This window comes from Penicillium maclennaniae (assembly GCF_028827695.1).
Source record: "Penicillium maclennaniae strain IBT 15551 chromosome Unknown utg000003l:1.0-5670915.0:1.0-5674809.0, whole genome shotgun sequence".
Classification (NCBI taxonomy): domain Eukaryota; kingdom Fungi; phylum Ascomycota; class Eurotiomycetes; order Eurotiales; family Aspergillaceae; genus Penicillium; species Penicillium maclennaniae.
The window spans coordinates 4,982,221-5,525,268 of NW_026623215.1; the positions used below are offsets into that span (position 1 = coordinate 4,982,221).

The following is a 543,048-nucleotide window of genomic DNA, read 5'->3' on the forward strand; positions in this document are numbered from 1 at the left end:
ATAATATTATTATATCGCGCGAGGTCGTGTATTTAATTTGGCTAATAGTAATATATATTTATATATGTCTTTTCTGGTTACGTATCGGTAGTTTTCTAGCGTATTATTATTGTTTACTTATATATATTATTAATATCTTTACTTATATATTTCCTTATTTCTCTCCCCTTACTCTTCCCCCTTTAATAACTCTCTTCTATCTCCTTAGTGCTTATATTTAGTATTATTTTAACTTCTTTTTATTTGTTCTTCGGCCATAACTTATTATTAGTTTAGCTTCCTCTTTATTTCTTTTCTTTTTCTCTATTTTTATCGTTATTTCGCTCGCGAATTAATATATCTGCTCTTTTGTCCCTTAGCCGTCGCCCTCTACGGAATATATCTCTGATCCCCGAGCTTACTTAGTGTATTCCCTACGCCCGCCGCTCCCTCCGAGACTAGGATAGGCAGAGCGCCTTCTTAGTAATTTATATATATAATACGCTAAGTTCTGTCCTATACTGGGTATATTTCTGTGCTAATCGTCCTTACCCTTCGGTTTATTTACCTTTTTTATTCGGTTATATTTTATTACTAATCTATCTAGGTTCCCCTTAGTATATAGGGTAACTTAATTAATATAGTTAATTTAGTTAAGTATATCGCGGATATTTAGGCTATCGTTACTAAGTCTGCTAAGGAGGCGGACAAAGATAGTAAGCTTATTATTAGTGACCCTATCTAGTCTGGTACTATTCGTGTTCGTACCGAGGAGGCAGTTCGCGCCCTTATTATTAATTTTCTGTACTTAGTGTCTCGTCACTCTAATATTTATAACCTAGGCACTATATATACTACTAAGCCTATAAGTTAGAAGCCTATTTAGTATAAGTTTCGCTAACGATTCTATAGGTTAACTTTATTATTTATTAGATATATTTAGCCGGTTATCTCCCTATTCCTATTAATAATCTTAGCCTTAGTGTATCTAATATTTACTATCTCTTATAGGAGGCTTCGCTAGTCCCTCGTTTATCCCTTATAGATATTATATTTGCTTCTTAGTGGGTTACGAAGCTAACCTTCCGCGATAATATTTTAGCCGCGCTTCGCCTCTAGTACGCGGATAGAGACGCTAATAGTGCGGCGATTATTAATAATATTATAGCCTATCTTCCTCTTATACTTTAATCTTTCGGTCTTATTTCCTTAATATATCGGTATATCTTTGTAAAGGTTTTCGTGTGTGAAACCTTAAATACCTAATTTTATTCTTACTGTTTTTGTGGTGACCGACTTTGGGTCGGGATCTTTTCTTAGGATTTTAATAAACTCTTTTGCCTTTTCTCTTTTTCCTATAGTCCTATATTACTTCTTAGGTATTCTTTATATCTACTTCTAGTAACTATTAGTTATATTCTGCGGGCTATCCCTTCCACTTAACTAGGAAGTATATCTCGTTACGGAAGATTTTCTCGTCCTTAACCTTCTTAATCTCCTATTCGTTATCGTCCGCGAGCTCTAATATTAGAAGTAGGTTCGCGTCTAATTTACGCTAGTGCTAGGGCTCGAGGAAGGTTATAGGGAAGATATTATATAACCGGGAGTATTAGTTAGGTAAGCTTAGACGATACGCTTATATTCCGACTATTATAAGTACGCGGAATAGTCTAATAAAGCGTAGTAAGAGTTTTCTTATAGGTGTCTTTAGCTTTAAGTTATGGGTTAAAAGGGCTATAAGATCTTTACGCTTAAATTTAATTAGGGTATAGCGTTTATTATAGTGCTTCGCTATAGTTTCGGTAGCTCTTCGCTATATTTTCTTTATTTTTTTACAGAGATTATATAGCTTTTATATTTAATCTGCTATGGCTAGCATTTTCTCCTCTAATACTCTAGCCTCAGTGTGAAGGGCTGAAGCGAGACTTAGATTCAATCTGACTAGGCCACGAACTGTGTATAAAAAGCTTAAAGAAGGGATGTTCCCTCCGTGCGTTCGTTCTGTTAATATGCTAGGGTCACGTGGTTTATGTGACCTATACCGGGTATAGGCCCGTGATAATACCCCCCCTCTAACCTAAACCTCCCGGGGGTCGCGATAACGTGCGTATCGGTGTCGATTTAACGTCGTATCACGTCCGAAATGGGGCCATTTCGTTCCTTAAAGGCTTCTAATACGGCGCAATCCTAGACGGAGTCTAAGGTTTCCTACGTTTATTCTGCCTACCCTATCTATTATACTAGCGCTTCGTCGCGGTGTCCCGTCCGACCTTCTTACGCCGAACGGTAAGGATTTTCTGAACTTCGTACTCTTCTTCGCTATTAACTATAATCGGAGGCGGCTACGTATCGTCCACAATTTATAATAGGAAGGGGTCCGCTATTATAGGCCTAACTAATTCGATATAGAAGACTAAGTGTACGCCTGTGAGTATATTAAGCTTAACAGTATATAGTGACGGTACGTCTACGACTCTATACCGGGCGTATAGCTAGTCTAGCTTCTTCGATAGTCGTTACATATATATATTCCGAAGGTTTAACTATACCTAGTTATCTTTCTTATAGATAGGGGCGGCCTAGTATCGTCGATTTATCTGCTCCTCCTATAGTGCCTATACCGAAGTAATAGCGGCTTAGGCCTAATCGGTAGCTTCTCGTAGGCGATTCATAAACGTTTCGCCTACTTTTCCTAGCTATATTAGGGCGTCCGGTAACTAGTTTGACTTATCTATCCCGATCGGGTTAACGTAATATCCGTAGGTAAAGAAGAAGGGGGAGATCCCTATTAATATTATATCGCGGTTATTAATCGCGATAGTAACTATCGGTAGAAGCTTCTTCTAATTATCCTATACGTAAGTAAAAAAGACGCGTAGGATCTATTTAATTTCTTAGTTAGCCCGCTCTATTATACCGTTAGTCTATAGGTAGAAGGCGATCGATAATCGTTATTAAATTAATAGTGTTTCGCATACTTTTCCCTAAAATACGCTAACGAACTAAGGACCGCGGTCACTCACAATCGCTAATAGGACGCTATAATATATATAGAAGTGCGTAAGGAATACTTCCGCTATATCTTTTACTATTATATCCTTTATTCTAATAAGGATCACGCCTTTCGTTAGCCGGTCCGTAATTACTATATAATTCGTTACTCCTATAGATCCGGATAGCGGTAGGCCAATAATAAAGTCTACTAATATTTTAGCCTAGATTCATTAGGGAATCGGCAGTAATCTTAATAGCCTATATTTTATGTCACGCTATACTGAGCTACGTCCGTAGACGGTACAGTTCCGTAGAAATTATTATATATCCTTCGCGGCTTCGGGCCAGAAGAATCATCGAGATAGTATCGAATATATCGCGTCTCGTCTAGGGTACGCTATTATATATAAGTTATAGATCTTCTGGATAATACCCGTTCGTAGGGTCTTATTATCTAGGATCTATATTTATTATCTAAAATAGAGTAACCCTCGATTATCTAAATAGCACTCCGATAGGCTTATCTTTATATTCGTTTTAGCCGCGATTCGACGGTCTCCCTTTAGTAAAGCGTAAGAGATTCGTTAATATATTATATTGGAACTCCTTATCTTTATTTACTCTACCTATAGCTCCGGTTCCTCAAATAACGGGATATTTCTTTTAAAATCCGTCTCTCCCTAGGCTTAGTCGTTATCTGCTTACCTTATCTTAACCGAGACCCTTTTAAGTAGGACTCAGAAGCGATTCGATAGCCTTTTATCGGAGATACCCTTAGGTATATCTTAGTTTCGATAAGAGAGAGCGTCCGGCCGTGCTACTAGCTTACCTAGATAGTATTATAGGTTAAAGTTAAACTCCGTTAAAAGGTCAGCCTACCTTATCTGCTATTTATTAAGGTACTATACCTTACTAAAGTATTATAGGTTTTTATAGTCCGTTACGATAGTGAATTAGGGTACTATCTTTAGCTCCGGCCTCTATTTATATAGGGCTCGCACGATAGCTAGGAGCTCCTTATCGTAAATCTCGTAATTTAACTTTACCGGGGATAGCTTCTGCGATAGATAGGTATATAGTTATAGGTAGCTATCGGGTCTATATTATAATAAGACTACCCTAGTGGCCTAGCCAGAGGCGTTAGCTTCAACTACTATTTTGCGGCCTTCTTCGAAGTGCGCTAGGATCGGTATGTTAACAAAAAGATCCTTTAGCTCTGTGAAGGCCTATTAATAGTTATTGTCCTATTAGAACGTAGCGTTCTTCCTTATTAGTTATATTAACGGTGCCGAAAGGTCGGCGAAACGTAGTATAAATAGCTAATAAAAGTTCGCGAATCCGATAAAGCTCCGTATATCTTAAATAGACTCTAGCCTCTCCTATACTCTGATTGCCTCTACCTTCTTTAGATCTATATAGATGCCCTTTCTGGCTTAGATAATAAAACCGAGGTACTTCACTAAGTCTTACTCGAATTCTAACTTCGTAATATTATATTAAAGACCCGCGTCTATTAGCTTCTATAGCACCTCACTAACTTTCCGTCAGTAATCCGATAGCGTTCCGCTAGAGTAGATAATTATATTATCGATATACGCTAACATAAAGTCATCTAGGTACTCTTATAAGGTCTAGTTAATATATCTTTAGAATATCGCTAGTGCGCCTATTAGCCTAAATAGTATAACGTTCTATTCGTAGAGTCTATATTATATCCGGAAGGCTATTTTCTATTCCTCTCCTAATTATACGCGGATTTTATAGAAAGCTACAATAATATTAAGCTTCGTAAACTATTGGGCTTAGCTAATATTCCGTAGCGTCTCGCGGATCAGTAAGAGGGGGTATCGGTCTTTTACCGTTCGCTTATTTAACCCCCTATAATTAATATAGAATCGTACGCCTCCCCCGGGCTTCCAAACTAATAGAATAAGTGCGGCTACCGGGGGTTAGCTTATCTATATAAAGTTCTTCCCGAGTAGGTCTGTTAGTGTCTTCCGTAGATAGAGTAGTTCTTCCTTATTTATACCGTAAAGGGGTCCGTATAGCGGTAACTCTTTAACGCTATTTCGGTTACGTTTTAGGGGAATTTTGTGATCGACTCTAGGCTAATAGGGTAATAATTTATTGGCTAGCTATTAGCTAAAGACCTCTAACTATCGCTAATAATATTTTGGTAGCTTATCCTTTAGGTTAATATACTCCTTAGGTCGTAGCGCTTTCTCGATATTATCTAGCGAAACCCTGCCGATTCGTACGCGTTCTATGCTTAATACGTTCCGTAAGAGCTCTTTAATTATTAGTGCTATAGCCTATATAATATATAGCGCCTTCGCTCTGGTAGGTCCGATTATACGGTCTACGCGGTTCTAATATTTTATTTATTCCCCGGACCTTATAAAGATATCTAGGTATCCCTTTCTGGCTAAATAGCGTCCGTTCACGTTATATAGCTATAGGTCCCTAAGTATTATACTATTATCCTATAGTCCGATAATATATATAAATACCTAGCCTTATTAGTGGCTATAGATATTAAGGTCGAAATATATAGCGTAGGTGATTTAGTACTAATTCGGTACCACTCTATCGAGGATTTGTGGTTATATCTTAATACGCGGGAGGTGAAGTAACTAGACTAGAGGCTCGTTTACCATAGTATAGTAACGGTAACTATTATTAACTAAAGCTTATATAAATTAAATTCCGTTTACTCTAGCGTCGACTAAGAATAGTAGTGTCTCTTATTTTAGTAGCTTTTTGACCCCCTTTTGCTCCTATTCGCGGCTAAGGATAGGAGCTACTCTTTTCCCGAATCTTCCTCTATAGCTATATTATTATTATCTATGAGCGTTACTTCGCTATCGCTTACTAGTCTCGCCTTATTTACGCGGGTACTATATTTCTTTCTTTTCTATCCTAAATCGGTTATAATTCGTAGATAATTCGGTCGCTAGGCGAGTAAGAATATACACTTAGTAATATAATAGCCCGCTTTACTATATTATAGGCACTTCTCTTTAGCTTACTGTCTATCTAACTTATCGGGACTTACCTACTAGGCTCGTCTAAGGGTATCGCTACCTAGTTATTAGGTTTTCGTGCGTGGTTTAGCGCGGTTTACTATAAGTGTCGGAGTCCAATCTATATTATCGCTCGCTCTTAGTAAGCGTAGATGACCTATTCGCTTAGCTTTATTAATATTAAGGGTATCTATATCTATACTAATTTCGTGGAGTCTAGAGATTAGTTTAGAAAAGGTAGCGGGAATACCACGATTTATAAGTAAATTAGTTATTATTTTATTAAGTGCCCTAAGGAGAATCTGCCTCTTAGCTTCGTTATACTAGTCTAGGGCGTCTGCGTCCGTAAACTCCTTCTTTAGTCGTAGTAGGAACTTCGAAAAGGTTATTCTATCGGGTTATCGGATCTAATATAACCGTCTCGCTACGCGTGCCTTAATATTTAGGTCTCTATAGATATTCTCGAGGTAGTTTAATAGTACCTAAGGGTCGCCGGTGTCTCGGCGTAGTTTCACAAATATTCCGCTATTCTTTTAGGCGAGTTTCTCTAGCCTAGAGAAAATATATATAAATTAGTCCTAGGGCGAACTAATAGCTTATCTATTAACGCTTAGTTTGTTCTCGATCGTCACACGCTAGGTTGGCTAATTATTTATATTATCACCAAATAGGATAGGGTCCGGTAGTCGTGCCTTTAGACGATAAGGCCTTTCGTTTCGTGGGTGTTCCGCTATTACTTTAGTAGCGATTTGTGACGGTGTCGCTTATTCTTCTGTGGTCGTCGTCGTGGTAAGTAGGACCTGTTAGTCTAATATTACTTCGAGGCGCCGGATTCGTTCTTCTTAAACGGCGTCTTATTAGTTGCGTCGCTCTCGTTCTTCGTTCTGCATAGCTTAGGTCTATACTATTTACTGTAGCAGCGTCTGTGCCTATAATAGTGGGCTTATCGCTTCCTGGTGCTGCATCCTCGCTAGGGGTATGGCTTCGTAGGGGAAACGGTCGTGTTTCGTCGGTTTAACGATAGTGAATCGGAAGCTTTTTATATATGAAGGGCTAAAGCGAGACTTAGATTTAATCTAACTAGGCCACGAACTGTGTACAAAAAGCTTAAAGAAGGGATGTTCCCTCCGTGCGTTCGTTCTGTCAACATGCTAGGGTCACGTGGTTTATGTGACCCATACCGGGCATGGGCCCGTGACACTCAGAGCGTAATTAGAAATTTAGGGAATATCCTATAAGGGCTTAGAAGGGCGAGATACCTATAATAGCATTTATAGTATTATTATATATAAACTCTATAATTCGTAGTAGATTCGGCTATATTTATTACTCGGTATCTATAAAATACTATAAGTAATACTTAAGGGTTTAATTTATCCTTTCTATTTAGCTATCTGTCTGTGGGTAAAAAGCCGTAGAAAATCGGAGTTTTATCCTTAAGTAGAAATATAGTTTTAACCAGAATTTACTAGTAAAGATAGGGCCTCTATCGGATATAATACCTTCTAATAGGCTAAACTAGAGTTTAATCTTATAATATATTATAATAGTAAGGGAACTAGCGTTAATCACTATTAAAACGGGGATAAATCGGCACTATTTCGTAAAGCGGCAGATAATAACTAAGATTATATTATAAGGCTTATTCTTATAGATCACTAAGGGTAGACCTATAATAAAGTCTATAGAGATTTTAGCGAATAGTCATAAAGGTTATAGTAGGGATTCGAGGTTACTATATAGCCTATACTAAGGTACTATAGTTCCTTAGTAGATAGAGTAGGTTTTTATATATTCTATAATATCTTAGTATATATTCGTCTAATAATATTTCTGTTATAGGAGCTCTGTTATCCTATATTTCCTAAAGTGTCTTACTAAGGGATTATCGTAGTAGATTTATAGTAATTTCTGTTTTAGGTTACTCCCTGTAGGGATATAAAGGCGTATTCTATAGCGTAGTAGGCTATCGAGATTAATAGACTATTCTTTTATATATTATTTCCCTTACGAAATAGCTATCTTTTAGCTCTAAGTCTCTGAATCGTTATTCTAGATTCTCTTAACCTAAATTCGTAGATTAGCGCTTATATACTCTATATAAGCGTTCTTACTAGTATTAGCACTCTATACTATACTCTAGGGTAACTATTAAGCGTGACTTAACTCCTCTTAGATAGCTTAGTTAGCTATTTCTATATTGCCTTAGCCTCGATTCACTTAGGTATTAATAGGGATTCGTATACGGAGTTTAGGTTCTTCCTAGTTATTATACTCTAACTAGGATTTGCCGGCTAAGAGGTCTCTTAGTTTAACCTCCGAGAATACTTACGATTCGCTCTCGAATAGGGTTTAGAAGCTTTATTCTTAGAGCTATATCTTTATTTAGCTATCGTGAGAGGCTATTAGCGGGATTTATTTTACCTACTCGGTATTTAATTATAAAATTAAAGGAGGTAAAGAATAAATATTATTAGGCTTAGCGTCTATTAATTTTTAGCTATTTTATAAAGCCCTAGAGGTTTAAATAATTAGAGAGAACCTTAATAGGGTACTTACTTTCTTCTAAGTAATATCGCTATTACTTAAATAAATATATAATAGCGAATAGTTCCTAGTCCGAGGTACTATAGTTTAGTTCTGCGCTAGTAAATTTTCTTAATCAGAACGCTATAGGGTGCTATCGCTCTTTATTATTAGGTTATAATATTATCCTAGCTATCCCTAAGTTAGATATATTAGTTTTAATTCGGATATATCTTACTAAGTCGAAGAATTTAAGGAGTGGGGCTTACTAAAAGGTATCTTTTAGTTATTAAAATATTATCTTTTCGATATCGTTTAGATCTATATTCCCTTATTTCTTACTATTCTGGCTTCCCTTTAGAAGGTTAGTAAGAGGGACTATAATAAGGGAGTATCCTTTAATAAAACGCTAGTAGAAGTTATAGAATCCTAGGAATACTTAGATATTATAGAATATTTTAGGTATTTCCTAGGACGCGATAGCGATAACGCGTTATAGGTCTATTAAGATACCTTAGCTACTAATTATAAAGCCAAGGAATTCTATTTAGTCTTAGTAAAATATATATTTAGATATTTTTGCGTAGAGCTATACTTCCTTTAGCCTTTCGAGGACTTATCGAAGGTATTTCGTATATAACTTATAATCTAATAAGAAGATAAGGATATTATCTAGGTATATAATATAGATTATATTAAGTAGGCCACGTAACGCGGTATAAATATAATTTTAAAAGGTAGTTAGTGCGTTAGTGAGTCTAAATAGTATTACTATATATTTATAGTGGCTATATTATATCCGGAAGGCTATTTTCTATTCTTCGCCCTCTCTTATTCGGATTCAGTAATATATATCCTATATATCGATTTTGCTAAAGTATTTTATACCCGAAAGGCGGTTAATGATCTCCGAAATAAGGGGTAAAGAATAGCGATTCTTAACTAAGACTTTATTTAATCCTCGGTAGTCTATATAGAGATATAAATTACTATCCTTTTTTGGCACGAAGAGGATTAGTGCCCCTACGGGACTCTTAGAGGGTCGGATATATCTATTTATAAGGTTTTTATTAAGATATCTCCTTAATTCCGTGAGTTCGGTTTGCGAGAGGGGGTATATTAGCTTATAGGGGGGGTAATACCCCTTCCTTAAGTTCGATAGTATAGTTAGTTAACTTTTATATTAGTAAAATCTTTAATTAATTAGCCGCGAATATATTACGAAATATCTCTAGTTTATCTAATAGTGTTAGTTCGGATATAGTCTCTATTTCTTTATTATTCTCTAGAAGCTATATATCTTCTGGTATTTAAATCGCGGTATAAATATAGGTATAGTTTTAGTAGGCCTTAGTGAATTACTACGGGCTAAATAAGAAGAACTCTTTTGCCTTAAATCACTATTATCGGTCTAATAATAAATAGATTTAAAGGTCTTAAATTATAGTTATCGATAAAAGGACGGGGCTACCTTCTAGGCGTAAGTCCTTATCTATAGCTATATATTATCTTATAAAGCTATAGGGTATCCCCCTCGAGTTAGTAATAGTAATAGGGACTTTCTATACCCTATAGAAGATAATCTTTTGGTTCGAGATTACCTAAATAGTTAGAGCGGTAGCTAAGGTATATTCTAGGTTATACTTTTTTACGAATTAATAGCTAACTAGATTAACTTTAGCGTAACTGTCTAAGTCCGCGTATATAACGAGGGCGTTCCGTACTCGAATTAGGATATAAAAGCGTAAGGTAGTCCCTATCTTAGGGTCTAGAGTTATAAGGGTAGGGCTCACTTCGACTTATTCTCTTTTCCCGAGTTCCTTAAGGATTAGATACGCGCGGGGTATATATTTAGTCTATCTTTAGTGTAATTTAGGGCGATATAGCCGAATTCGTAATATTAATAATATTAGGGTTCTAATCCTAAGCGTAGTAGGTTTTAGTCTTAGTTCGTGGTTAATCTATATATATTATTTAAGTTATGATAGCCGTGGCTTTCCCGAAAGCGTAAGGAACCTAGCTAAGTCTTTAAGGGTTATTATTCCTTATATCTTTAGGAGGCGTTATCCCTTCTCTAGTTATATATATATCTGGATTATACGAGGCGTCCTAGTAGGTATCGATACTCTTGGTTTTGTCGGCGAATCGGCGACGTTTCTTAGCTATTTAGAGTAGGTTCTAGAAATATCCCGCTTCACTTACTATAGTATCGTATATCTTTAGTAGTTATCCTCTAGGGAGATATTCGCTTATATAATAGCGAAGGGCTAAGTTAAGCTTAGAGTAATAGAATATTATACTATCCTTTTCGCTTTTCCGTTTAAAATATTATTCTAGGCTATCTAGATAAGTATAGAATTAATCCGGATTATCTTATAGCCTTTAGCGTACTTAGCTAAGGCTAACACTTATATTAGCCTATAAGGTAGCTATATTATATAGGAGGGTAGTCGTTTAGTCTTTAAAAGTTATCTATAAGCTCTTAAGCTCTTATTATTCCTCTATAGGCTTTATATATATATATTATAGCTATCTTTAGCGATAGTCATATTCTATTATTACTATATTAGCGAATACCTTTTCTCGGTCTATAAGGTATTATTTTAGGTCGGCTTCGAATTAGTATTTAAGGTTAAGAATTCACTCTTAACGTTTCCGGAGGTTAAAGTCCTTTAAAAAGGAAGGGATATCTTTGATTTTAATACCCTTTTTATCGTTACTCGCGGTCGATTTATCTTTATTTTGTAGCCGGGTCCTTATCTTAACTGGCACGGTTCGGTCCCCTTTAAGCTCCCGAATACATTTAAGAAGGCGGATTTTCTTATTAAGGCGTTCGATTTTATCTTCGATAGTTTGGCTATTATTTCGGAGTTCTCTATGGGTCGCTTAATATCCGCGTAGGTCCCCTAGAAGTGATTCGTATTATAGCGGGTTAGGAGAAATTAACTCGGGTTAGTTTAGTCCCGGGGTTAAATCGGTAGCGTCTCTATGCTAGGACGTAGCAGTAGCCTCGTGCGATATAGGCGTGTTATCGCCTTCGGTAGCGACGCGGGAGCGGAGGATATAGTCGTTAATAGATATACTTCCTTAGGTAACCGATAAAAGAAGAATCAGAATTATAAAGGATCTATGTGTTCAGGATAGAAAGCCTATCGGTTAGGTAAGGAAGGATGTCTGGACTAGGTGTAGTATTGTAGAAGCAAGACTGATTCTTGCTAAGTCTAGATTAATTGGAAACCCTCTCGATTTAAGTACGAATTGGGTCCGAGACTTGCTTATCCCACTGCGGGGCAAACCTTCACCGCTAGTCCTCAGTATTCCTTTACACTTATGCACCTACCAAACAGCGTATCTACGCTAGATCTATTGCTAGAAGCTACGCAGGAAGCTTGGGAAAGCCTAGATATTGAGATAATTAAGTATCTATCAGAGACTATGCCTCATAGGGTGGCTAATATTATTAAATATAAAGGGTGGCATACTAGCTATTAAAATAGGTTGAATTTCGGAGGTTTCTGCCAGGCAGTATTAAAAAGTGGGCCCTAGGCCGAAGTACTCGAGGTCAAATACTTATGTTACACCACTGGACTGTTTGTATCCATCCGACCCGCTAAAACGGTGTATCGATCAATACAGATCTTTTGTATCGTAACTATTGTACGCCAGGAACATGATAATCTTGGAAATTCTTGAAGTCTGTCCTTTTCACCTTCACCTTCATAGGAATGCAGCATCCTTCAGACCCTCGGCTTAAAAAGCCGTCGACATACAATCGTGAGGCGGCCACTTCCGCTATAACGGATCTTTACGAATCTCTTACCACCCTGCTGTACGTGGAGCCAACCGACATTCTCTATCCTCCACCCGGAGGATGGCCGCACATCACCCAGGAAAATGAGGCGTTTGCCTCTCTCAATAAAACAGACGAGGTTATCGAACTGCTTCGCCACTTACCATACCTAGATTCCAGGCGCAATGCGTGGTATATCAGACCATGGAGCACTATATGTGATTATGTGAACAAAGATCCTCGCAAGTATGTGTCTGTCGTGCCCGATGAATTTAAGTTCCCACCATGGGTGATTAATATCACGGATTCGGGGAGATACGGAAAATCGCTTATATTTGACACATCAGACGGTACGCGAACTCACTTCCGCCCCCGAAGTATCTTCGATGTCAGGTTTCTAATCTATGTTCCAGGTACCGCAACAGAATACGCACTCGACGGGTTTATATATAAGCCAGATTACGCTGAGGACGATCCGCGATATTGGCGCGTTGAATGTGAACCAGACACTGAGCCACTGGTTGATCGCTTGGGATATTATAAGCAGAGATTTCAAAAACTTAATTGGATCCCAGAGGTGCAGAAGGTTGGATCCTGGCCAAGAGTCTATGAATGGTACGAGGAGCCAACTGGTTCATATGGCGATGATAAAGGAAAGGTAGGTGATTTGTCGTATTGTTTTTTTCTTCTCGCGACAGACCCGGCGTTCGCACCGATTTAACACAATCTGCAGATGATACGCGATATTTATCTCGAGTATGGGTGGCCGGATTTCTTCGATCGAGAGGCGTGCCAGCAGGCACTAGAGAAATTCTACTACGATCACAGGAAAAATAGACGAAAAAGGTAGATTGTAGGGAGCTCAATCGAGTGTAGATTGATATTATGTCAAATACTCCGCGAATTATGTCTACAATATCAACTGTAAAAATCGCATATTGGCTATAGTGCCAATTTTCATTTTGAGTCGCAATAGCTCTCTAGGCTAGCGTGTGTTAGGGAAAATTTGTATTATCGAAGTTGCTGAGTCGCTCACTCGTCGTCATATCGTCCGTCATAGAGGCTGATACAGACGTTGTTGAGGCAATAACAGGTGCGGGCATCGAATTGGAGCTTGAAGGACGCAGAACTCTCAGATTAGGCTTAACCTGTTTAAGGTTGGCAATCTCCTGTCCACAGTTATCTTTACATCGAATAAATCCAAAATTTTTGCGGAGCTCTTCGTCCGTGGGTCTCCGGCTTGAATTAGTTCCAACTACCACGATCTCGGGGGGGGTTGAGCACGAAGTCTCGTTTTCTTATTTTATTTGCCAGATCGTAGAGCTCTTCGTATTGTACCTCTTCTTCTCCTTGCTCGGTTTCAAACTACGGATCTCGGTTGAGAAGCGGATAACCAGGGTAATTGATTTTGTCACTAACGCCCTTCAGATTTGCATATTTATTGAGGGTCAGGCCATTATCACCGTCCGCTGCAGCGATATAATTGTTAAACAAAACTGAGAAAACGTCCCGGGTGTAGACCGCCTTGACCTTTGTCTATTCAGTATACAGTCCTTCGTGCGCCGGAGCCTCCAAACTGATCTCAGTTTGAATATCTTCTCTTCTGGCCATTTTCGGGCAACCTTTGAATTTTTGACTAGCGGCTCCGTTTTGGGCCTGAGACAGAAGGCGAATAAATTGTTTTTTAACTTTTGGAACTCGGTTCCCATGTCCCTCCAAATATTTGTAGCCGTTATTTACCTCAATGTACTTTGTAGCGGGCCACTCATCCGCCTCACATTCAACATCTGCGTCAACGAGGTCCCGATCATGCTTATTATTCCACTCGTCCACCGCACCACGCTGTGTCAACGGCTGAGGGCGGTATGGGCACGTCACATACGCAGAGTGTGGGTTATTACTGATCACCGAGGAGTAGTGCCAGCACGGCTGAGGGTATCTATCGCAGTCTAGCGTGATAGTCCTTGTTATGCGCCCTTGAAGCTGATCCGAGATTTCCGTTGTCGTGCGGGCAGACCTCTTTCGTCGCTTGCAATTGGGATTGTCGGCTCTCTTTATGCCATATTGATCTGTAGTTCGTGTTCTCGCTGACGTATGCGATGATTTCGGAGGTCGTGTGTTGGTTGGTCTCTTGGTCACTCTCTTGGGCTCGAGCTTGTTTTCGGTGGCTTTGATTGCAGCTTTGCCCTCCTTCTCGACCAGGTCGCTGTATGCTTTGATGATAAATCGGTTGGCAAACACTTCTGCCAAGCTTTCAAGGCCGATTGTAATCTCCCCTAAATTGAAATTAGCGCTGCAAGATTAGTTTAATCGAAAAAGAAAAGAACGACGACTTACTAAAAAGAGGAATCGCCAGTTCTACCCCGTTAAGGAGGGCCTCAATGCCAGTCACAATCAGCGTACAGAGTGATTTTGTAGCAATATCTAATCCGACTTGTTCGGCACCCGCCTCTGCAATAGCTTTGGCCTGGTCACCAAATTGAGCTATGATCGGGTCGTCGTTATCGTCGCTTTCTTCGCTATCCGGGTTGCTGTCTACTTGGGAGCTGACCCCACTAGGAGGAGCTGAGAAGGCGGAGCAGCAAAAACTAGCATAAGTGTTCCTGAACAGTCGAGCTCTCCAGACTTCATGTCTAGGCGGTAGCGAGTGCTTTGGATGAGTTCTGTCTCGTCAATCTCGCATCCGCTGAAATAAGGTATTCCTAGTCCCCTGCCTCCTCGCCATTGACAATTTCCAACTATAGTACTATCTGCACAGCACAGAGTCCGCTCTTTGAATTCCTCACATTCATTTAATGACATGCCGACTATGCTCTGTGCGCCTGATATATCCACGATAGGGTTGGTTCCGCTTGGGCACTTCTCGCCACAGTCTGACAGAAAGTATGCCGACTGAGCTGTATTATTGCGTTCCAGATAACTCTTTAATTGTATCTGATTGTTGTTCAGCTTTACTGGCTGCGTAACTTGAGCCTCTTTAGGATTTTGTTCAACTTGATCTATGGCCCAGACCTAACTATTGAGTCAGATGCAGATTCTTTCATTCCGATTTCTGTTAAATTCAACTTATACTATTGTGCCGCCCAAGCATCGGCTCATTGCAAAGCTTCTCTTTATATCGAGCGTTTCGCTGTTATCAAAGGATACCCACTGGTCGGTGTTCTATGTCACCTATTTGACGGCTGCCTTCTTATCGAAAATAACGTCCTTTGACAAATCCTTACTATTAATTATATCGATGATCTCTGCCAGATTAAGGATTCCCGAAGTATCGGAATAGCCGCCCGGATCAGCACCTACGCCACCTTTATAGATGAATTGGCAAATTCCATTTGGAGTGGTACAGGAAGATTCTGCTAGTTTAAAACTGCGACCGTACTGAGTTTAATCTCGTTAGCTTATAATCCTATCTAAGAGGAGCATAATAGAGAACCTATAAGCGCTAGTCCTATAACGACTGTTACCGACCAAGACGAAGAAGAATTCGTGTATCATTAACAGAAGCAACTAAACTAGAGAAGAAGAAGAAGAGAGAAAGAGGGAAACGAGCATCTACGAAACAAACCCACTTCTATCCCAAATCGGGTTAGACCTATGGCTCCTTCCAGATCACGTTCCCCCTTAGGCCTCTCTCAGGCTATAAGATATTTATGCGTTATATAGTCCCCCCTATTTAAAGAGGCTCGCCCCGAGGCTCTGGTCTTCTATTATCTGGATAATTATCCACAAAGTAATTATTTAAAGTAGCGTCTAACCACACTAATAACTATATAGACGGTCCGGGTAGGGCTAGGTAACGCTTATAGAAAGCTATTAACTTATTCGGAGTATTTTTAAAATCCCCTACGAGATATTAGTTATCGTCCTTAATTCCGATTCACCTAGCCTTATATTAAAGCTTCCGATAACATAATCGGATATCTATAATTTTATCGACTTCCTATTTCTATTAGTCGTTAATTTCTATTAGTAAAGCTAGGTCTATAATCTAACCTATAAGCGGATCGGAACTTACTATATAGCGGAGCTTATTTAGAGAAAAGACTAGGTTAATCTTAATAGAAAATAGTAAGTTAAGCTAATAGCTATAATCTTCCTTTAAGAGGATTTTATAGGGGCCACTAAATTAATTAGAGAGTTTTTTACTTAGCTAGTTAAGTTTCTAATTCCTAGTAATAATAAAGATAAGATTACTAATATTAAAATCTACTTCTTAGCGATATTTATTAGCCTAGGCGCGCTAACGCTCTTAGGCTTATTTAATCTCTTTTTAGGTATCTTTTTAGACCTCTTAAAGTCGCTAAATATAGTCCTAAGTATCTTATATTAACTAAGGCGGCGTAGATAGTTCTATAGGTATATCTTAGTTAAAGGATATTTAGGGCTTATATCTTTACTTAATAAAGAAGGGAGACCTCTTAGTAAAATCTTACTATAGAGCTATAATAGCGAAATCTATTACCAAAAGCTAATTAGACTAATTATTTTAGCGTTAATTTACTAATATATAAAGTTATTATATTATATATTAGTTTATAATCTCGCTTTAGCTATCTATCTAAGGGTAATATATTATTAATAGCTTACGCTTAATTCTTAGGACTTAGTAGACCTCTATTTAGAATTCTAAGATAAATTAGCTTCCTTAGTCTAATATAATTAAGTCTAATAGGCTAAAATACTATATAATATTAGAGATAAATAACTAGGCTATCTCTAAAGCTTTAATTATCTTATAATATAAAAGAGAGACTAGCCGCTTATTTAATTAGTTAATTACTATAAATATTATATTAAAATCTTATTTATCTTTAAGGAATAATTAGAAATCTATTATAATATATTATTATAGATAGTTTAGCGGGGGAAGAGATTATAATAGATCTAAGGGCTAGTCTCTTTATATCTTTATATGCTTATAGACTAAATAGTTATCTATATAATATTTAATATTAGTAGACTATCTAAGCTAAAAATATTATATAAATAAGAGAGCCTTTATCTTATCTTATCTAGGATATATTATTAAGGGCTATTAATAGATCTTATTAAGTAATTAGGCCTATAAGTCCTTATTATCTAATATTACTAAGTAACCTATATTTAATAATAGCCTATCTTATAGTTTCTAAGGTCTATTTAGATTAGTTCTTATTAATTCTTATTATTTCTTAAGACTCTTATATTATTAGTTTATAAGCGTTATTTAGGTAATAATATTAGAGCTACTAATAACTATTAAAATATATTCGGAGATACTAATTAAGGTAGGGGTAAGGTTATCACGATCTTTAGGGTATACGCTATACTTAAGATATAATTAAGGGAGAAAAATCTATTCTTATCTATTTCCTAAACTAAGATCTTTTTAGGAGAGGATATCTATAATAATATTTCGCTTCCCTATAAAATAATAGATTAAGAAATAAAATTAGAATAGGAACTTAGCCTAATAAGCCTAATATAAATTTAGTTTCTTAATAGTTATAAAATATTATAAGGCTTAATAATTAGAGAAAATACTAAACTAATCCTCTCGCTAAAGGCCTTTAAGCTCTGCCCTTTACTCCTTAAGTATAAGGATAATTATAAGTATTTTATAATTATATATATTATACTATTATTAGGCTTAATCGAGCTTCTTCGAATAAAAGCTTACTAAATACTAATATTTATTAAGTTATAATTAGGATATTACTCTACTAATATATTTATCGGATATATTAATTTTAATCTTAGTCGGAATAATTAGATTATAATATATTAGGATTAAGGCTAAAGTAAGCTTCTCCTTAAGTTCCTAGAAGGCACTTTTATAAGCCTTACTTTATTTGAAGAGTATATTATTTTTTATTAGGCAATTTAATAATTTCGCGATTTAGCTATAGTTCTTAACGAACCTCTGATAAAAATCGCAGAAGCTAAGGAATAATTATATATCGCGAATTATTATAAATTATTATTAATCTTAAATAATAATAGTCTTAGTAAGATCTATATAGACCCCTTTAGTACTAATAATAAACCTTAGAAAATAGATACTCTGCTAATAAAACTTATATTTATCTAAGCTCGCCTATAGGCTAGCCTTATAGAGTTATTATAGGACCTTCTTTATATACTAAATATATTCCTTAATTATCTCGCTATAAATTAGGATATTATTAATAAATATAATAGCGATATTATCTAGGTAATCGCCTAGTGTCTTATTAATAAATCTTTAGAATATAGTAGGCCTATTTATAATACTAAAGGGTATTACCTTATACTTAAAGAATCTATAATATATTCGAAAGGTAGTAAGATCCTCTAAGTTAGGATATATTCGGATTTAATAGAACCCTTAATAAATATTAAGTCTTATAAGTATCTTAGCCTTCCTAAGCTATTAAAGAATTTTATTAATAAGTAATAAAGGGTAATAGTCTTTCTTTATAAATACGTTAAGCTTCCGATAATCTATATAGAGCTATAGACTACTATTAGTTTTCCTAACTATTAGGATAAAAGATATATAAGAGGCCTTACTAAGTATAATAAAGCCTTAGGTAAGGTTCTAAGTAATATAAGCTTTTATTACCTAAAGTTCTTTCTTAGACTACTTATAAAGAGAGTAATATTTAGGTATTATTCTCTTATTAAGAAAGATCTAATAATTAGTTATATCTTAGTATAGCGGTAAGATATTTAAATCCTATTTTAAGAAATAATTAATATACTTATAGTATTTCTCTAAGATTATACTCTATATCTCTTAGTCTTTAGCCTATTATTAGGTATGTCGCTTCTCTTTTAGGATATAATTAATCTTATAAAGAGAAATAAAAAAGATATTATTATCTTCCTTTCTAATATATTAATAAAATCTAATATCTCTAATAAATATAATTATATTTAAGGGACTAATATAATATTTTTAAGATTTTTATAATTACTATAGAGGCTCTAAGTTATAGACTTAGTTACCCCCTAAATAGAAAAAGCTTTTTAACTATTTATAGTTAGGAGAAGTTATAAAATAACCTATTTTATTAGTTAGTATTCTCTTAATATTAAGAATCTAGCTTTAATCTTTTTAAAATAGCCTAAGAGAGAATAATAAATATCTTTATAATTATATTATTCTTAAGACTAAGCTTCTTAGGCTAAATAAGTTATTCTTTTTAATAATATAAGAGAATACTAAATTTCTTAAACTATATTTATCTAAGAATTAGATTATATTATCTAAGATTAATAATTAATATAGATAAGCGAAAAAGTCTCTAGCTATTAAGAATTAGGGTTAATTTAAGGGTATAAATAATTAGTTTTTTTAGGTATTTATTATAGCCCTTAGTTAGGATTAGGTAAGGTAAGAGTAAAATATATAGACTAAATATCTTTATAGCTTATACCGTAAGAGATAAATTAATATAGATATAATTACTTACTCTAATATTACTAAGTACTAAAATTAAAAGAGAATATCTATTATAGGCTATCTAAATAATAAAACTAAGACTTTTCGCCTAATCTAAATAATTTAGTTAAATCTAGAGAATAAAATAATAACTTCTTATTACCTAAAAAGGAGACTTCTTCTAGGTTTAAACTTTTCCTAACTAATTATCCTAAGGGGGGGTTAGGCGGCTATTTAAGTGCCTAAAGTTTAGTAATAATAATTATAGAGATAGTATTCTTTTTTAGGCACTTATAAGTTATATACCCTTACTCGCGATAGTTAAAGTAGCGACCTTCCTTTATTAAAGTATTATATTTATTAACTAATAGTAACTTATATAGAGCGACGCCTATACTCTCGCGCTTTATAAATAGTAATTATAAGACACGAGAATAGATTATATTAGCTAAGGCTCCTATAATAGCTTTAGAGAGAGTAATTAGTTTATAAGACTTCTTAGCCTTAAATTAAAGGGTAATATTATAAGCTATACTCTAGTAAGTATAAATAAACTTATTAAAATTAACGGAAGTCTTATCTATAAATAATATTATCTAAGTCTATAATAAGTTCGGTAGCTTATTATAAAGGTCTCGCTTCTAGCGATCCTTTAGTTAGTTTACTTCTTTAGCGAGATAAATAAATTTAGCGAGAAAATCGTGGAAGTTATCCTTTAGCTTTATTATTAGATATTAGTATTCCTAATAAGCCTTAGTGATAGACTAAAAGGATAAAGCTACCACGAAGCAGATCGTGGCCCCTTAAGTCCGTGGGATCAACCTTAGTCCGGCCAGGTCAGTCGGTGCCAGACAAAGGAAGAAGGTCAAAGGTCGTAGGATAGACTATAAGCAGATATAGCCTAAACGAAGGCAGAACCACCGTCCTAAGGATCAAAGGAAGAAGGTAGAGATGACTTTTGGAAAGTGGACAATGACTTCAGGAAAGTAGAACTGACTTCATTCTTTCTGCTAGAAAAGAAGGACATATTTATAGGCTAAAATAGCCTAGAAATAACGTCTAGAATAACATACAAATACTAGACAGTAATATAATAAAGGTGGCAAAGAAGGGAACCGAAGAAAAGCCAAAAGAATGATGTCAAGGATCGACGGTTTCAGCCACCCCGTAAGCTTCCCCGCAGTATCTGGTTATTTATACCCAAAGGTGGACTATTTTATCCCTAAGGGAAAGTGGTCCGCCTATCCTTAAGGGGACTGAGGGTCGAAGTCTGTTTACCGAGGTTCGAAGACTATGGTCGAAGTCCGCGGGCAAGATATGCCCGAAGGCACCTCCGAAGGAACGGACCATTCATGTCTAAAGGCGGACCATTTACCTCTGAAGGAAAATGGTCCTGCCTATTATTTGGGAGAGGGCCGCGGACCAAAATCAGAAGTGGTCAAAATATCATTTTGATAGAAGAAAAATCTGGTCACGTGATTAATGCAATGCTGATCTTATATGTTGAATATAAGGATAGATCTTTCTATGTAGCATTGGTCTATATTCCAATACTTAGTAATATAGTTTAGGTTCTAGAAGATACCCTTTAGGTACTCTATAATATCTAAGGCGTCCTAATAAGGGTTTAAGGTATCTTCTTCTAGATAAGGGTAGATATAAAGGAGTGCCTTCCCTTCGTAATAGCTTATAATATAGATTATATAATATTTAGTAATAGGATAATAATTAGCGTTCGTAGCTAGCTTATATTTAATTATTATAGCCTAGGCGTTAAATCGAACTATCTTACTATTATCTAATATAGGAGTATTAGGTATTTTAGCCGATAGATAGCCTTAGGCTTTAGGGACTTAAGGGTCTTGACGGTTCAGAGTATTTTAAGGGCTTAGCGCTAAGGATTAAAGGAGCTAGAAAGTAAGGTTATTCCGTTCGCTAACTATAAGATCTTAGTAGGCAGTAGCCTTATCTCGCTCTTAGGTTAGGTTAATAATAGTAGCCTTAAGTTACCTATTATTAGTCCGTAGAAGTTATACTAAATATATATCTTTAGAGGTCTATAGGTCTTATTAGGTCTAATAGGTCTCGCGCTAGATTAGTTATTCCTATAGGCTATCTATATCCTCTTAGACTTTCTTTCGGAACTAATCCTTAGAGTAAAACTTATAGCGGATAAGGTCCTTAGCCTCTAGGTTATTAATCTCGAAGCTAATTATATTATAGCGTCTTAATAGGTTCCGAGATAGGGTCAAGAACTTAGGTAGCTCCTATTCCTTAACGAGCTTCTCTTAGATATTCTCCTTATTATCCCCCTCCTCGGAGAGGAGGTTCTTAGTCGGTACGGTACGTCTCCTATATTAGTCACGTGACTTAGACTTCGTATAGGTGTCGGTTCCTTTAACCATAACGTCGTTCCGTCGTGGCGTTCGGTAAAGATTTAGGTTCGGGGTTCGTTCGTTCGGTTCTAATTCGTTAAAGGGTATCACTAGTGGGGCGAGACAGCGATAGCGAAGTATCTAATATCTAGACTGCACCTGAGAGGCGACGAGAAAGAGAAAAGACAAGTTTAGTTATATATTACCGACCAAGACGAAGAAGAATTCGTGTATCATTAACAGAAGCAACTAAACTAGAGAAGAAGAAAAAGAGAGAAAGAGGGAAACGAGCATCTACGAAACAAACCCACTTCTATCCCGAATCGGGTTAGACCCACGGCTCCTTCCCGATCACGTTCCCCCTTAGGCCTCTCTCAGGCCACAAGACATTCATGCGTCACAACGACTTTGCGAGGGTCAATGCTTACGCGCTATAGTAAATCTAATCCGAGATCGATTTCAGAAACATTAGTATACGGAGCAACATACGGTCTAATATTTTTGGAGTATTTGTCCCAAACTCCGTGCACTAATAATATATCAAATTAATTTGAAGATCAGTCTTATTCCTGATCGGAGGGTACTCACTATTATAAGATATAAGGTTGAACCAGTTAACATAGCGTTCCATTGACTAAACATCAAAGTGTTAAAGATACCAGTATGAAGCTGGTAAGGTTGCTGAGATTCCGAATCTGCGACCAAACGCGCCTCTTATTTCCTTGACTAGCGCCACATAGTTTTTCGTATCAGCGGGAACACTATCTTGGTCGGTAGCCTGCGGATATTCCCAATCTAGGTTAACACTATTAAATCCATAGGTTTCTATGAATTAGATCAGATTTTTAATAAAACTGCTGCGAAAGACCTTATTCTAGGTCATGAATAACCATATATAGCGAGTTAGGCCCGCATCTGAAAAAGACCACCCTCTAATAGAGATCTAGGTCTCTAAGCCTTCGCGTCTATTCTTTAAGGCAGTGAAATCCGAGAATAAATCCTCGCTATAACTTCCTATAGGGGCACAGTGGTCCAGTCCGCTCGATTGCCTGGTCGCAAAGTGGAAGCCGACTCGTGTCATCGTCGGATAATAAGAATGTTAGAATCTGGGACCCTTTCACCGGCCAGTGTATCTCAACCCTCGAGGGGCATAGTGATTCTGTACGCTTGATTGCCTGGTCGCAAAATAGAACCCAACTCGCATCAGCTTCCTGGGATAATACTGCCAGGATCTGGGATCCTACCACCGGACGGTCCACTTTGACTCTAAAGGGGCATAGCGACTCGGTCAACACGATCGCTTGGTTACAGGATGGTAGCAGACTCGCATCGGCATCGGACGACAAGACCGTCAAGCTCTGGGATCTTGCTACTGGCCAGTGCGTCTCAACCCTAGAGGGGCATAGAGATTCGATCACCTCGGTTGCCTGGTCGCGAGATGGAAGCCGACTCGCATCTTCATCGTCTGATAATACGGTCAGGATCTGGGGACCCGGCCAACGGCCGGTGCACATTAACCCTCGAGGGGCATAGTGATTGGGTTAACTCAATTACTTAGTCACAAGATAGAAGCCGACTCACATCAATGTCCTTCGATAGTACTATGAGGATTTGGGATCCAGCCACCGGCAGATGCATCTTAACCCTTGAGGGGCATAGTAATACGATTAACTCAATCGCTTGGTCGCAAGATGGAAGCCGACTTGCATCGGCATCGGACGATAAGACCATCAGGATCTGGGATCCGGCTGTCGGCCAGTGTGTCTCAAATCTAGAGGGACATAGTGATTCGGTCACCTCAATTGCCTGGTCACAATATGGAAGGCGACTCGCATCAGCGTCTTCTGATAACACGGTCAGGATCTGGATTCCAGCCATCAGCCGGTGCGAATTAACACTCCAAATCAGTTCCCCTTCCTTCCTAAGATTCGATCAAGTCAATGTCAATCATCTACACACCACAATTGGCATATTCGATATAAGTTCCACTGGTCTCGGCAGATCCATTGCTCAAAACTCAACATTGCCAGAACAACATGGGTATGGCTTCAATGATGACTATACCTGGATAACCTACAACAAAGTCAAGATTCTGTGGTTACCTATAGAATACCGGCCAAGCTCTTCATTCAAATTTGCTATATTTGGATCCTCCGTCGCGATCGGCTGCTCATCGGGTCGTGTCATATTCCTCGCGCTCAAAGAACAGAACCCCATCCCTGGTATTTGGTCGGCGTGTTCCTCTGTTACCCGGCGGTTATTGATTTCAGCGTGAATGAAGCTACTACTATGTCAAACTGATGCCTGCTATTATTGTCCCCGACTGAGATCAATGCCATGGTTCAATGGAGTTCCTCATTTTCAGTTCATGCTGAGGCGTCATAACTAACGGGTTCGGAGTCTTGCGCCACGAGGGCAGCCTGGGCAGAAGGCAGCTACTGTGACTACAAATAGCTGCGCCTACTCTCATAGTTAGAGAATGATCATCACACTTGTACCTCAATCCAGGGTTACAACTCATGAGTGGTCAGGATAAATGATTCTACATACACAGACTCCTGTACAGCTTCCGTACGTTGAGACATGTTGCAAATTATAATGGATAATGTCATCCGAATAATCGGATTCGACTCTCAAAAAGAGACAGAACCAGTTTCCTCCGGCAAGGGCATGAGTGGTCAGGATAAATGATTCTACATACACAGACTCCTGTACAGCTTCCGTACGTTGAGACATGTTGCAAATTATAATGGATAATGTCATCTGAATAATCGGATTCGACTCTCAAAAAGAGACAGAACCAGTTTTCTCCTTGCCGGAGGATATCACAGAACTGCGCTAAAATTCAAGGTGTATGTGGCTGACTCATCTATCTCATCCTGCTCCTGCTGCTGCTGCTGCTTCGGTCCATTTGAAACCACTCGTATGGAGGCTATCATGTCATCTAGATATCTAAGCCCAAAGCTCCTATAAATTCTATGCACAAAAGCTAACATAACAACTCATTACTTAGAGACTGCGCGCCATAAAGGTCCGGTCACCGTCGAGTGAAAATCATTAGCATGGCGCTGAAAGTGCATCACTTCTGCAAACCTTTAACGCAAACATTGCAAGTAACACCAGCGCTTGATGCGAGATTCAGCAAATGCTTTCGCTTGATATGCTTCGAAACGTCTCCGTGCGATAAGAACTATTGCACACGCTTCTTGGGGGCCAGGCTTTCCTGTCCCATACAAATAAAGAAAAAAAAGGCCGATGGTCCACTGTGACGGATCTAATAGCCCTTTCGGGTGGGCTGGCTAGTGTGCTCTTGACGTCGGCTACTTCACCCTCTGGCTTCTGACCCTCGAGATAACCGCGCTCGGCCACGGGGCTCTCAACTCGTTTGTTCTGTGGCAAACGATAAGTGATACCTTCCTTATATTAATAATAGGCAGCAATAGCATTAATAGCTTCGGTGCATTAACACATTTCTTGGTCTAACGTCGGTGATAGCAGGGTTAAAAGACGCTCAATTAAATGCTTCTGAGGCTCTGGTAGCTCCTCCGTGTGCCGTAGTTTTGTCGTCACCGACTCGGCCAGTTTTATCTCGGACAGCTGCCGCTGTACTTCTAACATAGGCTACTCCTGATCATATTTCAGTTGAAGCTGCGACAGTAATACGTTTCTAGCCCGTTCTATTGCACTATTAAGCTCTTGGTTTAGCTTTTGATAGCTTTTATATTTCGGACTTCCCTAGTGCTATAAGAGTGGGCGGCCTAGTTATTAACGAAGTGTATCGCGATGCTGGATAGGGACAGAACTTCCAGGCTATTCATTAACTAAGGAGGCTTGGGCAGTCGTTAATTCTTGTGGTCGGTCGGGGTCAATAGGCCGGCTCATTCGATAAGCTATATATATAATATCGTTATCTAGATTAAGACCTCGGATAACGGCAGGAAGAGTCTTATTAGTCCGTCGGTCGAGGTAGTACTTCAAAAAAGCGCGAGTATTGGCGTGGTGCATGATTAGGTTGCGAAGTGAGTTCGCTCGGTATACCGGAAAACGGGTATATCGTCCAGGGCTAAATCAAGCAGCAATATAGGCTCGTTGTAACCATCCCGGATATTCAAGCGAAGAAGCTATTCTGCGAAGGTCAGAACCTCCTCTCCTTTAACTCTCTTAAGGCACGGTCTGCAAAAAGCAGCCCTAGTAAGAAGACGTGAGGACTGAGAATAAGCGACGGGTCAAACAAAATCCCCGGCAGGATATATGTATTTCCAGAGCCGTTAAATTAATTCTATTCGAAATTAAATCTATTTAAGCTTCGAGTAACCTATCCAAATATCTGCATAACTGTCTATCTACACCATAGAGGTCCCGTAACAGTCTTATGAGAATTATTTGTATGCCGCTAAAAATATATAATCTCCATAAACTTCTTATCGCAGATATTATATACGATCATCGCGTTAGACACGAGATTTTGCAGATGCTTTCGCTTGATATATTTAGTGACGTCTCTATAGGAGAAAAACTTTTGAACACGCTTTCTGATATCCAGATCTTTTTGGCCCAAACATATAAAGCAAAATAAGGGCCGATGATCCCTTATAACAGATTGTAGGGCGGATTCAAAAGGTATTCCTGTTTGAGAGCTGACCTCTATCGCTTCATTTTCCGGAAGTTAATTATTAGGTATTTTAGTCTTAGCAGTTTAGTTCTTAGCTCGCTTATTCCGTAGTAAACGGCAGGTATCGCCTTCCTGAAATTAACAATAAGTAGCCACTGTATCGATAGCTTCAGTCCGTCTAGCCATCTCTTCCTCTATAGTAGGGCGAGGTAGAGTCAAAAGGCTCTTAATTAGTCGTCGCTAGGGCAAAGGGACCTCTGTGGAGCATTCCAGCGATTTAATTAGAGACTTCGCTAGCTAAGAACCGGATAATTGGCGCTTTATCTCAAGCATTAGTTGCTCTTAGTCATATTTGCTTTGAATTTATGTGAGTAGCGTATTTTGTGCGCGCTTCTTGGCTCCGGCTAACTCCTAGTTCAGTTTCTTATATATCTCGTATTTTGTTATTCCTTTGTGTCTCGACAGAGGGCGCCCTAGATCATAGCTAATATTATCGCGCCGGCGTATTAGATCCGCAATTTGCGATTAGCAATTAACAGAGGAGGATTGCTCGGTTATTAGCTCTTATAGGCGATCTAGATTAATAGTTCGGCTTATTTGGTAAGTCGCGCGTATAATATCTTCCTCTGGATTAAGGCCGCGAATAATCGTAGGTAAGTTTTTGTTAATTCTTCTACTAAGGTAGAATTTTAAAAATATCCGAGTATCGGCATAATATATCACGAGATTACGAAGTGAATCGCTGACGGAACCTAAAGGACACTTAGTTTATTGACTTTATAAGACTAATTAGGGTCACTTACCACTACTATCTAAAGCTATTCCTGCCCTATATCGTAAACTATAGGGGCGTATTACCTACCGGATCCCTGTGATCATACCTATCTTCTTAACCTATAGCTCCAAAGTTAAGTAAGGAAGCATCTTATTAGGTAAGATTCCGATTCTATCTAAAGTCCGCTCAGATATCCGGAAAACCGGCATATTATCTATCGCTGGATCAAGCTATAACCGCAACTTATTACACTTATCGCGAATCTAGAGTCGAGGAAGTTGACTTATAAGGACAAGAACCTCTTCGCCGTCGACGCGGTCAAAGGCCCGGTCTATAAAGAGAAGTCCTAACAGGAATATATATAGGCTAAGGACCAAGGAAGGATCGAAAATAATTTCGGGGAGGATATACGTATTTCTAAGGAAGCTTATTAGCGGGAAGAAACGGCGACTAGTTCAACGTACTTAAAAGTCCTTAGCACCCAACTACTCCTTAGTGAATTTAAAGGTGAACTTAATTATAATTCGATATAGACCGCCTTACGGGTCACAGAGGAGGCTCACTTAGATATAACGATACCGTAGATTAAGGATAGCTTGCGGCCGGTTTATTATAAGCCCCGTAAGTTACAAGAAGAGTCTAAGCTTAATACGATAGCGGCTATATCCGAACTTTTTCTTCGTTATACTAATGGTGGTCTCTACGACTTTCGCTAGGTCCTCGATATCTATAGGAGGTTTATCTCGCCCTAAAATTGATAATTTATACTTTTTGGCTAACCGTCAAATTACCTAGAATCAGACCCAAATCAATCTCGGATAATAGACGAGGCCATTTAGGCAAGGGTTAAGAGGGTCCGTATACTCAACGCATCCGGCGGTTCATTTAGTTGTCGATCCGATTTAAAGTAGATCTTTCGTAGACTAATCGAAAAACTTTCCAGAATATGTCCAGAGAGCTTTTGCACTTAATACCTAGGAGTCTCCTTCCATTTTTACCGCGTCGTAAATTAAGAGCCCACTCAAGGAAACTGTACAATATCGGAATCGATATACGGTAATATTCCTCGTTAGGGTCTTTTTGAATAAAATAGCAGAATCTTTATAATATATTTGTGAGATCAACATATTCTAGGTAAGCAAGTTAACGCATATAAGGTAGCACTTACTGGGACCATTTCTCCTTAATACGATCGAGGAGAGCCGTAGTGCCCTTTCCGTAATCTTCCTATGTATAGACCGTTTCGTCAAAGTTTCGAAGTTACTGAATATAGTAGTCCGGTATGTGTTCATTGTCGGCAAAGAGTAAGGCCGTATCGTTAGCATAATATGTTTGATCGGCCTCATCCTTAGGCTCCGTCAGATCGGTATCTGAACGGCTGTCTGCAATACTTTCTCTCTCGGAATACTCGCTGTCGCTGGATAACTGACAGTCGGCCTTACGAGAGCCGCGGACTATAATAGCAAGGAATATGGCTCACGGATGACTGAGACCGACTGACAGAGGTTCTCAAGATCGACCTATATTTTGCAAGGCTAAGGGTGTTTCCAAGGCAAAGACCGAGAAAGGAATCTCGTCGCTGAGACTGGGGAGAACAAGGAGCGCGACTGGATCGAGACGACGAGGGCAAAGGAGCGACTGTCACTGCCCTTTAAAGGGCACGAGTTTTGGAGTGCCATTTTTGGCGCCTTTAAAGATTGGGGTCCGAAGGCTCAAGGAGAGTCGAGAAAGGTATGGGAGGTGGAGTGGAGTGGGTCCACCGTCCAAGGGGAAGTCAAAGAGCTGGAGGCTGAGGTGTGATCCACATGGCTGCGGCGCGTTGAGGTCGTCGGGGACGGTGCGTGCCTGCAGTGGTCGGGTGGGTGGCAGGAAAAATGGCAGATGGGCGGCCAAAAACGGCGTCACTTGCGGCCATTTCTGGCCGTCTTTCTGCCGTCATCTAGTTTATAGTAGTATTTAGTTTTCATAAAGGTACGTTACTCTATACTATAGATTATAAAAGAAGACCGATAACTAGCTAGGTACTTTAGATATATTATTTAGTCTAAAGGTACGGTGTGACCTATATCTTCTTCTATATACTGTAGTGGGAGAATTGGTGACATAATGAGCCTATGTGTGGCCTCAGGCATGATTTAATGTCTGCAGTGCATAGTACATCTCCAGACACACTTGGAGGGAGACAAGTCATCTACCCAATTCATTCAGGATTCACCCAATTTCTTCTATCCATGATGCAGCATTAAGATTATCCCGCACGGCCGCAACAGGGCATCAGTACGGCCTCACCCAGCATCCTCTACACCAGACAGGCAGTGTGTGTGTGTGTGTGTTGTCCAGTCTGCATCGCCAGACAGCCATCGAGCCGTTCCCATTTCAATACATAATTAACACTCACAGATACACGCTTATCGTGTTATCTGGCTGATGTGTCTTCCGCCGGGCCGAAGGCCCGGGCTGCGTCTTATCAAGGATATTTAGTCATCATTATAGGATGGTGGTAGCACAATATACAAGCAGATAGGATCGAACCTCTGAGAATACGAGAGATTGCCAGCAGTGAGACTGCGCGGAGATTTCGCCACGATTCTAGCCGACGTAAAGTGGCAATCTAATGCCATGCTGCGGTCAAAGAATGCCGCAGACGATTGCTGGATGGTTCATGAATGGTTCGCGCTACCGGGGTGATCCATGCAGTTCTGCAGCTGCGCGTTACACCACATGCTCTCCTCGTCTAAGCTGCAGCCTCTACTTCTGTCTAGCTTGGGGGCACATTCCTCGACGAAGAACCGGATTGCATCGCTTTTCCCTGGCTCGGGAGTTTATTTTAGTCCCATACGTTCAGAAGGTCCACCACGAGCCGCTGTCGAGTTGGCTTTCAAGGTTCTAAGGTAGGATCCTAATATGCAGGCTCCCTCCTTACTAAGGGAAGCTGACATTCAACCTAGCCGACAACCATGATATGGGATTACTATCAGGGGAAAATCCTGTTCATTACAGGAGGAACGGGATTCATTGGCACCGCGGTTCTCTACCGGCTTTTAACAAAGGCGCCACCAAGGCACATCTACATTCTCTGTCGAGGAGGCTATGAGTATGCCTCTAACCCCTAGCAGACCAGATATTAAATCTGCAACGCTGACATGGAAAAATAGGAGAGCGAGGGAAAAATGGGAGAGCATGCTTCCGGCTTCAATTGCGAACACTCTCTCTGGAAGTAATCGCATGACAATTCTCGATGGCGAACTAGGAGATACTGCAACCATGGACTTGCCCGAAGAGACTCTTCAAATGCTAAAAGAAAGAGTACATATCATGATTCATGCCGCTGCGTCAATCGAGCTGAAAAATTCACTTCGAGAACTGTCGTACACGGTCATTGCACCCACTCTATGTCTCACCAAGTACGCCCTGAAGTTCCCCAACCTGGAGAAATTTGTATTTCTTTCAAGTGCATACGTCAACGCCCATCTTTGGAGGTCCAGCAATTCTTGTGACGTCGCGGCAGAGGAGCGCCTTTACTCACTCGGTGGTGACGACAGTTCATGTAAGACAGCCCCTGACATCTGGAGAGAAGTACAGGCATCAGGAACCTCGACTGAGTACGCCGACCATGATTTCCCTTGGCCATATGCCTACGCCAAGCATCTGGCAGAGAGGCTTGTCTGGAACAAGGCCTCAGAGTGTGGTGCATTGGACAACATTCTTATTATTCGACCTTCGGTCATTGGCCCGGCCGAAGAGTTCCCATATCCCGGCTTCACGACCCCGTATTCATCGCCGTCCACAGCGTGTGCAGCTGCGTATGCAATGCACCCTGGACGAAAGATTCAACTGGCGTCTCGATGTAAGAACCCGGAACGAGAAGCTACCATTGACGAGGTTCCCGTCGACGTGGTAGCTGAGCGAATCCTTGTGCATGTAGCCCTGGGAACGAATGGGATCGTTCATGCAGTCAGCGGAGAGAAAGGTCGTTTGAGGCTTGAAGAATGGTGGGAAGCATTCAAGAAGGAGCGTCGTCTGCCTTGGAATGTCAAGCCTGTTTGGACCTCCGAGGACTGGCATTCAGCGGATCTCCACCATATTGCCAGAAACTTCAAGATCATCGGTACTTCCTTTGCCTTTTCTGAACACAAGACGATTCAGGCGGCGGAAAAGATCGAATCAAAGGAGCTGGAGCATCTTAAACTCTTCGCTAAGCGTGATAAGCCATACTCGATGGCCCATCGACGGCATCACATTCACCATGTGGCACGACAGATGGCGAAAAAGAGCCGGTGGCCCAATTGTTCCGTTGGCTTGTTGACTCGGAAAGGGAAATCACCATTTCCTTTCACTGAAAAGGTGTAAAATCGGGATTCGAGAGAGACAACAAAATTGCTTTGACTGGATTTCGGAACGAAATTGTCATTTGGTCCTCTCCTACTGTCCATATTGAATGTCATGCACTTTTCTCGGTTCTTTTGTGTCTTCAAATCGCATACATTGTTAAATTGAAACTTTGAAATACGATTAAAGTATGGAGTGTACCAATGGGAATGAAGATAATCTAGACTCACCAGTTGGTCTTGGCGCGGGGAAGTAAATTCTTTTCCTTTTTTGCCCCTCCGCAAGAATATCCAACCATCACCACCATGGCCCCGACCCTGTGTTTCAACTGCAAGGAGGCCCGGGCGCTCATTATCCGGCCTAAGAACCGACACAAGCTGTGCCGCGCTTGCTTCCTCGAGGTTTTTGAAACCGAAGTCCACGAAACCATCACGGCCTCCAACCTCTTCTACCCCGGCGAGCGCGTGGCGATCGGCGCCAGCGGCGGCAAAGACAGCACCGTTCTCGCCGCTGTCCTCAAAACACTTAACGAGCGATATGGATACGGGCTGGATCTGTGTCTGCTCTCGATCGACGAGGGTATCCGCGGATACCGCGACGACAGTTTGGAGACAGTCAAGCGCAATGCAAAGCAATACGACATGCCGCTCATGATTGTGGGATACGGGGAGCTCTACGGTTGGACGATGGATCAAGTCGTGGAACAGATTGGCAAGAAGGGTAATTGTACCTACTGCGGTGTGTTTCGACGACAGGCGCTCGATCGAGGTGCGGCGCGCTTGGAGATCAAGCACGTTGTCACCGGACATAATGCGGATGATGTCGCTGAGACGGTGATGATGAATTTGCTTCGGGGTGACTTGCCTCGACTTTCGCGTGGCACAAGTATCGTGACCGCGTCCGGCGCGTCGGATATCAAGCGCAGTAAGCCGCTCAAGTACGCCTACGAGAAGGAAATTGTGCTCTACGCCCACCATCGTCAGCTCGATTACTTCAGCACAGAATGTATCTACTCGCCTGAGGCATTCCGTGGCAGCGCCCGTACCCTGATCAAAGATCTAGAGAAGATTCGTCCCAGTTCGATTCTGGATATTGTCAAGAGTGGCGAGGACATGGCAGCGCTTGTGCCTGGTGAAGCAAACACAAATGGCAAGATGTGCCGGTCAAAGGCGACAGCAGACGATGAGGCGGAGGCCGGTGGCTGTGGAAGTCAAAATGGTCGATCCAGCGGAGGTGAAATGGCCGCGATGGAAACTCAGCTAGCTGAGAACGAAAGTGCGGAATCGCGAGAGACGGGAAATACAATTGCCCCAGCAGCCCAAACCTGTCATTGCGAAGACCCAGAAGCCTATCAAGAAACAGGTCATGGGTCATTGTGAACGCTGTGGCTACATTTCGAGTCAGCGTGTGTGCAAGGCGTGCACTCTTCTGGACGGCCTCAACCGTAATCGACCCAAGACTGCTATCGAAGTCAGTGTAAGCATGGACGATGAAGAGATCAGCTCGACTTTGGCGAGACAAATGGAACATTCTCAGTTGACTAACAGCTGAATGTTGACCCGGGGTGCACTTTGTTTTTTTTTTTCAAATGCCCGCCACCTTTTCTACACCCCCGGTCCTGGGATCCTTCTCGAGATTATTCTCAGCCACCGAAGGCCAGTCCCCGTTCGGTGACATAAAAGTCCTCGCTCTGGCCGCAGCCAAGTATGCTGCTTGAAAACCTCATAAAAGAGCCTGCTATGGAAGGACTTGAACTCCGCAAATTGGAGACTACGCCACTACATTATACCAGCGTGCATGGCAAGCGCAAAGTAATCCATCAGGACAGGTCAAATACATCAGACACTAGAATAGACAACACAAATTCCAAACACACATTCACAATCTTTCCGCTCCATCTATGATATTTTGTACAAGTAACAAAAGGAATAGTATACAGCCAAATCAGAAAGGTAAAAAAAAAAACGCCCAACCAAGCATGAAAGTACCTTCAAAGCCGGAGTTCACGCATCGAATGCAATTCCAGATGCCCCTCGAAACGTCGCAATGCTTCAAACGCGATCATTGTCGTAGTCGCAATCGGTGAGACAAATTTGCAACAATTCAAACCACCCGCGGAGAAGTCAATTACTCCTTACTCTTCCCCTCCTCAACCACATAGAGATCAGGCAAGTCCATACCAACCCGTCTGGCCGTCAATTTAACCTTTTCTTCCTCATCAAGGCTCATGCCTGGGTTGTACCGCTCCAACAAAGCCGAGTAGGTCCGCTGCGCACGAGCATATTGCGCCATCTGCTCAGCTTCTTGTATGCGCAGAGCGCGTTCCTCGTCGGTCTTTGGGAGGGAGAAGGGTAGCGCTGTGGAGTCTGCATTTGTGGCTTCGGGCTCGGAGCGGAAGATCGCGCGGATGCGTTGGTGCAGAGGGGAGGGAGTTGAGAGGCGGCGGTTGGGAAGCTCGCGTAGAAGGGCGCGGTAGGTGGAGCGCGCTTGGTTGGTGAAGTTGTTTGACATTTTGGTATATGTGTTTGGGTTCGGTTTGAAGTCTGGGGTTGAGTTGGTCAACGGAGCGTTTGAAGATGCTTGGGGCGAATCACGTGACAGACACAGTGATTTTATGAGAACAAAATTATGGATATTGGTAGAATCGAACTTTCTTCTAATCTAGTTACAAGAAGGAAAATCATAGGGATTATGCTGCGTGATTGCGAGTCATTGACAAGAATATGTACAGAGATATTGTAGATGAGCCTTTGGTATATCGCCGCTCGAACAAGAATCATATCTTTCATTTGGATCTCATCCAAAGGAGTACAAGAACTGGGCAATATTTATCAATCATTGAGGCGTAGCGACGTGAGATGGGAGCGGAAAGAATATCATGGGGAATGTAGGTGATTGCTGAAGGTTTGCGGTGGGAGATCATAGGACTGTGCTTTTTTTTCTGTTGAAATAAATTGCGAAGCTCATGCGCGTAGCCAGCCAAACTTCTTGCGTCCGGCTTCGCCGCCTGTGGATGGTTCGACCTGTAAACTGCGGGCATACAAATCCTGTATTCCGTTAGTGATTGGCCATTATCTGGAAATGATCATCTTACCTCTTCATCACCAGAGAGTTTGCAGTCCAAGATCAGTCGTTCTACATCTTCGAACTTCTGAGCTTGAGGATGTGGTGATCTCTGGCTCCGCTGAATGCCCAGAACCACTTCGCCCATGACCTCAAACTTTTTCCAGTTAATCCGAGATTTACTTTCGCCAACAAAGGTCTTGTTACCCTCTTCTGCTGACACTAGGTCTCGGCGATGCAGAGGAAGGAATGGGATGCGCTCAGAGAACGAGTTCTCCCAGGCCAGGCGGTAGGCGAAATGGCTTCGTTGGGTGCTCATCAGAATGACAAGCCGCATGAACTCCTTTTGGGTCTGCACAGGGATCAGTTCTCGGGTCTGTGTCAATCTGTGGACAGGAGTCCCATTAATAGCGGCAATAACGGCACCCAATCCGTTGTAATTATTCTGGCGTCGTAGTTTCACTGCGATGCCCATGAATTTCTCCATGCACCTTGCTCGATGCTTAGGTTTGTCTCGAAGTAGAATCATGCTCGCCACGAAGAAGGCCAGGTGGTTGAACTGTTTGATCATCCGGTTGACATTTTGCAGACTCCGGATTTTGTCCTTGTCCACTCCGGAAATGCTCACATGGCGAACAAGATCACGTGGCCGGAATGAGTTGTACATGATCCAGTCAATACGTGTCAGCTCTCGAGCAAAGTCCTCTTCGGGCGTCTCCATGAAGAAACGCCATTGGATTTTGCTCAATGGAGTTCTCCCAGTGAGGTCTAAACGCATGGCTTCTTTCTGTGCGGCTTCAAGGCTTAGAATGGTGAAGGATTGGTTGATGGTGCTCGAGGGTTTATCGGTATTAGAAGTGATAGACAACGTCCCCGATAGGCGGGATGTCGAATCGTGAGGTCCGTCGCTAAGATCTAAGGCGCTCATGCTGTAAATGGGATCTTCTTCCTCGTCGTCATGATCATCGGAAGTTCCGGTCAGGAAAGGCGCCGGTGAACTTCGCCCTGAATTGTCAAAGAACGTCTCCGTAAGACTAGCGTCGTCGGCATCACCATCCTGAAATGCCCAGCCAATGTCGTCGTCTTCGGCGTTGGAATCGAGATATGATCCAATCTCCTTGGCCGCAAACATGTAGAAATGACTTTTCTCAAGCGTATTCACGAAATCATTGATTCGCTTGCGAGTCTTGGGCCATGCAAAGTCGCCAGGGTAGTCAGAAGCCCACGAAGCAATCACGTTCAGCAGCCGGAGCTGATCTGCCATGCGGGCCAATTGGTCGGCGTTCCCAGATTCATTCTTTTCGAAGCGACTTATCAAGGCATTAAGGAGAGTTGAAGGGGCAGCGAATTTGCGATATAGACAAAGAAAGATGGCGGAGAATTTCGAATCCTGCTTCGACATAGGCAAAGCGACGAGGCGATCGACAAGCTCCTCAAAGCTCATGCCCGTCTCAGCACTGTGACTGCTTTCACTGCTCGGTTTGGGGCGCACGAAGGCGCCCGGACTCATAGGTTGACCGTCCTCCATTTCCTCGTCCATGTTCAAAAGGCTGTCAAAGGCGTCGGGACCCCCACTATTTCGCCAGGTACTCAGCAATTTCTGCTGGCGAGGTTGTTCCTGGATGGGGGAGTTGGTGTCTCCTTGCACAGACGGTCGACGAGCGTTCAGGCTTGCCCCAGACGGAGGAGTTTGCGGTCGCACCGGTTGGGAATGGCTTCTTGCATTTCGAGAAGAACTCGAAGCATGCTGTTGCGCCAGGTTGGAGTGGCTCCGGTCGGTAGGCGGACGGTGGCTCCCGTTCCCATGAACACTGGGATCTTGACCTGACGTCGTTGAGCCGCCAGCGGCTCCGGTCAAGGAGGGGGATTCCGAATTGGCACGGACGTGTTGCCGGTTGTGAGCAGGGGTAGGTTGAAAAGACTTTGTCGTGGTCCGCGGGGGAGGGGAAAGTGTAGAAGAGGAGAAGTCTGGGCGCGAATCACACAGACATTAGCTTTGAACGCCACGAAATCCTCGATGACTCCTCTGATTCTCCTGGGGCTCTGTCGATCGAGTGGGCTCTGACAGAGGCAAAGGGTAGCGAAGATTGCCGCGACCCACTTGGTCCGCCCACCAGGGTCAAGGCTCACACAATCACCCCCCGGCTAGATTGTGTCTCGTATATAGATACTACTCATGGCTCATGGATCGTAGATCGGGACATACCTCGATTAGAAATGACGCTTCGCAACACCAATGCAATACACATCTGCTGAGACCGTGGGGCCTCGGGTGATGTTCGGTAGATCTCGTACTGTTCGTGAGCCACACTGAGTTCGCTACCCTCCGGGCGAAGATCGCATTTGCAGGCAACCAGCAAGAATGGAAGTGGCGATATGTCCAGGGCATCTAGAGCAGTCCAAGTGTCAGTGTCAGCACATCAGATGATCTCGGTTGCATGTGCGAGACATTCGAGATATTTGCCAGGCAACTTCGGGGAGTTTCTAGCCGAGTCGAAACGTACCGAGCATTGCTGTAAGTTTGGAGAGCTTGTTTGGTTGAGTCGAGTCATACAGAAGCAGTACTCCATCAACCGTTGGCACGGAATCATCTTTGCCTACGCGAGGCCAGCTGATCCGTCTATCCTGGTCGATGGCAATTTGCTTGAGATCGATCTCCAGCAGACGCACAATGTAGACTGCTCCATCCAATGACATCTTCTTCCGGGTCGAGGTCGACGAGGGCGGGCTCTTCATATCCAGCGCGCATTTGATGAAGCTGGTCTTCCCGGCATCGTCTTCGCCCACCACGGCTATGGTCACTTCGGGAAGGCCAGTCTTGAGGGGCTCCTACAGATTCAGGAAGAACTGTTGTTAGTAACCAGCTGGATTCTCTTGAGTATTTCCCCATGATTTCCTTGGGGCTGTCGCATTTATTGCCCGGGATGTTCGGGTTTTCTTCTTCCCCACGTACCTCGTCACCGTGTCGGGAACGAGATGGTCTCAAGGCACCGGTGCTGGCGGACATTCCAGAGAGACTCTCGGCTTCCTCGACCAGTCTTTGACCACCCATAGTCCCCACACTCGGCCTTCGCCCATTGTCTAGTCTGTGTAGGTCGCCGTGGGGAGTGGACGCGGTGCGGTCACCCATCCCGGGCCGTGGCGGAGCTCCTGCGGGCATCGCCTGTGCTCTGTCACTAGAAGCCCGCTCGCGGCGGGATTGTGAAGTCATGGCGGGGGGCGAGGAGCAACGCCTCTAGGGCGAACGGATCGTGCCAACAAGCGGAAGTGATTAATGCGACAGTTCGAACTCTCGCTGCAGCGCATCCATTGTTGCCTAAAGGATCAGAGTCGAGAGACAGCCATCCGAGGTACGGAGGGGGTAGGGGGTAATAGGAGGTCGCTGAAGCTCAATCGAAAGTTAGGCCCGAGCTAGAAACCGGAGGGGAAGCAGCTCGTACCGGATCTCCAATACGTTTGACTTGGGGGTGAACCGTGGAACAGAAGTGGGAACCGGACACTTGAAAGCAAACAGCGGGAATCAACCTCCAAATCTCATCAATGGGATGAGAGAGAGAGAGTAAATAATGTTTTATCCATTAATTTTGGGGGGAGCTGAAGCGCCAGCGGCTTAAGAGTCAGTGGCCCATTCTCTCAATCTTTTACCCGTCGACCTATCCATTCCGATGCACTCATTCGCTGAGGCAGGAGAGCTGAACCTGAACACACGGCTTCAGCTGGGGATTGGACGCATCTACGTAATTTCCTCTGGCCATTCGGCGATACTCGCTTAGTGCTGAATCTATCCAGCGAGTCCTCTCTTATGAAGCTCTCTGGTGCAGGTCACCACTCCAGAAGCCGCATCCCCGAGGCGTGGTTTTCGTCCGTCTGACCATTTGACAGCTCCTGCAAAGAAACCCCCCCCCTCCTTCCCCCTTCCGGATCTTTCCAAGGGGAAGACCTCTCCGTGCGAGCAGATCGTCACTGATCCACCGTGCTCGACCGCCTCCAACCTTCTATTCTACGTTAAGAGTCATCTCATTTTTAATACTCCCCATGGAGTCGGACTATCCTCCGAGACGGCGATTTCTTTCGTCGTGCTGACCACTTTCGACTCTTCTATTCTCACAGCCGTGCAAGGCTTCCGTACCCAATTTTTCGGATCTTGCATGCCGCTCGTTGGTCTCTAGTGGTCTGGCCGCACTGGGTCTCCGCTCCAGGGGGGGTATGGTTGACTGGATGAAAGGGCTGAACTGGTACGCTAAACTGCACCCACTCCGGGACTCGGTTGCGTAGAAGTTTAGTGGAAGATGTCAGACTACAGTCCAAGGAATACCCCAATCTCGCATACTCGAGTCGTGTCATTTCCACAATTGGCGCTACTCTAGAGACATTTCACTAAGCCTCAATCTAGCGTATGATCGTACACCCAGTCTCGGTCTCATCGTCCTGCAATGACACCGTGCGATTATCAAACCTCTGCGCCAATCCCCGCGTAGATTCTCAGATTTGAGACACCCCAATCATGTCGCGTGTTGCTGTTCCAACTGTTCTTGATGGCCGTGCACCAGGGCGAGAAATTGCATAAACGCCTCTGCGTTAGGGCCCGTCTCCGTTCCCTCTTCGCAGTCCTGCCTAAGTTTCCGTACCCTGCCTAAGCCGCGATTGAACCCTTTCTCCGCGGTCCAGTGGCCTCGACTACGGCGAGTCGGAGCTCTGCCTCCTCGGCCGTGACCTCGTCCTCGCGTGGGAGGGGTGTACCACTCTACCCATTGGTCTTCTTGTGTTCCTCGGTATATCTCATGCAGCTGATCGCGGAGCTGAGGGTGGCGGAGGAGCAGCTCTTTGAGGTCTTGGAAGGTAGCCATAGACCCAGGGAAGCTCTGGTATTGGTTGGTCTCGTGGTTCACTGCTTCTTGTGTGTGATCTCCATTCTGCAGCGGCGAAATGGTTTCGGTGGTCGCAGGTACATCGGGAGTTTCATGCGCAGGAGCTGCCTTGGGGGCACAGTAGATTTTATGAGACTGCGTGCATGCAAGCGAGCAGCTAAATTCAAAATAGTGATCATCAGTGACATAGCAGGGTTTTTATAGGTTAGACGTGGAAACCGTACCTCATCACTGCGCATGTTGGACAGCGATATTTGGATGGCTCCAAAGAACACACTTCACAGGAGCCGGCCATTTTTTTCAGATAGACAGAGCACTTGACAATCGGGTCGCAACCATTGTACCCGTTGAGTCTGTCCCTCCGGTTTCTGGGAATTAAGTGTTCTGTCCTGCAGCGAAGCCCTACTTCAGTATCAAGCAAAAATCGAGGAGCTCGGATGTTGATGCCTCATATTTCGGGGATCAATGCCCGCGTGATCTCTGCTAGTGTCGCACGTGACCTTGACCAACGTGACTGCTAGGTTATGTGTACTTGCTAAAATTGATAGATCGCTGGAAATGCTGATCTTTTGAGATTTATCGACATACTTAACTAAGGATCGCCATAGGAAATTTGATAACTAAGAACTTTGCAATTACCGGATTGCTTAGCTGGCTACATAGTTTTTTTGGTTAATCCATCTATTTTAGCATCACACCAGCATGCGACGTAGTATGCGCAAAAGCTGATTATGTCTCATCTGGTACAACAGCAACTAGGGCTTTTCGTTTCAGATGTTGCTCAATTTAGCTTCCGAATTTCGGCGCATACATCTCAAACTTCTATACTTTCATTGGCTGCCAAGTCAGCCAAACGCATTTGTCATACTCGATGATTAATCTACACGTGACCATCGAATTGCGTCAGAGTTAAACCCCGGCGCCTCTCCAATCCTCATAGACATATTTCTACATAGAACTCTGCGTCTCATATTGTGACTTACAATCACCAGATATGTCTGTGAGCTCTACATCTACAAACATGCTCAGGCGCGCACTACGTGGCACTCGGTTGACGTCCGCCTCCGAATCCTACGCCCGCGCTACGAGGCCCGTGGCCTTCACGCCCTCTAGGGCCGTGGCCAGTGCCGCTCGTCTTCCTACAATCACCGCCTCAGAGACACGTCGCCGACCGACGGTACGACCATATCAACAACCGATGGGCCAGAGTGATGTTGTTGGGTCGCTTTCCAGCAAACGCACCATCTTTATCCAGACCGAAAATACCCCGAACCCCGATGTGAGTTGATCGTTCTGTGAAACTGACCTGCGATTCTAACGGCTCCTATTAGGCTCTGAAATTCATTCCCAACCACCGTGTCCTGCCCGAGGATTTCCCTACCTCCTTCCTTGAATATCTTTCTCCCCGCGCTACTCTCGCTCCGCCGCACCCGTCGCCTCTCGCCGCCAAGCTACTTGACTCAGAAGGTGTCACATCAGTCTTCTACGGACCTGACTTCATCACTGTGACCAAGGCTCCCGATGCGAACTGGGCGCACATTAAGCCCGAGGTGTTCAGCCTGATCACGCAGGCCGTGACCTCGGGCGAGACTATCGTCTCTGTTGTGGAGGGTTCTTCCGCTGACAGCGCTGAAGGCGGCGGGGATGACTCTCTTGCTTATAATGAAGACGATGACGAGGTGGTTGGTATGATCAAGGAGCTCCTGGAGACGCGCATTCGCCCGGCTATTCAGGAGGATGGCGGAGATATCGAGTTGAGGGGATTCGAGGATGGCATCGTCATGCTCAAGCTGCGGGGTGCTTGCCGTACCTGCGATTCCAGCACTGTGACGCTCAAGAATGGTATCGAGTCGATGTTGATGCACTATGTGAGTAACTCAATTGCTGCTGGTATGTAATTTGCGGACTAATCATGATTGAATAGATTGAGGAAGTCAAGGGTGTTGAGCAGGTCATGGATGAGGAAGAGGTGATCTCAATGCATGAGTTTGCTCGCTTCGAGGAAAAGCTGCGCCAGCAGAAGGCGCTGCGGCTACTGCTAGCTCTCCGCTAGACAGTGCGCCGTAAACTGGATGCACTTTCCATTACCTGACACCAACTTGATGTGTTGGGTTAAGGCTCCCGTCATTGGGATTCCCAATTCAAGACTGTACAATATCTTTCACCCAGCTATACCTCTAGTTCATTGACTTGGCTTTGCCGGATCTTGAGGTTCGCTATCGCTCCGTTATGAACTTGTAGACTTAGCCACGGTAGCGAATGTGGGCCTTGTCTATTAGGTCTAGACCGATATTTGCCTCATGTACTGTAGATATGCGCCGATCTAGATGAGTCTGGTCAGTGGGGAGAGGCAGGTAGACAGCCCACATTGCGGGGATTTGATCAGGCGGGGAGCTTCCATTTCCGTCATTTTCGTCCCGGACCAGTGAGAAGCCTTCAACGCCTCCAACGCCCCTCTTTTGTGCCCATCCACATGTGCATCAAACGACTCGAATTGCCTTCACGGCCTACAATATTGAGACTATAGTGGAGTGGCGGGGCCCGCTTGCAAGACATCATCCCACTTACGTCAACCACCAGTTCCAGAGCTGCACGAATCTTGTGGTCATCGAATGATGCAGAGGGTACCGGAGGCTCGGAGAAGCAGATGATTCGCGTCCGTGGCAGTAATGGAAGTGATGGAGTCAAAGGGTCAAATTAGGTTGGTGCCGGGGGGGGATGGAAAACCCATTTCACCCAGGGTGTCTTTATCTCTATCTATGTGTGTATCACGGTTTTTTGTGGCACCGTGATATTTATGGCCGGAATGTGTTAGGGAGCCACTCCTCAGTCGTAGGGAAGAAGACTCCAGACACCGATCGACCCTGAACGCCTCGACCACGGGCGGGGGCCGATGCATGAGCTCTCCCCGCAAAACGTCGAAAACACGGGGAGATGAAATGCGACAGCATAGAGCCCCGCGCAAACCATGCCTATTGGATGCGTCCCCACGAGGATAAAGTGATGCGGCAATCCGGGGTACGTGATCCAGGTGACCTGGGATGACTTCATGACACCCGCCCACTCTCTTTCTCTCTCTTGTCTACTCACGACCTCTTTACCCCGCAAGTGTGCGACCCGATGCATGGGCCGTGTGCTGACAGGGGCTGCATCCCCCATGGCCCTCGCTTCAGACTACCCCCGCCAGACGATCGGCTTCGACCTCCCTCGAGAGACCCGCACGACCCGGACTAACCCTATCTGGGGCGTAGTGGCACCCTCCCTTGGGGAGTCCCTTGGGGAGGTGAAAAGCCTTGACCAGTGATGACCTCCGTAATGCAGGCTACTGGGCCGCTGAAATTATAGTAAAATCAAAGTTGAAGCAAAGTTGTACCGGTTGTAGCACGCCATGGAATCACCTTGTGGTCCGTGTCCCCTGAACATCAACTCGGCGCAACGTTGCCAGATCCGTCACTCCACCCTTTTCCCCCGCCTTCTCCTCAATCTTCATTCTCTCCTCTTCGCACCCCCCCCCCCCCCTCCTCTTTAATTCATCGACATGCACCGCCCTTGAAGGGTTTCGGTTGCTCTGCACTGCCCATCTTCCACTCTAGAGTTGAGACGTGAGACGCGAGACGTGAAAAGCAAGAAGCGTGGAACAAGCAAACGGAGAGCGAATCGTGAGAAGACACTCTGAAAAGACAAGTCGCGTGAGCTAGAGAGATTCGAGATTCACGTTCATCCTTCTCTTCTTGGTGAATTCGCGCACAACTGCAAAGTCCAAATCCAAACCAAAGTCCCCATCTCAAAAGTCCGCATCCGTTCGCCCCAAAGCCGCGGTCGCTTCGACTATCCTCGAGTCTTCTGACGAGACCAACGATCCCGCACGTCTGCTTCTAGTTAGATTTGTTGCGATCTTTTAGAGTGGTGAGTCGCCGTTCAGGGTTTCCCCTCCTTGCGACAGCTGCTCACATCTGGGGAATCTTGGCAGACACGATTACGATTACGACCTCCTTTCCCTCTAATTGTTTACTCCGATACAAGGCGTGTGAGATTCGGGCCACGGTAGACTCTAGATCATTGTCTCTACAAGGTACGTTGAGGATACTCCGAGCTCTGTTGCGTCTCTGCTCTATGCTCTCTGCTCCTTGGCCCGCATTCTGCGGGCGATGCGACAGGAAAGCTCCACCCATGGGGTCGGCAGGTTGTCGCGTGCAACTTGCAAACTCTTATCATTCTCTAGCCCTCCATGCCTCTCGGATTTATGCGAGTAACCGGACACAATGTGGGCAGGCCATGCTACTGCAGCGCGTTGAAATAGTCGGAGCCCCCCGCTTTGTCACAATGCGGCTCAGTCATGCCACCCACACGTGCTCCCCCTCGAGACACCAGGGTTCTTTCCTGCTTCTTTTTTTGCCTTTCTTCTGACACTTGACACTTGATATTTTTTTTCTTTTTTGTGGCCGCTGACATCTCTCCACCCAGTGCTGCGCATACCGCATTTCACCAGCCGTCCCTCGTGTCTTCGAAAGATTGAGATTGGCTGCTAATCTCCAACTCCAGGCGCGTGAAACAAAGACTGGTGCTTTGTCGCGTGTGTTTAACATAGCCCGATTGGCTCATAAAACGCCTTCTTACACCTTGATTTGCATTACTAGTAAGTCTGCGCTTTGGGTCTTCCTCATGTTCACCTCTTTTCCCGCACACATCACATTTCCAGCAGGGATTATATCTTGACAGAAAAAGATGCGATGGGTTATATTAGTTGCTCTCATGAAGATCATTTCTCTTTGACACTTTGCTGGACGTGCGCTGACCATATCAGTTCTCACATCAAAAGCACGGCTACGCCATCTACCACGCAAACCTCCGCAATGCAGTCAAATACCCCTCCTGTAACTGCAACGAATGCTACCGCCAGGCTTGAGAGAAGCCACCCCGGAGTACGCCGTTCCACGCCCGACTCGGAAGCGCTGGCTTCTTCAGACGATGACGGAGAGCATGCGCAACTCCATACCATCACCGCACCTCCAACAAAACCAGCTCGTCGGACATCATGGCTCAACGAGGTACCACTTGCAGTCCAACGTAAGCACTCTCTGTCAGGAGGCCCTCTGACTGGTAGCCCGTCGAACCCTGCAAGCCCGTCAACTGATCAGCCTCCTTGGGCAACAAACCCAAGCCCTGGGCTGAGCGGGTCTTTTAATTGGAATCAACCCGGGAACAGCTCTTTCCCATGGAGCACGGGAATTTGGAACAACCCTGATTCTCGCAAGGAACCACCGCCCCGTCTTTCCGAAATAGTGCCCTCTCCGACCATGACCAACCCTCCTCCCGCGCCTGGTTCTATCGGCGAAGAAATGCCGAGTCCTATCACTCGGACTATCTCGGGAGAATCAGCGATTCCATTTCAGATTCCACTGCAGCCAACTCCTAAAACATACCGCTCCCAGTCCTACTCTGTCGGTCAACTGGATCCCGAGTACCTAAGTATGATGGCGAACAAGCCCGGCGCGGGCGCTGCGTATCCGGGCGGTCGCTCTCGTGGTCCGGGACAGTTGTCTTCTGGTCAGCCGAGAGCGTCACGACCGAGTGTGCTTGGCGAGCTTGGACATGATCCTGCTATGCTCGGCCGCGTACGTGAAGATGAGGACGGTGACGAAAGTTTGAATGGCTCTGATGGTGATATGAACTACGCCGCTACCCAAGCCCGGACCATCGAGCAGCTGGCGCGCGAGAACGCACTTCTTCGTCAAGCTGCTGCTGCAGGCCAGATGGACAACCGGTATCGTGATCGAGCAAATTCTTCCGCTTCTGCCACTGGAACCCACTCGCTTCATCGTATCCGAGGTGGTGTTCCAGAGGAGCAATTGGGCGTTGATGATTTGGACGAATTGCGCGATATCCCTGGTTACAGTAACATGCGCAGCAACACAAGACGACGATTTTCTGAGCACTCGGCGAACCTTGAGCAACAATTCCAATCTTTCCCGTCCCCGTTGGAGAATCGTGCACTTGAGAATGTCCGCAAAGCTCATTGGCAAACATCCCTAGGATTCAGCGGCGTCGCAGATATGCCTCAGAGCCGTCGTCATTCATTTGCCGATATTCCGATGCGCCATGCTTCTGTTGGCTCCATTGAGTCGCATTCTACGGCTACTCCTCGGGCTGGGCTCGGAGATCACGATGATGGCTATGGCAACATCGACTACTCTAACCAGAACCCGTCGGCGCAAGCCCGTAAGTCTCACTGTCAACCTTCCTTGTTGCACACCTCTGATTATTACTCAGAATATTATTCCCGCGAGCAAACACTCCGTGGTGATGGATCGTCTGGTCTGCCGGCTTCCCTCAGTCAATATGCGATGTCTGGAGCCTATGGCCGTCAACCCCCAGCTCTGTCCCATGCCCATCAAAATCAGTTACTGTACATTGTGACATTCAAATGCCACCGTGCCGATGTATTCTACATTCAAGAGGATACCGGACTGCAGGTGAAGGCAGGCGATCTCGTCATTGTCGAGGCTGATCGTGGTACGGATCTGGGCACCGTCGAGCATGCAAATATCTCACTCCAGAAGGCGCGAGAGCTCAAACAGAAGTATGCAGACGAACACTACAGATGGCTTATGATGTTCTCCCGGCAAGGGCAAATGGAAGGATCGAATGTGACTCCTTCGGGTATTAACAGCCGCAGCGCAACAGGCGGCATGGGTCCTCATGCTCATGGGGCACAAGACCCCGCGACAGAGATAAAACCCAAGCTTATCAAGCGTCTCGCTCAGAACCATGAGATTCTGACTTTGCGCGACAAGGAGGGCAATGAGGCCAAAGCGAAGAGAGTTTGTCAGCAGAAGGTCGCTGAGCATCGGTTGAATATGGAGATTCTTGATGCCGAGTTCCAAATGTACGTTTTGATCGCTGATACATGTTTGAGAAATATCAAACTAACTGCGAAACAGGGACTGGAAGAAGCTTACTTTCTACTATTTCGCGGACTCTTACATCAACTTCAACTCGTTGGTCACGGACTTGTTTAAGATCTACAAGACCAGAATCTGGATGTCCGCAATTAACCCCGCTTCCTTTGTGACACCGCCAACTGCTGCCCTGCAAGGTGCGGGTGCTATCAGCAATCCGCTCTACAGTCAGGACGCACCGCCCTCTGAGCGCCGCCACCAGCCTGACGGCCGTCCTTATGGCGGGCGAGACGGCGCTGATGCCGGCCTCGAGGGAATGGCCAACCCCGGCGTGCTTCGCACCCCGTTCACAGATTCATACCAACCATTCGCCCAACCTACCCATCAAGACGCGCAGCCTGACCCATTTGCCCCGTACTCGCCCACCAGCTACGGTCCTCTGGAGACAGGCTTCTCTGAATTCTCAGGTGGCGCCGGCACCAACGGCGCCCGCATGCACCCGACACAAACGGAATGGGTTGGCCGATTCCAGGGCCTCTCGCTCAATTCCTAATTCATCCTCTCCTCTGTACAATCGAATACCTTCTACCCTCCCTTTCCCCTCACACCCTTCACCCCAAACCTTTACTTACCCTCTTCACGAATGAGATCTAGACCGACTCATTGAATTTTCTTATTTCTTATTCTCCCAATCTGCTTTTCGCGAAAGAATGTTTTCCCCTGGGCTCTGAAATCTGTTTCTGTTTACTTCCACCTTCTCCTGCGCTGTGAATCCCGTGTACTACTCAAGTTAGATCCATACCCGAGCCTTCCACAGGCTCGCACGTTCTTTACTGTTTCTGATTTTTTCTTTTCTCGTTTTTCATCCTGATAGACGAGGAAGATCGCATGGTGTGAATAATACAAGAATGTGTTGCGCTGTGCGCTGGGTTTGATGTTACACAAATTTTTGCGTCAAAAGATCCTTTCCTATCTGGTTTTAGTCAATGATATTGTTTCTTTTTTTCTTTTCATCGTTCTTTTTTTTCTCTTTGCTGAGGGTTCAACTGAAAGGTCGTCTCTTGGGAAATGCTTTCCTTTCTTTGTAATTTTGTGCTTTTGATTGTCCTATATTATACTATCACGTGTTACCAGATAATGGCTGAAAAAGGCGTCAGTCGACGGGGAAAATTAAAAAGGCAGCCATTCGGTAAACCCAAATTGTTGAGAGAAGCAAGAATCATGTGGGGCAAAAATAAATGGACTATTTTTCAAGATTTACATAACCCAGTAGTGGCGAGTGTTGGTTGTTCATTGTTAGATCTTTCTAGCTCAAGTTGTCGTGTGAGAGCTATATTTGATCATCGCTTCTGGGATGATGCTCACAACCTTTGAGAGCTAAATGTCTCCTAGAAATTGTGCCTGTCACTCCTGGGAGCGAGCCAGATTATTTTATTCCTCGGCTCTCTGACGATCAGGTTATTCCAGATCAATTGTCTCAGAAAGTCATTATGCTTGGGATTTTGCAACTAAAAACTTCCTTCCGAGATATAATGGCTCTTGAGAGAATTTTCTTGAGAGGGAATCAGTCACAGTACGGCCTGCTGAGGAGCATAGGCGACACAGGGGGTTACACGTCATATGAGCTGGCTCTTCGAGCTATGTCCATCTTAACCCAATTATTTTAAGGCCAAACCAGTAGCCTAGAGACGACAGCCAGCGCTGCCCAGGATTGACTTCATTAGCTTATCAGCCTGCTGAAGGAGTGGGTCTCCGCAGTGGCCTTGATTCGGTGATCTTTTCCGCGCAAGACAAGACACCGCTTTTTCCCAAGTACAACTGCGGCGCTGTCATGTCTAGTCTTACGGACTGCGAAAATTTTGTGTCCGAATAGTCGGGACGTAAAACTTTGGCGGACTCGGTGGGATCCTGAGACAGAAAACACTCCCAGGCCGAAAGGCCCAGTGCTAGGACGGTTAGGGCGGCTACTCGAAAGTGTTTGATAATGTTCTACACGCGCTCCCTGCCTTCATTGACCGAGCACGGACATGACGCGGAGCACATGCGGGTGGCCCATGGCATGAGCTGATTGGCCTTCTGAATATAGCAAGGCGCTGGTTGAGTGGCAGGTTGTAGAGCCTCAATCGAATGGACGTGTATAAATGCAGGGTTTAGGTGTCAGTGCATGAGCCGTAGAGCATTTACTGCCAACAGAAATTACAACTACAACATCAGCGACAAGACCTCTCGACTTAACATGACAGGTAACGATTAGTGCTAAGCTGTTCACGTCTAATAACATCTCAAACCTCCTTCTCAGAAACCATGTCTCAACCTCGCCCTCTTCCTCCAGCTCGAATACTGGGTTCCGCGGAAGACGAATCGCAAATCGAAGTAGATCAACGTATCTTCCTCAATGATCTCGAACGTCTACAACGCTTGATACATGCGCCAAATCGGATGACTAGACCATTTTCCTTGTTTCCTGCGATACGATATTTCCTTAATGATGACACATCACCGCCCCGCGTTGAAACTTCTTTGCTACCATATACCGTCCCAACCAGAAAACGGTCGAATGGTGCACGAGATGGCAGGTCCCGTATCCAATCACTCCATGCATCTGAAAATCATAACGATAACAGTAGAGTCGATGATACACCAATTTCTTCCGCTTTTGATATCCGGACGAATGAACACAAGCGCCGAATAGAAGATTTGAAAGAAAAGCTGAAATATATTTTCCCAGAAAGTGGATCTGCCATGGTTTTAATGTGCTGGGGTAAGCCATCCCATTGCTCAATCTTGCCTGTGCGTGTCTCCAGTTCGGAAGATGAAGTGAGTACATGGAGCGAGATCAATAAGGCCTGGTACAATCGCAGAGGTAATTGGAGAAAAATCATACCTGGATTGAGAGTTGCACGAGTTGACAGCGTTTGAGGTAAGATTGACGATATAATTCTTCCAAAGAAGTTCAATCATTAACAGTTTTAGCTCTTGATACTGGGGCTAAAGGATACCATGAGAAAAGCAGAGCAATGCGAATATGTCGGAGCATTTTCTGAGACTGACATATCTTCGGAGAAGAGAAGACTGGAAACTACTATTATAGACAATTGTGATGCCACATCCGGCTGTTTTTACAATTGTTACACAGATACAGCAGACTGTTATAATACAGCAGATTGTTCTTGCATGTGTTATGAGTGCTTTCCAGGCCTTGATTATGCCGGCGATTGCCCAGCCAAAATACTACATGATGCTAGACGGAAGCTTTCACTCTTGACAACATCCGCTACCATGAGACATGTCTTCTCCAACCCGAGCCTTGCCGCATCAAATGACTTTCTCAAGAACAAACACCTGGTATACAGCCACCAGTAAGCAGGTAAACCAAGATATACAAATTGGAATATACCCTGATCTATGTCTCATAGGGATATCTTGAGTTGTTTCAACCCTTGGTACATTTCACACCGTCCAAGCCTGATAGAACTCCAGTTCACGGGTATCTTCATTAAGGAGGATTGGACACTAGATAGGCTCTTGGTCTTTTCGCTTTTAGCAGCCATATCTTTAGTGGTGGTCATAGCTGCTCACTTCGTTTTCAGCTGGGATACAGCATGGACCGTAGGCGGTTTCTTCGTCGCCTTGCTTCCTCTTTGGAAGTTAGCATCTTCTATGGTTGACTAAAATTTTCGTGGACTTTATATCATAGGCTTCGGTCTATAGCTTGTCATTGACTTTTAATTGACGTGTTGATTTCTCTCTTCTTTTTTACTTACTTGGGCGTATCAAAGTGATTCCCATTTTTTCGCGTAGCGCCCTATGATTGCGTTCCAATTGTTGGTGGGTTACTTTATCTGTTTCCAAGAAAATAACCCGCTGACAGAGGATTGGCCTGTTTGTTACTGAAGAAGCGGGTTCCACAGTGGCCTCCTATTCGGAGGCGTCCTGGACGGCAACTACCTGGTCTCTGCATAAGTAGAGCGTCTTGCTCTAGAATGGAAAGCAGCCCATGGGAAGTGGGCTGACAAGCGAGGTGGATTGGATGTCAACTGCGAAGGAAAAGTTTCAAGCCCATCTTGACCCACAAAAGGCCACTTCGGTATCTTTCACAGCATGGATCCCACTTCGATGGGGTTTAAGAGTACAGCGAATGAGACTTAACTGAAACATAGGGACTGAGCCCCCGTCAACGCATCACCGAAATCTGGGTACGTGGTGAAGTGCGTAAACGACCATCAAAAGCACAAGATTAGCTTACCAATATGCCATCCAATATGCCAGTTTTAACCCAAAAGGCAAGCGAACCAGATGATAGCTGTGCGAGCGAACAGTGTGTTTTGCACCACGGAGCGCGCAGTGCTACAATAGCATTTGATTGACGCCTAGACTCTGTGCGAGGCCACTAGGCAGGCTCAGACCATCAAAGTCACCCTTCTCCATTTAACTGAACGGAAGAGATTCATATCAAGTACTATAGTTTCAATTGAATCGCTTTCCAAGGAACCAAAATTGTATGTTTGGCATTGGAATGCCCCACAACCGTGTAAGTGATCGAGTTGCCCTTTTTTGCTTCCCTTTAAAATTCATTTAATTTTCTTTCGTCTTCAGCGGCGAGCGCCTTTCATAAACAAGCTCAGTCAGTCATCGGAGTGCTGGATAAAGATCTTTGGAATGTTTAGTTGTCTTACCACGTCAGTCTGCCGGCGTCAGAGCATGGCGCTAAAGTCATGTGGGTTATCCAACGCCTGCGCAGTTGAGTCAAGGTATTCCTTGAATCGGTTCCACTCCGAAGTGTCATCCTGACCGTCAGTCTCATTGGGAGCAAGGAGAGTCAACATGTTATACTCAAATTGATCGATACCCTCGGGTACTTTGAAACACTGGTGACCTGCGGATTCTGCTTTGCGTAGCAGGGAATCGAAATCTGCGGGGAGCTTTCCTTCGCAGTTGACATCCAATCCACAGCCCACTTCCCATTTGATTCAACTCTTGTGCCCACTCCGCAACGGTACGACTGCGCGCGTCCTTGATGCTAGAATCTGCTCCGAGGTTGACCAAATGACGAATTGAATCCGTTTTCCCGAGCTCTGCTGCTATAAGCAAAGGGGTCCCCAGGCTCATAGGCCTGAATCGCATCAAAGTATATGTCCGTCCTGATGCATTGTGGCGTTTAATGGGGCGCCTTTGCCTACGAACAGGGATATAACGTCATTGAGATTCGCGTTTCGAAAAATGGCATACTGAAGAAGCTGTCCCTTTTGTACATCACCTCCACGGCCTACAAGCATCACGCTTCACCTTTAGCACTCTCCCAGTGACATCATGGAGGCAACCCACCTCAAGCAAATTTATCGTGCTTGCCCTTGACCTTGATGTCAAGCATCTCTTCATGGAAATTGCCCTCTTTCCTTGCCTTTCGTAACCTCCTCACCTCATCCTCATTCAAGGTCCTCCCGACAATCCCTTCCAACTCCTTCTTACTGATTTTCTCATATGCCTTGGATTCCTTATTTGCCCTCAGCTTCGGCTTAAACCGCGCCTGCATCCGAACTCGCAAAGTCGTGTCAAAGGAGATCGCAGTCGCATCACCACGTATTTCAACACCCCCCGACGCCTTCGCACTCTCCTTGACACACAAGAAAGTCTCGGAGTCACCGCCGCGTGTTTGTAAAGAAAATGTGCCGGGGATATCAGGGGACGGGATCGCAATGAAGGATTCGTAATGGCTCACGGCGGCGGCCGTCGCGCTGAAAAGACCGTGGCTATCGCAGCTCAAGTACCTAGCACGAATAAGGCAATTGATCCACATAAGAACGGTAGGAAGTAAAGTACTTACTTCCCATGATGTCCCTTGAAGCTAAATGACTCCGTGCCCGCAACCTTCGTCGCAACCCATACCTGTCGCACATCGTGCGGTTCCGCTGTCCCAGGGTCACCTTCGACCAGATTTTCGAGAACGCTAGCAAAGACCACTCCGTTCGCATCACTTGCAACGCATGTTGGTTCGTCGGAAGGCAGGACTAGCACGATCGGACCAGCAATGTCGCTGGGTGCGTCGGCCGAGACCCAGCTTTGGTCTTCCGGGTTGTCGTCGGCTTCAGGCGCGTCTGTTTTGCGAGTCTTGGGCGCCTTTTCGCTGTCTGGATCGCGCTGCTTGCGCTTTTTAGGTTTGTCGCCTTTAAATGTGAGGGGTTTGACCATGGTGGATATGAGTTGGAGGGAGTTGCGGACGAACTGCGGAGATTGAGGTCGGAAGGCTTATCTCTTATCTCTGGTACGTTGACCTTCAGGTCTCATTGTTTGTTTACGCGACTGCATGAAGCTTTGGTTCTTGGCTTGTCACACCGGGTCAAAAGTGCCTTAGAGGTGCTACAAGGTCCTCAATTATTTACTTATAAATGGCAGCGGAGTCCTGTTCATTTTTTGGTCTGATCAACCTATCTACCAGACAAGGGGTTATGAACATGGCTCGCATCTCCCTTCAGAAGTCATGACTTTTAAGCACAATTGTCGATATCCTTTTAGTCGAAGGTGATGGCAGCCTTGATGGCGGTCTTGTTACGCATCGACTCAAGGCATTCGGCCCACTGCTCAATTTTGAAGGTCTTGTTGACGATGCCGTCGACCTTGACCTTGCCGGAGTCGAGGTAATCAACAGCTGCGGGGAACTTGTAGGTCTCAGAAAAGGAGCCTATAACAGTGATCTCGTCACCAACTGACAAGTATCAGTACTGGGTATGTCCAAGAGGAGGCGAGGAGCTTACAGATCTTGGACGGGGGCCAGGAGACACGGTCCTTGCCCGAGTACACGCCATACACGACCAGCTTTCCGCCGCGACGAACATAGTGGATCGAGTCCTCAAGAATCTTGACGCTGCCGGTAGCTTCAACGACGATGTCAAACCCGTACGGATTTTCGTTCTTCAGCTTGGCATACTGGGCAGAAGCGTCTGTGCGGGAAAGCTCAACGTATTCATCTCCAGCACCGAGGTTCTTAGCCATTTCCATCTTCAATCCACCTGGAGCAGCAATGACGACACGGCAACCTCCACACTGACGAAGCATCTGGGCCAAAATAAGGCCAGTGGGGCCGGCACCGAATATAAGAACGGAAGAGCCCATCTTAGGGGCAATCTTGTCAAGACCATGAGCAGCGCAAGAAGCAGGCTCAAGGAGAGTCGCATCGATGTCAGAAAGCTTTTTTATCTTGAAGACACGGCCAGCAGGGTAGGCGCAGTACTCAGCAAAACCTCCGTTCATGGTGACACCATGGGCCTGGAAGTCCTCACAGAACAGCTCATCGCCGCGACGGCAGTAGAAGCAGACGCCGCAGAGCTCAGAGTTATCGGCGACCACACGCTCACCAACCTGGAATCCTTCAACCTTGGGGCCCACAGCAGCAACTACACCGACAGTTTCATGCCCGGGGACGAGAGGGAACTATCCAGCTTGTTAGCTTAGGGATTTGTGTTCTTATTGCCATGGAGGCTCTTACCTTGGCGATGAATTCACCTTCATGGATGTGAAGGTCAGTACCACAGACACCGCAAGCCTTGACCTTGATAAGAACATCATTATCGCGCAATTCGGGCAGGGGGAGCTCGACGATGGCATATTCCAGTGGCTTGGAATACTTAAGAGCCCGCATGGTCGGAGGGAGTTCGACGGCCGTCATTGCCATAATGGTATCCTATCAACTGTGTTCGCTTATCAATTATCGCTCGCAGGCAGAACAATTGGATTCAGCAAACTAGCAGGAAGCACCTTTTGGGAACAAGAAAAGGTAATAGGTAAAGTATCTTGGACAGGAGGGCTGGAAGGACTAAGTAAATCGAATGGACGGTGGCATTTCAAAGAAGTTAAATACCTCTCAACAAGACTAAAGGGAGAGACAGTCAAACTGGTCTCGATTGCCACAGACGACCGAGACTATTCGGGCTTTTGTCGACTTTGAAATTGACGGGCAGTGGGCATTGTATCGGCGCTGTCAGGTCAGGTATGTCCTTTCCACTCCGAACATACGGCTCCACCATACATCAAACCTCCAACCTCAGCAAGTTGCATAGACTAGTCTCTATGGAAATTGTACAACATCTTCAGAATACAGACTACAGCTAAGAAATACGTGACCGACCTCAACCGACTCTAATAATCTCACGACTACCGTTACTTTGTGATCGCATGGCAATTGACCTAGTGCAATATTAGGATTCAAGGGACATCCATCCTTACCTTAAGCCATATCTTCATGCCTCATATATTCAACTGAGAGATTTTCGCCGGATAAGGATAAGGTACGGTCTCAATTGCAATAACGGCGGTCATGGCTTCATTCCTCAACTTCAAGCCCTTCCCAGCCCAGGATCTAAGAGAGGTCTGCCGGTCATTTGAGATCCTGGGCTCACTTGCATCTCCTCCATTACTCGCAAAGCTTTTCAAGTCTTCTGAAATCTCCGACTGGACGACAACGCGATCAAAATTCGACTGGGTCCAATTAGCACCCATTTCCACTAGTCTAGGGCTCACCGCTGAATTCCACCTCTACGGGCTCACCCTGGGAAACCCCTCCAAGACTTCTCTGGGGATGGGCAGAGCTGCATCTGCATGGCTTTAAATCAAATAATATGGAAAACTCGACGAGTCGAGACTAGACAATTGTGGCTCCTCATCGCCGATCTGGCTAGGTTTGATTCCGAGCTGCAGGATATTTGGTTCCTTTCTTATTCGCAGTCTGGTCATGACTTTGTTGCAGTTTGAACATTTGACATCTTTGGGGGAGTCACAAGGCCTAACGCCTACTTTTCAAAATCAACCACTTCAAGTGTTAAAACGTTTCAAACTACATGTACTATTCTTAGCTACCCAGGATCCCGGACTACAGATAGCCTTTGGCCGAGTGTCTTCGTGAATTCTTGGAATCTTCCATCAAATGGACTGGATGACCAGAATCAATTGTCCATTCATATCTGGGAGATACATCCATAGTCCCGTCTACGAAAGTACGGGAAGAGCGACCAAGTGCACCCGTGGCTGTGATTTCTCATCCTGTTACTCCTTACTCCCAATTCAGGAATCACGTCGAGTCTGACCCGAGACAGCTTAGCTCCAAGTGGGGGCCAACGCCCAGCTGAACCTCTTTCAACTGTCTCACCTTTCAACTTGAAGACTCCCCCAAACAACGTTTCCCTTTTCCCCCCCAAAGTGCCCAAGATGAGCTCCCTTCTTACGACCCTCGGGCTCCGAGGTGGCCCTGCCACGGCCCTTCCAAACTACGCCCCCTGCATTCGTAGGCTTCCACTTCATCTACGCCTACGGTATCCTCTCCTCCCGAACCCTGAAACAATGGTACGGCATCGACCACAACGTCTCCCCCGCGAAGATCTCGCAAAATATGGCGAGGCAGCCGTGCGCGAGGGCAAGATCACACGGCGACAACTCGACATGCTGAAGCGGAACGAGTCCGCCCACGCAAACTCAGTGGAGAATTTCTCGCTTTTAGTCGCGAGTTTGCTTTTTGCTAGTCACGCTGGTGTGTCCCCGGGAACGATCAATGCGGCGGGATTGTCTTATACTGTTGCGAGAATCTGTTATGGGGCGGTTTATATTCTGATTGATCATCCGAACTGGAGTCAATTGAGAGGCTTATGTTGGTGGTGGGGGAATGTGAGTTGTTTGGTGTTGCTTTGGAAGGCGGGTAGATTACATGCTATTTAATTGCGGAAGTAACCCATATAGACTCTAATAGATTATTATCTTCTCTTTGAATATATGCAGGTCGTCGAACATCTCATATAGTGTAAAATTAATTGCATCGTTCTAAAAGCTGCTGACGATCTTCAGAGTAGACTGCAGAGGAAGTTTCCTGCTGGACGATCCAACGTAGAGCTTGTACTCTCCGGTCTGAAGTTGCCACTTCTGAGCAACGACGTCCCAGCTGCTGAGGTCACGACGAGTCAAGGAGAATGTTACCTTGGCGGAGCCGCCGGCTTGGATTTGAACTTTGTCGAATCCACGGAGTTGCTTCACAGGGCCGCCGGGGATCCCGACATAGAGCTGGGCGACTTCAGCGCCTGATTTGCTTCCCGTGTTTTTCACAGTAGCGGTGACGGTAGCGACAGTGTCCCACAGGTCAACGGCACCACCCTGCTCGATAGCGCCAGAGGGGTAAGCAGCGATGCCGTTCTTCACAGAAGAGACGTGGAGGTCAGAGAAGGAGAAGGTGGTGTATGAAAGACCAAAGCCGAACTCATAGCGAGGAGCAATGTTGTGCTTGTCGAAGTACCGGTAATCGGTGTAAACACCTTCAGTGAAGTCGCTCTGAGGGAACAGCCCGTAAGGAGTGACAGCCCCGGTATGGTAGAGGGAATAGTAGTCAGACTCGTTCTTAGCAACGGTGTAGGGAAGCTTGCCGCTGAAGTTCTCGTCCCCGTATAGCAGAGATACCAGAGCGCGACCAGAGTCCTGGCCTGGAAGGTGAGCGAAGACAATGGCCGTGACATTGGGATTCTCTACGAACTGATCCACCAGACGAGTACCGGCGTTGTGAATAACAACGATGGTGTTGGAGCAGGTCTTTGCCACTTTGTTGACAAGCTCATCTGAGTAGTCATCGTGAAGACCAGACCGATCCAGGCCTTCGGTAGCAAATGCATTGATGAAGACGAGGCACGCATCCGAAGCCTCCATCAATCCCATCATGCTCGGGTTGTTCGTCGTGTCCCACATCACCACCGAGTTATCCTCGTAAGCTCGCTGCTGAAGCGCATCAAGAGGAGCGCTCAGATACGGCCCGCTGTTGGCCCCGGATCCACCACCAACACTCAGTGTACCATTGAAAGCCACCTGGTAGTCGTACGGCTCATTGAGCACGGTGCTAGAAAATGCATCACCAATCTGGAAGATTGCCGGCGAGTAACCCATTTCCCAGGGGTTCCCTGTGAGTGACTGTCCGTCGGGCATGTACATGTCGGCAGCTTTGGCGTCGTAGCCGAAGACGGAGATGAGCTTCGGCGACAGCAGAGGCAGAGCATTCTTTGTGTTTTTGACCAGGACGTGACCCTCAACGGCACCGTCGAAAATCGTTGGCTTCGCGTCGCGGGTGAGAGCATTCACAATTGTGTGAGGCTCACTAACGTTGTACGGCATACCCACGCCAGGTGCAGGGTAACTCGACTCGTCCTGGCCCATCTGATACCAGGCTGCGATGATGCTAATTCATACGTTAGGAGGAGCTTTGCTATACTCGTTTTCAATACTTACCGGGTTGCCATATCGGTTAGACGAGACTCGGAAACGGAGCCATTGGTGATAGCTTCAGTGAGGTTGTCGCCCCAGAAGGACTGCCCATTGGGCATCGCCATATCGAGGCCGGCTTGAGCCGCTGCCACGCCGGAATGCTGGGCGTCCCAATCCGTCACGACGAAACCGTTAAAGCCGAGTTCCGTCTTGAGGAGTCCGTTCAGGGTCTTGCTGTTCTGGCAAGCGTACGAGTTATTGACGCGGTTGTATGAGCACCTAGTTCCCGGTCAGCCTATTTCTATTGCAGGTCATTGAAGGCGTTTCGAACATGATATTTCCAGCTCCCGCCTTGAGAGCATCCTGGAAAGGCCAAAGATACAGCTCGTGCATGGTCTTATCGTCGATGTTGCTGGACACTGATTCAACGGTCTCATTATTTGAGTTGATTGTCGGGTTGCGGTACAGTTCTTGTTCGTTGGCAATAAAATGCTGTCGTTGTTTCCATGAGTATTGCGGTCCACGATTTGATGATCTTTGCAGACCAACGCAGGTCACTCACCTTGACACTAGTGATCACACCCTGGCCTTGCACACCCTCCACGGTAGCAGCACCAAGTACGCCGTCCAGATAAGGATCATTGGACATGCCTTCGAGAGTTAGCCCGGGTTCCTAGACACATCCGTGGAGACCAACCTTCCCAGTTACGACCTCCTGTGGTAGTCCGTCCCAGAGGCCCAACAACAGGACCGAGAGCCACCTGGACACCCTTTTTCCTGAATTCAGCCCCCATATGATGGCCACGGTCAAGGGCAAGAGTCTTGTTCCAGCTGTGAATCACACCAAGTCAGCTGTCTTTTCCTGTTGAACGTCTTACATTACTCACCTGGCGCCGACGTGAAGACCACTCGGATAGCTGTTGACGAAGTCGGTACTCCGAACACCATTGCCAGCATCCTGAAGACACAAGCCGGTAAAGCCAAGACGAGGAATAGACGGAATGATTCCAGAACACCCATTCTCTGTATTAGTAGCACCGAAGGTAAGGTTATTCTGCAGTCTGTAAGTCTCCACCTAATATCAAGGGACCCGATGCATGAATACCTTTTCTTCCAGTGTCATCTTCGCAACCATAGCCGCAGCTTTGGAGTAAGCTTCAGCCCAATCACCCGTGCCCCTGCCAGATGCTATGAAACATTAACATCAACACACCCCAAGCTAGAAGATGCATGGACCTACGCGACGGGTAGACGGCCTCAGACTGGCCATAGAAGTACGTGTCCGAGGTGATATTCTCCTCGGCATACCCCAGTCCACACACGGAGAGAATGGCCACCGCCAATCCAAGGTGCTTTGTAGAAACCATATTGAGGTCTACACCTGGGTCGATCTATGAATCAGTGAAGAAAGGGCATTATTGACGCAGGGTTTCCCCGCTCTATATACTCCCTAGGTACTCTCCTCGGCACTGAGACGAAGAGTAATGTAACGCCTCGTAGTCATCGGTGATGCCATAGCCGACTGCGTTGCAAGGTCTTCCCACTTCATTTCCTTTCCTGTTGAGGTAATGTCCGAGTCGTTCACGAGCCGTGTGTACCCCACACTTGGCAAGCCAATAATTCCAAGCATTGCGCTAGCCCCGCGCACGTAATCAAGCCGTGGAATTGATTTATGGAGGGCAGTTGTGGAGAGACCTCTGCCGCTACTAGTCAAGTTTTTGACTTTTCGCTGGCTAAACTTCGGATGAATGCTTTCTTTAGTCGAGGCGCAAGCCACAATGGTGCGCCGGATGCTTGGCTTGACGCGGCCTCGTGCTCGCAGTAGATCAAGGTAGGCTTTGGCATCTCTCTTGCTACGTGGGTTGGTGGGTAGACAAGTCAGGTCTATAGATCATTATCGTGCATAGATATGTGATCTTACATTCACCGAAGAGATGCATGGACGCCCTGCCAAAATGACGAGGCAAACGCACCGGACAATTATCGGATGGTCCAAACTCTAGCGTGCTCGAGCTTCTATAGGGTTCCGGCTCAATCGCCGAACTGCGGATATGCAGGTTTGGGGGTTTTGTGGGGATCTTGTGGGGCTGCAGCACGCGGGATAGCATCTGGAAATACGGGGTTATGCGGAAATGAAAGAGATTGGGATAGACACAAATTTAACCAAATACCATGACGCGAGTGTCTATGGGACGTTCCTGAAGCCGAGAGGTACGGACTCAGGTACGCAGAGGATTTCATTCCATGGTTCAACCTCAGTAGACGCCCGAGGCACGGGAGCTTAGCCTCAACTTTACCCTCGGACGCCGACCCCGCAAGAGAGTCCCCCAAACATTCGAAGATGTGGACATAATGTGTCAAGCTACTAGGACCGTAGAACCTGGCTGCGTAGAGTGGAGCCTGCTAGGCTATTCTGTACTAAGTCAAGACCTGAGCTGTGATCGAATTGGTTCCCAGGTCCAACGCATGGAGAAGATGCCCGGACCTGCGGGACCAGGTCAGGAGGACACAAGGCAGATAACTCGGCATCTGGAGGCTTGGGGAAGGCCGAGCTGACGTTGAAAACCTTGAAAGTGATCTGTGATCATATTTGTCAAGACTTGGGACTCAGAGTGGCGATACAATCTATGTGGAAAAGGCCCGGAAAAGTGAGTCACATTGGGATATTGTATCATTCACATAACTAACGAGCTAGCGTCAAGCCCAGTGTGAGTCTCGAGAGTAGACCGGAAGGTTGAATATGCAATGTACCCTAAGGACAAGGACAAGATCCAACCTTCTTGAATCCGATATGGCCTTCCAGGAGCCAACGGCCAGCGTTGATGCAGAACAGTCAGAGCACAAAATTCAGCTGATCATTTCAAGCCAAAGCCTTCGCTGTTCAGAACGGCATCCCAGAGCAGTTGCTGGAATTTGGCTTGAGATCCGTAACGGTACAGGCCTAGAGTGTTGAAACAAGTTCGCGCGATGGGATAGCGTAAGCAATCATCTCCAAGACAGGCCAGCCGGATTGAGAGGCTTGTGGCGCCCATGGCGGGAATACGATCGCTGCCGGTAATGAAAGAAAGAATTTTCCGCTGGGCTTGAGGTGGGGACGTTTCAAAGAAATCCCAGAACCACTGCACCACGGGAAGTGATTCGGGCCGAGGCGACGACCAATTATCGTACGTGGCCACGGCCCGTAGAGAATTCACATCGAGCGTTTCATCCGACCCGCGAATGAGTAGTTCAATCTCCTCAGGCCGAAAGAGTGACAACGCATTACCTCCACAAACCGTGAAGAAGCCCCGTTTAAACGGCTCGAATTGCCGAGTGACTGAGGACTCGAGGAAATAGTGCACATACAGATCCACAAACTCGCGCCGATTCGAGTTGGTCACCGGACGACTCTCCCCACCTGCGCATAGAGGGACGTTCACAATCTCCCCGTAGCGGTCGACTTGGGCTACGAAGTCATAGCAAAATGTTTCGGCTACATCACCGTCGTAGTCTAGGAGCATCCGAAGCCCCTTGGCGAGAGCTGGTCGATACTCGGCGAGGTCCTCAAGTGTACACTTGAATTTTGGCCGGCAGCCATTGGTTGACGCTGGTCCAGTAGCCTGCGGCGCGGCGGCCAATAGTTTCTTGAAGGCAAATGGCGGCAAGTCAATGTCGAGGATAGTGGAATTGTAAATTGCCAGGCCCAGCAACACTCCAACCAGGAAGAATTGCTCAGAGGATTCGAAGCAATGAGGGTTAAAATAGCAGTATTGCGAGTCATCATCGTAGACGAAGAGCCCTGTGGTTTGTGAGACACCATATATCAAAACAGGGCTTGGGGTTTGACTTACCATGATGCGGATCGAAGACCTCCCGGACGAGCAAGAGGAACCATTCTTTACGCAACCCACCAGCATCAATGCCCTCTTCCCCGATGAATTCGATACGAAGGCCTTTTTTGATCTCCTCGTGTCCAGTGCCGACGACCTCACTCACACTCCGAAGGCTATCTTCAACCAAGCATTCGCGTCGCACCTTCAGCACAAGATACTGACTAACAGCGCGATGGTTCAAAATACTGTTGAAGAACGCCTCGCGAGCTTTGACCTCCATTTGACGGCGAGCGTCATGTTCGAGAATATGAATCTTGGCCCAGATGCTGAGCAAAAATGGATACTGACAAAATGAGAACTTTGAAATTCGAGACTCCCACGTTTCGAAGTCAGCTAGCAGATCCGAGTAGTCGAGCAGTGTGTTGTAGAACGAACTAATCGGGACCATGTACCCCTGCTGGCGTGCTGATTGGGTGACAGCAGAGTCAGCATGGCGCAGCCCTCTTGGTTCGACTAAGGTGTCGTCAGATTTGCGTGAGGAGTGAGTGTTGTTTGCCGTGAACAGCAAAGACATCACCCTTGCTGCTCCTCGAATTTGCCAATCTTCTGTGTATACCATAGGCTCTTCCTTGTTCTGCGGGGGTGGCTTTTGCCCTCGCCGATTAATCGCCGCGTGTAACTCGGCCGGAGTATTACCTGAGGCACTAGCAAAACTTGGAATCAGGTCATCTCCATCTTTGGTAGGCTGGTTGCGCTTGCGGCCATGCTGCCGAGTCAATCGATAGGTGATGAAACCGCCAGCCAAGTCCACCAGTCGTTCGAATTGACCGTGCGAGAACCGAGAAAACCAGGACACAAGGTAGTGATGACAGTCATTGGGCAGATTTGACATGAGGCCCAGGATACGCTTGGTGATTCCGTGATGATGATTTGAGCTGCTGTAGCGAGGAATCGCAGGGAGTGGATCTTTGCGGGGAGATTTACCATCCCTGTTTGTTGGACGAAGGGTGGCCTTCGGGTGAGATGGACGCCGCTCATCACGGTGAGGTGCTTGTACTGTTGATGGTTGACCAAAGGCAGTAGGTGACGTCAAAAGGGGGTTTTCCAATAATATAAACAGGAATCTTGTATCTTCGGGCCTCTTCAGAACACGCCTTGGACGTTTCAGAAGGTTTTCAATGGCTTTCATCAATGTGCGCTGGAGGTGTATACGGGACTCGCTGATTTCCTTTTCCAGTGTTGAGGGATCAATTGATTCCCATCTTTTGATGCGAAAAATATCTGCTTCAGAGCCTCTGGCGTCAGGCTTCCTTGCAGCCCACTTCTGAGCCCATGAGCTACCCGCGGTCAGAACCAGCTGGTACCACTGGGCGACTTCAGCCCAATTGATTCGAGGACTTCTAGAAGACACCATACGAGACCGATGTGAGAGCTTCTCCTTGCCAGAAGAAGGAACTTGACCTTCCTTCTGAGCCCATTCATTCATCCACCAGGATGAATTTTCAGCCACGTCTCCGAGAAGCAGTGTTTTTGCATCTATTTCGAAGACGGGTGCATCGGGTCCTTCGGGTCCTTGTTCCGGTGTTGACGCAGGATCCATGGTCATCTTGGGAAGATTGCCACTGCTAGCAGACCGGACTGCAGGCTGGTAAGTAGAGAAGGACATATTGAGTACACTAGTGCCTTTGAAAGCAGCGATAATGTAGTTTTCCAGACGCTTGAAAATCAACGGCTGTCGCTCGCCGTTCTTAGTCTCCGTGTCTGTAGGCCGTGCGGTTGGCTGAGAGCGTTGGTCTGTCATGGAATCCGATTGTATGTTCGAATTGGCGCGAGGTCGGATAGGGGTATTCTTGGCTTCCCTTTGAATCGACTGTGGCTTCAAGGAGGAACTCTCGTTCGTACCCGTAGCACGTTCCCGTTCACTTGATGCAGACACACTACGACTGTGAAGGGGCCGTGGAACCGAGAGATGGCCATGTTCGGGGCTGCGTACAGGAGGCGACAAGGAACTCTCCGTCTGAGGGTCGTAGTGTCGACCATTGCGATCGTCGTCCGGTGTCAACTGCGACTTTGGGCTTTCTAAAAGTCTATCGAAATACACAGAGAGACATCCATCAATCATGCGCCTGACACTGTTGGCTGACAAAATAAGATCTGCGAGTAAGTCAGAACCACTTCTCGAGTCAGGATGAGGGGCATCAAATACCTGATTTTGGCTCATAAGGCGACAGTACTGAGTCCCGCTCAGGAGGGTCCCATTTCCGAGCCCCTCGCGCTCGCTCTTCATATTCAAGGCCGCCTGGGCTCTTGAAATTCTTGGCGGGCTCTGCTTCGAGATCGGTGACCATTAAACAAGAGGTGCAGCGAAAAACATGAGCCTTGCGTGGCCACCGTACAGTCGAGTTGCAGGTCTGACATTTCCCCTCAGTCAACTCATTGCCTTGTACAGCACTCGTTTCTTTATGAGGACTCGATGAGGTAGGCTGCGTGGGGACTGTGACGTCGGAGTCGGAGTCAGACTCCCACGTAGTGTACTTAGGTCCAACTTTATCACGCTTCTTCCCCATCCCGGTGAATGGGGAAGCAAACTGGTGACTGATCGAGCGATTGTGTCCGTGTCGGTGTGAGCCCGTGGGCAGGCCGGTATTCAGCGGGGCCATACTTGGAGCATCGTGAGTATGTGACGGGCGTCTTCGGGGGTGATCCGAGGCAGGGACTGCGTGAGGGTTCGAGGGAAGGGCAGTGCCAGGGCTTGCGATCGGAGGGATCGGTGGATTACGTCCAGACCAGGACGGCATATGGGCGCATTTGTTCAGCTAGAGCTGAGAAGATGACTAGGTCGCAGATTGAGGTGATCAAGACAGGGCGCAAGTTCACGGAGCTTGGTCCTCGCGCTAATGGCACGCGAGTCGATCGTGGGCAAGTTCACAATAAACGGGGCGGAAACTTCGTTCCTTTGTTCACTAATCAAAAGGATGATATATGCAGGCAGTCCCAGTAGAAGGGGAATATGAATGAGTCCGCAAAGAAACGTAGCAATGGGTATCGTTGCAGCAACTCATAGTCGTCTTGGACGGATTGGGAAAGCGGCTAACGGGGCAGGGGCGGGCCCGGCTTCACGCCTAAGGCCGCGATGTTGGTTATTTTTGGCCCTGGATGCCTGAATTTCCTGGCAAAAGTTTGATTATCGCCAGAACCGAGAATTCTGCAACAAATAATTGTAGATGCGTGGTCTAGATGTTGCGATGTACTATGCCAATACCTTGATTCGACGCATTTTCCCATCATACTAGTGGAAGGGGGTGGAACCAACACGCACACACATACACGTTGTTACCCGAGTACGAACACGAAGCCACTTTGCGAGACACGAGACATTAGTGAGACTACAATCTAAACGCTACCTCTAGCAGGTCTACAGGTCCGTAGTGCCGAGAAGTGAACCAGTCATACTTCGTTAATAAGGGGGAATTCAACATAAAACAAGATGGCTTTTTGGCTAAATACAGATCCTGCCGGTCTGCATTATACTCTGGCCCAGTGTGAATGACACTGTCCGGGCGAGCACTGATCGAAGAGATAACCACATGCAGCCAATATCCAGCCCAGTCCACCAATCAAGTGCATTAGTGCACTTAACGGTAACGCCAGTAGCTCTGGGTGTTCTGGCGCTTCCAGGTGTGACGGCGACCGGCCTTGGTGTTGTTGTAGCGGTGGCCCTTGTTCATACCACGAGACTTCTTGCCAGTGGCGGTGAGACCACGGCTCTCACGGTGCTGTAGAAGATTTTCATCAGTATGGCTGGCTCATTTGTAGCGAAGGGTTTTCTGGAGTCAAAACTCACCTTGTGGACGGAGTTGCAGATCCAGTTGATGCGGGCATCACGGCGGATGGCCTTGTGCTGGGGATCAACGAGGATAACCTCAAAGTACTTGTAGGTGGAGTCCTGGTTGACCCAGTAGGAGTTCAGGACGCGCAGGTTAGCGCAGCGGCGACCAACACGCTCCTCAGCAGTGGCGCGCAGAGCACGCTGGTACTTGAGCTGGTTGATACCCTGGTTGGTGGGCTTGCCGTAAGTGGCACCCTTGCGGGCAGGGCGCTTGCGACCACCGCGGCGGACACGGATGCGGTAGACGACGTAACCCTGCTTGGCCTTGTAGCCGAGACGGCGGGCCTTGTCAGGGCGGGAGGGACGCGAAGCACGGTGGATGGCGTTCAGCTGGCGGAGCTATATTGATGCACTCTCAGCAAAGTTCAACGAGTGTATAGCAAGACACAGGAGCCTCAGAATGAGTCTCTTCAAGTGCCACATCCATTTCCGCCGAATCAAATTTCGTTTGATTGAGCCGGTCACACCAGATTGTTCTCAGGCGTTCCTATGGCTACACTCACGAGCGCTCGGCGGAGAGATGTTAGGCAATCGGGGGTTGGGGGGTTTTATCTCACCTCCCAGCAGCGAACGCGGAGCAAGAACCGAATGACATCGGACTGCTTCTTCTTCTGGATCTCTTCGACGTACTTGAGGGCACCCATCTGAGGCAATTGAAAGTCAGTGATTCTGTCAGGTTGAGAACGGGAGTTGAAATGGCGGTTGGGCGTACCTTGTCGGTCGTCGGTTGTCGTTGTCGCAACTGCAAAAAGTTCGAGAGAGAAAGATCAAAGACAGAGGTTGTGTGTGGGACGCTAGCAATTAGCCGAGTCTGCAGCGAGCCAATCATGATGGGCCCCCACTCAGGATCCTGAAAGCCTCAGGTGACTGTCACCTGATCATCACGTGCTAATTGAGCCCCGGCGCCTCTGTTGTTCCCTGCCACCGCCCAGGGGTACCGCTACTAGTATAGGCAAGTTTTGGATGATGAAGACCTTTTTGGACATCTTTAGCTACATCTGTTCAATTTTTGCCAGCTTATATTCTGCGCTATCTTGCGTACTTCATAGTTGCCAGAATGCATGATTCAGACTCTAAAATAATTTGAATGGATGTGAAAAGGAAAGAAAACAAGTGGCAAATGATAGTTAAATTACTAGTATGCTCATCGTTCATGCCTATATACATAATATATATTTTATATATTTCATATCTTCTCGCATTCGCCTCTCATGGCCAATTCATTCCTGGTTCCGCGCTGCATGCTCTCGCCGGACTAGGGCGTTGGTCACCGGTATTTGAAAGGATCCCGCCGGCAGAACGCTCTTCTTACAGAGAGGGCACTGACTACTCTGCTCAATCAAATACTGATCGATACAGGGTGGGTCAAATACGTGGCCACACGGCAGCTCGCGGAGTTGAGATGAGCCGATCACGAACTCATCGAGGCAGATCGCACACGAGGTCTGCAAGTCCCAGTGCTGGTTTGTCGAGGGTGCAGGTTGATTCGTTTCCGGTTTGATTACTGCTGGCTCTGGATGCCGGATACCGGTGACCTTGGGCGGGCTTTTAGACTGGCTACTGGACAGGCTGCTGGACGGGCTGCTGGATAACGACGGTGTGCCATCCACCTCGGTCACACTGGTTTTCACTTCCTCTTTAACCTCTTCCTTAGGAGTGACTGGCACCATGATAGGTGCTTCGCCGGTGTAGGTGTAAATGGGCAATTTATCGACGAGCTCACGAGGAACACGAAGGATGGACATGGCCAGGCGTTCGACGTCGACCTGGCCAGTCTCAATTCGCTGTACGAGGATTTGGCGGCGACGGCGCTGGAGGAAGCGGTAGAGTACCACAAGGACGAGGCTCAAGCCAACAATTGTACCCAGAATTGCGAGTACAAAGCTCCACAATCCCGGCTGTTGAGAAGAGGGGGTTTCTACACATATTTGTCAGCAATTGCTTTATACAGACTATTGGCATCAAAAAAACATACCGGTGTCAAGCATTGTGAAAAGGCGTTGACTTGTTCCTTGACGTGAAGGTTCTGTTGATGTGTTGTCGTCACTACTGCTGTGGTTGGACCTTCCATCCGAGAACCATGCAAGCTCGTTCATGAGAGTCACGCCAGCTGGACCAGGAATTGCGTAGATCGGATAGTTGTTTTGCTTTCTCCACTGGTCTCCGTCGTGTAAATCCCACCGCTGATCGCTTTGAGGTGGCGGGATTCCCGAGTCGTTGCTTGACGGTTGGAAGAAAACGAGTGCCTCTGCTTTGACTTCACGTGAAGCAGAGAGAAACGATTGAGTACACTCTGGGGTCACCCACGGAGCGAGACCAATAATCGGGTAACCGTAGCCTGTCACGTCTTGGTGACGAGTCACGTTGGAGGGTACGTATTGGGAAACGATCGAGTTGCACGGATCTTGTGGTGAAAGATTGGGAACGAACAAGAGGCCGGAAAACGATCCAGAGTCAGGAAGACCGTTGCTTGAGAGGGTTTGAACTGTTCTGTCCAGAACGAAACGAAATCCGACATTTTCCTGTATATATACGTGCAATTAGCAAGCAAACCCCGAGGCAGCGCTATACATCAGGCGGCTATACTTACGCTGACTGACGAAGTAGAATTTGAGGCGCTGCCCGGCCCCGCAAATAGCGTGGCAACCGACGCCTGCGAATCGGACTCCTCGGTGCGAGACATAATGTGATCGATCTAAAGTATGCTGAATTCTCTGTCTGCCGGAGCAAGCGATGCAAAGAACCAGTATATAGGAGACCTCGAAAGGTATACACACATGGTTAGATTGAGAGATTTGAAGAAATGTAAGACCAGTGAACGAAAAAACATCCTCGTTTTGGGTGTTATGTCCATCATCGCATTTGTTTGATCCCGGCGAAGGGAAATAACCAAAGACGGACACCAGGGCCAACTCGGCCTCTGCGGCAGCCGATGGTATGCAAGGGCAAATCGTGGGCGGCACAAGAATGCGGGCAAGCCCGGCCACGCGACAAAAAGGCTACAAACCTTGATTCCGTTAAGCGAAGAAAAGAAATATGGGCAACTGCAATCGATCGAAGGGGCGTCATTGCAGACAGATGCGTATAGATTGTACGGGAATTGATCGGCTATGTCCGCATTGAGAAAGTTCGTTTGCGGATGCCGCTTTCAGTAAGATCATCTCCTTGAAGAGGAAATCTATTTTGGTGTGTGATTCCTGCTGTTTTGAAGTCTATCACCTGTTCTAATGTCCTCTTGATCCTATCCTTCCTATTATCTCCAATAAAGTCATTATCAAGATAGATCTCATATATTTGTCCGTCTGCCAATGGAAATATACATCTCATGACAAAGAAGCCTGTGCTATGGCTGAGATCCTCCTGGGACATTCAGCACCCGGATTTACCTATCCGACTCACCACGGAAAACCTGGAGGAAATTTACCACGTGGAACAATAGGTGATCTCACGACTTGACGCGTTTCAGTGCAAGTATACAGCTTTCAGGGCGATTTTAGCCGCCGAAAGTCAAAGCTTCTTTACCGCTCTTCGCACCGTCTCACGTGCTGGCAGAAATGATGTCACGTGCGCCAGCACCCCCAGGTTGATCGGCTCCGCGCGATTTCTCGATCACCACAGCTCACTCAACTTATCACCGATACTCAAGCGTACTCTGTTCATCGCTGCTTCGCCTATGGTGGAGTAAACTGAGCGAACTTAGCTCTCGTTGAATTGCTTCTTGACTTGGTGGTGATCCGGACCAGCATGCGGTACCTGATCGCAGCTGGCGCTCCTTAGAAACCCTGACATCCCGATTCACAATTCCGCGAACCAACTCACTCCCTTTATCCGGCTCTCATCCCATAACATTGCCTATCACTGAAAGACAAACCCAATGCCTTCACTCAAGGGCAAGAGTAAAGGGCGCGACGCGCGTCAGTCGCGCAGCCGCAATACCACCCCGTCCAACGCAGGCAGTGGACCAGGGACCCTAACGTCTGCGATCAATTATCTCGAAAATGACGTTTCGAAGCTCATCGACCAGGCCAACAGTCAGTATACAGACATGCTGGACCTAATAGCTGGGCCGAACATCCCCGATTCTCGGACTCTTGAAGCACTTGTGGATCACCTGAAAAGCCTCAGTGAGATGGCGGATATCCGGGGGGATACATGCAATGCTGGTATGCGAGAGATGTCCCAGAAGCGTAAGAATGTGACGGAGGATCCTGACCTCAGTCGCGAGGTTGGAGAACGTGCGAAGCTCAAGCGCGAAACGGAGGAAGATGATGAGCAAATACAAAAAGGAAAGACGAAGAAACGCAAGGAGCGAGCGGCAAAAGCGGAGCGACCATTGAGCCACGGAGCACACGACGTGGCTCGTCAAGATGGCGCCGAGACAAAGGTCGAAGGAGGTAAGTGCAACTCATGGCCCCGTCACACTCCACACCCGCCCACAGCTCCACCTTCAATTTTCACTTTCGCAAAAATGACTGACCATATCCAGCGGCTTCTCCAGTCTCCAAGCATTCGAAGAACGCCGGCTCTGATGACAGTTCTTCCCTTTCACCTCCATCCATGTTGTCCCCCAACGGTGCCGCTGCCGGGGCAGATGGCGCGGCCGCGCCTGGGTCTCCCGGCTCGGATTCCAGCGAAGACTCTCACCAGCCTGAACCCCAGCCCGCCGTACCTCAAGTCCAGATCTTTGGAGAAAACCCGCTCAAGTTCGATGACCCGACCGTTTACCACATTCGAGACGTGACCCCGGACATGCCCGACGATGAGAAGAAGGAAATTTACAGTGTTGCCCATTTCCCCAAGAGCGATCTTGCTCACATGATGGCCGGTGTCCCCCCTGACAAGGACTTTAGCAATGCCAAGCCGTCCAATCAGGTCAGCGCCAATACCTTCCTGGCCTATATTGAGCCGTATGTTCGCCCTCTTACCGAAGAAGACATCGCTTGGCTTCGGGAGAGAGGAGACCGTGTCACGCCTTTCATCAACCCACGCCGTGGGAAGAAATTTTACCGTCAAGTCTGGGCTGAAGAGGATGGAATTTCTTACGACTCGAGTCAAGATGATAAGGACCAACTACCCTTGAACCAAGGACGAGGCAGCATCGAGACTTTGACCGATGACAAGGCTGAAACTAGTGAGGTTTCCATCGGCCCACTGCTTAGCCGTCTGTGCTCTCTTCTTCGCTATGAGCACCGTACTCTCCCAGAGGACAAGGACTCCGCGAACGGCGACACGGGGATGGGAGACGCAATGGACTTGGACCAGCCCAATGGTGAAGTGGAAGTCAAGGACGAAGACAAGACCCTGCCACCCGCGACAGCCTTTCGTGACGCCGATCCGAACGGCTTCAAGACCTCCGTGGCCAAACTCGACCACGCACAGCTCGATGAGCGCGCCAAGGCCGAGCTGCGATACATTGGCTTCCTCGGTGCAGACGACAACCCTGATTACGACGCACACTATGACGACGAAGTCGCCGAGCGCTTGCGCCTCCTACAAAACGAGCTGAAGAAGCAGATCGTCACCAACAACGCGCGCAAGGCGCGCATCCTCAAGATCGCTCAGGAGCACATGGCTCTCCTCGAGTTCACCACAATCCAAGATGATCTCGACTCTCAAGTACAACAGGCCTATCTCAAGCGCACCCGTACCATGGGTAAGAGCAAGAAGGGCTCGCAGGCCAAGCATCGCCCTGGTGGTGCTGGTGGTGGTAGCCACGTTGCTGGCGCCGGAATTTCTCGGCCTGCTGTCGGCGATGCCGCTAAGATCGTCATGGACCGACGTAAGCGTTGGAATGATGCCTTCTTGCCTATCTTCGAAGATATCAAGACCACCATCCCGTCTGAGGGTGAGACGATCTTCGATCCCCAAGTGATGAGTGAATACGAGAAGGCCGAGCTGGAGGCTTGGGATGAGGAGTAAACTCAATTTTTTTTTTCACACGATACGATACGACTGAAACGACTGGGTTTTACGGCGTCATTGAGTTTTTTTGTTTCAAATCTTTCCGGTCGAGGGTCGACTATCTGCATCGGCAATGTGTTTGACCCCGACAAAAATGGAAACGATTTGGTGGGTGAAGGGTTTAGATTTTTCTTCATATTCTCGGTAGTTCTTAGAGACACCCGATCATATCAATGAACCAAAAGAATAATTCATCAAGCTTCTAGCACTGCAATTGATAGACTCAAATAATTAGGGTATCTATTGACTCAACCAAAAGACATTCACAAACAAAGTAATTACCGATGCACAATCAACACCTCCCCAGGATATCGCTTCAATCGAGCCGTCAACTCCCGCTCACTAATCTCCAGCTCCGTACAGATCTGATCAAGACAATGGGTCCCATCAAGATACTTCGACAAGGTACGATCATCAATCTCCTCTTCTTCATCCTCAAATAATCCCGACGGCCCACTCCCTCCAACTCCACCACGACCCCCACTCTGAAACGACGGCGCACGCTCACGACTCGTTTCACGCCGAGCTGCCGATGATATCGGTGCTTCCTCCCCAACACTAGACGTCATGTATGGCGTATTCGTCCCTGTTGTAGCACGAGACGACGGACCAGTCGAGTCACGAGCAGGAAGGACAGATGAAGAACGCGGCGCGGATGCCGGTTGTCCAGTTGCACAAGCGTATTTGTGCACGCGGTAAAGGAAGCCCTTGATCACACCGAAAGTTATGAAGCGCCGGATATCGATGTTGGCCAGTTCGCGGCTGTGTTGCGAGTACCATTGCTTGACGCTCTGGCCTTGTTTCAGGCTGGCGTACAGCTCGACGATGCCTACGCCATCTACTACCTTCGGGAATTGACCTACATGCGTGATATCGTGATCTGGTGTTTCGGGCGTGTGTGGTAGCCCGTTCGTGTCTTCGCCGCCTAGTAAGGGCCAGATTTCTTCGGCGTCGAAGCGGGACTCTTCGCGCGATACGCTTATCGCTTGGTCGGTGAGGGAGCCTACTAAGGGACCGGCGGCGACACTGCTGTTTCCGCTGGTTCCTGCGGCTGGTACTGGGGGAAGGGGTGTGCGAGGGCCGATGGCGGGATGTGGTGCGAAGCGGGTATTCACGTAGCGTGCACATTCGAGTTGCATGGATTCGTCTGCGGCTATCGTGCAGCTAAATTGTGCTGTTGGCGCGTAGATTGCGGAGAAGGAGAAGATGTCTAGGATGAATAGGCAGCCGTAGTATAATAGGTGTCGGATTGCGCGGCAGGTGAGGGAAAAGTCGGTATCGGCTAAGATGGAGATAATGCGAACGCTATTGACGCCGTTGATATGAGGTACGATCTGCGACATTTGGTCAGTCTGTGCTTCCAAGAGGGTCATGCACACTATCAGGGCGTACCCGTTGCAAGGTCAGGTCCCAGTTCTCATCCATGAAGGCATGGTATCGCACTGTGAATAGAGGAACCTGCCAAGCCTTGACAGGCGGCGGAGAAGGATAAATAGGGAACAACTTGATGTTCAGTGTATTCAGTTCATCTGAATTCAAATGGTCAGTAAGAGCAAAGGTCGAGACCGAGCCAAGACATACCAATGGGTATCATGCACTCGCAGTAGTTATTAAGGTCCTCCATCAGCATCTCGCAAAGACTGTATACCTTGCCTTCACCACTTTTCGAGAAATCTCGTGACAGGAACCCATTTTGTTCCTCAAGAGCATGCATCATATCGGCCAGCTTCTGCACCACACTTTTGTAGGTGCTGAAATCGTCCTCCTCAGCCAGCACCACGCAGAAGTTGAAGATGAACTCATTGCGGTCGTAGCGAGGGGATTTCATGCAGATTGGGTATCCCAGGATACGGTAACCATTAGTGCAGACCTGGAGGAGGTTGCCGCAAAGCTCCTGGCGCGGGATCACGAAGAACGAGATGTCGGAGAAAGTTAAGAGGGGCTGCGCGGGCGCGGTTGATGAAGGGCTAATAGCTCCATCGGGGACCTGATGGACGACCTTCGGGCCTGGAGATGTGTGAGTGAGCTGCTGAAGTATCAGGGGTTACTAGATGACCTCTTACCCTCCTGTGTGTCGAACTTGCTGTAGAAGATGGCTTTGATCATGGTGAAGCTGCGCCCATTGAAGCTAGGGATGAGGTCTGTAGCACGGGAACCCTCTAGAGATCGGACAGAAAGCTATCTGTTCATCGCTCTGGCGATCAAGACTTCAGCATTATTGAGGAACAATTTGTGGTATGGTGTTCGGAGGTTGTGAAGACCAAAATGCGGGCAGCGGAGGTGCTCTTATCGGTGGGTCCAGTATGTCGCACGTCCTGCCACAATATATAGCTCCGCGGAGGTTCCTCAATCCAACGTTGAATCGGCACAAGCCAGTTTCGACTGGCACGAATTTATTTCACTCTACCTGCTTAGTGTATGCGTCTGGGTTGGGGCCATCCGCACGGGAACGAATTCGATTTTGCCTCTAGGCTTTCTAGTGAAAACTATCAATACGGAATTACAGAATTTACATCCCGGCACAAAAAGGGCATCAAGAAGATTTCACCGGTCTCATTGACTCCTGACAGTAAGCGGAACGGAAATAGGACATTGGCTATCATTCATAAGCAATCAATTTGCAGCAAGTAGCCAAAGGGTATTAAGTGAATCAGAATGTCGTGAGTGATCGCTAGGGAACATCTCCGAAAGGTCTATACAGAGAAAGCTATTCGGACTCCTGCGATAGTAGCCAGGCATGATAGTGGTAAGTGCAGCAATGTGGATAATCGTGAACAGAAGAACACCCGAGAAGGAGCCAGTCCATGTCGGGGAGAATGCGAGGGGAATGCGCCGAGGAAATGCAGATGTGGTCATATCGAGGTTTTTGTTTTTTTGCCTCAATGCGAGAACCGCAGCTCATCGCGTGCTAGGGTGTGGTCATGGAAGAACGGGTCTGGAGGTAAGGCGTGGGCTAGGGTTTGCGAGCAGCCATTCTTCTGCAGCTAGTGTGGTGGCTGAAAGGCCTCGTACGCCTCGGTCGCCATGTCGAAGGTTCGCGGTTGGAGGTTCAGGGAAGATGTTCAGTGGTTGATTTGAACGAATGGCGTGCATAACCTCGGTGTAGCCTCCATCTCGCTCGCCAGCCTCCTTGAACCACTGTTCCCAGTCCTCGTCAAGCGGCACATCATCGCCCTGGTCGCGTGCGACCATTGCAGCGCGCAGGCGGTTGTTCAGTTCCACGCCACAGCTCTCGACCTCTTCGTCACTGAATTCGTCTTCGAACTCATGCTGGCGGTAGTCGGAAGCGATACTGGAGCTACGAGACTCGCTCGCACGAACAGTGTCATCGCTCCGGGCATCCATGTTCAGATCTTGATCGTCCTCTGGCTGGAGTTCTACCCCTGTGTGTGTCTGGATAGTGGGTGGGGGGGTTGGTGCCGCAGGCTGAACGTCCTGGCCGGTCGTATCCCGCACTGTGATTCCTTCCTCTATTTCGTAGCGCCGACGAGCCGACTTGGTACCCTCCCAGCAACACAGCTCCGAGATCTCGTGCTCGGTCAGCTTGAGCGCGTCGAACACCCTGAATAGCCGTCGATGCCAAGTGAAGCGTCCCAGTCGTAGGCGATGAGGGCCATAAGAATAGTCGAGTCCGGGGTACTGGGATTCGATGCAGTCAGGAGGACCGTAAAAGACGCTGGTCTCGATGCGAACCTCAGGGACAAGATGGCGGGTGATGTGAGCGGCAAAGGTCCCTGGATCGCCCGGGCGCGAGTGAGGGAACGTTGCGTTATACACAGCCTGGGCAAGTGACGGCTTGCGCATGGTGAGGGTGCAGAACTGAAGAAGAAGAGTACGAAAGAGGTCACAAAGGCTCTCAACGGCCCTTGACGGCCCTCAGTCGGAGCGTGAAACGAGGCGAACCCCGAAGGGGGGGGAGATCTGGAGGAGTTGTGGGGGTCTAGAAGGTGGAGTGGGGATTCATTAGGAGGATTACCCTGAAGGTGAAGGATGTGCAGACTGTGCAGACTGTGCAGACTGTGCAGACTGTGCAGACTAAGAAATGAGAGGGAAATGAAGGGGAAGTGTCAGATCAGACAGGAGAAATGCCAACTGCAAGACCATGTCACCACGGCCAACGTGGACTGCGTTGTCAACTGCACCGCCAACACCAACAGTGGATTCTTCACACGCACCAACTACACTAACACTGACACTAAAACCCACATTACGCGACACGACCTTACACGACTCTACATAACAGGGCTCTAGTCTGCTCCATGTCCACCTTTGACGGATTTGTCTCCGGTAGGTCAATCCTGGCCGAGGGGTGATCTCCGCTAACTCTGCTAGAATTCCCCGACATTCAGAGTAAGTATGACACCATGAAGAAGGGTCTCTCTCGGACATTGACATCAATAGTCGATTACTTCCGCAAAAGTCCCGAACGGCAACCGTTGGCCTGCTTCCTGAGCCATGTCCATAGCGACCATCTACAGGGTCTAGAGTCCTTTCGGGCTCCGTTCATCTACTGCTCTCCCGCCACGCGCGAAGTATGTCGACACCTCACACGCCTCACAAATCTAACATGACCCCAGCTGATCCTGATACCCGCAGCTACTGCTGCGCATTGAGAAGTATCCACATCGGATGAACTTCCACAAAGGCATTCTCGAATCTCGTCGCCTGCACTATAGACATCTGGCCAAATTACTGGTGGGTGTTGGATCCGCATGGTGATATGAATCCTGCTCACGACCTCCCTAGCGACCAATTCCTCTCAATACCCCAACAGAGATTGAACTGACACCCCGACGCCGTATTCGGGTCACATTATTTGATGCTAATCACTGCTCGGGGGCTGTGATGTTCCTGATCGAGGGAAATGACAAAGCGATCATCTACTCCGGCGACATTCGAGGCGAGCCCTTCGTTTCCAAATCAAGTAGCACTGCTGACATATCATAGCTGAAAAATGGTGGGTTGATGGCTTGATCCGTAACCCTTTTCTGATACCGTATACGCTGGGTCGCAAACGGCTGGATAAGCTGTATCTTGACACCACATTTGCTCAAAGATCCAATCCTTTCCGAGAATTTCCATCAAAAGCGGAAGGGCTTGCAGAACTCCTTCGCAAAGTCGAGGCCTACTCGGACGATACTGTCTTCTATTTCCGAGCATGGACTTTCGGCTATGAGGACGTCTGGTTGGCTCTTTCAGCGGCACTGGAGACAACGGTTTGTAGAAACTTCTCAAGTGTTAGGCGACCACAGAAAGAGCCTGACAACTTCCATTAGATCCATGTGGACCGTTATCAGATGGGACTTTATCGATCTCTTGCAAATATCTCTAGTAGCAAAGGTGTGAATGAAGGCCCAGCTCTTTGTGGCTTTGACCTAGGCAACAAGGCTGTGTCAGGGTGTCTGAGCGAAAAAGAGTCCAGCAGAGTTCACAGCTGCGAGCCTGGTGTATCATGCCACGCGGCTCGCGGTTCGCAAACCGTTTACATCACGCCCATTGTCACTCGAACCCAGGACGGTGCCGAAATGCCCGAACTTGGGGCCGGTGGTGGATTTGGTGACCTTTATCAGGTTCACGAGCTCGAGCTGCCAGACGAGTCTACGCTTGCTCAGTTGGAGAAATTATGTCTCCAGCAGATCCACGATAAGGAACGTTCATCGCAGATGCAAAAGGCACTCCTAGAGGCATTCCGGTCAAGGAAGAAGGCGCTGTCACTTGATGTTTATGGTGTTAAAGAAGAAGGCGAAATGTCTCTCGAGAAGCTTGTGGATATGCTCGGTCAGGGTGTGTCTGACCTAAACTCCAAGCAGGATCTGCCAAACACTATTGTAAGTTACATCCATTCTTTCGGTGCACACTATTCTGACCATGATCAGCGGTTTCCCTATTCCCGACACTCCTCCTATTCCGAGCTATGCGAGCTCGTGGCGGCGTTTCGCCCTAAAGATATACATCCTTGTACAGTGGATCCATCCACTTGGAACGAGGACATCTCCATCTGTCGTCTTTTCGGTCACTTATGTTCAGGAAGTCACTTTGCACACGACAACTTTATGCGTCAAACTATCGGCCAAATTGAAGACGAAGATATTCAACGCTCTAAGAAGCGGGTTCGATATGAAGCAGACATTCTAACTGAATCCTCACAGTCCAGCAACATGATTGAAGACCATGCGAGTACCGGCACCTCAGAACACCAAACCCACGTTGTTCTAGACGATACTGTCGAGTATCCATTCAACACTAGCCAACCAACAACCACCTCACAACCCTCATCAGACTACGATCTAGAAAGAGCCAAACGTGCCGAAATTCGAAAAGCACACCTCTACCTCAAAGAACATGCCGATCCATCAATTCTCGATATAGGTCCCCTCCCATCCCCGTCGCCAGAAATACAAACCAGAATCCCAGCTTCAGGGCCAAGCCTTGACGAATCCACCATCTCCTCAGTCAGAGACAACGCCTCATCGCTTCTTCCACACGAACCTTCTCAAGTAAAAGACAGCCAACACACAGATCTACTCAGTCTCTCAATCACCGAGTCAGATCTCAACGGCTCGCCTCCCTCGGAGTCTAAGCAGGGTGAAGAAAGAACTCGAGATCGTATTGCGCGCAGGCGTTCTCGTGTTGCAGCGTACCTTGCTGCGAGAGACGATAGTTGGGCTGATATTTCGCTGGTATCGGCAGGGGATAATCATGCCGAGGAGGAGATGGAGTTGTAGGTGTCATTCTTAGGGGTTGACCTCGAGATGGAAACGAATAGTGAGATTGATGATTTTTATGATATACCATTTGCAATTTAAACGATCATGAGTTGGTCTTCTGCTACAATTCGCAAGTAACCCGGTGGTTGGAATTCTTGTTCCAAAGTTCTAACTCTCCTTACACAACCACTCGACAAATGAAGCTAATGACTAGACCGAGGAACTGTAGCGTTCCTATACCTGGAGTCCTAATATTGGACCGGTCAGTTCTGACCCACGCCGAGGCGAGCGACGGGACATGCTCGGCAAAGTCCGCTAGGTCCACTTCTAGAGTTGGCTGGCTCTTCGCCGGAGTTACAAAGTAACATGGGGGAAAGAAAGTCATAATTTTCGTAGCTAATTACCTAGTGCATAAACACAAACCCAAAAATAGCGACGCTCCAGATGGATATTGAGCCGCAGGCAATGCTAGATATCAAAGTGAGATGGATGGGATATAAAAGGTGAAGATAACAAACATGATTCCCGGGTGAAATAGCAGGGAGGAAGGGTAGAGGTAAAGCAGGGCAAGAATGTAATAGTGAGGCAGTTCCACAGGTGTTACATCACACAGGTCTAGAAGATGTAGTAGGCCTGCGTTAGTGGCAACTCGCTTGCGGGCTCAGCGTCGCACAGCATGCCGTCTGCTTCGACGGTCTAGTATTTGTGTTAGTGTGATGGAGACTGATTCAGCGGAAGAGTTGCCTTACGTAGCTCTCGGGGTCGACCTTCATCTTCGGCATTGTATTGTTGAACTTCATGTCCTTCTTGCCGACCGTGCGGCAGTTCTTGACGGCTTCAATGCGTTTGCGCAGGCCGTAGGTTTGAACAATGCCCTCGTCGATGGAGGCTTGCGAAACCCACATGATTGATGTGCTCGGGACGCGAGCCTAACTTGATCAGTTTGTTCCTATGGAAATGAGTAGATGGGAAGACATACAGCGAACATTGGTCGCATAACCATCGGCTCGATAGTTGGGATGGAAGCATTGGGGTCACCCTGATCAAAGTTAGTGAGGTGGATGGGAATAACATCAGAGGAACGTACCATCTCTGCAACGGCAATCATACCGCTCTTCAGAACCTGAACAGGCTTGGTACCGAAGGAACTGGGTTTCCAAAGAACGAGATCGGCAATTTTGCCAACCTCAACACTGCCAATGAGGTGTCCCATACCCTGCGTCAAGGCCGGGTTGATGGTATACTTGCTTATATAGCGCTTCACGCGGAAGTTGTCGTTCTTGGTGCCTTGGTCCTCGGCCAATTGGCCACGCTGCTCCTTGTTTTTGTGCGCAGTGTGCCAGGTACGTAGGATGACTTCTCCGCAGCGGCCCATGGCTTGCGAGTCAGAGGACATCATACTGATAGCACCAAGGTCATGAAGAACGTCCTCGGCGGCGATGGTCTCTGCTCGGATGCGGCTCTCGGCGAAAGCGACATCCTCGGGAATGTTCTTGGAAAGGTGATGGCACACCATCAGCATATCCAAGTGTTCATCGAGGGTGTTGAGAGTGAAGGGTCGAGTCGGGTTTGTGCTGCTGGGAAGCACATTGGGATGTTCAACGACCGAGATAATGTCAGGTGCGTGGCCACCGCCAGCACCTTCGGTGTGATATGTATGGATCGTACGACCCTTGAAAGCTTCGATCGACTGCTCAACGAAGCCAGACTCATTCAAGGTATCAGTGTGGATCATACACTGAACGTCGTAGTCGTCACAGACTCCCAGACAGTTGTCAATGGCAGCCGGGGTGGAGCCCCAATCCTCGTGCAGCTTTAGACCAGCTGCACCTGCTTTGATCTGTTCCACGATACTAATGGGTCCACAATCGTTACCCTTGCCAGTGATTCCAATGTTAATCGGCAGACTGTCGCAAGCCTGCATCATCTGGCGCAGATGGTTCGGGCCAGGCGTGCAGGTCGTCGCGTTCGAGCCAGTGCTAGGACCAGTACCACCGCCAAGGAAGGTGGTGATACCAGAAGCCAGAGCCTCATCCACCTGTTGCGGGCAAATCAAGTGGATATGCGTGTCAATACCACCCGCAGTCACAATTTTATTCTCACCAGCAATCACATCCGTGGAAGCACCCACCACCATCTCCGGGTGCACACCTTCCATAGTATCCGGATTTCCAGCCTTTCCAATTCCAGAGATGAGACCATCCTTGATACCAATATCTGCCTTATAGATACCCGACCAATCAATGATCAGCGCATTCGTGATGACCGTGTCCAAACACTCAGCCGCAGAGCGACCCGATGCCTGCGCCATTCCATCACGGAGAGTCTTGCCTCCACCAAAAGCACACTCATCTCCGTGATGGGTCATATCTCTTTCTACTTCAATCCACAAGTTGGTCAGGCCCAAGCGCACCAGATCGCCAGTAGTCGGTCCAAACATGCGAGAGTAGGCTTCACGCTCCATGGAAAACCCAGTAGTCAAAACAGCATCGGCAGTTGGCTCGGGGACATGCCCAAACCCTGCAAGTTGTAGCTTCGTCACGATCTCATCCGTACGACTCAGATCCACGGGACCATTGGCCAGCCAATTGCCTCCGCGAATCACCCTCTTGCCGCCGATCTCTACCAGAGTGACGGTCTTGGTATCACCAGGCTCGAAGCGAATGGAAGTGCCGGCAGCGATATCCAGTCGGTATCCGTATGCCTGGGCGCGATCAAAGTGCAATTGTGGATTCGTCTCGATGAAATGGTAGTGTGATCCAACCTATCACTCTTCATCAGCATCTGCCCTCTCGTAGATTAGGTATCCCATACGTACCTGGATCGGCCGGTCACCCTTGCTCATCACCTTGAGGCGAATACGCTTTCGTCCGTCATTCAGCGCAACACGGGCACTCTTCAAGGGGATCACGGCGCCGGGCATCTTCTCGGGCACGAAGTCCTCTGGATCGGGATCGGGGAAAGCCTCGTGCGAGGGAACAGGCAGGAAGCTACTGTATAGCGCACGCTCGAGATCACCCTCATCACTACTGATGGGATGATGCACGGTCACCAAGTAGGTCCCACTCGGGAAAGTACCCTCGACCTGCAATTCCACCAAGGTCGCGACAACAGACGGTAAGACATGACGACGACCCAGCATAGTCTTGCCGATGGACATCAAATCGGCAACTGAATAATGGCCATCACGGATAAGCTATCGGAAGCAGTATTAGCAATGCCGATAAACGGCATTTGCGAAAAAAAAAAAGGAAACAAAAGTGGAGATCGAACCTCGTGCAGGACGGAGGAAATCAAGGCCTGTTGGACTTTTAGCGCGTAGTCAACCTTTGCGATATAATGAAAACATACCACTGCTTCAGCATGGTTCAATCGGACACCACGGGCCAGGCGACGCTGTGCCAAAAACCCGAGGTGCGCAATAGTGAGCTTGTCGAGCTACCGACAATCAGTGACAGTGGCGATGGGCTTGGGTGGTACGACCTACCTCCTTCGGAATCAGCTGCATGACGCAGGTGGAACCGGGACCTAGGAGCTTGGCGTATGATCACAGTCTCAGACAAGATCCTATAGAAGAATCTTCAACTTCTACAGAATGAGAATGAATTTTCAACCGTGTCAAGATCCAGGCAATTGGAGAGAAGGGGAAGAATGTGGGGTGAAGAACAGTTCAAAAGTGGAAGGCCAACGCCGATAACGAAGATAAGGCAAGTGCCGCGTTCGCCGATTGGCGTGTGGTTGGGCGGCCGCAGCCGGTGTTAGTCATTCGAGGTGGATGGATTATTGATTACTAGATTCCATCGCGTTGGTGGGGAAATGTACGTGCAACATGGCACATATATAAGACCAAGTTCCAAGTATCACGTATCAAATACTATGGCAATATGTTCCTATTGAATACACTTTTCAAAGACGCCCTTGAAACCTTGAAAACTTGAACCATTGACATGAGCCCTCAACCAACCTTCGATTTGATCAATTAAACCTCGCTCTTGCGCTTCTTGGTACGGTTGCGCTTCTCTGGCAGCTTCTCCTGGAGTGGAGTGGGTTCGGCCGCCTTGCCTCGTCCCTTCTTGGCGGGAGTGACAGCGGGTATAGGTTCCTTAGCCACCTCCTTGATGGCCTTGGCATCACTGCGACGGCGCTTAGTAGAGCTGCGCGGGGGTGTCTTCTCCTTTACCGGCTTAGGCGAAGGAGACTCTGAAGAAGATTCCTCGTCCTCATCGTCCGAGGAATCTGAAGCTTGAGTCTCAGCACCGGCAATGTCCTGCTGCAGCTGGGAGGCAGCCGGGTCGGTGTCCTCGACAGGGTTCTTCTTGGACTCGTCGTATGCGGCCTTTTGGATCTTGTACCGATCGTAGTTCTCGCCGTAAATGGACTTCCAGATCTGGCCGTGCGCGTCAATAAGGGTGATACACTTTTCCATTGACGACCTAGCGGGATTGACATACCTCCTTCTCCTTCAGATCCATCTCCTGCCAGCGGCGGGTTCCTTCGTCGGCGATAGCCTTGGGCTTTGCCTCGGAACCAAGGTCCTCGGCGATCTTGGAGCGGTTGTTCTGCATGTACAAGAAATACGGAGTGAGAGGACGCTTGGGCGCATTGGGGTCAACGGGCGCGCGCTTGCGCTTCTTGCGAACGCCAGCTTCGGACTTGGCGCCGGGACTACTGGCGCGAGGAACAAAGTCAAAGTGGCTCAGGCCGGCGGGCACGATCGGGAGATCGATAGTCGCAGAGGTGCCGTTGATTATGTTGTTGACATGCTCAACATAGGCCTTGCTGAAGTCGGCAATTTGGGCCTGAATAGACATGCTCCACATGAGGATCTGTGAAATCGTCAGCTTCTGTGTGACGCACTCATGTTACCCGGCAATTGCTGGGTTCCGATGCGTGGACATGCCAAATGACAGGGGTGGTGGGGTGCGAGGCCATTCGAAGCTTTCCTGCAGAGAAGAGGACGCGCAGGACGCGACAATAACATCCAGACCCGCGCAACATCGAAAAGGTACATAAAGGAGCATGCAACTAAATTATCCAAGCATTGTACAGGTCTTCAAAAGCTTCGAGGTTTCATGGCACCCCCGTAGCGTGGGGAACAAGGCTCTGTTTATGAGCGTCGCGTCGCGCGCCGCACCAACGACTTAAGGTTAAGAAGGCGCGCAATGAACCCGATTGCAAGAAAAGAAGGAAGTACAGCATCTGTAGGTAGTTAACTTACAGCATCTTTAGAAGAACGAAGCTCTTCGATACTAACGGCCACGGAGGCCTCGGAGTCCTTGGTAGTCATTGGGGTGTTTGAAGGGGGGGCAGATGGTGAAGAAAATTCGTTAAGAAATGGGGAGGGCGAGGGGGTTTCACCCCCGAGAGCTCCGGCATGCCTGGGAGGCCCCGCTTTGGGCTTAGGCTCTGGTGCTTCTTTGGTGTCCTCGGGTCATAGGTCCTGGGCTTGCACAACACTTAGGCTGCTTAAACCATCCTCTCTAGGGCCTGGGTGTGTTACCCTTGACTTAATCCTCCCCGTTACGGTCTTCTTCACGCTTAACTGCTGCAGGTCTTCGCCCTTCTTCACTATTCAATCCTTACTTGGTATCTTGTTGAATCAACAGCCTCCTTTGTTTTGATCTATTCTCCAAGAACTTTCAGATGCGAAGTCGACTTTTGTCAAATTGGTGAGGCGGATGAGAGATACATATATGGATGCAATGTGCGCCCGCCACCTGCTCGCAGTCAGGTATATAGCGTCTAGTACTAACCAAGCACGATGTCAATTCACATACAGAAAGAGAGCTTTGAAATGTTTAATACCTCTCAATTAAGATATGTATTGATGCAACTTTGGGACCTGAAAAGAGATCGCACGTACCTATCCCGCAGACTGGGCATGCCACACCCCGGGTGCTGTGTGCGGGCCTACGGGCGGGCGCTCCACGATCTCGGTCGTACCTGAGCCCAAAAAGTTGTGCACGAAGTCGATGCATACGTGTGTCTGCCCTGCTGGACAACCAGTTACGGAGTATGTCAATAGACCACATGATAGCTTATTCGACATATATTGGGATCAGGTATCTTATCGCTTATACCCAGGCTAAGACTTGACGGGGAACGCGGATAAAAAATGCATCATTATACACAGCCACGGCGCATATGACTCTATATTCTACAATGCTCTAAAACTTGAAAACCTGCTCCTTGTCATAGCCCAACTCCTTCAGGATACCAGAAAGCTCACCCTGGTCCTTAGGGCTGACCTTGCCGCCAGAGATGGCCTTGTACATACCCGGGGGACCGCAGACAAATAGCTTGATGTTCTCTTCCTTGGGCTCGGGCAGAACAGTCTTCAGCAGCTCCTTGGTGATGTGGCCCTTGCCGCCGGTCCATTCCTTGGGAGGGTTGTCGAGGACGTAGAAGGCGCGGAAGCGCTGGGGATAGGTGTTCTCGAGATCCTGGAGCTCCTTCTTCAGAAGAATGTCGTCCTCGTTGACGTTACCGAAGATAAGGGTAACCTTGGTGCGGTCCTCGGGGTTCTTGAAAATCTGGCGGGCAAGCTGGTACATGGGGGTGATACCGGTTCCACCGGCGATCAGGGCAATGTGGTCGTGCTTGTTAGCCTCCCAGGGATACTTGGGGAGAGGACCCTTGAAGGAAAGGCGCTGGTCGACGTTCAGGGAGTGGATATGCTCGGACATGGGTCCGTTGGGATAGGCCTTGACCACGAGCTCAAGGTAGCCGGGAGCATCTGGTTTTTCAAATTAGCGTTGTACAGGGCTTAAAGTGTATTGACACGCACCCTCATCGCTCACAGGGGTGTAAGGACGAAGGATGTTCTTCTCGGCACCGGCGGGCTTGAATCGGGTCAAAAGAGCAGCTGTGTTGGCAGGGTCAATAAAAGAGCTAGCACATTTCACTGAAGCGGACTAACAGGCGACGGGAAGACCAGAGACGGCCTCCTTGTCCTCAAATTCGAAGCGCAGCTTCTTGACGTTGTGGCTAAGTGTCTCAATGCTGGCAACCTTGAGGTCAACCCAGTCCTCGCCGTTGAAGACCTTGGGACGGTCCTTGAGCTCGATGGGAGCGCTAGTGCCGTAGTAACGGTACAGACCGGCACCGAGGCCAGCAAGGCCGACACCGATGTAGATCGGGGTCAAGTTGGACTTTGGGGAAGCGGCAGCCTCAGCGGCCTTGGGGGCCTCAGTTGAGTACTTGCGGAAGCTCTATTACAAACAGTTAGACTAGTTCCCAGCAAGCACTTCTGGGTTTTAATTTTGTGCTTGCCTGCTTCAGAGGAGCCGCGCAGCGGAGAGTCTGACGGGCGAACATGATTGCAAATTGATTGAATCGATGAGGGTGGGAGAGAAGGGAAGGGGAAGGGAAGAAATCGGATCCCACGCGAAAGCGGACAAAGGGCAATAAGCACGTCCCGAACCCGTATGACGCAATAGCGTTCCTGGCACACTGGCGCAACTCGCGGATATATCTACACTGATCTCGGTTATTGCTTGGGCCAATTATAAGGGTCTCCAATGACTTAAAAATGGGGTTACCATATGTTGCCCCGGGGCTTTACTCTGATACCAGCCTGTAAATCCGTCTCCTCGGGCCAATTTTTAGCCCGGGCTCGGGGCCTGGCCAACCTCCTTAGCGCAGGGTCGCAGTGCATTGAATGTTATCTTCAGGATTGATTAACATGGCTTTATATCACAATTCCAGACGTTGGACTTGATCACATCTATGCCATATGAACGCGAACGGGGAGAGTACTTTGTGACAAAGACCCGGCAACCTTGTAAACGTATCTGCAGCATCCATCAAGGTACTCCGTGCGCGGTGTAAGTACATCTACAAGGAAAGATTGAACCCGATGATTTTTTGCATTTAAACCTCAGACGCCCCTACACGGGATTAGAGACATCTAAACCATCTCCCATAACTGGGTACAAAACAGGCCGAATCCTAGCGGCCAGTTTTTTAATGCATGCCATGGCCGTAACACAGTTATTCATCCACACACTCCATCCACAGAACCCAGAAACATCGCATTTAAGCAAAGGTGGAGGGACGCGAGTAGGCGAACAGCTTCTTGCCGGGGTTGGCGGAGCGGTGGGGCAGAGGGAACTTGAGGTCCTTCTGGAGGAGCTGCTTGATGTAAGGGCGGCGGATGCTGTCAGCATCGGTAACCTCAACAACCTTCAGGATCTGTAAAAACTAGTAAGAATGTGTTCCGGATGCAACAATTTACAGATGACATACGTGGATGGAGCCGAAGCGGGCACGGTGACGGGCAGCCATGTCCTGGTAGAGAGCCTCAACGGCCTCAGTGCGGGACATCTCGCGGAACTCCTTGTACATGTTGTGGGTACCGGAGCGCGAGTCGTAACGGAGCCAGATACCGAAGTTCTTGACCTTGAGGGGACGCTTCTCGTTGATCTAAGAACATATCAGTAGTGGTTCCAGGACCGTGGGATCCAGTCAATACATACCACGTTCAAGCTGACGATCTCGCCGTTGGCCTTCTTCAGCTTGCGGAGCTGAGCAAGGAAGTACCAGAAGCGGGACTTGGCGACAACGGTGTTGGGCGCAAAAATGCGCATGCGGTACAGCTTGGGCGTGGGGTTCGCCTCGGAGGGCAGGTGACGCCCGATAACCTGGTACTCATTAAGACGCCCTGTGAGAAATTTATTAGTCATGGCTCGTTGTCGCTTTCAGATTGATCCGGATCTGCTCAGAGGACGGGAAACGGTGTGCGATCGCGGTTGGTGATAGACTCGAAAGGCGGAAGGGAGCGAAAGGTTCGAAGTGAAATTTCAAGGACTTGGCATTCTCGACCGACGGCGTTGTCTGACAGCGTCCTGTACCGCCCTGATCATTTCTGTATTCTCGTTTCTCCTCCATGTACTTGAATTTTCGTGCCAGTGTCGTGATATAGTCGCAAGGTATCGTTCGCATGAAATTCCGTCCGACCGTTCGCACACACCGTGACCGTATCGAGAGAGCGCTGGATTCCGGGGAAAAAGTGACACGTACCCATCTGGAGACAAGTCAGTTAGCAATGGATTCGTTGGTGATGATATTGGGGGGCCACATACTGTGATTGTCGCTGTGGTGGTTGAGTCGTTAGTGTGCCGTCGGGGAGAGAAATCTAAGATTGTGTTGCAATGTGCTTAGGGCTACCGCCCTTCGGTTAAGCGAGTGGGGCGTGCCTTATGTAAATTGACACCTGAGGCATGAGTTTCAGAGCAAGTCACCGCCACGGGTCTGCCACCACATTCACACCGCCCTGCCCCACTGCTGTTGCTTGCGTTGCTTGCTCTAAGTGTACCTGCTACTCACATAGCTAGTGACAACTCCCGCCTGGTACCCACCTTAAGCACCCAATACGTTTGTGCCCGTCGACTTTCGAACCATCTGTACCTCGCTTTTCAATTGACCCTGTATGGGAAACGCATAATGAGCACCCTCGCAGGCGAGTTTAAGAGCGCTTACACTGCTGGATCCGGCGACGCTCTTGCAGCAGTTTTCACACCAATCGGAACCCAACAAAAACCCTACCGTTTACAGTCCTTCTATGATTTCACAAATGCAGCATCCCTGCAGAAAGATCTGTCCTTTGCGCTCTTCCACGGCAAGAGTCTGAAACTACCCCGAGCCGAACAAACCGCGTGGGTTGACATCTTTGCCGCATACTGGGAAGCAGTCGGGGAGGTGCTGAAGTGTGAGCAAGGCCGCCGTGGTGCGAGCCTTGTTGCAGTATTCACCGCATGGAAGAAGGTTGCCAATGCGCTCATTCGGGGCTATTCTTCATCGGCCGGTATCCCCGCCTGGACTCTACCTTGCTTGTACACGGTGGGCAAGTACTTGCGCACCTTCGCGATTAAAGCCGACATCGAAGCAGCTTCACAGGGAGCTTCAAGTTTTGGTTTCCAAGATGATGTGGCTGCCGATATTGAGAAGAATGCGCACCTGGAGGAGGCTGCTCGCATCATTAATCGAATGTTCACTCTGTGTCTCAGTGATCGGTGAGTAACCAATCTATTCGCGGGTGACAGTTATACTGACAAACTCAGGGCACCGATAGAGGAATCGCGCAAGTGGGGGATCTATCAAACCACAAATTTAATTTTCAAAACTTACTTCAGGGTACATACAGTAATTGTGACTTGCTGAGTACTTACTAACTCGTATAGATCAACTCGGTCGGCCTCACCAAGAACCTCCTTCGCGCAATTAATGCGCAGTCAGCCGATTTGCCTCCGCTGGAAGCATTCCCCAAGTCTCATATCGTCACTTTTGAATACTACGTTGGAGTTATCCATTTCTTGGATGAGAATTATGCAGAGGTTCGTGAAAATGTCTGTCTTTTGGATCATATGTTGATCTCAGGAATACAGGCCGAGAAACATCTGGCAACGGCCTGGAGCATGTGTCACCGAGGAGCGTCGAAGAATCGAGAGTCAGTAAATGTCCTCATTTTTGAGAAAATCTACTGACTGAACCAGGTTGATTTTGACGTACTTAATCCCTTGTCATTTGGTCACAACACATACCCTTCCTAGCGCTCAACTCCTGGCTCCATTTCCACGCCTGGAGAAGCTCTTCCGTCCTCTGTCAAACTGTATTCGGAAAGGTGACTTGGTCGGATTCGACAAAGCTATGTCAGCCGGCGAAGAAGAGTTCGTCAAGAGACGCATCTACTTGCCGCTGGAGCGAGGGCGTGATATTGCGATGCGAAACCTGTTCCGAAAAGTTTTTATTGCCGGAGGTTTCGAAGAGGCCAAAGATGGTGAAGCTTCCATTCGAAGAACCCGTGTCCCCGTGGTGGAGTTTGCTTCTGCCTTGAGAATTGGTACCCACGCTACTAGCCGGACACGGATTGATATCGACGAAGTGGAGTGCCTTTTATCTAACCTTATCTATAAGGTCAGTCTCACGGGGTAATGCTGATGCATACCGATCCTTTACTAATGAAGTAATCTATAGGGACTGATGAAAGGCTACATTGCGCGTGAGCGAGGCATAGTCGTTTTGAGCAAGAACAATTCTGCTTTCCCAGGCACTGGCATCTAAAATCTGTTGAGCATCGCTCGGAAGCAAGGTCTCGTCTTTCTTGACGAGGAAATACACAATCTGATACCCCGTACAAATCTCGGAGTTTGAAACTGTAAATCAAGAGTCGATCTAGCAAGTTTGTTGATCGTTACCGACTTTCCTAAATAAGTTCCTATGTCTGGTCTGCCGATACTCTGTGCTTGAGGCAAAAAGACCTTAAGAGGATAGAAGGTTATATATTTAATTGCGGTCGAGTAAGCTGGGATCTTCGTCTAGTCTACATCGCCACCAATGGTCTGATTCTTTGTTGCACGAGTCGAGAGACATCCATTCTACACCATACCAAAGACTACTACTAGTTATACAAGGGTATAGAAACCAAATACAATCGCAAACCAGAAGCACAAGCCACCCCTACAATCAGAATCCCACCTACCGCACCGACTGAGCCACAGAACTACAAATTGACAATTCTGCCGGGAAAACATCATCCTGTCACCACGTTAGCATCGAATGCACTTATCAAGGCAAGGGGAACCTGTAAAACATACCATATGGTTACACATTGCAACAAACAAATCAAAGAACAGTTTCCCGCCTCTCTCCATCTCCATTTGCATAGTCCCACTCCGCTTGAATGTACTCCGGCTCCGAATGATTAGCGCCAGGTAATGCGCCCGCAGTTTGGAGTCCGTATCCGGTGTATTGGCGTATGCATATCTCGCACTCGACAGGATCGTGTTGCATTGGATACCTGTATGTAACCCCTGTTTCCGAAGTGCGAGGCGTTGGAGGGTTGGAAGGTTGTATTTCTCAGCGGCGCAGCTGGAACCCGATCAGCATTTTTCTCAAGACATTGGGAAACGGAGTTGATGTACTAAATTGCCGTATCCCGGAGGATCACTGTCCTCGCGGCATGATGGTATACCGTCGCGCCAACACTCTGGCCTTCGGAGTCTACCGCGCCGTCTTCTAGTTCCCAGGTTTGGCGCTGTGAGTTTCTTTGAAGACGTGGGTAGTAATCGCCTTTGTAGAGGAATTCCAGGACGCAGGAGAGGACCTCGGGTTGTTCTTCTGGGAGTTCAATGGGTTTGCCTGAGTGTTGGGTGATATGAGTCCTCATGGGCGGACTGCGTCTTTGCGCTTGACATTTTGTTGCGAAGAATGGTGATGCGCTCAGGATGGCTTCGTGCGCTGCGAAGAGGCGCTTTTCTGGACCGACGCGGAGGGTCACGATGGGGGAGGTGGATGGCGATGGTGTCCTTTCTATGGTCAATGGTCGTCTCCAATAGATCTATGAGGCATTGAGCTACTTACGATGCGTCAGGGGGGGTTGATGGGCCTTCGACGACGCTCCAACCGCCGAGAGGAGCCGGAGCTGGAGCTATCTCGGATCCTGCGGGGTCGGGCCACTGCCTTGGTGGCGCGGTACCTGGTAAAGTTATCGGAAGGAGAATGAGGAGGTCTTTTAGACAGCATTGTGATTTCTATTTGGGAGGCAGGAAACAGTTTACAGAGCCAGGAGAATGCGACTCAGGGGCTGGCGGTGCTATTTATAAGGCGACATGACCTGAGTGAAATGACCCTGTTGCGGGTGGTATAGTCATGACAGTAACGGACAGTGACAGGCCCCTAATCTTGCCTGAAAGAGCAGTCGACGCGTCACAAAAGCAGTCTGAAACGCGTAAAGTGGGCGCTTCGAGTCGCCAAATGAGCGCGTGGTCACGGGACCAGGGACCCAATGGGAGGAGCTGGGCACCACGCTATTTCTACCTAAGTGGAGATCGGGAAATGAATGAAAGGAAAAGAAAGAAAAACAAGAAGAGCTGAGCATGTGCATCTGTCTCGACTATGTACGACTGGTCACGCAAAACGCCATCTCAAACGCCATCCCATGTGTGAATCCCAAAATCCCCGAGGATCCCCGGTCAAATGTCGTGAAAAGAGAAAAGAAGTCATTAGAGGAACACCTTGCGGGCGTCCTTGGGGGAGCTTTCGTTAGGGCAGTAGGGGCACTTAAACCGATTGCCCTTGCTGAGCCGACGCAGAGACTCCTCGGCAATGACGTGCCCACATGGCATCATCATCGGAGGGTTCTCATCGGTTGCCTGTTCCTTGGAAACCGGGCAGACAAAGATTGAGTGGAACAAGTAGGAGGGCGGTAAAGAGATCTCAACCTAAGAATGATTTAGCGTGGGTTTTGCGGTAATCCGTGGAGGCTACACATACAGGAAGCTCGTTCTCACTAGTCCACTCGGTGCGCTTGGCCTTCATGATAGTCTGCAACTTTAACAGAGTGGGCAAAGCGATAGCACCGGCGGTCGCCGCAATGTAAAGGGGTGAGTCCGCGGAAAGGCCTAGAAGAGAGCAGAACTCGCGGGTAAAGAAGTTGGCAACATCGTCCCAGGCGGACGGGTTGTTGAAGATGCTCGCATACGGCGAGTCTCGCAGGTTAGGACAAAAGGCCATGGCGCCGATCAGTTGCTGAACTTCTCGTAGGTAGCGCGGCGCAAAGCCCTGAAATTCAGCTTGCGCATACTGCATTGCAGCTTTGACGTTGCCTGCTTTATTGCCATGCTCGTGTGATTCACCATGGTAAAGCCAGACAAACTGCAACCGGCACAGCTCAAACTCCAGATTGCTTCCTCGTGCCTCCAGGGCTTCATGGTGCTCGCGCGACCATTCAATGGCCGGTAGCAGGTTTTTTTTGGTCCTTCAGTTGGTGTAAGATGTAGTACATCTGGCCGAACTGCTTGCGAATCTCATCGGAGGGGACTTCGTCAATATCAAATACAATCGCGGCCTGGTCTGTCGAGCGGAGACTCGATTCGGAAGTTTGGACCACGGCTTTCTTGTCAAGAATCTCAGAAAGGAAGGTGGCTGCGACGGAGAATTGACCCTCACGGAGGAGGTGCATAGCAATCGCACGGTCGATGAGGTGTTCTTGTTCAGAGAGGACGTCGTGTTCCGTACTAGGAAGGGGCCGGTCTTTGAAGAGCTGAGAGAGTCAAGATGTTAGCTGCTCGCCGTAGAGAGTGTATTGGAGAGTGCAAATACCTTGTCGAGCGACTTCGTGTACTTATTAAGGCCACTATGGGTTTCTTTGAGACTATCGTTAATTGCCTCGAAAGATGATTTGACGGGATTCTGAAGTTTCGCAAGCGTGACAGCAGCCTGGTTCGGGTCTAAGGCGACATGAAAGTATCAGTAAATGTATGTTGAACGTAAGTCTGGGTCTGTCGCCGGGTGCGACATAGTCAACCCGTCAATGGGGTTCACCGACCTTGGGCAATGGCATCTCGAGCCTGCTGCAGTAGATCTATGGTAGACTGGACATTCTTAACGCCCTGAGAAGCCTTCAGCCTCTTCTGCAGCCTGTCGTGCTCTTTCTGTACTAGATCCATGCTGGCTCAGGCAGCGGGTTCTCAAATGCGGAGTCGATGAGGTTACCGCCCGACAAGCCAGCGGTTGCCCATATGGATAGAGCGGAATATGGGCTCTTTATTCACAACGCAAGAGCCCTGGTAGACTGAAATGGAGCTGCATGGGTCTGTCCGGGTAACGCTGAGGGTGTTGTATCGAGTCGAACGTACAATGGCCGTGGTCACCCGGATGCTGAGCTATTCCGGCGGGTGATCGCCGCTCTTACGACATAGGCACGTGACCTAAAGATACCCCTCAGGTGTGGTGTGAGCACAGCGGGTATGAATTGTGGGCATCTTAGTGCTTGTTTCGTTTGATATAAGCTACGTAGACATAGTTGTTCGGAGGGTTGCCACCGTAGGTGATTGCAGATAGTCGCTTTCTGTCTGTCCGTGAGCTCCTCAAAACACTAGACCTGAATAGAGGAAGGCCCCAGAGGAGGCATGACTCATCACATGGTCACATGACTGTCGGCTCTCGCTTGCACTAGCGCGGCCCCCGCCTATAAATATCGGCACTCTCCGTTCCCCTTTCCTCTTCTTTTTCTTTTCTTCCTTATCCTAGTGCACGGGTTTTACACGTATCAGTGAGGAATTATCCGAGATCGTGTTTTTGCTAGTTGAAAACTACCAAACTGACCACTCCAGTTGGTCCTTCGGGATCGTCTGGGAATTTTTGAACAAATTAAGTTGCCCTGACCTCCTTGACTTCGGTCATCGAGTCAGTCTGGTGCTCGCCGTGCCCCCAGGCCCGAGCACTGGCCCGGTCTTCTTTTCACTACTGTTGTCACCCAGGTCGGTGGCCTTTAGAGAAGAGTTTAGTCCTTGCATTTCCTCAACTTGCGAATCCAGTGTGTCCCAGTTTTGCCCTTTCGTAAAATGATCTTTGGTAAGCTTGCGCTTGAGTCGTGTTTGTATCATTCACGCATTCGCCCCTCCGTGCGAGCGTTCCTGGGCTTGACCATGAGCGGGCCATTCTAGCGTCGTATACATAGCATAACTATTGATAGAACGAAACTGGTCTCAGAGGCACCCCGTGACAGGGCTTACCAGAAGTAACAACAACCATTTAGGGGGATACTTCGAGAAAATGAACTAGAGGAGCTGTGTAAACCGGTTTTGAGAGATGTTCTAACAAATGACGAGAAAGAGCTGAATATCACGATTCTGGACTGTCAATGCGAAACCCTTGATCTCCAACCTCAAGCCTTGCACTCACCGCCCGCTTTCCCCGTGACGTCTGCCCTTCTACAAGTCGAAAAGAGTCCGACGAGCTTGCGCATCCTTGCATCTGGCCCGCAAAGTCTAACTGAATCCCTTGTCACTAGATTATGTCTCAAGGGTCATTTTCCGGATATGCGCTCGTCCTTTCCACCTGACAGGCACCGCAGGAGATCCGAAGCTCGGGGGTCCGAGTTGAAGCTGGGAGGCAGCTAGCTCATGTGGCTCAAATGCTTCTTTCTTGTTAAAAACTAATTCAGTTGGGCTACGTACTGTTTTCTACAACCCGACGCAGTTGCCATGCAGGCAAATAATTCAGCTGCCTCTGCGCCCGATGGTCGCGACGCCGTGAAGCCTTCGGATGGCGTCAGGGGAACTCCCGCCGCCAACGTCAATAGCTCTGATCGCCAGATACCACATGGTCATCAGAGGTTTATCTTCACCGATCCGGTCGCCCTCCGATACCTCGAAGAGGATCCCTCCACCGATGTCCTCCACCGTCGATCGATCCTTCAAGGCTACGAGATCTACATCGTTGAACAGTGGGCGTGCTCGCGCATCCATCCTACATTCATCATCTCGACATACACAGGTGACCCGTCACACAAAGTAATTGTGGGCGTGCTGAGCGTGCCGACGGACGAGACAACGTGGTCGCCTCGGTTGCGAATGTACTTTGATGCAGTGAAACAATACCATGCTCGGAAGAAAGAGACCTCCCTAGGAACTGTGTTGGTCACAGACCTGGGCTCGTTCCCTTCTGCTTTGACAGTCATTCCTGTCCCAGACGGCGACCTCAAGAAACACAGGGAGGATTTCTTTGTGAACGAGAACCTGAAACGGCTCGGCTGTGCTGGTCGCGCGAGCTTGAAACTGCAGCCCCCCTCAGCGGCAACTGAGGCCAAGTTCCATCAGCTGTATCGGACGAGCGAGAGAGTGCCGCTCTACAATGCGGTCATTGAGCTGGTCAAGCAGTGCCAAATTGCCTTGATGATATTTGACAAACTGGCCCCCGAATTCGTGGACGGCATGCTGTGCGATGTGACCGAGGCGGCCATCAGTGACTGGTGGACAGACATTGGCACCGATCTATACAACGTCGAACCAAGCGATGGTATCTTGGGACCTACAAGCGTGGCTGCTCTTCTGGGCACGCTTTTGGGTGCTCGAAATCGACTGAATGCCTATGGAGCTCCTGTGGGGAAAGACGCCTTTGACATCGATAATTTGAAGAGAGGGATTGGCGGGTTCCAGAAATCCCAGAAGATGAACAAGTCACGAAGACTTGACCGGCGAACGCTGGAACGTTTACACCGCGCTACATCCAAGGCTGCGAATGCTGAGGGCTGGACTGATGCCGTCAAGTCAACTATGGCGGAGCTTAGTGGCCAAGGAGGTGAGATGGTCATGGGCATGGTCCGTGGACGAGAGAAGGGTGGCATTGCCGACATTGAGACCCTCGATCTCGATGTCTTTGTTCAGTGCTGTTATGGATCAAGGGCCAAATGGCTGTGGCTTGGGAAACCGCGCAAGAGTGGTCCCACTCCCGGGTTCGCCGGTAAGGAAGCGGATATGATGTTTACAACCAATGATCAAGGTGGTTATGTCTGGACGAGTAAGAAGAAGCCTTCGACCGAAGACTTACATGCCGAGCGTGTCGCCACTGGCCTTGACAAACAATGGAAGGCCCCCGAATCATTGGTCGCCGAGGAGAGAGATCACCGCAAAAAGGGCGTTAGCGGAAGAGTCTCTGATGCCCGAGCTGGTCTCGGTCGTTTCAAAGACGCAGTCGGTTTGCCTGGTTTGCGTTCACATCATCACAAGCAGTCTCGTGGCGGCTCAGAATTGACCCACGATGCGGCCTATAATCCACACATTGACAGCGACATGGAGGTATCTAAATCTAAAAGCGGCTCTGGTGTTGAAATGGACAGAGAGACAGAAAAGCATAACGAGCATGATGAGGAGGCGCTGACTGCCGTTGCTACTGAAAATGGGGCCGACGTCAAGCCACCCGAAATTCACATCGAATCTGCCCCGGCAGAAACGGAGCTAAGGGAGACTGATCAGCTTGCAGAGCTGCAGCCCGTTCAAACGTTCGATGACGAGTCGTCGGACATTGAGCGTATTATGTCTCGCTCCACCGTGGCTTCAAGTGATCAGGGGGACGATCGAGATGGGCCGGTATCTGGACTAGCCTCAATGGCCCTTCGGCGCCCGCAAAGCAGCGAGGATCTGCGAACTCTGGACGGTGATAATGAGCGTCAAGATGAACGGTGTCCGCGTCACCTTTCCTTCAGCAATGTTGAAGAGGTGGTACTCAATTGGAAGCAACTGGGAGGCCAGCTAGTAGTCGAAGACACCGACAATCTCGAAGAAGCCATTGACCAAGAAGACATGCTTGCCTCGGATGCTCGCATATTCAGTACTCGGATACTAGACTTGAGTGAGCGTACTGTTCCCTGGGTCGAGCGGCAAGTGGATTCGGTCGACAGTCTTAACATGAAGCTCTACGAGCGCCACGAGGAGCTCAATTCAGTCTACCTGGAACGTTTTGGGGATTACCAGCGTCTGCGCGAACGATCTAGCGACCTTCTATCCGATGAGCAATCCTATCTCAGCGACGGCGTGAAACGCGTCGAGCTACTCGGTGCCAAGCTGGATTACGAGCTGCATGTCCTCAAATCCAAAGTTGAGGATATGGAAGAAGGCCTCACTGACTTTGAACGGCACATTGTCAATGTGGAAATGCGGGTAAAGGCTCTTCTCCAAGGCGAGGAAGAGCACAGCATTTCCTGGGTAACATGGGTGCGGCGATCTCTTGGCTTCGGAGCGTAATGTGATAACGGCTGTCCGATATATCCTTTTTTGATTTTTTTTTCCCCTGTTCCTATTGTACATAAGATAGGCGGCGTTCCTCGCCGCCCAGCTCGTGATGGTATAAAACAATGTTCCATCACCAAACAAAAAAAAAATCATAGATTGCAAGTGGCTCTGAATGGCGCGGGCGTGGCTAGCACAAACCCGATCCAGCGTTCACATAAGCGCTTACATGAGGCCCATGCTGCCACCCTGCTTCTGGGCGGCATCACCCTGCATCTTCTCGCTAACTTTGATGTTGACGTCGAAGAATTTGGAGACGCAGCGGTCGAGACAGACGGACTCGCCCTTGTTGAGGTCGCCTTCGCGGTAGTCGGCCGGGATGCACTTCTTGGCGCAGGACTCGTTCAGGCTGGAAAATGTCAGGTTCATAGCTCGCTAAGTATAGGGGCTCAATAGGGGCCCAAGAGATGAAGTGCTCGAGTAGGGGGGGGAAAGCGCTTACCGGTTGAACATGTCTGAGATCATTTCAACTTCGGTCTCGGCAGCAGCGAGCTTCTGCTCCGAGGACATCTTGGGCTGGCCGCCGAAAAGGAAAGACATTGTGTATGTGATGGAGGGTGTATCTATAACAATTAATATGAATTGACCGGGGAAGCAAAGAAAGACGTACCAGAGATGATGATGGGAGTTTAGGACGATGACGGGACGGAAGATGCTGAGGTCGCCGAGCTTGGACCTTCTCCGCCTACGCCGAGTTTTTCCACTTTTTCCCACTCGCTTTTTTTCTTTTCCTTTTCATCCACGCAATGTGAGTGTGATTTCACTCCTCATGCATTCGATTCGCTCCAAGGCTTTCGGCCTTGGGTTCAGCAGGTAAGCTACTTCAATTATCCTCATTCTGCATTTGCTTCCCATCCCTTTATATGATGATTCTCCCATCTGCTTCAGAACCGCTGCAGTTGATGCTCTCGGGCATATGAACGTACCTGGAATAATATCTGATCTCTTCATTTTTTCATCTCTATTATAATCATATAATCGTGAGGAACCATTGCTAATCCAATGTTCAGTGCAGGACTGTGTTTCACACAAACACCGAGCCCCTTCAGGGCCCGACTAACCCAGATAACGCGAGCTGCCAGCTCAGCGTCCCCAAGCAAGGCATTCCATGACCGGGTGCAGGAAATCAGAAATGTCTGTGCCGAGCCTTATCCTCGGCTAGCCGTGGATCAGCGTACATTGAGCTGCGCGGAATTTTGCGCGAGATACAATGGCCTCGCCAACAATGAATCAGTAGAGGACACAGTGGTCGTCTCCGGTAGGTAGCGCCCAGCCTGTCCAAACGCTCTGTACTTAGATAGTATTAGGTAGAATTCGTACCTACAGACTTGCCGGAAGCAAATTGATTTTCTTCGACATCATCCAAGATGGCCATAAACTCCAGGTGATGTGCAACCAGCGCCAGCTGGTAGGTGTCGAACCTGCCCAGTTCAAGCAGCTGTATCGTCTGCTACGACGTGGTGATTCTTTTTGTATGTCTGGTTCTTCTCTGGCGGGAGCCATGGCTAACCAGATTAGCTGTAACTGGTCAACCGCACCGCACTGGTCGAGGCGAGCTCACTGTCAACGTCACGGAGCTGCCGAAGCTGTTGTCGCCCTGTCTTCACGATGTCCCTGTTTATGATGCTTCGCACGAAATATCGCCGTATCCCCGTCATGTCCAGTTTCTGGCGGACCCAGTGACCAAGGATATCATCCGTGCCAGGTCTGCTGTGGTTCAGTATCTGCGCCAATTCTTCTTGGATCGGTCGTTCATGGAGGTCAACACTCCTATCGTCGGATCTGTGGCTGGCGGCGCAATCGCCCGTCCTTTCTACACTAATGCCACTGAATTTCCCGAGCGCAAGCTGTCTCTGCGCATTGCACCGGAACTGTGGCTCAAGCGGCTGGTTGTGGGTGGATTCGACAAGGTCTTTGAGATTGGACCGTCTTTCCGAAATGAAGGTATGAATGGAAGGATATGTGGGATCAACAGAGCAGAAGCTTACCCGAGCCAGGACTGGACAAGACGCACAACCCCGAGTTCACCACCTGCGAGTTTTATCAAGCATACGCCAACCTCGAGGACTTGATGACTACCACCGAGAACCTTCTGTTTGGAATGGCTTCACACATCCGAGACTTCAATCAAGAAGGCAATCTCAAACCGACCTCTGTCAACTTCACCACTCCCTTCCGTCGGATTGACTTCCTCACCGGCATCGAAGCAGGAATCAATCGCAAACTCCCCGATCTCACATCTCCAGACGCTCTTTCTCAAGTCTACCAAATCTTCCATGACCTCTCCCTCCCACTCCCCGAGAACGCTAATCTTCCCCGCCTCCTCGACGAACTATGCAGCATCTACGTCGAACCACAATGCGTAGACCCAACCTTCATCATCAACCCACCTGAATGCCTCTCCCCACTCTCCAAATCTTTCGTCCATCCTATAACCAAACAGATTGTCGCCGCGCGCGGTGAGCTCTTCATCGAGGGCAAGGAAGTCGTCAACACCTACGAGGAAGAGAACTCCCCCTTCGAACAACGCCGCAAGTTCGAGGACCAACTGCGCTTCTCCAAGGCCGCCGATGAGCCTGGTGAGATTGACGAAAGCTACCTCGAGGCTTTGGAGTGGGGTCTCCCTGCTACCGGGGGCTGGGGATGTGGTATCGATCGCCTCGTCATGCTATTTACGGGCGCGAAACGCATTGGCGACGTCTTGCCTTTTGGTAATTTGAGGGCTGTTACCAGACGCCATGGAACAAGCGCGTAACTTTGCATCTAGTCTGAGTGTACGATAGTAACTGAAGCATCTGAATAGCATCTACATCAGCATCTATAGAATCTCTTATCTCTGCCGACACCGTAACCGTGACTAGCCGCTGGCTTATCGGCAGGGTCCGAATTTACGAAGAAGCGGGGGAAGAAAACCATCTTCATCCACCACGATGAATGTGCCCAAGGTGTCTGTGGCCCAGGCGGTGACCGTGAGTCTGAAAGAGCTCGAGAATGGTATGCAAGCCTTACATCCATGTAGCATACCTCTAATTGACTCCTAGGCACCGTCTCCTTCGAAACCCTGACTGAAGCCTTCGGGCCCTCTTCACTGGGCATTATCGTGGTCAAAGACCTCCCGGAGAACTTTGTACAGCTACGCAAGCAGGTTCTCTCGAATGCATCCTACCTCGCTGCCCTTCCTGAGGCTGAGCTCGGTCTGTAACCCCCTTCTTCCTCCAACCCCACACTCCAGAGCAGAAGTCTAACCACACAACAGAGGCTCTCGAAAGCCCAGAGTCAAAATACCTGGTAGGCTGGTCCTGCGGCAAGGAAACCCTCAAATCAGGAACCTTCGATACTCTCAAAGGCTCCTACTACGTCAACTGCGCCTTCTACCGGGATCCAACTCTGCAAAATGCCCCAGCGGAAGGCTTCTCCGATCTACCACAGTATACGGCGCCCAATATTTGGCCATCCCCGGCACGCCTGCCGACATTCAGATCCAGCATCGAGAGTCTATGTACCCTGATCATCGACACCGCAGCGCTCGTGGCCCAGGCCTGTGATCGTTACGCCGAGGCTAATATCGACGATTACAAGCCTGGCTATCTCCAGCGCGTCGTCAAAACAAGTCTCACCACCAAAGCCCGACTTCTCCATTATTTCCCATCAACGGAGACTGAAGGAAAAGACGGTGACGACGATGACTGGTGCGCGACCCACGTCGACCACGGCTGTCTTACAGGTCTCACGTCAGCCATGTTCCTCGACGAAGAAGCTTCTCTACCTATTCCAGACCCGTCATCTCCGGACTTTGTTCTCACGGAACTTCCGCAGTCCCCGGATCCGGAGGCGGGCTTGTATATTAGTTCTCGTACGGGTGATATCGTCAAGGTGAACATCCCGAAGGATTGTCTTGCTTTCCAGACGGGAGAGGCGTTGCAGCTTATTACGCGGGGAAAGTTTAGAGCTGTGCCGCATTTTGTAAAGGGGGCGAAGTGTGCTGGGAAGGGGAAGATTGCGAGGAATACATTGGCTGTTTTTACGCAGCCGAATCTTGGAGAGGAGGTTGATAGTGGGTTGACTTTTGCGGAGTTTGCGAGGGGAGTTGTGGCGAAGAATTATTAGGTTCCATATAGATCCTGTATGTTGATGATTGATAATTGGAATCGTTATTCATGAACATTACTTTTCTTGCTACCCTGCGTAATTGATAAGATGTAAGACTCTCCTCCTTGCTAGAAAGACAGTCTTTGGGTTCAAGCCTACTCCGTGTCATCGACCTCTGCATCGTCTTTTCAACGGAAAGGAATTGACGCAGTCAAGAGTTCCTTGGGGAGATCCACCTCCGAGACATTTCCACTCAACCCCTCGATAGAATCCTCCGTCTCCTCATCAACACTCGTTTCATCCTTCTGCCCAAGCCCTGCAAGACCAGTGTTCACAAACTTACTAGCCACGAAATGTTTATTTGGTGGACGACCAGGACCCCGAACCTCTTCATCGCTAGGATCCTTGAATGCTAGTTTCAAATCACCCACCTTCATGCAGTCATGTAAGATCCGTAAGATCGCCTGCCACCTCGGCATGTTCTCACGTTGCTCAGCAGCAGGGCCGACCTCCACTCCGTTCATAGCAGCTAATCCCAGCGTCTCGGCGCGGTAATCGCCCCAGAACCAGTTCACACCTTCTGGAACGCGCGCGTCGGCCTTCGCTGAAAAGGCCCGACCGCTTAACATACTATGCAGATCGTAGCCGAGGTCTTTGAATGTGCCAAAGTGGAGGTACGCTGCTTCGGGCTCGTAGCAGCGGCCTAAAAGCATGTTCTTCGTCACGGCGCAGGTCCGTCCGCCTGCAATGCGGTACCACGGACCGTAGCCCTGCATGCCGACGTATTGGAATGCAGTGTCGACTTCGTTGTCAGTCAGCTGCTGTAGCTCGTCTCGGTCGAATCCAATGGGTCGGTTGAGCCGGTTGGGATCCACGGTATACACCTTGCCTGCGACATAGGGCTGGTATGATGTTGCGTAATTGGGGTCTTTCGGGTCGGCGATGCACCCTTCTAGCGAGAGCCAGATTTGTTCAATGACCATCACATCTGTTACCCTTTCGTCTTTGGTTGTGTTGAATTTATCGTTCATGATGTCTGCAGTCAGTCCGGGCGGCTTGAGTCGTACGGCGTCTTTAATGGCGAGTAGTTCGTGTCCGATCCATATACCCTTGCAGTAGATCTTCGCATTTGGCCAATCTCCCTTGAACTTTGTGTAATGTAGCAGACTCCATGAGGCCATCGTGGTCAGAGCAAACTCAATGGATGGGTGGAGCTTCTCCCGGGCTAAGGGCCACAGGAACTGCTCGTAGGCGCCGAAAGGTTTGATCTGTTTCAATGGGACGTATTTATATTGGTATGAGTACGCCTTGTCGTCACTGAGCGGATCAACTAAAGTCTCCACCCTGAAGCCGGAGTAGGTGATCAGATCGTTCTTCTTTTTAGTGAGTTGAATAATGTCCATGAAGTTGCATTCTTCTTCGGGGACCTGAGTGACGATTCCGGCTCGCCATTCGGGCATCCCCTGCCATTTGCCATCTTTGTCCTTGATCTGAATACACTTGGCGGGCGTATTGTACTCAAGTGTGCCATCCAGATCAGGCGTCCATAGGACAACCTCGCCACGTCGGGGGACAAATGAGGCCTGCAGAGTCAAGCTGACGAAGTAGTCAGCAAGTTGTTCGTGGGTTACAGCCCAGTCCATATTTAGACGGTGATCGATATCTTCATCGATCTTCCCCTTCTCTTTTAAGTCCATGATGTGTATCCGCCAATAATCAGGGCCCTCTTCATCAGAGGGATACTTGTTATTGAGTTCTTGGATCGTTTGAGAGGGTGGTAAGCCCCTAGCCAGTAGCATCTCAGCCTTAGTACGACCTGTCTAATTGTTAGCGTTTGGAGGTCTTTCATGGTTAAGGGTAGGCCCTTACGCTTTCGAGGCCCTGCTATCCTGGGCCCTGTTGATTTCGTGGCTCTGGCACAGTTCGCACATTGGCAAATGCCCTCTCGATTGGACATCAACCAGAAGAAGTGAGGAAAGAAGGCCACGCGAGACTGGAAATAGAATCCGCTAGGGTGCCCGAAAAGGAATGTGTCTCGCTATAATGCGGCATGAGAAATTTGGTCTTGGATTTTAGCCTGATAAAACTCACCTCCGAGGGATTGGATCCACGAGGCCGGTCGAAGAGACCATAGCCCTCTGGAAGCTTTTCCAGAATATAAGTCTTGCCTGGCATCCATGTTTAGTGTGATTTCTCCCAGATGAGGGCCAGAGGGCAAAAGGAAAGAGTCATCCAAGTGAGGATGGAACGGTAGACCAAGCAGGGTTGTTTAGCTGGAGATCAAACACAAATACGAACGCAGAGGTCGTCTTTCGCCGCTGCCTGAATCAATTTGGCCAAGCAACAAAGCTCTCTGCAGTATCGACTTGCTTCTCTTCGGCAAGCAAAATACAAGCTGTGGAATGCACACAATTTAAAGGAGACAACAAGGAAACAATTAGCGTACCCGTTTCAATGGCGCCAGTCTTCTCGATCCACATCTGGGCGAGGGCCAGTCGCCATCTGGTGTCATCGATCATCCGGTACTTGAATTGAGGGTCATTGAGTCTCCATGTGGTCTCGTCCCCGTCACTCATCGAGTCCGGGACGGGGAGGACGACCTCATTCTCATTCTCCTCATCGCTAGACATTGTTGATATTGGACACGGTCTGGGTGAAACGCGCCTCGCAGCGGGGCATTAGCGCCCCAAAAATGAGTACAACACAGTCAGATCGGAGGTACAGAAGCCACAGAGCTGGAAGCGCGTTTCGAATGGTGATAGGAGTAATAGTGACATTTGTATACAGACAGTAAAATCAAAGGTCTAAGACGGGGCTCTTGAAATGTCATCACGTGGTGATAGTTTTGGGCAACTTCTGGTAGGCGGTAAGTCCCTGCCTCGGGACTATCGGAGGCTACAGTATGTCGGCAGATTTACGTTCTAGCATTTGAAGTCAACGATTTGGTACCGAATTTGAGAAGGGAGAGATAGGATGCTGCTCATATATACAAGTGAGAAAATCAATGGACATCACAATAGCATCTACCTATCACATTAGGTCGTGGTTCCTTCAACCGAGGCCGTAGAAACCAGTTCCACTGATGCATGCTCCGATTCCTGGTAAGGCGGAGGCGCAATTTCGCCATCGGTGGTCCAAACCTTACACAGCTCCTGCTCAATTTCCTCGCGGCGTTGCTTCCATTCATCGACCTTGTCGAGACGCTTGCGGAGCTCTTGTATCTCTTTCTCGACGCCAAGCTTCTCCTTCTCGGTGCCGATTCTCTCAAACTCCCACTGTTCACCCTCAGCTCCCATACCCAAAGTGAGATTGAAGGTGTGGTATTTCTTCAGAGATGCACGAGTGGAGATAGTTATCAAAGTAATGCCACGCTCCTTTGCCCGCTCATAAAGCAGACCTTCCACATCGGAAGAGACGGCTGAGGTGCCTTCGTCAATGAAGGCGTATCGGGGCTCGTGGTAGAAGAGTCGAGCCATCGCCATGCGCTGCTTCTCTCCCCCACTCAGAACGTCCTTCCATTCTTTGCGAGCATCCCATCCACCTTCACGAGAGGGCAGGTAGCCTAGATGCGCAGCATCCAGGATCTTCTGTAAGCTAGCGTCCGATTCCCCGGCTTCGTGCATGTCGATTTCAGTGTGAGGATAAAGAACCTGATCTCGTAGGGTACCCACGCTCAGGTAAGGTCGCTGCGGAAGGAACATGATACCATCGAGTCCGAATCCTCGGGGACGGCTGACAAGTCCGCGGTAGACGGGCCACAGTCCGGCCACAATGCGGGGAATGGCAGACTTGCCGACGCCATTGGGACCGGAGATAAGAAGGTGGTCACCCGCGTGGACAATGAACGACAGCTGCTCAATGAGCTCGTCGCCGCCCATTGGATAAATCGAAGGTGCCACAATAGGGACCTGCTCCAGGCGCACACCGTCAAATCCATTGTGAATGGTGCCCTGGGAATCAGCGAGAGAGTAGAGCTCAGGGTGTGTGCCCCGCGGTGGGTAGTAAGCGTTGGCATGGACGCGGTGGAGGGTGGAGATGAGCGTGTAGACACGGGAAGTGTAGCCTGCAAGCTCCGAGATATCCTTGATACTGTACATCATACGGCCACCTGCATCAGCAAGCGAAAGCATAAGACGCTTGTTGGTAATAAAGTCCTTCATCCGGCCGCGTTCACGACCCGCCCCTTCTTCTTGAATATCTGCCAACTCCGAGACACCTCCTGTGCCGCCCCAGGCGGGGAGGAAAATGGGCAGAGAGGTCACCAAGTAACCAAAGGCGGACCACGAGTACTTCAAAATCATGTCCTCAAGCATGTTATAGCGGATTTTCAGGCTGTAAATGCCTTCCATCCAGCGCTGCAAGTCCTTGAAGCTTCGGACCAAGAACAGTCGTTCAGTATCGGCACCGCCATAGAACGAGATCTCCTCGGCATTTGCCAAGAGCCTAGAGTGCAGGCCTCGGAAGTCACCTTCCTTCTTACCTTCGACTGCCTTCAATTTTCCGAATGGCGGTGACAACTTCCGGAGCACCACGGCCGTGCTGAAATAGCCAGCGAGAATTCCAGTCAGAGCAAGAGGACCAAGAGAGCGGTAGAGCTGGTAGTTGAATACAAATAGATCCACCATAGGTTTACCCATGGAAGAGTATAGCGAAGCAGCTGCAGTGCAGAACAAAGTAAGGTCCTGGGTGATGAATTGGTCGGGACCCTGGCCAATACCACCATCGGTGTTCATCAGCTTGTAATAATTGTTATTATCTGTGAGATAGAGATCATGAATGTATCTTGTTAGTCGGGTTCGGAAGGCGATCGAGACCTTTGATTGGAGGAATTTGATCATCGCATTGGTATAGGAGGCCAGCGTGCCAATACCGAGCCATTTAAGGATGCCCCAGGTGAAAGCCTTTCCTTTACCAGCGACCAGATCTCTCACAATTTCGCCATCAAGGCGTGCAATAAGTAACGATAAATATGTTCTCAGCAGGAGAAATACGCCATGGCCCATGAGCAGACCTGTTTCCTTGCTTCCCCATCGTGGCACCATGATACTCCCTAAGCTTAGGAACTGGTGTAGAAATGCCAGATTCAAGCCGGGCTTCGTTGTTGGCGGAGGTATTTGGCTCGCTGCGCCCTCTTCCATACTGCGAGCGGAGGCTGGAGGGTTCAGGAATAATCGACGGTGGGCGTCGAATGTGGTGGGCTTGGTCGGATGAATCAACACCTTCGAGGTTCGAGACCCCTTGTAAGGTACATAGATGGTTCGAGATCCATCTTTTCCTCGGATGCCCGAGTTGCGACGCAGCAATCGGCGACCTTGCGCTCGTTCTTTCGCGCGCTCTCGGAACCATCTGTATCCTCCGTATCCTGAGCCAACGATCGATAGAAGTAACAAGATTGTTGCGACGAGACGGGTGGCTTTTGAGGTCTTATGAAGTCGAGAACGTATTAAGTCCGAATAGTGTTGGTAGAGCGCCAGGAGCGGGTCCTCCGGGCGACGGAGTGTCGACTGGGCGGCCATGGTGATGCCCGATCTAGGCTCCGTCTCACGAGTTGCCCAGGCGGCAGTTGCTTATTGACGGGCGTGGGCCATGAGCGGTGCAGACCAGTTTAAGCAGAGAAGTAAGTCAAAGGAAGACTGAATAACCCTGGGCTACGAAGGGAGCGTTGCATCATTGCATGTGAACCTCGGGATTGCGGAGAAGGCACGTGCCCGGGGTAAGCTTACTGTACAAGGTAAAAGGTAGTCCTCACAATGGGACAAAGCGCTACGACGATTACCCTTCATTTCTAAGGCATTCTGCATACTGTTTCTGAGAGTCTTGACGTTGTTATAGTATATACACGCTGTTCGCTTAGTCAATGTTTGATCATGAGGGTCCCAGGGCCACCTGGGCGAAGTGGCTCTTTAAGTCCATGAGTGAGGATCTTGTATCTGTCCATTGTGTACATCGTTGTATTCATCTTATTCTTCGATGAACTTGATGTCTTTTTTCCGGATTTTTCTTGTTTTCCTCTATTGGTCTGAAAGGCGAAGTATGACATATGAGCAAGTCGGATATTCAACCCTCCCAATATATATACATTTCTTGCCTCTCGCACTTTTGCCGAGGTGACCTTCAGATCAGTGCTACCTAGGCTCGGAAGACGTCAGAATGTAAATTAAACCGAGAGGGTATCTGCATGGAAAAAGGGTAAGCCTGTATGCACGCCTAGGCACGAGAATTCTCCATGCACACCAACCAATACGGCCGGAGAAACGTGAGTATCTGGAGAGTAAGGAATTGACCAGTCGTGAGCAGCTATGTTGGTCATATAAACGTAGACTGGCTGCCAGACGGCAAATGTATGGATCCAGGACTTGCTTTTCGACGTGGTAGTCGCATTCGTGAGTGGTCCTAGGGTCGGTGTATAGCCGATATCCTGAGATTACTGTATGTGATATGAAAGAAGAACTAGGCTCATGGGGCTCTCTCTAATGAATAGCAAAAGTGGCTGTAACAAAAAGGTCTGTCGATTAACTCCACATTGACCGGCTATTCATGGCAGGGCAAGAGCGCGCTGGAGGATGGCCCCAGGGGATGTCGAGGACCAAGCGCAGCTCATGCATATACCACTACACCACACACCACATCAGTCCAGGACCCACTCCAGCTACAGTAGACACCTCACTTCCACAGGGGAACGTGGCAGATCATTGCATTACGGAAGAACGGGAGGACGGGAAAACGGAAGCTTTGGTCTTAGATCCTGGGTCCATGGTTCTTGTTACCTTTGCAGAGGACTCATATGCATGTACTGACAAGTATTCCCAGTCAGGTCTAATCACCCGAGGCTTCCCCGAATGCTGACGATTCGCCCCCCATTTGGGTCTCCTCATCACGCCTCACTTTAGGATTGGCTGCTCAGTCATTTTAGCCCAGCCAATGGTGGTACCAGCAAGGCTCAAGGCCATAGCTCCCGTGCCCAGGACAACAAGGGAAGAAAAAAGGGGCACATCGGATCGTCGAGTGGGGGTGGAAATAGATACCCTGAAATATCTTGCAGTGATCAGGAAAGGTGTGCAGTGTTTGGTCCAGGCCCTGCGCTAGTCGAATTATCGGCAGTCGTGACCCTCGGGTCGTGCCTAGTGCTTGAATTGGTCATGCCCCGAGATTGGAATTGAAACGGAAATGAGCAGTTGACACCAGGTCACAGGTGCACATAGACAATAGCACCCAGGTGTAGACCATGAACCACGACGCATAACTAAGGAGAGAAAACTAGAAGATGGTCATGAAAGAACAATAGCCGCCGGGCTTGCGGTAGCGCGTGAAATCACAGCAGGCAAAACAGGCAGGAAAAGGCCCCCGGTTGCATTGGCACCACGTGACATCCCCGACTCCTCTCTCGCCTCAGCTAAACATTCTCCCCCTCAAGCATCATCCGTGTCGCTTTCTACTTCTCTGGGCTGGATCCGTCTGCCTTGGTGGTGATTCTCGTTGGTTCCGTTGGGGCCAAAGGTGGTACGTGCAATCTTTGTCCGCGCTTGCCGACCTAGGAGGCCCATGTTGACATTGCTATTAGCCGCGCTCTACTGTTGGAGGCTCCTTTGCTCTCTAGTCACCTCGCAATCACTGCTTTTGGCCGCACCATATTCATATATTCGCCTTTGAGCTATTATCGGTCCAAATATCCTCGATGGGTGGAGAGAGTACGGGGCGAGACATCTCACCCTCGTCTTCTCCCGAGTCCGCGGGCAAAGCACCCATGACTTCCCCAAATCAAGCCGAATCGGCTGGTAAGTCTTTGCGCATACTCGTACTGCATCTGACAACCAAAAATCTTCGGTCGCTGACTGCCCTGCTTCGTTTAATACAGGCCTCGAGTCGCCCCCGACCAGCCGGCCACTGATGCAGCTGAGATCCAGGAAGCAAACGCTGGCGCATCCTCCCAGCAAGCTTCTTCCTCAGCTGCACCAGCTTTGAGTCAACCGGAGGCCACCGGGGGCTCCAGTGCCTCGAAGAAAAACCATCTTTCAATCCCAATCCCATCGCGAAGGTCCTCGAAGGCAGAAAATCAACCGACTACCGAGAAGACTCAAGAAGCGGCGCACGAGGCACCCTCTCGGGAGAGGGTCCAAGGTGAGCATGCTGAGGATTGGAAGAGAGCGCAGTCGTGCGAGTAGTCGGCGATCGCGACGGATGCAGGGCGGGGCGAATGCCGAAAAAGCCCAGGAGACAAATACCCCAAGCACAACTGAAATGAATGGCCCCTCAAAGCCGGAGAAAAAGAAGAGCTCCAAGCTTCTCTCCTTCCTGAGCTGCTGCTCTTCGTCTGATGTCGACGGCGACGACTCGGCTTTGCCCCCTAAGAAGACCTCCATGCGACCGCCCGCTTCGAACCAAGTGCCAACACCCGACAAAGCGGAAGCCCATGCTGGTGATTCCAGCACAGCCGAATCCAGGGATCCGACTTATTTGGACGAGAAGGCGCATATGTCGGTGACTGCAGATCAATCTCACCCGCAGGAAGAGGAGCATACTGCTGTCGCTGAGTCGCAGGGTGAAGGAGCGTCTGGAGCCGTTGAATCCTCTGATATTTTACCAGTAAGCTCGAAGGAGCACGAAGGTGCTGACGCGATGGCCAATGGCGTAATTACCGAATCGAAATCGGAAGAAACTCAGCAGACCGATGAGAAGGCTGTGGCCACTGAAGAAACTCCTGCTCCCGAGCCGATTACAGATAAGGCCAAGGCCGTTGAGAGCCAAGATGCCTCACACCAGGAGGACGTCGTGCAGACTCAGAATGTGCTGCCTCCTCCCCGCCGCCGCCAGCTCCCGAGATCGTCAGCGATGCAGGCGAACAGCAATGGCTGCTCCCGCGAGCTTTGCCGCACTTGTCGAACAGGAAATGCCTGGTCCTGGATCTCGATGAAACGCTTGTACACAGTAGCTTCAAGGTAAGTCAACCTCGGTCCATTCGTCTGAAAGTGTCGACTCACTGTCTTTCAGGTTCTTGAGCGTGCCGATTTCACCATCCCAGTCGAGATTGAGGGACAGTATCACAACATTTATGTCATCAAGCGGCCTGGTGTGGATCAGTTCATGAAGAGAGTTGGCGAGCTGTACGAGGTTGTGGTGTTTACCGCATCTGTTTCCAAGGTGAATAGCTCCCGGTCCATTGAGCTTCAACATAACAGACGCTGACCCGTTGACAACAGTACGGTGACCCCTTGCTCGACCAGTTGGATATTCACAACGTTGTCCACCACCGTTTATTCCGGGAGAGCTGCTATAACCACCAGGGAAATTACGTCAAGGTCGGCTACCTGTCACCCGTCCTTTTGCTTTTCAACCCATCTCTAACATTCATTCAGGATCTTTCGCAAGTTGGCCGTGACCTTCGGGAAACCATCATCATTGACAACTCCCCAACTTCCTATATCTTCCACCCTCAACACGCGATACCCATCAGCAGCTGGTTCTCTGACGCACACGACAATGAACTCTTGGACCTCATTCCTGTTCTTGAGGATCTTGCTGGGCCGCAAGTCCAAGATGTCAGCATGGTCTTGGACATCACGCTTTGATTGTCGTGTCCGGATCTTTCTTACGCCTGAGATTTTCCAGATTCCCCAGATTCCCCTTTGAGCGAGTCCTTTCTTTTGTGTTTTTTGGTGCAAGAAAAGCTTCTTCCTTTACAGCATTTCCCCTACGATGGGTATCGTCCTTTGTCTTCATTTCTCTCGTCACTTTGCCTTCTCTGACGCCCCTTTGACCCAGAATGGAACTGGTTCCCTCCTGAGTCCTGGTCCTCTGTTTGCATCTGTCTTCCTTTTGTTCCATCGAATGGCCCCCACTCAGTGTGGCATATTTTTTTTTCTTTCTCTCTGTTTCTTCCAGCCATCGGCATTGTGATCTTACTTATCTGACTGCGCTCCGAGAGAGCCTTGCACCCACCATTTCCTAAATCCCCTTCTTTGCTACGCCCCAACTCCTCCTTGTTGTTCTTGCCCCAGTCCGCATTCTCCAGTGCATTATGCAGGCGTCTGTTGATTATCATGTACCCGCTGTATCCTCCCCCCCCCCCCCACCACCCTGTCCTTTGCCCCCCCCCCTCCCTGTGCTTTGCCTTGCCAGGCCCAAACTCAGTTGACCAGCAAGAGATCGTGCGTTCTTGTTCGCATCAAGTTTCAGTTCCATCGAAGGATACCCGCGTGCAGCGTCCCTAATAAATGTCCTCGACACTGCCGTGGGAATTTGGACCCTCGCTGGATTGATTTCCCCCCATGCAAAATGTACACGAGTTGATCGGCTACGGCACCTCTATGCTGTATATAGTCTTTGAGAAGATGTCTCATCAGGAATGTCACAGTAGCTTGGCGCGTGGATTTTTGTCTCTTGATCTTATCTCGTAGATAGTCGTGATCTGTATTTTGATTGAGTTGAGGCGGCGGAAACCCGCATTGAGCTATCTAGCCCGCATTGGGACATGGATGTAGTAAGATCATGGCCTAGCCTCGTTTACCCCCGGCACCTGATAAGATGACTTGACCTTGCAATTCTCTTTGACACGCTCTAACACAGGTTCAACGAAGCATCTCTCGCAGCTTTACTGAATATTCAGGCATCGCGGGACCTCGGCCACGTTAAAAGCTCCCCGCATCACATTCCACCGCCCGCCACTTGCAAAATACCACCACCCCACGACACGCACCATGAAGAACAAGGAGGGATGGGACGGCAAGCTACGGGTTGAGGCCAAGCAGGCCGTTATCACGAACCCTGAGGCCCTGGAGGACTCCGACTACTCGGACCCGGAGGCGCCGCCTGTGGAAGAGATCGACGCCGACGAGGGTAAGGATTCGCGGGCCTCAGCAGCCTTGTCAGCAAGATGCAGATCGCTGATAAAATGACAGATCTGTTGGAAGATGAGGACCCAGAAACAGAGGTTCATTCCTGCGACACTGTTTGCTTGATCCGGTGGGCTGACATGTGCACTTTTCTAGGAGATCGATCTCATTCACATGCGTATCAAGTCCCTTGCCGCGCTGCGCTTGGAACGGTTCTCTAAACTTCAGGTACATAGTCCGGACAAGACGCGAGCCTTGAGCTAGATCCGCAGAGCCGCTGACGGTCAGATTCTAGAGGTTATGTTTTCGCCAGAACGAAATCTCTCGTATCGAATTTCCATCCAATGTCGCCGCGACGCTAAAAGAACTCGACCTCTACGATAATCTCATTTCGCATATCAAGAACCTTGACGAATTCGATTTGACGACCTTGGATCTCAGCTTCAACAAGATTAAGCATATCAAGAATGTGTCACATCTGAAAAAGTTGACGGATCTGTTCTTCGTGCAGAACAAGATCTCTCGCATCGAAGGGTTAGAGGGATTGACTGAGTTGCGGAATCTGGAGCTTGGAGCCAATCGTATTAGGGTATGATGGGCTCTATGGATATCATTTATACAAGGTGGACTGACGTCGTACAGGAAATCGAGAACCTGGAGACCCTCAAGTCATTGGAGGAACTCTGGCTGGGCAAGAACAAGATCACTGAGATGAAGGCATGTCACTCACTTGAAACTCAGAGCAAAAGACAGAAACAGATCTAACGAATCGATAGAACCTCGATGCCCTATCCAACCTCCGCATCATTTCCATCCAATCGAACCGTCTCACCAAGCTAACGGGCCTCTCCGGCCTGCCCAAGCTGGAGGAACTCTACTTCTCCCACAACGCGGTGACCGATCTCTCCGGCCTTGAAGAGAACACCACTCTGCGCGTCCTTGATTTCTCCAACAACCAAATCTCGCACCTCGAGCATCTATCGACCCTCAGGAACCTGGAAGAGGTGTGGGCATCGAACAACCAGCTATCCAGCTTCGAGGAAGTCGAACGCGAGCTGAAGGATAAGGAGAAGTTGCAAACCGTCTACTTTGAAGGGAACCCACTACAGATGAATGGTCCTGCTGTGTATCGGAATAAGGTCCGGTTGGCATTGCCGCACATCACCCAGATTGACGCAAGTATGTATTGTATTCCCTTGATTGCATTCCCGATCTTCATGCTAACTTCTTTTTCCAGCTTACGTGCGCGTTTAAGACGGATCTATAACGTGAAGATGATTGTAGAGAGATGATGATGACGGTGTTTTCAAATAATCCTGTCATCATTCTCTACTCTGTATGGTGGGAGTATGTTCTATGAGAAACGAAATCGGTCATTTGCACCACACTTTGTAGCCAGGATAACTTATGTGCGAGATATCCTTAATACAAGATAAAGGATTGAAAAAAACAGAACCAGAAAACCAAAAGCAGTGTATTGGTACAAGTAAATTCGGGTATATAGCATAGAGAAACTTCAAAATACTGTACATTCTCGCTCGGGCTCAGAAGCAGAGAAATCTTTGCACACCTCAGACGAAAATCATCCTCTGTCCTTCTTCGTCTCCGTCAAATGCCCAATCCATTCCTCTCCCATCCTCTCAAACCCCTCCTTCATCTTCTCCTCCTCTTCTTTCTCCTTCGCCCACTTCTGCATCTGTTTCGAAACCCTACTCAGCCCCGTCCTCGGTTTCTCTTCCTCGCCCTCCTGCGCCTGTTCCGTTCCCACCTTGACCCCATTCTCCCGCTCTAATCCTTCCTTCCAAAGCCTCATCAAGCTGCGCCCATCATCGAGCATGATCTGCTCCTCTTCTGATCGGAAGTTATTTCGAATCCAATGTTTGCGACTCCTTTGCAAGACATCGGCCAATCCTATCAGTGGCACGCTCCGGTACATGTCCTGAAATATCGCTCCTTTCCGGACATCCGTTCCAATTCCCCATGCCCGCGGAATGGGTTGCGGTTCTGAGATACCCAGTGATTATGTCTGGATTCTTGGATCGTGCAAGTTATCGTTCTCGGTGAGAAGTTGGTGGCCGAGTTCGAGGTTGCGGTTGAGTCTGAGGTCAAGTTCAAGTTCGAGGTTGGCATGGAAGAGTCCGGTGTGATTGTAATGTGAATTGGAGAGGCGGCAATTGCACGATGAGCCGAGTCGCTGGAGTCGAAGATGGCAAGGATGGTTTTGTCTTTGTGCGGGTTTTGATTTTGAATGTTGTACTGCGTTAGATTAGCGGGTGGTCTTTTTCTGCGCGGAGTGTCTTACTTTGCCGTTCTTGAAGGCTGTCACTTCGCCGAATTTCTGCAAAGCTGCTAGAATTTGTCGACTCTCATGAAGATTCTTGGTGCCCGGCGATATGCTGATGTGCACGTGAGAGGCCATGGCCTCGAGGAGCGCCGCTCCGGATTTTGCTGGGGCTGCCATGGTGAGGGTTGGAGATGCGGAGAAGAGAAAGTGTCGATCGACGCGGTCGATGCTTGCCGCGCTCTTGGCATTCGAGCTATATACACTGGCCACTCACGTTTTTTTTTTTGATTTTTTTTTTTGATTTTTGATGTTTCATGCACTACGATTCTATTTCTATTCAAGCTGGTCATGGTACCTGGTAAGTATGTTCATTGATATTTCTTCATTTCGCGCAACTCGTGCGGGTCATATGTTCAAATTCGTCAAAATACGTGAGTTTTCCACAACGAAGCTATGTACTCGAAACCGGCTAGTATCTACCTTTAGAAGATGGGGATAGGGAGGCCATACTAGTGAAAATGTTAGCACTTGAAGCAATGGTCCAGAGACAAGAACAACTTACAGCAATGGGGTCATTGAAGCGCAGACCCTTGTCCAGGGCACTGATAGACTCAAGCTCACTAGCCTCCAAGTCGAAGTCGGTGACCTGCAAGTTCTGCGCCAGACGAGTAGGGTTGTTGCTCTTGGGAATAACAGCAATCTTGCGCTGCGTAGCCCAACGAAGCAGAATCTGTGCCGGGGTACGGTTGTACTTCTCAGCCAGACCCTTGATGACATTGTGCTCAAAGAGAGGAGGAGTGTCCTGTGCATGCTTGAGGTCCAACTCCAGGAAACTCAAAGGTCCGAAGGACGAGTAAGCGGTAATGGCAATACCCTCGCGCTGGGCATAGTCCACCAAGCGGGTCTGGGTGAGGTAGGGGTGGTGCTCGATCTGGAGAGTTGCAGGACGAATACGGGCGTAACGGAGGAGATCCATCAACAGCTGAGCGCTGAAGTTGCTGACACCGATGCTGCGAGCCAGCTTCTGATCCACGAGACTCTCCATGGCGGTCCAGGTCTCTTGGATGGAAGCCTTACCCAACTCAAGCTTGTCCTCGGCGTTGGTCCAGCTGGGCGGGTAGCGCACGCTGGGGTCGACATACTTCAATGAGATGGGGAAATGCACAATGTACAGGTCGAAGTAATCAACGCCCCAGTCAGCCAGCTGCTTACGGCAGATAGGAGCCACGCGCTCGCCGTCGTGGAAGCTGTTCCACAGCTTGGAGACGATGAAAAGGTCCTCGCGCTTCACGATGCCCTCCTTGATGGCACGGGCGACACCCTGGCCGGCCTCTTGCTCGTTGCCATAGTCTGTAATTTCGGTCGTCAGTATGGAAGGCACGCCGGGGGTGGCAAAGATGAGACCAAAGGGGAAGACATACCGCAGGCGCCGTCGAAGAGACGGTAGCCGGCCTTGATGGCCTCGTAGACCTGGTCCGCGCAGGTGTCATTGTTCACCTTCCACAGACCGAAGCCCACGAGGGGCATTTCATAGCCGGAGTTAAGCTTAACGGTAGGAGTAGACATTTTGGTAGAGGAATCGCTATCAGGCTGTCAGTGGTAGTTCAACAGCAACGGGTGGGCAGACTGACCAAGAGGTGTAAATTTGACAGAAAAAACAGGTCCTAGCGGGCTTCCCCAATTCTTTTAAAGACTGGTTCTATCGCATGCCACCTTCCTGTTTCATCATTCCAGGCTAAAGTGCGCGAGGCGTCACCCCTCCACACGAATCTATGGATTTCCGGGGCCCCACCGCGTGTCCGGTTAAAATGGTCGGTCGGCTAAAAGGAAAGATATTTATCCAAGTGTACAAAGTAGATGGATTTAGAATCGACTCGAACATCTAGCTCTCTAGAGACCACACCCCAACTCCCACGCCCCTGCCCTCCATGCTCCGACCATAGGAAAAGATGAATAAAATAGTAAGAAATAAAAAAGAAAAGAAAAAGAAAAAGAAAAAGAAAAAGTCACAGGTATAAAACGAGTACAGGCTTCCAGATAATTATCATTACCAATAAATGTCAAAGTTTTTTGTCAACATCAAACCGAGTCCACCGGCCCATTATCGGCGTAACCCGTGTTTGAATGCTCGGGGCCAGCCCCATGCATGTTAGATCCGTTGGACATGCGCCCAACAATCTTGTCCATCAAATCCTCCTCCGGCGGCATGAGTCCGTCGAAGTGGTGTGGCTGCTGCGACTCGCGCGAGGCAGGCACCTGGTGCTCGGACTGGAAGGGCATATGGTGGTAGCCACCGTTGCCAACATCGCCAGGGATAGAGGTAGAATGGGCACCCCATGATGCCTGGCCATGGCTCAGATCATCGAGGGATTGCGTGCCTGGGAAGAAACCGTTCAACACACTGTTGCTATCATGGATGTTGACGGTGTGCTGTTGCGATGGTACATATTGACTTGAGTCGTGGCCCATGCCGTATCCTAGGTTTGGATGAGCCAGAGGCAAGTCATGCATGTTCATCATCATGGGGCCACTGCTCGAGACGTTGAGGCTGGTGGGCTGCGATGACTCGTTGGGCAGGCTGGAAGAGAAGGAGTCCAGTACGGAGGTGACAGCAGTCTTGTCACCCAGACCATCCTCAGGTTTGGTGATGGAACTCATGAAGTCGAGGTGACTCGACGAATTAAAGATGTTAGCCACGTTGTCGTGGGAAGATTGGTACAGAGGCCATTGAGACTGAGACTGGCCCTGGTGAATTAGGTCTTGGGGTTGAGGCGCCTGGTAGACGTGCTGAGTAGGCTTGTTGAGAAGAATAGAATCAAGAGAGAGCGGGGGCAGATCAACTCCAGAGCTTTGCCGAGGGCTATTAGTGGTAGTGCGGTCCGGGGGTGGGATCAGACGGCGCCATGTGGTAGTGCCAACCTCTCCAGGGCGAGTCTGGCGGAATTTCCAGACGAGAATGGCCATACGCTCACTCTCCTCGCCGTTGTGGCTTTGGAATTGATTCGACATGCGGCGAGAGCTGGGAGCAGCTCGAATCTCCTGTACTGCAGACAAGGAGCGGAAGAAGCGGCGAGTACGCTCATCGGTGGCATGGACTGACTCGGGTTGGCCCGAATCCTCGGCAATGCGCTTATCCTGGGTTAGCTCAGTGAAGAGCTTCGCCCACCAGGAGGATTCGAAGAGAGGCTTGACCTTGGTTGATTGGGGCTTGGGCAGATCATGGTATGTCTCCCAAAGTTCCCGGCCATCTTCGTAAAGGCGAGTGCTGCAGGTCCAGTTGTCCATCTGGTTCACCATGAGGACATCTCCTGCAGTGGGATGACCGAAATCAAGGTCGAGTTGGATACCGAGTCGAGAGCCCGAAGGGGGAAAGTCGGTCATCAATTGCAGGTTAACTTCAAGCATGATGATATCACAATCAAGAGGACCATTGAGATCATCAATAAGAGAAGAGACATGTGGGAAAGAAGTTCGCCATCCACTGACGTTCTCCAGAGGCATAGGGGGCGATGGGTGGTGCAGATCACCTTGCAGCCGCGTGTAGGCATGTAGAGCCTGGTCAATGCGATTGGCCTGCTGAGGCGCACTCACCCACATGTCGAAGCTGAAGCCATGGATGCTCTTCGTGCCGGCCTCCTGCATGTTGGAGCCTAAGGTATAGTGAGGCGGAGGAAGGTCGCCTCCATATGATTGCATTGATAACCTCATGGGATCGTGGTATGAGGGGTGTGCGTGAGCTCCGTAATGGCTAGAGGCAGTGTGATGGTCCATCGAGGATGTCCTCCACTTAGGTCCCGTTGTTGAAGAGTGGCTATTAGATCGCTCTGGGGTGGATTCTCGGACCAGTCGCTCCCCTATACGTCCGTATTAACACATGGATGCGGCCATACTTTCGGTCAACACTCACAGTCGGGATCTCCCTTGAGGAACGAGTCAAGAACCTGGAGATGACTTGACACCTGCTTCCGGGTTCTTCGCTTGCCGGTCAACTTGAAGATGTACTCGGCGATCAGCTCGTTTCGTCCATAAGACTTTCCACGCTCAGACCACTTTCGTCGACCCATGGGAGGGTTGGCTTCAAGAGCTACACTATTTTGTTAGAATCATGTAAAATTTCCACACAAGAAAGAATTTGTATCACTTACCCTGCTGGAAGGCATCTTCCAACTCATCAGACCACACAGGCTCCCCATCCTTGCCCGTGTCACGTCGAGGACGTGCCCGGTATTCCAAGTACTTCTGGGACTTGAGGTAGCTGCGACCCCGTCTGGGGGCTACATTGGGTCCAACAGAATGAAGACGTCTCAGCTTGCGTGCATGAAGCCGAGCAGCCACGGCTTGCTGGTGCATGCTCGCAGCAGGGACATGGTGGGGAATTGATTGGGGATACTTGTAAGCCAACTGCTGGAGATGTTCTTCACGAGTGGGATCGTGTGCCAAGGCATCAGAATAGGACTGGACATTGCCAGATGTATTCTGCAAAACCCGATCAGAATGAGCACCGACAGAATCGAGTGACGGTTGGCTCTGAGGCATGAGGCACTCAGGTTGCCAGTCAGCAGCCATGGGGGACCAAGGACAGGCTTCGGGGTTCTCGAAAAGAATGACAGATTCCAACGATTCAACGAGGAGGGAAGTAGAGAAGCACCGCCGAATGCTTACTGCCTGGCAAAGAACGCAGCACCGTCACAAACGGATACCCAAGAACGCAGAAGACGGAAGAGAATGTCAGAGCCTGGGAAAGAGAATGTGAGAGCGAGTTGGATGGTGTTTATAGGGACTCCATATCTCCCCTGGGAGAGGGATGTTGCCGCAGTAGTAGCATTGCCCAGGTTCGCTCGGCCTGGCACCACGACCCTCGAACGCCATACTCCTACGCAGGTCCCAACCCGCGCCGTGTCCAGTCGTGTGGAGAGCACAAGGACACCCGCTGTCCTTGCCTGCAGCAAATCAGGAGTCCCGAAGGGCACGATAATGAAGCAAAGGTCGCCAGATGCAAGGGATGCTGGGGCAGCACGATCCAGTGATGAGGAGTTCGGAGATTTTGTGCTGCACGAAGTCACCGTCGAGGGCATCCGCTCGGACCAGCGGTAACCCGTGTTGACATCCAGCTGCGAGCGATCAGTGGCAATGTCAGGCTATGAGGAATGTTGGATGTTCAACGACGTCGGTGATTGACGGGTTGACCCGGTCTGGAATGCTCATCATCAGAGAATAAACAAAGCGAACAGAACTAGCACTGGAATGTAGAGCCCAGATCAGCTTTCGGGAAGTGCAAAATAACTCGCGACCCTATCCAAGGTGTAGGTGAGAAATACCCTTAAAAGAGGGTTCAGAAGGAGGATACAAGAATTTAGGGCTAGTGCGGGAAGGGCGCAGGAACACCTGCACCTCGGGAAAATCTCAGCAACTGCAGCCGCAGGAACGTGTTGGGGTATCTCTTTGCTCTGACAAGTACAATAGGAAAAGAAAAAGCAAAAAAGAACAAGTACAGGTACAGGTATATGGCCAAAGTCCACTTTTTTCCCTACGCAAGGGATATCATGACCCAATGATCTTAATCCATCGGTCGCCCTTCTTGCAGGGAGAAAGGAGCCGGATTCTCATGCTTCCTCCTCCTGGCCTCCTACAGTGAATTTCTTCCGCCCTCCGCTCGTGAGCTGTTGGGTTCTGACCCTGTCCACCTGTTCCCCTACCTTCTTTTCTAACCTCGCGAGCTCCTCCTCGGGATCGACGGCCTCCTCGTTTGCGAATTCCAGCACGAGTCGTCGACCCAGAAGATGCGTATTTTTCAACGCGTCCATGGCATTTTCAGCTTCACGAGCACTGATAAAGTCCGCGAAACCGAATCCACGCGCTGTGCGATCGAACTTCTGCGGAACACGGACGGACCGCAGTTGACCGTAGGCCCCGAACAGTGACCGAATGTCCTTCTTGGTAACCTGGAAAGGCAAGTTCTTGATGATGATCTTCGTTCTTCTCGATGCAATTTTCTTGGCGGTATCTTCCCGTCTCCGCTCCTCGGCAGCATCCATGCCCTTATGAGAGGCACGAATCACCAGCTCGTGGCCATCCAACTTGTACCCATTCATAGCAGCTAATGCTGACTGGGCTTGTGCCTTGGTCTTGAACTCTGCAAAGCCGAAGCCCATGCTGAGTGTCTGACCGGGCTTCTTGGGGTCAGGCTTGGTCTTGATGCGGCCCGTAACGAAGCCGTCCAGCGGCTGGAAGACCTCCAAGAACTTCTCGTTGGTAGTTGCGAAGGCTAGGTTTTTGACAAAGAGGGTGGTCGTGAAAGCGCCCTCGTTTTCGTCTGCCGCGAAGGTGTCGGAGGTGGAGAAGCCCTGGTCCTTGCCCTTCGTCTCAAGTGCAACGTCCTTCGGGGCTACATTTGGATCAAATAGGTCCCTGGGAGCTTTTTCCAAAAAGAGAATCGAGTCGCCCATCTTGCGGTAGGCGAGACCCTTAAACGCCTTTTGCGCTTCATCGGGCCTCGCGAACTCGACAATGGCGATGGTGCCACTGGGCGGCATCAACAATCGAATGATCTTGCCATAAGGTTCAAAAAGCTTCCGAAGCTCCTCGCTCTTAACCCCGTAGGAGAAGTTCTTGACCAAAATTGCAGTGTTTCCACGTTCCCGGTGCTTGAAAGCATCGATATTTACTCCGTTGGCAGCGAAGTATGCCTTTGTCTCTTGAATAACATGCGTTTCAGCATGTGCCTGCTTCACAGCGGCGTCAGAAGAAGTGGGATCCAGCAATTCTGATTTAGAAACCCCCAGTCGTTGAGCTACCGATGACATGACGGCATCAGACTAGATGAATATTAGCCTTGACTCGACTTTCCTTCTAGATCAAATCAACTTACGTTCATGTAGAGGGAGTTCCAACTGAACGTGGAAGATGTAGCATTCATTTTCCGCTTAATCTGATTTTGCTTCTTCAATGGAAGCTTCGACAAGTCGTATTCATCTATCTTGTACGTCTTTTTCTCGGAGGCCGGGAGGATGTGCAAGATACGACCTTGAAAGTGCTTGCCATCGAGGTCCTTATAGGCATCAATAGCACCATCCGCATCTGCATACTGCACATAGGCAAAACCCTTGCTTGTCTCAGTGCGAGTATCGAAAGCCACATGAATCTGCATTCCATTAGAATTAGCACACGGTCAAAATAAATATTGTGAGTCAATGTGTAAATGGATTCGGGTTGCTCATTCAGATAAACAAGAAGCATCTACTAAAATCTCTTGACCTGTTCAAATCATCTGCCTTTGGCATAAGATGTCCCTATCAGGAAGATCATCATACGAGCACTCTACCGGATGACCGGTGAGTTGGGTGGGGAAGGGGGGAGGGGGAAGGTGGAAAGATGAGAAAGGGTACTAACCTCTTCGAGTTTTCCATATGGAGCAAAGAGAGGCTGGAGATCATCCTCTTTGATGTCGTAGGCCAAGTTCCTGAGGAACAAACGGGCAGAGGCACGAATCAAATCAATATTTTGATCATTGATCGGTTCCTGCTCTTCCCGATCGGGGATGTCTTCGACTGCATCGTCATCATTAGTTGCGGGCTCGGTCATGACATCCTCGGACCCGATGTTCTCGATTGCCGCAGTGCGGGATTCAATATTGGTCCGACGGGGTGGCTCGACCGGTTCCTCAACCTTATGTGTTTCGAAATCAGCCTGCTCATCCTCATCAAGAAGACCCAAGAGGCGGCTTGTCTTGGACCGGAGCCAGTCAGCATCCGATACCGGACCGGCTTCTTGTTCTTGTGCCTCCTTCTCTTCCTGAGCAGGTGACGCTTCACCATCATCCGCAGCGCTATCCACAGGCATGGGCTGAGGTAGCTCTTTGGCAGCAGGTTCCTGTGTCCGGGCTTTCTTCGGATGTGAAGGTAGCTCCTCAGTTACACTGTTATCCTCACTTGCTTGGTTAATGGCCCGTGAAGGCTGCTCTGACGGCTGGATCATGTCATCATTCGCCCAGGTACGGGTCTTGGAGTTGGCCATCAAAGACATATACTCCTTCAGCTTGGGGTCATCTGCCTTTTTCTCGGCGTCCCTCTTGCGCTTGAGCGCATTGTCAGCAGTCTCCTGTGCATCAAGTCTCCGTGTGGGGTGAGCCTTGTCCGACTTGGAATCAATCTACAAATATACTGGTCAGTCTCAAGACCATCTGAGTGGGTCAGCGGGGGCGCAAATAAAAAGACACAAAAACGATCGAAGCGACAATAAAGCTGTCACGTACCGGTCGAGCAAGATCTACCGAGATCTTGGACATCCTCATGTATGTCCTGTTGAAGTAGCGTGCAGCTTCCTTGGCAACTTCATTGCTTTTGAAGCCAACGAAGCCCATGCGGCGCTTTGGCAACACATGGGCATCCGTGACCTGAAATCGTCCTGCAAAATGACTGCGAAGCTGGTCATTGGAGCAAGATGGCGGAAGGCCACTAACAAACACCCGAGTTGACTCCATTTTGGTGTATTGTGGCTGGAAAAGCCTTGAGGCAAGTTCAGTAGTAGAAAGCTTTGGAGAAAACTTTTTTTTTGCGTCTTGTATGGTCGTAGGCGGTGAGAAGAGCGGCCATGTGGGAATTGTGGGCAGTAAGGACAAAAGCGGTGAAGGCTAGCCTCGACGCGCTCGATTGCCGCGCAGCTTGATTGTTTCAACGAACATCCCTCACGCTGCAAAGGCCGCTGTTTACGAAATTACCGGATCCCTGTGATACTACCTGCCCGCTACAATGGCCACTGAGAAGAAGGACAAGATGGAGGGTAAGACGGCTCATTTCGAGGCTAGTGACTGGTGACTAACCGTTGTGACAGCGCAAATCAAGTCCGTGGACATGGTACGAGACGATGACATTCGCATTTTCTGGTCAGACTCTTACATAGTGATATAGACGGAGGATATGCAGCAAGAGGCCATTGCCCTTGGTAGGAATCCTGGATAACCCCCGCAGATGGGATTGCCACTGATTTCTTAGCGATCGAGGCTATGGAGAAGTACCACATTGAGAAGGTATGTGCAGATTCAATTCCCCCGCAAATATCTGGATCTAGACTGTGACTAATGGTTCGTAGGACATCGCACAGTACATCAAGAAAGAGGTCTGCCTCACCCCGCCCCCTACCTCCTCGAATCTCCTGCTCATAACCACTCTAGTTCGACTCCCGAAAGGGTGCTACCTGGCACTGTGTTGTCGGCCGGAATTTCGGCAGTTTCGTCACTCATGGTCAGTGCAGCAACAGTTCATTCCGATCGAGATCCACCGCTGACCATCTCCGCAGAGACGAAGCACTTCATCTACTTCTACCTCGGCCACTGCGCCATCCTCCTCTTCAAGACCCAGTAAATTGGATGATTGGGATCAAAATAATAAGCTTGGGGGCTTTCAGGGAGACGTCTGGCATTTGCCTTTGACAGCGAAATTTTGTTTGTGCTATGACTTTCTCAGCTGTTTCGCCAGAGCGCTTTCCATACGAGAGAATTACAGCATCCTGTATACAAAATCAAACCAAATACTGATGATACCACACCCAAAATCCCATGTTTTCCAAGGCGTCCAAGATGTCCGACATTGAGTATGATGCAAATACATCTGTTTCGTAGAATGTCACATGGGCCTCACGTGCCGTCCCGCCAAGCAGCCAAGCCACAGCTGCCTTGATCGATCTTAGTGCATCCTTTCCTCCTTGACATCTCATCGACATTATGGCGATCTGTATAACCTTTGGAACTCATGGTAAGTCGCCGCACCTCCAAGTGTTACATATATTGGACCCTGGAGTGGACCCGACGCCTCACCGAGCTGAGGCGTCGCGTGTTTACGATGTGGCTCCATTGCCCCATCTATACCACGGGAGACTGACACGACCGCCAGAGTTCTCGAGCATGCTCGAGGGCTATGAGAATGTCCGTGCTTATTGTTACAACTGTAAGTTGTTCTGCCCTTGATGATTATTGTCTTTCTAGGGATATCCTTCATGTGGACAATACTGACGTATGTCATAGGCCAGCACTGGAACGGCCACTGTGTTACTCGATGGTAAGTGTCTCCAATTTCATCCATGGATAGTCTTTGGCTGACAAGATGAAAAGGCCTTTCTTCACCGTGTGCTTTATCGTAAGTTTTTGTCTATGGTCCCCGGCATTTGATCCTCCTGACTGACGTGCCCTTTTTAGCCTCTGATTCCCCTCTCCACGCACAAGTACAAGGTAGGTACATCTCGTTGATGAGACTGCCTTCTTTTACCTTCTGTCAATTTTGTTGGTGCTTATTTATCCCTCTAACAAACAAAATAGGAGGTTGTATGCTACACCTGCCGCTTCAGTCAAGACCTGCGGTAAGTTGTACTAAAAATAATCCATTACCCAAAATCTGACAACTAAAAGGGACCGGCCTGATATCACGCCGGACACTCGAGCACCGCCAAACATGCAATGGGGACCACAGCCACCTCCCCAGGCGTACGGAGGTTGGCAGCAACAGCAAGACCCTAGCAAACAGCAACCTCCCCAGCAACCCCCCCAGCAACCCCCCCAGCAGCCGCCTCAGCAAGAGTCCATGAACTATAAGTAAATTGCTCTGCAGCATTAACTTTTTTCATCATGGGATTTGTCTTCAAGATCGGGGTGGGTGGCCAGGGATGTAGTTGAGCATGGGTGTTTCGCGCTTTTCGTGAATTCTTCTGTGGCGTAGGTCTATGGTTTCGGTTCAAATATTCCTAGCAAAATGCAAGATACCAGCAATGCCCTTCGTCTCTGCAGCAAGGGAAAAGGGAGCGAATATGTGTGAAAATGTTCATTTCAAACTCATAACAGGGGTATAAAAAGCCACAAACCCACCAAAACCCCTACATTAAAAACCCAATTCAGTAACTGATTCATCTTCCAAGCTCAATAAGTCTCCAAGTCCTTGCCCTTCTCCTCGACCTGCTCCGCAGGCGTCGCCACACCCGAAGGTTGCGAGTCGTACGTTTTCCTCCCCTCGTGAAGCCCAGGTTTCTTACCCATAAGATCAAGACTCATCATACGCACAACCCGAACGATACTCTCGCGACCTTCATAAAGCGGGAAGATCACGACCCCAAATAGAGTACAGAACAGCCACAGGATCCCAACAACAACCCAGCCAGTAAAGAACTTCTTGCTGAAGACGTACGAGGTTCCGTACATCGGGATCGGCCAGAGAATCAACATCGCGAAGGCCATGAAGATAGTCAATGTGCGCGAGTAGAAGGCTGCTTTGTTCAGCTTGCGCATTTCTTCCTCGGATTGTTCTTGTGACGGGCCCGATTCACCGGGGACGAGCTCTAGGTCGATGGACGCAGCGACGGCGACTTCTGTGTCGTCGACTTTGCGAATTGCACGCATGGATTCGTAGTCGTAGTTCTGGGGACCGAAGACGTAGGTGAAGATCGGGACGAAGACGATAGGGCTTAGTAGGGCGGCAACGTTGCCTGCCAGCATGGGGTAGTTGTCTCCGGTGGTAGTCACAGTCAGGATTCCGTATTGTGTCTTGGCTGTGACTAGCCACGCGATCAAGGAGACGGCGAGACCTAGAGGTGGGGATGCGGCGGCGGCGATCCAGTTCTGGCCTTTCCAGAGGAGAGTCATGGCGCCGGGGAAGACGGCGGAAGAGATGATAACGCCCATGAGGAGGTAGAGGTATCCCATTCCGATACCTGCGTAGTAGAGGCCTGTTGCAAAGCCGGCCATGATGATTGAGTAGACAATGCAGGATACATGGGAGATCCAAACGAGTTTCTTGCCTTTGGCAGAGGGCTCGATATAGGCTTGGTAGATGTCGTAAGTGAAGATGGAGGAGACAGCAATGAGTTGGGCGGAGAAAGCGGACGTGACGGCCATGAAGATCATGAGTGTTGTTGCGACGGCTCCACTGTAGCCCAGAAGTTTGACTGCTGCGAAGGGAAGGACGAGACCGGCTGTCACGTCGTCGCTGCTGAGACGCTGGGAACCTTCGAGGGCCAAGGCTGAGATGCCGAGGGTGCTTGCGCAGAGCCAGGGAATGGCGAACCAGCACAGTCCGCCGATAACGTAGCCGGGGAAAGCGTGAATTGGGCTTGCGGCAATGGCTATCTCAATTAGATCCGGGTTGAACTTGCTAGGGCTTTGGCTAATTTACCTTTGTTGTAGTAACCGTTATCAAGGAAGACAGTTCCAAAGTTACCTGAAAACATAGTTAGCAATTGTTCTGTACTTGTTTGAACAAAGTACCAAACTCACCAATCAAGTTTATAACCCAGAAGATGCCACCTTCCTTAGATCGCATAGTCAAATAACTGCCCTCGGCATTACCCTCAACAGGATGAGCCTTTGCAGCCGCCACCAAAGCATCATACACTCTGCCGGGCGAGCCCAGCTCCGCATTGGTAGCGTATGCCGAGAAGGCGAAGAGGAAGATCACGACCAAGATAACCACGGTGTGCAGATAATCGGTAATAAAGGTTGCCTTGATACCTCCAAAGATAGTATACAGCACCACACCAATGGGAAGCAAGAAACAGGCCGCCGGGGTAGATACGCCAGTCAAGGAAGTCATGACAGCCGAGCCACCGGTGAGTAGCATGGCCGTGACGAGAATATTGGTCATGAGGCAGAAGACTATGAAGACGACGTGCACAGTGGTGCCATAGCGGGCGCGGATCACTTCAAGGAAGGTATGGGCGTTGGGTGCGCGGCGCTTCAGCTCAATAGCCAGAGTTGCGAAGAGGAGAATTTGAACCGTTGCACCTGTTCCAGGGATACCCGTTAGTCATATTCTGCGTGTTATACTGGGTGGTCGACTCACCCGAAGCATAGAAGAAGGGCCCCGAAATGCCATATTTGTATGCCACTGCTGAAGACTGAAGCAGTGTCGCTGCCCATGTCCAACTACTCACGACTGCAGCAGCAACCAAACCTGACTTGACCGATCGTCCGGCCGTTGAGAACATTTCAGAGGTCTGAACTTCATTCTGGTATCTAGATTTCACAATGTCAGTTGGCATGTCTGATATAGGGTGGTGGCTTCCATTCACCTCTTCAACGCCCAGGTGATAAAGATCATCAGCAGTGCAAAGGCAAATCCCAGTCCCAGAATAATGCCGTAGCCAAATCCTTGGGATAGAGGCGCCGTAAAGGTAACGGTCCCAGACGACATGACTGGATCGGAACCGGCCAGTTCAGGCGATATGCTTATGTAGTCGAGCCAAAGGATGGGCCAAAGAATCAAATCGATTCAAATCAAGCCCAGAATCCACAATATTTCAACAGGGACTAGAATGAAATGGTAAAAATTGATAGTTCCTAATTCTTAATTGAACAAGAACATGAACATGAACATGAACCACCGGATCCAGCGATCTTTATAAAGACGCACGCATGTGCAGATATCCCCCAGACACAGACCCAAGCTCCGAATTCGCAGGCAACTACCCCGGCAGGAAGTACAATGCTGATCCCCGGGTTTAGATAAGTCGAGTCTGATAAGAACCGGATTCTCGTAATGGCCTCAGGGTTGCGCCGACGGCACTGGGCGACGGCGAACATAGGTAGAATGTTCTCCACCACTCGCAAATCCGAAACCATCAGCCAATCTTGCGCTGAAAATTCAGTCGGATAAAGATGACTGCGTTATCTCTCTAGTCGACAGCCAATCACAGTCCCTGATGCCAAGACCGGAGATAAGGCTTCTGAAGACAGGCCCATTACGTCCAATTCGTGCATCGAGGTGGATCGGGGGAACTAGGAACGAGGGACTGGGGAACTAAGAATTAGGGTGATAAAGATGAAGGGATGAGCATATGCTTACTCGATGCCTGGTGTCATTCGTGATTAGACGGTAGTTCAAGAGCTGCCGCCCCACTAGTTAAGGTATCGGCAGTCAACCTTGGTATGACTGTGCGGATTATGTGTGGATTCACGAGGATAAAGGTTGGCCCGCCAGCCATTGCCCCGAGATCTGTGCCCTAGGGTTAAGCTAGACTCTGCACTTGTGCTCACTGTCGAGGGCTGGGCTCGGTGGTAGGGTCCTTGAACGCTCTACGTAAACGCTATTCCCCATCTGGATTAACACCGAAACGAAGGAGTGAATGATCCAGGTCCGAATGAGGACTTCATTAATGATTTAATGCAATTGACTCTGATATGGTACAGACGCTTCGATGTCCTATTGGCCCCCTCGGTAATCCTGCCTTCTCGCTGCACAGACAGCAAGACAAGGCTGGGACTCAGACCGCGGCCAGAAAACCCGAGACGACAGGACATGACCTATACGGCAGATAGATCTTCGGTGCTCATGCCCAGCACCGCAAAACAGCAAAACAAAACACCACACATGTCGAGAAATCGGGGGACGGTAGTCGATGCTGGTGATCCAGGGGCCACCTTCAATGGAAAGGACAAATGTCACGGGGTATAGGAGAGGAAGGTTGGGTCGAAAGAATTTGCAGTTGAGTTCCCGCAATCTGCGTCGACAGCAGATGGCCGCGCCACCGATTGCGAGAGCGGAGAGTTATTGGCGGAGAGACGCTTATGCGGAGAACTTGCGGGTGATCTTGGCGATGACTATGGCAATAATTAATACCCCAGTCCATTCAAAGTCTGAAATGGAAACGGAAAACATACCGTGCAGACCAACAACCGAGAAGATGAAGCCCAGACTCAGCACCAGAACAACGACGGGGTCAACACGGAGACCGGGGCTCTCATCGGTGTAGAGCTTCAGCATGGTACCGGAGGAACCACCGGCACCAGCAGAGCGGGTGGAGCTCGGGCGGGCATTGCGCAGAGTCTCCTTGTGGTCGGCAGCAGCACGGCGGCGCATGGCAGCGCGAGGTCCACCAGGGGGAGTGGGCGAGGAGGGACGGCTGACGGAGGAGCCAGAGGCGGCAGCAGCGGCACCAACACCCTTAGAATCAGCGCCGGATTCGGCGCCCGAGGTGAGAGGAGAAGCGGGACGGGGGGAAGCCTGGAGATGGAGAGTCAGATGAATGTTGAATTTCGTGAAAGGAGGTGCAGTGGTGGGAAATGCGAGAATCTGTGGGATCACTGGGGTGTCGTGAAAAGATCAATTGGGCTGGAGTCAAGCTTACCATTGTATTTGAATGCAGATAAAAGATTGCAAGAGAAAAGGAAAGGAGAGGGAGTGGAAGAAAGTTCGGGGAAGGAGAAATTGCGGAGGAGATGTAGTTGAGGCCACGATCGCGGTTTCCCGTTTGGTTACAGGGTGCGGTAAGTATACCGTAAATCGGTCACTCACGAATCTGTTTAGATGGAAATTACAGTAATACCATACCGTTACATTGATCCACCAATCAGGGACATGTGACCAGTAGCTTCTATAAGAATTTGGAGTTGGGCTCAAGTAATGAGAGAAAAGAACAATGACCAAAGATTTTACTTGCAAATTCCCTACTACATCTCAAAAGTTGGACAGAGCCCCGAAAGATCCCAAACATATCTCGAGGGGAAACCAACCCCGTGACGTTTAGCCACCCACAAGCTCAGTACCAAGATTGAGTCCTCGGTGAAAGACTCCGGTAGATATTCAGGATATAGAGTATTTCAATGATTAAATTTCAAAAGGGCTTTGAGATCTGCGTCGTGGGATCTTAGAGCCGATTTTAGTAGGGCTCCGATGTGAATCCCACCCCGGGCACCAGCAGTTGGCCTTGCTCAGGATTCTCTTCACAGGAAGATTGGACTTCAATCTAGTGGTCGTCATGACCAAACCAACCATCGAGAAAAGCCTACTTCATTGAAGGCATATGGGAAAATTGAGGGCATACGTATGACTAAGTCATAATGTTGGATCATACTATTCTCCACTTTTTGAAGACTTCTATCTCCGCCATCCTTACCCACTGCCCGACTACGGAGATTGGAATTGAGATCATATATTGAGCATTTGAATTTCTTAAAATACAGAACAAATTCAAGGTCATTGGGAAATGCCGAAGGGCACTGCACTGTCATAAATGACATGGGGATGGGAACACCCCGGGAATCATATCCAGATAAAACGCCACCGGTGCTCTCGTGAAGGATATGTAAAGGCCAAAGGAAAGTAAAATCACAGAAGTTTTCGGACCCACAGCGAGGAAAGTCGTGTTGAGGGGAGGAAAATTTGCAGCTTCAACGCAGGTAATGTATCGTGTCGAAGGACCATAAGATGACACGCAGATGACAGGCTTATATAAACAGTGTGCAAGGACGAAAATCACAAGGGGGAAGAGAATGCAAGACCGCTTCATGTCCAATGGCGGGAGATCACGCTATGAAATACAATGCGCTTTTGATCTCTCGAGATCAGTCGATCATCATCCGAGACGGGACCTGGCCGGCGATATTGGAGGAGAGCTCGGTTGTTTTCTCCTCGGTGGGCCCCCTCTTCTTGTTGATGTGCGGCTTCAGGCCACAGTTGAAGTTGTTTGCGCACATGCATGCGTTGACGATGGTGATCACAATCAGGACAAGGGTGATGATGGCGAAGAAGGTCATCGAGGGCCGAGCGGGCAAATAGAAAGGCGAGGTAAGCGGGTCGTACATGCGGTACAGCTTGAAGCAGAAGTAGGCCATAGCGGCGAAGAACAGCAGAATGATGACGATCATGCCAAAGGTGCTTTCCCGTCGAACGAACCAGGCACCGCAGGCCAGGACAAGAATGGTCACGGGGACAGCGACGATGGTGAGATAGAATTCAGCATCATGCTTATCCGAAGAGACAACGGTCAGGAACTGTACAGTGAATCCGAGGAAGAAGAAGAAATCGAACTTCAGCAGAGCGATGAAAATCTAGTAAAAGCATGTCAGATGGTAAACCGGAAGACGTGCTGGATGAAGAAGACCTACCTGATAGGTCAGATAGCGGCGCTTCATACGCAAGTCCGCACTGATGTGTTTGTAGATTGTCCAGGCGAACTCGTCGTACAATTTCCACGCAACCAGAGTCATCAGAACGCTTCCAAGCCCCACAATGCACGGAATGATGATCAAGAAGGGCTCCGATTCCGCCCAGACCAACGGGCTGATTTTATTATTGTCGGACAAGATGGAGACGGCATTTCGGATCTGCTTCACTTGAACAGCGCCGTAAATTAGAAGTCCGACATTGCACAGACAGAGACCAATAATCTGAATGGTGTTTTTCATGCGAAGGGCATCGTAAACAAGAACTAGCTCGTAGAGGAAACCGAAACTGTAAAGGGCGAGGAAGGTGGGAATTGTTCTTGACGAGGGACTGTCGTTTTCCTCTTCCTGGATCTGAAAGTTTGCAAAGATGTAACTGAAAGAGCAAAGTCGTTAGCTGAACAGATTTAGGCGACCCCGGGCATGAAAACATACCATTCCAGGCCGAGCGTCACTAATGTTTGCACGAGCGTGACGATGGTAAAAGCCCACGTCCACGTGGTATTAGGCATGTAAATCCTGCTTGGGGCTTTGACCGGCGCGATATTTGCATATCCTTCTCGGGCGCGAAATCCTCTAGGATCTGGGCGAAACGAGGGATCGAAAGAGCCTCCTCCAAAGAAGGAGGCGCGCGACCCGTGGGAAGGAATTTTGCTGAAGTGGTGGCCCGAGGCGGAGCTCGGGTCCGCAGGGATCTTAGGGAAAGTCACACTGGCGGTATTGCCCACCTGGCGGTGGTGTCCCTTTATTTATTGGGGGCAGAGGAGAGTCAGTTGTCCGGGGGGGGGTGTTGTTGCAGGGCTCGTCCCTGATACGTGGGCGAGTCAAAACAACGGGGAGGCTCGTGTGCCCGGTGGGCTTGGGGGGGCTTGTTGGACCGGGGACAGGGATCGTAGTGATTAGGGGGGCCGTAATTTGGACTCGGCGGAGTCGTAACATCAGACTGCAGAGCACAGCTCGATCCAGTCGATGTGAACGAGGGACGTAAAGAAAAGAATCGATTGCCAAGAGTCAAAGTGGCCTGAGAATGGGAGACGTCGAGGGGTGAGCGTGGTGGAGAGGAACGTCTTGGTGCTCCGAAACGAGGGAGAGCACACGAACGAGCGAGGAGATGGTAGGATGAAAAAGAGAGGAAAAGTCCAGAGGCCAGACTCAACGGCGAACGGGTAAGGGGCGGATCCGGGGAACACAATTCTTCGGAACATGCCAACAGAGGGCGGGTCGCACACTCTTACACACTAACTCCTACGACTCTGGCCTGCTCGAAATTCTAGACAGACTTCGTCTCCCCTGAGAGGTGGCTAGTGTGGGGCGAGGCCCGTCGACTCACAAAGGTTACGATGTCTCTATTATGCACTTTGTCTTCTCCCGACGCCTTGAACTAATGAATCCATCATGGCCTCTAAGACTTCGACCGTGTGGTTTCAAGAAATCACGCTCAAAAAGGGTCCAAGATGCATTGGTGGTGGCTGGACTCTGGAATGCTAGGAGCGTGGCTGCGGCTGAGGATTAGGCCTCGGCCCTAGGCCCCATGTACATCCCTTACTGTAATCTGTGACTCGATTGTGATCGACCCTGATCGATGATCTAATAGATGCTCTAGATCCTAGGCCCTGATCTAGTCCCTCATTGCTATCGAGTGTAGCGGCCTTCGCATATGAGACCCAAACCGGTGTAGAAGTGCATATGCAGGGATCAGTCCCAGGCTGCATATGATGCCCTGCGCGGCAAATGTCCAGCTCCAACCTAGGATAATTTTTTACGTTAGTATTAACTCCCCGAGAACAAACGTCAGGGTCAACGCGTACCTGATTCCCCCACCCAAAGACTAATGAACCACGGGTTGATAAATGCCGATGACTGGTTCAGGCTAGCCCACAGGCCCTGTCTAGAACACTCGTGTGGAACTCACGTTGATCACCACCCTGTAAAACATGATCACGTCCATGGCAAATTCGGGATAATTGTCGACGATATACGTGGAAAGTACTGTGTTTCCGACCTGTGTGCCTGCGGCATCTGATCTAGTGTTATTGGACGACCTGCGAACTTCGCCCCCGATCGGCACTTACATAGGAAGAAAGCGACTTGGCCCATCATCCAGTGCCATTTTTCATCGATCGAAATCTCCCAAAGCACAAGACCCACCAATGACACTACAGCCGCCGGATACCCGAGCCTGAGTCTCATCTCTGAAATGCGTTGAGAGTCGTTTCTGTGAGCTTATCGAGTGACGAGCCAAATCACTGAGAGGTCCGGTGCAGAACACCTCAGCGAACACGAGACCTACGAGGAGACCGATAAAGAGGAGGCCCTGCACCTGAATGCTGCGGGTCTCGTACGCCAGTGGCTTTATCGTCATGATCGAACAGATCCTATTGGGTCAGATGGGTTGTCGATGCGGTCTGGACTGTCACTCACCAGCAGTATTGGAAGAAGACATAGTAGCAAACACTGATGGAGATTGTCGGATAATTCCACCATTTGCAGAACTCTAGGACTGCATCCCAGTGCTTGGGATGTCTAACTCCTGGGATTGATCGGAAGTGCTGCCGTCGCCAGAGAAGCCGATCATTCGACAGAGTGCCAATTCTTACCAGATAACTCAGGTGTTCCGTCAGTTTGACATCAATGAGAGCTTCATGCATCGTGTCCTTGGCACATCCTATCCTTGTAAGCCTGCTTCGTGCTGCGATATCACTGCACGTGGATAATGAGTCTCTGGGAGAAAGACACATTTGCAGACAAGCAAGATCCCAAAGAGGATAGTAACGTGATAGCTAACCAGTACTGGGAAACAGAAGCCAAAAAAGCCACTCACTGTCAAGAGTCAGTATACTTTGTTGATCCGGGTTCTCTTCTCTCATACGTACCCACGGCTCGAACTGTTCCGATATTCGCAGACATTGCCAACAGACCCACGCGGAAGCCCCTCTCGTGCTCGAAAGACAAATCATTGATGACCGTGAGCCCGATGTTGGCAGACAGACCGGCACCCGATCTCTGAAAAAAGCGTGCAGCCATGTACCCCAATAGGGAGTTTCCATGAAGCGATGTTTACTCGCTCGCCACGCCCGCAACAGCGATACTGGCAATCAACACGATACGACGTCCATAAGTCTCAGCCAAGGACGAAGTAATGAGCGGACCGATAGCGAGGCCAAGACATGGTACTGCAAAGGACCAATTGATTTTGTATACGTCATGTCGAATGGGTCTTCGAGTTCAGTAAAGGACGGGACTGGCGCGGTGGTGAATTAGGTGAGTAGGCAGTAGGCACAGCATGCAGTCACAACTCAGGTTTATTTTTCAACGAGGTTCTAATTGAGAGGATCCAGGGTATCTTCCGTCACGGCTGAGTAAAGAAGATTCCCAGATGGACTGAGTCGAATTCGTTCGGTTTGACCAGCCTCGACCTTCGCCAGCGACTCTTCAGTCTCGGGAAATTTGCTGAGTGACATGATAGTTGCGTATGTAGAACATAATCATAGCAGACAAAATATAAGTCATTGAACAGGCGAAATACTTCTGAGTCAACTGACTATAAGCTTCTGTCATCATCCTGCTTGTCTCTACAGTGCCGTACTTTCCGCGCCAGAGCTTGTGACGGCAGCCCTGATGAGATGACCGTGCTGACGAACAGGGCCTCTGAGGATTATACTGTTGACACTAGTCGCCGTCATCTCCTCTGGCTTCCTATTTCGTGAAAGCGCTAATCGTTATCGGCAGCCTCAAGCCTGTCACCGCGTGTCCGCTTGCCTTCCCCGCACCCCCCATCGCCTGCGACAATATCGCTAGCACTGGCGGATCGGCGGTTTGTCTTTCGGGACCGAAATTCTACACCAGGATTATCTAATGGCAATCGGGAATTAATCTGGACCGTCGTATAAACGATTAAATCTTGAAAAGCCCCGGGGGCTCCGTGGATCAAGATAACAGTCGAACTCAACATCCTGCTCAGTCAGACGAAACCGGTTCATCACGCAACCATGCTGTCACTTTGGGTTGGACTTATTCTTTTTTTTGGATATTTCGTCGGCCAGGGACTTTCATCTCCTTTGTCGAAGATACCTGGTCTGTGGTATACACGGTTCACAAGTTTTTGGCTCAAGTACCAAGAATTCACGGCTAGTCGACGAGAATCCATCCATGCTCTTCATAAGAGATACGGACCCGTTGTCCGTCTTGCTCCAAATGAAGTGTCGTTTACAAGCCTTGATGCTATGAAGGAGATATATGCCTCTGGGGGCAGTGGCTACGATAAGACTGAGTTCTATTCTCTTTTCAAGCAGTTCAAGACAAAGTGAGTTCCTTAGCAGATGAAAGATCCTATAAATGCTGACATTATATAGGACTATGTTCTCTACGCTGCGTAAGGACGAAGTGAGTCGATCTCCTGATGTTCGTATCAGATTTTGTCTGACAATTTTCACAGCATAGCAAGAGAAAGCGCATCTTTGCAGAGAGATACGCCATGACCAATGTCATGAAAGCAAAGCCCCTCGCCGCTATCACTGAACGTGCCAGGGCCTTTGTCAGCCAGTGCACAGAAGTCGGCAATAAAAGTGTCGATGTTTATGTGCTCCTACACTGCTACGCTCTAGACTGTGTCACCCACTTTATGTTTAGTCCCGGCGGATTGAAATCCCTGGACATTCAGAAAGACTTTGACATTATGCAAGAGCTCACTTATCATCAAAGTCTACAGAGTGAGTTCCTCAACTAGCACCGTTTAAAGAAGGCCGGATCTGAAGAACCCTAGAAAACCTCCTGGAGTACTACCTCCCAACACTGGCCCCATACTTCCCCTCCTTCCTCTATCCACGACCATCCCCTCTTACCAACGAATACGTCCAAGATATGGTCTCCCAGCCCAACGTCGAAGACTTTACCCTAGTGGAGAAACTAAATCGTAAAGAATCAAACCTCGAGCTCATCCAAGCCGCGGCAGAATGCAAAGACCACATGGCCGCAGGGATCGACACAACCGGCGACGGCCTCTGCTTCCTCATGTGGGAGCTTTCCCAGCCTCAAAACCTTGGTTTCCAAACTAAACTCCGCCACGAACTGATTACTGCTCCGGCAGATGCCCCTTTGGATAGCCTGGTCTACCTCGACGCTGTCATCAAAGAAGCACTTCGTATCTCGCCGCCTATCCCGATGTCATTACCTCGTTATGTTCCCGATGGCGGAAGAATGATCGATGCATATTTTATGCCTGCGCATACAATTGTCAGTTGTCAGCCTTACACAATGCATCGGTATCATGAGGATGTCTTCCCGGACCCGGATCGGTTCTTTCCTGATAGGTGGGTTGAGGAGAAGGGTGATGCGGAGCGGAATAGGTATTTCTTCTCTTTCGCTGTTGGTGGTCGAGGATGTACGGGCAAGAAGTAAGTTTCAACGAAACGCTTGATCTGAACAGACTGCTAATTTCAATGTTCGTAGCCTTGCGATGGTGGAGATGAAGACTTTGTTAAGGGAGGTGTATTCGCGCTTTCAGACTGCTGTTGCGCCGGACATGCATGCGTCTATGGAAATCGATGATCAAATTATTTCGTCAAGGCCGAAGGGGCAGACATGCAAGTTGATTTTTACTCCTGTTTAGATGGATTTCCGGGGGAGAATTCTGTGGAATTGAGGGTACATCGGGGCAGCGAATTGCAATCTCCCGATTGAATGTCTCGTTTAAATGAAATGTGGGATAATCTCCAAGTCATAACGTCGTAGGGAATCTGCAAAGATGAAAAGCGCTCGAAATAGCTGCTCGAGCCGATGTGCGGGGCGTGAGGGGAACCCGATAAGAGCACGACTCGCGACAAGCTTGATAGGCGCATTCATCTCCTCCAACTACCCGATTCGTATTCATCACAGCCTCTTACCTCTCGTACTCGGAATTTTGGAGTCAATCTATTCGCACCGATTCATTCGTGAAAAATTAACATCGCCCTCGTTTGCTTCCAACTGTCTCCCTTCAAGCCCCAAAGACCAATATCCAAGTATGGCCAATCCAGACCTAACTGCCCTCACCACCTGCCGTCTCTCCACGCGCCTCTCGATACAATGGCTCCCAGAGCCCGCTGGCGAAGAAACTACCGACACGCTCGTCATGTCCGTGAACGGCTGGTACTTAGATCTACGCATGAAGAAAACGGGAGGAATGGACTGGGCAATCGCAGGGCAACGGATTGTCGAGAGCCAAGATCCAGGTTTGTGGTAGAACACGCGATCTCCCTCACTGGTACTAAATAATTCTACAGTCAAAGTATCGTTCACACATGAACTCGACTCTCACGATGCCTTTGAAAGTGTGGACTGTGGAACGTTCGAGCCTCTCTCGCCGGGCGTCGATAAGGAGACAGGGTCTATGGCTAATTATGATCTCCCTGGGGCTCCTGAGATGGAATATGTCGAGATCTGGAAGGAGCTTTCTTTTCGAGAGGGTCCTGAGGGGGCGTTGAAGGGTATTTCGTGGGTGCTGGAATCAGACAATGAGGTTACTGAAGAAGAAGGAGAGGTTCTGGTGACCAAGACTTTTTTGGGTCGGATTTGGGGGACATACTTGGCTTTGCAGCAGACTCAACTTCATAAGCGCCGGAAAGATACGTCTGGCAATTGGATTGTGAGTAAGTCTGGATACGATGTCAGTGCTAGGAGGGAAGAGTGGGCTTCCGGGTGGAGTGCGAAGGTTGTTCATGGAGAAACAGGGGAGTCATTGCCATCAATGGCTGAGATTGAAGGCCTAGAGAATGGACGTTGGAGGGTTCCAGGGGAGAAGGTGACCTTGAAGGGCAAGACGTACATTGTTCGAGCATTTGAAGAAATTCAGTAACAGGGTCAAGAGTCGACGAACAGTTTTACTTGAGAGTTCATTGAACTTATCAATCCTGTCTCATGAATTCTATCAAAACAATAATGAGCAATAAAAACAGCCAATGACTGTTCCTGTCAACTTCGAGAATGAAGTAAATCCCACTAGCCAAGCGGCAGAATAATCCGACTAGCACCACCGAAAGCGGTGAGCCCCACAGCCTCATATTTCTTCGACTCACTATCTTTTCTTTCCTTCCTCAAGCGTCACCCCTGCCAATGCTGCGTTTCTTTGCTACACACGACAGAAGGTTCGCCTCTGTCCTCGCCTGGTACATCCAGCGTGAGATTTGCAAATGAGAAATTCGGAGGAATCTTCAACTACCCAACCCGCTCCCCTCTTCTTTCGAGAAGTGCGGAGCCGGTGCTGCCCGTGAGGGCCTGGTGTGATATTCACAACTGCACTTGGCATCAGAAACATCGGGGGACTCGGCTTGCCGATACCCCATGGGAGAGTCGGTGCGGAGATTGTGTGTGAGAACACTTTAGTGCAATACGCAGCATACTTGGGCCTTCTCTTTCCTTCGGGACAAGGGGGGGCCTCGGTATCATTCAATTCCGATCATTCTGGTGGGGGGTGACGCTTCACTTCTTTTTTTTTCAGGTCAGTTTTTGTTTACCTTCCCCTCTGACGGCTGCTTTGTGCGGCGGGTGGGTCTGAAAAGTATTGTTTTTTTTTTGGCGACTCTGCTGATTTGTGGGGTTGTGGCCATGTCCCCGAGGTCCTTCTAGGTTCTTTCTGGACTTGGTGTGGAGGTGATTGTGTCGGCTTGGAATCTTTGGATTGATGGTCTTGTGGACGACTGGGAGCTGATATATGTCTTTGGCATTTGAAATGATATGATATATTATCTCAGTCAATGTGGATTATCATGAGATGCTTAATTCCAGCTTGACCCAATACTACATGCTTCTTTTCTGGCAATGCTTTTACTCGTAATGCAACACAAATCTAGCACAACCGGTGATCCATCAGATGCAACAGAAAAACATGATATTGCCGTCCCTTCTATTTTAGGGACATGTAGTAAAAAATAATAAAAAATTCATTGCCTCCGTCAGCTTCTCGCCATTATCATAGGGGCTTCGTTTTGCATGAATTTAGCAGTCTACTCCTCGTCACCGATCTGCAAATGGCATTAGCATGGTCCGACAAGATTACAAGAATATGACATACCTTGGGGGCGAGGTAGAACCGCAGGTGACCGCTTCCAAGACCGTACTCGACAAGCAGAGGCACCTCCTGGGACAAGTGCAGCTTTACGGAGCTGGACAGGTTGGAGGCCTTGCAGAAGTTGACGAGGTACTTGAGGGAGAAGGTCAGGGCGACGGGTTCGGAGAGGGAGATGGAGACGTTCTGGTCGGGCTTGTCGACGTTGGTGTGCTGGCGGATGGTGACGGAGCCGTTACCAATGTCACCGGAGCAGGAGAACTTGACACCCTCCTTGCTGGCCTCGATGACGACTAACGATCCAATTAGACATAGTCTCAGGGCTTGCGGCGCAAATAACCTACCAGACTCGGACAGAGCGTTCAAATCTCTGCAGATACGCTGGAACTCCATCGCGGGCATCTCGACAGTGGCGGCGTATTCAGTCTCGGGGATGGCCAGGTGCTCCTGATCAATATCCATGAGCTTGAGGTCGTACTCGCTGAGACGATCAGTCTCGGCGCTCTCGAACATCAAGTTGACGGCATCGGGCGAGTCCTCGGCCTTCAGGGTCAGAATATCTTCATTTTGGGCGGCACGCAGGACCTTGGTCAGGGAGACCAGGTTGATGCCGAGAGCAATGTTGCGGTCGCAACGGTAAGGCGAAAAACCCTCTGCACGGAGCAGCATGGAGACCAGGGCAACGTGTGAGTTATCCATGGCCTGGAGCGCAATACCAGAGTCATTGCAGTCGAAATTGCAGTCCTGAACCAGATCCTTGATGGCGTCAACGACCTAGAGATTCCCACTTGAGTTAATGAAGCGCGGGAGGGATTGCGGTGCCGGGTTCACATACGCGCTTCAACAGACTAGCCTGCTCGAGACGTGCTTCCAACACTGTCGATGGGTTAGTCGGGATTTTGCACCACGGTCGGGTTGGGTAAGGACGTACTGATGACGAGGGGTAGATTAGTGGGATATGAGAAAGAAGAAAATGAGCACAAAGAAGGCGTGAAATTGACGTAAAATTGAGAATGTAGAGGGGGAGAAGGGCGTAGGTATTATGGAAGTGGTATTGACGAAGGTAGAAAGGTTGGCGGTCTGATTATAACGTGAAATCGCGTCCGTCTTAGCGGGGGAAACGCGCAGCGCGTTTGACGATATGTCCTAATTGGGCCTAGTCTGGTGCCTGCACAATAAGGTGTCGCGATGTCCGGCCTGAGCTAAGACTTCTGGCTAGGTACATTATTGGGGTTGCATTTGAATAAGAAGAAACGGCGTACTATACAAAATGGTGCGGAAAAGGAAAGGCTTCAAGTCCAGCCAAAGAGAGCAGTGAAAAGAGGTTCAACCTCTGTGCCAATAAATTATACAAACGAAAGAGATGTGCAATGAATGAGAAATAAGAAAGAGCCCGATAAACGCCGTATTCGCCAGATCCGTCTATAGACATCAGGGTATCGTATCAATGTTTGTGCCTTCCAATGCATACGTGGAGCATTTGCTGGCAATGATGGGAGGAGGAACGAAAGGGATCGCGCGACTAGTCCAGCCGCTTAGATGCTGGTCACTCGTTTGGAGTGCGTCGTGCGAGGTCGCTGCTTGATGACCATCTCCAGTTCTTTGAGCATGTTCGTATTGGCATCCACTTTCTCGCGAACAGTGGCCTGTCTCACCCTTTCCTCTCGAACGCGCGCCAAACGTTCATCTCTGGTAAGGGATGCTCTTTTGTTCCGGGATGCAGGAAGGACGACCGCCTCGAAGATTTCCTCGTCATCAAAGCAATGCGTCAAGTCGGGGCGAGAGTCACCATTCAGGGCTTTGAGGGCATCTGTGGGGCTGCCCTCGACTGCTGTAGTGCCTCCCAGACTAGGGGTTGGCGACAACGGCAGGACAGTACTGGTGGGCCGCGAGCGGTCCAATGCACTTAGTCGGTCTTGGTTATTCACAATTGCGGCTCTTCCAGCTTCCCACTCTTGCAGAAGAGACTGAATGTCGCCACCAATCGAGTCGTATTGTGAAAGTAGAGCTGCCTCGAATGCACCGCTGTCCAGTCGGTCCATATTGGCGTTTGTCTCCTCACTGACTATGTGCATTTTGGCATGCAAGGAACGCACTCCTTGGAATAGGGAATTGAGCCGGCGAAATTGTGCACGCATACTCTCCTTGCTTGGGGAAGCAGTGGGCAGCGGAGAAGGCGGAATGGCATCCCCTGTGAAAACAAGATCAGTCACTGTTTTGGCAGCAAACAAGCGCAGATACTCACGGTCTTCCTCATCCAGGATTTTGGTCATTTTAGTCATGCTCGCTCCAGTGACTGCAGCAAGCTCGCGCATCTCCTCTACAGCGGAGCTCCATCGAGCGATATCCGAGGCGCCTCCGTCGGCACTCAGTGCCAGCAGACAGGATAGGACGCTTTTCCTAACAGTATAGAGTTTCCCGAACAAATCTCGTAGTGAACGCAAGGAGTACTGGTCTTCCAAAGACCGATTCGCCAAGGTCAACTCAATCGCTTCGAGATCTTCAAGTCCAATATCGTAAATGTCATAGTACTTAGCGAGGTTTCCTTCATCTGTGAGGGGGCGTAGCGTATTTTGGGATTGAATATAGCGCTCAAGCATCGACCAGAAACATTCCGATACGGCTCGGCGGAGTCTCAGACAGCGTCTGGTCTGGACCTGGTCCTCGAGTCTACTAATCGGCGGCAAAGGTGTACTTCTGTTAGGCAATCTTAGCTCATGTACTCTCCTCGATAATAGTGGTGGCGTCTCACATCCGATAGCCTCTAGAAACCAGTTCCACTTCTTGAATGAAGACCACCGAAGCGGACGCAGCGGAGTCAAATCCTTGGGCATTTCCAACAAATGCGCCAGCAGCTTCCACAGCCTGATGCCGCAAGTATTTCAGCCATTGTCTTTTTGCGAAAGCATAGAAGAGAGCACCCAGCACCGGGACAAGGACCAGGAGCACTCCGATTCTGCGTGGGTTGAGACCCGATCCTGATTTAGACCGACCCCAGTGTAGCAAGAAGGCGATCGAAAAGGAGGTGGCAGTAGTAACGACGGCACCGTGTAGACCGAACGTCGTAGAGAGAGAAGGAAGGTCTGCGGGTTGGGAAGCGGAGGCAACGTCTGCGGCGGAGGTGTAGGAGGGGGCACTGTGCTCGTTCAACAGCTGCGAGGCGACAATAACGTATCCAAATTGTTCCAAGAATCTTTCATTGTCACCACGTCCGATGCGCGCATTTAGAGCGGACTAAAATGATTCTAACGGTCAGAATGTGGCTCATCAACAATGGTCACGGGGACAATTACCGAGCAGGCACCATACAGCTTCTCAACGGCCTTTCCGTGTCGCGTAGTTGTCAGATCCAAAGGCTTCGGTAGCTTATTGCGTACGCGCTCCTGGAACTTGGAGGCTCCCCGCGGAGCAAAGTCGGTTGACCGGGGGTCAGCTTCATCCTCACTGTGCATCTCCTGGACAAGCCAGTTGTCCTCATTTCCCCTTCCCCTAAGACCACGACACGTGAGTATATGACTTGGCTGTGTTTCTTGAGCGACGTACCTTGAAGGTAGTCGGCAAGTGGTGAATTCTCATATACGAGGGATTCCATGGCCGAAAATCATTCCGGAGAGAGTCGAGAAATGGAGGTGACGAAATGTGAAATGGGGGGAGCGTGTGGCAAGGATGGAACAGGGTTAGGCAAGGCGCGCGCCTATGGACATATCGCAAAGAGACCAAGTACTCTTGAGTCGTGGTACCCGTGATTATGGTGATTATGAATTGTCTAAGAGTGACCCGGCCACGTTGAGCGTCCGGGGAAAGGAGAGGTCACGGGAGTTTAATTTAGGGCAGAAGACCCACTCGCCTCCTTTTTATGACATCGGAATTCACCTAGTCCGCCATTGAATCGTGGAACTGCCAGCTATGATTGGTGTATGCAAGTAACAATTCCTGAGATCTGCTAGGAGCAGATTATGATCATCCGGGCTAAAGAGTGCAGAGAGGTCTAAGGCGCATCGATGTACATGAACAGGGATGATAGGAGTCAGGTACCTGCGGCGGTGCAGCCCGCAGCCCGCTAATAAGCGATGAATAAGGGTCAGAGTACCTTTGGCGATGGCTGTGCTCCGAAGACCCGACGAGATAAGCAAAGAAATGTTATGCATCCTTGTTTCTATTTCGGGAAGGCGCGCTGTTCATTAATCACGTGATATGATCTCTTCCTGATTAGGTAAGTATAGTTGCCCCGGACGACCGCGTGTCAACAGGCCCAGTACACTTTCGTTGACGCGCGGGGGATGCGCGTGGCCCGTCGATGAAGTGGGCGTGTCTTGCACTCTTAGATTAATCCTCTCATTTTTGACTCCCACACCCCGCGCATTTGAGATATCCTTTACCAACGACCTCACCGCTTCTTTGAGTTCAACAACTGCAAGGGTCAACTCTACTGACGGCGCAACCACGAACCTCCATTTCAAACATATCCATTCGACACATCTATGCCCGCATAGTTCCCCAATACTACAATTCAGCCAGCTTGACGGCATGTCTGGAATTTTTAACGAAGCTGTCACACCCTGTCCGTCCAGAGCGAGATCCTCGGGCTTTGGTGCAAACAGTGGTAGCGAGTGGAACAGCTTGCTGGATGGAGACTTGAGCTACGAGCCCACCGGACAGGTCGAATATACCACCGAAAATGGTACCCCCACTCTTACTGGAGTACGACCTCGACGCGCCAATCGATCTGGCTCTACTTTTCGAATCCTCGAAGATGTGGGGAAGAAGCCAGCTGCTCCTGCCGATATTCGAAGAAAACCAAATACGGTGACCAGGTTGTCTTCAGATCGAAAACCATCCTTACTTGCTCAGCCGGCCCAGCGATTCCGCCCGAAAGGCAACTCTGCCTGAGTCCACCATCACGACTTGTGGAACAAGAAAGCGAGTTACGGCCGAAGCCTCGACTCGGAACGAAGGCCGTCGAGAAGACCTCGCATATCCCACGCTCAGGCGAGAGAGGTCTACGCCAAACTGGGAAAGAAGAAGAACTCAAGAAAAACCTGCGGCGTAATACTGTGTACATCCCGCCGGATGATACCACCGTAGCTAGTGTTTTCATGGGACTGTTCAGCCCACTGAAGAAGCTTCAGGGAGAGGAGATGCCACATATTTGGGAGGATACACAAGTCAACACTCTGGAAGCACGGATTGCAAAGCGCCAAGCGAGGAAATCCCTTGCAGCATCCGCTCGCAAGGCTGTTCTGCAGCCGAGTGTGAGAATCGCACAAGAAGCCGCCACAAGGGCCGATGTTGCCGGTCCAAACGGTGGCAAAGAGAATATTCCCCCTGGCTTTTTCGTGGACATTGAAAAGAAGAGCATCGAGAATTCTCGTTCGCCACCGAAACCCAAGCGGGTCGGCACAGTGTCGACTGCTCAGCCTGTTCGTCGTGGCACTGCAACTGAAGCACTCGCTTCAAAGACTGCAGAGCCTGCTGCGTTATCACCAAAGAAAAATCAGGCAAAGCGTGGAGTGCTGGGAGAAAAGCAGCACAATGCGAGATCCCAGCGATCTCTCGTCATGCCCGAAAAAAGCGTCTTTAGAAGACCAAAAGCCCCATTCGGAACCTCGGCATCCCTCAATGCTAGGGCATCTGCCCTGTCGGATCGTCTTGGGCAGTCAACAAATCGCTCGTCGAGAAGTGGAAACATATCGAGGTTGAAGCAGTTGAACCAAAACTACCCCATGCTCACCGACAACATCTCGAAACCCGCGCTTTATGAAGAGAATTGGCTATCGCATCAGGAAAGTGTGATCGCGCAGCTGGTCAATGCCTTGTTCGAGTGCACCGATGGTGACTCGACAAACTATGATCCGAGCGCTCTCCGCCTTGAGAGTTGCTTGAACTCTATCAAACCGATTACTTCACTCAGCTTTACACACGACTGCAAGCGTCATTGTCTTGTGGAAATTTAAGCATTCCCAAAGACGTCTTTGCCCGCAACAGTCGTCTTAGGTACGATCTGGGTCTTCGACGCGATTACCTTGACATTTGGGTGCAATCGTATGATCTCCGTGCTTTGACAGCAGCTCTGGAGACTGTTGTTGGTCGAAATATCACAAGTGACGCTAATTTGTTTGAGGCTGGTACAGAAACTGCCCCAGAGGCCAGTGCAAAACGCTACAATACGATTGTTCGTAAAGTGGAAGGCTTTCTTGAAACATTTCTGCTGCGCAATGACGACTTGGAATTGCCTGTGCCTGGGACCAAGAGCATTCCAGAAGAGGTGCAGGCAAAAGCCTATCGTCGAACAGTGCTCCGGAGTATTGTCTTGGTTGTTCTCATGGACAGGGGAAGACAGAGCCCCAAGAACAGTCTACCACGTCGCCTTTTTGTGGCGTCTTCACCTCTCAAGTCTTCAGTTGAAGTACTTCAGTCATTGGCACGTGTGCTGCTTCCTTCCTGCGGGGTTATCATGAAGTCATTGAGCCAACTTGGCTGCCAACTGTCTTACAAGCAGCATCGACTCCAGGAGTACAACTATCAAATAGACAATATCGCTGTGGACTTGAGAGATGGTATACGGCTGACCCGCATGGTCGAGGTGCTCTTCTTCATGTCAGAACGTGCGCAGCCTGATGTTGAAGATCAGACGGTAGTCAACTTGTCTACTGGAGAGGCCCTTTCGCTATTGGGTAACGAAAAAGACCTCCCCCTCTCCAAGCACTTGAAATATCCTTGCATCAGCCGTGCCACTAAGCTCTACAACGTACAAATTGCGCTCTCTGCATTGAGCTCTGTGCCAGGATCGGGTACGATTTTTCAAGGCCTGCGGGCCGAAGACATCGTAGACGGTTATCGCGAGAAGACCGTCGCACTTCTTTGGGCTCTCGTGAGCAAATGGGGCCTGGCTGGTCTGGTTGATTGGGACGATGTCAGAAACGAGATTGCTCGACTGAAACAAAAGCGTCTGTCCCAGCTAGGCCCCGGGAATATCCAAGATGAGCCTCAATACATCGACGACAGCGTTGATGATGATGAACATGCCCGTCTACTTCAGCAGTGGGCTTCGATATTGGCTACTCTGAATGGCCTTTCTATCAGTAACTTGACAACCAGTTTTGCGGATGGAAAGATATATGAGAGCATTGTTGATGAGTATGAACCTTACGCCACTGGCAACCAGGAAAGTCAGGAAAAAACCACGCAGCCTAGTCGATCGTTGGAAGTCCGCCTGCGACTGCTCGGATGCAGCCCTCAGTTTGGTAAGTACCCGTCACCCGCCTCCAGAGAAAATACTAATCAATCATGAGCAGCTTATCTCGTCTCCCCTGATAAAACATCTTCACACATCCTCGACCGCGAGTTCACCCTTGGTGCACTCGCCTTCCTTTGTTCTCGATTACTCTCGGCATCAAAGCGTGCCCGAGCAGCCACGGTGCTACAGCGCGCTTGGCGAGCCCGTCTTGCAACTCAAAACAGCTTGCGTCGCACTGTGGCCAAAAGCCTTGCCGAGCACTGTGCAGCCGTTGTTCAGACACGGGACGAAATCCTATGGGCGAAAGGTGTGATAACACGTTATTGGAGACTGCATAAGGCTCGTCAGCAACAGAAATGTGTGCGAACATCCAGTCTTCGCAATTTCAATCCACCCCGCGTGAACACCGCTGTTCGTCGCTTTTGAAACACGTCCTACTCTACATCGGCCCCTGCCGTCTCAGGGATCTCCTATCACTGGCACATCCGTGAAATCATGACGATAATGAAAGCGTGTCGTTCTTTGGTTTTCTATCACCGTCTCCTACTGTTCTGGAGTATCTGTATGATCGAGCGTTGAAGCGATTCGGCACAACTCCCAATCCATTCACACCCTCATTTCCCGTGCATTTTTATGATATCCATACAAACCTGATATTTCTGCTATGAGACTACCGAAGCCGTACACTCGAAATGAGATTCCGCGACAGGAAAGCATGTTTGTTGATTCTTCAAGCCTCAGCAAGTGAAATTTATTTACAGCAATTTATATCCAACAAGACCTCCGCGTACGATATCCGCTTACCAGCGGCCACCACCCTGCTACATATCACTTGTTAGCAATGTTTCCATAATTATTGGCTTCTTGTTGTACTTACAGGACCACCGGGGCCACCAGGACCACCACCATGGGGACCGCCGTGTTGAACGCCATGTTGACCAGGGCCTCCGGGACCGCCCTGGGGGCCACCATGTCCGCCGTGTCCGCCGTGAGGACCTCCTTCATGAGGGCCACCAAAGCCTCCAGGGCCTCCGGGTCCTCCAGGACCGCCGGGACTGCCGGGACCACCGTGGTGAGGGCCGCCGCCAGGGAGACCGCCCTGAGGACCGCCAAATCCGCCCTGACCAGGACCGCCCGGTCCGCCCTGGGAGCCAGGGCCGCCTTGAGGGTGCTCGTGGTGATGATTGTTGTGATGATGGAAGAGACCCATTGTGAATGTGTGTAAAGTGTGTGTAAGCCTGAAGATGAAAGTCTTCCAAATTGTAGGAAGTGGAACACCGGAGAACAGCGAAGCTTGGAGCTCTTTAAATACCTGATTCCCCAATTCTAAGAATAACTTGAGTCATCATCGAGGTCAAGCTCTCGCGTAGCCACTCCGAGATGATCATTGTGGCTGGGTCTCCTCTTCGAGGCGTCTTCCTTAGTTGCGTAGTCAATTGAATCGGTACAGCTGAGATTGTGCCAAGGAACCATTGAATGCCAAGTCCAGTTCGAGCTCAGGTTATTGAGCGGTTGCCTAGATCCAGTTAAACTATTGTCCATACTCCGGGACTAGTCAAGCCGCGTCATCTTTTCGGTCGATGATTTTAGCTATCCGGACGTAGGTTGATCACTCTATACAAACATCTTGTCTTCCACATACCCACGATCTATACCACCACCACTTGACGATGATGTAAAGTCGGAATCGTCAAAACGGATAAGTAAGTCGATCGTGTCGGACCATTGGCGTCATTCGTCTTGAAAGTCCACGCAAGCAAAGGCCAAGCGGCAAAACGTGAGCCCTACCCGCTGCCCAGTATCACGGAGGCTCCACTCCGCATAGAACGTGGCGCAGAATTACGCGTTCCAGGGGCACTCAAATAGCAAACGTCCATACTCGAAATTGAATTCTGGACCCAAGATCGGGGAGGTATAGATGGCCTCGAGAAATTATTTATCTCAGACTGTTTCGGAGCAGCCGGTACGAATATCCCTCCACTCTTGGCGTTTGATGGAACGAGGTAGATTTGAAAGCTCATCGGTGTCATAGGGAGCTCCTGAGTCGATGGTTACCGATGGTGTTCATTTACGGGGTGGTGGCGAGGGTGGCATTTGCTGTGGAATGTGAGGATTCTACGAATGATGCTGGGTCATGATCTAAGATATGCTGACTGTGTTCATTAGCTGCGCTGGACTTTGCTGCTTTGAATGCTGCGAGTTCTGCTGTGGGGATTGCTGCGGCGACGATGGTCCCCCTGGTGGTCCTCCCGGTCCTCCTGGTGGAGGGCCTCCTGGCTGGTGAGGAGTACACCCGGCCACTGCGCTCTAGTGTACGATTATTAGCTAAGGAATTTTTTTTATATATTCTTCAAATAGACAATATTTTTCGAAGCAAATTGTTTCTTGTATCCAGGGAATGATGTTCTTGAATAAGTTATACGCCGGTCTATGTGGGAGGCTGTGGATGGAGACTCACTTTCCAGGGCTTGCCTTCTTCGTGTCCTAAATGGCTGTGGTCGATAGAGACAACAGGCTCATCATTTTTCTTAATCGTCAGGAGCCTAGTCCCCTAACCATCTTTTTGGAATTTGCCCATTCTCCTAGGGTGCTTTACATTGCTAGGAAGCTAATAATGGTGACGAAGCTCCAAATTCACTTCATAGTAACTGACGCTCTATAGTAGACAATATAGTCGTCAGAGCGTGCGCTGTGGCCTGACCGAGAAGATAATCTGAGCAGACCTGACCACTTGTTACCTTATTTCCTGGTTGTTCTCGTTCGAATCATCTTTCTGAGGGCTCTTCCTAGACCTCTTGTTCCATTATCAGGTTATCGTTTGAATCACTCAAATACTCACAAAATAGGCTATGATAATCTACTGGAAACTATTCTATGATGTTTTTCAGTCTGGCTACACCATTGTCCATCTGGTTACTTGACCGAAATGAGGTTTCTGATATAAGCGAGCGGAACCATGGACAGTGACACACGAGATCAGCTGGCGCACCGAGTCTGAGCTCAGGGATATCCGAGGCTCAGTCAAATCCAGACACAGTGGCGAAAAAAAAAAAGAAAAAAGAGCTTAGAAGAGAAATGCTTCCGTCTGAGCTCCTCGCAGCCGAGCTGCACGGCCCATGAGTAACTGGAATGTGCAGAAGCTTATCGCAACGGATCTACATGAGCTTAAACAAGTGCAGAATGTGAATGTGAATGTCTCAAGCCATGACGCATGACGGATGTGGCTTTGTGCGAGCACCTAGATGCGTCTATGGAGCGGGGAAGAGAATGAGAATCTCATGTTTGCCACGATCTATCACAAAGCAGCCGTCGTCCGGTACAGTCATCCAAGGTCGTCATCGTAAATTGTATACTTGCCGAGTATTCTCCAGAACGGGGAGCGATAGGCTCTGGGGTAAACCCAAACACGGGAAGGATCATCGTACCGTACATGGTGATGGATCTCAGTTTGACCTCAGTTCTTCATTCCTCTCAGGACTGACACCATGCCCGGGGCTCCTTGGAGATCCCAGGGATGTAATACCTGCAGGAGGCGCAAGGTCAAGGTGCGCACACCCATGATCGCCGCGGCTCGGCGCTGCTAACCCGCTTCATCCGCAGTGCGACGGGGAACGACCCCACTGCGCGCGATGTCTACGAGGTGGCCATCGCTGTGACGGTTACGATCGATCTCGGAAGTTCGTCCATGCCTTCTCAGCACCCAAGAACACTGTCCAGGACCTTCCGGTGGCCAAGCGACCACCCCATGAGCACGAAGCAAGCTTTTCGGCGATCAACGTCAACACGCAAATCCGATCCCAGCTGTTTTCCTTATTCATCGACTCATACATTCCATCGCGGCCCGTGGGCCATATCAACTTCCGATGTCAGCAGACTTCAAATCTGATCGAGGTCTTCCCGACCGTCATGAATGGCAAGAATAGCCAGTTACTCGACCGGGCCATATCAGCACTTGCGGCGGTCTTTGTGGGCAATAAGATCGACGATGAACAGTTGGTTCGTCATGGCGTTGGGCTATATAATAACGCCATTCAAGTATTTGCTCGTCTCATACCACGATCTGGACTCCCGGTTCAAGAGGTTCTGTGTGCGAATGTCGTCTTCCAATTATATGAGGTGAGTCGTTCCTGATATTGGAATCCCATGGACCTATCTAAAACCCATCTAGCTGATCAACTGTACATCCGGATTTTCTGGATGGACAGCGCATATGGAAGGTGCTAACGCTGTGCTCGCTCGACACCAACAATTCCTGGAAAGAGACAAATTATCCCTAATGTTACTTCGCCAGCTGAAACTATCAAATGTGAGCCCCCAAGTCACGCTTCCCCTGTCGTGGAACCAGAACTCATTCAAACAGATATTCCATGCAATAGGAAAATCCAAATCCGCCCTCGCATTCTGTCCGATGTGGCGGTTTTTATCCCCGAAGGACTCGGATGACCCCATCGACGAAATCATCGACATCCTCATGGCATGCACCAGTCTACTCGAGCAAGAAGATGAATTGCAATCTATATATGACGCCGATCAATTAACCCAGCAATGCTGGGATCTTAATACGCAAACCTTGGCATGGAACGACAAGCTCGAAGTAATCCATGGAAGACCGCTCTACACCAGAGTTCCGGACGAGACCAAAGTCACTCGAACTCAATCCAGCAGAAATATCTTACCTGAGAGATATCATTTCATCAACCTTGAAGTCGCAGAATCTCACATGCTCTGTTGGACTGCAATGCTCATAATGTACTCTCTTTTCCATCGACTGGAGATGTATAAAAAGCATCTTTCTCCGGGATACACGTCCGACGAAGATGCAGAATCGTTCCTCAAAGGAGCACAGTACTACGCTACGCAGATCTGCCTAGGCGTGGGCTACTTCCTCCAGCCCCACATGCACATCCTTGGCGGGCATAACTTGCTCTTCCCGGTGAGCATGGCATCTCAGTTCTTCCTGATTAACGAACTGCATGGCCAGTACCAGTGGTGCCAGGAGGTCTTTGTTGCACTCGAGGCCGATGGCCTTGGGCTCGCTAGTGTATTGCTGGGGACGCCCTGGTCCAGGTATAAAGAAAGTAGTCCGCCTGTGATTGCGATTGACACCGAAGCTGCGGCTGAAGATTTGGTGTGCGATACTTGACGTGCTGTATTAATTTTTTTCTTCTTCGTTGTGTATAAATACATTCCGTGCACATTCTCAGGGAAAAGTTTCTTTACTTTCTTCCAATACATATACCCCATCTGGCACGCCCATTTGACCAGATGTGACATGCTTCGCTGTGCATTTTGTCTATCACCATCATCGTCTAGTGCCCTGAAACAACCATTCCATCTTGTCTTGCAAGATTCCTTGGAGAGCTTCCATGACCGAAGCCTATTACCTCTGTTCATCGAGACGGCACAGGTCTTGTAGATGCAAATATCAATCTCGATCATCAGTTGAAATGGCAACGAACAACTTCTCAGATAGCATCCAGCGGCGAATTTCTCGCCTCTGTATGGGCCGAATGCACAGTACGAACTATAGTATGAATTTGATTTCCAAGCCCAAGCGTATTTAATACATTGCTAGGTACTCTGAACCAGTAGTGCATTCAAGATGAAATTGAAGTCCACTGGAGTCGATTAACCACGAAAATACCTGGTGAATGACCACAAGGCAGAGTGCATACGTCTTCACGAGATGAAAATATAGACACGCCCTGTAACCCTTGCTTTCCAGCGGAGAACACTCCAGGCTCCTGTTTTGAATTTAGTGGGAGGTCGTTCAAAGCTGTATCCTCAGCTTTAATTGAGTCTTCATTTCTCGTGGCAATCCCGTGTGAGGATTAGAAATGGTACACGGGAAAGAAGGCTTTGCTCTGCACATCTTTTCTCGTTGATCAGCCAGGTTTACCTATCCAGCAGAGCAGCGAAGAAGCACAATTCGTTTTTGGATCCACAGATGTGATTTAGTGTAACATATGTTCTGACTCCATTGATATGGTGCTTTCCATTTGAGTATCCAAAGTCGCCTGCCCCTTTTCGACCCTCGGAGTCACCGACGATACCTTTTGAATGAACATATACACTCTAGCCCTAATTTACACCATTTACCTAGACAACGGCCCTGACGTGACATCACGAACGATGGTAGGGTTTTTTTCTTCAATATTGACATCCTTGCATAGACCGCACAGTAGTGATAACCGGTCGCAATCCTACACTCCAGACCGCTTGAACGTCCGACCGCGCCATAAATGACTCTCCAATGATTCTTGATAACAAGGTGCGATGGCGATCCGTCGCCTCGGGGTCTCTGATTCACTATGATCATTCGTCCAGGTGTACGGGGACAGACCGGGTACTGCGGGACAAATTAGGAAGTCAAGGACCCTTTCAGGGGGGTTGAGATGATCTTCGCATGGTCACTGTTTTTCGGAGGAAATCCGCGATGTTACTCCCTAGTACTGTAGGATAACAATATCACGGTGAAAGTGTACATTTAGCCACTTGGGTTAACATAGAGGGGTGTTTTGATTATCATCTTCCAGGATGTAAATGCAAACACAGTGGCAATGTTTCAGCCCCCCCCCCGTTATACAGTACTCTCATGATATCACAGCGTCCAACCACTTCTATTATTATTTCTGACGTCCAAGCCACCCATGTATGTAGTGAAGATCAGCTCCACCGTGGGATGACAAAACACCCCAGCCCCATGGGTCCTGGCTTTTACCATGACGGCATGAGACGACGCTGAGAGCCTCAGCTGAGAGAGCGCGCTGACGGGCGCAGATGACTACTCTCGAAATGTACCAGGAACCGCGTTGCGAGTTGCGAGTTGCGAGTTGCGCATTCACATTTGGTCGTGCGGGGATTCGGGACATTCATTGGTGAGTATACTGATCGTGGCCTAGTGATGGGGACTTGGATCTGAGCGCTTGACCCAACTATATTTGGATGTGTTGGTCGGGGCACTTTGCACTTTGCACTTTGTTCCCTTTGGGGGGTTTCCCCCCCTATGATAGCGGTATTGTGTGTATTGCGCTACTTCGTAATAGGGGTACTGGGTTTTAATCAGCAAGTTCGTGTGGGATTTACCATGCAGCAAAGCCGCTAGGCTTGTTTCGTGGTGGTGGCTTAGGTTTCCCCAGGAGCCTTATTGGGTGCTGGGTTCCTGTGGATTCTGGTCAGATTGCTCCATTTGTATACAATGTACTCCGTCTGTAGGCAGATTCATTTCTACTCTGCGCGTTATTGGGTCAAGGTGTGATTGGAGTTTAGGTTGGGCGTTCTCGAGTTGGGCTGTCGGCTGTGGGTCAGAGGCTGTAGGCTGAAGAAGGGGCGCAGCGTCGACCGCCCTAGGTCTACTGTACTGCGTAGAGATGCTCGAAATACACGATGCGACGACAACAAACTCCTAGATCGGACCGATTCGAACCAAACCAAACCTAGCAGCCAATGCTATCCAAGCCTGTAGCCGGTCGATCCCTCGAGCGCTTTTAGCGTAGGCACTGCCACTGCCACTGCAAGGCTCGATTGCATTGGTTGCACGGCGCGACGACTTGGCAAAACAATAGATCAATGGAGTCCCCCATAAATACGTGCCAAGACACCATCTTGATGCCCTGGGGGTAGCGTGATCGCCCATGATCGCCCTTGGCACAGTTCATTTGCAATTGAACTGGCTTAATGCCTTATGTGACGATAGGGACTTGGCGCCGAGCCCATCAGCCCCTGGGTCTTGAATTCAAGCCAAGAGCTTGAAGAAAGGGGGATGAATCTGGAATCTGGTGGAGTCTGGACTCTAAGTCTGAGTCTGGGAGTCAGGTGGTCGGATACACTCCGGGGAGAGTGGAATTTCTCCAGATAATGGTCATTGACAGCTTCGGCTTCTAATGAGAGGGACACCGGTCGCATTCTGAAGATCAGCCGAGCCTCTTGGCAGTCCGAAATACCAAAGGTTGTCGCCAAGCATCACGGCGGAATGAGCTGGACCCGTGTCGCCCGGAAACTGGCCCTCCCTGGGTTCTCATCTGCCCTCGCCGGTGTTGCATGGAGGGGGTTGATGACCCGAGGAAAGTCTTGGCGAGAGAGAGGATCTGGATCTGAGTTCGCTAGTGGTCTCGAATGATCGATTTCCATCACTGCCTATGGGATGGTAGTATCTGCTGGAGATAATGGTGAGTGTCTGATCTAGATACGGAGGGCACCGTTGATCAGCTCGGTCGTCTAGAAAACCGAGTAATACCGGGGGTTCCGTCTGGAGTCAGTACGGAGTACACGGCACGGCGTATTGTATTAGTATTGCCATTCAGCCTTGGCCTTGATGCATTGAACAGGGAATTCGAAACATGAAACGCTTCCTGCTGTTGCGGCATTGGAAAAAAAAGGTAGGTGGCTTGCCTGAGCCAGGGTTCTCGTGTGTGTGTGTGCGAGTCTCACTGCAACGTTGACGGTAGACACTGCAGTGTCCAATGCTGGAAATTGGATTTCCAATTTCGTATCGTGCGGAGTATAGCAAACGGGAGTACTTGTCATTGATTCAACCATGGAATCCCCCAGAAAGCCGAAACCCTACCCTTAAGGTACGGTTTCCAATTGATGGCTCAATTAGACCATGCCAAGCGAGACAGTCGCTGTCAATGTGAAGCGTTGCAGCTTAACTGTTTCTGGCGTCCATCGCAGACAAGTGGAGAGGGCCGATAAAATGCCTCATACAAGTGACTCTGAATCCGGGCGCTAATGCGCACCACACGGCAGCTCTTGAACCCAAGTCTTCCCGCGTTTCTACCTTTGCATATGCTGGCGCTCCACTTCCCCGGTTGATGTTCCGGTCAGCTTTTTGAGTCCAATCTAGTGCATCTTGTGTGTGCTCGTGCCAGCTGCTGGCCCCCCTACAGTTCTTCATGTGTGGATCCTACCGGATAATATCTGGTGCCAGCGCAGCGCTTAAAAAAATTCGGGGCTGTTCTCTTGTGGGATTGGAAATGTACTCGGGGAGATGAGGGGGACTTCTTGGCCTATTCCACAATCCCAACCCGATCGTGTCGCCAGATTGGGTGTCCCGTTGTGGAGACCGTGCCATGTTGCTATTTTTCGAATTTTCTTTGCGCCCCGAGAATGACCAGGGACACGCAATTACTGCAAGTCGCGTACTTTTTGCACTGTAGTCAAAGGAAGTACCCAGTCGATCGCGGGGTCCCTGGTCCATAGAGGAACAGGCTTCCCCTCTGGAGACGTGAACCCCTGCAAAAGTCTCTCAGAATTGTCGGGATCCTTTGGCAACAAACTTCGCGCTCGAGGACGGCAACCTCTGACCGGTTCGTAGGCAAATGAAGGGGACCACTGGGCGTTTCCCAACAGAACTGGGGCCATGCCTGCTCGCGCAGATGGAGTGTGGGGTGATCGGGGATTCACGAAGCTTGTCGCGATGTGGGAGCTAGGGCTGCACCGAGCGCAATTCGAGGATTGCATGATTGCTGCTCCCCAGTACTTGAGAACTTAGTACTTGATACTCGGTACTTGCCACTTGGGTACCTCTTCAGGCCTCGGATACTCTCCGTTATATACTATGTACACGGTACCCGACACTTCTCACTGGGTCCGATCCCGGGGCGTATTCGGATCGCGGCTGACCGCTTCTCTGCATTCATTTTTCTCACGGCTCTCAGCAGAGGCGATTGGTGCCCGTTGAGGTCATTCAATTCAGGGAACTGCCCAAGTGCCAAATGCCGTCGTGGTGGAGTCGGCAGGTTAGTCACCTGTTTCACTGCAGTACAGCATGGTAAGCCAATTTTTTCTGGCCCACGCGACTACGATGTACTTTGCGATGTACTTCGCCCTGGGAGTGATGACAGATCATTGGCAAGATAAAGATGCCGGGCATCATGAGGCTTGGCACCACGCCGAACGTTACTGTCTTTCGGCTTGGCATACCCGATTGAGGAGCATGGAGCTGCATGGGGGATCTGTGCTGGGTCTAACTCGTCGTATACCAAGACCGATCTACCGGGCAGCTGAGCCAAAGAACATCCCGGGGGGGGTTGTGATGTGTCTACCAAAATACTATCCACCCGGAGAGGCCCGAAAGAGTAATACGTCAGAGCCTGAGAGGTATTCGCATCAGGAGCAAGGGAAGAACCATTGACTACCAAGCATTCCAGTATGCAGCCGACCACAGCATCCGAAACATGAGGAGAACCCCGATGATCAAGGAAGCGCGCACAGCGCGAGCGATTACGAGGGATGACTATGACTAGGTTCGAGTTTTTAGGGCCCCTGCCATGATGGTCTTAGTGTGACCGTAGTGAGTTTAGTCTGATCGGTCGGCGTGGGACTAGGGTTCCAACCAAAGAGGGTTCAGGTACAGGAACAGGCCGCTTTAGGACCCCGTTACCCTCTGTAACGCCTATCACCACGGCAAGGGGGAGGTCATATCGTCAGATTACCGTACCGTGACAATACCCAGCCTCGTGGCCCTGCAATCATCCATTCTGCCGGGGATTGGAATGCAGACAAAGCCAGATGGAGAATTCTTGGGATGATTATAGCGGCATGCTTGATATGATATAGCATCTATTGCCGACCGCATCTACATGAACGACAAAAGTGACAATCGATCGTTGTGCAGGGAAGTAATAAGACGGGTCGACCTGAAAGGGTTTAGCGGACACAAAATGCCTCATAGCTAGTCAACTCGACACACAATGGTCATCACTCCCGTTTTCGTCCACATAGATGTTCTCTTACTCTACGTCAGTACAATACGGATAAATTTATGGATACTCTGGACAAATGAATGACTGTCCAGTTTCATCAAAGGTCTCCGAATTACTCTAAAAAAGAAAAAAAAAAGGAATAAGATCAAAAATACAATAAATCAAGAACCGGTCTCTAGTTCTCTCGAGGCGCAGGAACCACATCGTACTGTAAGCTGCAGGTGGGTCCTTGGAACAAGCGTGGAAGCAGGTTGTGGCGAGGGAAAATGCAAAAAATGAAATTTTGAATGCAGGGAAAAAAAATAAAATCAAATAATTCCCCCAAGCCCCCGAAGGAAAAAGGGAAATTGGCTAAACCCAAAACAGCGGTGCCGTCTTCCCGCGTATCGTCACTCACGCCTTTCGCTCTTTCCCCCCCTCGTGAAGCGGGTTTATACTGTGATCTTCCTCTTCATCCTTTCTCCCCTCCATATTTTCCTCATGATTTGAACATTCCTTTTCCTTTTTCCTGTTGACTCTCTCCACTCTCAACAGCACAGACTTCTTGGCGCTAAGCCTAGAGGTATTCTACGTGCAGACCCTCCGCCATTTTCAATAACTATTCCTCTTGGCGACTCCCTCTCGCCATTCTTCTTTTTTGGTCTGCCCCCTAGTCATGCGCTTTATATCATGACAAGCGTCCTTAACGGGACTGTGTTATGCCCTCTGGGTCGATCCTGATCGATTTTCGAGAGTTGCGAAGTATACTTGACTTTCGCCACTTTTGATCTTTTCCAACCTCTTTGTTGGGAAACATGGCACAATCCCATGGTGGAGATCGAACTTTCTCGTTTCAAAACCTTTTGAAGATGTTGCTCTCGTCGAACTCCTCCACCCGCCTGGCGCATGACGATGCTGAGGTCGCGGAGGACTTGGATGAACCCCCGGATCAGCATAAACTACACGCCACCTCGATACATACCGAAGACACCATCACCTTCTCCCGACCTCTCATCGACCGCAAAGAATCCTTGCTCACACGCGCCCTCAAGAGCAGTCCCGAAATGTCCCCTACCGAACCTCAATCCGCCCTCCACGATTCCATATACAACTCCCGCTCCTACCCCCATAGTAACATCAGTGGCATTTCCACAGCCGAGTTGACAAGTGATGGAGGCATGACCAGTCCGTCCATTGCCAACTCACCGAGCCCTCCCCTTCCCCCTCAGATGATGGGCAAGGCGCCCGCATCTATGACTGGAAAGAGAGATACGACGCCCAAGGTCAAGGTTGCAGACTCCAACGAGACCTCGGTGGAAGCCAACCTCGGACGCAAGCGCTGTATCAGCTTCGCCTGTCGCCCCAAGGCCGATTCGACCATTCAACCCGTTGCGCCACCAGCTCGCCAGCCGAGCCCTTCAACTGTCAAGGTTTCCCCTGAGCCCCCCAAACGCAAGTCGACCCTCACATTCGCCTGTCCTGGACGCCAGGCCGCGTCTTCGATTCAGAGAGAACGCTCCCCGGCCCACAAAGCTGCTTTTCGACCCAAATGCCGTGGCTCGCCTGCCCCCGTTGCTCGCAAGTCATCCTCTGATGCCGGAAGCTTCAAGCAAAAGGACGTGAAGGATGTGACGGAGATCACTGCGATCACTGCTATTACCGCGATCACCGTTCCCAAGGGTGTCCCTACCAGTGGTCTGGGCAAGTTTGAGGAATCAGAGGCCACTCGGTTCCACGAATTTGCTAGCTCCGTTGATGAGGACGACGAGTGGGTGACCAAGTCAACCGAGTATTCTCAAAAGATTACTTTGAACGACTGCATGAAAAAGGAGAACGCCATTCGACGACTTGGTGAAGAGGCCGAGCAGGAAGCTCAGGAGGAAGAGGATGAGGAGGACGATATCGAAGATTTGGCCGACGATGACTCGACCGTCCACGACTTTTCCTCGGATGATGGCAACGAGTCTGATAATGAGGCCGGTTTCGCAGACTCTGATGCGAGTGACGATGATGGCTCCGACTACGAGTTCTGGGCTCCTGCGATCACTGTGCCAGAGACCAGTGTTCCCTCCATCGACATCTTCTCGCCGGTTCTGGAACGTCGTGCCTCCAACACCTCCTTCGACTCTTTGACCGATGATCACCAGCACTGGCTACCTGCGCCCGTTCAACGAATGCCCGGTCGTCGCCCTTCCAGGAATCTGCGCATGCGTCCCGGTACCCCCAACCTGCCCGACAGTACCGACTTTGTCTGTGGAACGCTTGATGAGGACCGCCCTCTCGAGGCTGCTTATAAGTCTTGCATGGAACAACGGCGTCTTGAGAAGCTTGTTCTGATCCCGCAAGACATCGACCCTAGCTTCCCAACCAGCGATCCCGAAGATGAAGCAGACCTGGAAGACCTTTCTGAGGAACTTGCCTCTGTTGTTCTCGAGCCCACTCGAGGCCGCACGGAAGGACTGAGCAAGGCTTCTCCAAAACACTCGCCCAAGCGCATGGTCTCTCCGGCGCCGCCTCGTCGTGCTGGTCGCACCTCTCCGAAGCGTCTCAAGTCTCCCCCTCCTCGCACCAGAGCTAAATCACCTCCCCCGCGAGTTCGGGCCAAGTCCCCCTCTCCACAAAAGTGGACACCGTCGGGGGAGATGCCCGTTATCGAGTCGCCCCCAGGTCTTAATATTAGCCACTTAGTTCAACGGCCGCCTATGATTCGCACCAAGTCTCTGCCTCGGACGCCCAACCCGTTCTTCACCGGCATGCAAAGTGCCCATAACTGGCAGGGAATTCCGCCCCTGAACGAATCACCGGAACATGAACGCTCACGCACACATGAGCCCCATACTCGAGGACCCGTCGATATCGTCGAGGGTCTTGAAAAGAAGCGCCAGAAACGAAAGGAAAAGTTCTGGCGCCAACACTGCCGCAAAGTTGCTAAAGAGCAGGCGGTACGCCGGCCAATTCCCGGCAAAGGAGCCGAACGGATGAAGGAGCTTGGCCTCGAAGTTGCTGAGAGGTGCAGAGCTTACGGCGTCGGACAAGACGCCCAGCTCGTCCTATCTGTTTAGGCTACCAGGGACCTTAAATGTCACCATAATTCCCCCCCCGGAAACCTTCTGTACATACACTTTTTTCCCTTTCGTTAGCCCGCCATGGAGCCGGGTTACCATTCACTTTTACATACTTAACCAACTTTGTGCCATCCACTTGGTTTCTCATATTTATATATCTATATAATCCCGGGGGGGAAACCTGTCTTTGCATCATATCTTCTACGCGTTCTTCTCTTGAGGAATTTTTTGCATAGTTGCGGTGCGTATACCCCTTATTTCAATTTGCTGCATATGTGGATACAAACATGACCTGGCTCAATAAAAATACCAATAAATACAAACACAAACACAAAGCCAAATCACAATTCCTAGGGCATTATCACTTCTCTAATGTGTTGTCACATCATATGACTTGCAGCTGTCACAATGACATGGCAATAACCCTCGCTGCCTCAAGGCGAGAGCGACCTTTTTTTCACTACTACAAGTCTCGCGTAGGTCTAAGGTCACGTATCTCTTGCTAGCAAATACAATCGATCATCTTGACTTGCACTCTCGTCAATATGGGCGACACTTTGGACAGCCGATTTGAGGACCTCTTTCCTGGTATCCGTCGATATCCATACAAAGGAAGGGACGACTTCGTTACTGTGATCAATCATGAGTTTACCCTTCCAGATAGGCGTGAATACTTCCTTGTTACAAATCTCAGCAAAGACACATTCGAAACGGACTTCTTCAACAACGACGACAATTCGTGGAAAGAATACTTCTATAACTTGCAATTGCTCGTTGCCAAAATGCCACTCCCTCCACACGAAGCAGCGGGCAGATTTTTGGGTCAAGCCATTTTGACCGCGGCGAATACCGACAGGCGTCTCGATGGTCTTATGATTCTCACTCAAGGAGCATCTCACGTTATGCTAGATACATCCGCCAAGTGCCCTGACGAATCCTTTCGTCCAATAGATCTCGTTGATCGAGCCTTCCCGACTGTGGTGATTGAAACAGCGTTGACTGAGTCTGGGCAAAAGCTTGAGGATGACGCTACTCGCTGGGTGAGAGCATCGAATGGACAGGTTACCGCAATTACTATCCGCCTTGAAAGGGCGACGGAAAATATCGTTCTTCGGAGATGGGTTTGGGCAAACAATACCGCTGTAATCAGACAGGAGACTACCATCACCAATGGATGCGGCAACAGAAGAGGCCAGCGGTCCCCTGCTCTGATCACGAATGAACCGTTTTTCATCTTACCAGGAGCTGTTCGGGCGAGATGCAGTGGGTAGCATGGACCAAGATATCTCAATTGGCAGGACGGAACTGGAGACGATGTGTGTTCAAGCCTGGGCTCCTATATAATATTATTAGTCAGCTCAGTTCTCATCGTGGATATATTTGTGCCTAAGGCATCAACACGGACCCCGAAAACAACATCCAACCTGTCTTCTTACTCTGATTCCCCTCCATCCACACTGTCGCCACTCTCTTATCCGCGACCCCCAGCACTTAAAGCTACTATTTTCCGCGCCTTTTACTTTATCCTCCTCGCTCTTTGTTTCCGCCATGTGGCTCATTAATTGGTGTAAGTACCTGATCCGCCCATCTACCTAGCCCAGTCACCCGCATCCAAGCAGCCGGAACAAGGGCACTTGGTCCCAGTCATACATGCTACGGACATCATGGGCTATGCAAGTGACTCTGATAGCTACCAGACACCCTCAGTAACCCTCGGAACCGTATCCGCGGCTTGCGGCTTTGACCTGGGGGTGAAAATCTGCGTTTAGTTGTACTGATTTCCGTCATCCAGTCTACGACGTTCTCGCTTCGCTCGGCCTGCTGAACAAGCACGCCAAGCTTCTTTTCCTGGGTCTCGATAATGCCGGCAAGACTACCCTGTTGCACATGTTGAAGGTGAGTGGATAAGTCAAAGACACAATGTGATCAAGGTCTGGACCGAGGTTCCAGACTCGGCGTCCATGGGCGGAAAATGTACCCGCCGGGGCGCATTCCTATACCTGTTGAATCATGCGCTGACAAGAAATACATAGAACGACCGCGTCGCCGTCCTCTCCCCCACCGCCCACCCTACCTCCGAGGAGCTTGCTATTGGCAACAATCGTTTCACGACCTTCGATCTGGGCGGTCACCAGCAGGGTGAGTCAATATATACTGGGAATACTAAAGAAAGGAAGCTGATAGGGGATTTGTCATAGCTCGTCGTCTCTGGAAGGACTACTTCCCGGAAGTCAGCGGTATTGTCTTCCTCGTCGATGCCAAGGACTACGAGCGCTTCCCGGAATCCAAGGCTGAACTCGACGCCCTTCTCGCCATGGAAGACCTCGCCAAGGTTCCCTTCCTCGTCCTTGGAAACAAAATTGATCACCCCGACGCCGTGAGTGAGGATGAACTCCGCCACCAGCTGGGTCTGTACCAGACTACTGGCAAGGGCAAGGTCCCGCTTGAGGGCATTCGTCCCATTGAACTCTTCATGTGCAGTGTTGTCATGAGACAGGGTAAGTCATTCGTTAGATCAATATTCATTGGTGATCGTTAACACTCTCCAGGCTACGGCGAGGGTATCCGCTGGTTGTCCCAGTATGTCTAAAGTAAGCGAGCTTAGACTTGGACGATGGAACCAGATTAGACCCAAATTGCTATTTGATTCAAAACATTTCGAATCAAAATTGCTGCCAACCACTTTCTCCATGCTTCACTTTTGAGTCCGCTGTTCTATATCCCCCTCCTACCTTTACCCACTCCTCGCTCCACCACTCTACCTCCCCTTCATGCTGTATCAACTTCCATGCCCCTTGATTTCGTCTTCCCCATTGCCGTCTATTATTTTTGACCTGCAGCCTGTTAGCCGGTGCCTTTTCGAATACTTTAGTTCTAAAATTTGGCTTTTATAATTGCTGAAATGTCTCCCCTTGGATGTAGTATCTATGAAGAACCCAAGTAAACTTGTTTCTCAGGTATGAATTGATCCCCGTAAAGAGCTTGTGATGTGTAAGTTTGAGACCGATCTGAGTATAGTCGATCAGTGGCGTTTTCCCCCAACAAATGCTGCAGCGTGCCTATTGAGGACAGAGATGAGAACCAATGATTGTTGTCAAAGGTCGTGTGAAGAGACAGGGTCCCACGGACTGGTCTGATTGGATGCCTTTTCAAGGTTGACGCCACTCGATCGAATATCACCCATGAGATGAGAATCACAATCTGTGAAGGCTGGTCTTGTCCGTAAAGACAAGTAGTGGGAAACCCAGCTTTTCCACCACGCTACATCTACACTACGGGTCCATGGACAGTCATAAATGGACAACACATGCGTTACAATTCAAGACAACCGATAAGCAGAAACAAGATAAAGATAAGACAAACCAGGTTCTCCCCTCTCCAGGATGCCTCGAGTAAACATTCCGTCCAGATGGTAAGAAACAAAGCAGAAACTTCAGGCGCGAGAAGAAAATGGAGAAAAAAAATGTGTAGAAGGATCAGTTGAAGAAAAATAAAGAATTCCGCTCCGAACGTTGACAAGAGGTCGCGTGTCAGCCAGGAAATGATGGCGAGAGGAGCACGGGGAAGCCCGGATAGAAGGAGAGGGATTAGCGGAGGAGAGGTTATAGGGAGGAAAGGTGGCTGCCCCGGCTGGAGGGATTCCTCGTCGTTTATCGCTTCGTCGGTCTGATAGGGGTGGAACTCGTGGTTGGAGGAAAGGGTGGGATGTCATGGGTGTTTGGCGTGACGTGGGGATTGCTGTGTAGAAATGGCTTATCTCCGCCCGAACCTGCTGCACATGGGAAAGCTCGTATTTGTTCCATTACTTCTTCTTTTGCTTGCGCGGAGGAGTGGCGGCGGATCCGCCGGAGCTCATGCTCCCGTAAACGTACTTTTGTTTCTTTTCGGCTGGTTTGAGGATCTGATGAAGAGAGCAGGTTAGCCTGGGACGGATAATTGTAAAAATTCAAGAGATCCACCAACCTGGAAGGAGCAGAGCAAGCTCTCGTCGACACTCATCATCGCACCCGCGTTGTCGAATTCACCGCAGTAGTTAGGTGCGCTGAACAGTGTAACCAGCTGGCGCTTCGAGAAGAACTCGTAACCATCTTCGACGACCTGATGCGCGCGGCATATCAAGTCCATATCGTGTTTCTGAAGGAATCGCGAGACCACGTCGGGACCGAATGTGAAGGAGACACCGCGATCGTTTTCGCTCCAGCCAGTAATGTCCTTGTCCGGATCGGACCACAACAGATCGCAGAGAAGACCGCAGTCGGGGATCTAAAGAAGTCAGCGAACATGGCCTTCAGCCGAAGGATATCTGGCACGAGATGGTGCATGTTTTGTTTCCATGCTACAGTTCTCGGAACCAAGACAATAACTGGTGCCACAGGTGATACTGAAAAACGGGATTACTTACATCGGTGGGACGCATGACCCGACGAATCTGCTCCATCGAGTTCAGATCGGGGCTCAGACCTCCATGCATGGTGAAAATCTTCTCGTCAATGATGGCCGCAATGGGAAGGCAGTTAAAGCAGTCGGTGAACGTCTTCCACAGCTTGATGTTGTAGCGGCGCTTGCACTCGTCGTAGAAGCCGTAGATACGGTTGATGGAGGCACACTCGTGGTTACCGCGCAAAATGAAGAAGTTCTCGGGGTACTTGATCTTGTAGGCGAGGAGCAGGCAGATGGTCTCGAGGGACTGCTTGCCGCGGTCGACATAGTCACCGAGGAAAAGGTAGTTGGCTTCCGGGGGGGAATCCACCGTATTCGAAAAGACGCAGGAGATCGTAGTATTGACCGTGGATATCACCGCAGATCTGCAGTGCCCAAATCGTTAGAACGCGCGGCCCGGGAAGTGATCCGGGCTGAGGGTAAAATCACAAACCTTGATGGGAGCCTCGAGTTCGAGCAGAATAGGCTGAGAGATGAAAATCTCACGGGCCTTGGTGCAGAGGAAGCGAATCTCTGACTCAAGCAGCTGCACCTGCTTTCCAGGGCGGCTACCCCTCACTTCCAGGAGCCGATCGATGATCGAGTCCAGATCAACCTCTTGGTCGGCCATAGTGTGAGACCTTTAATGAGAAGAGAGAAAGAGGAGTCGGAGAAAGGAAAAAGAACGGGACGAAAAGCACACGCGCGGGAGGGAGAACGACTTCCGGGGCGGCGAGAAATTGATGACGGTATTTATGTCCTACAAGCATTAAGGACGATTAGCAAAGAGCTGAAAGATAGCAAGGGTGCCAGTCCGATTCCCGAATTTTTGAATCAGGGTTAGAAGAGAGGGAAAACAGGCGCGTCTGGTATAATTTTGATTTGCCGCCTGACGTTTCCCTCGGCATTTCGTGGATCTCCAGGGTAGCAATAGAGGCTAGCATAGCGACCGAGATGAAGACTTACCAAAATAGAAAGAACTTCAATCAAGTCAAAAGTTTCTGAAATATGGAGGCCTTGCGGCCGCGGCTTTCTTGAGAGGTTTCTGGCAGGAATGCCAGATAGGGTGGACGGGGCAGCACTCTGGGGGAGATTTAAGGCTGACAGGAAGTCGAGACAGGGATGACAGCTTCTTGATAAGTCGAAAACTCAGAGACCGAGAGGTGTTGGCTTCAGCTTCGGCTGCGGCTTCGAGGGGACGAAGGGAGGGGTGAGCGAAGTTTTTCCGGAGGTCGGACCAGTAGGAGTGAAAAAAGGAGAAAGGTCAATCAAGGGACGAAAACACTTGCCACACAAGCGACAGTTACGAGGATCCAAAAGCAACGGGGGACACGATGAAGCGGGCCTTTTGGAGGATGGGGAGAGGAGAGAATCTTGCACAGGGAGAGAAAGCGGGAAGTTCCAGAGTTTGTGTTTGCGGTGTTTGGCTTCCCGTTATAGATCGGCCTGGCTATTTTCGTCACTCCACTATAGCGGTTGTTTTTTGAATCCTTAGCCTGCGTCTAGTCGGTTTCTACTCCCTCGTCTTATATTTCTCTTTCGTTCTTCATCGATCCAGGCGTGGCGTTTTCGAGGGGCTGCAGGTATGCACCTTTTGGAGCCGGTCGAGACCCTCGCGCTTTGTACCTCATAAGACCGAGCGCTAGCAAGAAGACGGACTAGTTGCAGCTCGGATAGACAAATGAACAGAGACGTCGTGAGTGACATTGTCCACATCGCGCCTTGAATTTTTACAAGCACGGAGTGGTGTTAGCTCACTTGCTATCTTGGACATCTCGTCCCACTTCATCTGAACGCGTGAGCACTCGACCTCCTCAACGTCCTCAACGAACGTTTATCAGAGAATCTTCATCAAACAATGTATATGACAAGGCTGGTATTATTTCCGAACTCATCGTGTTTTGCACATTCATAGGTACTCATGGCTCAGAATCACAGACAGGCCGATAAACGCAAAACAAGAGGGGAATAGAGCAGTCAATCCGCCAACGCCAACACGCAAAAGATACAATACACGCGCTCTAGAAATTTTCTCTCAAAATGCCTTCCACAAAGATGACGCGAAAGAAACGCAGAAGCATGTGTCTCGATGTGGAAGCCAAAACACAAGCACGCAAAAAGGCCGTAAATGTTCATACATCCAACCCACCATATTTCGTAAGTCATCCAAACGCCGTAAAAAGATGCAGAGGAGCAGCCCACGTGGCTTGCTCTAGAAAATATTAGTCCTCCGAAAAGATGGCGGCACTTCCGATATGACTGGAGGAGCGCAAGAAGACAAAAGCACTCGTGAATAGTGTCGAAGTGTGCAGACACGCCCAACGCCCTCTTTAGCCACTTAATGCATGGCCTCCGCTCAGAATGACCTGGGTGTTGGCTCGCACCAGAGGTGCAGTAGGGAGGACAGAGTGGTCCAAGCCTGTCGCTGCCAGCTGTGCGACCAGGTTCTGGGAGTTGTCCCAGGCATGATCTCCCAAGACATTCAGCCAGTTATGGCCTACTTCCTGTCGGAGGACGTCGAGCTGCTGCCGACACTGCTGCTCATCTAATCCCCATTCTTTTCCCGTGCCAGACTGCACTAAAGTAGGCTGCATCGGAGGCGGACTGGGGGAGGTTGGCTGCTTGAGTGGGCTTTGAATGCTGGAAGAGCCGGAATGGATGCTGCTTTCTAGCCTCCATTGGTGTTCAGTGGGAGTCAAACCAATGGGGTCGATGGGAGCGTGAAGTTGCTGGGTTGGAAGTACTGCAGCCATTGCTGGTTCGGCGCTACCCAGACCATCTGGATTGAAAGGGTTATCGACGGAGAGATCGATGATTCTTCGCCGCTGGACCTTCTTTCGACTTTTAGAGCCCCCTTCGACGTCGTTTCGGTGTGTGGCCCTGGGCGACTCGTGCTCCTCAGCCGGTGCCTTGGGAAGTGGCTTGTCCATGAGATTCGCCTGGACCGCGGCAGTGGCTTTCAGAACCATTGCTGATTGATCAGCGGCACTCGAGCGCACCACGGGTGTAGCCTCAGGCTCGGCGACACGATCAGCCAGTTGCTTTCTTTCCGTGTAACCTGGACCACGACCATCGATGATGATATCCTCTGCATACCCGGGAGTCCGACGGAAGAGATTCATAATGACCACGCGGTAGGCGGAATGGGTTTTCACAAAGGGGTTTCCGGAGACCCAAATCTCTCGTATCTCAGGGAGACTGGTTAGTCGTGCCATTTCCGTCGGATCCATGAGGTTGTTATCGCGGAGGTCTAGTCGCTCCAGAGAAAGCAGTCGCTCGATGCCGGCCAAAGAACGAAGTCGGTTGCCCCGAAGGTTGAGCGCAGTAATTGCGGGAAGGGGGTTTCGTGAAATGGAGTGCAAGGATTCGATCATGCAGTACGAAAGATTCAGCGCACGAAGTGCCATCAGGGTTGCCAGGCTATCCGGAATCTCGGTGAGAAGGTTCGATGAAAGGTCCAGCGAGGTTAGGGTGTTGGCCACAGGAGCAAGGCTTGCGGCGGAGATGGACGTCAAATCGTTCTCTGGAAGTCCCAAGTGTCGCAAAAACCGCCACTTGGAAGGTGGTAGGACGCCGACAAGAAGGGTTGACGAGCTGCCAGTGCGATATCCGCCCGAGGTATCGCTCGAGTTCGAACTGCCCGAGCCGGTGCGTTGAATCCGCTGAGACCGGCTGTGACGGTGACCATGCTTGGTGGACGGTCGGGTGGGTGAGATGCTATCACCTCGTGCACGAAGCTTCGCACCCTCCGAGCCGGCTCGCATCATCGGGGTCGACTTTGGGCTGGTGCTGCTTCCGAATGCTGTTTCGGCAATGGGGGAGCCAGGCGCCGAAATGGAATGATCCGGAGCTTGAACAGGCTGCGAGCTAGTGGTGCTAGTCCATCCAAGCGGCGGAGACGGTTGGGACTTGGCTGACCGTCGTCGTCGCTTATCGATATCGTCCAGAACGATACGCGTCAACAGATCAGCTGGGTCATCCAGATGAGCCCTTTTAATGGACAAGGTGCGTAACTGCTCGGACAGTCGATCCCATCCGTAGAAAGAACGATAGTCTATGTCAATGATCTCTAAAGCGCTCAAATTTTTGAAAGAATGTAGCGGCACAGCCGTGTCGAACGGAAACTCCTCATATCCCCGGATCAAGCGAGCTCTGTGGTCAGGGGCCAGACGCAGGCAGGGGATTTTGGTGAAGGCAGAGTATAGATACTTCAAGTCCGCTTCCAGGGCGAGGCGGGCTTTATCGGACTTGGAGGCCGAATCCTTGGATCCCATGCCAAAAGAAGACCAGAGACCGCTCATGCCAGACATGACACTACGCACACTGGATACGGAGTGTATGGATGCGCCATCACCCTTGGACCGTTGGGGCTTGTTCAAGAAAGAAACGTAGGACTGCGAGACCTCGGTGTGGATGTTCTCCAACCGGACATTCATGGGACCCACGGCAATGGACAGGTCCTCGAAGCGCGAAAGAAGATAGAAGAGGTGGTGAGGAGTCAGGGTGAGCTTGGCGGGCTTGATGTTCTGCGAGGTGAACTTCAATGGCCCAAAGGACAACGCGGACGCCAACGATAGAGAGGAGGAGAAAGAGCTCGAGGGGGTAAGGGAGGGTGCTTGGGTGGTCGCGACATTCTTAAATTGGCGGCGAAGCTGAAGGGCATTCGCGAGTGCTTTTTCGTGAGTACGGACGAAGCTGGCCAAATTCTAGGGTGGAAAAAAGGTCAGTCTTGATTCGATCTTATCTCGTGTAGACGATCGACATTTGCGACGGGGGGAGGACCCTCAAGTCGAGGAAGAATTTTTGGGACTCACCTTTATGAAGAGTTGTCCATCTTCAGTGTTGAGCTTCTCCATGACGAGAGCAAGGGATATTTTTTTTTTTGCTAGGCAGGATCCCAGCCAGGAGAAGTCTGAAGATGAACACTCAGATGCTGTCAGGGGGGGGTCGACATTGTGCCGCGACCTTGAGATCGAAGTAAGAGGTCGAGGTCTAGGAGGTCAGCGCGAAAGGGACTGGGGGGGGGGGGGGTAGTAGGGTCACCAACGTGGGTAGGGGAGTTGACAGGTCCAACTCCGATGAAACAAGTGCAGGGTAAAGGGTGAAGGGGGAAAGTTGAAAAAAGGCAAGTGAGAGGGTTGGTGGCACGGGGTAACCGCTAAATAAGAATGGCGTCTGATGATCGAGATAGCCATACCAAGGGAACATACAATACTATGGGTTTTTGTTACCTGGAGTATAATATCACCTCAGGTATTTACAGTATTTTTATTTTCTCGAGTCTGTAAATATGACCTTCAATTTAACGATAGACGGTCTGATCGCTATCTCATTTCCTTTTATGCTTCCGCCCCTCCCTCACATTACTATCCGGGAAACCTTGACAATTTTTATTCAGTTTTTAGTTTTTGGAGGGTTTTTCGACGAGAACATTACCAGCCGATCCCGAGCAGAAAAGGTTGCTAATTTCTTCCTGCAGCTATCGTGCCCACTAGCTCGAAGAGGAGTGGCGAAGGCGCCATGGAGGGGTCAGCCTGTTAGCTTCACAGCGTCTATCAAACCCTTCGGTTGGATGGACCGACGGAATTAGGGGGGGAGAGGGGGGGAATTTCTGCCAGTGATGGGTTGATCTACCTGCACGGCTGGAAACCGTGTCGGAAATTCTCGATGGGGTATTCTGAGTCGATCTTCGCGAGCAAGGATCCTAGGTCTTATCACGCCGCTGTGGATCCTCTTCGAAAAAAGGGTTGTCCTCTATCCTCCTCGATCGACAGTGGGACAAAAGATGGCAAGGTGTGAAATCTACGTAGTTGTGCATTAGGACCACACCATGCCCAATCTCAATGGCAATGACGATGTTAGCTTGAGGATGCCGTGTTTTTTGTTGTCTGTGCTTCTCTTTTTTATTTTTATTTCATTAACTTGGCCCGCTTTTTTTTTTCCCTAGTGCAAAGCCCGGCTGCCGTGTTCCCGAATTGTCCTTCCGAGGTCATCTGCATACATACAACTTCAGCCGCGTAATTGGTAGAGAGGCGCATGCCCCATCGGAATGATCATGGAAATTAATGAGAAGTTTAAATGTAGAAGAGGCAGGCGAGCGAGCCGTTTGGCGCTGGGAGACTTCTATGAACCACTGAGGGGCTCGGGTGGAGGAGCACATCCTTGGATTACGCTATCGGGCAGTCAGCCCGCACTGACATCTGACATTCCATGGTGGAGATCATCCCGATGGTTTTCTTGGGATTGTACTGTATACGGCCCAAAATGACCTCAAACTTTCCCTCTCATTTTTTATATCCCACTTGTCCACGATGAGCCGGTATACAGACATTCCATCGCATGACCCCCGCCGTCAGCCACACCGCTTCCACATTCCCGGCCCGAAATGGAAGACGGAGGACACCGAGCCATGGTTCACTACCATCCCTTTCCCGTTTCATCTACAATGTGCCCAGTGTGCGGTGTCTAGTTGGACGCCTCGCCAGTCCGGCGCGTTTCACTTCACACGTCTATTGAGCGTGGAAGAAGGAAAACAGCATTGCAGATTACCGCGAGCTGCGGAGGCCTTCGCTGCCTTCGATTCGCCTTGTTTGCCCAGCAATGGGATGCGCGGGGCACTTGTCTTTGTCCCATCCCTAACGCTCGGTTCAACCTCAGATCCCGGCTGCAGAGCGCATCTGCAGTTGCAAGGAGTTCGCAGCCGCCTTGCTCCACTCAAATCTTGTGTTCCCCAGGTTCTCAGCTTGCCGTAAACACTAATCAGAATCGCGATAAAGTCCCTGGCACCGCTGGAATGCGGGCGCACATGGGCGATTGCAACGATAATCAAGGGCGTAGTACACATGATGTGCCTATCGCGGGAATTGGCCCCGCCGCCCCCTCAGGACTAGTACGCACGCAGAAGGAGTACGGGACACGAGTAACCGCCCTCGGGCGTAGGCCGGGACCCACTGATCCAGCACGAGCATGTATACGATGATATCGTGGGCGACTTGCCTATTGGGTGAGACACAGTCATTTTGCAGATGCGCCAAGCCTGCCCGTGGCTCGCTCAATCGCGTCGTGATGGGGGGCGGGGGGGGGTTTCTCTTTTATTCTTGTCCTGTCGAGAGAGTACTCGCCTCGCGGCTGGTGCTTTCACCGGCGACGCCACAGTCCTAGCTCCGTGAGATTCGGATTCGCCGATCTGCATATGACTGCATCGGGAAATCTATGCGGCCGAAGGGGTTTGATCCGTAATGACATGATGCCATGATTCTCACTTTTTACAGGATGGTTGTCATGGAACGGGATTGCGAGATCAACAACAGTAACTCTAAAAAAGGAAAGGGGGAAGAGGCGGCTATCGCGCAACGCAAATAACTCCCTGAGATCATTCAACCGGGACGTATAAAGCCCAATGTGATCAGTCTATAGATCGCCCTCGTGAATTGAGGGATTTCAAGTTTGAATGGAGATCGAAAGCGCAAGTGGCAATGTTTACTTCTCCGTGAACATGTGTGGATGCGTCGAATCCTTGGAGGGGCTGATCAGCATGATCAGCGTCCAGGTCCACCGAGGACCAACTGAAAAAAGCAGTCCACGATGCGCCAGAAGAGCCTAATCAGTGACCAATGACGCTCTGCTGCACATCATCTCCGATGCCAGTCACCTGACTGAGGGGTACTGTCGTCCATTCAATTCAAACACCGAATTCGTCCGTCTCCTGCATCGTCCCAGGTCGCGTCTCTCTAATCCTGGCATGTGGCTGGCGGGACGAGTGTTCTCCAGCATCAGCCCATAGGCTGCTTCCCTGTACCTCCATCTTAGATGCGACAGAGCTAATGAACTCTCCCGGCCCGCCAATCACCGACTTGTACCAACTTTTGCCTCGAGATCTGAACGGCCTCGCATCTAGCGGTGAGCCCTGCCGTGCTCACCTCCTGGAGCTTGGAGAGCATTCGCTACCAGGATGCGCCTGCGATGTCTCCGCAGATAGAGGATTTTAGCGCCTTGGAGGGGTACATCTCGGAGAATTGATGGCTTGGATGGTCCAAGGGCGGCATACCATGATACATAGCTCGTATGCGTTTTGCATTATTGGGGTCATGAATGTTACACGAAGTCAATCAAGAGAACTCTGCATGACATGCGTACAATTATTCGTCGGGGTAGCGAATGGCGCATTGGTAGTAGATTTCCATAGTTGGGGTTTAGTAAAGAAATGAATGATCGATCAGGGACCGGAGATAGATGATCTTCCCGGGTTCCAATTGTCACGTTGTTGTGGTACTGCCATGTGTCACCGCTTATGCCCACCACGTTGTGGCTGACCCGGTGGCTGATGCCGTTTCCGGTGGGGTACACGTGATGCTGACGTCGTGAGTTCCCTCAACCGAATCCATCATGTTCCTGTCTTCTTATACACTATGCATTGAAAGATGCCTGCCGAGGGAAAGGCTTCACACGAGGACAGCTTCGATCCGGCCGGTCTCCCGGACTATGACTGTGACTTTATCGACCCGGACGACCTGCATCGTTTCGAAAAAGCGCTCAACGCTCCGGAAGCTTCTCCTTTGGTAGCCATCAACGACTGGCGCCCGATCAACCAACGTGTCCGCAAGGCTCGAGGGCGTCGCAAAGCCCTGAAAAGAAGCAAAGATGAGACGAGAGAAGGCGTGCTGTACACCATCCTGAAATGGCCGCTCCTGTTGACCGTGTTCACTTGGATCGTGGCCCTGTGCTGTGGCTATGTCCTGGTTCGAGTGTATATTTTCCTGTATGAGCAGTGGGTCACTTGGCGGGGCAAGAGACAACGACTCCGACTGTCACTGTCCGCTCAGACAAATTACCAGGACTGGTTGAAGGCGGCACAGGCGTTGGACGCTCATCTTGGGAACGAGAAGTGGAAGCAGATCGACGAATATGCCTACTACGACCACCTCACAATAACCAAAGTGGTGACACAATTGAAGAGCGCGAGGGAAGGTGCCCAGCGGGAAATTCAGAGCGGGAGGACCAATGACAATGAGATTTCTGCCGTGGAGGAGCTACGGTCTCTCTTGGAGGCGTGCGTCAAGAATAATTTTGCTGGAGTGGAGAATCCCCGGATGTACAGCGAGGCTTATTCCGGAACCAAGGACCTGGCGCAGGAGTACATCGATGAGGTGCATGCCTGCATCCAGTTGATCCTGGACAGTAAGCAAATTGATCGGGAGACCAAATACCAGCATTTCAAACACCTCGATACCAACTTCGGACGCACGGCACTTTGCCTCTCGGGCGGAGCGACCTTTGCTTACTACCACTTCGGGGTGGTTAAGGCCTTGCTAGACAATGGCGTCTTACCAGAGATCATCACGGGAACGTCAGGCGGAGCACTAGTGGCCGGTCTTGTGGCAACCCGAACCGATGAGGAGCTGAAGCAGCTGCTCGTTCCAGCCCTAGCACATCGGATCCGCGCTTGTCATGAGGGATTTGCAACGTGGATGCTCCGTTGGTGGAGAACGGGCGCTCGGTTCGATACATTAGACTGGGCCAAGCAATGCAGCTGGTTCTGTAGAGGTTCGACTACCTTTCGAGAAGCCTATGAACGGACTGGTCGTATCTTGAATGTCTCCTGCGTGCCCTCAGATCCTCACTCACCCTCTATCTTGGCCAACTACCTGACATGCCCGGACTGCGTCATCTGGAGCGCCGTGCTTGCTTCCGCTGCCGTCCCTGGCATTCTGAACCCGGTCGTCTTGATGACGAAGACGCGCAATGGTACACTAAAGCCTTACTCATTCGGTCACAAGTGGAAAGACGGCAGTTTGCGGACGGACATCCCGATCAAGGCTTTGAATTTGCATTTCAACGTAAACTTCACGATTGTGTCTCAGGTAAAGAAACTTAGAATCTGCAGGTTGTTCTGCTTCATTAACGCATTTTCAGGTCAACCCTCATGTGAACTTGTTCTTTTTCAGCTCCCGGGGAACTGTAGGGCGACCAGTTACCCACCGCAAGGGCCGTGGCTGGCGCGGTGGATTCCTGGGCACTGCTCTTGAGCAATATATCAAACTTGACTTGAACAAATGGCTCCGTGTCCTCCGACACCTGGAACTTCTTCCTCGACCACTGGGTCAGGATTGGAGCGAGATCTGGTTACAGAAATTCAGTGGCACGATCACGATCTGGCCAAAGAGCGTTCCATCCGATTTCTACCATATTCTTTCCGACCCGAGCCCCGAACGACTTGCACGTATGATCCACATGGGTCAGCAAAGCGCTTTTCCCAAAATTCAATTTATCAAGAACAGACTCAAGATTGAGAATGCCATCATGAGGGGCCTGCAGCAATGCTCCGCCACCGGCGGACGCTCTCTCTCCCCGATCCTCTCTCGTCGGCTCCACAACTCAGAAAACGAGGACGTGATGGAGCGGAGATTGGATGAAAGTTTACCAGAACGTAGCGAATCAAGCTACAAGCATGAGTCGCCTTATGTCGACTTCTCCGATAGCATGTCCCAATCAACCTTCTCCACCTCCTCACGCCCTCAGACCCCCACTTCTCGGAGGGGCAGCGTGATAGAGGAGATACAGCGCCAGTCGGCCGTCTTCTTTGACGATTCCGACCTCTATGGTGATGAAGACGCCGTAATCACCTGAGGCATTTGCGGCGCTTTCAGCGCCTCTGCTACTGGGACTTAACAGAATATATGACACTGAGTGCTTTCCATTTTCGGTCACATGCAGCTCCCTTCTCCGTCATCTCTTCTCCCTCCCGACGCGACATTAGGATATGACAGGCGGCTCTCGCCGATCTCTCTTGTCTCGAGTGGAGATTCTCGGCCCCCGCTCAGATTACAATCCCCTCGCAGCCGCTCTTTGACTCTTTTGTCTTCCACCCCGCAGTCCGTGAAGTTCCATTCGCATGTCAAGGGGATTGCCCTTAGCCTAGATACCTGGTCATCGCTTGATTGACGAGTCTTGAATTTTGTCCTTTTGTTTGTCAAGTTTCGCATTTTGCCTATCCCGGGTCCTATCACGACACTCACGACTGCCGACTGCTTTATTGGCTATATTGCGTTGAACAGTGTTTTTGTATTATATATTCCTTAATGATTGTACGATTACAATGAATTTTTGAGCGACTCCTTAAACTTTCAACTACGTGTGCTTTCCTGCGTCATTGTACATGTTCATTCAACGGGCGGGGGCTGATCTCAACGCCCACAGCACGATGACATCAGCTTCCGATGTGACAGGGAGCTAATAGCAGATTAACCGGGGCCGCTAATGCAGTCTGTCATGTAAGATGCTGTCATTCATATATGGACGGTGATCTTAGGACCGGGCAAATTGAAGGTTAAGTGTTCCTATTATGGACGCGTTTGTTCCAACGTTTGATCCTCGAAAGGTTGGTGGTGGCTACTTCGCTTTGACTACACTGCTTGGTCTGTCTATTACTGCGTATCCTGCGTTCTCTTCCTTGACTTTTTCTTTCTATGTGGCGGAGCACCGACAACATTTGACCAATTTGACGGTCTACTTTTGTCATTTTCCCCATACGCAGCTCCAGCGCACCTTGTGAGAAGTCCGGGTCAAGCTTTGAGTGAGGCCAGGTCCTTAATTGGTATATTGCTCGAATGTTTTATCATCTAACCAAGACTACGGATGGTGGAGAATCGCTGTCGCTAGATGATTCGAACGAGAGAAGCCCGATCCCAACAAGTGTGGACACATTTTGTCGTTTAGATGCGTGTGCATGGATCCCGAAGATGTGGCCATCGAGGAGGGCGTGATCGAAGCTGAATCTAAGAGGCAGACAGGACTTATCCTGGAGGCTCTCTATGCACCTGCAATCTTCAGAAGCTAGAAAAAAAATGTTTTAGGCATGGGTTTTTGGTAAAAATGATCATGAGGAATGAGACTCCGCGAAATTTTTCATACGACCTCCGAGGTAGACTTGTCGGGTTATTATTGCTGACTATAATAAACAAATCAATTTTGTAATCCCCAATATGTCCGACACTGCCAACCTTCATGATAGATCTGCTCAATGGAGTCTAATCGGAATTCACTATATTGAAGAACTAGTTCTTGGGCCCTTGCAGAACTCAGCATTCTCACGGCAAATTAATCAATTCATGGTGCCGCTAGTCGTCACCTTGAACATACTAGCTCTCTCATATACTAGCGGGCTCAGTTACTACCAAGTCGATAGTTTGGCCCAAATAGAAGCTCCCCATTTCTGATATGCCTCATTTGTATGCTGCATGATATTTCTCATCAAATAAGATTATCATGTCTCTCGAATCATACTTCACTATTTGCGATTCGAAGAACCACAGTGTCAGCATTCTGCCCCAATTTGAGTACATTGCGAAGATTGACTGAATAATGAAGAGGACGTGTTTTTTCAGTCGTGGAGCCATTGCGCGTCACCCTATTTGGTCCAAGATCTAGGAACTTAAAAAGAAGGTATTACCGCAGATTTCTACATGAGTTTATTGACAGGATCCAACCGTGGAAAGCATGAACCTTCAAAGGCTACTTAGATCACGCGGCCTCAATAATCATTCATACGCCCTGCATTGGTCATCACAAGTAATACACCTATTTATCTTGCCACTACAATTTCAATTGTCTCCCAACCAACTTAATCGTTACCGCCTGCTGGCCCCGTCGGCTTTGGTCAGAGTTTCTCCTTTGTGTTTGGGAACGATAACGTTCGGGACCGCCGCTCGAGAGCGATACGGTGAGTGCAGTAAGGACACCGCATATTCTTTGCCCATGGCGGAAACCTTCCTTGATACTGCGAATGTCCACCGAGAGAAGCAGTGCGAGACTTGGCTTGGTGAACGGCTGGTCTCAAGAAACAATCGCGATCAGATGGTCATTGCCACCAAATACACCGGCTATCAGGACCACCACAAGGGTCAAATCCAGGACGATTTCGGTGGAAATGGAACAAAGTCTACGCACGTCTCGCTGGTGGCGTCACTTCGGAAACTTCAGACCATCTATTGGACCATCCATTGGTGGGATGACACGGTGTCTGTTCCGGAGCTTGTGCATGCTCTGAATGATTTGGTCACTTCTAGGGAGGTTCTGTATCTCGAAGTCTCTGACACTCCCGCTTTGATGATTGCTTAAGTCAACCAACATGCACACGATCATGGATTGTGCCAATCCATGGTGTATCACGGAATGTGATATGCAGGCATGCGCGACTTTGAGAGGGAGACTATTCCCATATGTCGTGATGAAGAAATGATCTATATCCCTACAGTATGCGGGCTGGAGATTCAAATTTGCATAGTTTGTAGTGTTTAATTTTCAACGATAAAACATGAACTAGCATCATTGGTCTAGTGGTAGAATTCGTCGTTGCCATCGACGAGGCCCGTGTTCGATTCACGGATGATGCACAACAAATTTCTTTTTTTTTTTTTTTTCTTTGGGTTCTCCACCCTACCTACGTCTCCGGCATCATCATTCTTTATTCATAGAATATTGTTCGATGGGATTCTTGTATGGCTCAAGCATTCACCGAAATTCCTCCCTAGGTTAGAATCGTGGATAGCTTCAGACTTGCGCCCGTGCTAGGGCCTCTCTTTGCACTAATATACGATAGTTTCTAGGTAGACTCAATTTTGGACGATACAGAGCGAATCTATCGGTGAACTCGTTGATAGTTGCGTACTTGGCCTGGTCTACATACCCATAGGCTCTACCAAAGATGAAGCTTTTTCATCTGATAGCAAGTCTACTTCGAGAACTTTTTTTTTGTTCATATCGTACAAATGAACCCATCATAGTCGAGAATATCATACACATTATTTGCGAAAAATACAGAGCACCGAATCAAGCCTTCGGTGCTAGGTATGTTTCAGATGACAAGCCACTTGTCTGTCACATCTTTTGCAAGCTTTGCATTGCCAGCAAGTACGTGCAAAGTTTGAAGAGCAAAAGCAGCTTCGTGAGAGAAATCCTCGACAAATTGACTGAATCGAGCCTGGTCTGCTTCGCCCATCACCACATCAGTGCCATCGAATTTTTGTTGGGCATGTTTCTGAATATCATCGCCCAGCTTGAGCACCTTGTTGTAGGCCTCGATGGCCAGATGAGTCAATCCAAGGCCATGGTACACACGCGCAAAGTTGAACTCCATCTCTTGGCGCTCTTGAAGAAGTGACCCAGGTTTTTCTCGGACGCGGCGATATTCATCCATAAAAGAAAGACCCTGCATGATAAGGAAATGCCGATTCTCAGATTGTCGCTTGAACGAGTGGTTTAAGTAAGAGAGAGAGCAATAGAGAGAAGAACACCGGGGTTCTGGTCGTCCAAGGCGTATGCACGGAAAAAGTAATTCAAAGCAGGGTAGAAACTGCCTCCGGAGTAAAGCATGTGGCCGTAAAGAACAAGCAGAGCGGCATCCAATTCTCCTGCTGGAATGGGTTCGCCTTTTTCGTCACGAGTCGAAAGAGAGGCACGCTCCTTCCAGATAGTATTTCGAGTATGGTTGGGCCGCCCGCAAGATTCTGGTAGAGTGTAATCCATCGCCTTGATCTGGCGTAGCATGAATTTCATGCTTGCTGAATTATTGAAGATCGTCTTCCTTCGATTGTTAGAAAAGCTGCTCAACATCGCAAAGATCCGATAAGTGTCGGTAATGAATTGGTACTCCTTGACGAACCAACGCGCCTGGTCTAAGAGTGTCTCTTCATCATGAGCTCTGATTGCACAAGCTGCGCGGGAATTAGCAAGATATTGCCGGAACCACGATAGAGAGAACCTACTGAACCAGCAAACATGGACCAACTGCTTTTTGGCTTTGACATTGTGCCAAATATTGGCATGATCAGCAGCTTCGAGGGTTTCATATGCTTCCTCGTGCTCACCCTGATCAGTCACAAGGAGAGCATATTGGAGGAAGATGTCAAGCCACTCGTCAAAAGAAATCCCATGGTAGTCGGTCGGGACAATGTCATTCAAAGGTTCTTCGGTCGATTCACCTGCGCCATTGTGTCATTTCAAAGCCTATTGAAAAACTTCGAGCGTGACCTACCACCCATGGATTTCTGCAAGCGCCCTGCCATCTCTTCCATTTCGCTCATCATGGTCATATCTTTTCCTTTGCCCGATTTTCGTTGTGCGTCGCTGGTATATCCTCGAAATTCCATTGTGCGCGCGATAGGATAGAAACTACGATTGGCTTTGAAATCTCGCAGCAGCGCATCGGCAATATCAAGCCAGTCGTCAATGGCTTCTGTGTCGCCTTGCTTGATCAGTGGCTCCAGCTGCTGCATTTTGTTGTACAGAAACTGGATATTTTCCGTCCGACTACCTTCTCCGTCGAATGACCTCCTCCGGCCACCGGCTGCTGCTGCCGTAAATGCAAGTCCATCAGTAGGTCTGGGTGCAATCGGTCTAGCTGCTACAGCCCCAATTCTGAACTCATCAGCCAACTGCTCAAGTCTGTTGTCCTTTCTTCGTCGACGAGTCCTCGTCTCTTGACGCCCAATGAGAACAGCTTCGTTTACGAACTTGAAGGCCTGCTCGCTCATCCCGAGGCTCTCATACAGTTTCGCTAGCTCCACGCGGGACTCCATATTCTTTGAGTCATGCTCGGCAACAGTTAGGTAGCAAGTCTCTGCATCCTCCACCTTTCCCAGCTGTGTATAACAATCAGCCATGGCCATGAAATAGCTGATGTCTGCATATTCGGTGGTTTCTTGAATCGGGGTATAGAAACGGAGGGCTTCGTCCAGCAATCCGAATTCTTTGAGGGCATCTGCGACCTCGCGGAACAGGTCACCATAATCAAAGATTCGAGCGCCTTCTGATGTATCGTCTGGGTTCAGCCATTCAAAATGGTGCTACGAGAGGGTCAGTAGATGCAAGCGAATGCTGATGATATGATGAAACTCACCAGAGCTTCATTGTGATGTCTTTCACCCATCTTCAAGCGGAACAGACCCATCTTGATTCGAAGCTCAAGCGGAAGTCCAAGACCGTAGGCATCCCGAGGCCACTGGCCAGGAATGAATCCATCAGTCTTGATACGACGTGGTGAGTCTTCCGGGTCCCATTCCCGGTCGTCATCCTCAAAATCATCCCACATCTCATCATCCTTGCGGCCGAGAAGCCATCTTGCAAGTGCTTTTAGAGCATGGAGGCCTTCATCGGGTTGGCCAATGTAGCCGAAAAGTTCGGCGTAGATGTTGACATCGGACCAGCCAAAATCCCGTACTTTCTCCGGATCACACGTCAAGTAGTAGTCAACACTTTCTGTCCAATGCTCGATTGCCCTTGGCACATCGTTCAGGTCAATATAGATCTCCGCCAAGGATCGAAGGGCCCTAGGACTGTTTGGCTGGTCCTTCAGAATCCGCTCATACTCAGCAGCGGCACGACCGTTGTACCCGAGCTCGCGATAGACTGCCGCTCTCTGATATCGGACATTGTAGCTCTTGGGGCTGATTTCAATCACGCGACTATAACAGTAAATGACGTCGTTCAGAGCGCTTTGCCGATCTTCACCTGCACGCTCCAACAAAAGCCGAGCCACCTTCATCCACACTGAAGGGACTTTCGGTCGAGTATGCGCACCGTTCCACAGAGCCGCCAAGGCTTTGTCTTTCTGACCTTGAGCGAGAAAGATTTCTGACAGCAACGAATGAGCCGTAAACATCTCTGGATTGACTTGAATAGCTTGCATCACCAACTCGGTGGCACGCTCGTAATCACCATCGATGAAGGCCTCAGTGGCCCCAGAATGATACATCTTGAATTCTGGACCGGGTTCCAACGGCTTACGAGGGCCCCTTTTGATGCCTTTACCGCCACGGGCGCCCCAACGGCCAGAGAAGCGGCCTCCTCCTCGTCGGCGACGCCGCCGCGCCCCAGCTGAATCTTCATCATCATCTTCAGGAGGCTCATCGTCTTCCTCATCCCCGCTGGCATCGCCGTCAGTATTGACATGAATTTCCTGTGCTACAAAAGTGCGCACCTCTCATTATCTTCTTCCGTGTACACAAATTCAGAATCTGAGTTTTCTTCACTCAGGCCCGGAGGTCGGACTTGACTCTCTTCTGATAGCTCATCGGCCGAGAAATTTTGCTGGGCTTCGGATTCTGGCTGTGGTTCGTCTTCGGGCAATAAGCCTCCATACAAACGAGGATCAATCACCGATGAATCAAGGCTAACGGTGTTTGATTGTTGGCCCTGCCATGGGTAGTGCAGAGTCTCATCAATATCGGGGTATGCAGATCCCTCCGCCACTGAGGACGAGTCGACGGGAAATTCCCAGTCTGCCATGATGAAAAGCCAGGGTCGGCAAGACCACTCAGATCATGAAGAGTCAATGCGCTTATCTGAGTAGGGCGCTACAATGGTCGACAATGATCAATCGGGGTTTATCTGCGTGACGAACTAGGCCGTTGAGACCATGGCCCAGACCGTCTTAGGCGAGAGAAAAGAAGCGCGTTTCAGATGCAGCCCCAATTATTCATAGTAACAGCTCCACCGACTAAAGAGATAAATCGAATCCAGCTTGGGCTCAGGAACAGATAGCAGAAAGAGGTTCAGGCTGGAATGTCGTAGTCGAATTCACTTTCATTCCCGGAACCCGTGACCCTGAAACTGAAAAGCCTCTTCGCGGCCGCACTTGCTTTTCTTTCTTCCCCCTCCTACTTCCACCACCCTACCCCCCCCCCTTTCCTTTCTTCTAGGGGATCCTCTCGGCTTGTTGTGTTTGACACACTATTGCCTTCAGGTCCTGACTTTCCTTCGTTCGGGTCTTATACGCCGCGGCCCCCTCGTCCTCGAGTCTTCGTCGAAATTCGCGGTGCAGCCACTGGACTGGTCTGTGCCTTCGTTGACGCCTAAACTCGAGATTCTAGGCCTCGCTGTGTTGTCTGGCACCGAAATTTATCTAGGTCCTTTGGTCAGGTTTTCTTTGCTTCTATTTTGTTACGCAAACTCAGCAGGTGCTGCAGGTGTTTTGCAGTAATCTTTTCCTCCACTGTATTTACTATTCGCCTTTCACTTATCTCGCCTTTGAACCATGGCCAGTCATATCATCGGCAACCGCAACAGCACTCCGGAGGCTGTCCCGAACTCCACTCTGCGTCCTCCCTCGTCCGCTCGCAATCTCGGTTCTCACCAACTGCGAGCGTCCGCTGACATGTCCGGATTTCCCTCCCCGCTGTCCTCCCGCAGCATGCGTCCCTCATCAGAGGTTTTCTTCAGCCAGCAGACTCAAGGTCAGAACAGTACGGAGGATGCAATGGATCGGGCAGCTCAGCAGTGGCTGGCGGACATTGACCAGTACGAGACAACGCTGGAGGAGATGGCAGCCGCAACGCTCGATCAAGACTTCAAAGATGAACTCAGTGCCATCGAGCAATGGTTCCGTGTCCTGAGCGAGGCGGAGCGGACCGCGGCCCTGTATGCTCTGTTGCAGCAGACAACCCAAGTGCAGATTCGCTTCTTCATCCAGGTGTTGCAGCAGATGTCCCAGGGCCACCCTATGTCGGGGCTTCTTTCCCCGGCTAACTTTGGTGAAAAGGGTATGCCCTCTGCTTATTTTCCTTGCGTACCAACAACTTCAGCTAACGTAATTTCGTCGTTTAGATGCCATGTCAAGCCGCTTGAGCGATGCCATGTCGAAACTCAACATGGACAGCTCACGGAGTTCTTTGGGCCGGCCCCCGCCATCCCCAGGCGCTAAGCGCAACTCGGGACTCGATCCCTCTACAATTAATGCGATGTTCCCTGATGCTGCTGCTGCAATTGCGAAGAAGAAGGCGGAATTCACTCAACAGACCGGCAATGCCCCTCCCTCGAACCGCAACAGTGCCGTCTTCGACCGCACCTCGTTCGTTGCCCCCACCATCTCGGCTCCCGATAATAGCGATCTGGGCCAGCCTCCGTCATCTCCTTGGGCTCAGCGCGGTGGCCTTTCGGACACTCAGCCTCCCATTGCCCGGCCCAAGTCTTCTTCGGGTCACCATCCTATGGGCCAATTTAATCAGTCGTCCTCTGGCATGCGTTCCCCTCTTCCTCAGAATGCTACGATGCCGGCTCCCGACATCGAGCCTCCGCTTCTCTCGCCTTACAATGTTGGAAACCACAGCTGGGCCTCGATGACCAACACTCCAATGACGGCCACTTTTGGTCAGCAACAAAACAACCAGAACACCCAGGCGGATATGGTTGCTAATGCGACCGCAATGAAGTTGGCAGCTTTGTCCACGGTCAACAACCGCATTGCACTGGATGATGCTCGGAAGTACCGCCGTGCCCGCTCCAACGATGGCCATGGCAAGAACTCGGCTGGTCACCCCAGCCTTTCCCAGGGCTTGGCTAGTCCAGGCCTGTCCGGATCCATGGCCGGCCAGCTGTTGAATGCTCAGCAACTTGCCGCTCTGCAGGCTCAGCAGCAGGCAGCCATGGTGGGTCGGCGATCTCGCCCAGCGTCTCCCGGCATTGCCATGCAAGGAGGCGGACTCGGCCCCATGGGATTCACGTCCCCGCAAAACAACGGATTTTTAGCCGCGTATGACCCGAACAATCCGCTGATGGGCAACGGACTGAGTTCGCTGGGTATCAGCCAGTTCGGTCTCGGTGGTGAAGGGTATCTGTCTGATCATTCGGAGGTCACTCGCGGACGTTCGCCGCGCGGTCGTCGTGGAAGCTCTAAGCCTCCGGAGGATCCCACCGACCCGGCTCTTCTGAAGGACATCCCCAGCTGGCTGCGATCCCTTCGTTTGCACAAGTATACCGACCACCTGAAGGATCTCCAGTGGACGGAGCTGGTTGAACTGGACGACAAGGCCCTGGAGGACCGCGGAGTCAATGCACTGGGTGCACGGAACAAAATGCTAAAGGTAAGGGATTCGCACCATTTCGGGTCATTTCATCACTAACAAAACGATTAGGTCTTCGAGCAGGTTCGAGAAGCCCGTGCTGATGGCAAGCTCGAGAATCTCCCTTGATCTTGATCTCGTCTGCATGTGAGCATGGCATGGCGAGCTGGTTTTCCGAATCAGCGAATCCACTGCCCAAGCGATTTCATGGAATTGAATTTTCTTCAATTTCCACATATCATGTGTGATTTGGTTTTCTTTTTTTTTTCTCTTTTTCATTCTTCATTCTTCCTCATTCGTTCTGTGATCTTTGTTCACCTTAATACGATGGATGTGGGATTCGACATGTATCAAACGCAGTGATGTCAAGAAACGGAATCATGAGGCGACTTCGGGCTACTGAACATTGAAAAGGGTTAATTGTAGATATACACAATTATGTTCCCATTGCAAATCATTCTACTTCGTAGATTCTCCTGGTATGTCTAGTATCTATATGTGTCTATAGCTCAAGGTGGCATCGGCTCATAATGTGGTCCGTGCCCTTCTAGAAACCCGCGCCCGAACCTCCGACCTCGTTTCTCCGCCCGTCGTACGAGTCTCGCTACGACGTCTCTCAATCTTCAATTGCCCATTGTCAGAGTTGCCCGGGGAGACATCAACCGTGCATTACCTGTCCTATTCAGGCACACAGTCCTTGGAAGTATAACTCGAACCAAAGAAGACTGCGACAGCAATCAACCCCCAAAAGCAAGCCCAGTGCCAAACAGACCTTCAATATGGCACCAACAAAGCAGGAGCTCTCCCTGCTCATCCACCCCCTCGTCCCCGAAGCTGTCCAGCACAACAACCGCGTACGTCTGCTCTTCTCCACACCCTCTCAGCAACTCCTCCCGTCCCCCCCCCCCCCCCCGGGGGCCCCCCCCTCCGCCACCTCCCTAACTGCACTCGTCAGACCAAGACCAAGACCAAGACCAAGACTAAGACTAAGAAATAACAGGTTCTCTCCTCCCTCCACAGCCTAACAGCCTTCCTCCTCGGCCTATCCGCCGGAATTCTCGCCCTCCAATCAACAGCCGGCTTCGCCTTCTACTTCGCCGGCACTGTCTTAGTATCAGGCCTCTTCCACCTCGTCCTCCTTTCCCGCTCTGGCGGCGCCGGCGCCGGTGCCTTCTTCCCTGGCGCGGGTGGTGAGATCGAGGGCTCGGTCCAGATGAGCAGGAGTGGGGCTGTGAGGATGGATCTGGGATTGGGTGGGAAGGGGGGCTATATTCTTAGAAAGGGTGCTTGGAGGGATGTTTGGTTTGGCGGTGGTGTTGTTAGTGAGGCATTGAGTGGGTTTGTGCTTGGGTGGGCTGGTGTTGGAGGTGTCTTGAGGTGATTTGTCTTGTTTGCGACTCGATTTTGGTGGCATGGTATGGAATGGTATGATGTTGGATGGACTGGGTGGGTTTATGGCATTTGTTGATACTGTTGGTGTCTTCATGGTGGCATGGCATGATTTCGTGGTGGTGAATTGCTTTATCTATGTTCTGCACATGTGGGATGTCTAGCTGTATTTATCAATGCCAGAGCTACATTTCTCGGTGGAATTCCCATCGGTAGGCTGTATCGATGACTGTGACTCTTTTATAGGCTTTGCATGAGTAACGAGTCAAAATGATGAGGATGGTTGAATGATGTAAAATTCATGCATTTGTTAGCGAAGCAGACTTCTTCGGCTTTCTAATGAAGGAGATTCAAGTTGGAGTTGATTACGGTGGTTAGAAGGGATGGTCAAAAATGTTCAATGCGATCTATATAGGTTGAGGGTATCTCAGCGATTCAAGCAAGCCAGTATGTAATTTGGCCCGAACCCCGGGCGCCGAGGTCGTATATGTGAACTTCCCGAAACCAAGAATGACGAAACCAAGAATGGGAAGAAAGAAAAATAATAATTATATCAACAGGTCATATCAGGTCATGCCAAGTGGCCTCCAAACCAGGGACGGTCCACAGTGGAATCAAAGAACATATGCGTATGCTAGAGAAGAGTGCTTCACATATGTGGGATCTCGTCTGACGAGTTGGCGACTGCACTTTGCAGAGCGCTCGTCAGATCGATGTGGAAGAAGGGTCGATTCATGCCCTGCACGAGTGCCACCTTGCGTCGGCTGCGGTATGCTTTGCTGTCTGTCAGGTCGCGGGAAAGCTTGTCCTCGTGGATAGAGTCGCTGGAGTCGGACGAGGTGGTCTCGACGCGATGTGACTCGCGGGCGGTGGCAGTGGATCCATTCTTCAGGCCGGTCTCCACGTCTTCGTGTTGATCATTGTGGTGCAGGCTATGCTCGCGCTGGTTGTTGACCATCTCGGCCAGGGCGGCAGCGGACGAGCTGCCCTCGATCTCAGCCACGCTGAAGATGGGCTTCCAGCGGTGGAAACCGTCATTAGAGGTAGGTGTGGGGTATCCAAATCCAGCGGCGGCGAGACCACGCTTTGTCCAGCGATTGTTGATATGGGCGAAGTGCCACTGCACTGTTCGAGGCGAAGCGTACAAGTCCAGCTGGTTCCGCACATCGATCAGGTTTTGAATCGAAGTCACGTCCACGTTGTTGACGGAGGAGAAATCGAGAATAACGGCTTGAAGGAGTGGACGGGTGTCCACGGTCTCGTCTTCAGTCTTGCTACCAGCGTCGTTCCAAGGACGATCACCACGTCTCTTGAAGGCGTGGGGATTGGTGCGGCGAGTGGCGCGGAAGATTGTTTGAACCAAATTATCAGTGTAATGGTTGGCGTTGGGATAGTTGAAGCCCTCGGAGAATCGGTAGATGAAGATTCCAGGAAGGGGCTGCTCAACCTCAATGTCGGGGTTGGAGCCATCGGTGTGGTTGATAGGCAAGAATATGGACCGATGAGCATGATCGTCGTGCTGAGCAGGATCCTTGTGATTTCCGAGAGAACCGTACTTTCCATCGCTGTCCAAAAGGTGGTCTCCAACGACCGAGTGGATGGTCACACGTCCAAGGAACTGACCGCGGGCCTTGGCCACACGGAAGAGGAGGACGGCCACGGACACACAGATCGTGCAGTAGATACCGTCCTCAATTGAGGAGAAGACGGTCACAATGACACCAATGAAAAAGATCAGGGCATCGAAAGGAGAGACGCGCCAGAACTGGTAAACGGTATTGGGGTGGGTAATCAGATCACCCACGGCGTGGATAATAACACCGGAGAGAGAGGCCTTGGGAATATAGAAGAACAGGGCGGGCAGGGCATAGATGGCCAACAGCACCACGACAGCGGTGATGCAACCACCCAGAGGTGTCCGCACACCAGCCTTGGACTTGATGGCAGTACGAGAGAAGGATCCGGTCGCGGGATAGGCACCCAGGAAGGGACCAAGCAGATTGGTAACACCGATACCGACAAATTCCTGGGAGGGATCGATAGTGTAGTTGTTCACCCGGCCGAACGACTTGGCAATAGCAATGTGCTCAATTAGAAGAACAATGACGGCAGCTGGGAGCTGGCTGAGGAAAGCTTTGATGATCTTGGGGTCCATGGTCGGCACAGCGGCCTCCTGGAAACCACGCGGCACGGTTCCAAGCAGAGAAAACATCGGATTGTCCTTGCGGTGTAGGTTCACGGCGGCACTGATCATGGTGTAGAAGAGTATGACAAAGACAGTTCGCAGAGTCGATGCGAAAAACCAGATCTTAGCGCGCTGCGGTTGCTTCTTCGCGGCGTAGGTGCATCCAAAACGGATGATATACAACATCGCACAGGCCGTGACACCCATGGCGGCATCAATGGTCGAGCTGGGTAAGTACTTCAAGGTATTGATGATCACCATGTAAGTCGCACCACGGGTGGAGAATTTGGCAGTCTCACCCAGCATGGTAGAGACCTGGCCGGAACAAATGCTGAGCGCAGAGCCGGTCATGAAGGCGGAAATGGCGGGAAGAGGAATGAAATCGACGATGAAACCGAGTCTGAGCAGGCCCATGGCGGTGACAATACCACCTAGAATGACAGCGAGGCAGGACGCAATGACATGACCGGGGACTTCGGGGTACTGCTCCTGGACCTGGAGGACAATTGTGCCGGTCAGCGTAGACATGACGGCCACGGGCTGGGGTCGGTTAGCACATTGCATTTGAAATTCAGATAAAGATACTGAAACTTACTCCGATGGTAATGTCCTTGGATGTTGCAAAGAACCAATAGACCAAAACACCCATAAAGGACGAATACAGACCATACTGTACGGGCAGCTCGGCCAACTTGGCGTAGGCCATACCCTGAGGTACGACGACGGCACCGACGGTGATACCGGCAACCATATCACCGAAGAGCCATTGCATATTGTACCGCCCAATCCAGTTCAGGAAAGGGAACAGACTGATGAGGTAGTCGACGAGTTGACGACCGGACGGAGTGATCTCGCGGATCCATTCGATGCTGGTCGGCTCAGGTTCATTATAAGAGTAAGTGTCGACGGTGCCGACAGAGAAGGCGGACTCGCCGCGAGTGACCGGGTCCGTGGAGCCAAGGGGATCTCTATAGGCGACTTTGATACCAAGGCCCTTGGCGATGCTGTTGCCAATTTTGGCGGCCTTTCCACTCGCCATGATCAATCACGAGCGGGTCTGCAGTGTCGCGTCTGACGAGGTTGAATGACAGATAGCTTTCAATCGATCTCCAATTGAGGGTAGCACAAAAACGGGATGGCGACGACGCAAAGATACAGAGGTGAAAAGAAGCTTAATAGACGAAGCCCATTGTGCCAGCCAAAAAAAAAAAGACAGGGAGAGGACTGTGGAGGCGTGCGTGATATATGGAGTATATGGCGTGATATCGAAGTATGCAAGCTCCCCAGATCTCACTCAACTTCAAATGCACAGGTGCAGCGGGCTGAGGTTAAGGAAGAGGAAGGGTGAAGTGGACGTAGGAAGCCATAAGAATGAAACGCAGACGGTGTCCCACCGATGATCGCACTTCCAGGATATTCCCCGGGATCCACCCGGGCCCTTTCACGACGAGTCTGGAAACGATAACATTACGAACGTGGAAGTGGTTTACGCCGAGGGTCGAACCTAATGATTCCGACTCACGAACAACCTCTCTATATTCCTCCTTGTGATCGTATCACTATTCCTGCATTTCCCATTCCCCACGTCCCTTATTTTTTTCTTTTGTTCCAACTTTTCCTTTTTTTTTTTTCATATTTTCACTATCAAAGAAGCTCAAATCCGGGATCTCCAGTGACATAAGCATAAGCGTACCGCCAAGGGCATGACGAATCAACGCTCCACGCGGGCAACAGACGATCAAAGCAAAACTGGGGCAGACCCGCCTTCTCCCCCAATCACATCCCTTCCCGATGGTGAAATCGACCACGACGATGGTGACAGAGTCAACCAACTTCCCTCTGGTCTGCACCTGGGCCTATGGGTGCCAGGCCCCTCCTACCTAAACCCCTCGAAGTTTTGCCTCCCTCTCAAATCCTGCATTTAGCTTCGGGGTTCGGGCTTTGGGCTTCCAGCTTCCTAGGCGGGGGCCCCTCGTATGTCTGTCCCAGGGACGGAAAGGTATACGCTGGCCTTCCCATCTCCACTCGGTTCTAGGTCCGCTGCCGCGTCCCCAGTCCGCGTCGACTCAGCAGGTCCGCTCTTGGCAGGGGCTTCTCATGCGCCCTACTCTTTTCTGTTAAGCGGGTAAATGGCCAGAGTTAGTCCCCTATACCGTTCATATACTGTGTCGCTATACGAAGAATCGGCTTTGCACCGGTCCACCCTGCGACTGTCCGTTCTTGGAAGCCGTGATCAGCACAGTTTTGCACTTCCTGTCACAGCGAGGGATCACCGCTCCGTGCGCAATCCTTTGGAGCCTGCGCAACGGGTGTGGCAGGCCAACGGGGCCTCTGAAGTACGACGGGACTGGCTGTGGTCTGCACGTACCTTGCCACGCCATCCAGATCAGAATCACGTCATGGAGCTGATCACGGCCCATAATTTTTAAAACAGTCTCCGAGCTTTGCATATCAGATCTTGACTTCTGAATCCACCGTTCTTTCGAGAAATTGCTTCGTAAAGCTAGTCTATTTTTGTCATCCCCAGTCTAACACGTTCCATCCAGGACTGGGTGAGTGTCCCTCGGAGAACAGTACCACCTGTAGATCCGATGTGCCATTCACGTCGCCCTGTTCACCTTCGCAACGTGGTTGATAAAATCCTCTTTTCTTGTTACTTCTTCCATTTCCCCCCTCCTCCTTTAGGTGACTTTGGCGTTCTCATGCGGATGATCTGATTTGACCTGGCCCACGATACCATCTAGACTCCAGCACAATACTGTGGCACAGCCGCTCGATGCACTCCCCATACAAGAATACAGGGACTATTCCGGAGGAAACTATTGCCTTCCCTGAGCCTATGTGCGCATGATGTCAGCCCTCCTGGGCACAGATCCGAGATGGATATGCAGGGCACGAACAACGTGCTTGGCGAACCTAATCGCTTCAATCCCATTCGTCATGATTTGTCCTCACTTTCCTCGTTACACGATAGCTCTGTGTCCGAGGCTGTGTTTGCCGAATGGGTCTGTTGACCGCTGGTCTGCGGCTGATGGAACCGCGGATGGGTATCATCGGATGTAATGGGTGATGAGAATCCCACCCGATAGGCGTCTGTTTCCTGGAAATACTCTTAGACACCCATGATAGACAGGGAGTCGCTGCGATAATTGATTTAGACTCTGCACTAATTGCCAATACACGTGTTGGGACAAAAGTGAATATAGTCTTGGCTTGAAGGGCTCAGCGAGGTGCTACTTGCTGGTCCCAGAGTCACGCATAGCTCTTGTACTTTCTCTGAATAACCTCGTAACTCTCAGAGCTGCCAGGAGTCCCCGTATACTATGACTGATCGGATCAAATCATAATGGCATGATGACTGCGTGTCTCTTGGCTGGCAAACATGTATGAGCGATGATGCCATCTTGTCTCCAAGGCTCGTTCTGAACCTTGTCACTTGGATTCACTTTGATTCTCCAAGAACCGCTCTCGACCTTGGTAATGTGGTCATGTGGTCCATCAGGTGCTGGCTCCTCCTTGAAATATGCCCAAGACTAGGCGATGTACTAGAAGTCCCAGCAGGAACGGTTCCACGGTATCAGTCATGGCCCCCAGTTGACTTCAAAAGTTGGGAACACGACTTTAGGAACAAATAATGGTGGTTCATCTCTGCGGCTCCATTAGATGACCCCTGGCCCCATGTGCAGTCTCCAGTAATGGAGAGCCCGGGTAAAGCACCCCAAGCATGTCTAACAAGGTACTCCGCCGGATCGCAAGCCTTTTAAAGCACCTACTTTCCTGATAATCTTCACCCTCCATTCTACTGCAATTACAGCTACTCTCAAAAGATCGGTCATTGCCAACGAAAAATGCATTCAAGCGAAAAACCACGCAATGTCTATCCAGAGTCATCAGTGCAGGCTAGAAAAAAAAAGCAGAAAAAAGAAAACCCATCATGATCACCCCACGATCACCACACCCATCAATCAGACGAATGGAGGGAATAATGTCTTCCATTTGATTCCCTCGCATCCGAGGCTGCTTCGTGATCTCATCGTTTCATCATGGCTTCTCTTCGTCATCGCAAGTCCTGCCACCCCGTCCAATTCCCATGGCGAAAATAAGGTATAAACCGCATGAGAACAATGAGATGAGCATCATCAGACAAACAGGAAGTTACAGGGGAGAAAAGAAACAGAATTAAGAAGATATGGATCTTCTGAAATTCGAGCAAACGCCATCGCAAAGCAAGTGGTTCACATGACCAGAATAGAAAGTGAACGGTCCCAGCCTTCATGCCGGCCGGCCCCTTCACATGGTATCATAAGCGAAGTTTCATCAGTGGCTCCGGCTCGGGCCTTTCCTGATCACGTCGTTGCTCTCTCGCGCTTACTGAGAGGCGCACTGCACCCGCTCAGCACCCGCGGGAACATCGTCATCATCCTCATCCATGGCACCAGCAGCACCGTGGGCGCGGGCTTGAGAGCCTTCGCTCGCATCCGGGTCCTCAAGCTCGAAGTCCTCGACCATGGCATCGGCCGGGGGCTGATGCTGCTGGACACGGGGAGGAAGCACCTTTTCGAGGAGCTCGAGGTTCTGCAGCTGATCCTTCTTGGGGAACTTGACGTCGAACTTGATATAGAGGTTGCCGTGGTCGTGGTGGCGGAACGAGGCATACCCTGGCCGTGGATGACCTTAATGGCATCTAGGAGGAAAGAAGGATTAGCAAAACAAAGGATCCTCATTAATTAGTTAGGACGAAAGAAGACATACCGGGAACGATAACCTCGCCAGCGGCGATGTTAACAGTCAACCACCGCTCGTCAAGGTGCTCGATGTGAATGCTACCACCGGCAAGGGCAGTCAGGAGGTCGATCTCAGCCTGGTAGAATAGGTCGTCGCCCTTGCGCTGGAAGCGGGGGTGGGGCTTCTGCTCGATCTCGAAGACAACATCGCCAGGCATAACACCAGGCATCTGGTCACCCTCGCCGCGGAACTCGATCTTGTGGCCGTCGCGCACACCCTTATCGACGTGGACGTGCAGCACCTTGCGCTCGACAATGGTCTTCTTACCGTTGCACTTCTTGCAGCGATCCTTATCGCGGATGATTTCACCCTCGCCGTTACAGTCGGGGCAGACGGTCTGGAAGCGCTGGATCATAGGACCCATCTGGCGCATCATGGTCTTCATACCGCTACCGTTACAGCCTGTGCACTCCTTGACGGCACCCTCTTTACCACCGCGGCCATCACAGCCGGGGCAGATGACGGACTTCTGCAGGGCCAATTTTGACACCTTACCCTTGTAGATGTCCTCCAGGTTGACCTTGTGCACATGATGAATGGTACGGGCCTTCTTCGGGCCAGTATCGCGCATGCCACCACCGAACATGCCGCCGAAGCCACCACCACCGCCGCCGAAGAACTGAGAGAACAGGTCCTCGGCGTTCATGCCACCAGCACCGGCGCCACCCTCCAGGCCTTCCTCGCCATATTGGTCGTAGATGCTGCGCTTCTGATCATCAGACAGGATCTCGTAAGCGTGCGACAGTTCCTTGAACTTCTCAGCGGCCTCCGGGTTGTCGGCGTTCTTGTCTATATGGAGCGAGTCGAAGTCAGCAAAAATCCCGAGCGGTCTGTAGAATATACGATCGGACACATACCAGGGTGATACCGGAGAGCACCCTTCTTGTAGGCAGTCTTCAGCTGGGCCTCAGTAGCCGTGGGGGCAACCTATAAAAAGCGAAACGGTATGTTAGTCGATCCTCCTCTGCTGTATGCTCCCTAGCAATCTCAGAATTGGCCCAAACATACCCCCAAAAGGTCGTAGTACTTGGTCTCCTTGACCATTGCGACGAAGCAAAAGAACGTGGAAGATTAAATGAGAAAGAGACGACGAAGAGGGCGTAGAAAGAGATGCCCGAGGTGGTGGGGTTGGATGGGTGTGGAAAGGTTGAATATCTTAAGGATAAGAGGAGCCGAGAAAAGGCTGAGTAACTTTTTTCCCAGGTACTGTACGAACCCCGTTACAATAAATTACCAGGGCTTTTGGAACACTTTTCTTCGTCTCTCTTCGACCTGGCTGCCTTTTTGTTTTTGCTATAATAAAAAAATTTTGTCAAAGAAAGCCTGCTAGTACCTTCTCGGCCTCACCTTCTGGCGGGTTCTCTGCCTCACGGCGGCGTGTAACTGGCCCGAGCGCCGATTCCACGGGATTCCGCGGTCTTCGATGACTTTCGCTGATGTTCTCCGCGCTTCCGTGTGCCACGGTTGTAAATAATGTACAGTAATTAAAGCGCGTATTGATGAGTAATGATGATCAGCGATCATTGATTGACTCTGCTTATTCAGGTGAAGGATCTGTTCCTAAGTTTGTTTGTTCCCAAGGTTGACATCAACAGGGCTCGCCTCCCGGGGTTTAAACGGAGTTCTAGTACTCTCAGAGACCAAAACTTGTGAAAGGCTAGCATCTAGAATCCAACGTCCGCACTCTAGAATACTTCCAGAATACTTCCAGAAACTAGGCTACTGAACCCCAAATTCTACAATCACGAATCAATACAGTAGAGAGTGAACTTTCCCCGCCACAACACAGCCACATCTTATCGATAAGCGGAAAGGTTCTGCAAACGTCGGCACTCGCCGACGATAAGGTGATAATGAACTTGCTTCCCCTCATTCCGCTGTAGAACCCCCCTCTCATCTGTTAGAAAAAAAACTCATTGACCCTCAATTCCATCATGGACGAGCCCGGATTTATCGCAGCTGTGGAGGAGGCAAAGCTTGGCTACGCCGAGGGCGGCGTTCCGATTGGCGCCTGTCTAGTATCCAAGGACGGCAAGATCTTGGGCCGAGGCCATAATATGCGCGTGCAGAAGGGTAGCCCCGTGCTGCATGTCAGTGTCCATATTGGCTCCTTTGCTCCAATTGAGACTAACAAGATCCTAGGCTGAGATGTCTGCGCTCGACAACTCTGGCCGTCTTCCTGCCTCCGCCTATGAGGGCGCTACTATGTACACTACCCTCTCGCCATGTGATATGTGCACCGGCGCATGCCTTCTCTACAAGGTGAAACGTGTGGTCATTGGTGAAAATTTGAACTTCATGGGTGGAGAAGAGCTCCTCAAGAACCGCGGCAAGGAAGTTGTTGTCGTGGATAATCAGGAGTGCAAGGACTTGATGGCCAAGTTTATGAAGGAGAAGCCGGAGCTTTGGTAAGTCATGCTTGTCTTTGTTATATCTCTGAGAAGTGGTATCCGTGCTGGGCTTTGCTGAGAAAGTATGCGCCGTGCTAATTGTGACGCCGTACAGGAACGAGGACATCGCTGTTTGAATTCACAAAAATAGAAGATTTGCATATAGTAGCTCAGTCAATGCTTAACGGTGCTCCATATTCCACCTTATTCATGTTCATATTCAAATTGCTGAGTCCGCTAGGACCTCGTGTATCGTCAAAGCTATTTGGCTCGTGGCTGGAAATCATCTTTCGTTGAGTATAGTGATTATTTTGTAAGACGGTGGATCTCTTCGAAGAAGAATTTGAGATTCTCCGGGTCAACAAAAGGAGTGACGCCTGTTCTTGAGTCAGTATTAGACACATGAGAGGTGAGATCATGCACGTACCGTGTCCCAAGTTGCAAATCCAACCCTGCTTGCCCTTCTTGAAGCCCTCAACCATCTTCTCCACAGTAGGCGTAATAGACTGGGGACCACCATAAAGGATGCCGGGATCGGCATTACCCTGGATTGTAACCCGGCCATTGGCAACGCGCATCGCCTCAGCGGGGTCGTGCAGCCAGTCCAGACCGACAACATTATAGCCCGACTCGCAAAGGTCGTCGAGAGCGTACCACGCACCCTTAGCAAAGACAGTCATAGGAACGGGCTCCAGGCCCATCTCCTTCAGGCGCTTGGGCAGGTTGGTAGAGATGTGACGCAAGTAAGGGAGAGAGTGCGAGGCGAAAGTGGCTGGGGAAAGCTCGCCGGCCCACGAGTCAAAGACCTGAACCAGCTGGGCACCGGCAGCAACCTGAAGCGCCAGATACTCGACACAGACCTCGGCAATCTTCTGTAGTAGAGCCTGAGACTCCTTCGCGTACTTGTAAACCCAGGTCTTGGAGTGGACGAAAAGCTTGCTACCACCGCCCTCAACCATGTAGCACAACAGGGTCCAAGGCGCACCACAGAAACCAATGAGCGGGACACGACCCTTGAGCTTGAGACGTGTGAGCGTAATAGCCTTGTACACGTAGTCCAGCTCGGTCTTCACGTCCACATTCTTTGCCATGACCTTCTCGTACTGTCCGTCCGTGGGCGATTGCAGCGGCTCGGGGAAGTGAGGGCCCTTCTTATCCAACATCTCCACCACCATTCCCATGGCCTGGGGGATAACCAGGATATCAGAGAAGATGATGGCCGCATCGATGAGGCCATCATATCGGTCAATAGGCTGAAGGGTCAAAGTCGAGGCGATCTCAGGCGAGCGACAACATTCGAAGAAGTCACGACCACCCTTGGCTTCATGGTACTCGGGAAGATAGCGACCGGCTTTTTTGTAGCTGTTAGACACTCTCATTGGGACTGCAAGCCGAGGTGAATGCAGAATCGAGCTTACCCTGTCGCATAATCCAGATCGGAGGACGTTCCACCTTCTCACCTGTGACTGTCAACGCCAATTCATCAGGAGCTGCTTTCATGACTTACCCCGTGCTGCCCGCAGCAGCAGGTCGTTCTTCAAAGGCTCAAATTGTTCTTGCATGGTTGCTGGTCAAATACAAGAGGAGGGGAAGTGGGATTTCTCGGGGAGCCGCGGGCCGACCCAATTGGGTTAAACTGTTCCCCCACCATGCCTCATATAACCATCAGAGCTTTCCGGTCCCATTGCCAAGGCTGGTTAACTCAGTTGGTAGAGTATCTGATTCCAGTCCAGAAAGTCGGGCGTTCAAATCGCTCACCGGTCAGCAATTTTTGTTTTTCTTACACTCCTCCATACAATTGCTACTCAATTGATGGACACAGACCTTTTTGGCGCATCTCAGAAGAGCCTCAATGCCCCCCAGCCCAGCACGGGAATGGTGCTGAGATGGAGGGTCACGCGACATATAATTACCGAAGCATCTTTCAATTTTTGAAGAATGGGGAGAATCTTGAGAATTCAGCATAAGTAAATATCAGGTGGACGGTCTACAGCCCTAGAGCCGGGCCAAGAAGAAACATAGGATGGCCTCAAGATGTGTTAAACCATATATTGGAAGCAAAAAGATGCCTAGAAAAACCTTCAGAAACTAGCGCGCTCAATCTACCGAGACCCCTTGATGGACAGATAATCAAGTCTATGAGGCTGCCTAGACTCTCTTAACCTTGTAAAATTTCTCTTCTCATCATTCGTAACAGGAGTAGAATGGACTAGAACGTCAAGTCAGTCATCGAAACACGTCGAACAGCATCATGGTAGGACTCACTCTTCTTCACCCCTCCAACCAACACATTTGTAACAATCAAAGATATGAGTAGAGTCATACTTATTCTTCACCTCCAAAAGTCTGGCATAATTAGATCCGAAGTAGGTCTGCTGCGAATCTGGCTCCAGGTAGTGCGCTTCATTGAGGTACGCTCCGCCACCCGGACTCAATTTCTTTAAGGGTTCCAGCAATGCCAGGAATCCAACTGCGGTCTTCTGCAGCACATCTTCCTCCAAGGGCTCCAGCCATTCTCCAACATGAATTACATGCCAAAGTGCATCGCGCCAGGCTGGATTGGCAGATGATGCTTGGTTGCTATCAAGGTTGGTGACAGGAGTCTCCGGGACAATCTGGGTGCCTGTCAGATTGAGGAGACTCCTAGATACCGCTAGACCATGCAATACACCATCCACGAGCTCATCAATGCTTTCCGGGGCAGTGAAAACTTTGCGGGGAATGAGCCGAGAGCTAAGCAGAGAGAAAATGCCAGATGGCTCAGTGACCTTGGCATCGGCGGCAGTGACGGATAGATAGCTTGCATAATTGGTGTAATAATTGTAGTTGTTTTCTGAAACTGAAAGGTCCGTTCTGTTGCTGAGGAAATTGGCAAATGAGGCAGTGGCAGACTTCAACTTGGAGCCATCATCTCCATAGACTAGCACCAGGCCGACGGTGAATTTTTCTGGAAAATGATCAATCTGCCCTGTCACCAGTTGAGCTGACCAGTCAATTTGATTCTGCGCATGCGCTGTTATTATCTCGCGAAGAGCGACATTTTTTCGTCGCATCAGAGCTATAATCAACACCTGTCAAATTGGCGGTAAAGGTGTAGGTATGAATTGGTAGCGAGGGATAGACTTGAATGCGATACTTGGTGAGGATGGCATAAGTGCCGCCTCCTCCACCACGCATAGCCCAAAACAGTTCTGGATCATTGCATTCGTTGATAACGCGTAGCTCTTCGTCGGCACTTACCTCTTCGAATTCCACAGCATTGTCGACCATCAAGCCGTAGGTCGTCGTAAAAGACCCGATGCCTCCCCTTGACCGAATCCCCCCGCCAAGCCAACTGACTGCTCATAGCCTCCAGGAATATCCATGCCATGGCCATTGAAGAAACGATAGGCATCTCCTGCAATGACACCGGCTCCAAGTTCTCCAACGTTTTGTCTATTTGCCGAGGGACAATTGCTGGCGGTGAAATTGGAGTAGAAGTTGAGGGTATCGAGGTGGTGAGTCCAGATGGCAAGGGTATTTGGCACTGAAGATCGACCATAAAAATCATGACCAGTATTCTTGATACTGATGGGGATGTTATGGGACTTTGCAAATTTGAGCGCAGCAGAGATGTGGGATGGTTCACGAACATCGACATAATAGGATGCCAGTCTCCCAATAGAACATGTCGCATACATCTTCTCTTCCGGGTTACTCTCAAGAAGCGTGCAGCCGGAATCGCGACAGGTCTCCCAGTTTAACCAATAGGTTTGCCCGAAGTGCTCTCCACGAGCAACACTGTCACCGTAGTAGCTCTCGACAACTTTGCAGGCAAGCTCGTCATACCAGGGTGAGTTTCTATAGCAGGGAGCGGCTATAGGAATCGTTTCATAGAGATGCCCACCGATACTGGCGTTGAATTGTTGCCATTCGTGTGTGGACGGCCAGCATTCTCGACCAGGTCGACAATCGTAACCAGGGTCAGAGGCTGCCACTAGGCCAAGAGAGGTCCAATTGACCATGTCGAGTCTAGTTTCAATCGAATTGATACTGGATCTTGAAACCCGTGGATGAGATTGGGGCAATGAGAAGCCATTCTCCCGTATTATGGCTACGCCTTATATACTCCAAAGTCTTCTCCTTTCAGCAGCTCAACTGCTTACAGCTGTCCCTGACTTACTCCAAGAGGTATTCTCATCGAAATCTCACGCATCCGCTCGTTGTGGCCTGTGCCCGTTGTAATCGACATGACTGTTCTTTCCAAGGCTCTCCTCTCCGCCAGCGGACCAGGCAGCGAGTCGATCGGCTCCGAGGGGGAGGTATCATTCACGACGAACAGGGTCCCTTGACATGGCGCGACTGACAAGAAAGCAACTGTCTCAATGGCAACAAATGGCACTAGGATATTCCAGCCTTATGGATCCTTATGTCGTCGATCGAAACACTTTCTCTTTTCGGTTACGCGGGAGAGACCCACCTATCTGACCAATGATCTTCCGCAGCCACCGCCTCCCATGCACTGAATCGAACCATAGCGACCATTAATCTACCATTAATTTATCTCAAATGACTTTTCCACAGACCATTTGCCCATTGCGGCAAGCCTTACGGCCTGAGAAAATCATGAATCACGCTAGACTAGGGCCAGCACGGGTGACGGGGCCTTACGGGCTCCAAAAGCTTACTTTTATCTTTCGCTAAGTCGGGAATACAGTGAGTTTAATTTTCGCGTGAAGGCTTTTTGCAAGGCTTAGCTACTGCGCTGTCGTTACCATATCAGTAACTCAAGTAAAGAAGGATAATGGGGAGATTTTGTAGACATGGGATATAAAGACTGACTTTGTCTTTGCACGTCCATATTGTTTCCATCAACACTCAGCTCACTCGAAGAAAACCCACCCATATAATTATATTATACTCTTCAGATTCCAAATCACAACTTCTCAAGCATCCGCATTCACAATGGGTGGTGTCACTACAGAAGGCGTTGCTATTGCGGAGCTAATAGTATACATTCCAGTAGCACTGTGTGCCTTGTTCGTGGTCTTCCGCCACGGCTTTCACAAGCAGCTAGGATGGATCTATCTCGTCATCTTCAGTGGTATTCGAATTGGTGGGTCTATCATGGAAATTCTCAGCACCAAGAGCCCCGACAACGCCAGTGATAAGGAATGGGCCACGATTCTCCAATCAGTCGGCCTTTCACCCCTTCTACTCTCAACACTTGGGCTTCTTAAGAGAATGTTCGTTCGATCTTTTCCCCCTTGGATGCGATTAAACTTGACATTAACGGCTTGCAGTATCGACGAGACTTCTGAACGGGTTCCCTCGGATCCAACTTCAGGTGGGAATCTCATACTGCAAGGGTTTGCTGCTTATTCTGGCATCATTGGGAGACTGTAAGTTTCCACAACGAAAGTTCAAAAACATGCAGATGTCAATTGACAATTTCTTCTGGGTCAGTGTATCAATCTATACCAGCAAAGCGACCGCCACTTCCCGCCGAAGCAAAATTATCCAGCTCATCCACATCCCTGCCCTCATCGCCCTCATCTTAGCCATCAGTGGTGGCACCGATCAAGCCTCGTCCAACGTTTCTGACCACCAGACCGGCAAGGCAGAGACTAGAGCTGCCATAATCCTCTTCCTGGTAATCTATGTCGCTGCCTGCTTCTTCTGGGTCATCACAGTCCGTGATCTGGGCAGAATGGTATTGAGCCAGAGGCGTCTCTTCCTCGGCATTCTTCTCGCATTGCCTCTCATCGCCGTTCGCTTGCTGTATAGTCTGATTACTGATTTCACCAACAACCCCAAATTTTCATTCGTCGATGGAGATGCTGCAATCCAGCTCGGTATGGCTACAATTGAGGAGTTCATTGTGGTTCTCATGTACACGATTCTCGGCCTGATCACTCCTCGCTCTACTATTGATCCTGCGGTGGGCGGTGGGATCGTTTCTCAAGAGGCTTATGGTCTTGCGACGGAGACTGTAAACCCCAGGGCGATGGATGCTTCCAGCTCTCCTTATGATGATGTTCCCTATGCTCACGCTGGGGCCAAGCATGCTTATAATGCCGCGAAAAGCTATTAGGGGCCGATCTCCTGCATACGATATGAGTTTGTCCGAGGGGCGCATCAATGATTAGAAGACTTGACTAGATTGCTTGCTGCATTGTTTTCACATGATTTGAATTGCTATCTACAAGGAGTACAAAGTTCAAGGGTGCGATTGTAGATTCGCTATGTATTGTACGACATTTCACAATATCTTAATCTTAAGACTTAGTACGCTTTTTCCTTGATGATTGCAGTAAGCAACGCTTTTGAAATTCCGCATGGACAAAATATGACCCCGTACTAACCATCAAAACTCGGCGTACCGTTCTCCGGTGTCAGCCAGGCCCGAGAATGCATACCTTTCCGCAGTAATTTGGCCATAGCCAGCGCTTGGTTGATGCCCATGGAGTATCCAATCTTATCAAGACATAATGTGATCCATTTACGAAGCTCATCGGAGGCCAAGCCCGAATTTGCAGCAATCAATAATGGCCAGACTAGCGTGACGCCCCCTGCTCCCGTCACCTTGAACGGACTAGAAGGTGACTTCCACATGCCTCCTGATCCCGTGCTAATTGTGGGGCCTGGGAAGGAAGCAGTATAGGATTGGTGCGTGGAGTCAGCGCTAGATGATGACGGCCCTGAATTTTGTTGGGTCATCGGTGACCATGGTGACGGGGCAAACGGAAATGAGCCAGACAAGAAATCCCAACAGCTGATATCGGAGACGTCCTCGGCCGCTAGACTGAAAGTCTCAAACTCGTGGCCGCCTTCTATGCCTGCACCCAAATGAAATGGAACGCTAGCACAAATGTCTTCCACGAGTTGTTGCGCGATCTGACGGCTCTGGCTAGCCAAGTTGAGCCGCTGTTGAGAACCATTGTCATCATACCCTAGAGAGTTGATGTCATTCACGGTGTCAATGATCAGTTCGTGAATGAGGATTCGAGCAGAACGGTAGTTATTCCACAAGCTGCTTGCAGTCAGGTTGCTGTACACGTGATAGCTGTTCCCCCAGACAGCTTGAGTGATGCGCTCTCCGTCAACTATTGGGACCTTGACGGTTTGGTAGTTCCATGGAGGACGCACGCTTAGAAATAATGCCATAAGTTCTGCATCAATAGTCAAGGCAGTACGCAGAATCTCGCTTGGCTCCGTTATGGTTTTGTTTTTCAATGATGCGCAGAAGTTGCTGAGCTTGATAACTAAAAGACCCAAGTCATCCTGGATTTGGTCCTCGGAGTTCCGATGAAGCTTAGCGCTCTCCGTCAGCTGGGCGAGTATTGGTGAGCTATACTGTTCTCGGTAAATTTTGCTAACGCTCTGAGCCAAATCAGTCCAATATTCGGATAACACGTAGTATTCAGCTTCCAATGGCAACTTACAATCTGCGCCCGCAACTGAGTAAACATGTCTAATCCTTCCTGTCTAGTCAGCTGCTCCGGACCTCGAAACTCGATTAGCTTCGCGGCGCCCTCCATGTGCTTCATCCAACGTTCGATGAATGAGTCATCCGTGCAGGTCATCACCTTTTCTAAGTCAGACACCGATATACGAGATGGTCAGCTGGCATTGCTTACTTCAAACATGCCCAGTAAAACCACTGCCGCCAGGATGTCATCCCTCTTTGACATGACAGCATCTTTCAAGGCATGGTTCGTCTGCGATAATGCAGTGGTGTATTCGCGTCGTGCCTTCAACATCATCTGTGGAGCTAAACGAATGTTGGACAGGGCGGCCAATCCCACAGCATTCAGGGCAGCATTGACAGCCGAATTTGCTGGGTCATTGATCAAAGGAATTAAATACGACATGTGGCCGCCACGAGGACCGCCGGACATGTAATGTGAGAATAGATAGCCCTTCGCAAGTTCCTGCTCCGGATACACAGGGCCACGTCTGGGAGAAAGACCGCCAGTTTCGAAGGATGATGCAGCAGTGCTGGCAACCGTATGATCAACTGGGTCCTCGGTCGTTCTGGCGATAGTGGGCACCGTGCGCTGTTGCTTGTGTGTGAGGCGTTGCGATTTACGGATCACTTCCTGGCTTTGATCGCGGAAGCCTAGATCAAGTAGATCTCGATAACCTGGGCAATCCACCCGGGCTCTCATACATTGCGTACATTCTGGAGCTCCTTGATCACACTATGAAGAGACGGTATCAGGGTCTCACTCTCCAGCCCTGTCGTACATGTGGGCTGAAGCGTACCTTCAAGCGACGAGTCCGACAGCGCTCGCAGGCATTGCTTGGCTTTCCACGATACACCATCGAGAGTCGAGTCGCGGGGGTCGGGCTTACCGTAAGCAGTAGTCGATGCACTCGATCCCTTGAGTCTATTGGAAGTTGGTCTGTCAACACTTGAAGGGGAGATGACGGTTATATGTCAAGTTGGGCTAGCTGTTCGACAAGCTGCAGGACTAAAGTCGCCCCCACCCAAAGGACCCGCGAAGCTGGAACAACCACCGGATCAGGAAAATGGTATGAATCAGACTGAAGCTCCTGTAATTATGGTCAGACAACTTCGCTTATTCCTTCCGCGAACCGTGTTGTGCATGACTCGTCTAGCGCGATCGCCTCAGATAAGCAGAGACAAGGTTGTTCCACTGATCTGCGTCTCAATGACCCCAGTTGAGGGCCCTAAGCGAAGGCTCGTGTTCCTTTCCATCACCCTGAGAGGGGCCACCGGGATGCATAATTCGGTGGATCCATCTGCCTGTCGGTCTCAATTTGGGCTTTCAGTTAACTTATCATACAAAATGCCTTAGCTGCTTCTGTAGCTTGGGTCGTCGCTTGACTTCGGTAAAGAGAAAATGCCGCGAAAGTCTAGCCTTGACATCTTCGCCTTTTCAATTTGATTTTAACCAGGAAGTGGTGAGATGAGAATGCCCGTGAATTTATAAATAATTATCTTGGAAATAAATTGGGAGAACCGAGCGCAAGGAGAGACCTTATCATTGAAGATTCGCCCGCGAAGATTGAATAATTCATTTTCCTCAATCGCTCTCATTACCTAAGGTTCTGCTCATCCCAGTCATGCCTGAATCCACAACAGTCCTCTTTGTCCCCGACGCATGGCATAGTCCTGACTGCTTCGATACGGTGATTCAAAGACTCGAGGCAGCCAATTACGCGACCTGCAAGGTCCATCTACCCTCTGTCAACCCACCCAGTCATTATCTTGACTTCTCAGCTGATGTATCACACATCCGCGCTCAGATCGAAGCCGCAGTGGATGCGGGTCAAAATGTGGTGGTTGTCGTTCACTCTTATGGCAGCCTTCCATCAAACGAAGCTATCAAAAGACTAGACAAAAAGACACGACAAGACAAAGGGCTGAAAGGTGGTGTCTCGCACCTCTTCTTCTGTTGCTCCTTCATCATCCCCGAGGGACAATCGCTGATTAGTGCCTTTGGCGGGAACGACCTGCCTTGGTTCAATGTATCTGACGACCGACTCGAAGTTCACCCCGCGACTCCGAACAAAGTTTTCTACAACGATTGCGATGATGAACAGGTGAAGAATGCTGTAGCTGCTCTCGGGGCACACAGCTACCAAACCTTCCATAGCCCGTGCACTTATGCAGCGTGGAAACACGTCCCGAGTACCTATCTTTATTGTCTGAAGGATGCAGCGATCCCATTGCCCGTGCAGGTGATGATGGTAGAGGAGATGGCTAAGGGCTTCGACATAAAGACAGAAACGGTCGATGCGTCGTACAGTCCCTTTTACAGCAAGCCCGACGAGTTAAGCGCCGCAATTCGACGTGCGGCAGGCGATGACGTTTGAGAGCTGTCATTATATAGTACATAGGCGGCATTCAAATGCTCCAGGGCTTTAGTGGTAGTTGTCAAATTAAGTGGTCATTGCATGCATTCGCCCCTCAAGGTGCCTTTCCAAGCTTTTTGTCTTGGTATACATTACTGCATTGTAAATGCCTTGGCTCAATCTTCAAACTTCATCTTCCGAAGATTGACCAGTGTGTATAAGTAATCATCAAATGTCTTCTTGTCCTTCTCGTCAAGACTCGTCGAAAGATCAGTAGTCCCTGCGGCATTGATTTCAGCCGTCATTGAGTCATCTGCCGGGCTCCAGGTGAGACTTCCTTGGAAGGAGCTGACTTGGATCGTTTCGATCAATGTCTGAGATGCGCCGGGGCTCGATTTCCACGTCTCTGTTGAGCCAGGTTCCCGGACAGTGTCCACAGAGACGCAAATGGTTCCCTTCGAGGGAATAACAGTCACGTCTAGAACGTTTCCGGAGAGCTGGACGGTACCCTGAGACTTGAGGGTAATCCCACCCTCAAGAGTGAAGGATAGAAGCTGTGGGCACCTGGTGTAGAGGTTAGCTAGGTTCGTTGACTCATCTGGGGCGATACATACCCTTCCAAAGCAACCAAAATGGCATTCACAGGACCATTGACTTGTTGAAGAGACACTTCCCAGATTCCGCGAACAATGACATCTTGGGATTGCACAGCCTCCTTGAGTGAAACCTTCTGGATTATTTGCCCCGCTGTCCAGTTCCAGGCAATCAAGTAGCCATCGCCCCCACCAGAGATCAGTACCTGGGGGGCCCACGAGGGAATGCAGAGCTTGCTAACAAACGAGGTGTGCCCCAAGCAGTACTGCTCAATGACGTGTGCTTGAGGAACTCCGCGAGAGACACGAATATGCTCGTCGCGGTCAGCAGTGAGGACATAGTTCCGTGCGCGACTGTCAGGCGAATCTCCAGGCACGGATACGGAGATCAGATCCAAAAGGACTGACACATGACCAAGGATAGCCCGATGCTCGAAGTTAAGAGCCTCTTTCTCTTGCGGGGCGGGCCGATTAGGGGCTGTTCGCTTTTGCTGTTCCAAGGACTCCAGGTTGCGCTTTGTGTGCACTGTGAGTGACGTCGCCGCAGTAATTCCCACGTGGTGTGGCTTTGGCTCAGCACGCTTCACGTACTCCCCAGGAATCAATGGCAAAGAATAGGCATCTCCGAACTTATCACCGCACAGAAGAGTTTGACCATCAGGTGTCAGTACCAATGAACTTAGGCGCTTTGCCATTGTTCTGCGAGCATATTAGTATTTTCAGCTACTACAGATGTGTAGAGATATCACTTACCGAGAGCTGAGCTGCTGCAGCTTGCCCTCTTCACTCAAGCTGAAAACACGGATACACTTGTCCTCGGTGGTAACGGCCGCTACATATTTGCTGTCGCGAGAGACGACCATGAGAGGAATATTGGTCCATGTCAGGGCTTCGTTTTTGCCGCTCTTCTTTGGCGCCTTCTTTTGCTCCGTTTTTTCTTCGGAGACAATTTTGTTCTCTTCCGAGAGAGTCTGTCCCTCCATAGAAGTAGCAGGAGCAGCAGACTCCGAGCTGTCTATGTCTTGGGGCCATACATCGAGGCGCTGACCAGTGGCTGCGGAATAGACATATAGTTTCCGGCCTGCTGAGGCAATCAGCACATTCTGCTGGCCGTCTGCCTGTCGATTGACATATTCCAGACACTGAAAAGGGTGTTGGAAGCTCGCCATGACGAACGTGATCTTGAATGGACTCGGCAAAAATTTCCACGCTGCAGAAGGTCAATATAGGTGCACCAACCGGTTTCATAAAATATGTCCAACTCGTATGATAAAGGAATATCAGTCAAGCGAGTCGAATTGCCCAGTAATCAACAACAAAAAAGAACTTCAAGGATCTCGATCTTGATCTTGATCTCGAGCTTGAGGAGCTCCCACGTCGCTTACTCACCCGTCCCAGTAGATATCATCACGTGACGCACTAGCGAACCGAAAAAGAATTTCCCACAATTCCACACTCGGGAACTCTCTTCCTCCATCAACCACCAAATACCCTTAAACAACCTATCTTCATAACAACAAGAAGAAATGGGGGGCAAGTCCGCTACCAAGGCCGCTTACTTCGATAAGCTCAAGGCCCTTCTCGATGAGTACCGCACCATCTTCATTGTCGGTGTCGACAATGTGTCTTCCCAGCAGATGCACGAGATCCGTATCTCCCTCCGTGGAGAGGGTGTCGTCCTGATGGGAAAGAACACCATGGTCCGCCGTGCTCTCAAGGGTTTCGTCACTGAGAACCCTGAGTTCGAGCGCCTGCTGCCCCACGTTAAGGGTGAGTTTGCGTCCAGTTCGATCTTTCTATTTTCCGGGTTCAATTGAACTAATATTATTTGCTTTAGGCAACGTTGGTTTCATTTTCACCAACGGCGACCTTTCCGCTGTCAAGGAGAAGATCCTTGCCAACCGTGTCGCTGCCCCCGCCCGTGCCGGTGCCTTTGCTCCCGGTGACGTCTGGGTCCCCGCCGGTAACACTGGTATGGAGCCCGGTAAGACCTCTTTCTTCCAGGCTCTTGGTGTCCCCACCAAGATTGCTCGTGGTACCATTGAGATTGTCTCCGACCTCAAGCTTGTTGAGGCCGGTAGCAAGGTCGGTGCCTCCGAGGCCTCCCTGCTCAACTTGTTGAACATCTCTCCCTTCACCTACGGTATGAGCATCCAGCAGGTCTACGATGGTGGTCAGTGCTTCAGCGCCGATGTCCTCGACATCACCGATGAGCAGCTCCTCAAGGCCTTCAGCCAGGCGATCTCCACCATCACCTGCCTGTCCCTTGCTACCAGCATCCCCACCCTGCCGGCTACCATCCACTCCGTCATCAACGCCTACAAGAAGGTCCTCGCCGTCGCTGTCGAGACCGACTACTCCTGGCCCGAGATTGAGGAGCTCAAGGACCGCATCGCTAACCCCGATGCTTACGCCTCTGCTGCTCCCGCCGCCGCCGCTGCCCCCGCTGCCGGTGACGCCCCCCAAGGAGGAGGCCGCCGCTGAGGAGGCTGAGGAGTCTGATGACGACATGGGCTTCGGTCTGTTCGACTAAGCGCCTCATCATCCGATGGGACATGATGCCATGTATTAGATTTACTTGACCCAATCCCGAAAAGGATTGGTGAATGAAAACGACTATGACTGGCTACGACCTTTCAGACCTGTTCAATGGACGTAGAAGTACGCTCCATTACCTGTCTCGACTGAAATGGTGAGTTTACTCTTTTTGCTTCATACTCCCTCCACATCCTGCACTGCATCGGCGAATGATTATAAATTTTTAACCCCAAGCTTCGGCTTTGACGATTAAAACGCAACAACAACACTCTAATTTTTTGATGACGCCTTGCCATGTTTTGCATCTCTTCTTCACGTCACCTTGATACTGTTCAGGAAGCAATTGCTGATCATTTTGAAGTCGACAGGTTTTCTCTACCATCAGCTCGTAGTGTCCTGATGTCCTCGTAGCCGATGTAGAGACAGGCGGACTGGAAATGACTGGCCGTCGCATGGCATGGAATGTGGACTGAGTGTCCTTGTTTGTATTCAACCAAATGAACTGCTCACGACACTTTCCAAAACCTATCTACATGTCCTCGTAGATCAACAAAGCATTCTAGTTTTCACCTTAGATGTATGAGTCTCCAATAGTCAAGCACAAACTCAAAAGACTTATGGTATCCGTGCAGTCGATCTATTATTGATTACAATGGGCACCCCGACTTGAGATGCTATGAACATGAGGCAGCTCTACATCATCATCACTAGCCCCCGAAACGACCTCCAAATCCACCGAGATCTCGGCGGAAGAATTTTCCTATATTTTTCAAGTTTTCGTTCAAATTACCTGCAGCCGTGGACTCGGATGGAGTATGCGCGTGGCTGGCCTGCTGTGCAGTAGCAGGGGCGGGCGACGAAGATCCGGAATCCCGGGGGACGCTGTTGTTAGAGGTAGTCCCTGTAATACCCGCAACACCAGATGACAGACTGGGGTTTCCGAAGCGATCGACACCGTCTTTGGCAGCTGATATGATGGCTGACCCGAGCATGGAGGCGTCGAAGCGAGAGGGCAGGGACGGGCTAAGGCCTTGCGAGACGGAGCCGGTCGTCGGTGCCGTAGGAGGTCCTTGTAAAGCTGTGAGAATCGGGTTGCTTTGTTGGAGGCTGGAAGCATAGCGGTCCGATGCTTTGTGCAGTTGAAATAGCTCGACGAGGTGGTTCTGTTCTTGACGGCTGCGAATGCCTTTGATGTCAAGGATTTTGCGGAAGTTATTGTTGTTGCGGTCCGCAATGTGAATTAGGTATGCCTGTACAAGAGCCTCGGGAGGTGATGGTCGGACTTGTAAGGTTTTAAGGAGGGTCTCGATCCTGAAAAAGCTGGTATTGACCCGTTTGACGAAGCCTGCTGGGGCTGGAGCGGGAAGGAGAGATGAGAGTCCGCTCTTGAGGGTGTAGGAGTCAAGGAGCATCTGAAGCAATGTTAGGTTGTGACAAAATTGTAAGTGTTGAAGATACTACAGACCTGTTCGGCGCCTGTTTCTGAAACAGGCTTGCAATGGAAGATATTACTGACGAACAGACTCGACACCAACTCGACAACATGATCGGAAAAGGCTCGCGCATACTGCTGCTTTTGCAGCAACTGCAGCATCTCGGATGCTTTCTCTTTAACATGAGAGAGCAGCTCAGCAACGTAGGAACTCTGGTCGCTCACAGCTTCAATCTTACTCCACGGCGTATTGCGCATTTCTCGCCAGCAAGGCTCCAGATGGACTTCAACCTGACGAACAAGGCCTCGCACGGCAGCAGATGCAATTCCCATGAAAGAGTCTGCCTGGCTTTGCAGGTCAACGCTTTGTTTCAGAGACTCATCAAGTCGACCCTTGATCTTCTCTTCTAACTGGTTGCATGTGGTGTAGCAGTAGTCGGCTGTGTTAAGGACCGACACTAAGTCCTCTATCGACGGAACCTTTGATGGGGTGTGTGCTGAAGGGCGTTCGCTGATGTAATTGAGGAGAACCTGCTGTGCATATTGATCCAAGTATTTCGCAAATACCTTTGCCAGCTCTGCTAGACTGCCACCAGTCGACAGCTTAGCACACTGTTGCAAAGAGTGACGGTAGAAGTTAAAGAGCTCGATTGATGATGCGATGACGGTATGGGGGTTGAATTCTTCATCCGGGGGCCTCAGGGGTTGTTGGCGGTATTTCGGCAAAAGCGCAGCCAATTGCTTGTCCTGTGCTTCCACCCAGGCGCTGAGATACGGCTCAAATGCCTCGGAGATAGATTGTCCAAACGTAGGGATCTCGGTCGAAGTAAAAGTGTCTGTGGACGCACGAGATGAAGGTGCAAAGCGGCGTTCAAGAGAATGCTCGAACTCCAGTGTTTCTTGCAAACACGAGAGCAACAGGTTGACATCAATTGCCTGGCCGCTGCGCACCGACCGAGCCAGAATACCCTTGTAATCGTCTCGTGTGCCCTCACAGAAAACATTGGCCAGAATTTCATTCACTCTCCAAGAGGCCGGGAAGATAGACGCGTTCTCTTCGTCGTAAATCTTCAGTATCCGTCGGAACCACGAGTATCTTCGAGAGATGTTGTCCAAGGATCCAGCCTCTTCATTGTTCCGGAAGACCTGGCGATACTCTCGGAGCTGGGTATTGCAGTACCAAGTCACGAGGCGGGATCGAGCATGCTCGCCTAGTGCATCAGCGACTAAACAAGCCTCCGAAAGAATCCCTCGCTTCTGAGCCACCTCGTTTTTAGCAAAGGCGATCTCGAAGTCCTCACAAACTTGCTCCAAAAGATCCCGCTGTATGTCTGCCACGTTTCGGCTCAAAATGGCGATTTGGTCGATCGATCGGTACGACTTGAAATGGGCCATGAGCTGAATCACCGCCTGGAGAAGCTGCGCGCATTCGCTGTACTGTCGGGTGCGACTGAGCACTTGCAGCTGATCGTACGCGGTCGTAAGCATTTGTAGTCGCTTCAGTGCCGTCATCGACAGCGTAAGATTCTTCTTTGCATTATCCAATTGCTTGATGTCGGCGGTCATATCCGTGATCGCCTGCTCAGTGGTCAACGCGCGCTCTCGCACCTCATCGATCTTCTTAAATAGCTCCGATAGATCCGCTTTGGCTGTCTGGATTCTTTCCACACTCTCGGCATTGGATGTGACCTGCTCCTCCACCAGCGTGCTGATGTCGTAGTCCAATTCATCTTCGTAGGTATGGAGCGCGTCGGAGATCTGAGAGACGGAGGATAGGGTGGAGGGATGTGAGAATATAGCGTTCAAATGGTCGATTGGGTCATAGTCCACTGTACATTTATAAGTCAGTACACTGTTGGGCGCACACCATTCAGTTGTCCGCACCTGCATCCAAAACGTCGAGCGTGGGCTCCTCGGCCGGCGGCATTGAGCCGGTAGTTGACACAGTCATAGTGGCCATCCCATTAGCTTGCCAGACTCGTGCTGCACTTCACCAAACATTAAAGGGGAAATCGAAAAAGGTCGAGGGGGAAGTTGGACGGTGAGGTCAGGCGAGTCGCGCGGGCCGCATCTTGGGGCCACCAGGACCGCTTGGCGTCTTACGCAACCTCGCTCTATGGACATCAGACTATAACTACCATGTCAGAGGACATTGAATGTATATAGAAACTGCTTTCGAGCTCGTCCTTTTTGTTCCTGGCTATTTAAGATCATTTTTAAAGTACAGAGGTGAAAGATAAAATCACGAAACCGTTGCCATTCGCCTAAGCCATGCAAATAAGGAAAGCAACTTCAGATAAATCATATCTCCGGCATAAAGCGTACTGAGCACTGGCCTGTCGCGAGTCACAAAGAAGCGGAGCTGATTGGTAGCGACTACATTAGGGAGTGAGGTCAGGCTGTACCGGAGATCAGGTTGGAGAGACCGCTCATGCCGTAGGAAGGAAAGCGTCAGCGGGGAGAGTACCCTGTGCCTATTCGAGCCATGTTAGCGTTTCCTTATCCTCATTATATGAGTTTTCGAGCTTTAACTTACCTTCAATTCTTCGAAATTCTTCCAAGCGGCTTCGGGATTCCAACCATTACCCGAGAGGGCCATCTCCGAGAATTGGAGGGTCATGCCAGATTTGGCGCTCATCTGAGCGATGAGTTGCTCTTGCTGGACTTGAGTATCGGTTTTGCCGGGGGCAGGGGCTCCGTAGCCCGCGGGGAGGGCTAGTTGAGAAACAGGAGCGGCAGGAATCGGGGTAGGGATAGGGGTCACGGCGCCGGGGGGAGCAACTGCCTGAGGAATTGCCTGAGGAATAGCTTGACTCTCAGGGCTCCACGCCTCATTGCCACCGTAAGCTCGGAGACACAAGACATCACTGACTACTCGGATACCGCCGAGACCACCACCAGGCCCAATGATGAAAGTGCGGTCAAAACTGCGAGTTTCCACTTTGCCTCCAATGCTTTCCTCGAACTTTCCGTGCACCATGATGATAAGGCCACCAACGCCAGTAGGGCTCTGTCCAGTGGGGTCAGGAAGTCCAGGCATTTGATGGCATTCAATCAGATAATCGTCAGCATGCGTGCTGATATCGGGGTGGCGGGTTTGAGGGAGATCGTTCCACAGCTCGAGGATTTTCTCGGCGCCAGTGAAAGCACGCGACATGCGTGCAGAGAGGTGGCTGATTTTGAGAAGGTTGCGGCTTCTCTTGATATAGGGGTCCCAGCCCGCGGTTTCAGTTTGCTGAGCCTTGGGAGCCTGCGTGTTGATGTTCATGGAGAAGGTAGATTCCTGATCGTAAAACCCTTTGACGAGTTCGGGACGGTTGGTGTCATAGCCAACGAAGAAGCCGCGAATGAAGTTCTCCGCGATCTGAGACTCGTCGTGATAGACAGGTGCTGAGACTGGAATGGGTGTCTTTTTCTGGGCAGCGATTTCTTCTGCAGTTCGCACTTCAACATTGTTCAAGACTCGCAGCTTAGGATACCACTTGAGCATGGTGTCCTTGAATGTCGGAACCGCGCTGATGGGGTTCCCAGTCAGATCCAAGAATTCCAGGTTCCGAAATTTCCACCGCCAGCCGGTCAGCGATGACGCATCTTTGAAGTTATTGTTCTTGAGGTCCAAATTTTTCAGATCGGGGATGGTCTGAGCCAAAGTTGTAACGACTGTGATGTTGGCAAGTTGGTTGTCAGACAGACTGACACTTTCGACCGCCTCGCGTCTCTCGGTGGAGCTGGTGAACTGCATCTCCCAAACCTTCATCAGGGCCGGGAAAAACTTAGACTCCGTGGAGGTGCTGTTAAAAATTCCCATGGCCCGCAGACCTTCGTCGGTTCCGAGCTTTGAAAGGTCGAGAAGTTTCGATTGCGGAAAGTAGCGCTTGCTGAGGATCTCCGTCATCTTCGATTTAGTGTCTGCAGTCGCGGCAGAAGTGCCGTTACTAGTAGCCAAGTCGTGATCCAGGACTGCGGTCGAAGACCCATCGTAACGTTTGACGGTGATGTTGACGCCTGCCCACAGATTGCCATTGGTTCGGATCATCCGATCTGCTAGTTCTCGCTTAACGAAAACAATGAGAATGTCGCCTTCGACGCGCGACTAATCGATCGTTAGCAAGGTGCAAAGGACCTTGATGAACGCCCGTCACCCAAAGGAGGAATCGGCAGGGAGCCCAGGAAGTGTCGACCGACGTTGTGGGAGCTTATCCGTGACGAGCAATTACCGGTGCGGGTGACGTTGGCGTTGGCGTTGATGGATAAACCGCTTGTAATGTTGAACATACCTTGGTGATTTTAGCGCGGGGTCCAGACTTAACAATTGAATTCATTCGTCTCTCGAGAAATGCGGTGAGACTTTCGACGCCGCCGTCGCGCTTGCTTGCTGCCTTGCTGTTCTTCCATCCGCTCACACTGAAAGATTCCAGGTTGCTGTTGCTGGAGCCGGATCCTTGACCTTGGCGAATGTTGGCCTGAGAATCTTTGCCGCCTCCGGAGACTGCGGTCTCAAGGAGATCTAAATTCCTCGCGCGCGCCTGGGGTCGGCTGGTTCCACTTGACCGTCCGGTGTCGCCTCGGCCACGCTTTCCACCCCGCGCGCCAGGTCGGTCCATGTCCATATCACCATCTCGATCGGTGCGTGTCGGACCCCGCTGCTTGCGGATGCCCCCACCACTGGTGCCGCCGCGACGAGAAGATTTCATGGTTTTCATGGAGTGTGCTTGAGCGATATGAGGCTCGGGGAAGGTGATGCGAAGCAAGATCGACAAGTAGAATCCAAGCGCGGTGGTTGATTTGAGGGGCCTTCGTGAAGTCGACTGCGCGATGCGCGCCTTATATCAGGCAAGAGAGCGTTGTTCGCATACAACTAGAGGGGTTTCGGAGGAATGCAGTAAGGACGGGGGAAAGACGATGTATAGGATAGAGAAAATTCAGAGAAATGAATGAAGCAGGCACCTGTCTTTACGTAGACCAGGCAGCCGCAGGTACAATGCGCTCCGAAAAATAACCAAAAGATGCAAAAAAGTGACGTGAAGATCACGTGGCCGCGACTCTGCAGAGCTCCTGCTGACTCAGCTGCTGAGTCGTCGCGTCTGCCAATCAACGTCTGTGATCTGTCCTCACTATCAGCGGGTCCATCTATAGACGCCCTCAAGCCTTGTACATCTGGCCAACTTGCACTAGGCCTCATTCTTGGGTGGCTCAGCTAGGAAAATTAGGGCCGACAAAGTCAATTGCGTTGACTTGATCTTTTTGTGGGTAAGTGGACTCTTCCATACCCCATTCCATCGCTGCTCCGCCCGTGTCCCCTCCAAGGTCGCTTGACTCCCGGCTTGCGCGTTCCGTCAAGAGCTCTACTGATGTGTCCGACTTGTTTCTTTTAGACAATTGCGCCGCCGCCACTGTCCTTGATTCCCTTCCCGTGTATACAGTTCGCTCTATGATTGTTCTGGCGACATGCCGGCAAAGTCGCGATTCACGAGGCTAGACGCCTTCGCCAAGACCGTCGAAGATGCACGAATTCGCACGAACTCTGGTGGTATCATCACGATAGTCTCGCTGGTGGTAGTCTTGTGGCTCGTATGGGGAGAATGGGCTGACTATCGACGCATCGTCGTGGAGCCGGAGCTCATTGTTGACAAGTCAAGAGGTACGCATTTGAACTCAAACAAAACAACTTGCGCCCCATGGAATCTATTGATCCTAAATATTTGAGGTGTTTTTAACAGGAGAGAGAATGGAAATTCATTTGAATATGACCTTCCCTCGGCTCCCTTGTGAGCTCCTCACTTTGGACGTTATGGACGTTTCAGGCGAGCAGCAAGTGGGTGTCGCGCATGGTATGAACAAAGTCCGCCTGTCCCCTGCTGCTGAGGGAAGCAAGGTTATCGATGTCCAGTCTTTGGACCTGTAAGTTTCCCTATAGATTGAATTCAATCCACCTAAACAGCGATCATGAGCTCACCACTACCTCCTTCCAGGCACTCCCCGGCTGACGCTGCCACCCACCTCGACCCTGATTATTGTGGCGATTGCTATGGAGCAATCGCACCAGAGAATGCGATTAAACCCGGATGTTGCAGCACTTGCGACGAAGTTCGGGAAGCATATGCCGGAAAGCAATGGGCATTTGGTGTCGGGACCAATGTCGAGCAGTGTGAGCGGGAAGGATATGGCGAAAAGCTCCAGGCCCAGCGCCGCGAAGGCTGCCGAATCGAAGGTGTTCTCCGAGTGAATAAGGTGGTTGGCAACTTCCACATCGCCCCGGGTCGTAGCTTCACCAACATGAACATGCACGCCCACGATCTGGAGAACTACCTCATGCCCGGCGCCGCCGCCGAGGACCAGCACACCATGACCCATGAGATCCATGAGCTCCGCTTTGGTCCTCAGCTTCCCGCCGAACTTGCGGACCGATGGCAGTGGACTGACCATCACCACACCAACCCCCTTGACGATACTAAGCAAGCTACCAACGAGCCCGCCTACAACTTCATGTACTTCATCAAAGTTGTCTCGACATCTTACCTTCCTCTGGGCTGGGACCCAACCTTCTCTTCTGCGATCCACAGCGCCTACGACAAGGCCCCTCTTGGCACCCACGGTCTCGCATACGGAGCCCAGGGAAGCATTGAGGCCCACCAGTATTCCGTGACCTCGCACAAGCGATCCCTAATGGGTGGCGACGACGCTGCTGAGGGCCACAAGGAACGCATGCACGCCGCAGGTGGTATCCCCGGTGTGTTCTTCAACTATGACATCTCACCCATGAAGGTCATCAACAAGGAGACGCGCCCCAAGACTTTCACCGGTTTCCTTACCGGTGTTTGCGCCATCATCGGTGGCACTCTGACTGTCGCCGCGGCTCTGGACCGTGGTTTGTACGAAGGAGGTATGCGTATTAAGAAGCTGCACTCTAACTAGATTTACTTCTGTCGTGTCTTTTTTATGGTTGAGCGATGCCATATATACTAGCGTGGAACGCTGTGCGGCATGTGAAGGGCCGGAGAAGCGAGGAAGTGGGCACTCGTGGCGTTTTAGGGATACCTATGCATTGAATTTAATTTTTTTTTATTCGCAGGGCCATCCTATATGCATCTATCATTACAGCAATAGTATTACATGTTGTGTAAAGTCTACTTCAACACAGCCAGTGGGAGACTGTCATGTTGGAAGGCAAATCTCGCTAGCAACTGGGCAAGAAATGAATCTCGGCAGGTGTATCCATAGGTGGTGTTCGTGGTCGCAAAAAAACTTCAGGTGAGGAGGGATCGCTGTAGATTCGTCTGGTGCGGGTCCGGAAATGGGGTCGAATCCCACGGGGCTATTAAGTATGGCAATTTGACCCTTATCACTATCATAGTCCTCCTATGTGGCAGCGTACTTCTCTTTTACACAATCATAATGTCTTGCAAAAGGGAAAACATCAATACTACGATTCACAGTATTTCAATAAGACAGATAATCCCACGTTCCGTTTGATGGACGAAACCTCCGGTGCTATCTCTGTACATTGGAAGACTTGATCATTATCAAGGACAAACCGAAAGGATAGTAAGGGCCAAACAAAGAGAGCTCGCGTGCGAAAGAGAAGAACTCACGCCAGACCGATCTGGAACTCCATACTGATGCAAAATGCGAGCGAGGACAACAAGGAAAGTGTGTAGAGTCAAGGAAAAGCAGAAAGTGCTATCAGCCAGTGCCGCGAAGTCTAGTCTAGTTGGTAAAGTTGCAGACGCGGCGCTTTGAACAATAAAGGGAACGATTGAGAAGGATTATGCAGGAGGTTTCAAGACAATAATGAAAGGAATCAAGAGAGAGCAAGAAGCCTTCGTGGCTCAATAACGCATGGCGTTATAGTTGTTCGGAAATTCTCCAGTAGAATATTGGCGGCTTTGTTGGTAGCTCGGCGGAACTTGTGCGGCGGTCTGGGGAATTTGTCCATACCAAGAGCTTCTTCGGGGCTCATCAAGGCGGTTCATTTGGTGCAAGGCATCCCAGGTATGGCTGGCTCCAGGGAGGTTATACATGGGCTGCGGAAGATGTTGCTGGGGATGGTACATTGAACCGGCGTATTCTGGAGCATAGGGTTGCTGGTTCATAACCTGCTGTCGATGCGCGATGGCATGCTGAACCATCAGATTCGACATCCCCTCCCTCATCTCACGCTTCTCACGTTCACGGGCGTCAATTGTCGAGACTAAACCCCCGCCTTGAACTTGAGGTTGAGGAGTCTTATTGGCGTGGCTCAAATTGAAAAATGAAGAGCCAGTCACGCGGGCAACATGCTCCTGCTCACGAGCAGAAAGATTGTTCGAAAAATCGTTGTAGTTGTTCAGCACAATTCCGGTGCCACGCGACGAGGGACGGTAGTTGGGATCCTGATGAGCGGTCATGCGAGAATTGGGCCGCATCTGGTTGGCCCAGTCACCAGATACTGGTCGGGGCTGTGGCGGCGTGTTGTTAGATGGGGAACGGTGATGCATATGCACCGGGGGACTAGGTGCTGCTCGCTGCTGGACATACTGTTCCGGGGTAAGGCCTCCGGCAGGAGTAACAGGGCGATTGATGGCCATTCCAGGCTGCCACAAGACGCTTCGTCGATATTCTTCCTGGCTTGGAGATCGCTGGTGTCCCCTGTCCATTGGGCTTGTCGGGACCGACAGCTTGTAGCGCTCTGCAGCATCCAAGTCATTCCGAGGAGTTGAAGCCTTGCGCAAAGTGTCCCCCGTGCTCGGACGTCGAGTGGTAGGCATGTAGGTCAATGTGGGGCCAAAGTCGACAGTAGGAATATCGGAGTTGGCCTCGGCAGGCCTTTCCGTGGAGTAATGAGCGTCACCAATGACAAGATCCTGCTTGGCTGGCATCCCAACAGTCTTCATGACACCCATTCTTGGCCTGGTCACCGAATTTTGGGACTCCTTGCTGTAGATAGATTCGTGTGTACTTGCATAGTCCGGAGAAACAGTCGAAGCATCGTCGTATACGCTCTCGTCCTCAGTCTGTTGTTGGAGATGGGAAGCGGATGACGGAAATTGAGGGGCGATTCGGTTCAACGCATCTTCATCTAAAGTGTGCCGAAGATCATCAAAGCTCGGCTCTCCGTCGGGCGAGAGGGGTTCCTGTCCAAGAATCTGTCTTTGAGGAAGAGGCTTGCGCTTGACAGCCTTGGGAACTTCGACATTCACGCGTCGCTGGGGTGACGGAGTGCCGCTGGTACTGGGAGTTGCTGGACGTTGGTCTGTGGTCTGCGGGGATCGCGCAGGAATCGTAATACCGATGCCTTCATCACTCGAAGAATGCGTGAGGTTCGGGTTCATGTATGCAGCCTGCGCTGGAGATAGGCCATTATTAGGATACTGGTCTTGTGACCGATAATTGAGGCTTGAATTGGAATGCTGGTTGCGCAAAGCGCCAGAAGTACCGGCCATACCCATTGTGCCAACAGACGTTAGCTGTGTCAGAGTAGCATGGGACATTCTGTTATTGGCCCTTTTCTGCTCCAGGGTCATTTCGGGCCGATTATCGGGCATCGACCGAGGTCCATGGACAAAAGACGGTGGGCTAGCAATAGGAGACGGAGGAGTGCGAGGTGGGAATTGTTCTCCATTCAAGACAGGGTGGACAAGTTCGGCAGTGGTTCGATCACTCTCCGAGCTAGTGCGCTCAGCAATGGGCGCTACAGCACCTTGCGCATTCTCACGTTGCACCAAATCCTGAGCAGATGAGAGAGGTGAGTTTTCGTTCGAGCCCTGTCCAAGTCTAGGCCCTGTCTGCATGCCCGTGATGTCTGAAATTCCACGAGAGTGATAAACCGGGGGCTCATTTCTTGGAACCTCGTGAATGACAGCTTCTGCAGAATGATTAAATTCTGGCTTGCCTTCAAGGGGAGAGAAGGGTTGACGAAGACGGTTGAGTGGTCCGTCACCGTTGCGGACGGATATACTCGAGCGGTAGCGCGGCCTACTGCTGTGAATACTGCTTGTTCGACTCCGACCGGCAGATATACGCTTTTGTGTCGCTTCCTTTAACTGTTTCCTCCATTCTGCCTCGCTCCATTCCTGACTTCCGGCGATCTGGAGAAGGTTGGTGATATCCAAGACATCTAGATAACCATAACGACGCTGCTTGGGGAAAGCAAACATGATGCTTTTGATGTGGTTTGTGTCGGCGAGAAGGCGGGTTGGGCGGCCATAAAGGTTGAAAGTATCGAAAGTCGGGAATAAGAAACGAAGCATGGTTTCCAAACCAGAAACAGCGGCATGCAGCTCAGGCATGACAAAAACCAAGCCGTCTGCGGAAGACTCGGGTTGCTTGTGCATATGGATTCGGCCCTCCAGCTTCACCAGTGTCGATTGATCAATGAGGGCTTTGGACTGCGGGTAAATAGCATAGGCTGAGTACACATCGGTGATGGTGGCGATTGGTTGTACCTTCTTGGTCTTCTTGGTTTCAAAGAATTGAATGTTTCCAAGGACCGGGATCGACAAGCGGTCATAGGCAGACTTCTTCATTGCCTTTCGGGCTTTCTGGAGATCCTTCTGATTTGGCGGATTAATCACAAACCAGCATCGTCTCCACGGCGTTCCCGCGCCAAATCGCACACGTGCCCAATCCTCGTGCTTGAACTTGGTGGGTACCAAAATGGACTGGATTCCCGGAAGCGTTTTGCCTCTGGCAGCGATAAGAGAGCCGGTGTAAGCTTCATATAAGGATGTGTGCTCGTACATGGCGAGGCGAATTGCAGCCGTCCATTGGATCATTGAATGGAACGAGCTGAAATGTAACAAGTATCGATTCTTTCCGGCAGAGGAAAGACTGAGGACATTCTTCAAAGGTGCGACTGCTCCGTTGCGAATTGGTAGTGTCTCGATCTATGACACAATCAGCTTTTGAGGCAAAAAAGGCTCTAACGAGAAGCAAAATAGCAACGCACCATCTTGATCGACGCATCAGCCAGGTTAATGAAGGTCGCGGGGGGGTTCTTCTCCGTTTGCCGCGTCCAGCGCAGCCGCCTCCCAGAGAGAAAGGACTGTTCCAACCAGTTGGGCATAGCATTCTGTCCACTGGCGATCGGCGGTCTGCCGCCCGTCTGCGCATTGCGTTAATCCACATGGTTCCCCCACTTATGAAGCATATGAGACAAAGCCCGTAATTGCGGGCCATGGACAACTTACATGCATCCTGGTCATTCAGCTTCAAGAAATAACCTTCTTGGTAGACCTTGTTGGTATGGATATTGAGAAAGGAGAAAATTGGCGAGAGCTCCGGTGGGGTATCCTCGGCGTGTTCCATCAGAGGCGGGTTACGCGAGAAGATCACCGAGGGAGGTCGCGAGCCTGTGCCATCATTTCTAGGCGTGGCACCGTTGGCAGGAGACAATTCAGAGGGAGGCGAGGGCGTTTCGGGGGAAGGTGTATGCCAGCGGGGCGGTATTTCCGACGGGGCCACGTTCCTCGACAGTCTCTTGCTTTCTCTCTTAGAGTCGTTGTTCTTCGAGCCACCGAAGTTTGATATAAATGAGCGAACTAGACGGACGCAAGGGCGAGTCAATAATGGTGTTCCTGCCACGCGGACGCCGATCAACTTACCACGCGAGCCACCCATGACGGCGGATGGGTCGGCAGACCAAAAATGCCGCCTTCGACCAGCGCTGAGTTGTGAAACGAGGAGGTAAAGGAGACGACAAGAGAAGTGAAAGTAAAAGGACCCGACAGTGCACGGGCTTGGTGGAGCTAAGTAAAGGGAGGCCGCTGGGGACCGAATTCTCGCCAGGACAGGCTAATCCATCGAGGGTCCCTGCTGCCAAGTAGGGTTCTCCCGGGGTATATACGGAAGCGAAAGTCAAGGGCACGAGGGGAACTTCGCTAGATATGTGCCAAGCGGGAAGCTGACGTTGCGGATTGCCAAGGTAGGTCTCTAGTCACCAGGACTAGTACTGTTCGGTTTTGCGGAGGGTGGCGAGCACTGGGAGCGAAAGGAGATTAAAGAGCAGAAGAAGTGAGAAAAACGAGAGAATGGTGAGAGGTCGGGAAAAGAGTGAACGTGCCTGAGTGAAAGGGACGAGGCGATAGCAGGACCGTGGGTCACTCACTGTGTGGAGAGAAAAAAGTTGGAGACGGCAACGGCAAGACTGGTGGGACAAGGTTAACGTGTTTGACTCTAGTACCGATAGATAGTGTTGGTGTTGCCAATAGACAGTATTCTATTCCCTTCTAACGATATTACCGACTGTTTGCTAATTTACCCAATTCTCCTATTTTACCCCAGTTCCAGCTCTCGGTCATTCTGAACATCCAAATGTGTCGTCATCCGTCGAGATCGGCAGTAGAGTGTGGCCCAAATATAGAACTGCATACATGTCTCGGCCAAGTCGAACTACTAAATAGGTTTGTTTTCTTTCATTGTCTTTCATTTTTACACTGACGGGTACCTAGACTCTTCAAACATTTGACACCCTTTACACGCTGAAATCATGGCAAATACTTACCCTACGACAAAGACCAGCGGGTCTAACGCGGCCCAAATGAACGCCGCACTTGCCTTCTGCCGGGGACGCGTGGTCCTGCCACACCGCCTTCTCCTGGACGCTTTCCTAAGCCTGGGCGCATTCCATGCTTAACAGGCGCGATGGCCCGAGGAGATGACTGTCCACTGATTGCCTTTTCAAACCTTTGGAACTCGCGTGACAACGCACCCGGATCTCTGCTGAGCTCCAGCCACAGGACCAGGGATCCACCCTTGTAATTATAGTCGCAAAAGCGTCATCTTAGCGTTCGGTCCACAAATGTCGGCTTTTGCTCATTGTGGTCCCCTGTCATTACTTGATTGGCCTTGAACCCTGAGATCCCTCTACAGTATTTCCGCCTTCACCCCTCCCCAAAGATCCACGATGCAGCTGTGGCTAATTCTTGTACCCTGAACCCTTCCGTTATAAGGCAGGATCAGGGTCACGGTCAGGTTCATGTACAGGCGCATGGGGTTATGCCTGCATGTTCCACCTATAATTAACCCCTTGGCGACTTGTCCTACCTTTTTCAGTTTGGCGTCCGAAAATAATTGTCTTTCTTGATTGCGTCTGACTGAGACACAGTGGCCTCGGTGTCGGTGGGGCTGGTGACTTGGCTTCTTTCAGAGCCAGACCCTTCCTGTGTGGGCTAAGATCGAACACATGGTCGTGTCGCGGCAATACATCCATGTCAAGACGGCAACATGGCCCTCTGATGGCCCTTTGTTAAATAGGGGGGCGTGCCCCTATCCTAGTGATCACTTGAAATTTCTCTGTGCCTAATGACCTCTTAGCCTATTCGCCACAAACTAGGAGGCACTAATTCACACTAATGGTCCATGCTCTAGGTACCGTCGTACAGTACTGCCCCACGCGCCTAAGAAATTGAGCATCAAATTAGCAAGTAAAATATCCTTTTCCTAAGCGGAGAACTCTGCAGTTCGACAAAGAGCACACCCTGTAAATCTGGGGAAAGGGTGATGCCTGGCATCCACTACCTTCCAGGCTAATGCATGTAGCGTTGACTTTCACTGCAAGGACTAACTAGCCTATAAAGCCCATATGGGTTTCGATTTCCGGGATATTTAGTATGGTGGGACAAGAGACCCTTCAGAATGAGTAAACCCGAGAATATTCTCTGATATTTTGACACGATGATGACCAGGGTCGGCCCTAGTACGCGATGAGACCTCGATTCAATTTTAATCTATGACAAAAGGCCCAATATGCACAATGATCACCTGGAAATGTTACATGAGACTAATATTCTGAGGTATTTGAATTTCTCGAAGTGCTTCTCAAGGCATTTAGTAGATGTCACTTGTTCTGGGAATTCACTGAGCCTAAATTTGAGGGATTCACACTATTAATTCGCCCCTCGGTACGACTTATGCGTCAATCGCTGGATATTACATGGCTATCGTGCCACTCTGCATGCAATTTTTCATCGCGCAGTGGTATAGAAATGGTCCAAATGCCAAGACTGAGAGGATGCCAACTTCAGTTTCTCATGCTTCGAGACCCTGTGGGCACACTAGAAGCCAACGTAGATCTGAGTGGGAACAAAAAGGTGTGGGACACGAAATTCATTGCGTATCTATTGAGCGATTCATCAGGTGCCGATAAACAAGGATATATAGAGCATATCCTGATATTGTTGATAGTGCCATGTGCTAATTGTAAATTTTATATCACCGCGTGTTTGGCCGAGTGGTTAAGGCGCTGGATTCAAGCACAGCTTAGCTCCGTTAAACGGCGTTTGGAAATCCCAGTCACGGAAGTGGCGCAGGTTCGAATCCTGCAGCACGCAATATCTTTTTCGTAAATCTTTTTGCGGGTCGGTCCGGTACACATGCGATGACCCACATGATTTGATTTTTGGAAAATCGATTCACGAGGTATTCTTTCAGTATTGATAGGAGTGTTATTCCAAATCTGGTATCCTACTTGTGTCTGTGGTTACGAAGCGTACTCACGTCGCTGGAATTCTTTCATACTGAACTTAATATCAAGATGACCTTATTCTTGAAGTAGGGCCCACTGACCATCAATTATACAGGTTCATCTATTGCCAGATAACTGGAATGTGTGTGAGCTAGGTATTTTGATAGTCATGGTACAAGATATTCGACTTCCTTCCCATTTTTAAGAGCGTTCAGCGTGTACTCAGTTTAGGCGATATTACTTAGATAGTATAACAAAGTCAACAATCTATTCACGCCCCAGGACGTGTAGGTAGCGTAGTACTTGCTTTGATACTGCATTCACTTTTCCGGTGGACGCCCTTAGAATCAGACGAATACAACTAGGTCTCAGCATCTAAGCTCGATCGGCACCTACGAGTCACTGCATGTGCCCCGAGATACAGATGAAGTGAGCGCAAATAAACATCCTTTTCCCTCCTTCCTGTTGTATGCTTTGAGTTTGTCCAGTCCAAATCCCAGACATCTCGTTCACTTCTATCAAGCCCCCATTGTCACTTCCTCCGAAAATCATCAGCGTCGCCAGGATGGATACCTCGTCGCCAGAAGCATCGAGTGACTGCCGCAAGAAAGAAAATGTGCACAAGAAGCCCGCTCACACTGTGAAGGATGGCCTTGATCCACCGAAGGTTAAATTCTTACTCCCTGATTCCGATAGTGCCTCTACCGATTCGTTCCATGGGTTCTCAGATTATGAGATGCCGACAGTGTCAGTCACTGATGGAGACGACCAATTTTATTTCTTGGAGGAGAGTGGTTCCGCGCGTCCAGTACCCATCCCGAGCATTGTCTTTCGCGACAGAAGCCAAGACGATATCAAGAAAGCCAGCCTTGAATACCTAAACGACAACATCAAGGAATGGACTATCGGGTTCGACCTCGCCGCATTTCCCCAGACCATCAAGCATTGGATTCCTACTCTAAGAGCAGCAGCTCTTCCGGGATCGTACGAACACCTTCTGCTACTCATGTTTGACGATGTAAAGGACTTCAACCAATTCCAGACCACCCTACGAGAAGCTGGGGTTCCAGGTGCCATCAATCCCCGTCAGAGCGGGACTCTGACTGTCAATGCAGAGCCCAGTCGCCGTAATGTGGTTGGCAAAGGGCGAAGTCAAGGCCAGGCCAGGGACCTTCTGGTACCTCGAGGCCAAATTGTCCAGAATGACCAAACTGCCGACGAAATGTACTTTTGGAGAGAACTGCACATTATCAGACTGCTTGTGGCTCCCATCCGAGATGAGAATGAAGAGATAATCTGGATCACCAGCCGCGAGCAGCAGCCAGATGATATGATTCAACAATTCCAAGCATCGAGAGACTGCATCATTGACTTCAAGGCGCGTCTTTTGAAGGCACTGGATCAAGGTCCTGAGAACAGTAGGAATTTCGAGCCCTGGTATATTCCCTTTAAAGTGCTAACTTCATTATCAGAGGTCATCAACCTCCCCCCCTCCAAAGGTCTCGAGTCACCCTCATACAAGGAGCTGCGTCTCCGCACATCCAGCCTCCACCAGTTCCGCATGGACTCTTGCAAGGGAAGTCTTGAATGGGTGCGATTCCCACCGAGCGAAATTGAATCGCGACGACGTTGTAACCAGCTCGACGAGTGTCAAGGCTACCCAAGGAGTCTACCAAGACACGGATCAAGAACATGATGCCGCCAGTGCAGGTCTCTTCTAACCTGGCCTTTGAATTCGACAACGCGGAACTCTGCATGCGTCATGAAGGAAGAATCCTCTGTCTACTAGTTCAAATCGCCCAATGGCTTGCCCTAGCCCGCGGCTTCACTGCGGTCCACTTGTTTTGTGACGTCGCACGCTTGTTCAGCACCTGCGGCGTCGACCTTGCTAACAAGGCACAGGTGGAAATTTGCAAGCAGCTTACCAGATTTGAGTTGCTTTGTGATTCCCTGAACAGTCCCCTCCCTCTAAACTTCTCAGCTAGTTCCAGTGTCATCGATCAATTTTCGCCTACCTTCATCCAGGGTGTGATTCATGCAAATCGCAAGATGGTGGCAGCCCTTGTCAGTGTCGACACCTTATTCCACCGTATCAAAGTAGGCTCGCGGGCTCGAACCCGCCAAACGCTGGAATGGCGAATGTTGGCTGGTGAGAGAGTTCTTGCGCTCAAGGCACCTCGTCTGTTCTTCCCCCGAGCTACGGTGCAAGTACCCCTATGCTTATGTTGGGATCTTTTCGGACGAAGAGCTTGCTGCTCACTTGGATATGATGTATCCTTAGGCATGCGTATCCCCTACACATGTGCTTTCCTCCAGAGCCCTCTTTCACTCATGTTTCTTTCCTTTTTTTTTTTTACTAGACATCAAGCTTGTGTTTTGTGGGGAAGGGTGATCTCGAGACATTACATCGACGACTATCATTGCACTAGTAAGAATTCAGATGTCTTTTAGGAGAAGTTCGTCACTTCGTAAATTCGTAAGATTGCTTGAAAAACTTCAGATAGAGTAAAGTAACGTGCATGCATGCACTTCAAGCATGTCAGCTCATAATTCTGCCAGTTACCACAAATCAATGCGTAACATCCTCCCTCATCTTTCCATCAAGTGATAAGCAAGGACAGGGTCCATCAGCGCCAACTCGTCATGGCTGGGTATCACAGAATCAATATTGCGCTCAGCGTTGGCGGAAAAGGTATCTTGCATAAGAAAATCAGCATCCAGACCACCATGCCCAGGGAAACCGGACGGGTCATTTAGTTGCGAATATAGGTTGTTGTCCGAAGAAACACCATTAGGAGGCGTGGCTCCATGAGAGTGAGAAGGCTCAGAGCGGTCAAACTCCAGACCGTAGATACCGAGTGCATTACCACCAGGACCGGTCTGGTCGGACAACAAAGCACGCTGCATAAATAGGCCCTGGACTTCATCTTCGGAGCAACCATGTCTGGCAGTCATGTGCACCCATAGGTCATAATCACGATGGAAACGATGTTCACAAGAGTCATAGAAGCAGAGGATGTGGCGGCCTGTTTCCTCCGCATAACCTTGACCAGTCAAAGCTGCAAGAGTAGAGATATGACTGGCACTTGATGAATTATCTAGACCGAGCCGCTGGCGCCGCTCGGCCTTGGCATTTTGGTATCCCAAGTGAGCCGTGCGAATATGCTCTTCAAGTGCAAGCTTACTGCCATACCGCTTTCCACATCCGATGCCGTCCCATCCTTCGACCTTTTTGGAAGCCGAAAGGTCTGTCTCACCGCATCCAAAGCGCTTCTCTCCTTGGTGCACGGTACGAATATGAACGGTCAGATTGCCTTTCTTCGTAAAGCTGCGATCACATCCGTCGATCGTGCAAGGGAAGACTTTTCTCTCTTCGAGACTGACATCACCGTGAGCAACCTCAAGATGGCGACGCAGTTCTCGAGACGTCGAGCAGACGATTGGGCAGTTGGGGCATTTGGGCGGGTGGACATTTCGAATGTGCTCTTGGAGAATGGTATATGTTGGGAATGTGAGGGAATAGTCGTGGTGAGGGTCAAAAGTTCCCATGTCGGATGCTTGCTCTTGTAGGTGTTGTGAGCACTCCTCACAGCTAAATCGCTTCTCAGTGTGTACCCGGCTCTCGTGGGCTCGGAGATGACCCGCCGTGTCAAATGCCATTTGACATTTCTTCCCAGTATCCGGATCAACGAACAAACATGGAAAAGGCTTCTTATTCATATGAACGGTCATAATGTGCTTTTGGAGTGTGGTGTGCTTTCGGAAGGTTTCTTCACATGGCGGATATTCTGTACAGCGGTACTTGTCCCGCCCGTCGTGCGCAGCGATATGGCGGCGAAGCCTTGATCCAGTCACAAAGCTCTTACCACAGCCTGGGCGGTCACAGACGTAGTCGCGAACTCCAGTGTGGGCACTCTTTACATGATGGGTGAGATGTGAGGCTCGTAAGAAGGTCTTGTCGCAATCTTCGAAGGTGCATTGAAATAACCGCTCGTTGTTATGAGACCTGATGTGCTCTTGAAGTCGAGCAGGGCGATTGAAGGCCTTGTCGCAGCCTTCAAAAGGGCAGCGATGGGTTTTGAGTTCGGAAGGGTATCGAGACGAGGTGGTCGAGAAGGGGGTTGTCGGTGTATCCAGCATATCCTCGTCCATGGCACTCGGTGTTGCAGGCGCTGAGTACTCGGCATCTGAGTGGACTTCTTCATAGATCCGGTCTTTTGAGTCGGTTCTTAGTACCTTGTTCAGTCCCTATCATTCCAATTCAATGCTTACCGTCGCTGTCCATCGCAGCTTGGTGTAACCTTTTGGCCTGCGATACCCAGTCGGGGGACGCCTTACGCTTTGAGGCCATCATTGAAAATGCCCCAGAGCAAGGAAGAGTTCACATTGAAGCAAAAAAGAAAGATAGAAATTCAGCGTAGGACGCACTAAATTGTTTTTGCCGCGGCCAAAGGGCGGTGAGACCGAAGACAGACTAGCGTGGTGGAAGATTTTCCGCCTTTTTTGCGTCGCGAATCCTCACATCGATCCCGCGCTCAGGGTTTCTCTCTCTTTGATCCCTCTGACTTCGTTCCTTGAGATACAAAATGTCCGATTACGGCGACGACGCTGGTGGCGACACGTAAGAGCTTCCCATGGAGGCTAGAGCCGCGCGATCGTTGCAGATTGTGTCTTCTCTGGGCTCCGACAATTTCGAGATTGAAGCGCCATGCTAACTGGACCTATCTTGCAGCTACGACTACGAGCCTCATGAGGAGGTTTTCGAAGAAAATGAGCCCGAAGACTTTATTGACCAGGAGGGATTCGAGGACCATGAGGGCGGCGAGGGTGATGATTCCTACCAGCCGGCCGTCAATGGGGAGAACGTGGTAGTCTCTGGCGACCCCAATTCCGGATATTCGGGCAAATTGATGGAACAATCGCGCGAGAAGAAGGTTCCCAATGCTCAGCGCACGACTACTCCGTATTTGACCAAGTACGAGCGCGCTCGTGTGCTCGGCACCCGAGCTCTGCAGATTAGGTGCGTTGCAAAATCGTCGAAGCCTGTAGCTTGAAATCACTTTTACTGACATATGTCCTGTGCAGCATGAATGCCCCCGTACTCGTCGATCTCGAGGGTGAAACCGACCCTCTGCAGATTGCCATGAAGGAATTGAACCAGAAGAAGATCCCCTTGATCGTGCGGCGGTATCTGCCTGACGGATGGTAAGCTGAACTAACGAATCTGTTGAGATGACTAAATAGTTGACACGATGCATAGGTACGAGGACTGGTCTGTCGAAGAGCTGCTTTGAGAGCACGTACTCTCCTGCTTGTGGGGATTGTTTGATACTTTTTGGGTGGGTTCAGCATAGCGTTCGGAGTTTGGGAGTCTCGAAACCGTGGCTCAAAAAGAAAAAAGGCACTGTCCTGGGCAAAAGGCAATACTGTACATGAACTAGAAAGAAAGAAAAAATAATAACGGTTTCTAGTAACCCATCCACGTACCTTGAGCTTGATTTGAAGCGGCTCAGCATGAAGCAATAGAAACAGTAGAAAGGCCAGATCGGGGCAGGAACAATCCATCTTCTCTCAATGCAATCTAGATCCAGATCTGTTGCTGTCCAACACGTGAGCCGTGCATATCATCTCCGGGGAGAAACCTCCAATTTTGAGTCCCACTTTTGTACAGCCCCTGCAAGTTCTTCAACTTATAACCCCAACTCCACTAATCATTAGTCCTGCCCAGGCACGGTATGCATAAAGTCGCACTCGAGCCCCTCTCGCCTGGGTAAATCGGCACACCTTCCGAAGATCATTGGCCGCGCCCTATACTTGAGATCTTACCGCTCGTAGGATGGATCCCACACTTCCCCATGGTCGAGGCAAGTGGATGCCAGTGGGCCATGGCTACCCCCCCAATGTCCCCCCAAAACCACATCTTTTCGGGCCTTTCCGCTCCCCAAAGCTTCAGGGGTGCCCCGCTTACCCTACAGTGGTTGGTTTATAATCATCCTTGGTGAAGTTTTTTCTGGTTTTGAACACCCACGCAATCTATTCACCTCTCGCACTTCTCTCCTGAGACTGCCCTGTTGTTAGACTCGTCCGGGCTCTCGGTGGCTGTCTCTTGCGAAAGTTCACCGCTAGAAGGATGGGTTCAACCATTGTTGAAGTAGAGCAGAAGGTTCATGCCGAGCCAATCTCCCATGCTTCAATCGCCCAAGATGAAGAAAAGGCAAACGACTCGCCGGTCGAGAAGGAGGATGAGCCGACTTTTGATACAGGCCTCTTTTCCTGGCTACAGGTCTTAGGGTCGTTCTTTCTCTTCTTCAATTCATGGTCTGCAGACTCGTCTCGGTGGTTCGATGTAATCAGAATGCGCTAACCACGACCATTGGACCAGGGGTGTGATCAATACATGGGGTGCATATCAAACCTACTATGAACAAACCTTGCTATCGGACAGTTCATCTTCCTCAATCGCCTGGATCGGCTCTTTGCAGTCCTTCCTCTTGATGCTCATCGGGGTCATCACAGGCCCACTCTTCGATGCGGGATATTTCCGTGGCCTTATTGCTTTTGCAGGCTGCATGCTACCATTTGGCCTGATGATGACCAGTCTTGCCACCAAGTATTGGCAATTGATTCTAGCGCAGGGTATCTGTGTTGGTTTGGCGGCCGGCTGTCTCTTCGTTCCTTCGGTCGCCATCCTGCCGCAATATTTCCGTCGCAAGAGAGGCCTTGCCAATGGTCTCGCCGCTAGTGGTAGCAGCATCGGGGGAGTTGTTTACCCCATCATATTCAACCAGCTGCAAAAGCAGATTGGCTTCGCCTGGGCCACCCGCGTTATTGGCTTCCTCTGCTTCGGTACCATCTTCATCTCATTCAGTATCATGCGCATTCGATTCCCCCCGAAGGAGAAGCGAAAGCTCTATCAGTTCTCTGCTTTCAAAGACCCGGGCTATTGCATCTTCTGTGCGGCCATGTTCTTTGGTTTCTTGGGGTTCTACAACTTCCTCTTCTACGTGCAGTCCTATGCAATCGACACTGGGATCGTCGACAACAACCTAGGATTCTACCTATTGTCTATGCTCAATGCCGCCTCAACCTTCGGCCGTATCTTGCCCAATTTCCTTGCTGATCACCTCGGCCCACTCAATATGCTCACGCCCGCTGTGACCATCACCTCCATCCTTGCATTCGTATGGATTGGTATTCATACCGTCCCCGGTATAATCATTCTGGCCGTTTTCTATGGCTTCTTCTCGGGTGGTTTCGTGTCTCTGCCCCCGGTGGTAATGGCCAGCATGACTCCAGACGTGCGCAATCTGGGTACTCGTCTCGGCATGGTCTTTGCCATCACTTCGATTGGCCTGCTGATCGGCACACCCATTGGTGGTGCCATTTTGGCCGATACCAACACGTATCTAGGTGTCCAGCTGTTCACTGCGTCCTGCCTTGTCACATCTGCGGTTCTAATGGCCACTCTCCGCTTCGTTCGCTCCGGACCTGTCCTGAAATCCAAGACTTGAGCGACCTGAAGGACTTCCATCCATTAGTCTTTATGTGAGATAAAAGGTATCCGATGCCGCTCGTTAATTAGACGACCCAATTTGGGTTGTCGTTACACCAAAACTTGCTGCATCAGCGGAGGTTTAGGTGGACAAACATGCAGCTTTGCCGCACATTTGCTTCACGCACCACAGCCCAGCCCCTGGGTCCATCAGTTGCTTCAGTGATGCAGCTCTATGAACAGGTTATACACTTGGGTCGATCTGTACCACCTGGTACCTAATATCATGCATTTGCGGGCGTCTTGAATAGAGTGGACAGAACTTTCATGTTTATTGGTGTTAAAAGCCCGAAATTTCCATAGTCACGAGTCTACGTCCATTCACTGAGGAATGAAATCATAGTATTCTATTGCTCTTCAAGATTCAAAGTATATAAGTGAACCTCCCCAAAACTCCGCCTTGCAAGCTATGCAATAAGCCAGAACCCCCGCGCCGGTGAATCAATGCATTGCCCGTTCTATCGCGCCTAAGAGACATCCTCGGGGCTCACTAGGAAATCTTCTCCTTTCTCTCGTATGTGTTCGAGCTTCTTGTCTCGGGAGCAGGGTTTGCGCATATCGAATGCGTCCTCTCCTGAATCGGACTTGCCGGTTGGATCATCGCTGTAGTAATTGACCACTCGCCTGAACACGGAATAGCTATCATTCATGTTAGTTTTGAGCCCGATCCCACGGCGATAATGAAACATACCCCATGCCCTTGTACATGTCAACGGCAACTTTGTTTCCAGAGCGGACGTAAAGGTCCACAAACCACGCATTAGCACTATCAGATCCGTGCTCCAGCTCCTCAGTCAGCTGGCTGGCGTAGCCGAGTCGGCGCCAGGCGGGGGCAACTGTTAGGACGGTAATATGACCATGCCACGGGGTGTAGTGCTCAGAATGGCGCATTGAAGGGTGCTGCTCTTCGGTCTTTCCCATAACTACAATAGTCAGCTCGGGCCTCAATTGTCTGCTCTAAGAGAGATCCTTACTGTAACCCACCACGCCGGCATCGCGGTCTGTGACTTTGCTAAACAGCGACGGCCATTTGCTCATGTAGTTGAGGTAGAATCCGAGATCGTAGTTCTCGGTCAGCGGATCGAGGTTAGTCGCATTGAGCTTGAGTAGGTCCAGCGGGGACATTCGCGTGATTGAGCTCATCTTCGCGGACGAAAAAGGTGACCGGAGATCAAGTAAATGAAGAGTGCAGAATGTGGGGTTCTATCGTGGGACATCATTCTGCCGAGGCGGTCGCGGCACCAGTGCATTTGTTTTGCCTTTGTTGATCATCTTTACTTTCGTGAAGATCACAGTTTCTTTATTTTTCTCGCGACAATCTCTTGTTGACCAATCTCATATTAGTCTCGGCTTTGGATCATGAAGCATTAAAATCAGGAGACTTCCCATTTGAATCTCCCACACTTGCCCGCTATTACCATCATTACCGTTTCGGTAGTTCAACAACACTGCGAGCTGATGGTCTAATTTACCCCATTTCAATTCTTATTTACGGTGTTCTTCTTGTTTCCGACCTCGCGCTGTCTCTCTTCGGAGAACCGAGTGCTCCCCTCTTTCCGATGCCGCGCCTCCCTCCGTCTCCCCTGAAACTCGTTCACCGCCACCCCTCAATCATGGACGACTCTCCTGTTTCGCCTGGAACACAGGGTGCCAATGGATTTGCTCTTCAAAGCCCTGGATCCCCACGGACTCCTCGTTTGTCTGCGCCACCATCACCACTCATGCCCCGCCAAAACCTAGAAGCTATGGACGAGTCTCACCGGAAGTCTGTAGATTTCTCTACTGAAACAGGCGGCAGTGGTGGTCTAGGAAACCTTGCCGATGAGTTGGCAGATGCATGGGAGCAGGAGGAAGATGGATACGGTTATGCCTCGGGGCAAGAAACTGCCCGGACTGGGTCCCAGCAGATGGAACAGAGCGACAGCGAAGATGCTTATATACAATCGGTTCACGATATGCACTCCGGATCACCAGGGTCAGAGTCGCCAGCCGGGAACCGTTTGCGAGCTCCTCATCTCCGACAACACCGACGTGCGGAGTCACACTATGATGGCTCAGACTATGGAAATGACTCCGACCTCGACGGGTCTGCGGACATCTCCCCCGCTTTGGAAAGCCAAATGGCAGATATCGAAAGTCTCGCGCGGCGGGGCATTGAGAACAACGGTAGTGAAAATGACCATGTCATCCAACGAACAGTCGAGTCACTCCGGGATCTTGGTGGACAGAGCGGGATTGAGAATAGTGCAATGCGGTAAGTCAAATCTAACACAAGGCCCAACCCTCCAACGGATATCTAACTTTGATCCCAGACTCATCACTGCACATTCCTCCATTACATCGCATCTCACCCACCAAACCCGCACCCTTCAGTCTCTCATCCACCCAATTCTCTTCTCGTCATTCCCTCTCCTATCCGAAGACGCCATTGACTCCCTTATACCTCTGATTGACGAAGGCCTCCTTCCGAACCTCCCATATCCGTTCCCTGAACACTCTCGCCGCGATTCAAGACCAACCACACCCTCTCAACCTGCAGCCAACCCACTTGCCTCCCTGCAAGCTCTTATCTCTCAAACATCCGACATCACCCTTTCTCTCCGCAGTCTGAGTGACACTCTCTACGAGTCTCGCCAGTTAACCTCCACGGCCTCACGGCGCCTCAGATCTGCCCGCGAACTCGTCTCCGATCTACGACGCGAGGAGGAAAGCCGCGAAGAGGGCTCACGATGGCTCGAGCGCGGCGACTGGGATCGCCGATTGAAGGATCGTGAAGCCGGCAAGGAGTGCGCAGATGTTGTCGGCGGTTTTGAGGCCGTGTGTGGTGAGTGGCGTGAGAAGCTGTTCGGGGCTGGCGCCGAAGTAGCTGCGGCATAATTTGCATGGTCAATTTCTTTCGTTGAGTCTCTAGGAAGCCGGCGCGCCTCCAGGACACCACTAGACTGCTATGGGCTTTTTCTTCGCTTTCCTTGTCCGATATCCACGGTTCCATTCTTGTCCGTCCCTTTCTGCGGCCCCAGCTGGTCTGTTTATATCCCGATTTCGCCATGTTGGGTATTTAGCTCGCGCGCATATAGTTATACACTTTTGGATACCATTCATTGAACTTGCATATCTCTTTCGTCTGGTTTCTGACGTTTGAGCCGGTCAATGTGAATTGCCTGTTCCGATTAGTTCCACCTTGTTAGGTATAGTTCCCCTCGTACGCCGTTTCAAACCCCACTCTTGACTCCGCCCTCTGACTTGGCGCATAGCCAAAGATGTATACTGTATTGGATCGACTTTCATCATGTGTAGATAATTATGTGTTTTGAGGTTTCGATGGCTGATCATACCTGTATCCACGCGAGTGCCCGCACGAAAGATTGAATGGGGTGGTAGGGGCCTTTTCCTAAAATGTGTTAAGCTTCGTCTTAGCAGATGCTTTGAACTTGGCCTTTCGACCATGACACTGTCAATTTAGAGTTGACTGTGCAGAATACAGGAAATATACAGGGCGCTATCAGTCACAATGGGCTGAACAGACCCCTTAGGAACAGTATAAGTAGATAATATCACATTGATATTGGTGACATGCTGAGTCCGCCTGTTTCCAACAGAATAAAATCCGAACATCTCCGCTACGTAAAAAGAACATCAAGTGAAGATATAAATCAAACAGTTTTGAAGGTCTAAAATGATCCTATTCACTGAATCCCACCCAAAACGGGATCAAAACATGGGAGTTGAACAAGATATTGGCATCACTTGAAGCATCACGGATGACAACAGCCTATCCGGAAACAAGGAAATTAAAGGACAAAGAAATCGCAGGGCAACAAGATCATGAAGCTCGCTCGAGCCGATGATAGTCATTGCAGAGGGGGGTCATGAAAACAGGCGCCAGATAGGAAAAGGGTCACTTTTTGCTCGTTCCCTAGTAATGAGATGTGAAGAAAATGTAGTCAACCACCTATGAAGGCGCTTAGCTCTGCTGTTGCTTCCAGCGGGGCACCCACTTGCCGCCGGCGGCACCCTTAGGCTCCTCGGGCTTGGGGGCGGAGGGCTCGCGAGTATGACGGGGCACGTAGCGCTCGGTAGGAGCTTCGCGGGGCTCGCGGGGGGCAGGGGAGGCGGGGCGGAACCAGAGCTGGCAGCAGCGCCGGCACGCAGGTGGGGAGGAACATAGCCACCACGGCGGGGAGCCTCTTCGCGAGCAGGGGCGGGCTCGGGGGCACTGGGGCCGGCGGAATCTCCCTTAGCGGCCAGGCGGTCACGCCAGCCGCCACCACCAGCGGCAGCAGTGCGCGGGGCGACGTTGAGACGGGGAGCTGAGCGTTCGGCGGACTCGAAACCACCACCAGTTTTGCGGAGAGCGCGGCGGGCTTCCGCTTCTTCCTCGCGCTGCTTCTGGCGAGCGGCAATCTCGTCCAGTTTTCTGCGGAAAGAAAATTAGTCATATGTTTCTCTTGCTGTACTGGGAGAACAAAAACATACCCTCGCTCCTCCTCGCGCTTGGCCTTCTCCTCTGCCAAAGCACGGCGACGCTCCTCGTCCCGGGCAGCGCGTTCCTCCTCCTCGCGCTGGGCACGCTCCGCCTCCTCTTGGCGGCGGGCTTCTTCTTCCTCGCGCTCCTGCCTCTCGCGACGGCGGCGCTCCTGGACTTCCTTGACACGCTGCTTCTTCTTGGCCTCGAGCTCGCGCTCGGCAGCCTTGCGGCGCTTCTCGAACTCCTCGTGACGCTTCTCCGAGATCTCCTGGCGGAAAGTAGAGAAGCGAGGAATCAGACGCTCCAGGCGATGCTTGAGAGCAAGAGCCTCGACGTGCTTCTGCTTGGACTCCTTGAGAGTCTCGGCCTTCTGCTTCTCCCAAAGGGCCAAATCGGCCTTCTTCTGATTCTCGTAATCGGCAGTGATGTGCTTCAGCTCCTCGCGACGGAAAGCACGCTCCAGATGGTCAATACGCTTGGCAGTAGTGCGCACACGGTCATTGAGCTCGTTCTTCTCCTTTTCAAGCTGAGCCAGCTTGATGGCACGCAGGCGGTTGGCATCCAGCTCATCCATGTCGAACTCGCTGATATCAATACCCTTGACGCCGGTTTTAAGCTCCTCGAGCTGCTTCTTGAGCTCCTCCTGCCGGATGCGGTCCTGCTCATCCTTGATGCGCTTGAGCTCACGATCACGCTGCTCATCAGCAAGACGCTGCTTCTCGGCTTCCTGGAGCTGCTGGGTACGGATGCGCTTGCGGGTCTCCTCCTCACGCTGCTTGCGCTGAAGAGCATCGCTGGCGGCCTCCTTCTTCTTGTCGATGACCACACGACGAGCGAGGGTCTCCTCGTGCTCCTGAGCGGCACCCTCCAAAGCACGGGCCTGGGCGGTCTGCTTGGCCTGGAGGCGGGCCTCATTGTAGGAGGGATCCACATACATGGAGGTGATGTGAAGAGTCTTAGCCAGGCGAGCCAGCTGGAAGCGGGCAATCTCAGCGGGGGTGTGTTGGAGGCGCTGGACAGAGCCGAACTCGCTCTCGGCGGATCCAGCACCGCTACCGGCATGCATAGCCTTGGAGGAAGAGAAGACATCAGAGTCGAAGGACAAGGTGCCGGAGATGTGGTCCACACGGATGGCGAGATCACCCTTCTTGCAACCGTTCATGATGAATTTCTCAATCATGGCGGGGGTGATCTGGAAGGGATCGGGGAACTGAGCGAGCTCATAGACGAACTGGAGCTTGACGGAGTCGTAGACCTGGGAAAGCTGCTGGAACAGACGGGTGAGAATGACCTGCTGCAGAGGCACAACGTACTTCTCCATCTCGGGATCGGCACCGATCTGCTTGAGAATGGGTGTGATCTTCTTGCAGATCGAGAGCGGGTGGAAGTCGACCTCGAGGATGTTGTACAGTTCGCGAATTTCGGGGCGAACGCGCTTCAGGAGACCCTTGTTGAGAGCATCCCGGAACAGAACGGAGCGAGAGGGGGCAGAGGCCATACCCAGCAGGTTAGTGAGGCGGGTGTTCTTGTTCTTGCGGGCCTCATCAACGTCGATCAGAGCGCCACGGGAGCGGTCAGTGCTGATGACGGGGATGGACAGAGCGGACAAAAGAACGAAAGAAGCGGCCTTGGTGATCTCGGCATCAGTAACGGAGGGGTTTTCCTTCTTGGTGCTCTGGCCGGAAGCCAAGGCAACGGTGGAGAGACGGAGAAGGTTGTAGTAGCGGTTCCAGGCGGCGGCGTGGAAGAGGTAGTTCTCGCTGACAAGGAAGATACGGGCGAGCTTCTCGTAGTAGTTGGCCATCATAACGTTCTTAGCGGGACGCTTGCTCAGGTTCAGAAGAGTGTGGATGTCCTCAATACTGCGGAAGGCCTCCTGCCACGAATTCCAGCTCGACAGCGACGTTCAGCTGCTGGAAACGGGTATCCAAGTGGCGCTGCTGGGTATCGGCATCGCTCAGATTGATAGCGTGCATCTGGGAAGAGTACTTGGCGGCATTCTGGACGTGGTTGCGGAGCAGCTCGCAGAGACGGCGGAACTCTGTCTTGCGGGTATACTTGAGGCAGAACTGGAAGGCCTGCAGAGCGGTCGACTGGTACATGATCTCGAGGCGGGCATTGTTCTTCAGAATCTCGAGGACGGTACGGTACGTCTCCCATAGGAACTTCAACCAGGGAGTGACGACGGCGCGGTCGGTGCGGTCACGAGACTGCTCACCGGAGACGGTGGCTAGCAGGATGGTCTCGGGAGTCTCGATGGCCTCCAGATCTTCGATGTTGGAGGAGGGAGCGGCGGACTCGAGGGAAGACTGAATCTCATCGGCCTTGGTCTGGGCCTCAGTGACCTTCTGCTCGGCGAGCTCGATGAACTTCTTCAGGACGATCTCGATGGTGCCGACGTTGGTGTTCTGAGCGATGTTCTTGTACTGGTACAGACCATCCTTAGCAGCCTTACCCTTGCGCAGGTCGACAGCGAGTTCCACGAAGAGGAGCATAACGGGCTCGAGCGAAGCGATCGGGCTGCTTCGGGTGCGCTTAGAAGTGACATGCTCGTGGAGGACGGTCAGGGCAGCGGGAGCCTGACCGACGGCGATGAGTTCCTGGGCCCTCTTCACGGAAGTTGTTAGCATATGATGTCGCATAGAATGTCGGGATCGGCTCGAAAAGGACGCACCTTGAGGACATTCTCAGGTTTGATATGCGGTGGTGGCGGCATTGTCGATAATCACACCCCTTCAAGAGGATTTTTTTTTTTCGTTGGATAAAGTCGGAGCGAAATCGAGAAAAGCAAGCAGGCGTCTTGCACACGGGCAGTGGTCCGGGACCGTCGTTAAAAAGGCTGCCACGCGAAGTACCTATACCTGGAGGGGAAGATAGGCCTGTTGTGCGTGAACCAGCAAAAATTGCCCGATTCCCACTTTGGCTTCAGGCTAAGCGATGGGGCTGTCACGTGTTTTTGGTGTCTGCCTCAGGCGTGGTTATATATGACTCGTATCACGATTACCGGGGATATGATGCGAACCCATCGAAACCCAGAAATCGACGAAAAGAGCGATGAAGATGAAAAGTCATGCTGACGCCTCACGAGACACCAAAGAACACAAATAATACCTCCAAAATCGGCGACTCAACTATCCAATTTTGATGGGTCGAACTAATGAGCCAAAGTCGCCGCTACCCAAGTTCATTATTATGACCTTCCTGATCTCCGAGTGCCCGGTACATGTAATCGAACACACGGGCCCTCTCCGTACCACCAGAGCAGAACGGGGAAAATCCCTCTTTCGAAACCTACCAACTCTCGCATCCCTTCCTTTTGAAACCCTTCACTCTCTTTTTTCTTTATTCGACTTCCCCCGTCGAAAACTTACCGGGATTCCTCCGACCCCGTCACTTCATCCCCCTTTCTGATCCCGCCGTGATTGCCCCCTCTCTCTCTCTCTCCTGAAATAACCCCCCTTTCCTGCGATCGCGCGCCGAACTCAATTCGCCGACCACCATGCCTGCTTACGAACTTCGCTCCGGTGGTGATGTCAAGAACAAGAAGCAGAGTGTCGCCGACCTCAAATACCGCCGTCTGACTGAGCTCAATGCACGCCTGAAGGAGGATCTCGATCGCCCGCGGGTCAAGGTGTCTGAAGCTGCGCTCTCGTATGTTCTTCCCCCCCCCTATCACGCTTCAGTTTCAACCGCAACCGCAACCGCAACTGCAGGAACTAATCAGCTCTTTGTCTCTCAGTCTCATCAGCTACTGCAACAATACTCGCGATTTCATGGTTCCCTCGGTCTGGGGTCAGGTATGTCGCTATCTCTTTCCCGTCAGATAGGCGCGCACAGCTAACATTCGTCGCAGGTCGACAAGCGTGAGGACCCCTATGCCCCTCAGCAGCAGGGCGGCTGCTGCACCGTCATGTAATGCAACCCATGACGATAATATTTCTCGATCGCCCCATGACACGATTTCTTGATTTCCATTCTCCTAATTCCGGATCCCCATGATCGTTTTCTCGACCCCCTCGGACCCGAACCTAAACCACCGCTCGCCTGCTGGGCGCGGCGCGAGACGTGGACCCTGAAGATTCGTTCTGCTGGCCCTGCACGACCTTTCCACGTCTAAATGGGACCATGCGGGTATCTCTATCTCTCTTTATTGATCTATCGTTTCTATTCGACCCGGCAGTGTGTCCCGGACGCTGCATGCTGCCGAGTTCGCCTTGTCTCTTCTATTTCTTGTTCCATTTTTTTTTTTTTCTTCTACTACCAATACTTCTTCTCTTCTGATGCACCATTCCCCCTTTTGTCGTCCAGTGTTTTGAAGCCAATTTCCTTTGTTCTCTGGGTTCTCCAAAAACTTTCTCCAATGTGCAGGAGAGTCGGGTTGCCATTCGTGTATCATAGATTCGATTTGCATCCAATGACCAATACAATACCGATCTAATATCACACTCTTCGCGATCAATCTAACCTAGTAGAGCAACATCAGTCTCTCGTTGCCCCACCGTGATCGACCCATCCACTTCTCGGCTACGGTGTAGCTGATCGTCATGACCGATATCCAACCACCACTCACCTTTTTCAGTGGGTCTTTCCGGGCTCCCTCGGGAGATGTCGAGAGCCAGCTCACAGGCTCTCATGCTTGCAGCTTCGACAGCCAGAATAGGGGACGCCCCTGCACATTCTTCTAGCGAATCTTGAAACTGCTTTCAAGACAGCCTCGCACCACCCCAAATTGAATGTCCAATCTTCTTCGCGTATAGTCAGATGCCAGGCGTAGCCACTGATCTTGTCATCCGGTGCGATGATATCTCAATTGGTACCTTTTAACAACCAGTAGCATCGTGTTGAATCATGCCGTCACGTTTTCAACATTGTTCAATCCTTACAAGGTATGAGTACTCTTTAGGCTCTTGGCATGGCGTTCGACTAGCAGTTGTCTACGTCCCCTCCTCTACACAATGTTGCAGCATATAATTCCCACTAAGCTCGCCGTAGCGACGTCCTTGCATCTCCTACCCTATAGAGCAACGAAACATGTGACGAGTCTAGCGTTGGATCGAGTATTGAAGAAAAAGGTCTTCTCGCCACGTGAGTTTTGCAACTCCAAAGATACGAAACAATTAAGATTTTAATTGAGGAGGGTTGCTTATTCGTGACGCGCAGTCCTTGAGCGATGTAATGAAATGGACAATGTGGTTGGGGAGTCGGGATCAATATTCTGCCTAAGACATCACGATATCCGCCCTATCTCAGCAAAATCCTCCTTAATCCACAAAAGCAAAAAATTTATATACCAAATGGGTTCATAACCCAGTTGGTTACCGGTTCCATAACTCAGTTGGTTAGAGTGTGGTGCTAATAACGCCAAAGTCGAGGGTTCGACCCCCTCTGGAACCATGTGAACATTGAGTCATTCTTTTTTTTTCTTTTTTGCTACCACCCAGCCAAGGTACGGGAGATTGATTTTTTAGTCACCTACCAAGGGACCTCTGGTCAATGGGGTTGAACAACATTTCAAGTGACCAAGTGCTTGTCTAACTAGGTCTACATGACCTCCGGGAACACGGGCAAATAATATGTATGCCTTGCATAATCTGCACGTAGGTTATAGTCGTTCACACCAAAGAGCTGTCACGTGGTGAGCGTTCAAAAGGTCTGAGCCTCTGGGTGAGCTATTCTACCCAAGGAGAGTTAAGTAGTAAAGCCATGCTAGACTTTACGTCTAGAGACACTCGGCAAATATTTTGTGTCATTCCATATCAGATTAGTCCCCAGCTACGTGCAGCACAAAAAAGACCGAATCAGGAAATCACCCCCGCTGACATCATCCAGTGCCAACCCACTCCAATGTTCCCCTCAGGCACGATTCCCGGCATCAAACTCCCCGATCAAGCACACCCTTATCACTCCTCACATTTAGATACCGGCTTTATTGCAGAGTACAGTAAAACGCGAGGCTCCCTCTTTTCAAGATACCAAGATCAACATCATGACCGAACCAACTTCAACGGGGAAGACCATGACCGGACCCTCACCAATTGAGCAAAGCGTCGCACAGCAGATCACACCCCCAAACCCCCTACAGATTTCACATCGCGAGAGCGTGTCTCCCTCCCACGGATCTCAATCCAATTCTGCACCCAGTGCAAGTGGATGCTGCGAGCTGCATATGTACGTCTGATCTATACCCCCCCTTCTCATCTGAGCATTTTCATTGGATATTAATATGCACACGGAACACACCTTTCTGCATATGCATGCACTAATCAAGGGAACTGTCAACACATACTCGGACGCATCCTGACTGGTTTCTAGTTCGCGCAGGAACTTCTCTCCACTTTTGGCACGGACCTCGGGGAAGTGGCGCTGGTACCGAAGACCGGGGTGTGTTTACGGTTACAATCTGGTATTCTGATCCTGGTATTGGTACTGCCTCTGGGGGTGAGAGCGGGGTCACTACGCAAGAGCTGATTCTATGGGATCGCAAGAGAGATGGCGGATTCCCTGGTACGTTAAGAATTGTCGCGCTCTTTCTTTCTCTCTCCACACATATATATATATATATGTGGGTAGCACTTTTGCGATATGGACGCCTTTGTTTCCATGTTTCTTGGGTACTTTTGGTAATTGGGAACTCACACTTACACTTTCCTGGAATTACAGAGGTCAAGGTACTTAAGTCGCTGGTGAGAAATGTCATTGCTCCCGAGAGGGATTTGGGCCATACGGACCGAGCGTTGAGAAAAAACAAGGAAGAGGTGGATAAGAACAAGCAGGAGATTAGGGGGAGGGAAGAAGAATTGTGAAGAGTGTCAGTAAATAGACTAGAAACAAAATCATCATCAGCCCTTTGGAAATTGAGGTATTTACTCGTGTGACGAAAATATGTAGCTCTAGAGAACTACGTATTCCTTGAAATGTCGGAGAAACCCAACTCTCTTACAGCCAATACCTAAGCATCTAGATTGATCAGACTACAAGAACCGATCGTGACAAAAAGAAATGCAAATATTTATATTTGGAGAGAATGAAAAAAAGCGACCATCTCACCAGACCACAATCCCAAAGGAAATATAAAAAAAAATATACGACGCCACCCCCCCCCCAAAAAAACCGAATCTAAGATGACCGACCCATAAGTTCAAATGCAACCTCCAATAAAAAGAAATACCAGAAAAAGAAAAGAAACGTAAAGCAAGGAACGTCAAGCATGTCCATGATCATCACAATAGCGCAATGCAGTAGTACGGACTCAGAAAACGAGATACGCCCGCCGGTCGTCTAGACTGGGTCCCACGGAGGGCGAGCACACATAGTTTTCGAGCAGAAGTATACGCCCAAGACAGCAAGGCTCCGTTCGTCAACGTCATTTGGACCATAGATCGGACAGAGCCAAATTTTGTAGATGTAGGAAAATTGGGAAGGAATCGTTCGAGCCAAGTCATAATCGTGCCACCGACACCCTCAGCGCTCATCAATGCACCGTTAACCATAATCACGTAATATACAGCCGGGAGAGTTATCAACACCAGCTAGGAAGAGAAAGCAAGGAATCAGCTTTCGCCATGCACCTCGGATTGGTGGTGAGGGCGACGCTTCCAGAAGGCAAGTCGTAGGCGACTCCGCCGCTTTGTGAGCCTGTGCAGACCACCCCGTTCCCGTGTTGGTGGCTGTCCTGCGTGTCATCATTCTTGATGCTCTCGCCGGTAGTGGTGGACTGAGTTGGGCTCCGAGTGCCATTAAACCCGGCCCGGAGGAAGTCTTTGTGGTGACCATTCTCGGGTTGTGATTGGGCTGCATCTACGCCGGAGCTATGAATACCACGGCTGTAGGTGCTATCCCGGTCGGCATTAGAAGCATGTGATGTGCTCGGGCGTGTGCTATTGTCGCCAATCTCGCTCTGAGGTGCACTATCGTCTGACACCCGCTTCTCATCCCCGCTATCCACGGCTAAGAAGCTTGTGGCATTGGTCGCGGGTGAGATGGGTGTCATGTTGTTGCTGTGTGCGCTGATACTATGGGTTCGGGTGCAGCTGTTGCGGTTCGATCCTGACGGGGCAGAGGTGCGAACAGAGGAGCTGTGATGTGCGTGATGACGATGAGAGCCAGATGGGCCTTGACGGGAGCTGCTTGGTCGCTCCGGGATAGGCTCAGGGATGGATTCGTGCTCGGCGGCAGTCATGGAATTGACGGCAGTGCCAGCACTGGCCGAGTTAGTATTGGACGAATTGGCATTAGCGGAGTTGGCATAATGAGCAGCGGCAAGGGCGGCCGGATCCTCTAGAGAGTGGGCCGAATCGGTCAGAGGGGTATGATATTGTGTTCCAACAGATCCTCGGCCAGGTTGTGGACCGCCGGGGATGGAAAAGTATGAAAAGTCCGGCATGGCGCCGGGCACGGCACTCGAGGATTTTCTTGACGGCACGTCCGGAGCCAGAGGCGTGCCAGTAATCTCGATTTGCGGACCAGGAGTATCAGGTGACACGACTGGCTCGATGTTATTCTCATTATAGGCTCCATCGGGCGAGGCTCTGCTGGTCTCAGAATCTGGTGAAGGAGGGTATTGTGTGCTGTCTGTAGGCTTCAAAGAGGCCTTTGGGGTGCTCTCTTCGTCGTCCGCTTTGCCCTGAGGACTTTGCGAGCGAGGAGAAATCGCGCTTTCCGCCCGCTCCTCAACCGCTAGTCCCTGTGTCCGTAGCTCATTATTGGCGTGCTCCTGCCATTGCGCTTGATTACGGCGCATGTGATCGACAGTAAACTGCAATTGGGGGAGGAGATCGGTAACACCCTCAAATAGCGGAAGCGCGAAAATGGACATGAATCCAATTTGGCCGGTGGCCAGCTTGTAGATGTTGCCCAGCTCAGGCGGCCCGCCAAAGAGCGCAGTCTCCATTCCTACCTCTTTCTCCATCTCACCTTGGTTGGCAAATTCCTCCTGTAGGATTCGAGTCCACTTCTCGGCGATCGCCCAAGGCCGTGCCACGTTGCTGATATCGGCACACTTGATCAATAACCCACAAAGGAGGGTCTTGTACAGTTCAACATCCTGGGGCTTCCAGTCCTCGACGCACTTCTGGCTATCATGGTACCTCTCCTGCAGAGATCCCATCCGTTGCATGAACTTCTGGTGAACGCCCATGTCAGTAGCCAGAATGGAGCTAATCAGGAGCTTGCGGAGTTGATTGTCTTTGAAGGCTGAAGGCCAGTGACGGCGAAGGATCTGAGAAAAGGCTGCACAATGGAATGCCTCGAGAACAGAGTTGTCGTTGTACAGTTGCGCTAAGGGGGCATTGAGCTTGATGAGGAAGAAATTGTTGACTCCCGGGTGGCCCACGTCGTGGCCAATCGCGGAAATCAGTAAAGTGAGGGCGTCAAAAGGAGAGATAAGAGAAGCTATAGAAGCCTTTGGCGTAGAGATTTGACCAGAGGGTTCGTAAGGAGGGAGAGCGCCGATGCGAAGTAGGAAGCAAAATACTGACTGCAAGACATCAATCGCATGACGGAAGTTGTGGTAGAGGACGAAATTATTGTAAGCGGCGCGACAGGCAAGTAAGAAGGTCTGCAGTTCACCGGGCGTCAATCGCCAGTGTTCTAATCCGGGCAAGTTGAAAGCGTGCTGGATGATCTCGCAGGCTGCGAATACTAGCTCATCCTCGGAGAAATCGTGAGCACAGAAACTCCAACTTCCAACTTGTGTTTTAACGAAAGCTTCCCGGTGCGGTTCCACATGGATTTCCCTAAAAGTGAACAGATGAGTAAATGGAGTCCACTTCTGGACGGGACGATGAGACATACCGTTCTTGAAACTCATCAACAATCTCCTCTGGGTTGCATATTCCTTTCATGAGTTTTGAGACCATTGCCTCTCTCAGATAGGCATACGGCTGTTCATCGTGAACGCCCACCCAGGAGAGTTTACGGTTCTTCTTGTGTGCCAAGAATCGCGACATCTCCCTCTGGGCGGACCGATGATACCGGTAAGCATGTACCACAAGACCCTGAATTCGAGAGCGATCCAGGGGCGCCATCAGGACATCGATTGCACCGGCATCGAGACACCGCGCAATCTGCTTGTGTTCTAGAGTGATCGGGTGCTTACTCTGCGGCTCGCTTGTCGGCTCAGGCGCATCCGAGCCAGCGGCGCGCAGAATGGCGATCGGAATAACGAGCTTCGGGCCACCTTGAACTTGGATATCGTTTGAGACGCCCGAGAGGAGTGATAATCCGGGCGCTTCGTCCGAATGGGAGGAAAAGGTAAAGGTGCGCTGAATGGAACCGGGTGATGGAGGGCCGCCGTCGGTCATCCACGAGGCTCGGCTAGCCTTGCGCCGGGCGACACTGAGGTCGTCGCTACTGAAATCGATACCGAAGAAGGCGAAGATCGGGGTACAGTCGCTACCGGCCCGATCGCTTAGCTCGGCGAGTTTCATGGCGAAGGAGGCTCCACTCTGGCACAGATAGATCTTCTTACACACGCCCAACAGGAGATCGACATCGGTCTGCAGCGCCTCCGGCTCTTCGGGTAGGGCGAGGGAGCGGATAGAGGATTCGGTTGAGGTAGCGTCGATGGAGGTTCTGCGCACCCATCTCTCCGACCGAACTCGGTCATCAATGTAGACGCCCGAGCATTCCACGCGGTCCACCATAATGTCACAGAGGGGGAGGGGGATTTCACCGATCCACAGCACCGTGATCACAGGGCCACCGAGAATTACCGAGATATGAGTGAAGCGAGGCGGTCCGACCTGACCTGATGTGCATATGGTCCAAATGACCTTGAACCGAGAGCGCGCGGATACTGGATGGGAGAGAGGAGAGGTCTATGCGCGAGGAGAGCGAATTCAACCACGTCGCGAGGATTCCAAGGCAGGTCGAGAGAGTCGGTTCAGAGAAACGAGCGGCGAAGGGCAAGGGGAGGGAAGGAAGGACTAGAGTTCACGCGTGAACAATGCAGTTGTGATGTGGCGATTCAGGCGTCGCGAAGCAGACTGGGGAGATCCAAGACAAACCCAACAGGATCGCAGTTGGAGAATGCGCGCTGGTTGTCGGTGCTGGACGTTGGACGCCACAGATGACGGCACGTGAGGGGGAACGGGAAGGGGGCCTTCCTTTTTTTTTTCCCTTCCTTTTCCTTGTTCCTTTTTCCCTTTGGACGATGACTGGTAGGAAGGGTGTTTTTACCTAAGGGAGGAAGAATGATATTTTTAATACAAAGGAAAAGTGAATAGGGCGACATAGTGGATCGAGATCTGAGATATCGAGAAGAAAGAGAAAACAAGTGGAGGGGAGGGGGGACACGGGGAAGGGGCTTCTGTCCTGCTTCTGGAAGCCCTTGAGGGGGGCGGGACGGGATGATCCTCGACTGGACTCGACTCGGCCACTTTCCTTCTACCCAACCCTACTCACTCGGCCTATGATCATAAAGGACTCCTCTTTTCCTCCGTCAATTTTCCATAGCCCTATACTTCCTGTCCACCATGATCTCCTTCGTCTAGAGCCTCGATCCCGGTGGACCCATGACGCCTCTCATTTGAGCGCACAGTTTTTCTAGAAGGCCCACCTTACTTAAGCCCGCCGAAATCGCCCTGATCATTGGCTGCCGGCTGCAGGATCCCGTTCGAGGCTCCGGGGAGTCCGCGGGAAATGACGAAGGGCGAGATTCTAGGGGAATCCATTCCGGGTTGCATGATCTCATCACTCACCCGCGCTTTCTACCTCCCCGACCTTGGATCTCTAACGAGCGAGGATCCTAGGGTCTCTCAGTCTCAGTCTCAGTCTCAGTCTAGGTCTAACCCTTAGTCGTTCCCCGCTTTCCACGGTGCCTGATGCGCGCATCCTCCGTGGTTCTGCGGCCGAATCACGTACGAAGGACTAGCCAATCACAGTCCCAGGCCAGGCGAAGAATGTGAGGAATCAATTTGCGTCTCATTCCCAGGCTATGTACCCAGAGAACCCTTGTACATTACTCATATACCTGTACACCCATGCACATCCATGCACAGCCATGCACAGCCATGCTCACCCCCGGTCGGTGATCCCTCTTGAGTTGGCGAAGCTCTAGACAGTGCAGATAATCTTACCCTTGGTCGTGTTGCTTTCCAACAACTGGTGCGCCTCCATAACCTGCTCAAAGGGGAACACCTTCTCCACGAACACCTTGAACGTCCCATCACAGAACTTGGGCAGCGCGTGCGAGACCAGCGTATCTCGAAGCTTGGCCTGGTATTCTTCATCCCGGCTACGCAGTGTGCTACCTTCGACCCGAACCCGCTTGAAGAGCAGAGGGGCGATGTTCACGCCCTCGGGCAACTTGACTCCACCCATCAGTCCCAACAACACCACGCGACCATCCTTCGCGGCAACATCCAGGTTGCCCTGGAAGTAGGGCGCGCCGATGAAGTCAACAGTTAGGTTGACGCCGGCGCCGCCCGTCGCCTTCTGAATCTCGGCGGCCCAGTCTTGAGTCTTGTAGTTGAAGGCGGCGGTCACACCGAGCTCCTTCACGAGGAAATCAATCTTCTCCTGCGATCCGGCAGTGGCATAAATCGCTCTGGCTCCTTCGGCTTTGGCGAGCTGGATGCCTGAGATCGAGACAGATGACGCGCCGGCGTGGAACAGGACGGACTGTCCGGCTTGGAAATCGCCGATCAGGAAGAGGGCCTGCGAGGCAGTGATCCAGGTCTATCGAATATGAGTACACGCCACCGACCGGGAAAAATGTAGATAAGGAACAAACCTCTGGCACGCCGGCAGCCTGCTCCCACGAGAGCTCCTTAGGCTTGTGGACAAGCATCTTGGTCGAGACGGCAATGTACTCCGCGTAAGCACCTATTGCATCATCAGTTCAAGAAAAACCTCCAGGATAGCATACTCCGTAAAGATGGAAAGAGCAAGAAGCGAAGTGTCGAAACATACCACCATAAGCAAGGCCAAACACTTCGTCTCCGACCTTGAAATCATCCTTCGATCCAGTGCCCACGCTCTCCACCACGCCGGAGAACTCGACGCCCAGGGTCTCGGGTGCCTGCGGCGGAAGCGGGTACTGACCCTCGCGCTGCAGCAAGTCCATGCGGTTGAGACCGAACGCGTGGATTTTCACGATGGCTTGGCCGGCAGCGGCACTGGGCTTGGCGATCTGGTCGACGAAGAGGGACGTGGCGGGACCTTTGCCGCCCTTGACAGCTATGAAAATGTAAGTGTCATGATCTGGTATATTCTTGATTGGCTTTGCCAATTGTCAGGCATAGATTCCAGCGGGGTTTCAAGCTCTTCGTGAGCTGTGCTTGTATTCCAGCTGCACGCAATGTAGATTGCGGGAATGGCGGGGATGGCGGGGTCGCGGTCAACTTACCGATGGCGCGCATCGTGGAGCTCATGATGGTCAGAAGATTCAGAAAAAAGCTGCGAAGCTCAGTGGTTGAAAATGAAAATTTAGGAGTTGCAAGCTGGAATCGGTTATATATCCTGCCTGTGGTGGATGGAAATCGTCAGAAGTCGAGTGGACAAGGTGCGCTGACAAATGATGTAGAGAAGAGGATCCCGCGTGTGACGGTTAGCCGGCACAAGCAGTTGCCTTGATCTACGACGTAACCTCAAAAGTTTTCAAGTGCACAAGTTCGGTATAGTTGATTATAGCAAATGCAATCCAATTCTTCTGATCCTGCACAAAAGGGAATATGGTAATCGTCAGAAGTCAACCGCCCTACTCCATGCAATCCATGCCCGTTTCCATGGACGACCCCAACACTCCATGGTTTTTGGTCTGCCGTAATCGAAGACGCCAAGAAAATGAAACAAAAGAAACGAAGAAACAGATGGGTACGGGCACTGGGCAAGTGCCAATAAAATAGACCCCCAGCGCTTTTGTCTCGCAAGGTACCACGCATATGCAGACAAGAGGATCAAAAACAGCTATCATACAATCCGAAGAGCTCAGAACAAGGTCTGGCACGTAATGGAAAAATTATTAAGAAAGAAGATTCTTTAGAGAGGGACTCGCGCTCGCGCCGGAAGTTGCGCTAGTGCCGTTCACGCCGTGTCGATTGGCGCTGGAAGGCCCTCCCAGGAGAGGTGGTGTGTCCTCTGGCCGAGTGGGAGGAGCGGGATCAGTGAGTCCACGCGGGTCAAGGCGCGCCTGGGCCGCCGGGGGCGAATGTGATGGTGCTCCCATTCCACGGTCAACAGCGTACATCCGCGGGGGAGGGCCGCCGTTCAAAGCACTAAGTGAGGTTTGCGGGGACCGGTTGACTGTCGCTGATACAATTGGTGGAGACGCGGAAGCTGCATACGGTCGGGGTGGAGGTTGAGAGAGATGCGGCGACCGAGCAGTCATCGGGCCATAAGGGCTCTGGTGAGTCGGATATCCCTGGGTTGGGGGCGGAGGACCTGCGTTCGGGTATGGTGATGGCGACATTCCGGGATGGGGCGGCGGATAACTGCTAACGCGATGAGGCGGGGGAGGTGCTGCGGCGTATACAGGCGGCGACATCCCGTTGCGCATGACATCAGGCGTGGGCCGCTGCTCGTAGCTTCCAGGGTAAGCTGGAGGCATAGGACCGTGCGAATGAGAGTGAACAGGAGGCATTGGTCGCCCAAGCGGCACTCCAACCGGAGCAGGGTGTGAATGCGATGCAAAAGGATGTCCTGGCATAAGCGGTGGTGGATTGGCCGGCATGGGCCGTTGAGCAGTATAAGGTGAAGGTCGGGGGTCGGGCACAGGATCGGCAGGTGGGTTCTTGATGTGGCACTTGTGGCATTCATACTCTCCTGCGTCCCCATTCATCTGCCCGAATGAGTTTTGTGAAGGGTAGCGCGAGTGGAACGACGGGCTAGCGGAGTTGAGTCCCCCTCCGTTAACTAAAGGCGCCCGACGTCCGCTGGGCCACCATCTAGGGCTGTAATCGGATGCACACCTTACGCATTTCCGGTGTGTCACGGCAGAGACGGGTCGCGCGGCTGCTGGAGGTTCCGTATCGATGTCCATCGCATCCAATCCAATTTCGGTTAAAACTGGCTGGGGCTTTGGGATATCTTTGACGAGCACCCCGTTGCTTGTTGAAGCCCGTCGAGGGCCGCTCGCAGTTACATGGCCTTGGGACTGTGGAGCAGTGACTGATTGTTGGACGTAGGCTGCCTTTCGTGAAGTCCCGGTCAGCGTAAGGTCGGCCTGCTTGTACGTTTGCGCGAACAGTTGTAAAGCATTGAGACCATTTTGACCAACCGGCTCGCCGATTTCATGAAGATTTGACACGCTGTGGCTGGGGCAGTAAATCACCGGCGTCGCAGTCCCGATTTCCTCACCCAGGCGAATAGTCTGTAGACTGTCTCTCCGAGAGTTCTTCACCGGCGTAACATCAAGCCCAAATCGGTAATGTGCCTGGAATGCACAGCCGATGTGGAAGTACGCGTTACATCCAGGCGAGCTGCAGGAGACAGATGCGCCCTTGTTGGTTTTGCAAATCTTGCAAGTCTCGCGCCACCTTTCCTTGGGGATGGATCCGAACCCCTCAGCAGGCTCCAGTTCATCGGCATCTCCATACCTGATCTCGGGTGTCCATAATGAGCACAGAACGTGGGCCCAATTGTTGCCAGCGGTGCGCTTCAACGGCTCTCGGGGACCAACAGGTTTGCCGACAGCTTCCTGGCGCTGACGATAAAGCTTGATCGCCTCAGAAACCATCTCTTTCTCCAACCTTTCCTTTTCTTTCTCTCGGTCTGACTTTTTCCGGCTGTTATTCTTGGGCGTCTCCATGAGTTCGTGTTCGGTCCATGTCACAGGGCATAAAACACATTCATAAGTCGTAGAGATGGAAGGACTGCGGTCATTAGAGCACATATCACATAGCCACTTGTTGCCGGGCCGCGATCCCTTCACCCCATAGCAATTGCGGTGAACCGTAAGGCGGCAATCTCTGCAAGAGAGGTGCTCTTCACCAGTGGGGTCAACTCTGTTGCAAACCGCGCACGGAAGGATCTTGGCCCTAGGCGGATCAGGGATGATTGGAGGCGCATCGCTCTTCTCAATACCTGGCTTCTTCTTTACCGGCACGGGCTCCACTGAAGTGGCCGTAGAAGTTACAGTGCTAGGGTTGTCAGAACGAATCTTCTTCTTGTCTGACTTGCTTTCGTGCTGCAGTTGGGGGTTGCTGTCGACAGAGATTCCCATCGCGGTTGCGGTCGCAGCCGTGGTGCTGTTGATTGTGAAGGGTGTTTCGGTAGCTAGTATCAGCTGCGCCAGCATTTCCTCATCAATGCGACGTCTCCAAGATTTGTTGCCAGTGGCCGCGATTCGCTTCCCAACCTCATCCACGTCCTCATACTGGATGGCATACTTGCGCCACAGCAATGCACAGCGGAGACAGAGAGCGACTGTGAGCAAAGTGCCCTTGTCTTTTTTTGCAGAAGGATCGGAGGGGACTGTGGTGCCCGGTGGAACTAGAGGAGCCCGTCGCCATTGTCGCGAGTGGCGGGTTTCGCAAAATTTGCACTGAAAACCACGCTTCTGGGTGGCTGCCTTCTCGTTATCAAAGGCAGAATCATCGTGATCATCAGCCACGTCGTCGAGCAGCTTTGAAGAAGTAACGCTCTGCCGTCGAATCTCCTTCTTCCCTCGCCTTCCTTCGTAGCTTCCCCAGACCTGTCGGCCACGAGGAGTCTTCTTCCACATGTAATAGAATCGTACAATCTGGTAGATATGAACGGTTTTCACATGCTTCATGATGAGGCGCCACTCCGAGCCATGCTTGGCAACGCCCTGTTCGAAGAGCTTAACTTCTTCCGGTCGAAGATGGGGCTCCTTGAGGTCCTTGTACTTGTTGACCTTCTTCAATTTGGCGAGGGCGGTCTGGACGTTAAAGTTCTCAGAGTATAGGAGTTGAAGGGCCTTGTCCAGGAAATTAGTGCAATACTTCTCGACTCCAACATCGGGTGCGAGTGCTTTCGCCTGGCGCATATAGTCGTCGATGAATCTGACCCGGTCCTGATCGCTCAAGTGAGATCCCGGAGAGTCATCTTCACCTCTAGCGGAGATCTGCTCTGATGTTGGCATTTTGAATAGCAGCTCGGCCGTGCGTGCCTGTTTGCCGTTGGGCATTGTGACTGGCTCATCCTCGCCGCGCTGTATGTAGCCTGGTGGCTCATCCTGAACCCATTTTGGCCGGTTGGCTTTTTCGAGTTTGGCGGCCTCGAGCGCAGCCGCAGAGGGTTTCCCAACGGTCTTCGGACCACCTGTCGCCTTTGCAATCTTCTTTTTAGCATCAAGAGACTTCACATATTCCACTGGCCGACCTGGCCAAGCAGGAACAATCGCTTGATGCCGGGGTCCGAGTCGAGAGCTTGCACGAGGATAAATCCGGTCGTCATAGTCGAGAGCATCCTCTACTCTGCAGTGCATGCCCAGATAGCGGTAAGGCCACATCCTCACCTGTGCCATCTGCTCTACCGTTTCTGGAAGTGGCATCGATTCTTCCACTCCTGCCGGGGTGCTGGCCGAAGTTCCATTGGCGACTCCGTTGACATGATGATCGTCTTCTTCCTCCTCGATGACCTCGTCCTCACCATCTCCTCGGGCTTCTCCAATCAGATGCGTGTTGCGTGCCTCGAGTTTGCGTTCTTGCGCACGGCTGCAAGCAGCGCAGGCCCAGGCGAATCCTCGGGCGGGCTTCTTCGTCAACACGGGCCGGACACAATGCATGTGATAGGTAGAATGGCACACGGCACAATCCACAGACTCGGAATTAGCAGCGAACAGGTGACATCGCTTGCATGTCTTGACAGCACCGGTCAATTCCTTGCCTTTCCCGATCTCTACCAGAATGAACTTCCAGCGGTCATCAAGAACTCGCTTGACATTTGGAGGGACGTTCACGACATCCTTGGTGGGAATGACGTCGTATAGGCGATGAATATAGCGATCAAACATCTTGTCGTACCAGAAACTGTCGCGAGATTTCTTATAGCTATTTAAGTCAGTGATCTCGGTGACATGTCGAATTTGGCATTTGCCTCGTAATGAAGATAGCGGACATGTGTCTGAGTGCATCGATGCATAAAGATAGCGCGTGTCTGCGCTATGGCGCTGAATGTCGCGTGGGCGGTAGTACCAATTGACACGTAACGCTTCGATGACACCAGAATCTTTCGTCTTTGATGGTAAAAGCTCCATGATTCGAGCCAGGTAATACGGCTCACCAGGAGGCTCGCAAATTAAGTAGACATGATCTGGATAATTAGTGTTAGTCTTTTTCAATCACGACTGTGAGAAAATCAAAACCAACCATTCACAGCGAATGTGGTGCCATCATCAGCTGTGATTTTACCATCCTTGAGAAATGGCTCCGAGGATTCAAAGTGGACCATATTAGTGAAATGGCCCCCTTCGGAATCTCCCGGTGCGGATGTGAAGAGCTTCTTTGCAACACTCCCAGTGTTCGGGCCTGCGGGATTGCTGGTAGTAGCCTTCCGTTTCCTTAGGGGGCCAGATCCATTCACTTCTTCTGGCCGAGATGAAAATGAAGAAGTACCAGGAATGGAATCTCTGGGCACTGGAGTAGCGCCGGTGCCGTTGGTCAGAGTCTTTCGTGATTGCGTAGGTGATGATTTCTCACTCTCAGGGTTGGATCCGTTGACGAGGGAATTGAGAGCTAGGCCGCTGTTGCGCTTGGCAGCTTTTGCGGGGCCGGTGTCGAGTTCCATATCAATGTCACGGTCCTCAGCGTAGTTGGGCCGAGGGGCATTGCGGCCTCTAGATCGCGTCCCATAGGGGGCGGCGGAGGAGCCGGCCGAATCGGCCACAGGCTCCGGCGAGGTGCTCGCTGTCATCGAGTGTGACTCTGATTCATGCACTCTTATTTATATGCCAGCCGGCATGAGCAGAGCGTGTTTGAAGAGAGCGAGAAGCTCGCGAGAATGCTGTTGGCCTGGTCAGTCACAGCCGGGGGCAAAACACGTCGTGGCGCGATACATGTACGTGGACAGTGCGGATGATATGTGGGAACCACTAGAGGGAGGCGAAAATCCGAAAAAGCGGGTAGATGGAAAAGGTCAAGGCATGTGAGTTTGGGGGAGCAAAGAACACCGGGAAGGGGAAGACGAGAAAGAGGAAGTGTGGGAACAAGAAGAAATGGCACCGGGAGTGGACCAGACACACCCGTGTCAGATCTAACTGCAGGGGTGAAGGGTAGACGAGGGCAAAGATATCAAGGTGGACACCGTCCGAACTTCAATGATAGGGGAGGCGCCAACGGCGGTAGCCGTAGAAGGAAATATCATGACTTACTGTGGATTAGAATGAAGGAATGGGAGTGGAAACGGAGAATATGCCCAAGTTGGTAGAAGAAGGGAGGAGGGGGGCGGAGGGGGAGGGGAAGGAAAGAAAGATAGAGAGTTAGAGAGATGGGGAAGATTGGAAGACGGGAAGACGGGAGGATGGAAATGGAAATAGAAATGGAAATGGAAAGATGGAAAGAGTGGAATGGGAGGCGAATGTTCACAGACGCGATGGGGGGAAATAGTGCGAAACAAAACAAGCGCGCAGCCGGGGGAGAGAAGAGACCGAATCGGAAGAAGGAAACGGGCCGTTCAAAGTAGACGACGTTATAAAAGAAGAGAGAAGCACAGAGAGAAAAAAGCGTCGAGGATCCCGAATGTGCCCCTAGTCCCGATATGTTAATATGACGGATCCTGACTTTGGAACCAAGGGAAAAGGTGCAAATGGCCCAAATGGGTCGTCCAGATCCGATTGCCTGTTATTGGATGCTCGTCCCCTTGCTCGTCGATCTACCGGGGGCGCGCAAGATCGAGCTACATGTGGAAATCCATGGTGAAAGCCTACGAGGGGACTGGACTAGGGAACAGGCCAGGGAACAAGTATCTAGGTGAGTGACGACGAGGAATGCTGTCACGTAGGAGGCTGCGTGTTGGATGTGGCCCCAGCAGGGGGGGAGGGGGAGCCCCGGATGCATCTTCATGTCGGCTCTTCGATCATTTTGCGTCCTAAAGTTTGGAACAATCTTGTGTGAGGCCTCTCCTGTCCTGAGATCCGCAGGCGTAAAGCGAAAGAAACAGGCCCAGGGATATCGTAGACGGGTATAATTTCTACGTCCGTACCGGAATGCTAGACCGTTCGTGGCAACTGATATCGGCGTCAGGTTGTGGTAAAGGTAGCGTGGGAAAGGGCACTAAGCAGCCGGACCCCACAAGCATTTTAACTCCATCCACGATCCCTGCGGAAGGAAAAAAAAATACGTGACGGTACACATAGCCTTTCCTCTTTTCCCCTAAACCCGTAGTGGGCTCTAGGGCCCTTTTGATTTGTTTTGTACCATCCTTTCCAACAAGTGAGACCGGCCTCTCGACTCGCTTATTTTAATCGGACGCCTGGCCAGAAGCACGTTCCGGTGCTAGGCTTGTCGATATAATTTAGCTGGAAATGTACGCGGTACTGGTTGATTCACGGTGATATCCATGGGTCCTATCGCACGAGGAGGCAAGTGCACACCGGAACCTGATTAACCCATAATTTGGGGCAATCCCCAGGATGTTTCTAGCCAGGTCGGCGCTATTGAATCATATTCATTGTGCTCATTGTGCCAGTCGGAGAAAGCTTGGAGACCTTAGGGTCAACCCAACTAAGAAAAGAAAAGATCGAACATGGAAGCAAGGGAAGAAATGTTAGTCACTATCGAAAAAGAACCCTGGACTCAGGCTCCAAATCATCTAGGACAATAATTTTCCTGAGTCATTTCAACTTCTACCGCTCACTCGGTCCAATGACGATCAGAGCCGCCGAGAACCTGGCCGAGAATGATTTGCTCCCGGCGGCTGTTGCGTGTCGCCACCTTGGCCAAAGCTCCAGAACGTGTGGACTCGGCATCAATTTTCAAAGGTACCTAGGAAAAAGACATGCAGCTGATGCATACCCTTTGTACCTCTCGAGTCTTTCCGCATTCGCTTGGAATTGAAAGGAGACGCCATCTTGTGATCTAGGGTGATCAGACCTCCGGGAAAGAGTACCTGTCTATCAGTCTGCAAATCCGGTTGGATAATTGCGCACACGACATGAGCAAAGACCTGTAATATGGCTGGTCCACGTTGCTCAGTTGCTCGGGTGGGCTGATGCCTTATAGGGATCAAGTCGGCAATGGGCCCGGGAAAGGGGAAATATACAGCTCTGGGGTTCAACGCCGTATACCTGCATTCCACGAGAGCGGTACGGCGAATTCTCGGTTGATGATCTGCATGTTACAAGATTGGCTCTACACCCGCTCGCTCTGATTTTGGATTCGTTACTGTAAGCTATGCGTAGCTCTATCGATGGTAATTGCCACCGACCTCCCATTTACGGACATTTCATGACCCGTGCCCACCGACGCGACCGGGGCTCAGATTACAGCGCGATCAACCCAAATTGAGGAAGCCTGGCTAGATAAAGGCAGCAGTCCGCAGCAACCTGAATCCCGACCATGCAGGTATTTAGGCTTCGAGCAGAGCCTTTATTGCTCTAGGGTTCCTTGGACTACTACGTAGAGGGATCATCCACGGGATGACTCGAAATGACTTGGGGTAGCGCAGCGAGGGACTGACGTCCGCACGTACAACCATGCATCATATTCATGCTCGCGTGCAAGGGGACTCCTCACGGATCACTGGTTAATAGTAGTCTCATCGATCACCGCGTGCAAGACAAGGCACTCTTGTCCACTGCGTGGCACCGATCCAGGAACCGATTACTTAATATTAATGCCTGAGGCCTTTATCCCGTCGTCAAACGCGTTGCTTTCGAGACAACAGTGATGAATGAATGTTGACGACCTCTTGAAAATGATGGCCGGTAATCCGGGAACGGTGAAATCGGGCCAAAAATTTCATTCTCGCGGGTTTGAGACGTCCACGGATGTCGCCCGCCGGCAGACTTACCAGGTTGTTCCAGTGGCCGGACACAAACGACCATCAAGCGAGCAGCCTGTTGAATCCCTCAGGTCTCTCAACCTGCGGGGGCTAAAGGAGACCGAAGAAATCTTGGAATCGCCTTTGGAATTTGCTCGAGCCTCGTTGGCCCCTCCCGCTAATCGTTTTACGGCCAGTCAGATTCGTCCTGGTCCGGGAGCATTAGCCCCCCATGTTGGACAACGAAGGAGCTTGTCAGTCGCCCTCGGGTCCAGCCAGAATCCTCTGTTCTCGCTCACCAATCCAAAGTATGGTCTGCCCGCCTCACTGACCGCCAACTTTGGTGCCTTGGGTGTTCACACGATCTATGCTTGGCAGGCATCTTGCTTGTTGGCTCGCGGTCTACTATCGGGCGAGCGGCACTTGGTCTACACAGCCCCCACCGGCGGGGGTAAATCATTAGTGGCCGACGTCTTACTGCTCAAGCGGATCATCGAGAATCCTACCCGTAAGGCTATACTTGTCTTGCCCTATGTTGCTCTTGTCCAAGAGAAATTGAAATGGATGCGTCGCGTTGTGCAAGACGTCGAGAAGAACGTTCCCGAGGAAGAAGATGGTGATTATGACCGCGAATCACAATTTTCACGTAAGCCATGGAGACGACTACAGAAAAATATCCGAGTTACTGGATTCTTCGGTGGAAGCCGATCAACGGCCACCTGGGCTGACACCGACGTCGCCATTTGTACAATAGAGAAGGTGAGTCCAAACTTGGTGCTTTACGCACAATTCTGATTCATGACACTCAGGCAAACTCTTTGATAAATAGTGCAATTGAGGACTGCAGCATTGGAGATCTGGGTGTCGTAGTGCTCGATGAATTACATATGCTTGATGATGAGCACCGAGGATACCTCCTGGAGCTGATGGTCACCAAACTGCTCTTGCTGCAGCAGGACATTCAGATTGTGGGTATGAGTGCTACGCTTTCCGTGCGTCTATTTATATGACTTGCATATGGTCCAAGACTAACAAGGCGCTAGAACACGGAAATGCTGGCTCAGTGGATGAATGCCAAGTTCTATATCTCAACTTATCGGCCGGTTCCCATTGATGAATACTTAGTCTACGAGAACGCGATCTACCCAGCGGCGACATCGAGACAGTTATTCCAAATGGCTTCCAAACTGACCGCCGCATCTTCCTCCTTACATGACACGATACCTCCTGATCGAATCATCGAGCCTTCATCTTTCCAGGAGCTCAGTAATTCTGCGACCAATTCCATGGTAGCATTGGCTGTTGAAACGGCAGCAGCAGGCTTTGGCGCTTTAGTATTCTGCGGTAGTCGAGGAGCATGTCAAATACATGCTGCGACTATCAGCGAAGCTATGCCTCTGCCGTTGGTAGGGTCGGATGAAATGAACAAGCGTGTTGATCTCATTGCTGAGCTGCGGAGTCTCGCGTGCGGTTTAGACCCAGTCTTACAGAAGACTGTCATCAAAGGCGCAGGTTTCCACCGTGAGTATTGATCACCTTGTGTTGCTATGATTTCGCTGCTAACTGTCTTTAAGATGCCGGGATGACAACAGAAGAGCGCGAGTTGATTGCACAAGCTTATGATCAGGGTGTGCTAAGAGTGCTTGTGGCCACTTGTAGCCTCGCTGCTGGGGTGAATCTCCCCGCTAGGCGAGTAATTGTTAATGGTGCTCGAATGGGTCGAGATCTAGTCGGCCCGGCAATGCTGTAAGAAATCATGGTTCAGCGGATCTGATTTATTCCCCACTAATTGAAGCAGACGTCAAATGTGTGGACGGGCAGGACGCAAAGGCAAAGACGAGGCTGGTGAGACCTACCTCATTTGCGTCAAAGCTGACATGGAAGCCGTGTGCAACTTGTTGGATGCTGACATGCCAGCAATTGAGAGCTGCTTGGCTCCCGAGAAGAGAGGTCTGAAAAGGTACGTGATGATCGACTAAAAAAAAATTGCTGTTTGTGTCAAGTAACACCCTCAAGGGCACTACTGGAAGCCGTAGCGACAGGTTTGGTATCTGGAAACGAGGCGATCAAAGAGTATGTCCGGTGTACACTTCTGTATCGGACGCTCGATAAAAAGATTGCCTACCGCATCATGCAATCGGCCTTGCAGGAGCTTATTAACGAACAGCTCTTGCTTTTTAGAGATGATGAGTCCTACGAAGCAACGCTCATCGGACAAGCTGTTGTGGCTTCGGCGTTTTCTCCCGAAGATGGTCTATTCGTTCATGAAGAGCTCAAGCGAGCATTACAAGCATTCGTCATGGACGGTGATATGCACATTTTCTACATGTTTACCCCTCTGCAGGTAGCCATGAGCACGCCAATTGATTGGCAGATCTTTCGCAATCAATTGGACCATATGGACGACAGCGGTCTCCGAGCGCTACAATTTGTCGGCGTCCAGCCAGGATTTGTCAACACGATGTAGGTATTTCAGCCCCATATCGATGACGAAATCAAGCTAAGTAGACGCTGAACAGGGTCCAATCTGGAGCTTCCTTGAAAGAAACAACCCCGGAACAAATTAAACAAGCCCGCATCTACCGACGAGCATACACAGCTTTTCAGCTGCGCGATCTAAGCAATGAGGTCCCCCTTTCGACCATTGCCCAGCGTTACAAGATCCCTCGAGGCACAGTCCAGACACTAGCACAGCAATGCCACGGATTCGCAGCTGGAATTGTCAAGTTCTGTCAACGCATGAAATGGGGCATGCTAGCAGCCGTGTTGGACCACATGCGCGATCGACTTGAGTCGGGGGCCCGAGCAGATCTTCTTGAAATGGCGCAAGTTACTTTTGTCAAGAGCTGGACGGCTCGATTGCTTCGTGATAATGGGTTTAAAAATCTACGCGCTCTGGCTGAGGCCGATCCCAAGGAACTGGTGCCTGTGCTCATGATGGTACGGAATCTCTATATAACGAGTCATGAATGATGGTGCTGACATGTCGTCAATGGCTAGGTCAATCCTCGCAAGGCCCAAAAAAGTCAGCTTTATCCTGGGGAAGCAGAGAAATATGCTGCGAAGTTGTTGACAAAGGCGGAGACTATCATTGCCTCTGCGAATAAGATATGGGGTATGTGTTCCACAAGTCTCATCATCGTGTTGAAACTCGCTAATGCTGAATCATATCAAGATCGCGAGCTTCAGGTTGAATTGGATGAATGAAATCACAATTGAAGGCTTGGAGTTAAGCAACCTTTGACAAAAACGACTAACATCTAAGCCATGCATTGAAGAGCGTTGTCTTGCATAGATATCACAGGTGTCAAAATGGGAATTCATTTTGTCAATTCCGCAATCATTCATCAAAGTTATCCGTATCTAATCCTAGTAAATGGTCTAGAACCCATTTAGTGCATTCTGTGACGCAATAACATTACCCATGTCCACAAAATCAGCCAGCATTGCGTTCGGAGCACGGCCATATAGAGCCTCGCATTCAACTGCTTGTGCCCCAAGACTTCCTTCTCCAGTCTCAGCGTTTGTGATAGCCGCATGCTCACGGTCAGGGACTAGGACCCCTAGAATATCCAGGTCCAAGAAGTGGTTGACAATGTACATGCGGCCTGATGCAGATGCGCCACTGGGACGATTGATGCTGCAGTCTGGAAAAGAAGAGTTGGTCACGTCGTAAGGCGTCTCAAAGTAGTAATCGAACTCGTTGAGGATGTAATCAACTTTACTGGTGTCGGCACCGTAGTCTGTGCGGGATTATGGTTAGCATGATGCTCGTTTGCAGTGACGGAAACTCACCTAAGAAGACTACCAGTCTTTTCCCGCTGGAGATCATATCACCAAGAGTGGGCCAGCTGCCGATAGCAAGGGTATCAGGACTCGAAGATGGGACAAATGCATAGGAATCGATGCCACTGCTGGTGAACGTGTCTCGAAACTCGGTAATAGCGACCGAGTCCCCATTGGTTAGAAGCAGGGTCACCACTTCGTTTGGATTCTCATCCAGCCAGGTTTTGACTGTTACAAGGAATGCCTCGAGGGTTCCTGCATCCTCGAGCCAGCAAGATGTATGACACAATTCCAGGACGTTGGTGTCTAGAATTGCATGGTGCGTCTGGGCCTGAAGGAACCTGATTCCCATGTCCAGCTGGGCCTGGATGTCGATGTTCTGGTTCTGTTGGGGGAGTTCTCCGACAAACGGGGAGTCGTGCGATCCCATGAACGTGATATTTGAAAATGAGCGCGTACAATACTCTGGGCGGCCGTTGCAGGTAGTCGCAGCAGCGATAGCTGTCTTGGACGCCGAAGCGGACATATTCAAGGATGCGGATGCTCTTGATAGCAGCCTCGAGTCTCCTGGAATACCCCGTACATGTCGGCAAAGCAAGAGTGCACCGAGCAGAGCTCGGCTCAGTCCGTTTCGAATAGAACTCATCGTATCCGTGTTACAGAAAAAGGGACAGTAGAGAGCGGTCTTGAAGCAGCCAGGAAAGGAAAGCGGACTCTTTCACTGTCATCAAATGTCATTCAAAGAAGGACCGTGATCACTGTTCTAGCACACGGCAGGTATCATGACTATATAAGTTCGCGGGCAGTCATGCCGCCCGTAGGAAGTGACCAGGTCCCCAGCATTCCGCATGTTGTCGATCCCTAGCCACCAAGAAAAACATACAGCGAGATCCGGATGACGAAGATCACGGCCTCATGGCTGCTTCGGTCATAATGATAGGGCACCGGGACACCGTCCAGCATGAGCGCACCCCTGTGACTTGATGTAACAGCAACCCTGCGCTAGGTCAGGAACAGCAAGAAGACCTCCAGTATCTAAAGGGGGCTGGGACTTTGTATCCACCGCGTAAGTGGTACAGCTGCGGGTGCTTCGTGGTCGCGTTCAGGCCAGGTCCCGCCAATGACGGATGCTTGATGCACGGTCGGAGATGGCTTGGTACGGAGATTTGTTGACAACCGGGTTATATGCTCGAATCGAGCAAGTGTGTGACTATTTGGACAGTAGTGCCTCTCGTGGAGTCGCATGACTTCAAAGATAATCTATTGCCAAAAGCTGACTTACCATTCAAATGCCCAGAAAGCACCCGTGGGCTTGCTGACAATGGCAAGTCGTGGACATGCATAAGGCGTTCCTCTGTCTGAAGACTTCGGGAAGTGTTGATTGCCAGAGTCAAAGATTGTACGTGCTCAGAAGACATGATAGGTTATATGCAATGCTCTCTCGAGCACTATCACTTACATTTGGAGCTTAATATCGAACATTCGGGATCTTCTTCCTGAACTTGAAAGCTATGTATATCTTGCGGGCTGTAAACATAACCCCAGCGATAATCCCAAAATTCTTTCCTATTCGGATAGCAAAGAGGTGACGCTCAAGTGCATGAAAATGCAATCAAGATGCCAAATTATTCATGAAATCATCAGGCATAAATTCTCTAGGCGCGATTAATGTCACTTCATTGAGGCCAAGCACTTGGGGTATAAACGTGTCTCCGATGATGGGAACCCGGCTAATGGATATACCGCCAGGAACATCTACACGTCCCCCGTTCCTGCTTCTTTCGAACCAAAATACAAAGTATAAGACCCGACTATACGACTGGAATATAAGGCACGATTCAACACAATAAAGAATACCAGGAAAAAAATCGGTTATCATGGAACGTGGACTGAGCCGGGCGGTGAATCCCCGCTCCAAGACGAGGCTCCGCCCCAGGCAGCGCGCATTTCACGTAGTTCATGTCCGAGCTTGAATGGGCCTCCGTCCTGATCCCGCATCACTTCCGAGGAAGAGAAACCACGAGCTGCATCTCATCTTCTATCTGACCGACTAGGAAGCTTTATCTCCCTGATCCGGCTCCAGCAATGATCATTCGGACACCTCGCTCATGAGCTCGATGGCCGAGGGCAGTGAGGGCAGGGAACGAGAGGATGAGCTTGATCTGGGCAATGAAGACGACTTTCCCCAACAGGCTGACCATGAGACCCTCGCCCTTGAGGGTCAGCCCTCCTCGCAGGAGTTCGTCGACCAGGAATTGGACTCAGGAGACAATGTGGAGGTACAAGATCAGGCCTCCGAAAAGACTGTCGCACCCGCAGGCCCCGAACTCCCCCAGACTCCTCCGGCGCAACACGCGCAGTTCAACGCCACTTCGGGAAGTGTAGACGAAACAGCCTCGACCCCTGATGATACCCCGTCTTTACATGTCAGTGATGCCCTGCGCGCTCAGCCACTGGTAGCTTTCTAATTGTCAATAGGGATCTGTTCTGTCCTCCCAAAGCAGCAGTGCGCTAGCATTGCGAAGCTCTCCACGAGTCAGCCCCAGTCCAGCACACCGTCCCTTTGACCTCCGCTTCCAATCCCGGCTATCCTCATCGACTCTTAGCCCCTCTAGGCAGGGCTCGCCATTCCTTGCCCATCTCCATTCCCGGCAATCATCCTTTACGAGCCAGCTTTCGCCGACACCAGAATCGGACAACGAACCGACTCAGAGCCCATGGGATGTCGTACGATGGACAAAGCTGCGAAAAATAACTGGGCAAGCCTTTTCAGAGATTGGGAAGCGCAACTTTGGGCGGCCCACATGCCTGGCGGTTTCTACGTCCATTGTGATCGGTACCTCGAAAGGAATTATTCTGGTATTTGATTATCAGCAGAGCTTGAAGACTATCATCGGGACTGGTACGAAAGGTACGTTCGTCATTTCCTCGGAGACTGGATTCATACTGACAATCTGCCAGCTGTTGAATGCGGACCCATCACAGCTCTAGCACTGTCTGCAGATCACTCCACTGTGGCCGGAGGACATGAAACGGGTGATATTTACACATGGGAAATCTCTCGATCAGCACGACCCTTTCTCCATATAACCCCACTTCCAGCAAATCAAGTTGATACTCGAACATCCGATGGGCATATCGCGGGATCCGCGGTCATTCATATCGGCTTCCTTGGCACCCGGCGCACTGCAATCGTTTCAGCTGATACCAGAGGAATGGCATTTTCCCATTTGGCAACACGAGGCACGGGATCATTGGGTCGAACCATCAAGACGACTCGAATCCTGGGCCGATATCCAGCAACTGCGCCGGAAGAGCGCCGGCGAAAACCTAGCTCTGTCTTAGCTTTCTCCCCTCTACCTCTTGGCAACGTTGAGCAACCGTACGACTCATTAGGTCTTGTTGCCATGTTGACACCTTACCTTTTAGTGATAGTGTCCACAACTCCGGTCGCGCAAACCCAACACAAAGCGCCGCGGCCCAAGGAAGTCCCGGCGCACAGTGCCATGACTGGAGCTCTAGCCTGGTTCCCCGCCATTCGGCTGAAGGGCAAAGATAGCCAGACGTCGAACACCAAGCTCGTCTATTGCTGGTCCAATGTTTTGACTGTGCTGGACGTGACAGAAGCGGAGACTGACGAGCCATTGGACCGCGATCGGCGGCCTAGCCTTGTTTTCAGAGCGCGAAGTAGATGGAAGGCCGAGGAGGCTATCGTCGCCGTTCAATGGCTCAGTCGATCTGTGCTAGCAGTGTTTACGATCACCCAGCGACTGCTGATCCTTGAGGATTACACTATGCATGTCACAGAGTCCATCGATCTTGCCCACCGCCACATCTATCATACCGACCTTTTCTCATCCCAACTCCATAATCTTGTCGAGCAACTTGATGAAGAAGATACGTCGATGCATGGCGTCGTGGCTGATGCGTTTTACATGAGCTTCCGGGCCTATAAAGGCCGGCTTTTCTTGCTTGGCTACAATGAAGCCCAGGTCGGTAACCTCTCCAACTGGGCTGACCGACTCCTTGCTCTCATGGAAGCGGGTGATTTTATTGGAGCTATTCGATTGGCGACATCTTACTATACGGGAGCCGCAGAGAAGCTCACAGTTGGCCTTCCCGAAGAGGATGCTTTGAGACAACCAATTGTCCAAGAAAAGCTCCTTGAGATGATCTCTGCGTCTCTCAAGTATGCTTTTGGGCGTAATGATGAAGCACACAACGGGCGCGTACAGAACGAACAGCTTGAGGAACTCGCTGAAGTTTCCATCGCCGCTTGCATCTATATGGACGATGTCGAGTTTCTGTGGGAAGAAGTGTTCACTTGGTATGAGGAGCAGGGATCCGCAGGAATTTTCCTCGAGGTCCTTGAACCGCGTATCATTGATGGAACCATTCGCTCACTTCCCCCGATTGCTGTCAAAGCTCTGATCAATCATTTCATCAAAACCCACTCGCCTGGCCGTCTGGAGGAAATTATCTGTCTGCTAAACACTACGACGATGGATATTGACCAAGTCACAACCCTATGCAAACAACATAACCTGTTCGATGCGTACATTTATGTGTGGAACCGTTGTCTAGCAGACTACATTGGGCCACTGGAGGAACTCCTGCAGATGATCCCCACTCAGACCGAGCCTCTGGTCAATGGAGACTATGCTCTCGAAGTGACAAAGCACACTAACGCGATGAAAAGTTTCGCTTACCTGTCCTTCGTGCTCACTGGACGTATCTACCCCACTGGGGATGAGATGGATGAAACCGAGGCATCACGGGCCAAGCTATCTCTGTATCAATATCTTTTCTCGGGCAATCTAGAGCCTGTCGACGGCTCTAGTGAGACCAAATCATTCTCACAACTCCGGGCTCTGCTCAAGTTTGATGCGTCCAGCTTCATGAGCATGCTCAACGAAGCTTTCGAGGACAGCTTCCTCAACGAGCCCGACTCCGAAGAAAGCCCTTCTCCAGGAGCGTCGATCAATCGACAGTACCTGATCAGCATTTTGCTCCAAGTCATGGATGCGTCTTCTTTCACTCCTGCTGATACCATTTACCTGGACATGTTTGTTGCACGCAATCTCCCCAAATACCCCCAGTACATTCTTCTTTCAGGCACAACTCTGCATCAGGTCCTGACCCGCCTGTGTCAATACCCGGACGAGAGCATGGCCGACGACTGCGAATTGAGTGCTGAGTACTTGCTGTCTTTCTACCATCCACCGGATATCCAGAGCATGGTGCCGTTGTTTCAGGCAGCTCGCTTTTTCCGGATTTTGAAGTCCATCTATCGCTCTGAAAAGCAATATCCGCAATGGATCATGACATATCTCGAAGATCCAAATGACAAAGAGGCCATTTTCACCTCCATACATGACTGTCTCCGCTCGGGATCCGGGCTAGGCAAGAAGCAGAGGAAAGATGTCGTGGATGTGGTTCAAAAGCATGCCAGAGAGATTGCTGATATTGACGTGATGCGGACTGCTCAGACAATGCAGATCCTAGCTCCTGAAGTCCATTCTACATTTTTACAAGTGCTGGAACACGACACCTACAGACAATACCAGTATCTTCGAGTCTTGGTGGAACCCGCTGGCCCAAGTGGTGAAAAGCCTCCGTCTGTCGAGAACTCAATGATCGAACGCTACGTGCAGCTTCTTTGCAAATACAACCCCCAACATGTGGCAGACTTTGTTGAAGGCTTACGAGTTGGCGACATTCATCTTGAGGAGCTTCTTCCGGCCATTGAGGAGAGTGGGGTCATTGATGCCGCCGTGATTCTCCTTGCTCGACAGGGCCAAGTGCGAGCAGCTATGGACCGTCTCATTGCACACCTGAGCACGCTGGAGTCGGGCCTGATTGGCATACTGCAAAGCGCCAACCAGACTCCAGACACGGCGACTACAGTGGAAGCGATTGATGATCTGCTTGATTCCCTGAATAAGTATGCCGGGGTCGGAACCTGGCTCTGCCAGGTTCAGTCTAAGACTGCGAAGCCGAGTCGACCGAGCCTGAATGGACAGCGTGGCGTGTCGCCCCTTGAGCAGGCCCTCACATTCGACGAAAATCTCTGGCTTGACCTTATCGAGGCAGTGGTGCGCATTGCTAGCAACGTGTTTGCACTCTTGGATCAACAGTCCAAGGTCTCGGAGACGCATCAGCCAGCATCCCCACGAGGGGACACTGGACGGTTGACTACATCATTCCGCGCCCTCATCCAGCAGGCCTTCACGACATTACTTGCCAGCACCGTCAAAGGTGGTACTTCATCCAGCAGTGAACGCACCGACATGTCCTTCCTCCGCATTCTCCGCGCGTTTCTCACGCGGGCTGCTACCTGGTCACCATCCCTCCTTGAGCTGCGAGCCGTCTTGGCATCTATCTTCTCCGCGTATTCCTATGAGAAATCCCTCCTGGCCCTGGCTAACGGCATGCTCGACCGCGACCTCTTCGTGCACGTGGACGAGGTCACCCGACTCCGGCAACAAGGCTGGCGACCTCGTGGCCAAGTGTGCGAGATCTGCCGACGACGAACCTGGGGCATCAATGTGGGCTCATCACACTGGACCGCATGGGAAAAGCGACAACGCGACCAACACCACCGCCGTATCGCCAAGCGACTCGAAGAGGGATATAATCCGGCCGAGCGGGGCAAGGGTAAAGCGGCAGCTGTAGACGCGGGCCAGCTGCCCCTGATGGACAATCCGCAACACCATGCCTTGGAGGAAGGGGTCGAGACCGGGTCGACCGGCGATCTTCCCCTTGAGCCGGTGGTAGTTTTCTCGTGCCGACATCTGTACCACCGGCAGTGCGTTCTAGATGCCAGTACCCATAAGCGACCCACGGATTTGGATTCGCATTCGCATTCCTTCGCCGAGATAAAGAATGGGTAGGGGTCGAGTTATTCTGTCCGGCGTGCACATAGCGATCTTCCTCCATTCTTCCACCCCCCCCCCCCGGCTTTTCCTTCCTTTTTTTTTCTCTTATCTTTCCTTTCTCTTTTTCATTTACCTATGCAAGAGATTCTATAGGTGGCAGTTGCAATATGACAGGAACGTGCTATATACTTCCTTCACCATCTCCCTGGTTCATTTCTCCTCACCCCCATAATCTGGCAGTGATGAAGCTCATACGTACATGGGCAACACGTGTACCTCTCAACGCTGCGGCATTAGCTACCTCTTGTTTCCTTTTGTCATTTGGGAATTACACCAAGAGTCATCTCGGGGATCGGACGATGATCCCAAAGCGAGTGTGGCCGAGTGGTTAAGGCGGAGGAGTACGTTGCCACACCTCTTCCCTCCGGCATCTCGTATACTAATCGATCCATCAGTTTAAGCAAATTAAATACTAAAACCCCTCTTTCGAAAGAAATCTAGGGTTCGAATCCCTACGCTCGCATTTTTTTATTATTATTTTTTAAACTTTGTATCTTGGGTTGCGAATCGACACCAATGGTCTTGAGCGTTCTAGTTCTTGTCCAGGTTCTATTAAGTATCGGGTGTGGATAGCCCAGTGTAGAAGGGATAGAGGTAATGGCACGATCACAGGTGAGGGTCTTCGTAGTCTCGGTCCTAGTGGATGAGCGGCTGGGGCCCGGCTCCCGGCTCCCGGCACAAGGGAAATGGGTCCCGAGGGCGACTCTCTCTATCTGCGACCTCCCCCACAATGTGATGGGTCGAGCATGTATATCGAAGACTACTTCTTACCTCTCGGTGATGTCGGATGTCACTAGAAATCTCAAATTGACATCTGAAATAAGCATAGAGATGAAATGGGGGATCGGCAGGAGACTACCAGTACCGTAGTGATGAGGGTCGAGGGGGTGCCGAGTATACCGAAAAGACCGAAAAGTCTGGATGATTCCCGATGGTCTCGCCCGACTTGGACCAGGCTCAATTCTCAGGTTTTTATTTTTTATTTTTTAGATTTTTGATTGTTGGAATTTTTCAGTTCTTTGGCCTTTCCACGGGTTTCGAGTTTCCTTTCGCTCATCTGCCAAGAAGAACCAAGGGTGCAGGCGTTGAAAGAACCTGGAAATCAAGACTATAGAAAAATGAGCAAGATAGGCAAAAGGAATAAAAAAAAAAAAAGAAAGAAAATTAGAAAAAGCTTAATTGAGTTGTCACGACCCACGATTCGTCGATCTTCCTCGCCACCCAGTGACTTGTCTCGTGACTTTTCAGGGAAAAGACAACCGCTCACTCGCTCTTCGGCGCAACATTGGCGGTTGCCCGCCACAATCTCCACCTCGAATCCATGTCCAGCGAGTCAGCAGTCAGGCCGCTGTGATCACCCTGCGGTTCCGAAACACCCCATCCCGAGCGCTTGTCTAATCCGCTGGGTTCCAGACGCTACAGTACAGTCCCCCCTGCTGAAACAGGAGAAGGCGTGCACCTAAACCCTTTCGGACCTGGCGAACAGTGCAATCAGATGTGATCGGCTTCTGTCCAGCTGCCCCGATGATCGTCAGTGTTGCAGTGTGCCTGATCAGATGCAGGAGCTGCCCTGAACCGGGTGATTCACCATGGCGTCACAATCCCCAATGGGTAGAGACTGCAAAGAGGGCGCCATGGTCTAGCCCGAGACGATGAATGGTTCTGGTTCGCAACGACCGGACAGGTTCCATTGTTCCCTCGAGAAGAACTAGAACCATCGGCTTATCCAGGCGAAGATGGGGGGAGGGTGAGTCCTCAGCCCCAGCTTCGGTGCGTTTCAGCGTTTGGGACCCGCCGTTCGGAGGGTAGCAGACTTGCCCTCCTGCCGCAGTGAAAATATTTCGCGTTTCGTATCTCTCACATGGGTCAACGGGTCCCTGTCATGCATGTTCCACTGGAGTCTCAAGATCGGGTCTGGTGGAGGGTGCTCCACGCGTCGATAACTTTCTTTCGCCCCCCCTTGTATAAAGAATTCGTTTCTCCCCTGATGCATTCGCTTCTCCTTCATCCTAGACCTGTCCTTCCTTTGTTCGTGTGCTATTTACATTCCTTGAAAGGCTATATACCCCACATCCTTTTCGTGGGTTGTATACTTGCCTTCCATCCTTTACTTTCCTTTTTAGTGACCTCTGCGAGGCACATTCGGTCTTTGACAATTTTTTTCCCCACTTTCTCTTGAGTTTAGCACGCGACACAATGCACTTCACGATCACTGTTCTTTCTGGTCTGGGTCTGTTTGCCCACCTCAGCGCGGCCGGCTACACGCTGCAAGCCGATTATGGCACCGATGATTCCTTCTTTAACGGGTTCGACTTCTATACCGACAAGGATCCCACGGACGGCTATGTGAGCTATGTCGATCAGTCGACCGCTTCTACCAATGGTCTCATCAGCACCGGTAGCGGCTCGGTCTACATTGGTGTAGATCACTCCAACGCCGCCTCCTCCGGCCGCCAGAGTGTTCGTCTGCAGAGCACCCAGACCTATACCCATGGTCTGGTGATCTTGGATCTCGGGCACATGCCCGGTAGTGTCTGTGGTACATGGCCATCCTTCTGGATGCTCGGTAATAACTGGCCCAACAATGGCGAGATTGATATCATCGAGGGCGTCAGCACTGCATCCACCAACCAAATGGCCCTGCACACCAGCGACGGCTGCTCCATCAACAACTCCGGCTTCAGCGGTTCCCTCACCACCAGCAACTGCTATGTCGAGGCCTCCGGTCAGTCGCCCAACTCCGGCTGTGCCATCCAGGGCTCCAGCACCCAGGGTTACGGTGACGGGTTCAACCAGGCTGGCGGCGGTGTCTACGCCACCGAGTGGACCAGTGATGCCATCAACATTTACTTCTTCTCCAATTCTAGCGTCCCATCCGACATCACCAGCGGTGAACCCGACCCCTCGGGCTGGGGTACTCCCGCCGCCAGCTTCACTGGATGTGATATCGACTCTCACTTCAGCGAACTCCAAATTGTCTTCGATATCACTTTCTGCGGTAAATGGGCTGGCGACATGTGGTCCTCAAGCTCCTGCTCTTCCTACGCTAGCACCTGCAACGACCACGTCGCCAACAATCCTTCCGCCTTTGAGCAGACTTATTGGGAAATCAACTCCCTAAAGGTCTACCAGGATAGCAGCTCCACCAAGCGTGACACTATCCTCGAGCCTCTCGCCAAGGTGCCCATCCCCGTCGATGCCAACGAGTCCGTCGAGGAGCCCAAGGTGGAGCGTTCAGCTCCCTATGTTCGCCCTGCTCCTCGCCCCGCCTGGAAGCATCGCCGTAATGCCTTCAAGCACGGCCACGGTCACAGCCACTAAGCTGGCACATGATGTATTACGACTTGACTTGCAGGCTGGAACTTTAGAAAGAGATCTGTGATCTCGTCAGATGATTTGATGTTTGATGATTGTGTGCTGGGCATTTACATTTGTTTATTTTCTCGTCATGTTCATGGTCACATGGACCTGCATTTTTTTTTTACTCTGTTTCATGATCTGCAGGTTTGAAATTTTTTTCTCTGAGGCGCAATGTTTGTATACCCGTTTTCCCACTCATCTACAAAGCACATATTTGCATTGCACCAAGGCACATATTTGCATCACGACTGCATCTTCACATGCAATAGAAAAGTATTGGTTCAATAGAAGTTCTCTACTCCCAAAGCGACTTTGATCCCAAATCTTGAATAACATCTGAGCCCAAGGCACCTTGTAGTCTATGCCCGTCATTTTTCGAGATGCTACGACTAGCCTGCAAGGCTAGGACTTGGTTCTCCAGAGATTCCACGTGAAAAGAAATCAGGAACATACATCAAAATCATTACTATGTACAACTCCATTTGAAGATACATCCATAAACTAAACTCATGGAGCCGGCGCAAACGCAAGAACATCCCTATTATCATCCGTCAAACGCCCCCATTCAAGCAGAAGCCGGAAGAAATAAATCTCCATATCCTCCTTTCTCAAGGCAACTTCCGTCCATTTCCGTCCCTGCTCAGCAATCCACGCCCCCTGTTCACTATGCGCCTGCATGCGCATCGGATGGCGCGGATCGTCATGGTTCGGCACGCCGGCGAAATAAGCCAATGTGCTCCACAGGCCGTGTAGTCGGATATCGACGGGGATGAAGTGGAACCATGAGATGACGCGTGAGTCGAACCATTGGCGGAAAAGGCCTGTTCTCAAGGGGAGGCTGTGGCTTTGTAGGAAGGGGAGGAATCGTCCGCTGAAGCCTGCACCGTCAAGGTCGAAGAGGAAGCGGTGTGACCAGTGGGATTGGAAGTCGACGTGAGAGATGGTGCCCATCTCTTGGTACTGGATGTCGCAGTCTTCGCAGCGTTGGATGGGATCGGCGAGGTGGACGTTGGTTTGGAGGTCGAGGCGTGAGGTGGGTGCGGTTCCGTCCATGATTTCGTACTTGTAGAGGCCTTGGCCGGCGGGGAGAAGGACGGATACTTGGTTTTCGGTGTTGTTGTTAATGAGATGAACGAAGCGCTGTCGAGGGATGCCTTTCCAGTCGTTGAAGCGGCTGTATCCCTCGGATGTACTTCCGACCCAGTAGAGGGAGTTATCCTTTTCCTCGTATGCCGGGTCCGGATACTCTTTTGACGGCTGGTACTTCATTTTGTCCATGTAGTTCCATGGACTAGGGTAGAGAATGTCGTTGAACCCTGTGAGAGCGCTTTGACTGAAGACGGGGATCAGCTCTTGGGATACCTTGAACGAGGCTGGAGAGATCAACAGGCCGTGTAAGAATGCCAAATCGGGCTGATGGCAAATTTCAGAGGCCAGATTAAAATCTAACGGGAATTGTCCCATGGTATGAGGCTCTGCACAGCCCAGGCAGATGTCACGACGGTTCCAGATGCGTCGAGTGCGTGCCCTGGACGATGGAGGGCAGACTGCGCTCACGTATGGATCCCAGATACCTCGCCATGCACCGTCTGTGAAGACAGTCTCGTGGGTCTGATCAGCAGGCTCGATAGAACCCCAACCTTGATCTCTGTTGGCAGACCAGCGGTCTATCACGGCTCCCGAGGCAATAGGCTCACGCGCCCTCGCCGCTCGCTTTAGCCGCATGGTCTTCTCCCAAGGTACCGCGACTCTCGGCTCGTCATTCAAGTTGAAGACGAGGTCCATGTCTGGTAGATACTGGGAAAAATTTTCGATCATATCTGCAGCGCCCTTGACCATCCATGCATGTGTTGGCTTAACGCCGTCCTGGACCTTCGGTTTTCCATTGCGAATGCTGATTGCCCCGAGGTCGTTGAAAGGATTTGTCGCCAATTTCTGAGTCATATCCCGGATTTGCGCGGGAGGAATAGCTCGGAAAGGAAGGATATCGTTGTGAATCTGATCAAATTCGTCGATAATTAATGAGGATCGATTCGTTGCGTATTCCCACCATTTGTCGAAACCAGGAGGCGGAAGCTGTGTATATCGTTTTTGGTATTCCAGAACAGCATCTTCGAGAGTTTTGCTGGAGCCAGCCTGGGCGACGTATTCGTCGAAATGATTGGAACCTTTGTGAATGAGGAGGTCGATTGGGTGTAAGTGCGCGAATTGGTGCTTGCCCATGGCGAAGACGGCGCCAAGTGCACATCAGGATAGTGAACACTATCTGAAGCGTAATGTTCACACGAGAGAGCGACTTTGAATCTTCATCGGAAATGATGCGCGCAAGAAGAAAGAGGACGACACCGGTAGATGATGTCACCACAGTGAGAACGGCATGAGTCGTTGAAATAAAAGGGAACGGCATCTGTTGTAGAAGGAAGGTCGACGTCGCGGCAAAGTAAATGAATACGAAACTGCCAAAGATCGAGAGACCAAGAATGCCGTAATGAGGCAACTATAAAAGTTTAGCTTCTATGCACAGGAGAGGATGGAGAAATCCTCACCATCTGCGAAGCCGACGCAAGCAAGAACACGATCAATAAAGCCTCGCCGAGAGCACTGCGTGAGTATTTCACATCTAAGAATGGCTGGCCACTGTGTTCAGGACGACTGTTCGTAACCCGGTACGAGATAAAACTCCAAGCCAAAGCGATGCCCTATAATGATGGTCAGATATACTCGTCAAAGAGTCCTCCACATTGAGACTTACCAAGAGACCCACTCCCAGTGACACCAATGCTCGCTTTCTCCGCTGTCCCTCGTGATCAGCACCGGCGCGACTTAAATCGGCAACCCCGATTAGCAGGATTGAATCTATCAAAGTGCTAAGAACTCTGATGACCCGAAGACGTGCTGCTGCATGGATAATGATCGGGCAAACGTAAGTGGACTGGCTACCACTTGTCAAGGAAGAGACTAGATAGCCCGCAATCGAGAGAAAGGTTGCAGCGATGATTCCTCGAGCGCGGCTTTTCGTCACGAAGTGGAAGCTTCGTCGACACGTAGAGTAGGCCAATTGGGCAGGTAGTCTTTGGAACCGTTGCAAATGTACATACTCCTCCCGCGGTTGGGATCTTTGGTTGCGCCAGTAGTCGTAAATTGAGACTATCAACGGGATGGCGTACTATTTCGGTAGGAGACGGTCAGGATTTTGACCAAAGAATAACAGAAGAGCAGGGTGATCCTTACAGAATATCCATCAGGCACGCACTCTGAATGGAGAGTAACTCGGCGAAACAGCTCAACTCGCAAGCCACAGAGAGTCAACAACAGGCCGACCCTCCACCAAAACCGGGATAGCCAGAAGCGAGTCCGCGGTAGGACAGGTTCGTTGAAACCTAGGATAGGAGATGATGCAGACGAGCTCCGCGGCGACGACGATAGTTCAAATTGGTCGGATGAGGGTACGGCACTCCATTGAGGCTTCGGCGAAAATGCCCGAGATGCTGCCGGCGCAAACCTACCCAGAGTGATGAAGACGACTCCGGTGAGGAAGCAGACCAGAACGGCCGTATGAACTGGGCGGTCTTTGCTCGTTCATCGTCAGTCTACGCGCTTCCACAAGATTGATCGCGACTCACCGAATGCGAATGTAGCATTATAAGATGCGGCGAGGAAAAAAGAGCTCAAAAAGAAGATCCTAAAAGACGCGCGACCATTACTAAATGCCGTTTTTCCCTGTTGGAAAGCGTCCGCTGTTGACTTACCCCACACAGACCTTGAGCCCAGTGTCGGCGGAGATTGATACCATCATGCGCCCAAGCTTTATCTTTCTGAGCAAATGGTATCCCAGGCCATTGCGAATCTTCGCAAGAGGGTCAACGGTCCGGCTGAAGAGCGTGTCGTTGGCGTGACAGTCGCAAGAAGATAGTCAGGACATGGCCGAAAGGGACGGGGACCCTTCCCAGTGGAGACCTCAAAGGAGATTGACACTGGTCTGGATGGCCGGAGGACTGGTTGAACCAACCGCTCGAAAGATGCAGCTAATCAGAAAGGGCACACCCAGGCTCGCCGGTGATCAAGTTGCGTCAATAGTGGGTGCTTTGGATACGCCGGTCCACGCAACCATGGGCTCTCCCTCTACGAGCAAATGGCCTCCGTCCAATGGGACGCCCGGAAAGTACGATAATTTCCACTGCGGCATCTTTCTTGGCCTTGATTCCTCCCTGGCAGGAATGCGCCTCCCAGCAAGATATGCCCGGGCGATCAGCATCGAGAATCAAGACTTATCTCCCGCGCGCTCCACTTGGCGCATCGTGAGTGTCACAGCGCACGAGATCGGCAAAAAGCATCACTCAATCTGGGTTCCTGATCTGTCTCGCTTCTCTGGAAGGCTGGAAAAGGAATTATCCTGAGGCGTAGTGCAACGGTCCGAGCACCGAGCACCATCTCAGCGCGTCATTCAAGGGAGGTGGAGCAACGTGTTTCTCAAAGCGGCGGGGCTTGTCCCAATGAGGTAACTCATATTGAGCCCCCTTCAGAGTCATGTGATATGTTAATCCGAGCGGAGGCGGTGAATGGACCCAGAGGCAAATCGGCAGGCGGTATGGACTTGCAGTATGATTTTTTCTTTCCTTAGTCTAAGTTAGGACCTGGAGACTCGGCGGGATTTTCTCTAATCAGCGACCTGGAAATTATCGCAATTCAATCGAGGGCCGAAGTTTCTAGTGCCTGACCTGCGCTCTGCAACCTCGATCATTTCTCCCCGATATCTCGATAGGGAGTGTTAAGGTCCGACGATACTCGCGGCCAGCTCCGCATCTTCATCATGCCGCGCAAAGCGATTGACTCGCGCATCCCCGCTCTCATTCGAAATGGAGTGCAGGAAAAGAAGCGCAGCTTCTTCGTTGTCGTCGGTGACCGCGCGAAAGATGTCATTGTCAACCTTCACTATATCATGTCCAGCGTCGACGTGAAACAGAACAAGTCAGTGTTGTGGGCATACAAGAAGGATCTTCTGGGCTTCACAAGTCACCGCAAGAAGCGCGAAGCTAAGATAAAGAAGGAAGTCAAGCGTGGTATTCGTGAACCCAACCAAGAGGACCCCTTCGAGCTATTCATCACCCTCAATCAGATCCGCTACGTGTACTACAAGGAGACCGAGAAGATTTTGGGTAACACTTACGGCATGTGTATCTTGCAGGACTTCGAGGCCATGACTCCCAACCTGTTGGCACGCACCGTCGAGACGGTCGAGGGAGGTGGTATGGTGATTTTGCTGCTGAAGAGCATGAATAGTTTGAAGCAGCTGTACACCATGTCTATGGATATTCACTCACGATACCGGACGGAAGCCCACGATGATGTGGTTGCCCGCTTCAATGAGCGCTTCATTCTGTCTCTGGGAAGCTGTGAGTCTTGCTTGGTTGTCGATGACGAATTGAACGTGCTGCCTATCTCCGGCGGCAAGAATGTCAAGCCGCTTCCTCCCCCCGAATCCACCGACGACGCGATGTCCGGCCCGAAGAAGGAGTTGAAGGAAATCAAGGATAGCTTGGCAGAGGCGAAGCCTATCGGACCGCTGGTGAACTTGGCCCGCACTGTGGATCAGGCCAAGGCTCTATTGACCTTTGCTGATGCCATTGCGGAGAAGACTCTGAAGAGCACGGTTACCCTGACCGCAGGCCGTGGACGAGGAAAGTCAGCCGCCCTCGGTGTTGCCATTGCCGCCGCTATTGCCCACGGTTACAGCAACATTTTCATCACCTCCCCCAGTCCCGAGAATTTGAAGACTCTGTTCGAATTTGTGTTCAAGGGTTTCGATGCCCTCGGCTACCTTGATCACGTCGACTACACTATCCTGCAGTCTACCAACCCTGATTTCAACAAGGCCATTGTCCGAGTCAACATTCACCGCCAGCACCGTCAAACCATTCAGTACATCCAGCCCCAGGATGCGCACGTTCTGGGTCAAGCAGAGCTTCTGGTCATCGATGAGGCTGCCGCCATTCCTCTCCCCCTGGTGCGGAAGCTGATGGGCCCCTACCTGGTTTTCATGGCGTCTACCATCAATGGTTACGAAGGAACCGGTCGCTCTTTGTCTCTGAAGCTCATTCAGCAGCTCCGTGAGCAGTCTCGAGGTGGCGCAAAGACCGACGACACCGATGTCGCAGACCGCAGCACCGGCAAGATCGCTAAGAGCGCAGACAAGAATCTCGGTGGTCGAACTCTTCGGGAGATTACCCTCGCAGAACCCATTCGTTATGCTCCTGGTGATCACGTCGAGAAGTGGCTAAACAAGGTCCTGTGTCTCGATGCTACGCTGCCCAAGTCTCGCATGAATACCCAAGGTTGCCCCCACCCGTCCAAGTGCCAGCTGCTTCAGGTCAATCGTGATACTCTATTCTCTTTCCACCCCGTTTCCGAGAAGTTCTTGCAACAGATGATGGCGCTTTACGTTGCCAGCCACTACAAAAATACTCCTAATGACCTTCAGCTCATGAGTGATGCTCCTGCTCACCAGCTCTACGTGCTTGTTCCTCCCATCGACGAAGAGGCTACCAAGCTGCCGGAACCCCTCTGTGTGATTCAGGTTGCCCTCGAGGGTCGAATCAGCAAGCAGAGTGTCCTCAACAGCTTGAGCCGTGGTCAGCGAGCCGGTGGTGACCTGATCCCGTGGCTCGTGAGCCAGCAGTTCCAAGACGAGGACTTTGCCGGTCTCTCCGGTGCTCGTGTCGTCCGTATCGCAACAAACCCCGAGTACGTCGGTATGGGATATGGTTCGCGTGCTTTGGAGCTCTTGGTCGACTTCTTCGAGGGCAAGTTCACTTCCCTGGACGAGGATATGTCGGCTCCCCAGGAGGAGATGGTCCGTGTGACAGACGAGGAGCTCACCAACTCGAACCTTTTGGACGACGATGTTCACGTTCGTGACATTCGCACCATGCCTCCGCTATTCGGCAAGTTGACTGAGCGTCGTCCCGATACCCTCGACTACGTTGGTGTCAGCTACGGTCTGACCCCGACCCTTCACAAGTTCTGGAAGCGCTCTTCCTTCGTCCCCGTCTACCTTCGTCAGACTCCGAACGAACTGACCGGCGAGCACTCCTGCGTCATGCTTCGCACCTTGTCTGCTGGTTCCAATGATGCTGAATGGCTGGGCGCCTTCGCACGGGACTTCCACCGCCGCTTCCTCTCTCTGCTGTCTTACCAGTTCCGTGAATTCCCTTCGGTGCTGTCCCTCAGCATTTGCGAATCTGCCAACGCTGGAGCCAAGCTGGATGCGTCTGTTCCCCGTCTTCTACAGAAGGCGGACCTCGATGCTACATTCTCGCCCTTCGACTTGAAGCGCCTGGACAGCTACGCCAACAACCTTCTGGATTACCACGTTATCCTGGATATGGTTCCCACCATCTCCGAGTACTACCTTGCCGGTCGTCTCGGCAAGGTCAGCCTTTCTGGTGTTCAGCAGACGATCCTCCTCGGCATTGGCTCGCAGCGCAAGAGCCTGGACGACCTGGAGAAGGAGCTCAATTTACCCTCTTCCCAGCTCCTCGCCATGTTCTTGAAGATCATTCGCAAGGTCTCCACCCACTTCCGCAGCCTTATCGAGGGCGCCGTAGCGGTCTCCTTGCCCGCCGAGCAGATTCCCTCCGGTCCTTCCGACGGTGCTCATGACGACGTCGTCGAGGAACGCTTCAAGCCCCTTGAGACTGGCCTGGAGGATGAACTTCGCAAGGGCGGCCAGGAGGTCGACGAGGAGATGCGCGAGAAGCAGCGTGCCCTCATCGACGCTCTTCCCCTAGACAAGTGAGTGATTTCTTTCAAGCATTTCTTTATGAGGCATTTCAATGAACAATGACTGATTATTAGTCTCCAGATACGCAATTGACAATGGTTCCGCATCTTGGGAAGAGGCCGAGAAGCAGATCCGTGGTGGCAAGAGCAACACCGTCAGCGTGAAGACGAAGGCACCCAAGCGCAAGAAGGGAGAGACTGCTCGTGAGATCTTCGACAAGGAAGTTGACTCCAAGAGGCAAAAGATGATCAAGAAGGGCACCGAGGGCCGCAAAAAATAGATTTGTGTTTGATACTCCTGGCGTTGATCTGCATTTTCTAATGGTGTTTTTGTGGCTTCTTTTTTCTATGTATTCTAAGAGCTGTGAGATCTTCTATCTATGTCCCTCGCCTCTTGTATATATGAATGACTTGATATGTCCTTTTCAATCGAGCTGAGCCGGGATGCTAGACCATTTTTGGGAGTAGTTGATGCTGTCATCAAGCTGGAGATCTAGAATCTCGCGACTCGACCAGAAACTGTATCAATACTCTTGGAACACGCACCCATGAACGTCAGCCTATATCACTGCTAAGCCATTATGAACCGAAGCAGGGCTCTAGCAGTCAACATCCTCTGACGGGCGATAGACCAAAAGTCTTTTCCTCCTCTTCTACCTTTTCTTTTATCATGTTTTTCATCAAATTGTGATTTCGTTTAGTATTCTGAACCTCCAATGCCCTACTGGAAAATACACCTCATTAGACACAAAGGCCCCTAGGTTCATTTTGAAAATGGAAGGGCTTCAAAACTAAAAGCCAAGCTAGACTCAGCACAGGCTCGAATAAATCTCAGACCTAACTTTTACAGTTCATCGTGTTCTGCTTCCTTCGCCTTCTCAGCCTCGCCAATAAGGCCGCCGGGCAGCTTCTCCTTCTCGCCCTCGCCGAGACGGATAGCATCCACCCAACGCTCAATGGCGATGGCAGAGAAATCGCCTTCGGCCACGTAGTGACGCCACCATCCACGGCGAGCATTTAGAGCAATTACCTCCACCTTCTGCTTATCCTCCAAACCCAATGCAGTACGGAGATATTGGGAGCCAGAGTTGGTCTCTGGGACGGCATAGATTGGGAAAAGGTGTGTGCCGCGCTGCGCGTGCTTGTGGGCAATTTCTGCCAAGCTGGAGAGTGCATCGGTGGCGGATGCGGAGAGTGCATCACCCTGCTCTGGTAGAAGGGCGAGTACACAGGTCCCTGACTTCGGTGCCAGGCAAGAAGACTCCAGGGACTCGGAGGTTGCGAGGGTAGGGAGTGGAGGCACTGGAATGGGAACAGGAGCTGGCTTGACTTCAGGTTCTTCATGGGATTCGGCAGCCGACTCGTCATCTGGAGTAGATGAAGGCTTGGAGGGGGATTTGGCAGCCTTGGACTTGGTGTTGGTATTGGCCTTGGAGCTTGTAGACGATGCCGCCTTTCCACTGGCGTCAGGGTTCGGTGTCGCGAATTCACTCAAGAATTCGATAATGGGCTGCTTCTTCAGCTCGCCTTCATACAGCTGGGGCTCCGCGTCGCCAGTGGGGACCACGACGAGAGCCGGGAACTGAGCGACACCGAACTTCGCGACGGAGGCGGACTCTTTTTTGCGCATCTGAGCAACATCGGCTGCACCGAGGAAGTCGACCGCCACAGCGCGGATCAGCGCACTGGTCGTGCCTTTCTCCGTGAAGAGAATGACCTTAGGCCGTTCCTCGTTCTGGTTCAGCCAGTTGTCCAAGTCCTTATCCGTTACGCGCTTCACATGGTTGGGGATGCGTTCAACAACCGCGTCGACAATGGCCTTTGCGGTGCGTGCGCCCTGGTAGTCCTCCACGCGCGGCTTTCCGGCTTTCTTTGAGGGTGTCACGATCTTCAAGGTCGGGAAGCCCTGCACGCCCATCTGGCCGCAGAAAGGCTTGTTCTCGTCTTCATCGCAGTTGATCGCGGCCACTTTCGCGAGACCATTCAAGTTCTGGGCGGCTTTTTCGTATGCGGGCTTAAGGTTTTGGCAGTGGCCACACCAAGGCGCGTAAAATCTAAGTGTAAGCAGGGGCTATTAGCAGGAAGACCGAGGAAACCGTGCGGGGAGAGCTCACTCGACGATCTATACCAGCTAGAAGTTAGCCCGCTAGTTCACCAATGTTGCAATGGCAACGTTCAAAGCGCTTACCGAAGTGTAGTTCGAGTTAGCAATCAGCGAGTTGTAATTTTTCCCAGTGACCTGAAGCACCGGGGACTTTTTCGTGTAGATGCCATCGGCGTTGACAGGCAAAGCCGCCAACAGCGAAGCAACGAGCAAGAACGAGCCTTGGGGAAGCATGGTGATAGAGAACTATTTGGCCAGTAGCTCACAAGAATTCAACTTCAAAGCATCAAAGCAGAAGGAAGAAGGCGCCTTAGCTTGGTCAAGAAGCGGATTACGCAAGGTGTCCTGAAGCTCTTGGCATGCGGAGAGAAAAAGCTTCTCCAATTAAAAGCTTCAATCGTCCACTATTTACAATGTCGAACAGTGATGGCCATCCAGCCCCGACTCGACACTTGTCATGATCTGGCATACTTGCCTCGGGACATTTTCTGGCTTCTGCTGGGATACTTGGACCCTGTGGACATGATTCGTTGCCGCCGTGTCTCGCACGCATGGAACGAGGCCTTCAGCAACCCGACCATCCTGGTCCCATCCTTGAAGAGGCGATATCCATGGACAAGGGAAGCACAAGCTCTTGAATGGGACGACAAGGACCCTGGAAGTCGAACTGTTTACGACCAGGTCGTCGCGCGATATGACCATCTACAACGCGGAAAGCCCCGCTCCGTACAAAAATACCGTCTGTGTGACGACTTCGGCAGCTCGGGCGACCGCGAATGGTTCCAGGTTCAGCCTTGGGAGTCGCACGCGAGCCACATGAGGCAGGTTGTGGACCGCCAGTTCTCAGAAGCCTTGTGGACCTACGAGGATGGGCTGCTAGTCTACCCAAGCGCGGATCACCAGTGTTTGGTGCTGATGGATCTGAGCTCTGATCGCCAGTTCATGGTACCATTCATTATCCGTGGAAAGGTCGTCCGCCGAGTTCGAATTCAGATGCGATTATTGGTCGTTGAGTGGGCAGAGCCCAAGGCCTTTCACTGGCTCAATGACAGCGACGGCGTGCATCGGCATTTCGCCTCGTCCTTCGATGTCAAGTCCGATGACAAAGGTGGATGGAGGATCGTCCCTCGAAATGAATGGAAGATCATGTTTTTGGGTCATCCACTGAGTGAGCGTGATCGTTTCTTCTCTGCGCATAGCAATACGCACTATGTGATATACATCTGGCAGCCAAACCGCAGTCTATACACAGCTGATGAGGATGCGCCTATCGAGTCTCTTTTCGTATGGGACATCTCGAAACCTTCTTCTTACAGGCCGTCTCTGGATCCCACATGTCAGCATAGCGGTCCCAATGTTGACCAGGCTCCCTCCATCGTGTCTCGTTTCGGCTTTCGGGATCTCGAGTTCTTTGATATTCGGCAACGAGGCCTGCCGGCCTTGCAGAGGCTCGGCATCACAGACGACGGCTATGCCGTGAGGTTTACCGAAATGGCCTGCTTTGGCGACGAGGATGTGATGACGCCGTTCGGTTATCCTCACACCGTCACCACCGTGATACCTATGCAAGGATATGGACCCCACCAGAGGCGCGTTGAACCAAATCTGCCTGCTTATCGTGGAACACACAATTTGCACACGCCAAAATTGAGAGATGATGAGTTCCTGCCAGAGGCTTGGTTTGGCATGCTCTCCGAATTAGCCAACGAATCCACCGGCGTGGCTATCAGCTTGCACTTTGATCCGATCAATTGGACTCAAGATCAGAGAATCTACTTAACTTTCGAGACCAGAGACGGTTCGGTTTCTCGTGAGAACCTAGACTTTACTGGCCGCGGTTTAATTTGTGGTGGCGATTACTATCTAGTGGGCGAGAACTGTAACCGTGAGCTGGTGATCTGGCGCTTTGATCGATGAGGTTTTGATGCGGTTTTGCGGGCGACAGAATCTTCGCCTGGGAAAAGTCCTGCAGAGCCTACCTTCTCCTGCTATATCACGGATTGAGCAGCGAAGTTTGGTCACCAAGGCCAAGAACAACCTTGGGATGAAAGATGAACCTTCCGCGACAGACTCAGAGTCCACTAATGACACCCAGACGGATATCGTAAACGTTACTGACTTGATGAATGAGAACCATGACTTTGCCCAAACAAGTGAACGATTGCCAACTATAGATCGCTGAATGAAACCCCCATTGGAAAAATGACCTTCCAAATCCGCAGGTTTGATCGTCCATCATATCATGTGAGATTGGGCCAAAGGCCTCGTGAATTCTCCACTAATCTCTCAAGCAACGGAGGTCAAGACAAAACATACTGTTTAAGGTTAGATCTCAGTAATACAACATCGACAGATAAATGCATTCTGCTGCTTGTGGATAGATTCAGATATTTCCCGATTGCAAACATGGAAGAGGGGGAAAACCAATGGTCGTATTGGTACTGAAGACAAAGAGGACATTTTTAAAAACTGATAGATCAGCAAGAGCACATTGATCTCTTCAAATAGCCGTGATCCTTTGATCAAGTCGAAAGATCACGATCAACTATGCAGACTTCTGAAACCTGCACCGGACGCAAACCATCGCGTCACAGCCAGAGCATTCCAAGACATATAGTGGCTTGAAGATACTGCAGACTTTGCACCTGGGACGGTTGAGTTGTCTCACCCACATGTTGGCGTGGGAGCACACCTTAGCACTATTCAGAGTAACCGACACGGTAGGGTTCGGGTTCGGCAAAGGTTCTTCTTTGTGTCGTCGAGCATTGTGAAAAGCCTGCTTGACAAGACCTTCGAGCTCTGAGTAGAGGTCTCTAGAAGTATACCGGCCATGTGGTTCCCTCAACTTTATCTGATAGAATGGGATAAAAGGAACAAATGACTTGTAGTCCCCTGACATGTCATCAGATTCTTCTTCAGCGTGGCCAATATTGTTTTCAACAGGTTCATCAGCTGGCAGTACAATCCCACCATCCGAGTCATCATCCGTCAGCTTGGCGGAATCGACGCACTCTCCTGAACTGGGAGAATCGAGAGAATTGACACAAGAGAAAATCACTGTCTCATCAGACGGATAATTCCCCTTGTTGTTAGGTGAATTGGTTCTTTCATCCGCGAAGCCGTCGCCCTGTGAAGGAACAGAAGGACGACGAGAGTAAGATCCTCGTTGGGCATGCCGTCTCCTGTCTTAGGAGCTGAACTATCAATCGAAGAACCATCATCGGGAGCGTGTCCATGATGCTCGTGCTCGGCTCCTGGGAAACAAGCCGTGTGGGTTGGGTTCACACTTCTCTTGTCATTGTCGGGGACCGCTGGAATGTTGCCAAAGCCCTCATATCTGGTTGGGAGATGATTTTCGAAGAAGATTTCATGTTTCAACTCTTCTTCATGCGCCTGCATCAGTGCTTTCAGTGCCTCCATACGTGTCTTGATTCTTCTTTCCAAGACCTCAATATAGACATCAGAGATGCCTTCATGCGAATGGGAACTGGTGGCACTCTGCCTCGGGGCTCTACGCTGGCTCGAATTTGCAGCCTTTGCAGCTCCTTTGTCTCGCTCTTCACTGTAGATTCCCCCAATTTTCTGCTTCAAGAAAAGTTCTTGCTGCAATTCATTGTAAGCAGGGAAGGCATCCGTGGTGTCGGGGCCATATTCCATTCCATTTAGCCTAGAGCCGTACAAATATGCCTCCCAAATATCATGTTTCTTCAGAGGCGATGGCTCGCGGGACTGAACGGGGCGAGGCTGGGTATGTGGCGGCCGCCGAAGGGGTTTATCGTAAGGGGTCTCCCAAGACCTGGTATAAGGTGCCTCACAAGACCTCGAACCCCAGTTATTGGCTTCCCAGGGGCCTGTCCAATACCCATCATCTGTAGCAGCAGGCCTTGCATAGCTAGGTCCGATTCCAAAGTTATCCCAGAAGTTCTCAAGGCCTAGACCAGTAAGCGCCGATCTATCGAGTAATTCATCATGCTTGCGGCGGAGTCCTGAGTTCGAGAGAATTTCCACTGCTTCTGCAACCTAGATCATGTAAGCATGATTACATCTTGTTCTTTCTGGCTTTCATAGAAGTGAGCCGAGAGGAAGCAGGAATGGGGAATTACTCACCTTGCGGAATTTCGCAGTACTTTCTTTACCATCGCCAGCTTTGTCGGGATGAAGCTTGAGTGCTAGCTTCTTGTAAGCAGAGCGAATGTCCTGGAGGGTCGCATTACGGGCCACGCCCAGCACAGTGTAGTGGTTGGTGTGCGAATCAGCCGACATCTTGGCTGTTCAACGCGGTGTCAAGTTTGGATTCAACCGGTATACGAAAGACAATGAGGAGGAAGTGCTTCGGGTGATGCAGAGAAGCGAAGCTTGGGAATAGGGAGGCATACCGTAGACGAACCAAATTCGACCGAGTTCGAACGACGAGAACTGAACGTCACAATACACTTCGAAGCGGAATCCTCGTGGGATGAATGTAAGCAACAAGGTCAGGTGCAGCAATACGAGAAGCGAGCAAGGTAACGGAGATGGGCGGGGGAGATAGTGAGAGAAAAAAGAGAGCTGAAACCTGAAACCTGGTAATGGAGGAGTGAAAGCGAAGTGCTCCGCCGCATGGAAGCTACGATGTGCTGCGACTGCAAGCTACTTACACGCAGCTGCTGTAGCTACATATCGTGGCGAGCGAGCTGGTCACGGTCTTTAAAAGGGACAAATGAAATCGGAATGGATTGACACTGATTTTACAAATGAAGAGTCGATCTAGATATCAACAGGTCTACACAATGTAGAGTAAGAACCTCAAGAAGGTTTTTACATGTCCGCGGAGGCGGTGGCACCAGTAATAATCTCGACCAGCTCTCCAGTAATGGCGGCTTGACGCTGACGGTTGTAGAGAATCTGGAACCTGAAGAGATATTAGAACTACTCTGCCTCGAACGTATCAGGGTTAAAACATACTTGTTGATCATCTCACCGGCGTTCTTAGAGGCGTTCTCCATGGCATTGCGACGAGCAGAGATCTCACAGGCGTGGCCCTCAGCCATGGCCCAGAACAGGTTGTTGGCGAGGGAGTACTCGCGAAGACCGGCCAGAGCTTCATCATCAATCTCGTAAGCGGCGATGTTGGCTATTTGAGAGTCAGTATGCTTGGATGGAAGCCGCCATATGGGCATTGCCTACCGGACTGGGTGATAGCCTCCTCGGAGTAAGCCTCAATGGTGGTGGGCTCGTAGCTCTGGGCGTTGATGAAGGAGTTGTAGAGCACCTTGACGCTGCTGTAGTCGGTAGGGAGCAGGGTGATCTGGTCGGCAATGGCCTGGGCGTCGGCAAAGGTAGGGATGTCCTTGCAAACGTTGGCGAAGCTCAGGAGAATCTTCTCGGGCATGGACCGGGAGAGCTGAGCCTTGGCCTTCTCGCCGAGGATGACGATATCGGCGTTAGGGTCGTTGGCCACGAGGCGACGAGTGGCCTTAGCCAGACCGGAGTGAATACCACCGCAAAGACCCTTGTCGGAGCTAGCAATGACATAAAGAGTCTTGCCCTCCTCCAGAGGCTTGGTCTCGGCCTGCTCGAAAACAGTGTTGGAGGTCTGACCATAGGCGCGGGAGTCGTCCATAGCCTTCTGAGCGCGAGTCAGACGGGTGGAGGCGACAATCTTCATGGTCTTGGTGATCTTCTCAATGTTCTTGATGGACTTGAGACGGCCTTCGATCTCACGCAGAGTCGCGAAGTTGGCGGCATTGGGAGGGGCAGTGCTTCATTAGAGTCAGCAATCAATGCAACACCTCTCACTTTCGCCTATGCAATTGATCCGGGAGGCGCGGTTGGCCGTGGTGGCCGTGGTGGCCGTGGTGGTAATCGACGGATGTTGGGGTGAAGAGAACCGGCCACGAGCGGGCATCGGAAGGAGACTTACCGGGTGACGGCAGCACTGCCGGCTCTGATGGCCGGGCGAACGGCACGGGAGAACATTGCGATGGGGATGACGAGAGTCTAGATGGCAGGTTACTGCGGAGGGGAAGGAGGGGAAGAGCAGGGCAGGATGCAGAAGCCTCTCTTTGCTGGTTGCTAGACGGTCGGGAAGTGCGAAGTTCAACCTCCTAGGCTCCCGTGCGGCGCTAAACCGAAAGTGGTAGGCATAGTACGGTGCGCCGTTCCGGCTTCCGGCGCATTTCGCTGCCTCAGAAGACAGGCACCTGTCTGCAGTATGCGTATAGAAATAAAGCTAGTGGAAGCTAAGATAATTAGCGTTTATCTAATCTGTCGTGAATCAACGTCTATATGCTTTACGTTTCATCACCATTTCTAGAGTAAGAAAGAAAAGATCAATTTTCTGCTAAAATTGCTTATGTCACTCCGCGGTTGCTACTTATGCCTGAGTCTTCAGGCAAGAATTCACAACAGATACTAACCCGTTCAGGACAGTTATGTAATTTTATGCCTCAGGCCACATCACCGTGAGTTCAAGGCCTCGCTTTCCATTCCATTCTCCCCCCAAAGACTCTACCTCTTTGCCTGTCGTTCTCGGGTCTCTCATCCCTCTTTATTCCACCCGGGTACATCCTTTCCCCACCCAACCTTTCGCCTGATCGTCATTGATGTCTTTTCTGCTTTCTTGAACTCTACTCTCTCTCCATTGGCCAGGATTTCCTTGACTTCGTTCTATCAGGCGGCTCGTATTGCCCGAAGTCGCGCACGAGGGCATTTCCTCGGACCAACACCCGTTTCTTTTCTCCTCGCTCACTCTGGCTGCTTCCACGCATTCAAACCGCGATTATGAGTTCTTCTGAGGATGATGTTCCTCTCGTCCGCGCCAATGGCCGCGCCAATCGTAAGTCTTCCCCAGGTTGACTCGGCTGCCATATGTACACCACCGTCTCGATTCTCTTTCGAGGGCATCTTTCATCGAAACCGCCTTCTATCACTTTCCCTCTCACTTCACAATGTTTACTCTGCCTTTCTCATCTCATTTCCGGACTTGCTAACATGCGACCATTTGCGCGTCTAGCTACACCCCCGTCCGCCAAGTCGAACGGCCAATCATCAACAACCAGTGAACTTGATCCTGGTGTATCTGTGCGATTTGGTGCTGTGCAGGACGAGGATGTGAAGATGGACGACGCCGATGAGGACGCGCGCGGCGTGAGCAAACGCAAGTCTCGGTCAAGCATCGACCAGAAGAAGTCGTACGCGGAGTTTGACAGCAGTGACGAGGATGATCAACCTCTGGTACGCCCTATTTAGCCCCGATACCTTTCCCTTTGCGACATTGGTCGCGATTGGTTTCAGCGACTGACCATTCGACAGAGCAAGCGCCGGCGAACTTCCGTCAAACACGAAGACCCCGAAACTGACGACGACGTTCCATTGGCACTCAACGGACGAAAGCTCCCTAAAGCCTCTGAGACGGCCATCGGCGAGTCGTCCGATTCCGACGTGCCTATCGAGCGAAAACTCTCTGCGCAAAAGAAGAAGATCGAGGCCAAGGCTAAGGCGGAGGCTCCCTCTGCGCGCAAAGCAGCAGCCGCAAAGAAAGACATCAAGCCGGCCGCGGCCAAAAACCAAGCCAATGGTGTCAAAAGGGAACAGACTGGCGATAAGTCCTCGGTCCAGAAGGTGAAGGCCGATGTCGGTAGTGCGAAGAAAGGCAGAGGCAAGGTCAAGGCCGAGAGTGCAGAAGCGGAGGACGAGGAGGACGAATACCGCTGGTGGGATGACCCCGCCAAGGGTGACGGAACCAAAAAGTGGACGACCTTGGAGCACAACGGTGTGGTCTTCCCCCGCCGTATGAGCCTCTTCCCGAGAACGTCAAGATGAAGTATGACGGCGTTCCGATTACACTTCACCCAGATGCTGAAGAGGTTGCTGGGTTCTTCGGTAGTATGCTTAACTCGACTCACAACGTTGAGAACCCTGTCTTCCAGAAGAACTTCTTTGGAGACTTCAGGGATATCATCAAGAAGACTGGCGGTGCCAAGGACCCTCAAGGTAACAAAGTCGATATCAAAGAGTTTGCCAAATGCGACTTCAAGCCTATATTTGAATACTACGATGCGCAGCGTGAGGAGAAGCGGAATCTGCCTGCTGCTGAAAAAAAGGCCCTCAAGGCCAAGAAAGACGCGGATGAAGCGATGTACCAATACTGCATATGGGACGGTCGCAAGCAGAAGGTGGGCAATTTCCGCGTTGAACCTCCTTCCCTCTTCCGAGGCCGTGGTGAGCACCCCAAGACTGGTCATGTCAAGACTCGCGTGCAGCCTGAGCAAATTACTATCAACATTGGCAAAGAAGCCACCGTGCCACCCCCGCCCCCAGGTCACAGATGGAAGGAGGTCAAACATGACCAGGAGGGCACTTGGCTCGCCATGTGGCAGGAGAACATCAACGGCAATTACAAATACGTCATGCTGGCCGCGAACTCCGATGTCAAGGGTCAAAGCGACTTCAAAAAGTTTGAGAAAGCCCGAGAACTGAAGAAGTACATCGACAAGATTCGGAAAGATTACCAGAAGAATCTTAAGAATGACCTCATGGTCGAGCGTCAGAAGGCGACAGCTGTGTATCTCATTGATCAGTTCGCTCTGCGTGCTGGTAATGAGAAGGGCGAGGACGAGGCCGAGACTGTCGGCTGCTGCTCGTTGAAGTACGAGAACATCTCTCTCAAGCCACCCTGCACGGTTGTCTTCGATTTCTTAGGTAAAGATTCCATCCGCTTCTACGATGAAGTCCAAGTCGATCCTCAGGTCTTCAAGAATTTGAAGATCTTCAAGAAGGCTCCCAAGAAGAACGGTGATGAGATCTTTGATCGTTTGACGGTAAGCGCAAATCCTTAATCTTGTTTATTGGCATTTCACTGACATCCGTAGACATCCGCTCTCAACAAGCACCTGCAAAATTACATGCCTGGTCTGACTGCTAAGGTCTTCCGTACTTACAATGCTTCTTACACTATGAGCACTCTGCTGCAGGAACTGAAGGCGACGGGCACCGTTATCGAAAAGGTCAAGGCCTATAACGATGCGAATCGCAGGGTTGCCATTCTGTGTAACCACAAGCGCACAGTTACAGCAGGGCATGCCAATGCCATGGAGAAGATGAGTGAGCGGGTAAGTTGAACTGAAGCCGTCCCCGAAGTTTCAAATCTGACAGATTTCCTACGCAACAGATCAAAGGTCTCCGTTACCAAAAGTGGCGTCTGAAGATGCAAATGCTTGATCTTGAACCCAACCTCAAGAAAAAGAAGGGTGCTGCGTTCTTTGAACGGGACGAGGACCTTGACATGGAATGGATTAAGGAACATCAGGCCTTCTTGATAGAGGAGCAAACCCAGAAGATCAAGAAGAAGTTTGAGAAAGACAACGAAAAGCGAGTTGCCGATGGCGAGAAGGAGATGAAGGTCTCCGAGCTCAACGAGCGCCTGGAAGTTGTCGGGGAGATGAAGAAGAAGTTCGACAAGGAGAACAAAATCGGCAAGGTTGAGGCCGAAGGCCGAGGTCCTACTGTTGAGAAACTTGAAGCTCAGATCACGAAGCTGGACCAGCGTGTGGCCACAATGTCTGTTCAGGCCCAAGATAAGGAGGACAACAAGGAGGTTGCCCTGGGCACATCGAAAATCGTGAGTAATTTCTCTCTATGCAACCCGACCTTCACTAACTCGCTCTAGAACTACATTGATCCTCGCCTCACGGTCGTCTTCAGCAAGAAGTTCAATGTGCCCATTGAGAAGTTCTTCTCTAAGGCTTTGCGCGAGAAGTTTGAGTGGGCTATCAAGTCTGTGGATGAGGACTGGGAGTTCTAGTTCTCAACTGGGTCCGAATCCTTTGCTATCTTCTTATATTTCCTCTTATCTGGTGAGTGGGGTTGTGTCCCATGTTTTCGCTTCTTTTTTCTTGCATGAGATAGGGTGGATCCCCCTCTCAATTTTTTTTTCTCGTCTGATGCACCCAATTGGACCCGCATCGCATGCTTTACGATAGTCGCACCTGTTGGAACGGAACATCAACGCATACCAAACTCCAAAAAGAAAAGACAAAAAGAAAAAAAGGAGACCTGAAACCACGCATCGCATCTATAGCTTGGTGGCATTTGACATGGCAAATTCCGTTGCCTTTCCGCACTGACGCTGGTCAGTTCATAGATGTCTATAAAGAAAGATCAAGGACCGCAATGTACTTTTACCTCTATTTCAAACCATCGCAATGTAAATTACTAATTGTAGAAATCAATAAATCGCACCTAGCTCCGAATAAGAGGACTACGCAGTCCCGGAGCGGAACCTCTACGCGAACTGCGTACATCGTCATCGTGCATCGTGCATCATGCATCGTTCACCCAGTGGCCGTCTTGAACCAGGGAAACATGCCCTCCCTTGTTATTACCCACTCCTACAGCACGGAACCCACCATGTTGAAAACAAACTTCAAGTCAATTCTAAATTGCTTATAGCACGCCGCTAGAAGACATTATCACATGCGGGTGTAACCTTGAAAATGGATTGGAATTGTTGGAAGTATGGGCTCAATATGCAAAATGCTCGAATGAATGGTAAGACCGTGAGGGTACACGTAAAGGCCAAAGATATATGCATGAAAAATAACATCCCGACCAGTGGAGAGGTATTACAGTACAATCGTCCGTACTGGGCTGCTAGGCCCAAATTTGACAATGTAGAATGGGGGAGAGCGTAAGGTCTGGGAGTCTGGTATCTAGTGGGAAGGGAGAATAAGAGAAGAGAAGTGAAGTGAAAGGGTTGAGACGGGAATCATAGGGGGTCGTGTTGGCGGGGTTAACGGGAGGGGAAATGCTCTTGGTGGACACAATGCGATGCGATGCGAATTTCGAGAACGATCCAAAGAGACCGTGTATGAGAAAAGAAAGGGGGGGTATTTTGTCGCACTTTGTTCAGGGCCACCAGCCCATGCGCTTGTAGCTCTCGACCATCTCGCGGATGCTATCGGCGTCAAGACGCTCGTACTTGGGTTTCCAGCCGGTTGTCTGCTCAAAGTGCGAGCCGTCGATCGACATGTCCTGATCCTTGAGCACGTCAAGCTCCAAGAACGGTCCAATTGGACCGGGCCGCTCGATCTTGCTCTTCTCGATCAATTCAGCCCATGTCTGCAGGCTGACCTCGTTCATGTCGTCAACCACGTCGTCTAGGTTCATCTTGGCTAACTGGGAGATCAGGGTACCGGTGAATGTGACCTTGAGACCAAACACTTCGGATAAAGCCTTGGCGAAGTGTTCTTGCCTGGTATCATTATGATCGACGACGTTGAAGGCAACCGTTTCTGAGGCCTTGGACTCCTCCAGCGGACCCTTAGCGGCGCGCCATTCGGCCGCGGCCCAAAGTGCACTGGCGGCATCCTTGACGTGCAAAGTGTTCACTTTGACGTCCTTGGAGTAGAGGAGCTCGAGATCCTGCTTCAACTCGAGGTGCACGCGCGCCAGACAGATACCCATGGCAAAGTAGCCCGGATTGTATTCACCGTATACGTGGGGCAGACGCATCGCACAGAACTGCAGACCGGGAATAGTGAGCAGCTTGTCCGCCGCCTTCAGCTTCCACTTGGCCAGATTGTGCCATGGCTGGAGCTTGTCACTTTCCTTGCGCGGCGAAGATCCGCTCTTGTAAACGTGCGCGGTCGAACATTCGATGAAGGCGGGGATTCCACGCTTAGCGACCTCCTTGCCGAGGGCATAGCTGAGTACGAAGGAGCGCGCTTCGTAGACGTCGTCGGGTTGTGAATGTCGTGTCTCGCCGCCGCAGTTGATCACGTAGTCGAATTCTTCACCATTGGCACGGTCGAAGACGCGCGGAAGATGCTCTGCAGAAAGGAAACATTCACTTGTTAGAGGGGGCAAATTCGTTAAGCGTCGGGGTAAACGGGGCGCCTACGTTCTCGGCTGGCATCGGCCTGGACGAACTTTTCCTGCGAGCAGGCCTCTTTAAATTCGGGAGCCAACCAAGCCAGTTGGGGCAAGACCTTATCAACAATACGGACTTCCGAGGCCAGATTGTTTTCGTGGATGTAGAGGGCCAGATGACGGCCAATGAAGCCTTTTAGAGTGTTAGCGGGGAACCCCCGAGATTTGAAAAATAGGGGAACGCACCAAGGCCACCGATGATCAAAACAGCGGGCTTTTTGTCGGCCATTGTGGAAGACAACAGCAATTCCTCCCGACACAAGGGAGAGGAGGGGAAGAGAAGGGGAGACAGACAATGATTATAAGGGGGGTTGGAAGAGGGGGAGAAATAGAAAGCCTCAAAGTGGGAGGCAAAGGACGCAAGTGACACGAAATGCTCCACACGGCGCCGTAGAAAATTCCAGGATCGTTCCTCAACCCTAGGACATCCTTTAGCACATTATCCCGCGCCCTTCCCTAATTTCCCATGGCGCAGGCCCCTTAACGCGGTTGATCTATAGTCTCTCGGGCTAAGTGGGCTATGGTGGACTACAGTGGACCCGCGGCGAGACATCTCGTCACCCGTGTGTCCCATGGTTCTGGAATTTCCTTCGATCTGGGGTTCATTGACTTAATATTCTGCAAGGCTGCGTGGCAATCTTCAAATATCAGGCTTGAGAGTCACCCCAATCTCAAACTCGATCATGTTGAGCGCGCCCTCGTCTTTCGCGTTCCAAGCACAGATCACTCGATTCTCCAGTGCTTGCAGATCCTGCCCGCCACGGCGAATCACGAACGAGACGCCGCTCCAATTTAGATGGACCACCGCGTAACACCGGTTCAGGCAGACCATCTCAGATAGTAGTTGCTGGGAGACTGCGTCGCCGGCTTTATTCTCCATTTTGTTCAGGAAGTCGTCCGCGTCATGGTAGAATTCGAAAGGGACGCATACGGGCTCCTGTGGGTTGTCGAATTCTGATGAGGTCACCAGGAAGTAGGTGGCCAACATGTTCGATCCGGGGTGCGTTTTTGGGCGCTGAACGACCTCTGTGGTTGGAGGATCTGTTAATCGGTGAGCATTAGTCAACAATTGGCGGTTTTGGTGTTTTTTTTCTTTGGGCTTGGCTTGGCTTACCATCCTTCCGGAGAAGGCCTGCAGAGGCGTTGAATTGACCAGGGATTACCGACGGACGTAGCAGAGACATGCTCATCAAATCATATCGAGAAATCAGACCTTCGGTAGCAGCGCGCGGAGAAGCAAGATAACCACCGGTAATAAGACGCCCAGGACCGAACAATCCTCCTGCGGTTTCTTTCTGGCGACTTGGAAATCGTTGAGTAATCTCGACGCTCGGTAGCGGCGTCGAAATGGTAGAATCAAGCTGGTTGACATCAAGCATTTGCTTGATGGCTTTCTTTCTGGTGACAGAACCGGCGACAGCGCCAGTCGCAATAGATTCATCAGAACGAGTGTTCGGTACCTTGAAACAATCAGCAAAGTAAACCTCAAATGGTGAAAATGTAGCAGAACCGTCAGATTAGGGAAGCTCACGTCCTGCGTCGTCGAAGTGCGCCTGGACTTGGATGATTTCTCGAGGAGGATCACAAGGACATCGATCATCCTGTCTCGAGTGAGTAGCAATCGATGGTCATCTGGAGCAGGCTACTTACGGTGTCTCGTCATCGGGGTATTTGCAACCGCTATCCTTCCCATCGAGACGATCTTCAATCAGATTATTCTCTCGATTTTCGTCACCCCAATACTTGGTTGCGTATTCCTCAAGAAATTCCTCGGCGCACAGAAGACGCAGAGTCTTGCTGTCCCTAAGACTTGTCCAAGAGTAGTTTGACTGGACGTGGGTGTTCAATTGGCCTCGGAGCCTGTCCCATGGTCCTTGCTTCAGGTCGAAAAACAAACGAAATTCATCAAGCTTGCTCTTGATTGACAATTCTGTCACCATTCTTGATAAACCTGTAGGGGTCTCTGGCTCATGGAACACTGTGTCGCTAATATTCGCGCACGTCTTTCGGGTGCTTGGTGGTGGCATTGTTCGTACTTCGAAGGTCAAGACGAGAAAGGAATGTAATGGTGGTGAGTGGCAACGAGAATTGAAAAGAAAAGCACAGATGAAGATAAAATACTAAACGAGGGAACAAGTGAGCATGTCGATGAGCTGCATGCTGAGAGATCAATTTACATTAGGACAGTGCATGCGCTCGTCTGTTTGCTGAGAATAATATTCTACGACTACTCTGCTTTTTTGTGTTCTTTCTTCAACACGAAGAATGAGCACGTATTAACAAGAATGTGCCTTCTGTGGCCAGAAGAAGAAGATAGTGCGGGAAGGCCTAGAGGTCTTGTTCTCTTATTTTTTCCGACCTCTTTCTCAACGTGTTTTGACAAACTCCCGGTGAAATAGATCGACTTCTCATGAACAGATAACTTGAAATAGGCTAAGCTTCACCAAGCCGACCCCGTAACTTCAATATATTGTATATGTGACTTCAAAAGTAATCCTAAGAGCAAAGATAAATGGGGTTTGCTACAATTAAATCGCGCCGAGGTATCTCAGAGAGTTCCGCAGCTCTTTGATAGCCGTGTCAACATCATCAAACGTCATTGCTGACACTGCCCACCGAGCATGCTTCTGAGCTAAAGCAATAGAATTATCATCCACCCCATGCGTGGGCTGACTCGGCGCAGCAGGAGGGGGAGCAATGGGAGTCCGAGCTGCAGGCGCAGAGGGGGGCGGGAGGTGGGCACTGGCACTAGTTGGATCGTAGAATGAAGCAGGATCCGGCGCGGGCACTGACGGACTAGCCGGCGGTGGGAAAGACTGGAAAGTATTGGAAGGCTGTGAAATGTGATGTGCGTGGGAGCCAGGTGTGTCTGGTAGATTGAGGACTCCGCTCGAGTCTCCAAAGGTGCTTGGTGCCGAGGGCAGCTCCAGGCCGCCCGAGGGCGCATCATTGTTAATTCGGCCTGAAGAACCAGGGGCACTCTGTGGAACAGAGGGGATATCCGGAGTTGTGGAGGTAGGCGGTCTTGGAAGTGATGATGCACGAGACGGGTGGAGAGACGCGTCAAGAGAAGACTGATGAGCCATTTGTCGACCCAGACGATCGGCCTCATCCGGAATTTCCTCGACAGAGGCCTGTCTCGGCTTGGACGCTTGTTCTGCGACGGATTCATCGAACGCCTGTACATCAGGATCGGCGACAGCAAGCTCCTCATCCTCCTTTGGCACGGGGTTCGTCTCATTGGGGTCTTCCCCGGCCTTGATTGCTTTCACAATTCGGACAGCATGGTATTTGGCAAATTTGATTCTTCCAGCAATCTCAGGTTCAAGGTCTCCCCAGATTTGACATAGCTCAAGGAATGTAGCCGCCGCTTGGAAGGTGTCTGCTGTTTGCCTACGTGAATTTATAAGACTTTGTTGACTTGATCATAACGCAGCATAAATACTCACTTGGTGACCTTGTTGGCCGTCATAGCCGCCTCGGCGCGACCGAAGACCTCCAATCCAAATTGTTCAATGTATGCACTGGCTGCAACGTTATCCGTGATCGTCTCATTGTCCGGGTTCTCAATTTTGACCTGTTCTCGTTGATGTCAGTCACGGCCAGGGGAAGCGGGGTGAAATTGCGATGGACCTGCTCTAGCTTTTCCACCAGGTTAGTCGTATAGAGCTTGATCTCGTCGTCTGAGGTGTGAAGGCCTCGCTCGATGATTTGATTCACAATATGGAAATTGCCTGCCACATTGGTTGATCAGCTTATGTCCCATTCGCGGGGAAGTGCGCACACTTACACCAGTAGGCAACCACCGGTTTAGCCTTCTCGATCTGCGCAGCGCGCAGGGCAAAGCGCCCAATATCGGCCGTTCGTAGACCAGCGGGAACACTGCTTGCCATGGTCGAATTGTTGAAGATGTTCACAGAGGGGGAAGCCAGATGACGTTTGGAGCTTTCCGCCCGTGCGGAGAACGATAAAGTCTTATCTATGGAGGACGCCGTTCAAGGTGCGCGTACTGGAAATACCGAATAAAGAAACGTGGTCAAAGTTCATTAATTGGCTATATAATAAATGGACCGCTCTTATGCGTCTTCAAGAATCCACTCTCCAATGTCCACACGCTCCTCTGCTAAAGCCTCAACCTCGAAATGGTCTTCTACTTGTCCACCTGGCCCACCTATACGCTCAATAACAATCCATATTTGGCCCTGTGAATCCAGACTCGGTGACAAGTCAAAATCATCCACTCGGACTCCCGACGGGGAATCACAATGTGATCCATCTTCCGAAACGGCGAGAGTCTTCTTATACGGTCCCTGTCCCAACTCCACGGTCATCAACACGGGGGACGAGGCTACAGTCCGAGAGCCGATCATGGATGACTTATTCCGGGCTATAAGCTTGATGCGTGTGAGGCGAGATATTTGCAAGGGAGCTAGCATCCGGTCTTTTCCGGGTGGTAGGATGCCCACTCCAGATAGGGTGACTCGACGGCCTGCAGACTCGGAAGCTAATGGTCGCACCACACACGGAATCGTAGAGGAAATCCAGAGCGTAAAGCGACCAATTTGGTCAGGGGCGAATGTAGAGCAGACGATAGTATACACCCCCTTATCAAGAGATCGGGCCTCTGCCAGAGCGCATCCTCGACGGTAGTCGCCACTATCTGCGATGATATCTCTGCTTCGTACCCTGGCAATGCGCTGGCCATTAGACCAGAAAAGCTTCACATGAGTTGCAAGCTCGGCTTCTGTGGATTCAAGTAGAATGGAAACATCGGTCTTTTCGGAAACTTGAAGGCTGAACTGCGGGTTGGATGAATACCGGGCTGACTCTGCGTTCCCGCCGGCAGTCAGAGCGGTCCACGAACCACTGGCTTTGCTCAAGCAAAGGTAGCTGTCAAGGGAAGGAGCTAGGGACACTGGAGAAGTCGAAAATGCGGAGAGGGTGAAATTCTGACTGGATGATGGGAGGGATTGTTCTGAGATCACAGCCGTGTAGGTTGTCCGTGGGGGCATCTCAAGTCTCATGAGAGTGTTGGGAGAATCCACATAAGGTCCCCGATGTAGGGCACCATCACTCAGAGAAACCCGTTTGCCGTCTGCTTGGAATATGTAGATGCTGATGAATCCAAGCACTCCAGCCTCTGGTCCGTGGTTTTTCAAGTAGTAATGGTGATCCGTCTTGAAGTGTTTGCCCAGCAACAGCCAGACAGTTCCTCCCAGTTCACTACGGACAGAGAACTGCGGGTTCTTCACGAAGCATCCCGCAATAACGCGGCCATGAGATAAGTCCCACGTGAAGTGAATATCCTCGCGGTACTTGAACAGACCCGGATTCCAGTTGAGATAAAGGTGCTCGAAATTTTGCAAGACCTGCTCGCAATCCATCCAGAAGACTCCTGGAGAAAGAGATGGTGCATCATGATCGTGCTCAGTTGCACGATTCTGCATGATCTTTGGCTCTGCGCCAGCCCAAGGATTTTTCAGAAGACATTGGCGACGCCCGTTGATTTCCTTCATGTCTAGGATCGCGTAGTCATGCTCACTTACCAAGCCCAAGCCTTGTTGTTCGAGCTCTGTCAGCTTGCCAGTTCCGATCGTCAGAACCACATCGCCATATGAGAAGGCCTTGAACAATCGTCCCCAGATCTCGTCCGAGGTGGTATCGTCGTTATGTAAGAAGACTTGCTCTGGAATCCAGCCAGTGAGGACCCATAAGTCTGTTCCCGAGTTACTTCCCGGGAAGTCATAGCCACCGCGAACTTTCAAGTACGCCTTCTCGACTAGGGCAGGCCATAAGAAATTAGGATGGTTGCGGTCAATCACATGGAGCGACCGTGCCGTCTTGGAAGATGGCAGACGGTCGTCTATGACCACTTTTCGAAAGCATCCGTTGAAGTAGAAGGAGAAAATGTATTTCCCTGAAGGTGACAAAGTCGGTTCCTCGGGACTCTCCGCACATGGATACATTGCCGGCGAGGCATGCTGCGCTGGTTAGCTTCAGTCTAGCATTACAATATCACAATTCGTACCTTTGCCAACCCACGTTCGGATCTGGAGGTAGTCGCGCAAAGGCTAGCAACTACCGAGCAGTCGGTCAACACATCTTGCACGAGGTCGGTTCGCCCTGTCACCGAGACCAACGGCTGCTCGTCGGGGGTCCAGTCCAACTTCCTCGCCCGCAGCAAGTCCGAAGGGCGTCTCCATCCCGCAAAAATATCGCCCTGCAATTCAGATATGCGGAGATCTGGTGCATCCCTAGGCCCAGTTAAAATGGTCGCACAGCACGATCATGGCACCATGAGAACACGTACGTGAAAGGCTGGCCATCAATGGTAGCGAACTCTGAAGGCAGAGGGGCGCGATTCCACGGCGGAAATATGAAGCCGTTTAGTTTAGCACCCTCGAGAATGATGATCTCTTCACGCGTGGTGAGCTTTCGCTTGGATGCGGGGAGCCGCAAGCTGGTATTTATTTGCCGAGCAACCGATTGCCAATCGGCAGCGGCTTTGATCCTCTCGGCTCGGGTCAGAAGTTCTTTGCATTTGGAGTCGAGTTGCTTCTTATCGTCTGCGGGTGCCAGGCGCAAGGCTTTCATGTAGTGCTCGGCGGCATCGATCGCAGCATCCAGAGCCGCTTTCTGAGTGGTCGCGGTAGCTATGACCCCCTCGGCTTGCTAATTGCCGGTCAATTTCACCAATCGTCAAAGATTCCGGGGTCGGATAGACTATGACATACCAGTGCTTGAGCAACATATTGCCCATGGGGTCTTAGACATGGCGCGCTTGTTTGGTGTAAGCCAGTGAAAGTTGGCGATCGGATGTGTTGGAGCCGACGCGCCCCGCCAGAAGGCTCTACGACCATCTACTTTGATGACAACAACGCCATATACACTGTTGAGCTAGATCTTCTCGGAATAAACAGAAACAGCCAGTCATAACAGATATCATAACGACTCCTCTGGCCTAGCCGCTATGATCGGCTCGGATATGCAGCTGGTCGGCGGGAGCGGTGGACCTCGGCTCGTTTTCATCACCGCGCCGAGGCCGTTTTCTCATGCCTGTGGCCGGTTGTCACCTTCTCCCGGGTGACATCGATGACTATGACTTGAGTGCTCCTGGTGCTCCTTCTCTCAAGTCATCTTGGATTCTATTGACCCTTTGTCACTACCATCCATAGCTCCTTCGTCTTCGGAGCAAGTGTCGTTCAGAGGCCCCGCTCCGATCTCCCCCCTTTAGCCTCTTGCTTTTCGGATTTGTCGCTATCTCGACTCGTGAACCGGTGTTTGGTCGATACAAATCATGACCGGTCAATCGAAACCTGTCCGCTTGTCACCATGGGGCAGCGCAGTCGCCGGTGCGACGGGCGCCGTGCTTGCCAACGCCATTGTATACCCACTGGATCTGTGAGACTTTGATCTGATAAACTCCGCATTTTGGAATCAGACCCGCTGACCGCTTTTGCTTCACGCCAGGGTCAAGACGAAATTGCAAGTCCAAGTCAAGTCGACAAAGGGAGATGCTGGGGTGCAAGAAGTCGAACACTATGAATCGACTATGGACGCCATCAAAAAAATTGTCGCAAAGGAAGGTCCCACCGGTCTATACTCGGGAATCGCCGGTGGTCTGCTAGGTGTTGCGTCTACCAACTTTGCCTACTTTTACTGGTACAGCATTGTCCGGACCCTTTACATGGCCTCGAACAAGAGCAACACACAACCCGGTACCGCGATCGAGCTGTCCCTGGGTGCCGTCGCCGGCGCGGTCGCCCAGATCTTCACCATTCCCGTATCGGTCGTTACAACCCGCCAGCAGACACAACCGAAGGGAGAGAAGAAGGGCCTCATTGAGACAGGTCGTGAGGTTGTCGAGAGCGAGGACGGCTGGTCCGGCCTGTGGCGCGGTCTCAAGGCCAGTTTGATCCTTGTCGTCAACCCGGCCATCACCTACGGCGCCTACCAACGTCTGAAGGATGTCTTCTTCCCCGGCAAGAATAGCCTCAAGCCCTGGGAGGCATTCTGTGAGTCAATTATACTCCGCCCTCGGGCCTTATGTTCGCTAACACCACAGTAGTCCTCGGTGCCATGTCGAAGGCTCTGGCAACCATTGCCACTCAGCCCTTGATCGTGGCCAAGGTTGGTCTGCAGTCTCGTCCCCCACCGAGCCGACAGGGCAAGCCCTTTAAGACTTTCGGTGAAGTCATGAAGTATATTATCGAGCACGAAGGCCCCCTGTCTTTGTTCAAGGGTATCGGCCCGCAGATTACAAAGGGCCTGTTGGTGCAAGGCCTGTTAATGATGACCAAGGAGAGGTACGATCTGCAGTGCATTCACTCAAATATTCATATACTAACATTCTAATAGGATGGAACTCCTCTTCGTCGTTCTGTTTGCATACATCCAGAGGATCAGAAAGGAGAGACTGAAGAAGGTAGTTGACACTGCTGCGTCAGCGGCCCAAGCCAGCTTGTCCGCCACCCTGAAATGAGGTAGTTCTATGGAAACCTCTACCTAATCTGTGCCTATGATTTTCTCTTTTGACTTGACTTGTGTCATTTGTCGGCGTGTTAGTACTTCCGGTACTCCCTTTTGTGATACTCCTGAACAGTCAAGACATACCCGGCTCTCTGATTTGGAGGCGCCGCGTGATGTACCCTGCCGTAAATGGAAATAGATTATTTTATTCTTTCAAATTTTCACACTGGGTTTTGGACACTTGATGACCTACGCTAGGCTACATGAAGTTGTTCTGTTGACAGATTGTGGATGCATGCAGTTTAGGTCATTGATTCGCGTAGGCGTTGAGAGTGACAATGCATCAAAATCATTTAGGTAGCAGGAATACATACATCGAGATGACTGTGGATATGTCCCCGAAGATGTTCCTTCTTTAGGGAGCCTCATGAAATATATTAACTCTAAATTGTGCTTCTTAGGAAGCCATCCGTCAAGCTCAACTTCATCTGAATTTCCTTTTCAAGTCACATCCGTGATAAGGAGACCTACAATGCTCAAGAAAAAAATCAAAGGGCTCGAAAACGTATCAGACCAAATAGAATGTCACAATTTGACGTTTGAGAACAACCAAAACATTGAGCAAAGGAAGTCGCAGAACACATAGCTCAAGTACAGCATTGTAAAAGCTAAAATAGAACACGACCATAAACAAAGCTCACACAGAGCGCGCGGCTAACGCACGCGGCGACGAAAAGGCTTGAAACCTTTCCAGTTATAGAGACATCACCTCTTACCATCTTAACTGTATGAGTATATTTATAAATCGAGTAGCCATAGCCTATTAAATTATTTAGCTCCTATTTCAGTTCGACAAGACATTATAGGCAGTGTCTGGATTTGGACCAGTTAATGACTCTACGTAAGCGCTTCAGGGGCTGCCATGCTAATGATCCTATGATTAGCATTAAGAGGCACCGTGCCTCGCTCTAGCAATGTACTTAATGTGGCTAGTGGAAACGTATAGGCTCCCGGAAGCTCCTGACATAAAGTATTGACATTGCATGAACTGCTAGAGCCAAGTCCCACAGAGTGCATCGAATGAAGGGCTATAACAGGAACAACCAATACTTATAGCTGATAAGCGTTCCAGCCACTGTGCTTCGAGTTTCACATAGTGAATTTCTGATTGGCGGGATAGGTTATGTTTGGGTGTTTGCTTGACGCTCCTTTTCCTCTTCAACGCGATTTTTCCCGATTTCTCATGGCTCATATGTTTCTGGTTTCACTTTTTCTCCAGGTTATGGATGGACTGCAAGTCTCGCTCTCTATTTACAGTAGTATTTCTGTCGACTCAATCAGATAAAGGGACCATACTGCACTATAACTCCTGTGACCGCTCTTCAGTCACGACCTTCCTTTTCCATCCTAATCGCCCCACAACGCATCTGAAAACATGGAGCCCCGGATGTGTTACGACGATGTCGCATGGGAACAATCCGACGATGTCTCCGACAATTGGTTGCTTCAGTTTCTTGATATCGACGTCAAGAGACCGATTGGGAAGTTTATCCTGAAGCATGATTCTGGTGCCGATCCCGAGTTTACAATCCTTCGAAAGGGGGCTTTCAATATCGTATTACAAATGAAGTACACGTACAGCGCCACCAACATCCGCTTTTCACAGCCTGGGGCCATTCTTTTTCCCGAGGAAAAAGTTCAGAACGAAGTTGCCGTGATGCGATATATCTCAGACCAGACATCAATTCCAGTTCCATTCATTCTTCACTCGGGTACACGGGAGGAGAGCCCCCTCAATCTGAGCCCTTGCATTATGATGAGCCACATAGAACATACGACAAGCATGTATGATGTTCTCAACACACCAGGATGTCCAAATGAAGAGCGGGGAGTCCTCGACCCAAAAATTGAAGAAGATCAACTTGGTATGCTATATACACAACTAGCAAAGATCCTGCTGCAGCTTTCTCGGCCAGATGAATTCCCCAAAATAGGGTCCCTTAATCAGGTGGATGACTTTTCCTGGGAAGTGACTAGCCGTCCATTGTCAATGAATATGAATGAGCTTGTCCGTTTAGGGACTCTGCCTCGATCAAAACTTCCATCCTTAGATGCCACTTTCAAGACAGCATCTTCATACATTGAAGCCCTAGCACAGCTCAACATCCAACATCTACTGCATCAAAGGAATGATGCGGTGCAGTCTGCAGATGACTGTCGCCGGAAGTTTGTTGCAAGACAGCTATTTTACACGCTTGCCAGGGACAAGAAACTGTCTCTGCCAAGTTTCGAGAATGGTCCATTCAAACTCTGGTGTGATGATTTCGGGCCAGCCAATATTCTTCTCAATGAGGTTATGCATATTGCCGGTGTGGTGGACTGGGAGTTCACATATGCAGCACCGGTGGAGTTTTCATACGCGTCACCATGGTGGCTCCTTATCGAGAAGCCCGAATACTGGTCCGAAGGTATCGAGGACTGGGCCCGAGTATTCGATCACCGCCCAAAGACATTCCTCACGGCAATGAGGCATTGTGAAGATATGGACGCTCAGCACAGCCAGCGCCGGCTCTCGGATCAGATGCAACGGAGCTGGGAAAGCGGAGAATTCTGGGTGGCGTATGCGATTTTGCACAGCTTTGCGTTTGAAGCGATCTACTGGCAGAAAATCGACCAGCGGTTCTTTGGGCCTACGGAGACCGACGATCCCAGCGAGGCATGGAAAGAGCGGTTGGACTTGCTGGACGAAAATCAAAAGGGTGAGATGGAACGGCTAGTGACGAGAAAGCTTGAGGAGATGGAGAACAGGGTTTTGGCGTGGGACCCGGATTAGTATACTGAATCGCCAGGAGTTGATGAGAAGGAGAGAAGAAAAAGCAAATGAGGCCAAGGAATCTCACCAGTGAGCTTATGATAACTATGTACGTAATATGAGCAGGATATTCAATGTTCCCTTTGTTTTCTTGTAAAAACGGTCTTCTCAGGATTCGATAACTTTCCAGCCTTCTACGCATTTGAAAGTAATTTGTAAATAGATTTGGTATCAGAAAGCAGAAGCAACCCAGTGGGCTCGTGGGGTCGTAGTTTCAAAGCGCAAAACAACCGTCATCAATGATATTGAAGTTACCAATATCCTGATTTTACTAATGAAGAAGATGAATTTATAGAATTTGATTCTTATATAGTACCTGAAAGTGATTTAGAAGAAGGTCAATTTAGAATGTTAGAAGTAGATAATAGAGTAATAATTCCTGAATTAACACACACAAGAATTGTTATATCAGCTGCAGATGTTATACATTCTTATGCTTGCCCTTCATTAGGTATTAAAGCTGATGCATATCCTGGTAGATTAAATCAAGCTTCTGTTTACAGGCGCTCTCCTTATCTATAGGGATACTAAAGGCCGTACTTCGTCATCACTAGCTGTAGAGCTAAGGCGTTTCGACTATATAAAATTGTCGTCGAATCTAATACTAATATCAATTTAGCGGATTCAAAAAGCTAGAGGCCACTATTCTAGTAGTTTCGTAGCAGCATCATTAGACGACGAAAACCGGGCTCACCTGTATGTTAGGCTAGAAATGAAATGCCTGGGTCTGCAATCGCGTATCTTCGGCAACGATAGGCCGGCCTCCGACTTCCTACGCGGCGATCACTCTTCCCTGACTTTGGGAAGTCTCCACACCACATCTGCCAGAGCAAAGGCAGGGGACAGCATGAGATGGCCACCATGGAGCTCCGAGTCAAGCGATGACCAGAAGGAACATTCGGAGTCTAGCCTCGGAAGCTGGTCCTCGCACCCCACATCAACAAACAACAGCTCCCCTCTCGACTGGACTGCTTTCACCGAGGCCAGAACAATCCTTCCAACCCTTCTCTTGACAAGCGGTATTCTACTCGCAGTGCGCTTCCATCGCAGCTACCTGCGCCGCTTCCCCGATGCCGCCAGCATCTCACCTTCGTTTCTCCGCCGCCGAACGGTCTTCGGCCAAGTGACCAGCGTTGGCGATGGTGACAACTTCAGAATATACCACACACCTGGGGGCCGACTTGCTGGATGGGGCTGGCTGCCATGGAAAAAGGTCCCTACCACTAAAAAGGAGCTAAAGGATAAGACCGTACGTCTCTCTCGATTTACCCTCTCCTGACACTCGCATTCATGACCACCTCCACCTTTCACGCTTCCCAGTACTTACCTCAAAAAAAGCTATTATTGCTAATAATGTTGACAATTATCAGATCCACATCCGTCTAGCTGGCATAGACGCCCCCGAACTCGCTCACTTCGGTCGCCCCGAACAACCATTTGCCCGCGACTCCCACGCCTGGCTAACATCATACCTCCTTAACCGACGCATACGAGCCTTCGTCTGGCGACAAGACCAATACCAGCGCGTTGTCGGAAGCGTATATGTCCGACGCGCATTCGATTTTCCACCATTCCGCAGGCGCGATGTCTCCTATGAGATGTTGAAGCGCGGTCTGGCAACCGTGTACGAAGCCAAGGTGGGCGCGGAATTCGGAGGCGAGGCGATGGAGCAGAAGTATCGTCGTGCCGAGTGGTGGGCGAAGAAAAGGGCTAAAGGACTTTGGAAGGATTATCGTCGTGTTGGGTCGGGTTGGGAAAGTCCGAGGGAATATAAGATTCGCATGGGCATGGGTGATCCGCAGGACAATGGCGCAAAACGGAAGTCTAAATCATGATTGCACATTACGACATGAGTGAACGAAGTCAATTGAATCAAACATTCAGGTCTCTGAACATAGTGCTGCGACACTTTCCCTTAAAATCAATCAATGTTTATATTCTAGGCTCAACGTACAAGATGGCCCGGCCCATATTTATATACGGCACGCGTGCTTGACCCTTCAGGTGTATGCCCAAGAAAATCATATGACTGAGTGAGCGAAGCACTATCAAGGAAAGCACTAGAGCTAATTCCGCTTGTAAGGATATGGTACATCACGTTGAGTATAGCTGTACAAAGGCACCGAGGCGACTTCGGAGATCCTCGGCCCTGAACCATCACAGGGGTATAAAAAAGCACCGGCAATCATCGCGCATGTGCCAAGTATATGAGAGCCCAATTAAAGATATGCATATATGTAGGAGTCAGCCCTAGCAGAATCGTCGTTCAAATTCCGCGAATAGCTTCGGGGGTTATCTCGTCACTCGAATTACCCTCGACTCGCCAGAGACACCCGCGCCGCTCGTAATGCTCAAGAAGAGCTCTGCTGGTCTCTTCGAATTTTCGCAGCCGCTGCTGCCATGTTTCGATTGAGTCGTCTTCTCTCTGTGTCAATGTCTCGCCCGTGACGTCGTCTTTGCCGGGGACCTTGGGCGCGTGGAAGTCCGTGTTGTACACCCGCCCTGATGGCTCGTGAACCCAGCGTGAGGCAATGCGTGCCAGTATCACGGAGGGTGGAGTGACGAGCTGCACCACGAAGTTCACGGGGACCAAGGTGTCAAGGCTTGTTGCTTGAGCAGCAGTGCGGGGAAATCCATCAAGAATGAAGGAGGCAGTGGGGAGAATCTGGGGAGATGAAGCGGCGGGCTGCGAGGAGGATGTGGATGTGGCGGAAGTAGAAGAAGTATTGAGTGACGAAGACGGCTTGAGCCAGCCCTTAGATGCCAGTTCAGAGGAGATGAGACTGAGAATCATCGAGTCTGGGACCAGATTGCCAGACTGCATTGCGGCCTCAGCTTCTTTGCCTGTGATTCAAGTCAGGCAATGGGTCTTTTGCGGCGCATAATTATGTGTTCTAGAGCCAGTGAGACGTACCAAGCTGTGTCCTACGACGAACATTCTCTCGCAAAAGATCACCCGAGCTGATGGATGCCAACTGGGGGAAGCGCGCGAGCAGTCGCTCGGACTGCGTTCCCTTTCCTACACCCGGAGCACCGACGAGAATGATGCGCGCAGCCTTCTTTAGCTGCCTCGTGGTGTGCGACATGCTGAGGCGTTGTCTTGTCGGTGTGTCGTCACGTCGTTTGCAGAGGCCCCGATATAAAATTGTCCCCGGGTAAACCCGTTCCTGGGAATTTTGTGGGGCGGTAGTGAAGGGGGCCAAACGTTTTAAGCAGAGCTGAAGCGCGATATTCTTTCGCTAATTCATGGTAGAAGTAGGAGCCGAGATAGCAGGTACAAGCGTTGTAAGCCCCAATGCCTAGCGCATATTACCAATTTGCGATTTTGTGGGGGTGCATGCAGTTGCTTGCTTGGGCCTCCGGTGAGAAGCTCCGAGGGAATGTTGAATGTCCGAGGGAAAGGAAGTGAACGGCCCAACAAGGTCAGCTACAGTGACAGTCTCGGCTACAAGAAAAGCAAGCAAGAAAAAGACAAAAGTACAATAGACAAACGGGGAAATGGAGATTCGGTAATGGCGAAAGCACGGGCAGTTCTTCACATGCATCTCAATTGTTGTGTTGTCGCCCGATTCCCAAGGCTAACAGTCATTAAGGTCATGTGATATGGGGCGCGGCGCGTGTCGCGTCGCCCCCAATCGGTTTGATAACGAGGAATCTTCTAAGGTTGCCCAGCGCGCAACGGACTTTGGCATATCTCACGACTCCAACTCGTCATCATGATTCGACAGGATGCTCACCGTATCGATCCCAAACGCAGGAATACCATCGATCACAAAAAAAGGCAGTTCGCTGTACCTATCTACAAGCAGCAGGACTATCCGTACCGTCTGAATCTGTACGACACGCCGCCGACGGCCGAGATCACCCTCGAGCAATTTGAACAATGGGCCATTGATCGGTTGAAAGGTACGCGAGGCGCAATTCCGTTTCTTGTTTTTTTTTTTTTGGCAGCTACTGAAACCGTTACAGTCCTCGCCGAGATCGAAGCTTGCTCCTATCGCAACAAATCCCCCGCGGAGACTGAACAACACATTACTCCTCTTCTCCAGAAATATCTCCCTCTATCCGCCAATACTTCTTCTTCAAATGGTGCCGCCGACACGCGTTTGAAAAATGAACGCCAAAAGGACCATTACTCACACTTCATCCTCCGCCTGGCCTTCTCCGCCACAGAGGACCTCCGCCGCCGATTTGCCCGCGCCGAGACCATGCTCTTCCGCTTCCGCTTCCAGAAGGACGATTCGAGAGAACGACGCGCTTTCATTGAAAGTTTGAGTCTCGACTGGGATCCAGTAAGCGAATTTGAACGAAATGAAATTGCCGAGCACTTGGCTAGCGCGACACCTGGTTTGCAACGGGTGAGTGATGAGACATGGTACAAAGTTGACTGGGAGAAAGTTCCCGAACTCGTCGAGAGAAGATCAGTGTATATGCGGAGGGGTAAGGCCTATGTTCCTGGAAGAGAACAGCTAAGCATGATCATGGCGGAATTTACTGCCCGCCTGGAACGTTCGCTGGAGGTATGTCTCGGCCAGTGTACGAGCCCGATAGCCTTTTTCTAACACAGATTAGCTCACAAGCCGAGCACTACCCCGTCTAGACGAGGACGACCGGCTCACCCCCATCCTCAACCACCTCTCTAAGAACTTTGGCAGCGCCGAGTCTGTTTACACTGAAAGCGAAGGGCATGTCGACGGAGCGGAGATTAGAGCAAGCTCTATCGACGCGCTTTCTCAACATTTCCCACTGTGCATGCGCAGCCTACACATGAACCTGCGCAAGAATCACCACTTGAAGCACTTCGGACGACTTCAATACACCTTGTTCCTAAAGGGCATTGGTCTCTCATTAGAAGAGTGTATACTCTTCTGGCGCCAGTCCTTCAAGGGAAAGACCGATGACGAATTCAACTCTCAGTACAAATACAACATCCGTCACGCCTACGGTGACGTGGGCGGTGATGTTAACCGCCGAGGCCGGGGATACGCGCCCTATTCCTGCCAAAAGATCCTTGGCGACAGCAACCCCGGCATTGGTCAGACTCACGGATGCCCGTACCGCCACTACTCCGTTGACAACCTCGTTGGACTACTGCAGGCAACAGGCGTCAGTGACAAAGAGGTCCTACGCGGAGTGCGTGAGGACATAGGCAAGCAACGATATCATATTGCGTGCAATCGTGTCTTCGAATCGACACACAAGAATGAGATTAAAAAGGTCAAGGAGGATGGGACGTGGAGCCAGGCTGACTTGGATACAATCGTTCATCCGAATACCTACTTTAAGCGCAGCTACTTGTTGAAGCAGCTGGCCAAAGCTCCGAGCCGAGATGTTTGAGCATGTGAATATTTTTTTTCTTTCTTTAAGTCCATCGCGGGTGATGGCTATTCGATTGGCGTTTGGAAATAGGATTGTACACAGAGAAACTAGGAGGTTCTGCAATAGCAGGTTCATTACAGGCACAGAAACAGTCCATAAATCGTAACATTACAAGGGGTCTGTGACCACAGCTGATTCCCAGTGAATCCGAAAGGATCGGAACGACCTTTCAAAACCAGGTGCCCAGCAACGGGTCAAGTCGTTCTTCGCTCGACGCGGAAACAACTTCATCATTGAAAGGAGTGAAGTTGACAAATAAATGTTATATTCTGCGTTGGCGTGGAAGAAATATGGAAGAAAAAATGAAGGGAGCGGGACGACTTATATGGGCAACGGATACGGTGACGGGTAGAGACCAGAAGCGTTGCAACTCTGGCCTTAATGGGGGCATCTCCTCACACAACCGCCCCAACTCCACCTTTGTGATCGATCCCTAGTCATTCGGGGCTTACTTCCTGGGAACTGGGTCAAGCTCCGTCTTTCTTTTGTCTGTGCTTTGGAGAAGTCCGATTCCAATCTTACTGCGACTTGACCGTCCGCTGTAAAGAACCCCTCCTCCCTTGTCAACACTGGACCGAGACCTCCACCGCCACCCGCTACGATGGATTTCGAGGCCTTGAAGGATCAATGGAGTGATGTGGAGGACCGCGATGGTATCCGACTGAGCTGGAACACTTTCCCGAGCTCTCGCATGGTGCGGTATTTCCCTGGGCCACCTGCCCGATGTCCAAGTGTCGCGTCATCCCTAACATTGTATCTTTAGGAAGCTTCCCGCCTGGTCGTCCCCATTGCTGCCGTCTACACCCCCCTGAAAGAGAAGCCAGAGTCTCCACTGCTTCAGTATGAACCGGTGACTTGCAAGCAGCCCTGCCGGGCGGTTCTCAACCCATATGCGTACGTGCCGTTGTTGACTTCGCCAGTCTTGCGGTGAACTGATAATCTCCGTCTAGCACCGTCGACATCCGCGCCCGGATTTGGATCTGCCCTTTCTGTTTGATGCGCAACCCTCTTCCGCCTCACTATAAGGACATTACGGAGAACACGATACCACCCGAGCTCCACCCTTCCAGCACCACGATCGAGTACCAATTGGCGCGGCCAGCCCCTGCTCCCCCGATCTTCCTGTTTGTGGTCGATACTTGCCAGGAGGATGACAGCCTTCAGGCCGTCAAGGACTCGCTCATCATGAGCTTGTCCCTGCTGCCACCGAATGCGCTGGTCGGTCTGATCACTTACGGCACAATGGTAGGAGCAACAACCCCTGTCCAGGATACAACAGTCGAATACTAACTTTGATCATTAGGCCCAAGTTCACGAGCTCGGATATACCGAATGCGCCAAGTCGTATGTCTTCCGAGGCAACAAAGACTATACCTCCAAGCAGGTTCAGGAGATGCTAGGCCTTGCTCAAGGCGTGCGCCCTGGCATGCCTCCTCAGCAACCGCAGCGCCCTCCCCTCCCTCCAGCTGCCCGTTTCCTTCTGCCAGTTCAACAGGCCGAGTTCCAGATCACCAATGTCCTCGAGCAAATGCAGCGTGACCCTTGGCCTGTCGCCAATGACAAGCGTGCCCTTCGCTGCACCGGTGTAGCTCTGAGCGTTGCGGTTGGCTTGCTAGAAACTTCTTTCCAAAATGCTGGAGGCCGCATCATGAATTTTGTCAGTGGCCCAGCTACCGAGGGTCCTGGAAATGTGGTTTCTCCCGAGCTCAAAGAGCCAATTCGTTCGCACCACGACATTGATCGCGACAACATCAAGTACTACAAAAAGGCTGTTAAGGTAAAGTCCTGAAACTTCAGCTTGGTGTGTTCCATCTGACGAGCAATAGTTCTACGACGCCCTTGCCAAGCGTGCCGCAAACAACGGTCACATTGTCGATATTTTCGCCGGATGTCTGGACCAAGTCGGTCTTCTGGAAATGAAGAACCTTTCCAACTACACCGGTGGTCACATGCTTCTCACGGATAGCTTCACATCGTCCCAATTTAAGCAATCATTTGTTCGCGTGTTCGACAAAGATGCCAACGACAACCTCCTCATGGGCTTCAACGCATCTTTGGAGGTTCTCACGACGAAGGAGCTGAAGGTCACGGGTCTCATTGGTCATGCTATCTCTTTGAACAAGAAATCGAGCTCTGTCGGCGAGACGGAGTGTGGTATTGGTAACACATGTGCCTGGAAGATGTGTGGTATCGACCCATCTTCCAGCTATGGTGTATACTTCGAGATCGCCAACCAAGGTGGCCCCGCTGCTGTGCAGCCCGGCCCTCAAAGGGGTATGATGCAATTTTTGACATACTATCAGCATTCCTCTGGGCATTACCACCTTCGGGTGACTACCATCGCGCGTCCCCTCAGCGGACCTGCAGGCGACCCGACTCTGGCACAATCCTTCGACCAGGAGGCCGCTGCCGTGCTTATGGCCCGGATTGCCGTCTTCAAGGCTGAGGTTGACGATGGTCCGGACGTCTTGCGCTGGGTGGATCGGATGTTAATCCGACTGTGCTCTCGCTTTGCCGACTACCGTAAGGACGATCCTACATCGTTCCGTCTGGAAAAGAATTTCACTTTGTACCCACAATTTATGTTCCACTTGCGACGAAGCCAGTTCCTGCAGGTGTTTAACAATTCTCCCGACGAGACTGCGTTCTATCGTCACGTTCTGAATCACGAAGATGCTGGTGATTCCCTTGTCATGATCCAGCCCACCCTGGACTCCTACTCCCTCGAAGTGGAGGGCAGCCAACCCGTGCTGCTCGACTCTGCTTCCATTCAGCCCGCGCATATTCTCCTTCTTGATACCTTCTTCCACATCCTCATTTTCCACGGCGAGACCATTGCCGAATGGCGCAAGGCTGGTTACCATGAACAGGAGGGATACGAGAACCTCAAGCTGCTTTTAGAGCAGCCCAAGGAGGATGCCAGGGTTCGTGACTCCACCTTTCCCTCTTCTGTCGAGAATTCTTACTGATAGCTTTGCAGGAACTCATTGCCGACCGGTTCCCTCTGCCCCGTTTCATTGTCTGTGACGCTGGTGGATCCCAGGCCCGCTTCCTACTGTCCAAGTTGAACCCGTCAACTACCCACACCACCGGTGGATATGGTGGCGGCGTGTCGGCACAAACCATCTTTACTGATGATGTGTCGCTCCAGACATTTATGGATCACCTGATGAAGTGAGTTCCCCATTGTCCAACGAAGTCAAATCTACTTCCTTTACTAACTGTCTCTAGACTTGCGGTGTCCGGTACTAGCTAGTTTTGTGATGAAAACTATAGCCATGAGAGCAAAGGGCGGTCTCACATCCACCCTCGGGTCTTGTGTATCTTTAGCGGTGCTTGAAACTTATTTTTTATATTTGCAACATAGTTTGTAGTAGATTGAATGGATTGATACCAAGGCACCAAGGCAACACTGAAAACACCTTACTCGGTCGGGTAGTGTCTGGTCATGTGATCAGGGCTTTACCCTAACGCACCCCTTTAACGGGTCTTTCGCTTAGAGCGCAAATGGGTGGGTCCCCGAAGAACTTCCCATTAAATTTGACGCGACTTTCCTTTCCTTCTCACTCATCCATCCCCTTCGACAATCCAAGGCAGATCGACTACCTCTCGCACTCGCCATGCGTGAGTATCATCCCCTTGGTCAGCCTTAATGGCGGCGGCTAATTTGTTTCTGTAATTCAGCTCCCAAGTTCGACCCCAATGAGGTGAAGATCATTCACCTGCGTGTGACTGGTGGTGAGGTCGGTGCCCAGTCCGCTCTGGCTCCCAAGATCGGTCCCCTTGGTCTGTCTCCCAAGAAGATTGGTGAGGACATCGCCAAGAACACTGGTGACTGGAAGGGTCTCCGTGTGACTGTCCGCCTCACCATCCAGAACCGTCAGGCTGCTGTCTCCGTCGTTCCCTCTGCCTCCTCCCTTGTCATCAAGGCCCTCAAGGAGCCCCCGCGTGACCGCAAGAAGGAGAAGAACATCAAGCACAACAAGTCCGTTCCCTTCGACGAGATTGTTGAGATCGCCCGCACCATGCGCTCCCGCTCCATGGCCAAGTCTCTCCAGGGTACCGTCCTCGAGATCCTCGGCACTGCCTTCTCCGTTGGCTGCCAGGTCGATGGTCGCAGCCCCAAGGACGTCTCCGACGACATCCACGCCGGCGAGATTGATGGTGAGTTTTCGTTCTCTCCTTCCCTATTCTTGATCAGTGTCTGACAAGTTCACAGTCCCCGAAGAGTAAATTATCCTCTAAACTGGGAAAGAGGTGGCTATTTGCTTTTGTAACAGCATTGTCTCCTTGATGCGGAGGTAGTTGCGAAATACGAATGTCCCCTCAAAACAAAAAAGCAAAATTGTTCATGAGTCATGACCTTGATACCTTTTTCCTTCGCGTTTCTTGCGAATTTTCGAATGAAGATTGATCATTCGCACTCCCTTTCCGGTTGTATACCTCCTTCCATTCCCGATCCTTCCATTCACTCCTCTCGTTTTAGCCTCATGGCGACGAGGATGGTGGAAGTCGTACTGCCCCGATGCAGCCAACTCTCCTTCAAGGAACCTCCACAACACTCTGGCCCTTACCGTTCTTTCCTTGCGAGGATTGGACATTATACTGCGTGGTATAGGCTTATTTTAAGTGGAGGAGAGCAAATGATCCATTACTCACCGCGGTAGACGGAGTTCGGCCTTCTGGTCGGGCTCGGTGGCTACAGTGGTCCATATACGGGTCTACATCCGAAGTCCAAGATTCGCTCTGGTCTCTGTAGAATGTAAGCGTCTTAGGACATCCTGCTGAACTGGTCCTCAAGCCTCGGGCAGCTGGCCGTCAGCCAAATGAATATCAACCAATGAATATTGAATTTATTTTCCATCATTACCTTTTCGATGAAGGCATCGCTCACGGTTCGCACTTCGCACTTCGCACTTCGCACTTCGCACTTCGAGATCGTACGTAATTTCAGAGGCTACATACGGCCTTCTACTCCAATGCAGGTGCTGCAAGGCTGTCTGCGGGTGGATGTCTGCATGTATCGCTGCGTGAGGCACGATTGTCCACCCATGCCAGATAAGCACTTGGGCTAAAAAGCTCCCATCGAAAGACTCGAGGCTGCATAAGTCCAGTAGACAGTTCTTTTTGGATGAGAATAATGTATTGCATAGATGGTTCAAAGATAATCACCTACGCAGGATTCCCTCCACACATTTGAAATATATATATATCTTAGCATCCCAGTCTCGCACGGCAGTGAGCCTATTTGCGCCATCATCCTGAGGTTTCCACACTACAGAATGCCAGAGTTATCTGAAACCATCAAACAGAAAACAGAAACCAGCGCAGAACCTGATCAATTCATGACAAACAGGCCTTGAGCATCCGGTCGCTTGACGAGACGTTATGATTGGATCTAGGACCGTGTACCCGGGCCTTGTCCGCAGCACCTGGTCGCTCCTCCGGCCAAGAAAGAGGGAAAACAGAACGATAAAAGTGGAGCGTCAGCAAGACCACGCAGCGCATCAGTCAGACCCAGGAGACCGACTCCACATCCAGGACGATCATTGCTCGGCTCACCCTGGCAAAACAGCTTGTTCGGCCATCTACTGGGGGTGGTGGGGACTCTGGGACGGGTGCTGCATCGTTGATGGTCCAGGAGGTGCACGGTGACTCTTACTGTATTTAGTGACAACACTTCGTCCTGGGTCACTAGGCCGGGGAATATCGATGTTGGACAAATTAACGTCCCGGGCTCATTGATTAGCTGTACCTGTTTCCATCCCCCTCGGCGCCTTGTATCACCCGACTAGCGTTCCAGACGTTGGGGCCCATACCTCAGTGGGGGATGGTGCTAGGTTGAGTTTGCCGATCCTCTGGGACAGCAAAAGTCGTGGTATGGAAGATTCCACTCTTCCTCGGTGCGACCGTAGAGCGATATGACCATAACATAGCTGCCTAGCCACGCTTGGGGAGGGCTGGTGTGTAAACGAGATGGCTCAAGGAAAGTGGCGTCATATACGGCGAAAAGAAAAGTCTTTTGAGAAGAAAATTTAAAAGGACAGGGATTGGGGCATCCTTGCAACCCCAGAATCCACCGGGAAAAGGCAAAGGATGCGGCGGAGAGCACATAGGGGGCGCCTGTCACCGAAAAGGAATTGACGGTGGCTGCAGGGCGCCTAGCAATGAGATTCGGATCTTGACCTAGTGGATGTGGACGTAGATGAGGATGTGCATGTCAAGCAGTGAATAGGGTAAGATATCAGCGACGAGGTCTCGACTCGATCATCACAGCGGGGCGTCACCGATCCATGACTAGTCGCCCGGGCGGAACCTATGATCCACTGACGTTGTCTGAATGGAGACTTAGCCAGAGGGTTCAGCCGTTGGATCGAGTGGGTCAGTGGAGCTTAAGGTGCGACAGGGAATGAGATGGAAGATGAAGACGAATTAGGGGGCGGGGAGAGGTTCAGTACTAAGAACAGACGCTGAGAGAGTCGGGGAGAATTGAAGTGTAGACTAAAAAGAGAAAGATAGAAAGAGTAGAAGAGACGAGTAGAGTAGAGCAGAGTTGATTTAAGTCGAGTCGAGTAGGTAATTTAGAAGATGATGATATGCCCTCCACTCGGCTTGGCTAAAGGCCCGCTATGTCTTTGACCTACTCTGCGACTCCTCTATTCCTGTTCCTCTTCGTCTTCCTCTTCCTCTTCTTCCTCTCGATCTTTTGCTGTATTCTTCCCCTCTCTAATCTCTCCTCGCCTACTCCCTTCTCTCCCCCTCCCCTCTCCCTCTCTTGTAACTATTCTCCTTTCTTTCCCAATTCTTGCCAAGATCGCCTGCATATCATTGCCCCCTCCTCGTCTCGGCCGCTAGCAGATCACCGCGCCGCCATCCTCCCTTGCGTCCGTCCTGATATCGAATCTTGTTCGACGTGGTCTCCCCTATTCTGTCCCGACCTTATCACCCTGCGGTCCCTTCAAGACGATACAGTGAGCCACCGTGCTCATCCCAGAACTGTGTGGCCATACCCATAATGAGGTGTCGGAAACGCTTTAAGGATGCTTGTTGATTACCTACTCGACTAATTCAAATCATTTTTCCTCGATCGCCTCAGCTATCCCGGCCGCGAAGGAGACGGACCGTGGTGGTCGAGGTGGTGAATGAGAGAGAGAAAGATGTTTCCGACCGTCGCGACCTTCCCTACGGTCCAGCCGCACCATCTTCACCATCTTCCCGCATACGATGCCATACATCAGCCTCCCTACGACGTGAATGACCCCGCTTATTACTCTCATAATGACCCTTCTGTACCCAATTTTAATTCAATATCTCACTCGCGCCTCCAACTGCCTCATCCCGTGCAACGCCTCGACCCCCGCGACACCACCGGCTCTAATTCGAACACAAACGCCGCCGGGGAACATGCGCTGAGGAGGAAGACCCCCAACGGAACTCTCGCTGCTGGCTATGACGGCACCCCCGGAGACGTTACGATTCAGCCTGCGACGAAGCACATCCTGGTTTCGCCGCTTGAGTCCGGGCACTATCTTCATGCGCAGACAGGGCTGCCAGACAACTGGCAGCCAATATCTCTCGACCAAGCCGCGTCAAAACACATGAATTTCCCACCCATCTTCAAAAACGAAGCCGGTAACCCGATCGCCGCAGGCGAGGTGATTCAGGATGTGAACGGCACCAGCTGGGTCCGTCCCGTCAACTACCCCCCGGGGGCCGACTCGGTACTTAATCAAAGCTTGCCCCTCCATGGGGCCCAGCGCTTTCTTCTGCATAATGGGGCCTATATTCCGACCGTTCTACCTGCAACATTGCAGCAATGTGTTGGCCCGACAGCGTCTGCTGGCACCGGCCCATATGGTCCGTACTGGCCAGACGGCGCTTACATTCCCTACCGCCCCGTAGCATTTCGCGACTCGCGTTTCGGCTCACCTGGTCCAAACGGGCAGCCTCAGCCTCTCTTTGAGATAAACCAGCAGGCCTACAACCAGCCACAGATCCCACTGAACAGTCGCGCGGACTCGGGACTTGCATGGGGACAAAATGCACCTGGAATTTCGCCCCAGGGTCCCCTTATGAAAGCATTTCCTCCACGACACTCGGAGCATTTACCCTTCCATATTCGCGCCAATCGTTCCCTCTCATCCTACCCGAATCCTATAAACAATGAACATACGCCTTGGATTGCTCACTCTTCAACCCACGGATTTAAACCCTCGGGAGTAGCGGTCGCTGCAAACACGGAGTTTAAAGAAAAGATTATGACTTGGGCACACAGTGTCTATGTTGATCTTCTCGCAACAATCCACCAGGCTCGTCGAAACAGCCTATCGAATGGAGGTGCAGATGGTCAAAATCCTCGTTTCCTGAAACCGAGCATCTACCCCAAGCCTCCGCGTCAACCAGGCCTCGATTTCTCACAAAACACCAGCCCTGAACTCCACCGACACAATAGTTACCCATCCAGTCAATATGATGTACAAAGGCAGAAAATGGGTGTTTCGGCGAACTCGCGAATGGCGGATTCCCCAGTGATTGCTCAAGGCCGACGTCCTTCATTGAACCAATTTCACCAAGCGCATCGTGGATCAGACTCTCAGATGTACGATAGTGGGCGCTCTTCAGGCACGTCCGGTATGCGATTCCCCAACAGTCTTCTCAACGACGGGTCTCCAGTCACCAATGCAGCGTCTGCTTTGGAAATGCTATCTCATTTGTGTATGGAAAGCCATTGGGAGTGGACTGATGGGATCCTTCTTGGTGGCTGTCTGGCTTATGGCTTGGGTGATTACAACAAAGCCATGCGTTGGTATTCTCGCATTATCGCACGCGATTCAACGTGAGTATTTGCGTTTCATCAAGCCCCCATCCCCTCCTTTGATACTAACATGACACATGCAGACATGTAGAGGCCATATCTAACCTTGCTGCTACACTCTTGGCCCTGGATAGGCGAGAGGAGGCCTTGCAACATTGGCTTCGTGCCGTGAAGCTACGTCCGAGTTTCTTCGAGGCTGTAGAGCACTTGATAGGTCTTTTGTGCAGCAGTCACCGTGGCAAAGAAGCTGTCAACATAATTGACTTTGTTCAGTCCTCTCTTCGTCATCCAAAGGATGGAGATTGTTTTAAAACGGATGAGCATGCTAGCGAACCTGAGAGCGATGCCGAGAGCAATGTTTCTGATGCTTGCCTGCATGACAAAGTGTCCTTTGATTATGAAGACGACGTGGGACACGCCCCGATCTTGAACCTGAGCTCGCCAGGTGCCACGCCTGTCGGCTTTGCCTCAAGTGGATATGCCATCCCAGGCTCGGATAATGGGAGAATGCTCGCTCTGACCCACGCCAAGGGAAATATGCTCTATGCACTTGGCGATAATGCTGGCGCTGCCACCGCGTTTGAAGATGCTGTCTTGATTGCGGCTGGAAGGAGACGGCACGGTATCCAAAGTCTCATCAAACAGATCTTCGCCGCTTTCTCTCCCGGGTCGAGTAATGGTTACCAACAGCCAGAGTCAAATTCAGGCGAAAGCGTACTCTTGTACCCGGATAGAGCTCTGCAGACTGCTAAGCTCGTGTTCCGGGCTAGCAGTGGTACTCGCCTGGTCTCCAATACGTGGCCGAGGGAATCTCCAGAAATGCTGCCATCTCAACTACCAGCAATTCTCTGCTCTCCCTCGCGAAAATTTATCAGGATGGGATGTCGACTGTTTCGTCCAGTACGCCGAGATCTGCACATGGCGTCCGGGATATACTCGCCCTCTACTACCTCTCGCTCTCCCTGCAGCCTAGTCCGTCCACCGCTAACAACGTTGGGATTCTACTTGCTGGAATTCAGAATAATCCACCTGCGCGAGGACTGATTCGTCCCAATGGCGAGAGTCAACATCCCGAGATTCCTGGCGTCATCCCTGGAAGTGGCATTTCCCTTGCACTGGCGTACTACAACTATGGTTTGCACCTCGACTCTCGCCATGCCCACCTTTACACCAACCTGGGAAGTTTGCTCAAGGACATTGGGCAACTCCAAGCTGCCATTAAGATGTACGAGCAAGCTGTCCAGTGCGACGGCAATTTCGATATCGCACTCGCAAATCTTGCCAATGCTGTCAAGGATGCCGGGCGGGTAAATGATGCGATCTCATACTACAAGCGCGCCGTCAAGGTGAACCCTGACTTCGCAGAAGCCGTGTGTGGACTAGCCAATGCGCTGAACTCAGTTTGCAACTGGGTCGGTCGGGGGGGGTATTGTCCATGGGCAGGGCTTCCATGACAGATGGCATGTGGATGACAAGGGAATGTTGCGAGATGCTCAGAGCAACGACGCCGGTGCCGGCTGGATCAAGCGTGTTGTCGACATTGTCGATCGACAACTTCGGGAAGGCGAATACTGGGGTCGTGGACTGCTGACACCAAGCACGGCTGAGCATTTGTGCGCCCAACTGGCGACGGCTTTGGACTCTGGCCGCTTTGCTTCAAGTCGGCAATCGTCATTGGTCAAGGTTCTCCTGTCGTGGGCGGGGCAGAAATGGGAGGGATCGCGCATTGTCCGACTCATTGAGCGTGCAACCCGATCCATCACATGGCAATGGTACCAGGACCGCTATGTCTACGGCAAAGACTACCCTGCCTCCAAATACCGTCGGCCGCAACTTCCAGCATCACTCACTGCGCCTAACGCGCCGACGGTTTTGCCTTTCCACACTTTCACTTGTCCGCTATCTGCCAAACAAATCCGTCAAATCTCGCAGCGTAATGGTCTCCGAATCTCCTCATCAACCCTTCGGCTGCCATGGCTCCCAGGCACAGTTTACCCTCCCCCGTCACCGCCAAAACCTTTCCTTAAAGTTGGCTATATCTCGTCGGACTTCAACAATCACCCTCTGGCGCATTTGATGCAATCGGTGTTTGGATTGCACAATACCAAGAGAGTGAAGGCATTTTGTTATGCCACTACAGTCAGCGACAAGTCTGTTCACCGCCAGCAGATTGAGAAAGAAGCTCCCGTCTTCCACGATGCGAGTGGATGGTCGGTTGACCGGTTAGTGCGGCAGATTGTTGACGACGGAATTCATATTCTGATCAACTTGAACGGTTACACTCGAGGCGCTCGGAACGAAGTGTTTGCCGCCCGGCCTGCACCCATTCACATGTCGTTCATGGGATTTGCCGGGACTCTTGGCGCCGAGTGGTGCGACTACATTCTGGCGGATCAAATTTCTATCCCACCCGAGACTTTGAGCCCCGGGCAACGTACCACACGCATCGAGGATCGTATTCTCGAGACGGATAATGGTGAAGACCTCGATGATTGGGTCTATGGGGAGAAGATTGTCTATACTCGTGATACCTTCTTCTGCTGTGATCACCGACAGAGTGCCCCGGACGCAGGAGAACGAATGCTCTCTTGGGATGAGGAGCAGACCCGACGATGGAAAATGCGAAAAGAGTTATTCCCGAAGCTCAGCGATGATACCATCATTCTCGGCAATTTCAATCAGCTGTACAAGGTGAGATTCGACGATCTACTGTTCACGTTCAGCTGCTAACAAGCCCCACCAGATTGAACCTACGACATTTCGAACGTGGTTGCGCATTTTGGCGCGAATCCCCAACGCCGTTCTTTGGCTGCTCCGGTTCCCTGAGACCGGCGAGAAGAATCTTCGGGATATTGCCAAGGCGTGGGCTGGCGACGAAACGGCTTCGCGGATCATCTTCACCGATGTAGCTCCAAAGAACACGCACATTGCGCGAGCGAAAGTTTTGGATTTATTCCTCGATACTCCCGAGTGCAATGCACACACGACAGCGACCGACGTCCTTTGGAGTGGAACGCCGTTGCTGACCCTGCCACGATACAAATACAAGATGTGTTCCCGTATGGCGAGCAGCATCCTGAGCAGCGCGCTGCCCAAACCGAAGCCGGGCAACAAGCGCGCAAGGAGCTGATTGCTTCGTCGGACGAGGACTACGAGAACAAAGCCATCCGACTTTGCATTGATCTACAGTACATACCGGGCGGCGAGGGCCGATCGCACGGCCGCCTGGCAGATATGCGACAGATGCTGTTTACGCAGCGACACAGCAATAAGCTGTTCGACACGGCGCGTTGGGTGCGTGACCTAGAAGACGCGTACGAAGCGGTGTGGGCGCAATGGGTGAAGGGCGAAGAAGGCGATATCTGGTTATGATCTGCACAGCGAACTATACCCCTTGAGCGATCTTTTGTGTTTACTATGGTTTTTCGTCTAGGTCATGACGGATTTGGGGGTTTGGAAATTTGGACTTTGGCGTTGGATATGATGTATACGAAAGGAAATCATGGGAAGCGCAGGGAAAAATTGATTCTCTCCTCGATATAGATTGGGTCTCTCCGTTGTTCCGTCGGTCTTAAGAGAGCCCGGAAATCAATTTACTTTTCATTGACGAATGTCTGTATATTCACACTTTCGCTTGGTAGTTGCGCATGTGAAAACGACCGGGCCCTTTGACCTCTGCCCGATATCAATCTCTGGCAATGTGCACACGGCCATCACCAGCCCTAGGAAGCCTGCTAGAGTACACACCTGCCTTCCTCGGCGTAGTTCCAGCGGGGTCGAACCTCCGATTGAATCTCAAAGGTTCGTGCCTCTCAATTTCTTCGACTTCAGCCGATCACTGAATTTCGTATCAGGCCATGCCCCCCCAGTATTGACTCCTTCCGGAGAATGAGATCCAATACGACTTGTACACTTACCTAAGTCGGCATAGTATACGTACCTGGTTGACTTTATAGAAAGCGGAAAGTAGATCGACAAGAGATCGCATTGCTCAAATCTGCGACCATGAGCCAGGTGCACGAATCCATGAGACTCTCAGCACACTATGCAGTGTATTCCTGCCGACCGGCTCAACGCTCCCTATTACTGACGTAAACATCTCCGCCTGTAAGGTATCAGCACTTGATCCAAAATAGGTCACAGAGTGCGACTCGATATCCCCAAAGAAGCAGGTGATGGAGGGATTCATCATCTAGAACCTTTTGATCGAAAGCATGGAAGACTCAAAAATGAAGCTGGCGGAGCACATATCAGCGCCACGCTCTCCAGAAACTCAACTTCTCCTGTTATAGTCTTCGGGTCCGCTTGATAAGGCTCACCGGTCTCCTAGTCAGTGTTTCCACTCGCGGGTCTGGTTTACTGACTCGTCATCGAAGCCGTGAAACTGGATGGTTCCATTCTCCTACGCTTAATGTCGGAGCTTTTAACCCCCCCCCCCCCCCTTGACGTTCTTAAATTTGGTGTCATTCACAGTACACACAGACCTAAGTGGACACCTAGGGCGCCAGTATGAAGCCTCCAGTGTACGGTACGCACCAGCCAGGGCACACGCCCGCCGGTGGTCTATTCTTTACGATTAATTCCAAATATCCCATTTCACACTGTCTCAAGGGTCTCTGTGCGCCACGGGGAATCCTCATCGCTCAGCTATCGAGTCAGATAGCTTATGAATCTGTGATTTGCCGTGGGTCCCTCTGGAGTGTCTTTGATCGTCTAGTGTCTTGACCCCTCCTATAGTGCCCTTATCGAGGCGCCATGGATCAGATCTACCGATCGGATCGGGAAGCCTTAAATTAAGAAAAACAGAAAAAAAAAAAAACCAATTTCTCGTCGTGGATTCCGACAGGCCGGTACCTCGTTTCTGCTAGACTTGTTTGGGTATAACGTGCCGATAGCACCGAGATCCTCCGTAGACCAATCAACGGGGGGGGGTTTCCCTGTATTTGAAATCTCACAGTGGCAATGTCAGTGCTAGTGCCAGTGCCACCTGGCTTGTGCTGAATCTTAGTTTCTTCTCTTAAATGTCAATTGTAGAAAAAAAAAAAGGGGGCGCTCTGAGATACAAATACACCAATATAACGGTCTCAGGTCGTGGCCAGATTCTTGTTTTGGAGAGAGAGAGAATATAGAATAGTGGTCTAGTGGTACACGCTACCCTACTTTTACTCACCCTCTCAAAGCCATAGCCAAGGCTACGGTAAGGCTAATGCCGAGCCCTAGTTACGCTGCATGTGACAGAAAGCAAGAAACCCAGGAACTACGACGTATCGAGTGTGAGAAAAGAAAAACTGACCCGCGACCAAGTTAACTGCGTCGCCAGTGTCGATCTTTCGATCCGGTTACAGAAGGGGGAGATCCGATGCTTTGGGACATAACGGGCGAAAATTGAACCCCGTGTATTGTCACCGCTTACGCCCATCTCTGTTTTTCCCCCCCCCTCTCCATGCTTCCCCGTTGCACCCAATCTCAGCCAAAGATCGGGTCACCCCCTGATCCAGTCATGGATGACCCATGGATCCAGCCCCTTAACGGCCCCCGTGTGTGTGTGTGTGTGGATGTGTGTGTGTGTGTGTGTGGATGTGTGTGTGTGTGTGTGTGGATGTGTGGATGTGTTGGCTACATTACATATTACTTACCTGGGTGAAATTGCTTACCCAGATCGTTAGAAGCCCTGTCCTGATCCTGAACCTGATCTTCCGTCCTGGTCTTGGTTCTGGTTCTGGTTCTGGTGACGCCGACGCTAGTAGACGGTCGAACTATGACCAACTTTGGACTTCTTGGTCTGCGCACCCGTCTTGAAGTCTTTTTCTTATTTTCGTTGAGTTTCTGTCTCGTCTACCGGAGTGGACCCATAATAATCTTATATTTTTTGCGTCCCGTTTCAACGGCATCGAGTGTTTGATCTTTTGCCGTGCTACATGATAGATTACCGGACAATTACCATAACATTCCAAATACTCACTTCCCGCTCTGGTTGCGATCTGCTGAGACAGTCCTGTTCCAGGATCATGATTCGATCAGACGGTCATTTCATATCACGTCGACACAATAGACACAATGGACACTATGGGCACTTATCGACACTATTGAAGTTTTTGTATTTGGTTGGGCTGAAGGTTGGCGTAGCTGAGTCCAAAGAGGTACATGCAGCGTGCATGGTGCAAAAACCCCCAAGCCACCAGAGTGGGTAAAATCAAGGAGGAAAAAAAAAAACAGGGAAGATCCAAGTAAAATCAGAAGAAAAGAGATCTCAATACAACAGATAAAATTTTATCATTATATTGTATTCATGATAAAAGGAAACGGAAAAGCACTCTCGATCGCAGCCACAGTGGAGATCTGAACTGAAGGTAACGAGGGAACAAGATAAAAAAACAAAGGCACAAAAGGCACATCGGCAACGGGAATTCAAAGTCCGATGCAGCCCCGCCGTTCATTCCGTCAGCGAGTTCCTCGATCCAGATCACAATTGGCCCGCAGGTCTTCGCGCGAGCACGAAACGGGGTTCACGCCGGCTTCTGACTCGTCAGGTCGTGAGGCGAGGGCGATCGCACTAAAGTGGTTGGTGGCGCCCGTTGCAGCTTGGGGGGCCCTGATGCAGCAACGGACGAACCTCGTTTAAACTTTGGCGCCTCGTCTTCGTCACGGTGCAGCCGAGGGTGCGATTTTGGGCAGCGTGCGTCGTGGGTGGGGATTTTTTTTTTTGGTCCTTGCGTAGGCCTCGTGAGTCGAGGGATCTGAGATGAGGATGTGCGATGGGCGATGGGCGATGGACGATGGGGACCTTTTGTGGTTCCCCCGGCCGGGAGGGGTGGTTTGGTAGTAGTGTAGTATCGTAGTATTGTAGTATTGTACTATTGTAGGATCTAGTACGGGTACTATGAGAGTTATTCTACAGTGCTGTAGAGTCGAGTATACTTGTAGCCAAGTCGGTAGTCTCGAGTACCGTCCTATTAGGGGTCCGGTCTTGTCTTTGTGTGCTGCTGTAGAATGTAGCACTGCACTTCTCAGACGGTACGATCCTAGACTTCCCTCTTATGCGAGTCTCATTCGCACTACTCTAGGCTACTTTATTCATAAAAAAAAAGAAGAGTCAAGTCGAAATAATGGATTCTGACAAGGGTATTATGCGATCCAAAAAGAAACATCCAGGCGGACCCGCCAGTCTCATCAAAACGCCCGGAAATAATGAGCCAAATTATATAGACCCCGCTTGACCGAAATAAACAGAGGGGAAGAGAAGAGAAAAAAAAACACCCATATTTTGAGTTCCGAGTCATGATAATACACATTAGAGTACAAAGGAGAGTGGACCAGAGAGGGCAGAGAGCGAGCGTGGGGGGAAGAGATGGAGAGGGTGTGGGTGAAGCACATGTACAAACGGCCAGGACGCGAATCGTATCGGCCCTAGGGCGGGGGCGGGAGGGGGAATAATTCATGGAACAAAACGAAAATCGTAAACATCATCACAAACGCCTTCGCTCTTGTTTTAATTGAGCAGGTTGTTGACTCCCATCCGCGTATCGCGGGGGGTTTCGGGTCTGGACCAGGTCTTGGGCAGATCGGGAGGCTGGTGCCAGGAGGCGAGCGTAGACTGGTGCTCCATCCATCGCCGCTTAGAGGCGATCTCGGAGAGGGATTCGAGCGAACGACCCGGGTAGCTGGGTGAATCCTCGACTACCTGTACCGAGGTGCTTGGGCGTCGGGCGTCGTAGTGGGAGACAACCGGCAACGGAAGCATCTGGGGGGAAGGGAGGGTGCGGGGAGAGGAAGAACAGACGGAGTTCTGGTCCGAGACCATGGAGGGAGGTTCGATCGAAGTGGCATGGGATACCTCTGAAAAGGCCGGGGACGTCAAGGGGGTTTCAATGGGGCGGTTGATCGAGGGCAGCGTATAAATCGGAGAGAGTTGACGGGTGGTGGAAACGGACTCGCGGCGGGAGAAGATCTCGGACTCGACGGGCGAGTCCGCCCAAGACGAGTCGAGAAGCGTGGCCGAGAGGGGCTCACGACAGAGGCGCGGGCATAAGGTGCTTCGATGCGGCCGCTGAAGGTGCGCGAGGCGGTGGGTGTGGACAGACCACGGCGTTTGCGGTTCATGCTGCCGTTCCACCAGTTCTTGACGGCGTTGTCACTGCGGTTCCCCAGCCGGCGAGCAATCTCCGCCCAGCGCTTGCCCATCTCATTGACCATGCGTTCGATCATCAGCCCCTCGTCGGAAGAGATAGGCTCCCGGTTGAGCGATGGTTTCAGGTTTTGGTGGAAGCGTTCCCGACATTGCTTGGGCGACCGGTAGGCCATGTGCTGGGAGATGCGAACCCAGTTGTTGGGGCCTTGTTCACGAACGAGTTGCAGAAGAAGCTGGTCTTCTTCGGGGACCCAAGGTCCACGACGGTGAGCGGGAGCCATGTGGAAGTGGTAGAAGTTATAGGTGGATGGTTGGATCGGGTGAAATGGTGAAGTAAGGACAAGGGAACAGCCACCAAGAGCAGCAGGCGATAATTATATCTGCAACCCAGGGGGACGGGTCCAAGGAAAAATGGCCAGCTCCACTCGCACACGGTATAGGAAGAAGATCACGATCCAAGATCTCGGAGCTGACAGTTCGGAACAATACACGTATTGACGTATGTGTAATTATTTACTGGTACGCTCCACCATGTTCCCATGGCTCACAGGAGATCATAATAAACATCGGACCTCTCTCGCCGGTCTCGCTCCACAAAACATTTGTGGGAAAAAAAATATAAAATAATAAAAAATCTAAATATATTCTGCCGATTCACTTATAGTGTTTCCCACCCCCCTGGGTTTTCTATGTTCTGACCATATCTTAGGAACAAAGACAAAAATGCTCCGGGGATCGTCAGTACGACCCGGGAATCCGGGCTGAGGAATACCGTAAAGATCGGAGGGATCGACCCTGAGCCCCGTTGTTGGAATTCCAAATCACTGCCCGCCGTAAAGAAAGCTATTTTTTAAAATCGTCCGAGCGTAAAAGAAAATCGATTTAAACCCCAAACGGGACTGTACGGTTCACCACACTAGTCACCTCAGATTTTAGTAATCTTCAGTGCAGACCCAAGGCGTCGGTAACGCGAAGAGCAAAGGAGGTCCTGGAAATCGAGTTTGTTCAGGGTATCCTGGTACTAAGAGGAGTCTCGCTTCGTGTACCCTTTCTTTCTTTATTCTTTTTTTCCAACGTCATTTGAACCGTGACTCTTTACGAGATGTAACAGACTCCCCTGCTTCTCGCCCCGAGTATACCCAGAGGGAGAGACTGAGTATACGCGTATGCGAGTGGCCCCCCCCCCCACCCCCTGACCCTATACCCAAAGAGCCAGAGTCAGAGCCAGAGCCAGAGCCACAGCCAGGGGCAGATCTGGCTTCCGAGCCTGACAAGCGAGCGGTTAGGAGGGTCGTTGCCCCAGTCCTTTCTCAGCCAGCCCATGCACGACACTCACGTCCGATCGTGTTCGATCCACGCACCATCCGCCTAACTCGCCTCGTCATTGGTTCCATCGGCGGTTTCCAGACCTCCCACGGCAACCCACCGTGGATCCCGAGCTCGGATCGTAGTGACAAATTCCCTACACTGAAGGACAATTTGAAAATATGGGGAAATTCCCTGACTCAACGGCACCTCCGTCAGGAGCTGAGAATGACATGGGCCCCTCCGAGCAAGTCCGACAGGAATGTGGATCGAGCGTTGTACTCCTTTTTTGACCTTTTTCCATTTTCTCTTTTTCCCTTTTTGCCCTCTTTTCTGTCTCTTTATTTTCAAAAAAACTATTTTTTCTTCTGGGAATGTTTGAGATGGGACGTTGTGCCTTGCAGACTGTCTCTGAGATCCAATCATCCCGTCGTCACCGTGATATCCTCCCGTCTTCCCCTTTGACAGGATCCGCGTCTCCTCGACCTGCAGAATCTTGCCTTTGCTTATGCAAAAAAAAAAAGAAAAGAAAAAAACGAAAAAAGAAAGTTAGGAAAAAAAAAAAAACCTGCTCAAGAAACATACAACAAATAAAAGCAAAGAAACAGAGGACGAATAGAACAGACAAAGAAAAAAAAAGACGACCGTGAAAACGAAATGCATGGACCACCTGCCACCTGTCACTATAGCCCATGGGCGATCCCCGTGACGTGGATGTATTGACTGCAGGCCGATCTGATCGTCTCTCGGCTGCGCGCAATGGGCCCCCCTGGTAACCAATCTATTTCCCCTCCCCTTCATCCCACTATTCCCACCCTAACGCCCTGGTGTACCGGACTTGGGATACCTCGATACCTCACCTTCGATCGGGGCTAAGAGAGATCGCCGTTCCGTGAGATTACCATTTTGAGAGACTCGCATCTGGTCCATTGGTTTACCCCTCCTCGTCCTCCCCTGTTCCCTCCACTTGGGTGAAAACCGTTGAGCGATGTTGTCGCAAGCCACACCTACTTTTTTCTTTTTCTGACCCGGAGGTGTGTGTTTTACATCCCTCCATCCCCCCCCTCCCTCCCAAACCCACTTTTCGCACCCCCCTATTCCTTCCACCCCACCGTAACGAACCTCTTAACCTTTGTCCCCACGCGTCATTGGCCCCAGTATTTGTCACTCTGGATCCGGTTACTGGTACAGGAAAGGATGCACGGGTAGAGACAGATTCTGTTGGCAACACGATGCTTCATTAATTCCAGACGGGATGCTCCAGTCTCTGTCTCAATTCCATTTCCAGTTCCAGTCCCAGTTCTAGCTCCCGCGCTCTCGGAATAGATTAAGGGGAAGTTTGAAGCAGATATTATTAGCCTTCCACCGGGAGAAGGTGTAGCGCGTATATACGGTGGAGCTGAGCCTGTGCTTCAATTCCAAATCTGAAATTCTATGGCAGGTTCCAAAGTTCCGTTGCAAGTGCAAGGTACAAGTTAAAATCGAGTCATGCAAACTTCTTTAAAAATCGAAGTTCAGGGGGGGAGAAGATTTCCTAAATGACGAATTACCCATGTGGTCAGGATCAAGAACGTGTGGACCGATCGGATTTCCATACCTCTGGGAAGGAAAAAAGCCGTTGTCAACAGGATGAACCCGACCTCCTGGGATGCAACATCGACTAGGGTATTCCCGAGATGTGACAGGTCATGGCTTCCCTCCGCCAATCACTATGCCAGAAGGTATTTGAGATATATCCCTGTCGTAATGCAGGGATCAACGCTGATCGCGCCCGTGCACGTTGAGACTGGAATGTGGTGGTTTCTCTTTTCCCTTTCTTCCCCCCCCTGGACCCTCAACGGGTGGTAAGAAGAACAATCAAATACGCTAGATGCACTATATCCCGTGTGACGGGAGGCGTTTCGCTCTGAAACGATCAAAGAATCAACAGGGGCGGGGCCAAAAATAAATTCCTGTACAGTAAAACAAAGGTGGAGCGAACGGCCTCGCAGCCGTTTCCCGACTGTCGGGTTCGCCGCTACGTGGCGCGGGCCTACTGTATGCGGGTGTCACGTGGTTTGACTGGAAACCCCCCCCCGGGGGGGGGGGTGTGATTGTGTTCGAACCCGTAAGCAGAGAGAGATCTGGAGAGGGGTGATTCGGAAAACCCCTGCAAGTCCTACGAATATATTGACAATAGCAAGCGATCGTAACTAGCATTGAGTCTAGGCATACAAACACTGGTAGTTTGCCCAGTTTTGTGGATGTTGATTGGCCGATCATCGGGGTTTAGATGTCGGGGACCATCACGTTATGATGGTGCCCGAGGCGGTGGGAAACCGTCTTGACGCACCACGCTCCTTTTGGTCGATTCGGGCCCTGAAACTTCAGGCATGATTACGAGCCTGACCGATCCGTTCTTGACTTGTTTTTGTTCTGCTGCGCCTGTACCTAGGCATACCATACCGGGGTCTGGCCAAGTGACGTCGACCAGGACTGGAAGGGGACATAGTTCCCGAAAAAGCGGGCAGCAGCTTCTGGACTCGAGAGAACGGGCCTTTGCCCCACCGATACCTGGCCTTGGCTGGGGATGCGTTTGACAGCGGTCCCACGAACCAGTTCGCTTCTTCCCCCCCCTATATCCATTCCTGTAGTGTCCGGACAATAGAACCAAAGTCAAAAAGCCACACGGTCAAAGGAAACCAAGAAAGGGGGAGGCACAAACCAGGTTCTATCGGACTACACACCTAAACGGACTTGCTATCAGGCGGTCGCTAAGCTGCCACAACGCCCAAACCGCCCCGAGACTATTTGGGTTTGACACGCCCATTCTCCCATTCTGGGAATTCAAGTGTCAATCGATGGGAATGCCGCTGCTGCGTCAACCAACCACAACTGCTTCCCACTCCCGGCCCAACCCTATCTACCCGGTTCAAAACTCAATCGGACTTTGTCCACGAACTTCTCAAGGTCCTCAACATCTGACTGGGGAAAAAGGTCTGTACCGTAATCGTACTTTTCAATCCTGAACCGGCGACCGTTGGGCCATCTAAGTCCGAACTTTGGACCAAGTCACTTGTCAGCCGTCACTGGTAACATTTCTTGATTTCTATCCCTCGGTCCCTGGTCCCTTTGTCCTTGTGCCCTGTTCCTTGTACCGTATTCTCGGTGCCACCTACCCTTGGCCCCTAGGGCCCCGGTTCAATACAGTGGAGTTGGGGCCGGCTTACGCCATAGCCATGGCCATTCTAGCCGGGACATTTCAAACACTGATCCATGGTGTCGGTCTCCTTCAGCCCCGTCCTCTCACAGATGCCGCGTGAGAGGAAGGGAGGCCGGGGTGGGCCCGTTTGAGCCGCAGTCAGGGGGGAGGGGCCAAGCTACCCGTTCTGATTTGTTATTCGCATTTGCTGAACTTGGACCTTTGCCGTACCACTTCGACCCGTTTGGGTGTTTCAGGGCGAGCTCCGTCCGTGAACTGAAATCGTGGGCGTTAGTCTGGGTCCGGTCTCTGGTTTCTGGTGTTTTTTTTTTTTTTAAACCGTTTACGATGTTTCGTTGAAGGTTTCCTGTCTCGGGGGTTCGCCGCCTCGTGAGATTCCTTCGTGAAGCGCTCCTAGCTAGGTCCGAATGGGACCACGCCCATGCTCGGCTTTCTCCACATTAAACGCTATGATGCAATTACTCGGACAAGCCGAGCTTGTCCCCTTTGGAAGGAATCGGGACTACACGTGACTAGCGCGTGTTAGGTGTGGGGGGCCCGTCTACTGTAGGGCATGAGCTGTTTTAAGGCGCAAAGTTTGAGAACCTTGAAAACCTTGGGAAAAATACGGAACCTGGGAACCTTTGACCGACAGTAGAAGTAAGCAAGACTCCTGGTCGTTCTCGATCGATAAAAGCAATCTGCGTCGGTATTTGCTTCCTAAACCCCTCAACCCTGTTCGTGTGGCCCCGGCTCGTGTTCGCCCTTCTCTGTGAAACCACGGGAATATATTGTCTCCTAGGATTCAGAAGGTCTAGAGCGAACACATGGTACACGGGTACACGATACATATGCGGACACCTGAATAGAGCCAGAAAAACGGCGGGAAAACTCAAAAACCAGCTCGAGAACCTGGCAGCAAGCCTCATGCGCTCCCCACTGGGTTCTCGATCGATCCGTACCACTATAGCCGGTGGCGTCCACCATAGTACGCCACACCAGTGAGATCGCAGCACAAACGAATGGCCCCCTTGCTGCCGTCCACTCACGGGCACTTCGTGGCGAAACTGCCACAATACAGCACACATGGGGGAAGACGAGATGATTTACCGAGGGTAACTCGTGGAGTGAGACCGGATGTAAGGGTTGGAATAGGAAGGTTGGAAGATCAGACGATCAAGGCGATCAGAAGATCAGAAGATCAGCGGATGTGGATATGCAAGGTTGGCCTCGATTTAGCTTTTCATGGCTGGACGTTATTGCTTTTCTTTACGGCTTCATGCACCCTAACACTTTTTGCCTTCCCAAGTGGTCCACGGTTGCTGGATTGTGCATACAACACCTACCTTTACCATATTATCTTCTTTGTTGTTTTCGATTCTAGTTTTTTGTCTTCGGATGTTTTTCTTTTTCCGTGTTTCTTTCTTGTTTTTGATTTTCCTTTTGAATTCTACTCATACAATGCAGTTATTGAAAGGTTTGTGCCAGTCCCAACTCCGTGGGTAGCACCATGTGGCCTGCACCTGGGAACCTGCAGCGTGGACGGGCAACGGGTTTCCGCATGTCTCAGGCACCTTTCAGATGCAGTGTTCACCTCCGTGCTCACGGCTCATCACTCACTGCTCGCCTGTCTCCCTCTGTTTGCTGATCTACCAGGGGGGCCTGGACTCGATGCTTCTTCTCGGTCCTTGGAGACGCTGGAACACCGTGTCTCAGCTCGGGTATGTGCTCTGATTTCATCATCTGGCGGTCTCGGGTCACACGGCTGGACGGTGTCTCATAGGGTCAGTGCACCATATGGTTCCTGTATGTCTCGTTGCCGATACGGCACTTGCTGCGTAGACTTTCCAGTCTGAGCTGAGCTGCATGGATTCAAACTCTCGTATGGACTAGTTGTATGGGAAGTCCTCGTACGGCCTTGAATTCGTATGAGGTCTGACAGAGACTTGAAATTAGAATCCCAGAGGCAAAGCCCGAATGCAGCAAAATTAAACTAAATTATCCTGCCCCGTTTGGAGCGGCAAGCTGACTCGCCCTGCTATCGAGATCGAGACATCATCTACGATTAATGGCCCACACGGTAGAAGACGGGGAGGGTTTCAATCGGACAGTCCACCTGAACTTCCCTGCCGCCCTGATAGATCATCGGAACACCCTCACAGATCGCGCTCAACTTACCCCAGAGTGTCCAATATGCACCTGCGGGAAGATAGACGGTGACAGTGCGCTGTCCAGGCTCCATGACTGGCACAACCATATATCGAGATCCAAACATGTACTGCGTTTCAACCTCCCAAGCCCGTGGATCCTGAGGGAACTCATAGAATAAAGTACGCATCACTGGGGTTCCCTTCTCGTGAGCCTGTTTCATCAAACTTCGAGCATACTCCCGCAGCTCCTCTCGCACCCCAATGAACTTCTTACAGATTTCGTATACCTCCGGCCCGTACGACCAAACCTCGTTATCTGCTCCACTGGCAGTCGGCTGCCCTTCAGGCTTGGGCTCACGGTCTCCGTGAAGACGCATCACCGGACAAAACGTACCCCATTGGAACCAGCGGGTGAACAACTCTCGAAATGCTGGGTCATTAGGATCACCACCATGGAATCCACCGATATCCGTCGTCCACCAAGGAATCCCAGCGAGCCCCATGTTCAAGCCTGCTGCGAGCTGGTTCCGGAATGAACCCCAGCTCGATGCGATGTCTCCACTCCATACTAATGCGCCATACCTCTGCGATCCGGCCCATGCACATCGAAGGAGATTGATTATGTCCGTCTGACCCTCTGCCTGCATTCCTTCGTAGAAACCGCGAGCATACTCTTTCGGGAAAATATTGCCAATCTGCATATTACTTCCTGCATGGTAGCGGTAGATGTCAAAGTCATAGATAGAGTACTCGGGCTCAGCTTCGTCTAGCCAGAAGACCTTGATTCCGAGATCATAGTAGTTCTTTTTGGCTTGGCTCCAGACAAACTCGCGGGCTTCGGGATTCGTAGCGTCAAAGTGCGTAATATCATTGTTGCACTGCATTGCAATACGCATTCCACGGTCGTGCCGTATAAGTAGCCCACGCTCTAGCATCTCGGAATAGTTCTCAGAGGCAGTTTCCACGGTCGGCCAAATAGAAACCATGAGCTCGATCTTGAGCTCCTTTAGTTCTTTCATCATACCGGCTACAGTGTAAACGTCAGTATTGAAGCCAGGTGATCGAAAGTACTTGTACTCACCGGGATCCGGCCAAAATTCCGGATCGAAGCTCCATTCCCCTTGGTGCTTCCAGTGGAAGAAGTCAATCACAATGAGATCGAGAGGAATTTCCCGACGCCGGTACTCTCGAGCTACATTGAGTAATTGTTCCTGGTTCCAATATCGCAGCTTGCACTGCCAGAAACCGAGACCGTATTCCGGCATCATGGGAACGTATCCAGTTACACCTGCATAGGCTTCTTCAATCGCAGCCGGCGTATCGCCCGCGACGACCCAGTAATCCAGTGCTCGGGTGGAATGTGCCTCGAAACTCATTACATTCCGGCCCAGTATCGCTCGGCCAATGGCAGGATTGTTCCAGAGAAATCCATACCCGCGAGACGAGACGGCGAACGGCACACTCGCCTGGGAGTTACGCTGCGCCAGCTCGAGATCCGTACCTTTCAAATTCAGATACGGCTGCTGGTACTGACCCATCCCGAAGATCTTCTCATTCGGGTCCAAAGACTCGAAGCGCATGGTGAGATGATAATCCCCGCCGAGAATGGGCCTGAGCTCGCGCGCTTCGATTTCCAATGCACTGCATTTAGGATCGCGCGGGTCTCGTCGGTGCCGGGCATACTCTTCGAGGAGCTTAGTCCCGTTCGAATCGTAGATAATGACCTTGCCTAGTGGTGAAACAGTCGCTTTGATCTTTCCATTCGTGATACTTGCTTCTCCTCCCGTAGGGACATCTATGATGGGACGACGAGGACTGCTGGGTTTGGATAGAAGAGCCCAGTCCTCTGTTGGCATGGATGCGAGCTTCGTAGCTCGCACACGCAAGGCATTATCGCCCCAGGGTTGGATCCAGAGGAGATGGTCATCGAAGCGAAATACAAGCTTATCTTCTTCCGAAAAGATCATTTTGGTTGTCAATATGTTTTGCTCGGTTGAGAAGTTCGTTATGAGGGGGTTCCAAGGAGGGGTTGCCTCTTGACGCCTAAACGCCTAGCCTAAACGTCAAGGTGGAAAGTTCAGCCCCATGCACTTATACGACAGGGATTCGCTTTTCTCCTTGGTGGGAATAATAGCTTGATATCCATTGAATTAGTAAGTCCTTTTAGTGGAGAATTAAGGTGAGGGTCCAACAGTCGAGACTTGACGTGCGGGGTTGGCCTGGATTGACTTGCATCACACCTGTCATTCAACGCGTCTTCTCTTCGTCATATCCTCACTGCTGAGGTGATTAGGCACGAGGATACCGTATAGTAAATGCGGACGCCCGGGGCAGACTTCTTTAAAGGTACGTCTGACATTGGGTGGCATGCCGTCATGTTCCCTCCTACCTTTCCACTATTAATAGCTAGCGCGGTCCGTTCGGTATATGCTGTGAGGCCTAAGACAGAGCCTACAGCAGTCCTCAGGTTCAATACAATGAATGTAAGGCTCGCAATCATTAGTATTGATGAAATGTTGGGTAGTAGGTGCGATGTTCGCTCGACGAAAAGTTTACATTCTGATCGAAGTTGTATGGCCTAATCAATCAACCTGTACAGTGACAAACGTGCCCAACGGAGCGCAAGTCTTTTAAGATCCATGACTTAGCTCTCGGCATGGTATATGAATTTTTCTGCGGATCTCCCTGATCTAGCTACGTAGGGGAACTGAGACGATGCAATGAATAATATTAAACATGATTCAGAGATTGAGAGTAACCCTTTTTCCACAAGAATAAGAGGTCTTGGAGAAGAGACTTCTAAAAATTGTAGACCAAAGTAAGATCTCTCGAGCCTTGAGTCTGTCTGGCTCTCTCTCTCTCTCCATGAAGTGTGTTTCAAGAGTTCCTGGCGAAGATGCAGTGAAACATATGTCATGAACCAATATATATATACGCACCGAGTGGCCATACATATGTAAATAGCCAACAAATAAGTTCTCACATGAAAAAAAAACATGAACATGAACATTTGCAAGCCACACAATTTGGCCAATTTCCAATGTAGCTACTAGGACGTTCAAACCATAGCAAAAGATAATAGCGGGCAAGTCAATGCTGCCAGGTCCCCCCACACGCTAAACCTGAATAGGCATGACGCAAGAAGCTCGCGAGGCGCTTTTCGGCCTCCAACGCTGAACATCTCCCCTCTCACTTCGCTGAGCCATCACCCTCCATTCTTCCGACTATCTCTAGCCACACCATGGCAGCTACAGCTGTATCCACAGGCGATCAATACACTGTTGCCGACGCTTCAATGGACATTGACATGGATCTTGACCTGGGCCCGGAGCCCGAGCCCGAACCCGAGGCTGAACCCATCCAGACCGTGAGCGCCCCGGCATGATTCGACTGCGTTCATGTTCGGCAAAGCGAAAATGTACCAATTTACTGACTCCGGTAGGATGCGATCACCCAAGAACCAGCCATTGACCCGCTCACCGAGGAGGCGTTATACGAAAAAGTCCACGTTCGTGGCGTCGACGAATTATTGACCGATGATATTAAGCAATTCGCCAGCAGTCACTTTGCGACAGAGACTCCATCGCGTGTTGAATGGATCGACGATACCTCTGCCAACTTGATCTACTCCTCTCCCGACATCGGTCTCCAGGCGTTGGCAGCCCTCACACAGGTCACAGAGGAGGAAGACGCCTCAGCCCTGCCACCTTTACGCTTACGGTCGGCCAAGCTCCTCGCATCTCATCCGGAGTCCGTTCTACTCGTACGATCCGCCGTTAAGTCCGACCGCAAACAAGCGCGTGCATATGAAAAGAGTCGTTTCTACCTGATGCACCCTGAGCACGATCCCCGCGAGCGCCTACGTGATGAACTCTCACACCGAAGACGAGATGATGACGAGGAAGGCTATCGACGCCGCCGATTTGATGATCGCGAACTGCGCCGGCGCAAGGACCGCGACCAGGATCAGTTTGGTGCCAATATGTACGACGATCAACCGGCGAGCCACTCCGACTCGGAACGTGGCCGTGGGAGTCGGAGGCGTCGTGGCCAACAGGACTTATTCCCCGATGATGATCGTGCTTCTGGACGGCTTCGCAACCGTAGTGCTTCTCCAGGTCGGGACACTCTTGATGAAGCAGAACGTGTCGATCGATCGAACGATACTCGCAGGCGATTCCGCGAGCGATCTCCGCAGCTTGACCGTCGGAACAAAGGCAAGGAGCTCTTTGCAGGAAGTGGGGACTCTAGTGGACGAGAATTATTCCCCAACAAGCCAACCTCCAGCTACATTAAAAAGGAGCTTTTCCCTAGCAAAGCAAGCAACCACCGTCGATCGGACGCATTCGATGCTTCAGAAGACGCAACAGATCTTGGACGAAGGATCACAGTTCCTGGAAACCGTGGGGTTGAGCTTTTCCCCGACTCCAGCTCCCGTAATGAAGAAGACCAAGGCTTTGCGATTCGAGGCGCATCGCACGGCATGTCAATCAAAGGCCGGGGCGCTTCCGTCCGTGAGCTGTTCCCGGACAAGTTCAACCAAAATAAAAATGCCGGAAAGGAGTTATTCGATGAAACGCTGGAAGGGCGTGGTGGGCGCCGACGGAGAGCGGAGGACATGTTCAGCTGAGATTGAACATGCAACAAATGGAGACTGGGCGTTTTTCAATGGCTTCATAGATCCTGGATAGCGTGGTTGAACATGGCGTTATGTAAATGGGGCTTGGAGAAGGGGATTTGAACAAAAAATCGCATCTCCACTGATTTGAGAGTCATAACATTTCACATTAATATAATGAATACATTCTGAGCTACCAAATTATTCTTGCAGCCATCATTAAAACGCATAGAGGTATCAATTCATCTGAATGAGACCCCGAAATGCAACTGACTCCAGAAGACATGTGTCAAAGTTGCTGGAAGTGATTTGTTTCCTCAGCGCGCGATCAGTATCGGGGCTAGGCGAGTCGGAAAACTGCGACCGCGACCCAACTCCACCCAGAGCTTCCTATAACTAATTCATTGTCGCTGTCAGAAACCATGGCATCTTCCACAACAATAGATGCGCTGACAAGTGCATTGGTTGCTCGCTTCCTACGGGCGAACAACTACTCCGAATCTCTTCAAGCTTTCATCCGCGAGGCGAGTCTGCCTGTAGACGCGGGCAAGCATCGGGTGACGATACCAACCACTGGACCATCCAGAGCTTACTGGAGGAGAAAAAGGCATTTGACCATACAGCCAACTTTGAAAGATATGGCCAAGGGAATAAGAAGACAGAAGCATGGAGTGTACCCGGTGAGTTGGCTGCCAAAACAGTGTCTTGTGTTGAATATTCAACCTTTTCACCGGTCTGAACAACAACATTGTGTTTTTCGGCACTGACGAGCATCTCAGCACCATCAAAAGCTACGATTCTGGACACCCCGACATCTTCAAATCTTCTTGCCGCATCAGTCGACTTGTGGCAGGTGCCCGAGAATGACATAGAAGCGGCCACCGCCGCGCCTGTGATCATTGCTACAGGTGCTGATAGACAGGTTCACTTGTCTAAGACTTCGGAGAGCCATGATTCTATTACCTCGTTCTCGAGTGTATCAGACTCGCCTGTGCTGTCGTATGTCTCCATCCTCCAGGGACGATACGTCCTAATGACAAATATGTCCGGAGGCTTGATACTTTTACATGGATCACACATTCTCGACAGTAGAAAAGACCACTCCAAGTACGCTGTCAAGGTCGTTGTCTGTGAAGAAAAAGGCGAGGTCGACTCATCACCGCAATTCTGGGTTGCCACCGCCGGTTGGGATGCAACTATCTACCTGTACCGTATCAACATACCGAATGGAGGAGACGCACCGGTGATCGGAGAGCCCGTCGCACACATCAAGCTCACCACGAATCCGGAGTCATTGGTGTTTGTGCGCCATATCGACACTAATGATTTGATGCTCCTGGTTTCGCGCCGCGATTCCACACACATCTACTATTATCAAGTGGCACGATCATCCAATGAGGCAAACGATCAGGATCAGGATCAGAATGAAACGGACAGCCCTTCATGTCACCTCCTGGGACAACAGAATCTGGCACCTCATTCGAATGCCTGGATCGCCTTTTCCCCGGCGCACATGGCTCTCAGCCCACACGATTCTGGTCTGCTGGCGGTAGCTACATCTACATTACCACACTTGAAGGTGATCATCGTGCGTCTCTTGTTCCCTTCAGTGGCGTCCTTGGCTACGCGCAACCCATCCGAGGAGGCACCCATGACGCAGGCATCCCAAGCACTCGAGTCTTTGGCGCTGCAGAACCGCGAGGATGCAGCCATCTTGGTACAGTCCAATACATTTGCACCACAGACGGCATACTCAACGCCCCAGGTTGCCTGGCGACCAGATGGATCCGGTGTGTGGGTGAATGGAGATGACGGTGTGGTCCGTGGCATTGAGACAAAGACAGGAAAAGTGGTTGCTACGCTTAAGAATGGCCATGAGCCCGGCTGTAAGGTGCGCACTATCTGGGCAGGATATGTTGATGTACGGAGTGAAGGCGAGGAAACGACACGAGAGGAATGGGTCCTGAGTGGAGGATTTGATAAACGGTTGATTTTGTGGAAAGTATGAATTTGGTATATAAAGTTAAAGTTCCATTTGACTATAATTCATCTGCAATTCACATGGTAACCGAAGATTTGAGGTATCAAAATCGTATCCAAGTTACGACATATTACGGTTTACGGAAATATCGCCGTCCATAGATCAACCCTTTCACCACGAGGCGCGAAAGGGCAGTAGATACGGGTGGACATTGTTCTTGGCACGTAATAGAAAAAATCCTTCAGCAAGCGCGCATGAAAAAAGCACGTTGCTGTACACACATATGCCGGAATGGGAGAATGAGACCGAGACAGTGCTCAAGCGAGCGAACTGCCTCAAGACCTGCGACTACAGAAGTCACGGATGACTATGCAGAAGGGATGGAGAAACGCGGGAGAAAAATAGCTTCCCAAATGGGAATGAAACCGCTGCGTGGATATCGAATTTAAGCCTGTTGATTTCTGTATCTCAAACAACACCAGACACGCCGCGCAAGGACACTAGCAGAAACCAGGCCTATTCGAAACAGCGGACCGTTCTTTGATCATCGCACGTTATGGTCCCGGTCCTTGCGCAGACCTAATTTTTCATTTTCGAAGGCGTCCAAATCTAAGCGTTCTCACGCTTGCCCTGGTTGCGCTCCTTCTGTGTGGTTGTTAGTATATCTGCTCCTCATGACAAATTCTCCAACCGAAAGCGGATGGCTGGGACGGTCCAACGTACAAGGGCCTTCATGGTGCCGTGGAGAGCGTGACGGTGGTTGCGGCGGAACTTGGGGTCAACACCCTTGAGGGAGGGGTAACGGTTGGTCTTGGGCTTCTTGATACTGTACGGAGAGATATCACGTCAGCGTTTTGGTCAAGATACCGGCTGGTGAGATGGCATTGGCGGAAAAAAGAGAACAAGTCGAAAGTCTTGAGTCGTGACGAATTGTCTGTCCCAATGTCCACTTCGAGAGGCAATTTTTCGAGTCCAACCTTTCGACTTTGCTCATTTCTCTCTTTCGTTGCACAATTGTCGCCCCAGAATATAATATTCGAAGGTCGCGGGGATTCTCGTGTTCAAAAGGGGGGTTACGCACCCGTTACGGTGAGCCTTCTGGCTAGCGTGGTGCTGGGAGGCGTTCTTGGACTCTGTAAAGCGCAGACAAGGTCAGTGGCCGTACTTTCTTCGACAAGAAATTTGGACTGAGGCAAGGCAGCCGTAGAGGGTGACACGTACTGGCCATCTTGACGGATGTGGTCGGTGATTGACGTTTGACGGGATGGTGAGAGAAGAGGAGGTGCTTTCCGCACTCGACCCAAATGGCGGATCGGCTAGGGCTCGCTTTGTGTGGGATCTCGCTTACCGCCGCGGTGCACGGACTCTATCAGTTTCCCTACGTCAAGATACCCCGACTTCTTGTTGTGCCTAGCCTTGTCTATTCAAGCTCTTGAAGCTATGCTATAGCCACTGGAAATCATTACCCTACTTTTTTGGGACTCAACAGCTCTTTTCTCTTCGCGCTTACCAAGATTTTTATCTCTCATCACGTGACTTGATACAAAAATCGGATGTCACGTGCGGGTTTGAAGTATTAGAAGCGTCTGCAGCATACATGTCTTTCTATAAAGATCAGATGTAGACACATGATACAAACGGCGGCTCGCGAGTCTTTTTAATAATATTATGGACTATATCTGCTGATAATGACCATCCATGCGGTACCCGAAAAGCCTGAAAATCAGAATGTCTGTCTAAGCGGACGGTCAGGAAATGGGAGCAGGATAACAGAAGTGACTTGATGATTGCAATTGCTACTTTAGATTTCGATTAATCACAAGGACCCATGCCATTATCAATCTGTGTAGCTGCGAATTGGACTCCGTAAACACTGCGCATACCGGGTGGGCTCGACACGTGACCCGAGCCACTAGGGAACAACCGGCTCCGACTTCGACCTTTGCAACGCAACCTTCAATAGGGACTCTCCAGCCTTTGCATCCCCATCCATTGCACAATGAGCTCCTTCCGCTTCACTCGCTCTGCCCTGAGGGCCCGCCCCTCCCTCTTCAGCGCTCCCATCCAGCGCCGTGGATACGCCGAGGCCGTTGCCGACAAGATCAAGCTGTCCCTGACCCTTCCTCACCAGGTACATCAAACCCGTCTGATATGACCTCCCAGTCCTCGGGTCCCGGACTAACGTTGTTTTTCTATACAGGCAATCTACCGCTCCACTGGCGTGTTCGTTCCCCTTTTTTCGTGCGCTTCCTCGACACTCCTTAGATACTGACGAACCTTCGCGACTACAGGACCCAGGTTAACATCCCCGCCGCCTCCGGTGAGATGGGTGTCCTTGCCAACCACGTTCCCTCCATTGAGCAGCTCAAGCCCGGTCTTGTTGAGATCGTTGAGGAGGGTGGCGCTACCAAGCAGTTCTTCCGTACGTTCGATCTTTGCGCCCGAGTTGTTCCGTGACAGACAACTCTTCAGTCGAGCCAAATTGCTAACGGTCGCACAACGACAGTCTCCGGTGGCTTCGCTGTCGTCCAGCCCGATTCCCAGCTGAGCATCAACGCCGTCGAGGGTTACCCCCTCGAGGACTTCAGCGCCGACGTAGGTCCCGTCCGACTTTGCGACAGTATGATTGATACTAATGGGTATTATAGGCTATCCGCAACCAGATTGCCGAGTCCCAGAAGATTGCCAACGGTAGCGGCAGCGAACAGGATATTGCTGAGGCTAAGGTTGAGCTGGAGGTACGACTCTCATTTCCTTCTAAATTTCTATCACAAGCATTGACTAACTCTTCTGGAATAGGTTCTCGAGACCCTGCAGGCCCTTGTCAAATAGATGTACATATCCACTCGCGCCTTCGTCATTTGACCTGTAGAATTATAGCAATTCTTTGATTCAGTCGTGTTTTCCTCTTTTTGGTCAAACGGGGATGCACCTTCCCTCGGTGCACGCCTGATGTTGCGCGTTCTCTCTTTCTTCTCTTCCTCGCTTCATTCTTCACTTTCTCACTTCTCCATTTCTTCCCAAGAATGCGTTCGATAAGACAACCTCTGGGTAGCATCGATACTCGTGTGACAATGACAATGACTGACACTCCCGCGGACGGATTTCTTTTCCCCATCATTCGCATCCGTCATCGCGTATGGTGACGACTTGCAGCATGAAGCGCCCACTCTCAGTCCACTGGAATCCCACGCTCATGAGCTAAAATCACCGCAGCGAATTATCAGTGATGAACTCGACGAGGGGCCTGAAGAACATGATGATGGGCGATATTCTCGACTGGAGTTGGATCCTGCCATGGACAAGTATCATACCCTGGACGGCCTCGCAGAGCCGGGAAACCCGCAGAACACTCCTGCTTCTAACAGTGGTTGCGATAGCTCAGGCGACGTCTATCGACCAAGCAACGGCGAGGGTCTGCGCACCAGCTCCGCCCCTATCACCCCGGCCTTGACTATCAACTGGTTCGAAGACCAGCCGGATGAAAGTCTGCATTACCTTCTTGGCGAGGCAGACGATGGTCCCAAGAACCCGAATCGGAAGCGCCGCTTCTCCGCCGATGACCAGCCGCGCTCGACCTCCCCAATCACTGCACCAAAGGATGTCCATATCCGAGCCGCTGCGGACGTCAACTCCATGAGAGATGACATTGAGGGAGCCGTCACGACTTTGAGATGCGTTCGATTCACCCCACCCCTGGACTCGTCCCAGGCTCGTTCTCCGCCAGGCTCTCCCCGTGCAGTAAGCCCGCAGCTTCGCCCCGTGGGACGAAAGCAAGACTACGTCTCCACTCACCAGCAGCAAAAGCAGAATGAGAAATGGAGAGGTCCAGATCGCACTCGTGGCAATCGACGTTCGCCAAATAGCAGCCCTACGCGGGCTTCTCAGGCTTCGTCCAATCCTTCCAGCGGCCAGCCGACAATTCGCTTTTTGTCCCCTTCGAAGTGCCCTTTTGGGGGTGATCGACTACAGTCGACAAGTCGGTTCCAAAGCAGCTCGGACCAGGATGGCCTAGAAATGTACGGTGCTCTGACAGATCAAACTACTGCTACCGATGAATATGCGTCTTCAGGACAGGCATTTGATCTTGCTGTGATATCATTCTCGCTGTACCGCTTCCGATGCCCTGGGTCATCGCGCGCAGGGGTTTTTCAAGTCCGAATGAACTCTACAATCATCCCGCTGAAGCCTTCACCTCAAAAAGGGAAGACGAACAAGACGGTGGTGACTCGAATGGCTGTTGATGACTTGTTATTGCATACCTATGTCATTGTGCCGGCTCTCATTCTACGCCTCCCTTTTCTCGGCGTGTCAGTCGCCAAGCAGTTTAAGCATTCGCGACTTGGTATTGCTTCAACCAACTCTGTGAAAATACTCTGGAAGATAGTACTAGGAGTCTTCTATTACGTGTTACTCCGACTTGGCCAGGATGTTTACTATCACTCCGAGCCGATGACCTCGCGCCAGGAAAAGAGATGCTCAACTTGAAAGTTTCCTGAACCAAGTTTGCACACCCGCTTAGTCTGCCGATGATGATCCCGGCTTCAATTACTCTACGGTTATGTTCTTCATGTTCTAAACTCACCGACACCTGAAAATCAGTTTATTTGTGGCCAGATGAGCACGGCCTGAACACCTATTATATCCCACTATCCTTGCTCTACAGCCTATGTCTATCGGAATTGACTTTGTCTATGACTGATGTTTGTCTCTGGGATAGTCTATTCTTTTTGTTCTTCAAGCCTATGATATCTTTTCTACTCACAAGATTTAACGTACGGCAGGCCATGTGGGCAGTGTCTGATTATGGTAAACGTAGGATACATGAAGCATGAATACCAAATGATGAAAATAGCAAGATTGAAACGGCCGATATTAATATCTGCTCAAAATTTATGCGTTGCCATCTCGTATCTAGGTATCACAAACATAACAGAGAGAAACTCGGAACCGAATTACAGTTCCAAGCAAGGTTACCTCCCATTTCAAATCATTTTCCATCGCAGAACATGTCCATCCAAACAAAAACAATCACACACATCAGAGCAGTCATATTAACAAGAAGCTGAATACACAACTCATTTATACAGGTCGTAGCAATGTCCATCCCGGACAAAAAAAAGATGACACTAGGAAAAGGGCATTGAGATTGAAATCATTATTCGAATTCCACGCCAGGCCGTTGTTGCCTGTCCTGACGTGCTCGAGCTCGCTCTGCACGTCGGCGACGACGGTTATTGGCGTAGGATCCGCTTGCTTCGGTGCCGGTCCATGTGCCAGGCGAGGTGACACTTCCAGCACCGTAGGGCATACTCGAAGGCGCGGGATGCGGAATAGGAGGCGGCGGCGGCATGACGCTGATTTGAGAGTTAGATTGGGGGAAAGGAGAAGGAGGCATGCTGCCTGGTTGAGCGGCCATTGCGGCCTGCTGTTCTCGTCGTATCTGTTCAGCTTGCTGACGCTCCTTCTCTTCAACGCGACGCCAGCGGTCTGATTCACGTTCACCACCGGATAGGGAGCCTGCACTGCTGCCGCGACGCCGGGAGTGTCGTCGCTCTCTGCGACGTGCTTCACGTTGTGCAGCGGCCTCTTCTTCGGTCAGGCGACGTAGTGTAACGTGTCGACCGTCATTGTGCATCTTGACTTTGACGGAGACCGGCGGGGACTCGACATGGTCGTCTCGTCGACTCAAATCGCTGCGACGATGACTGGATGCAGCTCCCAGTGCAGCTCCAGCGGCAGCTCCAGCTGCTAATTCCTCGGCGTGATGAGAATGAGAGTAATGGGAAGTTGGAGGCGGCGGTACTAAATCACCGGAGAGCTCGTGGTGCGCTGGAGGAACGGGAGGAATGTCAGAGCGCGAAGGATAGACAGCGCCTGTTGCGACTGGCTCTGGCGTGAGAAGGGTGCTATGAGATGGTTGATGAGGGGGTCTAGGCGGACGAGGAGTAAGATCGGTTGGCGTGAGATCACTTTCAGTATAAGGGCTCGGTCGTCGTCGCTGTGGGTAGAACCCTTGACTATCCTGTCGTCGCTTACTATTCGCTCTTTGCAAATATTCATCTTCTTCTTCTCGACGGCGGATGTCATCAAGCCGACGCTTTTCTTCGTCATCCTTGCCCTTGCGGCTGAACATTCGCTTCACCGCAGCAAGGGCACCGGCACCGAGAAGTGCGTCACGAACTCCATGCGACGGACGCCTTTCCTGAGGTTCGGTAAGATATGTACTATCGTAGTAGTAAGACGAACCGGGGCTCTGGGGTCTGCTCGGCACACGGCTTGGCGGTCGATTGAGTGGCGCTGCTGGGTGAACGGGCTCCGGTCGTCCATCTTCCAGTCGACTAAGAGATTCTTCTGAATAGCTGTCCGTACGCGAGTGGGCGGGCCTGTAACGTCCAACTTCTGAGTCTTCTTCGCGATCTCGTCGACGATCCCACCATTTCTTCGCGAGCATACCAGCACCTGCCAAAGCCCCCCAGCTCAAGGATCTTTTTGCCCCAGCCACCACTCTCATGACGACGGGATGATTCGTCAGAGTACTTCTCATCGGAGATTGACGTGCGCGATTCTTCGTAGACCTGGCTCGAGTGGCGGCTTCGTTGGCGCCGCTTGAACATCGAAGCCAATCCTGCTCCTAGAGCACCTCCAGCCAAGGCTGATCCGAGACCACCACCGCCACCACCACCATGATGTTCCTCTGCAACAACTGATGGCCCGGAATATCGACTACCATGCTCGCTTGCCATGTGATAGCCCTCGTCGTCGTAAAGATAGGATAGCACGAAGTACAACATCAAATAAGCAAACGCAGCAAGCGCAAAGAGAATGAAAAGGACTTTGGGGGAGCCGTAGAGCGTCAGTCCGAGAGGAATCTGAACGATCCCCAACAGACACAGGCACGACCGAGCCAGCGGTGAATCTATACCCAAGAATTAATTTTGACCGATACCAGTTAAGCATGGTTTACTTACCACCAACTTCAAAGGAACATGGTGCCGAGTTCTCTTGCTCTCCTTTTTATGTAAGAACCAGCCCCATAGCATCTGGAATATGACCATGACATAGATTGCCAAGCCGATTCCATGGTGTGGGTTAGTCAAGCTCCTCTTCGGGCCAACGGCAAACCAGCCAAGCATAAACACCACCGTTGACAACAATAATGTCAGTACTTGGAACCAAGCATGAAGCTTGAATGCCCAGTATGGATTCCATCGGGAATAGTATCGGATGATCAATGTTGAGATAGGGACGAGACCCAGGAAAACAATGGTAGCAATCACACCATGGGCGATGATGATGGAATGGTACCCAGCCATATCCTTGAATCGGTTACCCATGCCTAATATATGTCAGTTGGACCGTAATGAATCAGCTGAGCCTTGAGAGCTCACCATTGTATCGCATTGTCTCAAAGTTTACGCCCATCAGATTGGGCAGCAGGAACGTGTCCCGCGTCAAATCCCATGTTCCATCGCCGACATGAAGTGTGTTCGACGAATACGTACTGCTCCCGGGAGCAGTAAGTGTGTCTGACATCTTAGTGGTGCTTGTCCAGGACTTGCGCAATATCGAAGTTCAATCTCTGGAATGTCGGATTTACTGACGGAGATCTATCGAGATCCCCCGTTCCGAAGAATGCACCATGCGATAGGATCGGCGACTGCAGAGAATGCGAATTGACGGGCGACCTGACGTATGGATCTTTAAACCAGGCTATTGAAAGATGTGTATGCGTGTACGAGGGCTCACTCGGTCGTCTGGCGGTGAGTGGGGATTAGTGTAAGCGGACTCTTGACTGTTGACTGTTGACTTGGGAGACGCGTGAAGGGAGGGAGTCGCACAATCTCAGAAAAGAGTCGAAATGGGCTGGACTGAAGGAAGACTGAGAGATTGAAAATACGACTAGTAGCCACGAAATTGATGAGAATGAAAGGGTTGTACAGGATCAACAACGGGCTGAGCAAGTCCCTTGTCAACTGTATACCGTGTTGGGTTTAGTGCGCCAGCGCATAACCAGAGCAACGGGCTCACCGCCTTCTGGCTTCAGACAGATCAGATAACATCATGTGCTCTGATCGACGGGTCACCTGACTCTTATCGCCACGGGACCCATGACACCATCACAGCTCGTCATTCTTCCTCTTCGGTCACAATTTCACGCCCGGTCCGGGAAAAAGAGGAGTAAGAGGTGTTTCTCATGCTTAGAGTATTCCATTTTGAAAATGGTTCAGCCTCAGATAGAAATATTTGTTCGGGCTTTGTCCCGGTAAGCCCCCCTTGCAGACTTGCAGCTCATACCCCAAGACTTCCCCGTCAACAATACTGATAAGCGATGACAGCCTTTTGGGATGGATATAGTATGTTGCATCCAATCCTGGCTGCCTTTCCTGGAGGAGTAAAATTCCAAGATGTTTGATATTACATACTGACCGTCTCATTCAGCATGCTGAGCTGGTCGGCATCGTTCTACCCTCAGATTGTAATCAACTACAGACGTCAATCGACGTCAGGACTTTCGATTGACACACCTACCATTAATACCTTGGGGTTCGCATGTTACACGATCTACACGGCGACCTTTTTGTATTCGCCCATGATCCGTGAGCAGTATGCGGCCCGGCACCCGGCATCCGAGGAGCCTACCGTGCGCTTGAATGACTTTGCATTCGCTGTTCATGCCGTGGTCTTGTGCTTCATCATATACACACAATTCTGGCCCTCCATATGGGGGCTGCACGTATCTCGTTTCCAAAAGAACAGCAAGACCATGCTCGCCCTATTCTGGGGATGTGTCTTGGCGCCCGTGGTCGTGATCTGGATCGTGCTTGCGAAGAGCCCAGACGGGGGGTACGACCCGTCGACATGGGCGTGGATCGATGTGGTAAGTGGTCTTGATCAGTGTAAGAACGGCATGATTCTGTTAACACAGTGGACAGATCTATGCCGTTTCTTATATTAAGCTCGTCATCACGGTTCTCAAGTACGTGCCGCAGGCATGGTTGAATTATAAGCGGAAGTCGACCTACGGGTGGAGCATCATCCCAATGCTTCTAGACTTGAACGGCGGTATTCTGTCACTGGTGCAGTTGGTGCTTGACTCAAGCCTCCAGAGCGACTGGAGCGGCATTACGGGCAATCCAGTGAAGCTTCTTCTAGGCAACGTCACCATCTTCTTCGACCTGATCTTCGTTGTGCAGCACTACATCTTGTACCCGGATACCTTCGATGTGAAGAAGCCCCAAGACGGAGAGACCCGTCCCTTGCTCGTCGACGCAGCTCGGTAGTCCATATTATAGCAGGGTTGATGCCAATAGACCGGTATCGCACCTTGGGGCCAAATGAGAGACATGTGGTTGGGGGGGGGAGGAGGATCGCTATTTTTGTAGACTCGGTTGGAATCTCGGTTATTTTGGGACAGTGGGGGCGGAAGCCGAGCGGGATGCGACAGAAGGGCTCTGGTCATGAATCATAACCAATCGGTGCGTTCAGCATCGTCCTTCCTCAAGCTTTGATATTCCCCCCATTCCTCAATCACCTGAGCGATCGACAGTGGAGCCTTTGATAGACAGCTGTTGGAAGTGCGCGGGGACTAGCGCAGTGAGACTAAAGATTGTCCTCGGAGTTAGGCTTTTGTAATCGACGTCTTCATAGTGCGGGCGAGGATTAGAAATCAAATGCCCTCTTGCCGTACAACCGTTCGCCAGTAGCTGACCGGACGACGGTATGAAGAGTGGTCTGTCCCTGCTGCTGGTGAGGGGGAACAGGCATGAGAGAGAGAGAGGGGAAAGACCGCCACCACGCGGCTTGGACAAGCATTCTACATAGTAGCAAGACACCGCTTCTCGGGTTTGCTGGCGTAGGACCCGCCCGTCGTGAACATGGACAATGACTGGTCCATCCCGGAACTAAGCACTAAAAAAGAGCGAGCGAGCCAATCAAGACCCCAACTCACGCCCGGACAGGGATCCTGTCTCGGTTGTAATCGTCGGTGTCGAGCTCGTCGGTGACGGTCTATGGGAATTCGAGCGCTGAATCGCTATACCAGTCCATATGCGAACCTGAAGATCTGACATTTCCATCTTGTTTCAGGAAGGATCGCCATGGTATGCGGGATGTCTCGAACGTGATGCTGGATCCCAATTGCCCCAGCTGGGCCCATACCACCCCACCCTCGAGGCACGGCCACGTCGGCGATACTACCTTTATGTCCTCGTTACCGCCAGGCGCCCAAATGAGATAGAACCCGTACCTGAGACCTGAGACCTAAGACCTGGGGAATTCGGCAATTGGGATCCATGAGAGCTCGAAAAGAGGGGACATTCGGGAACTAGGGAACACTAAGAACTATGAATGACGGAACGGAGGGACTAAACAATTACCGGGTATTTTCTAGTGATCGACAAAACGACAAAGACGGGGGCCAGTGGAATGGTGGCTCTGCAGACATGAGGCTCATTGTCCCCACGTATCGCAATATTGACTGCAATAGGTCTGGGTCAGGGTTAGGGTCACAGTTACGGCCCCATGTCATCGTATCCACGGTATCCACGTTATCCACGACCACCCCTAAATACCAAAAAAAAACAGTGTGGCTTGGTGGAACTCGACCCAATAAGCCGGGGATGCGCGAGGCTAGAAACGGTTTAATGCCGCGAAGCATACCGACTCTAGGAACTCGGGGCCGCAAGTCGCCGCACGTCCTAGACTCGTCCGCCAGAGGCTATCATCCCCTAGTGGCCCACTAGTGGGCCACTGAGGTTCGGCCGCCCCCTGCAACGCTTCTCGACTCGGGTCCTGTCGCATTCAGCCCTATCCACATTGGTCTATGCATTTACATTGATTTACATTCATTTCCACCTATCTTCACTCACATTCCGATCTCGGATCTTCCACGATGATTCAGTCCCAGCTGGGGCCCGGATCCCAACCCTGCCTCATGACGAACGGGGACGCACGTTTTCCTGCCTTGACCATCTGAGTCAAAATTGTGCAGATCTATCCTGATTGTCGCATTTGGGTACGGAACGCCTGAGACTTCCATCTGAAGCACTGCCTCATTGATATTGCGGTATACGATACAGATCGGACTTACCGTCCCCGGACCGATGGTCCTTGACTTGTCCATGTCGGCCACTGTTGGACGTGACTCGAGGACCTTATAATGCCGCCTCTTGCTCACCATCCCGTGCCTTGTTGTCTTTTTCCCAACCCAACGTCATCCCATCGTTAGTCTGACACTAAGCACATGGCCAGTGGGTTCATAATCTCGGACTTAAGCCTTCCTAGTATTCCGAGCATTGGCTGATATGCGAGTGCACTACCTTTCAAACACCTTGTTGCACTCTGAGGAGTCGGGCACGCCACCAGTGCTATCCCATCAGAACCTCGTCAGCAAGATCGTATACTCTCTACCCGATATGTCAGACACGCCCAGATTGAAGAGGACCGACTGGGGGACCGGAATGAATGGCTTGGTGCCTGACAGCGCTGGACGCGGTCGATCAGAGCAACCCCAGCTGGCAGGCCTGGCCGATGTCCCTGTCAGCTCTTCATTTAACGCTCAGATGCCCGTTATGCAGCCACAGCTCGGCTTCGTACAGGCTCAACCCGAGCACATGTCGTCTTTCTTGTTCCCGGAAAGTCAATTCTCGGACCGGAGAGCCTCGCCCGTGAGCGATGCTATGGGTTCTCTTTACGCATGGTCCAGCACATCTGATAGCGACATGCTGAGACCAGCTGCGTCATCAATGGTTCCCGCTGCCTCGACGTCACCCTTATTGCAGCCGTATTACAGCTTTGATACTCCTCAACATATGGTCAGCCCACCGAATCAAGGTCTCTCTAGATACACCTCGCAGGAAATCAACAAATGGTGCATGGAAAGTGACCCATCCTTGGGGTTCTATCAGCCGAGTACATCTTTTCCGGCCCTGAACCAGTTCGCAATCCCTTCGCCGGAAGCTCCGTCGAACGTATTCCCCCTCTGAATGAGCATATGAACATTTCTGAGGAATGGTTTACTGCTCCTGCCTTTGCCGGCCCTTCCACCATTCCGTGCCCACCCCCAGATGCATTCCTCTCTCCGTCGTCTGCACCGGCAGTCTCCGTCGCCTCTTCTTCCGCGATGAGTACCTCACCAGCCCCCACTCTGTCTGATTTCGAGTCACCATCCTCTCGCCACCGACCGGCTTCGCCCGCCTCTAATCCCGCCGATCTCACGAGATACGGAATGCCGGCTGGAGAGGGTGTCTGGCGATGTGCCTATCCGGCTTGCACCTCGCAGGCCCTTTTCCGTCGTGGCTGCGACCTACGCAAGCACTTCAACCGACATCGGAAGCACCTGTTCTGCCGACATGAAGGTTGTCCGCAGTCGAAACAAGGCGGATTCTCCAGCAAGAAAGACCGTGCCCGCCACGAGGCAAAGCATAATCCTGGTATCGCATGCGAGTGGGACGGATGTGGGCGGGTGTTTAGTCGGGTCGACAACATGAAGGATCATGTGCGACGGATACACCGCCGAGGTGGCAGTCGCTGATACCCTAAATTATGGATTACGCTTTATGGTTGATGGATACACGAGCTCTGAGGATACGGATTGCATTGCGATTTTGATTTTGATTTTGATTGGTGAATTCTTGGGATGTATAACTACAAAGGGCAAAGACGGTGAAACAAGGCGAACACGGAATAAATTGACTCCTGGCGAGCAAGAGATAGATTTTCTCGGGGACCGGGAAATGATCAAATTCGACAAGAAGCGAAAAGAATATAACTATGCGCTATAGATTGGAATGCTTATCTGAGACCATTTACTCCATAGACAGGTAACAGCTGAACAATTACCTCGTGAACCCCGTTTTCTTTTCTTCTCCCCAAATTAGAAACATGCAAAACTTATTTCAGCCCCTCATTTTCTTTTTCTGTGAAGAAACAGATAGATCCAAGGACAAAAATAGCGATGACACAGCCCTAATGATCGCCCTATCTAAGTGATCCATTACCCGGCCCCAGGTCCAACTCCCAACCTGGCGCACACAAGCAATGCCTCTTACTTTTTTCACTGCCGACTCGAAGATCCAATAAGCTTTGGTTTCATCCTAGCGTATAATACTACCTTCCATTCATACCGGACCGAGCTAATTTTGGTGCGAATGCGGCCCGACTTTAGCTTGGGCATCCGTCCACTTGGGATCGCTAGCCAGGTGCGCAACGCTTTCCCGATATGGCTAGATGCTCCGCTTTGTTCTAGTATTGGAACGGATTACCGACTTGAGTATAGACTTGGAGTTTCTGGGCCGCTATCCAGGGCTTGTTTCAAACACTATTTACGTGAACGCTAGACTAGATTGATCCTCGATTTAGAACAAATTTCATGAGGTGGACCTCGAAAGGATCGCTGTTCAACCAACGCACAGCTTTACTTGTTTCTTCCTCCATGTTGTGGAAACACCCTCATACCTTCTATTCGATTGAGCCTTGAACTTTCAAAGACTGTTGATTAATGCATGAGAGCTTTTCATCGTAGCTTACTACGCTCTGTTCTTTTCTGAAGTAAGGGCTCTATGGAGAGGTAGAAATACCCCCCGAGCGAACAACCCCGACGTCCTGCACATGGCGCCATTTTACGTGGTGCATTCTTTGCATCGGATCTCGCTGATCATGTACGAAGCATCTGAAAAAATCTCCGCCGTAAATACTCTCAAGACACGTCGATTTGCTGCGCAATAGCTGTTGGAAGTTGTTTCTGTCGTGCGACGGAAACGCTGCATGTTTGTGACCAAAATCTAGCCTGATCCCCATCGTATGTGAAGTCGTACTGCGTTGGCCAACTGTTTGGTTTGTCTATTTATCTCTCAAGAACTAGAGCTGCATTTGAATCTGTTGGGATACACACTATCATTTATTGACATGGATGCAAGTCCATTTGGTGGTGCTCAATTGATTCCCACATCCCCAGTTTCAAAAACCCCAGGATGTGTGGATCAATCTCTTACTGGTCACCGCAGAAAGAGATACCGTATGCATTTGAGGTGGCTTTCAAGGCAAGCCACAGGGCCCTCGCAGCTTCTAAATTGGACTTTTGAGTGATCAATTCAACCACTGAGCTTGCCGTATGTCCAGAGAAATCTGCACGATGAGAGTATCTGCGTTGATATATCGAAAGTAAAGTCTCACTCCCTAGAAACGTCCTCTTGAGAAAGAAGCGGATGCAATCTTTATGATAAATGGGAATGCGGCCGAGAAGAAGGCACGTTGGCGGGGCGAAAATTCCATTCCCAGCGTTCATTGAGTCACCGAGACGTGAGTCTCGCCGGCCTTTTTTGAACCTTGCCATTGGCATAACTTATTCATATACGCTAGTATTCTACTCCAGCCTAAGGCGAACCCAGAGATGCCATATCTTCACGCCAAGGGTCACCACTGATTTCCGGGGTACGCACCTGTGCAGCTCAAACATTTGGCCGGGTCTTTGATTTGGTGCATGCTGCTTCTTGATGGCAAAAGGCCCAGCCCCTTATGGCACTCCGATTCACCTCTTCTTCCTTATAAGTTTTCTGTTCTTCGGTGTTTGATGTAAGCATGAAGATTGCACAGTCTCTACGAACGAGAGGGCCCGTTACCACGACTAAAGCCGCGTCCACACATAGAGGCGGTCACCCCCACTATACAATGAAAGTCAACTCAGGAATCCGAATACGAGAGAACAGCTCAGCTCCTCGTTTGCTGCTATTGACCTTGTGAGACCAAGACCCAGGATGAAATCCAAGGATGGAACAGAAATTAAACATCTGGTAGAGAAAGGAAAAAAATGAGTGGACCATTTCCAAAGACACGCTACTTGACGCAATCCACAGAAATCAAACAAATAACGAATGGCCCGTGTATCATCATGCTTCTAACTTGACATGTGGTATCATCGAAAAAAGGAGAAAAAGACTGGAACGGGAACTGGAAACTGGAACAAGAGCTGAAATAGACACTGGAACTAGAACAGCTGGACAGGACGGATAAAGGTATCACTGATGGGAAATTCGTCACGCGTAAGTTGAAAAGCTTGGCGAGATAGCAAAAAAAAATATAGGCCATGAGCTACGCATGGTGATGGTTCCGCTCGCTAGAAATTGCTTGCAAATAAACGAAGGCTGCGGGTTTTGAGAACCCGAGTACACTTTATGAATTTATTCTCCGCCGTCGGCCTCGTGAACTGCCGACGGGTCGCTGGGCGAGGACTTCTCGGAGTATGGGGTCATCTTTGTTTTTATCGACGTGGTGGACTCGGACGTGTCTGTCCAAGAGGAGTTAGTCAAATATGGCTTGGAAGGATAAAAAGATTGACGCACCGTTGAAGATTATCTGGTCGGGGGTATTTATGCTGTTGGTCGGGACAGAATGGACACACATAGCCTGGTGAATTATGCACCAGGCCATGGCGCATCATTTCATTCTTGCGCTTGAATCCTTTGCCGCCTACGCCTCTTGGACAACCTTCTACGGGACAAAAATGGGGTCGGTCTTGAGAATGCACGTTGGCATGGGAGCTATTGTTTTGCATGTTAGGAAGGGGGGCCTTGGGCTATGCAGTCTTACACTTACTTCAGGAGATATTGGGTTTGGAAGGGCGCTGCCGTACATCCTGGGTGTGTGCATTTGTAACTTCCCGTAGCATGGACTCCATTGACCGATTGTTGCGAGCTAAACGAGGCCCGATCCACGGACCCCGGGGTAGGACCGACCTGTTCCGTGGGTGTAGGGTAGCCCGTTGCGGGACTCTTCGCGGTCATGGGTGACATGTCGTATGGGGTTGCCGTATGAGTTGAATCGGATGGAGGGGGCGGAGGTGGCCCCCGCCAAAATGGTGCCGTCGACGCAGGAGACGGATTGTTGGAGACATCCTTAGTGCTGACGGGTGACAAGTGCGAAAACGGACTCGGAGGGACTTGCTGGGGAAGGAATTGAGGTAGTTGACGATCGTGGGGTGAATCATTGCGTGATGATGCGGATCCGGGGTATGAGTATAGAGGAGGTAACCCACGAGCCTGTGGAAACTCATTGGGTGAGAGTCCGTCAAGGGCAGACCGGATAGGTGGAAGGACTCGGCTGTTGCTGCTACCAGAGTCTGGAGAAGGTGCCGCGCATGAGGAGGGAGGGGATTGTAAGGATTGAAGGGAAGGAAGCGAGAAGTTCTTTTCGGGGGACGGTTTGATGTCATTGAGAGGGGACAAACCAGGACGGTCTTCGGAAGGTCTTCGGTCTGGAGCTTGAATCGAAGGCAATCTGGGATACTCTCTCGGCGACACGGAGGTGGTAGTGATGACAGGTCTTGGAGGCGGGGGGGAGAGGTTCGCGCGGTGGTGGGAGGGGTGGAGGTAGTGGTGGTACTGTCTTATCACGTTCGCCTTCAGGTCCGTCTGCGTCTGCATCTGCACTCCCACATTTCAGGTCCTCGCCCGGCACCGCAACCTCAACCTTTGGCAGTGGTTGCGAATGCACGAGCTTCTCTCGATATCCATCATCACATCTCTCAGACCGGTCCTGGTTGAGCGAGTCCGCCAGCGGATACTTGCGGGCATAGGCCGCGACGTCCGGACGGTCAGGCGCTAGATAACTGATCAGCACGGAGTCACCAAGACGTGTTTGAGTCTGGGATTCCGGCAGGTGCGGCTTACGGGAACGGTTGGGCGTTCCCTTGGCGCTTGCGACGTCGTCGCCGGAGACAAACGGTGGGAGGGGCTCTTCCTCGCGGTACTTGACGGTCTGCGGCCTCGGGGGCGGGGACCGGTTCATGGCATCGTCCGAGTCATAGTTGTCGGCCGTCATGAAGGCTGGAAGAGCATAGAGATGCCCGTCTGCGCCGGTGAGAGTGATATGCTAAAGGGAGAGTCGATCGAACACCATGTGTAGACCGTGACGTTACCGCCCTATGTCGGTGAACCTGTTAGCTGACGGCCCGAAGTGGTATAGCGATTAGAGCCTCATCATCTTCTGAACGCGAAGATGTCCTCAGGAGAAGACGGGCCGAGAGCCATGAGCAGGTTCAGAAAGGACAGGAATCAAACGTTGCAGCAGGATAGCTGGGCAGGATAGCATAGCACGACCACAGAGCATAGCATCAGAGCCCCAACAGGACAGGAACATCAACGTAAGGACTTACCGCGAGGGGAAAGGTGAGGCTCAAAACACGGGATCACCCAGTAATCAGGTAGGTAGAGACCTTGAAAAAAAAATTAAGGGGCTCAAATTAAAGAGAAGCAGAATTGAACATGAAGAAAAGGGGGAAAATTGGAGACGAAGACTGGTTTGAGGCTCTGTCAAGTGGGCCTCTTTTCCCCGAGGCTCTGTCTTCGTATTTCCTTTTTCTCTTTTCTACCCTTCCTTATTCTTCGGATCTCTCGAATTTACGGGAGTTCTGGTTATTGAGGAAAGGATTTGTCCTTCCAACTATATCACCGAAGGATCACCAGACGCAACGCAGATGACAATCGGAGGATTTTGAGGGCCGGTCGCACATCCCAGGATTCTCTTGTCCTTCACAAGGCTCCACTATTTCGCACTTCGGAGTCATTAACCGGGATTGCGTTGAACCCTCGCAGCCTCCCCAGCGATGATCACAGAGTGAAGGATGATTCTGATGATCATGATTAGGACGAACAGTCTACACAGCACGATCCATAAGTTCCTACAGAGCCCCTCTTCAGAAGGATTTGCCGACGCAACAAGATCCACGTTGCCCGCGTTTCAGGAGAAGCCGGTCAGCGCCCTCCCCCCCCTCTTCGCAATACGCGGCCCGCGCCGAGCATTTCGTTGCGACACTGCACCTCCTCTTCGTGGCCCTAGTGACGAGCCCATTTGTCCCGGTGTGGGTTCCCTAAGTTTTTCTTGGTTTCTGGGTTGGGTTCTTCAAGCCCAGTCAGCCTCACTTTACCCGGAGCCGCAGGACCAGCCTCATTCCTCAACCCCCTCTTTCTTTGCACCCAATGATAATCCCGCGGGTGGCACACGTTATGACCCCCTTCTACGGGAGCGAAAACGAGAGGTAACGAGGCAGTGGGAGAACCTCCCCCCGAAAAGAAGCTAAAGCAAATGTGGCGCATTGACGTAGAGATGGTGCGCACGCAGAAGAATCGACGGGTTCTCGACCAACGTGGACCGAATGAGCGTCGCTGACAGGACGTACTTTGACCAGACTGGGATCGGGTCGCTAAAAATAAGTTTGCTCTTGTCACCTAGGTCATAGGCAAATAGATTAATCTCTCAAAAGGTTTATGTACAGTCGTCCCGATCGGGCATTCCTAGACCTCGATCGAGACAAGACACAGGGCACCGAAAATATCTACTACTCCGACTTCTGAGCCTCTACAATTTGCCCTTCTGCTGCGATTGCCGTTGTACCTGCTTCACCTGCTCCCACGCATACAGTGCAAATGGCTTGGCCCGCTTAGCGTACTCACTCGCCCGTGCACTGCTCGCCTGCCGGCCTGCAAAACGGGCCGCAATGCCCTGCATGATTACGGAGCCTCGGAAGGCGAAGAACGCATCACCCCAGAGGATGTCTTCTGTCGGATCGTATCCCGCCACCGCACTGTACCAGCGTATGCAATCCTCGCGCGACGGCAGCCCCGGCACTCGTCCAGGCTGGAACGCCTCGGTGTTGCTGTCCGCCCCTTCCATGACGTACGGGCTGGTCAGGTTGCAAAAGTCCGAGAGCGGATGGCCCACGGTGGCCATTTCCCAATCCAGAATTCCAATGACTCGCGGCTCCGTCCGGTGGAAGATCATGTTGTCGATCTTGTAGTCTCCGTGCACCAACGTGCCTCGATCGCGCGGCTGCGTCGTCTTCTGCGTGAAGAATCGTACCATGTCCTCAAAGTGGGGGGAGCTCGCCCACGGGTTCCTTGGTGTCAGCATCGACCACCTGAGCCTGTGCCTTGGATACCGTTGTGAATGTCGCAATCTGTCGATCGTAGAAACCTGTCGGCTTGCCGAACTTCTCAAGTCCCAGGTTCTTGGGTATGACCCGGTGGAATTTGGCCAGTGTTTCCACGGCTGATTTCCATCTTTAAAAAACAGTGAGCTTGGTACTTTTTCTACAAAAAAAAAATAAAAATTTCTGCACATACAGTGCATTCCTCTCATCTGCGCTAACACCAGGCATCGCCGGGTCAGTGAAGTGTCGCCCGTCCAAGAACTCCATGATGTAAAATGGTGTGCCGATCACGCTGTTGTCCTCGCACAGACATAAAGCCTCGGGCACCGGTACGTCGGTCTGACCAAGTGCCTGTATGATTTGGAACTCTCGATCCACCCGGTGCGCTGTCTTCGAGAGCAGCTTGCCTGGAGGCTTCTTGCGTAGGACGTATTGTTTGCCGTCGGCACTTGTAAGCTGGTAAGTGGGGTTGGATTGACCAAATCCGAACTATGTATAATGAGTGTGCTGTACATTTCTTGATCCGGGAACATGGGGCATGGTTGGCAACAAAACTGACCTGCTTCAGCCCCAGCGGTGTCTTGAGCGCGGGAACATGCTGGTCGACATATCGCTCCAATGAAGGCAGATCTATTGGTTGTCGTACTTCGCCCGCCATGATGTCAAGATAGAAAATGAAATCAGGATTCAATTCGAGTCTACTCGGATATATATTGAAGCAGCGGTGGAAATGGAAACGAAACTCAACCTCAGAACAACCGGGGTACCTCGGCCCCAGTGAACCCTCGGTCACCCCGTTGAGCGGGGAGAGCAACGTGCAAACATTACAAACAATCAAGCCTAGCTCTCACCGCCGAGACACGCGCGCGGGACGCGCGCGCAAGGGACTGCAAGCTCACCGCGAACCACACCGCAATTCCGTAGGTCTTTTTCCTCAATTAATCCTGACTCTTTCACCTAGTCTTTCTTTTTGTTTTTTTTTCTTTTTACTCAAGTCAATTTCTGGCAATGACCAAAGAGACCACTCCACCCACTACCGTCCCTGCCACACGCGAGCCCCCCCTCCCTCCCCGCCTCCCCGCTAGCTAAACGCTCCAAGACCGACGCCATGACTGCCACTACCCCCGCGGTTACCTCAATCCAGCAGCCTATGCCCCCGCTTCTTGTGAAGAAGCTGGTGGCTTCTGCGAAGGCCCCTACTCGCGGCTCGGCTTTCGCCGCGGGGTATGATATGTACAGTGCGAAGGAGACGGTCATCCCCGCTAAGGGCAAGGCTATGGTTGATACCGGCATTGCGATTGCTGTGCCTGAAGGAACCTGTATGTTGACCGGATGCCTGACCTATCTCTGTGGCAATGGCAGTGCTTGTACAAAAAAAAAAAGCTAATCTTGAGCTCTGGATTAGATGGTCGCGTGGCCCCCCGCAGTGGTCTCGCTTCAAAGCACTTCATTGACACTGGTGCCGGTGTTATCGACGCTGACTACCGTGGTGAGGTCAAGGTCCTTCTGTTCAATCACTCCGATGTCGACTTCCCTGGTATGTCGTGATGACTCGTGGGTTGCGGTTTACTTGCTGATACATTAGAATAGTCAAGGAGGGTGACCGTATTGCCCAGCTGGTTCTGGAGAGGGTGAGGATTTTTTTTTTATTGTTCTGGTAGGGGTTTGATGGTCTGTCTAACGATTTATAGATCTACACCCCCGAAGTCACCGTTGTTGAGGAGTTGGAAGAGAGTGTCCGTGGTGCTGGTGGGTTCGGCAGCACCGGAATTTAAACAATCACAAAAGACGAAATATAATTATAACTTAGAACTGGATCTTCGAAGATTAATGAATTTACGTCTCGAGAAGGACTCTGTCCAAACATTTGAAAGATAAAGATTCTTTGTCTGGATTCAAAATGAATCTATGTATGAACCGAAATGTGGTTTGGACGCTATTATGGTGCGCTCATATCTATATCTGCTCTTCGCTTCGCCCCATGATCTAATCGTGTTGCGTTTCGCCAAAGTTATCAACATAAGCTGCTATTGCATTTGGGTCGGGAGATCTTCTTTGCTCCACTGTTGCACCTCGAATGTGACGAGGGGATCCCAAAGGAAACGTGTGTTCCGGACTAGTCGCACTTCGGCAGCCTTGGTTCGGCGCAGATGGTCACGTTTCTGCTGCTCTTCAGAGCTCAAATCTCCGTTCTGCCCAGGAACGGCAGCCGCTAATTCCGCATTGCGGGCTTCCATGGTCCGCTCAAGGATGCTGTGCATGCTAGCGAGCACCTTGACGGTCGCCCGCGCCAGAGGTAAATCACTGGCTGGTACACTGTCGGGTGACACCCAGGAACGGGTGTTCTGAAGACCCTCGCCAGCGTTGATGACGGCTTCGCGGAGCCGGGCCACCATCAGGGCGGCGAACATGTCGCCAGTACCGCTGAAGAAGCAGTCGAGGGCTGGCACGTCGATGCGGAATAAACGTGGAGATCCGTCACACTGCGTGGTGGAGCCAATGACAGTCAGGTAATTCTTGGGTGGGCTGGGGGTGTTGCCCGATTGAGACAGTTTGAACAGCTGGACGGAGGTGATGATGACATGGGGGATGGAATAAATGCGGTGAATGGCGGTCATGGCCTCGGCCAGAGTGGCGAGGGAAGTAATCTTGATTCCAGAGAGGACTCTGCGGCTCATGTTAGAGACGGATGTCACATACTCGGAGACGGATGTGTAACACACTCGGCTTCAAATTGGTTTGGTAGGATTAAGTCTGCGTGTTGAATGATCTCCTTGTAAGCAGGGACGACATCGTCATTGACATAGAGGCGACCCTGATCGCCCATGACAGGATCCAATACTAAGGTGACGGTTAGAGGGTATCATTGGAAGCATTGACTTGAACTCACCCCAGAAAAATGACCCAGGCTTGTCCTCGGCCTTCCGCTTCAGGTCAATGGCAATGTTGCCCACAGCTTCTACGGCAGCGGCACTGGGGGGCGTACCCAGACAGCATCACATCAAAGTCCGTCAGGTTACTTTGGCAAAGACCCTGGTAGAGGTCGGTAATCTCCGGGGCGGTTGCGCGCGTGCCCTTGAATTGTCGGTATCCGGTGTGGTTGCCTACCCTGTAAGTCAATTGAGATCATTGACGGCTTCTCGTTGGAGTGAGACGCACTGAAATGCACCGTGTTCAATGCGGCGACCTCACAGCCCATCGACTGCATGACCAACGTGGCCATGGTATTTCCCACATGGCTAGTGGGCTGTCAGTTCTAACCCCACACCGGTCGAGACGATCACGTACCCATACACCACCTAGGAAGACGTTAGTGTTGGAAAGTGATTAGACGGGGATAGACTGACATGACTGGCCACCGCCAAGACCCTCGTTTCGGGCACGAGAGATTCCTCCATGATTGTTGCAATGTAGAAAGTTGACGTGGGGGAAGATTGGAACCATCGGACATTGACTCCGCCCGGCATTCTACCTTACCTAATTGGTTCCGTTCACCGCGGACGAGAACAAGCATTGGACGCTGCTCCTCGATCATAGGGAATGCGATTGGCATTGCGATTGAATCTAGCAACCCATGCTGGAGTAGTTTCTCATATCCTAGGATCGATCATAGACATTTCTGTCTGATCGACACGAGCTACCCCTCGTGCTCCCGCACTCCTTGCTTACGGGCATCCTTTAATTTCAACACGAGACAAGATAGGTTGCACGAAGTCAAGATGAATGTTCACGAACCTGAGCTAGGCCGCCATTGAGGCAGAGGAAGGCAACCCCGGCTCTTCATTATCACCATGAAATCCGCAGACTCCAAACTCTGCCGCTTTCCCCCAGCTCCTCCGTGCTCCGTCTCGACCAAGTAAGCCGAATCAACCCCCGTACCCGCAAAGATACCAAGATTGGCTTTGAATGGGCCCTAATGACCAGGTTCTGGCCAGGGGAGACACAGCGCCGTCTCCACCGACCGATCTAGTCCGTCGGCCTCTTCTCATTCGGGCTTTAGCGCAACAACTGTGCTGTGCTCGGCCTGCTTCACTTGGTACACTAAAAACTCAACTTCCCCTGCTCTATCCTTTCGCGCGCCAACCCGTATGTCGAGCTGGGTGTTCCGGGCTCATGAATGCCATGTCGCATAATCCATAGCCCTGTCTTAATTTCTTCCTTCAAGCCCGCCGTGGCTACGTCGTTCGTTACTGCAACCCCATGAATCGCATCACTTCCATCCGTTCGGTCTGCCCAAGCGGCCGAAACGCGTCGCTCTCTTCAATGCCAACACACGCTCGTTCATCCAGTCGCCGGTCCCTACTCAACCGGTGCATATTCGCCATCGGCTCTTTCTACCAGAGCCTTCTAATTTTAATGCTTATTTTGTGCCTTTTGCCCGTGTCCTCGGCTCAGCCCACCACCGCCGTATCAGATCTCGTTGCCAACATTCCACGAGCGGCTGCGGCTCCAAGTGGAGAGATCATCGACGATCACCACGAGAGATCGACATTCCCGGAGAAAACGCGGTTGCATATTGGTTCTGACTCGGTGAACGGCGGCATTCTAATACCTCGAAGCACAAACTCGGATATGCCCACCGCGTTCGACACTGTCTCCTCCAATTTTGCCAATGCCACCTGTGTATCATTTTTCAAAACGTTCCTCGCCAACACAACAGTAACAGAATGCCACGCGGTATCTTTACTAATGGAAAACTCCAACTCATTTTTCCATACCTTGACTTCCGCCCAGGCCACTTCGCGCGTTCTCGACACCGCATGCTCGGAGCCCCTCTCCAAATGCTCGACCATCATGACCAACCTGGCCTCCCAGATGCTCTCCGATAGTCATTGCGGACAGGACTATCAATCAGGCAACTCATTCGTGCAGGGTGCCTACGAGGACCTGATGGCGTATGAACCTATGTATCTTGCCACATGCCTCACGAACGTGGCGACTGGTGACTACTGTTTTGTGGATGCTGTACAGAACAGTGCCGCCCCAAATGACTATAACGTTTATCTCATGCCCCTTGGCAGCACAATCGGTACAGGCAACTTGACTTGTAATCAGTGCCTGAAGGATACCATGACTACTTTCGCCCACTGGGCCGTGGTCGACGGCCAGCCTCTGGACACCACCTATCTTCCCTCAGCCAGGCAAGTCAATGATATCTGTGGGGCCGGTTTTGCCAATGTCAATATCACTGTCGGCAGCGATTCAGTCACATCAGGGGGCCCACTGACACTTCCATTACCCAACATCCGATTCCTTGTCTCGGTAATTGGGCTAGTGCTCGGGACAATAACCATGGGAGTACTTTAATTGTTAATATCCGCGTTGCTTCATCTGAAAGGGCATCTTTATCTCCCCTTTGTTCAGGAGTTATGGTCATGTGTGACGATAGCGAATAGCGTGCCAATCTTTGTGTATAATCTTTCTATTTTTTTTTTTCATTACGCAAATTAATCTGTACAATCTTTTGAATGTGCTTTTCAAGCAGTATAGTTCTTATAAGCTCGAGTGTGAGGGATGAAAACAGGGGAATCTTGGGGGCGGCGATCAGCCCTCGCTCAGCCTCCCCCAACATGGCAGCTGTATGTCATTCGCGTCCATTTTCCTTTGAGATTAATCTTGCCTTGGCCCTTGGCAAAAGCCTTTCTTCTCAAAGTTTTCGCCTTGATGGCCTTGCCCTAGGTTTCAGCTGCCTGACTAGGACACCAAAGAGCCATTCTCCGAGCTTTGGCCGACTCCCTCTACGACTCCACCTGCAGCTCGACAGACCTCATCAACCAGGCATAAAATGAGCTAAGCTTGCTCTTGATAGTGCCGGCACTTGCTGAGACGCTACTGTGGTTTTTAAGCCAGCGCATCAGCCCAAAATTTGGAGAAAATGCTGCAAAACTGCCATCATGCGCTACTGGATTTGCAAAAGCTTCAAGCCACTGGGAGTGGGGAAGGGCCGCTAAGTCAGATCTCGGATATTTGCGCGCAATTCTCAGATCTGATCTTTGAACTCGGTGTGATGAATGTTAGTGTGATGATGTGTGTCGTCTCTTTCACATGCGAGATGGTAGGATTACTGACTATATTCCCAGATCGTCGCAAAAGTATGTCAATTGTATCTTGCGAAGCTTTATCGAAGATATCATCAATCGAAGATATCAAGATTGGCAAGCGTGAGACTGAGATCGTCTCTTTGTGCTCTTGATGATTCTTCTTTGCACAATGATCAAAACAGTGATCAAGAGAGCGCGGGGGAAAAGCTGCAACAAGAGCTGCAAGACGCTGGCATTACACCCGGGCTATCTTTCCAAGAGACCGCGATATAATCCTGTCCACTTTTCGAAGAGATGCAGACTAAGAGGACCTCCTGAAGTATATCAGATCGACACCAGAAGTTTGTGAGCCGATTGATAGGTTACGATCATCCGCGGGCCCTCTAGCTGAATCTCAAGCGAAGTCCCAAGATTACGACCAGTCCAGCAAGGAGGTAGTGACAGAAAAAAGAAGAAATCTTCCCGTCCCAGTCACATTTGAGCTTCAGGACATTGACGACTCCTCAAAACACGCATGGGTCACTATGACCTCGCCATTAGATGACTTTCTTATTCCTGTTTGGACAGAGCCAGGCTTGCTGTCTAGCGACACCGACAAGCACTTAATTCGGCACATGGCAGCCCGACACACTCCCAATTCCCGTGGAAACATATGATAGACATCACCGGAGTGGAAGTAGGAGAAGTATATGGACATGGGCGGCTATCCTCGCCGGACCCCGCTCTTCAAGGCTGTACAGAAAGGCAACACCGAAATGGCGGAGTTGCTTCTTTCACGTGGCGCATATCCGAATTGTCAAGATTCCCACAAACAGTCACCCATAAATCTTGCTATCTCTCTGAACAGGGTTGAGATGGATAGGATATTCCCTCGGCATGGATTTGAATCTGGTGCCAATCCTACTGTGGCTGCCCGCATTTCCCCCTCCACCATCTAGGGCTCGCGACGCAAAGTCAAGTGCTGCTTATCAGTACTATTAAAGGAGCATGTAGTCTCAGCCTAAATACTTGATCACAAAATTAGCGCTTACATGAATACGGTTCTTATCCAGCATGGCGTGCATCCTAGGCATCAGCAAAAACATCAACATCTTGCACGAATCCACGAGGACGAGTGGGCTGCCAATCCGGCAAAGGGGTAGTACAGTATTTCCGGAAATCGGTGTCACATATAAAGGGTCCGATTATTACTTAGAATAATAAATAGGGGACTCTGAGCTCGAAGACTTTTATTAAGTATATTGTCCCCAAAGATTAATTTAATATTAATCTTTAAGATAATTATCGTATTAATGCCCTTCTAATATAGAATAGGGCACCTTATTATTAGTTATACCAGATAAAGAATCATATAGCCTTAATATTACTATTCTAATAAGTATTGAAATGGGAACGGCTCGATGGCTGTCTGGCGATGCAGACTGGACAACACACACACACACACTGCCTGTCTGGTGTAGAGGATGCTGGATGAGGCCGTACTGATGCCCTGTTGTGGCCGTGCGGGATAATCTTAATACTGTATCATGGATAGAAGAAATTAGGTGAATCCTGAATGAATTAGGTAGATAACTTGTCTCTAAGTGTGTCTAGAGATATACTATATACTGCAGATATTAAATTATGCCTAAGGCCACACATAGGCTTATTATATCACTAATTCTCCCACTATATACCACCCCTCCCTATAAAATTAACTGTCCCGTGGTTAAGCGCAGTCAATTTAGAATACCTAAGCTAATTTTATAATAGTAAAGAAAGATAGGACCAGAATACCTATTCCCTATCGCCGCGGATATTATATCTCTTCCTTATTATTATTATCCTCCGGAGGTACAATTTCTGGATTAGGGGGGACTAATATATAGCCTTAATATCTTATAGTAGAAGAAGGAATCTTTCCCGAATGCTAGCTTCTCCGCTATAATTATATCTCTAAATAATTAGGCGTATATTTGCTATACCTTCTTCCTCTATAAGATAATATAGGCAGTTACTATAGCTTTATCCGGTCCGAAGAGAATATCTAACTTAGCTAATACACTAAGGTCTATTTAGTGGCTACGACTAACTAAGTATTTAGAGATTAAACCTTCCCCGCGGAATTGTGGCGCTATAGGGAATATATACTATAAATAGCTATATATATTACTTATAAGCCCTAATAGAGTTTTTAGAGCTTACGTGAGGTCTTAGTGTGCCGCAGATACTTCTTTCTATATACTGGACTTTAGAGTATTTAGAGTTAAGTAGTTATCTCTAATACGTATAAACTATAGTAAAATACTTCTCTGCCTCTTAGTTATGGGGCCCGTTAACCTATAGGGGATATTAGGTAAGCTAATTCGGATATCACTAGCTATATAGATCTTCTTTACTTAGTTAGTGCTATATCTCTTAGTATCTTCTAGGGTCTAAAGCTAATTATTAATTTTCTATATAAAGCTATCTGTAGTATTCGTCCTATCCCGTACGAGAGCTTACTACTTCTAAATATAGCGATATATATTAGGTAAAATCTTAGTATAGTTCTATTTATCTTTATTATCTAATATTAGACTACCTTATAGGATTACGCTACCTTATTTAGTCTGTACTAGGTTATTTAGATTTACGTTAATATACCTAAAATAAGTCTGTTCCTTAGGTATAGTACTCTTTACGTAGTACGGGAAAGAGATCAGTTAGTAAGCGTGGTCTAGCCAGAAGAAAATATAGTATATATAGTACGCTAGATCCTAACGGATAAGCTATTAAATAATACTATATTATATATTCCTTAACTACCTAAGGCGAGGCTTACCTATATAAGGTAAATAGTAATAATTATATATATTTATCTCCTTATATGTGAGAGTAAGAAGGCTACCTAGATAATACCTATCGAAGTCCTCCTTTAATTAGCTAAATAACTACGGAATAACTATACTCCCTCGCTCTTATATTTATAACTTTAATATAATAGGTATAGGCGTTATAGGGTCGGGAGTAGGAGATACCCTATAATAAAGGCTTTCGAAGGATAACTAGGTTACCCTATGATAGTTAGCGATAATAGGAGGATTAGCCTAATACTTAAAGTAATAGAAATCTAACTATAACTTATTAATATCTAATAAAAACTATATCCGGTTCTCCTTTATTATAGTGTCTTAGTCCTTAGTGTGTCGGTAAATAAAATTAATTCGCACTATTAGTGCCGCGTAGTCCTTATTAGTATTATATATATTAAATAATTTAAACACTCTCTTCGTATAAGATAGATAGATTATATCCTTAGTAAAGGTTAAATCTAGTTCCGGAAGGGACAGCTTTCTAATATACCTAAGTGCTACTAACTTTTATTTATTTATAGTATCCGTAAGAAGGGCTAAAGTCTTATTTATAGCTACTCTTTAGGCGGTATAATTATATTTAGTAGTCTCCTTTCTCTCCTACGAGGGGTTATATTCCTTATTACTTTCTAATAGAAAATTATTAGGAAGTGACTGGGCTATAAAAAGATTAAAGACCACACTAGCTAAGTCGCTAATAGATATTAGGTTAGCCGTATATTCCTTATCTAACTCTTTAAGCTATATCGCTATATCCTATATATTATTAGGTGTAACACTCTTAGGATCACAGTTATCTATCGCTTTAGTATTAGTATCGGCCTTATCCTCTGTCTTAACCGTAATAATAGAAATAAACTATCCTAAAAGAGCAGTCTAGCCTCCCGATTCGATAGTGGGTAGATCCTAGCTAAAGCCTACTTCGTAGTAGTACCTATCCTAGTCTAGTTATAGTCTATACTGTCGGGATATAAGGGTAAAGCTACCACGAAGCAGATCGTGGCCCCTTAAGTCCGTGGGATCAACCTTAGTCCGGCCAGGTCAGTCGGTGCCAGACAAAGGAAGAAGGTCAAAGGTCGTAGGATAGACTATAAGCAGATATAGCCTAAACGAAGGCAGAACCACAGTCCTGAGGATCAAAGGAAGAAGGATAGAAGAAGGTAGAGATGACTTTGGAAAGTGAAAATGACTTCAGGAAAGTAGAAATGACTTCAGGAAAGTAGAACTGACTTGATTCTATCTGCTAGAAAAGAAGGACGTATTTATAGGCTAGGATAGCCTAGAAATGACGTCTAGAATGACATACAAATGACGTACAAACACTAGGCAGCAACATAATGAAGGTGGCAAAGAAGGGAACCGAAGAGAAGCGAAAAGAATGATATCAAGGATCGACGGTCTAAGCCACCCCGAAGGCATCCCCGTAGGATCAGGCTATGCATGCCCAAAGGTAGACCATTTTACCCCTAAGGGAAAGTGGTCCGCCTATCCTTAAGGGGACTGAGGGTCGAAGTCTGTTCACCGAGGTCCGAAGACCATGGTCGAAGTCCGCGGGCAAGGCATGCCCGCAGGCACCCCCGAAGGAACGGACCATTCATGCCTGAAGGCGGACCATCTACCCCTAAAGGAAAATGGTCCCGCCTATCGTTCGGGGGAGGGCCGCGGACCAGAATCAGAAGTGGTCAACATATCATTTTGATAGAAGAAAAATCTGGTCACGTGATCAATGCAATCTGGTCTTATATGTTGAATATAAGAGTAGATCTTTCTATGTAGCATTGGTCTATATTCCAATATATACTAAATAAGATTCTCTTATCTAAGGGCTAAGGTACACTTCCGGGAGGAGGGCCTTTAAAAGATCCCCTTAAATAACTCTTTTAGTATTTCGGATATCTCTGCCTAGCGATAATAAGCGAGAGAGAACTTTATTATTAATAGAGAGGCGGACGTTATCGTAGCTAAGGCTAATAATAATAAACCTACTCGCTAGCTCTACTATCGAACGAGTAATTAAGTAACCGAAGAAGGTATTCGCTTACTATTCTCTTTATACTTCGATAGCTTTTAGCTTATTCGTAATAAGATATTACTTATTCTAGGCGCGTTATACTTATATCCTTTAGCCTTCAGATTACCTTCTCTGGAACTCCTTATATCTTCCGAGCCTCTCTATAGTTCTTCCTTATTAATATACTAATACAGTAAATTAATAGCACGCTCTATATAATTATAATTTATAAGTAGCCTATCGAATAGTTAAGATACGAGCTTATATACCTAAAGCTACTTATAGCTTCGAAGAAGCTAAAGGGTATTCTCGATACTATTAATAGGCTATCTATATACCTCGATATCTCTTAGGAGGTTATCGTTATCTATATCGATCAGAATTCGTATACAAAGATATACGAAGGTATATAAGGGTATAGTAGGGGGGTTAGAAAGAGAGATTTTATAAAGTAAGGTTTTCAAAGTAAAGTTTAGGGCTTTTAGTATTTTATATTCTAATACTTTATAGGGGATTTACTATATAGTCTTTTTAAACTAGTAACAAACTTATAATAAATAAAGGAAAATCGTAGTAATAAGCGTTTAATCGGTAATAACTAGTAGTAATAAGTATCGTTCCCCTTCTTATTATAATAGGAGAGCCGTCCCTTAGCGATATAAATAAGTGTAAGGTATAAGGTATTTTAGTGCCTTAGGCGAAGGATCTTTTTTGGCCGAAAAAGTATCTCGTAGTATCAGTAAAATAATCGTTTAAATAGTAGGATAAAAGAGTTATTATATTACTCTTAGTTAACTAATTAGTCTTTGCTTCCGAAGGTAGCTAGTCTATATAATATCCTATATCCTATCAGAATCTCTTATTTTATAAGGGTAGAATCTTTTAAGTCTATTACTATTAATTATATCTGTATTCTTATCTCTGATATAATATAGGATAGTGCCGTTAAGTTCCCTAATAGAGTAGGATCTATTTCCTTTAATAGACTTAATCTAGTATAATCTAAGCTATCGAAAGCGAAGCTTCTAAATAAATATTATATCTAAAGACCTTTAACTATTATATAGTAAGATATAGTTATCTTTCTTAAGCGGAGTGTCACGAGTGCGATAATAGTCGTTAAAGTATCTTATATTATTCTCCTTAAGGCGGTTTATTTATAGGATAGCTTCCTTAATATCCTTCTCTCGTCTTTTAATCTATCGTACGCGTATTATAATAAGACTCGGTCTATCCTAGATAGTTACCTATAATAATATACTCTATATAGGTATCTTTAGTTTAACCGACAAAACTATATATACCCTAAATAGGAAATAGTATAGGCTAATTCCGGTAGTAATATTAATAGTCACTTAGTCTGCTATTAATCTTAGAGAGTGCGTCCTTTAATATTCTTATAGAACGCTTAACCGGGCTATTTGAGCTAGGATAATATACTAAAATAGTGACCTTCTTAATATCGCGGTCTTTAAGGAATTTTAGTGTCTTACTACGGTTTTTAGGTCTATTATCTATAATAATCTTTCTTAGATATCTATAGCGGTAGATAATATCTTTGTAAATAAAACTCTAGATTACTTTAGAATCTACGCTAGTGAGGACTCGTGCTTTTACCTAGCCACTAACTAACTCTCGCCCTTAGACGACAGATTTAAAGCTATCCTTATCTAGTATATAGGTAGTATTAATAAATCACTTATTAAATAGCCTTAGGTTCTTTAGGGTGATAGCGGGCTTATATATCCGTGTTAGGTCTCGTGCTTAGTATTCGATTTAGGTTCTAATAAATGCGGCGGTATCTTTAAATATTCGTGGCTAATAGTATTAGTACTTTAATAATATATAAGTGGCTTCTCGACCTTTATAGGATAAATCTGTATATACGCTATATAGTATATTCTATTAGTCTTCCTTATTATCGAGAATACGTCGTAAGATCTCTATTCTTCCCTTCTATTAATAGAAGAGGTGGCCGTCTTAGTAAACGAACTTTATATAGCGTTTCTTAAAGTGGTAGAATTAACTACGAGACATTTCTGGCGGTCTTCTTAGTGTAATTAGGTACCGCGCGATATCTTATTGTCAGCATATTCAAGGACTGTCAGCATTACCTTTAGTCATCCAAGAAGACTATGATCTTTATAATTGGTCAGGTAAATACGAAAAGCCACCTAATTATAATAGGTCTATTAAAAGGTGTTCTATGGATAGAACATTAATGATGCCTTGATATAGGTCTAGACTATTGATGATACCTTGACAATAGGTCTAGACTAAAAATGATGCCTAGACTATAATTGATTTCAAAGCAAGACAGGCCTAGACTTAAAACAATGCAAGTCTAATATAGGCCTAGAATATTCTTGATTGGATATAAATATGTCCGCAATTCCCTACAAGAAAAATACAATTCTTCTTCAATCATCATATCATACCCTGAGGTTTCCTATTAAGGAAATATTCTTTTATTCATCGAAGGATAAAAGACTTGATCTCCCATTTGATCTCCCACTGGATCTCCCACACTTATGATTCGATCGAATAACCCTCTCTAAGAGGCAGGACTATAGCGTCAGCGGTAGGGTTATTATCCTTATCCTTATCTATTATAACAGCGGCACGCGCTAGGAAACAGCTCGCCCGTAAGTAGGACACTTCCGTATTAATAAAGTTATCAACGTTAACCTCCTACTATTATTGCCTAATTTCTTCTTTAGTAGCAGGACGCCTTAAAAGCCTATCTGCTGCGCTATTCTTCCTCCCTAATATATACTTAACGTTAAAGTTAAAGAGTCAGATCTATACTATCTACCGAGTTACTAGTGCACTAGGTAGGTCGGCTATAGGGCGATTTAGTTAGGACACTAATATTTTCGCGTCTGTTTCTAATATAAAGTAGATACTGTGACGCATGGTTCAGGGAGAATTCGAGGAGAGGTCACATGTGGTGAGCTAGTCCCGAATGGGACACGGGGGAGGGTATTGTTTGTAGTTGTTCTCTTTCTCTTTCTCTCTTCCCTTTCTTTCTCCAGTTTAGAACTTTTCGAATAGCACACGACTTCTTTCGTACTGGCTTGTGACAGATACTATATAACTAATATCGGAACTTCTTCAATACTATTAGTATAGCGCGATATTCTAGTTTGCCCGTATTATAGGTAAGCTACGTCTCTATTTATATACCTAATTTATATCGCGCGGGTTTCCTAATACTATCTTATTCTTATATTAGGACGGCGCCCTAACCCTTTCTAGATATATCTACCGCGATAATAATTATCAGAGGCTTAAAGTTATAGTTAATAGGTAACACAGTAAGGAATATAGAGAGCACTTCTTTAACCTAATCGAAAGCGGATTGCTACTTCGCCCCTTACTAAAATAGGGTATTCTTCCTTAGGTAGGTATATAGGCTATCTATAATAATCTGAAACCCGGCTACTAGAATACGGAAATAAATAGCTAATCTCACAAAAGAGCGTAATTTATCTTTAGTCGATAGGGTTAGCTAATTAATAAGCTTCGCTACCTTACTCTCTATAGCGCGGCGCCTATTAATATCGCAGACCTAGCTAATAACTTTAATACCTAATATAATAAATTAAGATTTTTCCGCTAAGACAGTAGCACTAGCTAGCTTAAGAAGATATAAAGTCTCGTTAAGATTCTAGAGGTACTCGAGGATAAACCTATATATTCCTAGTAATATAAACTTATTATTATATCGGGACCGCGGCCCTTTAACTATAACGTCGTCTAGAAATAACCTAGTAATAATACCAAAAATTAAATATAAGATCTATAATATCATATTTAAGAATTATAGTACTAAATTGGCCGCGCCTTATAGGATAGTGGTCTGTCGTAGAAGGTCTAGCGGGGTTTAAATAGTAGTGAGGTCCCTATTTTCTTCTGCGAGGGTAATCTAATTATATCCGGAATAGAGGTTAACTAAAGAGGCTAATATAAGTCCCGTAAATTCTTTAGCGAACTTATTAATATCCGGGGGTATATTTATGTCTCGCTTTATAACCTTATTAATTAGTATCGTAGTATTAATTAACCGATACTTACCTACGCCTTTTTTCTTTACTAGGAACTATAGGTTTCTGTACGGACTATTATATAGCTTAAGGATACCCTTTTGCAGTCTTTCTCGGAGTATCTTATTAATAATAGGCGCGAGAGTATAAGGAATCTTAAAGCTAGGATATTACTAAGCTTTATAGGGCATAGTCTTAATACGCTAGGCCGGTATAACTTCTTCACGAATACGACTTATATATTCCTAAGACTATATAAGTACCCCTTTCCCTCTTAAATAATAGCTTATATAGTAGTAGTCTCTCTCTAAGGAGAAGAGCTATATTAATAAGTAGTGTTTCCTCTCTCTTAGGCGTAAGCCTAGCCCCTCTCGCAATAGTTATTATACGAGGTCGTAGTAAGTTATCGAATTCGGAGGAAGTATTAGCGGCGCGGTACTTTGTGTAGTACTTTTCGAGGTATATCCTTTATCTACCCACGGTTAAGGAAGTATCTCTTGATATCGCAGTCAATCATCGCATACGTAAGCTTTTTCAACCTACATAGAAAACGGTACCTCATCTTTTGCAAGGAAGCTAGGACCTGCGACTTGAAATTCCTACCATGAATACAAAAAAGGGTACATGTGAGTCGGAAATTCGCACATACCATGTCTTCAACCCTGGATAGTTTTTACCTCCTTCTTATTAAGTCACACACTAGACCCTCCTGCTGGACGAACCACGAATTCTTCGTCTTCCACTCGCTCCCGGGCTTATGCAGCTGAAAGGTGAAATCGCGCAACAGCTGTGGAATAATTTTATGCATCTCGATGAGCGAGATATTCTTCCCCACACAAGTCCGGGATCCAGAACCAAACGCAAAAAAGCTCTGCTCCATTACTTTCAATTCCTCCGTGCTACTCTCCAGCCAACGGCCCGGAATAAATGACTCGGGATCCGGAAACACCTTTGGATCGTGATGCAGGACCCAAGCATTGATGCCAACCGTCGTCCCAGCAGGAATGTGCTTGCCACAAAGTATGGTTCCACCTTGGGGCACATGGCGTTCCAGAATGAACCCCACAGATGGATGAAGTCTCATCGCCTCCTTGATAACGGCAGCCAAGTAGGGTAAGTGGGACATCGATTCCTTGTAAGAGATGGGACTACTAAGTCGTCCCAATCTATCAGCCTCATCAATCTCTCCAACGAGCCTATCCATGGTCTTCGGGTTACGAAGCAAGAAATAGACAATTGCCCTAAGCGCAATAGCTGTCGTATCAGAACCGGCAAAGACATTCGTCGAAAGATGCACAATGACATCCCTCGTGCTCATCTTGCCCGGATCTGAGTAGTGGATTGCCATCCAACGCGAGAGCATATCCTTCCCTTTTTCTAAGTCGCGTTTCTCCAATTCCCCATCTCGCTTCAAGGATGCCCGGGAATTCACTTGTTTCAACGTAAACTGCAGAACCTGGTTCCAGCTCTCCATGGTAGGCATGAATATCGGCATAAGCGGATTCCCCAATAGAAGTTGATGCGCTTCAGGAACCTGCCCGCATAGACTAGCATACGCCAAGATACCCTGAATCCCACTCATCATATCATCGACATCGCGGCCTTCCTGCAGGAAGCCCAGTTTCTTTGCGAAGGTGAATTCTCCCACCACATCGAAAGCATAGTACTGTAGCCAGGTGCCCAAGTCAATCGGCCTCTTCTTGTCCGCGAAATCTTGCAGCTGGGAACAGAAAATCTCTGTGCAGGAATCGACAGCCGGTTCGAGCTCAAGGAGCGAAGTCACGCTATAAGCATTCGCGACAGGTCGCTTCTGCTCTCGATGGAACTGCTCGTCGCGGGTAGAGAAGAGGTTCATTTGAGGCGTCTTGTTCCAGGATATACATTGGATGGGGTAGAATCCTGTCTATAGTGTACCACCAGTCAGCCCATCGGTCAGTTTGCTATCGAGGCAAGAACAAGTAGGAGTGCCTTAGGTAGACCGGCCTACCTTCGTAAAGCCTTTATTCAGCCCATATATCACGGGGATTGCAGCGGGATCAGCGACCGAAACGTGGCGAGGGCCAATACGGACGAGCGGGCCATGTTGCCGATGGAGTTTTATTTCTGTACGATGGTGGTCTCCCTTCCACACGCTATGGAGCTTCCAGAGTCGTGTACATTTAGCAAGAGCTGGCCCTGGGATGCCAGATAATCTACCCCCGAATCTTCTCCAGAGGAGGCGGAGGGCAAGCAAGCTCACAAGCACAAAAAGAACGTTGGGCTGGAAGGCACCAAGGAGGTATGTATGAAGCATGACGCTCAACTGGAATAGCAATTTATCAATTCAAGTTGGAAACAGGAGAAGCAGCGTTAGCCGAGCAAACGCTTGACCTTTTGTATCGGAAGACGTATGCTAACCCCAAGGCTACCCCAAGGGCATTGTCCTCATTATGCGGGGTATCTCCACTATCGGGAATCCTCCATATTCCACGGATAATGAACACTTCCGAAATGACACAGAAAAAGGGAACTAGGGATGTTTGACGCACCTAATCAATGCCGCGATAGGTCTGTCCATCCCTGGAACTGGACCTAAAGCCGCCATATGAAACCTGAAGCAGGATTAACAGACCCTTCGGATGGCAAGTCGGAAGCAACAAGGTTACCTTAGTCTCAACTTAAATAGAAATCCGGATCTATGCCTTGGTCACCAAAGCAAACATCGGAAGTACTTTAACTTTTACGATACAATAGTACCTCCCAAGGAGGAAGAACAGCGCAGAACTCGCTAAATTCAGGGTTACGAGCGTGTCTCTGCGCAGATCCAGAAGCCCCGCTTGCCTTCCTGTGTTGATGCAGAGGTCGCAACGATGCATAGAGCTTTGCTGATTTTGCAACATTTGCCTATATTGATATTGGGTAGAGTTACTAGAGTGGAAATGGTGACATGTTTGCTGTTCGGACCGATACGTCGTGATTGTGATGTGGCCCAATCGGTGGTGATCCTAGCCGATGGGTCTGTCTATTTAGCTTAGTCTGATGATCCTCGGGTAACTTCTAAGCACACCAATTACTAGCTTAAGAGAACATCATTACGCGTACCTTCATAGAATATACTGAAGGGAGAAATGCCCATCTTATATTCGTCCGGATGGCCCGAACGCCTGTGATGCCGGACGTGAGTGTACTATATGCATCTAAATCTATCCTGTGGAAAGAGTCCCTATTACTTAAACAGAATGCACACCCGGAAATAGTATCAAAAACAATGAAGCAGAACGACAAAATCTAAAAGTGATGATAGGTCCATTAAACGTGGGTGCTGAGCTCCTTACTCCCAAAATCACCTTCCCATGCATATCCTCGGGAGGGGCCGGGCCTCACATTCGATATCATGCACTGTATTTGACTCGATGCAAGCTCCAGACCCAAACAGTATCACCTTGACTCTTTCGAAGACTGCCTCACTGGGCTTCTATCTCTCGATTGGAGTGGCGGGTAATGAAGGGCGTTGATTGGGCTAGGACACTCTCATCCGACACCCGAATAATCGGATCGCGATTAAGAAAACATCCACTCCTTACCGGACGCACAGGCTTCGCACGGCCAGTCCTCCAATCAGTAAGCTTCCGACTGGAGAACCGCAAGTAAGTGCGGGGTCACACTTCGGAGTGAGGAGTCAGGGGATAGTCCGGAATTCTCACCTCTTTTTCATTGGCAGATGCTCCTGCCCTATAATAAAACAAATCGGTTTCATGGCCCGAAAACACGCACTTTCTTTGTTGGTAGGGACTTAGCCCACAGTTGACTATTGACCAATACGAGAAGATTGGGTTCAGAATGTAGGGTAAGGAGCCTGGTCGAACAGCTAAAATTGGGAGTACCATAAGTGGAAGATAAGGCGACTACAGATCATTAGACTACTTAGGGTTCTAGTGTTTCGGGCTTTCTACCGTACTGTTCCCTTCGAAATGGTATACTATTCCACGCTTTTTGTCCGTGGGCCTATAGTAAAGTCTCCGGTAGACGGCAGGAACCTGTTCTGCTGTTACACGTAAATCGCCCGTGCGTTTTCAACTAATCACTACGGCCTATTATTGCCTTTATTTTCTATCGACTCTATCTCACGCGTCTTCACACGGGACGCGTTCGGAAAAATGAATGAAACATAAGTCTTTAATATTAACACTTTTTTCCCTCATGTCCAAAAACGTGGTTGAAGGAGGTGGTCATCTACCATATGTGGTTGGGTGGAATGTGATGTATTCCTGTGAGAGTTTCCGCTTAACTTCAGGAGAATAACGACGTTAGCGAGTGCAGTCTAGTCTATCTTTTGGTGTGAAATCCGGTTGAATTTATCGATGAAATAACTCTCAGAATCAAGCAACTCTAAACGAGCGATCACTTTAAGTCGGTTTTGATTGAAAGGTTCTCTAGCTAAAATTAGACATCTGTAGTCATATAGGAATGCCCAGAGAGCAACTCCTACACCCGAACATAGCACGGGCTTGGGACTAGACTTTAGTCCTATGGTTGGTATCACTTGTTCATGTTTTCTAAGTCCCGCCAAGCGTCCTACGTTACTAAGCTCAAAATTAATACACGTTTATTATGGATTTTAGTTTAGACAAAGCGGATAGATAGGTAGGTATACAAGCTGCTTATATATTGTAATGGTAGAGCACATGACAATGATAGCGAAAGTAAGGCCTTGGGTGTTAAAGATGCCTCGGGCAAAGGCTGTATATTCAGTATAGAGTTGGAGATAGATTAGACCACTACCAACTTCATTCCAGTTGTCCCCACATTCTTTGACTCGTGATACGGCATTGAGGGTCATACACATTTAATCTATCATAAAAACCACGGGCCCGTCTGTTACAGAGTAGGAATGTTTTTGTGTATTCTTATGTTCGTGTTGCCTGGTCTGCATTAGACCTCATAAAAAACATTTTCAGGGCGGCATCTCCCGCTCTCCGCCTAACCCTCGCGGGCGGAGGGCGGGTCCTTACCTACCCTTACCTAGCCCTTAACCCTTATAAGGGCCGCCCTTAACCGCCCTTAACCGCCCTTATCTGCCCTTATTTTGTCAGCATATTCAAGGTCTGTCAGCATTACCTTTGTCAGCATTATCAAGGACTGTCAGCATTACCTTTAGTCATCCAAGAAGACTATGATCTTTATAATTGGTCAGGTAAATACGAAAAGCCACCTAATTATAATAGGTCTATTAAAAGGTGTTCTATGGATAGACTATTAATGATACCTTGACATAGGTCTAGACTATTAATGATGCCTTGACAATAGGTCTAGACTATTAATGATGCCTTGACAATAGGTCTAGACTAAAAATGATGCCTAGACTATGATTGATTTCAAAGCAAGACAGGCCTAGACTTAAAATAATGCAAGTCTAATATAGGCCTAGAATTTTGTTGATTGGATATAAATATGTCCGCAATTCTCTACAAGAAAATATAATTCTTCTTCAATCATCATATCATACCCTGAGGTTTCCTATTAAGGAAATATTCTTTTATTCATCGAAGGATAAAAGACTTGATCTCCCATTAGATCTCCCACTGGATCTCCCACATATTTAGATAAAAGAAAGTTAACTATTCCTAATTTAGATATTATTGGAATATAGACCAATGCTACATAAAAAGATCTATCCTTATATTCAACATATAAGACCCAAAAAACATCGATCACATGACCTGACCTTTTTTGTATCAAAATGATGTTTTGACCACTTCTGATTCTGGCCCACGACCCCCCCCCGAACGATAGGCGGGACCATTTTCCTTTAGGGGTAAATAGTCCGCCTTCAGATATGAATAGTCCGTTCCTTCGGGGGTATCTTCGGGCATACCTTGCCCGCGAACCTCGGCAATAGTCTTCGGACCTTAGTGAACAGACTTCGACCCTCGATCCCCTTAAGGATAGGCGGACCACTTCCCTTAGGGGCAAAATAGTCCACCTTTGCGTATACATAGCCTGATCATACGGGGGTGCCTTCGGGGTGGCTTAGACTGTCGATCCTTGACATCATTCTTTTGGCTTTTCTTCGGTTCCCTTCTTTGCCACCTTTATTATGTTGCTGCCTAGTATTTGTATGTCATTCTAGACGTTATTTCTAGGCTATTTTAGCCTATAAATATGTCCTTCTTTTCTAGCAGAAAGAATCAAGTCAGTTCTACTTTCCAAAAGTCATCTCTACCTTCTTCCTTTGAACCTCAGGACTGTGGTTCTACCTTCGTTTAGGGTATATCTGCTTATAGTCTATCCTACGACCTTTGACCTTTCACCTTTGTCTGGCACCGACTGACCCAGCCGGACTAAGGTTGATCCCACGGACTTAAGGGGCCACGATCTGCTTCGTGGTAGCTTTCCCCTTATATCCCAATAGATTCTAATTAATTTGTCTTACTAAACATAAATTATATATAAAGAAAGCGGAAGCCTAACTTATTTTTTGAAATATTAATAAATAAGAAATATATTATTATTAGTTTTACTTCTATTCTTCTTTCTCTCTTCCCTATTCTCTATCCCCTCTATTAAAATAAAAATATATATTCACTTTCCTTTTTAATATATCTTTATATATATTTACTATATATTAATAATCTTTAGTATATTATTATAGTAAATCTTACTAACTGCCCTAGTTTAGGCCTTAGTAAAGCTATATTTATAAATAGTTTAGTATTAAATATCACTAATCCTTATCTAGAAACGGGTTATATATATAATATATAGCTACTAAATATATACTAAATATACACTAAATATATACTAAATATATACTAAATATTGAAATGGGAACGGCTCGATGGCTATCTGGCGATGCAGACTGGACAACACACACACACACACTGCCTGTCTGGTGTAGAGGATGCTGGATGAGGCCGTACTGATGCCCTATTGCGGCCGTGCGGGATAATCTTAATGCTATATTATGGATAGAAGAAATTGGGTGAATCCTGAATGAATTAGGTAGATGACTTATCTCCCTCTAAGTGTGTCTAGAGATATACTATACACTACAGATATTAAATTATGCCTAAGGCTATATATAGGCTTATTATATCACTAATTCTCCCACTACATACTACCCCTCCCTATAAAATTAACCGTCCCATAGTTGAGCGCAGTCAATTTAGAATGCCTAAGCCACTTTAATAAAAGTAAAGAAAGATAGGACTAGAATACCTATTCCCTATCGCCGCGGATATCATATCTCTTTCTTATTATTATTGTCCTCCGGAGGTGCAACTTCTGGATTAGGGGGACTAATATATAGCCCTAATATCTTACGGTGAAAGAAGGAATCTTTCCCGAATACTAGCTTCTCCGCCTTAATTATATCTCTAAATAATTAGGTATATATTTATTACGCCTTCCTCCTTTATAAGATAATATAGGCGGTTACTACTATTTTATCCGGTCCGAAGAGAATATCTAACTTAGCTAATATACTAGGGTCTGTCTAGCGGCTACGACTAACTAAGTATTTAGAGATTAAACCTTCCCCGCGGAATCGTAGCGCTATAAGGAATATATACTGTAGACGGCTATATATACTGCTCGTAAGCCCTAATAGAGTTCTTAGAGCTTATATAAGGTCTCGGTGTGCCGCAGATACTTCTTCTTATGTACCGGACTCTAAAGTATCTAGAGTTAAGTAGTTATCTCTGATATATATAAACTATAGCAAAATGCTTTCTCCGCCTCTTAGTTACGGGGCCTATCGACCTATAAGGGATACTAGATAAACTAATTTAGATATCACTAGCTATATAGATCTCCTTTACCTAGTTAGTGCTATATCGCTTAGTATCTTCTGGGGTCCAAAGGTAATTATTAATCTTTTGCACGAAGCTATCCGTAGTATTTGTCCTATCCCGCACGAGAGCCTACCACTTCTGAATATAACGATATATATTAGGCAGAATCTTAGTATAGTTCTATTTATCTTTATTATCTAATATTAGATTACCCTATAGGATTACGCTGCCTTATCTAGTCTGCACTAGGTTATTCAGATTTATATAAATATACCTAAAATAAGTCTATTCCTTAGGTATAGTACTCTTTATATAGTACGGGAAGGAGATCAGTCGGTAAGTGTGGTCTGGCCAGAAGAAATATAGTATATATAGTACGCTAGATCCTAACAGATAAGCTATTAAATAATACTATACTATATATTCCTTAATCACCTAAGGCGAGGCTTACCTATATAAGGTAGATAGTGGTAGTTATATATATCTATCTCCTTATATACGAGAGTAAGAAGGCTACCTAGGTGATACCTATCGAAGTCCTTCTTTAACTAGCTAAATAACTACGGAATAACTATACTCCCTCGCTCTTATATTTATAACTTTAATATAATAAGTAGGGGTATCGTAGGGTCGGGAGTAGGAGATACCCTACGGTAGAGGCTTTCGAAGGATAACTAGATTACCTTACGATAGTCAGCGATAATAGGAGGATTAGCCTAATACTTAAAGCGGTAGAAATCTGACTATAACTTATCGGTATCTAATAGAAATTACGTCCGGTTCTCCTTTACTATAATATCTTAGTCCTTAGTGTATCGGTAAATAAAATTAATTCGTACCGTTAGTGCCGCGTGGTCCTTACTAATACTACGTATATTAAATAATTTAAACACTCTCTTTGTATAAGGCAGACAGATTATATCCTTAGTAAAGGTTAAATCTAGTTCCGGAAGGGATAGCTTTCTAATACGCCTAAGTACTACTAACTTTTATTTATTTATAGTGTCCGTAGGAAGGGCCAGAGTCTTATTTATAGCTACTCTTTAGGTAGTATAACTATATTTAGTAGTCTCCTTTCTCTCCTACGAGGGGCTACGTTCCTTATTACTTTCTAATAAATAGTTATTAGGAAGTAACTAGGCTATAGAAAGATTAGAGATCACACTAAATAAGTCGCTAATAGATATTAGGTTAGCTATATATTCCTTATCTAACTCTTTAAGCTATATCGCTATATCCTATATATTATTAGGTATAATACTCTTAGGATTATAGTTATCTATCACTTTAGTATCGGTATCGGCCTTATTCTCTGTCTTAACCGTAGTAATAGAAATAAACTATCCTAAAAGAGTAGTCTAGCCTCTTAGTTCGATAGTAGGTAGATCTTAGCCGAAGCCTACTTCGTAGCAGTACCTATCTTAGTCTATTTATAGTCTACACTAAATAAGATCCTCTTATTTAAGGGCTAAGGTATACTTTCGGAGGAGGGCCTTTAAAAGATCCCCTTAAATAACTCCTTTAGTGTTTTGGATATCTCTGCCTAGCGATAATAAGCGAGAGAGAACTTTGTTATTAATAGAGAGGCAGACATAATCGTAGCTAAGGCTAATAGTAATAAACTTACTCGCTAGCTCTATTATTAAATAAGTAGTTAAGTAACCGAAGAAGATATTTACTTACTATTCTCCCTATACTTTAATAGCTTTTAGCTTATTTATAATAAGATATTACTTATTCTAGGCGCGTCGTACTTATATCCTCTGGCCTTTAGACTACCTTCTCTAGAACTCCTTATACTCTTCCGAGCCTCTCTATAGTTCTTCCTTATTAACGTACTAGTACAGTAAATTAATAGTACGCTCCGTATAACTATAGTTTATAAGTAGCCTATTAAATAGTTAAGATACGAGCTCGTACGCCTAAAGCTACTTATAGCTTCGAAGAAGCTAGAGGGCATTCTCGATACTATTAATAGGCTATCTATATACCTTAATATCTCTTAGGAGGTTATCGTTATCTATATCGATCAGAATTCGTATACAAAGGTATACGAGGGTATAGTAGGGGGTTAGAAAGAGAGATTTTATAAAGTAAGGTTTTTAAAGTGAAGTTTAGGGCTTTTAGTATTTTATATTCTAATACTTTATAGGGGATTTACTATATAGTCTTTTTAAACTAGCAATAAAATTATAATAAATAAAGAAAAATTATAATAATAAATATTTAATTAGTAATAACTAATAATAATAAATATCCTTCCCCTCCTCGTTATAATAGGAGAGCCGTCCCTTAGCGATATAAATAAGTGTAAGGTATAAGGTATTTTAGTACCTTAGGCGAAGGATCTTTTCGGCCGAAAAAGTATCTCGCAGTATTGGTAGAATAATCGTTTAAATAGTAAGATAAAAGAGTTATTATATTACTCTTAGTCGACTAATTAGTCTTCGCTTCCGAAGGTGGCCAGTCTATATAATATCCTATATCCTATTAGAATCTCCTATTCTATAAGGGTAGAATCTTTTAAGTCTGTCGCCGTTAATTATATCTATATTCTTATCTCCGATATAGTATAGGATAGTACTATTAAGTTCCCTAATAGAGTAGGATCTATTTCCTTTAATAGACTTAATCTAATATAGTCTAAGCTATCGAAAGCGGAGCTTCTAAATAGATATTATATTTAAAGACCTTTGACTATTATATAGTAAGATATAGTTATCTTTCTTAAAGGGAGTATTACGAGTGCGATATTGGTCGTTAAAGTATTCTATATTATTTTTCTTAAGGCGGTTTATTCGTAGGATAGCTTCCTTAATATCCTTCTCTTATCTTTCGATCTATCGTGCGTGTATTATAATAAGACTCGGTCTGTCCTAGATAGTCTCTTATAGCAGTATACTCTATATAGGTATCTCTAATTTAACCGGTAAGACTATATATACCCTAAATAGGAAATAATATAGGCTGATTCCGGTAGTAGTATTAATAGTCACTCGGTCTGCTATTAATATAGTATAGAAATAAGGTCTCTATTAGTTTATCTAGGTAGAAGTGTCTCCTATTAGATATCCGCCGGTTATCTTAGAGAGTGCGTCCTTTAATATTCTTATAGAACGCTTAACCGGGCTATTTGAGCTAGGATAATATACTAAAATAGTGACCTTCTTAATATCGCGGTCTTTAAGGAATTTTAGTGTCTTACTACGGTTTTTAGGTCTATTATATATAATAATCTCTCTTAGATACCTATAGCGGCAGATAATATCTTTATAGATAAAACTCTAGATTACTTTAGAATCTACGCTAGTGAGGACTTATGCTTTTACCTAGCCGCTAACTAACTCTCGCCCTTAGATAATAGTTTTAAAGCTATCCTTATTTAGTATATAGATAATATTAATAAACCACTTATTAAATAGCCTTAGGTTCTTCGGGGTGATAGCGGGCTCGTATATCTGTATTAGGTCTTATACTTAGTATTCGATTTAGGTTCTAATAAATGTGGCGGTATCTTTAAATATTCGTGGCTAATAGTATTGGTACTTTAATAATACGTAAGTGGCTTCTCGACCTTTATAGGATAAATCTGTGTATACGCTATATAGTGTATTCTGTTAGTCTTCCTTATTATTAAGAATATATCGTAAGATCTCTGTTCTTCCCTTCTATTAATAGAAGAGGTGGCCGTCTTAGTAAACGAACTTTATATAGCGTTTCTTAAAGTGGTAGAATTGACTACGAGACATTTCCGGCGGTCTTCTTAGTGTAATTAGGTACCGCGCGATGTCTTATAATTCGGTCGAATAACCCTCTCTAAGAGGCAGGACTGTAGCGTTAGCGGTAGGGTTATTATTCTCTGCCTCGTCCTCGTCCTCGTCCTTATCTATTATAATAGCGGCACGCGCTAGGAAATAGCTCGCCTATAAGTAGGACACTTCTGTATTAATAAAGTTATTAACGTTAACCTCCTACTATTATTACCTAATTTCTTCTTTAGTAGTAGGACGCCTTAAAAGCCTATCTATCGCGCTATTCTTCCCCCCTAATATATACTTAACGTCGAAGTTAAAGAGTTAGATCTATGCTATCCACTAAGTCACTAGTGCACTAGGTAGGTCGGCCGTAGGGCGATTCAGTTAGGACACTAATATTTTCGCGTTTATTTCTTATATAAAGTGGATGCTATATAGCTAATATCGGAACTTCTTTAATACTATTAATATAGCGCGATATTCTAGTTTGCCTATATCGAAGGTAAGCTATATCTCTATCTATATACCTAATTTATACCGCGCGGGTTTCCTAACACTATCTCATTCTTATATTAGGATAGCGCCCTAACCTTTTTTAGATATATCTATCGCGACAATAATTATTAGAGGCTTAAAGTTATAGTCGATAGGTAACATAGTAGGGAATATAGAGAGCACTTCTTTAACCTAATTGAAAGCGGACTGTTATTTCGCCCCCTACTAGAATAGGGTATTCTTTCTTAGGTAGGCGTATAGGCTATCTATAATAATCTAAAACCCGGCCACTAGAATATAGAAGTAGATAGTTAGTTTAATAAAAGAGCGCAGTTTATCTTTAGTCGACGGGGTTAGCTAGTTAATAAGCTTCGCTACCTTACTCTCTATAGTATAGCGCCTATTAATATCGCAGACTTAGCTAATAACTTTAATGCCTAATATAGCGAATTAAGATTTTTTCGCCGAGATAGTAGCACTAGCTAACTTAAGAAAATATAAAGTCTTATTAAGATTCTGGAGGTACTTAAGGACAAACCTATATATTCTTAGTAATACGAACTTATCGTTATATCGGGACCGCGGCCCTTTAACCGTAACGTTATCCAGAAATAACCTAGTAATAATACCAAAAATTAAATATAAGATCTATAATATTACCCTTTAGAATTATAGCACTGAATTAGCCGCGCCTTATAGGATAGTGGTCTATCGTAGAAGGCTTAGCGAGATTTAAATAGTAGTGATGTAAAGGATCTATGTGTTCAGGATAGAAAGCCTGTCAGTTAGGTAAGGAAGGATATCTGGACTAGGTGTAGTATTATAGAAGCAAGACTGATTCTTGCTAAGTCTAGATTAATTGGAAACCCTCTCGATTAAGTACGAATTGGGTCCGAGACTTGCTTATCCCACTACGGGGCAAACCTTCACCGCTAGTCCTTAGTATTCCTTTATAACTATCTCCCCCTTCTAGAGACGACGGGCCCGGAGGTAATTAAAAAATTTTTTTTTTTTTTCTTAGTCGTTCTTTAGTATAACGTTATCTGGTAGCACGTGACTCCCTAGGGTCGGATTATGTGATAGGGATAAGCCCTAGGTGTCGTTATACTTAAGGTATATTACGTAGGAGTTATAAATAGTATTAGACTCCCTTTAGTTTCGTAGCAGACCTAGGCGCGATAGGGCAATAATATTATTATACCGCGCGAGGTCGTATATTTGATTTAGCTAATAGTAATATATATTTACGTGTGTCTTTTCCGGTTACGTATCGGTGGTTTTTTAGCGTATTATTATTATTTACTTATATATATTATTAATATCTTTACTTATATATTTTCTTATTTCTCTCCCCTTACTCTTCCCCCTTTAATAACTCTCTTCTATCTCCTTAGTACTTATATTTAGTATTATTTTGACTTCTTTTTGTTTATTCTTTAGCTATAACTTATTATTAGTTTAGCTTCCTCTTTATTTCTTTTCTTTTTCTCTATTTTCGTTATTATTTCGCTCGCGAATTAATATATCTATCTCTTTATCCCCTAGCTATCGCCCTCTACGGGATATACCTCTGATCCCCGAGCTCACTTAGTGTATTCCCTACGCCCGCCGCTCCCTCCGAGACTAGGATAGGTAGAGCGCCTTCTCGGTAGTTTATATACGCGATACACTAAGTTCTGTCCTATGCCAGGTATATTTCCGTGCTAATCGTTCTTACCCTTCGGTTTATTTACCTTTTCTATTCGGTTACGTTTCGTTACTAACCTATCTAGGTTCCCCTTAATATATAGGGTAACTTAATTAATATAGTTAATTTAGTTAAGTATATCGCGGATATTTAGGTTATTATCACTAAGTCTGCTAAGGAGGCGGACGAAGATAGTAAGCTTATTATTAGTGACCCTATCTGGTCTAATACTATTTATATCTGTGCCGAGGAGGTAGTTCGCGCCCTTATCACTAACTTTCTGTACCTAATATCTTATCACTCTAGTATTTATAACTTAGGCACTATTTATGCCACTAAGCCTATAAGTTAGAAGCCCGTTTAGTATAAGTTTCGCTAACAATTTTATAGGTTAACTTCGCTATTTACTAGATATATCTAGCTAGTTATCTCTCTATTTCTATTAATAACCTTAGCCCTAGCGTATCTAATATTTACTATCTCTTATAGGAGGCTTCGCTAGTCCCTCGTTTGTCCCCTATAGATATTATATCTATTTCCTAGTAGGTTACGAAGCTAACCTTCCGCGATAATATTTTGGCCACGCTTCGCCTCTAATACGCGGATAGAGACGCTAATAGTGCGATAATTATTAATAATATCGTAGCCTATCTTCCTTCTATACTTTAATCTTTCGGTCTTATTTCCTTAATATATCGGTATATCTTCGTAGAGGTTTCGTGTGTAAAACCTTAAATACCTAATTTTATTCTTACTATTTTTATGGTGGCCGACTTTGGGTCGGGATCTTTTCTTAGGATTTTAATAAACTCTTCTACCTTTTCTCTTTTTCCTATAGTTCTATATTACTTCTTAGGTATTCTTTATATCCACTTCTAGTAACCACTAATTATATTCTGCGGGCTATCCCTTTCACTTAACTAGGAAGTGTGTCTCGTTACGGAAGATTTTCTCGTCCTTAACCTCCTTAACCTCCTATTCGTTATCGTCCGCGAGCTTTAGTATTAGAAGTAGGTTCGTATCTGATTTACGCTAGTGCTAGGGCTTAAGAAAGATTATAGGGGAAGATATTATATAACCGGGAGTATTAGTTAGGTAAGCTTAGACAATATACTTATATTCCGATTATTATAAGTACGCGGAATAGTCTAATAAAGCGTAGTGAGAGTTTTCTTATAGGTATCTTTAGCTTTAAGTTACGGGTTAAAAGGGCTATAAGATCTTTACGCTTAAATTTAATTAGGGTATAGCGTTTATTATAGTGCTTCGCTATGGTTTCGGTAGCTCTTCGCTATATTTTCTTTATTTTTTCACGGAGATTATATAGCTTTTATATTCGATCTGCTATAGCTAGCACTTCCTTCTTTAGTACTCTAGCCTCGGAGCGTAATTAGAAATTTAGGGAATATCCTATAAGGGCTTAGAAGGGCGAGACACCTATAGTGGCATTTATAATATTATTATATATAAACTCTATAATTCGTAGCAGATTCGGCTATATTTATTACTTAGTATCTATAAAATACCGTAAGTAGTACTTAAGGGTTTAATTTATCCTTTCTATTTAGCTATCTATCTATAGGTAGAAAGCCGTAGAAAATCGGAGTTTTATTCTTAAGTAAAAATATAGTTTTAACTAGAATTTATTAGTAAAGATAGGGCCTCTATCAGATACGATACCTTCTAATAAGCTAAACTAGAGTTCGATCTCATAATATATTATAATAGTAAGGGAACTAACGTTAATCGCTATTAAAATAGGGATAAATCGGTACTATTTCGTAAAGCGGCAGATAATAACTAAGATTATATTATAAGGCTTATTCTTATAGATTACTAAGGGTAGACCTATAATAAAGTCTATAGAGATTTTGGCGAATAGTCGTAAAGGTTACGGTAGGGATTCGAGGTTACCGTATAGCCTATACTAAGGTACTATAGTTCCTTAGTAGATAGAGTAGGTTTTTATATATTCTATAATATCTTAGTATATATTCGTCTAATAATATTTCCGTTATAGGAGCTCTATTATCCTATATTTCCTAAAGTGTCCTACTAAGGGATTATTATAGTAAATTTATAGTAATTTCTGTTTTAGGTTACTCCCTGTAGGGATATAAAGGCGTATTCTATAGCGTAGTAGGCTATCGAGGTTAATAGACTATCCTTTTATACGCTATTTCCCTTGCGAAATAGCTATCTTTTAGCTCTAAGTCTCCGGATCGTTATCTTAGATTCTCTTAACCTAGATCCGTAAATTAGCGCTTACGTACTCCGTATAAGCGTTCTTATTAGCACTAGTACTCTATACTATACTCTAGGGTAACTATTAAGCGCGACTTAACTCCTCCCAGATAGCCTAGTTAGCTATTTCTATATCGCCCTAGCCTTAATTCACTTAGGTATTAATAGGGATTCGTATACGGAGTTTAGGTTTTTCCTAGTTATTATACTCTAACTAGGATTTACTGGCTAAGAGGTCTCTTAGTTTAACCTCCGAAATACCTACGATTCGCTCTCGAATAGGGTTTAGAAGCTCTATTCTTAGAGCTATATCTTTATTTAGCTATCGTAAGAGGCTATTAGTGGGATTTATTTTACTTACTTAGTATTTAATCACGAAATTAAAGGGGGTAAGGAATAAATATTACCAGGCTTAGCGTCTATTAATTTTTAGCTATTTTATAAAGCCTTAGAGGTTCGAATAATTAGAGAGGACCTCGATAGGGTACTTACTTCTTTCTAGGTAGTGTCGCTATTACTTAAATAAATATACGATAGCGAATAGTTCCTAGTCTAGGGTACTATAGTTTAGTTCTGCGCCAATAAATTTTCTTAACTAAAACGCTACGGGGTGCTATCGCTCTTTATTATTAGGTTATAATATTATCCCGGCTATCCCTAGGTTAGATACGTTAGTTTTAATTCGGATATATCTTACTAGGTCGAAGAATTTAAGGAGTGGGGCTTACTAAAAGGTATCTTTTAGTTATTAAAACGCTACCTTTTTAATATCGTTTAGATCTATATTCCCTTATTTCTTACCGTTCTAGCTTCCCTTTAGAAGGTTAGTAAGAGGGACCGTAATAAGGGAGTATCCTTTAATAAAACGCCGGTAGAAGTTACAGAATCCTAGGAATACTTAGATATTATAGAATATTTTAGGTATTTCCTAGGATGCGATAGCGGTAACATATTATAGGTCTATTAAGATATCTTAGCTACTAATTATAAAGCTAAGGAATTCCACTTAGTCTTAGTAGAATATATATTTAGATATTTTTGCGTAGAGCTATGCTTCCTTTAGCCTTTTAAGGACTTATTAAAGGTATTTCGTATATAACTTATAGTCTGATAAGAAGATAAGGATATTGTCTAGGTATACGATACAGATTATATTAAGTAGGCTACGTAACGTAGTATAAATATAGTTTTAAAAGGTAGTCAGTGCGTTAGTGAGTCCAAATAGTATCACTATATATTTATAGTGGCCGTATTATGTCCGGAAGGCTATTTTTTATTCTTCGCCCTCTCTTATTCGGATTCGGTAGTATATATCCTATATATCGATTTTGCTAAAGTATTTTATACCTAAAAGGCGGTTAAGGATCTCCGAAATAAGAGATAAAGGATAGCGATTCTTAACTAAGACTTTATTTAATCCTCGGTAGTCTACGCAGAGACATAAACTACCGTCCTTTTTCGGTATAAAGAGGATCGGCGCCCCTATAGGACTCTTAGAGGGTCGGATACGTCTATTTACGAGGTTTTTGTTAAGATATCTCCTTAGTTCCGCGAGTTCGGTTTGCGAGAGGGGGTATATTAGCCTATAGGGGGGGTAATACCCCTTTCTTAAGTTCGATAGTATAGTTAGTTAACTTTTATATTAGCAGAATCTTTAACTAATCGGCCACAAATATATTATAAAATATCTTTAGTTTATCTAGTAGTGTTAGTTCGGATATAATCTCTATTTCTTTATTATCCTTTAGAAGCTATATATCTTCTAATATTTAGATCGCGGTATAAATATAGGTATAGTTTTAGTAGGCCTTAGTGAATTACTACGGGCTAAGTAAGGAGAACTCTTTTGCCTCGAACCACTATTATCGGTCTAATAATAAATAGATTTAAAGGTCTTAAATCGTAGTTATCGATAGAAGGACGAGGCTGCCTTCTAGGCGTAGGTCCCTATCTATAACTATATATTATCTTATAAAGCTATAGGGTGTCCCCCTCGAGTCAGTAGCGGTAATAGGGACTTTCTATACCTTATAGAAGATAATCTTTTAGTTCGAGATTGCCTAAATAGTTAGAGCGGTGGCCGAGATATATTCTAGGTTATACTTTTTTGTGAATTAGTAGCTAACTAGATTAACTTTAGCGTAACTATCTAGGTCCGCGTATATAACGAGGGCGTTCTGTACTCGAATTAGGATATAAAAGCGTAAGGTAGTCCCTATCTTAGGGTCTAGAGTCGTAGGGGTAAGGCTTACTTTGACTTATTCCCTTTTCCTGAGTTCCTTAAGGATTAGATATGCGCGGGGTATATATTTAGTCTATCTTTAGTGTAGTTTAGGGCGATATAGCCGAATTCGTGATATCGGTAATATTAGGGTCCTGATCCTAAGCGTAGTAGGTTTCGGTCTTAGTTCGTAGTCGATCCGTATATATTATTTAAGTTATAATAGCCGTGGCTTTCCCGGAAGCGTAAGGAACCTAGCTAAGTCTTTAAGGGTTATTACTCCTTATATCTTTAGGAGGCGTTATCCCTTCTCTAATTATATATATATCTGGATTATACGAGGCGTCCTAGTAAGCGTTAATACTCTTAGGTTTCGTTAGCGAATCGGCGATATTTCTTAGCTATTTAGAGTAAGTTCTAGAAACGTCCCGCTTCACTTACTATAGTATCGCGTGTCTTTAGTAATTATTCTCTGGGGAGATATTCGCTTATATAATAGTGAAGGACTAGGTTAAGCTTAGAGTAATAGAATATTATACTATTCTTTTCGCTTTTCCGTTCAAAATATTATTCTAAGCTATCTAAATAAATATAGAATTAATCTGGATTATCTTATAGCCTTTAGCGTACCTAGCTAAGGCTAATACTTATATTAGCCTATAAGGTAGCTATATTATATAGGAGGGTAGTTATCTAGTCTTTAAAAGCTATCCATAAGCTCTTAAGCTCTTATTATTCCTCTATAGGCTTTATATATATATATTATAGCTATCTTTAGCGATAGTCATATTCTATTATTACTATATTAGCGAATACCTTTTCTCGGTCTATAGGGTATTATTTTAGGTTAGCTTCGAATTAGTATTCGAGGTTAAGAATCCACTCTTAACGTTTCCGGAGGTTAAAGTCCTTTAAAAAGGAAGGGATATCTTTAATTTTAATACCCTTTTTATTATTACTCGCGGTCGATTCGTCTTTATTTTATAGCCAGGTCCTTATCTTAACTAGCACGGTTCGGTCCCCTTTAAGCTCCTAAATACGTTTAAGGAGGCGGATTTTCTTATTAAGGCGTTCGATTTTATCTTCGATAGTTTGGCTATCGTTTCGGAGTTCTCTATAGGTCGCTTAATATCCGCGTAGGTCCCCCTAGAAGTGATTTATATTATAGCGGGTCAGGAGAAATTAACTTAGGTTAATTTAGTCCCGGGGTCGAATCGGTAGCGTCTCTACGCTAGGACGTAGCAGTAGCCTCGTGCGATATAGGCGTATCGTCGCCTTCGGTAGCGACGCGGGAGCGGAGGATACGGTCGTTAACAGATATACTTCCTTAGGTAACCGATAAAAGAAGAATTAGAATTGTAAAGGATCTATATATTCAGGATAGAAAGCCTGTCAGTTAGGTAAGGAAGGATGTCTGGACTAGGTGTAGTATTATAGAAGTAAGACTGATTCTTGCTAAGTCTAGATTAATTGGAAACCCTCTCGATTAAGTACGAATTGGGTCCGAGACTTGCTTATCCCACTGCGGGGCAAACCTTCACCGCTAGTCCTCAGTATTCCTTTACAAGTGAGGTCCTTATTTTCTTCTGCGAGGGTAATCTAATTATATCCAGAATAGAGGTTAACTAAAGAGGCTAATATAAGTCCTATAAATTCTTTAGCGAACTTATTAATATCTGGGGTATATTTACATCTCGCTTTGTGACCTTATTAATTAGTATCGTAATATTAATTAACCGATACTTACCTATACCTTTCTTCTTTACTAGGAACTATAGATTTCTATACGGACTATTATATAGCTCGAGGATACCCTTCTATAGTCTTTCTCGGAGTATCTTATTAATAATAGGCGCGAGAGCCTAGGGAATCTTAAAGCTAGGATATTACTAAGCTTTATAGGGCACAGTCTTAATACGCTAGGCCGGTATAACTTCTTCATAAATATAACTTATATATTCCTAAGACTATATAAGTACCCCTTTCCCTCTTAAATAATAGCTTATATAGTAGCAGTCTCTCTCTAGGGAGAAGAGCTATACTAATAAGTAGTATTTTTCTCTCTCTTAGGCGTAAGCCTAGCCCCTCTCGTAATAGTTACTATACGAGGTTATAGTAAGTTATCGAATTCAGAGGAAGTATTAGCGGCGCGGTACTTTGTGTAATACTTTTTAAGGTATATCCTTTATTAGTCGGGGTTACCGGCGGGGATCGACCTATCGGAATCAGATAAATTAACTAAGTATATCTTATTTGCCTTCCTCTTATAAAGGGTATTAACTTACGCGCGGTAGGCGATATAGTTTCTCGATCGAAGGATATTAGGTAGTCTTATCTTAGGGAATCCTAGCTCTAGTATAATAAAGTCCGAAAAGGATATATAGTACTTAACTTTATCGAAATAGGTAATATTAGCTATAGTCTTCTGGCGGTAACGAGGATCTATTAGATATTAGATCTGTAAGGCACTAAGATAAGGAGAGATCTTTTCGGCCGAAAAATTATTTACCCCGTAATTCGACTTCCCCGCATAATTCTTCTTCTCTTATCGCTATATTTTTATATTTTCTCGCTTTTTATATATTTTTATAGTTTCTTCTTTAGTGATTATCGTATTTATAGTATTCGATAATACTATTAAGTAAATAGTCTCTGTAGACTCAGCCGCTAGGACAGAGATAGGTATTAAGGCGGCTACTAAATACCTACTTAGGCTTTTAAATTAAAAGTCTTATATTCTTTGGGCTAGAGTTAGTCTTTATAGAAGGATCCCCTATTCTATGGATAATATACTTTAAAGCTAACGCGCTTCTTTCTGTCCTAGCTCGATATTATATAAATAACCCTCCTATTATCTTTCTTAGAGGTTTATAGTAGTACGTCTTTCGCCTATATCCTACTAAGTAAAGATCGTTCGTATAACTATCCCTAACTATAGTATATAACTCAGTTATAATATCACCGATATTAATTAGTAGATTCTTAATATAAGCACTAACTACGAACTTACCACCGTTAATAGGAACGAGCTTTAGCCTTAGCTTTAGCTATATCTACGCCTATATAGATTAGGCGATATCTCTGCGGATAATATTAACTAATAATCTAGTATCGATATACGCCTTAACTACTTATCCGCCGACAGAAACTATTATAAATAGGAGGTCTCTGGAGTATTTACGGGGAGAAGATATAAGCGAGGTATTTACTATTTAGGTATTCTGGTAGCTTACTTTCGCGGCTAGATCTTTTATATTAATAGGACTACCCGTCTCCCGATAATACTTAGTAATATCTCTTATAATTTAGTTAATCTTATCTTTTACTTCCTTTAAGAGAGAGATATCTACGAAGTTCGACTAAGTATATACTTACGAGAGTACCTTATTAATACGCTAGTTAATAATATCTATACTAATACCTTTACCTATTCTAGCGCGTATCTTCGGAGTAGACCTAGCGAGCTTACTAATTATAAGGGTAATCTCGGTTTCCTATATCTTTTATATTATAATATCCGAAAGCTAAGATCTTCGCTACGTAATATCTGGGTTAATAAGGCCACGGACTCTTCTTAGAACCTAGCTATATAACGGAGTAGCTTTCTGCTTAGGCTATATAGTTTAAGTCTCTTTAGGCTATCCGTCTTATATATATATTATCGTTATTAGTATTAGTAATATATAGTTAGAATCTATTAGTCTAGGAGTTCCTTATTCTAGTAATATCTTAGTCTCTGCGGCGCTTTATAGGACGGCCTTTAATAGCGTTAACGATACCGAATAGGATAATTACTTCTTTATTCTCGCTTTCCTCGAGCTTCTCCTATATAGGCGCGGTACTAAGAAGCGTAGCAGTAATAGAGTAGATAGGTATATTTAGGTTCGTAAGATAAGGAGGAGTAGGAAAAGTAATATAAGCGATATTATTACTTGGCTACACGGATACTCTGTATAACTCCTGCTTTTTTTAGTTATTATATTGCGCTTAGAAGGCTTCTTAATTTAATTATCCTAGGATTACGCGTAGTCTTAGGCCTAGTTATTTAATAGTGCCTAAAACTATCTGATTCGTAGTATTATAGTATATAATACTATAGCCTTATATATCGCGGATAGATAGATATTAATCTAGTCGAGAGAAGTGGGTACCTCTGTATATCTAGTATTTTACTAAAGGATTAGCGCTAAGGCTATTCGAAGGGTTTCTTCTATTAGGCTCATACCGAACGTTATTCCTTATATCTTATTTAGCCTATAGCTTAAGAGTAAGTGCCTCTATCTATAATTATATTTCTCTGAGCTTCCTATCCTATTTATTCTAACGCTAGACCTAACTAGCGATCGGTTACCGATTTTCCTAAGGCTTTATAATAGTAGTAGGCGACTACTATAGGGGATAAAGTTATTAGTCACGCTTAGGGTTACTCGGAGAAGATTTAATAGTCGAAAGAATTCTCTGAATATCGGTTTTCTCTCTAATATATAACCTAATTACTATATATACCTCCGAATAGGTAATTAGTGTCCCTCTCGGTAATTACTTATAAGAATATCTTCTGATAACCTTCTCCTTAAGCTACTACGGAAGTCCTTAGATAAGGAGACTTACCCTATCTATATCGCTAACCTCGCCTTTTAAGTAAACACGGCCAAAGATATTATTAAACTTATTAAGATACGAGCGGATATTATCCTATATTATTCGCTTAACCTATATAAGGGATTAAAGGTATATCTTTATATACCTTTTACTGCTCGCTATTATTATTATAGAAGTGCTCTAAGAAAGCTTTCTTAAAGGTATCTTAGTCCTTTCTTAGCTAGGAGTCTTATCTCTTTACCTAAGACTTAGTGACCTTCGCGCAGTACTAAGGCAATATATCTATAATATCTTTATCGCTTTTAACGCCATATCTAAAATACGTATCCTATAGCTTCTCTAGGAACTCGGAGATATCGGTCTTATTAAAATATAGTGCTCCTAGGGATCCTAGAGCTAGTAATACGGAGAAATAAGGCACTTAAATTATATAAGAATAAGGTATAGCCTATACCCTACTAGGCGGTTTAGCTAAGGATAATAGTGGCTAGTACTTATAATCCGTATTATTCGTATAATTATCACTACTTAGGGTCGATTCGGATCTTTCTAGTATAGGTTTATAGTAATCTATAAAGGTTAGAATACCCTTAGGGTCCGATAGCTTAGGAGCTATTATACCTTACGTACTGTGCGCTATTACTTACTTATAGAAAAGAGATAGCTTTTCGGCCGAAAAGAAATGCTAACTCTGTGCGCTTTATTTTTAATTATATCTCTTTAATAATTTTTCTTCTTCTTCCCTTTTTCTTATCGAGGCCGCTTCCTCTTCTTATAATTTATAATATAGAATTATTTATATTAATATTATCATATAATAGAGTACTATAGCTATCGGATACCTAGGTACCCCTACTCGGCCACCGTATTTAATTAGATAGGCTATATCTTTAGTAATATCTGAAGTACCGCTATATCTCCCGCATATTAGTCCGATAGTATTCCTCGTAGGAACTAGGTATATTCAGGAGAACACTGTATCTTGGCTAGTCACTTATTTGTCCGTACCGACTATATACTGTCGCAATCACTAGTGAATATGGTCTCCCGCTTAAGGTCTTAGACAGTCTTATAGCCTTCAGGGTCAAACGCGATCCCCACTCTTTAGGTGTGTGTTTCTTCGTATAGTGATATGCCTTAACAAAAGAGCCTTCCCGGGGACGCTAATATAAAATGGGAACGGCTCGATGGCTATCTGGCGATACAGACTAGACAACACACACATATATACTGCCTGTCTGGTGTAGAGGATACTGGATGAGGCCGTACTGATGCCCTGTTGCGGCCGTGCGGGATAATCTTAATGCTATATTATGGATAGAAGAAATTGGGTGAATCCTGAATGAATTAGGTAGATAACTTGTCTCCCTCCAAGTGTGTCTGGAGATGTACTATGCACTGCAGACATTAAATCATGCCTGAGGCCACACATAGGCTCATTATGTCACCAATTCTCCCACTACAATATATACTAAATATATACTAAATATATACTAAATATATTTAGGACTAATCCCTAATAATAACCTTAGCTAGAAGCTAGCTATATATTGTTGGGATATAAGGGTAAAGCTACCACGAAGCAGATCGTGGCCCCTTAAGTCCGTGGGATCAACCTTAGTCCGGCCAGGTCAGTCGGTGCCAGACAAAGGAAGAAGGTCAAAGGTCGTAGGATAGACTATAAGCAGATATAGCCTAAACGAAGGCAGAACCACAGTCCTGAGGTTCAAAGGAAGAAGGTAGAGATGACTTTTGGAAAGTAGAACTGACTTGATTCTTTCTGCTAGAAAAGAAGGACATATTTATAGGCTAAAATAGCCTAGAAATGACGTCTAGAATGACATACAAATACTAGGCAGCAACATAATAAAGGTGGCAAAGAAGGGAACCGAAGAAAAGCCAAAAGAATGATGTCAAGGATCGACAGTCTAAGCCACCCCGAAGGCACCCCCGTATGATCAGGCTATGTATACGCAAAGGTGGACTATTTTGCCCCTAAGGGAAGTGGTCCGCCTATCCTTAAGGGGATCGAGGGTCGAAGTCTGTTCACTAAGGTCCGAAGACTATTGCCGAGGTTCGCGGGCAAGGTATGCCCGAAGATACCCCCGAAGGAACGGACTATTCATATCTGAAGGCGGACTATTTACCCCTAAAGGAAAATGGTCCCGCCTATCGTTCGGGGGGGGGGTCGTGGGCCAGAATCAGAAGTGGTCAAAACATCATTTTGATACAAAAAAAGGTCAGGTCATGTGATCAATGCAATCTGGTCTTATATGTTGAATATAAGGATAGATCTTTCTATGTAGCATTGGTCTATATTCCAATATATATTAATTAGCTATTAAGATTAGAGTCTATAATTATAATATCAAGGTAAGAGATATCCTAAAAGATCCGCCCCTTATTATAGCTATAATTCTTAATAAGGAGAATACTAATATATAAGTCTATTCTTTTTTATATATATTAAATATATACTAAACTAATATAGCTATAATATTATAGTAAATCCCTTAGCCTAGATATATAGAATAGTTCTTTTTAATAAGCCTTCTACATATCGCTATATCCGCTAAGAGTATACTAAAGCTAATAAGTATATATAAACTTTATATAATAAATATATACTAACTATATAGCTATAATATAGCTATTATACCTAATTGTTACTCTAAGACCTTAATAAAAATAATTATAGGCTAAAATACTATTAAGCGTTAGATCCTTAAGTATAGTTAATAAAATACTAACTATATACTTAAGCCTAGTTACGGCCCTAATAATAGCTAAATTAGATTTTAGTATAATACGCTAAAGCGTATTATATAAGTTATTATTTACTTATACTTAATATATATTAATAATATATATAGGGTATTAGATCTAGAGTTCGCTATTATTTATAGTAGCTATTTCTATTAATTTAAATTATTACTAACCCTAAGTTTTAGTTACTATTAATATCGCGTAAGTTTATACCTTTTATATATTTTAGATCAGAGAAATATATATTAAACTTATATAGCGCGGACCTATTATTCTTAGTAACCTTATTCCCTTCCGCGATTTTACTTTAATTGTTACCGACCAGGACGAAGAAGAATTCGTGTATCATTAACAAAAGCAACTAAACTGGAGAAGAAGAAGAAAAGAGAAAGAGGAAAACGAGTAACTACGAAATAAAACCACTTCTAAACCTAATTAGGTTAGACCTATAGCTCCTTCCAGACCACGTTCCCCCTTAGGCCTTCCTTAGGCTATAAGACAGTTATATATTATATAGTCCCTTTTTTTTAAAGAGGCTCGCCCCGAGGCTCTGGTTTTCTATTATCTAGATAATTATTTATAAAGTAATTATTTAAGGTAACGTCTAATCACACTAATAACTATATAGGCGGTCTAGGTAAGGCTAGATAATTACTTATAGAATATTAGTTATTATCCTTAATTCCGATCTACCTAGCCTTATATTAAAGCTTCCGATAGCGTAATTAGATATCTATAATTTTATTAATTTCCTATTCCTATTAGTTATTAACTTCTATTAATAATACTAGGTCTGCGATCTAACCTATAAGCGGATCCGAACTCGCCGTATAGCGGAGCTTATCTAAAGAAAAGACTAAGTTAACCTTAATAAAGGGTGGTAAGTCGAGTTAGTAGCTATAACCTTCCTTTGAGAGGATCTTATAGGGGCCACTAAACTAATTAGAGAGTTTCCTACTTAGCTAGTTAAGCTTTTGATTCCTAATAATAATAAAGACTATATTATTAATATCGAAATCTACTTCTTAGTAATATTTATTAGCCTAAGCGCGCTAACGCTCTCAGGCTTATTTAATCTCTTTTTAGGTATCCTTTTAGACCTCTTAGAGTTACTAAATATAGTCCTAAGTATCTTATATTAACTAAGGCGATATAAATAGTCTTATAGATATATCTTAGTCGAAGGATATTTATAGCTTATATCCTCGCTTAATAAAGAAGGGAGATCACTTAGTAAAATCCTATTATAAAGCTATAGTAGCGAAATCTATTATTAGAAGCTAGTTAGGCTAATTATCCTAGCGTTAATTTACTAATATATAAAGTTACTATATTATATATTAGTTATAATTTCGCTCTAACTATCTATCTATAAATAATATATTATTAATAGCTTACTCTTAATTCTTAAGATTTAGTAGACCTCTATCTAGAATTCTAAGATAAATTAGCCTTCTTAGTCTAATATAATTAAGTTTAGTAGGCTAAAATAATATATAATATCAGAGATAAATAACTAAGCTATCTCTTATACTCTAATTATCTTATAATAAGAAGGGAGATAGGCCGCTTACTTAATTAATTAATTATTATAAATATTATATCGAAGCCCTATTTTATCCTTAGGAAAAGATCGGAAATCTATTATAATATATTACTATAGATAGTTTAGCGGGGGAAGAGATTATAATAGACTTAGTAGTTAGTCTCTTTATATCTTTATATATTTATAGACTAAATAATTATCTATATAATATTTAATATTAGTAGACTACCTAGGCCAAAAATATTATATAGATAGGAGAGCCTTTATCTTATCCTATCTAGGATATACTATTAAGGGCTACCGATAGATCTTATTAAGTAATTAGGCTTATAAGTCCCTATTATCTAATATTATTAGGCGACTTATATTTAATAGTAGCCTATCTTATAGTTTCTAAGGCTTATCCTAATTAGTTTTTGCCTATTCTTAGAACTTCTTAAGACTTATATTATTAGTTTATAAGGGTCACTTAAATAATAATATTAGAGTTATTAGCGGCCGTTTAAAATATATTCGGAGGTACTAATTAGGGTAAGGTTAGGGTTAGCGCGATTCGTAGGGTATATATTATACTTAAGATATAACTAAGAAAAAAGAATTTACTCTTATTTATACCTTAAACTAAGACTCTTTTAAAAGAGGGTCTCTATAATAATATTTCGCTTCCCTATAAAGTAACGGATTAGGAAATAAAATTAGGATAGGAACTTCGCTTAGTAAGCCTATTAAGAGTTTAGTTTCTTAGTAGTTATAAAATATTATAAGGCTTAATAATTAGAGAAGATATTAAATTAATTCTCTTACTAAAGGCTTTCTAGCTCTACCCTATACTCCTTAAGTACGAGGACAATCGTAAGTATCTTATAGTTATATATATTATATCGCTACTAAGCTTAATTAAGCTTGTTTGAATAGAAGCTTATTAGGTACTAATAACTATTAGGCTATAATTAGAATATCACTTTACTAATATATTTATTAAATATATTAGCCTTAATCTTTATCGGAGCGGTTAGGTTATAATATATTAGAATTAGGGCCGAGGTAAGCTTCTCCTTAAGCTCCTAGAAGGCACTTTCGTAAGCCTTACTCTATTTAAAGGGTATATTATTTTTTATTAGGCGGTTTAGCGATTTCGCGATTCGGTTATAGTTCTTAACGAACCTCCGATAAAACCTATAGAAGCTAAGGAATAACCGTATATCGCGAACTATTATAAATTATTATTAGTCTTAAATAATAATAATCTTTATAGGATCTATATAGACCCCTTCGATACTAATAATAAATCCTAAGAAATAGATACTCTATTAGTAGAACTTATTTTTACTTAGGCTTATCTATAGGCTAGCCTTACAGAGTTATTATAGTACCTTTTTTACGTACTAAATATATTCCTTAATTATCTCACTATAAATTAAGATATTATTAATAAATATAATAGCGAAATCGTTTAGATAATCGCTTAGCGTCTGATTAATAAATCTCTAAAATATAGTAAGCCTATTTATAACGCTAAAGGGTATTATCTTATACTTAAAGAATCTATATCGCGTTCGGAAAGTAGTAAGATTCTTTAAGTTAGGATATATCCGAATTCAATAGAATCCTTAATAAATATTAAGCCTTATAAATATCTTAGCTTTCCTAAGCTATTAAAGAATCTTATTAATAAGCGAAAGAGGGTAATAGTCCTTTTTCGTAAGCGCGTTTAACTTCTGATAATTTACATAGAGCTATAGACTACTATTAGCCTTCCGGACTAAAACCCTAAACCCTAGGTATAATAAAGCCCTAAGTAAAGTTCTAGGTAATATAGGCTTTTATCGCCTAGAGTTCTTCCTTAAATTACTTATAAAGAGGGCAATATTTAGGCGTTATTCCTTTATTAAGAAGGATCTGATAATCGGTCGTACCTTAATATAGCGATAAGGTATTTAAGTCCTATTTTAAGAAAACGTAAGCGTACTTATAGTACTCCTTAGGGATCGCGCTCTGTATCTCTTAGTCTTTAGCCTACTATTAAATATTATATTTCTCTTCTAGGATATAGTTAATCTTATAGAGGGATATAAGGAAAATCTTATTACTTTCCTTCCCTATATATTAATAAAATCTAGTACTTTTAATAAGTATAATAGTATTAGAGGGGCTAAGATAGCGTTCTTAAGATTTATATAATAGCTATAAAGGCGTAAGCTTACGGACTTAGTCACTACCGAACGGAAGAAGCTTTTAGGCTATATGTAGTTAGGGAGAGTCTTAAAATAATCTATTTTATTAGTTAGTATCCTCTTAATACTAAGAATCTAGCTTTAGTCTTTTTAGAATAGACTAAAGGAGGACAGTAGGTATCTTTGTGGTTATATTATTCTTAAGGCTATACTCCTTAGGCTAGATAAGTTATCCTTTCTAATAATCCGGGAGGACACTAAACTCCTTAAATTATATTTACCTAAGAATTAAGTTATATTATCTAAGATTAATAATTAATATTAGTAAGTAAAGAAGTCTCCGGCTATTAATAATTAGGGTTAGTCCGAGGGTATAAATAATTAGCTTTCCGGGGTATCTATTATAGCTTTTAGTTAGGATTAGGTATAGTAAGAGTAAAGTATATAGGCTAAATACCTTCGTGGCCTATACCGCGAGAGATAAATTAATATAGATATATTTATTTACTCTAATATCACTAAGTACTAAAATTAAAAGAGAATATCTATTATAGGCTATCTAAGCGATAAAACTAAGACTTTCGCCTAATCTAAATAATTTAGTTGAATTTAGAGAATAAAGTAATAATTCCTTATTATCTAAAAAGGAGACTTCTTCTAGCTTTAGGCTTTTCCTAACTAATTATCCTAAGGGGGGTTAGGCGGCTATTCTAGTACCTAAAGTTTAGTGGTAGCGATTATAAAGATAGTATTCTTCTTTAGACACTCGCGAGTTATATATCCTTACTTATAATAATTAAAGTAGCGACCTTTCTTTATTAAAATATTATATTCCTTAACTAATAGCGGCTTATATAAAGCGATATTTATACTCTCGCGCTTTATAAATAAAAATAGTAAGATATAGGACTAAGGTATATTAGTTATGTGGGAGATCCAGTGGGAGATCAAATGGGAGATCAAGTCTTTTATCCTTCGATGAATAAAAGAATATTTCCTTAATAGGAAACCTCAGGGTATGATATGATGATTGAAGAAGAATTATATTTTTCTTGTAGAGAATTGCGGACATATTTATATCCAATCAACAAAATTCTAGGCCTATATTAGACTTGCATTATTTTAAGTCTAGGCCTGTCTTGCTTTGAAATCAATTATAGTCTAGGCATCATTTTTAGTCTAGACCTATTGTCAAGGCATCATTAATAGTCTAGACCTATGTCAAGGTATCATCAATAGTCTAGACCTATATCAAGGCATCATTAATAGTCTATCCATAGAACACCTTTTAATAGACCTATTATAATTAGGTGGCTTTTCGTATTTACCTGACCAATTATAAAGATCATAGTCTTCTTGGATGACTAAAGGTAATGCTGACAGTCCTTGATAATGCTGACAAAGGTAATGCTGACAGTCCTTGAATATGCTGACAAAGATAATGCTGACAGTCCTTAAATATGCTGACAAGTTAGGGTTCTAATAATAGCTTTAGAGGGGGTAATTAGCTTACGGGATTCCTTAGCCTTAAATTAAAGAGTAATATTATAAGCTATACTCTAATAAATATAGATAAATTTATTAAAATTAATAGAAGTCTTATCTATAAATAATATTATCTAAGTCTATAATAAGTTTAGGAGCTTATTATAAAGGTCTCGCTTTTAGTAATTCTTTAGTTAGTTCGCTTCTTTAGCTAATTAAATAGATTTAGTAAAAAAATTATTAAAGCTACCCTTTAGCTTTATTATTAGACACTAATATTCTTAGTAAGCCTTAATAATATCGTTTAGGTTCTAAAAAATACTCTTTAGGTACTCTATAATATTTAGGGTGTCCTAATAAGGGTTCGAGATATCTTCCTTTAGGTAAGAGTAAATATAAAGAAGTACCTTCCCTTTATAATAGCTTATAATATAGATTATATAACATTCGGTAATAAGATAATAATTAGTGTTCGTAGCTAGCTTATATTTAATTATTATAGCCTAGGTATTAAAATAAATTATCTTACTATTATCTAATATAGATATATTAGGTATTTTAGCTAATAGATAACTATAGATTTTAAGGACTTAGGGGTCTTAATAATTTAAAGGGTTCTAAGGGCTCGGTACTAAGAATTAAAGGATCTAAAAAGTAAAGTTATTTAATTTATTAACTATAAGATTATAGTAAGTAGTAGTCTTATCTCGCTCTTAGGTCAGGTTAATAAAAATAACTTTAAGTTACCTAATATTAGCCCCCAGAAGTTTTACTAAATATATATCGCTAAAGGTCTATAAGTCTTATTAGGTCTAATAAGCTTCGCGCTAAATTAGTGTTGGGATATAAGGGGAAAGCTACCACGAAGCAGATCGTGGCCCCTTAAGTCCGTGGGATCAACCTTAGTCCGGCCAGGTCAGTCGGTGCCAGACAAAGGTGAAAGGTCAAAGGTCGTAGGATAGACTATAAGCAGATATAGCCTAAACGAAGGCAGAACCACAGTCCTGAGGTTCAAAGGAAGAAGGTAGAGATGACTTTTGGAAAGTAGAACTGACTTGATTCTTTCTGCTAGAAAAGAAGGACATATTTATAGGCTAAAATAGCCTAGAAATGACGTCTAGAATGACATACAAATACTAGGCAGCAACATAATAAAGGTGGCAAAGAAGGGAACCGAAGAAAAGCCAAAAGAATGATGTCAAGGATCGACGGTTTAAGCCACCCCGAAAGCTTCCCCGCAGTATCAGGTTATGCATGCCCAAAGGTGGACTATTTTATCCCTAAGGGAAAGTGGTCCACCTATCCTTGAGGGGACCGAGGGTCGAAGTCTGTTCACCGAGGTCCAAAGACCATAGTCGAAGTCCGCGGGCAAGATATGCCCGAAGGCACCCCCGAAGGAACGGACCATTCATGCCTGAAGGAAAATAGTCCCGCCTATCGTTCGGGGGAGGGCCGCGGACCAGAATCGGAAGTGGTCAAAATATCATTTTGATAGAAGAAAAATCTGGTCACGTGTTCAATATCTGATCTTATATGTTGAATATAAGGATAGATCTTTCTATGTAGCATTGGTCTATATTCCAATAATTAGTTATTTTTATAGGCTATCTATATTCTCTTAGACTTTCTTTTAGAATTAGTCCTTAGAGTAAAACTCCTAATAAATAAGATCTTTAGCCTTTAGGTTATTAGCCTTAAAGCTAATTATATCGCGGTGTCTTAATAGGTTCCGAGATAGGATTAAGAACTTAGGTAACTCCTATTCCTTAGCTAGCTCCTCTTCGATATTTTCCTTATTCTCCTTTTCTTTAAAAAGGAGATTCTTAGTTAGCGCGGTATATCTCTTATATTAGTTATATAACTTAGACTTCGTATAGGTATTAGTTCCTTTAACTATAATATTATTTTATTATAGTGTTTAGTAAAGGTTCGGTTTAGGGTTTATTTATTTAGTTCTAATTTATCTAAGGGTATTATTAGTGGGGCAAGATAACGATAGCGAGATATCTAATATCTAGACTATACCTAAAGGCGATAAGAAAGAGAAAAGAAGAGTTTAGTTATATATTACCGACTAAGACAAAGAAGAAATCGTATATTATTAATAGAAGTAACTAAATTAGAGAAGAAGAAGAAGAGAGAAAAGAGAAACGAGCAACTACGAAACAAAACCACTTCTAAACCTAATCGGGTTAGACCTACGCCTCCTTCCAGACCACGTTCCCCCTCAGGCCTTCCTTAGGCGATAAGACAGTTATGCGTCACATTAATTAGGGTTTAGGGAGAAGACTTAACTAACCCTTTCTTTTCTAATAATTATAAAGATAGTCCTCTTATAACTATGAGGTCTATTACTCCTTTATAGTAATTAGCTTAGGCTAATTAAATATAGCTTTTATTCTTCTTTAGTATATTTTTAATTTTAAATACTATAATCTTTAATATATAGAAAAAAAATAATAGAAATAAAGTAAGCTTATACTAAATATATATAATTAAAAGAACTCCTAAACTACCTACTAAATATTACTAAGTAGCTTTTCTCTCCTCTTTTATAGAGCCTAAATCCTTTATTTTCGCTTAAGATTAGTAATCCTTTATATTAATTTAGCCTTTTTATTAATAAGAGTCTAATCTATCAGAATTTACTAAGAGATACTATTCTATAATATAAGTCTTGAGAATTTAATAAAAATTAATTACCTCTTAATTAAGATATACTAAATTACGCTTTAGATATAGTAAGACTATATACTAAGCTAATATCGCTTATCTCTAAGGAAGCCACTATAATAGAATTATTTAGAGAGAGAAATAGTAATAGTTATATTATAGGGTTAAATATATTATAAGGATTATTTAGATTCTATAGAAGATTTAGTCTCTATATCCGATAATTTATAAAGGAATAGTACTCTAATAAACTAGCAGACGGCAGAAGGACTGCCCGAAATGGCCGTAAGTGAGGCCGTTTTAAGCCGTCAATCTGCCAACCTTCCCACGACGCACCACGACATCCGCCCACGCCCACCCATCTGACCCCCCATTTGGGCCCCCTGGGGCTATGGCCTCCATCCCCTCCCCCGAAGGCGAAAGGCCTAAGTGTCTACGGAGGCTGCCGCCCCTACGCCCTCGTCTCCACTCACACCAGCCCCGTCCGCAGCCTGCGGCCTCAGGGACCGCACGAGATGGTCAAGCCTGATTCCCACATCTACTCCCCAGAGAGAATTTCCATTCCGGCCAAGAGCTGTGGTTTCCGAGAAGGGGTTATTTAAATGAATGTTGATTTCCTGGCTTCCGTTATTACCCACGCTGGCTACCAACCACGTTTGCCTTCCACTCGCACCTCAATAGTTCTCTCCATTCCACCGCAACATGGCCCGTTCTCGACGACAGGCGTGGTCAGAGTCGTATGACGATAATTCACAGATCGGGGAAGATAGCTCCGACGACAGTAACGATGAGCAGTATGACACCGATCCGACAGAGCCTGATTTCGATGAGGATTAGCTCAAAGATCCTAGTGATGTTGCGCAACTTTTTGCAGACAATGAACACTCCCCGACTATTATCTACAGTAACTCGCAGAGTTTGATGAGTCGGTGTATACACAGGAAGATTATAGCAAAGGCACCACTGCCCTTCTTGACCAGGTCGAGGCTCGTTGGAAACAGTACGTCCTATATCCGTAGAGCTCTTTTCTTCTTTTATCATTATCTAAGCTTTGTTAGATTTTGCGTATGTCTCCATAAGGCTCCTAAATAAGAATTCCAGAAGTTATCTATCGCTATCCTGCATACATTTCTTGACTGGGCGTTGAATTTGCGACGGGGCAAAAATGGAAGACGGTTGCCTGGAATCAAACGAAAAAGCTCACTGGAGACATTCTGGAAGGTTTTTCGGCTGGTCTTCGAAAGAGCAACCTCAGAAAAGATCGGGAACCAGATAAATCGTCAAATGCGCCGGGTAAGAAAGGAAATTGACCGTCAGCCTCCAGGGCTTCTCTTGCTCTGTTATGTATAGTTCTGATTGATGTCAAAGGTGATCCGTAAGTTAGCTCGGAAACATAAATTGTCTTGGAAAGGCCGCGAAAAGTCCACTATATTTGTGGAAGACCTAACTATGGTCGTGGAAACGGCCATTAGCACTACGAAGAAAAAGTTTGGATATGGTCGGCATCGTATTGAGCTATGCCTTTTCTTATAATTAGCTGGGCTCACAGCCAACCGCCCTGGGTAGTGCTGAGCCTGAGGTATCGTTATATCCGAGTCAGTCTACTCCGAGATCCCTAGGGTGGCCCTCACAGAATCTTGATCGAATTCAAATTTGAATACATAAAGGGATTCCTTGGCGCGAAGGACGAGTAAGCCTATTAACTCGGCCGAGTTTTCTTACCTCTAGCTATTATTCGCTAACTGTGAAACAGAAATACATATATCCTGCCGGAGATTATATTTGATCCGTCGCTTGTTCTCAGTCCCTATGTCTTCTTGCTAGGGCTCCTTTTTGCGGATCGTGCCTTTAAGAGAGTTAAAGGAGAGGAGGTCCTGATAAGCGCAGAGCAGCTTCCTCGCTTGCAAATCCGGGATAGTTGCAACGAGCTTCTATTGCTGCTTGATCCAGCTCTGGAGGACGTGCCTATTTTTCGACAGACCGAGCGAAGCTTGCAAGGAATCGGGATTTCGGCCTATAAATGTTTGCCGTACTCAACTCTTCTTCCCTAGGTTAAGAGTATTGGCACCATTACTGGCTTTCGATAAGTTGCCCGTCCTTATAGCCTTCGATACGGGGCTGGTAAGGCGTTGGATAATAGCGGTAATTGTCTTTCTATATAATTCTTGACGTTTATTTTCAGGCGCCTAACTATCTCTGTTTTAGGAGCTGTGAGTGACTCACTTCGTAACCTGATCATGCACCACGCCGATACGCGCACTTTCTTGAAGTACTACCTCGACCGACGGATTAACAAGAACCTTCCTGCCATTATCCGAGGTCTAAATCCTGATAACGACATTATGCATGCAGCTTGTCGAATGAGCCGGACCATTGACCCCGATCGCCCACAAGAATTAACGACCGCCCAAGCCTCCTCAGTCAATGAATGGCCTGAAATTACTACCCTTATCTAGCGTCGCGATATAATTCGCCAATAACTAAGCCGTCCACTCTCATAGCACCGGGGAAGTCCGATATACGAAAGCTATCAAAAGCTAAATTAGGAGATCAATAGTGCCAGGGAATGGGCAAGGAACATATTACTGTTGCAGCTTTAGCAAAAATATGATCAAGAGCAGCCTATATTAGAAGTATAGCGGCAGCTATCTGAGACGAAACTAGCTGAATCAGTAACGATAAAGCTACGACACACGGAGGAGCTACCAGAACCTCAGAAATGGTTGATTAAGCGTCTTTTAACTCTGCTATCGCCGACATTGGACCAAGAAATGTGTCGACGTACTGAAGCTATTGATGCTGTCGCCGCTTACTGTCAATTTGAAGAAGGTATTACATGCCGTTTGCCACAGAACAAAAGGGTTGAAAGCAATGTGGCCGAGCGCGGTTACGTCGATAATCAGAAGCCGGGAAGCGAAGCGACTAAGGCCCAGGCTAAGTCGGCAAGCCCACTTAAAAATGCTATTCGATCTGTCACAAAAGACCATCGGCCCTTGTTCTGCTTTATTTGTGTGGGACAGCAAGGCCTAGATCTCAATAAGCGTGTGCAACAATTCTCATCCCATGGAGATGTTTCAAAGCACATCAAACGAAAGCATCTACAGAACCTTGCATCAAGCACTGTCATTGCTTGCAACGTTTGCGATGAAAAATTTCCGGAAGTTATGCACTTTCAACGCCATGCTATTGATTCTCACTCGACTGTGACCGGACCTTTATGGTGCGCATTTTCTAAATAACGGCTCGCTGTGTTAGTTTTTGTGCATAGAATCTATTAGATCCTTCAGTTCAAATAATTAGATGACCTGATTATCTTTCTTACAGCCGTTTCAAATGTACCGAAGTAGCTGTAGCAGCAACAGCAGGAGGGGGAAGATCAACACCCATACTCTCATTTTGAATCCTCGACGTTCGGGCGAAGAGAGAACTGGTTCTTTCTTTCAGAGTGTTGACTTCGATTGTCTAGATAACATCATTGTCATTGGTTACAGTATGATTTTGGTAAAGTGATTCAAACGGACTGAGCATCAGATGATATGTTGCGGCAAGAAGAGAACTTTCTCTATCTTTCTCGTTGTACTACCTGCTTTGGTGCTGAGGGCTAGGGTGGAGCAAGATGTTATGGCGCCAATCCGTATCGGGGTTAGTTCCGCAGCCCATTCCATCTTGAGGCCTCAGTACCACAGCTGCCCTTGTGAATTACTTTCTCCCCTCGCCCTGGAATGGTTAGCACTTGGTGGGTTTGATATAAATGCACCACTTGCCACGACGGATGGTTTCATCTTTCCTCTCTTCAGAAGCCCTCACTCAATAAATAAAGTCCCTCATATTTAGGAAGCAATTCTATCCTTCAATTTCTACTTCGGATCCCTTCTAACGGCAAACAAAAATATCCCCAGGTTGGTGAAACAGACACCAGGCCCTCTTTCGCCAAAATGGTTCTTACATATCATAGGTACATTTTACAGACCTCATCTCTCACATTGTACTGATCCTTACTGCTGATTTTCACGTAGCCTCATGGAGTCTGGTGTTGTTCTGGTCTTCGTTGGCAAGGACCAAAAGCGGTTCTTAATTCATACGGAGTTAGCTAGCTCCTTTCCAGTCCAGATTCTTCAACCTCCTATAGCGGAGGAGTTTGACGAGGTAGTCTTTGGCCGTTGCTGCGAGTTTGTGTATACTGGTGATTACTCCGTCCCCCCTCCGATCTACGACGGCATCCGCAATCAATCAGCCACAGAATCTGTGAGACGATGGGATCCTGCCGGACTTTCTTGGAACTTTTTCCACCCAGGAAAGTTCCCTATTGTTTGTGCCGACCTACGTGAACGATTGGGTCAGGTGAATCCCAACTACCGAGCCAACGACGAATCAAGCACCGACCCTAAATACAGTTATGCGGATGTATTTCTTTGCCATGCTGAAATTTATAGTTTCGCTTCCAGAACGGGGTGGACTGCGCTATGCCATCTATCACTCTACCGCCTTCTGGGGCTGCTAGCAAACTTCACCCTTTGCGAGGAACGAACTGGGGATATTGTCACTCTATTCAAATTCACCTTTGAGAATGTTGATTCTGAGGAGTTTGAAAGCATAGGGGACATAAAGTTTGAAGGTATGGGAGACCTCAAAAAGTTGATGGGAGACTATGCAATGTGGAATTTGGAAATCCTGATGCAGGATATGGATTTTCAACTTGTACTTGACAAAATGCCGTCTTTGGCAAATGCTTTTTTCCGCTGGATGTGGAAATAAAGTAGAAAATAGATCAAATGTCATCTGGGGGCTCTTTAAGGACTAAGCACGTTTGAAGAATAGCAAGTGTCATTGAATCAGGAACCAAAAGAGAGCTTTGAAGCTTGGGAACAATCGGAATCCATGGTTCTTATTTTGGAAGTTGCTCCTGGGAGCCTAGTCCTAACCTGTAGATCCAAGGAATCAAGCTCCCTTCAAGTTACTTATTCTCAGCCCTGTAGTCCCATCATGGTCCTGTAGATAAATGATCTGATTACCCTCCAGGATGTTGTGTTTGTCTATAATTAATTCTAACAATGATTTCATCTGCTGTTGCTGAGTCATGCTTAATGACTTTACTTCTGATTATGAGCCCCGCTCGAATTTATCTTCTCTTTCAATATCAAGAGGCTTGGCCGTACTGCAGGGTAGACATGGTTCTTTCTGCCCTATTGTGTCTTTCTTTTGGAGTACTCGTCACCCTCTTCTGGAGCGGAATAGCGCCTATATGGAGTCAGATTATCTTTGGTCTCACACCAATATTTCCTTCTTTACAGGTGGTGTGTCTTGTCCCTTCGTACAATATATGAAGTCAGCTGACCCATTACAGTATTTGCGGATAAGGTTTCAACAACATCGACTTTTAACCCCGTCGCGCATATCAATCATCCTCTGTTGCCTTTTCGCTTTATCATCAACACTAGGAATGATTGCAATGACGTTAGGCGGCACATTTTACCTAAGCAGTGTTCACCTGGGTAGTTTGTTTATCCTTGTTGTGGACTATGTGGGCGTGACCTTGTGGTATTGGTGGTTGGCCGGCCAAATGACCGAAGGTCGAGCAAAAGTCCGCCGCGTTTCATACTATTTATCGGCAATGGCATTTTTCTTGCTGATGATTGCCATCATGGGCACTGCTTGGAAAGCATGGATCATCACCCTTGAGGTATGTTAATCTTTCTTCCTATCATCTCGAGGAAATGCTGATAGCAGCAAGAGTGAATTGTGTATTATCATAATTTGGACGACCTTCTTACAAATGGCTACTTGACCATCCGTCAGTATCAGCATCCGAAAGAAATGGGTTTAGCTTAGTGGTATTTGGTAGGGGCCATTATTGAGTAGATGAAGTCGGCCCTGCTTCCCCTTGCGTTATATGTCTAGGAGAGCGAAGTGCTTGTGCGTCTTCACAAAGGAGTGCATAGGCAGTGAAATGTCAAAGAAGAGATCATGGAACAAGTTAAATGTGGGGGATTTGAGCGACAATTGGCACAAGAAAGGGGATTTACAGCTAGCATCTCACAAATGATGCCCAGAGGACTTGTAATATCTGGCAAGATATCTTTTCAATCGCCATGTTTTCTTCGCTTTCGTAATTTCAAATCAGACAAATTGAAAGGGGGAACAGGTACATAACCATAAATAGACAATGTTGAGCCGTCACTCTGCCTAGTAGAGCGAAAAGAAGGGGAAGAGTCCACTTCATAAGTCTCCCTGTTTCCGTCGCCATAGTCATGGAACACAGCCCGTGTCTCTCGCTCCTTTTTCTTGAGAACCACTGGCCCCGCTTGTCGCGCTATTTCAGTTTGAGACAGATATGGGGATCTGTCCAAAGAACCAGAAACGCTCCTTGGTCTCGGTAGCGGTTGTGGAATACCTATTCTCGACGATAGGGAAGTTTCTTCCGGTGGAGGGACGCGGGCAGAAAGATTGGAAATATTCTCCCTGATCAAAGATTCTGCTTCGGCAATGGGTGTCTTTTTTATTTCTTGTATAATGACAGCCATATAGTTTGTGTTTATTACCCATGTCGGTTCGGAGTTGGCATTCATATATCTGTTTAACTTCTTTTCTAACCGGCGCAGAAATCGCTCCTGGCGGTTGATCATTCTTCTCAAGTGTTTTCTTGAAGTCGATACACATCATTAGGTGTTTGAACATGAAGTATCAAGGCGGATATGTATGCTTACGTTTGTAAAATAATCAGTTCCTTGTCGCTCTCTGGGAGGGACGGCCTCCTCAGGTCTGCTACAGAGCAATCAAGAACCAAGAGACATGTTAAGGCTGTCAAACTTATTTTCACACTACTCAGCATGATAAGCGGAACCTGGACTTCGTCTTTTGTCAAATGCCATCGGAGCTTTGCAATAAATTTGTCAAAACCACTAGCATTAGTATCTTTCTTCAATGGCTCAAGCTTCAACACAATCTCGTTAATCTGGCCAAAGGCGAAAGTTGCTTGAGAATTGGGGATTTTCTCTAAGCTCTGTGTGCGAGCCAACTGCATCACGCGGTTTTCTAGCGGATGACTGATATGCCTAAAGATTCCAAAAAGGCTCTGGCAAGCGGACACCTCATCTGCGAGAAGATTAACCTCTTGCTTGGCGACTCGGAAGTTGTGTTTTAATTGGTGTAGAAGTTTTCCGCATTGTTCTAGTTGATTGTAAATCGCAAATACCGAGGCTACCGTCCCGATAGCTTCCATTATCACAGAGCGTGAAGCCTTAGTTCTGACTCCATCCTCCAGTTTAGAATGACGGCTCAAATACCTTGCAATGCGGGGTTGAGGCTCAACAGCACCCATACTTGGCCCCCACGTATGAACCACTCAAAAAACCAATCAATTCATGCCACGGTCACCCCGCATTATAGCCCTGAATCAAATTATGCTTGGAATCACGCGTGGTGGTTGCCTCACTTTATTATCAAATCAGCATGTTTAGAGCATCCGCCCTACCCGCGTAAAGACCAGCGCCTAGCATTCCCACCAGGTGTCTAGCTTCGAGCCTAGCGCTTTGCCAATTTTATATGCACATAGCGGCCAAGCCATGCAGCCATGTTCAGGTATGGCTGGCAAGTCGAATTTATGGTCCGTGCGCATATCGAAGGCAGGGTTTTCAAATCCTTCATGTTCCGTTACCGCTGCGACTATTGAGACACATCAAGACCACGCAATGCATGTTTTAAAGATGCAGTGATTGATCACTATCTATGAATTAATTCCATCAACCAGATTCTAATTGAGCCTTATGATAGATCTTTTTGTCCCTTTTGTTAACAATGGCTGGCATGAGACTCATGCAGGCTGGCAAGGGTATGTTTCAAAAAGGGCTTGGTCTGCTAGGTGAACCATAATTTGAACATCTTGCCCCTGCTCGACATCAAATAGCGGCTGGGTTTCATTGGATAAGAGTAGCCCTCCGAACGCATATAATACTCTGCGCCATGCATGCGCGCTCAAGACGTAATTTAAGTGTACGCCTCTGAAATGGGACATCTGTGGCGGGTGCAGCTGCACTGTACTTCCTGTTTTCACGAACTGCCAGTGCGTCAGGTTTCATGGCTAGTGATTCGAGTGACCGGGTTGATGAGATTCTCGTTGCAAGTCTATGTAATCCTTAGTTCATGATATGAGACCAGATATAAGTAATCTCAAGATTCCCTCATGCTGCAAATTGACTGACCCTCCTGTCTAACTTTTTTTATTTCCCTAATATTGGAAGCAAAAATGCCAGATTCATGCCAACCGCAAATTACCACGTTTCTGGAGTCATGGAGGAAGCTTCGTGCGGCGGTCATTGAAATGGGACCCTACGCAAAAATGATAAGTCAAGTGGAAGATGTTCTAGAAGAAGATACTGAAATAAAAACTAAGCTGAAGTGGTCTGAAGAGAAAATAAAGAGTCTCAATCATGTCATCGATGAGATGATCGTGAAATTCGAGCAGCGGCATCTTGCTCTTCAAGAAAAGCACGACTCTAGTCTCCATGAAATGAATATTCTCGTTCAAGATACCAAAAAACGACTAGGAATTTGTTGCGGAGAACTTGAGAAGTCGGCTCAGAACTGTCGGGCATTGGAGGATGAATTGCGAGCGCAAAATGATAGTCTGTCGGCAATAACAGAGAAATATCAAGAACTATGGCAAGCCCTCGGTTTTATTGAAGTTGATGGTGATCTCTTGTAAGTGAGGAGCATCTCATCTAAGATACTATCGCTTACACTTTCGAAGCTCCGCTCGACTCGATAGACTTGCTACGAGAGTACATGCTTTTGCAGAATCCTGCCTCGGAGAAGGCTCCGAAAATCCGACCTCAGTGGAAAGCCAGGTATGTGAGCGTTCTTGGCTATTAAAAATGCATTATGTTGACTCACCCCAGGATAAAGTTTTCCGGCAACTTGTTAGCTCAACATTCATTAGTTGCGAGAGACCAATCCCTATTTCAGACAGTACAGCTTCAAAGTACCTCCGGATAGCAACTCTGGAAGCTCTGATCGCGGACCAAATTTCAGCCAATATCTTCCGAACCATTCCAAGTTACACAAGTTGGTTCAAGTCGATTTCCCCCGCTCCAGATTGGGACGTAATAGCAAAGCAGGAGCCTTTACGGGAGGCTGTTCTAAGATCAGTTTCAGCAATTGTATACACCAAAGAACAACAGGAGCTCAAGGAAACCGGAATCGTGAGCATCATGGACGATATCGCCCGCAAGACACGACCGCTCATATGTGACATGCGTTCTTTTGAAGACGAGTTACGGAGTTTGTTGCAAGATGCTGTGGATATCTGGAGTCTGACACAAAGAAGCCCTCAACGGATAATCGCATTTCTTAATGATAAGACCTCTGTGGACTCTCCTGCCTTTGAAATTGATGAAGGTATCTCCATTCCGGCAGAATCGAGCGAGTCAAGACCAAGAGCGCCGATACTGACTTTCCCGACCGTCTTGGTGGCCAATACGTCGAAAATACTTCATTCAGGGTATGCTCTGCATGCATCTAACCCTTTGATTTTTTCCGGAACTATTGAGGTAGAGGACCAAGTCAGCCGGGTAATTAGAATGGGCTAGGTTAGATGATTTGCTATCGGTAATACGTTCAGTTGGAAGACGAAGATGGCTAGCCGATTCTGCCATGTGTGATCGTTGCAATTTCACTTACTGATATCAATTCGACCAATGTTTCTTCTCTCGTAGTTCCGGTGATAGATGTGAAGACTACTCTTGTGCCAATATCGTTGAATACGGAATGCCCGATGTTACATCAATGGAATGTGCCTCTCACTCTCCGGGTGAGCTGTTGAATACATTCCTGAATTCCGAGGCCCTATCGTCTGACTGGAATTTGAACATCCATGTCGGTTTCGATTAGGCGTTTAGTAGCCGGAAATATCATGCTAAAGGTGGTTCTAACTGCAGATTCTTAACGCTGCTGGCATCCGTTTGCGTAAAGACACAGTATGGAATCCTAGTACACCAGTATTCTAAGATTGAGGTAGATTGAGGTGACTTGAAGGCAATCATCAGATTGAAAAAGTGCTGCCGAGCGATCCGGATGAGAGGCTCATATATTTGGTCTGTCAACATATCTTCCGTGGCGCTAACTCTCAGGTGAGAAAACTGAAGACTGTCAAAGGGATAATTAGACAAAACCAAATTGCTCTCACCGATATTCTACGAGAATATGATATCAATCGGACCAGCACCGTGGCCAAGAAGCTTCTGGAGGGCGAAGTTTTTGATTCGACATTGAAGGCTAAAAATCGATTTCCGGAGTTATTCGATGTCTCGCCTACCCAGAGTGCTGAGAGAGAAGCTTCAGAGGCAGAGGCAGCGAGAGATGAGGCCAACACTGTGAGAGAGATATCTGATAGGGAGGCCTCAAAAGACACTGCACTCATTTCTCACACTGAACTCAAAGGCGAACGGACGTTTGGTGATAGCCAGTTCACTTCCGCGAAATCTCTAGAGCAGGATACAGACACACCTATAGCCGTTCGATCGCTCTATCCGGTTTACATTCACTATCGGTGTCAGCATGACATTTTGACGACTATACAGGAATTGCTTGAAGATAGTTGCTTCGAGTTTGCTCAGCAACATTTCCCTCAACTCTTGGCAACGAATGGATGGGACTGTCCCGAGGCGGTCGAACTTACCGAATGGACCAAGATACTCTCTTGCCAGTCTAACCCGCCGATAAACAATCTAAAAAACCCCCTGAACGAATTTATTGGCCTCCTTCGAGAACTTCGACATTCTGCCGTGCACCGGCTTCGAAAAACTGCAATTGGTGTTGAGCGGCTTGCCGAGAACGCATAGGTTTTCCTGGAAGCCTTGGAAGATCCGACTCGATCAGAAAAGGTCGAGAGTCTTCGAAGGGAGCTGCGATCCGCGATTGAAGAACTCAAGCGCAACAAAGATCTCTTGGAAAAGAGATTGCTTGCATAACTCAAGGAGATACAAAAGAAAAGGAGTGAATTGGATGTTTGGGGAAAAAAACGCGAAGGAAGCTATGATTAGAGAGGACTTGGAATGTTCAAGGGGTATTGGCGAAGGTCTGGAAATCCTCGTTCAGCAAGTCAAATCAAAGGATCGAAAGGATGCCGAGGTTGAGAAATCTTTGCCGGATTGTGTATTCGGATTCGTTGGATTCTGAAGAGGAATTTCTGGATGCTGCTTAGTAACACCGCAGTTTTGAGGGCTGATTTCGAGAATTGTATGTCCTTGCCGCGTCTTTAGTGTTCCGTCTTTCATTGTTTTTTCTTGAATTAAGATGCAAAAGCGGTTCAATGTCAATCTTCCAGTCTCATTAGCTACCTCGAAGATCTCGAACGTAAGAAAGATCACTTTGAAAGGAAATTGCCTTTGCGCAGCTCCGGAGATACAATTGTTTTTACAAGCTAGAGTAAAATTTTTCTGCCAGTCTCAAGCTCCTTCACCTGTTTCTGCAACTGACGACGCTTCCTTCGGACAGCTGCTTCCTCCCGGCGATTTGCTCCAGTTGTTCGTGTGAGAGGTTGTAGACCCATGAAGGAGAGAATAGTTTCATCGGCGCGGCAGGTCCAGTGACCAAATAGTAATCTGCCGCTTGCATACACATATTGTCAATGAACCTTTTTCGGGCAACTTTGTAGTATGATTTCAAGATATCGTGGATATCTTGCACAGTCTGTTGTAAATTACTCATGTGGTGAGTTCGAGTGAGATCAGAAACTCTCACACATTCTCCTTTTGAAGAGTCGTCGTATTTGACGGAAAACGATAACTCCTTGACTTCAGACGAGATCCGTTCCTGGCGACTGAAATGGAAATTAGCCACTCATAACTAATAGGAGGCCGTTGATTCTGACCATTTTTGCAAATTGCTATTCAAATAGTGATTCTGAGTCATTGGTGTTCCATCTCTTTTCAATTTTAAGCAGAAACTTTGCCATCGAAAGGGCTTTCCGATATTTCTCGGTAGATCGTCTATCAGAAACGAGAGGATAGCTGAGGAGAAGGGTTTGCGTACATGCAATATATTTCCCCACCATCCCTGGTCCATTCCCGGATACATGGCAAGGCGTAGGTCACCCGATTAGATCATTCGATCACAATCTGGAAGACGGCATTTCGCACCACGTGTAGAGCTTGGGGCAGTCTCGATGAAAAATAATGACGGCACGGCATCTGATGGTTGTCGACTTGGTAGTTTCGAGGCCTAGGTGTCGAAAGAGGCGCTTTTGCTCCAGGGGAAAAAAAGAACTTTGCGCCTACGAAAATCCATTCAGACTCTCAAGGTCCTCCAGAATCTCGCCTCTATTGCGTCTGACGAATTATTTGATCCTGCAAAGTAGATAATCAGTTCGTAATTTTAGAACCTGCTGCATTGGAAGGCGTACCGATTGACATTTTCAGGCGGAACGCTTTCGTAGCATTCAACCTGTTGGTAAATTGAGGAGATTAAATTAGCTGAAAAGACATGATCATAAAGGCACATTGCTACTCACAAGATATAAGGCATTGTGGTTAATATGACCGTAGAACAACGCTTTCAAACGTTGCGTGGGAATGCTACATATTTCAAAGATAGAGTAGGTGGAGAAAGAAGCACTCTTACATAGCTTACAGGGAAGAGGTTTCGCTGCGGCCCGCCCCTAGCGCAGACTTCAGCCACAATTAGTGTCCGCAACAACGAACGAATAGGAGGCCACTGCGTAATGACTCACATCACTCTCGAACGTGACCCACTTCAGCAGGCAATGAGCCAATCGAGTGTCTCCTCATTCCGGTCCAGGTCCGCAGGTTGTCTTGTCTGAGCATGCACCACCGAATAACTAACTACTGTGGTCGGGGCCATTAACAATGTTAGCGTGGTACTTCCATCCGTTGTTGATGACTAAAGCAAGCTATAACCGCCTTCCTAATATAGATTAGTCTAATACCTTACCATTTCATGTCTCCCCTTCTACTATCTTCTACCCTCCCTACGAAGTGTAACCAACTTACTTACCCACTACCCTACCCGTCTACCTACGCGTGATGGACTCTCAGCAGATACCCCAGCGTAGCCTAAACCAGCCACCTCAGACCCCCTAGGCCTCATTCTGCTAGAGCCTCTCGTGATACGCGTATTGCAGCAAGTACCCTACGCGATCAGCATTATACCTATGCCCAGATTGCGTCGCAGTTAGGTATTACGCAGCGCCAGGTTCAAAAGGCCTGTACCGATGAGAGGCCAACCCCTCGTAAACCCCGAGGCCAACGACGCAAGCTCTCGGAAGATAAGCTCGATGAAGTTATTGAGTTTATTACTTAATCAAAAGAGACGCGACGTAACGTAATTCCCAGTCGAGCGGGCCACCCCAGAACACCATACTAAAGGCAAGATTTCTCAACTTCATATTTCAACGCTTAAGGCTGATTATCTAGTCTTATGGTATCTCGATGTTGAAAATATCATACTAGGACTATAGTAGGTATTTAAATAAGCTTTAGAAATATTTCTCATAGTGATAATCTTCTATATATTGTTTTCTCGCTCGATCAGAGCGTATTTTTGGTAACGTAAGTAATTAATGCTTTTCAGAATATACTACTTATGCTAAACTATTTTTGATACTAAGAAATAATAGCATACTAAAAATAAAGGAAATTTAGTATCTCGCTGTTGATATATGAACACCTAAAAAATCGCATTTTAGTATGGTGCTTTGGGGTGGCCCGCTCGACTGGGAATTACGTTATGGGGTTTGAAGAGCTTATTCATCGTCTACAGCTTCCGGTCTCTAAGAATACTTTACGAAGAGCCCTAGCTAGACGTGGATATCACCGATGTAAGGCCCTTCGAAAGCCACCTTTATCTGACCGTACACGAGCCCTTCGTCTGACTTGGGCATTGGAGCACGTTAATTGGACCCGTGAGTAATGGGAAAAGGTATTATGGACCGATGAAACCTGGGTCATATCGATCTATCATCGACGGATCTATGTGACGCGTCGGTCTGGCGAAGAATTCGATGATACCTATGTACGAGAGCGTATCTCTCGTGCACCAGGCTGGATGTTCTGGGGGTCGTTCTATGGTAATGAGAAAGGCCCTTGTCTTTTTTGGGAGAAGGAATGGGGCACTATTACTAGTGCTCGATATACAGAGCGGATTGTGCCGCTGATTCATGGTATAGTTACGATGGCTCGTGATAACAATAAGCATCTTATTGTTATGCAAGATGGTGCGCCTTCGCATCGAGATCTTCTTACAATTGAGGGACGGAAACCCCAGATATGAATCAAATGTTTAAAAGAAAAACACGAGGAACTCACGTACAGTTCTTCTTGGCTCCGGTGTGGTTATGTCCACACCAACTCAACGTCTGGTTCAAGAATTCCACTACCCCTCTTTCAGTAAGATCACCTGATGATAAAAATTATCACAGATGACTAAGCTGTCCTGGCCTCAAAACGTACTAGTTAGCTCAGCACGTACATTAATCCGGGAATACTGCGCTAAGCTTAACCACAACGGCCAACATAGTTCGATTTTCCTCGCTGCTCACTTGCCTAGTCTGAATGGGCAGTATATACCAATTATGAAGTCCAGCCTATATGCACGACGGGTGACTTCATGCATCTTCTATCGCAGTAGGATACGGGAAATTTTCTTTGTCAGGACGAATATTTCCACATATAAGCGCGCCATCGCCCAAGTTCTGCGATAAATCTACCACAATTTCGCTCAATTCTCCTAACCATTTCTGCTTGCATTTCTCAGGCGCAGATTACCTCATTTCCAAATGGATATGCGAAGACAAGAAAGCCCTAGAGCCAATACCGTCGCCGTATCCCATGCAGGGGACAAGGCCGTATCTATGACCGGGAAGGCACGTTATTATTGGGAGATAAAGAAACGTTAATAAAAGCCCCTGCCAATACTCAGGCTTTTCATAGAACCACAATGGGAACAATCTCCATTGTGACGAGGAAAGAAATAAACGAGGTATTGTTATGGCACTTCACCCCCCCTATTACTTGCGTCCAGTGATATTTATGTCTCCTAGAGGGCTCTAACCGGCGATCTGCACATGAATTTACCGGCACGCAGGTTAATGAAAGTTCATTTGTATTCAATAGTGATGCCACGGGAGGTGGAGGTCAGAATGGGACTCAAATCCACATAATCAGTGGGGGATCTGTGAAGAACAATAGTATCCTCTGGAATGGCAATATAGACCCGGCCACCTTCATGAAAGTCTTTTGTAAAGATCGCGAAGGCAAATAAGATGGGAAAAACTTGAAACTTCGCTGCTCACACGCCGGCCATAGTTGGCGATGAGCCACCAGAGAACTTCTGTGGTTGCCTTCATATGCCTTCAATTAAGGACTACTGCCGTTTCCCAAGCTTTGTGCTCCAATATACTTGTAGAGAGCCTTGGCTCCTTCCAGGGTACTTCTGACAGAACTGCTCGGTTACGTCGGACCAAGCAAGCTTTCTTGTCTCTCTGAGCTTAACCAGCAGGTCAACCTCTTCGTGCGACCATGATAAACCTTTTCTTAAGTAACGAGCACGTCCCATATCGACCGAATCCGTATCTCTATCTGCGTTCTGGGATGTAGCCATCGGGTGTTTATCACTTCCGTGTGGCGCATGGAGGCAATGTGACAAAGCTCCCTCGAATAGCCAGGACAAAAACTGTAGTCTTCCTTCGATTAGGAGGGCGGTGAATTGAGCACGGAGAGTAGGGAGCGACGTTATCTTGCGGCCGAGTTTCGGAGCGGACCGGCTGCAGTTTCACTATCGTACGGCCGTATAGTAACGACGAACGTACGAGGTTAGGAGGATATTCCTAGCCTCATCGCAGAAATCGAGACCTAGTATTTAGCGACTAGGTCTTTCGTATAAGTGAACGGGGTCGTATAGCGGTTCTCGATAGCGGAATACCTTCTAGACCTGGACATAAGTACAGGACAAGACTCTCACCCTGGAGACAACCATATTTCAGATACAGGAGAATCAGGTTCAGGCTTAGCACTCGCATCTGTTTTGTCTCCGTTCTCTCCCGGTAATGTTCCATCCCGTGCGTCTCATCAGATCGATAATAACGTAGGGGTTGGTGGGCATAGCACGAGTCTCAAATGAAAGTATACCCCAGAAGCTGATGATCCAACGGCAAGAAAAGTAACTCGTAATCCCACACCTTGTCTAATGGCAGCCTACAAATAGCAGCGTCACGATTTTCCTCACCTTCTGATGATGAAGACTTGGCCGTTAGCGATGACTTGTCTTCGTTTTGTTCGAGTTCTGAAAGTCCTCTTCCCGGGCCTGCGGACCGCAGTGTGACACACGAACCCAGCCCCCCTGGACGAAATCTTTTCCACACTCACCGAAAAGGGAGAGATCTCAAGTACGTAGCACAGGCGACTATCTTCTTATGCGTGACTTTCTAATTTTTTGGAACGACATTCCCGGCACTGGTTCGCTTCTAGCTTCTGGCACGGGGCGACTTGGAATATTAACCAGACCTCGCGCACGAACGCGTCGCCTGATCGCGCCGGGCTCATAAGCTATCTGGTGACGTTGCAGAATGACGACGAGATACAGTATTTGAGGCTACTTGTTTTAAGGGTTCTTCTCTTTCTGTTGTACGAAAGAGAAATTGAATGCGAAAGAAGACGCGGCACTGCGGCGACTACTCTCAAGCAAACTGCCACTAACAACTTGTGCAACACAAGCGGATTGTCGGGGCCAGACAAAAGAAGATTGAAGAAGTCCTTTCATAATAACAAGCGGCTTAGTGAGTATTGGTGGTGGTGTGCCCGATTCTTCGGCCCCAGCTTCCTCCTGCGATGCAGTAGGGAAGCACTTTATCTTGATTTACGGGAATTTCTTAATTCCTTGGCTTAACGTACGTACGACTCAAAGACAAAGATAAGTGACATCATCTTGGGTATATTGGAAGACTCGGTAAATTCAAAGTCTTTCTCGATCTCGGTTGATCTGCCGTTCAATTACGATCGTGTAATCCTAACTTCTAAGGCATCATAACGGCTCTCTTCAAACTGATAGATTCATGGAGATTGGCGAAAAGGAACGAATGAAAAAAGGGGATGTGAGAAATTGGGATCCCGCACCCTGATCATCACCTGCTTCATAACATTCTGGTTTGGTACAGTGAGACGGGTTAGAGGGTACTCTCCCGCGCGGCCTTCGGCCTCGAGAGCCAAGTAGCCCGGGGCATAAAGCTCGACATCGCTGGTCCACTGCTCTCGGTCACAGAGGGGCATTGAGTTTGGAAGTTGGTTAGCGTCCTTGGCTTGACAGAGAATATCCACGACCGGTAGGTCCATGTCCAGTCTGATGTCATCGTTAGTTTGTTGGGTTGGCTTAGCAGATATAGGTCAAGGGAGACTCACGGCGTATTCTGGTGTCTATAAGCACCATGTGTATGTTTGACATTGTCAAAACCTTTCCAGTTAACAAAAGCGTATATATACGGCCATTTCATATTGAACGGGCGGACCTCAACGGAATCTCTGACACTCCCATTGACTTCAAACTCGACAATTGTCAGGCGCCCACTTTCGAGGCCTAGCTCATCAACCAGCATATACGGGCCTTCATTCTCAAGGTAGAGTACCGTGCCCGTCTGTGTGAGATAGATGGATAGGAAGTTTGCCGTCTCAAGATCTCGCCAGGGCAGATAATCCTCTACCGCAGGATCGGTCGTGGTTGCTGGGTTAAGAATAGCCTCATACGGAATGTATTTATGGCCTAAATTATGCCCAGGCTCAATATCATAGTCATACGACAGGATGGCGAATTTCACCAATCGCGCCCGATTTTCAGGATGGGCCTCGTGCACAGGGGCAAGACAAATAAGGCCGTTGGAACATTCTGGCTGAAGAGTGTCATAGATCCGTTCTAGTGCTTCGGCTGGGTACCGAAGGCCTTCAATGGGTGAATTTGTTTTTGGCCCCTCTATGCCTGGAAGACCCACAGGTGCACACGATTGGTATGTCTGAATAAGGGGGAAAGAAAAAAGTTAGTTCAAGGGAGTTCGGAGATTTGACCGAAGTGACCGAGTTGAATATTTACATCACGAAATTCCTGTGTAGCCGAAGCCCACTTTTCCACGAGGTGCCGCCGGTGCTTTAGCTCATATTCCGTATCATCGGAAGCCCCTGCGGTTGCAGCAGACACCCAATTTTCCTGGCTGCAAGTTAGCGCTGAAATCGTTGTTAAAAAAAAAAAAAAATTAAAAACTCAAACATTGGAGCGCTATAGAGACAAACCTGTACAAAGAGTAGCCAGCCCTTGACTTCCTCTTTGATCTCGTCAAAAGATAGATCTGGTTCAGGATGTGGTTGGATGCAAGTGGGGATTTCCCCTGGCCAATACTGAACGGGTCTCGGCATGGTTTAGGGGTATGTGACCAATTCTGTTTGTGTTAAGCATCCAAAAGGTGGTGGTCTAAGGAACGGAGCATTTAAATAAACGGGCGCTAGAGGGAAATGCCGGAAGAAAGCTTTGGCTAACTATGTACTAGTGAAAGCTTCATTAGCGGGGCGCGTACCTTGGTTGGGACCCTGAAGCCGAACGGGAAATTAGGCCGGAATTTGCTCTGAAATTGCATCTAGCACATGGCCCACTACTGGATGTACCAGCGTGGACCCCACCCCACCTCGCAGAAAATCCCTCATTGACCCGACTATGAATCAAAACGATCATATCATTCCGTGCTCGATCCTCCTCCAACAAAAAATTAAGGTGAAACTAGTCAGGAGGACCGAGAATCACAGTTCCTCCAAGCAAAGCCTTATTGCTTCTCATGAACTACGATTCGTCGACTATCAAGACTGCTCTATCACCATCATACCGAGCCGATAGTATTATCAAACAACCATAAACTTATTTTCTTTCTCCCACCCTCCATCGAGTCAACACGGCCGAGCAAAGAAAAAAACCCTATGAATAAAAGCAGCCCCAAGGAAAAGCCCACCTGAAGTCCACCCGCTAGAAATGGTTTAGTCCAACCGCTGCGTCTCTCCACACGATTATCGCCGAAGTACTGACCGAGTCCACCTTACCCGACTACAGAGGCGCTCTGGGCACTACTAAGAGGCTAACAGTAACCGAAGGGAGACATTGCCACCCATAAGCGCCATCACGGGCGCCGAATTGCGATTTGACTATTTGATTTTCCCAGAGCTCTCTGTGTTAGTCTGCCCCTATCTCCACCTCACGGCCTTATGCCTAGGGAAACCTGGTTCTTTTATTATTTACTAGTTATCACTACGACGAGCAGCTGCCATAACTCGAGTCGCAGTTAGCCGAAGAATAGTAGTCACTCCCCGATCCACTATTCAATCTGGTCAGTCAATCGCATATTGCATTGATCTCGAGCTAACTTACCAGTATCTATACTGGCTGCAACAATCTCCGAACTGAGATCCGAGGCAGGTGTAGCCACTGTTACTAGCGCCGCAGAGTCCATTAGGTGAGACATTGGAGCTTGAAGTTGCAGATAAGGTCGCACTAGTCGATGTGGCTGTCGGTGTTACGGTACTTGTACTAGAGCAGTCACCATAGTTCGGGTCACAATTACTGCCACAGTAGTCGCTAGTTGAGCCGCTAAGACTGAGTCAGTTATCATAGGTCAAAGTGTAGGAGGAAGAGTGGAGTTACCAATCGCCGTAAATGCTACAGCAGGTACCAAACGTCGACCCCGCACAGGTCCATCCGTTGTTCGCCGAGCCGCAGAGGCCATTCGGCGAGATTCCACCAGTCGGAGTAGAAGTTGCCGAAGATGTTGACGGAGCGGTTGAGCTGAGGGTAGCGGTTGCCCCCGTAGAAGCTGGAGTTGGGGTAGACACAGATAGATTAACAGTGCTTAGCACGATGCTCGTATTAAATGCGGATGTCGGTAAATTTCCTGGATCAACGAGGCACACACGCTGGTACTCAGAGAACCAAGCAGTATCGTCGTATATGTTGTCTGTCCACTCGGTCTCCGCCGTGATGTTGTAATACGCCATTGCCTGTACACAAAGAGTGTAGTTCTGACTGAGAGCCCAGGCCGTGTTATTATAGGCCGATATAGTGGTTGTCGGAGGAGGAAACGAGTAAAAGAAGTGGCTGTGAGGTCATCAGCATAAGGCGTAAATCCAAAGTCAAGCTAAGAGAGGGCATGTGTACGTAGTGGTACGGTTTGCTGTCAAAGTTGCGTTGGGGTTGATGGTTGAAGCCAGGGTAGTGTAGGAACTTGTACTGCTATTGTAGCCTAGATATAATTGAATGCTTCCCACTGGTTGCACACACTGAAAGGTCAGCACGATCTCTTCTATATGGACTGCCAAGAGACATACATAGCTGTTACCAAGCCAAAGAGAGGAGCACGTTGCTCCAAGCTACAGGTTCAAGAAATAAAAATCATCCTTAGAAATACCGAATGTCGAAGCAACGCTTTAGCAGGTATCATTGGATTGGATAGTATACTAATAGCCGCAGTTAGTGTTGGATATGGTCACAGCATTAGTAGGGACAGGCCTGGGGGAGGGGGGGGATTAGTTACAAGAAACATCCCCCGTAATCAGTGGACTAAGGAGTTATCATACACGGCTGTTGTGGCTGGAAGAAGTGGGAAATTGTTGGGAATGGAGGTGGTACCAGGGGGACTGTGAGAGTGAGCATCTTTCCACTGCAAATAAAGGGAATTGTCCATGCAGAGAAACATACCTGATACAGAGATATTGACCAACTATAGTGTTCAGATTGGAGCACTGGTAGTTAATTGCAGGGTTCTAGGACTAGAATGTCATTGTTGAAACCGAACGAGTGAGGTTCCTCGTGATCGAGGCACAGGAATCATTTGCTCCAACCTGATATATCTGGCAGATACTCGGCAGACACAAGAGCTGGCCGGCAGTGAGGTACTTACACGCACTATCTAACCCGTTCAATGCCGCCAACGCTAGAGTGGACACATTCTTCGCAGCGGAGATGTTGATGCATGTCTTATTGCCCGTTACTGTGTATGTGGTTATCTCTGGGTCAGTCGTGTTGCATCGAATATTGGAAGTGGGCGATGATGGTGCGGTTCCTGAAGTTAAGGTTGTCGTGGCTGTGTACGTGACCGAGTATGAAGCCGTCGCTGAGCAGCTCTGAATCCGACTCTCCACAGCAACCGGGTCCATAACCTCCTGTCCCCATAGAGAGTTAACAACTGTCGTCAAATAGTCCAAGAGACAAGCGCTGCAGAGCACGGTCGGGTCACCATTAGATACGGCGCTCTGAATCACCAGATTACAGAAATTGCCCGAGGGGTCTTCGACATATGTCGCGGACTGTTTCCAGAGCAGCTCCTGTCCTGCCGAGCTTGCCGTTTGCACCGTGCCAGTGATATTATACTGAGCTGTAGCGCCACAGCTGCTATTAACAGATGATATCCAGTTGTTCAGCGAGGTTGTGCAAGACTCGTCGCAGATCATAGACAGCGCATCCGACGACCACGAGGTCACCCTGGTGATCGCGGCGGGCAAACTGCGAAAGCAGGTCACATTGGAGGTGAGCGCTTGCTGACAACCAGCAGATGCAGTGGTGTTGACCAAGTCCGAACTTTGGTAGATGGTCAAAGTGCTATTGCTAATAGCGGCAGTAGCCCCAAGAGCGTGTAGAACTCTAAGTAGCCAAAACTTCTTCGGGCCTCCTATGACTGCTTGTTGGTTTCTATTAAGCTCGATGATTGTTGGTGGTGGACAGGCAAATGTCCGACTGGGAATCCATAATTCTATTATGTCTTTTCTCTGTACTGATGGTATTGTATGTACCGTTCATTTTGTAACTTCGTTGTTTTGTTTCTCTTTTCGCCCCCACTCAACTAGCGATGGCTGCGCTGATACTAGCTTGTACTTTTAGTTATTTGATCCACTTTCGCCAGGAACGAAACTCTATTATAGAGTCGATTCACCTTCTCCTCGTATCGATCAGTACCGAGTTAAGTTCTCCAAACTACTTTCGTAGTGCTCTTACTTGCCTTTTGTGGAATACTTTGATCACGGATTCACTAGTGAATGGTACTTGTAAAGTTCAGAAATCCCCTTCCTGAAACATCCTAACATCCTAGTATGTTAATTTCCGTTCATGCATCAGGAAGGGGTCAAGTGAATGACCGGACATGACCGAACTTCCGAGTCTCTCGTCTACAGACCGGAGAGATTTGCCGACATATTACCCACTTCGTCTGGACTTGTCCTTAGCTCCAGAATAAATTCTGCACATAGCCCGGGCTCCTCGGGGATGATGAACCACTCGTTGTGTTTACTTTACTTACATCAGTAAGGTAGCAATGAGTATTACCAGAATTAGCCGGTTCTGGAGGGTTTCCCTCCTAGCCGTGCTGTTAGGTTCTATTGTTAAAGCGCAAACAATCTACTGCAACACAACTAGCCCCTACGTGAATGGAGCGTGTTGCCAATGGAAAGATAACCAAGACGTGAGCTCACTTTTATCACATCCCAGAACCTTTCTATCGCTTGCTAAAAAATATCCAGATCTGTGGTTACGGGTCATTTTATCAAACCGATTGTGTCAGCAACTGCGATGCCACTGCCCAGTGTGGGAAAGATGCCAAAGATCCCACCGTTAGCTGCCCGTTGAATGTGAGTTGAGACCATAGTACCCTCTTTTGGGAGTGTTAACTGACATCTCAGGTGTGCTGCTCGCAATAGGGGTTCTGCGGAACAGGAACCGACTTCTGTGGCGACGGCTGTCAAGGCGACAACTGCGGAAATCCCACTGTCCCCTCGTGTAGCTCAGATAATGTCCTCAATCGGGTTGTTGGATACTATGAGTCCTGGTCAAGCGGAAGACCCTGTGATGCGTGGCGTCCAAGCGAAATGTCTGTCAGCGGATTGACACATATTAACTACGCGTTCGCAATGTTTCGCCCAAATTTCAGCGATAATAGCTTACTCAACATTGTAGTGGGAGAATTGGTGACATAATGAGCCTATGTGTGGCCTTAGGCATGATTTAATGTCTGCAGTGCATAGTATATCTCCAGACACACTTAGAGGGAGAGAAGTTATCTACCCAATTCATTCAGGATTCACCCAATTTCTTCTATCCATGATACAGCATTAAGATTATCCCGCACGGCCGCAACAGGGCATCAGTACGGCCTCATCCAGCATCCTCTACACCAGACAGGCAGTGTGTGTGTGTGTTGTCCAGTCTGCATCGCCAGACAGCCATCGAGCCGTTCCCATTTCAACATATATTTCATGGACGATGGGACAAATGATGTCGACTCGCTGATCGAAGAATTTATCGCCCTCAAACAAAACAATCCTCAACTGAACTGCTACATGTCGATTGGCGGCTAGGCTTTTAGTGACCCGGGAAACACGCAATCATACTGGTCTGATATGACTTCCTCCTGGGATAAACGACGGGCTTTTGCCAAGACAGTTCTTCAAACCTTGCAACAGTATGGCTTTGATGGTGTTGATTTGGACTGGGAATATCCTGCGGCGTCGGACCGAGGGGGCAAAGACGCGGATACTCTCAACTATGTTTTGCTGATCAACCAGTTGAAAGAGACATTTGACGCGTCTGGTCAAGCCTACGGGATTACCTTCACTATTCCAACTAGTTATTGGTACATGCAACATTTCGACGTCCCCGCAATGCTTGACGGTGGCGCAGACTGGGCCAATCTGATGGCTTATGACTTGCATGGTGTCTGGGATAGCAATGACCCGTTGGTCTTCTCTCTAATGATTTCCATTGTGTGTTCATATATCACTAACTTGGTATAGATACATCGGAAAGGTGATTGGCTCACACACCAACCTAACGGAAATCAAACAATCACTCGACCTGCTCTGGCGGGCTGGAGTCGACCCGTCGCAGGTCGTGATGGGCATGGGCTTCTATGGCCGTTCGTTCACCCTATCTGACCTCTCCTGCGCAGACCCTGGCTGTCCATTTGCAGAAGGCGGCGTTGCGGGACCTTGTTCCAATAGCTCTGGAATTCTGTCTTACAAAGGTTTGTCACGTCCTGCTTAGTGTATATGAGCAATTTTCTATTTGTTGCTAACGAACACTAGAGATCACGCAGATCGTTAATGAGCAGGGCTCTGAGCTCATCTGGAACGAAGAAGCAGCCGTTAACTATCTTGTCTGGAACGGCGACCAATGGATCTCATTTGATAATGCGCAAACCTTTCAGCAGAAGGTTGATTACGCGAATTCAGTCTGCCTGGGAGGCGTCATGATCTGGGCAGTTGATCAGGATACTTATGATTGGCAGGCTCTTTCTGGTCTTCTTGGACAGGCTGTTGATGGGAACGATCTTCTCGACGGCGGCGTGCTATCAGATTCCCAGAAGAAATCACTTGTCCATGACCTGTCAGCATACACGGGCACTGAATGTTATATCAGCGACTGCGTGGACGTGAACACTGGGCAATGCAAAACAGGGTATAGTGTCCTGGACTATGTTCACTCTGCGTCTGGTGACGGTGGTGCGCTTCAGAATCCCGACAGCAAGCAGTGTCACTCTGGTGGTGAGACTGACGGCAATGCCCAGTATCGCATGATTTGCTGCCCGACTAATGCCATGCCTAAGGGCTGCACTTGGGAGGGAGGAAATGAATTCGGCCTATGTACTGGGACCAGTAGCACCTGTGGCGACAACAAGTATGAGCTGGTGGCAGACACATACAATGATCGGACTGGAATCATACAATGCGTGATCAACCAGAGATCACTTTGTTGTAATACCAACAGTCTGCTGAATCAATGCCATTGGAGTGGATGCGCAGAATCCTGCCCTACTAACTGGACAACAAACGAGTGGGGAAGCACAACTGGAGGATCTAGTGAGATTCACCCTCTTGTTCTGTGTGCCTTTCGCCTTCTCTAACACCTCCTTTTATAGACTTGAGCCCCGATGCGGAAACTTCGTGTCAACACCTCTACAGTTTCTGTTGCCCTTCTTCAGGTATGATCTATCCTTTTCTCTTGTGCGTGGAACACACTAAAACTCACGACCCCAGACACATACAAAAACTGTGACTGGCATTTTTGCGACACCTGTCCGAGCGATAAGGTGCTTATTACTCGGCGTACAGAAGTTGATTTGTTAATCAACAATAACAATTATTGGGAATGTGGCAAAGGAGTGGGACACGCGCCTTACAACTCGTTTTGCTGCGATCCCCCTTCTGCCTCCCAAAATCGGCCTGTGGATCCAGCAGATCTCTTTGAGTATCCTGATGAAGATCATGTGATGTACTATTATGATGTTGAGAAGACATCAAACGATGATAGTACGATCATATCACATTCTATAGAGTTTTTCTGTTCATCACTGATGATTACCCAGCAACCAATGATAAAAGTACAGATCCATTTGCATTTGTCATGATCGATGGCGATCCGCAAGCATACGACGAGAGTCTTGTCGATCAATGGACCTTCCTCGTGGACCAGGAACAACTAACCAAGCGGTCTCTGAAGATGCACGAACGGCGAAGCATGTTTGAATACCGCGATGATACTTTCGATAATGAGATCGAGGTGTATCATATCCAGTGCTCCTCTTCTTTCATCAACGGTACCAGTGGTTGTATGTCGATTTTCGATGGTGGTGCAAACAACACGATCGTGAAGATACCCAAAGATATCGGAGCCGGTCCATTTGCACGGGTTATTAGCCTTGTTCCGATGGGCTCTGCTGGCAAATCCGCTCGTTCTAATGTCTTACCGCGCTCAAGCACCGATACATACGAATTGACTGTTGACTACAACTTGGCCGCTGCATCGCCGGAGAGACAGGGAGATGTTAATTTCCGAGTTGATTACACCAATCTTCTTGAATACTGGTACGTTTGTTTCATTCTGCTTCGATTCGCTATAATGCTGACATCTATACAGGAAGCATATCACCGACACCCTATCTAGCAAGCGTAAGCGCTGGTTTGGTAGTTTTAGTAATTGGTTGTCCAAGATGACTACAATTATAAAGGATGATCAAGGGTCCCTTCCGATGGAATACGACGAAACCGTCAAGCTCTTCCACGCTGAGGGTCATTGTCCTGATCTCAATATCACCGCTACCGTGGATCTTGACGCCAACATCCATTTGGGCCTCAATGCCCAGTATGGATATTACTTTGAGGGCGCCATTCTCCCATCCCCTTCTTTGATTGCCGCTTATGGTTACTTCTCAGTTGCGCCTGAAGCAGCGGTATGGCCCTTCCACCTACAATTACTTCTGCCTGATCTTACTGACTGATGATTGCAGATTCTCTTAACCCTTCGCGGGGAGGCTGTCTGGCAGTCAACTACCGGAACACAATCAATTATCAGCGGCATTACATTCCCCGGTCTCTCCATCAAAGGTCTAATCAGTATTGGACCAGAGCTTGAGCTGACTGGTAAGCTGGATGCGTCGCTCAGTATCTCTGGAGAGCTGAACGCCGGCGTCGTTGCATCGTGGCCCCGTGCCGAAGTGTATTTCCCTCAGGATGACGGTGGTGCGGATGCGACCATCATGCCCGAAGATCTTAATGGTGATGATCCACAGACTTTCCGTGTTGAGCCTGTCTTCGATGCTTCCCTGACGGCAGAAGGAAATATGGCTTGTATGTTTATCTGAGCTATTCCTCCTTGCGCAGAGCTAACATGATTTTTCACAGTGACACTGACCCCACAGGTTAAATTCGGTATCTCTGTCCTGGGCGGAGATCTCATGTCTGGATATGTGACAACTGGTGTCGATAACACCGTTTCATTAGGTGTCAATGCATCTGCATCTGTATCCTACGATGGCACTTCGTCTGCGGGATTTTGCTACTGGGCCGATTACGTATACTCTTTCTTTGTTTCCGCTGACGTCTCGTGAGTACTATCCGGCCCAGATACTTTCATTTCCATCTAATACTGACTGGAATAACCAGTTTCCTCAATGATCTTGCGTACTGGGGCAGCACGTATGAGGTGGCTTCCCCTGATGACCCGATTGTCTTGGTGGATAACACGTGCATCACATACTCAGGTAACGACCCCCTTGCCAAGCGGAGCAGCGTGGACAGCCTCGCCGCTAATACCACCGGCCCTGGCTGCTTTGGTGGACTGGTGCAATGTTCGACTAGTATTGGTGTTGGCAATTCCTCCTGTACATTGACCAGCGACGACTCGGACTCGGACACAACAACCACCAAGCGTGCACAGCAGCAGTGCTATAACTTACCTGCGCTCTTCTACAATTGCGATCTTTTTGGCACAGCCTATGTCACGAACCGCAATCAAAACACGATGGGGAACTCTCCTTCGGTAGCATTTATTGGTATGTTTCCCTTATTTCCGTGCCTTTGTGCCCCTCATTTTCACTAAATTTAAGAACGAAAAAGCTCTAATGCACGATGAACAGGTATCTGCCAGAATATTTACGCATATATGATGAAGAATCAAGGCAAACTCCAAGGAAATGGAATGGAGCTTACCTACTGGTCAACTGAGGAGCAACCAAAACCTGGAAATCGACACAATGCATGCTCTGCCAAGTCCAAGGAGTGCGTGCAGAGTAAAACTGCCCTGTGGCCAACAGAAGTACAGGATATGTATAACTGGAAAAGCACGCAGACTGTCAATGGTAAGCGTGTTATAGTTCCGGCACCGACTGACTATACCATAATGGAGGGCTATGATGATAGTATCTCGTGCGATGAATTTCCTTGTGAGTAGGCAGTGTGAACCAACCCCAATCTGAGCAACCTTACTAATAGTCCACAACAGTCAATTCGTATGTCTATTTTTCCATCCGGTATGGCGTAATGTCTGCTAACAATTTACCTATCTAGCTCTGAGGAAGGAGGTACTGGTGCGGTGAGTAACTCTCCACCCCTTTTTCGCCCATCCATGTTCCCTTGAGGGTCCAGAATGCTAATCATAGGACGTATAGGAAGTTGCATGTGTAACCAAGGAGCAGCAGGATTACCAGGGCACGATCCAAACCCTGATATCTAATATAGGGACAAGGTTAGCAGACTCCCCCTTGTATTATGAAATCGTCAGCAGTCACTAATCCACCCATTCAGAGAACTGGCGTTGACATAAAATGGAGCGGATGGGATACTCAGAATGTTTGGACCGGTCAGCCACGCAAGTACAGAATCAATCTCGTGAATGGCGGAACCAACGGCTATGATTTGTCTTACGCGGGCGAACTTACCTACACACCGTTCGGGATGGCTTATATTCTAGGCGGGCTGAACACTTAGGGAAATCCAGATGTACGCCTATCTTCGAAGGCCAGCAACGCTGTGTGCGCGATCGGAGCAGAGTGGAATGCACTGCTTAATATTAACGAGGGCCGTGGGTATGGATGTACCGTCACTTTCGCGGCACAGATGACTGTGTTCAAGAGGGCTCAGGATCCTGATGATCCCACCACCTGGGTAGTTAAGAGTAAGTGATATCCTTTTAAGGTCGATGTGATCGTTGAATGATGCTAACAATGAGCAGAGGTGGAAATCACCGAGGAGTCCTTGAAGAACCCAATTCCTCTTTTCACCGATGATGGAAAGGGCTTTCTCGACCACGCAGCGCGCGATCTTGAGGATATGATGGAAGAAATGACTCTCGAGGCTAATCAAGAGAAGGAACCCATGATCACGGCCGCACCGCACGCAAGTCATTTGCGAGAGCACAAAAATTCTCACCATCATCACCACTGACATGACTGATCTGTGTATAATATAATCTCACGGATCCTCACTCAATACAATTTCCTTTGTCGACTATTTATACCGGAAATGTCTAATAGTACCTTCAATCAATATGCCCATAGCACTCTTCACCGCAAACTCGGCCAATTCGTGCCTACTCTCTCTTATATGTAGGGTACCTTGTCCTCTCTCCAATTTTGAACTTGACTGACTGAGCCCACAGGGCATTCTCAATCAGGATTGCTGTTTCACTGTCGCATAGCCGCATAGTGACGACGATCGCACGAGCTTGGGAGGATATTCCTAGCATCATCGCAGAAATCGAGACCCAGTATTTGTCGACTTTCGTTTGAGTGACCGAGGTGGTATAGTACTGCATTATGGTGGTGGGGAGCTTGGTGCAAAGACAGTTGTCTATGGCTGGGTGTCTGGGACGACATGAGAACATCGAAATCAAAATTCAAATATAAAAGCATCAGTTTCCCCTTCCGGTACATACTAGACAAAGTAATCTAGTCAATCTCACTCTATCTTAAGCAGACTGTGACGAGTAGCCTGGTATTCACCATATGAAGCCCTAGGTTACATCCTGATGTTTGTATGTTTGGCGATGGGAGCAAAGTTACCAAATCGGGATGATAAGAGATGGCGCTCGTTATCGGTGGGACATCAAACACCAGTCCACCAGATAGATTCTCTTCCTCTTTCGGTTCTCTAGTCTTGATACCCTCGTTAAACGCACAGGTAGTTTTCCGAACTGTCCTCTTGGCACGTAACACAGAAACCCTAAGCCCAATTAGAAAACAGGAGTATGTCATGCGGACGCTCGGATTCATCATCAATCACAACGAAGAGATAATGGCGCAGAGAGTCTGGTCCCACGAGATGCAGCAGCCAATTGGTCAAAGTTCCGTCCAGATCAGTGAGGAGCATCTCTATCATTGTTGGTTCACTGAGGAGGAAGTTCGGAGTGTTACTTTGTCCGAAGAGGCTGTTTCGCAGCAAGGACCATTCACTATGCTTCGGGCTGAAAGGGACATGGTTTTGCTGGCGTTTGAACTATTCAGGCGAAACAAACGTTAGGAGTGGTCCCCCTCAATTAAGACCGTTCGCTCGTGAGATAAACTCCTGAAACTTTGGAGGTGCCTCATGCGGAACGTTTTGCTAAACACTCTTAATTCCTTTCAACTTATATGATCGGAAAAATAGAGACACACCATCCATAATTGCCAAGTTATATTAGAAAATCGATGCTACTGCCTCTATACGTTTTCCGGTGGGGACGACCGTCGTTTCCCAAGCTTTGTGCTCCAGTACACTTGTAGAGAGCCTTGAGTCCTTCCAGGGAACTTCTGATTAAACCGCTCGGTCACCTCCGACCAAGCAAGGTGTTCTTCTTCCCTGAGCTTCACCAGTAAGTCAGCCTCTTCGTCGGACCATAATAACCCTTTTCTCGAACAAGGTGTACGTGGCCTATCGACCAATTCGGCATCTCTGTTTACGTGCTGGGATCTATCACTTCCGTGAGGCACGTGGAGGCAATGGATAAGGCACCCTCGAATAGCCAGGACAAGAATTGTAGTCTTTCCTCGACCGAAAGGGCAGAGAAGTGAGCACGGAGAGTAGGAAGCGATACGTTCTTGCGGCCGAGTCCCAGACCGGACCGGCTAGTCCTGTTTTTTGGGCGATTGTCGATGACAACTGAGACTTTACTGATTTTGGCAGGCGGCCGACCAGCTTTCACGGGCCTGACAGAATCCTGTTGCTTTCTGTGGCAACGGGCGTCTCGAACCGGGGAGCGAGAATATTCAACTAGAATGTTGCGTGAAATGGTTGGGGTGATAGGTGTAATTGCCGTTCGTTGTGCCTGCTCAAAATCGCGGGTATGATTATCGTCCAGAATTGCCGGGTCAATCGTTGGACTTTCGGGGGATGGGGCTTTCAAGAAACCCAGGTTAGGCTTGCTGATTAGGAGGGAAAGCGAGCTCCCGGCTATTTGAGTCGAAGTCAAGGAATAGAAGCCCAGAATCCGGGGCGATTTGTTCGAAGGTCATGGTACGATCAACGTCTCCAGAGTTGGGGAGATCGTCAGGGAATAGGGAGTCATCTATGTCGAAGGTCTCGGGATAAGGATTGATTGGCCATATTGGGCCCAAACCCTCCGATTCGTGTTGAATGTTCGATTGTAGACCGCCATTTAAACAAACCTCTACCGGTGGGCGAGCAGGTAGGGGATGCCGCTCAGGTTTTGGATCATAGACCTCCTGGCTCTCTGAAAAGGGGTTGCTAAGATTGGAAGGAGACGGTGTCGCAGATATGGAGACCGGGCTTGGGTACCGACAAATACCGAAGCGATCCCGCAAAGGCTGCTCTTTCTCTTGGAAAGGTTTCCAAGGACGGAAGGATTCTAAGCGATAACTAGCGCTCGGCATATTGCGTGCGCAGAGAGGCAATTTGAAAGGTTTTGGGGTCTGCGGATGGGGAGAATTTGGGAAAGGGGACACTGGAAGGGGAAACGGAGCCTGGTACGATATGGAATAGGGGAAATAGGGGGAAGTGGGGGGGGCTGGAATGGGTTTGGAGTGCTGAAGTGCGATTGGGGGTGGAACTTCCAGTGTCCTTTATACCCACGAGATCAGCCATGAGAGAGGACGCAACTCTCCTGCCGCGCAAGGTATCCGTTCCTCTCTTGTAATCGATACGAAGTGCCACAAAACACGTACACATAGTCCTCCCAGTCCCACTACCGAGCGCATGGCCTCGAGAATACGATGTCACGCCGCCTTCGCGGACGGAACTGCTCATCTGCCATCCGGGCTGCGTTCGTTAGCACTGGATTCGATTGTAGACGAGGGGTTTTCGCCATTGGCTCACGGCACCGAGCTGAGCTATCGAAGATAACCAGAGACATTGCAGCGGGGCTTATGAGGCCGATCATGGCGACGATAGGCTGCTACCAGACTCGCGAACGAGTAGGTGCAGATGAATCTGCGACACCGGGGCCTGTGCGATGTAACTTCGGAAACAACCATGCGAATAATGGGTCCAGTGGCGAGACCGTCCGAGATACCCTGCAAGCGCGAGGGACGCGGACAAAGCACAGGAATGTGTGACGACAACGGCTCAGAAAACAGAAGGCATTCTTAGTCGCTCTGTACCATAATCAACAACACTAATCACTTGAAAAGTAGACACCGGGCGTAGACTCACGGAGAATGGCCGTACACAGGACCCTGTCCGCGCTTCCACCGCTGACTGACTGGATGGCATCGCATTTCGCGCGGCCGGGAACGGGGCTGAGCGTCGGCGGGTTGAGCGGCATGTCCGACGAAATCCGATGTGCGAGGTCATTTCTGGGCACCAAAAAGGGGCAGCGCGAGTGTTAGTGCGCATGGATCGGTGGGGGCGAAAAAGAAAAGGGGGAGCCGAGAGAGTTGGAAGCAGAAGAGAAAGTGCGTCGACGAGACGAAGGTGGGCGAGCGGTGTTTTATAGAAGGTGACGGTGGAGCGCCAGGCGATAAAAGCGGCGGCTGCGGCACTAGGCCCGATCGGGGCTCCTCAGCGGGCCGCGATGCCAGATTGGGCAGGGGAGGCCGCAGCCAGGCAGGCGGTCGGGCGGCGCAGAACGGCGGGCCAACGGGCGCGGTTTCCGGCGCCCCGCTTGCCGTCGTGTAGAATACTATTTATTTAATTAAAATTAATATATATTTAGTATATATTTATTTAAAATTAAAAAGAATTATAAACCTTTTTACGGCACTATTTTATAATTCGGTTAATAGGATTTTAAGATCGCTAAGTAGGGTAGATACCCTCCTAAACTATAAGTTAATTCTTTTTTTCTATTTCTTAGGTATATATCTTATATCTATTAAATATAAGAGAAAGATATAATAGAATTATATTAGATTATACCGAAGAATTACTATTAATAAGGCCTATTTTTAACTAATAACCTTATTATTATAAAAGTGGGTACTTTTACTAATTCTGGTATAATACGGAGTATTTATCCACTATTTAATTAGGATTTTAGAAGCCTTAGAGGTTATTTTAGTAAGTACCTAATTAGTCCTCTTATTTTAAAACTATCTCTTAGTCTTTAGCCACTTTTCTATAATATTATCTATTATCTTAAGGCCTTCAGCTTTTGAATTTATATTCTAAATAAAATTAACAGCTAAAGTAGCCTTATAGTTAGGGAACTTTTTCCGAAAAGCCTATTTAATATATATTTAGTAATAAATTAAAATATATTATAAATACTCTAACTATATCTAATAGGGATCTAGACTAATAAGATAGACTCTGAGCCCTACTAATAAAAAATAGAATTAGTATAGTAATAGTATATATTAAGTATATTATCTATATACTAAATACTTACTTTATATACATATTTACGGTAATAGTACGAATACCCTTATAAGAGTTATTATTACTAAGCTAATATATCTATTAAATAGGTTTTTAACTAATATCTCCTAAGATCTTAAAGATTTTCTTAAAAAGAACTTAATAGATAATATAGCGCTTAATACTTATAAAAATATAGATATATATATTTAGTCCTAAATATAGTTAGTATATATTAAATATATATTAAAGATATAGTAAAATAATACTTCTTACCTATTTATTCTATAAAGAAATTAAAAAGACCTTAGTCTTTCCCTAAACTATCTTAAACGTAAGATCTATTTTAAGATATTATATATTTTAAAAGAGCTTAGCTTATTGATTTATATAACAGATAATTAAATAGTCCTCTTAATTTTTATTAAAGAAATAGATATTACGGATCTATTATTTATTATTATTTTTTATTAAATCGAGTTAGTATTTGCGCTATACGCTAGTAAGACTTATACTATATAGATAGTATAGTAATCGCTATTTATAAATTATAGTAATTATTTTATCCTTAATATATAAGCTCTTATAGATATATTATAAAGCGGAATCTCTATATCAACGGATAATCTTAGAGAATATAGGCGAAACTATTAATTTACCTAAGTAAGAGTTAGTAATAAATTTAATCTTATATAATAATAAGTAATATATAAGCTATTAAACTAAGAATATCTTATATATTTATTACCTTAGCGATCTCTTCACTAATAATATATAATATTTTTATTAGTGGTAAAGGGGAATGTCAGCATATTCAAGGACTGTCAGCATTACCTTTGTCAGCATTATCAAGGACTGTCAGCATTATCAAGGACTGTCAGCATTATCAAGGACTGTCAGCATTACCTTTAGTCATCCAAGAAGACTATGATCTTTATAATTGGTCAGGTAAATACGAAAAGCCACCTAATTATAATAGGTCTATTAAAAGGTGTTCTATGGATAGACTATTAATGATGCCTTGATATAGGTCTAGACTATTGATGATGCCTTGACAATAGGTCTAGACTATTAATGATGCATTGACAACTAAAAATGATGCCTAGACTATAATTGATTTCAAAGCAAGACAGGCCTAGACTTAAAACAATGTAAGTCTAATATAGGCCTAGAATATTGTTGATTGGATATAAATATGTCCGCAATTCTCTACAAGAAAAATATAATTTCTTCTTCAATCATCATATCATACCCTGAGGTTTCCTATTAAGGAAATATTCTTTTATTTATCGAAGGATAAAAGACTTGATCTCCCATTTGATCTCCCACCGGATTTCCCACAGGAAATATATATAAGACCCTCGGAATATAATAAGGTAAAATAGAAAACGATACTAGATATAAGGGATATAAATATTAATTTTAACTAAGCACTTAGTTATTATCTTACTAACACTATTAATATATATAGAATCTAATAGAGTATTAATATCTTTTTAATATACACCTAATATATATTAAAAATAAGTATATTATAATATACTCTTTTAGCTATATAGTATTAGATATAGAAGTAATTCCTAATATTATACTTAGTTAATTATAGCCTATTTTTCTTATAAAGGAGTTTTAAGAAAGTAATATTAACCCTTATAGCACTTTTAGATATAACCTAAGTATAATATTAAGTCTATTAAGATATACTATTAGGATAGCTAATAAAGATAATCTATTTTAAATTATTAGTATATATTTAATATATTATATATATATAGACTTACGCTATTCCGTAACTATACCCTTAGTCTTTATTCTTAATATATCCGATTACTAATTATGTATTAATATAGTCCGTTAATATCCTAGAGAGAAATATAAAGTATAGCCTATAGTTAATTTAAGAAAAAAAAATTTAATAAGGATAGGGTAAAGATATACTCTTTTATTCGCTCTTTGATTTATTCTTTAATAATATATTATATAGGCTTTATAGCCTAGGACTAAAGTTTATAGAATATCTATAGCTAGACTTAATTATACTTTAGTAAAGAGATAATAATACTAAGGTAAACTTAATAGTAGTACTAGATCCCTAAATATTAATAAGATCGATACTAAGATTTTACCTCTTTATCTTTACTATCTTTCTATAGAAGCTTTATATTAATTTATTTTATAGACTTTAATCTTATATTTAAAAATTAGATCTAAGGCTATTAGTTATATAGTCTATATATTAAGTATATATATTATTTAGATATAACTTACGGATAATATAAATTAACTAAATTTCTTATAGATATTATAAGAAGTATTAGGCGTATCTTATAGTAGGTTTTCCGTGGTATAAATAATATATAATATATAATTTTTATCTATATTAGGGATATTTAGGAACTAAAAGATATTCCTAAACTTTATAAGCGATAATAATATCTCTATTATTATTACTAATTCTAGTCCTATCTATAGCTATATCTATTTAGCTAAGGTTAAGGATAGAAATAGTCTCTAAGGAAATATTTTATTCCTTATTTTTATAACTAGAATTATTATTAGAAGATTAATATTTATTAATATAGTCTTAGTATTTAGAAGTCTCTAAATCCGCTTATTCTTACTAAGTATATAATTAATATATACTTAATATATAATTAAAATATTTCGTATAGGTCGTTTAGGTAACCTATATATTAGGTAATTAAGTTCTAAGCTAGCACTAAATATAGCTCGATTATAAGAAATTACCTTATATTTAGAGGCTATCCGTATAGATACTATTGGTAGGGGAAATAGCGATAGTTTAAAATAAGAATAGGCTATCTTAGTTTCTATAGAGTACGTATATAATTAGGTTAAAAGGGGTATCTAAAAGGCAGAAATTTTTATTTCACGCTAAGAAAGATTATATAAGCTAGAATCCTAGGTCTCAGTCAGCTCTGGCACCTAAATAGGACCTAGGATTAGTCATAAAATCCTGGGTCCCAGTCTGTCAGTTCTGGGTCCCAGTCAGCTGGGTGCCCGCCCAAGTAGCCCAAGAAATTCGGTGACTTACATGCCCCCGGTTTTCCAACGCGAATTTTTTTGCTTTACGGGCACTGAATCGCATCCCTAACCATAACGAAGGGAGATACTTTAAATTTAAGAAAATATTTAGAATTTATAGTCTGTCTGGATACGTTAATCAAATCGTCATCTAAAAATAATAAAAGTTGTGCGAGAGAAAAATTTAATTAGTTTGAATTGAAGTATGCACCTCCTTTAAAGTAGAGTACAAATATATTTTCATGGCTGAGGCAACTAATTGTAACATTTTTAACCACCATAGCCCTCAAAACATGTCAATAGGTTTAAGGCTTTAGTTTCAATATTATTCACCCTCCCTTAAACAGATTGTTACAATTAAAGAACCTCTAATTTCAAGGGCGGTGTAGATGAAAGTGACATCTGAGCTTGCTGTGACCCGAACAGGTGTAAGTGATGGTTATTTATTGCGATGAATCAGCATTTTATCCATCCTAATTAGGACATTATGCAGGACTTGGGCGGGTTGGGCATGCCCATGGGCGGCCCTGTGGCCGGGCATGCCAAAACGAAATGGCCCTGAGCCCATTTGGGTATGGGCTGTGGCGAGGTCTAATCGAGAACACAAATACGAGCAAAAGAAGTGTCAGGCAAAGGCACCCTCCTAGTCCCAAGCAACTTGAATAGGATCGTGGCTCCGCGAGAACTTCTTGCCCAGGAACCAAAGCTCAAACCGGAGATCGGCCGGACCGACAGTAACTTTAACATCGAAATTGAGGTTGTAGTACTTTTTGCTGCGAGAAAAAAGGCCTTGTGACAGCTTCTGTCGCTCCATCTCGTTGTTCCGGATGCCGGTCAGGTCAGACTTTACCGTGCAGAGCGGGATGAATCCGGCTGTGAATGTGTTAGTCAACTTTGTAGCACAGATAAGAACTTATCAAGTGCGTGAGTGAAAAGAGAGGCAAAAGAGAAAGTGAAATATTAGGAAAAAAGGAGAAGGGCCGGACATACGGTGCGCAACGCTCCTAGGCAGATTATCCTTCTCGAGATGGGAGATTACGAAAAAACCATCGAACTTGCGAACCGCATCTCCAGGATCGATTTTGTAATTGAAGGAATGTGAAATCGGTTTGCTTGGATCTATAACATCGCCCTGATAGATTTATTTTAATCAGCGATGCCGGTTTACAGATGCATAACAATACCTAGGAAACTTCGAGGTACTTACCTTTCTAATGATCCAATCTATCTGCTGCGTGGCGTATATTTCCCCATCAAGTGGATCCTTTTCGAGCACCTCGCCTTTATGGATGATCGGGTTGAACTTCATATTGCACACCAGCCCGTAACTTGCCCTTGCCTTCCGGTGAATAAGGACGGGAGTTGATCCGTTCTCAAGCTTCTGCAGTCTCATCCAGGAGGAGTCCCCTAACAACTACAAGTTGTGGGTCGGTCGCGTGGAGTACCTTTATCCGGGGTGCCTTTTCCTGTATCGCTTTTGATAAGCAATGCCTTACATATGATGAGCTCCCTAAGCCACCAGAGAGGATCATGTATTTCTGTTTGAAAGGACTGATTAGTATTAGATTTAACCGTCCGTGTCCATTGCAGGTACTTACTATGTGTTGGGAATGACCGTTTTTTCGGGCCCAGTCAAGCTGCTTGCCTATCTTGTGGATAATCCTATCAACATGAGGATCAAATAGTGACTGCATCTCGTCCCTGCCACGGAAAAGGAATGACCAGTTAGTTGTGTAGTCAGGAAAAGATCCAACGGGGGGGCTTTGAGATGGTTGCCTACCTCATCAGAATCAATTCTCCTGAATCAATCCCAGCTTCTGGAGAGCTAAATTTGTAGTGAACACCCTGTAAAGGCAGTTTATATTTTGGAGTTTCCCAGGCATGCTCGCCAAACCTATGTTTCGCAGTCTGGAACCTCACGGTCTGAACTAGGCGCTTAATGCAATCTGGAGGCAGCAGGTGGAGCAAATCAGGGAAGGGACGAATGCGTGAGCTGGCAAGGTCGAGAAAGTCTCTGTCGATAAAAGTCGAGCCGATACCAATGCCATCAACTTCTGTGATCTGTGACAGTGTTGGAAACGGCTCGCTAGCTTCGACAACCTTCATCAGTGCAAGGTCAGTTGTGCCACCGCCTGCATCGACGGAAAGGAAGATGTCGTCTTTGTGGAATCGCACAGCTCCACTCTTGATTGTCCCTACAGCAGCTGCCTCTGACTCGGTGAGCTCGACTGTAGCTGTATGCGAAGGACTTTCCCTTCCAAACCCGGCGGCGGCAATGACTTTCTTGAAGATGTTGATAGTCGCTTGGCTTCGCCATGTAGTTGGAACACTGAAAATGTACTCAACAGTCAGGTCTGCCCAAACTGTTGCCGTCCGGCTCTCCACTGTATCCTTGACGTGATTATATATCTGCTGGAGATAAGTTGTCGCCAAGTACTGGGCCTCCGTTCTTGAAACCGGGGTGGCACTGGGGATGTCTAGCCTGCAGACATCCTCCGTCTTGTTACTGTCAAGAAATATCTTGAATAAATCCTTTCTGTGCTTCTCAGGCCCGTCATCTTCCTCGCATAAGAAGCCCCACGATGTCAGTGACCCATCCGGGTTATACACGAGGCAGGTGGGGACCTTCTGCTCGTTTCTCGTCGAACAACCGGGCCAGTTCTGGATGATCTGGATAGGAGTCTGGATGGCATTGTTGGCCTGTAGACAAACCCATCCAACTCCTCAATAGGTGATTCAGCAACAGCGATAAGAGATGGAAGGATGTAAACTGCTTACCCGTGTAAGTAGTCCCGAAATCGACAGCTACCACAATATCAGGACGCTTGTCGCTGCTCATTTCTATGCTCGAATGTGGTCTAAAGAGAGAGTAAAAAGGCCAAAGAAGGATGGGTCTGAACTGGCGATTATGGGTATCAATATCACCAGAAGCATCCCCGCGTGCTACTGCAGCTCCAAGTTCGCTAGTGAAAATGCCTGCATGGAAACTTGAGGGCTAGATGCACCAGATTATATGAAAACAGACTAAATTAAACAGTTTACAGGAGTGTTTAGAGAATATTGCGGGATTTTCTTCGTTACCATGCGGCTGAGGACATCAAAATCACGTTCACACCAGCTGCTACGTAGCCCTGAATCAGGTGGCGGCCCTGTACGGGGACTGCATGGTTCAACTGGATGCCTCATATTTAGTGGATGTTACTCAGACCCAGCCCTCTCTGTAAACATCCATGCCCTTTAGGCTTGGCGTCTTATAATGGAATAAAATAATTAAAGTAACATCAGATTACCCGATCCAGTAGACTCTCAGTACCGTCTGTGATAGATGATCCGCCTCTTTTCTCCTCAACAAAGATACCCGTTCTGTCTCGGTGCATGCGAAATGCGAAGAAATCAGTAAGAAGATGATAGAAATGGGGCGTTGGTGCTGAATGAGAGTTCAGCCTTGTTACGAACCATTCCAGCCACCCAATTGTGAAAGGTCAACTCCTCTGCAATTCAGGCATAGTAACCGAGCCGTCCCATGAGCCAACCCCAATTACCGGCGCTACGCTTGGTTAAAAGTGCATGACAGAATCCGAGGGCGTAGCAGATCAGCTACTGCCGACGTCCAATAGGGGCTAGTCATAATACACATTCGAAAGCTAGTAATGGACGCATGGGTCTCGGTCCTAAGAAATTATGTTTTCCTTTCATCTCTTTTCTGAACTTGCTTGGCCGTTCGTTCCATTTGTATTTTCACTATCCGCTATTCTCAGGACCATCAATAAGCATGACATTCACGTCACTTTCTACGTCAAATTCTACATCAAATTCTACGTCAAGTTCTAGTAATCAGCATTCCGTGCGACCAACCTCGACTTCAGTCCCCCATGCTGGCATCAGCAGCGCCGCGGCGGCAGGCATTGGCATTGGCTGCATCATAGCAGGCCTATTCATCGGTATTCTTCTTACTTTTTTCTTCGCAGTAAGGCGAAAAAAGAGGGAGGGTTTAATCTCTGGTCTCTCTCGTTCAGGCAATACGCATGAACTCAGCAGGGGCGCTTCCTCTATGACATCTACAGCACCGCGGACAGCCAGAGCAACAGGAATAGTTGACTCTAACCCCCTTAACCAGTTCCTGCTGGAATCCAAGTCGGATAAGATGATTTGCAACGAACTTCAGGCCTTAAGCCACCTGATATTTCAGCATATTGAAAACCACTACCATTGCTTGCCAGCTAAGGGCAGTTATAGTGCACTTTCCAGCACTCTATTGACCCTAGGGCTGGAGGAGAAAAGCTCAATTCCTTGCGGCCAGCTGGTGAAGATCACACTTGATCCCAAGACTCGACTTATGGCTCTCCAGCACATCATTACGTCTGTTGTCTTCAGGAGTGTTGCTTTCTCGCAAGATTCACCGGTCTCCCTGCTTCCTGCATCCGTTTCCACGTTTCTGCAGGAAATTTCCCCAGTAGAGAGGCATAGGGGAAGCCAGGAAGGTAAGCCTCCACACATCAAGGCTTGGAACACACTTCCCGGCATGAGATAATAATTGACTAACGAGTTCTCAAACCCTGTACAGCCTTCTTCCTCGCACTTACACAGTGGCGACAGCTCTCCGCATTCCTGCTTCACCCGAACCGCAGCGAGCGTAATCCACTGACACCGCACAATGCTACGATTGCGCCACGGGCGAGGGAGTTGATTCATAAGCTCGAGCCGTTCTTGGATATATTCGTCGATCCTAAGTTACGGAAAAACCAGCAGGAGCATCTGGAAGATGTAACAATGGAGTGTGCCAAGTTTGGCTACCTCCTTTTCTCGCAGCGCGAGGAACTCCGCATGAGCTTCGAGCTGGGCCAAGAGCGCTCTGGTAGTACGGAACTAGTGGTCTGCCCCGGGCTCGACAGAGTCAGCGACGACCAGGGCAAAAGATACCCCGTCCCGCAGCCAATTTGTTCGCCACAGATGAAGTCATTCAAATAGTGTAGTGCGTACATCTTTAATAGGGGATAGCTTTAAATCAAATTTGAAAAATTGTTTCTTTAAGATCCTCTGTTAGTCCTGTAAAGTGGACTGCACGAGAGAGACTAGTCTTTCATCCAAAGAGAAACGGATGAACCATCAACATCATGTCACATAATAATCCTAGTCGCGGATGGTAATATTCTGGTTCATAGAAAAGTACAAGAGTACAGAAATGATGTTATAGGACCACATAGCAGGGAATGCAATGGTCAATCAAATTTCGTCCCAAAGTTTTTTGTAGCGAATTCCTCAAAGATGAAGCCGTCAAATTCACTAGCATCGTTATAAATGATGCCCCCATTTCCCCAGACACAAGCAAATGAGTCTGGATTGGTCAGGTTCAGAGCCATGGCCTTCGATATGGTTAGCTTTGGTGTTTTGAGCCTGGTCTAGGAATTTATTGTTACGCACCTTGATCCTCTGTCCAGGCCGCTTCCGCCCAAAGCCGCGCTCGATATTTTCTTCAAGTTTGCCCGAATTGCCAGAATACTGGCCTTGAAGGTTATACCTCCGCTCACCATTTTTTAGCTGAGCCACCCATGCGTCTTTCATTCCCAGCCAAACAGCTTTCACTTTGTTTTCCGAATACCATGGCTGGCTCATGAGCTCTTCGGGGAGATCCCAAGCATGACGGCGGTTTGTTCGGAGGTAATAATGCCCGTTTACACCAAGAGATACGTATCTGGGACACCCAGATTCTGTGCTCGCGGATTTGTTCTCGTCAAGATCGGCCGTGTCGGCCTTCCTGTATTTATCGAGAAAGGCTGCTAGACCGGGATAATCGGGCAGGAAGCTGACTATGCGGCAATCGCGTGTTGTTAGAAACCGCCTTGTCCTGGTAGCGAGCTACTGCCTCCCTCTTTTCCCGCAGAGTACTTACTATCTTTGCAGTGTCCGTCTTGATGGTAGTGAATATAGAATGAGTTTGAGGTCCCTAGCACAAAGGCTTTTACGCCTCCAGTATGCCCAATCCAAGATTGAATAGTTCGCTTCACTGCATGAGACAGACTACCATCTTTTAGTAATTAACTGTTTCCAGTATGCATAGCAGATTACTTACTGCGTACGTTGTTCCGGGTCATCATTGAACTTCTGGTCACCTATGCGAGCCTTGACATACTGAGGCAAGTTGCTAGGAGTAATGTCAATCATCGAGAGCTGTGTGTACATCATTAGATTGGTGTGGAATCCTTACCTATCATTCGTCTTTGGACCACAAAAATAGAACCAGTCACCAACGAGGCTGATTGATCGACACTCTTGAATACAATTCGAGCCCGGGTGTGACCTTGTCCTGGTCTGCCTGGAATGGTCTCTTTGAAGCATTTTGATTTGATCAGACTGCCGCTGTAGCTGCACTTGTTGATCCTCCAGTGTCTTTTGTGCTATGTACTCGTTCTCTTCCCTGAGCTGCGCCTGCTGCGCCTCTAGCATCCTCTGCATCCTCCTCTGATTCTCTCTTCTGAGGTCCGCCAGATTGACTCTCAGTTTCTCCCGCTCCTCGTTCAGCTTCTTGGCCTTGGCTTCGGATTTCAGGCGTTCTTCACTCAAAACCGTCGCGAGCTGCTTGTCTCGAAGCCGCATGGCCTCATCCATATCGGCCTTCTGTTGCACCGCCAGTTTCTGCCACTTTTCTCTTTCACTGGCCAGCTCGTTGTCAAGGGTTCTGCCAGCGTTTGTCTGGTTGAGATCTCTCTTTTCTCGGACCATTTCGTCCTGGATCGTGAGTTCAATCCTCTTCTCTTTCAGGAGCTTGGAAACGAGCTGCTTTGCGGATTCCTGGTTGTTGAAGTGACGTTCCACCCTTGAACCGTTCCTCACCATGTATCCCCAGAAATCCTCAGTTTCTTTCAACTCCCTTTCTCTGGCATCGCCCTCACTGTCTTTCACCTTATCCCACATGGTAGTCACTAGGATAACGTTCTTTAGGGCATTCTCCCCGCAGAGCCTCTTGAACATCAAGAGATTTTTCTTCGCGGTGCCTTGCATTCTTGGGTCAGCAATCCGGTGCAAGTAAAACATCCCGCTAAGCTTGACACTGCTTTTAATTGACTCAGAGAGCCAAAGGGCAATCTCACGGAGGACATCGCTGTCGTCGCGATTGGTGTCGTCAAAGCCTGGGGTGTCGATCAAATAGACATTGATATCGTCATCGTGCTTATATAAGTACGAATTGACGCCTTGAGTGCCTGAGAGTGTGTTTTGAGTCAGTAAAAGTGCTGATGAGCCAGGGGGTTGTCTGGGGTGGGAGCATACAGCCTTGAAGACCATGTCCGATCGAGACATTTGTACCTGGCTCGGCCAACAAAGAGATGAAGCTGCTCTTCCCGGAGCCGGTTACACCCATGACGGCAATGAAGACATCATTAGTTCGGGGTTCGACACCGTTCCGGAAAAAGGTCTCATCAGGAGGGATCACGGCCTCATCTTGAGCTGGAAGGCCTATTACCACTGGTACTTTTTTAGTATAGCCTTGGACATGCAACACTTTCACGGGTTGGAAAGTGGATATAGCTTACCGCCACCGTTTGCCGCCATGGATCCTGTAATGGGTCGGTAGAATAGATATATTGAAATCGTAGTAGAGACGCAGATATTCCTCCAACATTCAAAGGAAGATTGGTCTCAGAAAATGTCAATTAGAATGTTATTAATGTGTAATCCTGGGGCTCCATGCAGCTCATCATCCGGTGGGCTAAGCAACAATGTGTATCTCGCCAGGTTAATCCCAAATTATCTACTGCGTGGACCTTGGGCTGCTTATGTGCATACACAGCCCCGCTAAGGCCTCGCCTCGCTAATCGTAGCCTGTGTGGGTCAGATCACTAGGCTACGATTACGAGTAGTTTTATGCAAGTTCAGGGTACCTTCCAAGCATTAATACAGTCTGAGAGTATTTAACAAAAACAGGCAGGCAACCCGAGCCGATTGAGTTCCAGTGCGGCTAAATCCGTGGCTCGCCTTACTTATCCACGTCTTCGCCATACTGGATCTCACGCTAAGTTAGAGGCTGAGCACCTTTATAATCCCAAGAAGGATACAATAACAACCTTGGAGTCGAAATGGATGCTGATTTCGCCTTGTCGTAGGTCTCCCACACTACCGAGCACTGAAAAATGTTGTACACTAAAAACTGTGCTAATTATCTTCCAAATGAAGGGAGCAAGACGTACTCATCGCAGTGATAGGTGCTACAGGGAGTGGGAAGAGCACTTTCATATCAGCATTAGTCGAGGAGGACATCGGTATTAGCCACAGCTTAATATCAGGTGAGAAGGTATAGGGAGATCCTGCAAATCCAAGCATTGAGTTCTGAATCTGCCTCTTTCCACAGCTACCGCCACATGCAGGGTCTATTCCTTTCGTCAATCCGGGGGAAATTTGGTAACCCTGATCGACACTCCGGGCTTCAACGATACTGGGCTTGAGGAGTCGGAAGTGTTACGAAACATCGCTTTCATGTTGACCCGGACCTACCACCGTGGGATCAGGCTGTCGGGCATCATCTACACGCACCGAATCACAGATGTCAGAGTTGGTGGGTCGGGAAAGCGGATGATGAAGCTTGTCCGAAATATTTGTGGTGAAGAAGCCTTCCCTCGAGTGATTCTGGCCACGACAATGTGGCAAGCTTTGGACACCGACCGCACGGCTTATGCTCAAGCAGTCAATAATGAAATAGAGCTACAGTCCACTGAATATTTCTGGGGTGCCATGTGCGATGGCGGCAGCAAGTTGATGCGCTGGGACGGGAGCCGTAAGTCGGCGACCGCCATGGTGGATTTCCTGTCGCAACTCCAAGCACAAAAAGGTAAAGTGACGTTACAAATTCAGAAAGAAATGGTGGACTTGCACAAAGTTCTCAATGACACCATGGCTGGGTGCACGGTGAACAACAGGATCACCGAGCTTACCCGAAAACTCCATAGGGAGATGAACGAGGCTGACCTGACCATTGAAGAGCCGAAGTGGCACCAGGATACACAAACTCGGGATTTGGAGACTGTTCGAGGCGAGTTGAAGTGGCAGATCTGCGAGGCAGAGAAGGCCCAAGATGCCCTCAAGGTTAACTATGACATTCTCTCGCGCCAAAAAATCGGGGAGTGTGAAGAGCTGTTGGGAAAGCTCGACCGAGAATTGGTTAAGAAAGAGCACGAAGCGGCCCAGATTGAATGGGAAGAGCCCTTAGACAATGACGGATCTCTGAACGAGTTGGAATACAATAAAGAGCGACTGAAGCTGCTGGATGAACAAGTCGAGAATCTGAGGTCCCTGTCACAGACAGCGGAGCTCGAACAAGTCCTAGAATACCGTGAACGGGTTAAGGAATGCTACCTGGAATTCTGCAAGCAGTACGAAAACAGACAAATGGCTCAGGGTCTGAGATCTACAGAGCTGATGTCTCTGCGTGGTGAAGCGACACAGCTGGATAAGATGCAGATGGCCTTGCGAGGGTTTGTATTTCTGGCAGGACTTGGCTTAACCGTCGCTGGTGCAATCACTGCAAATCCACCACTGATAACTGGCGGGATATCTCTCGCAAGTAGTTCAGTGAGTTCTATGGCACGTGGGAGATAGAATCCGTATTTTGTAATCCTGGTGAAGATTGCTTATTGTATTATTCTCTGAGCAACAAGTTGAGCTTTATATTCGTTACAATGTTGAATCTCGGGGTGATTGTCAATGGGATCCTGTCCATCACATGGATGGTATAAAGCCCCGACGATGTGGACTACCAATTCCTGCTATCCCTTATGAACTGATGGCGGCCTCAACCTAGGAGTGATCCGATGGACTCCCGGAGCCTACTGCTCCTGGAAATGAATGAGAGAGGTCCCAGGAACCGCCAAAAATAATACAGTATGGACGACAGATGAGCCATTGAGGGTCCCACATAGCGCATCTACATTAGCCTGAATACAAGAGAGCGAAATCCTTTATTTTGCTTTCTTGCGCTATGTCATGTATCGAGAGACTAACATGGCTCTTCTAATTTTCGTGCGTCTAAAATGTTATGCTATCCGCCTTTAGGTATACGTGGGGCCTTTGAATACCTCCATGATGCAGATAAAGTGTTATTGGAGGTCCACCTCGCCCCAGGAGCATGACCGCTGATCACCACGATGTCGTCCCACTATTTGATAAGGAATGTATAGTTCCCAGGACCCATGTGCGCAATGGGCCCACGCGGGTTGCAAAAGACATTTAACTTCCTAGTGCTAGGTATCAGGTCTACAATATAAAAAGCCTTCTTTTCCTGGCGAGTGTGTATCCTTTGGTACTCTGAAGTCAGTCTTCAGCTCGGTGTCTACTACTCTTTTCAACGATCATGGTATGTTCCGCTCATGTCTCAATAGTCACGCATATTGAAGTGCTTTCAGGATCGATTGTCTCTTCTTCCCCCCGAGGTGCTCTTTCGCACAGTCGCCTGCCTATCAAAGGTGGTCGATATTTCCCATCTTGCCAGAGCCAGCAAAGCGTTCTACTTCATGCTCAATCGAAGCCTTTACGAGTTCAATATTGAGCACCAAAAAAGTTGTGTGCTTCACTGGGCAGCGAAGAAAAATGACGGCGAATTGGCAAACATCGCCCTCCAGTATTATGATCCAAACATCAATTCGAGAGTTAAAGGTCGAACACCACTAATAGAGGCCTCTCGATATAGACCCGACGTTGTGACCGAGGTTTTCTTACAAACCCAGAAAATACGTGTGAATGCCCGACATAAAGGATCAAGCGCGCTTATCTACGCTGCATGTAATGGACATACCAATATTGTTGCCAGCCTGCTTCGACATAATGATATCGATGTGAACCTCCCCGATACTATAAAACGGACAGCGTTGTGGCATGCCACTTACCGAGGCCGTCTGGAAGTAGTACGCTAACTGCTACAGTTTGGAGCTGACACCCTCGCAGCTGATGAAAATGACGTGACGCCTTTCAAACAGTCAGTTTTTTAAGCCAATCAACTAACTGGGGGGTTAAATAGTGAAACTATTCCTAGTATATCTATAGCACACCTAGCGCGATTGGGTTGAAAGGGCAGGATTTGGCAATCTTTTACCACCACTGTGCTAGGCCGCTTAATACGCTGCTATTGATTTTGTCCACTATCTACTGGCCGAGGACGCAGATATCAATGACACTAAAATTGAAGGCTTGACACCGTTATATGTCTCAGCATAATGGGATCACGAAGAAATAGCTCTTTTATTTCTTGAGCAGCAGAATATCAACGTACAAGCGCAAGATAACGATGGACGAACTGCACTCCATTATGCTGCTATGAACGGACTGTATGAAGTGGCCAAAAGGCTTCTCGTTGTCGACCAAATAGGGATAGACTGTCGAGATAAGAATGGTAACACGACGTTATGGTGGGCGTCTCGGATGGGCTCATTTAGGGTCAGAGATCTGCTTCTATCCAAAAGTAGCATCGACCCCAATGCACTTGGCATGGACCCATATAGCGGTAGGATTACGACTTCACACAAAAGTGCGGTAGAGAGCAAGAAGAGCCTGGTCGTGCATTTAATGCAAACAGAAGAGGACTTCAATGAGAACTCACAAACCACCTGAATTTCCTTGTCTCGCATGAAAGCGAAGCCTCAAATGTGCCATCATATTCTGAAAGCTGGCAAATTCTCAAGTTTGAGGGGTTTGAAAGTTGCGCCAATCTGTATTTTACGGAAGCACGCGATATTAATGTACTTTGCATTTTCGCTTAGTGAATAATAGTGCAATTTAATCAAGACGACATTCCATTTATTGTAGTTGGTTTTAATTGCTGCTATACCAAGCAGAAAGCGGAATGATCCAAATCAGAACGCATGACATCACCGACAGCGTAGAAAGATGTTATTTATAAGAATAAACACCAAGCAGAATGTCCACAGTCGTAAGACCTCGGAAAATTCCCTATCGGCGGATCCCTCCATTGTCATGTTGGGTGCAAACAGTGGTGGAGCAGGGGCACCAACTGCACCGGTATGAGATACAGTAGTGACGCGCTGAGAGACGGGAGGTTAAATGTGGGAATGATCAATGACAAAGGCAGAGCTGCAGTATTCCAATCCAGCTCTCCAGTTGTGTCGGTGTTCTCAGCCCCCGCGATCTCGTCCCCAGAACATGCAATGGAAGCCTGCCTGATCATCTCGTTGCTACATGGAAACATCCTGATATTAAACGGCGTTAGCACATGGGCAAAAAGAAAATTCTTTGACATGTCCAGTCAAAGCACTAACTTAGATTTGATTGCAGACCGGGTATGCGTGACGGGGATTGAGGATGTGACGAGGCGTGCTCGAATCGATAAATTAGCTCCAGACAGTAGGCCTCTCCGTCACGTATCATATATGGCCGTCAAATCTCTCCTTCGTGCTCTGAGAATGCAAGTAGGAGTGAGCCGGCTAGCAAAGACCGGTTCTTGTATTAAAGCCTATCTTGTATGATTGACCGGAGCTCAAACAATGGAGGATGAATGTGGGCTCCTGTAGAAGTTCGCGACAGCACTCGGTTTTATATTTCCAAAGTTTGAGTTGACTTCGTGACAAACAGCCTCTCCGGTGAGTGATTGTCAGAGCCCCTGGTGCTACGTATCACAATGCCCGAACTGGTTAATTTTCTAAGATCAACAGACTTGAACCACCAGATCACTGCTTCTATAGAAAACTGCATTCCCGATGCCCGTGCCTATGTCATAAGATCGAAATCTCAGACATCTCCAGTCAGTGTTGCGAGTTGGGCGAGCAGTAACCGTTGAGCTAGTCAGTCCTTGCCAGCCCAGGAAAAGTCAACTGCACAACTCTTTCAGATTCTTCAACCGTTATGCCCTGTTGAGTGGCTGTTGAGAACTGGCTTGTCTTAGTATACCACTCACCACTCTCATCGCAATCACCATAATCACCATGTTCTTTACATATCTCCTGTTGAAGTATTTTGACTATGTTTGGGCGATATTTTACTAAGGATAAGGAAGCAGGGAAGTACATTCTATTCTATCTCTAAGTCTGCGGGTCGAAATTTCAATTTTGACACCGAGGAAGAAGTGCGACAAAAAAAAGCGATGAACCAAACCACAACATCCCGCTGCATGTCATATTGCGCTTTCCGCCTCCACACACTCCATCAGTGGGCACCGATTCCTGGTGGATTTCGTAGTTACTCGTTTCTCTCTTTCTCTCTTTTTCTTCTTTAGTTTAGTTACTTCTATTAATAATATATAAATTTTTTTTATCCTAGTCAGTAATATATAACTATACTCTTCTTTTCTCTTTCTTATCGCCTTTAGGTATAGTCTAAATATTAGATACCTCGCTATCGCTATCTCGCCCTATTAGTAATACCCTTTAATAAATTAAAACCGAATAAACGAACCCTAAACTAAATTTTTACCGAATATTATAATAAAATAATATTATAATTGAAGAAACTAATACCTATATAAAGTCTAAGTTACGCGACCGACGTAAGAGATATACTATACTAATTAAGAATCTTTTTTCCGAAAAAGAGAAGGATAAAAAAAATATTAAAGAGAAGCTTACTAAGAAATAGAATTTACCTAAGTTCTTAACCTTATCTTAGAACCTATTAAGATATGATAATATAATTAACTTTAAGATTAATAACCTAAAGGCTAAGAATCTTATTTATTAGGAATTTTACTCTAAGGAGTAATTCCGAAGAAATCTCTAAGAAGATATAAATATCTATAAGAATAATTAATTTAATATAAAGCTTATTAGATCTAATAAGACTTATAGATTTTTAGCGATATATATTTAATAGAACTTTTATAGACTAATATTAGATAACTTAAAGCTACTTTTATTAATCTAACCTAAGAGTAACATAAGGCTATTATTTATTATAATTTTATAGTTAATAAATAAAATAACTTTATTTTTTAGATCCTTTAATTCTTAATATTAAGCCCTTAGAACCTTTTAAATTATTAAGACCCTTAAGTCCTTAAAACATATAGTTATCTATTAGCTAAAATACCTAACATTTCTATATTAAATAATAATAAGATAAGTTATTTTAATACTTAGGCTATAATAATTAAATATAAGCTAGCTACGAATATTAATTATTATCTTATTACTAAATATTATATAATTTATATTATAAGCTATTATAAAGCGAAGGTACTTCTTTATATCTATCTTTACCTAAAAAAAATTATCTTAAATCTCTATTAGGATATCTTAGATATTATAGAGTACCTAAAAGATATTTTTTAGAACCTAAACTATATTATTAAGGCTTACTAAAAGTATTAATATCTAATAATAAAGCTAAAGGATAGCTTTAATAATTTTTTTACTAAATTTATTTAATTAGCTAAAGAAGCGAAATAACTAAAGAATTACTAAAAGCGAGACCTTTATAATAAGCTCCTAAACTTATTATAGACTTAGATAATATTATTTATAGATAAGACTTCTATTAATTTTAATAAGTTTATTTATATCTATTAAAGTATAGCTTATAATATTACTCTCTAATTTAAGGCTAAGAAATTCTATAAGCTAACTACCCCCTTTAGAGTTATTATTAGAACTTTAACTAATATATCTTATTTTTATACCTCGCTATCTCTATCTATAAAATATAAGAGTATAGATATCGCTCTATATAAGTTATTATTAATTACGGAATATAATATTTTAATAAAGGAAGGTCGCTACTTTAATTATTATAAGTAAGAATATATAACTTATAAGTGCCTAAAAAAGAATATTATCTTTATAATTATTATTACTAAACTTTAGGTACTAAAATAGCTACCTAACCCCCCCTTAAAATAATTAATTAGGAAAAGCCTAAACTTAGAAGAAGTCCCCTTTTTAGGTAATAAAAAGTTATTACTTTATTTTTTAGATTTAACTAAATTATTTAGATTAAGCGAAAGTTTTAGTTTTATTATTTAGATAGCCTATAATAAATATTCTTTTTTAATTTTAGTATTTAGTAATATTAGAGTAAATAAATATATTTATATTAATTTATCCCTTATAATATAAGCTACGAAGATATTTAGCCTATATATTTTACTCTTAGTAGATCTAATCCTAACTAAGGACTATAATAAATATCTTAGAAAGCTAATTATTTATATCCTTAAACTAACCCTAATTATTAATAGCTAGAGACTTCTTTATCTATTAATATTAATTACTAATTTTAGATAATATAACCTAATTCTTAGATAGATATAATTTAAGGAGTTTAGTATCCTCCTGGATTATTTAAAAGAATAAATTATTTAGCTTAAGGAGCTTAGTCTTAAGAATAATATAACTATAAAGATACTTACTATTCTCTCTTAGTTTATTCTAAAAAGACTAAAGCTAGATTCTTAGTATTAAGAGGACGCTAACTAATAAAATAAATTATTTTAAGACTCTCTCTAACTATATATAGCCTAAACGCTTTTTCTATTTAGTAATAACTAAATTTATAAGCCTTTACATTTATAACTATTATAAAAATCTTAAGAACGCTATCTTAGCCCCTCCGATATTATTATATTTATTAGAGATATTAGATTTTATTAATATATAGGGAAAAAAGATAATCAGATCTTTTTTATATCTCTCTATAAAATTAATTATATCCTAAAAGAGAAATATAATACTTAATAGTAGGCTAAAGTCTAAGAGATATAAAGTACGATCCTTAAGAAGTACTATAAGTACGCTAATATTTTCTTAAAATAGAACTTAAATACCTTATCGCTATATTAAGATATAACTAATTATTAGATCTTTCTTAATAAAGAAGTAACGCTTAGATATTACCCTCTTTATAAATAATCTAAGAAAGAACTTTAGATAATAGAAGTTTATATTACCTAAAGCTTTACTTAGGGCTTTATTATACCTAATAAGGCCCCCCTATATATCTCCTATTCTAATAGTCCGGAAGGCTAATAGTAGTCTATAGCTTTATATAGATTGTTAGAAGTTAAATACGCTTATAAAAAAAGACTATTACCCTCTTTCGCTTATTAATAAGATTCTCTAATAATTTAGGAAGGCTAAGATATTTATAAGACTTAATATTTATTAAGAATTCTATTAAATCTAAATATATTCTAACTTAGAGGATCTTATTACTTTCTAAATATAATATAGATTCTTTAAGTATAAAATAATACTCTTTAGTATTATAGATAGGCTTACTATATTCTAGAGATTTATTAATAAGATACTAAATAATTATCTAGATAATTTCGCTATTATATTTATTAATAATATCTTAATTTATAGTAAGATAATTAAGGAATATATTTAATATATAAAAAAGATACTATAATAACTCTATAAGGCTAGCCTATAGGTAAGCCTAAATAAATATAAGTTTTATTAATAGAGTACCTATTTCCTAGGGTTTACTACGAAAGTACCTTTTAGGAGCTTAAGGAGAAGCTTACCTTAGCCCTAATTCTAATATATTATAACTTAATTACTCTAATAAGATTAAGACTTATATATCTAATGAATATATTAATTAAATAATATTAGAATATAGACTAATATTATATAGAAAGATCTATCCTTATATTCAATATATAAGACAAAGATTATATTAATTATATAATTAGGTTTTCTTTCTTTAAATAAGTTTTTAGACTACTTTAGCTTACGGACTATTTTAGTCTGTGGCCCCCCCCCTAAATAATAAGTAGGACTATTTTCCTTTAGGGGTAAATAGTCCGTCTTTAGGTATAAATAGTCCGTTCCTTTAAGGGTACCTTTAGGTATACCTTACCCGCGGATATTTGACTATAGCCTTCAGACCGCGATAAATAGACTTTAATCCTTAGTCCCTTAAGGATAGGCGGACTACTTTCCCTTAGGGATAAAATAGTCTACCTTTAGGTATAGATAGCCTAATCCTATAGGGATACCTTCGGGGTAGCTTAGACCGTTAATCCTTAATATTATTTTTTTCGCTTCTCTTTAGTTCCCTTCTTTGCCACCTTTATTATATTATTACCTAATATTTATATATTATTTATATATTATTTATATATTATTTATATATTATTTATATATTATTTATGTATTATTTATATATTATTTATATATTATTTATATATTATTTATATATTATTTATATATTATTTATATATTATTTATATATTATTTATATATTATTTATATATTATTTATATATTATTTATATATTATTTATATATTATTTATATATTATTTATATATTATTTATATATTATTTATATATTATTTATATATTATTTATATATTATTTATATATTATTTATATATTATTTTAGATATTATTTTTAGGCTATTCTAACCTATTAATATATCCTTCTTTCCTAGCAGATAGAATTAAGTTATTTTCACTTTCTAAAGTTATCTTTACCTTCTTTTTTTAATCCTTAGGACTATAGTTCTGCCTTTATTTAGGCTATATCTACTTATAGTCTATCCTACGACCTTTAATTTTCTTTCTTTATCTAATATTCACTAATCTAGCTAGACTAAGGTTAGTCCTATAGACTTAAGGGGCTATAAAGTGCTTCGTGGTAGCTTTCCCCTTATAGCCTAATAAGTAATATTCTAATTATAGCCTAATAATTATAAGTACTGTTGGGATATAAGGGGAAAGCTACCACGAAGCAGATCGTGGCCCCTTAAGTCCGTGGGATCAACCTTAGTCCGGCTGGGTTAGTCGGTGCCAGACAAAGGAAGAAGGTCAAAGGTCGTAGGATAGACTATAAGCAGATATAGCCTAAACGAAGGCAGAACCACAGTCCTGAGGATCAAAGGAAGAAGGTAGAGATGACTTTGGAAAGTGGAAAATACTTCAGGAAAGTAGAACTGACTTGATTCTTTCTGCTACAAAAAGAAGGACATATTTATAGGCTAGAATAGCCTAGAAATAATGTCTAGAATGTCATACAAATACTAGGCAGCAACATAATAAAGGTGGCAAAGAAGGGAACCGAAGAAAAGCCAAAATAATAATGTCAAGGATCGATGGTTTCAGCCACCCCGAAAGCTTCCCCGCAGTATCAGGTTATGCATACCCAAAGGTGGACCATTTTATCCTTAAGGGGACTGAGGGTCGAAGTCTGTTCACCGAGGTTCGAAAACCATAGTCGAAGTCCGCGGGCAAGATATGCCCGAAAGCACCTCCGAAGGAACGGACCATTCATGCCTGAAGGCGGACCATTTACCTCTGAAGGAAAATGGTCCTGCCTATCATTCGGGAGAGGGCCGCGGACCAGAATCAGAAGTGGTCAAAATATCATTTTGATAGCAGGAAAAACTCTGGTCACGTGATCAATACAATGCTGATCTTATATGTTGAGTATCAGGATAGATCTTTCTATGTAGCATTGGTCTATATTCCAATAAGTACTTAGTAAGCTTCTATTTAAAGAAGCTTAATTAAGCTTAGTAGCGATATAATATATATAACTATAAGATACTTACGATTGTCCTCGTACTTAAGGAGTATAGGGTAGAGCTAGAAGGCCTTTAGTAAGAGAATTAATTTAATATCTTCTCTAATTATTAAGCCTTATAATATTTTATAACTACTAAGAAACTAAACTCTTAATAGGCTTACTAAGCGAAGTTCCTATCCTAATTTTATTTCCTAATCCGTTACTTTATAGGGAAGCGAAATATTATTATAGATACCCTCTTTTAAAAGAATCTTAGTTTAGGGTATAAATAAGAGTAAATTTTTTTTTTCTTAGTTATATCTTAAGTATAATATATACCCTAAGAATCGCGCTAACCCTAACCTTACCCTAATTAGTATCTCTAAATATATTTTAATAGTTATTAATAACTATAATATTATTATCTAAGTAATTCTTATAAACTAATAATATAAGAGTCTTAAAGAGTTCCGAGAATAAATAAGAACTAATTAAGATAGGCCTTAAAAATTATAAGATAAGCTACTATTAAATATAGGTCGCTTAGTGTCAGCATATTTAAGGACTGTCAGCATTATCTTTGTCAGCATATTCAAGGACTGTTAGCATTACCTTTGTCAGCATTATCAAGGACTGTCAGCATTACCTTTAGTCATCCAAGAAGACTATGATCTTTATAATTGGTCAGGTAAATACGAAAAGCCACCTAATTATAATAGGTCTATTAAAAGGTGTTCTATGGATAGACTATTAATGATGCCTTGATATAGGTCTAGACTATTGATGATACCTTGACATAGGTCTAGACTATTAATGATGCCTTGACAATAGGTCTAGACTATTAATGATGCCTTGACAATAGGTCTAGACTAAAAATGATGCCTAGACTATAATTGATTTCAAAGCAAGACAGGCCTAGACTTAAAATAATGCAAGTCTAATATAGGCCTAGAATTTTGTTGATTGGATATAAATATGTCCGCAATTCTCTACAAGAAAAATATAATTCTTCTTCAATCATCATATCATACCCTGAGGTTTCCTATTAAGGAAATATTCTTTTATTCATCGAAGGATAAAAGACTTGATCTCCCATTTGATCTCCCACTGGATCTCCCACACTTAGTAATATTAGATAATAGGGACTTATAGGCCTAATTACTTAATAAGATCTATTGGAATATAGACCAATGCTACATAGAAAGATCTATCCTGATATTCAACATATAAGACCAGATTGTATTGATCACGTGACCAGAGTTTTTCCTGCTATCAAAATGATATTTTGACCACTTCTGATTCTGGTCCGCGGCCCTCTCCCGAATGATAGGCAGGACCATTTTCCTTCAGAGGTAAATGGTCCGCCTTCAGGCATGAATGGTCCGTTCCTTCGGAGGTGCCTTCGGGCATATCTTGCCCGCGGACTTCGACTATGGTCTTCGAACCTCGGTGAACAGACTTCGACCCTCAGTCCCCTTAAGGATAGGCGGACCACTTTCCCTTAGGGATAAAATGGTCCACCTTTGGGTATGCATAACCAGATACTGCGGGGAAGCTTTCGGGGTGGCTGAAACCGTCGATCCTTGACATCATTCTTTTGGCTTTTCTTCGGTTCCCTTCTTTGCCACCTTTATTATGTTGCTGTCTAGTATTTGTATGACATTCTAGACATTATTTCTAGGCTATTCTAGCCTATAAATATGTCCTTCTTTTCTAGCAGAAAGAATTAAGTCAGTTCTACTTTCCTAAAGTCATTTTCCACTTTCCAAAAAGTTATCTCTACCTTCTTCCTTTGATCCTTAGGACTGTGGTTCTGCCTTCGTTTAGGCTATATCTGCTTATGGTCTATCCTACGACCTTTGACCTTCTACCTTTGTCTAGCACCGACTGACCCAGCCGGACTAAGGTTGATCCCACGGACTTAAGGGGCCACGATCTGCTTCGTGGTAGCTTTCCCCTTATATCCCAACAAGATCTATTAGTAGCCTTTAATAATATATCCTAAATAAAATAAAATAAAGGCTCTCTTATCTATATAATATTTTTAGCTTAGATAGTTTACTAATATTAAATATTATATAGATAACTATTTAGTCTATAAATATATAAAGATATAAAGAGATTAACTATTAAGTCTATTATAATCTCTTCTCTTACTAAATTATCTATAATAAAATATTATAATAAATTTTTAATTATTTCCTAAGGATGAATAAGGCTTTAATATAATATTTATAGTAATTAATTAATTAAGTAAGCGGCTTATCTCTCTTCTATATTATAAAATAATTAAAGCACTAAGGATAGCTTAGTTATTTATTTTTAATATTATATATTACTTTAGCTTACTAAACTTAATTATATCAGACTAGCTAATTTATCTTAGAATTCTAGATAGAGATCTACTAAATCTTAAAAATTAAGTATAAGCTATTAATAATATATTACTTATAGATAAATAGCTAGAGTAAAATTATAAACTAATATATAATATAGCGACTATATATATTAGTAAATTAACGCTAAAATAACTAATTTAAATAATTTTTAATAATAGATTTTATTATTATAGCTTTATAATAGGATTTTACTAAGTAATCTCTCTTTTTTATTAAGTAAGAATATAAGCTATAAATATCCTTTAACTAAGATATACTTATAAAACTATCTATTTTATCTTAGTTAATATAAGATACTTAAGACTATATTTAATAACTCTAAGAGATTTAAAAGGATACCTAAAAGAAAATTAAATAAGCCTAAGAGCGTTAGTATACCTAAACTAATAAATATAATTAGAAAGTAAATTTTAATACTAATAATATAGTCTTTATTATTATTAAGAATTAGAAACTTAATTAGCTAAATAAGAAACTTTTTATTTAGTTTAGTAGCCCTTATAAAATTCTCTTAAAGAAAGATTATAATTATTAATCTAACTTATACCCTCTATTAAGATTAACTTAGTCTTTTCTTTAAATAAGCTTCGCTATATAATAAGTTTAGATCTATTTATAGATTAGATTATAGACCTAACATTATTTATAAAAGTTAATAACTAATAGGAATAAGAAGTTAATAAAATTATAGATATCTAATTATATTATTAGAAACTTTAATATCAGGCTAAGTAAATTAAAATTAAGGATAATAATTAACATCCTCTAAATAATTTTAAAAATACTCCGAATAAGCTGATAGCTTTCTATAAGTATTATCTAGCCCTACCTAGACTACCTATATAGTTATTAATATAATTAGACGTTACTTTAAATAATTACTTTATAGATAATTATCTAAATAATAGAACACTAGTGCCTTAAGGCGAGCCTCTTTAAAAAAAGGGACTATATAATATATAACTATCTTATAGCCTAAGGAAGGCCTAAGGGGAATATAATCTAGAAGGAGCCGTAAGTCTAACCTAATTAGGTATAGAAGTGGTTCTATTTCGTAGTTACTTGTTTCCCTCTTTCTCTCTTCTTCTTCTTCTCCAGTTCAGTTGCTTCTGTTCATGATACACGAATTCTTCTTCGTGCTGGTCGGTAACACTATGCACTGCAGACATTGGATTATGCCTAGAGGCCACACATATGCTATTATGTCACCGATCCCCCACTACAATACATATATAGAAAACTATATATATGTAGGTCGTACGACGGATCTAGGGAGACCACCCGTCGGGTTCAAATGAGAGAGGTTTAGAAGCGTGTTATTCCATACTATCTTCGAGGTGCTCTGAACGTACGGAGGAGAGTGGATAGAGAGCTCATTTTGTTCAACTTTAGGCATCTGCATTAGTGCTTTCGACAAAATCTTCAACGATCCCGCGGTCGGCTACGTCATAGGCGATTAACCTACCGCAATAAATGCTGAATCACCACCAATCAAAGTAAACTGGGTTCCTGTAGCATGTAACGATGGTGACTCGAATGAAGTTAACTCACTTCTTTTACTTCACTCCACCTCGTGACCTTCTTTGGCTCTATATAAAAGTTGATGACGGGATAATGAATTAGATTGTCGAATTCGCTCGTAAGAAGTGCGATGTTAGCGATCTTTTGAGCTTTATAGGCCTCAAAGGCGGCCTAAATACGTTGTTTCACAGCAGAATATAATAATATAATGTGGAAGGTGGATGAATAGGGATGAATAGCTTCAAAAGTTATGTTAGGCCTAGGGTCTACGTTAGGCCCAGGTGGAAATCAAATACTTTTCTCATTTGCCTTCACGAACGTCTTTGCTGCATCGTCAATGTGAATCAAATCGGGCCTCGCATGGACATAGGGTCTTTGGAACGTAAAGGAGCTCTCTTTTCGGCAAGCTTGGACAACGGACATGACAAACATGTACTTGCGATATGCTTTGGAGCCCTCGGATATGTACAGTGGTTGTTGAGTGTTGGTTACTTGGTGATGATGCGGCATGAAAGCCTGTACACGTGTGTTACGGAGTTTGTGTAGCGAGTCGCCCTTCACGTTGCCCGACAGATTCTAGATTGAGACCCCAGAGAAAAGGCCTTGGAGACTGAAGGAGCTTTCCGACCTAACCTCCGCCTCGCTCTGTGCATACAAACACTCTGTGAGTTGTTGATGCTATCATATGACGGTAAAACTCCGCCAAGCCGCACCTCAAACCTTGGTAACGGACTTGACGGTTCCTTGGTTGAACCAAACCGAACCGGCAGTATATTTAGAAGGCAGAATGAGCTGCACAAGTGTGTATTGAGTTGCAGTCAATGACCACTGTTAATCCTATACGCGGGGGGCGAAGAATATATCCAGGAGCCTCTTCGCGACAGGGAGCTAGGCACAGAACAAGATATCAAACAAATCCAACCACCGGTGGCATCATGATCAAACAGGTATAGGTCTTGTCGTTCGTAAAACTTGAACAGGAAAAGGTATGCGCGTGAAAGGGAGTGTGTAGAATGAAATCGCTCAAAAGGCAAAAGACAAAAATTCTAGGAAGCTCAGCTTCTTCGAGAAATGCTGTTTCCAAGTGCAACACCGACCAGACTCTGCGGCTCGCCACCAAAGCTGGCCCCGGGCGTGGTTACGGTGGGAGAACCAGCACCTGAGATAGGGCTTTGGGCTGCATCACGGTCACGCTTCACCCGGTAGTGACCCAGTTTCGCAAAGCGGTTGAGATGTGTCCAGAAATGACGACCGGCCGGATGCGAAGCGATACGGTCGAGCAAGTCGACTGTTGCTTCACGTACGACTTGATCAGGGTGGAAGAGTCCCATGCTGATATAAAACAGACCAGCCTGGTTCTCAGGTGCTACAGTCAGCAATTGACAGACGCCGGCATAGTCTTTCACGGCATGGGAAAGAGCGATGTAGATAGCGGCGGAATCGGCGTGGGACAGCTTCAGAGCCCGCAGCCGGTCGTGGTGGTGGTGCAGGTCGGGTCGCTGAATGGGTCGGGCAGGGAAGTACATAGCAGCAATGTCCTGAATGTAGGAGTAGTACGACCGAGTGTTCCGCCAACCCTCGATTCGCGATACCGATGCAGAGAGTTCACGCTGCTTGGCCAATTCATCCGGCCACACGTAGCCGTGCCCCCGGAGTGATGAAGGGTCTGCTGCATCAGTCTGCTGGCCAGTGGGACTATCCGGTGACAGTTCCTCGCCGGGACCAATGATGTAGAGATTTGAAGCACCATAGACAGTTTCCTCGAAAGCTGCGGCAACTCGGACAAACTTGGTGATGTAGGCCCGCCATTTGGCACGGATCGCATTTTCGCCGTGTCGATTGGCGATACTCCGCAGAATGTCTTGCATGAAAAGAGTGTCGCCTGTTGGGTCCGAATGCGCGTGCGAATTATGATTGGGCAAAAGTGCATTCTGCTGCTGGAAGAAAAGGAGGCCTTCCGTTACTGGGGCCGACTCAACATGGCTAGAAATCTTCATACGACCCGTCGGTAGGTCGCATAAAACATCCCACCATTCCGGGTGGTTTTCAAAAGTAGGATTAGTAACACCGGCAATGAAACCAGGCACTTTCAGGAGATCGTCGATCTTAGTCAAATCAGTGTATGGGAAAGCATGGCGAGTGAATCCGCGCAGAATGCCACCAGACGCCAGTGCGCAGGCCGCGAGGACTGCCTCGGCTACCTCTCCAGATGGTCGATTGTGCCCGAGGAAAACTACACGCTTCTGTGTCAGGATGGCGTTGACAAGGACAATAATAGGGTGCGTGAATGGGCCACTGGTGGTTAAATGAGGATGGCTTGGGAACGGTTGAGGGGAGGTGGCATGTGGCCCTGCGAACGTTTGTATAAGCTTGACCAGACTGAAGTCGCCCACAGTCTCCGGCCAAATGACAGTAGGAATCTTGACAGGGATGGGAATGTCGTGATAGACCACTTTCGATTCGAATTCGTGCGTGTCTCTCGGCAAGACGTATCGACTGAGTTTCTTCGGTGATGGTGGGCATTCGGTGTCCTCCGCCTCTTCTTCCTCTCGCTGACGGATCATCTGCTCGAACTTCTCGATGAACATTTCCTTGGTGTTGCTGGACTGTAAGATATGGCGTTCAAGTATCGACATCTTAGGCATCAAGGAGAGATCCATATTGTTCACGGCGTCATAGAGGGTTGCAAGGGTCTCGGGGTAGGGTGACTTGAAGTAGTCTTCCAGTGCGAGGAGAAGGAGTGGCTATCATTGTCAACGCGGTGCTCTATCAAAGGACTAGACAGGCGCTTACCTTGTAGATGTGGAGGAAGGAATGCCTTGTACAGATGGCCATGGCTTTGACGACCGCACCACTGTCCGGTGGTTAGTTCTAAATTCCACACTTGCCGTGAGGGAAGAGATACCGTCGGACCGTATTGTCCTGTTTCGTGTTCACCAAATTCAGGACATACATCAAGGGCGGGCCTTCCCCACCCTCCTCGTCGTCGTCACTGCTTTCCTCCTCAGAAGCCTCGTCCGGGTTCTCATGCTGAATGTCGGCACCTTCCTCGTTGCCACGATACTTTGACTTGCGCTTTTCTTCTTCTTACCGCCCTCCCCTTCCTCATCGTCGTCACCGCTGGTGTCCTTGTGCAGGAAGAATATTGTCCAATCCTGACTTCGCACATGGGTCTGATCGGGAAGCATCAGCTCCGCCAGCATACTCTCGTCGCCACTAATCGCAGCGGGGTATTGATGCTCCATGATCGGACCCCGGTCGATGTGGAAGGACGCTACCAAGATGTATTCCACATGACGCTCGGATGAATCGACTGGGTATTGTGACTTGCATCGGCGAGCTTTGTAGCCCGATCCAGGCTCGGCGGATGTACGTCGAGTTGAGGAACGCGAGCCGCTGGGCGAGCGCCCTATGAAGGAGGGTGCGGGGGACAATCGAGGGAGGCCATTCGTCTTAGGATTCATAGACAGGTTTTCGTTGGACGGTCGATATGGCAGGCTTGTCGCCATGGTGGGTAGAGAGTTGAGAAGTTCCGTCAAGAGAGATCCGGCATACTTTTGAGGATCTGGTCAATGCAAGCCTCAAGACCCAAGACCCAAGACCCAAAGGTCCAAACGGTGGTTCAGGGGTCAAAAAAAGACAATCTCCACAGCGGGGGGCGATAGGCGATAACAGCTTGGTCTACCAAAGTCCTCCTCACTAAGTGTTCAGCACAGGCAGAGGGAAGTTTCAGGAATCTGCATTCTAAGTCTAATCGACTAGTGCAATTGACAGCTCTAGTTCGCAAATCCACATAAATCCACATCAAAAGCGATTGATCCACAAATCCAAATCCGCGACTCGACAGCTCCAAATGCACGTGCCCCTATCGGGCCGACTTGTTGCCGGGGCATTGTTTACTTGCTTGCAACTACGCAATGGACTCCGACTTTAACCCCAACACAATGGTATAGTATAGATGGAAACTCTAGTGGAAACAGTCGCTGATCTCGATGCAGGCGAACAATCCTACATTCAAACCATCCCCTCTATCATTTGGGTCACCGCGGGCATCGCCCTTTCGGCGGCCCTCGACACCTAACTCCCCACCCTCCGGTCGTCCTGGGACGCCTGGAAGCTCTCCAAGTAGGAGCGGCTATACGCCAATGGCATCACCTAGCAAGCTCAACCAGTCGTATACAGCTGCTGAAGAAGATTCTGTATCCCCGAGGACCGATCCCATTCCGCAGCCGAAATTCACAAGAGAAATGCCCCCCTCCCCCACCAAGGGCGCCCGCTCGCCTGGACATTCATCGCCGATTGTGGGTCGCCCAAGTGGTATGGGAGATGGCGGTTCAGACGTTTCTATGAAGATTCCGCCCAATGTGGCCCGGGAGATCCGTGAGGCTTTCCAGGTACTCGATCGCGACAACGATGGGCTGGTAAACATAGATGATGTGGCCGATGTGCTCACGAACCTGGGTGGGTTGATCATCTTTCTCTGAACTCAGAATTTGCTTGAATACTAATTCGAAGTCTGTACAGGCCAAGATTCTTCACCGTCCACTCTGGCGCGCTTCTTCCCCTCTGGCTCTAGCCAAACCATCAACTTCCCGACGTTCCTGAACACACTGTCACAATTAATGGCTCCCATGTCCTCATCCCAGGACCTTCTTAATGCCTTGGCCGCGTTTGATGATGACGATAACGGCCAGATTGATGTTGCTGAACTGCGTGATGCGCTTCTACACACTCTACCTGAGGATGGAGGCAGGCCATTAACGGAACAACAAATCGACGAGGTCTTCAGCGGGTTTACCGGGCGGCGGGCATTTGGCGGTCGACCTGCGAAGAAAGGAGGCGCATCCAAACGAGGGGAAGTTTTCCAGTACCATGATTTCGTGCGCAGCATCATGGGTGGAGAGAACGGGAATGGTGGTCGGCACGAGGCTGGCAATGCTCAAGCTTGAACTGTATGAATTTGGTCGGCGCTGGGGGGTGTTCTCTAGGCTTTTAATGTTCTCACGGGTGATGCAGATAGGATGTAACAGTCACGACAAATTGTTTCAAACAACGAAATTTATCCCCAGGTACATAAGTCCAATACATAGTCCCGAGTACAAAGCCCTGAAGTGGGTGACGGCGTGTGCTCCGCATTTCTCCAACGGCAGAAAACCAGCTCCAGCCACCGTCCAAATTGCATCTCACCTCACTCCCAGGAGATGCCTCTCCAAGGCATTTCAATGCAATAGTTCAGAGATGTCCAAACATCAGCAGCCCTGGGGCCTCCCAAGTCCCGAGTTGCTAGCCTCACCACGGACGATGCGAACACTGCGCAAGATTCAGTCTCACCAAGTTCTTACCACGTCTAACGCGCTCATCGCGCAAACTCAATCTTCTCGCTCAGGAGCGCGTGGTGCCGAATCGGGCTCGTCATCGAACAACTCAAATAACACCATCCGGGCGCCGACACATCGCCGAGCGCGTTCTAACAGTGACGCGGCAGCTCGTGAAGCAGCGCTTGCTCAAGTTTCTACCCAGAGGCGCCCGGCTCGGAAAACGGGCTCGGGTATAGGGCTTAAGCGATCATTCCTCGAGAATCTGCTTCGTGATGGCCCCCAGCACGGCAACACCCAAGAGGCGCTACAAGAGCTGAAGTATCTTGTTCTATCGACCAGAGTGGATGCAGACGGAGACGGCATGGTATGAGATCTTTACTGTCTAGTGGAGGTCTTTCTAGCAATACTAACGTTTCTTCGTTCCTAGTCTCCCTATCGGATCTATCTTTGGCTCATTCTTCTTCATGTCCCTCCACTCCCAACCGATAATTACCTCGCTCTGGTCCACCGCGGTGGCTCCCCGGCTTATACCAAGATCCGCAATGATACCTTTCGAACTCTGGCGACGGACCCGTTATTCAAGCGCCGCGTCACCGAGGCGAGTCTGATTCGGTTGTTGAATGCGGTAGCATGGAAATTACACGACTCAAAAGTCAAGCCTCGTTCTCGCCCCTCGTCTTCACGGAGACGGGAGATGGAGGCTCTAATCAACACTCCGCCCAGTATTTCAGAAGATCCCGAGGGACCAGGATCTGCCGGAAGTGCAGTTGGAGATACCGCTATCTACGTCCAGGGTATGAACGTCCTATGTGCGCCGTTCTTATATGCAGCCCGGAGCGAGGTGGAGGCATTCGCTCTTTTTCATCATTTTGTCACTGTGGAATGCCCTGGATATGTTCGTAGCACCATGGATGGAGTCCACCGGGGTCTTCGGCTGGTGGATCGATGCTTGGAGATCGTAGAGCCGAAATTGGCCGCGTATCTCTTCTCCAAGGGCATGCATGCAGAGCTGTATGCCTTTCCTTCTGTGCTAACTCTCTGCGCTTGTACACCTCCCTTACCGGAAGTGTTACACCTCTGGGATTTCCTCTTTGCATATGGCCCCCACTTGAATATCCTCTGCATCGTCGCCCAGCTGATCCGTATGCGGGATGAGATTCTCGAAAGCCCGAGGTGAGTTCGATCTCAGTCTATCATCATGCAGTTTCCTGACATTTTCATTAGCCCTAACAAACTTCTTCGGTCTTTCCCACCTTTGCAAGCCAAGGACATCATTGCCTTGACCGTTCTTCTGGTGCGCAAGATTCCGGATGACGTTTATGAAGAGATGGTCAATCACGCGAAATGATTCTCTCTCGGTTTTCGACAGCAACTTGTATTTTGAAATATTGATTTAATCGTTGGTCTTCTGGGATGGCGTTCTGGGCATATACTTGGTTGATTGCAGGGTTTGATATTGACGATTATGACATGGGTCATGGAAATGCATGCACACGAACTTCTAAGCAACGATAGTCTAAAATGAAATGATGATTCTTCGATACGATCTCCCAAGGCTGGATGTCTCCGGCAAACGCCTGGACAGCCTCACAAAGCTCCTTTGTACATTATCCCAGGTGCTTAGATGTTCGCACCTCTTTACACCTCACACACCCACTGTCATTCAAAATTCATCTCTCCATGCCCTTCATGGACTTCATAGGCACTTTACGTACCTCACACGAGGACTCCCAAGACTTCCCCCCCAGGCAGCTCCCCTAGGCCACTTATTTCCATAATCTTGGAAGATCGGGACTGCTGTCGAATCACTTTCTTCACAACACTGATCATCGCTTTCATCATTCTCACTTCCTGCAATCTTCTACGATTTCCACAATTTCCCCGCCTTGAAAGATCCAAATCAAGGACTAAAAGATTCTCGAATCCGAGACAATGTCGGGCATTGATAGACTGCACCCTGGTGTATGACAGCAAGGTCAATCGGTTAACTGTCCTGGAATCGCGAGCACTAGCAAACGAACGACTACAAAGCGCTTTTGGAATCCACAATGCTTTTACCACAACTGACAAGAGACTCGCACAAGACTTTGTCAAAGACATGAAGAATCGGATGTGCCCCACACCATTTGAACAGCTCAAACTGAGTCATCTTCCCGGTCTTACTCGAGAATGGATCGAGCATGGCTTCAAAAGGGATTATGAACCTTGGGAGACTCGTGAGGGACCTACCAGCCGCGAGAAAAGTCCAAATGGCTTTAGGGTTAATGTTACGAGTTTGGTGCAAGTTCTTGTTTTCAAGGCCCTGTTCAGTTGTATTTGCGACGGATCAGAAGTCAACCATGGGTTTCCTCCCTCGAAGCTTGTTGAATTGGCTCGGTGCATCAATCGTACCTGGATCAATTCTAAGGAGGATATCGTCAAATATAAGGACAACCATGAGCTTCAAGCCTTGCTCCGAGAGGCTTTCCCTTGTCATGGCCAAGGAACATACAATATGCTCAACATCCTCATCCCATCCTTCGAGACCATGTGGCGTGTGGTTTTGCGCGGGTTCCTCCAAGTGCGGTTCTCCGTCAGTGCCGGCCGCCAGTGGTGTAGTGTGTTGGCTGGATTTGCGAAGTCGCGCACACAGGGGCAATTTGAATTGCATCCCGGATCAAAGTTTGTGTCTGCTGATGAGGGGATCAAATTCCTCCCAAAGGATTTCACATGGACCTCGCCATCGGCTGAGGAGGTTGTCAAGGAGGTTCTGAGGCTCTACCCCCCAACCCGCCGGATCTTTCGAGCCTACCATTGGGTTGAAGATTCACAATCTTCTAATGTCAGGAATAGGGGAACGGAGAAATTGCCTTTGAATATTGAACAACGTGCCGGTGATTACCATAGGGAAGGGCGGATTCGTGAGGAGGTCATCGCGGCTGATGTCGAGGCCTGCCATCTGGACCCGGGGATATGGGGTATAGATGCAGAGACCTTCGACCCGTTCCGATGGCGTCAAGTGACAGACGAGCAGAGCGAAGCATTTATGCCCTTTGGTGGTCGGCCATTTTGGTGTCCGGCACAAAAAGTCTTTGGACCACGGATGATTGGATTCCTAATGGGGACTTTGATCACTGCCTTGGACGACATTTGTCCCGAGGCTCAAATGACCTGGTCAATTGACTGTGCCAATCAGGATTTGGTACGGCGTTTGAATTTGAATGCAAGGCTAGATATGGGGCGAGATGCATTTGACGACCTGGAGCTGCTTGGTTCGTGGGAATAGGTGGCTAGAACGAGTTGAATAGTAAACCTAGGAACTCTATTTGAAACAAGATTGAAAGAATTGCAAGAGCCCTGGACTCAAAATTCAATTATATATGGTCATCCAGAGTAAGTTCAATCATCATGCTTGCTGATTTGGTTCTCAGGTCGGCACCGATGGCGACAGTAGCTCTAATGACCGCTTCTGCATTCCCGATCCGTCCACTACCAAGGGTTTGTGGGGGTCAATTGTCTTATTGCTCTGTGATTGATGTCCACTCTTGCCAGTCTCCGAGGATTGGTGGCTGAATTCCAAGTCAGGTACGCTCAGGTCTTCCGATGTGGTCATTGCCGAGTCCCGACTTCTACTGCGAGATGTGTTGGGATCGCGAGCCATGTTTACGCAGATTTGTGCTCCCATGAATGAAATGTTGTTCAGTAGAGCCACAGCTTGTTCGGCTTCCTCAGTGCTGCGCATGATGGCTGAGCCATAGGGATGGGTCTGGGGTCGCCCTTGACTGTCCAATGCTTCGATGGCTGCTACATTGCACTGTTCAACAGTACCTGCACCCCGTAGGAGGGCCTGTAGATCAGCGGCCGTGGTGCTCGCATGTAGGTTCTGGATATTGACTGCCCGTCGATTTGTGTCGCTGGCTGGACTGTTGGGTTCCGTGTAGTCGGCCCACGGCTTGTGTGAATGCGGACGAGCATATCCATCGCCCGTATCGTGGACTAGCTGGAGTGGCGAGGTTGGGTACATTGGGACCATGTTCCAGCCTTGATTGTCATACATTGGGGAATGCATGAGTGGCGATGGTGGGAAGCACTGCACTTGCGGTGCCATAGGATCGGGAACCATAGGTATGAAATGCTGGGGTGAAATCGCCATCGGACCCATCATGGGCGCGTAGTCTGCGTATGGGTAAATGGGACTAGCCGAATTGATGGAACTTAACTCTGTCAGACGATTCGAATCTCTCCACAATTATTGCACTAGACGACTTACTCTGGTGAGATAGGCGATGGGGGGCACGGTTAGGTTTCTCTGAGATCTTGGAGGTGTTGTGTGGCCGGGTGTGTGGTTCTGCATATGTGTCACTGCTGGTGGACTTCTAGTAGGTCCTGCAATAGGCTTTGTAGGTGCGCTGGTACGTGCCAGCGTCACGACCAGGCTTTGACCGTCCCATCCGCTGGTGGACAGCCGGTCTGTCCATCTCGTTAACACCCTATACCTCAGGAGAATAAGATAATCTGTCAGATGAAACATACGATAGGTGCGCCATGCTTCGTCTTCATTCTTCACGATGATCTGCCCGAGGCCTGTGGGAAACCCATGGCTATCGTCGTATACTACGGCCTGTCGAATATGCAGAGCCGTCTGACGCACGAGATCCTTCAGTTCTTGCCAACGGCAGTGGGCAGGAATCTATCCTGCTGGTCAGAGAAGTCATAATTGAAAGTACTGCGGCCAAAATATGCTTACCCCTTGGAGGAATACAACAAATTCATCATCCGATCTGCGAGATCTTGGAGCGCGCCCTTTTTCCCGACCAAGAAACGGCATGGCTGCAGGCGAATCTAAATTTCTTGTCAAAGATGCACACCGGCAGTCACTTTTCTCCCCGCAGGCGGCAGTGGGACAGTGGTCGTGCGGCGTTCGATACTTGGGCCTAGTATCCGAAAGATCACCGGCGTTGCAATATAGTCGAATTCCAACCTGTCTGACCAGGGCTCTGCTCTATTCGGTCTTCAACTGGAATGTCTGTTTTATTCACAACCGATGAACCGCTGTGACCAGGGCCTTGAAGTCAGCCGAGGTATTCAAGACATCAAGGCGGGGGAGTCGGCCTCTATTGTCTGAGAAGAATACAACGCTGACATTGTAGACATTCACCAGTATAAAGAGCTAGTGAAAGCAACCCTCTCAGGGAAATAGAAACAGCAAAGCATTCCACTTACCTGGCTTTTCTGCCGAATCAATGCGAGTCAACGAATTGGTCAGACCGACACATGCACGCAAAAACAGGACCGTTCTGCACACCGGAGGAGCGTCCAGATGATTATAAGGGAAAATGCGCAGGATGGAACGTTCAGCGATGTATCTCTTCAACGTGGTGAATATTTTTCACCCGACATGTTCATGTTGCGGAAAAGTTGGCTCGACACTAGCAACAATTCACGTCTAAGCCGCGAGCCCTCATGAACAGACACATTGAGGCGAGACCCAGAGCAAGCTGCAGGCGGCGAATGGAATGGCACTAGTCAGCAACCAGTCATGTCGGAGATTCATCATCTCCCGCTGTCGGCCACGCTGAGATCTATCATTTTCTGTTGCGAAGCCCGAGCTCAGCTCGTCCGCGCGGCTGCTCAATCCAACAAATGAGTCCCTCCGTACTACTCTACTGGGAACGTTTCGGCCCTCCGAAGATCAGGGTGTCATTCTGTTGCTTTTGTTTTTTTTCCCCCTTGCTTCTTTTCGATCTGGCGCTAGGCTCAGAGTTCAGCTCCTCATCGACGGGATCATCTCGATCCCGGGTGTATCCGCCACCGTGGAGCAAAGCGGGGCCAGGTGGGGTGCACCGAAGGCGAACTGTGAGATCTTCACGACGCAAAGTACAAGATAGAGCGCTTAGCATGCGTCGTGTTACACCGCCAGATTCGGATCGGACATGCTCTGAGGCTTCACCTGAGAGGGCAAAAGGTTCGTATGTGGAGCTGGGCGACCCAGCCCATATGGATCACATTGGCATTATGCTGCAGGTTTCTCTAGCGTGCGGCTACCGTGGAGCTTTGTGGGTGGCTTTGATTGAATCAGATTGGAACCATCGAGGCCGAAACTTAAAGATCGACGATTGCGGGTCTGAGAGATCCCTGTGAGGTGATGAATCAGAAGATGCCCAGGGGCGTGGATGTTGCCGGGCAGATCTGCGATTATTGATTTGTGCGAGCATGGAACAGGTACCTGCAGCGGCAGCTCAACATGTTCGTGGCTGGCGGAGTGCGGCTGGGAATCACTTGGGAAGTTCCCGGTGAGGGTGATGTACAATCCACGTTTCTTGGCCCGGATTTCGCGTGGTCACACAGCAGCTTCTCCCCTCGAGGGAAAATCGTGGGCTTCCGAGTTTCCAGGGAACTGGAGTGACACGACTGCCGCAAATCGACGCGGCAATGATATGACTTGAATGCACGATCACCGTCCGCGTCCCTTCGAAGATGGCGTTTTCTCAATCACAAGGATGTGACACTCCGGCAAATGACATATCATTGCACCGGGAATGTCTGGGAACACGACCAGAGGAAGGGAAGATGGAGGGATATTTTCAACCACGATCACCAATTCCATGCAAATGCATCCCCAGGGAGCCCAAATTGGTGAAGCTGCCAGTGACCAATGCATGGAATGTAATGACCGTTCCAAGGGTTGTCTTCCCAAGCGTTTGAGGGTCCCCTTGCATCATCATCTCGGTTGGGCTGGGCAGGTTCAAGGAACATACGATTGGGGCAATAAGCCTCGCTGCCGATTCATTATGTTGAGATATTTGAGAATGTTCAGCATAATATTTCTATGTGGGCGACCATAATGGAGGCAAATATGTTTGTGTGGCTCAAAACAAGGTAAATAATGTTATGCACATGCATCATGCCAAGAACCGCTTAAACCGTTCAATTAATCAGACATCGTGTGCTCTCTGATCAGATCAATCCAGACCGGGAGCATGGCATGCCTCGAGACGCGGGGACCAAGTCCACCCAGGATGCAGTCGAGGTCATGCAATCAGCCAGTCTCGCTATCTCTCTTCTCACTCCGATATTTCAGCCCGAGCCCACATTCCGTTTACCATGTGGGATGCCTAGGTAGAGAGATCGGATTTGGCTCGAGAACCGAAGTGACATTTCGATATGCGTGGCGGAGTGACGTTGAGTAGTCGTAGAGAAACGAAAAGGAGTGTCTTAGCGAGCGATCGATCGATCATTCTAGTCAATGCCGGCAAACCCCCACCCCAAGATTGGAAAGCGAGACAAAGAAAGGGGGAGCGTCGGGAAATCGGACTACGATCCGTTTGGGAGTTGAGTTTATCAGGCTCTGCCTGTGGGTGATTGGTAGGTTGGTAGATTGGTGGTTGTTGTGTTGTTTTCGACTTCGGTCATAGGGTGCAGAGTGATCATCGTCATACGAATCCGACCTTGGCGGCGCACCGGTGACAGTAGTAGGAGTTCATACCAAACTGAACAGCCCCCGAGGACGTATGGTTCGCCAGGCTGAGGGATTGCTGGCAACGCGAACAGCGGACGACATCAAAAGCCGGGGGTGAAGGGGACGAGGCAGGGCCAGATAATGGCTGCGGCTGCGGCGTAATTTGAACCGCGGGCGAACTCATGCTGAGTTGTGGAAGCGGTGCCAAAGGTGGAACAGGTGGACAAGGTGGTTGTATTGGACTATACAGTCGAATCGAAGAGGAAAGGGAGAGAAAGAAGGGGGGAAGGGTAAGGATGATCAATAAATCGCCTGCCTAACGACCAGCGCGACCATCCCTTTCGGGGGCCCCAGTAGTCTATTTCGCGTGAACCCAAAATTCCGCGAATTCCAGTTTTTGGGCTCTACAGTCACGGGAGTTGGCAGTGTCATTGGCGTCATGACACTTGAGGTTCTTTTTTCCTCTGATTATCGATCGGAATAGGCCGGTGTCGAACTGCTCTGCTCACATTAGGCCTTCTGTATATTGGGTTGAGCATGGGTCACCCATTCCTCGCCCTTACTTCACCTGGACTTTCCCCCCGAGGTCCCGGGAATTCCTCAAGTTTCTCATTCCTCACATCCCGTCCATCTCTCCCATCTCTCGAGACCTCGGCTCTCCCAATCCTGTCTCATCCATCTGCAACGTGCCGTCATGCCCGGGTCCTGCAGCAGGCCCAAATAGGCCACTCGATGGACACAAGTTAAAGTGTGGCGAACGTGGAAATGTGCCGATCATAGCCGGATGAGCAAAACTTAGCAGTTGCTCGATAAGGGAACAGGGAAGGCGATAAGATTGAAATCCGATAGAATCTCTGGGAGTGTTCTAGGCGTGGAGTGTGGACTCGTCAGTCATTTGGAAGTTGTAGTGACTGGGAACAATACGTCATCAGACCGATGCAGTTTCTCCCAGGTTGCCCCACCGACTTGAACCCCCCACCCTTTCAAATGCTCTTTTCCCTCTGAACCATCTGCTTTCTCTATTCTTCCACTGAGACCATGGCTATCGCTCAACCAAATCTCTACAGCTACCCGGGCGTCGATGCCTTGGCCGAGCAATTACGGCCCTATGTCCTGCGCTGCCAAGCTGCGGCGTTAGACCGCCACGACACCTTCCGTGTTGCCGTCTCTGGTGGTTCCCTGCCAGCCGTGCTCGCGCGCGCTCTGCTGGCCCCCGGCAATGGCTCTCCCGAAGATACCCCGCAGTTCAGCAAGTGGCACATCTTCTTCGCGGATGAGCGTGCCGTGCCGCTCGACCACAAGGACAGCAACTACTGCTTGCTCAAGGAGGAGCTGCTAGACAAAATCCCCGCGGAGCTCGGAGCTCCGATCGCCCACCCTATTGATGAAAAGCATGTCCACGACGAGGACCCCCAAGAGCTGGCCGACCTCTATCAGGAGGATCTGATGCGATCTTTTGCCGCCAAGGACAGCGTTAAACTGCCCGTCTTCGATCTCATCCTTTTGGGATGCGGTCCCGACGGCCACACCTGCAGTCTGTTCCCCGGTCACGACCTGCTGCGCGAGAAGGATGCCTGGGTCGCTGCCATTAGCGACTCCCCCAAGCCTCCGCCCAAGCGCATCACTCTCACTCTGCCCGTTGTCACCTCGGCCATCAACATTGCTTTTGTCGCCACTGGTGGCGGCAAGAAGGATATCATGAAGGCGATCTTCGACTCAGAAGAAGGCCGTAGCCTCCCTTGCGCTCTGGTGAACCACAGTGGTGGTGAGAAGGTTTCCTGGTTCACCGATAACGCGGCGGTGGAGGGTGTTTCTTTCCCTCGGAGCAGCCTGTGAGGATTGACTGCGTCTTTCAGTCTCTTACTTGAAGAAGCCCCGCATCCGAATGGACCTTTGTAGAACTCCTCCAGTAATAGGTCGAAACAGAAATCCCGGACCCCCTTGCTGAGTCTCATGCACAAAGAGACCGGCTTCTCTGTCGATTGAATCCGGGTCGAATCTCGATATCCAAAAGTGGAATTTATTTTCTTTGCATTCCGCCCCTCTTCAAGGAGGCCGAATGCGCTTGTTACGCAATAGAACACAGTGATCAATAGAGTTTCCGTGCCAATGAGTTATTCCTACAGCAAATGATTGATCTATCGCATCATAGGTGTGAGTAATTTGTGAACGTTGTAATGAGAAGAAACCAAAAAAAGATACCTGTTTTGAAAAGCAATTAGAGGCATGGTAGATCTATCATGTCAGAACGCGGCGACGCAAAGCTGAGCTCCACCTTTGTTTTGGATCGTCACGACCCGTGAACCATTCATTGATCGACTCTCTAAACGCGGGACTTGCTGCGGATGCCTTTCTAATATCGGAAAGGCTTCGCGATCATGCCTATTCCCACGCGGTCCATGTCACTGCGCGAACCTCGTAAGCCTGTCAGTCCCATCCAGATTCCCGCGATCTCCCCTGCATTCCAGCGCTCCCCTGACATGAGCAGACCTCCAACTTAGCACGTCCCGTGAACACTACATCATCCAGCGGCAATTCCGGTTCTTCACGACCAGCAAATGATATAAATCGTGCTCCTTCCTCTTCCTTAACGGCCGACGGCATCGCAAAAGACAATCGAGGTTCCAACCAAGGCCGAACCCTGCTTCCTCAGCGCAGTGGCAATTTCGCGCGCGATAATGGTAGCGGACTAGCACGCACGCGGCTCCAGCCACTGGAGAACAAGTCCACGCAGCGCAGAGGCATTTCGCCAAAGAGAGAGCCGCAGACGACCGGAGCAGAGACACTGGTCCCTGTCACCGCAACCACGAAGGCGTCAGTGCCCAATCGTCGCCAAAGTCTGATGCGATCTAGCACATTGAAAGCAGCCTCAACCACCAGACCCAATGTATCATCCTCTGGCAAAGGCTCTGTCCCTACTTTTAGGCCTCCGTCGCCGCGAAAAGCCCCATTGCGGTCGCCGACGCAATCCGCTTTCACACAAAGGCCGCCTTCTCCCAAAAAGACCGACATGCCACCACCTCAACGTCCAGGAAGGTCAGCATCGCTTAGACAGCCCCCGGGAATCGGCCCCGGGCCATCAGTAGCTGTCCGAGGCCACGCGCGACATCGCAGCCAGGTGGTGCCATCCAATGTAAAACCGATCCAACCAGACCAAATGCCAGGAGCACAAAAGTCCCGACCGCAATTTTCGACATTCCAACAGCAATATTCACCTAAGAAACCGAGCAAACCGCCTACACCTACCCCTGCAGCTGGTCCCGAGCCCGGCAATCTACTGATCCCTACATCGTGGCCGGACATCACAGCTCTACAGACAGAGCTTCTTCAACTTAGCTTGTTCCATTCGAACTCTCTTCAAAGGCAGAATGATTGGAACGCCGAATCGGAGAGTCATTTGCGCAGCAAATATGATGGTGTAGCTGAGCAATACCGCTCCACGCTGGGAGACGAGAAGATGCGCCAATCCCAGCTGAATGCGCAAGCTTTAAGCAGCTGGCTCCGGAATTGTCATGATCATCGTGGTCCTCATGACTTTCCTGGCCAACTACAGATTCTCTCCCAGGTCTTACAAGAATTCTCAGATCTTGTGACCAGTGGAGTGAGCGCTCGGTATAGTCGCGCCGTCGAGACCTTTGAGCTATGGTTTGAGCAAGCGGAAATGGTTCGACATGATCGACGGTCCTCGGAGAATGGTATTTCATTTATTGATCCGCTTGATCAAGCGTGGAAGGGGGAAATACAGGCTTTAAATGCAAAGTTGGAGCTATGTCAGCGACAGCTTCAGAGTCTTCACATTTTAGGCTTTGGGGAGGTGGAGCGCTTGGAGCATTCGGCTCTGACTCGAGTCTCTCAAAGCCTCGCTGAATCAATTCAGCTTATGATACAAGAGATCAACGCGATGCGCACCCTCGAAGCGGAGTTAGTTCGCTCAGAACGAAGCACCGTCAGTCAGCTCGTTATGGAACAGCCAAGTACACAAGACGTGAGCGTACTGCGTGTTGGGATATGGACCAAAGTATGATGGTATGGAAATGATAGCGATTCTCTGTATTTTATGATAGCGCTTTAATAGCAACACGTACATGATTTTCTAGTCACCATGGATACCTGTATCTGTATCTGTACCTGGTCTTCACCGGGATTAAGTTCCGCAGACAAGTCTATACGCCAGGAACATCAAGGGGAGAATAACCAAAACCTCTGCATTTGGCTACCTAGGTACTACTCTACGGCGCATGCCTAATGCGAAAGCAGTCCCAATCCCGGTGAATCCCCACATGCAACCCTATCATCGACTCTATACAAGCCAATCTGCACCTGCTGAGTCAGCACGAACGAATCTTGACTGCTCGACGCCAAATGGGGGTACTCGGGCTAATGTGACTAGGTTTCCCGATCACTTCCCCAGCTTCCCGACAAAGAATTACTCTCCCTCTACATCGTTCTGTCGTTCTATCATCTATTTGACCGGTTTTCTATCAGTCTACAACTACCCGCTCGACCGTTCCGTTCCTGACGTCATCTTCACTAGTCGTTGGACCAAAGCAACACCAAAAAAGTTGAGAGCGTAGTGACACCCATAAAAGTTTCAGCTCACCACTCACCATGACTACCGCTCACGCATAGTCAAAGCTTCATCACCGGCAACTACACCGTGACTTGCCATCATGAAGGACTCACTGTACGATCGGCTCTGGCGCCGGGAATGCGGGGAGCTATCGTCTACTGCCGGGCTTCGAGGGATTTACGGCTCCAAGGAATGGATCAACGATTTAGATATCGTCAACGAACTTGGCGGACACACGGGATGCGTGAACGCTCTCAGGTATGTGGAACATTCCCGGTGCTACGGCTTTGCGCGCCAACTCGGTATCTCGCTGCAGAGATGCGTTGATCGACCACGCTAATGCTGTCGCAGTTGGTCCCGTTCAGGGCGTCTCTTAGCTTCAGGCTCGGATGACCAGCATTTGAACATATATTCATACCAGCCCGAATCCTCAAACGCTCCCTTCTCGCTCAACACCACCGTGGCCACGGGCCACAGGGCCAATATCTTCTCCGTCAAGTTCATGCCACATTCCAACGATCGCACCTTGATCACATGCGCCGGTGACTCTCAGGTGCGTGTCTTCGACATCGAGCATTCTAGTGCCAACAGCAACAGCAATGTCGATGCGAATGCGACTTCGGCATTTGCAGCTTCGGCCCGGAGTCGACGCTTTAACAACTTCTTTGAAGGGACACGTTATCTGAGTGAAGGCAATACAAATGCTAGAGTCTACCGGAGCCATGCCGATCGCGTCAAGCGTATTGTCACCGAGTCGTCACCTTACCTTTTCCTGACTTGCTCTGAAGACGGCGAGGTCCGCCAGTGGGACTTGCGCCAGCCGTCTTCTGCGTACCCTTCGCCCCGAGGCGGCCAGGGGTTCATGGCCTACCGTCCGGGCTTGGAGCATGATGATTCCAATGTCCCCCCGCCGCTTATATCATACAAAAAGTTCCGTCTTGACCTTAACACGATCTCATGTTCACCCACTCAACCACACTACATCGCCCTGGGCGGTGCCCATATGCACTGCTTTTTACATGACCGGCGCATGCCGGGGCGAGACACCTCCGCAGAACGAGGCACGCCTGACGTAGCCACCCCGAGTGTCGGCAGTGTTGATGATGAATTGATGGGCAAAGCGACTCGATGTGTGCGTCGATTCGCACCCAGAGGCAAGCGTCGTGTGCGGCGCCTCGACGATGGGCATATCACCGCATGCAAAATCAGTGACGCGAACCCAGATGAAATGGTAGTCAGCTGGTCCGGAGATCACATCTACAGCTTCGACCTCATCCGCAGCCTAGATGCTCGCGATAGCTCGTTCGAAGATAATTCGAAGTTAACGAGCACTGGTACAAGCCGCAAGAATGGTTCACGCAGCGGGAAACGCAAGCGTCCGAAGCCCTCATCGATGTCATCGCAGGAGAGTGCCAACCGGCATCATTCTCGTCGTCGATCAGCAGATCCTGATACGCTGCGGGTGCAATATGAAAATGGCGAATCCTCGGATATACCGTTTCCCGAAATCTCAGAGGGAGCTGAGACACCGGAGGGCATGCTCGAGCGTGCTAGATATTCTGTGCTAAACGATGCTCAGCGCCTGAGCATGGACATTGCGAAGGGGCTTGTGAAGCTACGTCAAGCATTATTTTCGCTAAAAGCGACTGCCCGAGAGGCCACAGAGTCGGACGAGCCAGATCTTACGCCATATTCAGAGAACTTCAATACTGCGTTGGACCTAGCAACAACATACCTGCCCCATATGGAAAGAGTCATGCGTGAATGGGCATACCCAATGAATCCATCTCAAGGTACTGTTGGTCTTGAGCGATCTCTTCGCGAAAACCGGCAGGCGTCATGGAGATTCGTGCAAGCTGCTGGAACTCTCGCGCGTGTCTTATTGCACACTACTGATGACTCGGAAACCCCCGTAGCATTCTCGCAGATCATTCCTGCGCCAAATGAGGATGGCACTATCGATCGGGAGGCACAATTTGGATATGACTTCCTCAAAGCAATTCTTCTATGGCTGCAAGGAGGCCGACAAGAACTCCTACGCGGCTTCAAACGAGGAGTCTGCTCTCCAAGAGTGAACGGGAGGTTTCCCCTGGACGCGGACGCCGATGAAGATGCGATTGATAGTACGCTTATGCCTTATCTTCAAGATTTGGCAGGGAAAGCCCTATTGTCAATGTGGATGCATCGCGTTTCGAACATGACTCTACACGAATTGTGTTTCAGACTCAAAAAGCTGCCGTGGTTGCTTTTGGTAATGCTGTGAAGTTGCCTTTGGAGAACCTCGGAAACACAGCTGCTCGCATCGACAGACGTCGTGTATCCAATCCTTCTTCGCAGGTTCGATCTCTTGACCGAGCCTCTGCAACTAGGTTCTGGATTCTGCGTGTAGGTCGAGGTGTTCTGATGCAGGCTGCAAACGGTGTCAACTATTCGTTTGTCAACCGTGCTTTTGGTGGACTTCATACATCTGCAGTAGAAGACAGCAGTGATATTGAGGTAGAAAGGTCTCAGGATGATGCCGAAGCCAACGAAGAGGAACAGGCAATTCGTACCATCAATCTTGTGAGATCTGGTGGTTCTGCCCGAGCGGCAGCAATGGAAATGGCGACATCCTCAGACGACAACGACGGCGAATCCTCCGACGATGAAGATCTTGAACGTCTGCCTGTGACCCATGAAAGTGACAGTGATGACGAGGACGAGGACGAGGGCTCCGACAGTGATGGCGAGAGCGATGATCAGGATGGTGATGGCTGGCATATGGATTTGGTGGGCTCGGATGAAGAGGAATCAGAGTCCGACGAACCTCTCTTCCTACGGGGTGCAAGTCGCAAGTCACGAAGAGGAAACGTTGAACTTGATGTGCCATGCTCCGCTCACACACGAATGTATTGGGGTCATTGCAATATCAAAACTGTAAAGGATGTCAATTTCTTCGGCTTGAATGACGAATATGTGGTTAGTGGTAGTGATTCGGGCCATGTGTTCATTTGGAACCGCGAAACTGCCGAATTGGTCAACATTTTGGAAGGTGACAGCGAGGTCGTCAACGTCGTTCAAGGTAAGTTTTTAATATCGTGATTCTGACAGCACTTTCTCATCTGATTCTACTAGGCCATCCCTATGAGCCCACCCTTGCAGTGTCGGGCATCGATAATACCATCAAGATCTTCTCTCCGGACCGACATGCCCAAGAACAGGCCCGCCGAGGCCACAATATTCTCGACCCCGATAACCCGGCCAATTCCCTGGGAGCTACCGTACACAATCTCGGTGGTCTACAAAGCCGCAAGCGTCTGTCAGATAGCTATCGCATTATGAGCCAGAATGATGTCGATAGGCGTGGGGGTATGAGCGAGGCCTACATTACGGTAAGTTTTCCCATTTCCTACCAGATGAATTACCATATTTGGAGTATCCATGTTCTAATGTGGAAACAGAGAAGTATGCTCGCTCGTCTTGCTGCGACCCTTCGTGGTCGTCAAGGTGGTGCCGGGGGCGCTGGCGGTCTTGGAGCTATCCCAGGTGAAGGTGCCAGCGTCGTCCTCGACGATAATTGCGTGGTTCGTTCTATACATACATCCCGCTGATTGAAGTGCAACTAACAGATCTATAGGTGATGTGATCATGGTTTATACCTTTCTTTACATACTGTCATTCATAATCAGATTGATTCATGGCATAAGGGCGTTTCCGAGGAAAAGTATTGGGACGAGCATCGAGAATGGTATTGGGATTAGAATGGAATCATGAAATGATAGTTTGGATCACTCTTCATCCACTAAATTCAGAAATGGACAAAATGCCTAGACGCCCCTCCAAAATACAAAGACACCCCACTCCCTAGTCCTAGAACGGCAAGCCCCACATCGAAAATTCCAAAGCGGGACATTCTTCAAGTGTGAATTCCTCGTCGATTCAGCACGAGATCATGGCTTCAGAATTACTGGAGGCTCGCGCGCAGGCGACTGTCCAGCTCTACGCAGATCCACACAACCCGCATCTTTATCTCAATCGCGCCCGTCTCTACGAACACCTCGGGTTCCCCGATCTCGCCGCCGCCGATGCCTACCGTGCCCTCTCCTTGCTCGAATCCGTTATAGATCCAGATGGATTCGAATTTCACGCTAAGAAAGTTGTCAGCACCACTGGTACTCAAATCCACAAGAGCGACGAAATCGAGAACGAGGATGAGAATGAGAATGAGGACGAAGACGAAGACGAAGATGAGGATGATGGGACGATTCCCGTTACAGAGGAGGAATACGATGCACTCATCGGCGATGCCTACGCTGTCCTAGTACGCAGTCTCGTCCGCTGTGGATGCTATCGGGATGCGTACGAGTTCGGCATCCGGGGTCTAGGACTATTGCGCGAGTTGGAGAAGGAAAGCTCATCGGCAACAACGGTCTTGAACGAACAGATGGATCAGATCAAGACCATTTACAAGTTTCATGCGGATGTGCAAGGCGAGATAGATCTGAACTCGATTGACTCTGCCGCTCTCCCGGCGCAGGGTAAGGCCCGCCGAGTCCTATATCCGTGGAACGAGCACGAGCCGGACCGTCGCGCGCCAGAGGAATTGCGCTTCTTGAACGAGAGACTCGCGGATATTGCGCCCAAGTGCGAGGTTCGTGCTGTGGCTCTCCCGGCGTTACATAACTCTGTTACTGGCGAGGACGAGGTCTCTGTGCAGCTTGGCCTCTTCGCGAAGGAGGACATTGCTGCAAATGAGATTATCCTGCGTGAGTCTTCGCTGCTCACAGCTACCAATCGTCTTCACGATGATTTGTGCGATGCTTGCAACTCGCCTCTCCCTGACTTGTCTGCCGCCGAACCTCCCGTAGGCTGTGACGGCGGATGCGCAGATACAGTGTTCTGTAGCCAAGCGTGCCATGACAAGGCACAGACTACCTACCACGGTGCTATATGTGGTCTGGAAGATGGCCTTGAGTCTATCGGTAAAGATATACCTGATCCAAAGGACAAGGCAGACTATCTGTACTTGCTCCTGCTCGGTCGTGCTTTGGCCATGTCCGCCACACAGGACGTGGATGCGCTGGAACTGCCAGAAGTGAAGTATATCTGGGGTGATTTCCATGATTTCGATATCGAAACTACGAATGCCGGAGACGACGCTACTCTGCCGTTCTCCTTCCAACTCAATATCCTTCAACCAACTCGCTTCCTTGAGGAAATGGAAATAGATCCTTACGCTTCGCTTCCCCGCTACGATACCTGGGTACTAAATACCCTGTACGCCAAGTTCCGTGGCACTGCTTCTGGTCGTCTGTCTACGTGGGATGGAGGTCCGGAGCTTTGTGCAGTGCATCCGCTCTGGTGCTTGGCGAACCACTCCTGTGATCCTAATGTGACTTGGGAGTGGGGTGGTGAGATTACCTTCCGGTGTCGGAATAGTGAGGAGACGGCAGTTTGGTCGAGAACGAAGAGTGATGGAACCATTGAGATGAAGCCCCTTAAGGTCGGAGGCATTGCCAAGGACCAGGAAATTCTGAATCATTACTGTGATATTGGATTGCCGGTTAAGAAACGAAGGGAGTGGGCTTCGGGTGCCTTGGGTGGAATATGTCGTTGTGATCGATGTGCTTGGGAGGCTGGTGAGACGAACTAAAAAATGTTTCTTCGGTAAAGCTGTACAGAAGTTTTGGTGGGGAAGATACCCGATAGACTTGGTTTTGGTTTAAACTGTTCTTGACATATGCATCGTATCTGAGGATTGCCACAATAGAACGCTGAAAGACTTCACTAAAATACAACCATTTGAGCTGGTTCCCCTCGCCTGACCCTAGCACCATATAAAGAAGCCCAAGAAGATGGCTGCACAACCCTGACAAGACCAGCCAGCATAATCACATTCTTACATTCCCAAATAAAATTGTGGCCGAAGCGACCTCTTTACCTTCGGCGAGGAAGCGTCCGAGAATCGCTTCGTCCACGCGAAACATCCCTGCGTGGGGAACTGCGGGAACGAGAGACGGACTTGTCCCGGCCTCGACGAGGTGGAGGGGATACGGATTTGGACGAGTATCGCCTGGAAATATTCGATGCAGGACCACGAGGAGGAGTGACAGACCGAGAGACAGATCCTGAGCCACTGCGGTTGCGACGACTGGCGAGTGCTACACGGCGTGGAGGATTCACTGATCGCGAGGGGGAACGTGATACGGACCGGCGAGATCTATACGGACTGCGACTAAGAGACCGGCTCGGGGTGCGGGTGGGGCTGCGGGAGCCATAGGAACGCGCCCGACGTCGCGGAGGTGTGCGCGACCTGGATACGGACCGATTCGCTGGGGCTCGGGAACGCGATACAGATCGACTGTAAGACGCGTCACGTCGACTGCGGCGAGGAGAGCGCGAGCGCGAGCGTGAGGGCGTGTAACTCCGACTTCGCGACGAAGGTGTGAGAGAGCGAGTGTAAGAGCGGCCGCGATCCCGAGAGGGAGAGCGGGAATATGAATAGGAGCGGGAGCGGGAACGAGACCGGGACCGAGACGAGTATGAGGAGTATGAGGAGCGTGACGGTGAGCGCGATGCGGCTGGCAAGGCAGGCACAGTCGGTCGGGGAAGATTTTTGAGGTGCTCACGCATATCTTCAGTCAAAATACCCATGCCAATGCTGGTGAAGTAGTTGACTGAGAAGCGGGTGTGTCGAGGGTTCTCCGTAGGGGAAGAGACCCTCGAAGCTTGGCCGTAGAATCTCGTCCCGGAATCGAGCCTGCAGGCTGGGCAGGCCCATGTGCTCTGCAAGATCCTGGAACAAAATCTTGATGAAAATACGGCTGCTGGAGGTGGTCTCCTCCTCGTTCAGATGAATCACCGAAAGGACATGCCAGCCAATGGCATCGTTGCTGATCATATGTCCGAAGAATCGTGCGATATTGCGCAGGCGATTTGTCTCGTAGCGGTGAATAGTGTCGTAGTATTTAGCAAAGGCAGCCTCAAACAAGTCCGACCACAAGCGATTAATCTTTGCAAATCGCTCGCCGATCAAGCCGTAGAACTTGGAGTATGTTCGTTCCTGGGAGCAACACTCAATAATCATTGACGGCAGTTCTGGCTCCAAACCGGCCGGCAGGTTGATCTTCATCAATTTGTGACAGCATTCTTCGAAATCGATACTAGACATGATCGTCAAGTAGATTGTTCGGCGAAGGTTAACCAGGTCAGTGTTGCTCTGGTCCTTAATATCCATCTTCTGCTCCTCCTCGTCTGATTCTTCGTCCGAACTCTCGTCCTCACCATCCTCGGCATCTTCATCACTGTCTTCGCCGAGAATTTCGGCTTTGAGCTTTTTGTAGGCTTCTTCGTGCTGTTCCCACTCCGGGTCAAACTTGAAAATGTTGAGCGTGTCCTGTGTCTCAATTTCATCGTCCAATCCGAGGCGGTGGGTGATTTGATCTTCTTCCTCCACAAGATCGAGCTCTTCCTTAACTGCCGGATTGTCCTTATAACGGTCCTTGCGCACCTGGAAGAGCACCTCAATCATATACTGCACACGCTTGTCGATGTCGGCCTCGTGAAGAATGTTTCGGAATTGGTCGAACACTGCGAGTGCAATGGGAGGGTTCATTTCCTCCAGATGTTGACCAACTTCTCGGGTGAGCCCGACTGCGATTTCTACACTGTCGTCTGTGGGCTTATGAAGAAGAAGCAAGAGAATCTGGGCGGCCAACATCTCGTGAGCAACCTGATGATTGCACAGATGGGCGATAAACGTTGTGGACGAGATGCAGACAGCTTTGTCGTTTCGCTTGAAAGCCTTGCGGAATTGAATAATCAACCGGGACAGCAACAAGTCTCCGACCTGCGGAAGTTTCGTGTTGACAATCGCCGCCATCGCAGCGTAGATGGGTGTAAAGGGCAAACTGGCCGCCTGCGCCTTCATGATGGAACGGCAAAACAGGCCCCGTCCTCGAACCAGGTTTTCTCCAAACAGTTCTGGGACGATAAACTTGATATTTGAAACGTTGACCTTGTTGATCAGACCATTGATCGATTTCTTCAAAGCCTCCCACGCCATGCGCTGGTACTCCTTGCTCGTCTTATCCGTGATCTGCGCCTGCAGCGCACGAAGTCGGGCTGGAGGAATGTATGTACCGCCCGAACGCATGTTTAGAAGCTTCTCATATTCCGCCTTCGCAGAAGCCTGTTTCTCCTCGTCGGTCAACGGCTTTCGAGCAGCTTCCTTCTTTTCATGTTCACGAACACGCTCCGCAAGCTGTCGCTCTCGTTCGATTGCGCGTTCGTCATCCAGGCGGGGGGCATCACCGTGTCGGTGCGAATCACCCGGTGGTGAGCGACGTCGATTTGGCGACGGAGATCGCGATGGAGGCGAACGTTTTCTTGAGCCTCCACCAGGCGAAAATGCGGCCCCTGGGGGAGGAGTGGGCACTCGAACCGCCGACTGAAGAACGACCGGGTCCGACATTGTGCAGACTCAAGAGTCACCAATGGTTCGGATGGAGAATGGGGGGGGAAAGAGGAAACACCCGGGGGCGCGGTGGATGCGAGTCTCGCAGACCCGTGAAAGCTCTAGCGCGGGTCACGTGCCGGGAGGCCAGGTAGGAACAATAAACGGCACGGGAGCTCCTGACTTATTCGCCCTTCAGTTGTTCGCATCGTCTTCTTCGGGGATTTCGCGTGTGATTTTATTTTTTGGGGCTACTCGAATCAATAATGGTGCGGTGCTCGTTCCGGATACCTCATGTCACGTATACTGACCATTGTCTAGCTGGGCCAACTTGTCGGTTCCGCCATGCTCTTGGCCGCAACCGCAATCTTCCTTTACTACACAGCTTGGACGCTGCTGATGGTGTGTCCTCTGGAGCTTGCAACTTCACAATCACTTCTAACTCAAATAACAGCCCTTTGTCGACCCCGGCCACCCCCTCCATGACCTCTTCCCTCCGCGTGTTTGGGCCATCCGCATTCCCGTCATCCTGGCCCTCCTGGGTTCCGCAGTGGTCGGCACCTTCATAGGCATTGTGATGATCAACAGCAACAAGAAGAAGGCCGCCAAGGCCAAGGCCGCGGCAAAGAAGAAGACCTGAGGCTCAGGGAAATATTCGACGCGACTGGCCCTCCAGCCCTGTATCAGCACTTGTGCATACCCAGAGGACGAGCACGGAGAAACATCTCATCTAATAGGCAAAAATAATCAAGTTGAATCAAGACCAAGTCTCCAATGCAGCGAACAAGCCTTACTTCGTGCTTCCTAGTATACGCGCTAGTATGATCGGCAAATGATCGGACATTGATCAAGCGCCTGTTTCGCGTCAACCTAGAATAATTCGCAGGTGTCCCGTGACCGCAGCCCGTACCTCATTTTGAAACAAAGAGAAAGAGGAAGAGGAAAAGGTGAATCAGGTGGACTGGGGTCGGCCTCCTATTTGGGCGAACTGGTCCACGGGTGTAGAGTGGCCATGAGCCATACGTGGATTAGGTAAGGGGGCCCATGGTCAGAGACCGAGACCCAGGACCCTTCTAAGTGGGAAAAGAGAGAGAGTCATCGTGCAGCTGGAACGTAGGAAGCAAGTAAGCATAGCTATGATGCAGGGAAGTGACCTGACCGTGTGTTCAACCGGGGAATGACGGGGTCAGCCCCTCGCCTTCTGACTCAGGTACCGCGCTGCCCCCCTCTTTCTTATCGGAGATCGCCTTCCCCTCACTCTTCCTTCCTTCTCTCTTGAACCTCTATTGCTATACATTCAACTTGGTTTCTGGCTTCCCAGCATCTGGGATCAAAGTACCCGTGCTGTGTGACGCCTATCGCTCTTATCCAAGCTTCCCCGCGTATTCAAAGAGCCTTCTCCGCTCTTGATACGTCAACCCGAACCGCGATCAGCACGGGCGACAAGGGTCCGCTCTGCACCAGGTAGGTTGTGAATGAACCTTGCAACTCAGAAGCATCACCCAAGTACTGTTCAAACTAATATTTTAGATCGTGTTAGGTCCCTCTTTTGTAATTCATCAATTCAACGTCCTCAACGTGAACCACCCGGTTCGCCCCCTGTTCTCAGACCCCACCACAGGTCCTGAGAGCGGTTCCCAGTGCTCTGACCTTTGCCTCTTATTCGAGGCATCCTCCATTTGAATGCCCCGGCCGCACCTGACGATTTGATCCGCCAGCATAGCCGGTCTTTGGAAGACGACTCGTCTTTCCCTCCAGATCAAAATATCCCCATTCAGGAGCATGAACCCAGTGGAAAGAGTAAAAAGAAGAATAAAAAAAAGGCCACCAAGGCCGCCAAAGCAGTAACGGCTTCACCGCCGGATGATATGTATGTGTCCATGATGCACTCTCGTTCCGTTGGACCGATCTCTTGGAACCAGCTAACTAACTTGGCATTCAGAACACTTGCATCGGTGCATGCATCTGTACCTGCATCGGCACCTCCACCGACAGAGCCTCCATCATGCCCTGATCCGTTACTGGAAGATGATGTTTCCCCGGACGATCACCATGATCCTGACGAAGGTCAGGCTCGTCCCCTGTAACCTCGCCCGTGCTCGACGCTTTGGGATCAATCGAAGAAACCATGGACAATGACCTCAACAGTCGCACCGACACTTGGGCTCAGTCTATACCTTATGGAAAGAGCCCTCCCCCTGATTTGATTGACGGAGACCTTCCCCAGGACTCGCCACTTAGCTTTCCTACGATTCAGGAAAGAGGCGGCTTCAGTCAAGCGTCCTCGGCATCTCCTCCGACTCGAATTCGACCCTTCAGCTATGGAGGTGGATTTCGAAGCAGTATACAGTCTAGACAGCAATCAGTAGACCGGCGAAAGAGCCATTCTTATGGAAGTCCAATGAGCAACTTGGCTCCGCCGCCTCATATGCCACAACCCCATTTCTACGCTGTACCCGACTTCGATCTCCCAACGCAAAACCGCACTACTACAGAGGGTGCTTACTCATTCTGCGCTTTTGATACCCTCCCAAGTGTGTCATCTAAAGCACCACGTGCAGGTATGAACGTACTGGTGGTAGGAACTGACGGTGGTGTAGAAGTACACGCCGTTGAGGACCGCCAAATCCGTCTGATCGGACAAATCAACGGCCTCAACGGTCGAATTATTGAAGCAAAGATTCTACCGGGCCACTCATCCATTGATCTACATGCGTCATCCCAGCCCCATGTGGCTGTGATCGTCCATGGACCACTCCCACGGAGCGAGGAAGGTCCTGTTTCCTCTGCTGCGTCTGAGATCAATGATGCTCCGCCTTCAATGGCACGGGGCCTCTCCCATGATAGACGCTCAGCCAAAGACGAGAAATCATTATACCAGACCCGAGTTGAGGTTTATTCCCTGCGAGCTGGTGATCACCTTGCAACGTTATTTGCAGGTAAACCGGTGCCGGCATCAGAGAACCTCCCAGGTCTTCCATCGTTGGCACCACCACCTGTAGGTAGTTTGAAGCTATTCAGCAGCGGGAACTATGTCATTGTTGCCTCCGGAATCAGCGGTGAGGTTTACATTTTCAAACATTCTGCCTCTGGAGCATATCAGTGCCTGGGCAAGACTTGGACTAATGTTCAGACCGGAGAAGCTCGTCGTTACTCCACGTCCTCGAGCTCTACGGATCCGGATGGATCTCACCATGACCATCCCCGTATCTCCATGTCCGAGAGACCCATTTTGGCTGTGCATGGAAGATGGTTGGCGATGGTCCCCCCGGCCTCGTCTTACCGTCCATCGATTCACGGAACCGTTCCTCCAAGTTTGCTGCATGGCAAAGTCCATGGGATGGAGACTCGTAGCCCACCAACCATACCGTCAGTCAACTGTGCGACTGACGTTGGCGAAGGGGAGAGTATCTTTGACAAATTTGCCAGAGGTGTCACACAGGAGCTGGTCAAAGGTGCCCGCTGGATGGGCGATCAGGGCCTCCAAGCGTGGAACAACTACTGGAACCATTATCAAGGCATTGGTACGCCTCCCCAACGACTTGTACGAAGCCCAGACACCCAGGCGCAGGGCTATGGTCTTTTCCCGCCTACCCATGCCCAGGACACCCAAACAACCTCGACCCATGAGCCTGACGCAGTTTCCATTCTTGACTTGAAGAGATTTGACGACGGCATAGATGCGAAGGCTGCTCCTTTCCACCCTGTGGCGACTTTTCAGGTTCCCAATGGCTGCAGTTTCCTTTCGCTGTCTCCAAATGGTTTGATGCTCTTCACAGCCAGTAAGAAAGGCGATGTTCAATACGTCTGGGACTTGATGCAATTGAAACATTGCCGAGCAATGGCTTTCATGGCTGAAGACCAGGCTGGCCAAAGCCCGAATGTGCGGCAGGTTGCACGATACGCCCGGTTGACCACGTCCAGTATAATTGACGTCATCTGGACTTCTCCCGTCGGGGATAGACTGGCCATCATCACTCGCAAAGGCACAGTCCATGTATTTGATCTGCCTCGAAGCGCATTCCAGTGGCCTCCTTTCCGACGGGCTCGTCCTGCTGGGAAGAAGTCACCTAATATTGACCCAGTGGGAGATGATCTGGCCGGCCAAGGAGCCACCGCCAATCCATTGTCGGCGGCGATGAATTTTGTCGGAGGCAAGACGCAGCCGTTCTTCTCTGCTGTCAAAGGTCGTGTGCCGTCGTCTGGTACTGCATTTCCAAATATGACTACATTTGCATTGCCAACTGCGGCGAGCATCAAGGGTGGCAAGGTTGTGGCGGCAGGGCTGAGCAAATCCATGGGTGCAGCGGCTACAGGTACCGTTCGTACGCTTCGGCATGTTGGAGAGAATCGACTTCACCTGTCTGGCCTTTCCCGTGATCCAGCTCCTTCTCGCGTCATGTGGATCTGCAGCAAAGGCCTCGTCTTCCTTGGCGTGGTGGATGATGGACACTTCAAAATGTACCGCTTGAAGCAAAGCGCGAACACTCACAAAAACCGCCAGTTTCATTCTGTGATAGGTGGTAAAGAGAGTCAGTTCAAGCTCCCGGCCAATTTTCACAATGTTTGTGGGCCGGCACCTCTCCTGACATATGACCCGGAGCAGGTAGTCCAGGCGTTTTTGCTCTTGCCGTCTGCCAGCTCGCAGCCATCTAACGCAGGGAAGGCTCTCTGCCAGCCGCTCTCACAGGCGGAGATTGAGACGAACACACCATACCAGCCTTTCCATAGCGACCAGCGTGTGGGTCTTCACGTTTTTACTTCCGAGGCTACCGATCCAACCGTGCTGGCTTCTCATGAACAGTGGGTCTTTGGCAATGACATCCCGACGACCAAAGTACACGTCAGATCGTATAGCAACAGTACTGATTGTCAGGATGACGATGAGGACGAAATGGGCGCTATCCACGGCCACTCCTTTGGTGCGGGTGGCGATATGGAAAACCTCATCACTCTCGGTAACAGCACCGGTAACGTCGAGGAAGTGGTGATCACCACTCGACGCAAGAAGAAGCATTCCATTCCACTCAAGGACGATGGGTTCTTCGAAGATGACTGCGAAGTCCTGGACTTTGCACGAGATCGTGTCTAATCATCTCAACTCTTTTTCTTTTTCTTTTCAGCTCCTTATATCTACTTCATTTCTTGATATTTCGGTGATTTAGATACAGTGCTCGCGCGGCGTTGGCGACTTGCAAGTGGCGTTTGTGGTTCTTGTCAATCATACCTACGAAATTGCACCAGACATCCTAAACTCTGGATTATCTGCCGGTTCGTGCATTTCGTCTTTGATACCATGCGTTCTTGATGATTCCTCACTCACAGAAACCCAAATACCCAAACCTGTACTTTTGATTTGCTCGCATTGGATAGAAGGTGGATGTTTGTCATTTCTCTCTGCGTTTTTCCCTTTCTTCGCTGTGAGGGAAGTATCCTCAAACAGTCTTTACCGAGGCACGGCGTCTGAACTTTATTGGAACATTCATTCTCTCTGCTTTCATATGTTCGAACTGCCACTCTTTGGGCCCAGAACGGGCTGTGGACATCAATACAAGGGGCTCAGGCACCCAAGATATTCAACATAGATGTGCTCTAACCCTTTTAGGTGCTTTGAACAGTATAAATCGAGTGCAACCTTCAGTTTGCCCAAGTCATTTCTCTTCCTTATCTGCAAGCCTCTTTCGAAGCCTCTTGGCCCCAGATTGGCATCTATGTAGACATCAATATGTTTCGTCTCTGGGATATTTCGAACAAGCCAGGACATAAAGATTGGTGTCGCCTAGTGAGGCCCATCTGCTCAATATGTGTTCTTAGTACTTTACACCGTAGAATTAGAAAGGGCCATCTCCTCCTCCCACCATCCGCGGAACACCCTCAATCTCTCTGTGCGCACACCCGCCATTTTTTTCCCAGTCTCTGTCTTCATCATTCCCTCCAATTTCTCCAGCTTGCCCCCGAAATGTTCGATCGAGTTATCCATCTCCCACCTGCCGTCATCTCCGACAAACTTTTTGCCCTGTGCCCCAAGAAATGTGAAAGTCCGGCCGATGCCAATGGCTCCAATTGCATCCAGCCTGTCAGCATCCTGTACGACCGCTAGCTCAGGATATCCCTCGTCTATCAGGCGACGAATTACACTCGGGTCTTTGCATTCTGTTGTGTAGGACACGTGCGAGACGATTGTCTGCACTTTGGAGGCGAGATCCGCCGGGGCTCCGTTTTTGATGAGGGCGACCTCAACCATTGTTTCGGGATCGAGTGATTCCACATTAGAGTCTATCACCGATGACAAGCTGTGGAGATATTTTCTATCTCCGATGTCGTGCATGAGGGCTGCAAGCTTGACCACTGCTGTGTTGAGCTGCTTTTCGGGGTGCAGGGCTTGTTCGGCCTGGAGAATGGCGAGGGCCACGTTGACCACGCGGTGGACGTGGGCTGGGTTGTGGGAAGGATCATGGCCGGACATGCAAGAGTCCACGAAGATACACATAGAGCGGTATAGTGTCTGGAATTGCTCGCTGGTAGCTTCCATGGCTGTCGCGACCATATTTGTGTCCATGTATGTGTGAGTCCACGGGTTGGTCTAAAGGCGCTTTTTACGGTGCTGGCAGCTGAAATCGTCTCGCAGAGGCAGATTGTAAGGTTCCAGAGACAGGTTGCTCTCAAGTCGATGTACTAGTTGAGTTGGGGGAATAATATCATTAGTTCGCCTTTATTAGACCCGTAAACAACCCGTGGACTGGAACTTGGCGGTGAGTCGATCCAAGCCTCTCGTGCATCCAACGTCGTCCCTGCAGCTGCAGTCCAAGCATTGAACTCCACTCATCTTCCAGGGTCACGACCACTTCAAGCCAAGGCCAGGCAGCATCGCACACCGTGTATTTTCTTACGGGTAATGCAGCGTGATGGGACATCTGGGACATTTACGAAACGGCGAGTGGTCTACATGCAAAATTCAACCATGTACTGCTGCATCAACAAACCTGGAACTTGTCTGCACTTGGAAAGAAATTCAGGAAAATTATTACAATATCATTCACAGGCATCAAATATTATTGCACATGCAGAAAGAACATGCGATGGACAACAGATGCTCGAGATGATCCGAAACAATCACTTCGCGCCATGTGTTATCTCGGTCGAGCGTGTATGTGAAACCCCTACAGAGCGAATGCAGCAACCACCAAGCCGAGAAGACTAGCGCTGGAGGCACCCAGCTTGACGTTAGACGCGGCATTGGTAGAGTGGACAACACCAGTGGTGGTGCTAGAGACACTGAAGGTGCTAGCGGAAGCGCTTTCGGTGTTACGGTTGTCGTTGTTGGAAGCTACAGATTGAGTCAGTATAAAAGAAGTCTACAGCGGTGATTGAAGCGTACACATAGAGGCACTGGTGGTTGTGGCGGTCGCGGTAGCCCAGGTGCCCGTGGTGGTGGTGCTGGAGACAGTGTAGCCTGTCTCAGAGGCGGCAGTACCGGTAGCGAGGAAGTGGGAGTTGAAGCAGGCGTTCTGGCAGTCGGTGTATTTCTTAGTATCGGCGGCAGTGCCGGTACCCTGAGGGCAGGCGGCAACACAGCTGTTGGTATCGTTGGCCTGGGCCTCATTGGGGCAGGGGACCTTGTAGCAATCGGCGACGCAGCACCGGTCAGAGCTGTTGCCTATTGAGGGCATCACGTTAACGCAGACAAACGAGAACAGGGAAAAAGATCAAACCTACAGTTTTTGGCACACGATTGCTCAGGAGTGAGGGTTGCAGTAACAGTCTCTGCGGTGGTAGTGGTCTCCGCTGCAGCGAAGGCCAGCAGAGTAGAGAGGGCAATGATGCTGAACTTCATGATGAAAGTGGAGATGGAAGAGTAATGTCAAGAAGGTAGAGACTGGTCAAGGTGTAGCGAGTGACTTGAGAATGATGGGGAACGAGGGAAAGGTTGAGAAAGGGATTGGAAGCTTTTTAAGTAAATCACAGGGCACAAGAGCCGTGTACCTGCGCTTTCCTGCAGTCCGCGACCTGTAACCCTGCATTGGCATGTTAGACTTGGCCAAATCACATCCAGGTGACTCCATTTCCCCCAAATCAGGAGCCCTGAAACCATCGACCACAAAAAAAAAAAGAAAACTGGCGCTAGGTTCCCCATTCGTGTCTCACATCGAACTCGGTAGGTTTGGTGTTGACTAATTACTATGGTCGCTCGGTGGATACAATTTCGGACTACCTTGCTTCCCGTGAAGGCCAAAAGAATCCCTAAGAATAGCCCGGTGAAAAATGGGATATTGGCCCCTTGACAGGACATTGCCGAATAGGCGGGAAGTAAACGGGACCCTGGATCTGGCAAATCTGGGGATTCTCGGCCGTGCCCGGGCGATTGTCATTCGCCCGGTTGCCACCCTAAACAGTATCAACAAGCCCCTATAATCCGCTAGTCCGTACCCATTGATCCCCAGATGCGCTAGGGCGGCCCCCCAAAAGGCGCAAGGGACTCTTCATTATGACCCCCCCGCATGCATTTACTCTGGGGTCTTTCTTGGCCTCAAAACCCCTGAAACCAGATCACGATGGACGCCATTAGACTATGGTACTATCCACAATTCCCAATAAATACAGCGATTGACATTGATTAAGGTTACAGTACTGACTGGACCAGAGGACCAGAGGACCAGAGGACCAGAGGACCAGAGGACCAGAGGACCAGAGGACCAGAGGACCAGAGGACTAGAAGGCCATAACAGTAGAAGTAAAGATCAGAGGCCTCCATGTGGTGCAAACAGACCAAACACCCTCTCTCACAGTCACATGACTTCGTGACTTTCGCGACGCGACCATCATGTAGAGGGTGGTGATATTGCGAGAAGGCGCGATATTAGCAGCTCGCTGCTCTCAGCGCAATGCCGTCTTCAGACTTCGAGTCAGAATACTCTGATGATGATTTTGTAGTGCCCAGTACCCCCGACGGTGATGGACCTCCTCGCCCTGCCAAACGGCGTCGCGTGCAACTCCCCTCACGCGGGGAAGAAGATGATGGCGAGGAGACTGTTTCCGAGACTGACTCTTTCTCTGATTTTGACGAGGATCTACCGAACTATCACGAATCCCGGGAAGCATTAGAAGACCAACGATCAAAGTCTCGGAGCTTCGTACCCAAACAGCGCAACTTCCAGGAAAACATGTTTGTTACTCAACTCACACAACCTCACTCCAGCCCTGAGCGGATTCGCGGCCCCGGTGGAAAAAGCCAGATCCTGATCCGCCACCTCCTCTACCTATGGCCCCCTCTCCTCACCTTTCTCCCACAAATGCGACGAGGAGAGAATCTAATCACTACTACGACGAGGAGGAAGAGCTGCGAGCAGCGTTGGCAGCATCGCTAGACGCATTCGAAGAAGAAAAGTCATTCAGAACTGCGGTGAACACTAGTAAATCGAAATGTACAGGCCCGCCTCGACCTGTGTCACATCATGAGCAGAGGAATGACTCCATGGACGTCTCATTTGAGTTGGAAGATTTACCGGAGGATGCTTTCGATTCCTCGCCAGCTCTGTCGCCGGCTGTATGTAAAGCTCAATGTCCAACATTTACATCGAGCTTCCCGAGGCCTCCAAATCGACCGCAGCATCTCCGACAAACTACACTTTTTGGCATGACTGCCCAGAACGGACCGCCCACGCCACGTGAAGAAGACTTTGCGCTGCCTGAGAAAGTCGAACCCCCGACACATCATAAATTGAACAAAGATGCACTCGATCAATGGTGGTATCCAACAAATCTGGGCACTATTCGAGACTACCAGTTCAATATCACCCAGAAAGGCCTCTATCACAATTTACTGGTAGCCTTGCCAACTGGACTGGGAAAGACGTTCATTGCGGCAACAATCATGCTCAACTGGTTTCGGTGGACCAAGGACTCTCAAATTATTTTTGTAGCTCCCACGAAACCACTAGTTTCGCAGCAGGTGACAGCATGTCTGGATATTGCTGGAATTCCGCGATCCCAGACTACAATGCTTACTGGAGGTGCATCGCCTGGCATTCGTGCGGAGGAGTGGCAATCGAAGCGAGTATTCTTCATGACTCCCCAGACATTGATCAACGATTTGAAGACCGGAATCGCAGATCCAAAGCGCATCGTTCTACTGGTTGTAGATGAGGCGCACCGTGCTACTGGAGGCTACGCCTATGTCGAAGTGGTCAAATTTTTGCGAAGGTTCAACAAAAGTTTCCGTGTTCTCGCGCTGACTGCCACGCCTGGCTCTACCGTGGAATCTGTACAGGCAGTAATTGATGGCCTCGACATTTCGCGAGTGGAAATTCGCACCGAAAGTTCAATTGATATTCGGGATTACGTGCACTCTCGTAATATCGAAATTGAGACATTTGAGAACTCGGATGAGATGCTCTTTTGCATGGACCTTTTATCAACGACGTTGCGACCTCTAGTGGATCAACTTCGAACAATGAATGCTTATTGGGGCCGAGATCCAATGGGCCTGACAGCGTTTGGTCTTACGAAAGCAAGACAACAATGGATGGCATCCGATGCCGGCCGAAATGCCAACTTCGGACTCAAAGGAAAGGTCAATGCAATTTTCACTGTCCTGGCAAGTCTGGCTCATGCCATAGACTTGTTGAAGTTCCACGGAATCGTCCCATTCTATCGCCACATCCTGCATTTCAAATCGAACACCGACGGACAGAAAGGTGGCAAGTGGCAGAAACAGGTTGTACAGGATGAGAGTTTCAAGAAGCTCATCAGCCATCTCGAGCCCTGGTCCAAAAACCCAGAGTTTATTGGCCACCCGAAATTGGAGTACCTCAAATCCGTAATCCTGAATCACTTTATGGATAGAGGCGAAGGCAACGAAAATATTGATGGTAACAGTCAACCAGCAACGCGAGTTATGATATTTGTGCATTTTCGTGACAGCGCCGAAGAAGTCACGAGAGTGTTGAAGCGATACGAGCCCATGATTCGACCGCATGTGTTCGTGGGCCAAAGTAGCGCCAAAGGCTCAGAGGGAATGGATCAGAAGACCCAACTGAAGATCATCCAAGAGTTCAAGAAGGGCACTTACAATACCATCGTCGCCACATCCATCGGTGAAGAAGGATTGGATATTGGTGAGGTCGATCTCATCGTGTGTTATGACTCCTCTGCATCGCCAATTCGCATGCTGCAACGAATGGGTCGAACTGGCCGTAAGAGAGCCGGGAACATTACGTTGCTCCTTATGAAGGGCAAAGAGGAAGACTCATACATCAAAGCGAAGGACAACTATGAGAAAATGCAACAGATGATAGCCAGCGGCTCTCGGTTCACGTTTCATGATGATCGATCTGCTCGTATCCTACCTGCCGGGGTACGTCCAGTGGCCGACAAGCGGATCATCGACGTCCCCCCAGAGAATTCCCAGCGCGAACTGCCCGAGCCAAAGCGCAAAGGACGTGCGCCTAAAAGGCCACCTAAGAAATTCAATATGCCTGACGATGTGGAGACTGGCTTTACTCGAGCATCAAGACTTGAAGCAGGTTTCAGTAAAGCCAAGCCGAGAAAGCTTACTCCTGCAAAACGCGTTCGAACTCCAACACCAGAACCAGTCGAAGTCCCATCTCTGGACGAAGTGGTTCTTAACGATAAAGAACAACGAGATCTCGAGCGGCTTTATCAAAATATTGGAGACACATCGCCACAATACATCAGCGTCCCACGCAATGATGCATTTCCTCACCTCCAGCTTGTTCCGAGACCGACCAAGTTTGTTCCGCATGGCTCCCTTACCTCTCGAATGATTGGGACTCTGCAAAAAATGAAGCAGGCTGGACCTGACTGCGAGGATTACTACAGGCAAATCCTGGCTCGAGAACCCATCGAACCCAAAGAGACATCAACAACAGAGTATCGGCGCAGCAATAATTCAAAAAGACCATCGAAGAATTCAACTTCTTGCCAAAGGGCAGACCTAGACTCTGATATTCAACACAAACGATCATCTCCCCTCTTTGTTGGCGACTTTGACGATGATTCTGACTCTGATCTACCGGACATAAACACGCTCCTTAGTAGTGCGTCAAAGGCTAAGGCTCAGGTTGCTCAGAATGCCCAAAATCCTAGGGCAGAGATTGAAGATGACAACGAAGACGATTCGTGGATACTTTGAAGTATAGCCACGCCCTGAACTTGCTCTATAGACTTGGCGTCAGCTTTGGAGCACATTGAAATTTGCATTGTATTTAGAGTTTAATGACCAAAGAACATAAAGATCATTGTGGAATGTTCAGATCTTCGTTGAAAATCAATATAGTGTTCCTTATCTTGTTTTTTTATGGGTGGTGGAGATGCTACTGCCACCTGCGGTCTGCAATACACACGCACCTCCGTCAACACCGCCGTCCGGAGATCTGAACAATATACAGACTCAACCCCTTCACCTCCACCATGGCCGATGCACAGTTCGATAGCGCGCTGTAAGTAACATGACCTTTTAGCACATATATTTCAATATCGTCCGCCCGACAATCAGAACAAGCAGACCGGCAATTCGAGACCCTGCGGCGACCCCGCCTCAGCTGCATGGAGAGACCCCCGAGCTGACCATCTTACGACTAGCGATCTTCTTCGGCGTCTGAATCCCCGCGATACCAAGAAGAATCTCCAATCCATCACCTCAATCGTCCCTGACCTTACCGAAGACCTCCTTGCCTCTGTTGACCAGCCCCTGGAGATTCGCAAATGCCCCCAAACCAGCCGTGACTACCTGCTCTGTGATTACAATCGCGACGGCGATAGTTATCGATCACCATGGAGCAACGAGTTTGACCCTCCTCTCGAGGACGGAACGGTGCCCAGTGAGCGGGTGCGCAAGCTCGAAGTCGCGGCCAATGAGTCCTTTGACGTATACCGCGAGCTCTACTACGAGGGCGGCGTTGGCAGCGTGTACTTTTGGGATCTGGACGACGGATTTGCGGGTGTGATTCTGTTGAAGAAGGGTATGGCTTGTAGAATCTAGGGGAAATTGAATCGCGTGACTGGATGGATGGCTGACCTTGTCTTTTCCAGGGGTGACACCCGGCTCCCAGAGCTCCGGTGAATGGGACAGCATTCATGTCTTCGAGGCCACCGACCGGGCACGCATGTCCCACTACAAGCTCACTAGTACCGTGATCCTGCACCTGGCCAACGAGAACCAGGCACTCGGCGAAATGGACCTGAGCGGCAATATGACCCGTCAGGTTGAGGCTGACTTGCCCGTTGAGTCGGACGCGAGCCACATCGCTAATGTTGGTAGACTGGTTGAGGATATGGAACTGAAGATGCGGAACTTGCTACGTATGTCTTTCGGTACGCCGTTGCTGGCGCGATGGACACTGACGCTTTCACAGAGGAGGTTTACTTCGGCAAGGCTAAGGATGTTGTGGGTGAGCTTCGCAGTAGGTTTTTGCTCTTCTATTATGTATTTTCAAGGTGCTAATTATGCCATCAGGTCTGACGCCGTTGTCCGAGACAAATCGGGACCGCGCGACGCAGCTGGAGATGATCAAATCCATGCAGAAGTAATCTCTTGTCACAGCTCAGTCAGCTCTTGGGTCGATTGGCTCAAAGAGTCCGATATACGCAGCCGTTTTTGCGTTTTTTTCTTGCATAGCTTTAGTTCTGTGAACATGCAAATCCCCATTCGCATACAGTCGAGACCGAGACAATGTTGAACGTCAACTCCTCCTGGATGGAATACTAGATGGAAGCAATCGAGGTGAATTGCTATCAAGACCAGCTGCCGCCGGCGTATTTGGGTATCAAAGGTGCAAAGCAGTCATAGCCCTGCTGTAAATCAAGTGGCCGCCCGGCCAGCATATTACCATCAATCCATCTGCATTTCGGAATCGCCATTCGACTTGCTGGAGTCGTTTGGCTCACCCGTCGACTTATTCAGCTGTTCCACAAATCCCCGCGCAGCAGCCCACAATTCAGCTTCTTTGTCCTTCCCGACCGTGTCCTTTCGGCTGTTGAGCCAGCTGATGTCCAGAGAATTGGAGGCAACTGACCCTGCAGCTCCGGCGGTACCAGTGCTCACATCGCCTGCTCGCCCAATTGGATCCGGCGCCAGAACAGAAGATTCCTCTAAAGCGTAGACCTGGCGACGTAGTCGAACATCAATTGAGGAGAGGAGAGCGAAGTATTGCTGTGTTGCGTCTTTAAACTGCGTCTTGTGGGATTCGAGGGAGCCCTCTGGAACCTCGGAGGAAGGGGAGTTCGGCTTTGCATTGGTCAACGCTTGGATTGCTAGACCGGCTGAGTGAATGAGCTTTGCAACATCCTATACAAGCAGACGATTAGCCTGCTGTGTATGTGTTTTTGGCTTGAAAGTTAGTGGCCATACTTGGTCGATCTCGTTGAGTTGGCGGATGCGCTCCGCGGAGGTAAAGCTCGTCGGCGTTGCAGATTCTCCGCTCATGACGCCGAGTCTTGACAGGTTGTAAGACTTGCGAGGTACGAAGTTTTGTGAATGACTTGCACTCGGCGGGAAGTAGACGCTGAGACTCATCACGTGCAGAATCCGGGGAGCTGAATAAGCTCCGACCTTGCGAACCTTCCAATATCACGAATGTCGTCGCGCAACGACCCCACGCTCATCAAGCGCCTTGTATCCCTCGTCTCCTTCCTCTCTCGCAACCGCCCGTTCCTTTGATACCCCACCGAAATTTTCGTCTGATCGAATTGCAATGTCCGCGCCTGGCGGCGCTCCAAGCCCGGCGCCGCGCAGCGGCAGCCTGGGTCCTGGTGCGAATGGAGGCGGCATGCCCATGTCGTCGCAACCACCTTTGTCGGGCACACCGGTGCATCAGCCGCCTACCCAGGGGCAGAGCAGTCCCATGTCACAACAAAACTTGAACCAGATTGTGAGTTGCATCCTGCGCAGCCCCATTATTTGCATGCACATTGGCCACGGCTGCAGCACTGCTTTTTCATAATGTCTTCGCATCGGAAGTAGCGATGGCTCGCTCTTCTCTTGAACGACCTTACTTCATTGCTGAGTGAGAGCTTCAATGGTGCCTTCTTTGAATACGTGCTCGGCGTTACCCCAGTTTCCCGTTCTTGTGAAGAGCGATGACCCGTCACTGGTGAGACGGTGAGCTGGCTGTATGATGGAACCAACATGAGGCTCTTCTCTGAAGAGACTGGTGACCAGACAAGGACGGATTATTGAGGCCGGCGCGAATAGTATGAGTTGCTTTCCAAACCAGGAAATCATTGCTCGTAGCGTCCTCGCGCGTCTACTTGTTACCCCGCGTCTTTCCTACTACTTTTTTTTCCATTTGCTGTTCCGTTCTTGGATTGTCTCCCAGCCCTTTCTGCAACATGGCGAAAAATACAAAGCGTGACAGTTTCAGGAAGTCTCGGCCTGTGGCATGCCCATTCGAAGAATCTGAGCTACTTTGTACTACGCCGGCTGAACCGGCTCAGCCTGCTCAGCCAGCAGATTCTTCTCTAAGGCTGAGGTTGTCATTACGCACTTCCGCATTTCTACCGAGAGCATTGCCCTCTTCCTCACAAACTTCACCTGTGCAGCCTTTCATCCGAAACTTCAACGAAACCGTCCGTTCAAGGACATTCAAGATTGACCGACCATTACTGACAAGTTTCTGCCAATTAGGTTATCGACTATCTGGCCAAGAAAGGCTACAGCCGCACCGAAGCTATGCTTCGCATGGAGTCCGCTAACCAAGAGATTGATGGACGCCCTCTACCCCCTTTAGGAGAGGATGCTCGTCCCAAATTCAAGCAGGGGTTTGGTAAGTCGTCCCTTATGTGATATTTTGAATGCTTTTTCTAACATCCGACACAGACCTACTGAAGACCTGGGTGGAAGAGAACCTGGACCTGTACAAGGTAAGTGAATACCACGTTATCATCACAAGGGAGGGATGCTAATTATCCATTTAAAGCCTGAACTGCGCCGTGTTCTCTGGCCATTATTTGTTTATTCGTTTTTGAACATGATCACTTCTTTGTACACCAATGAAGCCAAGCAGTTCTTTGAGGCCAACAAGAATATGTTCCTTCCAGAGCACACGGATGATATCCGTATTCTTGAGCCTATTAGTCTGCCGGAGCATGTTCAGGACAATTCTACCGCTAAGCTCTACCGCGGCAACAAATACCGTGTTGTCCTGAGTAACCCCGCTTACACGAATCTCCTTCAGTTCCTTGAAAGCAAAGAGAAAGAGGGAGGCTCCGTGATGAACGCCATTTTGAGCAGTTACTGCACTGTTAAAACCATGGACCGAGCCGCAGACGATCGTTTCAGCTTTGCTGCAATGCTGGGCCAAATTGGGGCCGGTCAAACTTTCCCGGCAGAGGATGAGGGCATCCCTGGTCATCATCCCGGTTCGGCCTACACCGGTGACAACCCAGCTATGGCTGGTACTCTGCCACGACTTCGACTTGGAAAGATGCCGATGGAGGAGACGCTGGAAGGTGATGTTCGCGCTGAACTCGCTGAAGAAGACGAGAAGGAGCCTCCCATCGCCGGTCGCAATACACTGGTGCAGGAGTTTGACCAAATGATCAAGAAGGAGGAGGACGAGGAAGCGCCTACCCGTAATGATATCCCTTTCCCGCCCTCCACTGCTCGTGATGTGGCGGTCGAGGTCATGAAGGTCAAGGAGAACCGGGATCGATACCGACTCGAAGGTCGCACTGGTGGTGTAGGCCTCGGCGTCAGCGTGTGCATGTTCACTTTTCACAATACCTATGATAGGTAGGTTTGACTTTACTGTGCGGATCAGCTTGGCTACTCTTTACTAATTGATTAACAGTATCAACTGCCTCGATTTCTCGGATGACAATATGCTCGTGGCTGCTGGATTCTCGCAGTCTTACATTCGTGTCTGGAGCCTCGATGGGAAAAACATCGAAGAGGCCCACCCAGATCTTGACAAGCTGCACGATCTCCCTCCATCCAATTCTCGCCGCCTCATTGGGCATTCCGGTCCCGTCTATGCCGTAGCTTTTGCACCCTCTGCCAGCAAAGCGGAGAATGTTTCTGACGAGGACCGTGTTCCTACCAACGCTCGCTGGTTGCTCTCTTCTTCAGCTGACAAGACTGTCCGACTGTGGTCTCTCGATATGTGGCAGTGCATGGTCATCTACAGGGGCCATGACCGCCCGGTTTGGGATATTTCCTGGGGCCCCTTTGGTCACTATTTCGCTACAGCAGGCGCAGACAAGACTGCCCGTCTCTGGGTGACCGATCACCCTCGTCAGCAGCGCATCTTTGTCGGACACGACCAGGATGTGGATTGCATCTGTTTCCATCCCAACTCTGCATATGTTTTTACTGCCAGTTCTGATCACAGTGTCCGTATGTGGGCTGTCACCACCGGAAACGCTGTGCGTATGTTTACCGGCCACACGGGCAACATCACCGCCATGGAGTGTAGCCGGGATGGCAAGCTTTTGGCCTCGGCAGACGACCAAGGGTCCATCTTCTTGTGGGACTTGGCTCCTGGTCGTCTTCTGAAACGCATGCGTGGCCATGGAAAGGGCGGCATCTGGTCTCTCAGCTGGAGCGTCGAGTCCAGCGTGCTGGTCTCTGGAGGCGCCGACGGCACCGTCCGTGTCTGGGATGTCTCCGCTCCTCAGGATTCCACACAAGGCCGCGTGATCAGCGAGGGAGGCGCCGGTACCAAACTGGATGGTTCCAGCGCTCCCGCCGCTGGTCAAAGCAAAAAGAAGAAGGGCAAGGACGTCGTGGTTTCTCCCGATCAAATTAGTGCCTTCCCTACCAAGAAGAGCCCGGTCTACAAGGTCAAGTTCACCAATATGAACTTGGTCGTTGCAGGTGGGGCCTACCTTCCTTAGGTGCTTCGTTCTTCCATTCTGGCGTAAATACCCTGGGTTTTTGATCTTTATTTGCATGCATTTTCAAGAAATCTTTGTGATTGATGTGGTATCTGCATTCTAATGATAGGTGTTGGGCGGCTGGCGCACGTTTGCTTGCAAAAAAGCACAAGCTGTGAACCGTTTTCTCCTGTGTTCTCTTAAGGTGGTTCAGTTGATTGCACGCGAGTCTTCATCTATGAGCCCTTACAAATAGGTCATAGCGCCCGTTGAGAGACTGGACTGGTGCTCAGAAGCACCGTCTCAATAGGGCTTAATTGAACGAATCTTGATGAAATCATAGCTCAGCAATAGCGAAGCTCGTTATGGACCAACGGACTCCTTCCCACGTATCATGCTTATGACTGTGTTGATCTCGAGTCGTGCCGCTGGATTCGCGAACAGCACTTAGCCATGACAAAGGCCAAATCACATCTCTACAACGACTTGCGCAACGCCTAAATCACCACAGTAGGCCAACCACGAGGTGTAATCAACCCTGAACATTGCGCTGCGCTCACGAATCAGCTGGGAAGACACGGTCAATTTCGGATGTCGATCAGTCACCCCGTCATGATGAGTTAGCCAAACTGCTTGACTGTCGTCTCCCTCCATCTCAGGTACTTTCAAGGGTGGAAATAAGAGGGTGTCTTCTACAGTCCGAGCGAGAGAACTATCAATATTCGAGCCATCAGTAGTCTCTCTGTGGCTCCCTCTCAAGTTCTTTCTTGGGGTCTTGATGCAGGATCTTCTCAATGTGATCAAACTCGTCCCCGCATTATGCCTTGAGACACACCTGCGACATCTCCGATGGCCTCCGGTGCCTGTATAAGCGGACTAGCTCGACAACCTTAGCTTCAAGCCCATGATATTCTGGGCCTGGATGTCAAGATCCTCGAAGCGGGCAAGGGTCTCGGTGGAGTGTGGAATAACGATATCTACCCCGGGGCCCGTGTTGATTCAGGAGCTCCGATTTATGGGTTTTCCTTAGCCAAGGTCTATCAGACGTGGAAGTGGAGCCCACCCTATCCAGACCAGAAGGAGCTGCAGGCGTATTTCCATCATGTCGATCAAGTTCTCTCTGTCAAGAAAGACTGCATATTCAGTTCGCGCGTCACTACTGCCTCCTTTAAACCCGGAAGATGCCCAGTGGACTATCCAGACCGAGGATGGAAAGCTTGTTCGGGCTAAGTACTTCATTCCCGCCATTGACTTTGCCGAGCAACAATGGGTCCCGCCTTGGAAGGGCCTTGCTTGCTTTCGGGGCACGGTCCATCATTCTTCTCAATGGCCCCGAGAGGGAGTCAATGTGAAGGGAAAGCGTGTGGCGGTGATTGGAACTGGTGCAACGGGGATCCAGATCATCCAGGAATGGGCGAAAGAGGCCGCCGAGCTGGTTGTTTTCCAGCTGAACCCACAATATAGCCCTACCGATGCACCGGCATGAGTTTGACTCTGAGAAACCGCGTCAGATACAGGATGAAACCCCAGAGGCATTTGCTCGCGCATGGGAAACTCAATCTGGAATGCGCCTTCCATTCCCCACGAAGGCATTTGCGGACTATGAACCGGAAGAGGCAGAGACAATTCTCAACCGGATTTATGACCAAGGCGGCTTTGGCCTCTGGGCGGGAGCATTCACTGATACCCTGATGAATCCCGAAGCCAACCGGGCCACCTACGACGCCTGGGCTAGACGAGTTCGCGCGCGGGTCCACGATCCAGTCAAACGTGACTTGTTGGCGCCTCTGGAACCACCACATCCCTTCGGCACGAAGCGTCCCTCCTTGGAACATCATTATTATGAGCTGTTCAATGAACCTCATGTTCATCTCGTTGACACCAAGTCACATCCGATCACGGAGATCACGCCCGAGGGGATTGTGACCGATGACGGCAAAAAAATACGAGATTGACGTGATTGCCCTGGCGACTGGTTTCAACTCAAGTACCGGCGGCTTCTCGAAGATGCACATCAAGGATCTCAACGGGGTGGATCTTGCAGCGCGGTGGAAAGAAGGCGTCGAGACATATCTCGGACTGATGGTGCCCGGGTATCCTAACATGTTCCTTCCGTATTGCGTTCACGCGCCAACGCCATTCGCTGATGGGCCTGTCTTCATCGAGTTCTAGACTAATTTTATTCGTGACATGGTAAAGAAGATGGAAAGAGGCGGCATCAAGTCGCTGGATCCTCTGATAACATCGGCGGAGACTTGGCGAACAGAGGTCGATGCAATCGGGAACATGACTCTGTTCCCCAAGACCAAGTCATGGTACATGGGCGCGAATATCCCCGGCAAACCGGTAGAAATGCTATACTATTTCGGTGGAATCCCGCGCTATCGGGAGAAGTGCGGGGAAGCTCTGGAGAATTTGGAGAAGCTCTTTATATGTCGGTAGCTTTTGAGGATTGATATCAAGGTGACTTTTGGTATTCTTTGTAGATTCAAATCATCCAGTTTTATGTTATTCTCATTTCTTTCGCATAGCCCCTTTTGGGAAACGCTGCCCTGGATGACGTCTAAGGCCGACTGTTGCCAGTCACGTCCTCGACATGTTAAGTGATTATAATAAGGAACCTTGAACGATGCTCTGAACATAATGAAGCCCTGAAAACCTGTTGACCAGAAGAGTTGTCGTTAATATATCTATACCTTCGATGTTGGGACTCCCTGGCTCCCTGGACGATCAGCGGGGATGACGCGGGGTTTTGACCCCGCACCACTTCTTCAGCTCAGTTATTCACCACGCCTAGATAACCCAGTCAGGATGGCGGAATCGGCACCGAAGGAGGTACATCCTGTGGAGTCGCCAGTAACTAAGACGAAGTTCGAATCCAAGGATTTGGCGACGGAACAGCCCCCGTCAGCAGAGAACCTAGGCCAGATCGAGGACTACCCGGTGCTGGATAAAGAAGGCAAGAAGCACACATTCAAGAGCCTCTATGCCGGTCCCCAAGCAACAGCTCGCGTCCTAGTGATCTTTATTCGTCATTTCTTCTGCGGAGTGAGCTTTGTCGCCCCTCGCTGTGATATACGTGACTAATATCTCCCCTGACAGAGCTGTCAAGAGTTCATCCGCGCTCTTGCAGAATCGATGAAGCCAGAAGACTTGCTTCAGTTGCCCATCAGCACATCTATTGTCGTCGTAGGATGCGGAGACCCGGCTCTGATTGATCACTACCACAAGGAAACGGGTTGCCCATTCCCCATCTACACCGATCCCACTAGAAAGCTCTACGCTGATCTGGACTTGGTCACCTCGTACACGATGGGAGAGCGCCCTGAATATTTCCGCAAGGGCATGGTGCGCCTGGTCGCGGAATCGGTGGCTCAAACCCTGAAGCACGTTTCCAGTGGGCTGATGACCAAGGCGGGCGATTCCAGTCAAAATGGCGGGGAATTCCTGTTTGAGTCTATGGGCGAAGATGATAAGCAAGTTACTTGGTGCCACCGCATGACAAATACGCGAGACCATTCTTCAATCTCGACATTGGCACATCTTCTGGACTCGGAGGGCCGAGTGCTGCAGGTGAAGAAGAACTAGATATACCCCACCCAATGGTCTGTCCCGAAGCAGGAGATCCTTTTATAACTTCGTAATGCTGGTTAGGAGAGCTTATTGAAAATACAAGTGTTATGGACATCAATACGTCAGGGATTTCTAACCCTCCTCCACGATGAAAATGGAAGCCATGGGTCTATTTTAATTTATGATGTGTATCAGCTGCACCGGTGCCCTTCTTCATAGCAGCCGCCGCCTGCATGTCCGCTACTTTGGGTGGCAGTACCAATGCACTGCGATCATTGCGCCTGTAAAAGTCGACCAGCACCTGCGCCGTTTTGGTGGGTTGATCCTCCTGGACAAAGTGACCGGCTTCAGGGAAGACCTGAAGTTGATATTTTCCTGTAGATGATAGATGAAAATGAGCTTGCATTCAGGAGTGCCAGCAGAGTCAAGAGATGACATACCTTGCATCTGCCCGATCATGAGCTCTTTATCCAACCGATCTGTGCCTGCCAAAAGCAACAGCTTCCCACCCCGTGCATCGAGGAACTTTCGGCTGAGACCGATGAACCAGTCCTCCCAGAACGGCTTCGTGGCGGAAAGGTTCGTGCGCCACACCCATGGGCGAGACACGTCAGAGGGTTCGCTTTCCTCATATAGCAAAGAGGGAACAGAAGCCCTAGCTGATGCTGTGTTTCGAATGGTGCGCGAACGAGTACTGTACGTATCAATTAGTCGCTTGATTGCAATGGCCAGGTGGACTCTGGGTTTGGGGGGTGATCACATACTGCCATTCTATTCCCGATGCCAGTGAAGGGAAACGCGTTGGCCGCGTAGATAAGTATTTTTCCATACTTTGAAGAGCATCCATGGCAGAGCCTAGGACGTGTCAGTTGAATGTTGCGTGCTAGGACTTGACGTGCGGTCTTACCTTCAACGACATCCAAAACTGCAAATGCCAATATCTTTGACCCAAGCTCGCCAGTCCTGGCTACATCTGTGATGACTGCGCCTCCCAGACTGTGTCCAACAAGCACAATATCTGGTAAGCTCTCCCATCCCAATTTAATCTGCGTTTGACGAATCACATGGACCAGGTCCTGGCTGAGAGTCTTCAGACTTAAGTCGGGCTCTACCTGGCTAAGAGCCTCACACTGGGCCGCGAAAGCAGTTGACGGACGATTCTGATCGACCGTTTCTGATTTTGGGGCTATGGCCGTTCGACCGTGGCCCCGGGCATCAATGGATAGGAATCCCGCTTCGGGTAGGATCTTTCGGATCTCATCAGCGCATGTTGCGAACGACAGACCGGATGAACCGGCACCATGATGCATAACAAAGAGTGGGCCTGATCTGGCCGGTGGAGTCACATAAACGTGATGAATGATGTTGAGATTGTCAGTTTCTTGGGACAGGAACAATTCTTGGGAAAAGAAATCCGTCCATGCCAGTGATTGCGATGATCTGTACTCTTGTTAGTTTGACAGCTCAAGCAGGCTACCCTACACATAATAAAAAAAAATATAGGATCCCAGCTTCCACGAAGTGTATGGGACAGAAGGAAAAGACTGACCCCTGACTTCTCCGGACAAATAGATGCTGCGTCGGTGATGGAACTAGAGTTCCTGTAGACGAAGCCGAAGAGGCTGACGAGGCGGGAAATACGTCCTCTTCACGGTTCTCATCCAAAGTTGAATCGAACATGGGGACGTTCCGGGGCAGCTTGGCCAATTTGGACTTGGCGAAGGACTTCCGGAGTTCGCTCATGAATGCAAGTGGGGACTTGAAAGTCCCTTCGATCAAAGGAGGGGTCAACAATGCCGTATAGGGCGCTGATTTGACCACTTGTCTGCAGCTCAGTTTTCTGCAGAGAGGATGTAGAGTAGGCGCAGCTGATAGAAAGAGATATTCAATACCCCAAGGAGGATGTTTCGGGATGGATAGGATGAGATAGAACGTCTGGGCCTCAAATGATGTGCTGACTAAGATCCGATGTTCACGGGGCAGTGAACGATACACCAGAGAGCATTGCAGGTCTGACAGAATAAGGTAAAAATTAGGTACAAGTATAGAGTGGCCGGGCTCTTCAGCATCAGTGCAGTGAGTTCTGTTACTCTGAATTCATCCGAATTCATCCCAAGGGGAGAAAAAAAAGACTCGATCTCGACTCTGGAAATCTATAGATATGTCGCTGCGGTCACCTGGGAAAAAGCCCCGGTATTCTTACCGAAGTTATGACAGTATATCAGAAGAGACGTATTATACTGCGGATGCTCATTACACAGGAGGCATAGTCTCAGCCTCTCTTGGTATCGTCAATCTCAAGTAGCATCAGGCCCAAATCAGCCAAACCACGAACGCCAAACCATAATCTCAGGTGAAAAAGTCGCAATGGCTCAATAATTCGTATATATAAATGAAGCAAGGAAGGCAAAAAATTCATCATTCGAACCCATCATTCAAATCAGATCTATCGACCTTGAACCGGCGGACGAGCCTGGCTGTCCTGCACAATCTCTCGCAAGCGCTTCTCCAAAACTTGCCGGCCCTCTCCAACAGTCCAGACTTCATGCGGTGCATCATGGACAACATCCCAAGCGAGAAGTTTGTTCGTGATTGTTGAAAGATCCTCCTGTCGTTTAGCCCATTCGGGGTCCTTTTGCATCTCCAGTCCCGAGCTCACGATAACTAGAGGTGTTTGCCCCATCTGGATGTGCCGAGCGGACTGCACCTCTGCCGCTGTCATTGTGACAGCGACAAGGTTCTCTTGTAGCTGGGCTTTGATAAATTTGCCGGATTGATAGGCGGAGCGGCCGATGACTCGGTCTTCTCGAGTGCGACCACGCACAAGGGCACCCGCAAGGCGGTCCAGTCCCAGTGGGGAGATGACACCACGTAGCCACAGCATAAATCCACGTCCTGGATTACCGACATCTTGGAGATAAGACTCATGAAGGGGGTCGATCAGGAAGATACCGCTGACTTCAAGAAGGTGACGGCTGGCAAAGAGCCGCGAATACAGACTACCAACTCCAGCAGAGACAACGACCCAGGGTCCGGATTCGTCGGCCAGAGCGAGAGCCTCCGAGAGGACATCCACGGACATTCCTGCGGAGTGGGGAGAGGGTGCATTATCCGACCATGCCACTCCCGGCCTGTCCCAGTAACAGTACCGTTTGATAGCACCTGCACGGTATGCATCATCAATGAAAGGCTGCAGGTTGTGCTCAACGGGTCCCCAGTCTCCCTCGAGAAGAATGGTTGGCTCGTTGGTATTTTCGGTGCGATTTCCCACACAGGCAAGGTGGACCTGATAGGTATCCCCATGAACAGAGTACCGACGACCGGGAGCTTCAAGGGTAAGATCACGAGCACGGAGGATCAGAGTCGCTGTGAACAAGATAGTAGCGATGGTCATAATGGCTAAGACGATTGTCTCAAAGAGTACAGCGGCCCATTCCCGTAGCGAGCGGCGAGTTTCCTCTCGACCCGTAAGCCGTTCTTCTTCCTCACGTTTTCCCCATGCCACGGCCCGATTTTGCACAATCTGGTAGATGGATATAACAGCTGCCCAAACCACTGAAGCGATACCCACCCATCCTTCCTCGTAACGTATGCGTGGGACTGCGACCATAATGATCATGTCCACCAGTAGCAGAGTCGAAAGAACAATTCCCCAGATAGTCATTGCCTTGGAGGGGACGGCGAAAAAGAGCAGACCAAGGAGAAGATACCCGGTCGCCAGTGTCGTGTATCCGAACTCGAAGAAGCCCGAGCCACGCGAATGCATCAAGGGCGGACTGACGAAGATGGAAACTAGAAGGAAAGTCCACCACACGAAGCTGACGGCCAGCGCAAAGAGGGAGAGGCCGCGCACGGCACGCACAGTCCATAAATTGTAGGGCGAAACCTTTGGTACGGTGTCAGTTCGCCAGCAATCAACATATCTCATCTCGAAAAACCACTCACAGCCGGATCATCGGGACTCAGGTAGCCTTGTCGGTTGTTATGAGGAAGAAGGCGTGTGTGCTCCGTTGGTTCCTGGTGTGGAATAGGATCATTCTCGTGGTCGTTCTCATTCTGACGCTGGGTAGTGCCCTCGGACCTATCCATGCCGTCCTTCCTTCGGGCCCAGAAAGAGCTCATCTTGCCTGGAAACTGTGTCTGGACAGATCTGTAGATGGAAGATTGGCTGGGGGTGGTGTTCGCGACAACATCGGGGGATCGACGCCCTGGTCGATAAGATCGGCAGTGACGTCATTGATTCCCCTTAGCCCAAAGTCTAATTTTCCAATCAATTTCAAGGTTTCTCAAGTCACGCCGAATCTGCTTATGGCACCCCCTTTCTGGTATACTTCTTGGGAGATACACCACAGAAGCTGTGGGAAGCTCTCAAAGATTTCAAGTCCCCTCAGTGAACTATAGAAAGGAATTTGGTGTGCTTGGTACACGGTATATGGCAATCAAAATATATGATCTCAAACTTGGTTTCCATATAGACCGATCTAGACATTGATGTCATGCTTAGGCGAAAAAAAAACAGGTGTGATTGTCTTGTTTATGAATATCGGTAGAACCACCATGTCACACCTGAGGTCCCATTTTGAACATTTGTCTCCACTACACGATCGAGATAAAACAAAACAAGGTCATGGCATTTTTTTTTTGAGAGAAATGCTTCGCGAGCGATAGTTGGCCGTTCTTTAATCATGTTGGTCCGACAGCTTCTTGCGGAGAGCCTCTTCTTCCCTGACAATCTCCAATGGAAGTGTCTGCCCGATGCCGAAAAGAATAAAGAGTGCCCACTTCCAGCGGAACGGATTGATCAGTACAAGAAACACAAACCAGTATAGAAGCTCCGTGTATGTAAAGAAATCGAACGCTCCGGGCGGTGCTCCTTGTTTCATCCAACGAGTGAAGTCTATCCAGGTCTTCATTCGGCCCTCTGTGGGTTGGGTGAGCGGATCGGTCAGGAACATCATCAAGAACCGCGTGTAAATCCCAATATGAACATTCCCGACCGTCCCAATAGCATTGACGTAGGTGCTGTTGTTGGCGCAGATGCTGAGGTGTTTGGGCGGGAAAACTTGGAGATACCAATCAGGAGGGGAGTAGTTTTCCTCGAAGACATCCTCCGGAAGGAAGGAGAGCGATGGTCGTTTGAATCCAGTCGCCATGATGATTACATCGCCTGGAACGACTTTTTCGCGGCCTGGTCCTCCTTTGGGTACATCCTGCGATCGGTGATTGAACATGATACCGTTCTCTTGCACTGACAAAATATCGCCACGTAGCCAACGTGCTTTACCCTTCCGAATGAGCTTGAATAGATCAGAGTTTGCCATAGGCGTCGTGGTAAACAGGCCACTCTTGGGTGCAATGTCCTGTAGGTCGCGATAGAAGAATTTGCGAAGGAGCCACTCGGGCACCCACGCCAGAGATGTCTCCTCACCCCAGATGTTGCAGGCCAGCAATGACTGTACCAGGATATTGCGCGGAATGATCCATTTATCTGACCGTGAGAGAACATCGATCTCAGTTGCTCCAGAATGAACTGCAAATTCTAGAGCTTCAATTGCGCTTGCACCACCTCCGACGACGAGAACTCTTTTCCCTTTGATGTCCTTGCCATCGAGATCTGACGAGTGGCATATGATACCGTTGAACTGATCTTGATCTGGTAAAGAGGGCATTTTCGGGTCTCCACAAACTCCGACGGCCGTGATCACGCCGTCAAAGCTCCCGTATTTCTCGGGGTGGTCATTGATCACCCACTTGCCAGACGACTTGGCCTTCTTGATTGACGTGACTGGCGTTCCGAATTCAGTGCGATTTTCTAAACCATATCGTTTCCACAGATCGACAATCTGCTCGCGAATCTCGTGTTTGGTGGGGTAGGCGTGTTTGTATCGCACGGTTGGATGGAACCGATACATGATGCTGTGAATTTGCAATGCCGATGTAGAGTTGACGCGCTAATGAGGGTAAGTGACGGATTGACAAAAGCTGCACGAGCAACAAATTGTTGAGCTTACACTCCAAATACCGCCCAACCCCTTCTCCTTCCCGCGTGCCTCGAAGATTTGCACCTCGAAGCCATGGCTCATACAATGCGCCGCTGATGAGATACCCGTTAAGCCGGCACCGATGATAGCGATTTTCCTCTTTGGCAAGCCTTTATCGAAGCGGTTCATTGGAGACGCCGAGGGCCCGAGAATCCAGGCAACAAAATTCTGAGCAATAACATAGAGTGTGGAGAAAAGATAGAGCAATGGGTTCGTAACAAGGAGAGTAAACAATGATTGAGCCATGGTCGCATTGAATGGCTTCTGGGCACGTATGGGTCGAAGATGCAGAACGTGTAGGAGACAACGTGCAAGTAGGATTATATAAAAGCCAGCTTAGCTTACGTCGAAGTACAGCGTCGGGTTGCAAGAACCAACGAAGTGACGTTTTCCGGGATCATCAGACTCATTGTGCAATCAGATCATCCTCGTTTTGTTCCTCCCCGCGGATGACGTCAAAGGTGACTACAAGATCCAACTTCCTGCACCTGAAACGTGCTTCAAGGATTTATCGGCATGGGGCAAAAATCTGTCTGCAAGAAGCATATACTATCTCTACCGTAGAGAATATAGCCTTGAGATTCGCTTGACTAGTCTTCTTGTTTTGGCTCTATATGTATAATCTGCAGGGCGGGAAACCTTCGCAGCGGGAACATTGTGGCCCTCGTTGTGTATTTAGCTTACGTACTCAAAGCTGATGTCTGAAAGGGTGGAATCTGGAAGCCTGACTGGATGGATCGAAGACACATTTTCTATTTCGTGGGAGCTGTCAAGATAGGCAGTGGATGCCAAGGCGTTTCAAGTCATGAAGCCGTAGAAGGCTAGCTATTTCGATGTCTGAACGACCGACACCTAGCCCTGTCATCTTCTTGGCTTTGCCGCTGACCATCAACCCACTCAACATCGTCGAGAATAATCCGGGTTTGCCGAAAATGGGGAGGTTGAGGGGGGGAGGGCGCCTGCAAAAAAGGTCTTTGAGGATTTGTTGCATGTCAATCTGCGGTGACCGCTATGACTGAGATCGATAGGAGACGACACGAGCGAGGATCAGACGGCGATTCAAATCGCGATGTGACGGCTGATAGAACGAAGTCACTCTAGACTAGTTCCCTTGAACCTCTTAGCTAGCTGTTCACCGTCGGAGTTGGGAGTGATGGAGCGGGGAATGTGGGCAGCGGGTGAAGCGAGTCGTCGTTTCCCAGATTGGGAATTGTGACGAGACGGATCAACCGCCGAGGGCCAGGGGCGCTTAGGGGGGCGCTCACCACTCTCCTGAAGAATTGTCATCAAGGTTGCCCATCCAGGGGTATTCAACAACTGCATTCCATCGGCCGGGGAATGACTTGTAGCGACTCGACAGAGAAGGGCTTCTTCATCCTGTAGTTGACTTGCTGTTAGTGCTGAACTTAACAACTACCTGGAAACTTTCATAAGCGGAGCTGACCTTGCTGAATGTGGAAAGACCGTGCAGGAAGGTCAAGAGGTGGAAGTCAGAAACGCCTTGAATGGCCTTATCAGGATCTCCATGAGACATGAGCTTTTGGGCCACATGTCGCAACTCCTGACTCTCGCCGATTACCTCTCGGTTTTCGATGGGGAAGCGACTGTTGGTGAATAGAGGAGTGGACTCTGTAGGGAAACCATGGGTGAGGGTCACCAACAAAAAGTCGACGGGGAAACTTGGTTTTGCGTTCTCCTGGACACTGGCACCGTGCTCGTTGATTCTGCGGAAGAAAACCTCAGGAATATACCGGGTCTTGCTGCCCAAGTCGTCGTCATCTTCAGATTGAACCAGCATCACAGTGGGGTCTGCCGATGGTTCGATGATATCGGCACGGATCATCTCCACTGCGGAAACGGTCGCCTGGTACGAGCTCACGGTAATGGCCCCTGTCTCATCTCCGCTGAGCACGCAGGTTACAAAGTCGGAGCCGAAGCGCCCAGTGCGACTCCATTTGGTTGCCTTGAGGTTCTGGGCCTGGAGTCGCGAAGCAAAAGCAATCTCGAGAGATGACAGGTAATAGGAGTCGATGTGTCGTTTGCATATCACGGAGCCATCCCCTTGACCTGCATCGAGGAGATCCGTGAAGATAACTCCAACCTTTTGCAACCCGCAAAGGCTCGCCACTTCATCCACTTCCTTCTCGTTATGCCAATCATGAAGCGTGACGCCGTCAATCTCTCCCATCTGGGGAGGTTCGTAAATTGCCTGGACAACTGCCTTGACACCCAGCGGCACCTCCTTATATTCTTCGTACGTTCCGTACAGGAATCCCAGCCGTTGGGCCCCAGACTTGCGCCAGAAATCAAGGAGTGAATTGATGAGATCAGGGGAGGAGAATTCCACATGGTCAACCATGCGGAACTCTTGGGGTTGCAAGCTAATGGCACTGGGCTGACACTTGGTGCAAATGCCCTCTGGCCACTGAGGGTGCCCGGATGGGCAGTCCCGCCGCACTCGGTAGAACGGTTCTTGCAGTGGTGGTAGATATGAGCTCCCAGCTTCGGGTTTGTTGGTAGCGGCATTAATTTTCCGCAGGTATGAATGGAAGGAAAGATGCTTGATCTTTTTCTCGGCGAGGTAGTTCTTGTCGTATGGCTCCAGCGGCATGCAGTAGTCACACATACCCGTGGACCATGCTTGCACATTCGCTGGTCTTGGTTTCGTTTAATCTTGCCGTCCGTCTTGTCCAGCAGGTTGTCCAAAGGCGACTGCTTCACCACATCCCAAGGATTTTTAATATTGACCGAGGGAGATGTGGGCTGTGTGCGGAGTGGTACGGTCTGTTCCTGCGGCACCGAGGTCCCATTCAGTCGACGCTCGGCAGTGGTCAATGTAAGGCCGTTGGAGGTGCCGTTTTGCTTTGCAGCGCGCTCTTGATACCCAAGAAAGAGCTTATCACCATGCCTTGCAAACCTCGATGATTAGCAATGTGATCCAGCCGGGGCGATTCCATTCGATCTTACTTGAGACCAACTTGCTCGATAGAAACTTCGCCTAGGGCCTCGAGAACTCTCTCTTCACCTCCGGTGCCTATCGGGCGATTAGACAGGGTAATGGATGACGGTTCGACATCTGACGGTAGATGCTCCAGGATCTAAAATTAAGATTCGTAAGCTATGTGCGAAGTCCCAAACGGTCTCCATAGAGCTGAGCAGGCAATACCTTTTGCTGAATGGAGGGAAAGAGGTCTTGCGGGTTCACAGTGAAGCGAAACTGGCCGTTCCGACTCTCGAACCGAAGGAGGATCGGCCGTGACGCCATGGTAAGCTGCTTTGGTAGACGAGGGATGAGAGAATGACGAGAGAAGATTATAGAGAGCTGAACAAAGATAAACTAGGTATGAGGCCGAAGACGCATAGCGCGGAGTTGAAGTCAAGCTGCCAGAGAGCTTCTCGATGTGACGTGACTGGCCGGCGGGCGGTATGGTTTTGCAATTACATACACGGCGTGAGGCCAGGCAGCGAGGGGCGAGTAAGATTGGTAATCATGTTACCTCACGGGCGTCGATTAGTTGATTAGAAAACTAAATTTGAGATAATTTTTGGAGAAATGGGCTGAGAAGAGGAGAAGATGACCGAGAGCTCTTTCACGGCATGCAATGAAATTTAGAGACAGCATGGGCTAAGGTGAATGGCCAAAGATTTATGGCCACCTAGGGAGTCTACAACTACCAAGTAATTATCCAGTACAGAAAAGCGATCAGTGATGACGAGAAACCTCGTGTCTTCATTTGAATTATCTATAATACCAGAAGGCAGTAATGTATCCATGTTATCATTAAAATTCGAAACGCCCGGGAACGCCTCAGGATCAGAAAAGAAAGAAAGAGCGAATTAAGAATGTGTAGACTTCACATTACATGATAGTACACTTCTTGGGGAGACCGCAGGGACCCTCATTGCTCTTTTCCTCCTTTGCTGCTTCCTGGGTACCCTGCTGAGGCTGGGCAGGCTGCTCGGTCTTCTTCACAGCCTGTCCGGACCCAGCAGCCGAATCCACGGGCTTCGATTCGGCACTGCCATGCAGTCACTGGCTGCCCTTGGAGACAGTTTCGTAGAAGGCCTTGCCCTGAATCTCGGCGATTTGGAGCTCGAGGGCGGAGGGCTGGCGAGAGCCATCGGCACCGGCAAAGGTACCAGCACCCCAGGGGCTACCACCGTGGACCTCGTCGAGGTTGGTGAGGAGAGGGAAGGCGGTCTTGTAACCCAGAGGGACAAAAAGGAAGCCGTGGTGGACGAGGGTGCTCATCGAGGAGATAGCAGTGGACTCCTGGCCACCACCGGGGGTGCCGGTGGAAACGAAGACACCAGCGTGCTTGCCCCAGAAGCCGCCAGTGGCCCAGATAGAGCCGGTGGCATCCCAGAAGGTCTTCCACTGAGCAGGGAAGTTACCGTAGCGGGTAGGAATACCGAAAAGAATGGCATCGTACGCCAGGAGGTCGTTGGGCTCAGCGATAGGGTAAGAAGACTTGGGCGGGGCGTGCATCTTGACCAGAACCTCGTCGGAGAGGGTCTCGGCGATCTGGAAGATGTCGGCCTGGCCGCCGGCGGACTCAATGCCCTTCTTCTCAGCCTCGGCCAGCTTCTGGATGTGGCCGTAGAGCGAGTACTGCATAACCGTTAGTCGTGGAATCTCGCGGGGGTAATCAATGGCATACGTACGAAGACGATAGCAACCTTGGGAGCCATGGTGAATGTATGAGAAATGGATTGGGATGAACAACGGCGTAGCAAGGGCGGGAGGGTACGAGGTTAAATAGTCGAGCCCCACCACAGTGACACCATTATCGCTCTCCCAACTATGCACCGCCAATTGTCTAAGAATTAGCAAAGCACAGCAAAGCTTCCCAGTCCCATTGGAAGCTATCAGTCATCGATGACTGAGCAATCTGTGCCGATTATTGGACCGCGTGGGTCCATCCGGCTGTAAACGGAGTCAATCGAGTTTAGTCGCGGTTAGTCGAGTCTGACCGATTTCTGACAAATGGGTCTCCAGTCTCCCTGGACCTTAGGGGTCCAATGACTCCACGTTGCCAGGGAGGCGGTGAGCTTTAATTTTCCCCTGCAGTACACGATTCGCCTCCCCCTGCATTCGCTTACGTGCTCTTCTGCCGTGTCGGATATATGATAGTTTCTCACACATCACGGTACACGGGCATGATGTCATGACTCGGGATACCAAAAGTTCTCGAGAAGATGGGGACACTACAGACCCTGTGGACCCAACCAATGGGATTTGTGTCTACTGCGAGAATGCGAGAATGCAATTATGCTACGTAATTGAAGGTGAGAAGGGCCATGCAGGTCTGGCCAATTGAGCTTGGCGGCTGGTTCTCGGCCCTAGCCCCAAGTCATACATGCCGTTGTCATATGGGGAAATTACGGAATATACTAGAACCGCTCGAGATACTGGAAGTAGGTACGACTCAGTTTAATATCATTGGTTGTATGTGATCATGAAGTAGATGGGTATCGTGAGACTAGGCCACCCGGGACCGTCGGTATAAAGGACATCAATATGCTCTTGCGTCAAAAAAAAAAATGGAACAAACGCCCCTTCACACCGTGGAAATGCAAGGCCATCCTTCGTGGTCCTTTTCAGACAAGTTCAACCCCTTCCTCGCCCGCGATAGCGGCCGCGCATGAAGCCACCGCCACGCCCGCGTTCATTCCGCCACTCGCGTTCTCGCTCCTTCTCCCGCTCTTGCTCCTCCCGAATGAGTGCTCGCTCATGCTCTAGCTCCTCCTCGGTCTTCTCAGTCCGCATTGTCGGACGTGGCAGATTTTCCGTCCACGGGGGTGCGCATCAGCACATGCCTTGCCCTCGGGACAGAATCCAGCGAGGTAAAACTTGCAGAGTTTACGGCGCACATGGCGCTTGGCACAAAGAGGTCCCAATTCACAAAATCCTCGATCGTAGTGTTCGCATGGAGGTAGGCGAGCCTCCTCACGGACGTGTTGATACAGGCAGTCGTCGCCGTTAGGGCAGTATCCTGACCGCGAGAAAGATTGACATTCCGGCATGCGGCGCAGGTTGTACTCGTGCAGATACTCGCATTTCAGCCCCTTCTTGCACAAGCCCTTCAGGAAATGCTTGCAGACAAGCGAGCCGTGTGTCGTAGAGGGTGCCAACCCGGAGGCAGTGGTAGTGGATGTAGTTACGCGCGAGGGAGTCGGGTGTCGGTCCGGGCAGGCAGGTCCCAGCGGGCAGTGGCCTTCGCTGTAGGCTTTGCAAACGGGAACATCGGTGGCGAGGCCAAAGCCGAAGCTCTTGCGGAGGAAAGGAGCGAAGGTAAAGTTGTTGTAGCTAGGGTCGCGCGTGGGTTCAGCATTCAAGATGCGTGCGGCCGCGCTTTGCACGTCGGCTGACATGGTGACTTGGAATCAAAGCAAATAGGCTTCGATATCTAGTGCTCCGATGGGAAGGATGAGTGTCTTGAGGGACAAAAGTATTTGCAACAGAAGCTATGTCCACACCAAGTGTCAAGAATTAAAAGACTAAGCCAGAATTGTGAAATGGAAGCTCGGAGACGATTCCTTGCCGCCTTATAAATCAGGCTGTATTTGTCCTGTTTGCATCCGTTGATTGGCCCTTGTGCTTGGAGATCACTTTCACTCACTTTCACTCCAAGTCATTAAATCAGTCTACCTAGCTTCGTGTATTCTATGATTCAAGTCAGTCAAACTAGGTACAGCACGATCGATGATATGATCCGAGGGTCTGCCTAGACTTTATACATTTAGTTCTTCTCAACCTTCAGGTCACTTCGCTTGACATATTTGTGCTGCGCAATTACATACTAAATACTCGCGGAAAGAGTGAGGCCCTTATCTCCAGGTACATGTGGAATTTCCCCGTAGTCCAGCTGTCTGACAATCTTTCCCTCTGAGCGCACAGACTTATTGATTGACAAAGCTCAGTTGCTGATCCACCACCTCCCGCACCATCTGTTCCAAAGAGCGCCATTCAATCTTGAGATCTTTCTCGGCCTTGGTGGTGTCAGTTGGCCAGGAACTTCCTTCCATATCAGTTGCAATCTTGGCTCCGAGATTGGGGTAGTGCTTTTTCACGATGTGCGCCACATCGCTCCATGTTGCCTTGTTTCCAGATATCAGATACTTTGAGCCGTCGGCGATTTCCGGCTTCAAGGCCCTAACATGCGCGTCTGCCACATCCTGGATATGAACACCGGTCACTGATCCAACCGGGCTACCAGTCATGATTGTCTGCCAGAGCAGTCCATTCGAAGAGGAACTAATCTGTTCCGCGGAAGTCTGCACCGGGTTGTGCCCGAAGACGAATGATGGGTGAATAGTGACCAAAGCATAATGCGGCTTGGTATTCTTCCAGAAATTCCAGGTTGCGTTGTTAGCGAGCAGCTTAGATGCGCAGTAGAGTCTTATGGGTGTTCCAGCAGGATTGCTGGGATCTGTGAAATCGGCGTTTTCATCCACGCTCAAGTCCCAGTCGTTGTCCTCTGGAATGTAAATCCTTGTAAGCACTGTAACCTGCCAGTTGCCATTTATAAAATATTCAAGAACTAACCTTTGATGACTCCACCTTGAGGAACACCATTCAATGGGACCAGAGCCGCAACGGATGATGTGATAACGACCTTCTTGATACTGGGCACCCGAGTAGCTTCATTCAAGACGGCAGTGGTACCTTTTACCGCTGGACCGAAATACGACTCTTTCTCGATGCCATGGGTTAGAGGCGAGGCAAGATGCAAGACGTAGTCTGCACCATCAAGTTTTCCTTTGAATGCGGCTTCGTTGGTGATGTCGGGGACAATAACATATTCAACGTTTTGGCTGTACTCCGATAGAGCAGCCTCGAGAGCCTCCGATGGCTTTCGGAGACAGACTCGCAATTTGTATCCGGCTTTCAGGGCTGCAAGAGCAGTGGCGCTTCCAATGAAGCCGGTTGCGCCCGTAATAAATATCAAACCAGCGGCCATTTTTTCGTTCGATGATAATTTCTTGGTAAAGGATGTCTGTCGCCGATGTCTGAAGTTCAGAATGAGATGAATGGGATACTTGGATGGGTATGCTCTCCTGACTTTATAGAATCCGTGTGTATCCAAAGCTCAATACTTTCAAGTATTATGGGGCAACCTGACTCATCACGAAGTTGATGAAAATATCTATAAATCTTCGTGATTCTATCTCTCATACACAGATTACACATGAAGCTGACGATTCAGGGTACGCCACGGTGAAACACTTGGCAGACTCTTCCAAGCTCAATGCCGAAGCTTACTGATCCTAGCCGAAATGCCAGTTCGGGTATCACATAAGTACCCACAGGCAGCACGATGTTTATCGGTATGATGAGGTGATAGGGTCATCAGAATATTGCTGGTGGGGACATTTTCTGATTAGTGGCTGGCCCGATTTCCGTATCACGCTATCATCCCGAAAATCGATCTGAACTAAGGACACCTAGAAATGTAGTGAAAACACCGCGCGCAAACAAGTTGAGATCAATTTCAAGTAAATGCTTACCCCTGGGCGTGTCTCCTCGCTGATTGATTCCTTCAAGACAGGCTATGGTGCAGGATGGTGGACCCACATCATCTCATAATTTTCATTCGAGTTCACTTATTCGAAAGATGCTAGAATATTTTTCATCCGATGGTGTAAGGATACGCCGATTTCTCAAAAAATCGCCACCTACTATGCAGACTAGACCGGAGCGACAAGGCCAAGCAGCGCTTCTAATGCAGCGTTGACAGCACCATGCGCCCACTGTTTAGATTGATGGATCTGCTTCAACCCAACGCATCTGACCATCCGTAGGCAGAGATCGGATTTCTCACTGCTTTTTGAATTGGGAACAAAAAGTGGAGCGCTCCGTCCCACAGAATTGGATTTCTGCTTCGAAGCATGGGGCGCAGAACTCTTTGATCGCGGTCACTCGCACCTGATAGAATTGATCAATGGCATTAGCGACCGCGTGCCTAGCTTGAACCATGCTCACGGAGCATACGGGGAAGAGTTATAATAAGAATTGCTCTTCCTCCAATCCGTAAGAAGAAAATCGATGCCAGTTACCTATTTCTTATTGCATCGTGGGGAAGAGACAGGGGGGAGAAGGCTGCTGCACCGCCTCAAAATGGATTCAACCAATCATTCCACGTGCAGATCGATCTGAGCGGAAGGATAAGAAAGTCAAGATCGAGCGAGTGTCGCGACCACTGTCTAGTCCAGTCACTGTCTCCACGTGTATTCATCATGGCTCCCCTGAAGGCCATCCCACAAGCTTGATGTAGTATGCGCCGCCCAATCCTAGTCCCTTAGGGGGCGACGATCCATTATCTACCTTGGTGTAAATCTCTAGACTTGGGGTGCATGCGCTCCCCACAACTTGGGCGAATGACATGTTGCTGATCAAAGCTGACTGCAAGTCCTGATGCAATCTCATCGCATATATGAATCGGGCTTGTAAGTGGTCCCTCATTGCGGGCCCGGAGAAGCGCTCAGGGTGCTTTAAGATCTTGAGCGAGTCATAATCATCTAGCAAGGTGCAGTATGCACATTGGTGTACCGCAAATATCATTTTCTCAGTCCGCCCAGACACGATGCCTTGTCGGCGCTGAAACCCCTCAGCCCCGCTCCAATAGAACCGGTCCGATGATTACTGAGACCGACAATTCATGAGAAAAAGACATCTCCCGTTGTCAAAGTCCCCGAACGCACGATTACAATCTTATTCTTCAGGATTGAGAGTACTGAGTCACATCCAGTTGCCCGAAATGTGATCACCATTGCCAACACGTGACGAATTTCCCCAAAAGGGAAGACACCTGCCTGTCCATCTTGTTCTTGCCTGATCTCGAATTCCTCGCTTCATCAGTGCGTCTGGGCAAATTCAGATGATACACTGATATTATTCCTTCTTTTCTTCAGATTGACCTTCCCCTGTCTTGCCTTTCCCTCTTACGCTAACTTCCCCATGCTTTCTGCTGCCAAAGGAATCTTTCGTCGGCGGCCCGCAGTTGACCCCGCCAATGCCGCAGCCTCATACGAGGTGCCTTTGTACACGAATGCGGCATACTATCCCAACTGGAGGATCTATCGCAAGCAGCCACCTTCGTCCCTGCGTCTGGGTTTCGTATCTCACGTGTTTTACGCATTTGCTTGGTACGTAGCCAATCATCGGCCTTCCAGATCAGTCACGTAGATAAAGAAAGCGCTAATCTTAATCACGCCATCCTTGCAGGGTCAAAGAAGATGGCACTGTCTATGTAAGTCCTGGAAAATGTGGCGCGATCTTTCAGGGTATGCTGTGCTAATCGAGGTTGTAGTTAAGTGATGAATGGGCTGATACCCAGATGCCGGTTGATGGCGCCGAGGGCTGCATACAAGCATTCGTCCAACTCAAGCAGCAATATTCGAAAATGAGGGTCATTCTTTCTGTCGGTGGTGGTGGTAAAGGAAGTGAGAATTTTGCTGTTGTAGCCCGCAGTCGTTCGGGGTTGGAAACGTTCGCTCGAACAGCGCGTGCGTTGGTTGACCAATATGGACTGGATGGCATTGATGGTAGGTTTGACTTTTTTGAAGATTGAATCTTGTCTCATCTTTCATATAGTCGACTGGGAGCACCCTGCAGACCCGCAGCAGGGCAAGGACTACGTCCGTCTTCTCGCCAAATTGCGAGAAGTCCTGCCTGCTCCTCGATATGTTTTAGCAACCTGCCTCCCGGCGGGTCAATGGGCGTTGCGAAACATTGATCTGTCCGCAGCACAAAGGTACCTGAGACATGATCAATCTCATGGCCTATGACTTTGCAGGCCCGTGGGGCCCTGAGACCGGCCACCAAGCCCAACTTTACGGTACACCGACCTCCGGGTACTCGGCCGTGGACTATGTGTTGACGCAGGGAGTGCCCTCGCGAAAGGTCATCCTCGGTGTTCCGGTATATGGCCGCTCATTTCTTGGAAGTACTGGGCCTGGGCAGCGGTATACTGGAACCGGAGGCGAAGACGGTGTGTTTGATTACAGCGATCTACCGCGCCCAGGAGCCCAAGAAATGCACGATGAACAAGCTGGTGCTGCGGCTTGTGTAGGTGCAGATGGCGGGTTTGTTACTTACGATATTCCTGCTACGGTCAAGCAGAAAGCAGAATTCGTGATCTCGTCTAAACTTGGGGGAATATTTTATTGGCACATCTGTTCCGATGCTAGAGGCTCTCGCAGCTTGATCGAGACTGGATACAACACACTGCATGAGATGTGACTGGGTATATGGTGACTCCAAAAGTGATACCGGAGAGAGTCTCTAATCGAAACCAACTCTAGGTGCCTTCCTGTAGAAAAATATTTCTACTGTCCAAAGACCATCATCACCTGGAGAAATACCCGGTGATTTCCACCTTTTTTTTTTTGAATTAGTGACAAGTCAGTCATCATTAGCACATCGTATTCATGGTTCCCATTCGGCGGTTTTACGGCGAATCGTGGACCTCCACACGGCAGTAACATGGGGCGAACCGAACGCCGAGGTCCAAGTGCATGAATGTGCCAATACGACGAGTAAACTTTGGTAGCGCCCCTCTTTTGACATAAGTGAGATAAAGCTCATCTCATGTCCGCTGCTACAACCGCTTAAAGTACCCCAGGTATTCTGTATCGACCATCCCCGCATTTCACCGGATCTCCATTATGCCATCGCCACCACAGCCCGCATCTGCAGACACCGGGTACATCACTGAACCAAGTCCTTTAGAGAATACATACACATCGGATACAAGCTTACAGCGTGCTTTGAAATGTCGGTCCCATTTAATATTTGGAGAGACTAGCCTTGATTCCTGTCCTAACTTTTGCCTAGGGTATCTCCCATCCACAACACTCGCATCCGTAGAAGTACACTTGAGCCGCCTCGGCGCCGAGGCGATCTCCGACCAGGTTCGGGAGTGGAGTGCTGATGCTGAACGGAATCAACCTTATGTCAAGAGCCACAATGTCTGGGGAAAACGATATGACTATGAACGACTGATCACTACTGAAGGCTGGAAACAGCTCGGTCACTGGGGAGCTCGCAATAAGATCGTCTCCGCAGGTTACGACCTGACTCTGGGATTGGAACGGAGGACAGTCCAATATGCACTGTGAGTGAAAAATCTTTATCCCATCAACTATTGGAGACTTTTATAAGGCTGTGGGCTGATCAGAAATCTAGAAACTACCTCTACGCACCTTCTTCGGGTCTGTACTCCTGTCCGATTAGCATGACAGATGGAGCCGCTTTCATTCTCTCATCGAGGCTTCATGATTTACATCCTACGCATCCATTTCATACTGCTTACAAACATCTGATTTCTGAGAATGACAATCATTGGACTTCGGGTCAGTGGATGACAGAGAGGGCTGGAGGAAGCGATGTTCAAAACACGGAAACTTGGGCAACGTACTCTCCTCTGACGAAATTATCCAATCAAGACCCTCTCGGAGACGGGGATTACTTGATCAATGGATTCAAGTTCTTCTCGTCTGCCACTGATGCTCAAGTGGCTTTGTTGCTGGCCAAAGGTCCTTCGGGGAAGCTTAGCACTTTCCTGGCACCTCTACGAAGGACAGTATCCGGGGACGATGGTACAACTCGACAGGTTTCTAATGGTGTGAGAATCCATCGGTTGAAAAATAAACTTGGAACAAAGGAACTACCGACAGCTGAACTGGAGCTGACGGATATGCGTGCCCATCTGGTGGGGGAGATTGACCAGGGAATAGTCACCATTGCGCCTCTACTTAATGTGACCCGCATTCACACGTTCATCGGGTCTCTGTCTGGCTGGCGTCGTGCGCTCAGTATCACGAAAAGCTTTGCAAAAGCTAGATCGACCGTTGGAGAGCCCCTTTGGTTGATTCCAATGCATCTGCGTCTTCTTGCTGACTTGGAAGTTAGACATCGTGGCGGTTTGAACCTTGGGTTCTTTACGGTCGCCGTGATGGGACTCGTTGAGAACAAGGTGTCTCAGCCATCAGAGTTGGCACATATGCCTCGTCCTGGCAAAGAGGCCAATGTCGTGTTCAGAACACTGACAGCCACTACAAAAGCCGTTGTCAGCAAGATGTCGATTGCTGGAATTCAGGAATGCCAAGAAGCTATGGGCGGTGTTGGCTACATGGATGAAGCAGATGAGCCTGAATTCAACATTTCAAGAATTCTTCGCAACACCTCGGTGAACTCGATTTGGGAAGGCACGACTAATGTCCTGGCCAGTGAAACTGTTCGTTTCCTCTTAAGATCGGAAAACATGAACATTTTCGCAGCATGGTTAGACCGCATCCTAGCTTCACTGCACACTTCAAGTTTGCGTGATAGCTTGACTGCCGCTTGGTCCAAATTACGAGCTCGGTTCCCCTCAAAAAATAAGGCACCGACTGCAGTCCTTGCTGATGCCCGTCGCTATATGTTCACGCTCGCCTGGATCATGTGTGGCGCACTCTTGGCCCTCGATGCCGAAAGAGACCAAGATGGCGTGAGCATGGAGATTGCGCACCGCTGGGTCCTCAAGGCCGAAGGAGGTGTCGGCGATTCTGTTTTCCATGATATTGTCACCGTCAGAGACCATGGAGTTGTTGATGCGGACGGTGAAGATCATCTACAATGGGATTGTCGTCTTGCATGGGGCTGTGAACTGCCGGCTCACCGGGCATCTGGCCACAGGTCTCTGCAAAGCAATAGTTCGAAGCTGTAACACCATTCTGGGATTAGTTTCTCGCAGATCATACATAGTGAAATCATGCAGCGGAGATTGCGGGCATTTGGGATCTTGTTTTTCTCTTCAGGCTGTCGATAATTACACTGTGAAACAATGACCAATGATAGAACCTTATTACCCCATGAACTGGCCCATATCAATTAGCCTGGGCAATTACGATATCAATAGGAGGAAACACACGTCAAAACTTGATGTAGAGGCGACTCTTGGCAAACGGAGATGGCGGAGTGGCTGGTGAGAACCTCGGGTTCTTTCATTCCCCACGAAATAACATTCTGGGCACAACCGAGCACCATCTATCAATCCACCGGGACAAAGTGTGATTTGAAGAGCTCGAGATGTCTGAGCTCCATGCCGACGCACCTCGACTGACATATCGGTCGCTCCCGATACTGGTCAGCTACATCACTCTCGCCGCGGCCCTGGCCCTCAATGCCTGCCGAGCTATCCACAAGCGATACCAAGCAAGAGAGAAGGCAAATGACTGGGCATCACCCGCAAGGCGCGCACACTTCTTCATTTTCGCGGTTCTGGCGATCCTGAGTCTCGGCGCAACGTGGTTTTACATGTTTGCATTCTTCGCACATTCATACCGCAATTGGGAAGAGACCCGCGGCGTTTCTGATTTACAAGGAGCCGAGGTCTCCATTCTGTTCAAATTGGAACTATGGCTGCAGAACGCGAAGTTGTTTCGAGAGGCCTGGGAAACTGTCATCGAGACCCCTGCGCGATTCTGGTGGAGTGGCCAGATCTTCCTGTGGACAACAGGGTGGAGTGTTTTTCTGGGTATCATGGGTACGCCACCTGGTCGATCTAACAATCTCATTTGCGACTAACTGTCCGAACCAGCTCGGAGATATCGTATCTCGCATGCGTGGGCCTACATGCTTCTGGGCCAGATTGTTGCCATCTCATTCGCCCAGAACTTGTTTTTCGCGACCATTCTTGTCTCTAAGGAACCAACTCCAGCGAAACAAGACGAAGAAAAGGAGCCTAGTGAGGGTTTTTCGTGGTCGCCGCCCTTGTACAGTGAAATCTTGCCTGTGGCCATCTCTCTACTGAGCACGGTGGCAGTCCCAATGGTCGCACATACCAAATACTTTATGGCCACTTTGCTCATTCCACATCTCCTGCTTTTTGTCCCTGCAATCCTTCGTCCCAGTCGCTCAGAAAAGAACCGAGTCGCTACCAAGACTCGCAGCAGAGCCCAAGATGCGGATAACACCACTCGGCGATATATTGTCTTCTTCCAGTTGCTCGCCGCAATTTGTGTTCTTTTGCAAGCCCACTCCACGCTTCAGGTTTTGGAGCACGCGGAAGCGGGGGAATATCGAACGTTGACCCGGGTTTTATTTGCCGCAATATACGAGCATCCGGCCGTGAGTAGCGTCAGCTGGGATGTGATCTTTTGCACGGTAACAGCAATGGCTTGGTTCTCTGTGAACGGAGGCGACCCAAAGCGCATGCTGGGTAAATAAGTTCCCTGGAAAGGAGATCATGAGCAAGCTTAAATTACTCCCATGCTTCTGCCTCGAGTTTCATGGCATAGCTTTGGCTATACATCTCAACTGTGTCTGAAGGAGCGATGATCTCAGCAATTAATAAATGACCTTAAAGAATCATAGATATGCTGTGCGATCTATTCTATTTACCATCGGTTACAATTCCTGCCTCTTTGTCGGATGCTTGCTTGGCTGCCCTTTCCAACTTAGCTTGCTTCACAGTCGCCGTTCGACGTGTTAAATATACAGATTTTGTTGTACCGTCGGGGGAGGGATGTAAGTCAAAATGGCTCTAGAAGGACGGTTATAACTTGCCCGCAGAGGATGAACGCACGACTCTTTTGAGCGATGTGTAAGGTTGTTTGAGAATGAGGGCACTTGATTCTACGGCAAGATGATGAGCACGCCACTTGATTTCCAGATGCAGTAAAATGTGCACAAAATCCGAAATATCTTCAATGCACTCAAGGTCAAGCCGGACGTCTTTCTGATTCCAATCACCGGGACATCCGAGTAAGTTTTTCCCAGCTTTGACAACTTAATGTCACTGTCTCAAGCTCACGATAAGCTTGAGTTCAAGAGAGTGCCCTTCTCCCATCCGCGATACATTCTTTACACCAGCGGCACGACGGGTCAACCCAACTGCCTTGTCCACATTTCCATAAGAAATTTTGCAGCATAAGAAATTGGCTATGCCGCACAACTCCCTCACTGTCCACGATATCGTATTTCAATAGTAGCATCTCATGGGTGCTATGGAATATTATGATCGGCCGTCCATGGTCGCGCCAACTCTGATTCTATACGACGAGTCACCGTTCTTGCCGGCTGCAAGGGCAATAGTGAGGATTGCAGAGTCTCATCGTGCCACACGTATTGGAGCTGTTTGCCTAGTTATTTACAAGAGCTGGAGTTGACTCGTTGTGTCTCTAGAACAGAGTTTGACCTTTCATCTTTGCGAATGGTTCAGACGGCCGGTTCGTACTTGGGCGCTGACATGTTTCCACCAGATATCCCTCTCACCAGTGTTACCGGTGGCACAGACTCGGGACGTCTTGGATCGGGACTGACCCTGCTGGTCTTTTGAACCCTGGAGAAATCCATTTACCAATGTTAGGATAGGACGTGGACGTGGTAAATCCCATTGCGGCCAAAGTCCGTAAAATATACTGGGAAAATATGGTGAGTTTGTCTATCGTCAGCCTTTCCCATCCATGCCTGTGTTCTTCTGGGGCGACAAAGATGGAACTATGTACAAAAGCACGTATTTCGATAAGTTGGAGGGCTGCTGGGCTCAGCATGACTGGGCGAGCTACAAGTCGCAGACGAAAGGATGGCAAATTCATGGAAGAAGGTTAAATCCATGTTGGACCAGCCGTATGCTCCAGGCTCTCGGGACGTGATGCTCACGCAATTCTTGACAGTGATGGTATTTTGAATCCGCAGGGTATTCGATTTGGATCCTTTGATATACTCGATCACGGAGTCCGCACCATTCAACGAGTCAATCTCAATTACGCTATGTGTGGGTCGGCGAAGACATTATGAGGCCGACGAGTCTGTCTTCTTGTTTGTGGTATTGCAGCCTGGCTATTTGTTTAGTGATCGTCTGGCCCTCAAAACATAAGATGCGATCCGCCAGAGTCTAAGCAGCAAACACGTTCCTCGCTTTCTTATCGGGGTCAAGGAGGTATCGATATTACAATGAATGGCAAGAAAGTCGAAATCTTAGGGAAGCAGGACGTGTCCACTGGCGAATTGCCCAAATCCATCAGCAGCACGGTGGCCAGTGGCCAACCTAGAGTGTTTGGGAAATTTCAGGCAATGTGTTGGGCTGGAGACGAAGAACAGAGCCAAGATGTGGACTTGGATAGATTCAAAGAATGTGAATTTGGTCCAGTCGTGATGCCAGTGTAGACATCTTGTGAACACATACACCACTCGTTATGTAACTCGCGATTACCTTTGATGCACTAATTCTGCTGAGTCAACCATCCGGGCATCCGTCCAACGATGTTCGTGTCTCGCGTCTCGTCCATTCGCATCAAGTCCAACATTCGTGTCAAAAGCTGACTCTCATTCACCTTTGATGCTGGGGAGATGGGCGCTGCGACGCGTCCAGCACGGTCGTAGAACCGTCAGTGCCGTACGTCAAGCTACGTGGGATGCGCGCCTCACCCCCTCCTATGCCACTCAATATCTTGCAGTGAAGCGACCTATTGTCGCTCAAGATGTTCGACTGAACTTGTATACACGGACCCGGGGCTTAGCTACTGCCGCGATTCCCAATGTTCTTGTTCCACCGCTCATTTTCGTGGGGCTGCTGCTCTCCCTCTGGCTTTGGAAATGTTTCTGGATCGTCGTGATGCAGGACAAGCTCTTATACCTTACTTGGCTTCCACCTTTCACGCGATCCGACAAGATTGCTGACTATGAAGTCGAATGCAGACCTGTTCAGTGGGAGGAGAAACAGATTCGCAGTCTTGACGGAACCAAGCTAGCGATTTGCGAAGGTCACATCGCCACCATGACCAATGGAGGAGACGCCCAGCGGACATCAAAGTCTCGAAAGCGACGCGTAGTAATTTGCTATTTCCAAGGAAATGGTGGGTCGATGCCAATGCGATTACCCCTTCTATCTCAGGTTCTGCGAACAATCACGGAAACCTCGAAATCAACCTCGAAGGCGCAGCAGAACGAAACCGAATACACCATCGCTGCTTTATCCTATCGTGGCTACTGGACATCTTCGGGTCGTGCTACTCAAACCGGAATAGAAAAAGATGCACAGGCCTTCCTTACCTGGGTATCAGAGACCTATCAAGCACCGGAGATCGATCTTGAGATCGTTCTTTGGGGTCACAGCTTGGGCGCTGCCGTCGCCAGTGCAGCCACCACAGCGTATCTTGCTAGTCAGCATTCCAAGCAGACCTCCACTCGCGAAAGTAATGGCTCACTGGCACCTCTTGTCGGGCTGATCTTAGAGGCACCAACCTCCAGCATCAGAGACATGTTGATCAGCCTTTATCCCCAGAAATGGCTACCCTATCGGTATCTTTGGCCACTGTCCTGGAATACATGGGATATCACCAAGTCTTTGAGCCAGATGGCTCGCTGGAGAGATGAGTCGGACATGGAAGCGGCAGATTCGGCATCTCGTATTCCTCCTATTCTTCTACTGTCTGCTGGAAAAGATGAAGTTGTTCCTTCTTATGTTTCAGTCAAATTAGAGCGATGTGCCAGGTCTCTAAACTTGGATCTTGAGACGAAAGAGGTCGCAGGTGCATTGCACACAGAAGCGCCTCTGAAGCTCGATGGAAGAAAAGCCATGGTGGAATTCATCTTGAGCAAGTCTCGATAGCTATCCTCCACTCTTCATAGGTGTGTCATGCCCAATGACCCAGAATTTCTTCCTTGCACCGGCCAAAGGAATGATGATTTCAAAATCGCTGAACGTTGTGTAGTATTATGGTCGCGTAAAAAAGAAACATAAGTTCAAACGTTGAGGAGCCATGAGCCGCTCCAATCAAAACCCGAGCCCTCCCAATTGGTGCCAAATGGCTCCGGATTGGTGTCAAGAGGGGTAAAATTGAATGTCTCGACCGGCTCATCCAGCCGAGTGTCAAAGACTGGCAGAGAATCGGCGTCTTGCACGTCGGCCATGGTACAGGTAGCCGCGGTGCCTAGAGTAGAGCCTGCGGGTTCAGCGACTTGCCCAATGAGGCGCCACTGCTTGCACAATTTGACGTCGAAACCTTCGAAAAAAGAGGCGGTGTCGAAGTCAAGAGTTGGAGGTGGACCTTCAAAGGGTCCTTGGTCTCGGACTTTTTCGGTCAATTTGCTGAGAGCCCGCAGAGGCCCAACTGCCGAAAGCCACCGTTCCGATAGCTTCTGAAGGGAGAGTTTGATCACTGTCAGCTCGTGTTCGGCTGTAATCTGCAACTGTGGATAACGGCAGCTGGAAAGCAGAGACAATCCGGCACATAGTGGATAAAAGGCAAAGACGGGTCCTAGGTAGCGAAGTTCGTCCCGAAGAAGGAACTCTTCATAGATGCCCGCGATAAAAGAAGACGCCACGAGAGCTCCTGCCGGCGGGACACTGCCTGGTGTAGGTGAGCGATGAAGAATGGTCAATACGACAAAGTACATGACCAATAGTTGCTGAACCTCAAAATTAGAGGTTGTGCTATCTTCCTGAAGGGTAGCGGAGGTACGCAGTTTCGGAAAGACTTGTTTTGCCCATCGATACACGGCGTTTTCCAGATCAACGCGACGTTTTCGAGAGATCTCCTTTCGTAGGTAGTACTCGACAGTATCTCCCAGGTGGCAAGATATCGTGCAATACGCCAAGAAGACTTGTGCTTGGAAATCTTTGACAGGGAAATCATTCATCGAGGGCGGAAGTACGTCGCTATCCCTGAGATTAATCGTTCTCGGTCGCCCGACTCCCACCGATATGACATTGTCTCGAATCTGGAAAGAAAATTAATTAGATCCTTCACTGATGATAGTCACGAAGCTAGACACGCACCACTAAAGACCACCATAAACGCCGACGCAGGCCTCGATATCTTGCGTTGGGCGGGGGCTCTTTGTGAAGACCAATTTGAAAGGCCATGGCCCCCGCGGTTCGAATCCAAAACCCGCTTGTGTCAGTAGACACGTCTTCCGGGCCTACCGGATTATACCAATGCAGTAGACAGGCAGCCACGATCGAGATTAATGCATCGTTGCCACCGCCGAAGAAGAATAAGAGCTTTGCGCGTCGGTAGAAGACCTCGCTGGACCCATAATCCAAATGAGCCTTGGAAACCCTGCTACCGGCTAAGAATATTGACTGTAAGAGGAGCATAGATGGCGGTGCAATTTCATCGAGCCATTTAGGGTCGATGACGGGTGTCCAAGGAACACAGTATTTATTGAAACTGTCCATCAGCTGTCTCTGGACAGCGACCGGAGGGAGTTCAAATGCGCCCTGTTCACGCAACATTCGCAAGTCGGCAGCCGATGCTTGGGGGCTGGTGTAGCTCGTTTCATGGCCGGGCTTTACCATATTTTCATCAAAGGGAACACTGCCGCCCAAGTACTCGCTGCGCCCGCGGTAGCTTTCCTCCTTGATAAAAGACTCGACATTGTTCACGGAAGCTGGCAATGGTAATGGCGATTGCAAGGGCACCGACTCGGGCTGGTTAGATACATTGGGGATTGCATTATCACCGCAGGAGCCACTTGAAGACAAGCGTGGCGCTGTGATCCCGCCCTCGAGGTCGGGAAATTGGGAGCTGCGCCGGCTAATAGACTCAGTAGCCACGCTGCGTTGAGGGGATAAGCTGTTGGTATATCGCTTGCGTTTGCGTGTATAGGGTCTACATAGATCAGTCGTGCACGCGTCACGGGACTTTACTTTTTTTCCTCTTTTTTACCTGCAATCCACATCAGACTTCGTGCAGTTGGTGCAAGGACTGTGAGTCGCCAAATCGCACCGGACCTGGAAATAGTCAGCGATGGGTCCATGCACGGCATCAATGGGGTAAACACCTTTCGTTTATGGCATATGATGCACGCGGTGGACATGGCGGAAGTGGTGGGAAAAGTCAAGTGGGGACGAACCGAGGTTATTTCACGTCAATTTCCCAAAAGCAGTCTCCGACGCTCAACTTTCGTTGCAATGTGCCAACATGATGAATGCGAAATCGAACTCAGGATCGGTCTTGACTGATACATCGCAGCCAGGCGTCACAATTCTCACCATTCATCGACCTCATAGAAAGAATGCAGTGGACCCGTTGACCGCGAAACAGCTCTACGAAGCCATCCTCGCTTTTGAGGCGGATGCGACACAGAAAGTATGCATCCTGACGGGCACCGATACATTTTGTGCGGGCGCAGACCTTCATCAAGTAGCGCAGGCAACAAATGAAAGTCCAGGCGAGAATCTACAACCGGTTCACGGCCGCAACTTGGGGTCCCATGGGCCCATCCAGGCTGGTCATCAAGAAACCGGTTATTGCTGCGGTTGCTGGGTATGCCGTTGCAGGCGGATTGGAACTGAGTCTACTGGCGGATTTACGAGTCGTGGAAGAGGACGCTGTCTTTGGTGTCTTCTGTCGACGATGGGGTGTGCCTCTCATCGACGGAGGAACCGTTCGACTACAAGCAATTGTTGGATTGGGCCGAGCCCTTGATTTGATCCTGACGGGTCGACCTGTTGGAGCTGAAGAGGCTCTCTCGATGGGACTTGCAAACCGCGTGGTCCCCAAGGGCGACTCGTTAAAGCAGGCTCTTGAACTGGCTCGGCAGCTCATTGCATTCCCCCAGCTTTGCCTAAATACCGACCGTCAATCCTGCTACTACAGCGCTTACGATGCCTCTTCTTTCCAGGACGCTATGTCCCAAGAATTCCAGGCCGGGAGCAAGGTCATATCGGCAGAGGCAATTTCAGGTGCCGCCAGATTCAGCCGCGGCTCTGGACGACATGGTAGTTTCAAGGATTTCAGTAAGCTTTAGAGGCTTGCCGATGCATCCAACTATCGCTAGATTGGTAGATATGATGCAGTCAAACGGTAAGTAGTCTAGTATACATTAATTGGGCCGTGCTGTATTAGCTATTCGCAATGACGAGATCTTCCATTTGGTCACACTTTGCCCATATTGCCAATGACCCAAAGGACAGAGCCAACAAGTAATTAGACATTGTCAACGGTTTAAAAGGGGACTTTTCTTCAATTTGTCTTCTTGTCTGCATCTTCGGCTCGCAAAGGCGTAAAATGAATCCGCTTGCCATACAGCAACGGCGTGCGGGACACCAATGATCCCAAGGCATAACCGATGTACGCTCCTACCAGGATGGTGATGGGGAAGGCTTGCCATGGGCGGTCCCTAAATTGGAATTGCAAGTCAAAAAACCGAATCCTTGGTGGCGCCACGCTTCATAGTACTTACCAGTCCAGCGGAATAGGGATGGCTCCAAACCATGCCCCCAGTCCAGTGCCCAGAGCGCTGCCCCAGACTGCATCAACAGGCCGAGCAATTCCCCACACCTCTTTCCATATTTGACCATCCAGACCATGGGTGTAGACTAACGCAGTTGCGGAGAGCAGGGCCATATGGGCGGCGCAGAGCACGGTCTCAGCGTTGTGTGTTGTCAGCGGAGCACCGAATAAGACGAGAAGGACCGCAAAAATGGGGGTTGCGATGAAGGCGGAGATGACGAGAGAGAGAAAAGCCGGCTAATGAAGTGGGTAAGCGATTGAATTGAAGGGTGGACGTCCCAGGTAATACCATGAGTTTGGCAAGTGCTCCGGCCAAGTCGAGCTTGCCGCTCTGATGCTTTCGCCGATATCTAGGCTTGCCTGGACGTAAAGCCACAGAAGGGCTACCGGGCGAGCGCGGTGCAGCTTTCTTTTTCTCTTCGCCGTCCGAGATAGTTTCGGCAGATTGTGTTGACCCGGCCGGTGGAAGACAGAGCATCACATAAAAGATCTGAAGCAAAGCCAGCCATGGCAGGTCTTTCAGAAGTTCTTGCGCAGGGTCCGCAACCAGTTTCTCGAACCGTACAGCACATAGTGTCAGGAGAAGCACTGGGTGCACATATGAGTAACCTTGCGACAGCTTCAAGGGAAGAATAGGGATAGGCGGTGCGCTTGGTGTCTCGGCAGGGGCCTGACCCGGCGAGCCCGGCTGGTTCATAGCTGGGGATGACGTTGCTGAGGCCATAGCAAGCACATTGAACCCGACTTTTTCGTCTTCTCCCCTATGTCTACAAGCTCCGGTTCGCTCGGGACGCGAAAGGGTCGGGGAGCGGAGCTAGTTGTGTTTGGTACGTTTGCACTTTATTGGTGCCTGGAATTTAGGGTAAATGTGTGGCCTCGTACGTCAGATCACAGAGGCACCTAATCAACGCCGTACTGGATTTGACCATCCAGTAATCCCTAACGAATACGTGCGTTTTTGCCAATACCACTGACAGCGAAGCGACATGTGTATAATCTTTTCCATTTCTGATTCTAGTTCAACGGGCGGCCAACTATCTGCCTGAGGCAAGGAAAGAAAAAGGCTGTAACAGACCGGCTGAAAACACAAGAGACATACATTCGTACCACATAGCAACGTAACAACATGGAGCTAATAGGCTCCGCGTGAGGAAGGGGGTGGGCGGAGGTGAAGAGAGAGAGGGGGGGGCGAGGAAAGGTTGACAAGGACCCAAGGCATAAGATGTGCAGGCAGAGAGACATAAGACAGGGTCGAGAATCACCATGGCTCAGAAACACCAGAGATAATGAGTATTGTAGACACAATCCGGTGCTGAGAGGACTGCTACCATAGGAGAGAGGGGGAGACAGAGCACATGGATACCGCAACCAACGAGAAGAAACCAAGGAAGCGGTCTTAATAAAGGTC

General features: G+C 48.6%; 179 protein-coding genes across 179 annotated transcripts; 85 read left to right on the top strand and 94 right to left on the bottom strand.

The window, feature by feature from the left end:
- Positions 1-12,247: 12,247 nt before the first annotated feature.
- On the top strand, positions 12,248-13,162 carry N7477_003984 (uncharacterized protein; the record flags this gene model as incomplete). The annotated part of the gene is made up of 3 exons (XM_056965647.1): positions 12,248-12,662; positions 12,726-12,970; positions 13,046-13,162. The coding sequence occupies 3 exons, from the start codon at positions 12,248-12,250 to the stop codon at positions 13,160-13,162; spliced, it is 777 nt and encodes a 258-aa protein (XP_056825600.1).
- A 686-nt stretch (positions 13,163-13,848) lies between these two features.
- Positions 13,849-14,943, bottom strand: N7477_003985 (uncharacterized protein; the record flags this gene model as incomplete). Its single annotated transcript, XM_056965648.1, has 3 exons — positions 13,849-14,588; positions 14,650-14,877; positions 14,922-14,943. The coding sequence occupies 3 exons, from the start codon at positions 14,941-14,943 to the stop codon at positions 13,849-13,851; spliced, it is 990 nt and encodes a 329-aa protein (XP_056825601.1).
- Positions 14,944-26,099: 11,156 nt separating this feature from the next.
- N7477_003986 (uncharacterized protein) lies at positions 26,100-26,890 on the bottom strand (the record flags this gene model as incomplete). The annotated part of the gene is made up of 3 exons (XM_056965649.1): positions 26,100-26,213; positions 26,534-26,742; positions 26,848-26,890. 3 exons carry the CDS (start codon positions 26,888-26,890, stop codon positions 26,100-26,102), a joined length of 366 nt encoding a protein of 121 aa, XP_056825602.1.
- A 378-nt stretch (positions 26,891-27,268) lies between these two features.
- On the bottom strand, positions 27,269-28,606 carry N7477_003987 (uncharacterized protein; the record flags this gene model as incomplete). Its single annotated transcript, XM_056965650.1, has 6 exons — positions 27,269-27,456; positions 27,586-27,598; positions 27,773-27,896; positions 28,110-28,227; positions 28,344-28,437; positions 28,478-28,606. The coding sequence occupies 6 exons, from the start codon at positions 28,604-28,606 to the stop codon at positions 27,269-27,271; spliced, it is 666 nt and encodes a 221-aa protein (XP_056825603.1).
- Positions 28,607-30,436: 1,830 nt separating this feature from the next.
- Positions 30,437-31,829, top strand: N7477_003988 (uncharacterized protein; the record flags this gene model as incomplete). The annotated part of the gene is made up of 2 exons (XM_056965651.1): positions 30,437-30,573; positions 30,635-31,829. 2 exons carry the CDS (start codon positions 30,437-30,439, stop codon positions 31,827-31,829), a joined length of 1,332 nt encoding a protein of 443 aa, XP_056825604.1.
- Positions 31,830-32,113: 284 nt separating this feature from the next.
- Positions 32,114-33,359, top strand: N7477_003989 (putative PP-loop ATPase superfamily protein; the record flags this gene model as incomplete). The annotated part of the gene is made up of 2 exons (XM_056965652.1): positions 32,114-33,041; positions 33,085-33,359. 2 exons carry the CDS (start codon positions 32,114-32,116, stop codon positions 33,357-33,359), a joined length of 1,203 nt encoding a protein of 400 aa, XP_056825605.1.
- Positions 33,360-33,935: 576 nt separating this feature from the next.
- N7477_003990 (putative Ras guanyl-nucleotide exchange factor RasGEF) lies at positions 33,936-38,082 on the bottom strand (the record flags this gene model as incomplete). Its single annotated transcript, XM_056965653.1, has 6 exons — positions 33,936-34,387; positions 34,662-34,815; positions 34,903-36,839; positions 37,078-37,260; positions 37,376-37,700; positions 37,825-38,082. The coding sequence occupies 6 exons, from the start codon at positions 38,080-38,082 to the stop codon at positions 33,936-33,938; spliced, it is 3,309 nt and encodes a 1,102-aa protein (XP_056825606.1).
- Positions 38,083-39,373: 1,291 nt separating this feature from the next.
- N7477_003991 (zinc finger HIT domain-containing protein) lies at positions 39,374-40,034 on the bottom strand (the record flags this gene model as incomplete). The annotated part of the gene is made up of 2 exons (XM_056965654.1): positions 39,374-39,896; positions 39,964-40,034. 2 exons carry the CDS (start codon positions 40,032-40,034, stop codon positions 39,374-39,376), a joined length of 594 nt encoding a protein of 197 aa, XP_056825607.1.
- A 699-nt stretch (positions 40,035-40,733) lies between these two features.
- Positions 40,734-41,792, top strand: N7477_003992 (NifU family protein; the record flags this gene model as incomplete). Its single annotated transcript, XM_056965655.1, has 3 exons — positions 40,734-41,018; positions 41,071-41,607; positions 41,664-41,792. 3 exons carry the CDS (start codon positions 40,734-40,736, stop codon positions 41,790-41,792), a joined length of 951 nt encoding a protein of 316 aa, XP_056825608.1.
- Positions 41,793-44,592: 2,800 nt separating this feature from the next.
- Positions 44,593-47,191, top strand: N7477_003993 (PSP1 family protein; the record flags this gene model as incomplete). The annotated part of the gene is made up of 3 exons (XM_056965656.1): positions 44,593-45,958; positions 46,010-46,625; positions 46,681-47,191. 3 exons carry the CDS (start codon positions 44,593-44,595, stop codon positions 47,189-47,191), a joined length of 2,493 nt encoding a protein of 830 aa, XP_056825609.1.
- A 4,773-nt stretch (positions 47,192-51,964) lies between these two features.
- On the bottom strand, positions 51,965-52,827 carry N7477_003994 (uncharacterized protein; the record flags this gene model as incomplete). Its single annotated transcript, XM_056965657.1, has 2 exons — positions 51,965-52,406; positions 52,463-52,827. 2 exons carry the CDS (start codon positions 52,825-52,827, stop codon positions 51,965-51,967), a joined length of 807 nt encoding a protein of 268 aa, XP_056825610.1.
- Positions 52,828-53,147: 320 nt separating this feature from the next.
- On the bottom strand, positions 53,148-54,307 carry N7477_003995 (zinc-dependent alcohol dehydrogenase family protein; the record flags this gene model as incomplete). The annotated part of the gene is made up of 3 exons (XM_056965658.1): positions 53,148-53,341; positions 53,391-54,066; positions 54,122-54,307. The coding sequence occupies 3 exons, from the start codon at positions 54,305-54,307 to the stop codon at positions 53,148-53,150; spliced, it is 1,056 nt and encodes a 351-aa protein (XP_056825611.1).
- Positions 54,308-56,442: 2,135 nt separating this feature from the next.
- On the bottom strand, positions 56,443-59,969 carry N7477_003996 (beta-glucosidase; the record flags this gene model as incomplete). Its single annotated transcript, XM_056965659.1, has 10 exons — positions 56,443-57,835; positions 57,886-58,140; positions 58,193-58,353; positions 58,424-58,512; positions 58,559-58,692; positions 58,749-58,915; positions 58,967-59,049; positions 59,102-59,236; positions 59,320-59,745; positions 59,783-59,969. The coding sequence occupies 10 exons, from the start codon at positions 59,967-59,969 to the stop codon at positions 56,443-56,445; spliced, it is 3,030 nt and encodes a 1,009-aa protein (XP_056825612.1).
- Positions 59,970-60,716: 747 nt separating this feature from the next.
- N7477_003997 (HECT-type E3 ubiquitin-protein ligase) lies at positions 60,717-64,471 on the bottom strand (the record flags this gene model as incomplete). The annotated part of the gene is made up of 3 exons (XM_056965660.1): positions 60,717-61,639; positions 61,692-63,827; positions 63,880-64,471. The coding sequence occupies 3 exons, from the start codon at positions 64,469-64,471 to the stop codon at positions 60,717-60,719; spliced, it is 3,651 nt and encodes a 1,216-aa protein (XP_056825613.1).
- Positions 64,472-65,308: 837 nt separating this feature from the next.
- N7477_003998 (60S ribosomal protein eL15) lies at positions 65,309-66,391 on the bottom strand (the record flags this gene model as incomplete). Its single annotated transcript, XM_056965661.1, has 4 exons — positions 65,309-65,449; positions 65,518-65,901; positions 66,120-66,206; positions 66,275-66,391. 4 exons carry the CDS (start codon positions 66,389-66,391, stop codon positions 65,309-65,311), a joined length of 729 nt encoding a protein of 242 aa, XP_056825614.1.
- Positions 66,392-66,782: 391 nt separating this feature from the next.
- Positions 66,783-68,245, bottom strand: N7477_003999 (RING-H2 finger protein; the record flags this gene model as incomplete). Its single annotated transcript, XM_056965662.1, has 3 exons — positions 66,783-67,480; positions 67,538-68,084; positions 68,153-68,245. 3 exons carry the CDS (start codon positions 68,243-68,245, stop codon positions 66,783-66,785), a joined length of 1,338 nt encoding a protein of 445 aa, XP_056825615.1.
- A 1,191-nt stretch (positions 68,246-69,436) lies between these two features.
- N7477_004000 (histone acetyltransferase NGG1) lies at positions 69,437-71,481 on the top strand (the record flags this gene model as incomplete). The annotated part of the gene is made up of 2 exons (XM_056965663.1): positions 69,437-69,956; positions 70,049-71,481. 2 exons carry the CDS (start codon positions 69,437-69,439, stop codon positions 71,479-71,481), a joined length of 1,953 nt encoding a protein of 650 aa, XP_056825616.1.
- A 320-nt stretch (positions 71,482-71,801) lies between these two features.
- N7477_004001 (nitrogen permease regulating protein NPR2) lies at positions 71,802-73,629 on the bottom strand (the record flags this gene model as incomplete). Its single annotated transcript, XM_056965664.1, has 4 exons — positions 71,802-72,857; positions 72,916-73,052; positions 73,105-73,530; positions 73,587-73,629. The coding sequence occupies 4 exons, from the start codon at positions 73,627-73,629 to the stop codon at positions 71,802-71,804; spliced, it is 1,662 nt and encodes a 553-aa protein (XP_056825617.1).
- Positions 73,630-74,442: 813 nt separating this feature from the next.
- On the bottom strand, positions 74,443-75,327 carry N7477_004002 (uncharacterized protein; the record flags this gene model as incomplete). The annotated part of the gene is made up of 1 exon (XM_056965665.1): positions 74,443-75,327. One exon carries the CDS (start codon positions 75,325-75,327, stop codon positions 74,443-74,445), a length of 885 nt encoding a protein of 294 aa, XP_056825618.1.
- A 455-nt stretch (positions 75,328-75,782) lies between these two features.
- Positions 75,783-78,248, top strand: N7477_004003 (uncharacterized protein; the record flags this gene model as incomplete). The annotated part of the gene is made up of 8 exons (XM_056965666.1): positions 75,783-75,810; positions 75,856-75,873; positions 75,925-76,055; positions 76,120-76,218; positions 76,270-76,447; positions 76,471-76,739; positions 76,800-77,351; positions 77,400-78,248. The coding sequence occupies 8 exons, from the start codon at positions 75,783-75,785 to the stop codon at positions 78,246-78,248; spliced, it is 2,124 nt and encodes a 707-aa protein (XP_056825619.1).
- A 597-nt stretch (positions 78,249-78,845) lies between these two features.
- Positions 78,846-81,738, bottom strand: N7477_004004 (urease Ure; the record flags this gene model as incomplete). The annotated part of the gene is made up of 8 exons (XM_056965667.1): positions 78,846-78,926; positions 78,980-79,159; positions 79,210-79,269; positions 79,318-80,994; positions 81,049-81,426; positions 81,504-81,530; positions 81,582-81,668; positions 81,718-81,738. The coding sequence occupies 8 exons, from the start codon at positions 81,736-81,738 to the stop codon at positions 78,846-78,848; spliced, it is 2,511 nt and encodes an 836-aa protein (XP_056825620.1).
- A 471-nt stretch (positions 81,739-82,209) lies between these two features.
- Positions 82,210-83,517, bottom strand: N7477_004005 (uncharacterized protein; the record flags this gene model as incomplete). Its single annotated transcript, XM_056965668.1, has 3 exons — positions 82,210-82,617; positions 82,682-83,056; positions 83,449-83,517. 3 exons carry the CDS (start codon positions 83,515-83,517, stop codon positions 82,210-82,212), a joined length of 852 nt encoding a protein of 283 aa, XP_056825621.1.
- An 880-nt stretch (positions 83,518-84,397) lies between these two features.
- Positions 84,398-85,774, bottom strand: N7477_004006 (cytochrome b5 reductase family protein; the record flags this gene model as incomplete). The annotated part of the gene is made up of 4 exons (XM_056965669.1): positions 84,398-84,966; positions 85,018-85,095; positions 85,150-85,441; positions 85,772-85,774. The coding sequence occupies 4 exons, from the start codon at positions 85,772-85,774 to the stop codon at positions 84,398-84,400; spliced, it is 942 nt and encodes a 313-aa protein (XP_056825622.1).
- A 493-nt stretch (positions 85,775-86,267) lies between these two features.
- On the bottom strand, positions 86,268-86,914 carry N7477_004007 (60S ribosomal protein eL20; the record flags this gene model as incomplete). Its single annotated transcript, XM_056965670.1, has 3 exons — positions 86,268-86,423; positions 86,478-86,654; positions 86,708-86,914. 3 exons carry the CDS (start codon positions 86,912-86,914, stop codon positions 86,268-86,270), a joined length of 540 nt encoding a protein of 179 aa, XP_056825623.1.
- A 760-nt stretch (positions 86,915-87,674) lies between these two features.
- On the top strand, positions 87,675-89,291 carry csn12 (the record flags this gene model as incomplete). Its single annotated transcript, XM_056965671.1, has 6 exons — positions 87,675-88,243; positions 88,292-88,364; positions 88,412-88,564; positions 88,616-88,677; positions 88,724-89,144; positions 89,205-89,291. 6 exons carry the CDS (start codon positions 87,675-87,677, stop codon positions 89,289-89,291), a joined length of 1,365 nt encoding a protein of 454 aa, XP_056825624.1.
- A 414-nt stretch (positions 89,292-89,705) lies between these two features.
- On the bottom strand, positions 89,706-92,677 carry N7477_004009 (ubiquitin-protein ligase RMD5; the record flags this gene model as incomplete). The annotated part of the gene is made up of 9 exons (XM_056965672.1): positions 89,706-89,765; positions 89,825-90,098; positions 90,152-90,535; positions 90,591-90,760; positions 91,244-91,450; positions 91,503-91,986; positions 92,024-92,271; positions 92,331-92,458; positions 92,557-92,677. 9 exons carry the CDS (start codon positions 92,675-92,677, stop codon positions 89,706-89,708), a joined length of 2,076 nt encoding a protein of 691 aa, XP_056825625.1.
- Positions 92,678-94,216: 1,539 nt separating this feature from the next.
- Positions 94,217-96,754, top strand: N7477_004010 (putative Sin3 complex subunit (Stb2); the record flags this gene model as incomplete). Its single annotated transcript, XM_056965673.1, has 1 exon — positions 94,217-96,754. One exon carries the CDS (start codon positions 94,217-94,219, stop codon positions 96,752-96,754), a length of 2,538 nt encoding a protein of 845 aa, XP_056825626.1.
- A 210-nt stretch (positions 96,755-96,964) lies between these two features.
- On the bottom strand, positions 96,965-97,339 carry N7477_004011 (Tim10/DDP family zinc finger protein; the record flags this gene model as incomplete). The annotated part of the gene is made up of 2 exons (XM_056965674.1): positions 96,965-97,148; positions 97,242-97,339. The coding sequence occupies 2 exons, from the start codon at positions 97,337-97,339 to the stop codon at positions 96,965-96,967; spliced, it is 282 nt and encodes a 93-aa protein (XP_056825627.1).
- Positions 97,340-97,801: 462 nt separating this feature from the next.
- N7477_004012 (uncharacterized protein) lies at positions 97,802-100,906 on the top strand (the record flags this gene model as incomplete). The annotated part of the gene is made up of 7 exons (XM_056965675.1): positions 97,802-98,057; positions 98,107-98,271; positions 98,318-98,743; positions 98,797-99,510; positions 99,661-99,768; positions 99,841-99,993; positions 100,056-100,906. 7 exons carry the CDS (start codon positions 97,802-97,804, stop codon positions 100,904-100,906), a joined length of 2,673 nt encoding a protein of 890 aa, XP_056825628.1.
- A 170-nt stretch (positions 100,907-101,076) lies between these two features.
- On the bottom strand, positions 101,077-103,518 carry N7477_004013 (uncharacterized protein; the record flags this gene model as incomplete). The annotated part of the gene is made up of 4 exons (XM_056965676.1): positions 101,077-102,704; positions 102,758-102,926; positions 102,980-103,056; positions 103,335-103,518. The coding sequence occupies 4 exons, from the start codon at positions 103,516-103,518 to the stop codon at positions 101,077-101,079; spliced, it is 2,058 nt and encodes a 685-aa protein (XP_056825629.1).
- A 405-nt stretch (positions 103,519-103,923) lies between these two features.
- pxa1 (putative peroxisomal ABC transporter (PXA1)) lies at positions 103,924-106,404 on the bottom strand (the record flags this gene model as incomplete). Its single annotated transcript, XM_056965677.1, has 1 exon — positions 103,924-106,404. The coding sequence occupies one exon, from the start codon at positions 106,402-106,404 to the stop codon at positions 103,924-103,926; it is 2,481 nt and encodes an 826-aa protein (XP_056825630.1).
- Positions 106,405-108,563: 2,159 nt separating this feature from the next.
- psrA (putative general stress response phosphoprotein phosphatase Psr1/2) lies at positions 108,564-110,454 on the top strand (the record flags this gene model as incomplete). The annotated part of the gene is made up of 6 exons (XM_056965678.1): positions 108,564-108,663; positions 108,752-109,006; positions 109,032-109,813; positions 109,877-110,026; positions 110,086-110,184; positions 110,242-110,454. 6 exons carry the CDS (start codon positions 108,564-108,566, stop codon positions 110,452-110,454), a joined length of 1,599 nt encoding a protein of 532 aa, XP_056825631.1.
- Positions 110,455-111,582: 1,128 nt separating this feature from the next.
- N7477_004016 (putative protein phosphatase PP1 regulatory subunit Sds22) lies at positions 111,583-112,971 on the top strand (the record flags this gene model as incomplete). The annotated part of the gene is made up of 6 exons (XM_056965679.1): positions 111,583-111,721; positions 111,784-111,815; positions 111,874-111,945; positions 112,013-112,306; positions 112,494-112,896; positions 112,955-112,971. 6 exons carry the CDS (start codon positions 111,583-111,585, stop codon positions 112,969-112,971), a joined length of 957 nt encoding a protein of 318 aa, XP_056825632.1.
- A 328-nt stretch (positions 112,972-113,299) lies between these two features.
- On the bottom strand, positions 113,300-114,178 carry N7477_004017 (uncharacterized protein; the record flags this gene model as incomplete). Its single annotated transcript, XM_056965680.1, has 3 exons — positions 113,300-113,656; positions 113,731-113,973; positions 114,020-114,178. 3 exons carry the CDS (start codon positions 114,176-114,178, stop codon positions 113,300-113,302), a joined length of 759 nt encoding a protein of 252 aa, XP_056825633.1.
- A 305-nt stretch (positions 114,179-114,483) lies between these two features.
- Positions 114,484-115,567, bottom strand: N7477_004018 (uncharacterized protein; the record flags this gene model as incomplete). The annotated part of the gene is made up of 3 exons (XM_056965681.1): positions 114,484-114,510; positions 114,564-115,351; positions 115,423-115,567. 3 exons carry the CDS (start codon positions 115,565-115,567, stop codon positions 114,484-114,486), a joined length of 960 nt encoding a protein of 319 aa, XP_056825634.1.
- Positions 115,568-116,080: 513 nt separating this feature from the next.
- abaA (transcription factor AbaA) lies at positions 116,081-118,567 on the bottom strand (the record flags this gene model as incomplete). The annotated part of the gene is made up of 3 exons (XM_056965682.1): positions 116,081-117,855; positions 117,909-118,085; positions 118,147-118,567. The coding sequence occupies 3 exons, from the start codon at positions 118,565-118,567 to the stop codon at positions 116,081-116,083; spliced, it is 2,373 nt and encodes a 790-aa protein (XP_056825635.1).
- A 159-nt stretch (positions 118,568-118,726) lies between these two features.
- Positions 118,727-119,095, top strand: N7477_004020 (uncharacterized protein; the record flags this gene model as incomplete). Its single annotated transcript, XM_056965683.1, has 1 exon — positions 118,727-119,095. The coding sequence occupies one exon, from the start codon at positions 118,727-118,729 to the stop codon at positions 119,093-119,095; it is 369 nt and encodes a 122-aa protein (XP_056825636.1).
- Positions 119,096-119,604: 509 nt separating this feature from the next.
- On the bottom strand, positions 119,605-120,804 carry mrd1 (RNA-binding ribosome biosynthesis protein MRD1; the record flags this gene model as incomplete). The annotated part of the gene is made up of 1 exon (XM_056965684.1): positions 119,605-120,804. The coding sequence occupies one exon, from the start codon at positions 120,802-120,804 to the stop codon at positions 119,605-119,607; it is 1,200 nt and encodes a 399-aa protein (XP_056825637.1).
- Positions 120,805-120,860: 56 nt separating this feature from the next.
- Positions 120,861-122,480, bottom strand: N7477_004022 (uncharacterized protein; the record flags this gene model as incomplete). The annotated part of the gene is made up of 3 exons (XM_056965685.1): positions 120,861-121,142; positions 121,391-122,149; positions 122,253-122,480. The coding sequence occupies 3 exons, from the start codon at positions 122,478-122,480 to the stop codon at positions 120,861-120,863; spliced, it is 1,269 nt and encodes a 422-aa protein (XP_056825638.1).
- A 268-nt stretch (positions 122,481-122,748) lies between these two features.
- On the top strand, positions 122,749-123,360 carry N7477_004023 (dynein light chain DYN2; the record flags this gene model as incomplete). The annotated part of the gene is made up of 7 exons (XM_056965686.1): positions 122,749-122,779; positions 122,831-122,853; positions 122,908-122,941; positions 122,992-123,026; positions 123,089-123,115; positions 123,171-123,240; positions 123,296-123,360. The coding sequence occupies 7 exons, from the start codon at positions 122,749-122,751 to the stop codon at positions 123,358-123,360; spliced, it is 285 nt and encodes a 94-aa protein (XP_056825639.1).
- Positions 123,361-123,719: 359 nt separating this feature from the next.
- Positions 123,720-124,587, top strand: N7477_004024 (rhodopsin family protein; the record flags this gene model as incomplete). The annotated part of the gene is made up of 6 exons (XM_056965687.1): positions 123,720-123,942; positions 124,020-124,053; positions 124,107-124,131; positions 124,191-124,223; positions 124,311-124,351; positions 124,401-124,587. 6 exons carry the CDS (start codon positions 123,720-123,722, stop codon positions 124,585-124,587), a joined length of 543 nt encoding a protein of 180 aa, XP_056825640.1.
- Positions 124,588-124,904: 317 nt separating this feature from the next.
- N7477_004025 (sodium:solute symporter family protein) lies at positions 124,905-127,170 on the bottom strand (the record flags this gene model as incomplete). Its single annotated transcript, XM_056965688.1, has 5 exons — positions 124,905-126,103; positions 126,154-126,198; positions 126,255-126,761; positions 126,820-126,992; positions 127,049-127,170. 5 exons carry the CDS (start codon positions 127,168-127,170, stop codon positions 124,905-124,907), a joined length of 2,046 nt encoding a protein of 681 aa, XP_056825641.1.
- A 1,371-nt stretch (positions 127,171-128,541) lies between these two features.
- N7477_004026 (SEC61-beta family protein) lies at positions 128,542-129,106 on the bottom strand (the record flags this gene model as incomplete). Its single annotated transcript, XM_056965689.1, has 2 exons — positions 128,542-128,979; positions 129,104-129,106. The coding sequence occupies 2 exons, from the start codon at positions 129,104-129,106 to the stop codon at positions 128,542-128,544; spliced, it is 441 nt and encodes a 146-aa protein (XP_056825642.1).
- A 1,213-nt stretch (positions 129,107-130,319) lies between these two features.
- Positions 130,320-131,431, bottom strand: N7477_004027 (uncharacterized protein; the record flags this gene model as incomplete). Its single annotated transcript, XM_056965690.1, has 3 exons — positions 130,320-130,805; positions 130,863-131,295; positions 131,355-131,431. 3 exons carry the CDS (start codon positions 131,429-131,431, stop codon positions 130,320-130,322), a joined length of 996 nt encoding a protein of 331 aa, XP_056825643.1.
- A 1,982-nt stretch (positions 131,432-133,413) lies between these two features.
- Positions 133,414-133,943, bottom strand: N7477_004028 (uncharacterized protein; the record flags this gene model as incomplete). Its single annotated transcript, XM_056965691.1, has 2 exons — positions 133,414-133,511; positions 133,793-133,943. The coding sequence occupies 2 exons, from the start codon at positions 133,941-133,943 to the stop codon at positions 133,414-133,416; spliced, it is 249 nt and encodes an 82-aa protein (XP_056825644.1).
- Positions 133,944-134,908: 965 nt separating this feature from the next.
- Positions 134,909-136,527, top strand: N7477_004029 (cytochrome P450; the record flags this gene model as incomplete). Its single annotated transcript, XM_056965692.1, has 5 exons — positions 134,909-135,222; positions 135,272-135,302; positions 135,355-135,628; positions 135,682-136,312; positions 136,368-136,527. 5 exons carry the CDS (start codon positions 134,909-134,911, stop codon positions 136,525-136,527), a joined length of 1,410 nt encoding a protein of 469 aa, XP_056825645.1.
- Positions 136,528-136,920: 393 nt separating this feature from the next.
- Positions 136,921-137,751, top strand: N7477_004030 (uncharacterized protein; the record flags this gene model as incomplete). The annotated part of the gene is made up of 2 exons (XM_056965693.1): positions 136,921-137,128; positions 137,180-137,751. 2 exons carry the CDS (start codon positions 136,921-136,923, stop codon positions 137,749-137,751), a joined length of 780 nt encoding a protein of 259 aa, XP_056825646.1.
- A 257-nt stretch (positions 137,752-138,008) lies between these two features.
- N7477_004031 (uncharacterized protein) lies at positions 138,009-138,267 on the top strand (the record flags this gene model as incomplete). The annotated part of the gene is given in 2 exon segments (XM_056965694.1): positions 138,009-138,061; positions 138,072-138,267. The coding sequence occupies 2 exon segments, from the start codon at positions 138,009-138,011 to the stop codon at positions 138,265-138,267; spliced, it is 249 nt and encodes an 82-aa protein (XP_056825647.1).
- A 631-nt stretch (positions 138,268-138,898) lies between these two features.
- Positions 138,899-140,440, bottom strand: N7477_004032 (proliferating cell nuclear antigen; the record flags this gene model as incomplete). The annotated part of the gene is made up of 6 exons (XM_056965695.1): positions 138,899-138,916; positions 138,967-139,253; positions 139,305-139,734; positions 139,796-139,836; positions 140,313-140,382; positions 140,432-140,440. 6 exons carry the CDS (start codon positions 140,438-140,440, stop codon positions 138,899-138,901), a joined length of 855 nt encoding a protein of 284 aa, XP_056825648.1.
- Positions 140,441-140,495: 55 nt separating this feature from the next.
- N7477_004033 (vezatin family protein) lies at positions 140,496-142,412 on the bottom strand (the record flags this gene model as incomplete). Its single annotated transcript, XM_056965696.1, has 3 exons — positions 140,496-141,657; positions 141,713-142,194; positions 142,254-142,412. 3 exons carry the CDS (start codon positions 142,410-142,412, stop codon positions 140,496-140,498), a joined length of 1,803 nt encoding a protein of 600 aa, XP_056825649.1.
- Positions 142,413-145,414: 3,002 nt separating this feature from the next.
- Positions 145,415-146,623, top strand: sha1 (putative calmodulin-binding protein Sha1; the record flags this gene model as incomplete). The annotated part of the gene is made up of 2 exons (XM_056965697.1): positions 145,415-146,204; positions 146,256-146,623. The coding sequence occupies 2 exons, from the start codon at positions 145,415-145,417 to the stop codon at positions 146,621-146,623; spliced, it is 1,158 nt and encodes a 385-aa protein (XP_056825650.1).
- Positions 146,624-147,050: 427 nt separating this feature from the next.
- On the bottom strand, positions 147,051-147,407 carry N7477_004035 (uncharacterized protein; the record flags this gene model as incomplete). Its single annotated transcript, XM_056965698.1, has 1 exon — positions 147,051-147,407. The coding sequence occupies one exon, from the start codon at positions 147,405-147,407 to the stop codon at positions 147,051-147,053; it is 357 nt and encodes a 118-aa protein (XP_056825651.1).
- Positions 147,408-149,682: 2,275 nt separating this feature from the next.
- On the top strand, positions 149,683-151,340 carry N7477_004036 (Zn(II)2Cys6 transcription factor domain-containing protein; the record flags this gene model as incomplete). The annotated part of the gene is made up of 3 exons (XM_056965699.1): positions 149,683-149,742; positions 149,798-150,313; positions 150,366-151,340. 3 exons carry the CDS (start codon positions 149,683-149,685, stop codon positions 151,338-151,340), a joined length of 1,551 nt encoding a protein of 516 aa, XP_056825652.1.
- Positions 151,341-157,697: 6,357 nt separating this feature from the next.
- Positions 157,698-159,944, top strand: N7477_004037 (DUF2457 domain-containing protein; the record flags this gene model as incomplete). The annotated part of the gene is made up of 1 exon (XM_056965700.1): positions 157,698-159,944. One exon carries the CDS (start codon positions 157,698-157,700, stop codon positions 159,942-159,944), a length of 2,247 nt encoding a protein of 748 aa, XP_056825653.1.
- Positions 159,945-160,492: 548 nt separating this feature from the next.
- On the top strand, positions 160,493-161,218 carry N7477_004038 (uncharacterized protein; the record flags this gene model as incomplete). Its single annotated transcript, XM_056965701.1, has 1 exon — positions 160,493-161,218. One exon carries the CDS (start codon positions 160,493-160,495, stop codon positions 161,216-161,218), a length of 726 nt encoding a protein of 241 aa, XP_056825654.1.
- A 499-nt stretch (positions 161,219-161,717) lies between these two features.
- Positions 161,718-162,537, top strand: sar1 (Arf family GTPase SAR1; the record flags this gene model as incomplete). The annotated part of the gene is made up of 4 exons (XM_056965702.1): positions 161,718-161,843; positions 161,981-162,086; positions 162,146-162,445; positions 162,497-162,537. Coding segments are annotated over 4 exons (573 nt in total), but the record flags the coding sequence as incomplete, so codon positions are not given.
- A 1,212-nt stretch (positions 162,538-163,749) lies between these two features.
- Positions 163,750-164,997, bottom strand: glcA (type 1 serine/threonine-protein phosphatase catalytic subunit GLC7; the record flags this gene model as incomplete). The annotated part of the gene is made up of 5 exons (XM_056965703.1): positions 163,750-163,848; positions 163,911-164,210; positions 164,350-164,678; positions 164,734-164,752; positions 164,821-164,997. 5 exons carry the CDS (start codon positions 164,995-164,997, stop codon positions 163,750-163,752), a joined length of 924 nt encoding a protein of 307 aa, XP_056825656.1.
- A 1,699-nt stretch (positions 164,998-166,696) lies between these two features.
- N7477_004041 (leucine-rich repeat domain-containing protein) lies at positions 166,697-169,222 on the bottom strand (the record flags this gene model as incomplete). The annotated part of the gene is made up of 2 exons (XM_056965704.1): positions 166,697-169,072; positions 169,181-169,222. 2 exons carry the CDS (start codon positions 169,220-169,222, stop codon positions 166,697-166,699), a joined length of 2,418 nt encoding a protein of 805 aa, XP_056825657.1.
- Positions 169,223-170,677: 1,455 nt separating this feature from the next.
- N7477_004042 (uncharacterized protein) lies at positions 170,678-171,118 on the top strand (the record flags this gene model as incomplete). Its single annotated transcript, XM_056965705.1, has 1 exon — positions 170,678-171,118. One exon carries the CDS (start codon positions 170,678-170,680, stop codon positions 171,116-171,118), a length of 441 nt encoding a protein of 146 aa, XP_056825658.1.
- A 1,668-nt stretch (positions 171,119-172,786) lies between these two features.
- Positions 172,787-174,992, top strand: N7477_004043 (patatin-like phospholipase domain-containing protein; the record flags this gene model as incomplete). The annotated part of the gene is made up of 2 exons (XM_056965706.1): positions 172,787-174,226; positions 174,279-174,992. The coding sequence occupies 2 exons, from the start codon at positions 172,787-172,789 to the stop codon at positions 174,990-174,992; spliced, it is 2,154 nt and encodes a 717-aa protein (XP_056825659.1).
- A 2,127-nt stretch (positions 174,993-177,119) lies between these two features.
- On the top strand, positions 177,120-177,482 carry N7477_004044 (uncharacterized protein; the record flags this gene model as incomplete). Its single annotated transcript, XM_056965707.1, has 1 exon — positions 177,120-177,482. One exon carries the CDS (start codon positions 177,120-177,122, stop codon positions 177,480-177,482), a length of 363 nt encoding a protein of 120 aa, XP_056825660.1.
- A 736-nt stretch (positions 177,483-178,218) lies between these two features.
- On the bottom strand, positions 178,219-181,649 carry N7477_004045 (tetratricopeptide repeat protein; the record flags this gene model as incomplete). Its single annotated transcript, XM_056965708.1, has 6 exons — positions 178,219-178,608; positions 178,656-179,077; positions 179,129-179,344; positions 179,398-180,208; positions 180,262-181,288; positions 181,342-181,649. 6 exons carry the CDS (start codon positions 181,647-181,649, stop codon positions 178,219-178,221), a joined length of 3,174 nt encoding a protein of 1,057 aa, XP_056825661.1.
- A 748-nt stretch (positions 181,650-182,397) lies between these two features.
- N7477_004046 (RNA-binding protein VTS1) lies at positions 182,398-184,330 on the top strand (the record flags this gene model as incomplete). The annotated part of the gene is made up of 3 exons (XM_056965709.1): positions 182,398-182,902; positions 182,967-184,222; positions 184,274-184,330. The coding sequence occupies 3 exons, from the start codon at positions 182,398-182,400 to the stop codon at positions 184,328-184,330; spliced, it is 1,818 nt and encodes a 605-aa protein (XP_056825662.1).
- A 650-nt stretch (positions 184,331-184,980) lies between these two features.
- On the top strand, positions 184,981-185,582 carry N7477_004047 (EMC6 family protein; the record flags this gene model as incomplete). Its single annotated transcript, XM_056965710.1, has 2 exons — positions 184,981-185,055; positions 185,202-185,582. The coding sequence occupies 2 exons, from the start codon at positions 184,981-184,983 to the stop codon at positions 185,580-185,582; spliced, it is 456 nt and encodes a 151-aa protein (XP_056825663.1).
- Positions 185,583-186,239: 657 nt separating this feature from the next.
- On the bottom strand, positions 186,240-188,814 carry N7477_004048 (SLC26/SulP family anion transporter; the record flags this gene model as incomplete). The annotated part of the gene is made up of 2 exons (XM_056965711.1): positions 186,240-188,315; positions 188,371-188,814. 2 exons carry the CDS (start codon positions 188,812-188,814, stop codon positions 186,240-186,242), a joined length of 2,520 nt encoding a protein of 839 aa, XP_056825664.1.
- Positions 188,815-192,143: 3,329 nt separating this feature from the next.
- On the bottom strand, positions 192,144-193,604 carry N7477_004049 (type I HSP40 co-chaperone YDJ1; the record flags this gene model as incomplete). Its single annotated transcript, XM_056965712.1, has 4 exons — positions 192,144-192,448; positions 192,528-193,349; positions 193,418-193,487; positions 193,569-193,604. The coding sequence occupies 4 exons, from the start codon at positions 193,602-193,604 to the stop codon at positions 192,144-192,146; spliced, it is 1,233 nt and encodes a 410-aa protein (XP_056825665.1).
- An 890-nt stretch (positions 193,605-194,494) lies between these two features.
- On the top strand, positions 194,495-195,087 carry N7477_004050 (cytosine deaminase; the record flags this gene model as incomplete). The annotated part of the gene is made up of 3 exons (XM_056965713.1): positions 194,495-194,650; positions 194,703-194,968; positions 195,066-195,087. The coding sequence occupies 3 exons, from the start codon at positions 194,495-194,497 to the stop codon at positions 195,085-195,087; spliced, it is 444 nt and encodes a 147-aa protein (XP_056825666.1).
- Positions 195,088-195,256: 169 nt separating this feature from the next.
- On the bottom strand, positions 195,257-196,512 carry N7477_004051 (uroporphyrinogen decarboxylase HEM12; the record flags this gene model as incomplete). Its single annotated transcript, XM_056965714.1, has 4 exons — positions 195,257-195,327; positions 195,378-196,301; positions 196,369-196,410; positions 196,458-196,512. 4 exons carry the CDS (start codon positions 196,510-196,512, stop codon positions 195,257-195,259), a joined length of 1,092 nt encoding a protein of 363 aa, XP_056825667.1.
- Positions 196,513-197,134: 622 nt separating this feature from the next.
- On the bottom strand, positions 197,135-198,954 carry N7477_004052 (FAD linked oxidase N-terminal; the record flags this gene model as incomplete). The annotated part of the gene is made up of 4 exons (XM_056965715.1): positions 197,135-197,159; positions 197,216-197,918; positions 197,989-198,192; positions 198,246-198,954. 4 exons carry the CDS (start codon positions 198,952-198,954, stop codon positions 197,135-197,137), a joined length of 1,641 nt encoding a protein of 546 aa, XP_056825668.1.
- A 940-nt stretch (positions 198,955-199,894) lies between these two features.
- Positions 199,895-201,023, top strand: N7477_004053 (uncharacterized protein; the record flags this gene model as incomplete). The annotated part of the gene is made up of 3 exons (XM_056965716.1): positions 199,895-200,175; positions 200,233-200,331; positions 200,396-201,023. 3 exons carry the CDS (start codon positions 199,895-199,897, stop codon positions 201,021-201,023), a joined length of 1,008 nt encoding a protein of 335 aa, XP_056825669.1.
- A 266-nt stretch (positions 201,024-201,289) lies between these two features.
- N7477_004054 (Zn(II)2Cys6 transcription factor) lies at positions 201,290-203,257 on the bottom strand (the record flags this gene model as incomplete). The annotated part of the gene is made up of 5 exons (XM_056965717.1): positions 201,290-202,312; positions 202,375-202,518; positions 202,570-203,051; positions 203,112-203,133; positions 203,198-203,257. 5 exons carry the CDS (start codon positions 203,255-203,257, stop codon positions 201,290-201,292), a joined length of 1,731 nt encoding a protein of 576 aa, XP_056825670.1.
- Positions 203,258-204,022: 765 nt separating this feature from the next.
- On the top strand, positions 204,023-204,775 carry N7477_004055 (alpha/beta hydrolase; the record flags this gene model as incomplete). Its single annotated transcript, XM_056965718.1, has 1 exon — positions 204,023-204,775. The coding sequence occupies one exon, from the start codon at positions 204,023-204,025 to the stop codon at positions 204,773-204,775; it is 753 nt and encodes a 250-aa protein (XP_056825671.1).
- Positions 204,776-204,930: 155 nt separating this feature from the next.
- On the bottom strand, positions 204,931-206,516 carry trm82 (putative tRNA methyltransferase; the record flags this gene model as incomplete). The annotated part of the gene is made up of 3 exons (XM_056965719.1): positions 204,931-205,318; positions 205,369-206,046; positions 206,101-206,516. The coding sequence occupies 3 exons, from the start codon at positions 206,514-206,516 to the stop codon at positions 204,931-204,933; spliced, it is 1,482 nt and encodes a 493-aa protein (XP_056825672.1).
- A 357-nt stretch (positions 206,517-206,873) lies between these two features.
- On the top strand, positions 206,874-207,831 carry N7477_004057 (60S ribosomal protein uL10; the record flags this gene model as incomplete). The annotated part of the gene is made up of 2 exons (XM_056965720.1): positions 206,874-207,117; positions 207,185-207,831. The coding sequence occupies 2 exons, from the start codon at positions 206,874-206,876 to the stop codon at positions 207,829-207,831; spliced, it is 891 nt and encodes a 296-aa protein (XP_056825673.1).
- Positions 207,832-208,592: 761 nt separating this feature from the next.
- Positions 208,593-211,244, bottom strand: N7477_004058 (putative GARP complex subunit Vps53; the record flags this gene model as incomplete). Its single annotated transcript, XM_056965721.1, has 3 exons — positions 208,593-209,297; positions 209,351-211,146; positions 211,202-211,244. The coding sequence occupies 3 exons, from the start codon at positions 211,242-211,244 to the stop codon at positions 208,593-208,595; spliced, it is 2,544 nt and encodes an 847-aa protein (XP_056825674.1).
- A 502-nt stretch (positions 211,245-211,746) lies between these two features.
- On the bottom strand, positions 211,747-214,011 carry N7477_004059 (uncharacterized protein; the record flags this gene model as incomplete). Its single annotated transcript, XM_056965722.1, has 3 exons — positions 211,747-211,791; positions 211,854-213,410; positions 213,595-214,011. 3 exons carry the CDS (start codon positions 214,009-214,011, stop codon positions 211,747-211,749), a joined length of 2,019 nt encoding a protein of 672 aa, XP_056825675.1.
- Positions 214,012-214,765: 754 nt separating this feature from the next.
- N7477_004060 (retrograde cargo receptor ERV46) lies at positions 214,766-216,232 on the top strand (the record flags this gene model as incomplete). Its single annotated transcript, XM_056965723.1, has 3 exons — positions 214,766-214,958; positions 215,038-215,218; positions 215,290-216,232. 3 exons carry the CDS (start codon positions 214,766-214,768, stop codon positions 216,230-216,232), a joined length of 1,317 nt encoding a protein of 438 aa, XP_056825676.1.
- A 914-nt stretch (positions 216,233-217,146) lies between these two features.
- Positions 217,147-220,915, bottom strand: N7477_004061 (uncharacterized protein; the record flags this gene model as incomplete). The annotated part of the gene is given in 4 exon segments (XM_056965724.1): positions 217,147-220,182; positions 220,245-220,340; positions 220,351-220,400; positions 220,486-220,915. 4 exon segments carry the CDS (start codon positions 220,913-220,915, stop codon positions 217,147-217,149), a joined length of 3,612 nt encoding a protein of 1,203 aa, XP_056825677.1.
- Positions 220,916-224,325: 3,410 nt separating this feature from the next.
- On the top strand, positions 224,326-225,456 carry N7477_004062 (uncharacterized protein; the record flags this gene model as incomplete). The annotated part of the gene is made up of 1 exon (XM_056965725.1): positions 224,326-225,456. The coding sequence occupies one exon, from the start codon at positions 224,326-224,328 to the stop codon at positions 225,454-225,456; it is 1,131 nt and encodes a 376-aa protein (XP_056825678.1).
- Positions 225,457-226,349: 893 nt separating this feature from the next.
- N7477_004063 (uncharacterized protein) lies at positions 226,350-228,111 on the bottom strand (the record flags this gene model as incomplete). The annotated part of the gene is made up of 2 exons (XM_056965726.1): positions 226,350-227,974; positions 228,033-228,111. 2 exons carry the CDS (start codon positions 228,109-228,111, stop codon positions 226,350-226,352), a joined length of 1,704 nt encoding a protein of 567 aa, XP_056825679.1.
- A 235-nt stretch (positions 228,112-228,346) lies between these two features.
- Positions 228,347-229,054, top strand: N7477_004064 (DNA-directed RNA polymerase core subunit RPO26; the record flags this gene model as incomplete). Its single annotated transcript, XM_056965727.1, has 4 exons — positions 228,347-228,381; positions 228,493-228,780; positions 228,846-228,965; positions 229,021-229,054. The coding sequence occupies 4 exons, from the start codon at positions 228,347-228,349 to the stop codon at positions 229,052-229,054; spliced, it is 477 nt and encodes a 158-aa protein (XP_056825680.1).
- An 836-nt stretch (positions 229,055-229,890) lies between these two features.
- Positions 229,891-231,271, top strand: N7477_004065 (MCT family MFS transporter; the record flags this gene model as incomplete). Its single annotated transcript, XM_056965728.1, has 2 exons — positions 229,891-230,078; positions 230,143-231,271. 2 exons carry the CDS (start codon positions 229,891-229,893, stop codon positions 231,269-231,271), a joined length of 1,317 nt encoding a protein of 438 aa, XP_056825681.1.
- Positions 231,272-231,779: 508 nt separating this feature from the next.
- On the bottom strand, positions 231,780-232,515 carry N7477_004066 (peptide alpha-N-acetyltransferase complex B subunit NAT3; the record flags this gene model as incomplete). The annotated part of the gene is made up of 3 exons (XM_056965729.1): positions 231,780-231,951; positions 232,004-232,235; positions 232,287-232,515. Coding segments are annotated over 3 exons (633 nt in total), but the record flags the coding sequence as incomplete, so codon positions are not given.
- A 356-nt stretch (positions 232,516-232,871) lies between these two features.
- On the top strand, positions 232,872-234,189 carry N7477_004067 (uncharacterized protein; the record flags this gene model as incomplete). Its single annotated transcript, XM_056965730.1, has 2 exons — positions 232,872-233,566; positions 233,625-234,189. The coding sequence occupies 2 exons, from the start codon at positions 232,872-232,874 to the stop codon at positions 234,187-234,189; spliced, it is 1,260 nt and encodes a 419-aa protein (XP_056825683.1).
- Positions 234,190-235,276: 1,087 nt separating this feature from the next.
- Positions 235,277-238,496, bottom strand: tif32 (putative eukaryotic translation initiation factor 3 subunit EifCa; the record flags this gene model as incomplete). The annotated part of the gene is made up of 5 exons (XM_056965731.1): positions 235,277-235,395; positions 235,437-235,729; positions 235,789-237,656; positions 237,685-238,389; positions 238,455-238,496. 5 exons carry the CDS (start codon positions 238,494-238,496, stop codon positions 235,277-235,279), a joined length of 3,027 nt encoding a protein of 1,008 aa, XP_056825684.1.
- A 783-nt stretch (positions 238,497-239,279) lies between these two features.
- Positions 239,280-239,696, top strand: N7477_004069 (guanine nucleotide-binding protein subunit gamma; the record flags this gene model as incomplete). The annotated part of the gene is made up of 3 exons (XM_056965732.1): positions 239,280-239,431; positions 239,520-239,577; positions 239,634-239,696. The coding sequence occupies 3 exons, from the start codon at positions 239,280-239,282 to the stop codon at positions 239,694-239,696; spliced, it is 273 nt and encodes a 90-aa protein (XP_056825685.1).
- A 2,070-nt stretch (positions 239,697-241,766) lies between these two features.
- On the top strand, positions 241,767-242,583 carry N7477_004070 (uncharacterized protein; the record flags this gene model as incomplete). Its single annotated transcript, XM_056965733.1, has 3 exons — positions 241,767-241,948; positions 242,139-242,284; positions 242,441-242,583. 3 exons carry the CDS (start codon positions 241,767-241,769, stop codon positions 242,581-242,583), a joined length of 471 nt encoding a protein of 156 aa, XP_056825686.1.
- A 716-nt stretch (positions 242,584-243,299) lies between these two features.
- Positions 243,300-246,423, bottom strand: pdeB (3',5'-cyclic-nucleotide phosphodiesterase PDE2; the record flags this gene model as incomplete). The annotated part of the gene is made up of 2 exons (XM_056965734.1): positions 243,300-245,514; positions 245,573-246,423. The coding sequence occupies 2 exons, from the start codon at positions 246,421-246,423 to the stop codon at positions 243,300-243,302; spliced, it is 3,066 nt and encodes a 1,021-aa protein (XP_056825687.1).
- Positions 246,424-247,834: 1,411 nt separating this feature from the next.
- N7477_004072 (NAD(P)H-quinone oxidoreductase) lies at positions 247,835-249,153 on the bottom strand (the record flags this gene model as incomplete). The annotated part of the gene is made up of 4 exons (XM_056965735.1): positions 247,835-248,458; positions 248,514-248,605; positions 248,693-248,959; positions 249,129-249,153. 4 exons carry the CDS (start codon positions 249,151-249,153, stop codon positions 247,835-247,837), a joined length of 1,008 nt encoding a protein of 335 aa, XP_056825688.1.
- Positions 249,154-249,743: 590 nt separating this feature from the next.
- On the bottom strand, positions 249,744-254,596 carry N7477_004073 (DNA-binding E3 ubiquitin-protein ligase SNT2; the record flags this gene model as incomplete). The annotated part of the gene is made up of 2 exons (XM_056965736.1): positions 249,744-253,996; positions 254,053-254,596. The coding sequence occupies 2 exons, from the start codon at positions 254,594-254,596 to the stop codon at positions 249,744-249,746; spliced, it is 4,797 nt and encodes a 1,598-aa protein (XP_056825689.1).
- Positions 254,597-257,599: 3,003 nt separating this feature from the next.
- N7477_004074 (DEAD/DEAH box helicase) lies at positions 257,600-260,869 on the top strand (the record flags this gene model as incomplete). The annotated part of the gene is made up of 9 exons (XM_056965737.1): positions 257,600-258,421; positions 258,472-258,654; positions 258,706-259,183; positions 259,237-259,408; positions 259,461-259,622; positions 259,679-260,125; positions 260,182-260,602; positions 260,663-260,777; positions 260,838-260,869. The coding sequence occupies 9 exons, from the start codon at positions 257,600-257,602 to the stop codon at positions 260,867-260,869; spliced, it is 2,832 nt and encodes a 943-aa protein (XP_056825690.1).
- Positions 260,870-261,043: 174 nt separating this feature from the next.
- N7477_004075 (uncharacterized protein) lies at positions 261,044-262,094 on the bottom strand (the record flags this gene model as incomplete). The annotated part of the gene is made up of 2 exons (XM_056965738.1): positions 261,044-261,405; positions 261,458-262,094. The coding sequence occupies 2 exons, from the start codon at positions 262,092-262,094 to the stop codon at positions 261,044-261,046; spliced, it is 999 nt and encodes a 332-aa protein (XP_056825691.1).
- A 1,462-nt stretch (positions 262,095-263,556) lies between these two features.
- N7477_004076 (CORVET complex membrane-binding subunit VPS8) lies at positions 263,557-268,341 on the top strand (the record flags this gene model as incomplete). Its single annotated transcript, XM_056965739.1, has 3 exons — positions 263,557-263,874; positions 263,927-264,359; positions 264,410-268,341. The coding sequence occupies 3 exons, from the start codon at positions 263,557-263,559 to the stop codon at positions 268,339-268,341; spliced, it is 4,683 nt and encodes a 1,560-aa protein (XP_056825692.1).
- A 2,241-nt stretch (positions 268,342-270,582) lies between these two features.
- On the top strand, positions 270,583-271,707 carry N7477_004077 (glycoside hydrolase family 16 protein; the record flags this gene model as incomplete). Its single annotated transcript, XM_056965740.1, has 1 exon — positions 270,583-271,707. One exon carries the CDS (start codon positions 270,583-270,585, stop codon positions 271,705-271,707), a length of 1,125 nt encoding a protein of 374 aa, XP_056825693.1.
- A 546-nt stretch (positions 271,708-272,253) lies between these two features.
- N7477_004078 (putative capsular associated protein) lies at positions 272,254-275,542 on the bottom strand (the record flags this gene model as incomplete). Its single annotated transcript, XM_056965741.1, has 7 exons — positions 272,254-273,960; positions 274,010-274,243; positions 274,293-274,445; positions 274,499-274,912; positions 274,978-275,315; positions 275,370-275,449; positions 275,496-275,542. The coding sequence occupies 7 exons, from the start codon at positions 275,540-275,542 to the stop codon at positions 272,254-272,256; spliced, it is 2,973 nt and encodes a 990-aa protein (XP_056825694.1).
- Positions 275,543-275,855: 313 nt separating this feature from the next.
- Positions 275,856-276,143, top strand: N7477_004079 (uncharacterized protein; the record flags this gene model as incomplete). Its single annotated transcript, XM_056965742.1, has 1 exon — positions 275,856-276,143. The coding sequence occupies one exon, from the start codon at positions 275,856-275,858 to the stop codon at positions 276,141-276,143; it is 288 nt and encodes a 95-aa protein (XP_056825695.1).
- Positions 276,144-276,556: 413 nt separating this feature from the next.
- Positions 276,557-279,806, top strand: N7477_004080 (ribosome biosynthesis protein KRE33; the record flags this gene model as incomplete). Its single annotated transcript, XM_056965743.1, has 2 exons — positions 276,557-279,537; positions 279,608-279,806. 2 exons carry the CDS (start codon positions 276,557-276,559, stop codon positions 279,804-279,806), a joined length of 3,180 nt encoding a protein of 1,059 aa, XP_056825696.1.
- A 563-nt stretch (positions 279,807-280,369) lies between these two features.
- N7477_004081 (putative disulfide isomerase) lies at positions 280,370-281,863 on the bottom strand (the record flags this gene model as incomplete). The annotated part of the gene is made up of 2 exons (XM_056965744.1): positions 280,370-281,596; positions 281,714-281,863. The coding sequence occupies 2 exons, from the start codon at positions 281,861-281,863 to the stop codon at positions 280,370-280,372; spliced, it is 1,377 nt and encodes a 458-aa protein (XP_056825697.1).
- Positions 281,864-282,055: 192 nt separating this feature from the next.
- N7477_004082 (F-box protein) lies at positions 282,056-283,546 on the top strand (the record flags this gene model as incomplete). The annotated part of the gene is made up of 1 exon (XM_056965745.1): positions 282,056-283,546. One exon carries the CDS (start codon positions 282,056-282,058, stop codon positions 283,544-283,546), a length of 1,491 nt encoding a protein of 496 aa, XP_056825698.1.
- A 1,137-nt stretch (positions 283,547-284,683) lies between these two features.
- N7477_004083 (uncharacterized protein) lies at positions 284,684-285,892 on the bottom strand (the record flags this gene model as incomplete). The annotated part of the gene is made up of 2 exons (XM_056965746.1): positions 284,684-285,649; positions 285,737-285,892. 2 exons carry the CDS (start codon positions 285,890-285,892, stop codon positions 284,684-284,686), a joined length of 1,122 nt encoding a protein of 373 aa, XP_056825699.1.
- A 534-nt stretch (positions 285,893-286,426) lies between these two features.
- On the bottom strand, positions 286,427-287,587 carry N7477_004084 (F1F0 ATP synthase subunit gamma; the record flags this gene model as incomplete). Its single annotated transcript, XM_056965747.1, has 4 exons — positions 286,427-286,520; positions 286,574-286,742; positions 286,796-287,370; positions 287,532-287,587. 4 exons carry the CDS (start codon positions 287,585-287,587, stop codon positions 286,427-286,429), a joined length of 894 nt encoding a protein of 297 aa, XP_056825700.1.
- Positions 287,588-288,391: 804 nt separating this feature from the next.
- N7477_004085 (DNA topoisomerase 1) lies at positions 288,392-291,413 on the top strand (the record flags this gene model as incomplete). Its single annotated transcript, XM_056965748.1, has 7 exons — positions 288,392-288,446; positions 288,510-288,844; positions 288,923-289,387; positions 289,408-290,430; positions 290,482-290,721; positions 290,781-291,230; positions 291,279-291,413. The coding sequence occupies 7 exons, from the start codon at positions 288,392-288,394 to the stop codon at positions 291,411-291,413; spliced, it is 2,703 nt and encodes a 900-aa protein (XP_056825701.1).
- A 1,103-nt stretch (positions 291,414-292,516) lies between these two features.
- On the bottom strand, positions 292,517-293,768 carry N7477_004086 (NAD-dependent epimerase/dehydratase family protein; the record flags this gene model as incomplete). Its single annotated transcript, XM_056965749.1, has 3 exons — positions 292,517-293,439; positions 293,511-293,672; positions 293,726-293,768. The coding sequence occupies 3 exons, from the start codon at positions 293,766-293,768 to the stop codon at positions 292,517-292,519; spliced, it is 1,128 nt and encodes a 375-aa protein (XP_056825702.1).
- Positions 293,769-294,179: 411 nt separating this feature from the next.
- On the bottom strand, positions 294,180-295,479 carry N7477_004087 (uncharacterized protein; the record flags this gene model as incomplete). Its single annotated transcript, XM_056965750.1, has 3 exons — positions 294,180-294,580; positions 294,654-294,937; positions 295,190-295,479. 3 exons carry the CDS (start codon positions 295,477-295,479, stop codon positions 294,180-294,182), a joined length of 975 nt encoding a protein of 324 aa, XP_056825703.1.
- Positions 295,480-296,067: 588 nt separating this feature from the next.
- Positions 296,068-297,432, bottom strand: N7477_004088 (uncharacterized protein; the record flags this gene model as incomplete). The annotated part of the gene is made up of 4 exons (XM_056965751.1): positions 296,068-296,932; positions 296,989-297,116; positions 297,173-297,273; positions 297,330-297,432. 4 exons carry the CDS (start codon positions 297,430-297,432, stop codon positions 296,068-296,070), a joined length of 1,197 nt encoding a protein of 398 aa, XP_056825704.1.
- A 183-nt stretch (positions 297,433-297,615) lies between these two features.
- On the bottom strand, positions 297,616-300,313 carry N7477_004089 (calpain-like protease PalBory; the record flags this gene model as incomplete). Its single annotated transcript, XM_056965752.1, has 4 exons — positions 297,616-299,520; positions 299,568-299,793; positions 299,850-300,207; positions 300,274-300,313. The coding sequence occupies 4 exons, from the start codon at positions 300,311-300,313 to the stop codon at positions 297,616-297,618; spliced, it is 2,529 nt and encodes an 842-aa protein (XP_056825705.1).
- Positions 300,314-300,836: 523 nt separating this feature from the next.
- N7477_004090 (putative peroxisomal carrier protein) lies at positions 300,837-302,021 on the top strand (the record flags this gene model as incomplete). Its single annotated transcript, XM_056965753.1, has 4 exons — positions 300,837-300,940; positions 301,010-301,554; positions 301,608-301,845; positions 301,898-302,021. 4 exons carry the CDS (start codon positions 300,837-300,839, stop codon positions 302,019-302,021), a joined length of 1,011 nt encoding a protein of 336 aa, XP_056825706.1.
- Positions 302,022-303,443: 1,422 nt separating this feature from the next.
- Positions 303,444-304,841, top strand: N7477_004091 (uncharacterized protein; the record flags this gene model as incomplete). Its single annotated transcript, XM_056965754.1, has 1 exon — positions 303,444-304,841. One exon carries the CDS (start codon positions 303,444-303,446, stop codon positions 304,839-304,841), a length of 1,398 nt encoding a protein of 465 aa, XP_056825707.1.
- Positions 304,842-305,592: 751 nt separating this feature from the next.
- On the top strand, positions 305,593-306,715 carry N7477_004092 (thermonuclease family protein; the record flags this gene model as incomplete). The annotated part of the gene is made up of 2 exons (XM_056965755.1): positions 305,593-306,129; positions 306,251-306,715. The coding sequence occupies 2 exons, from the start codon at positions 305,593-305,595 to the stop codon at positions 306,713-306,715; spliced, it is 1,002 nt and encodes a 333-aa protein (XP_056825708.1).
- Positions 306,716-307,146: 431 nt separating this feature from the next.
- On the bottom strand, positions 307,147-307,966 carry N7477_004093 (adenylate kinase ADK2; the record flags this gene model as incomplete). Its single annotated transcript, XM_056965756.1, has 2 exons — positions 307,147-307,724; positions 307,795-307,966. The coding sequence occupies 2 exons, from the start codon at positions 307,964-307,966 to the stop codon at positions 307,147-307,149; spliced, it is 750 nt and encodes a 249-aa protein (XP_056825709.1).
- Positions 307,967-308,596: 630 nt separating this feature from the next.
- Positions 308,597-310,217, top strand: N7477_004094 (DNA primase subunit PRI2; the record flags this gene model as incomplete). The annotated part of the gene is made up of 3 exons (XM_056965757.1): positions 308,597-308,786; positions 308,832-309,400; positions 309,453-310,217. The coding sequence occupies 3 exons, from the start codon at positions 308,597-308,599 to the stop codon at positions 310,215-310,217; spliced, it is 1,524 nt and encodes a 507-aa protein (XP_056825710.1).
- A 643-nt stretch (positions 310,218-310,860) lies between these two features.
- On the top strand, positions 310,861-313,515 carry sec23 (GTPase-activating protein SEC23; the record flags this gene model as incomplete). Its single annotated transcript, XM_056965758.1, has 7 exons — positions 310,861-310,953; positions 311,023-311,153; positions 311,210-311,504; positions 311,563-312,036; positions 312,086-313,183; positions 313,240-313,433; positions 313,491-313,515. The coding sequence occupies 7 exons, from the start codon at positions 310,861-310,863 to the stop codon at positions 313,513-313,515; spliced, it is 2,310 nt and encodes a 769-aa protein (XP_056825711.1).
- Positions 313,516-313,879: 364 nt separating this feature from the next.
- Positions 313,880-314,467, top strand: N7477_004096 (60S ribosomal uL11 domain-containing protein; the record flags this gene model as incomplete). The annotated part of the gene is made up of 2 exons (XM_056965759.1): positions 313,880-313,883; positions 313,944-314,467. 2 exons carry the CDS (start codon positions 313,880-313,882, stop codon positions 314,465-314,467), a joined length of 528 nt encoding a protein of 175 aa, XP_056825712.1.
- Positions 314,468-317,416: 2,949 nt separating this feature from the next.
- N7477_004097 (uncharacterized protein) lies at positions 317,417-322,446 on the top strand (the record flags this gene model as incomplete). The annotated part of the gene is made up of 6 exons (XM_056965760.1): positions 317,417-319,095; positions 319,158-319,788; positions 319,845-320,444; positions 320,518-321,765; positions 321,818-322,082; positions 322,124-322,446. 6 exons carry the CDS (start codon positions 317,417-317,419, stop codon positions 322,444-322,446), a joined length of 4,746 nt encoding a protein of 1,581 aa, XP_056825713.1.
- A 4,117-nt stretch (positions 322,447-326,563) lies between these two features.
- flbD (putative MYB family conidiophore development protein FlbD) lies at positions 326,564-327,483 on the bottom strand (the record flags this gene model as incomplete). The annotated part of the gene is made up of 2 exons (XM_056965761.1): positions 326,564-327,028; positions 327,085-327,483. The coding sequence occupies 2 exons, from the start codon at positions 327,481-327,483 to the stop codon at positions 326,564-326,566; spliced, it is 864 nt and encodes a 287-aa protein (XP_056825714.1).
- Positions 327,484-333,753: 6,270 nt separating this feature from the next.
- Positions 333,754-335,805, bottom strand: N7477_004099 (putative glycosyl hydrolase; the record flags this gene model as incomplete). The annotated part of the gene is made up of 1 exon (XM_056965762.1): positions 333,754-335,805. The coding sequence occupies one exon, from the start codon at positions 335,803-335,805 to the stop codon at positions 333,754-333,756; it is 2,052 nt and encodes a 683-aa protein (XP_056825715.1).
- Positions 335,806-337,079: 1,274 nt separating this feature from the next.
- N7477_004100 (NCBP3 domain-containing protein) lies at positions 337,080-338,468 on the top strand (the record flags this gene model as incomplete). The annotated part of the gene is made up of 2 exons (XM_056965763.1): positions 337,080-337,205; positions 337,281-338,468. 2 exons carry the CDS (start codon positions 337,080-337,082, stop codon positions 338,466-338,468), a joined length of 1,314 nt encoding a protein of 437 aa, XP_056825716.1.
- A 410-nt stretch (positions 338,469-338,878) lies between these two features.
- Positions 338,879-340,464, top strand: N7477_004101 (uncharacterized protein; the record flags this gene model as incomplete). Its single annotated transcript, XM_056965764.1, has 3 exons — positions 338,879-338,992; positions 339,043-339,136; positions 339,236-340,464. The coding sequence occupies 3 exons, from the start codon at positions 338,879-338,881 to the stop codon at positions 340,462-340,464; spliced, it is 1,437 nt and encodes a 478-aa protein (XP_056825717.1).
- A 578-nt stretch (positions 340,465-341,042) lies between these two features.
- Positions 341,043-341,730, bottom strand: N7477_004102 (60S ribosomal protein eL29). The gene is made up of 4 exons (XM_056965765.1): positions 341,659-341,730; positions 341,519-341,570; positions 341,161-341,263; positions 341,043-341,082 (listed from the first exon to the last, which is right to left on the bottom strand). Exons 1-4 carry the CDS (start codon positions 341,663-341,665, stop codon positions 341,047-341,049), a joined length of 198 nt encoding a protein of 65 aa, XP_056825718.1. The 5' UTR covers positions 341,666-341,730; the 3' UTR covers positions 341,043-341,046.
- Positions 341,731-342,349: 619 nt separating this feature from the next.
- N7477_004103 (uncharacterized protein) lies at positions 342,350-343,298 on the bottom strand (the record flags this gene model as incomplete). Its single annotated transcript, XM_056965766.1, has 3 exons — positions 342,350-342,583; positions 342,715-343,069; positions 343,276-343,298. 3 exons carry the CDS (start codon positions 343,296-343,298, stop codon positions 342,350-342,352), a joined length of 612 nt encoding a protein of 203 aa, XP_056825719.1.
- Positions 343,299-345,595: 2,297 nt separating this feature from the next.
- Positions 345,596-347,973, bottom strand: N7477_004104 (uncharacterized protein; the record flags this gene model as incomplete). The annotated part of the gene is made up of 5 exons (XM_056965767.1): positions 345,596-346,899; positions 346,958-347,272; positions 347,332-347,356; positions 347,409-347,776; positions 347,829-347,973. 5 exons carry the CDS (start codon positions 347,971-347,973, stop codon positions 345,596-345,598), a joined length of 2,157 nt encoding a protein of 718 aa, XP_056825720.1.
- Positions 347,974-348,659: 686 nt separating this feature from the next.
- On the top strand, positions 348,660-349,721 carry N7477_004105 (putative L-cystine transporter; the record flags this gene model as incomplete). The annotated part of the gene is made up of 3 exons (XM_056965768.1): positions 348,660-348,703; positions 348,880-349,318; positions 349,374-349,721. The coding sequence occupies 3 exons, from the start codon at positions 348,660-348,662 to the stop codon at positions 349,719-349,721; spliced, it is 831 nt and encodes a 276-aa protein (XP_056825721.1).
- Positions 349,722-351,854: 2,133 nt separating this feature from the next.
- On the top strand, positions 351,855-352,972 carry N7477_004106 (putative C2H2 transcription factor; the record flags this gene model as incomplete). Its single annotated transcript, XM_056965769.1, has 2 exons — positions 351,855-352,350; positions 352,377-352,972. The coding sequence occupies 2 exons, from the start codon at positions 351,855-351,857 to the stop codon at positions 352,970-352,972; spliced, it is 1,092 nt and encodes a 363-aa protein (XP_056825722.1).
- Positions 352,973-355,608: 2,636 nt separating this feature from the next.
- Positions 355,609-357,255, bottom strand: N7477_004107 (uncharacterized protein; the record flags this gene model as incomplete). The annotated part of the gene is made up of 4 exons (XM_056965770.1): positions 355,609-355,723; positions 355,779-355,976; positions 356,032-356,863; positions 357,027-357,255. 4 exons carry the CDS (start codon positions 357,253-357,255, stop codon positions 355,609-355,611), a joined length of 1,374 nt encoding a protein of 457 aa, XP_056825723.1.
- A 1,536-nt stretch (positions 357,256-358,791) lies between these two features.
- N7477_004108 (phosphotransferase family protein) lies at positions 358,792-360,020 on the bottom strand (the record flags this gene model as incomplete). The annotated part of the gene is made up of 4 exons (XM_056965771.1): positions 358,792-359,274; positions 359,324-359,492; positions 359,556-359,851; positions 359,922-360,020. 4 exons carry the CDS (start codon positions 360,018-360,020, stop codon positions 358,792-358,794), a joined length of 1,047 nt encoding a protein of 348 aa, XP_056825724.1.
- A 1,369-nt stretch (positions 360,021-361,389) lies between these two features.
- N7477_004109 (pyridoxal kinase) lies at positions 361,390-362,760 on the bottom strand (the record flags this gene model as incomplete). The annotated part of the gene is made up of 7 exons (XM_056965772.1): positions 361,390-362,029; positions 362,086-362,203; positions 362,253-362,321; positions 362,383-362,466; positions 362,522-362,601; positions 362,651-362,661; positions 362,710-362,760. 7 exons carry the CDS (start codon positions 362,758-362,760, stop codon positions 361,390-361,392), a joined length of 1,053 nt encoding a protein of 350 aa, XP_056825725.1.
- A 958-nt stretch (positions 362,761-363,718) lies between these two features.
- Positions 363,719-364,669, top strand: N7477_004110 (uncharacterized protein; the record flags this gene model as incomplete). The annotated part of the gene is made up of 1 exon (XM_056965773.1): positions 363,719-364,669. One exon carries the CDS (start codon positions 363,719-363,721, stop codon positions 364,667-364,669), a length of 951 nt encoding a protein of 316 aa, XP_056825726.1.
- Positions 364,670-374,967: 10,298 nt separating this feature from the next.
- On the bottom strand, positions 374,968-376,149 carry N7477_004111 (cytochrome P450; the record flags this gene model as incomplete). The annotated part of the gene is made up of 1 exon (XM_056965774.1): positions 374,968-376,149. The coding sequence occupies one exon, from the start codon at positions 376,147-376,149 to the stop codon at positions 374,968-374,970; it is 1,182 nt and encodes a 393-aa protein (XP_056825727.1).
- A 32,267-nt stretch (positions 376,150-408,416) lies between these two features.
- On the top strand, positions 408,417-408,551 carry N7477_004112 (uncharacterized protein; the record flags this gene model as incomplete). Its single annotated transcript, XM_056965775.1, has 1 exon — positions 408,417-408,551. One exon carries the CDS (start codon positions 408,417-408,419, stop codon positions 408,549-408,551), a length of 135 nt encoding a protein of 44 aa, XP_056825728.1.
- A 1,400-nt stretch (positions 408,552-409,951) lies between these two features.
- Positions 409,952-410,170, top strand: N7477_004113 (uncharacterized protein; the record flags this gene model as incomplete). The annotated part of the gene is made up of 1 exon (XM_056965776.1): positions 409,952-410,170. One exon carries the CDS (start codon positions 409,952-409,954, stop codon positions 410,168-410,170), a length of 219 nt encoding a protein of 72 aa, XP_056825729.1.
- Positions 410,171-411,649: 1,479 nt separating this feature from the next.
- Positions 411,650-412,469, top strand: N7477_004114 (uncharacterized protein; the record flags this gene model as incomplete). The annotated part of the gene is made up of 2 exons (XM_056965777.1): positions 411,650-411,669; positions 411,731-412,469. The coding sequence occupies 2 exons, from the start codon at positions 411,650-411,652 to the stop codon at positions 412,467-412,469; spliced, it is 759 nt and encodes a 252-aa protein (XP_056825730.1).
- Positions 412,470-414,414: 1,945 nt separating this feature from the next.
- N7477_004115 (uncharacterized protein) lies at positions 414,415-415,032 on the bottom strand (the record flags this gene model as incomplete). Its single annotated transcript, XM_056965778.1, has 1 exon — positions 414,415-415,032. One exon carries the CDS (start codon positions 415,030-415,032, stop codon positions 414,415-414,417), a length of 618 nt encoding a protein of 205 aa, XP_056825731.1.
- A 1,552-nt stretch (positions 415,033-416,584) lies between these two features.
- Positions 416,585-418,549, top strand: N7477_004116 (uncharacterized protein; the record flags this gene model as incomplete). The annotated part of the gene is made up of 2 exons (XM_056965779.1): positions 416,585-417,280; positions 417,839-418,549. 2 exons carry the CDS (start codon positions 416,585-416,587, stop codon positions 418,547-418,549), a joined length of 1,407 nt encoding a protein of 468 aa, XP_056825732.1.
- Positions 418,550-419,165: 616 nt separating this feature from the next.
- Positions 419,166-419,786, bottom strand: N7477_004117 (uncharacterized protein; the record flags this gene model as incomplete). Its single annotated transcript, XM_056965780.1, has 2 exons — positions 419,166-419,529; positions 419,557-419,786. 2 exons carry the CDS (start codon positions 419,784-419,786, stop codon positions 419,166-419,168), a joined length of 594 nt encoding a protein of 197 aa, XP_056825733.1.
- Positions 419,787-420,809: 1,023 nt separating this feature from the next.
- On the top strand, positions 420,810-421,997 carry N7477_004118 (transposable element tc3 transposase; the record flags this gene model as incomplete). Its single annotated transcript, XM_056965781.1, has 3 exons — positions 420,810-421,007; positions 421,488-421,616; positions 421,647-421,997. Coding segments are annotated over 3 exons (678 nt in total), but the record flags the coding sequence as incomplete, so codon positions are not given.
- A 2,328-nt stretch (positions 421,998-424,325) lies between these two features.
- Positions 424,326-426,121, bottom strand: N7477_004119 (uncharacterized protein; the record flags this gene model as incomplete). Its single annotated transcript, XM_056965782.1, has 6 exons — positions 424,326-424,547; positions 424,616-424,703; positions 424,899-425,060; positions 425,120-425,604; positions 425,802-425,915; positions 425,999-426,121. The coding sequence occupies 6 exons, from the start codon at positions 426,119-426,121 to the stop codon at positions 424,326-424,328; spliced, it is 1,194 nt and encodes a 397-aa protein (XP_056825735.1).
- An 867-nt stretch (positions 426,122-426,988) lies between these two features.
- N7477_004120 (uncharacterized protein) lies at positions 426,989-427,212 on the bottom strand (the record flags this gene model as incomplete). Its single annotated transcript, XM_056965783.1, has 2 exons — positions 426,989-427,065; positions 427,119-427,212. 2 exons carry the CDS (start codon positions 427,210-427,212, stop codon positions 426,989-426,991), a joined length of 171 nt encoding a protein of 56 aa, XP_056825736.1.
- A 194-nt stretch (positions 427,213-427,406) lies between these two features.
- Positions 427,407-429,539, bottom strand: N7477_004121 (uncharacterized protein; the record flags this gene model as incomplete). Its single annotated transcript, XM_056965784.1, has 5 exons — positions 427,407-427,560; positions 427,656-427,841; positions 427,902-428,010; positions 428,644-429,411; positions 429,515-429,539. The coding sequence occupies 5 exons, from the start codon at positions 429,537-429,539 to the stop codon at positions 427,407-427,409; spliced, it is 1,242 nt and encodes a 413-aa protein (XP_056825737.1).
- Positions 429,540-431,131: 1,592 nt separating this feature from the next.
- N7477_004122 (glycoside hydrolase family 18 protein) lies at positions 431,132-436,450 on the top strand (the record flags this gene model as incomplete). The annotated part of the gene is made up of 17 exons (XM_056965785.1): positions 431,132-431,466; positions 431,525-431,754; positions 431,816-432,589; positions 432,649-432,711; positions 432,767-433,039; positions 433,096-433,594; positions 433,647-433,959; positions 434,017-434,356; positions 434,411-434,612; positions 434,672-435,060; positions 435,145-435,450; positions 435,510-435,516; positions 435,575-435,599; positions 435,676-435,752; positions 435,814-435,954; positions 436,030-436,181; positions 436,239-436,450. The coding sequence occupies 17 exons, from the start codon at positions 431,132-431,134 to the stop codon at positions 436,448-436,450; spliced, it is 4,338 nt and encodes a 1,445-aa protein (XP_056825738.1).
- Positions 436,451-437,703: 1,253 nt separating this feature from the next.
- On the bottom strand, positions 437,704-438,873 carry N7477_004123 (uncharacterized protein; the record flags this gene model as incomplete). The annotated part of the gene is given in 3 exon segments (XM_056965786.1): positions 437,704-437,946; positions 437,961-438,433; positions 438,501-438,873. 3 exon segments carry the CDS (start codon positions 438,871-438,873, stop codon positions 437,704-437,706), a joined length of 1,089 nt encoding a protein of 362 aa, XP_056825739.1.
- Positions 438,874-444,485: 5,612 nt separating this feature from the next.
- Positions 444,486-446,681, bottom strand: N7477_004124 (Hsp70 family protein; the record flags this gene model as incomplete). Its single annotated transcript, XM_056965787.1, has 7 exons — positions 444,486-444,715; positions 444,833-444,974; positions 445,050-445,256; positions 445,339-445,380; positions 445,441-445,543; positions 445,623-446,565; positions 446,621-446,681. The coding sequence occupies 7 exons, from the start codon at positions 446,679-446,681 to the stop codon at positions 444,486-444,488; spliced, it is 1,728 nt and encodes a 575-aa protein (XP_056825740.1).
- A 1,212-nt stretch (positions 446,682-447,893) lies between these two features.
- N7477_004125 (uncharacterized protein) lies at positions 447,894-448,810 on the top strand (the record flags this gene model as incomplete). Its single annotated transcript, XM_056965788.1, has 2 exons — positions 447,894-448,323; positions 448,407-448,810. The coding sequence occupies 2 exons, from the start codon at positions 447,894-447,896 to the stop codon at positions 448,808-448,810; spliced, it is 834 nt and encodes a 277-aa protein (XP_056825741.1).
- Positions 448,811-449,061: 251 nt separating this feature from the next.
- Positions 449,062-450,022, bottom strand: N7477_004126 (uncharacterized protein; the record flags this gene model as incomplete). Its single annotated transcript, XM_056965789.1, has 3 exons — positions 449,062-449,205; positions 449,264-449,649; positions 449,920-450,022. The coding sequence occupies 3 exons, from the start codon at positions 450,020-450,022 to the stop codon at positions 449,062-449,064; spliced, it is 633 nt and encodes a 210-aa protein (XP_056825742.1).
- Positions 450,023-450,043: 21 nt separating this feature from the next.
- N7477_004127 (GTPase domain-containing protein) lies at positions 450,044-451,390 on the bottom strand (the record flags this gene model as incomplete). The annotated part of the gene is made up of 3 exons (XM_056965790.1): positions 450,044-451,041; positions 451,121-451,285; positions 451,372-451,390. 3 exons carry the CDS (start codon positions 451,388-451,390, stop codon positions 450,044-450,046), a joined length of 1,182 nt encoding a protein of 393 aa, XP_056825743.1.
- A 524-nt stretch (positions 451,391-451,914) lies between these two features.
- On the top strand, positions 451,915-453,430 carry N7477_004128 (P-loop containing nucleoside triphosphate hydrolase protein; the record flags this gene model as incomplete). Its single annotated transcript, XM_056965791.1, has 3 exons — positions 451,915-451,937; positions 452,012-452,121; positions 452,187-453,430. 3 exons carry the CDS (start codon positions 451,915-451,917, stop codon positions 453,428-453,430), a joined length of 1,377 nt encoding a protein of 458 aa, XP_056825744.1.
- A 13,829-nt stretch (positions 453,431-467,259) lies between these two features.
- Positions 467,260-469,713, bottom strand: N7477_004129 (uncharacterized protein; the record flags this gene model as incomplete). Its single annotated transcript, XM_056965792.1, has 4 exons — positions 467,260-468,948; positions 468,998-469,058; positions 469,110-469,248; positions 469,296-469,713. 4 exons carry the CDS (start codon positions 469,711-469,713, stop codon positions 467,260-467,262), a joined length of 2,307 nt encoding a protein of 768 aa, XP_056825745.1.
- Positions 469,714-470,196: 483 nt separating this feature from the next.
- On the top strand, positions 470,197-471,153 carry N7477_004130 (uncharacterized protein; the record flags this gene model as incomplete). The annotated part of the gene is made up of 2 exons (XM_056965793.1): positions 470,197-470,665; positions 470,729-471,153. The coding sequence occupies 2 exons, from the start codon at positions 470,197-470,199 to the stop codon at positions 471,151-471,153; spliced, it is 894 nt and encodes a 297-aa protein (XP_056825746.1).
- A 289-nt stretch (positions 471,154-471,442) lies between these two features.
- N7477_004131 (TBC domain-containing protein) lies at positions 471,443-472,870 on the top strand (the record flags this gene model as incomplete). Its single annotated transcript, XM_056965794.1, has 3 exons — positions 471,443-471,886; positions 471,950-472,695; positions 472,747-472,870. 3 exons carry the CDS (start codon positions 471,443-471,445, stop codon positions 472,868-472,870), a joined length of 1,314 nt encoding a protein of 437 aa, XP_056825747.1.
- A 750-nt stretch (positions 472,871-473,620) lies between these two features.
- On the top strand, positions 473,621-474,787 carry N7477_004132 (uncharacterized protein; the record flags this gene model as incomplete). The annotated part of the gene is made up of 1 exon (XM_056965795.1): positions 473,621-474,787. The coding sequence occupies one exon, from the start codon at positions 473,621-473,623 to the stop codon at positions 474,785-474,787; it is 1,167 nt and encodes a 388-aa protein (XP_056825748.1).
- A 141-nt stretch (positions 474,788-474,928) lies between these two features.
- N7477_004133 (Nucleotide-binding alpha-beta plait) lies at positions 474,929-476,329 on the bottom strand (the record flags this gene model as incomplete). Its single annotated transcript, XM_056965796.1, has 4 exons — positions 474,929-475,720; positions 475,772-475,971; positions 476,035-476,191; positions 476,249-476,329. 4 exons carry the CDS (start codon positions 476,327-476,329, stop codon positions 474,929-474,931), a joined length of 1,230 nt encoding a protein of 409 aa, XP_056825749.1.
- Positions 476,330-479,998: 3,669 nt separating this feature from the next.
- N7477_004134 (6-phosphogluconolactonase) lies at positions 479,999-480,796 on the top strand (the record flags this gene model as incomplete). The annotated part of the gene is made up of 1 exon (XM_056965797.1): positions 479,999-480,796. One exon carries the CDS (start codon positions 479,999-480,001, stop codon positions 480,794-480,796), a length of 798 nt encoding a protein of 265 aa, XP_056825750.1.
- A 542-nt stretch (positions 480,797-481,338) lies between these two features.
- Positions 481,339-482,984, top strand: N7477_004135 (uncharacterized protein; the record flags this gene model as incomplete). The annotated part of the gene is made up of 2 exons (XM_056965798.1): positions 481,339-481,386; positions 481,449-482,984. 2 exons carry the CDS (start codon positions 481,339-481,341, stop codon positions 482,982-482,984), a joined length of 1,584 nt encoding a protein of 527 aa, XP_056825751.1.
- A 646-nt stretch (positions 482,985-483,630) lies between these two features.
- On the top strand, positions 483,631-487,155 carry N7477_004136 (WD repeat-containing protein; the record flags this gene model as incomplete). Its single annotated transcript, XM_056965799.1, has 6 exons — positions 483,631-483,788; positions 483,882-485,653; positions 485,764-486,591; positions 486,645-486,901; positions 486,971-487,093; positions 487,147-487,155. 6 exons carry the CDS (start codon positions 483,631-483,633, stop codon positions 487,153-487,155), a joined length of 3,147 nt encoding a protein of 1,048 aa, XP_056825752.1.
- Positions 487,156-487,461: 306 nt separating this feature from the next.
- N7477_004137 (putative MYND domain protein) lies at positions 487,462-489,162 on the top strand (the record flags this gene model as incomplete). The annotated part of the gene is made up of 1 exon (XM_056965800.1): positions 487,462-489,162. One exon carries the CDS (start codon positions 487,462-487,464, stop codon positions 489,160-489,162), a length of 1,701 nt encoding a protein of 566 aa, XP_056825753.1.
- Positions 489,163-490,146: 984 nt separating this feature from the next.
- N7477_004138 (pre-mRNA-splicing factor CWC22) lies at positions 490,147-491,982 on the bottom strand (the record flags this gene model as incomplete). Its single annotated transcript, XM_056965801.1, has 1 exon — positions 490,147-491,982. The coding sequence occupies one exon, from the start codon at positions 491,980-491,982 to the stop codon at positions 490,147-490,149; it is 1,836 nt and encodes a 611-aa protein (XP_056825754.1).
- Positions 491,983-492,230: 248 nt separating this feature from the next.
- On the top strand, positions 492,231-492,604 carry N7477_004139 (dolichol phosphate-mannose biosynthesis regulatory protein; the record flags this gene model as incomplete). Its single annotated transcript, XM_056965802.1, has 3 exons — positions 492,231-492,233; positions 492,286-492,366; positions 492,419-492,604. 3 exons carry the CDS (start codon positions 492,231-492,233, stop codon positions 492,602-492,604), a joined length of 270 nt encoding a protein of 89 aa, XP_056825755.1.
- Positions 492,605-493,634: 1,030 nt separating this feature from the next.
- N7477_004140 (uncharacterized protein) lies at positions 493,635-497,056 on the top strand (the record flags this gene model as incomplete). The annotated part of the gene is made up of 2 exons (XM_056965803.1): positions 493,635-494,047; positions 494,113-497,056. Coding segments are annotated over 2 exons (3,357 nt in total), but the record flags the coding sequence as incomplete, so codon positions are not given.
- Positions 497,057-497,782: 726 nt separating this feature from the next.
- On the bottom strand, positions 497,783-498,511 carry N7477_004141 (HD domain-containing protein; the record flags this gene model as incomplete). Its single annotated transcript, XM_056965804.1, has 1 exon — positions 497,783-498,511. The coding sequence occupies one exon, from the start codon at positions 498,509-498,511 to the stop codon at positions 497,783-497,785; it is 729 nt and encodes a 242-aa protein (XP_056825757.1).
- A 613-nt stretch (positions 498,512-499,124) lies between these two features.
- On the bottom strand, positions 499,125-499,798 carry N7477_004142 (uncharacterized protein; the record flags this gene model as incomplete). Its single annotated transcript, XM_056965805.1, has 3 exons — positions 499,125-499,291; positions 499,343-499,621; positions 499,681-499,798. 3 exons carry the CDS (start codon positions 499,796-499,798, stop codon positions 499,125-499,127), a joined length of 564 nt encoding a protein of 187 aa, XP_056825758.1.
- Positions 499,799-500,846: 1,048 nt separating this feature from the next.
- On the top strand, positions 500,847-504,115 carry mph1 (3'-5' DNA helicase; the record flags this gene model as incomplete). The annotated part of the gene is given in 2 exon segments (XM_056965806.1): positions 500,847-501,183; positions 501,198-504,115. The coding sequence occupies 2 exon segments, from the start codon at positions 500,847-500,849 to the stop codon at positions 504,113-504,115; spliced, it is 3,255 nt and encodes a 1,084-aa protein (XP_056825759.1).
- Positions 504,116-504,393: 278 nt separating this feature from the next.
- cap2 (F-actin-capping protein subunit beta) lies at positions 504,394-505,512 on the top strand (the record flags this gene model as incomplete). The annotated part of the gene is made up of 5 exons (XM_056965807.1): positions 504,394-504,422; positions 504,565-504,944; positions 505,015-505,284; positions 505,338-505,385; positions 505,439-505,512. 5 exons carry the CDS (start codon positions 504,394-504,396, stop codon positions 505,510-505,512), a joined length of 801 nt encoding a protein of 266 aa, XP_056825760.1.
- A 301-nt stretch (positions 505,513-505,813) lies between these two features.
- On the bottom strand, positions 505,814-506,497 carry N7477_004145 (mediator of RNA polymerase II transcription subunit 11; the record flags this gene model as incomplete). The annotated part of the gene is made up of 2 exons (XM_056965808.1): positions 505,814-506,269; positions 506,333-506,497. 2 exons carry the CDS (start codon positions 506,495-506,497, stop codon positions 505,814-505,816), a joined length of 621 nt encoding a protein of 206 aa, XP_056825761.1.
- Positions 506,498-506,675: 178 nt separating this feature from the next.
- Positions 506,676-509,817, top strand: N7477_004146 (putative transcription initiation factor TFIID subunit; the record flags this gene model as incomplete). The annotated part of the gene is made up of 5 exons (XM_056965809.1): positions 506,676-506,852; positions 507,608-507,746; positions 507,800-507,843; positions 507,900-508,714; positions 508,773-509,817. The coding sequence occupies 5 exons, from the start codon at positions 506,676-506,678 to the stop codon at positions 509,815-509,817; spliced, it is 2,220 nt and encodes a 739-aa protein (XP_056825762.1).
- An 873-nt stretch (positions 509,818-510,690) lies between these two features.
- Positions 510,691-511,751, top strand: N7477_004147 (flavin-containing monooxygenase; the record flags this gene model as incomplete). Its single annotated transcript, XM_056965810.1, has 3 exons — positions 510,691-510,948; positions 510,998-511,231; positions 511,314-511,751. Coding segments are annotated over 3 exons (930 nt in total), but the record flags the coding sequence as incomplete, so codon positions are not given.
- An 856-nt stretch (positions 511,752-512,607) lies between these two features.
- Positions 512,608-513,384, top strand: N7477_004148 (peroxiredoxin-like family protein; the record flags this gene model as incomplete). Its single annotated transcript, XM_056965811.1, has 2 exons — positions 512,608-512,844; positions 512,899-513,384. The coding sequence occupies 2 exons, from the start codon at positions 512,608-512,610 to the stop codon at positions 513,382-513,384; spliced, it is 723 nt and encodes a 240-aa protein (XP_056825764.1).
- A 154-nt stretch (positions 513,385-513,538) lies between these two features.
- On the bottom strand, positions 513,539-515,112 carry ppe1 (putative ribosomal protein/carboxylic ester hydrolase (Ppe1); the record flags this gene model as incomplete). Its single annotated transcript, XM_056965812.1, has 5 exons — positions 513,539-513,744; positions 513,810-514,063; positions 514,134-514,224; positions 514,277-514,809; positions 514,847-515,112. 5 exons carry the CDS (start codon positions 515,110-515,112, stop codon positions 513,539-513,541), a joined length of 1,350 nt encoding a protein of 449 aa, XP_056825765.1.
- Positions 515,113-515,815: 703 nt separating this feature from the next.
- Positions 515,816-517,491, bottom strand: N7477_004150 (DUF2417 domain-containing protein; the record flags this gene model as incomplete). The annotated part of the gene is made up of 2 exons (XM_056965813.1): positions 515,816-517,255; positions 517,315-517,491. The coding sequence occupies 2 exons, from the start codon at positions 517,489-517,491 to the stop codon at positions 515,816-515,818; spliced, it is 1,617 nt and encodes a 538-aa protein (XP_056825766.1).
- Positions 517,492-518,048: 557 nt separating this feature from the next.
- Positions 518,049-519,656, bottom strand: N7477_004151 (flavin-containing monooxygenase; the record flags this gene model as incomplete). The annotated part of the gene is made up of 2 exons (XM_056965814.1): positions 518,049-519,320; positions 519,381-519,656. 2 exons carry the CDS (start codon positions 519,654-519,656, stop codon positions 518,049-518,051), a joined length of 1,548 nt encoding a protein of 515 aa, XP_056825767.1.
- An 846-nt stretch (positions 519,657-520,502) lies between these two features.
- On the bottom strand, positions 520,503-522,675 carry npl4 (nuclear protein localization protein 4; the record flags this gene model as incomplete). The annotated part of the gene is made up of 5 exons (XM_056965815.1): positions 520,503-520,787; positions 520,855-522,009; positions 522,039-522,318; positions 522,378-522,508; positions 522,577-522,675. 5 exons carry the CDS (start codon positions 522,673-522,675, stop codon positions 520,503-520,505), a joined length of 1,950 nt encoding a protein of 649 aa, XP_056825768.1.
- Positions 522,676-523,440: 765 nt separating this feature from the next.
- pst2 (putative NADH-quinone oxidoreductase Pst2) lies at positions 523,441-524,102 on the bottom strand (the record flags this gene model as incomplete). The annotated part of the gene is made up of 2 exons (XM_056965816.1): positions 523,441-524,022; positions 524,076-524,102. The coding sequence occupies 2 exons, from the start codon at positions 524,100-524,102 to the stop codon at positions 523,441-523,443; spliced, it is 609 nt and encodes a 202-aa protein (XP_056825769.1).
- A 1,047-nt stretch (positions 524,103-525,149) lies between these two features.
- yth1 (cleavage polyadenylation factor RNA-binding subunit YTH1) lies at positions 525,150-525,785 on the bottom strand (the record flags this gene model as incomplete). The annotated part of the gene is made up of 1 exon (XM_056965817.1): positions 525,150-525,785. One exon carries the CDS (start codon positions 525,783-525,785, stop codon positions 525,150-525,152), a length of 636 nt encoding a protein of 211 aa, XP_056825770.1.
- A 528-nt stretch (positions 525,786-526,313) lies between these two features.
- On the bottom strand, positions 526,314-527,374 carry N7477_004155 (uncharacterized protein; the record flags this gene model as incomplete). Its single annotated transcript, XM_056965818.1, has 2 exons — positions 526,314-526,891; positions 526,960-527,374. 2 exons carry the CDS (start codon positions 527,372-527,374, stop codon positions 526,314-526,316), a joined length of 993 nt encoding a protein of 330 aa, XP_056825771.1.
- Positions 527,375-529,371: 1,997 nt separating this feature from the next.
- N7477_004156 (glycoside hydrolase family 18 protein) lies at positions 529,372-530,655 on the top strand (the record flags this gene model as incomplete). Its single annotated transcript, XM_056965819.1, has 5 exons — positions 529,372-529,559; positions 529,639-529,663; positions 529,724-529,958; positions 530,008-530,124; positions 530,210-530,655. The coding sequence occupies 5 exons, from the start codon at positions 529,372-529,374 to the stop codon at positions 530,653-530,655; spliced, it is 1,011 nt and encodes a 336-aa protein (XP_056825772.1).
- Positions 530,656-531,080: 425 nt separating this feature from the next.
- N7477_004157 (putative acyl-CoA dehydrogenase) lies at positions 531,081-533,122 on the top strand (the record flags this gene model as incomplete). The annotated part of the gene is made up of 3 exons (XM_056965820.1): positions 531,081-531,189; positions 531,250-531,529; positions 531,601-533,122. The coding sequence occupies 3 exons, from the start codon at positions 531,081-531,083 to the stop codon at positions 533,120-533,122; spliced, it is 1,911 nt and encodes a 636-aa protein (XP_056825773.1).
- A 362-nt stretch (positions 533,123-533,484) lies between these two features.
- Positions 533,485-534,624, top strand: N7477_004158 (uncharacterized protein; the record flags this gene model as incomplete). Its single annotated transcript, XM_056965821.1, has 2 exons — positions 533,485-533,941; positions 533,996-534,624. The coding sequence occupies 2 exons, from the start codon at positions 533,485-533,487 to the stop codon at positions 534,622-534,624; spliced, it is 1,086 nt and encodes a 361-aa protein (XP_056825774.1).
- A 2,113-nt stretch (positions 534,625-536,737) lies between these two features.
- On the top strand, positions 536,738-538,009 carry N7477_004159 (uncharacterized protein; the record flags this gene model as incomplete). The annotated part of the gene is made up of 1 exon (XM_056965822.1): positions 536,738-538,009. One exon carries the CDS (start codon positions 536,738-536,740, stop codon positions 538,007-538,009), a length of 1,272 nt encoding a protein of 423 aa, XP_056825775.1.
- A 134-nt stretch (positions 538,010-538,143) lies between these two features.
- On the bottom strand, positions 538,144-540,222 carry N7477_004160 (transcription factor domain-containing protein; the record flags this gene model as incomplete). The annotated part of the gene is made up of 4 exons (XM_056965823.1): positions 538,144-539,121; positions 539,180-540,014; positions 540,072-540,136; positions 540,187-540,222. The coding sequence occupies 4 exons, from the start codon at positions 540,220-540,222 to the stop codon at positions 538,144-538,146; spliced, it is 1,914 nt and encodes a 637-aa protein (XP_056825776.1).
- Positions 540,223-540,326: 104 nt separating this feature from the next.
- Positions 540,327-541,155, top strand: N7477_004161 (enoyl-CoA hydratase/isomerase family protein; the record flags this gene model as incomplete). The annotated part of the gene is made up of 2 exons (XM_056965824.1): positions 540,327-540,494; positions 540,553-541,155. The coding sequence occupies 2 exons, from the start codon at positions 540,327-540,329 to the stop codon at positions 541,153-541,155; spliced, it is 771 nt and encodes a 256-aa protein (XP_056825777.1).
- A 215-nt stretch (positions 541,156-541,370) lies between these two features.
- N7477_004162 (PIG-F family protein) lies at positions 541,371-542,364 on the bottom strand (the record flags this gene model as incomplete). Its single annotated transcript, XM_056965825.1, has 3 exons — positions 541,371-541,527; positions 541,591-541,877; positions 541,930-542,364. The coding sequence occupies 3 exons, from the start codon at positions 542,362-542,364 to the stop codon at positions 541,371-541,373; spliced, it is 879 nt and encodes a 292-aa protein (XP_056825778.1).
- Between the last annotated feature and the right edge of the window lie 684 nt (positions 542,365-543,048).

What these genes read in the sequence shown, in the direction of transcription:
- N7477_004102 (XM_056965765.1), bottom strand. An exon ending in CAGAAGGCTCACCGTAACGG is followed by an intron (nt 341,264 to 341,518) that starts GTGCGTAACCCC and finishes CTCTCCGTACAG; the next exon opens with TATCAAGAAGCCCAAGACCA. An exon ending in ACGGCACCATGAAGGCCCTT is followed by an intron (nt 341,083 to 341,160) that starts GTACGTTGGACC and finishes ACAACCACACAG; the next exon opens with AAGGAGCGCAACCAGGGCAA.